The sequence below is a fragment of the Boleophthalmus pectinirostris genome, unplaced genomic scaffold (assembly GCF_026225935.1).
Source record: "Boleophthalmus pectinirostris isolate CB_2022bp ecotype Guang Dong unplaced genomic scaffold, ASM2622593v1 HiC_scaffold_16, whole genome shotgun sequence".
NCBI classification, from domain to species: Eukaryota; Metazoa; Chordata; class Actinopteri; order Gobiiformes; family Gobiidae; genus Boleophthalmus; species Boleophthalmus pectinirostris.
The window spans coordinates 2,478,052-3,054,767 of record NW_026571095.1 but is presented as its reverse complement, the minus strand read 5'-3'; the positions used below and the strand labels follow the sequence as shown (position 1 = coordinate 3,054,767).

The window sequence follows — 576,716 nt, the reverse complement described above, 5'->3', positions numbered from 1 at the left end:
AAAACTTTTATGTCAGTGTTCGCTAATGTATGCATTGTGTCACCAGTAGTAGTAGTAGTAGTAGTAGTAGGAGTAGTAGTAGTAGTAGGAGTAAAAGTATCAATTGATCAATAGACAAAAATTTACCAAAACAAAATATATGAACTTTTCCTTCCATCTCTAATGTATAAACCACGAACACGCTGCTGTCTCCTTTTCTGTCTGTTCCCATTTGACTTCTTCTGGTCGTCATCCTGTCCAGACCAGATCACTGTAACCACTGGAAACCTGACCAAGGCAAAGAGCGCCACGCAAAAAGAGTATTATGTAAGGAAGGTGAATTTAAAGTGGAACTCAATACTTAAACTCTAACCACAACCACATTTCAAACAGAGCTGCTAAACCGGGCAGGGCCTGGAGGACTGAAGAAGAGAGTGAAACAAGAGGAGGGGAGGAGTCTGGACGTAGAAGGAACACTGTGATTGGTCTAAACTCCGCCCCTGCAGTCAGGTAATCAGAAACACATGAGTAATCAGGGTAGTCTCTCGTTATGTTACATAGTACTTATAGTTCACTGAAGGCAGCACAAACTTACATTGAGATGTTTTTGATCAGAAAGTTGCAAATGTACCTATAGATTGCAGTAAAGTTGCCAAAAGACAGAGGTGAGACCAAGTCGTTGTTTTGTAAGTCTCAAGTCAGTCAAGTCAAGTCCGAGTCAAGTCACAAGTCAAATACAGGCAAGTCCAAGTCGAGTCTCGAGTCACTGGCCCATAAGTCCAAGTCAAGTCCAAGTCGTCTACTTTAAACTTCAAGTCATTTCAAGTCTTTACACCACATCACCAAATACAGCTTTGGTTTTTACAATTTATATGACTTTTAAACTAAATTGTACTTTAAAAATCATAGTATATTTATATATCAGTACTGAGTATTGGATGGACCCTTATAAGTATTTTGAAACACTCATTAATTCAAATTTGACCTTTGATAATAATCGTGCTGCTGTGTGTCAAAGAGGCACCAGCGTCGTCATTGTCTGAGGAACAATGATGACACTGTTTTATAAACTGTTTATGGAATCAATTTTAACGTTTTCATTGGTCTCATGGTTTTGGGAGCGTCTCTGCCAAAAACAACATCTCCCTGAATCAGTTGGTTAAATGGACGAGTTTGGTGATTGTTCATCCTCAGAGCCGCCTGGACTTTCTGTACTCAAGACATTTACAAAGGACGTCCCAGAGGATTATAAAAGACGTGCAACACTCACTAAACTCACAGTTTCAGCTGCTTCTCTCTGGTCAGACGCTTTTAGTCCCAAGATCTCGAACAAATCGTTTTAAAAGGAGCTTCGTTCCAGCTGCTGTCATACTTATGAATAAACTGAAATCTATTTATCTACTGATTTTAGTACGTTTGTTTTGGAAAAATTGTGTGTGTGTGTTTTTTTATATATTTAATATTTATTGTGATTTTAGCCAAGCGTGATGGATGAATTTAACTAACTGTTTATGGAACCAACCATTCTGCACTGAAACACTTTATTTTGTAATTGTGTTTTTATACGTATTTATTGTTCATAATGTGGTTGAATGAAATGTGAAATGTGGGACCTGCCTCTCAAATCTGCAAAACAAATTTACCTACAGGTGCAAACAAAGCAACCTAACCTAACCTGATATAACACTTGTAGAAATGCTCATTTTTCCTTTTTAAATGTCTTGACATCATCTTAAAGTGAATCATTACGATCACAATAGAAAGAATTCAGATTTAAAACTGCTTCTCAACTCTTAAGTCACAGGCCTCAAGTCCGAGTCAAGTCCCAAGTCACTGATCTTCCAGTCCAAGTTGAGTCCCAAGTCAAGTCTCAAGTCCTAAAAATAGTGACTCAAGTCTGACTCGGAATAAAAGATGACCTGGAACCGGAGCTGATACGATTAAACACAATATAAACAGTGTAGTAGCCAAAAAGTCAATCCAGTTTTTAGTTTCACTTGTGCATTTTTTTCAGTGCAGGGTCCCATACCTGCTTGTCTCCATGGAGATGTTCTTGTTTTGCCTAGAATGTTCCATGGTATGACATTAAATTAAAACATCTTGCTTTCGTTCATTACGTGTTTCTGTTACTCACAAACACAATAATTCCTTCTGTGAACAGGGGCGACTCTCCACAGATCTGACCTGTACTGTATCTTAGTGATGTCCCCCCTTGACAAGATAGGTTTAAAGTTTACTGTGGAACATTCTAGACGAGGCAATCGTATTTCCATGGAGACAAACAGGTGGCAGACCCTTTTTATCAGTTATTTAGGATTAATTGTAACTATTTTATTATTTATTAACACTTTTATTTTGTTAAATGATGGTATAAACTGACAGAATAAATTTGCTACTTAAATTGTAAATTGTCGCTGCATGTTCTACTTTGTTTTGTAACTCTTTATAACGCTATTTCCTGTACTTTTTCCCACAAACTGCCACTTAACAGATGTAAAACTTAAATATTCACCACAGGTACTATCCCACCAGACCAAGTACTAATTAGAAAAACACGAGAACCTGTCATAAAAAGTGTGAGAAACCAGATCCGAAGCAGCCGCTGCACTTTTCCATTGTCTAAGACTCCGAGGTATCCCAGACCGATCCAACGCCAGGACACATCTGCAAATCGAAACGCTTTTATGAGCTCCACGTGTGGTTTTATCTGAGTAAAGATCACAATAATGAGAGAAGTTTTGTGTACTTAACGCCCAGAGCGAAGATCAAATAAATACATAAAGAGTGACCATGGCTAATCGGAGCAGTGATGTGTTTTATCTGACCAAAGGAATGTAACGATGGAAATGAATGAGATTTGAAGTGTTCCCTAATGACTCTGAAAACTGTGTAAAAATGTCTGAGGAGGTTTGAACCCACATCAGTGCAGTCTCGTTTAGTTAAATGTCCTATATTCTGTTCTGATCTGTGTCATAATGTTTCCTGATCAAAAACATGCAGTTGTGTTTCATTTAAAAGACAAACCCTGTGTGTTCACTCTGCGTTCTTTTCTCAAATGGAAAACATTCTGTTCCATCTTCTGCTACAGATAATTTCACCTCTTGAATTGCCAATCTCTGCTGAACAAAGGGTAAAAGGAACGGTTATCTTGAAAACTACAGCTTCACAACATAAGGTGGGACAGAGTATGTTCACCTTTGCTGAGGGAGACAGATTCATAAAGCAGGATTACTCAAACATGTGAATGAAACACAACTCTGTGTATGTTACTGAGAAGAAAACAACATTTTAACAATCAGTTTTGCGTCATGTAGGACTTTTAATTGTCTTAAAATCCTGAAAAACAACTAGTTAATTTGAAACAGTTTGCAGTGATCCAAAGTTTCTGAAAATCCTCATTATTCACTGCGGTGGGTTTAGATGTTATTTTCATAGCTCTTGGAGACCAGTGCAGAGTTTTGAGAAGACAGTAAAGCTAACAACAACTAGCATGTTAATGTGCACCTCCTGATTATCAGACAATAGAACAGAATTAGCTGCAGGCAGTACACAGACTTACTATGATCTTAAGAGCTGCGTATACAATAAATCAGTATTGAGATGAACGTATGTCCGATAAATTACAGAGAGTGAGACGATACAGGTCAGGAATCACAATACACTAGACCAGGCATGTCCAAACTATGGCCCATGGGCCAAATGTGGCCCTCGGACAAATTTTTGTTGGCCCTCAAATTACCTTGCGTCAATTAAAATTAACTTTTTACTGCAATGTTTTTGAAAATCTACTTTGATAAAGTTCATATTTACTATTTAGTGTGTGGTTTTGACGATCTTAGCATGAATAAAGTCTGATGGCTCATTCTAACATATTAAACACGGTGGCTGAGTGGCTAGCACTAATGCCTCATGTCTGGATGGGTTTCCTCCAGGTGCTCCGGTTTCCCCCATCAACCCAAAACATGCTCCAGGTCTCCAGAACAGTTGATAGTCAAGGTCAGTTAAATACAATCAATTCAATCATTGTGTGTCCTTAGGCAAGACACTTCACCCACATTGTCTAGTATGAAAGTGGTGCGTGAGTGATGGTGGTGGTCGGAGGGACCGATGGCACCGATTGGCATGGCAGCTGTGCTTCTGTCAGTCTGCCCCAGGGCAGCTGTGGCTACAATAGTAGTTTACCATCACCAGGTATAGAGTGAATGAATAATGCTGAATAATGCTCTGTAAAGTGTCTTTGTGACAAATGTCTGTGAAAAGTGCTATATAAATAAAGACTTAAATAAAGACTTAAACATGCACATATTTCAATTATTCACTGTAATGAGCACCAGTCTATGGCCCTCGATCGGCCCTTTGCTTCTTATGTGTTTCGAGATGTGGCCCTTGATGAAAAAAGTCTGGACACCCCTGCACTAGACGGTTCGCAAAAACCCCGAAGTGTGAGTTCGGGCACCAGCCAATCAGAGAAGAGACATTCTGTGTTGTCAACAATTCCACAGATCGAAGATTTAAAGCGAATGTTTGAATAAAGAGAATGTTTGGTGAATTTTATCAAGGGGAAAGACGTTATTGTCCTTCTTCCTATGGGATTTAGGAAAAGCTTAATATACCAGTTAGTTCCGTTAGCGGCACATCACATACGTCACAACCAAATAGCAGCATTTGGTTAAATTATTTTTAAAAACGCCTACTGTCGAGAAAAAGAATCCTAATGCTGTGAAGAGAAACCGATGAAAACTGATGAATCAGGCTAACAAAGGCAGAGATCCAAAAGAAGCTGTCCTGGAAATATCTTATCACATGAATATCAACTTCTGACCAAACTGAAATACCAGCAGTCAGGCAAAACATTATGACCACCTGCCAAAAAGAAAGATTCACAGCAAAAAGGTTCCGGGTTTGACTCTCAAGTCGCTTGGGTCTGTGCAGAGTTTCCATGTTCTGGATGAGTTTCCTCTGGACACTCCAGTTTCCACCATCAACCCAAAACATGCACAACAGATAAACCCCCCGCAGGTTTAGTTCTGACCAAGACTAGCTCAAGATCATGGGAAGGGGTCAAAAACAGAGGACAAACAACTCTGTGGGGCAATAAAGTAAGTGTCATCCACAGAGTCACCATGTTCCCCTCATCCTACAAATAAAACCTGTGTAATTAATTATATGATCATGTATAATGCTATAAAAATCATTGTAAAATTAAATACAGTCATAATAATTTGCATTTTTTCCAGATGTTTTTCCTGGCAATAGAAATACCCCATCAAAAAAACATTTATTTGACTTGTATGTTACGCTCATAAATGTTAGTGAATTAGCAGTATTGAATTTTCCACATTTGGAGGAAGTGTCGGGGCCAAACTTTGTACTTAAAGAAGCATCAAAATCTGTTTCAAAATCCCACTCTGTGTAAACGACATTCTGCAGTGGCTCGGGGAACAGTGTGGTCCTCATAAAACCCACGATGAAATACAGCATCAGCACAAAGCCACCGTTAAACCAGGTGTTGTCAGTTATTATCCATTCTGAGCTTTCTAACTGCTTTTAGACATGATCTGATCTGTGTTGTACAGTGTCACCTTCCATTATTATTCCAGGGCAGTGCTGAGTGATGTCACCAATTACTGGAAATTGCAGAGGCCCCTGAAAGCAGCACAAACTTTAACCTGAAATCTGCTCATTTATCTAGTTTATAGTGTACTAAAGTTGGCAAAAACATGATTAGAAACAACAGATAATGCTATTTCTGTTTAAAAAAGGAGACAGTGTTTAGTTCCACTTTAAAATGTAAGGCTGTGTTTCTGCAGCTTGTCCTGAAAAAAGGATGATGCTGATGTCTGTATTTATAGATGCTGAACTCTCTTCGCTCTCTACCCACCAGGCTGCCAGGAAGCGACGAATCTGCTCATCTCCAAGAACAGAACTCCCCAAAGACAGCTGGGCCAGAGTTAACCCTAACCCTAAACTGTTGCTGAAATGGGCGGGTTTTAACGTTCTGGAATTTTACAGGCGGGTATGCGAGCGGGTAGAGATTACACACGGGCGGGTCAGGACTAAATCAGGACTAAACCAGGACTAATCTTGGATTTAAGAGAGAAAGAGAACCCCGAGCCCGTGGAGCAGGGTGTCCACAAAGCACGATCGAGCGACGGCTGCGCTTACCTCCGTGGGGTGCAGAGCTCTGCATTGGTCCTTTCACCCACTGTCACCCGATGGTCTACACGGGCGTACCTTTGAGCCCGTCCCGACAGTGAGTCCTGGTACAGTTCTGGTTTAGTCCTGGGTTAGTCCTGATTTAGTCCTGTTTTATTTCCGTTTTAGTCCTAGTTAAGTCCTGGTTTAGTCCTCATGGTTCAGTCCTGGAATCAGTCCTTAGGTTAGTCCTGGGTTAGTCCTGGTTTAGTCTTGGTTCAGTCCATGGCGTGTGCAGTGCAAAAGTCCAGCACCTCGATCAAAGTCTCTTCTGCTCAGTGAATAATGCCTGTGATTTGATGTCAGTTGAATCACGTTTGTGAATTCGCATTCATACTGAAGAAAGCGTAACCGTTATGTAATGTTACCGGGTCCGGGCAGGTGTGGGTTTAACTTTGGTATAATCACGGGTTAACGGGCAGGTGCGGTGCTGTACTGCGCGGGTGTGGGTCTCCAAAAATCGATGCAGGACTCTGACTTGGACTCAGACCCCCCTAACCGCCCCCAAAAAGACTGTTTTGTGCCTTGCGTTACATGCCTTTTGCACTATTTATTATGCACTATTTGTTGTGTCTGTGCAGGTAAATGTTGTCCTGTCTTGTACTTGCGCTTGGAGTATGAGGTTAATTGGGTGGAGGGACAAATCTAGCCAGGCTGGTGCCACCTAATGCCTTCGCTCAATTTCATATCTCTCCAGTGACTAGGTCAGGAAACGGAATACACTAGACAGTTTGCAACAACCTCGGAAGTTGTAGACCGGGCCCCGTCCAATCAGCAAAGAGCCAGACATTCTGTGTTGGCAGCAATTCCCGAGATCGAGGATTTAAAGCCTGAACAAAGAGATTCCTATGGGATTTGGAAAAATATACCACTTATGCATACATCACGACCAAATAGCAGCGATTGGTTGAATAAAAAAAGTACTCACCTACTGACAAGCAAACGAATCCTAATGCTGCAAAGTCAGACGGTTTGTACACAGTGAAACCAGCCGATGAATCACATCACAGCATTGAGGTTTGTCCTGAATCGGCGAAGCTTCGGTGAAGCGGTCAAACAAACCCAAACAAACATGGCGAGGCAGTCAGATTTACTTGAGCCTGTTTTAGCGTCAATACAGACTATTTTGTTTGTGAAAAACTTGCAGAAAACAAAGGCTTGTTTGTGTGTCTGCATTTCTCTTCACTGGAAGTTAAATTTTTTGGCTTGTTTCGCTGTTGCAACGCTTTGACTAATTCGATTCAAATAGTCGTCGTGACATTACGCATTGTCCGATCACTTTCAGCAAAAGCCATCCCAGATTATTCATGTGTAATGTGTAGAGTCTGGTGTGAATCAGGTCATAGTGCAAAACACAGATACATTAGCCAAAACAATGTTAAAAAGTAAAGAAAAGTGCAGTAGAATAACTCAATAAGCATAAACATTTGTCAAGTAAGCATCTGAAAGTCTCCTTTGGTTTAACAACACGAGTGACGTCAGAATCCAAAGCTCCACTGGTTTTGGCTTTCTGTTATACGCAACATTTTGAGGACTTTTTTCCATTAAAAAAAAAAAGTGAATCGCTATGGCAACTGGCCTGGAGCGGGAGGCGGGAGGCGGCCGGGGCAGATCTGGTGGAGGCACTGACTCATGTGGATGTGGTTGAGCTCGGGCTGATTGGTTTCACAGCGAGGCCCGTTTACAGTCATTATCCAGGAGAATGGGAATCTACTGTAAACCTTTGGCCTGGCGGGATTTTTTGCAGAATCATCCCAAAAGAGAACACAATGGGTTTAGCTTGTTGTTACCATGGCAACACGTAAACAAACATTTGAACATGACAAAGACTGGAAATTGAAAAGTTTGTTTTTCTATAAAGGGACCATAGTGCTCTATTGTCTGATCTATGTTGTAATGTTTCCTCATCACAAACAGACCTGGAGCTGTGTTTTGTTTCATTCACACATGTTTAACGCAAAAACCCTGCACATTTAGGCTGAGTTCTTCTCTTAAACTGAAAACGCTTTGTTCCACTTTGTGATGTCATGTAATACAGGAAGTGCTCCACTGTGTTTTTAAACTCCACACAGCTTCTGTAGAATCATTTGGACAATTTCAGCCTCAGATTTGCCAATCTCTAGCCGGTTTCACTTTGTGGAAACCGTCTGACCTCGCAGCATTAGAATTCGTTCACTCGACGGTAGGCGGGTACATTTTTTATTTAACCAATTGCTTTGGTCGTCACATATGTAATGCACCGCTAATGGGGCTAAATGGCTAACGAACTAAATAGTCCGTATTGATGCTAAAACATTCTGAAGTCCGTCTGTCTGGTTCACCATGTTTGTTTTGGTTTGCTTGGCTGCTTCACCTTTGACTTCAGGACAAACTTCAATGCTGCGATGTGATTGGTCCTAGTCTAATTCATCAGCTGGTTTCACTTTGTAGAAACCGACTGACCTCGCAGCATTAGGATTCATTTGCTCAACGGTAGGCGGGTACATTTTTTATTCAACCAATCGCTGCTATTTGGTCGTGATGTATGTAATGCCCCGCTAACGGGGCTAAGCTTTTGGGAAAAGCTAGCTTTTCCTAAAATCCTGTAGGAAGAAGGACAATAACGTCTTTCCCCTTGATAAAATTCACCAAACATTTTCTTTGTTCCGGCTTTAAATTCTCGATCTTAGGAATCATTGCCAACACAGAGCATATGGCTATTTTCTGATTGGCTGGTGCCAGACTCGTACTTCCAGGGTTTTTGCGAACTGTCTAGAGTATTTTGATTCCTGATCTAGTTGCTGGAGAGAAATGAAACTGAACTGAAACTGAACAAAATGGAAAAGGTGCCTGTTAACTTGAAACCTACAGCTTCATGACATCACAAGGTGGAACAGAGCATTTTGAGCTTTGGAGATGCAGACAGACTAATAAACCAGGATTACTCAAATGTCTGTGAATGAAACAAAACACAATTCCAGGTAGATTTGCCATGAGGTAACAACGTGTTTTAAAGCTCAAAAGAGTGTATTTTGTGTAATATAGGACCTTTAACCAGATTGACAGAACTGATGAAATATAAACAAAGGCAAAAAATAGACTAGTTAGTGTTTAAACTATTTAAAATCAACAAACTGAATATTGGTTTGAACTACTGGTGTGTTCAAGGTAACTGGTAACTGAGATATTTTCCTGCCTCTGACTTGTAAAAATGCTCTGGAACACAGCTCCAACTGGTGATTACTGTTTACGAACTGTGAGATGATTGGAGCACTCCCTATTCAACGCTACAATGCAAATCACCAGAAAAGTAGGTTAGGAAGGGAAACCAACACATAAACAATGTTAATATTTGATACAGGCTGAATCTGACAATATTCTGCTTTCATAACATGTTGGAGACATTTGTTTAAAGGTCCTATATTGACTCTTGTGAGCTTAGTCAGGTTAGAATAATGTTCCATCCTCAAAAACAGATCTGGACTTGTGTTTTGTTTCATTGTTTGTCTACATTTCCAAAGCTCAAAATGCTCTGTTCCACCTTGTGATGTCATGAACTGGTAATTTTTAAGTTAAGAGCTTCCCGTTTACTTTCAGTTCAGTAGAGATTGGTAATTCGAGGGTTGAAATTATCCAAATGATTCCAGTGGAGATGTATGTACGGTGATTTAAAGGGCTCATCTCATGCAAAATAACTCTTTTCACATTGTATCTTCTGCACAAACACAAACACAATTTGGGTTTTGGAACATCCATTACACAATAGTCACAGACCAGGAACTATGAAAGACCGACTATTGCTCCTCCCCCCGCCCGTCCTGAGAAAGCACAGGCTCCGCCCTCCAAACGTGACGTAGGCGACGAGTGAGCCGCCCTTCCTCCGCCATCTCAGGGAGGGAGGGGGAGACAGACGTGCACCCTGATAGTGGTAGGAATAAACTTTTATTCATCGTGGAGATACAGCGCGTTCAGCCGCATGTGTTGGACCCGGAATCAGACGAGGACTTTGAGGAGCACAAAGCTCAAGCACCGCGTCCACATCAACTGAACATTACTGATTGGTAAAGTTTTAATAAACACTAGTAGATCAACTTATTATATCGCGTACACTGCAGTGTAGAACAATGAACTTATGCTGTCGCTTTTGTTTAGTTGTTCATGTGGGAATTGTCAGTCGATGCGGAGTGGAGGGGGGGGTGGAGGCAGTGGAGTGGGGGAGGGGGTGAAGCGCTTTCTGCTACGTCAAACGCGTCGTAGGTGTATCTGCCGCGTCATCGTTGTAGCAGCTTTAGTTTGATTTGGCGTTTTTTTTTTAACAAATCAATCTAAAAACCATTTCGGCGACATATACAAGGCCCACACATCACTCTTAGAAGGTAAAAAGCTCTGAAAAGTTGATTTTGCATGAGATGGGCCCTTTAAAAACACAGCGGCGACTTCCAGTATCACCACATGACATCACAAGGTTTTGAGAGAAGAGCTCAGCCTAAATATACAAAATTTGTGTGTTCAACAAAATGAAACAAAACACAAGTCCAGGTCTGTTAGTGATGAGAAAATATTGTAACATAGATCAGAAAATAGCATCATATGGGTCCTTTAACATTTACATTTCTTTTTATTTCATTTCTTTTGTCTTTTGTTCAGCATTAGCCAAATTGTTTACACATGAGTTAATGCAGCTGGAACGCTCTGAGGTCAGAACTCGTAATATTCAACTGGGAAATCTCCGACCTCCTGTCTGGAACACAGCATCAGGTTATACTCTATTTGCAATCACATTTGGAATCAGGATTTGAATAGCTCCTCTATTCTGTTACAAAGATGTTACCTCCTGTTCAGAATAAAGTGTGTGCTTGTTAGCAAAGATTCTTTTCTAATCAATGCTTTTAAAATTTTAATTTTAATAAAATATTACAAATACTCGTATAGTAGGTGTATACACAGATAGAAGTAACTGGCTGAAATAAATCCACTTTCAATTAATCGGTGCCTTGAATGCATGACAATACAGGATTACTCAAAAACAAATGAAACAACCAAATACAACTCTGAGTGAACTAATGTTGAGGGATCAGAGTTAAAACATGGCTAAGATCTCAAAAGAAGTATTGTTACAGCCCCAGACCTGCAGTTTTTTAAAGTTTTGTGTGTGTTTTAATTTTGTTATTGTTCCCCTGGCATCCTGCTGTGAGAGTCCCAGTCCCTGATTGGTGGATTACCTCTACACCTGGCCAATCCTGACTCACCTCCAGCTCCTCTCCGTATTTAAGGAGATTACCAGCAGCTGTTCAGGGCTGCTGGCAGACGAACAGTCGATATTGAAGTAAAACTAAGTAAAATGGAGGTAAAAACTGTAATTAAACAGAAAATAAAGGAAAAATGGCAACAAGAAGGAGATATTGAGAGGAGAGGTCGATGGTACCATAAAATTAAGAAAAAAGTGGGAGCTATAGGCGAGTTTCATTGTTGACAAAAGCGCACGTTGCATGCTGGGAATTATTTTGGTTGGCGGCAATAAACACTAATTCAACATGACGGACGGAGCGAGAAAGCACGTAAAGGGTATTGATCCCGGTTATTTATCCACTCTAACGGCAGAGGACCCAAGACCATTTGACCAGAAATTGGTCATAAACATCGATGGACGCCAAATCACCCTTTTCAACCCCGATAAAACCTGGACCAAACCAAATTTCTGGTCAGAATCTCCAACTACCTGGACAAATATTCACTTGGGCGATATCCACAATGACTTGGTGGAAACTCCTGGGCCATTCACAGCAGAAAAGATGAAAACCTCCAAGAGTCTCGATGTGTTGTTGAACTTGTTGGAGTCCACGGTTTGTTAGGATCTTCTACGTTTGCTCTGCGAATGTTTGAAAACCATTTAATTCACCGTTAGTGGTTCTTTTCACTCAGAATATGAAAAAGACATTTTCCTTCTTCCGTGCTTCTATTTGTGCATCCGATAATGCAGCAGGAATTTACCATTATCGGGGATAAATACGCGAGGTTACGCACTGTGTTTGACCACTACCGTGTTTGTTGCCTCCGACCAAAATATTTCCCAGCATGCAACGCGGGCTTTTAATAACAATGACGTCAGCTGAAACTCGCCTATAAGCAATTCAGCAAGAAACGGGAAAATGGAAACACTAATTTCAAGGTTAAGATTCGGACACACAGTATTAAACTATTCATTACATAAAATAGAAAAACCTCACACTGGACACTGTGACAACTGCGGACAACTAGAAACAACAGAACATGTATTCACGGAATGTAGGAAGTACACAAGAGAAAGAAGTAAAATGAAGAAAAGGAGAGAAGACCAAAAAATGAAATTTGACTTGATAGAATTATTACAACAGCACCCAGGGAAGAATAGTTTTAAAATTTTACACAAGTTTCTCAGGGATATTAATTTGATTAAGAGGGTTTGATTTATTATTTTGCTTTAGTCATCAATTGATCACTGTTGTTATTTATTTATTTTATTTTGTTTTGATTATCACCGAGTCGCATTTCAGTTCACACACAGAAGTAGACAGAAGTAGACAGAAGTAGACAGAAGTAGACGTAGAGTAGTAGAGTAGTAGACGTAGACGTAGACGTAGAGTAGTAGTAGAGTAGTAGTACGTAGTAGTAGTAGTAGTAGTAGTAGTAGAGTAGTAGTAGTAGTAGTAGTAGTAGTAGTAGAGTAGTAGTAGATGTAGTAGTAGACGTAGACGTAGTAGTAGATGTAGTAGTACACGTAGTAGTTGTTCAGGGCTGCAGGTCTTGGAGGCCAGTCTGCCATTTTGTGTTTGTGTTCATATGTGTGTAGTTCTTTAGTTTAGTTCTGTTTTGTGTCTTTTTTAATTTGGTCACTCAGTTCTGTTTGTGGGCTTATGTGGTTTAATTTGGAGAACTTGTGTTTTAGTTTTGTGTGCGTCCCTTTAGTTAACCGCTCGTTTGTGTAAGTCTGTGTGACCTGTTTTGTGTAACAGACAAAACTTGTCTGTTAATTCTGTTATTCTGTTTCTTAGTTTAGGTTATTTTCTGTATATTTTAGTCAGTTTTGTTTAATTTACCTTTTACACCCCCGTTAAACATAATTTAATTTATTCCATTTTCCATCTTGGTTATTTTTGTTACTTCCCTGACCCCAAAGAACTGGGTCGTAACAAGTCTGTATTTAAATCTGTCCAACCTGCATCAGTGTTTTGGCCTCCTGCACAGTTTTACAGCAGCTTTATCAGCCAATCCATCTCGTTCAAACAGCAGAGGTGGGACTTGCAAGTCGTGACGTGGACTTGAGTTAGACTTGAGTCACTATTTTTAGGACTTGAGACGTGATTTGATAAAATGGACTAAGACTTGGGACTTGACTCGGACTTGAAGCCTGTGACTTGAGAAGATTTGAGAAGCATTTTTAAATCTGAATTCTTTCTATTCTGACTGTAATGATTCACACCAAGATCTTGTCAAAACATTTAAAAAGGAAAAATTAACTAAATTAATTTCTACATCTCTTATATTCTCTATAAATACTCTTATATAAATATACCATGACTTTTTAAATACAATTTAGTATAAAATTGCAAAAATCTAAGCTATATTTGGTAGGGATGTAACAATAACCAAAATATCGTGATATCGTATCGTCAAAGTTCTCTCAATAATATCGTGGACCATCACAATATATCGAATTACAAGTGTCTTTGTTTAAATGAAGAGTTATGGTGCAGCAATAGATGTTTTAAAAAAAGACAGAGGGAACTACATAGACCATGATCCTTTGCTCCATTTCAGTGCAGACTACAAGAAGAAATAACAGTTCTAACACTTTTAAGTCTTAGTTCTTTGGATTAAGTCTTGTCAAGGCATTTTAAGAGGAAAAAGTAACATATTAACAGTTTTATTAACCTCCGCAAAATATCACAATAAATATTATACTGTGAGATGTTTATCGTGAAAATATCGTACCGAGAGATTTGGATATTGTTACATCCCTAATCGTGAGCCTCCCCGCCATATCATGAGCTTTCCCACAATATCGCAATAAATATCATATCGTGAGGTTGATACTGTGATGGTATCGTATCGTGAGGATATCGTTACACCTCTAATATTTGGTACTTTGGTTTAAAGACTTGAAATGACTTGAAGCTCAAAGCAGACGACTTGAACTTGACTTGGACTTATGAGCCAGTGACTCGAGACTCGACTTGGACTTGTCTGTATTTGACTTGGGACTTGACTCGGACTTGAGGTCAAAGACTTAAGACTTGAGCAAAACAATGACTTGGTCCCACATCTGCCAGACAGTCGTAGTGACTCATGCGGCTCTTTCTTATAAGTTAGAATAGACAAAATGTTTTCTGCTTTGACTGTACACTTTCTGGGGCAAAATTTGTGAATTTATGAGAAAAAATTGAAGATACTTAAGCCAAAAATGTCTTACTTGAAAAGCCAGGTCTACTCAAATCAAGATATTATGTTTGTATTTCGAGTCATTTTAACTTACTGAGAGATTCTTTTCACAGCCAGTTGGCAACAGGGCAGCCTTTTTACTCTCTGTATCACAAGTTTATGAGGCATTATGTGTGTGTGTGTGTGTGTGTGTGTGTGTGTCCATCCGGGTGTGTGCGTGTGATACTGAGCCCTCTCCTCCACAGCTGGGCTCCTGGCTGCTCTCCTCCAGACTCCAGACTGAGCGATGGAGCAGATGTGGCGCTTCAGTCTGGGACACATAACTGTCCGTCCTCCTGCAGCCTGCACTTCCTCCAGCCACACGGTTCAAACTCCATTACTGTCAGCCCGTCTGCTTTCTAGTGATTTCTATCAACAGAGAACGAACGGGCCGTTAACTGCTCCCTAAAATGTGATGAGTAATTAAAAATAACAAACACAAGGAGCTCAGATGTTCATGAGACGAAACAGACATTCCAGACCATTTCATCACATCCGCATGAACACGAGACTGCAAGTTCCTGAAAGGACTTTGCTTTGGTCTTCGTGTACATATTTAGTCCTTTTCCCTCTCCAGAGCTGAAAATTCAACATTGCACCTTGTGATGTCATTAGGTGGTAATCCAGGAAGTGACTCTAAGTGTATATATATAAAGTCTACACAGCTTCACCAGAATCATTCAGGTCATTTTAAAGCTGAAACTGCCATCACTGACATGTATCTAACTTAAACCAGCTATTGTTCTCGGCCTCATTTAAAGCAGATCTATTTTGCAAAATGGACTTTTCAGAGCTTTTACCCGTGTTATAATTGTTTCCTCTCGTAAAAGGTATACACACATCACTGGTGCAAGGCTACGACAGTGAGTGTAGAAGTGAGACAAAGCTGCACACTGACTCCTCAACTGCATTTCTCTACACAGCAAAAAGTGGAGTGTTAAAATTGACTCTCACAGAATCAACTTTAACATTTTCTCAGAGTTTATATGAGTTAAATCTGTTCTAGAGTTAATTTAACATTTTTGGAAATGTTAATTAAGTCACACTGGACCAAAGTTCCAGTTTAACCCCGAAATCCAGAGTTATATTCATGTTTTGAGAGTAAATAGATAACACTTTGTAGAGTTATCCTGATTTAACTAAACAACGCACAGAGGTGTTTTATTTTATTTGAGATAATTTAAGATGAAATTATGTACAAAACTGGTTCAAACTGGTCTTCACTCACAAGAGTTTGAAGTGGTGAGTGGGAGGAGCCAAATTAACACTATGAGAAGTTGAATTAACACTAGAGGAAGTTGAATTAACCTCAATCACATCAACTCTGGCAAATAACCCCAACTCGAACCCCCATTTAACTTTCAAATAGTTAAAATAACACTTTTGGTGTTACAAACAACTCCCTAAAGTTTTAACCCTCCAGTTTTTGCTGTGTAGCAAGGCCACATCGTGTGAAGAAGAAGTTTATTGATAATGTACCAGATGGGGCAGAGATGACTGGGTTCAGACTCTAAGTGGGGGCTCCATCTCAATGTTCAATTGACCCAGCCGGAACGGGACCCCCCTCGTAGGCGTCTTATGGCGGACAAGATGGGGGTGGGAGGGTGGGGTGGAGGTTCGCCGGTGCGGAGGAGAGGGCGGTGGGGCGTGGTCCTGCTTCTGAATCTCAGTTAATCATATTGACTACACTTAATGAACGACAAGACAGTAACTTCTGCTCATTAACTTATTGGCCAATCCAGAAGTGAGCCCTAGGAGATGTCCACATAACACAATATATAACACAATATACACTGTACATCATATAACATAAGTCATTACCCAAGTCCATCCAATCATGTTATCATGTTATGACGAAGATTCACTGATTGAAACCTTGTCATTCAGCTTTGTGCAGCTGTGTCTCACTTTCTAGAGTTCTTACCGTTTACTCAGTTGAAGTTGTATTTGAGTGATTCGTGCATATTTGAGCAATCTTTAAGCATTTATTTTCAAGATGCCATATTTCCGATTAACCCCCGTTTCCACTAGAGCTGGATATCATTTAGAAGTTGTCGATACGATACATGCCTCGATACATAAGCCACAAAACGATACATGTCTTGATACAATGAGTTTACAATTCCATATGATTCAATACGATATAATTGGAGTCAATTCGATACGGTTTAATAAAAAATAAAGGCTAAATGATGGCTGTGATACTAAAAGTCTTTGTTAAACTACTTCTTGAGCTCATGAGTTCCTAAGTTCATATGAAACACAAACATCCTTCCTCTGAACAAGCAGCAAAACTGTGGCTATAACAAAATAATTTAGTAAAATACACCTAAAAATACTCTTGCCAATATATCGATACAGCAGCTCATGATATCAATACTGTATCATCACATGAAACGATACAATATATCCATAATTCAATATTTTTGCACACCCCTAGTTTCCACTGCTCTGTATTTTATTTGCTCTTGAATTTATTTTCTTAATCTGTGAAACATTGTGTAGTCATTTTGGTACAAATGGAAAAAGCGTGATACGCACAGATCCATACGATGGGAAACAAGTTTGGTCACATTTTTTATACATTGCTTTAACGCCTTCAAGGAGCTCAAGTCGTTTTACATCAAGGAACCAAGCACCTCTTCACACATGGGAAGAGATGGGTTAAGTGTCTTGCCCAAGGACACCAACAGTATTAATCTGTGGGAGCTAGAGAATCACACCGCCAACCTGTGGGTCAATGAATCTGGGTGCTCAACCAGTGATGTTTATGTCGAGAGCGGGACTGGAACTGCCAACTTTGGGCTCAGTGGACCACACTCTATCAGCTGAGCTACTGTCTCTTTGTTGTGATGATGTTTACAGCGACGTCAGCTTTATTAAGTGGGTTCAAAAGAATATTACGTTTTCATATGTGCAAATTATAACCGATAAAACGATTCACGGGGTCATAAATTAAAACTGTACAGCAGACACAAGCGCATTATGTTTTCTTTAAACTGCTTCACTCCTCAATGTGGGTCCCTTCGTCTTCCTGGCAGCCAAAAAGGTGAGTTAGTTAATCACTTTTTCCCCAGACATACACAGACTGCAGCTATTATACAGCAGTTCAATAAAGCAGGAGAATACAAAATATATGGAGTGCTAATGATTACATAACAGCTCATAAATCACGTACTATATTGCGTAGTATGGTGCGAAATCGAGCAGTTCTTAAAAGTTGCTGGCCGGTTCATTTTTTCCTGTCTGCTCTGCGAACCGCACACTGGCCTGAGTGTTCCTGGGTGGTCGTATAATTTCACATTCACAAACACTAAACTGGCATTTTCATATTTGCGCCGAGTGGACCGGGGGAGTGAATGAGAGGCTTTCAACTGCAGCGTCCGAGGTGGTCGCACGTGGTCCAGGCCCCGGGGAGCGGAACAGACACAATGCGTTTCCATAGCGACGTCGTACAAAAACAGCTTCTGTAAAATCTTGTCACTGTGCGGTCACTAATCTAAGCACACAGCAAGAAATCCAGGAACTGCATGAGGCGCTCTTAGAAATGTGTGTTTGCGTTGCAGGGTACAGTTACAAGGTGTTATCGGTGTGGTTCATGCTTAATAAACTGTAAAGAAGACAAATTACTCGTACATGTGGATGTAACGATATCCAAATCTCTCTGTACAATATTATCACGATATGCATCTCACAGTATTGTGATATTTTGAAAAGGCTGATATAATTGTAGATAGGACACTTTTTTTGTTTTTAAAATACCTTGACAAGATTTTGGTGTGATTTATTTAAGTCATAATCTCAAGAATTCAAGTAATAAACATATTTCTCATGTTATTTGCACTGAAATGAATCATGGGATATGTAGTTCCCTATGTTAATATGCAGTTGCTACAGTAAAATCATGCATTTAAGCAAAGGAACATGTGATTAATTGATGTAATTCAATATATTGTGATGGCCCACAATATTACTGTGAGACTTTTGATGATACGATATCATGATATTTCGGATTATTGTTACATCTGTACTAGTACATAATACCAAAATGAATGAATAAATACATTTCATATAAATTTAATTTGAAGTACATTCATAAAACATGTAATAATAATGTAATGTAAATAATAATGTAATGTAAATAATAATGTAATAATCCTAGTGTAGTTCGGGAGTTGACTATTGATCAACTAGTCTGTACAAAAATGCACACTGTGAATATTTAAATCTTTGTTAGGATTTAAAGAGGCTGAATTACACATTTTATTCTTTTAAAAATGCATGATTTATATCTTAAATCTCTTGATGATCGAAGTCAATTTTGTACTTTTTAATGCTTTTTCGACATATTTTACAGTTATTTAACCATGAACTACAGATCATTACCATTATTAGCAATGGATACTTGGTACATTAACTGTTACTACTATTTAAGTGCTTTATAAATTCCATCCTTAGCCAGGACTGCAACCACCTAGTGCCTCCGCTCAATTTCACTTCCTCTCCAGCGATAAGGCTCAGGAATCAGAATACACTAGATGATTCGCAAAAACTCCGGAAGTGTGAGTTTGAGCATCAGCCAATCAGCAAAGAGTCATACATTCTGTGTTGGCAACAGTTCCCAAGATCGAGGATTTAAAGCCGGAACAAAGAGAATGTTTGGTGAATTTTATCAAGGGGAAAGACGTTATTGTCCTTCTTCCTACGGGATTTGGGAAAAGCTTCATATACCAGTTAACCCAGTTAGCGAAGCATTACATACGTCACAACCAAACAGCAGTGATTGGTTAAATTAAAAAGTACCCTCCTATCGTCAAACGAACAAATCCTAATGCTGCGAGGTCTGATGGTTTCTATGAAGTGAAACCAGCTGATGAATCAGGCTAATCCATCTTTGCTAACAGTGCATTTTACAAGTCAGGTCTGTGGAGAGGCACAGATGCAAGTTTTACTTCATCTGCCTTTTACCCTATACACTGTAGATACCCAGTTGAAGTGTGGGTTCAGGCACATTATTTATACCTTTTATCCCTGTTAGGATTCCTGTTTTTCCCCTTGTTCTGTCTTCACCTTCCCTCTGTGTTTGTGTGTGTGGAGTTGGGTGCAGAATCGGGAACCACCCTCACCTCTGTTTCCACCCACTCCTCACCTGCTGCTGATCTGTCAATCACCTACAGACCTGTGCAGTATTAAAGACCGCTGTGAGATAGTATTATGACCCCCATAGTACACTGACCCCGGGGTGAACATACCGCTATAGTAAACTGACCCCCCCCCATAGGATTTGGACTCCCCTTACTTTTTTCTTTAGTAGTTATTTATCTGATCATTATTTCTCATGTCATTTATTTTTATTATATATTGCTACATATTCACTTTCTTTTAAGGTATTTTAAGGAATGTTTTGATGGAGAACGACTTGGTATTTTGTGTAAATGTAACGTATTGTTCAAATTACATATACATAGTAACCTTGTCACTTTTTATATTGTATAAACCAGCACTAAACCAGGACTAGACCATTGTATACATTACTCATCATATTGTAGGCACGACAGTATTGACACACATCTTCATGTTACATTTTCATCTAATGCAATTGTCTTTTTCTAAGAGTTTACATCATCGAACTATATTAAACATATTGAAGGGTCAGATTACTATAGTCTTAGGTATCCTCTATTGAACTACTCAGTTGATCAGCCCTGTCTATTTGAACAAGATTCTAAATCATTATACATCACTTTGATGATCTAACTCATTAATAACTACTTATCTCATTTTCAGTCAAATATGTGTTTAAACAACTAAGTCATTTTTAACATTTAAAAGTTATTATCGACATTAAAAAATGCATCTGAGTTCTTCAAAAAACACGTTTAAATATGTCAATATATTTTAATTTGCAGATATAGTATTAATATTAGGGATGGGCATGATTAGTCGATTAATCGATAATTGATCATTAAGAATTTAATCAATTACATTCATTTTTAATCGACACCCAAATGTAGGTCGCTGTGCGTAGCGTAGGGTGACCAAACGTCTGTGTCCGGGAACAAACGGGTCTGTACATGTGTCTCTGCACTCAGAAGGAGCAAGACACAAACAGTCGGTCAATCTGCAACGTGCCGAAGAACAAATGCGTATTTAAAGATGACTTGTACAAGAAATTCTATGCTTTCTGTTCCGGTCGGGACAGGTGCACAGTGTACAAAGCAGCACATATGTTCCGGTGTCCAGTGGGAAAAAGCTTACCAGGACACCGAAAAACATTAAAAAGATTTGCCAGGTGAGAGTAGCGCAATGTCTGACGAGGCCCCACCCCCCGTACAGTGTCCTGGTTTTAATGGTTAAATACGGTCACACTAACCTGTATTCCACTGAGTCATGTCCTTTAGTCCGACAGAAGGTTTTGTTTCTGTTTTTTTCTTTGCTTATTTTATGCAAATGAGCCATGCTGTTTTAAGTTTTGTTTCTGTGAGACTTGCACAAAGCTGCATTAAACACATTATAATGTCAAACGGGCTGATGTGGCTCTAGAGTGGCTATGGTTTATATGTTATAAAGTTGAATTTATTTATGCAGATTAGTAGTGCAGATAGTAATAATAATGATCATTTTAATCTAAAAACGTTAATGATTAATCGATAATTGATCGCTAATTCTCCCGACAATCGATTAAGAAAATTTTATCGAATGCCCATCCCTAATTAATATTAAAAGTTTTTCTATAGAATTCAAGTTCTTTATTAATAAAATATAGATTTTCATAGGAGGGTCAATATTCTATGGGGGGGTCAAAATACCATAATAGGATTCTGACCCCGAGGTCAAAATACTATATGGTATGTTGACCCCGGGGTCACCTCACCGCAGGGTCAAAATACTACACCACACCGGCTCAATCATCCACACCTCGCCAGATCAACAGTTTATCCCACGAGGAGAAACTTTTGGCTCCAGTTTGTCTTCAGTTTGTCTCTCTAGTTTTTTGCCTGATTCCAAGTTCTTAGTTTGTCTTTTTTCTTGTTTTTTCCTCAGACCCAGTTTCTGAACTCCGCCTTCTGAACTCTCACTCCCAGCCTCTGACCCAGCTCCCAGCAACCTGCACATTTTTTGAAATGAATAAATTCTGTTATTGTTTTTGAACTTTTTGTCTGCCTTATTGATCCACCAGTCTTCACAACAATCCCTTTGTAGCACAGATTTAGAGAATTTCAAGTATTACTTAATGTTCTTTTCTTCTTGCTCGGACCAGTCCAGTCGGCGTGCACCTCCTCTGTGTGATTAAGAGCAGACGGAGCAGCTCAGAGCCCCTCGCAGGTTTTAACTGTGACGCGTGTTTTCCCTGTGTGAGGTTAAGTGCTCTCCATGGGTCACCTACAAACACATGTCAGGACGCCCAGCCACAGCTCCAGCCTCATAAAACCAAGTCCATGAAGAGAAGAAGTTCACTGCTCTGCCCCGTCGTTCAACGTCTTTTTAAATGGCCCATATGACACTATTTTCTGATTCATGTTGTGATGTTGTTTCCTCATTAAAACCATATCTACGTATGTTTTTTGATGAGGAAACAGAATTCTATCTTGTTTTAACTCTTTCCCCCTTGGACGCCTACTAGTAACAACCTGTACATATATGACTAGGACGACCCATGGAGCATAACTGCATAAAAGAAAACAGACTTCCACGAGTGATTATTAATGATTTTTACACTCATGAACTTAATTGAAACACAGACATATTTGGTGTCTCTGGAAACCTTAGACTCTGAACTCTTCATTTATGGATGTTTAAATGTGATTCAACTCATTTACAGGTTTATAACAGCTCACTAAATATTAGAGTTTACCTGGTCAGGTGCAAAATAGAAAACAAAAAACTACATTCAGCATCTGATATCTGCATGTTCTGAGTACTATATTCATAAAAAAATGTAAAAAATATATTTGTCAAAGTACCGTATTTTCTGGGCTATTAGGTGTCTGGATGGTCTATTTTCAAACTTTTTTCACAAATAAAGTGCACTGGACTTTAAAGGAAACACAACAGTGTGATGGGTGAGTGGTTTTGTTTGTTTGTTCGTTCACAGTGACTCTGGGCTTTGTTCAGTTGTGGCGTGTAGGGAGGAGTGTGTCTGGGACCAACGGATTGTCGGTGTGTTCGCAGTGACTCAGTTGTTCAGTTGTGGCTCAGAGTGACACATTGCACTCGCTTTTTCGATTCGTTCCTCCTCGAGTGTGTCTGTGGGTGTTTTTTGCCGCGCGGTCGCTGTTTGCTCTGTGTGTGTTTGTGTGTTCTGTGGGTGGTGTGGCTTTGTAGTTTACTGAAGTTGTACTGGGACACCCGAGTGGATTTGTGTATAGGGCGCTCTGGATTGCGGGGCACGCAATCGTTTTTTTATGCGGTTAAATAGCCCGGAAAATATGGTATTTAAACAGATTTCTTATCACCAGATACAGTATAGCCAAGTGTACACCTGTTTTTACCTGTTGTACACCTGTGTGGACCTAATCCTTTTTTCCATTTAACTTATTCAACTCATTTAACTTATTCAACTTATTTAATTTATTCAACTAATTTAGCTTATTATAATATAATATAATAAAAACTCTTCCCCGTCAGTGGGTGTTCAGTATTTGTCATCTTGATTACTTTCTCGTGCACAGAGCTCTGCATAAACGTTTGTTTCTGTAGCAATTCTGTCATGCATCTCATCTTGGAAAAAAGACTGAAATATTTTAAAGGACTGGCCTGGGCAACATCCAGATTTCGGGACAATTTTGGTTCATAATCGAGTATAAAGTCTCTGATAGTTTGTTCGGATATCGCAGGACTCCACACAGACGCATCAGCGGCATTCTCAACTTCGTAAGTTTCATTCTCCGAAAGTCCGTCGCTCCACTGTTTTACATCCGCTCCTCATTATTTTTAAAACTGCGCCGCAATCTTTCCATTGCACATGTTGATTGATTGATTGATTGCATTTATATAGCGCCTTTCAAGATCCCCAAAGCGCTTTACAGTTCATTATTCAGTCACTCCACTCTCAGTGGTGGTAAACTACTACTGTAGCCACAGCTGCCCTGGGGCAGACTGACGGAAGCGAGGCTGCCGATCTGCACCATCGGCCCCTCTGACCACCACCATCACTCACGCACACACCACTTTCATACTTGGCAATGTGGGTGAAGTGTCACATGTTTCGTGTTCTGTTTTTAACGGAAGCTACAATCGTCTCTACTTTGATTAACTTCGGAAAAAATCTGCAAAAACATATCCTGGAATCTTATTGGTCAGCCTAGTGTGGGTTGTAGTGGCCCCGACCTATCGCAGCCTCTGTTTACATGTGACAAACAGGAACCGTTTCTAATGTTCGTCAAATCACGTCTTTAGTGACACAGCGGAGGTGCCAAAAGACGTCATTAAGGAAACAGGGGGGTCGTCAAATGTCGTCTTCATGGGGAAAGAGTTAAAGCTCACAAGAGTCAATTCCGAGCAATACACACCTTTAACTCTTTCCCCCCTGGACGCCTACTAGGAACAACCCATACATATGTTACTAGGGCTACACCCATAGAGCATAATTGCATCAAAGAAAACAGACTTCCACGAGTGATTTCAGGGCAATTTTGGTTCATAATCGAGTATAAAGCCCGGATAGTTTGTTTGGATATCGCAGGACTCCACACAGACGCATCAGCGGCATCTCATCTTCGTAAGATTCACTCTCTGTAAGTCCGTCGCTATCGCTGTTTTCCACTTTATAATCACCCTCATCATCACTTTGAAATCTATAAAAGTCACTTTCTCTAAACTTATCCATAAAATACGTCCGCTCCTTATTAGCAGCGCGATCTTTCCATTGCACGTGTTTCGTGTTGTGTTTTTTCCGGAAGCTACCATCGTCACTACTTCGATTAACTTTGGAAAAAATCGGCGAAAACATCTCCTTGAATCCTATTGGTCAGTCTAGTGTGGGTTGTAGTGGCCCCTACCTATCGCAGTCTCTGTTTAAATGTGAAAAACCGAGCCGTTTCTAGAGGTCGTCAAATCACGTCTTTAGTGATACAGCGGAGGAGTCAAAAGTCGTCATTAAGGAAACAGGCGGGGTCGTCAAATGTCGTCTTCATGGGGAAAGATTTAAGGACAAGCCACACTGGATTTCTACTTTGAAGTGAAAAAGAACAAGTTTAAGAAATTATCAGGTGTTTATTTTAAATTACAAAAAGCTGCAGTCTGAATCCAACTTTGTCAAACTTTTGTGGTTTTGTAAAATGGTCACAACATAAACTGAGTATGTTAAAATGTTAAGATACGCTTACTGTCCAAAAAAGAGTTAACATTTTAAGTATAGATTTGAATAATGATTTAAATACATTCATTCAAGTTTTCCCTAAATACAAAATGCTCTTTAATTTGTGAAACTTGCTGACTATTCCTCAATTCTTTTGCAGCTAAATCGAGTCTTGCTGTCCATTTTAACAACGTCTTATGTAAGAAAAGGGATGGTTAGGATTAGTCCCAAAACAAAATGACTTCTCGAGGCAATTACAGTTTTTCCCATTTGGTTTGGCTCAGGTGCTGGAGGAGAAAAGCGGTCAAACTCTTGTGTCTCAGAACAGTCGTGATCATTTAGTGTCTCGTGTTATTTCAGTGACTGTTTCCATCCAGAAAAAATTAACGTCTTTCCAAAATTTGCATCAGAACATTTTTGTCGTGTACAAAAGTTAAGCGCAATATCACTGCAATGTATCAATAGATATGTTTTACCACTAAGTTAAAGACTGTTGCCTCAGTCTTTCCCGAAGTTTAAACAAGCCAAAACTTTCCCCAAATGACTTTACTAATGAAGGTTGGACTGTGAGTGTGTGTTAGAGTCGGCCAACATCCTCAAGCTTTGTTCAGGGCAACTAGGTTTAATCGGCTGTGCTCCTCTGGGGGATTTTGGGCCAAGAATAACCAGCATCATGGGATTATTTTGGCTTTGTTCATCACCTGTGTCCAGTCTGGTCCGGTGCAGGTACGCAGTCCAATGGTCACATGGGTTTTATATTCGTTTCCATCCTCCACAATGCACTTTGACTGTTTAACTTTTCAAAATCCACCTAAAACAAATGAATAAACTTTCTAAATGACTTCTAAAGGTGATACTTGTGTGTTTCCAACTCCTGTTACTTCAAAATGCGCATTAATAATAAGGTGATGGCAACTCGACTAGTGAGCCTAAAACTGAAAAGATCACTTCAATTTGTGTAAATCTAAAAAAAAAAATGGTACTGTGACTAAAGGTTAACGCTTTACAAACACGGGTTAGGCCGGATTTGTAACATTAAATCTACATTACACTGATTTCAAAGATGAAAAACCTGAACAGTATATAATGTGACACGATGTTTTCTAAAGACACTGTAAGTGACGTTACAGAGGATTGTTCAAGTGGATGGGAGAATGATGAGTTTACGTAAAAAGTAAATAGTGAAGCTTGTGTCCCAAAGCATGTTGTGGTTTCCTCTGGACGTGAGTGAGGCTCAGCAGTGTCTGTTCAAGTTCTCCACAGTCTAAACATTCACAAGTTCAGTGTGATTCTCAGTCTAATAGGCAAAGATGACGTCGTACATCATCTGGTGTCCGTTGTCCCAGGCGTACAGTTTTTTGTCCAGAGGGCTGTAGCTGAGCTGGGCTGTGTGCTGGTGTGTGCTTGTGAACGCTAACAGAGGCACAGTGTGTGTAAATGTGTGTGTGTCAAAGGCGTATGTCACGTTAGCGTAGCGATGCTGTATGTTGTCCACCGCGTAGAGCACGCCACAAACCAGGAAGCTGTTCCCGTAGCGACCGCGGCGCAGACCAGTGCGGAAGGTCTGGATTGGTTGAAGGTCTCGTGGGCGGAGATGAGTGAGCAGGATCACTTCCTGATGGAAACCTTCAGAGTCCAGGGCAGGATACAGCACCCACAGACCTGACTCGTCAACAGCAAACTCCACCTGAAAACACCGACACGTGGATTCAACGCTTCAACTGCTCTTAGCCAAGAGTCACACACAGGTCAACACCATCATCAGAGTTTTCTTTCAAACTATTTGCTTTTAGACCGAGTCACTATGTTTGGTTTGACAGCAGGAGTATTAAATGACATGGAAAGAAGCCCTGAGCTGGGGTATGGTTCTTTGAATGGAGTGTGAGCTGTCACTGAGTCACATCACAATGTCTGGGACTTTACATCTTTTTACTTTTTACAGTGGTGCCACAGTGTTCATATCGTGTCACTCATATTTAAGTGATTTGTCTGACTTACCCTATCTGAACTTTTCTCTGGTTTTTAGACTGTCTCTTAACACAGACCAAAATCCAAAATTCCACGTATTTTCCACAGAGCTGCTCTTGTGGCACTTTTATCTTCAGGTGATTTACACTTATTGTTTTCCACATTTCTAGGTCTTGCCCAGTCTGGCATAAGTCATTCTCTCAGTTTGGAAAGTCCATAAATCTTACCTCTGAGTGCGTCCTGTGGGCCTGCTCCTCCAGCAGGGCATCGTGCAGTGTGGTCCAGGCCGCCACTAGTCTGCGCCGCAGGTCAAAGCGGATGATGTCGCGGCTGAAGGCGCGGTTGTAGAAGAAGGCCCCATCAAAGACCACGTGGCCCGTCCCGGTGAAGCTGTATGGCAGCTTGTATGAGTTACTGGTCTGCCCTGCACAAACACACAGGCAGCTGCTCAGACCATTACGTGCTGTTTATGAGTGTCTTATGTAACAACTGTAGCCGTCAAATAACAGAGGAAATGTCACTTGCAGCACCCAGCCCTCAGGCCTGACACAGGCGTACAGACATTTAACCCAAGGACATACAGTCCCTGAGTCGTTTTTTCATTATTCAAACATCTATAATGTTTCCCATTACAGCATGTGAGTACCTGCAGCGTGGCAGGTACTCTCAAAAGTCATTAACTTGTCCCCCTCAAATAAATCTCCAATCCTCCCACCTTTCTATAAACACTGAGCCCAGTATACTGGCTGGTGACCTATCATGATTCTAGGATTGTCATAAAGAAGTATATTTTTGGACATATTGGATAAACATGTATTTTGATGGTATATCATCTTTATACATTTAAAAATAGGATTTTGTTGCTTATTCTCATTCATCTCATTTCCAACAATGAAATGAAAATCTCATTCTATTGAAACTCAGTCCAAATCCACATTGTTTCCCGCCCAGGTTTTGTTTAATCAAGACATTTAAAATGAGATGGTATAATGTTCTATGTCGAGAACAGCGGGACTATTATTACACTTTACTCCACCCTTCTAAATATATTTCATATGTTTTGTCTAGCATTTTTGCAGAATTATCTGATTTAATATCTTCAGTGGTAGGTTTTGAACAGTTGAACTTTTGCTGCCCAGCTTTATTTATCAGGAGTTATTTATTGGGAATAAAGTCAATATGGCTTCAGAGGTGAGGTAAGTAAAAGGCAAGGTACAAATATGTATTTGACCCATCTTTCAATGCCACTGGAGCAGTGCTGTGCCCAGTACCCATCTCCAGATCTTGAGCTAGGCTTGGGTCCCACAGGTGTTTGTAATGGGCCCAAAATTGTTCATACTAAATATCAATGATTTTTGTGTAGTGTCCAAGATTTTACATTTTCTGAAGGTAATAGACTGTGTCAGAAGAAATTACCAAAGGAAATTTGAAAATTATAAAAAAAAAAAAGAGATTAAAATAATGTTTTCTTGAATTCAGTTAACCTGAAAAATTTAATTTGACAGGTCTACTGTTACCACATTTCTGTATTTTTGGTCATTATCATTGCTCGTACTTGACACAGCACAATAGTTACATGCTTATATTGAGTTTTCACAATGTGTTTATGTTACAAGAGCTTTATGTATGTGAATTTACTGTAGATTTAACTCAATACTAACATGTGGCTCTACGTACATTCATGTTGAATTGAATATCATATTTCTATAATATAGACTGTGACAGAGTAATGTGACTGTGGCAGGCCACAGGCGTCACAGAGCATTTAGAGAAACCTTTGTGTGCAGTCCCACATTTAGACACTTGACAGTCCCTGAGCCTGAGGTCAGAGTGCGGAGAAGTCACAGCAACTTTAGGGGGAGGGGCATTAAGGCTACGAAACATTCTCCTGACACATTTTTCTCAGAGAGAAAGAAGACAGGCAATAAACATACAAAATGAGACTGAGTTTCCTAAAATAAGAAATGAAGTTCACAAATCCAACAATAGCTGATGTTTTCTGAAGGTTTTAAAAATAGAGATTTCTTGGACCACAGTTTGTATCAAAAACACACAGTGCTAAAAGCCTCCGCCTCTGGCAGCAGCCCTGGAGTTATCTGCATGCCACATTTACCACAACAAAAGATCTATTCATGAGTCTCCGCCTATTGTCTGCACACAGCCACGCAGTGCTACTCATTTCACAATTCTGTCTCTATCAAATGTGTATTTTCTCTTCTGAGCGGTAATGTTGAAGAACCACATAATAAAGCAGCTCTGAGGCAGTGAAAACCAAGCTCCTGTAGCAGGAAGTGAGAGAGAAACGGCTGTGGCTGTAACCTTTATGTTTTCAAAGGTTTATATCAAAGATTACTGGTCAACTCAACATTTTTTGTGCTGGGGTTTGGATTTAGGCAAAAATGTTTAGGTGTTAAAGTCCATGTGGCATAAAGAATTGCCTCCCCGTCGGGGAATCGAACCCCGGTCTCCCGCGTGACAGGCGGGGATACTCACCACTATACTAACGAGGAGAGCCACAGAGAGGCCAGGGTGGGGGCGGGTCTTAACTCTGCTCCGTCCCTGTCTATCTACATGTGCTCAGATGTCTTCAGGAGCATTTTAACAGGGCTCTGTGGCTGTCTGACTCTGTAGTTGTGTGTCCCACAGTTTCTGAGAATGTTATTTGCTATGAAAGCATGTTTAAAGAAGTGTTAACGCAGTGAGCTCTTCCTCTTTGCTGAAATAGGTCATGTTATATGACACTCACATAGAGGCAGAACACCTAGGGCTTCACTGTTTCTTGCACTTCCTTTTAGGTCAGCAGAACACCTTCACTGTAGTACATATAAAGTCAAACTACCCAAGCTAACATTTTATTGCATTTCCTATGAGAATGTTTGTCTGAGGAGACCTCCCCTAGTGGGAATTTCAAGAACTGCAGATAGATATGGCATGTGGACTGCTGTTGGAATAGAAAACTATCAACAGGTCATACCAAATACCTGATTTGAAAGTGTCCATGTCTCTGAATTCCTGCAGGATGTTGCCATAGTGACCATCAGTCAGGTAGATAACATTTCCATGGCCCCGTGCGTCTCTCATCCAGGCTCCATCTGGTAAACCGTACGTGTTGTGCTGCACAGGTTCAGAAATACTGGCCACAGTGTCTTTACACAAACCTGCAACAACAGTTAGTGTTTACTACATTCACTGTAAAAAGTCACAGGAATGCACCTTTCACATAAGTCACAAAAATAAAATAAAAAATTTAAATAAAATAAAATAATAAAATAAATAAAACATTCATAACTGAAAACGTACTAGGTTTGAATTTTGAGATTATTTTTTTTAAAATCCTAATCTGTAGGCTACTGTATATTAAGGATATATCTATAATCGAAATATCAAAGTATCATAGTAATATCGTGAGTCATCACAATATATTGAATCACTGGTCTCTTTGCTTAAATTCAGTTATGGTGCAGCATGAACTATAAAAAACAGAGGAGACTACATAGACCATGATCCTTTTCTTTGTTTCAATGCAGACTACATGAAGAAATTACTGTTATTATCTTAGTTCTTGAATTATGACAGTACAAAAGTCTAAAAGAAAAAAAAATAGCATATTCACAGTTTTGTAAGCCTCCAAAAATATCACAATAAATATCGTGCTATGAGATGCGGTGTTTCAAACCCAATAGCGCCCCCTGTCCTATCAATCAAATCATGTGGCACTAATCATCTACCGTCAAAAAATGTGTCTTTAAAAAATCTGCTGTATGAGAAACTACTATGTTCATAAAAATCCAGTCCAGATTTTCCCTCATACTTTGCCTCGCTAATCCAATCTGTTCCACACTGTGATCCGGTCTGGTTTTGCCGTGCTCAGAGCTGAAGCTGCGGAGCTGAAGCACTGTGAACTCAACAGGGACAGATGCGCAAACTGTCTCAGCTCAGAACTAAGTTACATTAGAGTTTGTAGCTGATAATAAAATACATACTGATGCTTAGTGGCACTTTGTAAGTAAACTTAATGTAATGCAAACCTTCTAGTTTAAAGGTTAATTGTGTAAATTTTCTGGTAGACAGTCTGTCAAATGCCTTTCTCCGTGGAGATGCCATTGCTTTCTCTGGAATGTTTCACAGTATGGCATTAAACCTTTCTATCTTCATGGAGACCAAACCAGACCAAGTTACAGGTCAGATCTGTGGAGGGGCGACCCCGCTCACAGTCAGAATGCCTATTTTTCAAGGTATTTTTGAGATATAAAAACACCTATAATTGAATGACGTATCCATAGAAACAAGCAGTTGAAGGCTCACAAAAGTTACATAATGTAGCTTTAAAAAAGTCTTTTAGCATAATTTGACAGATACATTGGTGTGTGCACTGATGTGGGTCATAAAGCAGTGACAGGATGAGAAGTGAGGTTTAATCCCTGGCTTTTATTCAGAAGCTCTCTATAACTGTATTAGGTCATAACTTCAGAATTCATTGGTGCAAATGATGCAAATGGTGCAAGTGTTTATATTTGATTATGTAACTTACTCTTCAGTAAAGTTCAGTTCCACATATTTTTTGCAAACGTCACAAGTAAACAGCTGAATATCTATAATGTTTAGTTTAATGTATAGTCATAACTATGTAACTATAGATACAGATATTAATTAACCAAGTACGTGCACTCATTTGTATATATGACATAAGCCTATATAAGTTTGAGTTACCAGGTTTCTTAGTGGGTTTGGGCTGGTCAGCTGGGCTCTCGGTCCAGCTCAGACGAGTCTTGGCACCAGGCAGGAGCTGTGTAGGAGCAGCACTGATGGGTAGTCCTACATCAGCAGGAGGAGGGGGAGCTGTGGTCCTCTTCAGGGGGTCAGAGGGCACTGGTTTGGTTGTAGTCGTAGTGGACTGCGTAGGAGCTAAAGGAACTTCTATTTTGTGTGATTTTGTAGTCTCAGGGGGGACAGCAGAGCGGGTTGGGGGGAGTTCGTCAGATACCAGCAATTCAACTGAAACATAACATGAACAATCAGAAAATAATATTATGACAGCTGGATAAAAACACTTAAATTCATGTTTATAGGGCCCATATTACAGTCCGTGGTGTGTCCTGTACAGTCTGTGGTGTTCTGTGCCTGTACTCTCTGTCGATGGTTTACTGTGTGTGTCTTGCATGTGCACTGTTGTGCTTTGTGCTTTGGTCTATCCTATTATATCTGACACATAAATTACACACTTGGCTCTAAAAGCGACGCATTGACACGATCTGCAGGCTTCATATTTTCCTAGTCGATTACGTTGACTAATTGTTGCAGTTCTGGTTCATTCACACATGTTTAACACACAGATGCTGCACATTTAGGCTGAGTTCTTCTCTCAAACTGAAAAACTTCATACACTAGGATCCTTTGGATGATTTCAGTCCTGGAATTGCCCATCTCCACTGAACTAAATGTAAAAGGTAGCTTGTTGACACCTACATGACATCACAAGTTGGAGCAGAGCATTCTGAGCTTTGGAGATGTAGACAGACCAATAATGCAGGATTACTCAAACATGTGTGAATGAAACAAAACACAACTCCAGTTCTGTTTTGGGGTAACAGCATAATAACAGCTTAAAGCTCCTAAGAAAGCACTTTTGTTGTAATACAGGACCTTTAATGTTTAAACCACTTCTTACCATCTCTCTCTTTTGTATTCCTGACGTGCTCTTTCTCCTTGAACGTCTCCTCTTCAGCTTTATAAAATTTAACACCCTTAACAACCAGGCTGCTCTTGTCCTTGATGATTGACTTTGTCTCCAGTTTTTCTTGAGCCGGTTTTTGAATCTCTGTATTATTTTTAGCCCACTGCTTTTCTTCATATAGTTTCTGCATAAAACATAAAGTAACATCCATACAGATAGTTGAAATAATAAAATATAATTGGTTATTAAAGGGCCTGTACCTGATTTTCATTTATTCTTAACAAGTTAAAGGTGTATTGTGTAACATTTTTGGTAGAGGATCTGCCACCTGCTTGACCCCATGTTGTTTTTTTCCTGGAGTGTTTTACAGTCTGGCATTTAATTGAACTATCTCCACGAAGACAAGCAGGTCACATCACCAAGCCAAGTTACAAGTCAGATCTGTGCAGAAGTGAACCTGGTCACAGTAATAACACATGTATCTGTGGTAGTTTTGAGAAGTAAACACCTGTAATTGAATAAATATAAAATATATTTGGTTAATGTCATGCTCTGTAATATCCCAGGCAAAGCAATAACATCACCATGGAGACAAGCAGATGGTGGACCCTCCATGAGAAAATGTACACAGTGCACCTTTAAATGCTCGTTACATTATGTTTTGTATTGCAAAAACTGCTAAACACTGAGACTGAATATAATCTAATGTAATCATTTTCTCAGGTAGCAACTAATGTGGAAGTCAGGGTTACCGGGGTTTCATCCAATCAGGTACACTGTTACTCAGAACCAGGGGAAAGCACCTGCCTGACACTAACCCAGACAGTAGGTTCTGTGTCATAGTACAATATCAGAGCAACACAAATGACTAAACACATTTCTGACTCATGGTTTGAAATCAGGTACTGGCCCTTTGTCATGTTTTTGCTTATTTCTATGGATTTGTCATTGCTCTGCCTGGAATGTTCCACAATATGGCATTAAACAGCTCTGCCTCACATGTATTAAATGACAGGTGGTTTTAATGCTGAAAAATACCTAGAAAAACAGACATTCTCTCTGTGAGCGGGATCGCCTCTCCACAGATCTGACCTGTAACTTGGTCTGGTTTGGTCTCCATGAAGAAGGTTTAATGCCATACTGTGACACATTCCAGACAAGGCAATAACATTTCCATGAAGAAAAGAATCTCACAGACCAAAAAAGTTACACAGTGCACCTTTAAGTAGTACATTTGTGTTACCTGTTTGTTGGTGCTGCCAGATCCGCTCTTCTGCCCCATTCTCTCCACATCACTCAATTTCTTCTTTTTGTTTGACTTCTTTTCTTTCTCTTTTTCTTTCATTCGTTCTTTCTCTTTTAATTTTTCAGCAACACTACGAGCAAAAGTCTGGAAAGTACAAGACAGGTGAGAGAATTACCAACAACTAACACTGGGTTTGGCCGTACTGTGATATAAAACGTTATTTGACTTATATATACATTTTTACAAATTAGTTTCTTACTTTCTCCAGGCTGTCGACTCTGGTCAGTAGTTTAGTGGTGACAGAATTCAACTTTAACAGGTCCATCCCGTACAAAGATCCCTCCAGCAGATCTATGATGGTGGCAAGCTAAAACAGTGGGGAAAATGGAAAATAAAGTAACTTAAGGAAAAGAGCGAGCTGGGGTCTGGGGGAGTGTGAGAACAGTGTGATTGGTCTAACTATCCACACTTTAAACTCCGCCCCTGCAGCTCAAACACCTAATCAGGGCAGTTCTATGTGATATCACCTACCACTTGAAGTTAAAGTGGCCACTACAGGCAGCACACTCACGATTTGACTGTTCTGAACACAAAACTGCAAATCTACTTATTTTGCACTAAAAATGTAAAAGAAAAGAGGACTAGGAACAGTAGACAATGTGGATTAAATGTTTAGTTGGACTAGTAGTTTCATACCTATCTGATCATCTCACCTTGATGTCGTCCTTACTGGCCTCTTGGAGTTTCTTAAAGCGGAAGTCTCCCTCACAGGGATTGACAGCAGAGGGCGGGGCCAAACACTCACAGCGTTTACAGTCTTTCCCAGTGGTCACCGTCTCCACAGTGTAAATGTCCCTGACCGGAGCCCCCGCGTCCCCGTCCTGCATGCGGCTGCAATCGGAGCGTCGGATTGGCCGAACGATGCAGCGGCAAACGCAGTCTGAGCCGGAGGATATGGTCCTCACTTTGTCGTAATCTCCCAGCAACTGTAACAAGACAATCATTTTGGTAATCCATCAGAAATGTGCTGTAAATGCCTTAGTAGAGTTTTGTTAAGTTAGACGTGCACATTTTAAATTTGCTTGTGGATCTGACTGTACCATCTTATAGCACTGAACTTATTAATCGTGTGTTCATTCAATTTTTTGCATTAAAGAGGTAATTAAAGTCATGTGCTTCATACTTTATTGCAATTGGTTAAATCCGCCTGTCACTCACTGAGGCTGACCAACAGGAGGAGTGGGTGGGAAAAGTCTTTGTTTGAGCACAGAGCTCCCTTCAAGAAGAAATGAGTGAATCACAATATGGCAATTTCACCAAAAAAAAGCACATCATCACAAAAATGAGATCACGATTTGATTTTTATCAGTATACTGCCCAGCCCTAATGTGAATGTTCCATAGTATGGCATTAAAGTCTTCAATCTTGCAAATATTCAAATACATGTTTGTTTTTTTACATCAAAATTCGGACTTATCTCAAGCGGGCTCATCTCTCCACAGAGAATAAAGGGACACTAAAGAACCTTACCTTAAAGGTGCACTAAGTAACTTTCTGGTTGGGGCTCTGTCACCTGATTGTTTCTATGGGTATGTCACTGCTATGCCTGAAATGTTCCACAGTATGACATTAACTTTGCTCTATCTTACATTTATTCAATTACAGGTGGTTTTATTGGATAAAAATCAGGCATTCTCTTTCTGAGGGGGATTGCCTCTCTACAGATCTGACCTGTAACTGGTCTGGTCTCTATGAAGATAAAAAAGTTTAATACCATACTGTGAAACATTCCAGACAAAACAATAACATCTCCATGGAGACCAGCATTTGATAGACAATTCACCAGAAAAGTTACACAATGCAATGTTAATCTAATTTTGCAGAACTTTTGCTCAAAAAGAACAATTTTGGATATGATCTTTATGTTATATCACCCCAACTCCCACAATCTTAAAGCAATTTCTAATCACATTTACAGTAAGTAGAGACAGTAGAGCCGTACTCTGTATCCCACCCGCCCCTGTGATGATGAAATGAGAACTGCAGCCACCACTAACCAGAACCAAACCAATGGCCTTTTGGGTTTGGAACATCTACACTGTGAAAATTACACAACCAGCCACCAGGAAGAAGAAAGCCTTAATCATAAACCGTTCAACTGTCCAGCTGACTTAGTGAGGTCTGGAAAGGTTTCAAACAAAGTATTTTTAGCCAAGTGAGAAAACTGCTGAGTCTTGGACAATTACATCTGATTTCCAATTTTATAATGGAAGAAATGGGGTTTATAGAGTGTCCAGAATCTGCCTGAGAATGGTGGAAAGTTGGTTAAAACTGTTGAAACAAACCTGACAAAGGCTATAAATCAAGTACAGCTTTTACGTCATCTTCTGAACCAAAGTTCCAATACATTACTCCATCACAGATACAAATGTCAAAAACTAAATACCAGTTAACATTTTTCAATAAACCTTTAAAATCACAACTGATGGCAAAAAATAGATCATACTGTAATTGTTGCTCTGAAGATATGCAGTATTAAAATGTCAAGTGTATAATGTATAATAAAGATACTACAAATGACAACAAAAAGAGAATTAAAGGTTGTGTATTACGCAAACTGACACTGAGCTTTTAGCCGTGTAATGATTTGTTAACTTACAATTAAATAGTTACATAATCAAAAACATATTCAGAGTTGTGTTTTGTTTAGGGTAACCAAATGTCAATTTTTTGCGTCTTGTCCTGGGCATCCGGGTTTTTTTTTTTTTTAAATGATGGAAATGTCCAGGTTTCCATTACATTCATTGGGGCCATTAAACTGAGCGTCTCTCGTAGCTCTCTTTAACTCAGAAGGAGTGAGGAGACACAAACAATTGGTCGGTTGCAACATGCTGAAGCGCAAATGTGCATTTAACAATGATTTGGACAAGAAATTCTCCATTTTCCATTCCAGTCGGGACAAGTGGGAGGCCATGTGGACAGGTTGCGAGGTGAGAGTAGCTCAATGTCGAGGCCCTAGCCCCCACCCCCGGTAAGGCGTCTGGGTTTTCACAAACGGAAATATGGTCACCCTAGTTCTGTTTCATTCACATATGTCTGAGTAACCCTTTAGTCTGTCTACATCTCCAAAGCTCCAACCGCTCTGTTCCACCTTGTGATGTCATGAAGTGTAAGTTTTTAAGTTAACCATTTACTTTTTTTTCAGTAGAGACTGAAAATTGCTCAGCTGGAATTATCCACATGATTCTAGTGAAGGTTGAGGATATGGAGTGTAAAACACAGGGGAGCTCATTTTTTTCTGTTTGAGAGAAGAATGAAAATATTCAGAGTTTGTGTGTTAAACATGTGTGAATGAAACAAAACACAACTCCAGGTCTGTTTGTGATGAGAAAACAACATTATAGATCAGAAAATAACGCAGTATATACAACCTTTAAAACAGGGGTCTCCAACCTTTCTACTCTGGTGAGCTTCCTTTACAAAATGAGAATAACAGAGAGCTACGAAAAATTGATTATAAGAGCCACAGTCTTAGAGGAGTACAGTTAGATGAAACAAACCATTATCCATTTAGTAGTGCACAAAGTTAGACATCGGAATGATACATTGACAATGGTAATAGAAATGGTAATGGTAATATTCAACATAATTGTAGTTCATTTCAGCACAGTAGGTATAATTCAGAAATCCCTTGGTGAGCTACTTGGAAGGGGGTGGAGAGCTCCCATTGGCCCCCGAGCTACAAGTGGGAAACACCTGCTTTAAAATATCGTCTGAATATTATCATTGAGATAACGCAAAAAATATAATCATATGCACTATTGTCAATATCGCAAATCCCAAGACAGTATGGGTATTTTTGGTCACCAATTTAATAACAGTCAAGCACAGGGTGACCAGACATCTGTATTTACCCAGGACAGTCCCAGTTTTGAGCCTGTCCCAGCAGATTCATACAAAAACACTGATTTGTCCCAGTTTTATACTACCTGCCAACAGTAAAGAGAGGCATAAACTGTCATTTGTATAGGTAAAATACAGAAAAGCTGCTTAAAAACGACCAAAACACAAAGAAAATGTGACTACACTGGCTCAATTGTTAGTCATGGATGGTCTCTGCAGAATAATTTTCCTTAATTACACACTCGTCATTTCACAATTTTACCACAATTACCAACGAACAACAAAACAAGGATGTCCCAGTTTTTTATTTTGAAATTCTGGTCACCCTAGTCAAGCATAATGATGAGTTTTTTAAGTTTTAAAAAGTATTTGTCACATTCTGGTTCATAAATAACTAAGGGTGTAACGATATCCAAGTCTCACTATACAATATCGTCACAGTATCAACCTCACGGAACGATATTTATTGATTTTATAACGATATTGTGGAAAAGATCACGATATGGTGTGGAGGCTCATGATTAGGGATGTAACAATATTCAAAGCTCTCGGTACGATATTTTTGCAATATACATCTCATGGTACGATATTTATTGCGATATTTTGTGGAGGCTATGCTACTTTTTCCTCTTAAAATGCCTTGACAAGACTTAATCCAAAGAAATAAGACTTAAAAGTGCTTAGAACTGTTATTTCTTCATGTAGCCTACACTGAAATGGAGCAAAGGATCATGGTCTATGTAGTTCCCTCTGTCTTTTTTTAGGTATTGTTGTACCACAACTTAATTTAAGCAAGGAGACTTGTAATTCAATATATTGTGATGGTCCACGATATTATTGTGAGAACTTTGACGATGCAATATCACAATATTTCAGTTATTGTTACATCCCTATTAACAACATATATCCAAATTCATACAGTAACAATGGGCTGCATTGTGTTACAAAATGGCGCCCCTCTGAAAACAGGTGTGGCTTATTACCGTGAAATAATCGTGTTATAAACAGTCCACGCACAGGAAATCACTTCTGACAACAGGAAAAGGTACGTAATCTGAAGTATGTGTCATGGCTAATATACACAATTTTCGGGCCATATATATATATATATATATATATATATATATATATATATATATATATATATATATATATATAAACCCGCAATGTAGTTTCACTTCAATTAAGCTTGCGGAAGGATACTCTTAAATTTGCCCCAAGGTTAGTGCAACAAACATCACAACGACCTTTTTAAACTGCAAATTAAATAAATAAAAATCCATGTAGTAAAGGTTTTAGAGTAGAAATTTGTTTTTTATTGTTTTTCGAGCTAGTTAGCAAAATAATAATAATAATAAAAAAATCTTAAATTGGCGGAAGAATACAGACTTGGTCAAATTGAAAGTGGATCGCAGCTTTAGCATTTTACCCAAAAACATGCTAGTAATCGTTGGATAATTTTAACCAAGAACACAATGCTGTTGGGAATAATAAACATTGTATAGTCAAACTTTTATTTTAATAAGGTTTTATAACTGACCTGGCTGATGACATTCTCTTGGTTGTCCATCTCTTCTTCCAGCGGCGCGGGGGTCGGTGTCCCTCCCGCCTCCGCGCTCATAGTTCCGCTCATCACCGGGTAAGCATCCACCTTTCCCGGCTGTTTCTCCCGGTTCACCTCCGCTTCTTTACTTTGCATCTCAATCAGCATTAAATCCACACTTTTGTCTCCTTCTTGACCACATGCTTCATTTAGGACACAACTTATAAGAAGCAATATCAACCCGCGCTTCATTTTTTCAATTTCAAAAAGTAGTCCTTTGCGCACGTGTTTTTGCAAAATTGAGGGAATGAAGTTTGTCCGCTCTTCAGAGATGGTGAAATAAACGCGTGTGCTGAGGAAAAAAAAAAAGAAAAAGCCGAATGTGTGCTCTGTGTGTGCACTGTGTCCGGGGAGAGGAGAGGAGAGGAGAGCGCGCTGTGGTGTGCAGTGGCCGTGATCCAAACGCGCACTGAAGCAGGTCTGAGGGAGCAGAGAAAATCTCCGTCACCGATCTGGGCCGTGGTGAAGGATGGGGACTCTGATTGGTCAAAGAGGAAACCACATCGAAAAGTAAAGTAAAAGTTTTGCATGCGAGTTTTTTTCTGTTGTAATTTGTCTTAATTCTTTTAAGCACAGCCTGGGAAATTTGGTCTCATAACATTTTTGTTGGATTAGGCTATGAGTTAGAGTTACATAAGGAGACGATTAACAAAAAAAGATGTGATTTCATTTAATTTATTCATTAGTTTAATTTTATTTTGCACAACATATAACAATAAAAATGGTCAGAAGATTTTAAAAAGTGAATGCAGGAAGAGGCAAAAACCCAAAAGGGCTCCACCTGTCAGTGTTGGGGAGTAACAGATTACATGTACCTGAGTTACGTAATCAGAGTACAAATTATGAGTAACTGTATTCAGTTACAGTTACTGTTTCAGTGAGTGGTAATTGGATTACAGTTACTTTGTTGAAATAAATGGTGGTATTTTCCTGTTTTCACATTTTGGGCTAAACCAGGTCTAAACCAGGACTAAAACCAGGATTAAACCAGGTCTAAACCAGGACTAAACCAGGACTAAAACCAGGTCTAAACCAGGTCTAAACCAGGACTAAACCAGGACTAAAACCAGGATTAAACCAGGTCTAAACCAGGACTAAACCAGGACTAAAACCAGGATTAAACCAGGTCTAAACCAGGTCTAAACCAGGACTAAACCAGGTTAAACCAGGACTAAACCAGGACTAAACCAGGTCTAAACCAGGACTAAACCAGGACTAAACCAGGTCTAAACCAGGACTAAACCAGGTCTAAACCAGGACTAAAACCAGGTCTAAACCAGGTCTAAACCAGGTCTAAACCAGGACTAAACCAGGACTAAACCAGGACTAAACCAGGACTAAATCAGGACTAAACCAGGTCTAAACCAGGTCTAAACCAGGACTAAACCAGGATTAAACCAGGACTAAACCAGGACTAAACCAGGTCTAAACCAGATCTAAACCAGGTCTAAACCAGGTCTAATCCAGGTCTAAACCTGGTCTAAACCAGGACTAAACCAGGACTAAACCAGGTCTAAACCAGGTCTAAACCAGGACTAAACCAGGATTAAACCAGGACTAAACCAGGTCTAAACCAGGTCTAAACCAGGTCTAAACCAGATCTAAACCAGGTCTAAACCAGGTCTAAACCAGGTCTAAACCAGGACTAAACCAGGTCTAATCCAGGTCTAAACCTGGTCTAAACCAGGACTAAACCAGGACTAAACCAGGTCTAAACCAGGTCTAAACCAGGACTAAACCAGGATTAAACCAGGACTAAACCAGGACTAAACCAGGTCTAAACCAGGACTAAACCAGGACTAAAACAGGACTAAAACATGATTTAACAGGACTAAACCATGCCACGCGGACCTTGTCTCCTCGTCTTCTATCAATAATATTTTAATACGATTAAGTAAAGTCTGGTCTTTTTATTTTCTTTTAGCAGACAAAACTTCTTATGTTACGATATTCTAGTCTTTGTTTCTCTACAGCAAACCAAGTAATCCAAAGTATTCAGATTACATTACTCACTTTAAGTAATTTAATTTATTACCTTACAAACTACATTTTGAGGTATGTAATCTGTAATCTGTAGGGGAATACATTTTAAAAGTAACCTTCCCAACACAATTGAACATTATAGCTGTGCATTACTTAAAAAAAATACATTTACACACCATCAAGAAAATGTATCTCAAACATGGATTAAAATATGATGAAACATCCAACAATTTAATCGTTCTCAAACAATGCCATGAAATATCAAACATTTATCTTATTTTACAGACTTGCAGCATGCTGGGGGAACCAACTTGGCTTGAACACTTCAGGATCCCTCTGCCCAGCGAAGGAAGTGGAGGAAGCGTCTGGGGTAAGGGAAGCCTAGGTGTCTCTACTTGGACTGCTGCTTCAAAAACGTATCCCAGAATAAACAGTTCTGATCAGTGCGTCCACTATAGTGAGAGGGATCTGGCCGGAGACCTTCACCCAGGGGACCCCACACGCAGACCTCAGTCCACAGGTCCCTAAAAGTAAACAAACAGCTGCCGTGCCAAAAGATCACCAAAGTCTGCCGAACACAAGTCCTTTTCCTATCCTTAAAGTGCACTATGTAACTTTTTAATTGGGGGTTGATCAGCTGGATACTTGAACTCCTTCACTTGAGGCAAGGCAAACTGAAAAACGGAGCTCTCAATTTACCGGTCAGTCTTCGTTCCTCTCCTCACCTGTGGTCATGAGCTCTGGGTAATGACCGAGAGGACAAAATCGCGGATACAAGCGGTCACAATGAGTTTACTCCGCAGGGTGGCTGGGCACTCCCTTAGAGATAGGGTGAGGATCTCGGTCACATGGGATGAGCTCGGACTGGAGCCGCTGCTCCTCCACGTTGAGAGGAGCCAGCTGAGGTGGCTCGGGCATGTGTTTCGTATGCCTTCTGGGCGCCTTCCTCAGGAGGTGTTCTGGGCATGTCCCACCGGGAGGAGGCCCCGGGGAAGACCCATCACATTTTGGAGGGACTATGTCTCTTGGCTGGCCTGGGAAAACCTTGAGGTCCCACTGGAGGAGCTGGAGGAAGTGTCTGGGGTGAAGGAAGTCTGGGAATCCCTGCTTAGACTGCTGCCCCCGCGACGTGGAAGAAAGTAGATGGATGGATGGTCGCTGACCTGCTTGTTTCAATGGGTATGTCATTTCTCTGGAATGTTCCAGTGTGACATTAAACAGCTCTACTTTACATTTACTCACTCACAGGTGGTTTTATAGCTCAAAAATCTCTAGAAAAACAGGCATTCTGACTGTGAGCGGGGTCGCCTCTCCACAGATCTGACCTGTAACTTGGTCTGGTTTGGTCTCCATAATGATAGAAAGGTTTAATGCCACACTGTGGAACATTCCAAACGAAGCAATAACACATCAATAAACACAAGCATTTGACTGACCCTCCACCAGAAAAGTTACACAATGCACCTTTAACCATTACAGATTTGTGCCTAATCTTAACCAGACCTGTGTCACTACAACAACACATCCACGGACAAAATGGCTGTTATTTGTATTTACTTCATTGTAGGCTGCATGTCACAAATTTTGAACAGCTCGTTTCCCTATGCAAACAAAGTTAATTTCAAATTAAAAAAAACTGTTATAAATATATTGTGGATTAAATGTACAATGTAAAAAGTTAAAAAGTCATTAATTAACTGAAATTTCTGATACAGCTCCAGATCCTTCTAAAGCTCTTCAAGGTTTATTTCTGTCCTGTGAATGTCAGTTATTCAGTACTGACACCTGCTCACATGGCTATTTTGTTTCAAAACTAGCTTTTGCATCGATTAGTATCTGTAGTTTTGATCATACAACTTTAGTATCCAGGATTAAGTTTGCTTAATTTCTTCGCACAGTGTCCAAGTGTACCAGCAGAGGGCGCTCTTTCAGCCCGTGACACTATTGACATTAGTAAGACGTTTACTTTGAGGTAAAAAAAAAAAAAAGTCTCCTCACCACATGGAGTTTGAGAAGCCACAGGAAATGGGTTGTGCACACATGTATTTAGCTGTCATGTTTCACTCAGTGCTTCCTGTGTACAGTCACCTCAACCCAGCTCCACTTCACTCAGACGATCATCATGGGAGCGTCTTCATCTGGACTGCTGGACGAAGCTAAGGCCAGCCACATCAAAGGTACAAACACACCTGATATTTACATTTTAAAATGATTCTATTTGAAGGGACCATATTTTGCTGTTTTCTGATTTATGCTATAATGTTTAATCATCAAAAACATAAACATACCTGTCAAATAGAAAACACTCTGTTCCACCTTGTGATGTCATGTGGTAATACTGCTCCACTGTGTTTTTGTGTTTTTAAAAGCCATACATCTTCACTTGAGTCATTTGGATAATTTCAATTCTGGAATTGCCCATTTCTATTGAACTAAAATTAACAAGTTAGCTGCTAACTTGAAAACCACTGCTTCATGACATCACAAGGTGGAAAAGAGCATTTTGGACTTTAGAGATGTACAGACTAATAACAGACTATCAACAAATCAAATGTGTTACGTGTGAATGAAACAAACACAGCTCCGGGTCTGTTTTTCAGGAGGTAAAAGCATTATAACATGGCCGAAAGTTCACAAGAAACAATTTTGTGTAATATGGGTGCTTTAAATTAAAATTGCAATATAGAGCATCAGAGCTGGCAAAGGTCATTATGTAGAAGATTCACTTTATATGGTTTTCAACCAGTGTGACGGGGAACACTCGGCGCCCTGCCTTAAGATTTTGCCAGGTGTGATTAGGAAAAGTTCTGATTTGAGTAAAAATAATAAAGAGAAAAATGTAAGTACTTTTAGATATGAGTAACTTATAAGCTAGAAAAAATGTTGGAGTGTTTTGAGTAAACCTCTGAACCAATAGTGTACCACTTCATCTTTTCAAGTGTGCATATTATTATCAGTGAGTTTCAGAGTGATTCAAATTAAAATTTGTTGAGCATATCATTTTGAAAGAACAAAGTAACCAAAATGTTTACTAAAAACTACTGCTACTTCAGTAAAAATATTACTCAAGTCAAAGTAGTATGCTGCTAGAAAAGTACTCTAAAAAGTACAATTTATTTTAAAAAATGACTCAAGTAAGTATAAGTGACTATTCCCCACACGACAACACCTCCCAAATGGAACAAGAGAGGGATTTAATACAGACCTAAATACACACTCATATTTTATTTTATGATATTGCTTTTCTATGTGACTTTGAGCATTCCTATAGCGTTATCAGCTGAGCACTTCCTGTCTGTAATCTGTAGGAATGTAATTACTGCTATTTCCAACCATTACGCTGCCCCATCAGTTCAGCTCTGAGAACTGAGTCGCTGCGGTATGAGATCCAAAGGATAGCACTAAACAAACCACCCTGCTCTGTCCACTCATTCATTCATTTCACACACATTCATTTGGATTTTATACTACTTTTACACTACTACTACTTTATACTACTTTTGGATAGTTTTGGTATAGTTTATGTTGTATATTAATAAACTTGTGACTTTAAAATGCCAATATTAAGATATTTTTTGATGTCATCTTATTTCATTGCCATAATTATTTCCTCATCACAAACAAACCTGGAGATGCGTTTTGTTTCATTCACACGTCCTGCATATTTAAGCTGAGTTCTGTTCCAACTAATGATGTCATGTGGTAATACAGGACGTGCTCCACTGTGTTTTGAAAATGTGAAAGGAACCGTTAACTTGTAAACTACCACTTCATGACATCAGCAAAGTGGAGCAGAGCATTTTCAGCTTTGGAGATATAGAAAGATTAATTATAAAGGGTTACTCAAACATGTGGGAATGAAACAAAACACAACTCCAGGTCTGAATTCAATGAGGTAACAATTATAACACGGCTTAAAACTCAGAAAAATACAGTTTGTGTAATATAGGACCTTTAACAAAATAATTTCACACTACAATCAAGGATTAGAATTGATCTAAATGAGAAAGTCCATTTATAAGTGTATTTTGTTTTGTTTTGCAGGGCTGGTGGAGAGCTCCTTCCAGAGTTTCAGTGAGTTTTATCGTCAGCAGTATCCAGCAGCTTATTTCGGACACTTACAACAGGAGGTGGAGTCAAAGAAACAGGAAAGAGGACTGTTACTGACTCAAAGGGTGAGATAAGGACATGTCAGTCACACCACTGGACACTGTCAGTTCATACTATTGCAAACTAGAAAGGACAGGTCCTATGTGACGCTAAACTGACTCTTGTGAGCTTCAAGCCGTGTTATATTGTTTTTACCTCCTCAAAAACATCACTGGAGTTGTGCTTTGTTTCATTCACACGTTTGACTAATCCTGCATTTTTAGTCTGCATCCCCAAAGCTCAAAATGCTCTGTCCACCTTGTGATGTCATGTAGTGGTAAATTTCAAGTCAACAGATCCTTTTACCTTTTTAGTTCTGTAGAGAGCAGAAATTCCAGGCCTGAAATAATCCAAATGATTCTAGTGAAGGTGAATGGAGTTTAAAAACACAGTGGAGCACTTCCTGTATTAACACGACATCAGAACAGAGTGTTTTCCGTTTGAGAGAAGAACTTCTAAATAAATCTGCAGTGTTTGCATGTTAAACACGTGTGAATGAAACAAAACACAACTATGTTTTTGAGAAGGAAACAACATTGTAACAAATCAGTAAGCAAGATTTTGTCTAAAACCCAGTAATACAAAGACACACATCATGTGGATACTATGTAAAAAAAAAAAAAAAAAAAAAGAAGAAAAAAGTAGCTCCTGAATTTGCATTGTCTGAGAATGTTTTTATTATTTAATATTTCATAAATTTTAGGCACAAACATTTTTAAAGTGAGGGTATCTTATTTCCTGAGAAAGGAGGAAGTACATATTTAAAAGCAGCTTAGTTCCTAAATTTACAAATCCTTTGACACATCATCAGAATTCACACATACATGGGGCAATGAACGGGGGGAGACCACTGACAAACCATCAGCTCTCCACCTAACAGTCATCTAACGAAGCACATGGCTCTGTGTAACAACAGCACTCAGTGTTACAGTTCAGTGTGGACAGAGGAGACAGCGGGGGAGGGAGGGGGGGCTAACCGCTCTGGTGTCTTAGGGCCCAGAATTGGAACCTCTGCCTCTGCGGCCGCAATGGGCCTTCACTGGCTGCACTGTCGAATGCTTCACCATTGCTCTAGAAGGTCTTCTGAGATCTGCAAGATTTGCTGCCACATATGGGGCAAAAAGCCCCTTGCATGTCAAACGCCCATAGCTAACTCCTTAGCTCGGCTCTTGCACAGTCTCCATGGATATGGGAAAAACAAACAGTTCATTTCGCAAAATCCAACAGTCCCTCACTTGTGTCCTTTGAACTGCACATGCAGCACTTTTTAGTTGGTTTAAATCCCATGACAGGGTGTTAAAAACTAAGCTTAAAAAACTAAGTTTCAAAAACAGGTCAGTGTGTGAGGCAGGTAGCACAAAAGCAGCCGATCATCCATTGCCATTGTCCTAAGAGATAACACTATGTCATTTTTGGAAAATAATACTGAATACTGTAATGAAATGTGTTGCTGAAATGTTGTTGTGTCATTCTGCCAGGCACTTCACTTGCATCATATTTCTTTGTCATGATGCTTATCAGGTCATTCAACACAAATATGTATGAAGACACTTTAAGAATGTGTTTGTTGTTTCCAGCCTCGGCCGGATCCTGAAGATGTGCTGTTCCAGGGCAAAGCCAGGTTCTCCTCTTGGGACGACCGCAAAGGCAAAGAGAAATACGTGGTGCTCAAGAAAAACTACAGTGTGGAAATACACGAGAGCCAAGAGGTGACCAGAGTGCAGACAGTTTACAACATGACAGTAAATGACTTGATGCATGTTGTTTGATTAGTGCTACATGGTGATCACACAGCTTTGGTTGTCACGGTGATGTGTTAGCTTTTCTTGCTATGAAAAGGCCTTTTGGCTGTTTTTTTGTTTTATTTTATGGTTTAAGTTGAGATAGGTAGGTAGGTGTGGGAAACATTTGTTACAAGGTGCTCTGCACAACTTTTCTAGTGGAGGGTCACCTACTTACTTGTCTCCATGGAGATGTTATTGCTTTCCCTGGAATGTTTCATGGTATGACATTAAACATATCTACATTTATTCATTACGGGTGTTTCAGTTGCTCGAAAATATCTCATTGTAATAATTTCTTCTGACAATAGGGGCGCCTCTTCACAGCTCTGAATTGTAATGTAGCGTAGTGCTGTAGTGCTCCACTAGAAATGTTACGCAGTATACCTTTAAAGTTACTTTAGCTAGCATTTTCTTCACCTTAACATAATCTTGTTCCTAAACCTCACCAAACTCTAACCTTTGCCACTTGTCTAACACTAACTTCAACCATAACCTGTCTCTAAGTTTAAAATAATGTCTTGTTTTGTATATAGACTTTTCTTCGAGGCGCTGCTGCCAAACTGGTCCTTCAGCCAGTAGGGGGCACTGCACTGATCTCTGAGCATGAAGCCCAAACTCTACTGGACCAAGCGTGTTCTGGAGTTCTCAATGGTGCGTATTTGAAGTACAGTTACAACGTGTGCACTGAGTTCACAAAGACTGGGGTGACAATATTTATTTTACAACAGATACATTTACTTGACGAACATTTTGAAAGGAAAAAAAAGTACTGTTAAGAATACTTTATAATATACACATAAATATAATGACTAAATATGTGCTTGTGTCTGATTATATAGTTATAATCTGTAACACCCGTGGATCATTATATTATAATTTGGACATTTTAAATCACAATAGTGGTCTAAAACGACTTAATAAAAGAAACAAGTCCTCTGACTTCTGCATTGGAAAACCACGGTACTCAATGGGAGCTAACGTCACCATAAACGTCATCACAACAAAGAGCCATGAAGCTGTCTGCTCCTCCAGTGGATATCTGCAGATCACGTCAGCAAGTAGCAGATGTTTGTATCCGCAACGCTGCGGAATCCCACGCCTACCATCGATTAATTAAGAATTCAGATTAAGAAATTAAATTAAGAAAATCAAATTTCAGAATGACAAAAGTACAGAGCAGTGGATGTAAACCGGGGATGGTGAAAATGAGAGTATAGCATCTTGAAACTAAGCTACTACAGATTTTTTAAACATGTACAAATCACTTCAGAACAACTTTGAGTGAGCAAATGGTGAAAGGAAACAACTGTAACACGGTTAAATGCTCCATAAAGTCGATTTTGCATAATGCTTTAATGAAAAAAAAAGACAAAAAAAGTTGGATAATATTGTAATATTTAATACTTTACAATAATTTGGGTGCATCTTTAAACAAAAATGGCCTTCTTTCATTTGCAGTTAGCACACACAGTTTTCAGTAGCTAACTAACTGATCGTTGTTTTTCATTGTCGTCAGGACTGAAGGAGGACTCGTCTGGGGCCAGCTCGTCTCCTGAGGGCTTTGCTGTGCTCTTACACCTGCCTCACACCGCCCTCTACCGCTTCCTGTTTCAAAATGAGAGCGAGCAACATCACTTCCTGTCTGCCCTCCAGTCGTGCATCCGACACCATTGCCTGGGTAACCACAAACATGCACCTACATTGTGTTACGCAAATGCACCAATGAGTTGATCTTTGTTTATAGCAGTTGCTATAGAGATTTAAAAAAAAAGTACTTCCTGTGATCAGAAACAAATTCTTTTACTAATTGGAGTCAATGGCTCTTCTCAGTAACATTAAAAATGAAGGAACATCTTATTTAGAAGATATAGAATAAGTCCAAACCAAAAAGCGCCAATGGTTTAAAGAAAACATATTGTGCTTGTGTCTGTTATATCGTTATAATCTATGATATATATCTATAATGTGGGTCATTATGCTATAATTTGGATGAAAAAATGTGGTGTCCAATGGGTGCCAATACCTCCAATGGATATCTGCAGTTTTGTTTTTTGTTTTTTCAATTTTGGTTCAAAATTATCATAACAACATTGCCAAAACCTGCATGTATCGCAGATTAAGAAAATAAAATTGGAGAATGAAGTAAGTACAGAACAGTGGGCATGTACTAGCACCAGTGAAAACGGGGGTTGAATGGAACAATGACGTCTTGAATATGAAAGTTTAAAGATTACTCAAACATGTGTGAATCACACTAAATATAACTTCGAGAGGGTAAATGGTAAGGGGAAAAGCTCTAAAATGTCAATTTTTGCATCATAGGTCTGCTTGAAAATAAAAACACAGTAAATATGTCCAGTAAATCCGACTGAACTAAAGAATCATTTTATTTTGCTTCCATTGCAGAAAAGACACAGCCTATAATACAGAAAGAAATTGCTCAAAATGAAAAACTATTGGACAAGTTTTCTATGAGACACTTTTATTAAGATTAAAATGTATTATATTTTAACCATAAAATAAATATGGCCTGCTGTTGGGGTTTACATATAATCAGCTTGAACAGGACGTGATCTCAGCCCCACAGCTTTAATGGTGTGATTTTAGATATGTGCTACAAACCACAGCGCTATGCACAATCTGAAAATGAAGGCCTAAAAAATACAAATAATTGAACTGATTACAACCTTGTGCTGTAATGTGCACATATACTGAAGCATCCAAACTACATATTATTTGATTGAGAATAGACTTAAGATAAACCAATTCACTATTTGAGGTTTTGAGAATGAAAATGTTTATGATGAAATCTTCCTGCTTTTCGTATGATCAAAATACTAATGTGGTCATCCAGCTACTTTCTGTTCCTCAGACAGTCATGAAATGAAATGAGTCAAAGGAAATTAGCACATTTTTCAAAAGAACTGACTGAATTTTATGTTGACTAACTACTAATCATGTCAAATGCAGTGTTTTTAAAGAAAGGGTACTATGCAAAATCGATTTCTACCATGTTATAATGTAATTCCCTCATCAAAAACACACCTGAAGTGGTTTTAGTTGTCATCCGTGCATGGTTGAATCATTTAGCAATCTCCCTTGGACCCTATTCGAGCCCTCCTTACGGTTAGCTATAAGATTCTGTCTACGTCCCTCATGCTCCCACACGACTGTTCTCCATAAATATACAAAAACATGACACAAAACTATTCACAACAACTTGACAAACCTGATACAATGTGCAGTAGTTTTATTTGGTTTGATAGCACTCTGATTAGGGAGTGACTTAGCATGGAGAGCAAGAGAGACTCAACTTATAAGGCATGTTAGGGTCATTCCACGCCACCTCTCCGAATGCCCCCGCACAACCATATTAGATTTGACTGAAAAAATTGTAGGAGTTTCACACAAAAAATATTTCGTCAGCTTCCTCCTGACCTGTTTTGAGCAGAGTTTTCCAAGGAACCACTTTCAGATTGCTAAAAAACTATTTAAGGTTGGTCCGTCAAATGTTCAAGGGTTAAAATTTAGCAAATGTACTTGTAGAATCTGGACTTTTACACATGTGCTTTTGATTTATCACAGTTTTCTAGAGGCTTAAATTTGCTCGAAAATTCAACTTTTCAAATGAAGGACTGTGTAAAGTGCAATTTCAAAGACAGAGGTTTGATATTGAACAAACACCTTCCCACACAGGCTGTGAACTTTGTATTTTAGCTAAGAAAACACTTATATTAAATAGTTTTTTAGATACAGCAATCTGAAAGTGGCTTCTTGGAAAACTCTGCTCAAAACAGGTCAGGGGAGAGTTGACAAAATATTTTTTAATGACAAAACTATAAAGAGTTGGGAGCTAAAATTTGGGACTTTTCCTTTTGGAAAGTGTGTGAACCTCCTAGAATTGTTTCAGTCAAATCTGAGCTGGTTGAGCAGGCCATTCGGAGATTTGGTGTGGAATGACCCGTTAATAAGTTGTCTTGAGAGTAAGTTGTCACTGAGTATAGCATTTTTGAAACAGTAAAAAGGTAACATGGTGATCTGTGCCACCTGCTTGTCTCCATGGAGATGCCATTGTTTTGTCTGGAATATTTCACCATATGATATTAAACCTTTTTTATTTTCATGGAGACCAAACCAGACTAAGTTACAAATCATATCTGTGGAGAGGCGATCCTGCTCACAGTCAGAATGTTTGTTTTTCTCTGTGTTTTTGAGCTATAAAACCACCTGTAATTGAATAAATGTAAGGTAGAGCTGTTTAAAGTCATACTGTGGAACATTCCAGGCAGAGCAGTGACATACACAGAAACAAGCAGGTGACAAACTCCCAACCAAAAGTTCCATAGTGCAGCTTTAAGTAAACTTGTCAGGCCATTTACGATGTGGACTCAAGCACACTTACTGTATATTTAGAGTATGTTCTTTCCAAAGATCCATGGTCTGATGCGTCCTACGAGAGCCAAGCCTTCATCCACGCTCTGCGCCTTTACCGACAACAAAAGAACTGCTATGAATGCTGGGAAATACTGCTGGGCTCTGAAGAACAAGTCAGTTTTTGTTATTACCATATCATAACTCATAAGTCACTCACACTCTGGGTTTCCGTTGACCTCTGGTGTGTATTTACAATAACAGGTGCTGGCTGCCCAGTTTATGGAGGAAGTGTTGCCGTGGTTACAGAGCCAGCTACAAAACAAAGTGAAAGGCAAGAAGACAGAGAGGATTCGACTGTGGTTAGCAGTAAGTGACAGGAACCTCTCTATCTCCTGGACTGCAGGCCTGTGTATTGAAATCATATAGAGCTGAGGATAACCTCATCATCACAGCTTAGAATTTTCTGGTAGCGTAAAGGGCCCATATTAATATTACGGTACTTTCTGATTTATGATGTAATGTTGTTTCCTCATCAAAAACAGATCTGGAGTTGTGTTTTGTTTCATTTGCGCATTTTTAACACACAAACTCTGCATATTTAGACTGAGTTCTTCTCTCATACAGAAAACACTCTGTTCCACCTTGTGATGTCATATCATAATAGCGTACAGAAAGTGCAACACTGAATCGAATAAAATATCATATTATGTTAAATAAGTAATAAAACCTTTACTCGAATATTGAATATTGCCACTCTCTACTGAACTAACAAAAGTAACACCAAAGGCTACAATTGAACAAAAGGTAAAAGGAGCTGTTCACTTGAAAACTATCACTTCATGACATCATAAAATGGAGCATAGCATTTTAAGCTTTGAAGATGTGAACAGACTAATGATAAAGGATTACTCAAACATGTGTGAATGAAACAAAACACAAGTCTAGGTCTGTTTTTAAGGTGGTAACAACATTATAACATGGCCTAAAGCTCATAAGAGTCAGTTTTGTGTAAGATAAAACCTTTAATGTTGAACCAATGATGGATAGTAAGATACTGAATATAACATTTTGCATTTAGGGTTTCAGCCCACGTGTCTTTAAAAAGTTGTACATTGGTTTATGTGTCAGCGGACGCTCTTCTATTGATAGCGTTTCCTGTGGTGCAGCTGCAAGTATCTGACACAAAGTACTGCTCATGGTTGTATCTGTCCTAATGGGCTCAATAAAATGAAGCAATACCATTACACAGTAAAACCTGGCACAAGTGGTTTGTGCATGGCTGCACATCACTGACTTCACCACAACTCTGAGGTAACTGCCACATTTAGGTCATTTACCAAGGTATTTTCGTAAAGGAAGGGATGGATTGTTTGTCACAACTCTATTTATGTTTTCAATGAGGAAACAACTTTATTACAGCTCAGAAAATAGGTCCTTTACATTTCTAAATATGACTTATATGTGTCCCAGAGACGAGGTAAACATGTTCAAATCAAATATAGCTTTTACTGATAACAACTGGACTTGGACAAGAAGTTTGTTTTAATTTAGTGTTTGTTTCTCAAGACGATTATTGTATCCAAAACCAGAATGAGCCTCACATGTGTCTTTGATTTGAGTTTCATTTGGGTTCTTAGTTTCAATTAGGGATGTAACAATAACCAAAATATCATAATATTGTATCATCAAAAGTCTCACAATAATATCATGGGCTGTCTCAATATATAGAATCACAAGTTATTTTGCTTAAATGCATAGTTTTATAGTAGCAACAGCTTATAAACATCAGGAACTACATATCCCATGATTCATTTCAGTGCAAACAACATGAAACACAACATGTTTTTGACTTGTATTTTTGGGATTATGACAGGAATGATTCACACCAAAAACTTGTCATGGTATTTTAAAAGCAAATAACTGTCCCATTTTTAATTATTACCCTCTTCAAAATATCATAATAAATATCGTACCGTGAGATGCATATCGTGATAATATCGTACTGTGAGATTTGGATATTGTTACATCCCTAGAATATGACAATAAATGTTGTAGCAAATGACTGGTCAAAGCATAATGTCAGTCTTGTTATTATGTAGAATGTCATAATATCGCGAGCTTTCCCGCGATATCGCAACAAATTTTGTACTGTGAGGTTCATACCATGACAATATCGTATCGTGAGACTTTGATATCGTTACCCTCCTAGTTTCAAAACTGAACAGGAAGGGCTCTCTCTGATCTGAATCCTTGCTACTTAAACCTCATCACCTGCAGCAAGTCATAAACCAATAGCCTCTGCAGCTCTTTGAGAGAATTCTGGAGGTTCTGAGCTTTCACGTGAGGTATACACTGAGAAGGAGAAAAACTGTGTCCTCCGTCTTCAGGTCAAGTTCAGTCGTGATTGTTGTAGCCTACTTTTTCGAAACCAGTATGACCGCGAGCTACATTCTCTGCCTTTAACTGATGGTAGATTATATTCTGAGGTCGACACTTGGTCTGTTTACTTTACATTTTCCCATGTAGTTGTTAAGTTACTCTCTCATCAATCACTGCTCCAAAAATGCACAAGTAGTTAAAGGTTCTGTATTACACAAAATGGATTTGTGTGAGCTTTAAGCCATGTTGCAATGTGGTTACTTCCCCAAAAACAGACCTGGAGTTGTTTTTGGTTCATTCACACATGTTTGAGTAACTCTGCATTATTATTGTCAGCATAATCCACGCTCTTTTGTCGTGTAGTGATCGTTTTCAAATTAACAGCTACCCTTTAACTTTAGTTCAGTAGAAACGGCAAATTCCAAGGCTGAGCTCCTTCAAATGATTCCAGTGAAGGTGCATGGAGTTTTTTTTTTTTTATTTATTAAGGACAACAGAATATAACATTTAAAAAAAAATACAATGATCAACATTTAATAATTACAATAATCAGCTTAAAACAAAAGACAAAAACATATAGCAACACCCACAACAAATACAAAACAACAACAAAAACAAAAAACCCCCATTTCCTTCCGACCACACACACTAACACAAATCTGGCCAAATTAAACAAAAGTAATATGGTAGTGCAACATAAACACACCGCTACATTGACACACTGTGGCCAATTCACAACTGAAATTCCTTTTCTCTCTTTTTCTTCCTTTTTATTTCCTCTCTTTCTCCCTTTTCCCTCTCCCATTTTTAAATAAAAAAAAAGAAAATTGTCCCTATACTTAAACCAGTGTTATTTTCACCATCATCATTTCCTTTCATAATTTTTTGTCATTTATTACATACTCAAATCATAATTTTAAAGGCATTTCCCCCCACCCCCATTTTTAAATACATTTTTAGTCCCTATACTTAAACTAATATTATTTTCACCATCATCATTTTCTCTATTCTTTTTTTGTCTTTTATTACAAACCCAAATCATAACCCAAATCAAAATTAAAGGCACTTTTTTTCTTCACCATTTTTAAATACATTTTTAGTCCCTATAATTAAACCAATATTATTTTCACCATCATCATTTTCCTTCATCATCTTTCACTATTCGTCACAATCTCAAAGCATAATCCTTAAGGCATTTCTTTTTATTTATTTATTTGCATGGAGTTTAAAAACACAGTGGCACTTCTTGTATCACCACATGACGAGGTGCAACAGAGTGTTTTCCGTTTGAGAGAACAACTCAGCGTAAATGTGCAGGGTTTGTGTGTGAAACGTGTGAATGAAACAAAACACAACTCCAGGTCTGTTTGTGATGAGAAACCACATTATAACATAGATCAGAATATATGGGCTCTTTAAATATTCTAGTAGTGTGACATGGGTGGTGTGTGTGTTGTCAGACGGTGCACGCGGCGTACAGCGTGGTGTTGGAGCAGCTGAAGCCCGCTCTGGAGGCTCTAAGGGCGGAGTCTGGAGCGTCTGCCTCAGCCAATCAAGGTCTGGTCAGAGCCAACCTGGACCAGATCACTGCATCTCAGAGCTTTCTACTCGACAAGATCCAAGGTACCACGCAACTACTACGGTGAAAAATGAGTTGCCAATTTAAAACAAAATATAACATCTTCTGAATGGGGAAAAAATCCTCAAAATGAAAAAAACAAAACAAAACAGGAAACTGAATGAAAAGTGTTCATTTTGAGGTCATTTTGTGAAAATTTTAGAAGCAAAAGTAGGAAATTTCAATTCAGTGTGCTCCAAAAAGTACATTTTAACTGCTATTTTATCTCGTTATTTTATCATTGAGAAATTCTGGTTTCCTAAAGCTGGTCACAAACTAGAGGAATTTGATCTGTAACTCAATGTGAATGAAAGAGAATGGGGTCAGTAATTGTAAATAATTGTCTAATTGTGATATTTTATCTTTATCTGATATTATTATCAGAATAGTAACACTAAAATGTAATTTTTTTTAAATCTATTTATTTTCTCAAAATATTTTTTAATTTCTAATTCCTCCACTCAGCCGTACACCAGCAGATGTAGTTCTTGCGCCCTCTGCTGGCATTTTGTTTCAAGACATTTAATAATGAAGCTATTTATCAGAGGTGGGACTTGCAAGTTGTGACTTGGACTCAAGTCAGACTTGAGTCACTGTTTTTAGGACTTGAGACTTGACTTGATAAAGTGGACTAAGACTTGGGACTCCACTTGGACTTGAAGGTCAGTGACTTGGGACTTGACTTGGACTTGTAGCCTGTGATTTGAGAAGACTTAAGAAGCACTTTTAAATCTGAATTCTTTCTATTCTGACTGATTCTGATTCACACTAAGATCTAATCCAGACATTTAAAAAGGAAAAATGAACATTTCTACAACTCTTATATACTCTATAAATACTCATAAATATACTATGATTTTTAAAGTACAATTTAGTTTAAAATTCATATAATTTCCAAAAATCTAAGATATATTTGGAACTTTGGTTTAAAGACTTGAAATGACTTGAAGCTCAAAGCAGACAACTTGGACTTGACTTGGACTTATGGACCAGTGACTTGACACACGACTTGGACTTGCCTGTATTTGACTTGGGACTTGACTTGGACTTGAGGTCAAAGACTTGAGACTTACTTGAAACTTGCAAAACAACGACTTGGTCCAACCTCTGCTATTTATAGTTCCACATGTAATTTTAAGTTAAGGTACAGGCAATACCTAAAATGGGATAAATAATATTCAGTAGCCTTCTGTCAGGTTGACTGAGCTGTAAATGTTGCTGTGTTTTCAGGTTGTGTGAGGGAGGAAGCTGAACGTGTGTGCAGTGAGTTCATTTCTCCATACCTACCCTCAGTCCTGGAGGCTCTGACTGAAAACATCGGGCCGGCCCTCAAAGAGATGAGACAGACTCTACAGGCTCAGATAGACTCTGCTCTGGAAGAGGGAGGAGGAGGAACCCAAGTCACCAAGAAGGTAAGCAAGCATGGATCGAAATGTTCCATACAAGGTGAACGGTGAGGATATGGACATCTGGACGTTCAAGTATAGACCTGTGCGGAGTAGGATTGTCAAAAGGATTGAAAATCTGATAAAAATCAATACTAAAACTAGTATTCAAACTAGATATTCATTTGAGCAGGTACTGATACTAAAAAGTCCCATTCACAGGACAGAAATGAAGCTTTCCTGAATGTCTTTAGAATATGGTAAACACCCATGGACCACTATGCACCCTACCTGGACCACTGAAGGGATTACACACATATAAGGCCACACGGTAAAGAAAGTGTCAGTATAGAAATAGAGTTTGTCACGTACTGACACATACATTATATCTGTACTGGGGCAAGACACTTTAATATTCCCTCATCCATTTTGGTTAATTACTCGTCATTGGAAGCTTTGTCAAAAATCCTCAAGTACTACTACTTCAAAATTATTTTGCTTGAATCACACATGTTAAATACAGTGTGAAATACAATATATTTTTTTATTAATTCAATTAAATTAATTAATATTCCCTGAGTAAATGTAACTGACTTCTATAAATGTTTAGCTTCAGATTTAGTTGAAAAAAGTGCACTATAGTCCTGTTATTAATATTCACAGCAGCAGCTCAGTGCTTTGGTAAAACATGAACATTTAGTGATATTTTGACAGCATATGTTTTTTTCTGCTTCAGGTCTCTTCACTGACTACTACAGGTCTGGAGAAGTGTTACCAACAGGTGGAGAGGCTGAAGGAGGACCTGTCTGGCCTTCGACAGAGATTTGAGCTGAGCAGCACGGAGCGGCTGGTCCTCTGGGCACATCTGGACATGGAGAAGGTACAGTGTACAGTGTGCTCATGCTCACAGCTCTAATAGACCCTTTCCACCTCAGTGAACATGTGCTAAAGTCATCCTGTGCTCCAGCTGCTGGACAGTGCCGTCTACACGTTTGAGCTGTTCCTCCGGACCTCAGCCAGACTGCAGCCGGACCAGTACAGTGTGAAGACAGACCGCGCCAAGGAGAGAGTGCTCAAGGTAAATGCAAAACCAAATGCTATTTAACTATTCACACATGTGTGCAGAGTTTACTCAGTGTTTTTTCAATGATTATGTAACATTTAAATTAGCTTGTACTTTTTTCTTTTATAAGAGTAAAACTACTGCTCCTTTATTGTGATGTGATGGATTACAGTACATTTTAACCAAATGCACCTGGTCCACTCTAGATAAACATAGCTGTCTGAGTTGATCTGGGATGGCTCTCACTGAATGTGTTTGAGAAAAGAACAACACGACTAATATTTGAATATGAACCTGGTCAGAGCGTCACAACAGTGGAACAAGTGGAGAAATTAAACTTGCTATATCCATTTGAGAGAAAAGCACAGCTGTCTTTCCCATCCACAAATGCACAAAATGAAGTACGTCCCTCAGTGACACCAAGTTTGTTTTGGTTCACTTGGGTGCTTTGCCTTTAGCTTCCACCCAAACTACAACACTGCCCCGTGATTGATCTGAATGGTTCACCGGGCAATCGCAACAGCTGGAGCCAGTTCATCTTGCTGGCTAGATTACTAAAAAAGTGTAAGACAAAAGAAAGTTAACTTAATATAAGCCTTTATTTTGTGTGTACCACCATGTTGTGTGCTGAGCAGCAGTTGGACTATGACAGCAGACTGGTGCAGAAGAGACTGTACGAGGAGGCCCTGCTGCAAATCACCCTCCCCACACTGACCCGCAGAGTGGACAGCTCCTGGAAAAATGTGAGGACACAACTAAACACTAAAACAACTGTAACTAAACATTTAAAACAACTGTAATTAACTACTAAACCAACTATATTATGTTAAGAAGTTAAGCCTGATGTAGTCTGTAACGTCGTGTGCTCTGTGCTTCCAGGAGCTGCAGCAGTTTGAACAGTATATCTTTTCAGACTTCAGCAGCTTCCTCCTGGTTCAGAACGTGTACCAAGACGTGCTAACGAACCTCCTCACCCAAGAGATACAAAAAGGTAAATGATGACTGTATTGCTTAAACTTGTGCTTTGTAACTTTTCTGTTGGAGGGTCAGCTGCCAGCTTCTCTCCATGGAGACATTTATCACATGAAACATCCATCTCTATAGAAACAAGTACTTTTTCTAGTCATTTTAGGCCCCATCCACACTAGTACATATTTGAGTGATTTTGGTTGTGGATGCAGTGTTCGTTCACACTAATCTGATTGAAAACGGCTCCAGAGACGGAACGATCTGGTGCCTCCAGCTCCCACGAATTCATCTGAGTACAGATCTGATCTGGCACTGTGTGTTCACCTGAAACCACTGATACACTGATGTAGGTCTATGCACTGCAAAGTAATTCACCGCCAAAACACTAAGAGGCTAGAATATATGTTCATTCATATATACGGTCTGTGTGTACAACCTGCAGACGTATAATCTCTGAAAACTTTAACATGAACCATCTCCAACGTGATAGAAGCACAGAACAGACTCACCATCAGCAGAACACCCCTCTGTCACAGAAAGAACACTCAGATTCCACTGAGTCGTGTCCTTTAGTCCGACAGAAGCTGAACCACATCAGCGCACAATAGTGAGCTGTTTTTTGAGCGCTTAGTTTATGCAAATGAGCCATGTGGTTTTAAGTTTTGTTTCTGTAAAACATAAACAAATATGCTCAAAGCTGTGTGGATAGGGAAGACTTGCGGACACAGAAACGACGTGTCTGGAGTAGGGATGGGCATTCGATGAAATTTTCTTAATCGATCGTCGGAAGAATTAACGATCGATTATCGATTAATCATTAACGTGTTTATATTAAAATGATCATCATTATTATTACTATCTGCACTACTAATCTGCAAAAATAAATTCAACTTTATGACATATAAACCGTAACCACTCTAGAGCCACATCTGCTGTTTGACATTATAATGTGTTTAATTCAGTTTTGTGCAACTCTCACAGAAACGAAACTTAAAACCGCATCGCTAATTTGTAGAAACTAAGCGAAGATAAAACTACAGCTCTTGTGTCGCTGATGCGGTTCAATTTCTGTCGGATTAAAAGACATGACTCAGTGGAATACAGGTTAGTGTGACCAGATTTGCGTTTGTCAAAACCAGGACACCGTACGGGGGGAGGGAGGTGGGGACTCATCATCCACATTGCGTTTCTCTCACCTGGCAAAACTTTTTCCCACTGGACACCGAAACATATGTGCTGCTTTGTACACTGTGCACATGGACTCACACTTGTCCCGAACACAACGGAAAGCGTGGAATTTCTTGTACAAATCATCGTTAAATACACATTTGCGTTGCAGACTGACCGACTGTTTGTGTCTCGCTCCTTCTGAGTGCAGAGACACATGTACAGACCTGTTTGGTCACGCTACACACAAGCAACCTACATTCGGTTTGTCGATTAAAATGAACGTAATCGATGAAATTCTTAATGATCAATTATCGATTAATCGATTAATCATGCCCATCCCTAGTCTGGATGCGGATCGTTTCCGATACGGTGATACAGTGATTCATTTCAGTGTAAACGTGACCTAAGTTATTTTGTCAGGAATCAGGATTAAAACCTTTGGTCTCACACCTGATAACTTTACAACAGTGGCTCGTCAAAACAGGAATCATATCATTTTCTGTATTTTCAAATGCTGTGTATTTGCAGATATTACTCTCAAAAACATAACTTGACTTGTATGTACATTTTGGAAGCCTACAGTTTTAAAAGGATATGTGGCAGTCTTATCATGTGAAGTTGGTTTAATTTTGGATTAAACACCGGTGATGGCAACTCATTTATCTTACTGGGTTTATTTTGATCAGCTTACTCTTTGTACCATTCCCAATCCAGAAGAGTTTTGACAGGAGTGAAAGGGCATCTGAATCGACGCCAACATTGTCCGAATTTTGAACAAATATATATAAAGTAGAGATTCTGAGTACTTTTCCATTTCTGATTTAATGTTATTTTTGTGTTGACTTTTATCTGACATCTTATATCTCAATTGTTTTTGCAGTTCTCCAGGAAGCCATGTCCAAAACCAGCAGCAACCTGTTACTGGACACATCCGACCTGGCCATTAGTCAGTACAGCCTTTTGGGACAGACCTCCATCTCATCCACACCAAGCAATCCAGAACTCCAAGCCTTGGAAGTCCCTCCAACTATTCCCAAAAGTGCTCCAGATTCAGACAAAAATCCAACTGTAGAACCAGAGAGAGAAATTGTTCCACCTGTTATTGTGGTAACCGAGGATACCAACGAAACTCCATCTGATCCCGTCATGGACTTGCTCAAATATGAATCTTCAGACTCGGAATCAGTCAAAATGTGGGAGGAAAATTCCGATAACGATCCACTGGAAGTCCTTGAATCCTTGACAAGTTTCGAAGACGCTCTCGATGAAGTTCCGCAAAACGATACGCCAGAAATTGAAATCGAATTCCAAGTGTGAAGATGTACAAAAGTTACCAGACGATTCCGATGTCAGCCAATCTTTACAGACTACGGAATCACCAAAGTCCGAAGAAGAATTTCCCATGAAAATTACTCTTGAGACTTTGAGTGAAGCTATAGTTTGCGTTGCTACAGAACCATTACAACAACAATCCACCTGATAAAGCTGTCTACATAAAGGGGTCTGTTATGGAAAACTGGAAATGTGAAGAAGAAAAAATAAGCAATGACCACTCACTTCCCGTTGATGGTGCTGTGGGTTCAAAGAAAGAGGAAGCAATTACCAGTAGTGATGAAGTTGTTGAACCAGCTATGGACAAAAATGATGAAAATGTGGCCAAAGAAGAAAAAACTGATAATTTCAGTAATAATACAAATATGGAGGAAGGACTTGTCAGCTCTGAGCCAACAGAAATACAAGAAGAGGATAGTGCTGAGCAGTCGCTGGACAGTGTGGCTGGCATTCGAGACCTGGTCGTTGAGGTAACAGAGGTGGAGGTGATGATAAGTCCATGTCCAGACAACACTGAATAAAACTACCATGTTGTATATTAATAAATAACATTATTGTGAATGTGTATTTCAATCAATGGTAAGAACAATTTTGCTTGGAAAACCTACGATTGTTTTTAAATTGTTGGACAGTTTTGTAATGTTTTTTAATGAAAATAAAGGGTTTTTTTTTTGCATTATGGTCAGATTGTCTTTACTGCTTGAATGAGCTATGTAACTTTGCAACTGTCCTACACAGGTAGTGACTGTAATACATGCATCACGAATTTCGGACTTCCGGTCATCACGCAATGCATACTAGGAAGGATTTTCTGAAAAAGTGAGCATCAAATCGCCATGTTTGTTTTCCCAGTGGGATGTGTCTATTGTCAAAGTCGATCTTTTCAAGTCTTTTGAACCATGTCACTTTTGTTTCTGGTTCTGATATTGTCATATTTTAGTTTTGGGATTCGGACATTGTAATTGTGTGGTTGTTGGATCCTAACAGCGGAAAACGGCTCGAGAAATTTGCTTGCGAACTTCATAACTGCAAAGAGAATCAGATGTGTGTGACTCAAACCTCTGTTCAAACTGTTTCTCTTCCCAACAGAACTGAAAAATAGTGAAAGGTGAAGGCGATGGGCAAGATTGATCCACAGGAAGGACCAAAAAGGAAACATTTGACTGTCTAAATCATCCAGAGTTTGCAGAGAACATTTTGTATGTGGAGCGCCAACAAAACAAAACCCCGGTCCCTCACTCCAGCCTGGTTATGAATTTAAAAAGTCAACGCCAAAGTGAAAGGCACCAGCTGTTCACCAGGAAACACCTTCCACTGCAAAGAGACCAAGACGTGATGTTGCTGTAAAACCACAAGAACAAGAAAGTGTGAGCTCAGTCTGTTTGTCTTCTGCACCTCTCAATTAACAAACGGGATTTTGCTTTTTTGTCGCTCCACATACAAAATGCTGCAAATTCTGGATGATGATGCATCCAACAGTCGGACCAGAGATCATAAAGCATGTCCTTGCACCAGTTGGAGATGGAAGAATCACTCTTGCACTCACCACAAGAACGGTGTTTTCTATTTTTCTCACTAATTCTGTGCAGATTGAAGCCTAAATTACATGATGAAATGCCATAATGTATTCCTCTGATTTTAGAAACGTAATTAATCTGAATACCACAAAATGAAAGAGTATTGGACCAGAATGCAGGTTCTCAAAATGTGTATTATATATATGTGTTCACTTTTTTTCCACAGGCCCCCAGTTACAGCGGCAGGTTTGGGGGCTCCCTGGTCACTTTAGAACCAGGGCTGGTGCAGAAGCTGATGCAGTGGCAGGTGCTTAGACGACCTCATGTTTAGGCACGATTTGAGGAAATGGCGGCAATCTGAAAAAGAAAAAGGTAGAAAAAGGTAGACAAGGTTAGATATACAAAACTTGAACTCGCATTGATTTAAAGTAGGGGGAACATCTGATAAAAAGGTGGATAATTTTCTTAATAACAAAAAAGCACAGTAACTAATGATTGCCAGACTAGAGTTTTAAAAATATTATGTTTAAAGAAAGAAGACAGATTTGAGAGTGCACAATACACTGTCTAAAGTTTTTGAAGTTGAAAGTTGGCCGGTGTACAATATTTATTTAGCTTTTCCACACTACCAGATGTTTTACTCCACTGTCAAATAATTTAACTTGAAATAACTTTAACTCTAAACTACTTCAAACTACTCACATAAAGATGGTAAGAGACAACTGTATATATTCCTTTTTAACAGTGTAAGCCTTTTTCTAAAACCGAAAGTGAAAGTGATGTTTAAGCAGTCTGACATATCTAAATCTTTATAAAAATTTGTCCAAATTACTCAACATAAAGATAGTGGGAAATAAATGTGTATTGCTCTTTCATTTTCCTTTTACAGTGTGAGCTTTTTATCTAGAAAAGTAGTAGATGTTCATTGATCAGTCTGAATTTGAAAGATGTGTACCATGTTTGTTGTGTTCTGTTTTTGTTGGTTGTTTTGTGCAGACCTCTGGAGAGTCCCCTCCTGAAGCAGAGTTTCCCCTCCACACAGTCGCTGGTGGTCAACTGTCTCAGTCTGTGCAGCACCTCGTACAACAGCGCCCCCAGCTGCCACGCACAGGTAGAGTCAGCGTGTTACCAACCCTCTGCGTAGAACTCATACTGAATCATGCCTGAGGAAAAGGAGACCAAAACATAACATCATTATCACAGTGCTTATGTTAAAGGTCCTGTATTAGGCAGATTAGATTCTTGTGAGCTTGAAACCATATTATAATGCTACCTCAACAAAACAGACCTGGAGTTGCGTTTTGTTTCATTTTCACACGTCTGAGTAACAATAATTTATTATTAGTCTGTTTACATTTCCAAAGCTCAAAAGGCTCTGCTCAGCATTTAGTGGTAGTTTTCAAGTTAACAGCCTTTTACCTTTAGTTAAGTCAAGATCGGAAATTCCAGGTTTGAAATCATCCAAATGATTCTAGTGAGAGTGTGTGCACTTTAGAAAGTGGAACACTTTCTGTATTACCACATGACTTCACAACATGGAACAGATTGTTTTTTTGTTTGAGAATATAAGTCAGGTTAAATGTGCAGGATTTGTGTGTTAAACATGTGTGAATGAGTATAGGAGTTTTCAGGGAGGTAGCAAAAGGAAGACAGGAACAGACTGGGAAATGGAGCTGGTCTCTGGGCAATAATACGTCAATGTTGAAGTTACTTGTCTCATTCAAGCTGATCTTAGTTTAACTGACTAGTAATGTGCTTTTTTCACCCTGAAAGTAACTGTTACTTTACCACAGTCATTAAGATCAACAAATTCTTAGTTGTGAGTAAAATAAACTAGCTGAATGCAAATTAACCCTGGTGGTAGATTTGACAGTGTATTGGACTGTTGTGCAGGGCTGTGTAGATCCATCCCAAGTATCAGTATATCAATACAAAATGAGTATTAGTATTGTATAGATACCATAGACCAGGAGCGTCAAACTCAGATTCACAGAGGCCAAAATTAAAAACTGGGACTAAGTCGTGGGACAAACTAAATATTTATTGAAAAATTTCAACAACATCTACATGTTTTCTCTTCTTTCGAGATATGTAATGTTAAACCTTTTCTTATTCAAATAAATGGTTAATAATAGTTTTACTAAAACAATAATTCCAGAACAAGCGTAATATAAAATAATAACAACATTTTAAATAAATAATGTCTCTATAGTCTATCTGTAACCGGTGGGCAGCTCTAATACAGATTTGATACGATCTCACGGGCCAAATATAATTATATTGTGGGACAAATTTAGCCCCCAGGCCTGAGTTTAAAATGTCTGGCTTAGAATTTGCCTGGACAACATAAAATGAAGGACAGTGCTATTAGCTACATTTCCAGCTGTTGTTATTCTTATGACTTTTAGGACAATGATTCACTGTGTGGTCCCAAAGGCCTTCTCCACAGATGTATCACCGCTGCTGGTGCTTGTGGACGGTTCCCTCTTTTTTGTGGTGTGGGTCTGGGTCTTCTTTTTTGGAGCTGGACCTGAAGAAGTCTCATCAGCCTTCCTCTTCTTCCCACGGACAGCATGGACATGTGACCTACCTGTTAGCTGTAAGTAGAACATTTTGTAAAACATAAATAAACCCACATCAAGCAAAATACAAAAGGTGCTACATCAAAAATTTAAGGAAGATTAGGAGAGTTGGGTTCCTTGTTAAAGACGATATATTGTGCTTGGGTTTGCTGTATAGTTGTAATCGTCATGTTATGTAGCTGTCGGCCCTTCCTATGGATACTACATCACGCTAACGAGCTGCATTCTTTTCATTTGTTCCAAAATGACAACACAACATTGCAGAATCCCACATGTGTCACAGATTAAGAAAATTTTAAGTTAGTATAGAGAGAGCAGTGCTTGTATGCCAGTGAGGGCATACAAGCACTGATCGATTGCTTATTTTCATTTTTGGCGTCTTGAAAATAAGCAATTGCTCAGACATGCACACATCAGTCCAAATACAGCAACTATAATATGGTTAAAAGCTCTGAAAAGTTGATTTTGCATAATAGGTCTGCCTTAATAGTTTATATTCCCAAAGCATAAACACAAACACCACCATCTATGATAAAGCTTTGGTGTGTTTCAGATGTTCCGTGTTTCCATTTTAGTACAGTACATGAGTATAGTAAAGTCTAGAGAGTTTTGGGTTGTGGATGAACTTGGCTCTGTGGATGACCCCTCTTCCTCCTCCTCCTCTTCATGCTGCTGGACACCTCCTCACTGCTGCTGGACGCTGTGTGAGACAACAGAAAAACTCTATTTAAAACAAATATGGGTACAGTTTTATAGCATACTGATTATGATTTTCCATTTGATTTGTCTTATTAAACTTATAAATGTCTTTCAATATTATTTTCATGAACATAAACATGCAGACTTTTAATTAGTGCCATTTAAGACAAAGAGAGAGAAGAGGAAAGTCAAATTTCTTCTTACAAAATCTGAACTCTGCTCCAAACCACATGATTTTCCTGACTGAGGATTGACTGTAGACTTCTCCATTACAACAACACAAACTGATGATTGACCATTAGAATTACTTTCAATCTTGATTCCACAGTCCTGGATTCAATTATCAATTACCAGGTCATGAGACTTATTGAATTGTCAAAGGTGCTTCACAATTTTTATTAAATAAGAAATAACCAAAATTTCACAATAAAAGACTTAAAACATACACAAACTGTAAGCATAATAGTGTTGGTTTTGGTCAACAATTCCAGTTTGCAATGATGGTCCTGTAGCCAAATAAAGGTTATTTTTGAAAATAATATTGGAAGACAGAAATGAACCTGTTTGAAGATTGTACTGTAGCCTTCAAATGCATTTACCATACTAAACACATTTTTGATCAACATGAGCCAAATAAACATTCATAAAGTCACAATAGCAGATTAAAAACATATTCAATAAGGTAAATACATCTCCTACTGTATTATCTTTATAGCCAAATAAACATTCAAAAATGCATTATGTAACTTTTTGGTTCCACAGATCTGACCTGTAACTTGGTCTGGTTTTGTTTCCTTGCAGATAGAAAAGTTTAATACCATACTGTGAAACATCCCAGATAAAGCAATAACATCTCCATGGAGAAAAGTATTTGACAGACTCTCCACCAGAATACTTACACATCATTAGTTCATTTGTTTTTCAAAATAAAACCAAAAGTAAGAAAATGAAAAAAAAAAACTACTAACTATTTTCTTCATTATTTGTCTCCAAAACCAAAATTGAAAAAATTGGATAACAATTCATTCTTTCAATTTTTGATTTTGTGTTTAAACGTGTAATGGAAAAAGCGGATATAGTTCAGTCCTGTTTGGTTCAGTCCTGTTTGGTTCAGTCCTGTTTGGTTCAGTCCTGGTTCAATATGCAGCGCAAAGTCTGTCATGCATGTTTTTATTATAGATCCCTGGTCAAAATTGGAAGAAATGGGAAATGGCCGTTAGGCAAAAAATGAAGAAAATAGCTGTTTTGTTGTTTTCTTCCTTTTGGTTTTAATTTGAAAAGTGAATGAACGAATGATACACGGATTCTTTAGATAAGTAAAACAACTCTTTGCCCCTAGGTTACATGAACCACAGTTTGAGCAACACTGCTTTATGACATTTGTCCTAAAATCAGAGTAACCAACAAATAGTCCAGTCTCCAGTGCTGGTACTGCAGCCTTGAAATGTTCATTTTGGTGAAACCTGTTTTACCTGTGTTGGTGTCAGATGATGCAGAGGAACTGGACCTGCGTGTTCAGCCCATGTTTAGGACCAAACCAGTTCAGAGAAAACCCAGAGAGCCGAGAGGTGCTCAACACCTGCAGCTTCTGCCTGCAGCTTGGTACAGACTGACCACTTGTTCTGAAGGTCAAGGGACTCAAACTTGCACTTTTAGAATGTGACATCACACACCATGGTGACGGCCAGAGCCTGGAGGGTGTCATGACCGTATTTGGAAGTCCATTTGATTCTGGGGAGAAATAATAGTTTAATGAACAAGCAGCAAATTGGGCATTAATGGTAAGGATAATTAATGGTGACTGTAGAATTCATGCATGTTGATTTTGCTAGTCGAACTGTAGATACATTTTTCTACCACATGATCAAATCAACTAGGCAACTGCAAGTAACCAAGGATTTTTTACACAATAAATAATTTGCTTTATTAAATGGCAACAAAGGTAGGTAGGGAGTATTTTTCAGACTTACTAACAACTAAAATGCCACAAACAAAAAAATATGATGAAATCTGATGATGCTTGGAATAAAGAAATATATATGCAAACATCAAAATACAGAAAAAAAACCTGACTAAACCTGACTAAAAGTTGGGCAGAAACTTTTAATATGATAGGCCTACTGTTACCCCAGATAAAACTATAAGATCACGTGGTAATATAAAAGAAAGAACTATTATTTAATGTTGAAATATAGTTTTTATTGTCTAAATTAAAAAAAATTTTGTGGTTCAGTATCGAGTTTATGACAACACTAGTACACACTAGGAACACAAAAAATGTCTGGATGTCTTCTCCGGCTCTGACAGTAGGCGGAGTGCTGGCGGTGGGTTAGCCCGGGGTGAAGCTGCAGTAAGACGGATTCCACCACTAGAGTTCTCCCCTGTATTGGTCCCTATCCACTCCACCTCCACTACGGCACTGTTTACCTCCAGCGCTGTGCTACTTAACTGGGGCCAGCCTGGAACACAGACAGCCCCATCTCTTGTCTATAACCTGCCGCAAAATACTAATGTAAGGAGCTCCGACTTGGACCCTCCGCAGCGCCGTGTGTTGGTGCCACTGTGCCCGAGGTGAGTGGCTCCGTCTCCCGCGGCGGCAAATGTCAAAACCGCGCGAGCTCCGGGGACCCCGCTGCGGCTGCTTAGCTTGACAGTTAGCTTAGCATGTAGCTTAGCATGTAGCTTAGCCGCTCGCCCCAGAAGCTGCCTTGTCTTTACCCCGTGATGGAGGATTGTGAACATGGCGCCCTCCAAAACAAACGAACAATCACTTAGCTCATGATAGTTTTATATTTTATGGCAACATATTACGCTGTTCTTTTAGTTTAAATTGTACTAGTGTTTTGTTAGAGTCTATGTTATTGACAAGTTTGACAAGTCTGGCTCTGATGCTATAATGCCTTTGGATACATGTTGCAACCATTTACTAGCACCGAAAAGCCAAACTCGCCAGCAATATAACCCCTTATAATGGCAAATTCCACGTTTATCAAGGAATTATAAAGTGTCCCATAATTATTACCATGACAATTTTGAGTTAACTAGCCAGGTTTATGTGAAGGCAAGTCTTTTATTATTCGCACCGAAGTTAGCAAAGCAGCCTAGCAGCTAACCAGACAGCTAACCCAGTTGTGGCCCCTTAAGTCTTTGTTGTCATTATTACTTTGACATGTCATATTTGTATACTATCTGATCTGCTGCGTGCCAAGTTGTAGTTAAAGTGTAAGCTCGTGTTTTTTTTTTACGCCATGGAAGCTGTAAAACGCAGTAGCCCCTGGTCATTGCCCCAGCCCACAGACAGCAGCGTGTGGATGTGTGTGTTTTTATCTTTTGCGCCAAACGTGAGCAAGCCAATTATCCAAACAATCGAGTGACAACATCACCGCTGCTCAGTATCTGCAGTCTGATATCGCAACATTTTAGAAATATCTTAGGATTGCATAAATACTAGTTTAAAGTGGAGTATCCGTGGATTTGCAAAAGACATCAAAACTCAAAATACAACAAAGCTTCAAACTAGGAGGGAGTTCATGAAAGAATAATGTAAGAATTTTGTCAGAGTTTAGGTGGCTGTAGTTACTATAGACTGTGTATGGTAGTTACTTCCATACTGTCTAATTGAGTTAGTGGTGACAGGAATAGATCTAAGTGAATGTGGCAGCTGTCATGCTACGATTGTCACTACATTGTTTTGTAATGTGTTTGCAATAACTTTGTTGCATTGTATTATTTTAAGATAATTTTTATACTGCTTTGATGGAAATGGCATGACTGTAAGTCACGGATTAGCAGGTTAGCTGGTTACTATATTTAAAAGAAAGGGTATAAACAACGTGCACATTCTTGAACTATCCAGTAAGCTTAAAAGTGCGCGTTGATGGATCGAACAGTAGCAACAGGGTAATTTGACTGGATGTTCACTTTCTTCACCATATTCAAGCAGTTTTTGAATCCAAAACTAACATTCTAGTGCATAGGAATAAATTTAAACTTTAGAATTATTTGTACCAAACTCTAATGCCAAAAGCTAAAACATTCCATACATACTCCTGTCACAGTAATTAATTATTATAGTGATTTATCATTCAATAAGTTGAACAATAACTTTGAAGGATTTTGAATATTTATCTGGAGTACTTTTTTGTAGTACTAGTAGGTAGATTTTTGTTATTTTTCTGTACTATGATAAGGCTTGAGCTGTAAAGTAGGGCTGCATGGTTCTGGAACAATATCTAATAAATTTTTCTTACTAGCATGTGATTGATTTGATTTCAAAGTTTACATTTCACATCCAACAAAATGACAAAATGACTGAAATATGAACTGAGAAACTAATACAAGAATTACAGAACATGTTTGTAGAGAACTACAGATCTAAACTACAGGGCAATTTTTATGCAGAATAAGACTGAAGGTATTTTGTTGTTTGTGGAGGAAATTATGGTACTTCTAAAATGATACCGGCCTTTGCAATTTGCTAAATGTGTCTATTCAAGTTGCAATTTTGATTCAATTACAATTAATCTTGCCGCCCAAACCCACACAGCATCTTCAAAGTTTCAAAATTCTTCTACATAACTAGCTATTGATTAAAGTGACAACATAAGTTTCACGGAGGATTTTGCTGAAGACCACATAAAATAGGATTTAAAATTCTTAAGATATTTTGGGATCCTGCTCTTTAAGGTGGCATTTGGCTTTGAACATCAGAGTTGTCCTTGTCTGATCCTTTATGACATTTTAAGCTTTGATCACTTGGATATTTCTTACCATGTTGAGTGTGGATTTTTTTATGACACTTTTTACACAGCACATTATCGGTGTTCTAATTTGGAAGTGTGAAGAACAGTCTTTTAAATCTGTAGTGCAAATTGTGGTGATTTGGTGATTTTGGTTTATATTTTAATTTTTTGTTTAAAAACTGAAAATTTTCTGTTAGGGCTGTAAAATTAATCGTAATCAAATCGAAATCACAGTTTGAATAGGTGCAATAAGCAAATCACAATTATTTAACCACTATAATTTCCTTGATAAACAACAAAATATCTAGTCTTATTGTGCATAAAAACTGCTCCTAACCCTGTAGTTTATATCTGTATAAACATGTTCTGAAATGTGATTCTTGTATTAGTTTGTCAGTTCATAGTTCCGTCTTTTTGTCAGTTCTTCTAGATGTGTTTAAAAATGTGATCTTTGAACAGAAACTTTTTATTAAAACACAAATCATAAATCTAACCTAATCACAAAGCTTGTCAAGAAAAAAAATGCATTGGATATTTTTCCAGAATCATGCAGACCTATTTTCTGGCTCCAGATTTATTTCATTAAACCAAATTGTAAAATGTGTGCAGCCCAAATGAGACTTTTTTTTTTTTTTTTTTACTCAGATGAAGCTAAAATTAACAAGTCTAATTATGACACTTGCAGGATTGTGTCAGGGTAAAATTAATTGCCGATTGTAATGTGCAAGTGCAAATGTAAGTGCAACTTTATTTATAAAGCACTTTAAAAAAAATAACAGGGCTGCTAACAACAGAGTGCTACAGAACATAATTAAAACTAATAAAAACAATAAAACAATATGAATAAAAACTGAAAATAATAAAAAACAATCAACATCTCAAACTGATTCTAAGGCCAATGCGAACAAGTGTTTTTGATTGTATTACTTTTAAATGTTTGATAATTTCTCTTTGCTTTTGTTGCAGTTGAGATGAATAAAGAAATCATGTCTCGTGTGGTGAAGAGGCGGCAGGCGGACCCCAAAGTGGTCCAGTACGTGTGGGCCGCCATCGAGGTCATCCGCAACCAGAAGCAGATCGCAAACATGGATCGCATCTCCAAGTAAGTCTGTCAGCATTTCTAACAGATTTCATTTAGCTATGTTCATGTACTGTATATATTTTCACCATTTATGATTCAAAAAGAGTTTTAGTCATTTCCATGATTGATTGTGATGGTTGATGGTGTCTCCGTCAACCCACATTTGTATTCTTTAAATTTCCATTATAAGAATTTACCGCATTTTTCAGACTGTAAGTCACTCCTAAATATAAGTTGCACCAGGTAAAAAATGCATAATGAAGAAGAAAAAAACATCTCACCAGGCTATAAGTTGCACTTTTTGGGGGAAATTTATTTTGTAAAATCAGAGGAACCAAAATTTCATTTGAAAAGTCAAGTTCTAGTAATAACAATAGAACAGAGAACAACAGACTGTTAATATGATCCATATGTACATATGAACAGTTCTTCAGATAACTATAACATAAAAAACAGAACAGAACAAACTTATCAAATTATCTCACTCTAAATCACTAAATCCATTGAATTCTTCATCCTCTGTGTCACTTCTGAGCAACTCAGCCTCGATCTCCAGAAGTAAACAGAGCACTACTTCCGCTTCTGTGTAGCAATCGTCAGACTCAGCATCAGTTCCAGTTAGAATTATTCGGGCCTTTCTGAATCCTAACAGGATGGTTTCAGTGTCACTGAAATCCAGGCTTTGTCGATCCATCCAGTGACTTCCAGGAAAGTTGCATGGCGCACCCTTCCAGTTGTCACAAGTTTCTTGGTCACTCAAAAAATTCTTTCTGCTTTTTGATTACCATTTTCGGCTGTATATTTTGCTACTTGCAGTTTATAATCTGCAAAATCTGATTTTCTTTTTGGGGGCATTTGTGTTCAGTCTTCTCAGTCGTCTTTATAAGTTTGTTTAAATTTTAAGATTTCACTGGTACAGAAGTAATGGTGCGATCGACTGACATATATAAGGTGCACCGGAGTATAAGTCGCAGGAAACACCCAAACCATGAAAAAAAGTGTGATTTATAGTCTGAAAAATATGATAAGCAGAACTGTAGTAGTCCGAGTAGTAGTCTGTATAAATAGTTGTTTTTGTATGAACCTCCGTGCAGGTGTAGTCTTGTGAGTGCAGTTTGAGTCAGATACACAGAGATATTAAGTTTTGAGAGGTTTTGATACGCCTCATTTGTCAGTTAATCCACCGGCAGGACATGTCATTGATTAAATGCCTAGAACAAACACTAAAACTGGGGTAGTTTACCTTGCTAACTTTACAATTTGTAGAGTCCTGAAAATGTCAGTGTTAATATGTTAAAGATGCACTAAATAACTTTTTGTTGGGGATCTGAAACCTGCTTGTCTCCGTGTAAATGATATTGCTCTGTCAAGAATGTTCCACAGAATGGCATTAAACTTACATTTCTTCATGAAAACAAGCAGGTGACGCCACCAGGCCAGATCTTTGGAGATGGGAGTCCACTCACAGAAAAATGCATGCAACAAAACACCTGTAACTGAATAAATGTTAGATGGATAAGTTTAATGCCATACTGTGGAAAATTCCAGGTAAAGCAATATCATCAAACAGGTGTCCAATCTCCACCAGAAAAGTTACACAGTGCACCTTGAATTTTAAAATGGTTTCTTGGAGCAAACTTTGTAACAACAACTTTATTCATTAATATGTCTCTAGTTACCCAACAGACCATTTAAAAGTTTTCCAAATTATTTTGTTGTGTTTCTCTCACTGAAGTTTTTAACTGCACCTAATTTCCACCTGAGATTTGTCATTACAAGTTGTTACACGGTAGCATGAGATTAGTCCTGTAAACCAGTGTGTTAATTTCAGTATAAAAGCCTGAAGTGATGGTTTCTGTCTTCATGTCATTTGTAATTACAGCAGCTGATAAATCTTCCCCCCAAAAACAGCACAAGTTCTTACACGAGGTGGATACAGACAGTTCTTCTGTAGAGCTGGACCTGAGGGCAGAGAATCCAGCGCTAAACCAGACCTGTCAACACTTGAACACACACAGGCCAAATTGTGGTGTCTTTTTACAGTTTTTTTTAAATAATATTTTTAGTAATGATATTTTTATAACATATATGTAGATTTTGTTTTTGATTATTGGATCTGCTCTTATTTCATGTACTTCTTAACATTTTTACTTAGTAACGTTGAAGGAAACACAACTAAAATAATGAATACAGCCTCATGTTTGCCAAAAAAGTTGTAAACTGTCGAAATTCTTTTAATTAAAGTTGACTCAAGACAGACTTTTAGCTAGACTATGTCACAGGACAAACTACATATTTTGCCAAAGATTACACCTAATAGAATTTAACACAAAAACACAATTTTAAACATTAAAATGAGTTTGGCCAAAAGTCAGTACTCTAGGCAGATTAAAGGTGCAATATGGAACTTTTCTTGTGAGTTGTCTACCTAGGGCTGTCGCGATTATGGACTTTCTCCTGCGGTGCGGTATGCAATGATATCGTACCCCCTCCCCCACCCCACATCCCCTGGAGTTATAATATTTCCAGCTGTTCTGAAAACTTTCTCTGATGATGCACTTGTTGCGCAGATGCACATGTACCTTGGTTGTTGTATGGATATAGTGTGTGTAGTGTGGCAGAAGTAACATTTGGCTTTGGAACAAGTGTTGCTGCGTCTCTCCAGCTCTCACTGTGACAGCTCGGGTCAGAGTCCTGCACCAGGTCGGGTACCTGCGGACTTAAGAGAGCGAGCTCCTAGCATGAGGACGCAGAGCAGGTGTCCGCAAAGCGCAATCAGGCGACTGCTGCATTTACATCCGTGCGGCGCGGAGCTCTACGCTGGTCCTTTCACTTGCGGTCACCAGACTGTGTACGTGGGTTAATCTTGGGTTATCATGGGCACGGGCGGTAACGGGTGGAATGTTAACGGGTCCAGGCGGTTATAGATCTCTAAAAATGCACCCGTGTAGGACTCTGAGTCGGGTCACGTTGGTCAGGTGCGGTGATCGCAGTGGCCCAACATGCACCGCGGTGGGCCTCTTAGTACCATGGTGATTAATTTTTGCAGTTATTGCGACAGCCCTATGTCTATCACTTGCTAGTCTCCATGGTGTTGCTTTGTTTTGGAATTTTCCACAGTATGGACTTTAAACCTGTCTGTCTTCCACTTAATTATTTGTTTTTATTGTATAAAATGCCTTGAAGAAAGGAAAAGCTTTTACCTTACCAGGTCTTAGTGGACATGTCTAACAGATGTCTGACTGACCTACTTGTCTCCATGGAGATAAGTCAGTTTAAGGCTGTACTGTGGAACTTGTAGGCAAAACCATGGCACCTTCTGAAATAGTTTAATAAAAGTGTTGTTGAATTGAGAACACAGACAACTTCCATTCGCCTCTGGTGTTTGGTTATGAATATGAACCACCTAATTGTTGCACAAATGTTTCCCACTCGGAGCGTTTGTCTCATTCACTCCCATTATACCGCAGCACTAAGCGTCTGAAATGCCCGTGCTGATGAACTGAGTGCAGATCTGCGCCTGATGACAGATCTCTCATTCACCCAGCGCCACAAGACTAAACGAAACACTTCACACGTCCTGTACGAGCAGCCGGAGCACCTCGGGAGCTGGCGCCGCTCCAAGTCCGCCCTGGCTGTCGTCATGGCAACACAAAGCGGCAACACGCGCCCTCCCCCTCCATCGTCCCACCGCAGCTTTATTTCCCCAAACCGCTGTTGTGGATGAGTGCCTGTTGACATTGGAGTGAACAGTGAATATTATTCAAGGTCCCTTTGCAAATCTGAGTTACTTATTGATGTGGACTCACAAAACGCTCATTCATTTAAAGAGGAAGGTGGAGGGGATGGGCTGGATATTTTAGATATACAAAAGGCTGATTATTTTAGAGCTGGCTAAAACTGAGGTTATTGACACTGTGTTATATTTATGTCTGGGAAATTAGACATGTTGTGAGATAGTATATTGACCCCGGGGTGAACATATCGCTATAGGATTTTGACTCCCCTTAATTTTTCTTTAGTAGTTATCTAATCAATATTTCTCATGTCATTTACTTTTATTATATATTGCTACATATTCACTTTCTTTTAAGGTATTTTAAGGAATGTTTTGATGGAGAACAACTTGGTATTTTGTGTAAATGTAACGTATTGTTCAAATTGCATATACATAGTAACCTTGTCACTTTTAATATTGTATTTTACATTGTTATGGTTTTTTGTTTATGTTCAGATAATCCTTCATCATAATGTCAATGTAGGCAATGGTTTATAAGAATAATGACCTTGAATTTAGTCATGTTGTGTTATAATAAACATATTGGGGGGTCAGTTTACTGTAGTCATAGGATTTTGACTTCCTTTATAAATAATAGATCATTGTCAATATTCAGCTAACATTATTTCTTACTTTACATCATCATAACTATAATAAACATAGTAGGGGGTCAGATTACTATAGCCATAGGTATCTCCTATTTAACTACTCAATAGATCAGCCCTGTCTATTTGAACAAGATTCCAAATCATTAAATATCACTTTGATTACCTAAATAATTAATAACTACTTATTTCATTTTCAGTAAAATATGTTTAAACAACTAAGTAATTTTTAACATTCAAAAGTTATAATTGACATAAAAAATGCATCTGAGTTCTTCAAAAAACACTTTTAAATATGTCAGTGTGTTTTAATTTGCAGATATAGTATTAATATTCAACATTTTTCTACAGAATTTATTAATAAAATATAGATTTTCATGGGGGGGGGTCAATATTCTATAGGGGGTCAACATACCATAATAGGATTCTGACCCCGGGGTCAAAATATTATATGTTATGTTAACCTCGGGGTCACCACACCGTGGGGTCAAAATCCTAAACCACAGTGGCAACATTTGTACAACATGCAGGAGCTTGATAAGTTTAATCTAGTAAAAAGATGTGATTATCTCATGAAATATTACAAATTGTATTCTAAATGAAAAAGACTACATGTATTAAAGGTGCACTATGTAACTTTTTGGTTGGAGGGCCATCACGTGCCTGTTCATATGGATATGCCATTGCTCTGCCTGGAATGTTCCACAGTGTGACATTAAACAGACCTGACATTTATTCAATTACAGGTTTTAATGATCAAAAATACCTTGAAAAACAGGCATTCTGACAGTGAGCAGTGGTCGCCTCTCCACAGATCTGACCTGTCACTTGGTCTGGTTTGGTCTCCCTGAACATAGAAAGGTTTAATGCTGTACTGTGAAACATTTCAGGCAAAGCAATAAGCATAGCATCTGCGTGGAGACCAGCATTTGACGGACCCTCCACCAGAAAAGTTACACAGTGCACCTTTAAACATAGATAGTTGGCTTGTTTATGGTGCGTACATAGACTTATATAGGCTATGGTTGAATACTAGACTGTTATTGGCAGTGCAGTGCTTTGATTGTGATAAAACGTCTCATTATTTAGACTTCAACAATGTTCTGGCCTGAAAGCTTCGGGGACAAATCTTTTCCGAAAATGAATCTGAATTCTGTTGGAGTAGTGTAACAAAAAAGCAGAGAAGTACCTAGACCATGATCCTTTGTTCGTTTCATAGCAATAGCAATAGGAAATATGATAAAGCAGTAAAAGCTTTGAGGACATGTTGAAAATAAAACATTTTTCTGTTAGTGACATTCATTCCCACAATATTAGGATCAGCATTGCACTGTGTGGTTAGTACAGGACTAATACAATATAGTAGTGCTGTCATAATACTAACATTTCTAATCTGATTTCAATACTAAGGAACAGACTTGATACTCACAATGATACAACACTCTCTATTTAGACAATAGAATGTGATTTTCAACATTAAATAACATCATTTATATTCCCATGTGTCTTATGTGTGTAATCCTCAGTGGTGCAGTAGGTTCATAGTGTCCATGGGCGTGTACTAGTCTATGTGCTCTTCTACTTACTCTGATACAGCTCAAAATCATTCTAAAGACATCCAGGAAAAGTTCATTTCTGACCTGTGAATGACACTTTTTTAGTATCAATATCTGCTCTAATGAGTTTCTAGTTTAAATACTTGCTTGGCTGTTGATTTAGTATCTGATTTTTGATACTTTTGACAACCTTAAATTCTAAAAAGCTGCACTTGTGGTGGCATGCACAGCTTTTGGTGGCATGCACAGGTGAAGAACAGAACACTAGGACTTTAGAACTGTGCGGTGCTCAAGCAAGAGTGTGTAGGGTTCTATGGCTGCACTCGCACTTGCTCATCCAAACCGGGCCACGACCTGACGTCATCACATGGCGCTGTTTGTTTACATGTGCTAAAGTTTTTAGTGGAGGAAAAAAGTGCCAGAATTATCTATAAAAGAGCGAGACAGATGTGCGTCGTTTTATGATACTCGCTCCTCCGTGAGTTTATGGAGATAAAAACAGCACGGAGCAGTGATGACAGCCAGCGACTGGAGGCAGCTAAACTTCTGTCAGTCCTTACAGAAGGTGAGCGCAGGTTTGTCGTGTGTTTATGGAGCAGATTTTATTCACTGTTTTCCTCATATGAGTAACATCAGCGCACCCACAGGGCTTGTATAGTAAAGTTGTGCGTGTGCGCGTACATGAGCCGCCGTGCTTTGGCCCACCTCCTCCAATCGCCCCGAAGTCTCATTCGTGCCGTGCCTGAGCATGGTTCGATCGCGCTTATGGTGTTTTAGGGATGATCTGTGCTTGGACACAGTTCTAAAGTCCGTAGTGTGAGTGCAGCATTAGCCTGTGTTTGTGGTGTCTGGAGTCTGCTCTCAGACTGAGCTCGTGCCCTGACCTGTGTCCCTGCCGCAGGTGTGATCTCTCCCCCCTCCTCTCTCTACTCTTCTTTCCTCTCTCCTCTGTCTTGTTTCTCTCTCTTCCCTCTCCCCTGTTCATCTCCTCTCTTCCCCTCTTTCTCTCCTCTCTCCTCCCTTTCTCCTCTCTTGACCCTTTCTCTCGCTTTTCTCTCTCTTCTCTTTTGCTCCTCTTTCTCTCTTTTCTCTCTCCTCTCCTGTCTCCTTTCTCTCTCCTGCCTCACGTCTTCTTCTCCTCTCTCTCACCTCTCTTTCCTCTCTCTTCCCTTTCTCTCCTCCCTCTCCCCTCTTTCCCCTCTCTTCTCTTTACCCCCCCCTCCTGCCTCTTTCCCCCCTCTCCCGCCTCTTTCTCCCTCTCTCTCCTCTCTTTCCCCCTCTTTCCCCCCTCTCTCCTGCCCCCCTGTGTGTAGAGTCTGGAGCTTCTCCACCTGACAGCAGAACCACAGGCTGCTGCTGGAAACATGCCCAGGGAACATGGGGACACATTACAGAGGCGCACACTCCAACCTTTATGTTTGTGCTTCTTTATTTACTCCCACTGAATACACAGGCCTGTCATGATCAGTATATATACCTGTGTATAATATATGAAGCTGGAACAATTTGTTTTGGGGGTCAGTATTTATCATGTGTACATTTTTTTTCATAATTGAATGGGTTTGACTTTGGTCATTTCTACCCAAATGGCAACAAACAGGAGCCTTAGCTGTATTTCACTGCAAATCCATCAGAGAGAGTTGTAGTCACATTTTGCCCAGTGCCCCTTCACATTTAAGTGCTCAAATGAAGCTAAAGGTCTTTTTAGTCAGGTGGTCATCCAAACAACATATGTTGGAGATTGAAGGTCGACAGGCCATGTGCTACAAAGTGCAAGGCCCAAATCTACACACAATTCCTTACTTGTAAGAAAAATCTTTTTTTTTTTCTAGCTTCTCTAGATCTATTCAGTATCTATTAACAACATACAACAAGAACATTTCGAAAGCAGTTTTCTTCTCCTTTGTACTAGAGCTGCGTGGTATGAGAAAAAGGTGTGAGATTCGATAACTGTGTTGGAATAATATTATTCTAATATTTAAATATATATTTTGGCACAATAAGTTCAGTGAATTTAAAACACAAAATGCACATCCATCCCTTCATTAACTAGTCCAACTGTGTCAAAATAAAATCTTAAAGACAAAACCAAGACAACCAAGGCAAATAAGTAAGGACAATCATGACTTTAAAAAACAGTTCTTTTCTGAAGAATGGGGAACTTTGTGTTGTTGCAATATATTTATTTTCTTGCAATATCATTTATTGCATGAGCTTATATTGCGATATCGATATTTTCACCATATTTTGCCCAGCTTTAAGTTCTACCCTTTATTTCTTCTTCTTTTGTGTTTAGGTATTTGAGTCGTGTGTTTGGGATGCACCCAAAGGAGACTGCCCGTCAGCTCAGCCTGGCGGTGAAGGACGGGCTGGTGGTGGAGACCCTCACTGTGGGCTGCAAGGGCTCCAAGGCGGGCATCGAACAAGAGGGGTACTGGCTGCCCGGGGACGAGATGGTAAGACCGCTGTCACCATTTGACACACAAAATACACAATTCACAAAATACACAAAATACATCTGATGATTAAAAAAACACTTGGTGACATGTAGGGCTGCAGGTCCTATCTGTCACTGGTGTTTTAGTCGACCAGAATGATGATTAATTGATTCTTTTCTTTTTTTTATTTATTTAGATTATGAGGATTTATATAGGACAACACATATCAGCCTTGTGAATACACCTTTTCATTTTCAGTAGTTTGAAGTATAAATAGTTGTTCTTGCATGAACTCCTGTGCGGGTATAGTCTTGTGAGTTCAGTTTAGGTTAGAGACACAGAGATATGTAATAATTTTGAGAGCTTTTTTGTATTGGGAAGACAAAGTCCAATTTATGTTAAAATAATTCTTTAAAGCTTTCAAAATGTTCTTTGTTTTTTGTCTTTGCCACATTAGTGCAGTATATAGTTTCTATCATTTTTATTGTCAAAACCGGCATCAGATTGCTCATATGAAATGTAACTTTTTATATATTTCGATAATCTGATAACTCCAGAAATCAGGTAATGATCATATTTTCATGTACATTTAAACATAGCTGTTGTTACAAGTACTCTGACTCAGTATTAGTCATTTTTGGCTCTAAAAAGTGGTGCATGACTTGTGTGAAACGGGTCATCTGCCTCACTGTTCAAATTTGATCTTTTTCAAAGTACTGGGCAGTAATTCTAATCAGAAAGTTAATTTATACACAGGCAAAGGCAGAGATGGTACAAAGTTGTTTTAACTCTCGGTAGTGTTATTCATATTAACTTTGCTTCATGTAAAATACTGTCGTGTACTAAATATCTTATCATATTGTTCAAATTTTACCTTTCTCAAAATACTGGGCAGTTATTTTAAACAGAACGTTAATTTAGACACAAGCAAAGACATAGATAGTACAAAGTCATATTAACTCTCAGTAGTGTTGTTCACATTAACCTAGCTTTATGTAATGTCTCCTTTATTTCCCCTGCTTCTTATTATCCAAGGCTGTCTCACTAACTCAGAACACACTTTTATTACATCTAATATCTAGAGAGCAATTTCACATTTATGATTTTACAGATCAAAATGCATACGAATAACTGCCTGTATTCATATTATCTTAAAAAATAAATAAATAAACACACAACACACTCAGATTGCAGTATTGGTTGGGGTCCCGTGGCGGACGCATGTTTTTAGCAGGACTTTAAACATTGCTCTTTGAATCACTTGCAATCACAGGACCCGAAAGCAGAGGGCAGTCAGGTAAGGATTTACGATTGTTCCATTCACACCAGGGGCTCCTCTTTCCTCCCTTTGACTAACATGACTCTGTGAGAAATCTGCTCTGCCACATGCACTGCGCTCCGGGACCGGACTGAATCTTTTTAGGTTCAAAAAATACTTAAAAATAACCCCGTAATCTGATTTGGGCAACTAGAAAGAACTGCCATGACTATAGATTTTTTAAGTTTGTTTAAATTAGTCCACAATTGGCTCAATGTTTGACAAAGTACAACTACTACAAGTCAAAAGCCAGTAAATTTAACTTTTAATTATAAAGCGTTTTTAAATGTTCTGGTGGATGGTCTGCCACCTGCTTGTAATTTTCCACTGTATGGCATTAAATGTGTCTGTCTCCAACTAAATGCAATGTTTAATGCCATACTGTGGAACATTCCTTCAAAACAATAACTTCGTCATGTAGATAAGCAGATGGCTGTGGAAGATAATTTGGTTCATCAGATTTTAAATTTTAAATCCCATTGAATTTCATGTTTTAATTATTTTTATTCTGAATTTTAGTTGCTGAAATTTTAAGTGTACATTTTCAGTGTTTAGTTTAAATTTAAATTTAAAATAAAAATGTCACCTTTTAAATATTCAGCCCAAATATATTCAAGCCCTCAAATTCAACAATTAAAATTCACTGTGAAAAAAATTTGCAGGAAACATCCAAGATGCCAAGACCTAAGAAATCGAAAGGAATCCAAAAGTGATCTGATCTAACTTAGTAAGAAGGAGGAAATGATGCAGTGAAGCGATCTGATTGGTCAAAATTAGCCTCATCACAACCTCAGACCCCGCTCACAGATGAGAGCGGCCAATAGGAAACAGCCTCTGTCCTTCTCGCTCACACAGGATTGATCGCCTCTGCCTTGGCATCGTGAATCTTTGTTGTGAAATTTTACACAGCGAATTTTACAATCTCAATTTTGACTTTTGAATTTGAGGGCTTGAAATTATCTATGCTGAATATTCAAAAGGTGAATTTTTTGAAAAAGTATACTTAAAATTTCAGCAACTAAAATTCAGAATAAAAATAATTCAAACATCTTTTTTCAGATTTAAATATTTCTAAGTGAGAAATTCAGTCATATTTAAAATTCAAAATCGAATGGAACAAATTATCTTCCATAGATGATAAATCCCCTACCAAAAAGTTGCATCGTGTTATATAAACAAATGTCCTTTTACCACATTTGATTAGTACCAGATCTTTTTTTTGAAACTCAAGTAACTCCTGTGTTTTTAAGACCTGTCCGTCATCACCAGAAAAGCTTCATGACGTTCCTGTGCAGAGCTGTGGCCACATTTCTTACTGAAGTGATCACTGATGTATGTTTGACCGTGTGCTCATGACCAACCTGCAGATGGGCGACTCTTTCTCTACGTTTATTTATTCTAATTAGCAGTTACTTTGTTCTTAATGTTATTCACTGACTGCATTTCATTCTTATGAGGCACTGTTTCACTGGTCGTGTCATCTGCGCTAGAAGCAATGCAGATGTATTGACAGTCAACCAAGGATGTCAAGTTTAATCGGCTAACTAATAAATGTGGATATTTATACCACAATACAATCAAATATCAAAATTGAGTGATATGATTAAACTCTTACATATGTTTTAAGAGCAATATCAACTTTCAGAGCTTTCTAACATGTTATAATGTTCATCTTTCATCCAAAAACATGCATGAAGAGGTTTTAGATGTCATCCATGCATGTTTGAGTAATCTTACGATCTCCCCTGGGTCCTGTTTAAACCCTCCTTACGTTCAGCAGTATGAGCCCATGCAGGATACAAAACAATACTCTACAACTTCACAAACATGACGCGATGTGCAGTAACTTCTGATTTCTGATTTTGTATTAATAGTGTTGAAACGGGGGAGTGACTTAGTGCGGGAGATCAAGAGGAGTGGACTCAGAGTGCCGAAAATGAAACTGAAAATAATTTAACATTTCATACGTTGTTTTCGGTAAACATAGCATTTTCAAAATGATAAAAGGCAACACGGTGATCTAAATATGGCATGAGTTAATACTAGGGATGTAACAATAACTGAAATATCGTGATATCGTATCATCAAAGTCCCCACAATAATATCGTGGACCATCACAATATATCGAATTACAAGTCTCTTTGTGTACATGAAGAGTTATGGTGCAGCAATAGCTTAAAAAAAAAGACAGAGGGAACTACATTGACCATGATCCTTTGCTCCATTTCAGTGCAGACTACAAGAAGAAATAACAGTTCTAACACTTTTAAGTCTTAGTTCTTTGGATTAAATTTTGTCAAGGCATTTTAAGGCTAAAAAGTAATGTATTAACACTTTTGTTAGCCTACAGAAGATATTGCAATAAATACCATACCGTGAGATGTATATTGTTGCGTAAATATTGTAAAAGATTTGGATATTGTTACATCCCTAATCATGAGCCTCCCCGCTATATCATGAGCTTTCCCACAATATTGCAATAAATATTGTACCGTGAAGTTCATACCGTGATGATATCGTATCCTGAGACTTGGATATCGTTACACTCTTAGTTAATAGTTAACACCCTATAGAAGTATAATATCCCAACTTTAAAATCATTCAGCTAGTAGAAGAGATTAGGTTTTATTGGATCATACTATCATCAAAGAGTAATGGTGATATTTAAGTCTCACAATAATGGTAACAACACAACACACACACATATTTGACATTGTGACATCCAAACAAACCTTCAGCTAACACACCATCAGTGCATAGATTGCCTCATAAGGAACACTTTTTTTTCACAGTTCGTCACCAACCAACACATAAGTCTACTATGAATAAAAAGTAACTGCCTAATTACAGATTCTAGTCTTGTTTAAAATGTTCGGATACTTTTGGTCTAGCTGCAGGTTGCTGGTGAGCATGTGCGTGTGTGTAACATTTGGTTTTGGTAGATCTTAGTCTCCTCTCAGGATGGATGTGACTGTGCTCTTAACTCTCTGTCTGGCATGCTTCTGTTTCACAATTATTCAGTGGAAAAAGTGATTCAACTTCGTCTGGGGGGAAAAAAGAGGGTAAAAAAAAAAGATCATCTATGATGAAATGTGAAATTTGATTACTAAGTTAAAGGGCCCATATTACGCTATTTTCTGATCTATGTTATCATTTTGTTACTTCATTAAAAACTTACCTGGAGTTGTGTTTTGTTTCATTCACACATTCATTATCACACAAGCCCTCTTTTCTCCAACAGAAAACATTCTGTTCCACCTTGTAATGCAATGTATTAGGGATGGGCATGATTAGTCAATTAATCGATAATTGATCATTAAGAAGTTTGTCGATTACGTTCATTTTTAATCGACAGACTGAATGTAGGTTGCTGTGTGAGTGTAAGGAGACAAGGCTGCGTCTGACACAAACACGATATATACAAAGAACAGACTCACCGTTAGCATCAACATCCTTCTGTCACAGAAAGAACACCTATCTTCCTGAGTTGTGTCCTTTAGTCCGACAGAAGTTGACCACATCAGCGCACAAGAGCTGTTTTTTTCTTCGCTAATTAGCCATGCGGTTTTAATTTTCGTTTCTATGAGACTTGCACAAAGCTGCATTAGTGGTTACGGTTTATATGTTGCAAATTTGAGTTTATTTATGTAGATTAGTAGTGTGGATAATAATAATTATGATGATAATTTGAATATAAAAATGTTAATGATTCATCGAAAATTGATCGTTAATTCTCTCGACGATCGATTAAGAAAATGTAATCAAATGCCCATCCCTACAGCGTTTACAGGAAGTCTTCCACTGTATTTTTAAACTCCATACTCCTTCACTAGAATCATTTGGATAATTTCAGCCCTGGAATAGCCAATCTCTACTGAACAAAAGGCTATCAACCTGAAAAGTCTCGCTTCATGACATCACAAGGTGGAGCAGAGCATTTTGAGATTTTGAGCTTTGGAGTTGAGATAGACTAATAATGCAGGATTAAACAAATGAAACAAAACACATCTCCTGGTATGTCTGATGTGTTGTTTGATTGACCCATGACTTTTGCTATTACTTCACATAAAAAAAAAAAAACCTTGCAATATATTTCTGTTTACAAAAAAAATCTACATCTACATAATAATTCAACCAAATGATCGGGCTATGAGATCAATTGCTATTTGAATGGACGCCATTAGCAAATAGCAAAGGCTGCAATTTCTGGAGTACCACAATTTCCTCCAAAAACAAAAATAGCCAGTTTTATTTGGCTTTAAAACTGCTAACCCCGTACTTTAGATCTGTACAAACTGAAATGTGATTCTTGGATTAGTCATAGTCAGGGTTCATAGGCCCAGTTCAGTCTTGTTGCCAGTTCTTCTGGACGCATTTAAAATTGAACTTTGAACTGAATGTTATTTTTAAAACATAAATTGCAAATCTAATCACAATAATAATGTTTACCATAAAATTAGACATTTTTCCCCAATCAATTTCCAATGATCGATGTGAGTCAGGCGTAGCTCATATTAAAGGAACAGTATGTAACTTTCTGGAGGTGGCACGGCACCTGCAGGATTCCATGGAAATAGAAATTTAAAACCATACTTTGGTGATAGATACGTTTTATGTCATAATGTGGAAGATTATAGCCAAAGGAACAGCATTTCCATGGAAACAAGCAGATCAGAGTCAGGTTTGTGGAGATGCAAGCCTGCTCACAGTTAAGGACACACTGTTTTCAAAGTTTTGCAGTGTAATGAAAACAACCAAAATGAAAAACAGATGTTATTGCTTTGTCTGGAATGTTTCACAATATGGTATTAAACCTTTCTATCTTCATGGATGCCAAACCAGACTAAGTTACAGATCATATCTGTGGAGAGGCGACCCCACTCACTGTTAGAATGTCTGTTTTTCCAAGTATTTTTGAGCAATAAAACCACCTGTAATTGAATAAATGTAAGGTAGAGCTGTTTAATGTCATACTGTGGAACATTCCAGGCAGAGCAATGACATCTCTGTAGAAACAAGCAGGTGACGGACCCTCCACCACAAAAGTACCACACTGCACCTTTAAAAGTTGCATACTGTGGCTTTAAGTTACCACTAAGTGTACAAGTGTGAGAAGGGTGTGTGTCCAGTGTCCTTGGATCAACCTTCTAAATATTTACTCTAGCTTTGGTCACACACTGATAATCATCTAACTGCAACTACAGTGGCCAGTTTAGCTCCAGGCGTAGCAGCTACAGGAGGTCCTTTAACTAGTACTATATTTAGATGAATAACGCCATCTGAATTTTACAAAACACATCATAAAATACAATAAAACACAATTTAGCTCTTTACACTTCTGTTTATCCTAAAATGTACATTAAACTGGGACTTAGCGCCTAAACTTCGCCCACAACCACATTTCAAACAGAGCTGCTAAACTGGGCACAACCTGGAGGACAAAAGAAGAGAGTGAGAGAAGAGGATGGGCGGGGTCTGGAGGTATAAGGAACACTGTGATTGGTCTAACAGGTATCTACGCTTCAAACTCCGCCCCCGTAGCCAGGTGTTTGGATCTGCGCAGTCTTTTGTGATGTCATCAACTACTTGAAATTGCAGTGGAACCGAAGCTCTGTTACTCAAGTCAGGCTTTAATCTGAGTTTCATTTTAACACAATCTGACCAGAGAGAACTGACTTAGTTGGAACTTCAACAGGTGAATTGATGTGTGCTGTTCAGGTTTCTCACATATCAAATTACAGTTACAGATAGCGTTTGAAAATGAAACACCACACTTGTATTGATCACAGGCTTCTGAAAATGACACTTTTTTTTTTGGCAGTGTTGTTTATGTGTGCATTATGTCACCATACTAACTACATGTAGAACACCCCCAGTGTGATGTCAAATATCAACACAGTTTAGTAGCAAAAAAATTGATTTGGTGTTAGCTTCTGTTTTTAATACATCAATTCAAGCCGTGTTTCATTCAGCATCTTATTCAAATAACTGCCTTTCGATTCTCCCTCTGATTCAGTCTTTTACTTGTAATGACAGGACTTTAAAGTTATTTAATGTTATACAACGAATCCCTTTTGGCTGTATTTAGGCCATGATAGAAATTTTGAAGTGTGTGATATTGGTGAAGTAAATATGGCCATAAATTATTGAAACTACTTTATGTCACTTACACAATAATCCAAGAGCAGATTGAAAGCACAAAAACTATTCTAAATGAACAATATTGTCAAAAATCATGAGCTTCCATGAATAAATAGCAGAATAAAAGACTTTAGTTCTTAGTTTGCATCTGTAATGAGTCATAGAAGAGATTCATTCAACCTCTATGTTTCATCTATCTGACCGTTTATCGAAAAATAAACAAAAATTCCTCAGAAGTGCAAATAAATGTGAACGCATTTGCAGCAAGAAATCATAGCTACAGTTTTCATGTATTAAAATATTCAAAGAAAGTACAGATTAAAGTCTAACTTGAGCCTCTAACAGAGTAATCACACTCCCAGGGAATGTTGATGACATCAGCTGCAAAGTATCAACTGAACGATAAGTCGATATAGTAATTATCATGACAGGCCTAGCTACAGTATGTTGGACTTTGCCCTGTCCCATCCACAACTCTGTGTTTGAAGAGAGTCCATGTTAAATGTTTGGTTTGGACGTGCCTCTTTCTGCCCATCCACACAGTCAGAGCTTGTGCAGACTGTGAGTGGGAGCACTCAGGCCAGTTACTCATTCCATTCCAGCCACATGGTTTTGGATGCATTTTATCAATTACAATCATGTTTTTTAATTGACTAAGTAAATACACTTATCGGTCCTAAATTACACAAGATGGACTCTTGTGAACTTTTAGTGATGTTGGAATGCTGAAACCTCATCAAAAACAGACCTGGAGTTGTGTTTTGTTTCATTCACATGTTTGAGTAACCTTTTATGATTGGTCTTGTCTGCGTCTTCAAAGCTCCACATGTTCAGTTGCAAACAGATGCAAAAACATTATAACACAGATCACAACATTGCATAATATGAGCCCTTTAATACAAACAAGATTTTGATGGAATATTTTCAAGCAGAAGCAATATGATTCAAATTTAGTCTCTTAGAAGATTTTGTGCAATTTTGGAAGTTTTTGGGACTTCTTCTAGCACTCAAAGCCAAACTGCACATTCCACATCACTCATTTTGCAACAGCTCAAACTTATTCCTTACGTTCCAAGCAACACATTTTTTAGCACTTTTCACAAATTTCAGAGGCCCACCAATCCATGTCTTTCTGAATTATAAAAAATAGGACTGTTGCCATGATGATTAATCAAATAGCTATTTGACCAGAACTGAAGAAGCTGCAAAAGGTCTTCACTCAAAAACTTTGGTCAGTTGACAGAATTGCATTTTTCTTTTGCTATTGATCCTACCTGGAGGATTACACAGACAATTTAAAACAAAATTATATATTTTAAATGGAAAAAAGTTCTCAAAAAGCAATATGATTCAGATCAAGACGAGAACAGAGACAAGATTTTGCTCCATTTTTGAAGTTAGGTCTGTAGTTGGGACTTGTACTACCACTCATAGCCAAAATGTAGCAATGGTCTAGTTTTGCTCCTTAAAAGGAAGTATTGTGGAAGGTGTTTCACTTTGTGTCAGTATCAAGATACAGAACATTAGCAAAAGGATAATTAACTTTTAAATTTATTTTTGAAAAAACATTACGTAAGTTAAACAATATTTCCAGTCTTCAAGTACTGAGCTAGTCACATTGTTTTTACATTATTACATGGAACACAAATGGACAACCATGATAACTTATTTTATTTATGTAACAGTTACAACAAAATCAAACCAACATTCTTTCTAAGGTCAGCATCTAAAGATCCTATATTATGTGAAATTGACTCTTGTGAGTTTTAAGCCATGTTATAAAATCTGTACCTCCTCGAAAACATACCTGGAGTTATGGTTTGTTTCATTCACACAAGTATTCCTGGTTTATTGGTCTTTCTGCATCTCCAAATCTTAAAATGCTCTGATCCACCTTGTGATGTCATCAAGCAGCAAATTAATACCTACCTTTTACCTTTTATTCAGTAGAGATGGTCAATTCCAGGTCTGAAATCATCCAAAAGATTCTAGTGAAGGTGTATGAAGTTCAAAAACAAAGTGGAGCACATGACATCACGAGGTGGAGCAGACTTATTTTCTGTTTGTGAAAAGAACTCAGCCTAAATCTACAGCGTTTGTGTGTTAAACATGTGTGACTGAAACAAAACACAACTCCAGATAGATTTTTGACCAGGAAACATAGATTATAAAATGGCGTACTATGGGCTCTGTGAGTTTTCTTCGACTTTAAATAGTGCAGCATTACTGTCAGTTGGTGCAGTGTGGCTCTGAGTGCAGCATGTGTGGTGTGTGCCTGTATCTCTGTAGTAATAGAAGTGGAGGGGGTCTCTCTCTCCCTCTCCTGTCCTCCCGGGTCGAGGGGGGGGTCACTGGAGCTCTGTGTGCTGTGTGTGTGTGCAGGACTGGGAGACAGAGAGCCATGACTGGTACTGCTTTGAGTGCCACCTGCCTGGAGATGTGCTGAGCTGTGATAACTGCTTCAGAGTTTACCACCTCAAGTGTCTGTCAGACGAGTGCAGGCCCCGTGACCCAGGATCGCACTGGCAGTGTACTATCTGCAGGGTAAGGCCACTCACACATTGGTAGAGAGGAGTGTTTATGGGAGATGTAGAACTTTAGCCGTTCAGTTGTAAATTAAGGCCCTGTCCACACTTGTACATATTCGAGTCATTTTCGTTGCGGATGCAGTGTTCGTCCACACTAATCTGACTGAAAACGGCTCCAGAGATGGAACGATCTGGTGCCACCAGCTCCCACGAATTCATCTGAGTACAGATCTGATCCAGCACTGTGTGGACGCCTGAAAACACTGATACTCTGATGTAGGTTTGTGCGCCGCCAAATAATTCACCGCCAAAACGCTAAGAGGCTAGAATATATGTCCATTCATATACACGGTCTGTGTGTGCGACCTGCAGACGTATAATCTCTGAAAAGATGAACATGAACCATCTCCAACGTGATAGAGGCACAAAACAGACTCACCATCAGCAGAACACCCCTCTGTCACAGAAAGAACACTCATATTCCACTGAGTTGTGTCCTTTAGTTCGACAGAAGCTGAACCACATCAGCGCACAATAGTAAACTGTGTTTTGAGCGCTCAGTTTAAGCAAATTAGTCATACGGTTTTAAGTTTCATTTCTATAAACATAAACAAATATTTTCAAAGCTGTGTGGATAGGGAAGGCTTGCGGACACAGAAACCTGTCTGGACGTAGATCGTTTCTTATAAGGTGATACGTTGATTCGTTTCAGTGTAGACGTAGCCTAAGTTAGTAAATGTTTCCTGAAAATGTTATCTTTTTGATAAAAAAAAAAAAAAAGTCAGTCAGTCTTCTTTATATAAACACATTTTACATGCGTATTCCTAGCACTTTTCTGCATAGTTGTTTTTGCTTGAACTCCTGAGCAGGTGTAGTCTTGTGATGTGTGTCACAACAGTCACTCGCTGTAGAACTCTGACCAACAGCTTTGAGTTCTGTTCTTCTAAAAATACTTAGAATTAACTGAATGTTGTTCTTTTTTTAGGGAAGTAAAAAGAAGAATCTGAACAAACAGGAGATGTGCAAATACCTTCGTTTTATCGTCCAGCGCATGAAAGAGAGGGTAAGAAATATTACGCAGAAATATAATGTGTAGAAATATGACCCTATTATATAATATGACCCCTATTTAAACAAGGCCATTTAAAACATTTCTGGTGGTGCTTGTTTCTGTGGATATATCATTGCTTTGCTTATAATGTACATATATAATGTTATAATGTACACAGTATTACATTATATAAATAAAAAATATACACGTTTATAAATACACATTTTATAGTTTTAATGCTCAAAAATACCTAGAAAAACAGGCATTCTGACTGAGCAGGGTCGCCTCTCCACTAATCTGACTTGTAACTTGGTCTGGTTTGGTCTCCATAAAGATAGAAAGGTTTAATGCCATACTGTGAAACATTTACAAAGCAACAACATCTCCATGGAGAAAAGCATTTGATGGACCCTCCACTTGAAAAGTTACACAGTGCACCTTTAAGACTGGTTTAAATGCTCCAGTCATGTGTTGTCTTCTGCCCTAATCCATCACTTAGTTAAATTGAATTCTCTCCTCTCTTTCCCAAACCCATTTCTCTGTCCATCTTAAGTGGTGTCAGATTTCCCATCATGCTCTGCTGCATTGACCTATATTTAGCTTTATTTGAATGCTCTTCCCTTTTCCACTTCAGGCGGTGGACCTACACAAGAAAGGCAAAGACACCAAACATCCCATGTACAGAAGACTTATCCACACTCCCCTGGACGTGGCCAATATTCAAGAGGTATAAGCGCCTCGTGTTCATTTTTTTAAATAAAATGCAATTGTATGCGAAGATGCTAAAAGTGATAGTGAACTGAACTTTATATTATGATTACACAAGTTGTCAAAAGTATCAAAAATCTGATATTAATTGATACTAAAACCTGTATCGAAACTAGATACTCATTTGAGCAAGTATCAATACAAAAAAAAAAGTTCAAAATGCTCTGTTCCTCCAAGTGATGTCACAGAGTGGTAGTTTTCAAGTTAACAACAGTTTTTGTTAAGTAAAGATTTAAAATGTCAATCAATAAATCAAACTTTAGTTATAGAGCACTTTCATACAAAATATGCAACACATGCCAGGGGTGAAATTATCCAAATTCTACTCATAAAACACAATGTAGTCAAGTATACAACATGACATCACAAGGTGGAACAGTGTGTTATCTCTTAGTCTAAATCTCTAGGGTTTGTGTTTTAAATGTGTGAATGAAACAAAACACAACTCTTATTATGTTTTTGGTGATGAAACAACATAACAGATCAGAAAATAGTGTTATATGAGCCCTTTAATGTCCATATACAAAGCAGTAACTTCCAGAAATGTTACCTAATGCATCTTTAAGTTGGTAGGTTTGGTAATACTGCAAAAACTGCTAACTACATTTGATTTACTTTGTCCTCAGTTTAAATGCACTGACACCTATTGGACAGACACCACATTGCAGGCTGAACTTTTTTTTTTCTTTTTGCTCAGAACCTGTCAGAGGGCAAGTACAAAAATTTTGAAGAGTTCAAAGCCGACGCTCAGCTCATCGTTCATAACACGGCCATTTTGTACGGCGGTGAGTCTAATATGTGTGTGGAATCTTAAAGGAAATGTATATAGTCTGCACTCTTAGTTTTAAAATGTAGTACAATAATAACTTGGGTTTGGATAGTGAGGATTCAGATCAGAGAGAGTTATTTTAGGTTTAAACCAACTGGAATTCAACATTGAAAATGGCAACCCAAATGAAAGACACATGTGGATCTCATTCTGCATTCTGGTTGGATAATTCTCATGAGAACCAAAACATCAAATTATAACATAAACAGCTTGGTGATGTGCAATGTTTTTCTAATTAAAAACAAATCAGCAGTACAATCGTTTGCAGTAAAAAACTCTATTTGATATGAGCAGGTTTAGGTGAGGACACAGCTCGGTCGTGTTTGTGGAATTTAAAATCACGTCATTGTTGCTTTCACTTACAATATGGGACTCTTTTACTCATAACATTTTAACAGAGCCAAAGGCAAGTTACAACTTAAATTGTACAAGATCAACAGAGTGCAATGCTTTTTTGTATACAAACATTTTAAAATGAGAAAAAAAATGCACACAACTGAAAACCAGCATAAGGATGTACATATATCTAAGATGAATTAGACACAGGCTACAAAAAATCAATAAGGGGTTGCCACACTTTCTGAAATGACAGTAGTTTATCCTTTACATCTAGAGAGAATACGACATTTGTTAAAGGATTAGCAAGGTCCCGGGGCCACATTTTAGAGCTTGTTACTGATGGAATATGACGGAACTATTTTAATAATAATTTAAATGTGTTGTTGCAGTTCACAGTGACCAGGCAGAAATCGCACGGTTGCTCTACAGTGACACATGTCATGAGGTAGTCCTGTTTCTTACATTTCTCATGCACTTCATATTGTAATGTAAATACAATATAGTCATTTGTCTGTATTGAATTCCGGTCCTCTTCTCTCTGTTGCAGCTGAATGAGTTGTTATTGTGTAAAAACTGCTTCTACCTTTCAAACGCACGGCCTGATAACTGGTTCTGTTACCCATGTGTGAGTATACTAGGAGATAAATAATTCCAATAAATAACACACACAAAAATCTGTAAACTACTTTGCGTGAATGTGTGTCCTGTGCCTGTTCAGAGTCCCAGTCACGACCTGGTGTGGGCCAAAATGAAAGGCTTTGGATACTGGCCGGCTAAAGTGCTGCAGCGAGAGGACAACCAGGCAGACGTGCGCTTCTTTGGGCACCAGCACCAGAGGTGAGAGGAGACAGGCTCAACCCTGAACATGCTCAGTATGTCAAATGCTAAATCTAAGGTAGTCCTGTCCAAGAGCTGGAGATGGGTCTCTGGGCAGGGCCGGCTCTGCCTCCTGGTCCAGACAGTTTGGTCCTGACAGGTTGGCACAAGGATGGATCATATGAAGAGGACAAATTTCCCTACACAGACAATAAAGTGAACCTTTAACCTCATATTATTTAGCTACTGTGATCAATGAATATCTAAGGTTGTTTCTGAAAATCTAAATAATGTATGTATGACAGCACTATTGCAAAACCATGAGTTATGTTTATTGTTATACACTCAGACTTTTTTTTTTTAATCTATTTTGTCCTAAACTTGCTTCTAATAGAGATGAATTTCTTTATGTTTTCTGACCCAGAGCATGGATCCCGTCAGACAACATCCAGGACATCAAAGTGAGCGTGCAGCAGCTGCAGGTGAAGCGCAGTAACGGCTGGAAGAAGGCCTGTGAGGAGCTGGAGGTCTACCAGCGGTTCCTCCGCGAGGGACGCCTCTGGAAGACCAAGATGGATGAGGCAGGAGGCCAGCAGCCCAGTGCCCGCTCCCAACAGCAGCCAGAGGAGAGGGGGGGCAGGACTCAACAGCCAGAGGAGAGGGGGGGCCGGACTCAACAGCCAGAGGAGGAGAGGGGGGGCAGGAGACAACAGCCAGAGGAGGAGAGGGGGGGCAGGAGACAACAGCCAGAGGAGGAGAGGGGGGGCAGGAGACAACAGCCAGAGGAGGAGAGGGGGGGCCGGACAGAGGACGCAGAGTCCAGTATCTCCTCCACTAGCAACGAGCAGGTCCGTCATGTGAGTACTGTACTTGCATATTTTATACTCTGAATCACTGAATGAATATAACATTATTTTTCATTGTTTACCTACAAAAAAAAAACTCTATTTGTATTAATTTCAACCAAAAATGCATTTCTTATTCAATAGAGGTTTGCTTTATAAATTATACCTACAGTTTGATATGTTACTCTTGATGTTCTGTATATGTAGTTTCCAAATCAGATTTTTTCCAAAACTATTTTATGATTGAATTTGCCTTACTGGGCCCAAAAACTTATACATTTTGTTGTGTTGTTTTTTACCTTTGTCAAACTACATTTTAAAGTGTATCAAATCAGTTTCAACTTGTAAAATTAACTGATCAACATCATGTCCCAAACAGTATATATTTTAAATAACTAACTTCAGTATATTAGATACTTTCAAATGTCATTCAGATAAAGAATTAATAATATTGGCCCCAAAACAGAACCTTGGGGAATGCCACACGATTGTTCTGACAGAACATTGAGTGGAAAAAACTGAGAAACACTCAACAGGGTAAAATATACTCAAAATTATATAGTGTCTTTAAAAATATTGGCACACTTGGTCAATGTAAATATGTATAATAATTAGTCTTTTAAATTATAGATAGATGTAGATGATTTGTGTAAATGTACATGCAGAGCCCTCTTCTGGCCACTGGGTCACACTGTTAACCTGTGAGATCCTTTCTCTACTGAAATATTTCTCTCATTTTTATTTTCTGCTTAGTATTTTTTATATTTAGTTTTAATGGGGAAATACTTTTAACATTTTTTTTTCCTTTTATCAACAGCTTGAGCCCTAAATAACTGAAAAATCAAAATCCTTTTATTTTTCTGTTTCAGCTCAAAAGCAGCCACGAGCCTAAAGCCAAGAAAAGTCGTCGAACTCAGTCTGCTGAACCCAAAGAAGAATCCAGTGTAAGTTTAACATGACAACACTTACAATAATAAAACATTAGGCAATAACTTATAAAATCCATCTTATACCAGGACCTAGTGTTGTCATGGTACAAATATTTCTATACGTTCTTTTGATACCTAGATAATAATAAACAAGACTTATTTAGACAATAGAATGTGATTTTCAACATTAAATCTTAGTACTTTCTTTTCTTTTACCATGTGGTCTTATATGTGTGTAATCCTCAGTGGTCCAGACAGGTTCCATAGTGGTCCATGGGTGTATACTAGTCTATGTGCTCTTATACTTGTTCTAATACAGCTCAAGATCATTCTAAATCGAATCACGAAAGGTTCATTCTGTCCTGTGAATGACTTCTTTAGTATCAATACTTGTTCAAATGAGTATCTAGTTAAGAATCTGATTTTCAATACTTTTGCCAGGACCCAGAGCCAGAGATGGAGGCGGTGAGCTCGAGTCAGGAGGTCCCGGTCTCCTGTGGCTCTCAACAGCCGGAGAAGCTGTCCGTGTCGACTCAAACCAAGAAGGCAAACGCCAACTCCCCCCGCACGCTGCACCGCTCCACCCAGACCAGCAGCGACGGAGCCTGTCAGAACATGTGCCACGAGAAGTACACCAAAGTCTTCAACGACGTCAAGGAAATGATGAAGGCTGACAACAAGAGGGAGACTGAGAGGGTGGTCCGGGAAGCTCTCGAGAAGGTCTGCAATCACTTAAACGGCCTATATTACCCTATTTTGATCTACGTTATGTTGTTTGCACCTCATAAACAAACCTGGAGTTGTGTTTTGTTTCATTCACACGTTTAACACATAAACCCTGCAGATTTAATTCCTCTCTCAAACTGAAAAGACTCTGTGATGCCATGTGGTAATACAGGAAGTGCTTCATTATGTTTTTAAACTCCACACATGGTCACTAGACACTTATTTAGATAATTACAACCCTGGATTTGTCAGTCTCTACTTAACAAAAGGTAATAGGTAGCTGTCAACTTCAAAACTACCGCTTCATGACATGACATGGTGGAACAGAGTATTATAACACTAATAATAAAGGATCACTCAGACATGTGTGAATGAAACACAACCCCAGGTCTGTTTTTGAGGAGGTAATATAACCGCAATCTCTTTCCCCCTTGGGCGCTTACTAGGAACAACCCGTACGTATATTTCTAGGACGACCCATAGAGCATAACTGCATAAAGAAAACAGACTTCCACGAGTGATTATTAATGATTTTTACACTCATGAACTTAATTGTAACACAGACATATTTGGTATCTCTGGAAACCTTAGACTCTGAACTCTTCATTTATGGATGTTTAAATGTGATTCAACTCATTTATAGGTTTATAACAGCTCACTGAATATCAGAGTTTACCTGGTCAGGTGCAAAATCGAAAACAAAAAACTACTTTCAGCATCTGATATATGCATGTTCTGAGTACTATATTCATAAAAAAATAATAATAAAATATACTTTGTCAAAGTTTTTAAACAGATTTCATATCACCAGATACAATTTAGCCAAGTGTACACCTGTTTTTACCTGTTGTTCACCTGTGTGCACCTAATTCATTTTTTCCATTTAACTTATTCAACTCATTTAGCTTAATCAACTAATTTAGCTTATTATAATAATATAATAATAAAACTCTTCCCCGTCAGTGAGTGTTCAGTATTTGTCATCTTGATTACTTTCTCGTGCGCAGAGCTCTGCATAAACATTTGTTGCTGTAGCAATTCTGTCGTACATCGCATCTTGGGAAAAAAAGACTGAAATATTTCAAAGCACTAGCCTGAGCAACATCCAGATTTCAGGGCAATTTTGGTTCACAATCAAGTATAAAGTCCCTGATAGTTTGTTAGGATATCGCAGGACTCCACACAGACGCATCACTGGCCTTCTCACCTTTGTAAGTTTCCCTCTCTGAAAGTCCGTCGCTCTCGCAGTTTTCCACTTTATAATCAACTTCATCATCACTTTGAAATCTATAGAAGTCACTTTCTCTAAACTTATCCATAAAATACATCTGCTCCTCATTATTTCTAAAACTGTGCGGCGCAGTGCTGCAATCTCTCCATTGCACATGTTTCGTGTTGTGTTTTTCCGGAAGCTACAATCGTCACTACTTCGATTAACTTTGGAAAAAATCGGGGAAAACGCATCTTTGAATCCTATTGGTTAGCCTAGTGTGGGTTGTAGTGGCCCCGACCTATCGGAGCCTCTGTTTACATGTGAAAAACCAGAATCGTTTCTAATGGTCGTCAAATCACGTCTTTAGTGACACAGCGGAGGTGTCAAAAGACAAGAAACGGAGGGGATCGTCAAATGTCGTCTTCATGCGGGAAAGAGTTAAAGCTCACAAGAGTCAATTTTGTGTAATAAAGGACCTTTAAATATAGCTTTTGGGAAGGAACATCAAAATCTGCTGTCACTATGAAAATCTGCCATGTTTTTGTTATTTGTTGTTATGATAATTGAGAGTAAATATATGTATGAGTATATTAGAAAGGTTTTTAATTGAAACTTTAGTAAGCAGTGAGTTTGTGTTTGTCTCAGCTGCGAGCGGAGATGGAGGAGGAGAAGCGTCAGGCGGTGAGTAAAGCTCTGAGCGGGGCCCAGGCCGAGATGGACAGAAAGTGTAAACAGGTGAAAGAGAAATGCAAAGAAGAACTGGTGGAGGAGGTCAAGAAACTGGTGTCACAGCACAAACAGCTCATCTCCCAGACCAAGAAGAAGCAGTGGGTCAGTACAACACAACAACTACACTACACTACAGCTACACTATAACTATAACTATACTATGACTACTCTATAACTACACTACAACTACAGCTCACCTACTACTCTACAGTTCCACTACAGCTACACTACAGCTACACTACAACTATAACTACCCTACACTGTAAACTACTCTACAGCTACACTACAACTACACTACAGCTACACTACAACTATAACTACCCTACACTGTAAACTACTCTACAGCTACACTACAACTACACTGCACTACAGCTACACTACAACTATACTATGACTACACTACAACTACACTACACTGTAACTACACTACACTACTAACACTACTACACTACAACTACACTACATACTACTAACTACAACAACTACACTACAACTACACTATACACTGCAACTACACTATACACTACAACTACACTATGACTACACTACAACTACACTACAGCTACACTACAACTATACTATGACTACACTATAACTATACTAGAACTACACTACAACTGTAACTACACTACACTATAACTACTCTACACGCTACATGACAACTACACAACATCTACACTACAACTACATTATAACTACACTATAACTATACTACAATTATACTATGACTACACTATACACTACAACTACACGACAACACTGCAACTACACTATACACTACAACTACACTTATGACTACACTATAACTATACTATGACTACACTATACACTAAACTACACTATAACTACACTACAACAATACTGCAACTACACTATGACTACACTACAACTGCACTAAACACTACAACTACACTATGACTACACTACAACTACACTATACACTACAACTACACTATGACTACACTACAACTACACTATACACTACAACTACACTATGACTACACTACAACTACACTACAACTACAACTACACTATGACTACACTACAACTACACTATACACTACAACTACACTATGACTACACTACTACAACTACACTACAACTACACTACACTACACTACAACTACACTATGACTACACTATACACTACAACTACACTATACTACACTACAACTACACTACACTACAACTACACTATGACTACACTATAACTACACTAAACAGTACAACTACACTATGACTACACTACAACTGACACTACTACACTAACTACACTATGACTACACTACAACTGCACTAAACACTACAACTACACTATGACTACACTATACACTACAACTACACTATGACTACACTACAACTACAACTACTATACTACACTACAACTACACTATGACTACACTACAACTACACTATACACTACAACTACACTATGACTACACTACAACTGCACTACTGTATACACTACAACTACACTATACACTACAACTACACTATGACTACACTACAACTGCACTACTGTATACACTACAACTACACTATACACTACACTTACACTATGACTAAACTACAACTACATTACAACTACACTATGACGACACTACAACGGCACTACAGCTACACACCATTTAACATTTATGTATTCACAAAGGATTTAAATCATATTTTTGTTCAACTTTGTGGTTTATAGTAACTTCAAGTCAGTTAGTCAAGCTCCCAAGCCCTTCTTCATTCATATCAATTTGTTTAGTTTTTTTTTGTTTTTAATTTTAACAAAGTGCTGATGTTGTGCCTCACTTATACCAATCTGTTTAATTCAGGAGGATTTGAACCAAGCTCACAGTTAATCATATTGAACTAGTCACAGCCGTTTATTTTTAGCACGTCTCTCAAATAGAAGACAATTTATCCTAAAATCACTGCGTATGACTCAGAATCAAATCTGTCACTTCAGATTAAAAGTGTTTTTAGTTCTTCGTTGAGTAATTAATCTGAAATCTACAATCTTCCTCATGAACATTTCTATGAAACATGAACTCTTGTAAGATGCCATTAAAACAGTAAGAAATGTTCTTGATCAACTGCAACCAGTAACATAAAGTCTTACTACATCAGTTTATATGTCCAAGGATATCGGCTGCTGTTTTTCAGGATTGACCCCAATATCCGATATTCACCCTCTAGTTTTGGGGTGAAACAGTGACTTACAAGATGGTTTTTATAAATCATATTTCTGTTTTTTTTTATCTAAAACTTGAATTGAGATTTTGAGATTTTCTACAGGGAATAATCTCCGCTCCAAAGCACACAGCAAATCCACTCTCACCTTCACCGAGGACACTAACTGAAGTACTCTGGATGTCCTCACTTCTCCACGCTGCTGTTTCATAATTCATAAATCCATAAACCCACTGAGCAGCGTATCACAGTAGAACTCATATCTGCGTCACTGTTTCAGAGATGTATTTTCTTCGCTAAAGCATTAACTCCACTGCCCGACATGTAAACACCGAGCGCTGTGTGATGATGTCATCAGGCCGTGGCTCAGGTTGTACAGGTGTGAGTGCAGAACATAGAACCCACAGCAGTCGTACTTGAACACAGCACGGTTCTAAAGGTGTGTACTTTCTGTTTGGTCCTTTGTTGTACTTAAGCGTGTACTTCTGGTTGCAGTGCTATAACTGTGAGGAGGAGGCCATGTACCACTGCTGCTGGAACACGTCCTACTGCTCCATCAAGTGTCAGCAGGAGCACTGGCACGCTGACCACAAACGCACCTGCCGCCGGAAGAGATGAGCAAGACCCACCCTCAGCCCCGCCCCTGACACGCCCCCAACCCACAAGACCCGCTCCCCAAAACACAACGCAGCACACCATTGGTCGCTTCCCTCTGAGAGCTCTGTCATTCACGCCTCCTCATGTCCTGGAAAAAACTGTCTGGACCCCACACGTTTTGCTTACGAAGAGCTTTTTTTGTTGTTCCTTTTTCATATTTAATATAACCTTTGTTTTGTTTAAAGTTTCTATATTTGCTGAACATTTTGCTCGAAAAGCGAATGCAGAGGAAGCTTTTGTTGTACGGAAAGATTGTGGGAGAATTGTGTTTATTTAAGCGTGCCGTAACAGACGAGCATTACGTGAATCCGTTTTATTATATGTGAATTTTTAAAAATCACCTTTTCTTACTGTAAATGCTACACGGTTCATCTTAAAACCTTAGCACTATCTAGCATTCGACTAGCTTTGCTTTCTTAAAAATTCTGAAAAATTCAAAAAGATGTAATGAAATATGTAATTTACTGACGTTTACCCCTTTTGGTCAGAAGCACCTTTTATTGTTCTACCTAAAATTAAAGTCGCTTATTTCTAGGCCTGTCACGATAACTAACTTGAAATGTGATATATTTCTGATTTAATACAATAAACAATAATATTTACTAATTTATACCACTGCTACAAAAACCCAAAAGCAGATTTATCTTCTAAATTGACAATATTGTTAAAATAAACTGCAGTAAATAAAGAGCAGAATGAGATACTTCAGTACTTAGTTTGCATCTGTAATGAGTCATGACAAAAACTACCCAAAAATGTCTCAGTAGTGCAAAGAAAATATTACACGATAAATATTGAACCCAAATATATTTCCAGCTTTTATGTATGATGAAACTATGAGTTGTTGTAGTAATTATGGTGACAGGCCTTCGTATTGGGAACAGGGTTACAAAGTCGGTTTCAAAAGACACTGACGAAACGAATCTTCCACATGCTAGGACTCCAACAAATAATCATTTATGCACATTTTAAACACAATGGAATCATTTTCTGAATTTGGTAAAACTTTAGGAATTTTTGTAAAAATTTTAATGGGTCATGAGGTTGTTTTTTTTTGTTTATTATAATTATGAAATAAATTTTTTAATATTTTAAATTTATACACTGTAAATTTTGGGCGTAAAGGTGCACTGTGTAACTTTTGTAGTGGAGTATGTTTCCATGGAGATGGTATTGTGTTGCAATATCCCAGTATGGCATTAAATGTGTCTGCATTTGCTCAGTAACATGGATTTTTACTGAAAAACTTCTGTGCCTGGGCTCGCTTCTCCACAGATCTGACATGTAACTTGACCCTGTGGTGTCACTTGTCGTCTCTGTGGGGATAAATAAAGTGTAATGCCATACTGTGACAGGTGACATACCTTTCATTAGAAAAGTTACACTGTGAACCTTTAAATGAATCAATTATTTTGTCTTGATTTTCCACCTTAAGTGTCCACCAAATTTAAAGCTGCATTGTGCAACTTTTCTGGTGGAGGGTCTGTCAGGTTTTCTCCATGGAGGTGTTATTGCTTTTTCTGAAATGTTTCACAGTATGGCATTAAACCTTTTTATCTTCATGCAGACCAAACTAGGCAGAGTTCCAGGTCAGGTCTGTGGAGAGGCGACTCCGCTCACAGTTAAAACGCCTGTTTTTCTTTGTATTTTTGAGCTCTAAAACCGCCTGTAATTGAATAGATGTAAAGTAGGGCTGTTTAATGTCACACTGTGGAACATTTCAGGCAGAGCAATGACAGATCCATAGAAACAAGAAGATGACGGACCCCCAACCGAAAGTTCAGTAGTGCAGCTTTAACTAGACTGTCAACAAAGTCGATTAACTCTTTTGTTCTTCTTTAGAGCAGTGAAAGAAACTACCTTAACATATTTTTGAACTTTTTTGGACTTGTTTAGTTTGTTTTTTTTCTACTGTCTGATCCTTTCTTCCGCTCTCCTGAGGTGCAAAAAACTGTGTATATTTTCCAAGCGTCTCGTGTCACTTTTCTATAGTGCTGTTTCTCCGATGAGGTGAGTTGCTATGATGACTTTTTCACTGCTAATGCTGTTGTTAATGGTCAGTGACTGTCTTTTACTTTCTCCTTCACCACCGTGTTAAATGCATGTCCAAAATTCTCACATTTTTAATTCACTTTATAATAAAATAAAATAAAAAACACGTGAAAAATGACGGATGGACCAGTATAAAACTTGATGCAAATGTAAAAATCAAAATGTGAAATATGGACCTCTTTTTCTAGCTTAAAAGGTCAGATTTGAAGATTTTCATTGCAAAGTTTTTCTCAGTTATGAAGTTGATGACTGAACAGAGGAAATGTCTCACGTTTTTGTTGCATTCTGTCGTTTTGAAAAAATAATGATCGTATAATCTTGAATAGAACACTGATTATTTCCTCTTTTGATAGTCTCATTACACTAATTATTGACAGTTTTTGAAAATGTATTATAAAAAAAGTTTAAAGTGCATATGACAGGTTAGTGTTTTAAAAATGCATTTTTTAAGTTATTTTTTTAATTCTGTTGAAGTTTATGATTTTACCTCCTGGACATACAGCATTTACGACATGCAGAGGGTTAGTTCCGGTCTGTTACCGAGCAACCAAAATGTCAACAAGGGCCAAAACCTACACTAGTCTAAATAACACAATATTACAGTTAGGATTAGACTAATAATAGAAATAAAAAATTTAAATTATATCTGCATTTTCAATAGAATTTTCAGTTTTAGAACTCAACGCTGCTTCTTGTATTTTTGTAATTTACTTTTCCACTTTTTTCAACTTTTAAAGATGCATTGCGTAACATTTCTAGTGGAGAGCCCACCTGCAAATGTTATTACTTTGTCGAGAATGTCCCACAGTATAGATTAAACCCATCTATCATGAGTCAGATCTGTGGAGAGTCGCCACAATTCACAGAAAGATTTCATGTATTTTTGAGAAATAGAAACACTTGTAATAAATAACTGCGATGGAAACGTTTAATGTCATACCACGGAACATTCCTGGCAACGCAATAATATCTCCATGGAAACCCTCCACCAGAAAAGTTACTTTTTACTGGTGATGATAAATATTTACTACAGGTACGATTCCACCAACGCAAGGACAAAACGTGAAAACTTGTCATATGCATTTTAACAAAATAAACAATACAGAACATATTATCATTGAAAACTACGCCACCATTTGTTGTTTTTTTTTGCTTTTATTTTCTAAAACACCAAATTTCTGTTAACACATGTTCTCCTCTGACATATTATTGATCTTTATCTTTGTTTTCACTGTTGCACTAAATGTAAATACTCATTCTTTTCTCAATATTTTCAGACATTTTACGTGATGGTTGGTTCTCATTTTGTACAAAGTTGATTCTGTAAATATTATCAGCTTGGTCTCTGAGTCACTTTCTACATTTGTTTTACTTCCAGGTTACAAATCTGCTCTATGTAATTTATTATTTATCATAACTAATATTATGTTTTGAGTCGCTTCTGTCAAGAAAATGAGAAATTTCACAGCCAAATCATTTCAATATTGTTTTTTTGTCTATTCATTTTTACCTCAAGTACCTCAAGTGTCCACAGTGTAAAGCCGCCCATGCCAAGTATCAGTTCTTAAAGTTTTGTGCAAAATTGACTTTTATTTCGAGCTTTTAATCGCATTAGAGTTGCTTCTGTTCTCAGTTCCTCTCTCGGAGTTGTATTTAGAGTGATTCATGTATGTTTGAATTTTATTCTCCTGTACTCTTTACTTACTTTCTTCTACAATTATTATTTTTTTAATTGGTGATATGTGTTAAAAAAAAAAAAATCCCACTCCTTGCTCGCGTAATGTGCAGCTATCCATGTTTTTGTTGTCGTTTGTCTTGTTGGGAATCGGCTCCCAATGGGCTCCGCAATTTTTCCAGCCCAGAAGTGTAAAATAATGTCAAATAAATATTGGGATTGAACAAAGATCCACAGGTGTCATAGGCATAAGCACAATATATGTTCTTTAAAGCTAATATCATCTTATCTCTCTCCAATGCCGTTTACAACAAGATTCATTCACTCAGTTTCTAGTACATTCTGTTGTTTTTCTCTCCTTGTGACTCAGAGGCCATGGTATATTTTTTTATATTTGTCCATCCAGTCTTTACCGTGTCCCAATACTTTGCGCTGTAATAACTGCATGTCAAAAACTCTGTGAATCTCCCTTCTTTCTAACTTGTAAAAACTCCAGAAAATGCAAAATGACAATGATTTTTTTTACGCCCCAAATAAAAAAAATGCGCTTTTCCAGAAATTTGACAAAGAATTGTATGAGGAAAAATCCCACAGATCTGAACTCTTGGGCCACGTTTTGTTCTGTCCATATGTAAATGGTTTATTGTGGCTTAACATTTTCTACGCTCCTCACATTTTTGATGCTTTAGCTAGCAATATGTATATAATATATTATATGTGCTAACATGGAGGAAATAAATGTACCCATGATCAGAAATACTGCTTTTTGGTTTGGTTTGGTTTTTTTGCATGTTGTTCACATGACACAATTCAATGTCATTGCACTTTAGATCATTGTTTGGGAATCAGGTTTTGACATTATCCCTCTCAGGCTCAAATTAAGTTTTAGTAACAGGAAAAATCTGATATTTGGGGAAAATGATCATATGGGGTAGTAATATACAATCCAGACTTTCTTTTTGAGAGAGACCTTCACATGCAATGCATTCTGGGATGTTGCGAATTTGGCCCGGTGTGGTAAATTAACACTGAAGACTGAAAATGATATGAACAATAACTTTATGTGTAAAATACTTTTCATAACAATGAAAACATAAAGCACAGTGTAACAGCTTTACAGTGGCAGAACAACATCACTTTTTCATGTGGTGCTCCAAGAAACAATTTCTATCCTTTGTAAACAACAAAAGTACTTTGCACTTCTGGCAGGTCGTTTGCATGTAGTCATTCTTACACAGTCTGCATCATCCATGTTTATCAGCATTGATGGGAACAAAAGGCTCCTGAGTAAAAAAGGCTCATAAAATATGGATTTGGAGTCAGTAGGTAATTGGCATTTAGCTGTTGCAAATCTGCAACACCTGCCTGAAGAGGGTTGAAGTAATGCAAGATGCTCATATGACACTATTTTCTGATCTGTGTTTTGAATGTTTCCTCATCAAAAACAGACCTGGGGTTGTGTTTTGTTTCATTCACACATGTTTGAGTGTCTCTGGAAGTCTGTTTTTGAGGAGGTAACATTATAACATGTCTTAAAGCTCACAACAGTCACTTTTGTGTCATATAGGGCCTTGAATTACAAAAAACACTGGACTTGATGGACAGTGTTGGGAAGGTGACTTTTAAAATGTATTCCCCTACAGATTACAGATTACATACCCCAAAATGTAGTTTGTAATGTAATCCATTAAATTACTTAAAGTGAGTAAAGTCACCTGAATACTTTGGATTACTTGATTTGCTGTAGAGAAACAAAGACGAGGAAATCTTCACATAAGAAGTTTTGTCTGATAAAAGAAAATAAAAAGTCCAGACTTTGCTGAACCAAATTAAAAATATTATTGATAGAAGACGAGGAGACACGTCCACACAGCAGGATTTATTTAGTCCTGTTAAATCCTGTTTTAGACCTGGTTTAGACGAGGTTTAATCTTGGTTTAGACCTAGTTTGGACCTGGTTTAGACTTGGTTTAGACCTGGGTTTAGACCTGGTTTTAGACCTGGGTTTAGACCAGGGTTTAGATCAGGTTTAGACTTGGTTTTAGACCTGGTTTAGTGTTCGGCAATGAGTGGAATTACCGAAGAAAAAAAAGAAAAAAAAAAGGAATAGCCCAAAATGTGAAAACAGGAAAATCCCGCCATGTAATCCATTTATTTCAACCAAGTAACTGTAATCCAATTACCACTCACTGAAACAGTAACTGTAACTGAATACAGTTACTCATCATTTGTACTCTGATTACGTAACGCCAGTACATGTAATCTGTTACTCCCCAACACTGTTGATGGACATGTTTGGATAATAGTGGTGGGACTTGTAAGTCGTGACTTGAGATGTGATTTGATAAAATGGACTAAGACTTTCGACCACAGACTGTATATATGAGTGGACAGATCGAACGCTGAAGCCGTTGTGTGCCAAATAGGAAGTTCTCCAGGAGACTCTTCTGGCTCCTTCTGGCTCCTTCTGGCTCTGGCTCCAATTGACTTATATTAGGATCTTGTGGCTCCTCTCTCTGTAACTGCTGCTGTGAGGCTCCTCATTTTGATATTAAAATGTTCATATTAACCTTCTCTACATGATCCTGAATTATTTTTATTTTATTTTATTTTTTTTTTGTCCGTCAAAAAAAATCCTATCATAACATAAACCCTGGCTCCAAATTCGCTTCATTTAAACGGCGCTTTGTCCACTTCTTTATACAGTCTGTGACCAGTGTTGGGGAGTAACAGATTACATGTACCGAAGTTACGTAATCAGAGTACAAATTATGAGTAACTGTATTTAGTTACAGTTACTGTTTCATTGAGTGGTAATTGGATTACAGTTACTTTGCTGAAATAAGTGGATTACACGGCAATATTTTCCTGTTTTTACATTTTGGCCTATATCCCCCCCTTTTTTCTGTAATTCCACTCATTGCCGGACACTAAACCAGGTCTAAACCAGGTCTAAACCATGTCTAAACCAGGTCTAAACCAGGACTAAAACCAGGTCTAAAACCAGGTCTAAACCATGTCTAAACCAGGATTTAACAGGACTAAACCATGCTGCGCAGACCTTGTCTCCTCCTCTTCTATCAATAATATTTTTTAATACGTTAAGGAAAGTCTGGGCTTTTTATTGTCTTTTATCAGACAAAACATTTTATGTGAAGATTTCCTAGTCTTTGCTTCTCTACAGCAAATCAAGTAAAGTAAAGTAATCCAAAGTATTCAGATTACGTTACTCACTTTAAGTACCTTAATGGATTCCGTTACAAACTACATTTTGAGGTATGTAATCTGTAATCTGTAGGGGAATACATTGTAAAAGTAACACTCCCAACACTGTCTGTGATCACGACTCTATTTGGACTTGAGGGCCAATGACTTGCGCGGATGGTGACCTGAAGGGCCGCGCAGGTTCTGAGGCCAGTGATCAGGTCGATTCATGCGCCTAAGTAAAGATGACAGAAAACACTACAGACTCTTGTGTTCAGCGGCTAATATCTCTTTTAAAAACTCAAAACCTCCCCGACGGGACTTTAGATAAATGTAAGTTAGTTTTCGTGTATTGCAGCGGTGAGTTCTTCCCACAGAAGCTCAACAAGTTAGAAATATCATCTTGAAGCACAACACGTGTTTGGTTCAGCGGCTAGCAAAGACGCTATTCATCCACCGACAACAAACCGAAGACTTTTTTTTTTTTTTTTTTTTTTGAACAAGCCGAAGACGAGCTTTGCACATCAGGGACAGACAGAGCTCACGATATGGTAACTGCTGCAACAAGTTTACCATTTCAACATCTGCCTTGTGTAGCGCAGCTCATGCTACACGACGAGTTACTGCAGGACTTTCCTGGTGGTGGATTTGAGATGCCTTCAGCAAAATGCCACAGATAAGTGGGGCATTTCAAGCACAGACTCCAAATACATCAGAGCACAACAAGTAGACCGTGGCCTGAAGGAGGAAACACTTGTTCAGGATGTTGGAATTCAACCCTGGAAATGATCAAACGGATCCAACACAACAAGGAGCCACTGAGGACAACACAACCTGTCCCTGTTAACAGCAGCAGGATATGACAAGCTGGAAAAGCCAGAGATGCTGCTTGAGCCTTGCAGGTGAGCTGTTAGTGTTGTTATTATTCTAATGTTGTTGTCAGTTTTTAATGATGTGATATATGTTCTTGTTTGTACACCTTAGGTACATCACAGAGCTCCTTGTGGGAAAAGTCTGTGCCCTGCTCTGTTGTGATGCCTGCTCTGTTGTGATGCCTGCTCTGTGCCATCTTCTGCGAACAATGGAGGTGTCAGAAGTTGATGCAGCTTTCATACTTCGTTTCAAAGCTGCATTTACGAAGGGTCTCAACAAAAGAAAAGAAAACATGAACCTGGCCTGGCTAAAGGTAGCAACAGCTTTAGATCTTCGCTCTGAGGACCTCCGATGCCTACCACGGAAGAAAGGGCAGCAGTGTGGCAGACTTTGAGTGACTTGCTTCAGCAAGATGCACCTGAACCCCAGGGGCCCATGGGTGGAACAGAGCAAGAACCACCACCAAAAAAGATGTCTCTCCTGCTCATGGAGTCAGAATCAGAGGATGAAGCCACAGACAATGAATGCTCTTGAGAGGTACAAGGCGGAGTCTTCTGTGAGGACACATGTCCTTGGAGTGGTGGAGTGGTGGTCAGCACATAGTGGTGCCTACAGTAAAATGGCACATTTTGCACAGAAGTACCTGCTGCCCCTGTCTCCCCTGAGCCTTGTGAAAGACCTTTTTCATTGGCAGGCCACATTGTACAAAAAGAGATCAGCAGTGTCATCTGAAAATGTCAAAAAGCTTGTGCCTAAGCAGCTGGTTAAAGGAAGAGTAAATGCAGACATGTACGAGTGCACTTTGACTTGCTTCATGTTTAGTGTAATGTTTAATTTTGTATCCATGTACATGAGCCTCTTGTTTTTTGCACTTTTGAGAATATTCTTGCTACACTGTTCCCATGTTTTGAGCAGATACTTGACATAAACTCATGAAAAACATTTAACAAATGTCAATAATATAACTTTCTGACAATAAATTGTATTTTAAAATATTTGGGTCTTTTTTTGAAGATTAACTGTGATTAATCATGATCAAATTCTTGATCAAAATTCTAAAGTGTAATTAATCTGATCTTAAAAATGAATCATTTGACAGCACAAATACTGATATGATACAAAACATAATACTGATATAAATATACTGACAAAATAACTTAAGTACTTTTAAATCTTAATTCTTTCTGTTCTGATTTTTAATCATTCAAACTAAGATCTTGACACATTTAAAAAGGAAAACAATATTTCTAAAACTCATAAATACTAATATATAAATATTCCATGACTTTTTAAGTATAATTTAAAGTCATATAAATTGCAAAATCTAATCTATATTTGGTACTTTGGTTTAAAGACTTAAAATGACTTGAAGCTCAAAGCAGACGACTTGGACTTATGGACTTATGGGCCAGTATCTCAAAACTCGACTTGGACTTTCCTGTATTTGACTTGGACTTGACTCGGACTTTTGGACTTGGGACTTATCGGCCAGTGGCTCAAAACTCAACTTGGACTTTCCTGTCTTTGACTTGGGACTTGACTTGGACTTGAGACTTGCAAAAAAAAAAGACTTAGTCGTACCTCTGTTAGGTACATTATAATTGGTCACATTTTTCTATAATCACACCAGCAAACCTGTGGGTCAGTGGATCTGATGACTCAACCTTCAATGTTCATGTCAAGAGCTGGAATTGAACCACCAACCTTCAGATCAGTGGGCGAATGCTCTACCAACTGAGCTACTGCCGCACATAACACAATCAGAAAACAGACTGAGCCTCACATGAATTTCTGATTTGGAGATTTAAACCTAAAACACCTCTGATCTGAACGTTTCTCCCTAAACCCCAGCACCTGCACCAGTCATGAGTCAGTGCTAGTGCAGCCTCTGCAGCCTCTGCAGCTCAGGGAGGAACTCTGGAGCTTCTGAATTTTCACATGAACCGTGGAGGCTCATCTATATGCAGGTGTCGGCGCTGGTAACCCAGATGTACTTAACCTTTTTTAAAATCACTACGAGCACAGACTTCATACAGTTCCTTTAAAGGTGCACAGTGTAACTTTCCAGGTGGTGGGTCTGTTGTTGTTTTGCCTGGAATTTTTCACAGTGATATTTAACTCATCTATTTCCATGGAGACAATCAGTTTACATGTCCAGTCTGTGGAGAAGTGAGCCTGTTTACGGTAGAATGCTTATTTTTCACTGATTGTAAAAAACACTTATAGTTAAATGAAAAGCAAATGTAATGCCATACTGCGGTACATTCCAAGGAAAACAATCTCCCTCTGGCAAATCTCCATGGACAGAACCAGCCCCACTCCAGCCCAAAATCAACACGACATCACACTTTTCTTTCAAAACAGTTGAAATATTTATTTATCAACTCAAATAAGACATTTTATAAAACGGGCGACATCTGCTGATAAGATAAAGAGAAAACTATGAGAAAAGTGCTTTTTTTTCTTTCAAAATAAAATCCACAAAACATTCCACTTCTGAAAGGCCCTCGTCACCTTTGACCTCTCCAAAGTTTCTTTAAAGGGCGTCCGCTTCCTCTTCCTGTTATGACATCATCGTGTAGTCCTGACGTGGAGATAAACAGTTTCTGGGTTTTCATTTCATTTCATTGTTCATTTTGCATTTGTCATAAGTGGAGTTTAAAATAAAAGTCGAACTATGGCAGCCCTAAAGGGTCAAGATTCAGATCATTTAAAAAAAACACAATTCAAAAGCAATTTCTACGACAAATTAAAGGACAGTTTTTTCCACAACATCTTATTTCGACGATAAATAATACATTACTAAGCTTTAAAAATATCTGTGGAGTAACTTAAAGGAACTGTATGTAGATTTAGATTTTAAAATCCCATGACACTAATTTCTGATCTATGTGAGTTCATCCCTCAAACAGAAAACACTCTGTTCCACCTCGTGATGTCATGTGGTAATACAGTGTGTTTTTAAACTCCACACACCTTCACTAGAATCATTTGGACTGTTTCATCCCCGGGGTTTGCCAATCTTTAGTGAGCAAAGGAAAAAGGAGCTGTTAACATGAAAACTACCACTTCATGACATCACAAGGTGGAAGAGAGCATTTTGAGCTTTGGGGATGTAAACAAATATCAAAGAATTGTGTGAAAGAAACAAAACAACTCCAGGTGTGTTTTCGAGGAGGTAACAACATTCTAACATGCCTAAAAGCTCACAAGAGTCAATACTGAATGTTATAGGAGCTTTAAATTTGATCGTGACCTATTTGAGTCCCAAAATATGATGTAGACATGTTCAAATCAAATATAACTTCTGCTGATAACTATTGTAATGCTGCTTTATTCTTAAGAGCCCAGGCTACGAATGATGTCACAGATATAAAGGGGCAGTCAGTGTGTGTGTGTGTGTGTGTGTGTGTGTGTGTGTGTGTGTGTGTGGACTCCTGGAAGTATCTTGGAACACTCATTGTTTCAAAATTTGAGCTTTGACAATAATCGTGCTGCTGTGTGTAAAAGAGGCACCGGCGTCGTCATTGTCTGAGGAACAATGATGACACTGTTTTATAAAACGTTTATAGAATCAGTTTTCATTGGTCTCATGGTTTGGGAGCGTCTCTGCTAAAAAAAACAAGAGCTCCCTGAATCAGTCGGTTAAATGGACGTGAGGTGATTGTTCATCCTCAGAGCCGCCTGGACTTTTTGTACTCAAGACACTTACAGAGGACGTCCCAGAGGATTATAAAAGACGTGCAACACTCACTAAACTCACAGTTTCAGCTGCTTCTCTCTGGTCAGACGCTTTTAGTCCCAAGATCTTGAACAAATCGTTTTAAAAGGAGCTTCGTTCCGGCTGCTGTCATACTTATGAATAAATTGTAATCTATTTATCTATTGAATTTAGTACGTTTGTCTTGGAAAAATCATGTATTTTTAAATATTTATTGCAAAGCGTGATGGATGAATTTAACTAATTGTTTATTCTGCACTGGAGTCTAGTCCTGTAGTCTGGTCCTGGAGTCTGCTGTAATCTATTTAACGCTCAATTTTAGTACATTTATCTTGGAAAAAATGTTTTATTTTTATATATTTAATATTTATTGTGATTTTAGTCAAGCGTGATGGATGAATTTAACTAACTGTTTATGGAACAAACCATTCTGCACTGGAGCTCTGTAACATTTTATTTAGTAATTGTGTTTTTATCTGCAAAACAAATTTACCTATGGGTACAAATAAAGCAACTTAACCTAACCTAACCTACATAAAGTTCCTTTAAACCAGATGAAAACACTGTCATTTCCCTTTTCCGCCACTAGAGGTCAGAGTATAATCACAAACTTAACATTTGTACTGTTGAGAACGTAACAAGTCTTGCTGTTCGTTGAATTGAACACATATTTATTTCTATACAGCTAAGAAAAAGTATCATGTCCCACTCTATGATTATCTGAAATTTTGTCCCCACAGGGCTCCCATAGATCCTCACAAACATCTTTTTTTGCCACTCTACAACAGACAAAACCAAAGTCCTGAATCTGATTGACACTTGACGCTTCCATATAAAATCCTTTATGATACTAAGTCATTAATAAACTCTTTAAGTCCGTAACAGACCTGATGTAATTGCTCCACTCAAGTTAAAACAAAGCATTTCCTTATATTAGTGAATACTCAAGAGCCACATTTTTAAACGTGTCCTCATACATTTTTACAGAGAAGCAAAATAAATAAAATCGTTTCATTTTCGTTTTTGTACATACTTACATGAGTTAAAGGCTGTGGCAGTCTGTGACACGGGTGCACCATGATACCAGGTTATTCCAATGTAAAAAGTTGAAAACAAAAGCGCCGTACCTTTCCACATTGTATCAAAAGATATTTAAAAAACATACAATCTGTACGCATATTTTTGACCGTAAAATTGTAAAAATACATTAACTTGAAACAGAACAAGCATGTGAGGATATGACACGCGTTTCAAAGCACAATATTTGCCACGATTGTCCGTCAAATGTTCCTGTAAACATCAGTCTGAAACCTGGGCTGAGATTTGCCGTTACTCCGTTTTACTGCAGTTGGGGTGTTGTATGGAGCCTGACAGACAAAACTCTGGGCGTGTATTTTGATAGGCAAAGCGGCAGGAGGGTTGACGGGGGGCAAAGAGGTCTGTTGTCCCAGGCCTCGGGGTCTTAGGGGCCCAGAATTGGAACCTCCACATATGAATTAATATTAGATGTGAGTTTTCTTGCCCCAGGTCTGCAAAAGCGCTAAAGTCCTTCATTCCTTTTAAGTTTCATAGGACGTTAAGAGAATCGATCCAATCTATGTCCCACCACTTTTACTTTAATTTGTCCTTAAAAGTGAAAAGCCACGTTCTGTTATAATATTTAAAAACGTGATTGTTTTCAAATTCTGTCCCATTCGAGATTGTCTATAACTTCACAGCTCCAATTATCTCAGCTTCCAGTAAATCCACAATGCAGAAAAGGTTTCTTCTTTTTGCAAAATTGTCTCTTTTAGTTATGTATGGAAAAGCTTCTCCTTATAGTTATTTCCCAAAGGTAGATCCTCTTGGACCAATCAGAAACCAATAATCCAAAAGGGGGCGGGGCTTATGTGGTTGTACTGGTTAAATCCATTTGCATCCAGGGGCAGTGTTTGCGTTCACTGGTGCTTCCTGTAATCTCACACCTGTACTATCCTTACACTGGAGTCTAGTCCTCGAGTCGAGTCCTCTAGTCTGCTGTAGTCAGGTCCTGGAGTCTGGTCCTGGACTCTCTTCTTGTAGTCTAGTCCTGTAGTCTGCAGTAGTCTGGTGTAGTCCAGTAGTCTGGTCCTGTGCAGTCTGGTCCTGCAGTCTGGTCCAGTAGTCTGGTCCTGTAGTCTGGTCCTGTAGTCTGGTCAGTCTGGTCCAGTAGTCTGGTCCTGTAGTCTGTAGTCTGGTGTGCAGTCTGGTGCAGTCTGGTCCTGCAGTCTGGTCCTGTAGTCTGGTCCTGTAGTGTGTCTCTCCGGCGTACAGGTGGTACACAGGTCCTACATGTTGTAGGCCACATAGATGGGGTCCAGCTGGTCGGCGAGGAAGCCGTCCCTCAGGTGCATCCTCTGCTTCTCTCCTCTGGAGTTGATGGGGATGACTCCGATGTCCACCACCACCACCACGCCCACGATCAGGTAGTGCTCCTCCAGAACCACGTTGGTTACCATGGGAACCAGGTCCAGGGCCTCGTGCTCCGAGCCGTCCAGCTCCACCACCACCACCAGCAGGTTGGTCCAAGTGAACACCGCACTGACAGAGACAGAGACACTCTTCAAATCATATCTGATGTGGATTTACACACACTGTTTGACACATGTCTGATCTGGAGAACACCAGGGGTGTGCTTTCCCCTATTCAAAAGGATATTTTGTTCTGAAATGTTAATTGCAATAGCAATGGTCCTTATTGTTCAACATTCTCAAACACAGGGATCACCAAGTCTAACCAAGCCGTAGATCACAGAGAGGTGTTAATATTAGCAATGCTGCCATATTCCAAAGAATATTTATCTTTTGAATGGTGAAAAGTCCTTAAACTGTCACCTTGACAGGAAGCTGAAGGCCTTGAATCAGTCCTGCTCTGGCTCCAACAGCTCAGATAACAGCTCTGGTATATAGAATGTGTATATTCTGTATTGTAGTGAGTGATGTGGCACTGTACCACTCTGTGATGCTCTTGTGGGTCCTGATCACAGACGTCTCGATGTCGATGGGGTGGTACCTCATGCCCCTCAGCTCCATGGCCTCCTCCAGAGCACCCACCACGTACAGGGCATCGTGTCGCTCTGGCAAACAGATCAAAATATACTCAGGTTTACTCCTGATCTTTGCATTAGGCCAGTGTTTTGTTCTTAGTGAAGTTCTTAAAGGGCTCATATTACACTGTTTTCTGATCTATGTATAATGTTGTTTCTCCATTCACACATGTTTAAGTAACACTTTATTATTATTAGTCTGTCTACATCTCCAAAGCTCCAGATGCTCTGTTCCTCTTCTGATGTTATGAAGCAGTAGTTTTTAAGTTACCTTTAACCTTTAGCTCAGTACAGATCAGCAATTCAAAGTCAGAAATCATCCAAATTATTCTAGTGAAGGTGTAGGCAGTTTAACAGTGGAGCAGATGTTTTCTGTGTGAGAGACAAACTCAGTCTAAATGTGCAGGGTTTGTGTGTTAAACATGTGAATGAAAAAAAAAAAAACACAACTCCAGGTCTGTTTGTGATGAGGAAACAACATTAGAACAGATCAGAACATAGAGTCATATGAGCCATTTAATCTGTGTCTCTTTTAAACAAACACACTAGCACTACCTCCGTTAGCGTCAGTTAGCTCGGTCCTCCTGAGGAAGCCCAGGTAGCCGGTCCGGGCCCAGACGGTCTGAGTGTCTCCGAAGCTGAGCCTGGAGCAGAAGTGGTCTGACTGCAGCGCCTCGTCCCCGTACACCGTGAAGTACCCACTGGCGTTGTGCCCGCTGTGCACCCAGATCTGCACACAAGCATGGAGGAGTTTAACACGGAGGAAAACGCAGATGTTGTAGTTTTGACTTAATGGGGGCATAGACTGAATATAGAAGTGGACATCGCTACATGCTTCCACACAGGAAACGAGCATGAGGGCGCTTCCGGCTCCATCAACTCTGCTTCCACTCTTTCGATAACTGCTGCTGTGAGCTTCTTTTATTTGGCCTTGAAATGTTCATATTAACCCATTCTATATGATCCTGGTGTTTTTCTTTTACTTTGTCCGTAAATCAATTGCTATTTTTAATATGGATCTCTGTTCCAGTTTTGCCCCTATAATCAATAACCTCGTGAGCTTCATTTGACTGGATCTGAGCGTTATGGGTGACGTCACACTCCCTTAGTCCACGTCTTTATACCGTCTGTAGTTTGGAGCTTGCTTTTATTTCACTCAAAAAGTGTTCATTTTAAAGAAATATCCAAATACCCACACATGTTGAACCTGGACATTATTTGTTGGAGATTTGCTCCACAAACTCGCCTGTGTCTCCTCCTGTGTCTCCAAAACTCTGGAACGCAGTTAGGCCCCGCCCCTTTACCTGAGCAGTAAGGCCCCGCCCCTTTACCTGAGCAGTGAGGACCCGCCCCTTTACCTGAGCAGAGACGGCCCGCCCCTTTACCTGAGCAGTAAGGCCCCGCCCCTTTACCTGAGCAGTGAGGCCCCGCCCCTTTACCTGAGCAGTGAGGACCCGCCCCTTTACCTGAGCAGTAAGGCCCCACCCCTTTATTTGAGTATTTTCTGAGTAACTTTCCACAGAAGCAGCAAAGACAATGAAGTCATGCAAATGTGTTAGTGACGTTTCAGTGTCTGCTCTCAGGAACGCTCTGATGTCGGGAAGTAGTTGTCTGTCTCCTGTCTCCTCCCTCTCACCAGGAGTTTGTAGGTCAGATTCCTGATCTCTGTGAGTGAAGTATACATGTGCACCAGTCTATAATAACCCTGCATTCCATTATCCTTCCGAGTCGGTTTTCGAAAGAAGTTGCCTAGTGACATGTGCGACTCAGACCTCGGTGGCAGAAAAAGTAGACCGGACAAGGATTCCGAGTCAGAAGCCAAGATGTCTCCGCCCACTGTGACGTGTAAATATGAAGTGTTTCATTGTGTTTGGACACTTTGATGGTTTAAATGACAGTTTCAATCACTCGTATCACTGCAGTACTTTACCACGTCCGTATCACTTGGTAGTCGTGTTGTGGTGAGACTACACGCTACTCTCCAAGTCCGACACATGAAGCATAATAATACGCTTCAAACTCGGATGTGACGTCAAATCCGAGGTCCAAGTGGGAGTTAGAAGATAATCGAACGCAGGGTAAGAACTGGATAAGCCCCTCCCCATCTGTCCCGGGTGAGATCGACTAGTTAATCTAATGTCTTAAAGTCATTTCAACTGTCAACAATCACGTTTTAAAGTCCTAATACGGCACATTAACCCTCTTGGATAATGATTTCAGTCTGACCTCTCCCAGATGTGACTCTCCCATTGGTCCCTTTGTTTCAGGATTTGCAATAATGATGCGGACTCCAGGAAGAATCTGTGGAGACCGGAACAATTATAAAAGCTTTTAGTCATTTTGTCATTTCATACATTTAAATTAACTAACAAACTAACAAACACATGTACCTTCCCCGACTCCATGAGGGGTAAACTGTGTGGAGACCCTCGTTCCACCAGTCGCACCCTGTGAGAAGAGAAAGAGGAACGTCATTTTCATTTTCATCACACTTAAGATCGTCACAATTAAGATTTTCCTGGTTTGGCAATTTTTAGGTTTTAAATTTGACTTCCTGGTTGGAAATCGTGACATGACACCAGGAAATTCCATAACTGTAACCTAGCAACATACAGGCCAAAGCTCCTCTAATGTACACAAAGATTTTAATTTGACAAATAAAAATATAAGAAACACCTTTATGTTGTAGAAACAATGTTTAAAGTATCAGAAAAAATGTGTTTCTTGCGTGTAAATTGTGCTATTTTTTTAAACTTTTCTTCGCAAATGACTTTTTGATTTGCGTAAAACTAAAATTTATATTAAAAACAGATATTATCCTATTAGATTCGGTAAAAAAGACAGAATCATAAAAACCTGTCCTGCGCACACTTTAATTTAAAAGGTAATAAACTCTGGAAACTGCCATTCGTTTGAGAGGAAGGTTCAGAAATTAACTTGATTTTTTGTCTATTTTACTGTGGAAAATCTGAAAAAGAAAGCCATATTTCAGTGTTAAGTTTGGGTGACACTTTGATGAACTCTGGAGTTTTGCACACGGCACATGAGTCACCAGAGTATTTGAAGCACTGGAGATTGCACGCTGTCAGCTTTATTAAAAAAAAGACAAAAATTTCAAGCATAAACCCTCTGTGCTCTATTGCAGACGTAACTGACACCTCCACCTTTAAATTCTCTTCTTGTTTGCTCAAAACTACTGTATTTTCCGGACTACAGGTCACTCCGGAGTTAAAGTCGCACCAGCCAAAAAATGTGTAATGAATTAAACTAGGGCATAAACAACAGAACAAGTTTACCAAAGTCTCCATCTCACTCCAAATCACTAAATCAATTCTTCATCCTCTGTGTCATTTCTGAGCAACTCCACCAACTCGAGCTACATCCAGCTTTTTTGTTTTCTTCGTTGCAGTTTGTGGATCATACCGTGCCATGGAACATTTCAGGCAAAGCAATAACATCTCCATGGAGACAATGCACCTTTAAATAACTCTACTAAATATTTTTCGACAAAGCAAAGGGTGGCTACTTTGAAGATTTGAGTATAAAATGTATTCAAGAATTTATTAGATTTATTTAGACCGTTTTGTCTTTGCTACATAATTCTCTATCTGTTATTTAGGGACGCACCAATCCAGCTTTTTCTGTTCCAATCTCAATATCGATACTTTGGCTTTAAGTATCTGCCGATGCCCAATATTAACCAATACCAGTGTAGGGATGGAAAATGGCACTTACTCCCTTAAAAACACAGTTAACTTATTACACAAGAGATCCAACTGTGTTATGTAACTGTTATTTATCCTTCAAATGACTAGTGAAAAACTTTGTATGAATAAAAGTTAAGACATTATGAGACAGTTTAGGCCCAAATCAGCCTGTGAATAGTCTTATTACATCCAATCACAATATCAGCTTAACTGATATCATGGAACTGATACCCAGTCCAGCGATATTTTTTAGTATAGATGCATCACAAATTTTGGACTTCCAGTCATTGTGCAATTCATACTGGGAAGGATTTTCTGAAAAAGGGAGCATCAAACCTCCATGTTTGTTTTCCCAGTGGGATGTGTCTATTGTCAAAGTGGATCTTTTCAAGTCTTTTGAACTTATCGCTTTTGTTTCTGGTTCTGATATTGTCATATTTTAGTTTTGGGATTTGGACATCGTAATTGTGTGGTTGTTGGATCCTAACAGCGGAAAACAAGCTTGAGAAATTTGTTTGTGAACTCCATAAATGCAAAAGGGAATCAGATGTGTGTGACTGCAAACCTCTGTTCAAACTGTTTCTCTTCCCAACGGAATTGTAAATAGTGAAAGGTGAAGGTGATGGACAGGACTGATCCACAGGAAGAACCAAAAAGGAAACATTTGACTGACTAAATCATCCCGAGTTTGCAGTGAACATTTTGTATGTGGAGCGACAACAAAGCAAAATCCCGTTTGTTAATGGAGAGGAGCAGAAGACAAACAGACTGAGCTGCACTTTCTTGTTCTTGTGGTTTTACAGCAACATCACGTCTTGGTCTCTTTGCAGTGGAAGGTGTTTCTTGGTGAACAGCTGGTGCCTTTCACTTTGGCCTTGACTTTTTAAATTCATAACTAAAGTTGAGCGAGAGATCGGGATTTTGTTTTGTTGTCGCTCCACATACAAAATGTTCGCTGCAAACTCAGGATGATTTCTTAGTCAAATGTTTCCTTTTTGGTTCTTCCTGTGGATCACTGCCCATCGCCTTCACCTTTCACTATTTTTCAATTCCGTTGGGAAGAGAAACAGTTTGAACAGAGGTTTGCAATCACACACATCTGATTCCCTTTTGCAGTTATGAAGTTCGCAAACAAATTTCTCAAGTTGTTTTCCGCTGTTAGGATCCAACAACCACACGATTACAATGTCCAAATCCCAAAACTAAAATATGACAATAAACAGAAACAAAAGTGATATGGTTCAAAAGACTTGACACATCCCACTGGGAAAACAAACATGGAGGTTTGATGCTCATTTTTTCGGAGAATCCTTCCCAGTATGGATTATGCAATGACCGGAAGTCCGAAATTCGTGTTGCATGTATTGGCGCCAGTATTCGATACAAGTATTGGTAACAGTGCATCCCTGACTTTACTTATATATCTGGTGTCTTCTGTATGTGCATAAAATGTAGAAAGTAGTCAAAAAAAAAAAAAAAAAAAACAAAAAAAACACTGAATGAGAGGGTGTGTCCAAACTTTTGACTGTTAGTGTAGATCCAAGAAGAACTAACCAAGTGTAAATACCACACAACATCATGTTACTTGTAGATTAAATATGAATAAATAGTGTTGGATACCTGTCGTGGCGTAGAGCTCTCATGTCCACAAACACTGTAGTGGGGTCTGGTCCTGAAGTGCCCTGGACAAAACAGAATCATGTATTATTCACACAGATCTTATTCCATAAAGAGAAAAACATCAGTACATCTACAGCACGTGCACTACCCCCACACACCAGAGGAAGCGCTATAGAGGAGCCTACAGGACGCACCAGGGCTTTACATGCACCAGAGAGAGGAGAGAATGGAGGAGAGTCAAGTCTGAATTATTAGGGTTTTGTCGTGAGATTGCAGCGCCCCCCCTCACCACTAGGAGCACTGATCTAACATGTCATTTACTCCAGGGACCAGCGAAGGGGGCGGGGCCAGAAATATCAATGTATCATTAATTTATTCGTTTTTCAATATAAAAGCAAAAATAAGAGCACGAAAGAACTATTTTCTTCATTATTTGTCTCCAAAACCAAAATGAAATAATAGACAACGATTTGTTCTTTTCAGTTTTCAATTCTGTGTTTAAATGAAAAATGGTAACAGCCGTTTCCCGTTTCCGTGACTTAAACTGCGATGCCGGACTTTTGCGCCACATACAGACTGAACCAGGACTGAAACAGGTCCGACCAGACCAGAACCAGACCAGGACTGAGACCAGGACCAGGACTGAGACCAGGACCAGGACTGAGACCGAGACTGGGACCAGACCAGAAATGAGGCCAGGCCGTGATTGAGATTGGGACTGAGACCAAGACCAGACCAAGACCAGACCGAGACCAGACTGGGACCAGACCAGGACTAGACCAGGACTGAGACCAGGACCAGACAGGGACCAGATCGGGACTGAGACCAGACCAGACCGGGACCAGACCAGGACTGAGACTGGGACTAGACCAGGACTGAAAGTGCTTTTAGTCCTGGGTCAATCCGTATGCTTCGCAAAAGTCCGGAAAACGGCCATTATCCTTTTTTTTCCATTATTGATTTAAACACAAAATTGAAAAATGAAAAAAACGAATCGTTATCTATTTTTTCATTTTGGTTGTGGAGACAAATAATGAAGAAAATTGTTATTTTTTTCTTTTCTTATTTTTGGTTTTATATTGCAAAAACAAATGAATGAATGATACACAGATTCAGTAATAACAGCACAAAATAATTAGAACTCTTAACCAGAGTTTGAAAAAAAAAGGTGTTAAAAGTCCTATATGACACAAAACTGACTCTTGTGAGCTTTAAGTCATGTTATAATGTTGTTGTTGTAGTGGTAGAATTCAAGTTAACGGCTCCTTTCATATATAGATTATTATTATTATTTTTTTTTTTCAGTAGAAATGGGCAATTCCAGAGCTGAAATCATCCAAATGATTCTAGTGAAGGTGTACAGAGTTTAAAAACCCAGAGGAGTACTTCTTCTATTACAACTATAGCCTGTATAAAGAAATGGAAGAAGGTGTGTGGACGTCAACTGTACCGACTCCAGTCAAGTGAAGCTCAGCGAGGCCTGCGGTTATTGGAGTGAATTACTTAAAACACCAGGATCATGTAGATGTTGATAAAAACATTTCAAGACCAAAATGACGAGGCTGACAGCAGCAGTTACAGAGAGAGGGGTGGCTTTATTCCAGTACAAAGTGAACTTGTTTGGGGATGGAATAATGGCACTAGTTTCTGAAGCTATGGAGGTTGTGCAGACAAAATGTGTTTCTTTGCTTTTTTTTTTTTTTTTTGCTTTTTTTTTTTGGCCTATTTGTGCCTTTGGACCTATTTTAATTAAATTTTTAAATTTATTTTTTATTTTATCGAAAAAAGACAAAACAAAAAAGCAGTGTGGAGGCGACTGGAGCAGGACCAAAAGGATTCATCATCTGAGCATTTAAAAGAGCTCAAGGCCACTGAGGAAGGAAAGAACCTCAAATTTATGTGCAAACTTTGCCCGCCGGCTTTCAAAAAAAAAAAAAAAATCCACACTTCAGTCACATCAACAGCAAACTTAAAACGACACATTGAACTGAAGCAGCAGGCGAGACTTTCAAGGTTTATGAAAGCACGTACGAAATCAAAGACAATCAAGACAGATCCTCCACCCAAATCCCACTGACTGAGACAGGAGCGGCTCTGTTATCGTCTCTCAGCTGCAAAGATGAAATCTAACACACAGTTTAATTGTTAAAACTGATCAAATCATTCCTGTCTGTGATTTTGTTTGGGCTTTGGCAGTGATAATGAAAAATAATTACTTGCAGCAACATATTGAAAAAAAAAAAAAAGGACGATGAACTATTTCATTTTTTGGAACTATGAATGAACTATTAACTCTAAACAATTATGATGCCTCTCCAAACCCCACACCGGCAGAAACTAACGCCGTCAGCAGTAATTAACTAACTTTTCAGAGTTTCAGAGATTGTAGATTCTTGTTGCACACCAGGATGAACACAAGGTCAAGTACAGAAGAAAGCCGGAGCTCTTTACTGGATTTACAAAGCTCCAAATTGACAGTAAAGGTGAATTTCTAAATGGGCTAGCAGCTAATCAAGCCTACATGATTTAAGCCAAGAATAGAGTTTTACGTGGATATTTTTTTGGTTTTATTTGAACTGAATTAACATTAAATAGTACATAGATGAGGCAGAGAGAGTAGATGAAGAGAATGGTGAACTCTGTGCCTGTAGTGCACGACTGGAGGTGGTTTTCTCTCTCCATTAGGATCAAGAGGAGAAAAACAAGAAGCTTCAGTCACAGAATCACCAGAAAGATCTTGACATCCAACGACTGAATGAAATACTAAGATATTTCATTTCTAAAGATGAAGTTCAGTCAGTGAAAGACCAGTTTGATCAAGATAGAACAAACTCTTGATGGCTTCTTCAATCCAATGATGGTACTTGTTGCTGTCTGTGCTTCTGACCTTAGTGTTGGTCAATGGGACGATTTTCCTTCTTGCAGCAGTCGGATATTGTCGACTTAACAGTGCACGATGTAACTGCAATGAATGTTCCACAGTACGACTTTAAACAGCTCTGCCTTACACTTGTTGTTCCTGGTTTGTGGTTCGGGTGCATGTTTACTGCTCCAAGTAGAAAAAACAGCCAAAATCTATTTAAATGAGCTGAGCAGACACAGCAACATCATGTGACCAGTCCGAGGACGGTGGAGGAGTGCAGCCCGGACTGTCAAGGACTAATGGCGAGAGTGGCTTGTTTTTGTCCAGGATATTTACAGAGAGTTGTGGAGTTTTTGTAGAGGTTTCAGTGTTGAGGCAATAGCCGGAGACCAGACGGGTGAACAGTTTGTGAGTGTATGAACGTTTTAGCTGTTTGAGTGTACTTTTGGCAGCAATTCTGAATTTTACTCACTTACAGATCTTGTTGATGTGTGATTTACTTGATGGTTTTGAATCACACTGTTAATTACTACATGTATATTGTGCAAAATGGACTCTTCTGAGCTTTAAGCCATGTTGCGAAGTTGTTACGTCCTCAAAAACAGACCTGGAGTTGTGTTTTGTTTCATTCACACGTTTCAGTAACCCTTTATTATTACACTCGAGTGAAAGTGTACGAAGTTTGAGAGAACTAAATATGCAGAATTGTGTGTTAAACATGTGAATGAAATAAAACACAACTCAGAAGAAACATTATAACAGATCAGAAAATAGTATATCATATAAGAAGCTAGATGTCATTTTATGTGTTGTTGTTCTTATATTTTGATTATTTTGATTTTTTTTTTAACTACATAAACACATATTGCTTGCAGTTGTAAATTTGTTCAAAGAAAACACCAAAAATCTAAATAAAAAGTGATCGTACAGTATGAGGACAGTACATACTTCCCACGAAAAAGACTCAGCCTGCTCCCAAACAACCAGTGTGCTCCAAGCAGAACCCAAAGGAAATGTCACTGTTTTTGTCAACACTGATAAGATTTGATTCTAAGGCCATTTTGAAGAAACATGAATGAAACATGACTACAGATTACAGAATTTTGATTATGGATGGGTGATATATTGGCTCCTATATCAGCATTGGTGATCATATTATTGAGCGTCATGTGTCTTTTTGAACTGAAGTCATGAGTTAATATAGAAATAGAAATATGGCTTTACACAATCCTACAGCTAATTACTGTATATCCCAAAAAAATGCATTTTATTATTTTTATTAAACCTTCCTCCAATACTGCAATAAATTGGTTATTACAGTTTACTCTCTCAAAAACATGAAAAACAAAACTAGTTCATTTAAAATGCCAGGCTGGCGCCACCTAGTGCCTCCACTCAATGTCATTTCTCTCCAGTGACTAGGTCAAGAATCAGAATACACTAGACGGTTTACAAAAACCCCGGAAGTGCGAGTTTGGGCACCAGCCAATCATTAAAGAGACAGAACAAAGAGAATGTTTGGTGAATTTTACAAAGAGGAAAGACGTTATTGCCCTTCTTCCTACGGGATTTGGGAAAAGCTAGCTTTTCAGTTAGCCCCATTAGCAGCGCATTGGACATGTGTAGGGCTGTCGCGGTTAGGGAATTTCTCCTGTGGTGCGGTATAGTGGCGTAACAGTGCAGTATACGATGATATCACACCCCCTCCCCCACACCCCATCCCCTGGAGTTATAATATTTCCAGTGGCACTGAAAACTCTGATGATGCACTTGTTGCGCAGATGCACATGTACCTTGGTTGTTGTGTGGATACAGTGTGTGTGTAGTGTGGCAGAAGTAACATTTGGTTTTGGAACAAGTGTCGCTGCGTCTCTCCAGCTCTCACTGTGACAGCTCGGGTCAGAGTCCTGCACCAGGTCAGGTACCCGCGAACTTAAGAGAGAGAGCCCCTAGCACAAGCACCCGGAGCAGGTGTTCGCAAAGAGTGATCAGCTGCACTTAAAGGGATGGTTCGGGATTTGTGACATAAATCTGTATGTCATCCCCGTGAGCAGTGTCGTGCATCAACACTGAATTATCCCCGACAGCGTCCAGTGAACCGAGATACTGGCGGTTTTCGGCGTTGACGAAAGTAGTCCGGCAAGTTGTATGGGGACTGTATAATAAAGCGTTTTTCTTCTCAAAACAATCTGTGTTCAAAACAGTGATACATTTGCATCACAAAACCATCGTCGCCTAAAAAGTCAGACCTCATTATCGCTTGGCACTATTTTCTCTCCGTTCGTATCACTGCGCGCAGCCACAGAGAGATTGTTCATTAATTGTTCATTAACAATTTTCGCCTACTTCAGCGCAGAATAGTGACGTTTGTGTCTTGTTGATAACGTGTAGGTGGATGAATGCGCTTTGGCCGTTCAGACTGAAGTCACATGTCAAAAGATCAGATATGTATCAGTTTCAGGAGCACATATCCAAGTGTCCTGGGTCACATTTGAAAAAATCGGATCTGTGTCGTTCAGACTGTCATTAAAAGATCAGATACAGGTCACATAGAGGCCAAAAAATCGGATTTGGGTCACTTCAGGCTGCAGTCTGAACGCAGCCTTAGTTTCACTTCAAGAGCTGTTTATCCAATAGATCTGTGTTAGGGTAAGACACATTTTGCTCAAACACATGGGCCTTTAAATACTGTATTGTGAAATTTGGATATTGTTAGACCGTTATTCAAGACACTTCAGTAAACAAACCTTATCAGTGCAGACAATAACATCATCTATCACTATTCTAAAGTTTTTGTATGTGGGACAGTCTGAAGCGTCTTGGGTCTGGTGGCGTGACCTACCTGCTCAGCCAGCTTCCCCAACCTGTGAGGCTGCAGCGGTGAGGGACCGAGTGAACACAAAACACACAGAAAAGGAAAGAGGCGGAGACAAAATCAGGTGTGAGGGGATGTGGGCGGGGTTAAACACAAACCAGGAAGAAGATAGAGAAGAATGAAACAAACAGCTTCAAGATGGTGCTGAACATAGACGTATAATTATTAGACGCAGCGTTCGATGCTGATGTTATCATCCATGCTAATGCGAGGGGAGATATTTTATCTATAGCCGTTAGCATTAGACCCTAATTACCGTATTTTTCGGACTATAAGTCGCACTTTTTTCATGGTTTGGGTGTTTCCTGTGACTTATACTCCAGTGTGACTTATATATTAAAATGTTCACACTGAAGCCACGAGAGGTTCTAGTCTTGTGTGTCTGTATCTTCTGCTCCTGTACCACTGTCACTTCACGCTACTGCGCATGTCTCCTGCAGAAAAAGCTGCTGTCCTGCTGCAAATAGTAAAATACTCAGTCAAAAACGGTAATAAAGCAGCAGAAAGAAAGTTTGGAGTGAGCGAGAAACTTGTGAGGGACTGGAGGAAAGCGGGGATGGAGAGCTTCACGTAATCAAAAGGGTGCACCATGCAACTTTCCTGAAGTCACTGAATGGATGGACAAAGTCTGGACTTCAGTGACACCGAAACCATCCTGTCGGGATTCAGAAAGGCCGGAATAATTCTAACTTAAACTGATGCTGAGTCTGACGACAGCGACACAGAAGAGGAAGCGGCGCTCTGTTTACCTCCGGAGGTTGCGAAGTTGCTCAGAAGTGACACCAAAGATGAAGAATTGAATGGATTTAGTGATTTGGAGTGAGATGGACAGTTTGATAAATTTGTTCTGTTCTGTTGTTTATGCTAAAGTTATCTGAAGAACTGTTCATATGTGACGTTAACAGTCTGTTGTTTTCTGTTATTACTAGAACTTGCCTTTCAAGATAAAATGTCTGTTCCTCTTCTCTGACTCTCTATGACTTATAGTCCGGTGCGACTTATATATGTTTTTTCTTCTTCATTATGCATTTTTTGGCTGGTGCGACTTATAGTCCGAAAAATACGGTAGGCATCTAGCATAAATCTAATGAAAGTGGCATCTAAACTGGGAGCTAACCCGTTTCATCTGAGATTTCCAAATTTGTGTGGTTCTGGTCAACATCAAGTGACACTAAACCTCAGTTACATGAGACTGGTGAAGAAACCTAATAAAAATTAATTTATCATGAAATAAACATGTTATATACTTTAATATGGGGCTTCACCATTAATTTGTATATAAAGGAACGATCGATGTGAACAAGCGATCGAGCTGTAGCAGAGTAGAGAAAAGAGTAACAGGCAGAGTAGAGAATTTCACGTCTATGATCTTGAGTACTCTCCATTTAAGTGAAATTGTTAGGTTTTGTTATGGTTTAAATATTACCATTTAGTAACTTAAATCAGAATATTTATTGGAACTTAACTACAGATGAGTTGTAAGTGTTAGAGCCTCTTATTTTTAAAGGTTGTATTCAAAATCTCCCACCAAGAGCATACTATTGCTGTGTTCTTAGGCCATACACTCCACCTTTCTGACTCTTGGTGACGCGATAATGAGTCAAACCGCCACACAGCAGATGGGCAGTGTGTGTGTCTTGCCCAAGAACACAAAAACACAGTATACTATTGGGCAAAGATTGAACCAGCTCTCCTGATGTGTTACATTCATCACTATAGCCCCATCTTGTTGAAAACATAATACAAATGTAATTAAGCAAAAAAATTAAATAAAATAAAGAAGTCAAAAGTGCACTATGTAACTTTTCCACCTTCCTACTCCATGGAGACAAGTGGTGGTGGACCTTCTTAAAAAGATACACTTCCAAAGTTTTAGGGAGACACTTTATTTCCATGATGATTTCCATTGTAGATTCTATATATGGAAAGTAGCAAACAAAAAATAAACTCACAATAACTCCAAACTCGTGTTAGATTAAAACTAAACTTAAAATAGCCACCCTCTGATTTGAACCCTGGTTTCCACTTCTGGCATTTCTGGGAAGTGAAAACCATTTCAGGAGAATTTATTATAAAGATCACTGAGGGTCTGCAGCATTGTCAACATAGCAAAGGATGGCTACTTAAGAGCATTTGAATATAACATATCAAATATGTAGTATTAGAGTTAGTGAACTCTTAGCTATATAATTCCATATATCTTCCATCATATGTCTCCTGTATGTATATAAAATGTTTACATAGTGCACCTTTAAAGTAGAGCATGAACTGAAAGAGGATGCTCAATGAAAATGGGACTATGATCCACACAGAGTTACCGCTTCACAGAGCAGGCAGCTTCAGAACGCTTTCCAATTGAACATGTTAGCATCAGTATTAGCATCAGTATTAGCATCAGTATTAGTATCAGTATTAGTATCAGTATCAGTATCAGTATCAGTATCAGTATTGGTTGTCTCCGTACCTGCAGACAGATGGCCAGGTTGACTCTGCAGCCGAACGACGTGCTGACGGCTCGAGGGTGCAGGCCCAGGTCTTTGAAGAGTTTGGAGAAGGACTGAGTGAGAGAGATCCTGGGACGCTCCTCTGCCACCACCACACAGGTCCGGACACGGGACAGGTCCACCCCCCGAGACTGAAGCCCACAAACACAGAGAACACTGGTGAGGAATGACTGTGGCCCTGCTACCATGTAAAGGTCTCTGAGGGTCTGCAGCTTCACACAAGGGTGACATCTGTGGTTGTCATGCCAACTGTGATATTGTGATTGATTTGTGGCGAGACATATTTGAGCTTTATGTGGTCATATTTAATCATTTACAGTTAGAACATGAGTTTTTTCTAGGTAACAAGTTACAGATAAGAACTTTTTGACAGTTTTAATACTTGTTTTGGAAGTCGTCTTTGAGCATCCTGAAAAGGGCTATATAAATAAAATGTATGTATGTATGTATTATTATTATTATTATTATTATTAGCATTAGCATTATTATTAGCAATAGCATTATTAGCATTAGCATTAGAAGAAAGTTCAATTCCAAGAATTCAATTCCTGGACCAAATAGGTGCATTTTGTGTGATTTTCTTTCCCAGATCTGTGTACTTCGCATTATGTTCTGCATCTGACAGTTCTTACTGTCAAAATAACTGGTTATAGGCAGTGTTGAGAAGACTGCTTTGTTACAGAATACTGCATTAAAATGTATTTTGTGTTCAGTTACATGCTCCCATCAGAGTACTGTACAAACACTTAGAAAATTCCGTTTAATTTTCCTTTAAGTACTTAACTGTATTCCTTTGGTTTTGGTAAAGTAACTATATTAAGTACCACTGTAACTGTACTGAAATAAATGCTCATTTCATTCATAAAGTATAAAAAGACATCAACAGAGTCACAACATCAAACATACAAGAAATGAATGAAAAGGAGCAGAAAGAAGAAGAGTCATCTTATGTTCTCTGTCCCTTTTCCTTTTTCCAGACAAAACATCAACACTGATAGTCACTTCAGAACATTTCAAATCAGTACATTTCATTTCAGGCACTATTATTAATCAATTGAAAACAGAAATTTTAACTAAATTGTTGTGCATAATAGTGTTCTTTTTCATACATATAAATTGCATTCGATTCTATGTGTTTTTTAAATGCTGTTATTGTACTTGATTCTTTTATTTCTTTGTCAAGACTCTTCCATAAGTGAACTCCTTTCACAGTGATGCTTCACTCCATAACCTTGGTTCTGAATCTGTTTTGGTTTTTTTTACATGTAGGTTCCTTTTAAATTGTAGTGGTTTGTTCTTATCTCTTAATAAAATCTCTCTGGCATTATTAGTAAGACATGGCCCTCTAGCCCGGCTCACCTTGAGGGCGTCCGTCTGCAGGCCCAGGCCCTTGGTGCACAGCTCCATGACGCTGTAGGAGCAGAAAGTGTCTCTGACTTTGTACTGACTGACCGCAGACAGCCACAGGGAGGGGTTCAGCTCCAGCTCCGAGGGGGGGATCAGGATGGACTGGTGTCCGCTGTACACACTGCACACAACACAACAACAGCTCACTACAAATGGAACCTATATATAACCTAAGAGTGAAGATACCCTGAGGAATTTATTAGCTTTATGTAAATTATATGACATTGAAGACTGCCATGGCAGCATCTGTCTGCACAATGATGCTGATGATGTTAAACCAAAAGTCTGTTGGATGTTGGTACATTCATAGGAACATTGGTAACCTATGGACTTATATCTGTTTGTAGTATCAGATTATGATACATTATTATGGATAAATTATTATTATTATTGATAAATTTTAAACCAATAACAAGTGGAAAATATTTCACTTTTGCACAGGGAAATCAAACCCAAAGCCCTGGTACAGGATTGTCCATGGTTTTCAGGTTTTTTATGTACCACTTGACATTTTTGTTCCATATCTTTCAGCATCTTGCTCTAGTTTGTAGTTTCCTTTATTTGCATGATGCTAAATGCAAATATTTGTCATTATTTCTTGGTCTTACCATTTTGACCAATCCTGTATTTAGTTTACCTGACCAGCCAGAACCACGTGCTTTGACAAAACTTAAAGACAAACAGGTATGGAATCCTGTCTCCCCAATTCCAAATGGCATGACTGACAGACAGATTAACCATTCAGAGAGATGCATGCTCTTATAGTGGCTTACATTTAAAAACGGGGAACAATGTGACATTTAACTCTTAAATCTTAGTACTTTCTTTTATATTCCTATGCGCTCTTCTATCTGTGGAATCGCTCAGTGGTCCAGCTGTGCTGCACAGTGCTCCATGAGTGTATACTAGTGATGCAGTTTTCCCATGATTCAATACGTATGTCGATACAAGGGTCATGATATCCATTCAATTTCGATATATTTTAAGATGAAAAAAAAAATCTGCTAATGTAATATATAATATAATATCACTATGATATTACTGAAACATTACACACACTACACACAACACACTGCAACACAACTACTGTGAAGTTATACTTTATATGTGAAGTGTTTTAGTTCATTTGGTTCAATGATTTAGTTCATTTGACCCAGCATTTTTATTCAATGAAAATAAGAAAGTATTACTTTTTCTTTAGATTTTTATTACTTATTACTCAGAGTATTTTATATTTTATAATATAACTTACTAACCTATGACTGTTAGGGGAGTTAAACTATCAGACTTTTCCTTTTTTGATGATGATTTGATGATTTCCTGAGTCCTCTCAGTGCCTGCATACGCCTCATGTCTGTGTCATCGCTGCTCTGCCTCTTCCTGCAGAGACAGTACGTAGCTCCTCCCACACTGCCCTGCTCTTTTTACACACACTCTGCTCTCCCATCCTTTTTCTGGACACTAAAACTCTGTTATATTACATAGAAACATCTAAACAGACCATTTCCTGAGTAAAACCTCTGAGACAGTCTGAGAAAAAGGTCGTGTATATGGTGAATCATGTTACATGTGCGTATACGAGCGCATTTGATTAAAACCGATGTGAAGCGATTCTAAAGACTGTACTAAAGTATGTAGACTGTAATGTACTTATTGTGTCATTCCTGAGTCTATCAATGTAAAATAAAAAGTGACTGAAAGATAAACTCCTCCTCTGTTAGAATATTTCAGCTGTAAATCCCTATGGAGCTGTTTTCTGCTGCACCTGAGGAGGACACCAAGAGAACTGTTTCCCTTTGGACCAAAATAAATGACAACATAGAGACCTGGAGGGACATGGTGTATCGACATGTGTGTATCGACATGTGTGTATCAACATGTGTGTATCAACATGTGTGTATCGACTGAATACGTGTATTGAATCGTGAGACCACTGATAGTTGCATCCCTAGTCTATGTGCTCTTGTACTTGTTCTGACACAGCTCAAGATCATTCTAAAACTAAACTGTCCTGTGAATTTAACTTTTTTTAGTATCAATATCGAATGCTCAAATGAGTATCTAGTTTTGACAGACATTTAAAACAAATTAGCAGCTGTAGTTGGACTGTGGAAGGAGATTTTTCACACTCTATGATCCAGTTAGGTCAGGCAAGTATTTAGTAAACATTTCTCCATCTACAGTAAATGTGTGTGTACGTCAGATCTCCGTCTGTTAAAATCTCCGTCATGTTTTGCGTGTGGTGAGTGTCTGACCTGCAGAGGCACCAGAGCACGAAGCCCAGGCCACAGTAGGGGTCCAGGCAGATGGCCACCTCCCTGGACGGGTACAGCTCACACTGGAGCTTTATGGAGCGGCAGAAGGCACTGGTGGCACTGTGGGACATCTGAAGGCACATGTGACAGTTAGGATGACTGTGAGCATGACGCAAACAGGCTGACGCAGCAAAACACAACAGACTGTAGCTAGAAAAAATACAATTACAATCATGAACATTGCATCTAAAGTCAAACCTTTTTTACCTTTACACTTTTTGAACAAGTCATGCAGGCTTTTATTTCACCACGCCACGACTCTAATGCACTTTATTCCAGCATCTCACAAAACGCACTTTATCGACTACAGTTTGTCCAAAACTCTGTAGCGTGACTTTTAACAGGAACAGGAAGGAGAGAGCACATTACTCCAATCTTTGCGTCTTTGCACTGGCTTCCTGTTAACTTTAGAACTGATTTTAAGATTTTATTATTTGTTTTTAAAGCTTTGAATGGACTGGTCCCACAGTACGTCTCGGACCTCATCCAGATTTATACCCCCGAGCGCTCTGAGGTCCAAGGGCCAGCTCCAGCTCATGGTGCCTGAGACGAGACTTAAAACCAGGGTGGACAGGGCCTTCTCTGTGGTCGGCCCTAAACTCTGGAACGCTCTGCCCCTCCACATTCGAACAGCCCCCACAGTGGAGAGTTTAAAGTCTAGTCTTAAGACTCACTTTTATTCTCTGGCTTTAACACCGTGTGAGTTGTGTGCTCCTCTGTGTCTTTAAAAACAGATCAAATTAATAAATGTATTTGATTGGCTTTATTTATTTATTGCTACTCTATGATTTTGCTCTTATTTTATTTTACTGATTTTATTATTTTAAGACTAATATGATTAAATCTGAGTGTTTATTTGATCATTTTATTATTGTTATTATTATGTATTTGTGCAGCACTTTGGAAACAGTTTGTTAGTGAAATGTGCTATAGAAATAAACATTCTGCTAATGTGATGAGTATAATATGATATAAATGAAACATTACACACACTACACACAACACACTGCAACACAACTACTGTGAAGTTATACTTTATATGTGAAGTGTTTTAGTTCATTTGGCTCAGAAATTTGTATTCAGTGAAAATAAGAATGAGCTTTCTCAGAGTATTTCATATTTTATAATATAGCCTACTCTTAATATAGACTAGTGCTAGAGGAGTTAAACTATCAGACTTTTGCTTTTTTGATGATGATTTGATTATTTCCTTTCCTCCTGAGTCCTCTCACACACGTCTCATGTCTGTGTCATCGCTGCTCTGCCTCCTCCTGCAGAGACGGTACGTGGCTCCTCCCACACTGCCCTGCTCTTTTTACACACACTGTGCTCTCCCATCCTTTTTCTGGACACTAAATCTCTGTTATATTACGTAGAAACATCTCAACAGACCATTTCCTGAGTAAAACTTATGAGACAGAGTGTGAGAAAAAGGTCGTGTATAAACAGTTTGTCCTCGGGGGACAAACAGTTTGTACACTGGCCATAGGCTGAAAGGCGTCGGGACTTTGTAAGTTGTCCATTAAGACATGCCGTAAACTAATAAAGGCATTTTATTTTAACCAGTGAGTGCCTTGGGTTTTTTGCATCTTTGTACTGACTTCCCTTCCCAAAGAACACCACTGAGTTGGATCTACTGTGTATTATCCTCTGGAGGTCCAGGAAGCACTTCTTCTGAAACATTTTTATACTAATAAAAGGTCGTGTATATCAAGAGTCACGTCCTGTGCGTAAACGAGCGCATTTGATTAAAGCCGATGTGAAGCCAAAAGAAATTCTAAAGTACTTAGACTGTACTAAAGTATGTAGAGTGTAATGTACTTCCTCTGTCATTCCTGAGTCTATCATAGTAAAATAAAAAGTGACTGAAAGATAAACTCCACCTCAGTTAGAATATTTCAGCTGTAAGTCCCTATGGAGCCGTTTACTGCTGATTTTATTATTTTTAGGTCTAATATGATTAAATCTGAGCATTTTATTTGATCATTTTATTATTGTTGTTATTATTATGTATTTGTGCAGCACTTTGGGAACGATTTGTGAAATGTGCTATAGAAATAAAGTGGATTGGGTTGCATCTAAATACAAAATAATACATTGACTCTTTACATTGTGCTATTCACAGCAAATATGTTTATTTTTTTCTTTACCACAAATGGGCAAAAGTTGATATTATGTCTTTGTCACACTTTCTTTCTATTTGCACTTTCTATTCGAGCTTCACTACTGTTCTCGTTTTATAGTTTAAAAGTGTTTAGAAGTTCACCTGTTGCATTTCAAAGTTGGAAAAGAGCTGACTGGCTTTGGACAAATTCTAAAATCTCATTTCAGCCTGCAGTGTGAACGAAGCCTAAATGATTTGTGTCTAGCTGTAGTATGTTTATCGTTTCATAGTTTAGATTTTTCTCTGAACGTCGACCAAACGCGTCACCTCGAAACAGGATATCAAATGTAAACAATGGTTACCTTGACTCCAGCGAGCATCCCTGTAGTGGACACGCTGAAGTCCAGATAGGCCAGAGTGTCCGGGTTCAGCGGTTTGTGCAGCAGTGGGGGCTTCTTCTTTGGCAAATCATCTACAATAAAAATGCATTTGTCAGTAAACATGTATTTTCAGATCAACATTTACATTCGTTGATGGTGTTACCAGTGTCGATGACGGGAGGCCACGTGCGCAGGTCCACTGTGGCTGTCGCTTCTTTGGACCTCAGCAGTTTGGAGATGATCTGCGTCGTCATTACACAAACTGACCGACTCACCTGCACAGGAAAAACATGGACAATTTATTATTTAGTATTTTTACAGAGAAGTTGGTGAATGTTTTAAAGTCAAATCTGTTTTACCCCAGTACAGATCTATTGTAAAAGCAGTACAGGGTCAAAATGAGACCGCTGCGTGCTGTCTGCATCTAATTATAGAGTGTTTTATCCTCCATAAACCAGGAAGTTTGCTGTTGGCATGCTAGTTGTTGTCAGTGTTGGGAGTAATGCGTAACGAATTGCTGTAATACATTGCTTTTTGCTGTAACGCAGTAATGTGTGGCATTACAGGGAAAAAAATTATAATATTTGACTCAGTACAAATGTTGTAACAATGCTTTTTTAACCTGGATTGAAGTGGTGGGTTTTTCGTTTTTCTTCATACAAATTTGCAAAATGAACTGCGATATCAGCAGCAGTGAAACGCCATCATTACAGTTCCAAATGTCAGGACGAGCCCAGAGGTGCACCCGTGTAGACTGTCAGGTAACCGCGGGTGAAAGGACTGGCGGAGAGCGGGCTCGGGGTTCTGTCAGGAGCAGTACTAGATTCCAAGTCCTAGTCCAAGATTAGTTCTGGTCTAAACCTGGTTTAGTCCTGGTTTACACCTGGTTTACATCTGGTTCAATTCCAGTTTAGTCCTTTTTAGACCTGGTTTACACCTGGTTTACTCCTGGTTCAGTCCTGGTTTAGTCATGGTTTAGTCCTGGTTCAGTACTGGTCTAGAACTTGTTCAGTCCTGGTTCAGCTCTGGTTTAGTCCTAGTTTAGTCCTGATTTAGACCTGGTTCAGTCCTGGTTCAATCCTTGAGCAAGTCCTCGGTTCAGTCCTCGGTTCAGTCCTGGTTCTGTCCTGGTTTAGTCCTGGTTTAGACCTGATTCAGTCCTGGTTTAGTCCTGGTTCAGTCCTGGTTTAGACCTGATTCAGTCCTGGTTTAGACCTGATTCAGTCCTGGTTCAGTCCTGGTTCAGTTCTGGTTTAGTCCTGGTTTAGTCCTGGTTCAGTCCTGGTTCAGTCCTGGTTCAGTCCTGGTTCAGTTCTGGTTCAGTTCTGGTTTAGTCCATACACGGTGCAAAAGTTCTGTTCTTCGCACAGTTATTTTGGTGAGAGTCTAATGTTTTACATTTTAAATACAGTAATATTGTAATGTAACTAATTACTTTAAAATGACAGTAACAAATCATAAATAACACATTACAGTTTTGAAGTCACTTGCCCAACAGTGGTTGTTTTTAGCATTTATAAACTCATTGTGGTGAATAATAAGTGTGAGGAATAAGTTATAGTCGTTGTATTCAGTTTTAGTAACATAAAAAGTCAGCTGCAGAGACTTTCCATAAATAAAAATAACACATTTAGTAGAGTGGCTGACCTCAACGATCATCTTGACAGTGGGCAGCGTGGTGGTGATGTTTTGTGGATGAGGAGGTCTCACTGTGATGGGGACACAGCCAGCGTACAGACAGCCGTAGAACGCGACCACCAAGTCCACTCCTGACGGGGACAAAGGAAGAGTCCAAATGTAAACGTCTACTCATCAATTTTGTACAGAAGCTCTGAGCGGCAAGCAAAAAAACTAAACAAAAAAGAAGACGCATGTCATTTTGGCCCCATTTTCAAGTTTTTTTTTTTTTTTTTTTGCACCAACAACTCAAAGAAAAGTTTTGTTTTGTCACATCAACAGTAAAAAAAATAACTGTTTGGGGAAAAAAAAGATGACAAGAAAAATTTTTTTTTCTTTGTTGGTGGAAAAAAAACTTAGAAAATGACCTGCCTTTTTTTTCAGGGCTTCTGTAGTTTTGTACGTTTTTTGGATGTATATTTTGTGTGTTACCTGGTGGATAAACCAAAGCCACGTGGTCTCCGTCCTGCAGGTGTGCACGCTCAGACAAGATGGCGGCGATCTTCTCCGCTCTCTTGTGCAGCTGGACACAGGTCAGTGAGTTGGCAATGGTGCCCTGGAATCACACATCCACTATTATAAACAGGTTTAATCAAAGGAGGGAATTACTTGTTATTGTATATGAAAATATAAGAGTTCTAGTCTAAAAGAGGCTTTTGCCATTTTATTTTTGTAGCTTTTTGATGACGGTAGTACCTTCAAAACATTTTTTATCATTCCTAGATGTTTAGTTTCAACTTTATGCAAGGGACTCAAACCAAAAGTGAGTCCTACCTTCACCAGACTTTAACTACCGTCTTTTTTGGACTTTAAGTTGCACTTTTTTTCATGGTGTTTCCTGCGACTTATATATTAAAGATTTCACACTGACAGGCGCGAGAGGCTCTAATCATGTGTGTCAGTATCTGCTGCTCCTGTACCACTGTCACTTCACTCTAATGCGCATGTGTCCTGCAGAAAAAAAGCCGCTGTCCTGCTGCAAGTAGTGAAATATTCAGCCGAAAACAGTAATCGAGCAGCAGAAAGAAAGTTTGGATTGAGCGAGAAATTTGTGAGGGACTGGAGGAAAGTGGGGAGGGAGAACACGGCTTCATGGGTACAACTTTCCTGGAAGTCACTGGATGGATGGACAAAGCCTGGACTTCAGTGACACCGAAACCATCCTGTCAGGATTCAGAAAGGCCGGAATAATTCTAACTGGAACTGAAGCTGAGTCTGACGACAGCGACACAAAAGAGGAAGTGGCGCTCTGTTTACCTCATGGATCTATGGTTTACCTTTGGAGGTCGCGCAGAAGTGACACTGAGGATGAAGAATTGAATGGATTTAGTGATTTGGAGTGAGATCGTGAGTTTGGTAAACTTATGTTCTGTTGTTTATGCTGTTCATATGTGACGTTAACATATTAATGCCTAATCAGCCTGTTGTTCTCTGTTCTATTGTTTTTACTTGAACTTGACTTTCAAGATGAAATGTCAGTTCCTGGTCTATGATTTTATAAAATAAATTTCCCCCAAAAAGTGCAACTTATAGTCCGGTGTGGCTTATATATGTTTTTTCTTCTTCATTACGCATCTTTTGGCTGGTGCGACTTATACTCCAGAGCCACTTATAGTCCAGAAAATACAGTCATCTAATTTCAGTACTTAATACATTTATAGTCATACTTTTACTACAAAGCTGGTGGGGTAATACTGAATATTGAACAGTGAAATGTTGCGGATCTCTCTCTGAAATGAATCTTGTTGATGTGTTACAGTAATAGAGTCTGACCCTGGAGTTGAGCAGTGTGTAGAGGACGTGGTCAGGAGTGGTCTGGGCTCTCCACTGCAGCACCTCGGACAGGAACAGGAACTGCGCACAAAGCACAAACCACACATTACTATGGGTTATTCACACTCACCACTAACGAAGGCCTCTGAAGACTTTGCTCACTTCAACATATATTATGCAAAATGTACTTTTTCAAGCTGGTAAACGTTATATTGTCTCTTTGTCAAAAACATGCCTGGAGCTGTAGTTTTGCTTCATTCACATTTGTTTCATTCATTCCTTTAACTCCAAATTCATTTTCTCTGCGCACTCAAAAATGCTCCGTTCAGATTTTGCCAGTTTAGTTGCGTCACAGAAAAAAGTACCAAAGTTAGGTGACCAAAAAGGGAATTAAAGCCACAAGAATGATTAATATGTGTTTAAAGAAACAACTCTAACTGTTATAACTTGTATTTAAACTGAAGACATTAGTGCAGGAGTCTCCATCCTGCAGCTCGAGAGCTACCGGAAGCTCTCCACCCCCTTCCAAGTAGCTCGCCAAAACATTTCTGAAGTATACATATTGTGCAGAATAGCTCAAATTTTACCTGGGACAGTCCCAGCAGATTTATCCAAAACCACTGATTTGTCCCAGTCTTATACAATAAATGTCCCAGATGTCCCTATTTTGGACCAATCTGATCCCTGCCAACAGTAAAGAGACATAAACTGTCATTTGTTTAGGTCAGGGGTCTCCAACATTTTCTTCCGGTGAGCCACCTTTACAAAAAGAAAAAGCCAAAGTGCTACTTATTTTAGCCGTTACAAGAAATTGAGCGTATAAAGCCTTAGATGAGGAACAGTTATATCCCTGTAAAACACAAACCTTTATCCATTTATTAGTGCTCAAAGTTTAGGGTGACCAGATTTTCAAAATAAAAAAACTGTGATGTCCTAATTTTTTTGGTGGTTGGTAATAATAAATCTGTGAAATGAGTTCTGCAGAGACCATTCATGACGAACATGTGAGTCAGTATAGTCACATTTTCTTTGTGTTTTGGTCATTTTTAAGCAGCTTTTTTGTATTTTACCCAAACAAATGACTGTTTATGCCTCTCTTTACTGTTGGCAGGGATCAGATTGGTCAAAAATAGGGTCATCTGGGACATTTCTTGTATAAAACTGGGACAAATCAGTGGTTTTGGATAAATCTGCTGGGACAGGGGACACAGGGCTCAAAAGTAGGACTGTCCCGGGTAAGAGCCATTCAGTACAACATGTATACTTCAGAAATCCTTTGGTGAGCTACTTGGAAGGGTGTGGAGAGCTACAGGTTGAAGACCCCTGGTTTAGGCAAAATAAAAATAAAAAACTGCTTAAAAACGACCAAAACATGACTGTACTGACTCACATGTTGGTCATGAATGGTCTCTGCAGAACTATTTTCCTTAATTACTCACTTGTTTCACAATTTTATTATTACCAACCGCCAAAAAAATGGTGACGTCCCGTTTTTTTATTTTGAAAATCTGGTCACCCTAAACTTTGAGCACTAATAAATGGATAAAGATTTGTGTTTTACAGAGGGGCCGGGACAAGCAGAAGTAAACACAAGGCCAAAAATTCAAGTTCTGCATCTGATATAAAAATGTATTGAACAGATACATATGTACTCTAGTTTATGAAACTGTTGACCTTTTTTCTGTACCATTTTTGGTTCTAAAGTTCCATATGTTTTAAACAGACCATGTATGAAACATGGAACAAAAATTATTTCCCAAATTTCAAAGACCTGCAAATCATGTAAATAAATGGATGTATTTCATCATATCTTGTGTTATTCCATCTTTGAACTGTTGATGAAGGGACATGATTTTTCAAAAAAAATGTATTTAAAATGATAAAAAATTAGCTTGGAAGGACTGACATATTTTATAGAAATAGTTTCTTTCATTTTGAAGTAATATTAAAGTATTCAGAAGAAAAAAGTTGACAAATGATGTAAAATCCTGCACCTTCTACTTGTTTTTGCACAATTTTCCCTCCGTTACTTTTCCCTCCGTTACCATGATCTTTCTTAATAAAAAATCTCATGAGTCAAAAAGTCAGAGGTTTTTCAACCTAATCTTGTACCATATGGTAGAAAACTATATGAAGCAAATATTCAAACCAGTTTGTTAAGGATATGGAAGTGAGAACCAAGAGTTATCACTGTTTGGATTTATTGCCCAAAAAGTGCTGCATATTTCATTCCCTCCGTTACCGACATGAGTTTTTAAAAATTTTTTGTCAACAACTTGAAAGAATATCACAGGTTTAACTTGACCCTGTTGGAGTGTAACTCTTTCCTACATTCTGATACTTTACTTATTTCAATAGTCCCTCTAGTTTCTGAATAAGAGACATTTGAATGTCAAAAATCTGCCCGTTTCCCTCCATTACTGCTTGATCGGACCCAGAGATCTAACTGTTTCCCATCTAAGGTTTTCCTTTCTCAAACACAATGGACTCCAGGCACTCCAACACAGTAGAAAAAGTTAACACATCGCACGAGGAAAAATATAGTTAAAAGGCCTTTATTTGAATGGCCAAAGCCAACATGTTTGGACCTGAACTGGTCTTCATCAGGGCTTAATTAAAAGCAGAGCATAGGCGTGGCCTTCAAGTAGAACACATCAACCAATAGCAGGCTGGAGTTAATTGGAGGCAGACAAAACAGGTGCACAAGAACAGGACACGGTACAGGCAAAAAAAAAAAAAAAAAAAGAGTCCGTTGTGTTTGAGTTTTGATCCTTTTTTCCAAGAGCACCCTCTACTTGCTCCTACTGATTGGAACACCTGCAGCAAACAGACACATTTTTGTTCTTTAAGGTTTTCCTTTGCTCAATTTCTTGTAACCACTAAAATAAGCAGCTCTTTGGCATTTTCTTTTTCACATTGGAGACCCCTGCATTAGTGTAATAACAAAGTGTAGGTCAACTGAACTTAAGGCAGAGACAAATTATACTTAAGACCTGAAAAGCGTCTGTGATCAGCGGCCAACAGTCTTGGTTTATCGTTGATTAGGACAATTTTAGGAGCAAAGACATTTAAATTTAATCTGTTCTCCAAATAAGTCAACCTAAACTATTCAATACAAAATCTGCAACGCTTCAAATTCCATCATTCTATTAACTGTCTTTTATATATAAATATCAAAAAATACCAGTTCTTCTGACTCTCGCTCACTTCTTTCTGCTGTTGTTCCATATAAATCATTAGAATCTACATCAAATGACTGGTCGACGAATCAAAACGTTGGACCGGTCTGTGCTCTGTGCTGTCCACTGTGAGAAACCAAATGTGAGACAGGAAGTAGAAAGAGGGAAAACTTCAGTTCAGATGAAACTTTAATGAAATCCCAGAGTTGAGTCGACAGCTGCCGACTGATGTTTTCATCGCTCACAAACGCTGCCCCCCGGAGGTCTGCGAGGCATGACGCAGCCGCTACAGACTTCATTGAGTTTAGGAAGTAAGACAAGCACGCTGACAGACTGAGCCCCAGAATACATGAATAACAATGGATATATTATTACTGGAGGAGAGGGGGAGACCAGGGGGAGACCAGGGGGAGATCAGGGGGAGATCAGGGGGAGACCAGAGGGGGAGACCAGGGGGGAGAGATCAGGGGAAGACCAGGAGGGAGACCAGGGGGGAGATCAGGGGGAGATCAGGGGAGATCAGGGGGAGACCAGGGGAGAGGGGAGACCAGGGGGAGATCAGGGGAGACCAGGGGGAGACCAGGGGGAGACCAGGGGGGAGACCAGGGGGAGATCAGGGGGAGACCAGGGGGAGACATCAGGGGGGAGACCAGGAGGAGACCTGGGGAGCATGGTGGCAGAGGGACTAGCTTTATCTATCGTGACAACAGACAGAGAGAGTAAATTGTAGGCCTGTCAGGATAATTACTATATCGAATTATCGTTCAATATATTTTGAGGCTCAGAATTGATCACAGGTACTTTTTCTTTGCAATAGTTTTCAATAGAGACTTCAGTAATTTTTATGTAACCTGATAATATTTGAGCTTTAGGATGGTAAAATAATTTGTTGTAAATTCCCAAGTACAACTGTTAGATCAGTAACTGTATTTGGTTGAGGTGTTCTTAGGCAGCAGTCCTTGGGAGCATTATGGATACGTTCATAGAACTAGAATCAAATCTGAACCCAACATGGCATCGTGTTGTTTTCAGTGGTCTGTGCTCACTGACGCAGAGGTCCAAAAATCATTTTCTCTTCTGCATTTACTTCCTCAACAGAGGCTAGAACAGTGGTGCTCAATACGTCAATCGCGATCTACCAGTCGATGGCCAAGGTCGTGTGGGTAGATCTCCGTGTCTCGTCTCTGACTCGATCGCGTTTGGACTCGGTCTTGTCTCTCACTCAAGGTCTGACACTCAACAAGTGTGATCATATTTCATTCCGGCCGCTGCTGTTGGTAATAAACTTGTAGCGGGTGCAGGAGCGTGTGGGGCGTCTCAGTGCAGCCTGTGCGCTCATTTGAAACCCGCGGAGACTCTACGGCGCATCACAAACACACACGCTCCCTATGCACGGCTCGTCTGCGACAGCGTGTGCCCTCGTGTACCAGCGTGCATCACAGGGCAGGTTCAACTTCCTAAACATCCTACCTGTCCATCTGCCTCACGTCAGCACGCCGCCCCTCGCCTTTTCACGCTCTCGCTCCTTCCTGCGTACAGCGAACACAAGCCCCTCCCACAGTGCGGCTGATTAGAAGAACAAGACCAAACGTGAAGCAAAAACCAGTCTAAATTTGTGTTCCAGTGTTGGCACAAAGCAGGTCTACAGCATAGAGCAGATCTACAGAACAGACCTACTGCCACATTTGGCTGAAGTTTGTCTAACAAAAGTGACAAATGCATCTGTGTTTGTCACGATGTGCGTTTGGTTTGGTAAACGTGCAGAGGCTGGTAAATATCACTGCAAAACCAGAAAAGAATGTAACTCCAGTTTGGAACTTTAAAAAACAGGTTTAAAAATCTTCCTTCACTTTTTTCACAGTTTTGTGTAAAGTGCCAGAGGAAGTTCTCTTAAAGAAGAGGTTCTCAAACTGTGGGTGAGGGTCCAAAAAAGGGGCACAGAGTGTTTCAGTGCAGTTTGCTTGGCTTTGTATTAAGTAGATCATTATGACTTGGTCATTTTGTAAGTAGCTCACATGCTGAAAAAGTGGGAGCACCCCTGGTCTATAAGGAAGTATCTTCTTGCCAGAAAACTTAATTTAAAGAATCATTATGTTCACTCAAGTCTTGAAATTCAAAACATCGTTGCAAATAAATGTGGTTTTCCTAAAAAAAAAACAACTAAGTTTGTTTGTAATTTTAAGTGCCAGGACCTGTTGTGTAGAGCACTACTGTCATGGACACATAATGAGAGCATTTTAGCATTTTATTTTCTCTTTCTATATTTGTAATGTAAGCATTTAAGCTGTTAACACATAAAAATATCTTTCCTTTTGAGAAAAAAAAAAAGAAGGTCAGATATGATTGACCACGTTATAAAGTTGTGTAATGTTTAAAATATGCAAATGATAACTTTAATGAGAAGCTTTAATATACTTTAATATACATTTTAATAGTGCAAGAGAAGAGGGAAAAACCTAGAATGAATTTGCCGTTGCCCAGAGTAAAAGCTATGGTTTTGGTTCTGAATAAATTCATAAGTTTCTACTTGTTAAAATATTTCCATTCCAGAGAGCATAACAGAGCCTTTCAAAATCAGAACACATGGTGCGGCTCCAGCTGTGAAATTTCTTACATTTTCACTTCTGTCCACAGTTAGGAGTAGATTTTGTGAATAGAAATATTTCATAGTAGCCTCTGTGTTTGAGTCCACAGTGTTGAATATAAAACAGGAGAGATCTTCTTATCGGCTCAGGGAACACAGACTCGTTTCTACGGTAACATCCAGACTGAATAAAGTGGAACAAGTCGACAAATGACTCAAGCAGACCCGACGGCCATTTTGATTTGCGTCAATCTCCCACGGCGACACATAAAATTGTAAATGCACATTTTCTGTCACAGTTATGTTGATGTTAAGTTATAATATTCTTAAAGATGCTCCCTGTAACTTTTCTAATTGACTTTTCTCCATGAGTGCGTATACATGTACATCAGTATCCTAGTTATTAGCCATATTCTGGTTATGGCAGTATTCGAGTTACTGCGTATACATGTGCCCTGTGTACATGATCAAATGGAGTATCCCGGTTTCTTGACATAATCTTTTAAATACGCAAGCACAAAAATAACCTTCATTTAATTTAATAAACCAGGAAAAATAAAACCAACCATAAGATCCTTTAGCAGAGGAAGCTCGGGAAGATCCTAACCAGCACTAAAGAGCTATGATCCACTGCGCAGATCAAACCAAATGTTTCCAAACAGCAGATTCTTACCATATTTTCCACACTATAGGGCGCTCTGGATTACCGTATTTTCCAGGCTATTAGACGCGCTCATAAGCCTCCAACCCCATCAAAAAACTACTGCGCGTCCCACAAGCCAGAGCGCCCTATACATGAATCCACTCAGGTGTCCCAGCACTAGAGATGCGCGGATTGCGGTTACAACCGCGGTATCCGCGGTTAATCCGCGGGTCGGGCGGATGACGTGACGAAAAATTATATTTTAATTAAATTCGGGCGGGTGGCAGTTTAACTACAAAAAAAAAAATAAGAAGAAGTTATTGTTAGTATTGTTACCTACATCTGAAAAGACGAGTGTCATTGTCTGTGCTTGTAGTATGAAGTGTACGTCATATCCTTAATTAGCCCATTTGACCTCGTTTCATGTTCTGAAGGTTAAGGTTGTGTCAGGTTATTGATAGCCTAAGGTTTACGAGGCACATATTATATGCAGTTTGTTTAATTATTTCTCATTTATTTCAGCTGTTTGCCAACACATAAGTGGCTATAGGGCCATATTTATTTAGTTACGCATATTTTTTCTTGCCTATTTCAATTGGAATATAAAGAGGGCATTGCCTGATTTCAATAAAGGTTCATCTGGATGAGATGATCTGTCTATTTTGTTTCGATATCAGTTATATTTTAAAAACACGCAGACATTATAGCGTAGACTGCCACTCGGGGATTTAAAACTTAAAGAAAGACCGATGGAGTGAGGCTATGACTTTGAAATAACATCGGGCAATGGCAGAATGTTCAGAATGTAACAACACGAAGGCAAGAAGGTTAAAAAATAGCCTAGTCGGAAAACGTTGTCAGTTAATTAGCTGCGCAAGAAAACCAGGTAAGTTCTGGGGTTGTTACGGACAATTAAGAATGCGAACATACACGCTGAGCGAATTTTGGAATGAATGAGCTATAGAGTTTGCATTTTTATCGAGGCTCCTTAGTTTGTTTGCTGTATGATTGTTCTAAAATCTAAAATCAATCGGCGGATGGCGGGCGGGTGCGGTTTTGAAAACCTTCGGTGCAAAATGGACAGCGGGCGGATGATGAGTTTTGTGTCGCGGTTGCGGATGAAAAAATAGCCCATCCGCGCATCTCTACCCAGCACGATTTCAGTAAACTACAAAGCCACACCACCCACAGAACACACAAACACACACGGAGCAGACAGCGACCGACACAGACAAAAACACCCACAGACACACTCATCACTCCACGCTGACGAGGAACGGAACGGAGGAACGAACCGAAAAAGCGAGTGCAATGTGCCACTTCTAGACACGACTGAACAACTGAGTCACTGCGAACACGCCGACAATCCATTGGTCCCAGACACACCCTCCCTACACGCCACAACTGAACAAAGCCCAGAGTCACCGTGAACGAACAAACAAACAAAACCACTCACCCATCACACTGTTGTGTTTCCTTTAAAGTCCGGTGCGGTTTATTTGTGAAAAAAGTTTGAAAAATAGACCATTTAATGACAGTGCGCCTTATAATCCAGAGCACCTAATAGCCCGGAAAATACAGTATAAGGCATAGAATGGTCTATTTTCGTACTTTTTTCACAAATAACTGGGAACGCCTCGGGGTCAGGGTGAAGGAAGTCTCAGAGTCCCTGCTTAGACTGCTGCCCCCGCGACCCAGCCCTGGATAAGTGGAAGAAAATGGATGGATGGATACTGCCTTATTCAGGATACTGAAACCAGGATACTGTGTTTACATGCACCATGACGAAACCGGGACACTCAAAAAACCCGACCATAACCGGGACACTGATGTGCATGTAAACACACTCCATGGAGAAGTTCTTGGATAGAATTTCAAGAAAAACTCGGAGTGTCATGACGATTATTTGAATCTGATTGAAGTGTCACAACAGCGGAACAAGACAAAAATCAAACATCCAGATGAGAAGAAAGCTCAGACATCTTCCCTGTCAACAAAGCCACACAGTTCTGCACATTTTTAACGAAGCCTGTGTTTTTCCTCAAATAAGCTGGAGTACATCTTTCAGCGTCACCATGTTTGTTTTGGTCCGTTTGGGCCCTTCACCTTTGACTTCCGCACAAACCTCAGAGCTGCGACGCGATTGGTCCGCTTGCCCGATCAGCCTTACAGTGGTGGCATGCCAAGATGTGAACTCAACAAACAACAAATATCACGAGAATCCATCTTGCTGTGTTAGGAAACTATTACCATAAGCGATTAAGAATTCAAAACTAAATTATATCTTCATAGTGTCGCCTTTAGCCGGGAACCAAACCTCATGAATATTCTGTCCTTCCATTATTCATCACCCCGTACTCTGTTGTTTGTACCTGTCTTGGTTGAAATATTTATTGTGTTATTTTTAAACAGAAAAACAGGCAAAACTATGACTTAATATAGTTGAAAATATAAAAAATGTAGGAGGTTTGATAAGCAGTAGTTAAAAGTCGGCTCCCTGTGGCTTGGGCGCTGTTGGCTGTGAATCTCTGCTCTGAAAAAGTGCTGAAATATTCATAAGCCCCAAACAGTGAGTGGTCCGTGACGCGCTCTGCCTCTCATTTACATGTGCCCAGTGTGCGACAGCTGGGACCACTGCTACTGCATCTGCACACGGCCGCCCATTTGTCCGGTTTCTCAAGAAGATTTCACATGGAAACTGTTGCTTTATTTTGATTGTAGAGGCACAGATTATTTTATTTTCCGATCTGGTCGTTTCCTCGTCACAAACAGACCTGGAGTTGTGTTTTGTTTCATTCACACATGTTTAACACACAAACCCTGCACATTTAGGCTGAGTTCCACCGTGTGATGTCATGTGGTAATCAGTGTTGGGGAGTAACAGATTATATGTACTGGAGTTACGTAATCAGAGTACAAATTATGAGTAACTATTCGGTTACAGTTACTGTTTCAATGAGTGGTAATTGGATTACAGTTACTTTGTTGAAATAAATGGATTACATGGTGGTATTTTCCTGTTTTCACATTTTGGGCTAAACCAGGACTAAACCAGGTCTAAACTAGGACTAAACCAGGACTAAACCAGGTCTAAACTAGATCTAAACCAGGACTAAACCAGGACTAAACTAGGACTAAACCAGGACTAAACCAGGTCTAAACTAGGACTAAACCAGGACTAAACCAGGTCTAAACTAGATCTAAACCAGATCTAAACTAGGACTAAACCAGGTCTAAAACCAGGTCTAAACTAGATCTAAACCAGGTCTAAACCAGGACTAAAACCCGGTGTAAACTAGATTTAAAACAGATCTAAACCAGGATTAAACCAGGACTAAACCAGGACTAAATCATGCTGCGTGGACGTGTTTCCTCCTCTTCTATCAATAATATTAGAAAAAAAAGGTAAACAGTTTCATAAACTAGAGTACATATGTATCTGTTGAATACATTTTTTACATCAGATGCATTAACTTGAATTTTTGGCCTTGCTGTTTACTTCTGCATGATCGGGCCCAAATGTGAGAGGATTCAGACCCACCCTGTTTCTGTCTCGTATACATCTCAAAGTGCATAACAACCTCATTGACACTTCAAAGTCCAGACAACACATCATGTCAAGGGACAGTGGGGAACTTCCATATTGCACCGTGAATTAACCTGAATGAAACATCAAAAACACAGAATAATTCCCACACTACTGAAAAAAAGGTAAAAGGCCACTGTTAACGTGAAACCTCCCACCATGTGACATCACAAGGTGGAAGAGAGCATTTTGAGCTTTGGTAACATACACAGCCTAATAGTAAGGGTGTAACGATATCCAAATATCACAATACGATATTGTCACGGTATGAACCTTGTGGTACGATATTTAATGTGATATCATGGGAAAGCTCACGATATGGTGGGGAGGCTTATGATTAGGAATGTAACAATATCTAAATCTGTTACAATATTTACACGATATACATCTCACGGTACGATATTTATTGCGATATTTTGTGGGGCAAACAAAACTGTTAACATGCCACTTTTTGCTCTTAAAATGCCTTGACAAGACTTAAAAGTGTTAGAACTGTTATTTCTTCTTGTAATCTGCACTGAAATGGAGCAAAGGATCATGGTCTATGTAGTCTTTTTCTTTTGCTGCACAATAACTCTTCATTTAAGCAAAGAGACTTGTAATTCGATATATTGTGATGGTCCACGATATTATTGTGAGAACTTTGATGATACAATATCACGATATTTCGGTTATTGTTACATCTCTACCTAATGGGAATGTCCCGATCACCCCCTGAGTCTGAGTCCTTTGATTTTGAGTATCTGCCGTTACCGAGCCTCGATCCGATACTTCTATAAAACATTATGAAATGAACTAAGAGCAAAGAATAAGATCCAGGATGTGTGGGGGGATCAGATTGTGTTGATTTCAATGTGTTGTATTTGGGCTGAACTTAGTGTGAAAAATCAAATGTAGAAGACTTAAATTTGATTAACTTTTCTAACCATGAACCATCATTGTTGAAAATCTTGACTTTTCACCGTCTGGATCTTGGAATGTGTAACTTAGTAAACTTAATGAACTGGACAAAACAGGAACCAGACCAGAATCAGATCAGACCTGAGACTCTGCACAAGCTACACTTTGTATATTTGATATTATATGTTTGCATGTGCATTACATTTGAAACATTTAGGCTTCGTCTATGAAATCCAAATAATACAAAATCTTACCAAATAAAAACAAGATGACATTTATTTTTCATAACTCTCTTTGTGCACCCACATAGCTCATTCTGTACCTCCACGTTAAGAACTGTGATATTTACAATGTCATTCTTACAGTATAATGTATTTAAATACTATATTCACCTGCAGTAAGACTAGAGTTTAAAGCATCCGTGTCCAACCCCGATAAGGGACAGCGACGACGCCATCGGCCGTGCAGGTGTAAACACAGAACCCCAGGCAACAGCGCCCGAGCACGGCACAGCACAAAAGTCCCAGCATGAGTGTGCCTCTAGTACAGCAGGCCCTCGGACAGATAGTCACACTAACTGAACAAATCCCGCGCCTCAGTTAAAAAATTAAAATTAAAAAAACTGTTGTGTGCTGTGTGTCCTGTATGTATATTATTTATCCGATTATTTATCCGATACCTGATCAGAGCATAACATCTGAGTCCAGATCAAGTCACGTGATCGGCCCCGATTTCCAATCACGGGATCGGATCGGGACAACCCTACAGTCTAATAATAAAAGATTACTTAAACATGAACGTGAACGAAACAAAACACAACTCCAGGCCTGTTTATGAGGAGGAAACTACATTAGAACGTGTCTCAAAGCTCACAAGAATCAAATTTGTGTGATGTAGAAACTTTAAAGCCACAGTATGTATCATTTTACCCAAAAGTTAGACTCAAATAAAAAATGGTAACACTTTAAAATAACGACACCTTATTAAGCCTTAATAAAGCATGAACAAAGACTTAATTAATAATGATTCACGCTTAGTAACTACTTAATTACTACCTGAATTAGCACTTAACTTGCATTTAATTTGCCTGTGCTGTAAATAGTTATTTACTCATGAACTAACCATTTGCATGTTTACAAATGTATATTTAAGTACACATTTGAGCATTTATTAATGATTAGTAAGCTATGAGAGAATGATTTACTAATAATGCAACGCAATGATCATTCAGGCAGCTGTTATCTGTTAGTTAAATCTTTCTGAGAGTTTTTCTAAAGTGAAGACTAATTATGCTTTATTAAGCATTTGTTAAGGTTGGTCAAATTCCAGAAACAATAATGCATTACTAGTAAATCATTCTCTCCTGGCTTACTAATCATTAATAAATGCTCAAATTTGTACTTAAATATACATTTACAAATGCACACACAAATGGTTAGTTCATGAGTAATTAAGTAAGAAATACTATTTACAGCACAGGCAAATGAAGTGCAAGTTAAGTGCTAATTCAGGTAGTAATTAAGTAGTTACTAAGCGTGAATCATTATTAATTAAGTCTTTGTTCATGCTTTATTAAGGCTAAATAAGGTGTAGTTATTATAAAGTGTTACCTCATAATTATTATTTTGGTGGTGTTAATTGCACTGAAAAAGAGAGAAGCATGCGTGCTTACACAGAGCGAGCCTGCATCCCCACAAACCACTGTCGCTGCAACATCATTTGAGTCATAAGTATCTGCTCTGAATAGGCCCAGTGTTTGCAAACAGGACGGCCACATTCTCAAAGCTCGTACCCTTTCGATATGTTAGCTCCCATGCATTTTCAGTGGGAGAGTCAGAGTCGGCAGGGCTGTTCTGGAGACGGACAGCCACCGGACCACACGCGAGCATCGTTACCAAACTTTACCACATGTAGACGTGTTTAGCCTCGTTCATTTACGCAGTTTATTGACCTAGCATTTCGCTCCAGAATAAGCATAAGTTGTTCCAGACGTAATCACACCAAAAATACACCGGGCAACAAAGGTTTGACAGTTATATTTTTGTTTTAGCTCATCAAGGCCTCCAAATCCTGTGTACAATAGTGACCTTTATAAAGTGTAAGCGCACCAAATGTTACTACGTGCTGGCAAATGTAATGAACATAGAAACAAAAAACAATTACATGTGGTGTCTACAAACGTCATTTTGTTGTCTTATGGAAATGAATGGGACAGAGTGTTTATACAGCTCCCTCCTGGAAGGATATATACACATGAACAGTAAAATAAAACTTGACTAATTTGTTTGGATAACACCAGATGCCCTTCCAGTTGTAACAAATCACATCACAACAGAAGTGTAGACATATTCTAACAAGTAGTTTTGCAACCTTTTAAAGTTTGTTTTTTATTATAAGTCTACTGATATAAACTTTTGCGTGTATTATTGTATTTTCTGATCTGTTCTAATGTCGTGTCCTCATCACAAACAGACCTGGAGTAGGGTTGGGCAGTATCCAAATTTTGATACCGTTAAACCTTCTCAGGATTTTACCGCGGTACACACTATTACCGTATTACCAAAATGTTTTCGTACGACTTTGGTAAACTACGAAGCCACACCACTATACGGTCTAATGTGTATGACCTGCAGACTTATAATCTCTGAAAAGTTTCACATCTCCAACTCGACACGCACAGAACAGACTCACCATCAGCAGAACACCTCTGTCGCAGAACACTCATATTCCAATGAGTCGTGTCCTTTAGTCCGAAAGAAGCATCAGCGCACAAGGAAAGAGCTGTTTTTATCAGCGCTTTATAGTTTATGCAAATGAGCTATGTGATTTTCAGTTTTGTTTCTGTAAAATGTAAACAAATGTGCACCTGAAGCCAAAATGCTGCCAATTTGCAGAAGTACTAGTATTTTTTTTGGGACCAATTCACTTGTGGCCGTCTTGTCTTGGTCTCTCTTATGAGCGTCACATGACAACACAACTCCAGGTCTGGGTTGGGCGATACTTATTCCGGTATCACACGGTATCAAAAAGTAGCAACGGTATCAGTTTTATTACCGTCATTAAAAAAATCTCCACCTAATATTATAATTTATTGATACCTAAATGTGTTTGCTCACCACAAATGAATGTGTGGCTGTATTTTCAGTTTAATGCATCACATTTTAAAACTAATAGTGTCTATAATATTTCTTTAACTGCGTGGGAAGATGACGTTCGATTAATTTCGTTCTGTTGTCACGTGATGCTCAGAAGTACTAGTATTTTTTTTGGACCAACTTGCTTGTGCTAGGACTTGCCGTCTTGTCTTGGTCTATGAGCATAAAGTGACAACGGAACAAAACTAATCAAACATCAACTCCCCACACAGTTAAAGAAATATTATAGACATTATTAGTTTTAAAATGTGATGCATTAAAATGAAAATACAGCCACACATTCATTTGTGCTGAGCAAACACATTTAGGTATCAGTAAATTATAATATTATATTAGGTCCTTATGTGCTGCAGATTTTTTTAATGACAGTAATGTAACTGATACCGTTGCTACTTTTTGACCTGGTAATACTGTATTACTGCCCAACCCTAACCTGGAGTTGTGTTTTGATTCATTCAGACATGTTTTACACACAAACCCTGCACATTTAAGATGAGTTCTTCTCTCAAACAGAAAACACTCTGTTCCACCTTGTGATGTCATGTATTAATACAGGAAGTGCTCCACTGTATTTTTAAACTCCACACTCCTTCACTAGAATCACTTTGATCATTTAAGACCTGGAATTTCCAATCTCTACTGAACTAAAGTCAAAAGGAGCTGTTAACATGAAAACTACCACTACATGACATCACAAGGTGGAGCAGAGCATTTTAAGCTTTGGAGATGCAGACAGACTAATAAAAAAGTGTTACTCAAACATGTGTGAATGAAACAAAACACAAGTCCAGGTCTGTTTTTGAGGAGGTAACAACATTCTAACATGTCTTAAAGTTCACAAGAGTCAGTTTGACATAATATAGGACCGTTAAATCAAAGTCAAAGACAGTGTTAGCAGTAGCATTAGCAGCAGATGGAGGCTAGCAGGGTTCCATGTTATGAGTGTTCTGTATGGACAAAGCCCCAGTGTGTGTCAGATTCCTCAGATCCACATGGGCGCAGCATACAGAGTAGATCAGATATCATCACAACAATGAAACCTAACACAGGGGCCAGCTGCTGCCACAGGCCTCTGCAGCTCCCAGCGCAGATAAAGTCACGTCTACTGCACAATCTCTCCATTATAAACCACTGGAGTTTTACACAACAAGCAAGGCCCTTCTTAAAGGTCCCGTGTACGTAAAACTGACACTTGTGAGCTGTAAGTCATGTTTTAATGTTGTTCCCTCCTCCTGTTTCACACACACACGTTTGAGTAACTCTTTTTTTTATTATAGGCTGTCTACATCTCCAAAGCTCAAAATGCTCTTTTCCACCTTGTGAGGTCATGAGGTGGTAGTTTTCATGTTAACATCTACCTTTTCCCTTTTGTTCTGTATAGATTGGAAATTCCAGGGCTGAATTTATCCAAACAAATCCTGCATTACCACATAAGAAGATCTCATCTTAAATGTGCAGGTTTTGTGTTAAACATGTGTGAATGAAACAAAACACAACTCCAGGTCTGTTTGTGATGAGGAACATTAGAATATAGCTCATAAAATAGAGTTCTACGGGCGCTGCTTTTTTGCCACTTAACTTTGTATATGGTGTTTTAAAAGCAATATCTACTGTTCCTGTTTTTTTTTTTTTTTGTTTGTTTTTTTTTAGTAATCTTACTGCAAACTCAAAAAACTGAAAACTCAAAAGTCAAAAACTCCTAAATCTAAGTGCCCCCTGTAATTTTGAGTAGTTGGTGACATCACACAGCACTGCCCGGAGTACAGCCAAATGTTTCTGATATAAACACCTGACTACAGGGGGCGGAGTGTGTGCTGTGGATACTTGTTAAACCAGTGTTTCCCAAAGATTGGGCCATGACCCTCACGTGGGTCACAAGAGATTTTTTTGGGTCGCCTTGTCACAATCTGCATGTAGATCTGCAATAAACAGTTCTGCCTATACACCTGATCTGCTCCTGCACCTGGACTGGAACACACTACAAAAACACAGACAGGCTGACCTATCTCATTAGAAATGTTGAAATGTTAACACATGTTTTGTATAATTTCTAATCTTTTTGTAATTATTTTATTGACTCTTTTGTTCCAATATTGCTGGTTCAATTGAATGTTGAAAAGAAAAAGAAATGGGCTACATTTAATGTTCAAATAGTCGACTTATAGATCCTTTTATTGCTGCTTCAATTGCTGTTTTTCATTGTTTAAAACTTGAGTCATACTAATTGTTCAGAGACACGATCACTCACTCAACAATAAAATATTCTCATTAAATGTTCAATAATGCTCAAATCCAACTTTATTTTGTGATTTACGAATAATGTTTATTGACTTGGGTTGCGAAGGTTTGTGACTTTTAAAGTATGGGTCCCCAGAAAAAAAGTTTGGGAAACACCGGATTAAACCAATCACATTGTTTATTACACCACCAGACTCCACCCCTTCTCACCCCTCACTCTTTTCTTTAGTCCTCCAGGTCCTGCCCAGTTGTAAATTCTGATGAAATTCTGTTTTGCTTTGTTTTGTTTTGTTACACTAAACACAACATAAATAAATCAAATCAAATTATACGTGTCCTCATACAGCTCAAGCTCATTCTAAAACTATTCAGGAAAGGTTCATTTCGGTCCTGTGAATGTGAATTTTTTGGTATCAAATGAAAAACTAGTTTAGATACTAGATTTAGTATCCTTTAGTAGGCCTGGGTATCATTAAGAAGTTGCCGATACGATACATACCTCGATACATAGGCCACGATACAATACACGATCTCGATACAGTGCACTTTGATTCGATATGATATATTTCAAATCGATTTCATACGGTTCAATAAAACAAGTTAATATGAAACACAAACATTTCAATCCTCAAAACAGTGAAAATGTCAAATGTGTCACATAAACGAGTTTCCTTCCACTAAACAAGCAACAAAACTGTAGCTGTAACAAAATAATTTAGTAAAATACACCAAAAAATACTCTTGGCGATATATCGATACAACAGCCCATGATATCAATACTGTATCATCACATTAAACGATACGATATATCGATATTTCAATATTTTTGCACACCCCTAGTAGTTGGTGACATCACAAAGCACTGCTTCTCACACCTCCCTCTTTTCTTTAGTCCTCCAGGTACTGCCCAGGTGTAAATTCTGCTGAAATTCAGTTTTTTGTTTGTTTGTTTGTTTGTTTTAATACCAAGCACAAATTAAATAAATCAATTCAAATTATGCTTGTTCTGATACAGCTCAAGATCATTCTAAAACTATTCAGGAAAGGTTCATTTCTGTCCTGTGAATGTGACTTTCTTGGTATATGTTGATATCATAAATAGGACTCGGTATCATTCAGAAGTTGGCGGTACGATACATACCTCGATACATAGGCCATGATACGATACATATCTCGATACAGTGCACTTTTCAATACGATATATTTCAAAATGATTCGATACGGTTCAATAAAAAATAAAGGCTAAATCATGGCTGTGATAGTAAAAGTGCAAAGTTCATACGAAACAGAAACATTTTACTCATCAAAACAGTGAAAAAGTCAAATATGTCACATAAATGAGTTTCCTTTTACTAAACAAGCAACAAAACTGTAGCTGTAACAAAATAATTGCAAAAATATACCAAAAATACTCTTAGTGATATATCGATACAGCAGCCCACGATATCAATACTGTATCATCACATTAAACAATAAAATATATTGGATATTTTGATATTTTTGCACACCCCTGTCCATTAGTATCTGATTTTCTACATGTTTAACAACCCTTATCTCCATACAAATGATCTGTCATTAGAAGCTGCAGTGGTCATGTTGTCCATCCTTGTAAGCCATTGCACAAAACATGATGGTATTTGGAAGTAAAAAGAAAGCAGAGTAGAACAGAGCAAACCTCGTGAGTGTGTTGGTTTGTACTGTGTTCGCACATTCACACAGAGGGCCTGGCTTCAACACGTGGACATGGTCGAACAAGCGCAGCGAGGGATGAGGAAAAAGGTATGAAAATAAAGGTATGAATGAGATACTGGTTCTTTCAACTGTTTCTCCCGTCTTTTCTTTTGAACGATCGGTGTCCTTGTACAAACACAGTGCAGATTCACAAGTGTAATTCTAGCTTCAATAGTAACGGGCCGATTTCAGCTGGGACCAAGTTCCTCTTATCAGATTCAAAGAAAACAAAGAGTAGTAGTATGTTTTTTGCCAACGATTATCAGCAAAAATATACAAAAATCTATTCTAAATACATAATACAAATATACGTTATTCTATCTTTCTCAATAAATACAGCTTCTGTCCAGGCATAACAGATTTAATATTTTAGGAGAAAAAATAAATAAATTCCAAAAATGACCAGAGAGCTGAACATAGTATTAGAAGACGGTGGTATTAAGTGTAAAATAAGTGTAAGTGTCATTTAACATAGTGGGTGAAATGAGGAGCTTTGGGTGTAGGTTGATTCTTACAGGGCTGCACAAAAAATGCAATATTTAATTTCACATACCGTATTTTTCAGACTATAAGTCACACTTTTTTTCATGGTTTGGGAGTTTCCTGCGACTTATATATTAAAATTTTTACACTGAAGCCGCGAGAGGCTCTAGTCTTGTGTGTCAGTATCTTCTACTGCTGTTACTCCTGTACCACTGTCACTTCACTCTACTGCACAGTGTTGGGGAGTAACAGATTACATGTACCTGAGTTACATAATCAGAGTACAAATTATGAGTAACTGTATTCAGTTACAGTTACTGTTTCAATGAGTGCTAATTGGATTACAGTTACTTTGTTGAAATAAATCGATTACACTGTGGATTTTTAGATTTTTTAATTTAAACTAGATCTAAACCAGGTCTAAACCAGGTCTAAACCAGGTCTAAAACCAGGTCTAAACCAGGTCTAAAACCAGGTCTAAAACCAGGACTAAAACCAGGTCTAAACCAGGTCTAAACCAGGTCTAAAATCAGGTCTAAAACCAGGACTAAACCAGGTCTAAACCAGGTCTAAAACCAGGTCTATACTAGATGTAAGATAGATCTAAATCAGGTCTAAACCAGGACTAAAACAGGATTTAACGTGTCTCCTCCTCTTCTGTCAATAATATTTTTAATACGGTTAAGTAAAGTCTGGGCTTGTCATTGTCTTTTAGCAGAAAAAAACATCTCATGTTAAGAGATCCTTGTCTTTGCTTCTCTACAGGTAATCCAAAGTATTGAGATTATGTTACTCACTTTAAGTAATTTAATGGATTATGTTACAAATGTAATCTGTAATCTGTAGGGGAATACTTTTTAAAAGTAAACTTCCCAACACTGACTGCACATGTGTCCTGCAGAAAGAGCCTCTGTAGTGCTGCAAGACCATGAAACTTTCCTGAAGTCATTGGATGGATGGACAAAACCTGGACTTCAGTGACACCGAAACCATCCTGTCAGGATTCAGAAAGGCCCAAATAATTCTAACTGGAACTGATGCTGAGTCTGACGACAGCGACACAGAAGAAGAAGTGACGCTCAGTTTACCTCCGGAATTTCACTTATAGTCATTTTCATTTCATTTATAGTCAGAAAAATACGGTAAGTTGAATCAATATATTTACTTTTTTCAACCAGGGATGTGATTTAATTTGTTGTGCAGCCGTATGTTTGAACGCAGCAACTAACTAAAGCTCCACACTGCAACATAAATGATGTTAATGCTGATGCTGATGCTATTGTTGAAGACCAGGGCCCCTCTCACACACACCTTCCTTGCCTGGTCATTGTCCTCCATCTGGGTCAGGTCCCTGCCACTGGCCTGGGCGATCCTCTTCCCCGACACCAGGTTCCCCACCATCACCGACGCAGGGCCGATCTCTGAAACATGAAATCAGATGTGTTTAGGCAAAAAAGTCATTCATGTAACTAGAAATGGGACAATAAACAACAATATGGTTTATGGTGATAAAAGAGATTGGCAATAATCATTCGAAGGAAATCTGACATAATCGTGAGAATTGCTAACAAAGAAAATGGCCATTTTATCACCAGAATGTGCAGAAAAAAGCTACTTATCCTTGATGTTTCTTCTAAATCACTGTTGTTTTTGCTTACAACAAAGTCCAATTTTATAACAGTTGTTTAAATATGGAACTTATTCATAATATTAAAATGATAATTAATCATATCCACAACATTTTTAAACAGCAACAACAAATAATTATCATGATATAATTGTTAATCACAATTATTTTAACCATTGTGACACCAAATTTGAAGATTGAACCATGCCTACATGTAACCACAATGACTCTCTGTAGGGTTAAAGCTACCATCTGTACCTTTATTTGATTTTATTCACCAGTAGATGACAGATGTGAAAGAATTTAGCTATTTTTTTACAGTAACAGATAGTGACTATTTAAGCCCCATCCACACTAGTACATATCTGAGCCCTTTGCTTCCACATTAATCTGATTGAAAACAGCTCCAGAGACAGAACGATCTGGTGCCACCAGCTCCCACAAATTCATCTGAGTACAGATCTGATCCGGCACTGTGTGGACGCCTGAAACCACTGATACTCTGACATAGGAGCTCTAGTTGTGTCCTTATTGGACCACGTCACTGTGACTTGCACCTTCCTGATTCGTTGGGTTTGTGACAACAGTTGTGTGACGTTATTGCGGAAAACAGTTTAAACAAACCAGAGACAAACGGGAAACAGCGGAGCGAGAACTACTTGCTAGTACACGGTCCATGAAAAGTCTGTTTTCACACTTGCCATCTTCCTCAGCTCAAAATCGGCTGCTGCACCCTCAGACACAGTTAGCAGAACACTCCTCTATCATATATTCCGAGGAGTCGTGTCCTTTAGTGCGGTTAGAAGCTGAACTGCATCATGTAGTTTATGCAAATGAGCCATGTGGTTTTAAGTTTCGTTTCTGTAAAACGTAAACAAATATGCACAAAGCTGTGTGGAGAGGGAAGACTTGCGGACACAGAAACGACTTATCAGGACGCAGATCGTTTCCGATACGGTGATGCTGTTGTACGGTGATTCATTTCAGAGTAAAAGTAACCTTAATCTGTGTAATACGTACATTGTATAAACCTAATCTGCAAAAATAACTGTCATTTAAAGATCCTATATCACACAACACTGACTCTTGTGACCTTTAAGCCAAGTTAGAACACTGTTACCTCCTCAAAACAAAAACAAGACCTGGAGTTGTGTTTTGTTTCCTTCTCTCATGTTTAAGTAACCCTTTATATTAGTCTGTCCTTGTCTCTGTAAAAGTTAACAGCTACTATATACCTAGTTCACTAGAGATTTAGCAATTCCAGAGCTGAAATCATCCAAATGATTCTAGTGAAGGTGTATGGAGTGTCTGAGAGAAGAACTCAGCCTAAATATGAAGGGTTTGAGTGTTAAACATGTGTGAATGAAACAAAACAAGCTCCAGATCTGTTTTTGATGAGGAAACATTATAACAGAGATCAGAGCGTTGTGTGTTACCGGGCTGTTTCTGTCGTGGCTTGGGCAGGTTGGTGACACAGGTGTGGGGGCACATGAGCACGTTGCAGGGATGTAGCGCCCCCTCCAGGAAGAGCTGCTTGGTCTCAGACAGGTGGATGCCGCCCAGAGGGGTCTTGGGCAGAGTGTTGGAGGGCACCAGAGCCAGGCAGTACACGCCCACCTGGTGAATGCCATCGATGGCCTGGAAACAAGACAAAAAGAATGACAACAGATTGAGGTCATTTTATCAGATTATCTCATCTTTTGGTTTATTTCATTATGCAGTCAGAGCTGGCCCAGTAAACAAGTTACACAACCATTTTGTAATTTTTTTATGCCATTCATATGTAACCACCAGGATTACCCTATTTTTTTTAACTATAAGTTGCACTTTTTTTCATGGTTTGGGTGTTTCCTGTGACTTATACTCCAGTGCGACTTATATATTTAATTTTCACTTTGAAGCCGCAAGAGGTTCCTCCTGTACCACTGTCACTTCACTCTACTGCGCATGTCTGCTGCATAAAGAGCGTCTGTCCTGCTGCAAGTAGTGAAATCTGCAGCCGGAAACGGTAATCGAGCAGCAGAAAGTTTGGAGTGAGCGAGAAACTTGTGAAGGACTGACGGAAAGCAGGGATGAAGAACACAGCATCACGGGAACTGGGAGGATGAACCATGAAACTTTCCTGGAAGTCACTGGATGGATGGACAAAGCCTGGACTTCAGTGACACTGAAACCATCCTGTCGGGATTCAGAAATCCCAGAGTAACTCTAACTGGAACTGATGTTGAGTCTGACGACAGCTACACAGAAGACGAAGCGGCGCTCTGTTTATCTCTAGAGTTTCACGGAGTTGCTCAGAAGTGACACCGAGGATGAAGAATTGAATGGATTTAGTGATTTGGAGTGAGATGGAGTTTGATAAATTAGTTCTGTTCTGTTGTTTATGTTATAGTTTATCTGAAGATAATATATAGGTCCATATGTGACGTTAACAGCCTGATGTTCTCTGTTCTATTGTTAATACTAGAACTTGTTTGTAATTTCGGTTCCTGGTCTCTGATTTCATAAAATAAATTTCCCCCAAAAAGTGCGACTTATAGTCCGGTGCAACTTAAGTATGTTTTTTTCTTCCTCATTACGCATTTTTTAGCTGGTGCGACTTACACTCCAGAGCCACTTATAATCCGAAAAATACGATATGTACTTATATGACAATAAACATAACATGACATTATATATACGCACACACACACACACATACACACTAAATTTTATTTGTTTTGGTACAGTACAGGTATATTGTAAAAGCAGGTCTCAGGGTCAAATCTAGACCACTGTGTGATGTCTGGATTTAATGATAAAGCATTTTTATTGTCCCCGAACCAGGAAGTTCTGAGCCACATTTACTATAATTTTTAATAACTTGAATTTTGTTTCATATGTAACTATCAGAATTACCTACAAGAAAGTCAGTAAACATAATAATAAAACTATTTAACTGTGAAAAAAAGTTCTTCACTGTGTGCAGCCTGCATCTAATTAAAAAGCCTTTTTATTGTCCGCGAACCAGGAAGTTGTATTGGTGCACTGTTGTTAGAAGTGTTGTGACATTCTGGCCTCTGAAAATTGTGCAAAGTGTTTTTAAACTCATCACAGTGAATAATTAGGATGCTAGAAATGCGTTAAGAAAACTTTTGAATATGAACTGTCTGTATTTTCTCCACATTTCTAACATGATACAAAGCTCCAGCTCCTTTAATAAAGTGAATTAGTTTCAGTTTCACATTTCTACTGCATTCCACATCGTTCATACCGCTGTTTAGCTGACGTACGAACTTTCTAACCATCTCCAAATCCTATGAAACAGTTTTAATATGATCATTTGATGTTGTGTCTCTTTCATCACAGAGCAGCGTAGTAAAGGCCCAGCTGCTCTGCATTGTTTCCATGGCGTTCTCTGACACAAAGTTCACAAACGCTGACGTGAATGGAAAAAAACATGAGCCTCTGACTGAAGTGGTAAAAACTCCGGGATTTTTTATAGAATTACCGCAGCCTGATTCAGACTCGCCAGGGTTTATCAGCACCGCATATGTTACTGTAACGGCCACTATACGGGCCGCGGAGTGGAGACATGTGATATACAGACAGCTTTGTTCTGTTGATAAGAAAAGCCACAAAGCAGAGGGAGGCCAGACTGAAAGGAGATAGGAGTTTGTAAAGGTTTAGAGTAACATGCAACATCATATACTGGGTGATCCTTTTGAGAAAATTACAAAGAAATGACATAATTGTATCTTTTATATAGAGACTATGCAAACTAGTTCACATGATTAAAAGTGCTAGATTATGTAAAAATGATTCTTGTGAGCTTTAAGCCATGGTAAAATGTTGTTCCACCTGGTGATGTCATGTAGTGGTAGGTTTCAACAGGTTTTAACAGCCAGCATTTCTCTTTTGTTCAGCAGAAAGTGGCAGTTTCAGGGTTTGGTATTGTCCAAATTATTGTATTGAAGGTGTAATGTGTGAATGAAAGAAAACACAACTCCGGGTATGTTTGTGATTCTAACATAGATCCGAAAATAGTGTAATATGGGCTAGGGGTGGGCGATATCTAGATATTTTAAATATATCGAGATATTTCTTAAACTCGATATGGATTCTGAAATATCGTATATATCGATCTAATGTTTATATTCAATTCTGATTTTCGCCGCTTCGCTTGTTTGCCTTCTCTGTGCTCGCCCCCGCCTCCCTGGTTTTGCTGCTTGTGTCTCATTCACTTCTCACTACCGCAATAAACGCCCAAAGTTGGTGCCAGTGAAAAGCTTCAAGCACCACAAACCTTTTCCACCTTTTACAGACAAAATCATCAGCAGCACATCCTCTGTCACAGAGAGAACACTCATTCACCTGAGTCATGTCCTTTAGCCTGAAAGAAGCTGACCGCATGAGCAGCACAAGAAGTGAGCTGTTTATGCAAATGAGCCATGAGGATTTAAGTTTTGTTTCTGTTAAATGTAAACACGTGTGGCAAAACTGCATTAAACTTATTATAATGTCAAACAGGCTGATGTGGCTCTAGAGTCGTTATGATTTATATGTTGTAAAGTTTAGTAATGTAAAGTTCATTTATGTAGAGGATTTAATCATAATCTGCTGCAGTGTCACTTGTACAATTGTGTTTGGAAACGTTTGGTTTTATCTGCAGTGGATTGTGGGAAACCTCAGAGCTCCTTACTGCTCATTAGGATCACAGATCTGTTAAAATAAGGAAAATCCTGAGCTCATGGTTCTGGTTCTGGTCTGGATAACAGAGTTAATGCAAAGATGAACTTGAGTTGAGTTGTTTTATTTATCAATGAAAAGAATTAAATATGTTTTATTTCTTTTATTTTACAGTTAAATTATTATTTATGTAATTAGGGATTTTTTGTAATATTAATATTATTACTTCAATAAAAAATACCTTGTAGAATTTGGTATATTTGTTTTTGCAGTAGTTTTTGAAGGGTTAGTTTTCCTGTATACATATCGAGATATATATTGTATATTGAGATATAGCAAAATATATCTAAATATATTTTTTGCTCCATATCGCCCAGCCCTAATATGGGACTAATATGGGTTTTCAAATTGGGTGAATGTGAGTCTCGCTTTAGAGTAGGTAAAAACAGGTGAGCCGATAATTTCCAACTTCATGCAGGCTTAAATGAGGCTACATTTAACATCACTGAACATAAGTAGGACATAGGACTAAATCAGGACTAAAACAGGACTAAACCAGAACTAAACCTGAACTAAACCGGAACTAAACCAAGTCTAAACCAGGACTAAACCAGGACTAATCTTGGACTTGAGAGAGAGAGAGGGAGAACCTTGAGCTAGAAGACGGCGCGGGACAGAATTTTCAGTCCTGGTTCAGTCCTGATTTAGTCCTGGTTTTGTCCTAGTTCGGTCCTGATTTAGTCCTGGGATCAGTCCTGGGATCAGTCCTGGTTTAGTCCGTCTGTGTCGAACCTCTCCAGTGACTCTTTGACGCCTCCCTGAGGAGACGCACCTCACCTATTGAAAACTGCTGTTTTAAGTCATAAATTTAATATATGTAAGATAGACATGTTTAATGCCATACTGTGGGATGTACCATTTCCCACGCCCCAACACTGTACAGCCTTGGAAAGACCTTATGAACTGTACATTTATAAACAGATAGATAATATATATATATATATAAAACGCTGACACATCAAGATTAAGTTATAATAAAACCTAAAAACATTCAATACCATCTCTTATCTGGCAGTGTTACTCTTATGAAACACACATACACACACACTGCTGTAGTTTTACAAATGAACTTTGTGAGTCACATCTGTTGTGAGTTTGGATGGAGCTGTGCTGGTGCTGCTGAAATGAAGAGTGCATTAGACCCAGACAGAGGGCAGAACACAGAGGAGTCCATAAAACACACTGTACAGTAGATAAAGACAGAGGATAAAGAAGAGATGATACTGCTCCTGTTCATCACAACACTGTCTCTGCTCTAACAGCTCCAGTCTCTTACTCAGACACACAGATTTACTCCAGGCTCACAGGGTTTATTAAAGGGCCAATATTGTGCTATTTTCTACTTCCATGTTCTAATGTCGTTTCCTCATCACAAACAGACCTGGAGTTGTGTTTTGTTTTATTCACACACGTTTAACGCACAAACCCTGTATGTTTAGGCCTGAGTTCTTCTCTCAAACAGAAAACACTCTGTTCCACCTTGTGATGTCATGTGATAATACAGGAAGTGCTCCACTGTGTTTTTAAACTCCATACACCTTCACTTGAATCATTTGGATAATTTCAGCCCTGGAATTTCCAATCTATACTAAACAATAAGTAAAAGGTAGCTCTTAAATTGTGAAGTACAGCTTGATGACATCACAAATTGGAACAGAGCCTTTGAGCTTTGAAGATGTAGACAGACTAATAATAAAGGATTACTGTATTTTTCAGACTATAAGGGCTATAAGTCACAATTTTTGGTCAGTGATTTTTATAAAATCAGAGACCAAGAACCGACATTTCCTGTGTAAAGTCAAGTTCTAATAATAACAATAGAAGAGAGAACAACAGACTGTTAACATCACATATGAACAGTTCTTCAGATAAACTATAACAGAACAGAACAAGTTTAACAAACTCTCCATCTCACTCCAAATCACTAAATCCATTCAATTCTTCATCCTCGGTGTCACTTCTGAGCAACTCTGCCTCAACCTCCAGAGGTAAACAGAGCGCCGCTTCCTCTACTGTGTCGCTGTCGTCAGACTCAGCATCAGTTCTAGTTAGAATTATTCTGGCTTTTCTGAATCCCGAGAGGATGGTTTCAGTTGTCTTTATGTTTGTTTAAATTTTAAACAGTCAGAGAAGTGACAGAGAAATAATGATGTGATCGACTGACATGATACAGACAGCACAGTGGCTCTATCTCTTTCTTCTGCAGCTGACATGTGCAGTAGAGTGAAGTGACAGTGGTACAGGAGCACACACGCCTAGAGCCTCTCACGGCTGTCAGTGTGAAAAATTTAACACATAAGTCGCATTGGAGTATAAGTCGCAGGAAACACCCAAACCATGAAAAAAGGTGCCACTTATAGTTCGGAAAATACAGTACTCAAACACGTGTGAATGAAATAACTCAACACAACACTAGGTCTGTTTTGAGGAGGTAACAGTATTGTAACATGTCTTAAAGACCACATAATATAAGAGCTTTAAAAGTAAAGTATTCATCTTAAAAAAAGAACATCAGACCTGGATTGCCAGTGCCTTAACCTACATATTGAGGATACATCTACATTTTTCTCAGTATATGTACAGTCCATGGCTCATGTGAAAACTCAGAACCTTCAGAATTCCCTCACTTAGGTTTAGGTGGTGACCATTCAGATCACTCTTTTTAGGTTTTAGCCAACTGGTTTTGATTATATGAACTGGCCAACTGACCCAAATGAGACTAACTATTTTCATTCTGCTCTTTAATTGGATAATCAGTTTGAGCAAATGACATCATCAACAACTTGGCCATCACGTCAAATCTTGTATAACTAAGAATAAATCAGCATTACAACAGTTATCATAAAAAAATATATATTTGATTTGTACTTTACCTGCAGAACTCGGCTCATCCACTGAAAGCTGTCCTCTTCAGTGGAGTCTGGTCTCTGCTCTGCCACCACCACGATCCTCTCATCATGAAGCACCGTGATGGAGAACACCGCGATCCTGGAGCCACACAAAACAGTCAACAAGTGGCTATTTACTTCAGAGATGGAATTGAATTTGGGTGATCATCGTCAAAAGCTAAAATATCTGCCTCCTACTTACATCTTTTCAATTGTAGATTTGTATAAAACATGGCAGTGCTTATAAATTCTTCTAGGTAGAGTCTGTATCAAACCTTTAACTACATCAGTGTCACAATACTAAAATATCACACTTTTTGAGATTTTTACATAGTTTTCAACACCAAATAAGAGCTAGATTAAAAAAGTGAGTGCTTCAGTTGGTCCTAATGTAATAAAGATCTTAATGTAAAGAATTTTCCCATAATTATCATGTGGTCTGCTTATCTGGGCCGGGTCGCGGGGGCAGCTGTCTAAGCAGGGACTCCCAGACTTCTTTCACCCCAGACATGTCCTCCAGCTCCTCCGGGGGGACCCCGAGGTGTTCCCAGGCCAGCCCAGAGATATAGTCCCGCCAGTGTTTCCTGGGTCTTCCCCAGGGCCTCCTCCCAGTGGGACATGCCCAGAACACCTCCAGAGGGAGGTGTCCAGGAGGCATCCGAAACAGATACCCGAGCCACTTCAACTGTTCCTCTCAACATGGAGGAGCAGCGGCTCTACTCCCAGCTCCTCCCGTGTGACTGAGCTCCTCACCCTATCTCTAAGGGAGCACCCAGCCACCCTGCGGAGGAAACTCATTTCGAGCGCTTGTATCCGCGATCTCATCTTTTCGGTCATTACCCAGAGCTCAAGACCAGAGGTGAGGGGAGGAATGAAGATTGACTGGTAAATTGAGAGCTCCCTCTTCACCACAACAGTCTGATACAGCGACCGCATCACTGCCGACGCTGCACCGATCCACCTGTCAATCTCACGCTCCATCCTCCCCTCACTCGAGAGACCCCGAGATACTTAAACTCTTCCACTTGAGACAGGGACTCTCCACCCACCTGGAGACTTTTCTTCTATTTAAGTGATTTTATTTTCAGTATAAATTGTTCAAATGAGCATCGAGTTTCTATTCTAGCTTCAGCAGCGTTTATATCAGTCTTGTTTTTATTCATTTTATTCATTAAGTACTTTATTTGGCTTTCCCATTTTCAATTTCCTCATTTTGTAAATAAAATAAATACTGCATTCATTTTTACCTTTTTTAAAATATCTGAAATAATTCTTAAAGTACCCACAGTAAAGTACCACTGATTGAGAAACACTAGCGTATAATCTAACATTTGATTATGACTTTGATAAAATACAAATAGTTACACCCAGAGATCATGTGACCCACCTCCCTCTGTAAACAAATTTCATTGGCTCCACCGCTAGCGCCGTGGCAACGATGTCATCAGCGTTGTGTCTCCGCCCCCCGACCACCATGAGCCCGTCCATTTTCCCCGCCACAAAGATGAGTCCAGCCGGTCCGATGAAGCCCAGCAGCCCGGTCCTGGTGAAGGGGACGTCACCGAGGGGAGAGCCGACGCTGGACAACGGGAACACCTGACACACACGCAACGCATCGTCTGTTTACATCAATTTATCTGTCAGACCAGGATATCGGCTGAATCGATATCCAATCCAGCTACAGTTTCAGGATGAGCACTGATATCCAAAGATCCCGAGATGTTTTGATATATGTAATGATAAAAAGAGCTATATTCACTGGCAAAATATCACAAAAATATAAAAAAATTCAATCAAGTTAGAAAAAAAAGTAAATTATCAAGTTATTAAACAATAGGGATGTAACAATATCCAAATCTCACGGTACGATATTTACTGCGATATTTTGAGGAGACTAATATAACTGTAGATAGGACATTTTCTTACTTTTAAAATACCTTGACAAGATTTTGGTGTGAATTATTTCTGTCATAATCCCAAGAATTCAAGTAATAAACATATTTCTTCATGTTGTCTGTGAGGTGTGAAATGAATCGTGGGATATGTAGTTCTCTATGTTTATAAGCTGTTACTACTATAAAACCATGTATTTAAGCAAAGGAACTTGTAATTCGAGATATTGTGATGGTCCATGATATTATTGTCAGACTTTTTACGATATAATATCACAATATTTTGGTTATTGTTACATCCCTATTAAACAAATACTTGTAATAGATTATACTGATACTACATTTTTATGAAATTCTGCCTCTCAGTTCTGTCTGTGCCTCTCATGTAATGCAGTTTATAACTTGTACTGGCTGGAAAAACATACTTTTGTCAGGGAAAAAGAAGCAACGAATTAGTTAATACCGTATTTTCCGCTCTGGATTGTAAGGTGCACTGTCAGTGAATGGTCTATTTTCAATTTTTTTTCACATATAAACCGCACCGGACTATAAGGCGCATTAAACGAAACACAACAGTTAGATAAGTCAGTCAAACTTGATTTAACGCGTTCACAATAACTCTCAAATTTGTTCAATTGTAACGCGTAAAAAAAAAAAATACTGTCTGAGACGTTAAATTGTTCGCGTATTCACAATAACTCATAATAGTTCAGACAGTTGTGTGATTCCAGCATCCAGCACACCCACATCCCTCTCGTCATTATCCGAGTCAGTGTGGTTACTGTTCCCTGGCAGTTCAGTGATGATTCTGGTCTTGGTGAAAGCTCGGACCACAGTTGATACTGATCCTTAGCCCAGGCGTCCACGATCCATTGGCAGATCGTGGAGAAAGTCGCTCGGCGCTGTCTCTCTGTCTTGGTGAATGTGTGTTCTCCTTCTCTCATCCACTGCTCCCACGCAGTTCGCACTTTCACTTTATAATAACCTTGAGTAGCTATAATGCTGCAAGTGGAGCGGCTTTGTAGTTTACTAAAGTCGTACTAAGACACCCCAATAAATTCATATATAAGGTGCTCTGGATTATAAGGCGCGCAGTTGTTTTTTGATTCAATTAAAAGCTTTTAAGTGCGCCTTATAGTGCAGAAAATACTGTACTTTTCAACTTGACATTACCTACAAACAGTTTTATAATCTTATTCAAGTTTCCCGACCCAGCGTGACTCACTTCGAAGGTGTTCTTGGTCATTCCCGAGAGGCCGTAGTAGGACGTCCCAGTGGCGAGAGTACACACACACAGCTCCCCGATCTCATCCGTCTTACAGAGCAGAGGGAGTCCTTCAGGCCTCACCGCACACATGAGAGCTGCACACAGACCAAGAGTTACACCAACAGGCTTAAAGGGCTATTCATTCTACTGTACATGAGTCTCTACAGCACAGCAACAGAACCAACCACTTCTCAGATACTCCATCTCCTCACAATCAAATCCAATTCAATTCAAATCCTCAAAAAGCCCAAGGTGTGTAGAATGTGCAAAGGAGTAAACAAAAAGAAAAACATTAAATAAAAAGCACAGACTCAAATCACAAATCACTGACTTTACATTGGAAAATTTTCAACCCTCTCTCTTTAACTGCTGCAGTGAGGTTCGTCATTTTGGTCTTAAAGGGACAGTCCGGAATTTTTGGACATTGAGCCAGAGTGTTGGAGACGTGTGGAGACACTTTTTGAAATATTCCATCCAGTCCTTGTATTTGCAGAGGTCACTGGTGCTAGGCTAGTGCATGTCAATGGCCATAGTTATCCTGCACTAAAAACAGTCTTACCCACTCCACAAAAACACCTGAAACAAATCTATTATTACACCAGACTGTCCATGTGAATGTCTGTGTTGAAAGAATAATTTTAGACGTAAAACCAACCTTGCATTTGAAGGATTTCTGTCTTAGCAGCAGTGAGTTGTACTTCCTGATAGAAAGCTCGGCAGCGGTGAACTGATATATGAGAAAATAGTTCCTCAACATGCGATGATTCATGCGACGCAAGGTTAGTTTTATTTCAAACATTATTCTTTCAACACAGACATTCACATGGACAGTCTGGTGTAATAAAAGATTTGTTTCAGGTGTTTTGTGGAGTGGGTAAGACTGTTTTTAGCGGCAGCATAACTATGGCCATTGACATGCACTAGCCTAGCACCAGTGACCTCTGCAAATACAAGGACTGGATGGAATATTTCAAAAAGTGTCTCCACACGTCTCCAACACTCTGACTCATGAGGAAATGAGGTCCTACGTCCAAAATTCCAAACTGTCCCTTTAAAATGTTCATATTAACTCGCTCTACATGATCCTGGTGTTTTTATTTTACAATTTTGTCCCTTAAATTTCCGATTCCTAATATGGAACTCAGCTCCACATTCGCCTCTATAACTGTCAGTGAGCTTCATTTGACTGGAGGTGAACGATGTGGATGACGTCACACTCCCTTAGTCCACTTCTTTATACAATTTGTGATAAGAAGGTGTGTCCAAACTTTCGAATGGTTTGTAAAGTCACCATTTTATTTGTTTTGCGTGTTCATTTCTTTTTCATTCATCGCCTCTTGAGGTTGTTGTAGCTCTTACCTCCAGGCATAACCGAGCCCACATCCTGCAGCGTGAGCACCGACAGTTTCTCCTCTGAGTCGACCCGGATCACCCCGTGACTCAGACCGGACATGGACAACACGCCTCGGCCAGGGGGGGCGCTGTCCTCCTCCACCGGCCTGGAAATACAGTGCAGTGTAAAGTACGGGCATATCCAGGTTAAAGGCGCATGGTGTAACGTTTCAGATGGAGGGTCCGTCAAATGCTTTTCTTCATGGAGATGTTATTGCTTTGTCTGGAATGTTCCAGAGTATGGCATTAAACCTTTTTATCTTCATGAAGACCAAACCAGACTGAGTTACAGGTCAGATCTCTTTTTCTGGGTATTTTTGAGCAATAAAACCACCTGTAATTGAATAAATGTAAAGTAGAGCTGTTTAATGTCACACTGTGGAACATTCCAGACAGAGCAATGACATCTCCATAGTAACAAGCAGGTGACGGACCATTCACAAGAAATTTACTATTACTATTACTCAGAGGTGGGACTTGAGTCACTATTTTTAGGACTTGGGACTTGACTTGATAAAATGGACTAAGACTTGGGACTCGACTTGGACTTGAAGGGCAGTGACTTGGGACTTGACTCGGACTTGAGGCCTGTGACTTGAGAAGACTTAAGAAGCACTTTAAAATCTGAATTCTTTCTATTCTGAGCGTAATGATTCACACTAAGATCTTGTCAAGACATTTAAAAAGAAAAAGTTTACATTTCTACAACTCTTATACATTCTATAAATACTCACATATAAATATACTATGATTTTTTAAGTACAATTTATCTTAAAATTCATATAAATTGAAAAAATCTAAGTACTTTGGTTTAAAGACTTGAAGCTCAAAGCAGACGACTTGGACTTGACTTGGATTTATGGGTCAGTGACTCGAGACTCGACTTGGACTTGTCTGTATTTGACTTGGGACTTGACTCGGACTTGAGGTCAAAGACTTGAGACTCACAAAACAACAACTTGGTCCCACCTCCGTTATTACTATCAGAGTCATGACAGTTTTCAAAATAAAACTTTTTTACATAGAGTGAACTTTGATTTTAGATGTTTCGAAATAAACATAAAAATTTGAGGAGGATAAATTAGAATTGCGCAGAAATATCTAATCTACCTGTAATGTATCCTACACAAAAAACCCAAATATTATATTTATATTATAAATATTCCACAGAACATGAATTTATTTTTATTTTTGTGTAATGTTTCTTCCTACTGTAATTGTACAAGGCGTCACAAGGAAAGGTTACAGGTCAGGTCTATGGAGAGCCGACTCTGTTTACTGTAAGAATGTCATTTCCGAGGTATTTTTAACCATAAAAAAACATGAAATAAATGCTAGAATGACATGTAACAATAATATAACAAATGCCTAACTATGGAACATTCTAACATTCTAGGCATCTCAATGGAAACACAAGCCCCCCACCAGAAAAGTTACACAATACACCTTTAACATTGCCTCATATACTTTTAAAATAAGTTGATTCAGTTACTGTATTAATACTGTACAAATACAAATACAACTTTTCCATCCAGTTGCAACAGAATAGAAAAGTACCTGTGAGCACTCAACCCCTCAGTGTGTCTCTCTGATGTGGAGCTCATTTTATGCAAATATGAGTTTTTTGGGAAAGAGAAACAGATTTGAAACATTCCATCACTGACACTGTGGTTTGTGGCTGCAAAACTCAAAGTTTTTCCTCAGTTCACTTTGGAAAATAGGAAAAATACAGCAACTTATATATACAGAATTGTTTATAGTTTTCGGAAAAAATAAGTAGATAGAATCACCAGGGTTTACTAATCCCAAACTTGGATAAATGGATAACATCTGAATCAAAAAGGGAATTCATAAAAATATACTGGTGAGTGTGAATATTTACTTTGAATTTTATTAAAGAGGCTGTGTCTATGTTGTACAATTTGATCATCTAATACAGGGGTGTCCAAACTTTTTTCATTAAGGGCCACATATCTATACTCAGACGAAGCAGAGGGCCAGTCAAAGGCCGTAGACTGGTGCTCAATACAGTGAACAACTGACATATATGCATGCATGCACACATTAGAATGAGCCATCATTATTCATGCTAAAACCACACACTAAATATTAACTATTAGCTTTATCAAGGTAGATTTTCAAAAAAACTTGCAGTAAAAAGTACATTTTTAATTGATGCAACGTCATTCGGGCCATTTCACCTGGAAGCCTGAGGGCCAAGAAAAATATGTCTGAGGGCTGCATTTGGCCCACGGGCCATAGTTTGGACACGCCTGATCTAATAAGTCCATAGTTACATAATATGTGTAAAAGTCCCTCAGTCGTCCAGATAAAATCCATGACAAGGAAGAAATTCAATTTGTGAACTGGACAAAAGTTTTTTTGATCAAATATGTTTTGCAGTTCATCTAAGCTACTTCTTCAGTTCTGAACTTAAATGAGCTGCAAAAGGTATTCAATAAAAAAACAACGTTTGTTCAGTTGACAAATTGAATTCCTCCTTTGCCATGATTATGTAACATTTAGATATTCACCAATGTTGCACTTTTTAGGTACTGGGTAAAAAATTCATCTACAGCTTTAAGTCTAGTCAACTGACTGCACTCTGCAATCACAACTTTTTAATGGTATTGTGAAATTAAAACAGTGTCTGTGGTTACATAAACACTCAAAATCTGACTAATGTCAGGTTTTTGGAGCAAATATCTTTTAATAACAGATTATTAAAATGACAGGTAAACAGTGAAATCATCTGACTTATTTCTGCTGCTGAGCCTTCATTACTCACATCAGACTGTTCTGTTTGCTTGTCCTTTAAGCAATTTTAAACATCAAGAAATCAGATATTAATCAGACCTTGGTGAACTTGCAACCACAGCCAGTGTACTCACCTGATTTATTACACACACAAAAAAAAAAAACTCCTTTAACCTTAATTACTATATAATTACATGGTGTACATTACAGGGTGTAACATACAGTATGTTACTTAAAATAGTTCTAGCATTTTGTTATTTTATACTAACAGGAAATGTTGGATGTAAAGCCGTCTATCTCCATGGAGACAAGCAATTCACGCCACCAGGTCAGGTTTTTGAGCAATAAAAATTACACTATACTGTGGACTATTTCAGGCAAAGCAGCAGCATCTCTATGGAGACAAGCAGGTGACTGACCCCAAATCAAAGAAGTTACAAAGAAGTTACACTTTTATTTCTAACACAGAAGTTTGACCAATTCATACAACTGGCTCTTTAGTTAAAGGTGCATTGTATAACTTTTCTGGTAGAGGGTCCGATCTATTTAATGTAGACAGATCTATCTCCAAACCAGACTAAGTTACAGTTACACTGTGGAACATTCCAGGCAGAGCAAAAACATCTCCATAGAAACAAGGAGGTGATCACTCCACACAAAGCACGATCGGCGTCAGCTATGATTAACTCTGTGGGGGCGGAGCTCTGAACCGGTCCTTTCGCCCGTGGTTACCCGACGGTCTACACGGGTGCGCCGGAACTGTAATGATGGCATTTCACCATTGCTGATATTGCAGTGATTTTAGGGAATTTGTATGAAGAAAAACGAAAAACCCACCACTTCAATCCAGGTTACAAAAGCATTATAAAAACATTTGTACTGAGTAAAATATTACTCGGTTTTTCCCCTGTAATTCGTTACATTACTGCGTTACAGCAAAAAGCAACGCATTACAGTAATTCCTTACTTTTAAAACACGTTACTCCCAACACTGCAGGTGATGGACCCTCAACCAAAAAGTTACACAATGCACCTTTAAGACATCACATGAGCGCAACTAATTGAGTCAGTATTTTCGTGTTTTAGCAAACCTCTCTTTTATTCACAGTTTATTACACCTTCACTTCACTTTACTTCATGAGCTTGAGTTTACTGCTGCCTCCTGTGCTGAGTGAAACCTGGATTTATGGCATGTAAACGACGGGTTGGGATGAAAAGAGCAGGGCCAGTACAACTTTACTACAAGAAAACCCACATGATGTAGTAATAGTAGTTTTATGTGGTACTTTAATATGAGCAGGATGTGAGGGCAGGGCTCTCATCAGCCACATGTACCCCTGTGGAGCCCGGTGCATTGTGGGAAATGTGAAATACACCATAGCACCCGCCCTCTGCCCCGTGCGTGTAAGTGACGTTTACAGTTTTATTTCAAAGTGAGTTTGACTGGCCATGTGGAGCAGGTTAATAAAAGCTGCTTTATAATGTAGTAAAAGGAGACTGTGTAATTGGCTTTTCTTCACAGGTTTTAAGCATTTTTCCTGAATAAATATTTGAAAAGCCAGGATTCTTTTATATAATTAAGTTTTGGTACTTAAAATTCCTATAATTACATCATATATTTAACTACCAAAAAATAATAGAAGTGTATTTGAGTAAAATCGGTCTTGCCTGTACAGATATATTGTAAAAGCATCTCTTGAGGTCAACGTTTATTTTACAATATTCAGGAAGTGAGCAGTTAGCATGCTAGTTGATGGCATAACTCTGCCGGGTCCGCCACCTATTCTGACATCCCTTCATTACGACATGTCTCTATTTACACATTCCGGTATTACAACGTTCCTCTATTTAGACATGCCAGTTTTCCGATAATTTTAGTATCTCTATTCCGACATGTGATTTTTTTTTTGCGATAGTCTACCCAGGCGTGTCTCTCGCTGTTCTTCAATGTTCTTAAACTCAACTACTATCAAGTCACAGTCAAACCTGAAACACACAGTAACCAACTTCATAATGACATATATTTGTAGTCCACACTCTCCCTCCATGCCCAGGTCAAAGACATCACTTTGCACTTTATGCACTACAAGCACTTTGGCACTTTAACCCTCCCCACAGACACTTATGTACAGTACAGACAGACCAACCCAAATTTCACCACATGTCATACATGCATACATAAACATCACATTAATATTATTCATGTCAGGAAAACAGAATGTTTGAATAATAATAAAGTGCCGCTACTCCAACAATTAAAAAAAAAAAAAAAAAGTCAAAGTAGTGGGACACTTGAAAAAATAATGTTTATGTCGCTACTCCGACAATCAGACGTCAGTTATGATGGTTTTTTGAGTGTCCCGGTTTCACCATGGTGCATGTACAGTGTTGGGGAGTAACAGATTACATGTACCAGAGTTACGTAATCAGAGTACAAATTATGAGTAACTGTATTCGGTTACAGTTACTGTTTCAATGAGTGGTAAACCAGGACTAAACCAGGTCTAAACCAGGTCTAAACCAGGACTAAACCAGGACTAAAACCAGGTCTAAACCAGGACTAAAACCAGGATTAAACTATGTCTAAACCAGGACTAAACCAGGACTAAAACCAGGGTCTAAACCAGGTCTAAAACCAGGTCTAAACTATGTCTAAACCAGGTCTAAACCAGGACTAAAACCAGGGTCTAAACCATGTCTAAACCAGGATTTAACAGGACTAAACCAGGTCTAAACCAGGTCTAGAACAGGATTTAACAGGACTAAACCAGGTCTAAACCAGGTCTAGAACAGGATTTAACAGGACTAAACCAGGTCTAAACCAGGTCTAGAACAGGATTTAACAGGACTAAACCAGGTCTAAACCAGGTCTAGAACAGGATTTAACAGGACTAAACCAGGTCTAGAACAGGATTTAACAGGACTAAACCAGGTCTAAACCAGGTCTAGAACAGGATTTAACAGGACTAAACCATGCTGCGCAGACCTTGTCTCCTCATCTTCTATCAATAATATTTTTTAATACGTTAAGGAAAGTCTGGTCTTTTTATTTTCTTTTAGCAGACAAAACTTCTTATGTGAAAATATCCTCGTCTTTGCTTTTCTACAGCAAATCAAGTAAAGTAAAGTAATCCAAAGTATTCAGATTACGTTAATCACTTTAAGTACCTTAATGGATTATGTTACAAACTACATTTTGGGGTATGTAATCTGTAATCTGTAGGGGAATACATTTTAAAAGTAACACTCCCAACACTGTGCATGTATACACAGTATCCCAAATCCTGCCATAACCGGGATATGGCTAATAACCGGGATACTGATGTACATGTATATGCACTCATTGTCTAAATAGTGTCATGTCGGAATAGCAGCAGTTAACCAACTCTGCACTGATGTCTGAAAGCTGTGAAAAGAGCTCAGAAACTCTTTCTGTGATTTACTTTAGACCTCTGCAAACTGTTTAAAATAAAGCAGTTCTGTTTTCACTTTTGAAGACAGTAAAAAATCAGGTAAAGCAACAATAATACAACAATATGAGACTTTATTTTGTATTTATCTATAGAAAAAGTAGTATGAAGTAAATCTATTTGGTACCTTCGGATGGCGACGGTGAGGGCCTCTGGTGAGCTGGCACAGGGGCAGATGACCTCTGACTTCAGGCCTTTGGTTTGGAACACGTTGAGGAAGGCGTCACACGAAGAGATGGACCCTGGACACCAACACAAACATACGAATCAATCTACATCTTCTACATTTTAAGTTTGGACAATCTTTTTTTGAACACTTTTTAAAATGTTTTTATTGAAATAATGGTGCAGGTTGCAAGGCAGGTTTTCCACACAGAGAGAAGACAGGTGCTTTTAAAACCCAGAAAATACATCTTTAAACTTCACAGGAACTTTACAAAGACAGGCATGAAGTAAAATTGTTCCTTAGTTGTGCTTGTGTAGGGGACAGTGCAGTGTATGTAGAGTATATGAGAGTATATTACAGGGGTTGGATCCGTCGGCGACCAGTAGCATCCTCAGAGAGCTCAGGTTGATGTCCCTCTGGTCCCTGTGAGCCACCAGAGCCCAGTGCATGTCCCGAGACTTCACACAGGCCACACGCGCTGAACACAACACAACAGGTACAGTTCAGATATTCATTTTAGTTCCAGTACAGTTCTACACTCCCTGATCTAGTCTCTGGTCTGATCTTGGGTCCTTGGTCCCTGGTCCCTGGTCCTTGGTCCCTGATCTAGTCTCTGGTCTCAGGTCTGGTCTTTGGTCTGATCTGGTCTCAGGTCTGGTCTCTGGCCTGTTCCCTGTTCTGTTCTCTGGTCTGGCCTCTGGTCTAGTCTCTGGTCTCAGGTCTGGTCTCTGGCCTGTTCCCTGTTCTGTTCTCTAGTCTGGCCTCTGGTCTAGTCTCTGGTCTCAGGTCTGGACTTTGCTCTGGTCTCTGGTTTCTGGTTTTTGGTCTGGTTTCTGGTCTCTAGTTTCAGATCTGGTCACATATCTGGTCCCAGGTCTTGTCTCTAGTCTGGCCTCTGGTCTGGTGTCTGTCTCAGGTCTGGTCTTTGGTCTGATCTGGTCTCAGGTCTGGTCTCAGGTCTGGTCTCAGGTCTGGTCTCAGGTCTGGTCTCAGGTCTGGTCTCAGGTCTGGTCTCTGGTCTGGTCTCTGGTCTGGTCTCTGGTCTCAGGTCTGGTCTCTGGGTCTAGTCTCTGGGTCTAGTCTCTGGTCTCAGGTCTAGTCTCAGGTCTGGTCTCTGGTCTCAGGTCTAGTCTCAGGTCTGGTCTCTGGTCTCAGGTCTGGTCTCTCTGGTCTCAGGTCTCAGGTCTCAGGTCTGGTCTCTGGTCTCAGGTCTCAGGTCTCAGGTCTCTGGTCTCTGGTCTCAGGTCTCTGGTCTCTGGTCTCAGGTCTCAGGTCTGGTCTCTGGTCTCAGGTCTCTGGTCTCTGGTCTCAGGTCTGGTCTCTGGTCTCAGGTCTGGTCTCTGGTCTCTGGTCTGGTCTGGTCTCTCTGGTCTCAGGTCTGGTCTCTGGTCTCAGGTCTGGTCTCTGGTCTCAGGTTTGGTCTCTGGTCTCAGGTCTGGTCTCAGGTCTCAGGTTTGGTCTCTGGTCTCAGGTCTGGTCTCTGGTCTCAGGTCTGGTCTCAGGTCTCAGGTCTGGTCTCTGGTCTCAGGTCTGGTCTCTGGTCTCAGGTCTGGTCTCTGGTTTGGTCTCTGGTCTCAGGTTTGGTCTCTGGTCTCAGGTCTGGTCTCATGGTCTCTGGTCTCAGGTCTGGTCTGGTCTCAGGTCTGGTCTCTGGTCTCAGGTTTGGTCTCTGGTCTCAGGTCTGGTCTCTGGTCTCAGGTCTGGTCTCTGGTCTCAGATGTACCTTTGTACTGGCAGACCTTCTGGATCCAGGACAGAGGGTTGACCTTCATGAGGGCGTAGGGGATACTGATCACGTGCATCATGTTCATCACACTCTGAAACACACACACACACACACACAACATAACCAGCCATGGCCTCGGACATTAACACTGTACACAGCTTACATAGTATACATAGAGTATATATACATATAGTACAGTATATAGAGTACTACAGAGTACATACGCATACAGGGCAATACACAGTGAAAGCAGGAATGAAGGAAACCCTTTCTCTCAGTTCTCCAGTTTACATACTAGTTTCAAACATGTGGAATAATTGATCACTGTGCTAAAATATAAGCCTAAAAATGTGTTTATTTTACTGTGAAGCAGGGCTGTCCAAACTTTTTTCATCAAGGGCCACACAGACGAAGCAGAGGGAAGATCGAGGGCCACAGACTGGTGATGAATACAGTGAATAATTGAAATATGTGCATGTTTAACACGTTAGAATGAGCCATCAGTCTTTATTCATGCTAAGATCAAAGTAGATTTTTTTTTTTAAATTGCAGTAAAAAAAATTTAATTGATGCAAAGTCATTTTGGCCAATTCACCTGGAAGCCTGAAGGCCAAGAAAAATTTGTCTGAGGGCCGCATTTGGCTCACGGGCCTGAGTTTAGACATGCCTGCTGCAAACTAATGAGCATCTAAACTAAAATACAAAAACAGACTCTAAAATGTTGGTTGGTAATAGTGTCCACAAATGTGAATGAGAAGTTTCTAGTCTTCAGTAATGGGAATTGCTCGATCTGGTCTTTAAAAATATGTCTGTTAATAAAAAACTATATATTTTTTTATTTTTACAATAATTAATCAAACATCTGAAACATTTATGCATAACTCATTTTCACTACATGTGCTAAATGGTGTTTTATGAAAAAGAAGACATAAAAAAAGAAATAATAATTTAAAAAAAAACTATATAAATGATCAAAAGCAGATTCAAATAATGTATCAAAAACTTTAAATCCAAAATAATCTTCCATTCCAACTCTTTCACATGAAAAACGATTCTACTCGTGTTAGAAATCTTGTAAAGTTTCCATTATAAAGTGAGATGTTTTTTGGACTCACAGTGAGGACAGCGTGCCACAGTCCCACGTCTTTCTTGAAGTCCAATACATTCACTATGGTCTCGGCTAAAAGGCAAATACATCAAAAATACACTTTAAAAGATGAAAAATAAGGTGTAATTGTGATGTGGAGTTGAGGTTTTGTGTACCTTCGGTGTAGGAGCAGCACTGGGTTAAGGCTTGACTGTGAGCGAGCATCGCCGTCCTGGTCACTGTCACCCCGAGAACGCTGCCGTCTTTACACGTCTTATACTGGACAAGAGGACGGAAACAAAACACAAAAATCACATTTCTAAAGAGCATAACGCACTCTACATCAGACTTAGACAAACTACTGATCCACAAGAGAATTTTTAAAACACAGGAGCTCACACATCACAATATAATATAACATCAAAGAGAAAAAAATATACATTGTAATAATAAATACGTAAATGTGAGTTGTTGTACAGTTGTAGGGAGTATTATATGTTATATATAAGTGAGTTGTACAGTTGTAGGGAGTATTATCTGTTACGTAGGGCGAGTGGTTGTGCAGTTGTAGGGAGTATTACTGTTAAGTGTTGTACAGTTGTAGGAGTATTATCTGTTACATAGTTGTTGTACAGTTGTAGGGAGTATTATCTGTTACATAATGACTGTTGTACAGTTGTAGGGAGTATTATTTGTTACATAAAGTGAGTTTTGTACAGTTGTAGGGAGTATTATCTGTTACATAAAGTGAGTTGTTGTACAGTTGTAGGGAGTATTATCTGTTACATAAAGTGAGTTGTTGTCCAGTTGTAGGGAGTATTATCTGTTACATAAAGTGAGTTGTTGTACAGTTGTAGGGAGTATTATCTGTTACATAAAAGTGAGTTGTTGTACAGTTGTAGGGAGTATTATCTGTTACATAAAGTGAGTTGTTGTACAGTTGTAGGGAGTATTATCTGTTACATAAAGTGAGTTGTTGTACAGTTGTAGGGAGTATTATCTGTTACATAAAGTGAGTTGTTGTACAGTTGTAGGGAGTATTATCTGTTACATAAAGTGAGTTGTTGTACAGTTGTAGGGAGTATTATCTGTTACATAAAGTGAGTTGTTGTACAGTTGTAGGGAGTATTATTTGTTACATAAAGTGAGTTGTTGTACAGTTGTAGGGAGTATTATCTGTTACATAAAGTGAGTTGTTGTACAGTTGTAGGGAGTATTATCTGTTACATAAAGTGAGTTGTTGTCCAGTTGTAGGGAGTATTATCTGTTACATAAAGTGAGTTGTTGTACAGTTGTAGGGAGTATTATCTGTTACATAAGTGAGTTGTTGTACAGTTGTAGGGAGTATTATTTGTTACATAAAGTGAGTTGTTGTACAGTTGTAGGGAGTATTATCTGTTACATAAAGTGAGTTGTTGTACAGTTGTAGGGAGTATTATCTGTTACATAAGTGAGTTGTTGTACAGTTGTAGGGAGTATTATCTGTTACATAAAAGTGAGTTTGTGTACAGTTGTAGGGAGTATTATCTGTTACATAAAGTGAGTTGTTGTACAGTTGTAGGGAGTATTATCTGTTACATAAAGTGAGTTGTTGTACAGTTGTAGGGAGTATTATTGTTACATAAAGTGAGTTGTTGTACAGTGTAGGGAGTATTATCTGTTACATAAAGTGAGTTGTTGTCCAGTTGTAGGGAGTATTATCTGTTACATAAAAGTGAGTTGTTGTCCAGTTGTAGGGAGTATTATTTGTTACATAAAGTGAGTTGTTGTACAGTTGTAGGGAGTATTATCTGTTACATAAAGTGAGTTGTTGTACAGTTGTAGGGAGTATTATCTGTTACATAAAAGTGAGTTGTTGTACAGTTGTAGGGAGTATTATCTGTTACATAAAAGTGAGTTGTTGTACAGTTGTAGGGAGTATTATCTGTTACATAAAAGTGAGTTGTTGTACAGTTGCAGGGAGTATTATTTGTTACATAAAGGTGAGTTGTACTAAATGTTCTTAAAGCTGCACTCTGGAGCTTTTCTGGTAGAAGGTCAGTCACCTCTTGTCTGTATGGAGTTGTTATGGAGATTTCTAGAATGTTGCACAGTACGGCATTATTCTTTCTTCAAGGAGACAAGCAGGTGAATGCATGATTTTTTTAAGGTATTTTCTTTGCAATCAAAACCCCAGTAACTGAATAAACGTAGACAGTTTAATGCCATACTGTGGAACATTCCAGGCAAACAATACAACAAAAAAGTGACATAGTGCACCTTTAAAAGCACTTGCACTTGGCTTTTATTTCTTCTAGTTCAGGAAAGTTATTAGTTCAAAGCAGCTATTTGTGAAAAGAAAAAAAAAAAAACAGACTGGAAACATTTTGTTGGATGAGAACCATAAAGAAGCAAGGCCCAGAAAGACACAACATTCTTGGATCAGAACCATGTGGAAACAACTGTGACAGTGCCAACTTTAACTTTTCTACTTTATCAAGGAGATTTAAGCACGCCGCTGTGTTTGCTGAAGTCAGTAAAGTCCAAATAACGATTAAGATGATCAAAACACACTAAAGGCCGCCGCACAGTACAGGAATTTGCCCGATTTTGGCTGCGATTTGCTTCTTTGATGATCGCGATTTTGGCGTTGCTGTGCTCCTTGTGTGTGATATCAGTGTGATCAGGGCTCGGTCAGATCATAACCACCAAACCACGGTAAGAGCCAATAAAAAAAAACGTCAGGGGCAGATGAAGTGACGGACACAGAGACGCAAGACAGAAACTCAGGATAGAGCAAAAATACTGCGAAGACTTGACTCCTCACCTCTCGTAAAGTGGTACATTTAAAGTGCAGCATCTCATCCACATTATCCATAGAATTTGTCCTCTGCAAATAATGAGCCCAGTTCACAAAACAGCGCTGTGAATCCAGTTTGAGGCATTGTTTAAAAGTAAAAAGGTGGGAGTAGTTCCTCACGTTTGTCTGTTTACATCCACACGGCGCACGGATTGAGGTAAGATTCACCATAGTGACTCTACTTCCTGTGGATTTTATCTCCGGCTTTCTATGTTTTAAAAATCCTGTACCTGAATATTGCACCACATTTCACAAATAATAACAACACAGTTTTGACTTGTATCTAAACTAAAAGTGCACAGCTCTGATCTTTGAATGCTTAAGAGTCTCAGAGCGAGTGGTTTTACTCTAGACAGAAAGCAGCAGACACAATCAAACTCACAACTGCAGACATATCGAGCTAGAGTCTTTGCGATCGGAGATTTGAAGTCTCTCAAGATTCTCCTCAAGTCTGTGGTGTGCTTTTTTGTCGCGCATTTAAAAATCGTTTAAGACCGAAAAGTCCTTTAGTGTGTGGCGGCCTTAAGATTATTTTTCATAGTCGATTAGTCACAATTAGTCCTTTAATCATTGAAGCCTGAGTCTGTACCAGTTTCCGACAGTGAATGTAGCTCATGGAATGCTCTTTTTTGGGTATAACAGACTCTGTGTCCCCAGACCCATTGGACAGGCTGAAATACTGACCTCTATGTAGGCTGTGTCCTGGTTGGCGTCTTTGGTCAGAGGGAACCAGTCTCGTGGAGGTTTGGACAGGTGCTTGGACTCTGTGACGAACCACAAAACTTTAGGCCAACCTGGACACACAGAGGGACAAAACAGACCGGTTAGATCAGAGGTAAAGGGGCATAGCGTAACTTTTCTGGTCGAGGATCCGTCAAATGCTGTTCTCTGTGGAGGAGTTATTGCTTTGTCTAGAACAGGAACAGGAGTGGGCAATTCTTTTTGCCATGGGGCCACATGAGAAACAGAAAATACTGTGGAGGCCAAAATGCTTAACTCAGTTCTGCATTATATGAATTGTATTTCTTTATCAAAAGCAGTAAATAACATTGTTTTGATGAGCTGGTAAGACTGGGAAGTATAAGTTATAAGTAAGTTTTTTATTTATATAGCACTTTTCACAGACATATGTCTCAAAGACGCTTTAAACTTCATTGTTGTTATGACAAAGCCAGAGGTCACCACACTTTTTTCTCTGGGGGCCACATTATGGCTTCTGACTGTGATGTGAGCTGGGGTTGGGTCGGTCGTACAACAGAATGTATGACCCTCACAACACTGATTATATTCTTTGAAAACCTCTGCACTTTCATTACATATCAGACAAACTGCATGGTCCTTACACTGAACAAAAAAAGAATCAGTCGTCCACTGTTCTTTGAAAACTCAACACTCTCTGTCAACTTCTTGCACTTTAAAACAAATCATTTTGCTGTTCTTAACTGCACTAAAGAACTCTGCACGTGCATTGACTGTCACTGTTTGAGCTCGAGTTTTTCAGGCGACGAAAATTTGGCCGCAAATGTAAATATGTCATATAATTATTTAAATATAAATATTTCATATAAATATCATTTGTAATTGAAAAAAATCAACAAAATACAAGATGCAGATGTGTTATTATTGCCAAAAAGTAATAAAAAAAAATAAAAATAGGCCTTGACAACTTTTGAGGATTGCCTCATAGGACCAGTTCAAGTGGTGAAGGTCAGAGGGGCAGAGGGTCAGAGGGGCTGGGGGCCGGTCAAAAGGGCGTGGAGGGCCAGAGTCGGCTCGCGGGCCTTAATTTGATGACCCCTGGACTAAGCAATGGAAAAGTGAGGCTGCCTTATAAAAAAAATAAAAAATCATTCAAAAAAACACATCTAAAATAAAAGTAATGCAGCTTTAGCCAATGCATGAGGTCAAATGACTGAATTATATGATTAATTATATATTATTACAGAAGTCAAATATGTTTAATTTGTAATTTCAAATAAGGTTAAAGGAGTCGGTCAGAGTCGACCAAAGGAGCTGCACAGTGCCCAGGTCTGGTCTGGAATGTTTCACAGTATGGCCTTAAACATTTCTACTTTCACGGAGACTAAACTAGACCATGTTACAGATCAGATCCATGGAGAGGCGACCCCACTCACAGTCAGAACGCCTGTTTTTCTAGCTATTTTTGAGCAGTAAAACCACCTGCAAATGAAGAAATGTAAAAGTTAGAGCTGTTTAATGTCACACTGTGGAACATTCCAAGCAAAGCAGCAAAGTGACAAACTCCAGCACAAAACGTTACACAGTGAGGTTGTGTATTTGTTATTACAGTCGTCCCTCGCTATATCACGGTTCACCCTGTACAGTTAGTCAAAATGAGTGTTCTGAATCTGTATACACAGTGTACGTGTTCAGTTTATTCCCAACACTGCAGACAATTTACAAACAAGTCCAAGTACAAGATGGAGTATTGTATTAAGACGTGGAATTACAGACTTGAGCCTTTTACACTGACGTCCTGAACACGGAGTGAGCAGTTAAACATGGAGTGAGAGGTGCCAGAGAGATGACTCTGCTAATCAATAAAAGAGCACTCAACAATAATGAAAGAGGGAAGGAGAGAGGGAGGAGAGGAGGAGAGGAGGGGAGAAGAAGGGATGTGAGAGGGATAGGGGAACAAGAGAGGAGAGAAAGATGGAAAGAGGAGAAAGGACAGAAGAGGGGGAGAGAAAGAGAGCAGAGGAAAGTGAGCAAAGTGGAGAAAAGAGAGAAACAGAGAGAGAGTGAGGGAGAGTGGAGAGCTGCTGAGTGAGGATGAGTGAGGACTCAACAGGGCATGTCAAGAGGACTAATTCAATTCACTATTAATTACAGTTACCATTGTCACTGTATCTGCTCTGATGAGAGTATTTAAAAATAAAAATAAAACCCAACTCTGTAGTGCAGGGGGGTCAAACTCAAATTCACAGAGGCCAGAATAAAAAATTGGGACTAAGTCGTGGGCCAAATATAAATATTTACTGAAAGATTTCAACATCATCTGCATGTTTTATGCTTTTTCAAGGTATGTAATGTTAAACCTTTTCTTATTTAAATAAATGTTTGTTTATAGTTTTGTTTAAACATTGAATCTAGAACAAGTAGAATATAAAGTAACAACATTTTAAATAAATAATGTCTCTATAGTCTATCTGTAACCGGCGGACCAGCTCTAATGCATATTTGATATGATCTCGTGAGCCAAATATAATTATATCATGGGCAAAATTTGGCCCCTGGACCTGAGTTTGACATGTCTGCTCTAGTGAATTCAGCTCTAGTCCTGCTGTTGTGTCCACGGGCAAAACACTTGCAGTGAAACAAGTCATATTTTATAAGTATTTATTTTAATCATGATTACAATTTAGGAGTGTAACGATATCAAAGATATCAACGATATCACGATACGATATCATTCACGGTATGAACCTCACGATATTTATAGGGATATCATGGGAAAGCTCATGATATGGTGGGGAGGCTCATTCAAATCTCTCAGTACGATGTTTTCATGATATACATCTCACGGTACAATATTTATTGTGATATTTTGTGGAGGTGAACAAAACTGTTAATTTGTTACTTTTTCCCCTTAAAATGCCTTGACAAGACTTAATCCAAAGAACTAAGACTTAAAAGTGTAAGAACTGTTATTTCTTCTTGTAGTCTGCACTGAAATGGAGCAAAGGATCATGGTCTATGTAGTTCCCTCTGTCTTTTTTTTTTTAGTTATTGCTGCACCATAACTCTTCATTTAAGCAGAGAGACTTGTAATTCGATATATTGTGATGGTCCATGATATTATTGAGAGAACTTTCACGATACGATATCACGATATTTCAGTTATTGTTACATCCCTATTACAATTACAGCTTTATAAATACGTATTTTGCTTTTTTCTGCTGTTCATTTATAATCTATGACACCTGTGGATCATCATGTCGTGTATAGGGAAACCTCAGTATTGATCTAAAACAGGAGTCTCCTACCAGTAGCTCACCAAGGCTACGTTCAGACTGCAGGGCTTAACGCTCAATTCCGATTTTTTTGTGAAATCTGATGTTTGTTGCGAGGTCGTTCACATTTCCAATTAAATGTGACTTGTGTGTGACTCCAGTGTGAACGTTAAACAGCCCGAAAGTGTCCCATATGTGACACTGGAGGACACAACGACGTCAACCGCAGCGAGCGTGCTCTGTGTTTACAAAAGTTGTCCAAACATGGACGCAGCATTGAGCATCTGGAGATTTTAAAGTTCCTCTCGTACCGGAGCCAGAACATGAACAACTTACTTGTTTTAAGGAGGAGATTGAGAAGGAGAAGGACGAGGTTTTTGGCCGTGGAGTTTTGTGGGTCAGTCCGTTGAAAGGAACGTGTGGATGTGGAGATGTAGCCAAGAGTGGTGGGATAGTGATGTGCTTCACTTCAGTGGCACAGCGTTCATGAACAATTTTTGTATGACGAGAAGAACGTTTGTGTACATTTGTGTCTTGTTGATAACGTGTAGGTGGATGAATGCACTTTGTCTGTTCAGACTGAAGTCGCATGTCAAAAGATCAGATATGTATCAGTTTTAGGAGCACATATCCAAGTGTCCTGGGTCGTATTTGAAAAAAATCAGATCTGTGTGGTTCAGACTGTCATTAAAAGATCAGATACAGGTCACATAGGGGCCAAAAAATCTGATTTGAGTCACTTCAGGCTGCAGAGTGAATGTAGTCCAAGAGATTTCGAAAGTCTACCATTGTGCTGAATAACCACAGTGTGGTTAATTCCATGCCTATTACTTTTGTAAATGTATCATTTTGAAGCCCAATTTTGTGTGTAAGAAATGAACAGTGGTTTATGTTTTATAGGCGTCTAACTGTACCCCAAGGCTCGCTGTCTTCCTTATAATCGTCTCAATTTCTTGCGGCCACTAAAATGAGTAGCTCTCTGGCATTTTTTATTTTGTAAAGGTAGCTCACCGGAGGAAGAAGCTTGGAGGCACTTGATCACATTACACCTGTTTTATCTTCACTGCACTGGCTTCCTGTTAAGTTCTGTGTTGATTTTAAAATTTTGGTTTTAACTTACAGAGCTTTAAATGGACAGGCCCCAGTACATCAGTGATTTACTGCACCCCTACTCCTCAGGCCGCGCCCTCCAGGTCCTCTGGTCAGGGCCTCTTGATGATCCCAAAGACCTGATTTAAAACTGGGGGTGACATTTGCTTTCAGGCTGTGGCTCCCAAATTATGGAATGCCCTGCCCCCAGCCCCAGACACTGCTCTATAGACAGGCTTTTAGTTGACTGTGTCTGTAATTCCTCTGTTCTTGTTTATGTTGTTTTTATATTGTTTTTTGCTCTGTAAAGCACTTTGTGATTTCTTATCTGTTAAAGGTGCTATATAAATGGGTCTGGTCAAGTGGTAACGGAGGGAAACAGGAGCAGATTTTTGACATTCAAATGTCTCTTATTCAGAAACTAGAGGGACTATTGAAATAAGTAAAGTATCAGAATGTAGGAAAGAGTTACACTCCAACAGGGTCAAGTTAAACCTGTGATATTCTTTCAAGTTGTTGACAAAAAATTTAAAAACTCATGTCAGTAACAGAGGGAATGAAATATGCAGCACTTTTTGGGCAATAAATCCAAACAGTGATAACTCTTGGTTCTCACTTACATATCCTTAACAAACTGGTTTGAATATTTGCTTCATATAGTTTTCTACCATATGGTACAAGATTAGGTTGAAAAACCTCTTACTTTTTGACTCATGAGATTTTTTATTAATAAAGGTCATGGTAACGGAGGGAAAAGTAACAGAGGGAAAATTGTACAAACAAGTAGAAGGTGCAGGATTTTACATCATTTGTCGCTTTTTCCTTCTGAATACTTTAATATTACTTCAAAATGAAAGGAAAGTATTTCTATAAAATATATCAGTCCTTCCAAGCAAATTTTTATCATTTAAAATATTTTTTTTTGAAAATCCATTTATTTACATGATTAACTTTTCCTTAAGAACCAATATTTATATACATGATATACTAACACCTAATAGTTTTAATTTCCATAAGTTTACTACCTAGAGATGTAGTTAGTCAAAGATGAAGCTTGAAAGTTAACCTGAAGAGGATTTGCAGGTCTTTGAAATTTGGGAAGTAATTCTGTTCTTGAAAATGATAAAGGCCAATGGCAGCTGATTCCCGCCTGTCCCTTTACAGAACATCGACTTAAACGTCATCACAACAAAGTGCTGCTCTGATGGACCATGATGCTGGACCCTCTTGTGGACAGCTTCAGATCACACTAGCGAGCAACTTTTGTTTCTTTTTTTCTCTGGACCAATCACAGAGCAGCGTTGTGGTTAAAATGAAAGCCAAAGGAGAATCAAACAAACCAAAACAAACATGACGACATCGACCGGCCAACTTCATTTATAAACAAGAAAGATGTCTGTGCTTTTCTCTCAACTGGATTGAACAAAAGTTTTTTGTTTTTTTTTAGCTTGCTCTGATGTTGTCACAAGTCGACCAATCAGGTTGAAGTATTAGTTTGAACGTGCTGACAGCTCCCGATCGCTTTCACCGCCTGATCACGATCAACGCAACTGAGTAACCAGGACATGTGTAAAGCCCCGTCTGTTTGGCTATTCCCACATGTTCTTCTCCTCATGATCATTACTCAACACAACCATCAGCTCTTCATCTCTCTCCTCTTCATCGCCCCGCTCCTCTGTGCTTTTCTTTGTGCGGCGGCACGTGGACGTTCCTGATCTTTTTTTATTTGTTTTATCGATCCGCACATTACAGCGCCCGCTCGCTCGCTCGCTCCCGGCCTCTGTCCATTAGTCTGTCCAGCCGTCGGCCGCCATCACACGGAGCGTTCATCAGGACGAGAGGAGGAAGAGGAAGAGGAGAGGAAAAAGAAGAGGAGGAAGGGAAGGAAGAGGACGGGACTGGGTTTGGGAGTGATGAAGAATGTTTACGGGTGTTTAAAGGGGCTGTACTGTCTTAAAAAACATAAAAAAACAAAGCTTGTTCATTTGAAAGAGTTTGCAGTTGTCCAAAATTATTCTTCTTTTACCTTCTGCATTCAGGGCATCCGAATTATGCACTGCAATGAGTTTAAAAGCACTTTTCACAACCAAGACACCAGCGCAGTGTTTTGCCATGGCAGTAAGGATAATAGAATGTTAACACGCACTTCCTGATTATCAGACAATCAAAAGGCAATCAGATATGAGTCCAAGTAATTACACAAATGAGCGACTGATGAAACCAGAAATCCTACGGTTTGTGGGCGCGCTTTGTTCACTGCACCTGTGGTGATATTCACAACAAAAATCTAATTAGAACATTGCGTTATCTCTCTCCTCTTTCTCCATCCCTATCTGTCACTTTTGCCACGTTTACATGAGAACTTTAAATCCAAATAGAAATAATTTAATTCTTAATAAAAATGAATCGTAAAAAAGACCATGTAATTCGGCCACTTAATTCCTAATGAAAACGGTTATTCAGAATGAAACTTAAGTAAGTGGCTGGTTTATTCCAGTTTTAAAGCCGAATTAATTTCTTCCTGGATCATGTAAATGTTCATTCTTCTTAAAAATAATTCCGGTGGTTCAGTGCATACTCGTTGGGTCGTCCTTCTGACACGATCCGGCTCCACCAGTCCTGTCTTGGGACTTTCCTCCACGTCTCTTTGGATTTGTGAGCGGGATGTGGGAGTGGGCTGAGGTAGAGCAGCCTCACACTCAGTTTGTCTTCTTCCTCCTTCTCCGACACTCTTCCCTTCTCCTCCTCAGCTGACAGACTTTGTAAAGCGTGATGACAGAATTCTCCAGCTGCTGCACAGTTATCATCGGAATGACCGTGGAAAAGTTTGGATCATGTTTGTGTCGGCGGCGTAACGACAAACGGAGATGACAGAAAAGCCGGTAGCAGCTGAAGTGTGTGTTTTCTTCTGGTCGTCGTAAATACGTTTGTGTCTCTGTCCAATCAGAACCTTCCCCACTCTCAGACACTGAGTGGAATTAAATAAGGATGATTTAACGTGTTTTCCATGTAAACCTCAATTCAGAATTATTATTTCCCTGTAAACTCCAAGGAGGATATTTGAATTCTGAACTATTTCATTCAGAACAATTAATTCTGAATTAAAAAAACATCATGTAAATGTCTTTCTCTCTCTCTATTTACACCTGTACAAACAATCAAGAAAAAAGGATTATCCCTGTATTTTGTAGTTTTGTCTTTTTTTTGTTGTTGTTTTGTGTTACCTTTGAACTGCTGGATCTCGCCCGTGGGACTCTTGGGCAGTCCTTTATGACACGCATCACTGGTCAGAGCCACCGTCACACCACAGCTGCCCAACAGGAAGCCGATCTGCTGACTTCCTGCGTCCTAAAAAAAACACAAAAATATATGTTACTACTCGCAATTCACCTTATCCCGGAAGTTGCCATGGGCGCTGCCATCGTCATCCATAGGCCTGTCACAATAAACAGCATATAGAGTTAACGGTCAATACGTGACAGATGGAACCATCATTGTGGGGGGTCAGTATGTTACTTAACGTCCTTTTTCTTTGCACAAGTGGGAAAATGTTGTGTATTTTTCTGTACCGCAATAAGATTTGAGCTGGAGAAGGTTAAATTATGAACTTCTATGACTCTACTTAAAGGACTATGTAACTACTAGGGACACAATGATATTTGATATAATATTGAAACATTCGATACTGGTCTCATGATTTGACACACGTATTCATTTGATACATGTGTCCCTCCATGTCTCTGTGTGTCATTTTGGTCCCAAGGGAAACAGTTCTCTTGGCGTCCTCCTCCGATGCAGCACAAAACAGCTCCATAGGGACTTACAGCTGAAATATTCTAACAGAGGAGGAGTTCATCGTGCGCTCGTATTCACCCCCGCGACACGACTCGTGATAAACATGATCTTTTTCTCATAAGTTTTACTCAGAAAACATCTGTGAGAAGTTGCTGTGTAATATATATACAGAGTTTGAGTGTCTAGAAAGAGGACGGGAGAGCACAGTGTGTCACAGACTGTAGGGGGCAGTGTGGGAGGAGCTACGTACTGTCTCTGCTGGAGAGGGCAGTGTGGGAGGAGCTACGTGTGACATTAAACAGCTCTACTTTACATTTATTCAATTACAGGTGGTTTTATAGCTCAACAGTAGATAGAAAAACACACATTCTGACTGTGAGCGGGGGTCGCCTCTTCACAGATCTGACCTGTAACTTGGTTTAATTTGGTTTCCATGAAGATAAAACAGTTTAATACCACACTGAAGAGCAGCATTTGATGAACCCTCCACCGGAAAAGTTACACAATGCACGTTTAAGTCTTGCATTCTGTTACGTTTTTATTGCAGCTCATATTTTTACTACATTAATACTGTTTGGGGATAATTCTGCTTTATGGTTTGGTTTCAGTATTATAATTTATTGTCTATATTTACTTCAGCGATACAGCTCACTTCAGATGTGTTATTGTGACAGGCCTAGTCATTCAGGGTGTATTATTTTGCACGGGGCTGCCCATCTCACAGTAAATACGTTTTATACAGACTATAAAGCCATTTTAAAACCCCCAGAGAATCAGTGCAGTGTTGACTGTCGGTGCACATGAACACTGAACATTTTACACAAATCAAACAAATTTGCATTATATTTTAGTAGCAAAACTAGTCTAAAATTTTGTATTGAAATGATTGGGGTTTGTTGTCGGGGTGGAGTAAGGTCAATAAAACAACTATCATATTCATATATATATATAATCACATTTTCTATTTCTGTTCTATTATTGTGAAGCTAATTAAACGTACAGCCACCACGCACACACACACAAAGGATTTTTAAATGTGCCACAAAAAGCATACATCACAGACACGAGGAGAATCTTATGAGACTTAAAATCTCCGATCGCAAAGACTGCAGCAGGTTTTGTCGGCCTTCTACACCTCTGTGAGCACAATCGCATAATCTGTTTCCTGTTTCGAGGAAAACCACTCGCTCTGAGACTCTTAAGCAGAGGTGGGACCAAGTTGTCATTTTGCAAGTCTCAAGTAAGTCTTTGACCTCAAGTCTGAGTCAAGTCCCAAGTCAAATACAGGCAAGTCCAAGTCAAGCCTCGAGTCACTGTTCCATAAGTCCAAGTCAAGTCCAAGTTGTCTGCTTTGACCTTCCAATCATTTCAAGTCTTTAAACCAAACTACCAAATATAGCTTAGATGCAATATGAATTTTAAGATAAATTGTACTTCATACGTCATAGTATATTTATATATGAGTATTTAAAGAGTATATATGAGTTGTAGAAATGTAAAGTTTTCCTTTTTAAATGTCTTGACAAAATCTAAGGCTGTGTTCACACTGCAGGCTGAAGTGACCCAAATCCGATTTTTTGGCCCCTATGTTCCTGTATCTGATCTTTTAATGTCAGTCTTAACCACACAGATCTGATTTTTTTCAAATGTGACCCAGGACACTTGGATATGTGCTCCTGAAACTGATACATATCTGATCTTTTGACATGTGACTTCAGTCTGAACGGTCAAAGCACATTCATCCACCTACACGTTATCAACAAGACACAAACGTCACTATTCTGCGCTGAAGTAGGAGAAAATTGTTAATGAACTCCATGTCACTGAAGTGAAGCACATCACCACTCACCACTCTTGGCTCCGTCTCCACATCCACACGTTCCTTTCAACGGACTGACCCACAAAACACCACGGCCAAAAACCTCGTCCATCTCCTTCTCAATCTCCTCCTTAAAACAAGTAAGTTGTTCATGTTCTGGCTCTGGTACGAGAGGAACTTTAAAATCTCCAGGTGCTCGATGCTGCGTCCATGTTTGGACAACTTGTGTAAACACAGAGACGCTCACTGCGGTTGACGTCGTCGTGTCTCCAGTGTCACATGTGGGACACTTTCGGGCCGTTTAATGTTCACACTGGAGTCACATACAAGTCACATTTAATTGGAAATGTGAACGACCTCACAAAAACATTGGATTTCACAAAAATCTGAATTGAGCGTTAAGCCCTGCAGTCTGAACGTAGCCTGAGAGTGAATCATTACAGTCAGAATAGAAAGAATTCAGATTTAAAAGTGCTTCTCAAGTTTTCTCAAGTCACATGCCTCAAGATCAAATCAAGCCCCAAGTCACTGACCTTCAAGTCCAAGTTGAGTCCCAAGTCTTCGTCCATTTTATCAAGTCAAGTCCCAAGTCCTAAAAATAGTGACTCAAATCTGATTCGAGTCCAAGTCACGACTTGCAAGTCCTCACCTCTGCTCTTAAGTGTTCAGAGATCAGAGCTCTGCAATTCTAGTTTAGATCCAAGTCAAAACTGTGTTATTATTATTTGTGAAATGTGGTGCAAAACTTCAGATACAGGATTTTAATGCACAGAAGATTGGAGATAAAGTCCACAGGAAGTAGAATCACTATGGTTAATCTGCAGCTTCACCTCGATCCGTGCGCTGTGTGGATGTAAACAGACACACGTGAGGAACTACTCCCACCTTTTTACTTTTAAACAACGCCTCAAACTGGATTCACAGCGCTGTTTTGTGAACTGCGTGTCAATATTTGTAGAGGATAATATGCATGCTATGGATGAGATGTAGCAGTTTAAATGTACAGCTTTATGAAAGGTGAGTAATAAAGTCTCGTTCTAGTCCCTGAGCTCTGTTTTACTGGCTATAGCTTTACTGATGTTTGGTGGTTACGATCCGACAGAGCAGCTCAGAGTCACGCTGACACCACAAACACACACGCACGAGGAGCACTGACACGATTGCACAAAGTCGGGTCACACCTCCCCGAACTCGAACCCGAACTCGACTCGGGAAGACACAAATCACAGCCAAAATCGGGCAAATTCTCCTGCAGTGTGAAGCGGCCTTTAGATAAACTTTATTGAGCCACAAGGGAAATTGTTTGGACACAGAAGCTCACAAGTCACAATATCACATAACGACAAAGAGAAAACATATAAATGGAAAAAAAAAATCTAAATAAGTAGCAAAAATAGCAAGAGACTGGGGTCAAAAAAGGCATAAATATATAAATGTAAATGTGCACGACAGACATGAAAACACACGGTGAGCGTCTGAAGTATCTCACCTTCCTGGAGAGTGGGACCTCGATGGGCACGGGGACGATCTCGGCGAGCAGACAGCCGTAAAACGCTGTGATAAAGGCGGCGGGGTCGTTGTTAGGGTAAACCAGCGCCACCTGCAGACAGGACAAAGACGCAAAATTCAAGCGTTAAAAGCAGTAAATAAAAACAGGAGAGATCGCTACATGACTCAAACATGCATGGAGGACGTATAAAAAGTCATCAGGCAAGTTTTTCATGAGGGAACAAAAGAATCACATGGAAGAACGCTAAAAAAAGATCCTGACTCCCTTCACTTTCTTCATCTGTACTTTTTCCATCCCTCTTTCTTTGCGCATTCCTTTTCTCTTTCCCTCTCTCTTTGTTCACCGTCTTTTCTGTTTCTCCCTGCCAATTTCTTCCACTCCCCTTCCTCTCTTTCTTTGTTCTCTCTCTCTCATCACTTTTTCCCTCACTCTGTCTCTCTTCTCTCTCTGCCTCTTCTATCTCTCCCCATCCCCCCTCTCTCTCTCCTCTTTCTCTCTTCCTCCTCACCCCCCTCTCTATCCTCCCTCTCTCTCTTATCCTCCCTCTCTCTTTCCTTCTCTCTCTTCCTCCCCTCTTCTCTCCTTCACCCCCTCTTTCTCTCTATCCTCCCTCTCTCTTCCTCCTCACCTCCCTCTTTCTTTCCTCTCTCTCTTCCTCCCCCTTTCTCTCTTTCCTCCCTCTTCTCTTCCTCTTCACCCCCTTCTCTCTTTCCTCCCTCTCTCTTCCTTCCCCCCTTCCTTCTCCCTTCCCTTTCTCTCTATCCTCCTCACCTCCCTCTCTATCCTTCCGCTCTCTTCCTCCTTCCTCCCCCTCTCTCTATCCTCCCTCTCTCTTCCTTCCCCCCTTCCTTCTCCCTCCTCCCTCTCTATCCTCCCTCTCTCTCTTCCTCCCCTCCTCCTCTCCTCCTCTCCCTTCCTCATCTCCTCCCTCCTCCTCACCCCTCTCTCTTGCTCTTCCCTCTCTCCTCCTCTTCCTCCACCCCCCATCGTCCCTCCTCATCTCCTCTCTCCTCCCCCTCTCTCTTTCTTCCCCTCTCTCTCTTCCTCTTGACCTCCCTCTCCCCCCCCTTCCTTTTTCCTCCTCCTCTCTCTCTCTTCCCTCTCTCATCCTCTTCCTCCACCCCTCCTCCCTCTCTCTTCCTCCTCTCTCGCTCTCTCTCCTCCCTCTCTCTTCCTTCTTCCTCCTCCCTCCCCTCTCACACCTGTCCGAGTCCCTGTCCGAGTCCCTGTCCGAGTCCCTGTCCGAGTCCCTGTCCGAGTCCCTGTCCGAGTCCCTGTCAGAGTCCCTGTCCCTGTCCGAGTCCCTGTCGAGTGTCCGAGTCCCTGTCCGAGTCCCTGTCCGATGTCCGAGTCCCTGTCAGAGTCCCTGTCCGAGTCCCTGTCCGAGTCCCTGTCCGAGTCCCTGTCCGAGTCCCTGTCAGAGAGTCCGAGTCCCTGTCCGAGTCCCGAGTCCTGTCCGAGTCCCTGTCCGAGTCCCTGTCCGAGTCCCTGTCAGAGTCCCTGTCCGAGTCCCTGTCCGAGTCCCTGTCAGAGTCCCTGTCAGAGTCCCTGTCAGAGTCCCTGTCCGAGTCCCTGTCCGAGTCCCTGTCCGAGTCCCTGTCAGAGTCCCTGTCAGAGTCCCTGTCCGAGTCCCTGTCAGAGTCCCTGTCCGAGTCCCTGTCCGAGTCCCTGTCAGAGTCCCTGTCAGAGTCCCTGTCAGAGTCCCTGTCCGAGTCCCTGTCCGAGTCCCTGTCCGAGTCCCTGTCCGAGTCCCTGTCCGAGTCCCTGTCAGAGTCCCTGTCCGAGTCCCTGTCAGAGTCCCTGTCAGAGTCCATGTCCGAGTCCCTGTCAGAGTCCCTGTCAGAGTCCCTGTCCGAGTCCCTGTCCGAGTCCATGTCCGAGTCCCTGTCCGAGTCCCTGTCCGAGTCCCTGTCCGAGTCCCTGTCCGAGTCCCTGTCGGTGTTTGGGGGGGCTGGGTGTGTGTGTGTGTGTGTGTCTGGGCTGTTTCTGCCTGTGCTGATGATAAAACCCAAATGGCCGTGTAAGTGGAGTCTAATAGCTTTCACATACACAGGCCTATAGTATGAGCTGAAGTATCTGATAGTCTGATGTGAAGGACGTGAGAGCTGTAATAGGACCAGAGCCGCTCTCATGTCCACGGCACGACGCATGATCATGATCACTAATGCTCCAGACGAGAACAGATAACAGCTTTTATGTGCAGCATTGATTTCTACACTGTGAGGAGACATTGTTTACAGGGAGAGATCTCACAGGTAAGACTCAAGTTCTTTTGTAATACATGCATCGCGAATTTAGGGCTTCCAGTCATCGCGCAATACATACTGGGAAGGATTTTCAGATAAAGTGAGCAGCGAACCGCCATGTTTGATTTCCCAGTGGGATGAGTCTATTGTCAAAGTCGATCTTTTCAAGTCTTTTGAATCATATTGGTTTTGTTTCTGGTTCTGATATTGTCATAATTTAGTTTTGGGATTCGGACATCGTAATTGTGTGGTTGTTGAGTGTCCTAACAGCGGAAAACGAGCTCTGGAAGTTTGTGAATTCCATAAATGCAAAAGGGAATCAGACGTGTGTGACTTCAAACCTCTGTTCAAACTGTTTCTCTTCCCAACAGAATTGAAAAATAGTGAAATGTGAAGGTGATGGGCAGGATTGATCCACAAGAAGGACCAAAAAGGAAACATTTGACTGCCTAAAAAATCACCCTGACTTTGCAGTGAACATTTTTGTATGTGGAGCGACAACAAGGCAAAATCCAGTTTGTTAAGTGAGAGGAGTAGAAGACAAACAGACTGAGCTGCACTTTCTTGTTCTTGTGGTTTTACAGCAACATCACGTCTTGGTCTCTTTGCAGTGGAAGGTGTTTCTTGGTGAACAGCTGGTGCCTTTCGCTTGACGTTGGCGTTGACTTGTTAAATTCGTAACCAAGGTTGAGCGAGGGACCGGGGTTTTGCTTTGTTGGCGCTTCACATACAAAATGTTCGCTGCAAACTTGGGATGATTTCTTAGTCAGTCAAATGTTTCCTTTTTGGTTCTTCCTGTGGATCAATCCTGTCCATCGCCTTCACCTTTCACTATTTTGTCAATTCCGTTGGGAAGGAAAACAGTTTAAATTAGGGATGGGCATGATTAGTCGATTAATCGATAATTGATCATTAAGAATTTCATCGATTACGTAAATTTTAATCGACAAACCGAATGCAGGTTGCTGTGTGTAGTGTGACCAAACAGGTCTGTACATGTGTCTCTGCACTCAGAAGGAGCGAGACACAAACAGTGGGTCAGTCTGCAACGTACTGAAGCACAAATGCGTATTTAACGATGACTTGTACAAGAAATTCCACACTTTCCATTCTAGTCAGGACAAGTGTGAGTCCATGTGCACAGTGTATAAAGCAGCACATATGTTTCTGTGTCCAGTGGGAAAAAGTTTTACCAGGTGAGAGTCGCTCAATGTCGATGACGAGTCCCCACCTCCCTCCCCCTGTACGGTGTCCTGGTTTTGACAAACGCAAATCTGGTCACACTAACCTGTATTCACCTGAGTCATGTCTTTTAATCCAACAGAAATTGACCACATCAGCACAAGAGCTGTAGTTTTATCTTCGCTGAGTTTATGCAAATTAGTGATGCGGTTTTAAGTTTTCGTTTCTGTGAGAGTTGCACAAAACTGAATTAAACACATTATAATGTCAAACGGGCTGATGTGGCTCTAGAGTGGTTACGGTTTATATGTCGTAAGGTTGAATTTATTTATGCAGATTAGAAGTGCAGATAGTAATAATAATGATGATCATTTTAATATAAAAACGTGAATGATAAATCGATAATCGATTGTTAATTCTCTCGATGATCGATTAAGAAAATTTCATCGAATGCCCATCCCTAGTTTGAACGGAGGTTTGCAGTCACACAGATCTAATTCTCTTTTGCAGTTATAGAGTTCGCAAACTTCCGAAGCACATTTCTCGAGCCGTTTTCCACTGTTAGAACATTCAACAACCACACCATTACGATGTCCGAATTTCAAAACTAAAATATGACAATATCAGAACCAGAAACAAAAGTGATATGGTTCAAAAGACTTGAAAAGATCAACTTTGACAACAGCCGCATCCCACTGGGAAAACAAACATGGCGGTTTGATGTTCACTTTTTCGGAAAATCCCTCCCAGTATGGATTGCGCGATGACCGGAAGTCTGAAGTTGGTGATGCATGTATTCTAGCTTTAGTTCAGTTAAAGTAGCCATATTACACTCTGTTCTGATCTCTGTTCTAATGTTGTTTCCTCATCACAGACAGATCTTCATTCACACAGGTTTAACACACAAACCCTGCACATTTCTTCTCTCAAAAACAGAAAACACTCTCGTCATCAGAAAGCTCTCCACTCTGTTTCTCCATTTGGATAATTTCAGTGCTGGAATTGATCATCTCTACTGAACAAAAGGTAAAAGGAGCTGTTCACTTGAAAAGTACCGCTTCATAACTTCACCATTTGGAACAGAGCATTTTGAGCTTAGGAGACGAACACTGCAAAAACGCTTGGCCAAAATGTAAGATATAAACACTTAAATCTAGCAGAAAATGATTTAAAAGTAGTGAAATGATGTGTCCATGCAGCAAGAATATTTTACTTGACTTGTTTTTTTAAAATAAACGACCTCTAAACTAGAATGAATCAGTCTGTGGTGAGTGTTCATGGGCTGGAAATAAGTTTATGGATGCTAAGTTACAGACTTAAAACCAGTTTATGATGAGTGTTCATGGCCTGATAATATGTTCTCAGATGCCAGATTCTAAATAAAATGCTTTAAATTCGGCTAAATTCTAGATAAACAGACTTAAAACAAAGTTATGATTAGTGTTCATGGACTGATAATAAATTCAAAGATGCTAAAATCTAGATAGAAGCAGTGTTGGGAAGTTTACTTTTAAAATGTATTCGCCTACAGATTACAGATTACATACACTAAAATGTAGTTTGTAACATAATCCATTAAATTACTTAAAGTGAGTAACGTAATCTGAATACTTTGGATTACTTGATTTGCTGTAGAGAAGCAAAGACGAGGAAATCGTAACATAAGTTGTTTTTATTTGTTAAAAGAAAATAAAAAGCCCAGACTTTACTGAACCGTATTAAAAAATATTATTGATAGAAGAGGAGAAAACACATCCACGCAGCAGGATTTAGTCCTGGTTTAGTCCTGGTCCCGGTTTAGTCCCGGTTTAGTCCCGGTTTAGAGCTAGTTTTGACCTGATTTTAGACCTGGTTTAGACCTGGTTTAGATCTAGTTTAGACCTGGTTTTAGACCTGGTTTAGTCCTGGTTTAGACCTTGTTTAGATCTAGTTTAGACCTGGTTTAGTCCTGGTTTAGACCTGGTTTAGAGCTAGTTTTGACCTGATTTTAGACCTGGTTTAGTCCTGGTTTAGACCTGGTTTAATCCTAGTTTAGTCCTAGTTTCGACCTGGTTTTAGACCTGGTTTAGACCTGGTTTACATCTAGTTTAGACCTGGTTTTAGACCTGGTTTAGTCCTGGTTTAGACCTGGTTTAGAGCTAGTTTTGACCTGATTTTAGACCTGGTTTAGTCCTGGTTTAGTCCTGGTTTTAGTCCTGGTTTAGATCTAGTTTAGACCTGGTTTTAGACCTGGTTTAGTCCTGGTTTAGACCTGGTTTAGATCTAGTTTAGACCTGGTTTAGACCTGGTTTAGTCCTGGTTTTAGACCTGGTTTAGTCCTGGTTTAGTCCTAGTTTAGACCTGGTTTTACACCTGGTTTAGCTCTGGTTTAGATCTGGTTTAGACCTGGTTTAGTCCTGGTTTAGCCCAAAATGTGAAAACAGGAAAATACCACCATGTAATCCATTTATTTCAACAAAGTAACTGTAATCCAATTACCTCTCATTGAAACAGTAACTGTAACTGAATACAGTTACTCATAATTTGTACTCTGATTACGTTACTCCAGTACATGTAATCTGTTACTCCCCAACACTGGATAGAAGTACTTGAAATCAGTCTGACATGAGAGGAGTGAGTCCATTCTTGTTGAGTCATTAGTCTTTGTTGAGTCATGGAAGAAATTTCTCTCACAATTTTTAAGTTTATACAAGAAATTCAGAACTAGTAAGAACTGTATTTTTCTAACTCTAAGTCACACTTTTTTCATGGTTTGGGTGTTTCCTGCGACTTACACTCCGGTGCGACTTATATGTTAAATTTTTCACACTGACAGACATGAGAGGCTTTAGTCTTGTATACTTTTGTACCACTGTCACTTCACTCTACTGTGCGTGTCGGCTGCAGAAAGAGAAAGAGCCTCTGTCCTGTCTGTATCATGTCAGTCGATCTCACCATTACTTCTGTATCACTGACAATTTGAAATGTAAACAAACATAAAGACAACTGAAACCATCCTGTTGGGATTCAGAAAGGATGGAATAATTCTAACTGAAACTGACGCTGAGTCTGAAGACCTCCGGAGGTCACAGAGTTGCTCAGAAGTGACACCGAGGATGAAGAATTGAATGGATTTAGTGATTTGGAGTGAGATGGAGAGTTTGGTAAACTTGTTCTGTTCTGTTGTTTATGTTATAGTTTATCTGAAGAACTGTTCATATGTGATGTTAACAGTCTGTTGTTCTCTCTTCTATTGTTATTACTAGAACTTAACTTTGAACATGAAATGTCGGTTCCTGGTCTCTGATTTTATTAAATAAATTTACCCCAAAAAGTGGGACTTATAGTCCGGTGCGACTTATATATGTGTTTTTCTTCTTCATTACGCATTTTTTGGCTGGTGCGACTTAGGTTGTGTTCAGACTGCAGCCTGAAGTGACCCAAATCCGATTTTTTGGCCCCTATGTGACCTGTATCTGATCTTTTAATGACAGTCTGAACAACACAGATCCGATTTTTTCAAATGTGACCCAGGACACTTGGATATGTGCTCCTGAAACTGATACATATCTGATCTTTTGACATGTGACTTTAGTATGAACGGCCAAAGCGCATTTATCCACCTACACGTTATCAACAAGACACAAACGTCACTATTCTGCACTGAAGTAGGCGAAAATTGTTAATGAACTCTGTGTCACTGAAGTGAAGCACATCACCACTCACCACTCTTGGCTCCGTCTCCACATCCACACGTTCCTTTCTAACAGACGTCGCTGCCGCTGTCCCTACAAAACACCACAACCAAAAACCTCGTCCTTCTCCTTCTCAATCTCCTCCTTAAAACAAGTAAGTTGTTCATGTTCTGGCTCCGGTACAAGAGGAACTTTAAAATCTCCAGGTGCTCGATGCTCGTGTCCATGTTTGGACAACTTCTGTAAACACAGAGACGCTCGCTGCGGTTGACGTCGTCGTGTCTCCAGTGTCACATGTGGGACACTTTTGGGCCGTTTAATGTTCACACTGGAGTCACATACAAGTCACATTTAATTGGAAATGTGAACGACCTCGCAAAAACATCGGATTTCACAAAAAAATCTGAATTGAGCATTAAGCCCTGCAGTCTGAACGTAGCCTATACTCCAGAGCGACTTATAGTCCAAAAAAAATAAATAAATAGAAATCTGAAAACAAGATAAAGAACCTGATATTAGTTTTAAAATCTTGGCCAGATCAGAGAAACTTGCAGTGCAGACAGACTCCTACTGCAGAGTTACTCAAACATGTGAATGAAACAAAACACAGGTCTGGACTTTCTTCCATTCACATTTGTTGTTTTCAGTGACTCATGTGAGATGAACCCATCATTTTGAATGAAATGACATTCCTCTCACCTCAGACAAACAGAATTTAGTGCTTCACTCATTGATTCTGAAGAAATCTGTGATATTTTTCAGTCCCTGTCATTTTTCTGGTTTGTATTTTCTCTTAAGCAGCCATGTTTGTTTGGATACAGACGGACCATGCATGGCTAATGATTGGCTAATCCATCTGTCAATCACAACGAATTGAGCGTTAAGCCCTGCAGTCTGAACATAGCCTTAGTAAAGTACTGAAAAAGTGAGTATTCTGGTTACTAGGCAACTCACCAACTATACAGTATTAAGACCATCATTTTATCTCAGTATCACCACAGTGCAGATTATTATATTCAGCTCGTATCAGTGCGAAAGTGAACAGACGGCTCTCTCTCCTCGGACTCTCTATTATTAAATATGTAACATTATGAGACTAAAAGCGCTGTCAGCAGATCCTACATTGACTTTGTTTGAGAATCCATTTACATCACGGCACATCTGATTGCTACCAGCCAACATTTCCCCCAAGCTTTTCCTCAGTCCTCAAACGCCACGCACCGACTGCTTCTGTAATTAGTCTCCTCTGTAATCACGGACACACTCTCCATAGGCACGTATACAGAGCTGGTGGTAAAACGTTGGAAAAATGCAGGTTTGGAATTGGCAGTTGTAATTAAAAGAGACTCCCTTTTGACTTGTTTCGGCTCAAAAGACACGCTGCAGTACAATGAAATGCTTGTTTACACTGCAGGGGGGAGATAGGGGTGTAAATCATAGTTAAAGAGTCTATAGTCCATTCTTTTCTGATTTATAATGTTGCTTCCTCATCGCAAACAGACCTGGAGTTGGGTTTTGTTTCATTCACACATGTTTAACACACAAACCTGCACATTTAAGGTTGAGTTCTTCTCTTAAACAGAAAACAGGAACACTCAAACATGTGTGAATGAAACAAAACACAACTCCACGCATGTTTCTGAAGAGCCAACAACATTATAACATACAACATATTTTGCGTACTGTAGGACCTGTTATGTTGAATGTGTGTCTGTAATACACGCATCAAGAATTTCAGACTTCCGGTCATCTCGCAATTCATACTGGGAAAGGTCCTCCAAAAAAGTGAGCATCAAACCGCCATGTTTGTTTTCCCAGTGGGATGCATCTATTGTCAAAGTTGATCTTTTCAAGTCTTTTTTGAACCATATCACTTTTGTTTCTGGTTCTGATATTGTCATATTTTAGTTTTGGGATTCGACCATCGTAATTGTGTGATTGTTGGATCCTAACAGCAGAAAACAGGTTTCAGACGTTTGCAAACTCTTTAACTGTGCAAGGGAATCAGATGTGTGTGACTGCAAACCTCTGTTCAAACTGTTTCTCTTCCCAGGGGAATTGAAAAATAGAGAAAGGTGAAGGCGATGGACAGGATTGATCCACAGGAAGGACAAAAAAGGAAACCTTTGACTGACTAACTCATCCAGAGTTTGTATGTGGAGCAACAACAAAGCAAAATCCCAATCCGTCGCTCAACCTTGGTTACAAATTTTAAAAAAATAACGCCAAAGTGAAAGGCACCAGCTGTTCACCAAGAAACACCTTCCACTGCAAAGAGACCAAGACGTGATGTTGCTATAAAACCACAAGAACAAGAAAGTGCAGCTCAGTCTGTTTGTCTTCTGCACCTCTCCAATAACAAACTGGATTTTGTTTTGTCGTCGCTCCACATACAAAATGTTCATTGCAAACCTGGGATGATTTCTTAGTCGGTTGGTTCTTCCTGTGGATCAATCCTGCCCATCACCTTCACCTTTCACTATTTTTCAATTCCATTGGGAAGAGAAACAGTTTGAACAGAGGTTTGAGTCACACACATCTGATTCCCTTTTGCAGTTATGGAGTTCACAAACTTCTGAAGCCCGTTTTCCGCTGTTAGGATCCAACAACCACACAATTACGATGTCTGAATCCCAAAACTAAAATATGACAATATCAGAACCAGAAACAAAAGCGATATGGTTAAAAAAACTACAAAAGATCAACTTTGACAATAGACACATCCCACTGGAAAAACAAACATGGAGGTTTGATGCTCATTTTTTCGGAGGATCCTTCCCAGTATGCACTGCACGATAACTGGAAGTCTGAAATTCAGGATGGATTAGGGCAGTCTTGTGTGATGTCACATAGTACTTGAAAAGCAGTGGCCACTAGAGTCACTACACACTTACAGGTACAGACAATTTTGACCACAATATTTACCGAGGAGACAGAAAGTGAGGCGTTTTGAATCCACAGCAGTATCAGCAAATGTAATTCAAAGTGAACGTTACAACAGGAAGGAAAAGGATTTTAAACTATTGGTCTGATCCGTTTGTCTTTGCCCTGCTCTAAATCTACACACACGCTGCGTACTCACCCTGTCCCCCGGCCGCACCAGGGGCTCCTGTTTCGAGCCCAGTTTGTGGAGGAGGTTGTAGGCCACTTTCACACTCCGGGACCACAGTTTCCCTGCACACACAGAAACGTGTGAAAAGTGTGATCAGTGTTATTGTTACATCACATAAGGTCTGATGTGGAGCAAAACATAAATAATAATAACATTTTATTTATATAGCACTTTTCGAAACAACAGTTATGAAATGTTTTACAGTGCCAAAAATATACAGAAATACACAGACCCCCTCCCCATGATAAAACAAAAATACATTTAATTGAATAGATACAAAAAGACAGTCGATCAACCAAATGCTTGCCAGAATTAAAATGTGTTAAAGTTGGTTTTAAAGATGAGAGAGCAGCAGTGGACCTCAGTCTGCTGTACATCTCTACTTAAAAGCCACAGGCCACTCATTTGAGGACAGTGAAGTACAAATTTTAGCCAGAGAGAAAAATTGGTTTGAGAGGGGACACCATGTATCTCCTATTTAAAACTCCATCCTCAAACCGAAATCAAAACAAACAAGAGAACAACAGGTGTAGTCAGGTCAGGTCCAGAGGTGTGGAAGCTCCATTATGGCCATTAATTGTTATGGTAATTAGACTCCACACCCTGTACAGGTCTATAGACCAAACTAACACACAGAAACTGTAAACAAGTGTGTGTGTTAGTTTCAGTGTAGTTCACTCCTCCTGCAGATATAAGGAAGTGTCCACCAGCGTCTGACCAGAACTGAAGAAGCAGCTTGGATGAGCTGAGAAACGTCTTCAACCAAACTAACTTTTGTCCAGTCGACAAACTGAAGTTTTCCTAGCCATAGATTCCACCTGGACGACTGAGGGATTCTTCACACATCTCGTTTTAAAGGTAAAAAATAAATGATTAAATAAAATATGAACCTTCTTTAGTTGTGCAGCACAACCTTCTCTGTGACGTGTGTACCACAGCAGGGCGCCAAACAACCTATATTCAGTATAAATATGGAGAAGTATTTTGAATATAAGTATGGACTTGTGGTGTTGTGTTCTGATCATTTTCCAGAAGTACCACATACACAAATATTCTTCTTTTGTGTGTGTGTGTGTTTTGTTTTGTTTTTTGTTTTTTTCAACAAAACTGACAGACTCTCAGCTTTGGGAACTAGTGCACCACAGCAGAATGCTCCAAAGCTCCAAAGTCTTTATTTATTGCACTTCACGATGTCTTGTCTTGTCTACATGACGTTTTATGTTGGAAACTCTGGATCTTGATTTATAACAAGACTTTTTAATCAAATTTTTGTCAGTATGATCAATTTTTATTTAGTTTTAGTCAAAAATGACACTGACAAAAACTATGATGAACAAAATTAAAACTGCTTTTGAAGGAGGTTTGCACAAATGTTACAGCAGTGAACAAAGAAGCTACTTTTGCAACATACTCTCTGGAAAATACCATAAAGGTGCAGTGTGTAACTTTTCTGGTGGAGGGTTCGTCAAATGCTTTTCTCTATGGAAATGTTATGGCTTTGTCTGAAATGTCTTTAGTAGGGGTGGGTATTTGATATTTTAAATATATCAAGATATTTTTTAAACACGAAATAGATTTTGACCTATATATATCGATATAATGTGTCGTCGACACCGCGCTCCCCCGCCTCCCTGATTTTGCTCTTTGTGTCTCATTCACTCCTCACTGCCGCCGTAAATGCCCAAAGTTGGTGCCAGTGTAAAGCTTCTAGTACCACAAACCTTTTCCACACAGCACCTCTTCTGTTACAGAGAGAACACTCATATTCCACTGAGTCATGTTCTTTAGTCCAACAGAAGCTGAACCACATCAGCGCACAATAGCAAGATGTTTATGCAAATAAGTCATGTGGTTTTAAGTTTTGTTTCTGTAAAACATAAACAACTAAACTGCATTAAACACATTATAATGTCAAACAGGCTGATGTGGCTCTAGAGTCGTTATGGTTTATATGTTGTAAAGTTTAGTCATGTAAAGTTTATTTATGCAGAAGATTTTAATGAATAATCTGCTGCAGTGTCACTTGTACAATAGTGTTTGGAAATTAGTTCGATCTCTGCAGTGGATTGTGGGATACCTCAGAGCTGCAGTGGATTGTGGGATACCTCAGAGCTGCAGTGGATTGTGGGATACCTCAGAGCTGCAGTGGATTGTGGGAAACTTTAGAGCTGCAGTGGATTGTGGGATACCTCAGAGCTGCAGTGGATTGTGGGAAACCTCAGAGCTCCTTAAGGCTCATTAGGATCATGGATCTGTTAAAATAATGAACATCCCGAGCTTCCTCTGCTGAAGGAGCTCATGGGTATCGCACAGGTAACAGAGTTAAAGGAAAGAGCTTGAGTTGAGTTGTTTCATTTATGAATGAAAAGAAGGAAATATGTATTATTTCTTTTATTTTACAGTTAAATTATTATTTATGTAATTAGGGATTTTTTATAATCTTGAGTGTGGCAGAAGCACTTTGTTCCTACATGAATTGCTGACCTCTTGCATTTCAGTAAAAAAAAGATCTTGTGGAATTTGTCATATTTGTTTTTGCAGTAGTTTTGGGGGGTTATTTTACAGATTGTACTCATATTGACATATATATCGTATATCGAGATATAACTAAATATATCGAAATATATTTTTTACTCCATATCACCCAGCCCTATTTCACAGTATGGCATTAAACCTTTTTAATCTTCATGCAAACAAACCAGACTAAGTTACAGGTCAGATCTGTAGAGAGGTGACCCCGCTCACAGTCAGAATGTCTGTTTTTCTAGATATTTTTAAGGTATAAAACCACCTGTAGTTGAATAAATGTAACGTAGATCTGTTTAATGTCACACTGTGGAACATTCCAACCTGAACAATCACATCTCCATAGAAACAAACAGATGACGGACCCTCAACCACAAAAGTTACACAGTGCACCTTTAATATATCTCTATATTTTCTGCTTTGTCTTTTCTAAGTTACTACAGTATGTTGATATCATAAGTAGGACTCGGTATCATTCAGAAGTTGGCGGTAGGATACATACCTCGATACTTAGGCCACGATACGATTCGTATATCGATACAGTGCATTTTCTATTCGATGCAAAACATTTCAAATCGATTCGATACTGTTCAATAAAAAATAAAAGGCTAAATCATGGCTGTGATATTAAAAAGTCTTTGTTAAACCACTTCTTGTACAAAGTTCATATGAATCACAAACATTTTAATCCTCAAAAACAGTGAAAACGTCAAATTTGTAGCATAAATGAGTTTCCTTCCTCTGAACAAACAACATAATTGCATAAAATACACCAAAAATACTCTTGGTGATATATCGATACAGCAGCCCATGATACTGACCCTGTATCATCCCATTAAATGAAACGATATATCGATATTTTGATATTTTTGCACACCCCTAATCATAAAGTATTAGATGATTCAGATGGAGTGACGTGTCCAGATTCGTATCAAACCAATGTTCCACAGTGACCAGTCTACTTTTATTGATTTCCCTGAATTTGAAATCTCGAGCAATTTCAGGAAATCCTTCTCACGATTCCTCATATTATTTCCATAAATATCCATCTGAAAGCAGCCCGTCTGTGTTTAATATGATCAGATGTGTTTCAGAGCTCTGCGCCGGGCTCGCTTCATTATCACGACGAACAAAAGAATGTCTCTGTCCTAATTCAAAATGACAGGTGAAGTGCTGGAGCGAGGGGAGAGGCTCCATATTGTTTTAAATGACTTCTGCTGATGTTTGTCACAGATATGAAGGATGAAGGGAGGAGGGAGAGAGACAGAGAAATGATGGGGAGAGAGAGGGAGAGAGGAAAAGAAAGGAAAACAGAGACACAAATGATGAGATTTGGTGGAATGGTAGGGTAGTATTGAAAATCAAATACTAAATGAGATTAAAACTGAGCATTTGAGCAAGTACTGTATACTAAAAATGATCTACCGTAATGTCCAGACGATTGAGCACACCGAAAAATAAGCCGCATCAACTAAATTTTAACTACATTTTAAAATTGTACATATATAGACCACACCTGAATAGAAGCCGCAGGTGTCCACGTCTTCAAGAACGTTTTCAAGTTCAGGTCGTCTGCTTTTATCTAGGGGTGTCAAATTATCACATTAATTGTGATTAATTAATTACAGTCATATTTAGCGCGTTATGTTTTTTAATCGCGTTAATCTAATTTTTTATCTCTAACTTTACTGTTTCTGTATGAGAGTTGCCTTATTATAAAATCTGTTTTTTTGTGTTGTTGGGACAACACCACAAAAAAACCCACATTTATACATTTTTTTATTTCGGTAATTCCACTCATTGCCGGAAACCCACACAGAACGCGTGCAGTAAGAGCGATGTGAACGTCATGTTAACGTTGGCGGCGTCAGGCACAATGGACGAGGTGGAAGAGCCAGTAGAACAGAGGCAGCAGTGCACAGGTAAAAACACATTCATGTCTTGGAAATTCTTCTCCAGACGTGAAATATAAAAGAAAATAACAAATATAAAATCGCCTACAACTTAAATGTCAAACTGGAGCGACTGGCAATGGTGAAAACAACCTGCATAGGCTCATGAAATCTGCACTACTGTGACCTGCCACATGAGGGGACACGCACACAAACACACACACAAACACACACCTTCATCATCGTCATTAACCTGAGGACACGCAGACCACGTCTCCTTCCGTAGTTACTGCGCGAACACTGCTGTCCTCCTGTGCGTCGCGTGTGGACCGTGTTTTCTCGCGTACAATGTGTAGACCGCACTTCCTCCTGTGAGCCTCTAAACCAGAACTAACACCAAGACTAAAACCAAGACTAAAACCAGGACTAAACCAGGACTAAACCAGGACTAAACCAGTGATCTCATATATAAAGCATTTCTCTATCAATAATATTTTTAACATGGTTAAGGAAAGACTGGGCTTTTTATTGTCTTTAAGCAGACAAAACATCTTATGTTCAGATTTCCTCGTCTTTGCTACTTTACAGCAAACAACTGCTTATTCATGGAGACTTGGGCTCAACAGACAATTTGAAGAGAACAAACAAGAATTTGCAGGATGTGGTTGCTACATTCATGTAGTTTTAAAAAGCAAGACAATATCAAGTAATCCAAAGTATTCAGATTACATGTCACTCACTTTAAGTAATTTAATGGATTACGTTACAAGATACATTTTGGGGTATGTAATCTGTAATCTGTAAGGGAATACATTTTAAAAGTCACCTTCCCAACACTACAGATTAGTAACAGTAATAATAATGATGATACTGTGGAACTTAAGTGAGTGCATCTGTTAAAGTTAAACAACAAATGACTTTATAAAGTCACTTTTTTTTGTAGATGGCGGAGGAAGGGCGGCTCACTCAGAGTCTACGTCACGTTTGGAGGGCGGAGCCTGTGCTTTCTCAGGACGGGCGGGGGGAGGAGCAATAGTCGGACTTTCATAGTTCCTGGTCTGGATGGATGTTCCAAAACCCAAACTGTGCTTGTTTATGTGCAGAAGATACAATGTGAAAAGAGTTATTTTACATGAGAAGGACTCTTTAGGAAATGATGTGTCCATGCAGCAAGATCATTTTACTTGACAAGTTTTTTTTTTTAATAAACAACGTCTAGACTAGAATGAATCATCTCAGAACTAGTAAGTAGAGAATAAATCTGAAAACAAGATGAATAACCTGATAGATGTTTTAAAATCTTGGTCAGATCAGAGACATGTGCAGTGTTAGGAGGGTTTTGTGTGCAGCTGATCACGGGGTGTGTGTGTGCATGTGTGGGGTGTGTGTGTGTGTGTGTGTGTGTGGGGGGGGGGGGGGTAGCACGAGCAGCTGAGGACGAGGACGAGGGGGAAACGGCGGTGAGGGGGCGGAGACCGGAGGTAAAACAAGCGCGCCCTTGTAGACTTCAAAAGGACCGGACGTGGACAGAATGAGAGACGGGAGCACGCCGAGATCAAAATCCAACACACACCGGGTCTGTGAGGAGAAAGACGGAGAGAGAGAGAGAAACGGAGAGATTTACAGGTGACAGACGGATGAGGGGGAGAGAGGGAGGGGGACAAATGGAGAGAGAGAGAGAGAGAGAGATGAAGGATGAGGGGAGAGAAAGAAATGAAGAGAGGAGAGAGAGAGAGGGATGAGGGGAGAGAAACAAATGAAGGGAGGGAAGGATGAAAGAGAACGGAATGAAGAGAGCGGAGAAAGAGAGAGATGAGGGCAGAGAAAGGAATGGGAAAGGGAGGGAGGAATGAGGGAAGAGAAAGGAATGAAGGGAGGAGAGAGAGAAATGGCGAGAGGGAGAGAGGGGAGAGGGAGGGATGAGGGGAGAGAAAGGAATGAAGGGAGAGAAAGGAGAGAGAGGGATGAGGGGAGAGAGGAATGAAGAGAGGGGAGAAAGAGGGATGAGGTGAGAGAAAAGAATGAAGAGAGGGAGGAGAGATGGATGGGGGAGAGAAAGGAATGAAGGTAGGGGGAGAGAGAGATGAAGGGAGAGAAAGGAAGGAAGGGAAAGAGGGATGAGGGGAGAGAAAGAAATGAAGGGAGGGAAAGGAATGAAGGGAGGGAGAGAGAGGGATGAGGAGAAAGGAATGAAGGAAGGAGAGAGAGGGATGAGGGGAGAGAGAGAGGGATAAGAGGAGAGAAAGGAATGAAGTGAGGGGAGAAAGAGGGATGAGGGAGAGAAAGGAATGAAGAGAGGGAGAGAGAGAAGAGGGAGATAAGGGGAGAGAAAAGAATGAAGGGAGGAAGGGAGGGAGAGAGGGATAAGGGGAGAGAGGAATGAGGGAAGAGAAAGGAATGAAGGGAGGGAGAGAGGAATGGAGAGAGGGGAGAGAGAGAGATGAGGGGAGAGAAAAGAATGAAGGGAGAGAAAGGAATGAAGGGAGGGAGAAAAGGATGAGGAGAGAGAAAGGAATGGAGGGAGGGAGAGAGGGATGAAGGGAGAGAGAGAGGGGGGGATAAGAGGAGAGAAAGGAATGAAAGGAGGGAGAGAGGGGAGGGAGTGGGATGAGAAGAGAGAGAGGGGGGGAGAGAGGGCAAAGAGAGAGGGAGAGAAGGAGAGAGGAATGAGGGGAAGGAAAGGAAGAGAGAGATGAGGAGAGGGAGCCTGGAGTTTCACGGACGACGAGGCACCATCACAGATCACTAACATCATCATCATCATCATCATCATCATCATCATCATCATCATCATCAGCATCATCATCATCAGCGTGAACACAGTGACAGTGTAGACAGTGTAGAGTGTAGAGTGAGTGTGTGTGGAACACTGAAGAACACAGCGTCTGTTTACTGGTGTGAGCTGTTCTCAGTGCACTGATGGAACTCAAACTACTGACACTCTGCAGCTGATTTCATCAACACCTGAGCTGTTTTAACACAGTCTGAACAAAGGGAACTGACTCGGCTGGAACTACAACAGGTTAAGACGTGATTTTTTTTTTTTTTTTACTTTGTTTTTATTAGGACATTTTAGTTATGGGCCCAGTCAAGCAGAAGTAAACAGCAAGGCCAAAAATTCAAGTTAATGCACCTGATATAAAAATGTATTGAACAGATACATATGTACTCTAGTTTATGAAACTGTTGACCTTTTTTCTGTACCTTTTTTGGTTCTAAAGTTCCATATGTTTTAAACAGACCATGTATGAAACATGGAACAAAAATTATTTCCCAAATTTCAAAAACCTGCAAATCATGTCAATAAATGGATGTATTTCATCATATCTTGTGTTATTCCATCTTTGAACTGTTGATGAAGGGTACATGATTTTTTAAAAAAAAAATGTATTTAAAATGATAAAAATTTGCTTGGAAGGACTGACATATTTTATAGAAATAGTTTCCTTTCATTTTGAAGTAATATTAAAGTATTTGGAAGAAAAAAGCGACAAATGATGTAAAATCCTGCACCTTCTACTTGTTTGCACAATTTTCCCTCTGTTACTTTTCCCTCCGTTACCATGACCTTTCTTAATAAAAAATCTCATGACTCAAAAAGTAAGAGGTTTTTCAACCTAATCTTGTACCATATGGTAGAAAACTATATGAAGCAAATATTCAAACCAGTTTGTTAAGGATATGGAAGTGAGAACCAAGAGTTATCACTGTTTGGATTTATTGCCCAAAAAGTGCTGCATATTTCATTCCCTCCGTTACCGACATGAGTTTTTAAAATTTTTTTGTCTTGAACAACTTGAAAGAATATCACAGGTTTAACTTGACCCTGTTGGAGTGTAACTCTTTCCTACATTCTGATACTTTACTTATTTCAATAGTCCCTCTAGTTTCTGAATAAGAGACATTTGAATGTCAAAAATCTGCCCCTGTTTCCCTCCGTTACCACTTGACCAGACCCATATTCAGTCTGTTGTTCTCTGTTCTGTTGTTTTTACTAGAACTTGACTTTCAAGATGAAATGTCAGTTCCTAGTCTCTGATTTTACAAAATACATTTCCCCAAAAGTGCAACTTATAGTCCAGTGCGACTTATCTATGTTTTTTGGCTGGTGTGACTTATACTCTAGAGCGACTTATAGTCCAGAAAATACAGTCGGTCTGCACTGTGTCTCCATGGTTAGCGATGAGCATTCCGCCAATACACCTACATGTAGAACACCCCAGCGTGATGTCGCTGCAAAGTATCAATCCCAGGTACCGCAGCGTGTCCTTTGGCAAGACACTTCACATTGCCGGGTGTGACGCTGGTGTGTGAGTGACTTGTGGGGCCGATAACGCAGAATTATAAAAACATTAAGAGACAGCTTGAACGTCACAGTGGTTTCAGCGCTCACCCACAACCCAAGGGTCAGAGGTTCAATTCCAGCTCCGAGCATGTGCAGGTGGGCAAGACACTTCAACCACCTTGCCTAGTGTGAAGGCGGGGAGTGTTTAGCGGTGGTCAGGGGCTCAGATTGACAGCTTCACTTCTACATTAAGGCGAGTCGCTCCCACCGCTGTATCAGGAAAAAGAATGAATAATGACTAGAGTTTAGCATTTGTCAGCCTAATGGAGCTAATCGGGGCCCTCGCTGTGATCCACACGAAGCAGAGCCAGAACAACTGTGTTTTATAATAACAATAATAATGTGCAGTCATATTTCCCAAACACCATGAGACGAAAGTTCAGCTCTCTTACTAAGCTTTGAGTTTACTGAGGTAATAAATCACACAACACACTCTGCAGAAGACAATGTACAGATAATGTAGTGTCTCCATACGCAAATTTCAAACTCGATTTCAACACTAAGGAATTGACTCGATACCTTGTCTGATACTACAGTGATAATAAAAAACACAATCTATTTAGTAGGGCCGGGCACGTTAACGCGTTAATTTTGCGTTAACTAATGAATTAATTATCGCCAACAATTATTTTAACGCCGTTTTTATTTTTATTTATTTTATTTTTTTATTGTAAACGTCTGTTGCTTACTGGCTTTTATTTTGAAAAACTCCACCACGAGCATTTCTTTAAGTTTGTTGTCTTTTCTTTACACTTTTTACACTTTTTTCTGATCACGGGAGACGTAACGTGTCTGAGCCTCCGCGGCCGGGCTCTGGTTCAAGGGTCTTTCTCGTTCTTCTCCGTCCAACCAGTGCGGTTTTCGTCGCTGCCGTCTCGCTTACATCATGCTATCACAGGGCATTCGCGAAAGTCGGGAAGATTTCGTGATATGATCCCGCCCATAACTCAACGAAATATGACTGGCTCAGACAACTGTCAATCTCAAACTTCGTTCCAGCCACCGAAGGCCCTGCAGGTGTTTGTTTAGTTCAGCGCTGCAGGGGGAGTCACTGATTTACCCAGATTCCACTGGAAGAAAAACTGATTGGTCTATTTCCATTCCATAATATTAACCCTTTGTTTCCCAAGAAATATTAGTCCAAGTTTATAACAATGATCTAGAAATTATTACTAGTGTTGTGTTTATTACTCACTGAATAAAAAAATATAGAAAAAATATATTAGTAGTACAAAAATTCATTCAGTATTTTTTCTTGAGCCTTCAGAATACCTTGAATTCATTAATTGGTTTTGCGTATAACGTGCGATTAATCATGATTAATTGCATGCGATTCATGCAATTTATATTTTTTATTTTTGCCCAACCCTATTAAATGCCTATTACCACTGTACATGTATTATTTTTGTGAGTAGGTTTATGCACTAATTCATGGACAAAGGTTTATGTTTTATAGACATTTAACTGTACCTGCATTTAAGACTCGCAGTGGCTCTTAAATATACTCCAGTTCTAGTGAATGCTAAAACTAGTAGCTCTGTGGCATTTTTGTTTAATAAAGGTAGCTCACCGGAGGAAAAAGGTTAGAGACCCCTGTTCTAAAGACGTTCAGGAAAGTTGCATCTCTGTCGTGTGAAATTGACTTATTTAGTTTTTATTCTTGGTCAAATGAGCAGAAGTGAGACTTGCAAGTCGTGACTTGGACTCGAGTCAGACTTGAGTCACTATTTTTAGGACTAAAATGGACTAAGACTTGGGACTCGACTTGGACCTGAAGGTCAATGATTTGGGACTTGAGAAGACGTAATGTTTCTCCTAAAATATGTTTTTATACAATATACAATACTTTTCTCTTTACAGTTGATAAATGCAGTGATTAATTTTACAGGAACAAACTGGAACATGTCCCTCCCACTTCTGTTTGTTACTTTGGATGTAACTGAAATATTGTGAAGTACTGTGAGATGGTATCCTCAAATGCACTACAGTAATATATAGTACAATACAGTACAATACAGTAATCTACAGTACTACACAGTAAAACAAGGAACTACAGAGAACATGATCCTTCCATTTCAGTGCAGACACATGACAAAACTGTTACTAAGCACTTCTTTTTCTGTTCTGACCGTAATGATTCACACTAAGATCTTGTCAAGACATTTAAAAAGAAAAGATCTGCATTTCTACAACTCTTATCTAAATACTCATATATAAATATACCATGACTTTTTAATTTAAAAGTCATGTAAATTGCAAAAATCTGGAACTTTGGTTTAAAGACTTGAAATGACTTGAAGCTCAAAGCAGACGACGTGGACTTGACGTGGACTTGACGTGGACTTGACTTGGACTTGACGTGGACTTCTGGGCCAGTGACTCAAGACTCGACTTGGACTTGCCTTCGTCTTTGTCTTTGACTTGAGACTTGAGGTCAAAGACTTGAAACTTACTTGAGACTCTCAAAACATCGACTTGATCCCACCTCTGCAAATGAGTCTAGTTTCGATACTAGTTTTAGTATCGATTAGTATTTGAGTCTGACCTTAAAATACATTTGACAGATTTTTATGATTTTATGATTTTGACTTAATTTGGTGGGATTACAACTGCTGTAAATATAAATTATAGTTTTATACTAAACTGATCAAGAAGCAGCTTTCTTAAACGTATTGCTGACATCACACTGGAAGAATTCTACCCACAATTTTTACAGAAGACGCAGATACTTTAAAGAAGCAGTATGTAACTTTCTGGTTTGTGGTCCGTCAACTGTTTGTTTCTATGGAGATGTAATTTAACATTAAACAGCTCTATCCTACATTTATTAAATTACAGCTCAGAAATACTTAGAAAACCAGACATTCTGACTGCGAGCAGGGTCGCCTTTCCACAGATCTGGACCTGTAACTTGGTATGGTTTGGTCTCCATGAAGACGGAAAGATTTAAAGCCATACTGTGAAACATTCAAAGCAATAACCACCAGAAACACAATGCACCTTTAAACATGATTTCAACAAAAAGAAGGTGTTTTCTTATATTTGTCAGATAAAAATGTCTGTGTTTATTAGGTTACATGAGTTTTGTTGTTTCCTAGTGTGAAATTTTAAACCTAAAAAACGACCAAATTGGGAAAACGAGTGTGAATGTTGTTGCAAAAAGTCTTAAATATGATCTTAACTGTGTTTTAGTGAAATGAGTAGTCTCAGCTGTCATAGGCACTTTAAATTCTCCAGACTTTTGCAGTGCTTTTGTATATAAGTTCTGTATAAGGCAGAGTATAAGTTACAGCCTTCACACAGACCGGGCTAATCTGGATAAGGGCCGGACCAGAGCCAAATGTTTGCACCTATGATTTAACTGCACTCAGGCTGCCGGGGCATTTCAGATTTATAACTATATACCATTCGACTGTGTATGGAAACTCTTATACAATACAGCAGATCCGTTTAGAGAAGTACAAAGTCATAGCACGCTGGACGGTTAACACGACGACCTGATTTCTATGAGGTGCACTTGTGAGCCTTGTGTTAGTTAAATAGTAAATTACCATATTTTTCGGACTATAAGTTACACTTTTTTCATGGTTTGGGTGTTTCCTGCGATTTATACTCCAGTGCGACTTATATATTAACATTTTCACACTGAAGCCGCGAGAGGTTCTAGTCTTGTGTGTGAGTATCTGCTGCTCCTGTTCCTCCTGTACCACTGTCACTTCACTCTACTGCACATGTCTCCTGCAGAAAGAGCCACTGTCCTTCTGCAAGTAGTAAAATACTCAGCTGAAAAAGATAATTGAGCAGCAGAAAGAAAGTTTGGAGTGAGCGAGAAACTTGTGAGGGAAAGCGGGGATGAAGAACACAGCTTCACGGCAACCAGGCAGGTGCATCATGAAACTTTCCTGGAAGTCACTGGATGGATGGACAAAACCTGGACTTCAGTGACACTAAAACCATCCTGTTTGGATTCAGAAAGGCCGGAATAATTCTAACTGGAACTGATGCTGAGTCTGAAAACAGCTACACAGAAGAGGAAACAGTGCTCCTTTTACCTCCATAGGTCGCGGAGTTTCTCTGAAGTGACACAGAGGACGAAGAATTGAATGGATTTAGTGATTTGGAGTGAGATGGAGAGTTTGGTAAACTTGTTCTGTTCTGTTGTTTATGTTATAGTTTATCTGAAGAACTGTTCATATGTGACGTTAACAGTTTGTTGTTCTCTGTTCTGTTGTTATTACTAGAACTAGATGAAATGTTGGTTCCTGGTCTCTAATTTTATAAAATAAATTTCCCTCAAACAGTGTGACTTCTTCTTCATTTTTTGGCTGGTGCGACTTATACTCCGAAGCGACTTACAGTAAAAAAAAATATGGTAGACACAATTTAAATTTGCACTGTGTAACTTTTCTGGTGGAGCGTCCGTCAAATGCTTTTCTCTTGAAACTTTATTGCTTTGCCTGAAATGTTTCACAGTAGAGCACTAAACCTTTATACCTTCATGGAGAACAAACCAGATCAAGTTAAAGGTCAGATCTGTGGAGTAAGAATGTCTATTTTTGAGCTCTAAAACCACCTGTAATTGAATAAAGGTAAAGTAGAGCTGTTTAATGTCACACTGTGGAACATTCCAAGTAGAGCAGACAAACCTTTAATTTTTATATTCAAATAAAATGTGTCTCTTTCTGTATTGTGTCATCAGATTTGATTGACTGTCAGTTTGTTTTCAGACATATTTAAAGGCAGAGCGTGTACCGTATGTGAGGACGTAGAGTGGTTTTCCATTGGGGTCCATGGTGCTGAGGCAGGGGGCTTTGGGGGAGATGGTGCCCCACCTCTGCAGGGCCGCCTCCAGAGAGGGGGGCCAGTTGGTCACCACCCCCAGCTGCTCGCCCTGGGACGGAGACATCTGGGCCCCCTCGGCTCTGGGCTGGTTCGGGTCGGGCTGTTGGACTGAAGAATGGAAAAAAAAAAATACATGGTGTGAATTTATTTGGCATTAAGCTGAAGAGACTATTCCATATTTTGCCTTTTGCCACTATCAGACCTCAGCAGCACTTCAATGCAGTGCTGAGGTTCCCTGAGTCTAAGCTCCAGTGTTTATTCATTCAGTAAACATCACCACTTTGACTTCATCTAATGCCAGATTCAAAAGTGTCACTCTGAATTCTGTTCTACACATTATCAATTTGGAACGGCTCTCATATACAGTGACCAGAAAACCACGGACCATCATGGCAAATATTTGAATCTGATTGTTTGAAGTGACACCACAGCAAGACGAAAAATGTACTTTTATTAAATCCAGTTGAAAGAAAAGCACAGACATCTTCCCTGCACTTTCCTTCTGCATGTTTTTCTCAAAAAAGTCAGTATTTCCTTGACAACACCGTCTTGTTGCCAATAGTTCTGCTGCCAATGTTTAATTTCCACACACTTTATTCTGCACTATGACCTGTAGAGCACAGAGACACCTGACTGTCGCTCTCAGTTCAGTGAGAACAGTTTTACCTTCCAGGAGCTCCTCAAAGTCATCGACAAAGAACTCTCTGAGCGGGGGTCGTTTGGGTCTCTTCAGGGTGTTCACCAGCTGCTGGATTTTAGCTGAAACTCTGCTGCTGACAGGGACCCCTGAAACAAACCAACAAGCGAAGAGGAGTCAAAGCACATTCAAAAGTATTATTTAAACATGATTAAAGATCAGGTATTTTGCATCTATGCTTCATTAATTGCTAACACATCACATACTTAGGTCACCATGTTACCTTTCAACATTCACAGAACAACAACTTTTTAACAAGTTTCACTTTTGTTTTTGTTGCTCCACTTGTGTACAGTTTGTAACTTCCTTTGGTGTAATAGGTGGGTTTCACGTGACGTCACAGGGCTACGTTTGTCAGCACGCAAAATCAGATGGAGGACAGGTTCTCCAGAGCCGTGTTTGTCGTGTTTGTCTTCACTTCCTGCCCTCCACCTGAAATTCGCGCATCATCGTGATCACGTGACTGAAACCCTCCTATTCTGTAAAACTGTCACACAGGAACATGGGTGATTGGTTGTGGGCTGAGAATTGGACAAAATCTAACAGCTAATTGCAAGGAGGGTTCAAATAGTACCAGGGAGAGATCACAAAGGCTGCGTTCAGACTGCAGCCTGAAGTGACGCAAATCCGATTTTTTGGCCCCTATGTTCCTGTATCTGATCTTTTAATGACAGTCTGAAGGACACAGATCCGATTTTTTCAAATGTGACCCAGGACACTTGGATATGTGCTCCTGAAACTGATACATATCTGATCTTTTGACATGTGACTTCAGTCTGAACGGTCAAAGTGCATTCATTCGACCTACACGTTATCAACAAGCCACAAACGTCACTATTCTGCACTGAAGTAGGTGAAAATTGTTAATGAACTCCGTGTCACTGAAGTGAAGCACATCACCACTCACCACTCTTGGCTCCGTCTCCACATCCACATGTTCCTTTCAACGGACGTCGCTGCCGCTGTCCCACAAAACACCACGACCAAAAACCTCGTCCTTCTCCTTCTCAATCTCCTCCTTAAAACAAGTAAGTTGTTCATGTTCTGGCTCCGGTACGAGAGGAACTTTAAAATCTCCAGGTGCTCAATGCTGCGTCCATGTTTGGACAACTTCCATAAACACAGAGCACGCTCGCTGTGGTTGACGTCATCATGTCTCCAGTGCACATGCGGGACACTTTTGGGCCGTTTAACGTTCACACTGGAGTCACATACAAGTCACATTTAATTGGAAATGTGAACGACCTCGCAAAAACATCGGATTTCACAAAAAAACGGAATTGAGCGTTAAGCCCTGCAGTCTGAACGAAGCCAAAATGACTCGAACAAGCCTGGAAAACCTCTTCAAGCATGTTTTTGATGAGGGAACGACTTTATAACATGGTAGAAAGCTCCAAAAATCCATTTGGCATAACACTCCCTCTTTAAAGTCAACTACTGATTCATAGTTGTAATCACTCCATCCACTGACTGTCTGTATCAGCAGCACAAAACACAGACATCAAAGTGATAAATGGAAGTTCATGAGACGGACCCCGACACAAAACTGAATGAGCAAATCAAACTTCTAGGAAACAAAAATGTAAATCTATAGGATCATTTTGCTCATAAAAACACAGACAAAGCGTTGAGGGATTTGTTACTTAGCAGCACCAATAAAATCTACACGTCTCGTAGTTTTTCCTACAGCCCCTGCTCTGCTCACCGTCTCCCGTCTCCATGAGCTCGGCGTTCCCATACTTGGGCGTGTGTTTGTGGGCGGCGTTCCCAGGACAGGGCGCCCGGTCAGCCTGGGTCCCATCTGAGGACGAGGAGGAGTTGTTGGTGTACCCTGTGACGTCTGGAGGAGCCGAGTGGTTCTCTGGACAAGTGGGGAGAGGAACAAATATTAATATCCAAAGTTTCAATCAAAAGCAGTGGCAAAAATTCAGTCTTAAAGGTCCTACATTACGCAAAATAAACTCCTTTGAGCTTTAAACCATGTTCGAATGTCGTTTCCTCCTCAAAAACAGACCTGGAGTTGTGTTTTGTTTCATTCACACACATTTGAGTAACTCTTTATTATTAGTCTGTGTACATTTCTAAAGCTCCAAATGCTCTGTTCCACCTTGTGATGTCATGAAGCAGTAGTTAACAGCTCCTTTTAGCTTTAGTTCAGTAGAGATTGTCCAGGACTGAAATCTTGTGGAGTTTAAAAACACAGTGGAGCAGGTCCTGTATTACCACATGACATCACAAGGTGGAACAAAGTGTTTTAAGTTTTATAGTAGAACTCATCTTAAATGTGCAGGGTTTCTGTGTTAAACATGTGAATGAAACAAAACAGAACTCCAGGTCTGTTTGTGACGACGAAACAACGTTATGACATGGGTCAGAAAATAGTTTAACGTGGGCCCTTTAACGTGCCGATGGCAGGTTATGATTCTCTATTATTTTCTGAATTTTGTGGAATAATAACTGTTGTAAATAGAAATTCTAGTTCTACACCAATTTTGCAAAGGAATGTTTAAAAATATGTTGAAAATTACAAGTGATCCAGTGATTACAGTGACCAAAGCAAAAGGTGGTCATTAAAAACAATCCAGTTTCGCGTTATTTTGATGCGTTTTGGTTTTACCGGTAGTTTTTTTTTTTTTTTTTTGAGTCCAAACTAGGGAAGGGCATGATTAGTGAACTAATCAACAAGTGATCATTAAGAATTTTGTCAATTACATTCACTTTTAATCAACAAACCGAATGTAGGTTGTTGTGCGTAGTGTAAGGAGACGAGGCACTGGAGACACTGGAGTTGCAGCCTCACAGTCTCACGTTTGGGCTCTGGCTCCTTGGAGATCACTGTCCCACTCAGTGAGCGCGTTTACATGCACATTAGTATCCTGGTTTCATCATGGTGCATTGGTGCATGTATACACAGTATCCCGGTTAATGCAACATAAAGAGCTGCACTAACCCTGCACATGTACGATCTCTGAAAATATGAACCATTTCCAGCGCGACACACACAGAACACACTCACCACCACCATCATCATCATCATCATCAACACCCTTCTGTCACAGAGAGAACACTCATATTCCACTGAGTTATGTCCTTTAGTCTGATAAAAGCTGAATCGCATCAGCGCACAAGGAAAGAGATGTTTTTATCAGCGCTTATAGTTTATGCAAATGAGTCATGTGGTTTTAAGTTTGGTTTCTGTAAAACATAAACAAATGCAGTGTTGTGCAAGTTCACACTTTTCATGAACTAGTTCAAAGTTCAGTTCACACTTGTTCAAAGTGAATAGTTCACGTTCATAGTTCACAATTTTAATTTCGAACTAGTTCAAAGTTCAGTTCATTTTATATTTAGATGAGATCTGTAAATGAAAGGCTGCTTTTATTTTTTCAAACTGACTTCTAGTTTACAACAACTTTACAAGATACACTGTTGGACAAGTGACTTTAAAACTGTAATGTGTTATTTATGACTTGTTACTGTCATTTCAAAGTAATTTGTTACACTACAATATTACTGTATTTAAAATGTAAAACATTACATGACTATTGCAGCACTTTTAATTTACTCTCACCAAAAGAACTGTTAAGATGCTGAACTTTTGCGCCGTATATGGACTGAACCAGGACTGAACCAGGACTAAACCAGGACTAAACCAGGTCTAAACCAGGTCTAAACCAGGACTAAACCAGAACTGAACCAGGTCCAAACCAGGAATAAACCAGGTCTAAACCAGGACTAAACCAGGTCTATACCAGAACTGAACCAGGACTAAACCAGGTCTAAACCAGGACTAAACCAGGACTAAACCAGAACTGAACCAGGACTGAACCAGTTCTAAACCAGGAATAAACCAAGACTAAACCAGGACTGAACCAGAATTGAACCAGGTCTAAACCAGGATTGAACCAGGACTAAACCAGAAAGGAACCAGGACTAAACCAGGTCTAAACCAGGTCTAAACCAGAACTGAACCAGGACTAAACCAGGACTAAACCAAGACTAAACCAGGACCAAACCAGGACTAATCCTGGACTAGAACTTGGAATCTAGGACCGCCCCTGAGAGAACCCCTAGTGCGATGGGGCGTCAGCTGCGTTTAGCTCGGTGGAGCGCGGACTTCTGCGTCGGTCCTTTCGCTCAGGATCACGGTCTACGCGGGCGCACCTCCGGCGTTTCACCGCTGCTGATATCGCGGTTATTTTAGCAAATTTGTATGAAGAAAAACGAAAAACCCACCATTTCCAGGTTAAAAAGCATTGTGACGCGCGTTACTGACTTATGTACCAAGTAAAATAATACGCGCGCGGAGCAGCACGTCCTGTGTGTGTAGATTTCAGAAAATAGGATCTATCCTATTTTTGATGCTCTACACGAGCGTAGGTGCGTATCCCCGTCAAAAATACACAGAGAGCATGTATCTATTGTTGTATTTGTGCATTTACCATCAGCACATTGTGCTCCCTGGGCAGTTGTGTATCATGTGAAAGAGCCCAGATCCACATACACTGTTAATTAGTGCTTTGAAATTTACTTTTGAAATCCTTGCGTTTGCCGTGGTCAGCCTGTACAGAAGGTAAATACAAGCAGCTAAACGCGCCCAGTCAAGTTTGATTGACTTCCCATTGAGAGACACAAGAGCCCGTACGTTCCGCTAAAGCTGCCGGTGGAGTCGCCTTCACGTGAAGTGCGAGCAGATCGTCACTCGTCAGGTGAAAACAAATTCCGACGTTTAACTGAACCCCAACAGTGACGTACGTCGTTCATCACACATAATTTGAACAAATTCACGTTCAAGTTCTTGATTTACAAAAGTGTTGCGTTCAGTTCAAAGTTCACTGAAAAATGAACGTGTTCAATGAACGCGTTCTTTTGAACTCGTTCATGCACAACACTGAACAAATGTATCAAAGCTGCATTAAACACATTATAATGTCAAACGGGCTGATGTGGCTCTAGAGTGTTTATGGTTTATATGTCATAAACTTGAGTTTATTTAGGAACGTAATAATAATTACGTTCATTTTAATCGACAAACCGAATGTAGGTTGTTGTGCGTAGTGTGACCAAACAGGTCTGTACATGTGTCTCTGCACTCAGAAGGAGCGAGACACAAACAGTCGGTCAGTCTGCAACGTACTGAAGCACAAATGTGTATTTAACGATGACTTGTACAAGAAATTCCATGCTTTTCTGTTCCTGTCGGGACAGTGCACAGTGTACAAAGCAGCACATATGTTTCGGTGTGCAGTGGGAAAAAGTTTTGCCAGGTGAGAGTCGCTCAATGTCGATGACGAATCCCCACCTCCCTCCCCCCGTACGGTGTCCTGGTTTTGACAAACGCAAATCTGGTCACACTAACCTGTATTCCACCGAGTCATGTCTTTTAATCCAACAGAAGTTGAACCGCATCAGCGACACAAGAGCTGTTTTTTTTTCCTTCACTTAGTTTATGCAAATTAGCGATGCGGTTTTAAGTTCAGTTTCTGTGAGAGTTGTGCAAACAAAACTGAATTAAACACATTATAATGTCAAACGGGCTGATGTGGCTCTAGAGTGGTTACGGTTTATATGTCGTAAAGTTGAATTTATTTATGCAGATTAGTAGTGCAGATAGTAATAATAATGATGATAATTTTAATATAAAAACGTTCATGATTAATCAATAATCGATCGTTAATTCTTCCGACGATCGATTAAGAAAATTTCACTGAATGCCCATCCCTGGTCCAAACCTGTGACTGATCAAAAATAATAAGAAGGGATTTCATGAGGAACATAGTGTTCAGTTATTTTATCCCCATGACTCTTTATTACTAAACAACACCAGGGTTTATACGAGTACAGAGCAGCAGTGAACAGTGAAAAATACATAAAAATAATCTAACTTCTTTTTCTCCTCTGTCAACAACTTCATATCTCTTCGTCTAAAAGTTGCCGACAGTGTAACTTTACGAAGCAAACTGAACAACAGCAGGGTTGAGATGATTTGACCTGCCTCTGAGAAAAGCTTTTTTGAAATCACTGTGAAATAACGCCAGCAGGAGGCCAGCACATAAAGTGAAGTGGAGTAATATATCGTAGTGTGACCATGACTGAACCTTAAACTGCATTAGAACTGCGGCGCTTTGTCAAGTCTCTGCTCACTGCGTATCCCTCCACCACCTCACTGCCTTAGGAGTCATTTGGAGACATAATATAGTTCTCCTGACAGATGATGTCGGTTATGCCTTTTAGAGATCAGAATATGCTCAGGTAAAGTGAATGTCAAAGGATTAAGCTGTAGGCTATTTTATCTGGCATTAAAAGTGAGACATGGACAGATTTTTCTACTGTAATACTCATACTTCGCAGCGGATGTCATTAATATTCCCTGGGAGCGTGATGCTAACTGAAGGCATGCTGTGTCTGAGGCTTTGTTAGACTTTAATCTGAGTTTTATTTTAACTCAGTGCGACCAGAAAGAGCTGAACTGCAACAGGTGAGCTCATGTGTGCTGTTTAACAAGTGTCTCTCAAATAACATTACAGTTACACTTTATTAGTCAGCAGTTTTTCTGTTAGTCACTCTCAGCTTTTTGTTGAAAATCAAACTCGTAAACAGGATCATGAACGCTCCACAAGCTTCTGAAAATGTGCTGATTAAATCCATTTTGTAGTTTTTCTTGAGTTTTCAAACGATTTTAAATGTTTTTTGGCAGTGTTTGCTAATGTGTGCATTGTGTCTCCATTGTAACGGCTGAATATTCCACCATTAGAGATACATGTAGAACACCCCCAGTCTGACGTCACAAAACATAGCATCAGTCCAAGCGTTCATGGTCCTGTTGAGGAGTTAGATTTAGAGTTAGAAGGTGAGAGTGAATAACCGAAAAACTGTTGGCTGATGCTCCAATCATGTGAGAGACTTGTTCAAAAGCAAAATCATTTCACCTGTTGTAGTTCCAACTAAGTCAATTCTGTATGGTCAGATTATGTCAAAATAAGTTTAAGTGTAATTAAAGTAACAGACAGACTAGTGCTTTGACACGTTGTTTCTGTGTCCGCAAGGCTTTCTTATCCACACAGCTTTGAGCATATTTGTTTATATTTTATAGAAACGAAATTTAAAATCACATGGTTAATTAAACTAAACTATAAGCACTGATAAAAAAAACCTCTTTCCTTGTGCGCTGATGCAGTTCAGCTTCTGTCAGACTAAAGGACACGACTCAGTGGAATGTGAGTGTTCTTTCTGTGACAGAGGGGTGTTCTGCTGATGGTGAGTCTGTTCTGCACTTCTATCGTGTTGGAGATGATTCATGTTAAACTTTTCAGACATTATACGTCTGCAGGTCATAAGGATAAACTGAATATATGAATGGACATATATTCCAGCCTCTTAGTGTTTTGCTGGTGAATTACTTCGTGGGCGCACAGACCTACATCAGAGTATCAGTGTTTTCAGGCGTCCACACAGCGCTGGATCAGATCTGTACTCAAATGAATTTGTGGGAGCTGGAGGCACCAGATCATTCTGTCTCTGGAGCCGTTTTCAATTGGATTAGTGTGAACAAACACTGCATCCACACGAAAACGACTCAAGTATGTACTAGTGTGGACGGGGCCTAAGTATCAACATCTGCCTCTTGCCTCCATCATCACATTCTAGAACCTGAAAACCCCCATGCCCCCCTCCCAGCCTCTTCACCTGTGCGGTGCAGCCTGTGGCGGTGCAGGTGAGCGTGCTGCTGGAGGACGTCTGCCAGCCGCCCCACCGCCGCCCCGCTGCCAGAGCTGCCCCGGGACGAGGAGGACGAGGAGGCGGTGGAGCCCGTGGTGGTGCTGGAGGAGGCCGGGTGCAGACCTCGGCTCGCCCAGTGCTCTGTGCCCAGGCTGTCCTCCAGGCTGGACGTCCCATCTCCCCCTCCTCCTCCCCCGCCCACGCGGTCCTCCTCTGGGCACTCCTCCTCTCCGTCTGCCTCCCCCTCCGAGCCGGACGATGTGTCTGTGGAGAAGAGAGCACAGGAACAAACTTACTTTAAAGGTCTTAAAGAAGAAGAAAAATACTTTTAACCATGTTATACTGTTGTCCTCTCGTCAAAAACATATCTCGCTTTTTTATTTCATTCGTGCTTCTTTCATTACGTCATTACGTGACGTCAAATCATTTTCTCTGAGCCTCAAAAATGCTCTGTTTGCCATTAGACATTAGGTTTAGTTTTGTCATCGTTAAACTCTGGACTTCTCCTGCAGTTTTTAAGCCCATAAACCATCACCAGACTCGTTACACAGACAAACTGTGCTCACAGTGACTGCGCGGCTCTATTAGGCTCTATAAACAGAACATTCAAAGAGAATAAGACTTCATTTATTTAGTTTCTAAATGTTTATTCCCTTTGCTGACAGCACAGGTAGCTCCAGCGCCTAACTGGAAATGGAGATGAAGTATATAAAGGTTCACATATAAACATTATTTTAGGTTAGAAAATGTGAAACATTATCCCAAGACTAAAAGCATGTTTAAAAAGCATGTTTAAGATTTTAATATGTGTTTTTAAAGTTTTGAATGGACTGGCCCCACAGTACATCTCAGACCTCCTCCACATTTCCCTGCTCATGTGTGCTGAGGTCCGAGGGTCAGCTCCAGCTCGTGGGGCCTAAAATGAGACTTAAAACCAGGGGGGACAGGACCTTCTCTGTGACCGGCCCCAAACTCTGGAACACTCTGCCCCTCCATGTCCAAACAGCCCCCACAGCCGGAGAGTTAAGTCTCATCTTATTCTCTGGCTTTTAATAACATGTGAGTGGTGTGGTCCTCTTTTATTTATTTAACTTTATTTATTACCTCCGCCAAGGAGGTTATGTTTTTGCCGGCGTTTGTCTGTTTGTTTGTTTGTCTGTTAGCAACATAACTCAAAAAGTTATGGACCGATTTTGATGAAATTTTCAGGATTTGTTGGAAATGTGAAAAGGAAGAACTGATTTCATTTTGGGGGTGATCCGGAAGAAATCCTGGATTCTGGATCACTTTAAAATTTTAAGTTAACATTGTGGTAAATGGGGCCAAAAATTTTGTTTCTCAATATCTGGGTTAATTATTGACCAAACCCCATGAAATTTGACTCAGGGATGGACAATGGGATCCTCTTTCATATTCCAAAGGCTGATCCGGATCTGATCCAGAAGACTGATTTTATCGCAATTTATATAAAAAATGGGGGTAGTCCTTGGCGGAGGTCTGCGCTCTCTGACTGCTTTTCTAGTTTATTTATTGTTTTTATCTATTTGATTTTTTTAGTACTGCTTTTATGTATTGATTTTATTTATTATTTTTGTTCAATGATTTCATTATTACTATTTTATTTATTGATTCTATTAGTTTCCTTGATTCTATTAAGTTGGAACATAATTCAGCTGATTTTTCTTTTGTCTTGTTTATAAAATGTACAAATAAAGTTGGACTGGACTGGAAAAGAGAAGAAGGCGGCATGTTGGAATTTGGGCTGCACAATATATTGCAACTAAAATCCCATTTTAATAAGTGAATAGTCACATATTAAAATGTCTTCTGCAAAGAGCAAAGTCACTTCAACCACAAACATGATTCTTGTATTATTTGGATTACCACTCAACAGAATCCTACTTTTAAAACTTGTCTAAATGGAATCTCAGTCTTTTTAGAATGACGTTTCCTTTTTGAAATGTGTTTAGTTTCATGTGAGCCTGTCTGGGAGCGTGTTTGGTATGCTGATGGTATCTGCAGAACACTAGATGTTTGTTACATTCCATGATGTCATCCAGAAAGGCTCATCCACCTGCTTCAAGTCTCTGCAGCGTTTATATTGCGTCGTGTTTTGTGCCACTTTAAAACGTTCGTATTTACAAAGGTGTAGAATAGACACTGACCGTTACACCGTCAATTTAACTGGCATCTCTTCTACAGTCTGGCATTTAACGTCTCGCTGTTGCTTTGAATCAATCACAGATGTTTCTATTGCTAAAACAAAACTTGAAAAACATGCATTCTTCACAGATCTGGCCAAGATTTGAAAACTTATATCAGGTTCTTCATCTTGTTTTCAGATTTATTATCTACTCACTCGTCTGAATTCATTGTATAATCTTAAAACTTGTGCCAGATATTTCTTCCATGACTCAACTAGTCAGAAAATCTTAAATGTAGCCAATAAAGAAGCTACAATTCATTTACTATAGTTTCCCCTGCAACACTTGACTTGTTTTTAGATTCACAGATGTGTGTGTTACAGACAAACAGTCAGGCCGGAGCCGTGATTGTTTGTCTTTCTTTCATTCCAGCGTCCAACTCCCATCAGTTATCTCATCTTAACATCTCAGGAGTTTTACCTTTTTCTGTTTGCCTCAACTGCTCACATTTAACTCTGTTACTAAGGACTTGTTCATTAATAATATGTTCATCATTCAGTACAGATGTGTTCTCAATCAGATGCACAGCTCTTCTGTTCAGTGGTTTTGTAAGAGTATCCAGTTGTAGGGTTGTGTGGTAATACAGTATTATGGTATACTGCAGTATCAAAAAGTAGCAACAGTATCAGTTTCATTACCATCATTAAAAACATCGAAAGCACATAAGGACCTAATATAATATATAGTGCTGTCAAGCGATTAAAAAAATTGAGAGATTAATTAATTATGATCTATAATTAATTAATCTAATTAATCTTTTTTTTTATCTCACTTAAAAATTCCTGAGAAAATCCTTCAACTTGTGGCAAAAAAAAGCTCTTGTGCACTGATGCGGTTCAACTTCTACTAAAGGACACGACTCAGTGGAATATAGATGTTCTCTCTGTGACAGAGGATGTTGATGGTGAAGGTGAGTCTGTTCTGTGTTTGTGTCGTGATGTTTTCAGAGATCAGACGTGTGCAGGTTTATCGCAGATGCGGCGAGAAGGGGAATGAAAATTAGGGTACAATTCTTTGCGGGAGCGAGTGGAGCAGGACTGTACAGTGCGGGACTGTGTCCTAACAACACTTAAAAACAGATTTTAGAATAAGGCAACTCACACTCAGAAACAGTAAAGTTAGAGATTAAAAATGAGATTAACGCGATGAAAAAACATAACGGGCTAAATATGACTGTAATTAATTAATCGCAATTAATGCGATAATTTGACAATCCTAATAATATAATAATTTACTGATATCTAAATGTGTTTGCTCAGCACAAATGAATGTGTGGTTGTATTTTCACGATGATTTAAAACTAATAGTGTCTATAATGTTTCTTGGGGAGATGACGTTCAATTAGTTTCGTTCCTTTGTCACGTGACACTCATCAGGGAGACCAAGACAAGACGGCAAGTCCGGCTGTAAGAGAGTTGGTCCCCCCCAAAAATACTACAGTAGTACTTCTGAAATTTGGCAGCATTTTGGCCTCAGGCCACATTTCTTTACATTTACAGAAACAAAACTTAAAAGTAATAATTTGCATGAACTGTTAGCGCTGATAAAAACGGCTCGCTTCTTGTGCTGCTGATGTGGTTCAGCTTTTGTCGGACAAAAGGACTTGGCTCAGTGGAATATAAGTTTTTTCAGGGGAATATATGTTTTTTTTCTGTGACAGAGGATGTTGCGGGTGATGGTGAGTCTGTTCTGTGCGTGTGTCAAGTTGGAAACAGTTTGTGTTTAACTTTTCAGAGATTATAAGTCTGCAGGTCATACACACACCGTACAGCGGCGTGGCTTCGTAGTTTACTAAAGTCGTACTAAAACATTTTGGTGATACGATAATCCCATATACCCCGGTAAATCCTGAGACGGTTTCACGGTATCAGAATTTGGATACCGCCCAACCCTAATCCAGTTGAATAGCTTTTCATTGTTAAAGGATACGCAGTTTTGCATTTTAAGATTCCCAAATGCTGAATATTCCAACATTCTAGACTGAAAACTGTGCGAGTTACTATAAATGAATATATTTTAGCCAGTTGTGTTACTAAAACATCAGTGTGCTCCCTTTGATTATACAGTAGATTAAAATTCCTGATGGAGCAGAATGTTTATTAAAAGAAAAGCCAAAAATCTAAGAGACAAATCAACTGCATTCAAATGTCAAAAACAAGACACAGATTTACTTGATACTTGAGTATGTTTATCTAAAACTTCCATAAACTTATTTCCAGCCCGTAAACACTTCCCACAGATGCTTCATTCTAGTCTAGAGGTCGTTTATTTTAAGAGAACTTCACAAGTAAAATGATCTTGCTGCATGGACACATCATTTCAACACTTTTAAGTTTCATTTTCTGATAGATTTAAGTGTTTAGATCTTAAATTTTGGCCAGGATATTTAGCTTTTAACTTGGCTCCATGTATTGTTTTAGCTCCCTTCTTGGTGCACAAGCAGAGAGCAAGTTCTTGTTTGGGAACATTTAGTTTTCCATGTTATTATTATTATTATTTTTAATTCAAATTTGTATTGACAGGCCAGTAGAGATGACAGTTTTAAATCACAAATGGAAAATTTTTTTCCCCTCCTTTGTCCTTCTTTCACTTCACATATTTCTATAAGTGCAGTTGTATTGAAATTTTTTTTTTTTTTTTCTTATTCCGTTGAGAATACAAAGTTTAAAAAAAAATTAAATACAAAAAACAAGAAAAAACTAATATTTGAAGTGTGTTTGTGTGTTTTACTTTTTTGTCTTTGTTTATTTATCTTATTTTGCATTTATTTAATTTTTTTATGTTATGCTTTATTTTATCTTATGTGTATATTTATATTTATTTTTGTTATTATTTGGCCATTTCATTTACACGTTTCTGTTATGTAAGTCATATAGAATGTGAATTAAAATTTCATTTATTTAATGTATGCGTATGTGTATATTACTATACACATTATTATGATTACAATGTTTTATTATTTTATTTTTCTTTTTTTTTATTGTTGTTGTTTGGGAGTGTTTGTTCTAAACTGAAAATGTGAATAAATAAAGTTATAAAAAATATATATATATAAAAAAATATATATTTGAACATTTGAGTGGACAGGGACTGTCACTGATGTTCCTTTTTTTTTAATGTTCAGGTGTTAATAAAGTCTTTCCACGGTTTCCAGTTTTCCTCATACCTGTCGTATTCCAATCTTTGTGTGAGTGTCAGTCTTTCCATTTGTGAAATATCTTCCACAATGTTAATCCAGTCCTCCAAATTCGGTAGTTTGTCACTCATCCATTTTTCCATGTTTCTTTAAAGGTCCATGTTACTTTAAAGGTCCATGTTACTTTAAAGGTGCACTGTGTAAGTTTTCTGGTTGGCTGTCGCGATCTGCTCTGCCTTTCTCTACCTTCTGTCTTCCTCTTTCTCTCCCTTTTTGCCCTCATTAATTCCGTCTCTTTCTTTTCTTTCAGGGGGTGAGGGTTGGCGGGGTCAGTCTGGTGTTTGCATGTCGTTTCCTTACAGCTCCGGGCGGGCACAGCGGGGGCACAGCGGGGCGGGCGGTGGGCAGACGGAGCAGGCGTTGGGGTAGAGGGGCGGCGTTGGGGGCAGGCGGTGGGGCGGTTCAGCTGCAGGAGGGAGCGATGTGCAGATACGAGGAAGAACAGAGGCTGACCCAGTTCTCACAGGTGCTCAGGGCGTCTCAGCGGGGGGCGAGGTGAGGCCTGACCTACTAGAGCCGCAGTGTGCTCCGCTACTTTCAGACTATAATACATGTGGGTAGAACTGTAAATGTTATTATCTTAACAACGCGATTAAATCATTTTAGACTGATAATTAAAGTGGTCCGGAGTGAATGCTTACAGAAGCAAACGCCACAACAAATACAAACACGACAACACAAATGCAAACGGCACAACACAACAAAAAGCCACAACGGAAGTGACCGCGGGACCAAGAAACGGTCAGACAGTGACATCGATCCTGGCCACAGAACAATAAATTACTTTTACTTATGTTTCCAACTTCATTCACTTCTCCGTTCCTCTGTTACTTTTCACATTCTTGTTCTTCTTCAGCTTTTCCCATTCATTTCCCGCTTGATCCTTTAATGCACAGGTGTCAAACATACGGCCCAGGGGCCAGATCCGGCCCTCCAAGACCTTTAATCTGGCCCTCGACTGATTTTCTACTAAAATATTTTAATTATATTTTCTATTAAAATATTGGTAATTTTCTGTGGTGTTTATCACAGCAGCGTCTCCAGCGTCTCTGTACGTGGCCCCTCCCACCAGAGCAGCACAAATGAAGACTTGTCTCTTTCCAAACGCTGTTGACCGTGACACCCTCATCAGAAAAATGTCCAACATGAGAAAAGTGGAGCTGAGTGCAGGATTTTACAACAAAAATGTACTTATTCCTATTTGTATACAAGTTCATGTTAAAACATCATGTTAAAATTGCATTTTTCTTAAAGTTTCAGGTTGTTCATAATATTATAATATTTTGTAAAAGAAAGAGTTCATCAATTAAAAACGATTTCTGTAATAGATTTGTGTTTCTCTGCACAAATATTTAAACTTATTGTTATTTTTGGGGTTTATATGACATGAGTTTTCTGATCCGGCCCCTTTGGGATCAAAGTAGGTTGGATACGGCCCACGGACCAAGATGAGTTTGACACCCCTGCATTAACGCATCGCTTGGTCCGGCGGAAAATAGAGTCCCGGCAGTCACTTCCGTTGTGGCTTTTTGGTTTGTTGTAGCTTTTTGTTGTGTTGTGGCATTCGCATTTGTGTTGTCGTGTTTGTATTTGTTGCGGCGTTTGTGTTTGTTATGAGCCCTCCCGACTTCAGTAAATGCAGGTCTAACGTCCAACGAGTTTTTCCATTGCAATACTAAGGAATAGACTCGAAACTCAATACTGATTTCGATACCACAGTGACCACGTTTACATGATGTTTTTGTTTTGTTTTTTCCAAATTAATAGTTCTGAATTAAATAGTTTGGAATTAAAATATTGTCCTTTGAGTTTACATGGAAATAATCATTCCAAATTGAGGTTTACATGGAAAACTCATTAAATCATCTTTATTTATTTCCGCTCAGCGTCTGGGGGTGGGGAAAGGTTCTGATTAGACAGAGACACAAACGTATTTATGACGACCGGAAGAAAACACACACTTCAGCTGCTACCGGCTTTTCTGTCATCTCAGTTTGTCGTTACTCCACGGACACAAACATGATCCAAACTTTTTCGCAGTGGTTCTGATGATAACTGAGCAGCAGCAGCTGGAGAATTCTGTCATCACACTTTACGTCTGTCAGCTGAGGAGGAGAAGGGAAGAGTGTCGGAGAAGGAGGAAGAAGACAAAGTGAGTGTGAGGCTGCTCCACCTCAGCCCACTCCCACATCCCGCTCACAAATCCAAAGAGACGTGGATGAAAGTCCAAAGCCAGGACTGGTGGAGCCGGATCGTTTGGATCATGTCAGAAGGGCGACACAACAAGCATGCACTGAATAACCAGGATTATTTTTAAGAAGAAAAAACATTTACCTGCCTGATTCATTAGCTGGTTTCACTTTGTAGAAACCGTCTGACCTCAGAGTGTTAGAATTCCTTCACTCGACAGTAGACGGGTACTTTAAAAAAATTTTATCAATCGCTTCAATTTGGTCGTGATGTATGTAATGTGCTGCTAACGGGAATAAGTGGTATATTAAGTTTAAATCCTGTAGGAAGAAGGACAATAACGTCTTTCCCCTTGAGAAAATTCACCAAACATTCTCTTTGTTCCAGCTTTAAATCCTCAATCTCGGGAATCATTGCCAACACAGAATATATGACTCTTCACTGATTGGCTGGTGCTTGAACTCGCACTTATGGTGTTTTTGTGAACCGTCTAGTGTATTCTGATTCCTGACCTAGTCGCCAGTTGGCTAACATCCGACGTAACGTTATCCCAGGGCTAATTAACAAATATCAGGTTCTCTGTATGTTTAGATTAAAACATTCATGACTACAGCCACAGCGAGCATCAGCCAGTCTTAACCTTCATCTCAGCTGCATTTCAGCCTGATATTTGCTAATTAGCCCTGGGATGACGTTACGTCGGATGTTAGCCAACTGGCTACCACTATGTTATCTAACATATAGGTGCAATTTCCCGTTCAAAGGAGGTGTTTCTACACAATATTATACAGCAGCGTTCGGTTCCCGAATTCAAGACATTTTTACAATAGATTTTAATTAACCCACTTGTTGGTCGCTGTTGTAGCTTCTTGTGCTTTTACTCTGTTTTTACTCTGCTACAAACTTGAGCTGCACAGTCTTGATCTTGATCGATGTTTCTTCTGCTCGATGGATAATGTCTGTGAAGTGATGACGTATTTTTGACAGTAAAGTTCCGTCTGTGAATTCGTATTCGTACTGATGAAAGCGTAATCGTAAATTTTCATTTCGTGATTGTAATTCATGACGTCGTAATTTTTCAATTCGTATTCTGATGGATAAAATACACACAATATATTTTATGTATGACTGGACTCATTTGAGAGTTTACAAATATTTATTTTATGCGCAACTACAGCCAAATATGCACGGATTTCCCAAATACGCACGGATTTCTATTTTACGCGCACAAATATTTTTGACAGCTTTCTTACTCCATATTTAATGGATTATGTTACAAACTACATTTTGGGATATGTAATCTGTAATCTGTAGGGGAATACATTTTAAAAGTCACCTTCCCAACACTGTTCGTAAGACATTCAGGAAAAGTTCATTTCTAGTTTTGATACTAGTTTTAATATCGATAAGTGTCTGATTTTTGATACTTTTAACAACCCTAAAGTCTATGGCCTCATTTGACCATTTGATTTTCTTTGTGTCTCTTTCCTCTTTCTCCAGATTTGGGTTGTGTGGACAGGTTCACACAGGGACACTGCGGTAGTCTCCTCTCTCACCCAGACACCCACCCACCCACCTCCTCCTCCTTAGACAAAACTCTGCTCCATTTTCAGAAGCTCCTGTCTGCTCCCTCTGCTTCTCCTTGGGCAGTTCGGGCGGCGGCCGTGTCGTCTGGCTGTGTTTTGTTTCGGCGTTTTGGGTCCCGCTGGTGTCACAGACCTGATTTGTCATTCAAGCACATGGCAAAGCATCATGGGAGTTTACGTGTGGAGATGTGCCGAGTCCGGATTGTCATATCAGAAGGACTGTGTGTGGGGAAAGATGGACTATAGTGACCGAAAGAAAAACTCTACTTTTTAAATCTTAACGAATCCGTGTAGAAAACAAAACAAACAAAAAAAACAACTGTTTTCTTCATTATTTTTCTCCAAAACCAAAATGAAAAACGGGTAATGGCCGTTTCCCGTTTCCGTGACTTAAACTGCAATGCCGGACTGAACCAGGACTGAACCAGGACTGAAACAGGACTAAACCAGGTCTGGAAACCAGACCGGGACTGACACCAGGACTTAGACCAGGACCAGAACAGGACTGAGCCTGGGACCAGGACCAGGACTGAAGCCGGGACTTAGACCGGGACCAGAACAGGAGTGAGTCCGAGTCCGGGACCAGGACTGAGACTGGAACTGAGCCCAGGCCTGAGACCGGGACCAGGACCAGGACTAAGACCGAGACCAGGACAGACCAGGAACAGGACCGGGACTGAAGTCGGGACTGAGACTGGGACTGAGACCGGACCAGATTGTGATTGAGACCAGAACTAGACCAGGACCAGACCGGGACCAGACCGGAACCAGACCAGGACTGAAAACGGTTTAGTCCTGGTTTAGTCCTGGTTTAGTCCTGGTTTAGTCCTGGTTCAGACCTGGTTCAGACCTGGTTCAGACCTGGTTCAGTCTGGTTAGTCCTGGTTCAGACCTGGTTCAGACCTGTTCAGACCTGGTTCAGTCCTGGTTCAGTCCCTGGTTCAGACCTGGTTCGGTCCTGGTTCAGTCCTGGTTTAGTCCTGGTTCAGACCTGGTTTAGTCCTCATTCAGACCTGGTTCAGACCTGGTTCAGTCCTGGTTTAGTCGTGGTTCAGACCTGGTTCAGACCTGGTTCAGACCTGGTTCAGTCCTGGTTCAGACCTGGTTCAGTCGAGACTTGGTTTGGCTTGAATGAAATTTGACACCGTATTTGGCAAAATCTGTCATCAAATCGGCATCTTTTAAGTCGACGGTGGCACCTAGACGGTTACATCCAGACTCGAAACAGTTCAGTTCAGCTGCGTCTGACTCAAAGATTCTCATTTTTCATTCCGCACTCTTCTTCTCTCTCACTTAATGTCTCTTTTGATTTGTTTTTATTGTGATTTTTATGTATTTCTTAGTCTGTAAACACTTTGAATGACTGTGTATGAATTGTGCTGTACAAATAAACTTGTCTTGCCTAACGTCTTGGACCACTTTTGTATATTGTACTCAGGTAAAGTTATTTTGAAGTACTTCTACCTCTGTGTGAAAGCTCCACTCTCGGTCATATTTGTGGAGGAATGTTCCGGGTGTATTTAAATGCATTGTGAGCTGCATTCTGTGGTCACAATGGGGCCGTAGATACTTATATAAACTTCTCAACACAAGTGGATAAAAATAACTGGGCCCCGTATGAAGCTGACCACAACACGTCATATTTCACTGAGCGCTGCCAAGATTAGAGGGTGCCGGGGTTCGGGGGTAAGAGCTTTAGAAGAACGCTGCACGGTGTAACTTTTCTGATAGAGGCTGTGCAACCTGGGAGATGGAAAGTCCCACAGTATGGCATATCACATGTGGGTCTGGTCAAGTGGTAACGGAGGGAAACAGTCGCAGATTTGTGACATTCAAATGTCTCTTATTCAGAAACTAGAGGGACTATTGAAATAAGTAAAGTATCAGAATGTAGGAAAGAGTTACACTCCAACAGGGTCAAGTTAAACCTGTGATATTCTTTCAAGTTGTTGACCAAAAATGTAAAAACTCATGTTGGTAACGGAGGGAATGAAATATGCAGCAAATCCAAACAGTGATAACTCTTGGTTCTCACTTCCATATCCTTAACAAACTGGTTTGAATATTTGCTTCATATAGTTTTCTACCATATGGTACAAGATTAGGTTGAAAAACCTCTTACTTTTTGACTCATGAGATTTTTTATTAAGAAAGGTCATGGTAACGGAGGGAAAAGTAACAGAGGGAAAATTGTGCAAACAAGTAGAAGGTGCAGGATTTTACATCATTTGTCGCTTTTTTTCTTCCAAATACTTTAATATTACTTCACAATGAAAGGAAACTATTTCTATATAAAATATGTCAGTCCTTCCAAGCAAATTTTTATCATTTTAAATACTTTTTTTTTTTGAAAAATCATGTCCCTTCATCAACAGTTCAAAGATGGAATAACACAAGATATGATGAAATACATCCATTTATTTACATGATTTTGCAGGTCTTTGAAATTTGGGAAAATAATTTTTGTTCCATGTTTCATACATGGTCTGTTTAAAACAGATGGAACTTTAGAACCAAAAATGGTACAGAAAAAAGGTCAACAGTTTCATAAACTAGAGTACATATGTATCTGTTCAATACATTTTTATATCAGATGCATTAACTTGAATTTTTGGCCTTGTTGTTTACTTCTGCTCAACCGGGTCCATGTATCTATCTCTATATAGATAAGATGGTGATACAGAAAGTAACAGGTCAGATCTGTGGAGAGGTGACCCTGCAGATAGTTAAAAAAATTGCAATAAAAACACCTGTAATAAATCGGTTTCATGTGATGTCAGGAAGTAAAGGGCAGGAAGTAAAACACCGGCGGTCTTTATCTGAGAAAATGTCTGTGTTTTGTGTAGTTTACAGCTGTGCCAATCGTTCTAACCGAAAGAAGGAAAAGTGTTTTTTTAAGAGTACCTAAGATAGTCGTCCACAAAGGTCAGACATGGGAAACGCTCACAGAACAACGCTGTAAAAAGTGGATTTTAAACCTAAATTTGAGGTTGGGAGGAGCAGAGTCTGCAAATGCTCGTGTCTGTAGTGACCACTTCGTCAAAGGTCTGTTAGAAGGCTAAATAGTTTTTTTGTGGCTGTGCTACACTGAAAAAAAACAACATCTAGGTAAATTATAAAATACTTAAATTAAAAACATTTTGCTTTATTTGAGTCAATTCAACTTGAGAAGTAAAATTATCTACCAATGGAATAAATGTGTTTTTCTTAACTCAAGAAACATTCAATTTTGTTTCTTATTTTAAGTGCAAAAAGTTTTTTTTTTTTTTGTGTAGCAAGATGTATTTTCATATTTTAAGTTAAACAAAAATCTTATTCCATTGGCCACCACATTGCCTAAGCATATAACTGCACCGAATGTTCAAAGTACTTAAATCGATTAAGTTGTGTATACTTAAAGTTTATAAATAGTCAAGTTGCTGTAATATGTTCTTCTTTTTGAGTAATTTTAACTAATATTTTTTCATCAAAGGGAACTATTGTGGGTATAAGTGAGCGTAACTTAAAAAAAATAGATGAGGTACAATTTAGTAGACTGTAGCAATTAAACACTAAGAATGATAAAGTCCAGTTATTTCTATTGTTTCATATAGGGATGATTTTAAAATAAAATTAATTTTGATAGTACATGCTAAAATGCAATACAATTTCAAAGAGTCTTATTCTAGTGGTTTGAAAACTCCCAAATTTAAGTCATAATAAATGAACAAAATAATAAGAATAATTAAGAAAACTATGAGTCATATTAACTGCAAATATTTGAGCTGATCTAAATAAGCACTTTTAATTGACCTGTTATGAAAAGGTACAAGTAGCAAACCATCCAACTTTTAAAATTCTGCAAGATTTAAGTTTATCAACTTAAAATAATTGAGGTAATCGATTGCCTCAGTTTTTTTGAGTTCAGGGAATTTATTTGGGTTTACAGTGCAATTTGTGATTGTTGTTCACTGACAGTGGCAATAAAAACTATTCTGATCTCACTTTACTGCATTGTCTTTAAAAAGAACCCAAGAAGTTAAAGTATATAAGAAGACAAAATGAACATCTTTTGCTTATTCTGATCTCCATGGAGACAAACAGGTTGTGGACCCTGCACCAGTAATGTTACATAGTGCTGCTTTAAATGAGTCCCCAATTTACCAAGTTACAATAGAGAATCTACAGCAAGTTCACTTTTATTGTACCTGTCAGACAATATATATGGGATAATATCAGTAGCTTTAGTGCAAATACTGATGCTGCTTTTGTCGCTACAGGAGATGACACCATCTTCCCTCCAATAAAAAGTGTTGAAAGTGTGCATCATGTAGCATTAGTCTAGTGTTTGCTGACCTAAGCACTTTTAAAAGCACCTAAAGGCCCGCTACCAGATTTTTGTTCCAAATGTTCATCCATTCATCCATTTTCTTCCACTTATCGGGGCCGAGTCATGGGGGCAGCAGTCAAAGCAGGGACTCCCAGACCCCAAGGTGTTCCCAGGCCAGCCGAGAGACATAGTCCCTCCAGCGTGTCCTGGGTCTTCCCCGGGGCCTCCTTCTGGTGGGACATGAACACCTCCCGAGGGAAGCGCCCAGGAGGCATTTGGAACAGATGCCCGAGCCACCTCAACTGCTCCTCTCGACATGGAGGAGCAGCGGCTCTACTCCGAGCTCCTCCCGTGTGACTGAGCTCCTCACTCTATCTCTAAGGGAGCGCCCAGACACCCTGCGGAGGAAACTCATTTCGACCGCTTGGATCCGCAATCTCGTCCTTTCAGTCATTACCCAGAGCTCATGACCATAGGTGAGAGAAGGAACAAAGACTGACCGGTAAATCGAGAGCTCCCTCTTCACCACAACAGTCTGATACAGCGACCGCATCACTGCCGACGCTGCACTGATCTGTGTGTCAATCTCTTGCTCTATCCTCCCCTCGAGAACAAGACCCCGAGATACTCCATGTTCCAAATGTATTTCAGCAAAATTTGTCTTGACCCAGCAGTTCTTGAGATTAAAGGTGCACTGTGTAACTTTTTGGTAGTCGGTCCTTCACCTTCTTTGTTCTGTTTGGAAAGTTCAGTATGACATTAAACAGATCTACCTCACATTTATTCAATTACAGTTGGTTTTATAGCTCAAAAATACTTAGAAAAACAGGTATTCTGACTGTGAGCGGGTTGCCTCTCCACAGATCTGATCTGTAACTCGGTCTGGTTTGGTCTCCATGATGATACAAAGGTTTAATGCCATAAAGTGGAGCATTAAAGACAAAGCAATAACATGTCCGTGGTGAAAAGTATTTGACAGACCCTCTACCAGAAAAGTTACACAATGCACCTTTAAATTAGGTCTGCTGTGTACTGTCTGCATCTGTTTTAAATGAACTACTCCTATTTTTTATGTTTTTAAAGCAGTAAAAATCTGTTAGATCTCCTTTAATACCGGTTCTTAAGAGCAGAAATATAAAAACAATGAGACGCCCCAGAAGAGAACAGCCGGGACAAACTGTTACATGTTTACAATTACAGTGTCCAGAACAAATCCTTCCACAGAGATACGTGCTGATTATAGGTTCATTGTGGTGGTGACCGAGGCTGTGCCCGAAGCCAACACCCTCAATCACTTTACAAGGCTGGAATACAGTTAATTATACAGGCTGTTCAAAACACAGACACTTGGGGGACACTTATTCTGTTATAGCCTCTGGGAATATGCTAAAATGAGAAACAAACTACTACACTCCAACTTATCGAGCTCTTTTCTTTTTAGACTAGACTTTTAAAATAGACCTTTTGACTGTTTAAGCTTGTTATACTGTTGTCCGCAGGTTAAAAACATACCTGAGTTGTATTTAGTTTCATCCATGCTTGTTTAATTAGTCCATTAATCCAACATTGTTTTCTCTGAGCCTCAAATATCATCAGTTTGCATTTTGGCTGTTCAGTTGCGTCATAGATAAAACTTCTGACTTCTCCAACACCGTTTTTAAACCCATAAACCATCACCGGATTCATTCTACAGACAAATTGTGTTCATAAACAAACGTGTGGCTCTGTTAGTATGTTAATTACTGTTGCTGACAGCAGAGGGAGCTCCAACGCCTAAATTCCTCATTGGAAAGAGAATAGTAGTTTACAAAGTGTGTTTCCCAAATGCAGACATTATTTTAAGTTAGAAATTGTGAAACTATTTATTCCAAACCAAAATGCATAGGTACATCATTGGTAATAATCTATTACAGACCTATTCATAGTTTTATTGGCTTAACTTCGGGAAACCTTGGGCACATTATGGAGCTATGTGCCAAGCATGTATTAATTTGCAAGTGTTTTTATTTCTTTAAAAAAAAAAGAGCAATCAGAGATAACAACCTGGTGTGATATTGGTCACACATGAGAATGTCTGTGTTTACTCGCGTGTAACAAAAATGTCATTTTTTTTCATGAGTTGTGGATCTGTTAGTTGTGTGACAATAGATCATTGTGTTGTGTATCACCAGAAAAAAAACAAGATTATAATTTTAATGGCAAACACTGAAAGAGAAAGGGAACTGTTATAATTAGGGATTAAAATCGAAAACTATTAATATTTTACTATACAAATGCATAGAATTATAAATAGATAATAATTTTCCTGAGATTTTGAGACACTCTTGTTGCTCGAGCTCGATCCTTCATGGAGTTATGACAAAAAACGCATATTTGATTAGGCCGCAGATGATTCAGAAATTGCTGAAATTGCCTATCCTTTATATTGGAGTGACCTTTCAATTGACCCGTGTGACCTCAAATGACCTCGGATCGTCACCAAACTTTTTTTGCGGCATCAGGCACGGGGGCTTGACCCACGTACCAAATTTGGTGACAATCGGTTCATAAATGGTGGAATTATGGCGGGTGGACAGACACAAACACACACACACAGGGTGAATACAAAACCTGGTCAACCCTTCGAGGACCAGGTAAAAAAGTGAGTCCATAGAGATTGTCCAGTAAGTTTAATGTCTTACTGTTGAACATTCATCTCCATGGAAACAGGCAAGAGCCAAATGCTTAACCAGAAAAGTTACGAAGTGCATCTTGAAATGTGTTTAGTATTTACATGATAAACTAACTCTGTGTCCATACGTTATCTAAACTAGATCTTCTAATTGTATATTTCACATTTTCTTTCTAATTTATGTTTATGTTTACCCAGGTTGATACCTATGGTTTGATGAGCTGTAATTTATAGTTTTGAAGTTGGACTATTACATGCCAGAAGAGCCATCGCCCTGAACTGGAAAAATATTGAAGCTCCCTCAACAAAACAGTGGGTTAAGGAACTTTCAGAATGTGTCGGCCTTGAAAGATTGGCATTTATAGCAAAGGGAAAACGAAAAGACTTTGTGAAATTATGGGAACCTTACTTGAATATCATATCCAAAAAAGTAGAAATGATGTGTATGTATAATAATTATTTTTACTATTGTTGTTATTGTTGTTGTTATTATTTATTATTTTATTTATTTACCTATTTTACTTTATTTTATTTTTGTATGAATTAATTTAGATTTTATTCTTATTTATCTATTCATTTATTTATGTATTTTTCTCTACCCATTTTTTTTTTTTTAAGTTCATATGGTCACTGAATATGAATCTCTGACTTACCTGCGACTGATAAAATGTATTGTGCAAATATTGTTTTGTGAATGTGTATGAGTGTGTGAGTGTGTGAATCCCCCTGTTATTATTTTTTTTCGGTTATATGTTGACCTGTGTTAACGTGGTCAATTGTTCATGTGAAGATTTTTTGTCTGAAAATTAATAAAAATATTGGAAAAAAAAAAAGCATAGATTATCATGACTAGTTCTCCTAAAGTGACTTGATGTGCTGGTAGTGGTATGACAGAGCAGAGGCACAGACTGTTACCTGGGGGAGTGTACGCGTCCATAGAAGTCTGCACCACCAGAGACCTTCTCTTGGAGGGCATGGGCACGGCCATTTTCCTCTCTTTGTGTTTGGCCAGCGCCGCCTGCACCGCCTCTGTGTGCACATCTGCAAACAACAACACAAAACCATCAATAACACACAAACACACAAGTGAACTGAAACTAGGCAGTGTGCATTAGAAATACCAGCATATCAGAGGACTTCCCCACATATCAGTATTGGCTCATTGTTGAAAATTTAGCAGATTTTTGGCACTGATATTTTTTCTGCATTGCCCAAAACTGACATCTGTGGGGCTATAACACTGTTCCCTCCTCAAAAACAGAGCTAGAGTCGTGTTTTGTATCATTCACACATTTTAATCTTTATTATTAGTCTGTCTACGACTACGTTTACACTGAAATGAATCACCGTATCACCGTATTACCGTATCGGAACCCATCTTCATCCAGACGCGTCGTTTCTATGTCCACAAGTTTTCCCTGTCCACACAGCTTTGAGCACATTTGTTTACGTTTTACAGAAACAAAACTTAAAACCACATGGCTCATTTGCATAAACTAAGCACTCAAAAAACAGCTCACTATTGTGCGCTGATGCAGTTCAGCTTCTGTCAGACTAAAGGACACGACTCAGTGGAATATGAGTGTTCTTTCTGTGACAGAGGGGTGTTCTGCTGATGGTGAGTCTGTTCTGTGTTTCTGTTCGTGTTGGAGATGGTTCATGTTAAATTTTTCAGAGATTATACGTCTGCAGGTCGTACACACAGATCGTATATATGAATGGACATATATTCTAGCCTCTTAGTGTTTTGGCGGTGAATTACTTCACGGCGCACAGACCTACATCAGAGTATCAGTGTTTTCAGGCGTCCACACAGTGCCGGTGTGAGATAGTATTTTGACCCCCATAGTATATTGACCCTGTGGTCAATGTACCGCTATAGTAAAGTGACCCCCCCTTAGGATTTTGACTCCCCTTACTTAGTTACTTATCTGATCATTATTTCTCATTTCATTTGTCATTTACATTTTATTATATATTGCTACATATTCACTTTCTTTTAAGGTATTTTAAGGAATGTTTTGATGATAACAACTTGGTATTTTGTGTAAATGTAACGTATTGTTCAAATTGTATATACATAGTAATCTGGTCACTTTTTATATTTTATTTTACATTGTTATGGTTTTTTGTTTATGTTCAGATAATCCTTCATCATAATGTCAATGTAGGCAATGGTTTGAAAGAATAATGACCTTGAATTTAGTCATGTTGTGTTATAATAAACATATTGGGGGTCAGATTACTGTAGTCACAGGATTTTGACCTTCCTTTATAAATAAATATTCAGCTAACATTACTTCTTACTTTACATCATAATAACTATAATAAACATATTGGGGGTCAGATTAATATAGCCATAGGTATCTCCTATTTAACTACTCAATAGATCAGCCCTGTCTATTTGAACAAGATTCCAAATCATTAAACATCACTTTGATTACCTAACTCATTAATAACTACTTATTTTCAGTAAAATATGTTTAAACAACTAAGTAATTTTTAACATTCAAAAGTTATAATCGACATAAAAAATGCATTTGAGTTCTGCAAAAAACACTTTTAAATATGTCAGTGTGTTTTAATTAACAGATATAGTATTCATATTCAAAGTTTTTCTATAGAATTCAAGTTCTTTATTCATAAAATATAGATTTTCATAGGGGGTCAATATTCTATAGGGGGGTCAACATATCATAATAGGATTCTGACCCCAGGGTCAAAATAGTATATGGTATGTTGACCCCGGGGTCACCTCACCTGATCAGATCTGTACTCAGATGAATTCGTGGGAGCTGGAGGCACCAGATCATTCTGTCTCTGAAGCCTGTTTTCCATCAGATTAGTGTGAACGAACACTGCATCCACAACGAATACGTCCTAGTGTGGATGGGGCCTACATCTCCAAAGCTCAAATGCTCTGTTCCACCTTGTAATGTCATGAAGAGGTAGTTTTCAAGTTAACAGATCCTTTTTACCTTTAGTACAGAAGAGAATGAAAATTCAAGGGTTGAAATTATCCGAATGATTCTAGTGAAGGTGTGTGGAGTTTAAAAACACAGTGGAGCACTTCTTGTATTATCACATGACATCACAAAGTGGAACACCGTGTTTTCTGTTTGAGAGACGAACTCAGCCTAAATATATTCAGGATTTGTGTGAATGAAATAAAACACAACTCCAGGTCTGTTTGTGATGGGGAAACAACATTCTAACAATATTAGAGATCAGACAATAACGTAACATGGGCCCTTTAAATCCCCAACGTGAGTCTGAGTAACTTTAACTATGACACTTTCAACCTTATTTTGAAATTACATTCTCTTAATCTGAAGGTCATTTAATGAATATTTAGCAACTGAAAATACTATTAAAAATTCAAATAGATTAGCCGTAAATTTCCGCTCTCAAAGCACAACAGATAATATAAATAATAAATGCTATAATTATCAAAACGCTTATGAAAATAGCGTCTCATTGACATGCTAATGCTAGCCTCCAAGTTCTCCAGTCTCCTTATCTCATTATCTAGTTTGAGGAAGGAGCTATCGGCAAAAATTAAAAACTGTTATCGCATGTTTTTTTTCCATAACCCATAAAAAAGTGATCTGATTAATGAAGCTAATTATAACGTAATTAGATTTGATTTTGTGGGATAAGACAGAGGCAGATACAGCAGCGAAAGATTACGGGTGTGCTTCAAGACACTTTTGATCAATTGGAGAAATACTAACATTAAAGGAGCACGATGCAACTTTTCTGATAGTGGGTCTGCCTCTATGGAGATTGTATTTCTTTGCTATAGCACAAAAAGTGCTGTACGTCACTTTTACTGTCTTAAAAATATGAAAAACAGAACTACAGTCCAGCCCCTCTCAAGGAGAGGGTTCTCGACCGGAAAAAGGTGGCTTGTCCTCTCCTGGTGGGTGGGGAGTCCTTGCCTCAAGTGGAGGAGTTCAAGTATCTCGGGGTCTTGTTCAAGAGTGAGGGGAGGACGGAACATGAGATTGACAGGCGGATCGGTGCAGGTGTGGTTGCTGTATCGGACTGTTGTGGTCAAGAGGGAGCTGAGCCGAGAGGCGAAGCTCTAGATTTACCATCAGCCTTCGTTCCTCCACTCACCTATGGTCATGAGTTCTGGATAATGACCAAAAAGACGAGATCGCGGATACAAGCGGTCGAAATGAGTTTCCTTCGCAGGGTGTCTGGTCGCTCCCTTAGAGATAGGGTGAGGAGCTCAGTCACACGGGAGGAGCTCGGAGTAGAGCCGCTGCTCCTCCATGTCAAGAGGAGCTAGTTGAGGTGGTTCGGGCATCTGTTCTGATGCCTCCTGGGCGCCTCTGGCCCCGGGGAAGACCCAGGACTTTGCGGATATTTTGTGTTTCTTCCCCCCTACATCCTGATTGGCTAAGGGACTGTAGATCATTGTCAATCAGTCTCCTCTGTGCTGTGTCTCCTGTACAGTACAAAATGTTCAGTTCAGTTGCCAAATTTACATAAATGTTGGATCTCTATCAGTGCGATTCTGAAGTGCTGTATGTTTGCAAGTTTTCTCTTCAACAAAACCAACAATGTCGACGAAACATTCTGCACCGACAAAGGCTCCTGCGGTCGCACCTAAAAGGCAGAGAAAGACGTAACCATCGTACAAAAAGTTGGACTTCTGGACATGCTGAAGGAAGGTAGAAGTTACGCGCTGTAGCAGAGTCCTGCACCGGGTCAGGTACCCGCGAGTACGGGTAAATAGTTGCTGAAACGGGCGGGTTTTATGTTCTGGAATTTTGCTTTGCAGGAGAGTAGTACTTACACATGGGCGGGTCAGGACTAAATCAGAACTAAACTAGGACTACACCAGGACTACACCAGGACAAATCTTGATGTGTTACCTGTCTATTTTACAAAGAACTGGACCAGTGTTTAGGCGACTTCCATAAACACTGAGCACTGACATTGTTGTGTCCTCCAGTATGCATGCAGGACACTTTTGGGCAGAGGTGGAACCAAGTCGCTGTTTTGCAAGTCTCAAGTAAGTCTCCAATCTTTGACCTCAAGTCCAAGTCAAGTCCCAAGTCAAGTACAGGCAAGTCCAAGTCAAGTCTCAAGTCACTGGCCCATAAATCCAAGTCAAGTCCAAGTTGTCTGCTTTGAGCTTCAAATCATTTCAAGATAAATTGTATTTATAATGTTGTAGTAAATTTATATATGAGTATTTTTAGACTATATAAGAGATGTAGAAATGCAAACTTTTCCTTTTTAAATGTCTTGACAAGATCCTTAGTGTGAATCATTACGGTCAGAACAGAAACAATTCAGACTGAAAAGTGCTTCTCAAGTCACAGGCCTCGAGTTCGAGTCAAGTCCCAAGTCTCAGTCCATTTTATCAAGTCAAGGCTCAAGTCCTAAAAATCCTCTGCTTTTGGGACGTTGAATTGGAAATGTGAACAACCTCGCAAAAAAAATCGGATTTCTCAAAAATATCCAAATTGAGCATTAAGCCCTGCAGTCTGAATGTAGACTTAGTGTCCAACAATCAGGAAGTGCGTGTTAGCATGCTAGCACTAATTAGGAAGGTAAAGGAGGAATACCTAAAGATCATCGCAAACTGTAGGTCTGTTTTTCATGTTTTTAAGACAGTAAAAATCAGGTACAGTGCCTTTCAGATTTTTCAGAATTTTAGTTTGGAATAGTATTTTCCCAACCTGAACCCTAACTGTAGTCGTGCCGGCCCCAGATGCCCTCTCACTCTTGATTAAACCCAGACACAGAGACAGGCAGAGAGCTGCAGCAGTGGAGCTCGTACCTGATCTGTAGCGCTCATCCCTGGAGCCTGATAACCGTCGGCGGTTGTAGCGGGACGATGAAGATGGAGTGACCGGAGTCTTCCTCTCCTGGCCCATCGGCGCTTCAGAGCCGGACACTGGACACACACAAAAACAAAGAGGTTAGATGAGACGGTTTATGGTATAAAGTAAGATCTGCTGATGCATCTGCTCTTGGTAAAAGTATGTCATGTGGATGTGATGTGGATGCAAAAACTTAAACATGAAAACCTCCAAACAACCACAGACATAGAGTATATAAGAGCCATTTTATACAGAACTAGAAAGTACAGGTATTAGGGATGTCCCAATCACATTTTTTTGCCCGAGTCCGAGTCATTTGATTTTGAGTATCTGCAGATACAGAGTCCTGATCCGATACTTCTATAAAACATTATAAAATGAACTACGAGCAAAGAATAAGATCCAGGATGTACAAGGGATCAGATTGTGTTGATTCCAATGTGTCGTATTTGGGCTGAACTTGTGAAAAATCAAATGTCCAAAACTTTAATTTGATTAATTTTTCTAACCATGAACCATCATTGTTGAAAATCTTGACTTTTCACAGTCTGGTCTTGGAATGTGTAACTTAGTAAACTTAATGAACTGAACAAAACAGGAACCAGACCAGAATCAGATCAGACCTGAGACTCGACTCTGCACAATCTAGAGCAGGGGTGTCCAAACTTTTTTCATCAAGGGCCACATATGTAAGCACAGACGAAGCAGAGGGCTGATCGAGGGCCATAGACTGGTGCTCAATACAGTGAATAATTGAAATATGTGCATGTTTAACATGTTAGAATGAGCCATCAGTTTATATTCATGCTAAGATCCTTAAAACCACACACTAAATATTCAATATAAGCTTTATCAAGGTAGATTTTCAAAAAACTTGCAATAAAAAGTAAATTTTTCATTGATGCAAGATAATTTGGGCCAATTCACCTGGAAGCTTGAGGGCCAAGAAAAATTTGTCTGAGGGACGCATTTGGCAAACGAGCCATAGTTTGGACATGTCTGATCTAGAGTTTGTATATTTGATATTATATGTTTGCATGTGCATTACATTTAAACATTTCATCTATGAAATCCAAATAATACAAAATCTTACCAAATAAAAACGCCACCACATCCACAAACCAACTGCAGAGCGCGAACCACAACATCGGTCCCACTGCTCAATAAACGAGCTAACTGAACGTCCCTGAGCAAATCCCACGCCTCCGTTAAAAAACAAAAACAAACAAACAAAAAAAAAAAAAACTGTTGTGTCCTGTGTGTTATATACGTATATTATTTATCCGATACCTGATCGGAACATAACATCCGAGTCTGGATCGAATCCGCAGTCACATGATCAGCGCCGATTTCTGATGACGTGATTGGTTCGGGACAACCCTAACAGGTATGTCACTTTCTGGTCATTGCATGTTGCCTCGAAACAGAAATTCAAAACCACACTTTGGAATAATCACCTTGGAGATTGAAACATTTTATGCCATACAGTGGAATATTATAGAAAAGTAACATTTCCAAGAGTCAGGTTTGTGGAGACGCGAGCCCACTCATAGTAAGGACACATGTTTTTCTTTTAGCGCAATATAACCATCCAAAATGAAAACAAAAAAACCTAAAAAGATACATGCTGAGGCTTTAAAACAATGTATTTAATCCAATTTAGTAACAATTCAACCCTCGTTCAACCCAGATCAAATCATTTACACTGTATTTAACCACAACGGACAATTCTCTGTAGACTTTTATAACTACACATCGACTTCTCCAAAGTGCACCTCCGCCAGACCGATCGATAACATCTGTTAGCGATAGCCCCGTGTTCCGGACATCTACCAGAGCGGGATCCTCCTCACACTCCTCACGTCGTACATCTTCATCGTCCTCTCATCCCCTCATCCCAACCCGGAACAGATCGGAAAAGTCCAGAAGAAGAAAACTCCAAAGTGCATTACGTGATCATAAACAAACCCACGAGCGAAGAGCACACGAGCCTGCTGGGAAAAGACGAGGCTGTAAAGGTTCCCATAAGAGGAGAGATGGATCGCTGTATGATCTTTTATTGTGTATTCTCAGGACTAGTTTAATGCTCGTCCCCTATAACAGAAGAATTGTGTAGGTGTAAATCGAAGCAGGAATTTCCTTCTTCGTTTCTGTAGCTTTTCAATTGTCGAAATATTGTACACTGTAATTAAATTTGCAATATGTGTTTAAAAAGCAGGATTCTATTAAAGTGCACATTGTAAACAACTCCAGGAGCTTTCAAATTTGAGAAAAGGCTGGTGATATAATATTTTGTTCTTTTCCGAGGACATTCTGTTATCTAAATTGCTGCCTTTGAAACTTGGCAATTGGGCCAACTCAAATTGAAAAATCTTAAAGCAAAGCTAATATTTTTATTAGGGCCCAACTGATAGATATATTGGCCGTATATGTATGTCACTGGACCTGCATTAATATGTAAATCCATATCGGCCGGGCCCTAATTTTTACCTCATTAAACGTCTGTTAGAAAAGTCTCTGTGATGGTTAAATGTGTATTTATGGGATGTTTGGATTGGGAGCATCATCTCCACTGTCTTTTTATGTGATGACAGGACCTTATTTCAATAAAAAAAGAAAAAAGAAAAGAGAAGAAACAAACTGGACAAGTCGAGTCTGTTCCCTGACAGTGTATTCTCATCAGTGATCTGCAGGGGGAGCTCTACTGCTGAAAACTTCAACTTAAGCTGTAAATATGTTGAAGTCTGATCAGTGTTGCCATAGTTACTTTGAAACAGTAATCTGACTACTGACTACTGATTACTTCTTTAAAAAGTAACTTGGTTAAGTTACTGACTACTTGCTTTTAAAATGAACTAAGTTAGATTACAAGTGACTTTATTAGTTACTTTCAGCAGCGGCTGATCCCCCACGCCCATCCTCAGCTGAAATAAAATCAAAATAATGTTTGTATTTCCAGCTGCAAAAGTCGTCCCTCTCTCCCTCCATTGTTTATATCTGACTCGTGGCGGAGCGGAGATGATGTAACATCATAGGAAATGTGTCACCAGAAACTATTTATACGATCTTTGGGGTTGCATAACCCACGTTGCCAAAAAATAAAAATAAATAAATAACCTACGTCGCCCTGAAATGTAAAAATAGTAACGCACAATGTATTCGATAAGTAACTTAACTCTGACAAGTGGTTTGGAAATAGCACTGCGTTAGAATACTCTTTACTGAAAAAAGTAGTCAGACTACAGTAACGTGTTATGAAGTAGTACTAAGAGTGGCATCACTGAGTCTGATTAACAACTGGCATTTAGACATACTTGAGTACTTCAGCTTTGCAGTAATGAGCGTGAATGGACGGCATAAGCATTTTGAACAAGTCTGATGATTTAAGGAATCAAAAACTGTGCAGGGTTTTTACCTACGACACGACAATTATGGGAAATTTAAACTGAAAGATTATAAAAACCAGCGTGAATGATGCGAAACTCAATTCTAGGTACTTGTTTGAAGGGAACAATGTTAAAAGCTCAAAAAAAAAATGTTCTTAAAGATTTACAACAAAAAAATCACTCTGGCTCAAAATCAAACACAGATATTCCACAAAACTCTAAGCAAAGAAAATTCAAGGACACTTTAACATTTCACAGTATTTCCTTTCTGTAATTACCCAGCATGTATTTCATAACTTCTATCCTTCTATCAGTTATTCTGTGCATCTCATTGAGGAGTAAAGCCTGTGAGAAAAAACTATCAACAGCGGAGTGAGGTATTTTAACTGAACATGGCATTGACACTGAGTTTGTGCTGAACAAAAAAAAAAATCGGAGGGGCCTTGAACGCACCTCAAGGAGATGATTTGATTTGTCTGGGGTTATATTTACGTGCCCTCTGCTCTGTGGAAATGTCAGGTCTCTGGTAAGAAAGTACTCATTCATCACTCACAACAGGACTGGGACCAAGGTCTTCTGCAATGAATCGATGAAAATATGTATTTACTTAGCCACAAACTCCAATCTATTACACTTGTGCTGTGGAGATGCAGACACGAGCTGCCGTGTTATCATTTTTCCCTCATCAAAAACGTGCCTGAAGAGGTTTAAGATGTCATCCGTGTATGTTTCAGTAATTTAGCGATCTCTCCCCTGTCCTATTTGAATCTTCCTTATAGTTAGAGCTGAAAGTTTTGTCCAAGTTTATATCCCCCATGCTCCCTCACGACAATCCTCCAGAAATATTAAAAAACATGATTCAAAACTGCAGACTACAACTTCACAAACCTGACACTGTGTTGTGATAGTGCTCTGAAGGGGGAGTGACTTAGCCTAGAGAGCGTCAAAGATCTGTTCATTCACACATGTTTCATATACGAACCCTGCATATCAAGCCTGAGTCTTTCTCTCAAACAGAAAACACCCTGGTCCACTTTGTGATGTCATATGGTAGTACAGGAAGTGCTCCACTGTGTTTTTGAACTCCACACACCTTCACTAGAATCATTTGGATGATTTCCGCCTTGGAATTTCCAATCTCTACTGAACAAAAGGTTAAAAAAAAAAATAGCTTTGAGATTGAAAACTATCACTTCATGACACTGCAAGGTGGAACAGAGCATTTTGAGCTTTGGAGATGTAGACTGACTACAGTATTTTTCAGACTGTCTTTTCATGGTTTCGGTGTTTCCTGCAACTTATACTATCCTTAAAATGTTCACACTGAAGTCTCGAGAGGCTCTTGTGTTGTGTGTCAGTATATAGGCAAGGCAAGGCAAGTTTATTTGTATAGCACAATTCGTACACAAAGTAATTCAAAGTGCTTTACAGAATAAGAAATACATTAAAATCATAATAAAAACTAATCAAAACATAAATAATCATAAAGATTAAAATTAAAAAAAGAGAGACATAAATTGGAGAGAAGAGTGCGGAATGAAAACCTTTCAGTTATTTGCACAGTTAAACAGAAATGTTTTGAGTCTGGATTTAAACAGCGTCACAGAAGAGTCTGTCTCACATGTTCAGACTGTTCCAGGTTTTAGCTGCATGAACCTGAAACTCTGACTCCCCTTGTTTAGTCGTGACTCTGGGCACCAGCAGGAGGCCGGTCCCTGAGCTCCTCAGAGTGTGAGATGTTCATATGACACTAACATGTCACAGATGGACTTTGGTGCTCGGCCATGGAGACACTTGTACAAGCAGAGCTGCTTTAAAGTCTATTCTCTGAGGCACAGGAAGCCAGTGCAGAGACCTGAGCACAGGACGCATGTGCTCGTACTTCCTAGTTTGAGTCAGGACCCGAGCTGCAGCGTTCTGGATGTTCTGGATGTTCTGGATGTTCTGCAGCGTCTCACAGCTCGTTTGGAGAGACCAGTGAGCAGAACATTACAGTATCTAACCTACTGGAGACAAACGCATGGATAAGTTTCTCCAAGTCTGATTTAGACAGTAAACCTTTGATTTTTGCTCTGTTTTTTTAGATGGTAAAAGGCTGCAGATGTTATTGATTTGATGTGGCTGTTAAAGTTCAAGTCTGAGTCCATTATTACCCTGAGATTTCTTGCTTGATTTGAAGGTTTTAGAGAGAGAGACTGGAGGTGATGCTGACACTGTCCCTTTGTTTCTGTGGACCAGTCTATCTAGTACTACTATTACTCCTGTACCACTGTCACTTGGCTCTACTGCGCATGTCTCCTGCAGAAAAAGCCTCTGTCCTGCTGCAAGTAGTGAAATATTCAGCCAAAAACAGTAATCGAGCAGCAGAAAGAAAGTTTAGAGTGAGCGACTGGAGAAAAGCGGGGATGAAGAACACAACTTCACGGTAACCACGGTAATGGAGGATGCACCATGAAACTTTCCTGGAAGTCACTGGATGGATGGACAAAGCCTGGACTTCAGTGACACCGAAACCATCCAGTCGGGATTCAGAAAGGCTGGAATAATTCTAACTGGAACTGATGCTGAGTCTGACGACAGCGACACAGAAGAGGAAGCGGAGTTACTCAGAAGTGACACCGAGGATGAAAAATTGAATGGATTTAATGATTTGGAGTGAGATGGAGAGTTTGATAAACTTGTTCTGTTCTGTTGTTTATGTTATATTTATCTGAAGAACTGTTCATATGTGACGTTAACAGTCTGTTGTTCTCTGTTCTATTGTTTTTACTAGAACTTGACTTTCAACATGAAATGTCAGTTCCTGGTCTCTGATTTTATAAATGTCCCCCAAATAGTGCGACTTATATATGTTTTTTTCTTCATCAATACACATGTTTTGGCTGGTGCGACTTATACTCCGGAGCGACTTAAGAATGCAAAAAATACGGAAATAATAAAGAGTTACTCAAGCATGAATGAATGACAATGAATGAAACTACACACAACATTATAACATGGCTAAAAGTTCATCAGAATCAATAGTGAAGCTCCAAATTGTCTCTCCGGAGTAAAACGCGTAAGTCTGGATCAGCAGAGTTGAGTTTCATGAACCTGAGTAGAACTGGATCAGTGCTCTGTCATTATCCAGCAATGGTTAACGGCTTGATACATTAGCACGTTTGGGCTTACTAAAAACACAGGCATCACAAGTTATGCCTCATTCCCAGAGGAGGAGAGGCCCGGAGTGTAGTTGCGATGACACACTGTTCAGGTTAAGGCTCATAAAACCCATGGTCAAACTGGATTTATTCTGGAATGGAGAATTACCAACAATCAGCAATTAAATCAAAAGGTGGTGACAATTTTGTGAGAGAAGTTTCGTGTTGTCAAAAGAATCAAAACTAGTCACGTTCACGAGGCAGAAATGAACCTTTCCTGAATATTTTTAGAATTTTTAGAATGATTTGGAGCTGTGTCAGAAGCAAGTATAAGAGCACATAGACTAGTATAAGCTGAAAATGACATTCTATTATCTAAAGAAAGAGTGTTTTTACTATCATCGTAGTATCGAAATTGGTATTGGGACTATTCTTTGTCAAAATCAAGTTTGAAATTACAGTATCGTGACAACACTTGTGCAGTTACAAATAAATGATGAATAATAATATAATGAAGTCTGAGCCCAGATATTTTGAGTGTTTCAACGTCTGGAGGCCAAAAATAAAATGCAATCTTTTTATATAAATTGAGAATACCGGTTCGAACGTCCCCCTGACTTGAAAGTCCCAGCTTGGACGTCCCATTCTCTCAGCTTGAACGTCCCCCTCCTTTCTCTGGGGATATTCTCGTCGGCCTTTAGTCAGCCGCGTCACACAGTGTGATGTATTGAGTTAGAAAATCAGCTTCTATATCATAATAAAATGAAATGAATGTAGTAGACCAAATGTGGAGCCTTGTTTATGTCGTTTTACCTTTTTTCAATATATACTATCAATATAATCCTCATTTGTTCATAGACGTTTACTATGAAATCGTATTTTAAATATCGTATTTTTCGAAGTCGCACTTTTTTCATGGTTTGGGTGTTTCCGGCGACTTATACTCTGGCGCGACTTACATATTAAAATTTTCACACTGACAGCCACAAGAGGTTCTAGGCTTGTGTAGCAGTTTTCTGTGCATGTCTCCTGCAGAAAAAGCCTCTGTCCTGCTGCAAGTCGTGAAATACAGCAGAAAACGGTAATCGAGCAGTAAAAAGAAAGTTTGGAGTGAGCGAGAAACTTGTGGGGGACTGGTGGAAAGTGGGGATGTAGAACACAACTTCACGGGAACCGGGAGGATACACCATGCAACTTTCTTGGAAGTCACTGGATGACTAAGCCTGGACTTCACTGACAAATGAAGTTGTGGTGTGGAGTCGCTCAGAAATGACACCGAGAATGAAGAATTTAATGGATTCAATGGATTTAGTGATTCAGAGTGAGATCGATTTGATAAATGTATGTTCTGTGGTTTATGCTATAGTTATCTGAATAATTGTTAATATGTTACGTTAACATATTAATGCCTATTCAGTCTGTTGTTCTTTCTTCTATTGTTATTACTAGAACTTGCCTTTCAAGATGAAATGTCAGTTCCTGGTCCCTGATTTTATAAAATAAATTTCCCCCAAAAAGTGTGAGAAAAATACGGTAATTTTTTCTTGTTTCCCATGTGCTATAGCATCTGTAACTGTTGATTTGGGAAGAAAAGTTACAGAGTTTGTTCAAAAATCATTCAGAATCACGTTTAGGAAGGTCTTCATTGAAATATGTCAGATAAAATCCTGAAATAGTTGAAGCACAGTTGAGACCACATCATTTTTGCATGTTTTTTTTTTTTTTTTTTTTGTATATATGAACAGATGTGTTGAGATATATTGTAACTTGTATATGTACAGTATATATAATGATAACTATTATTATTATTTTTTTTAATATAGATTAACTTAGCTTCATAAAGGGTACAGTTCAGGGGGACTTTCCAGCTGGTTCAAGAAGAGTCTCTCAAAACTGCCAACAACGAGAGTTCACCAAATCAGAAGCCAGATTCATTTGTAGATAAAAAATATTCTGAAGAAAATATAGATAATAAGTGATAATACTGAAACTACTTTATGCAACTGACACAAAAACCCAAGAGCAGATTGAAAGCACAACAAATATTCTAAATCTAAATCTAACTAGAAAAGCAGTCAGAGAGCGCAGACCTCCGCCAAGGACTACCCCCATTTTTTATATAAATTGCGATAAAATCTAATTCTGGATCAGATCCGGATCAGCCTTTGGAATATGAAAGAGGATCCCATTGTCCATCCCTGAGTCAAATTTCATGGGGTTTGGTCAATAATTAACCGAGATATTGAGAAACAAAATTTTTGGCCCCATTTACCACAATGTTAACTAAAATTTCAAAGTGATCCAGAATCCAGGATTTCTTCCGGATCACCCCCAAAATGAAATCAGTTCTTCCTTTTCACATTTCCAACAAATCCTGAAAATTTCATCAAAATCGGTCCATAACTTTTTGAGTTATGTTGCTAACAGACAAACAAACAAACAAACAAACAGACAAACAAACAGACAAACAGACAAATGCCAGCAAAAACATAACCTCCTTGGCGGAAGTAAATATTGTTGAAAAAATGCATGTTACATGTCAGATCTGTCAGCGGCTCAGAGGACAAATCAAGGTTTTTCAAGGTAAACACTTGTAATTGAGAAAGAAATCCAAAATAGTTCAGCTTAATGTCATACTTTGGGACATTACCGGCAAATCAATAACCTCGCCGTGAAGACAAGTTCACGACGAACCCCCAACCTGAAAACTACTGCACCTTTAAGAACATATTTTGAAGCCAGCGTAGTAATTTTCGAGACTGGCTGAAGCAGACTTGGTACATTTGAAACAGAGCGACGGTAATGGCGCGCACACTCGGCCCTGAATTATCAAACCACACTACATTAACATAACACAGAGCTGGTGCGAGTGGCATTATCCCAGCTCCACGTCAGGCGCGAGGAATGGAGGGACCGCTGCGTTTCCTCAGGACAGAGCCAGAGGACAGAGGGGGGGCGGAGCCTCGTCGCCACAGTTACAGTTACCTCCAATTATTTTTATGACATGACGGCTGACAGATTGATGTGTCATGCCAGTGTCGTAACATCAGAATGGAATGTGTAAAATGTGTGTGAAAGTTATTAATAGTGCGGCTGTTTTATAAGTCAAAGGTTTTGCTCGTGTAAGTGATTTATTGTGCGTGAAATCCTGTGTTACAATATTTTCAGATTTTGTTTCATTCACACGTTTAACACACAAACCCTTGCACACTGAGGCTTAGTTCTTCTCTCAAACAGAAAACACTCTCTTCCACCTTGTGATGTCATGTGGTCATACAGTTAATAATAATAATAATAATAATAATAATAATATTAGGGGTGTCATTATCGTGTTAATTGCAAATTAATTTAATTACAGTCATATTTAGCGCATTATGTTTTTTAATCGCGTTAATCTCATTTTTAATCTCTAACTTTAGTGTTTCTGTATGCGAGTTGCTTTATTATAAAACCTTTTTTATGTGTTGTTGACAAACACACACACACACAAAAAACACATTTATACATTTTTTTATTTCGGTAATTCCACTCATTGCGGAAACCCACACAAAACGCGCGCCAGTAAGAGCGATGTGAACGTCTGTCGCACAATGGACGAGGTCGAAGAGCCAGTAGAACAGAGGCAGCAGTGCACAGGTAAAAACACATTCGTGTCTTGGAAATTATTCTCCCGACGTGAAATATAAAAGAAAATAACAATATAATATCATCTGAAAACAACCTGCATAGACTCATGATGTCTGCACTACTGTCCTATAGTGACCTGCCACATGAGGGACACGCACACAAACACACAAACACACACACAAACACACAAACAAACACACACACCTTCATCATCGTCATTAACCTGAGACGCGGGGACCACGTTTCCTTCCGTAGTTACTGCGCGGACACCGACGTGCTCCCGTGAGCCGCGTGTGGATCGTGTTTTCTCACGTACGCGGCGTAAACCGCACTTCCTCCTGTGAGCCTCTAAACCAGAACTAACACCAAGACTAAACCAGGACTAAACCAGACTAAACCAGGACTTCAGAATAAAACCAGGTTAAACCAGGACTAAAACCAGGTCTAAACCAGGACTAAACCAGGACTAAACCAGAACTAACACCACTAAACCGACTAACACCAGGACTAAACCAGAACTAACACAGGACTAAAACCAGATTAATCCATTCCAGGACTAAACTAGGACTAAACCAGGACTAAACCAGAACTAAAACCAGGACTAAAACCAGTGATCTCATATATAGCATTTCTCTATCAATAGTATTTTTTTAATATGGTTAAGGAAAGACTGGACTTTTTATTGTCTTTAAGTAGACAAAAGTTATTATGTTCAGATTTCCTCGTCTTTGCTGCTTTACAACAGTTTCTTATTCTGGAGACTTGGGCTCAACAGCCAATTTGGAGAGATTTGTTAAACAATAAAATGACTTTATAAAGTCACTTTTTTAAATCTATATCAGTCTTTTGATCTGCCACAATAATGTAATAATGAATTTAAATGAAAATACCTCAAATTGAAGGCTTTTCCCAGCAATTTTTAGTGAGATTAAAATGAGATTAATTAGATTAATTAATACAGATCATAATAATAATCTCTAATTTTTTTAAATGACAGCATAATAATAATACATAATACTTGTATAGCGCTTTTCAAGATACCCAAAGACACTTTACATGGGAAGACAAATAATGACAAACAAGAGAAAAAGACAGTTAATGAAAGTTTTTTTTTAAAGAGATGAGTTTTCAGGACTTTTTTGAGTCTCTGATGTGTTTGGGCAGGGAGTTCCAGAGGGTGGGAGCAGCAGCGGAGAAGGCCTGGTCCCCCCCCAGGTCTTATGTTTAGTCCTGGGTGGGAGAGACAGGAGGTTGGCATCAGCTGATCGGAGGGCACGGGCGGGGGTGTGGTGGTGGTGGAGGAGCTCAGAGAGGCAGGTGGGGGCCAGGTTGTGGAGGGACTTGTACACAGTGGTGAGGAGTTTGAACTGGACGCGCTGGGGGATGGGGGAGCGGGTGGAGATCTTCAAGGACAGGGGCGATGTGTTCACGGGAGGAGGTGCGGGTGAGGAGGCGGGCAGCGGAGTTCTGGATGTACTGGAGTCTGTTGAGGAGTTTGGAGGGTGAACCGTAGAGCAGCTACTGCAGCAGTCGAGGCGGGAGGTGACAAAAGCGTGGATGAGGGTTTCAGCAGACTGAGGGGAAAGGGATGGGCGGAGGCGAGCGACGTTCCGGAGGTGATCGAAGGCGGTTTTAGTGATGTGTTTAACGTGGTGTTCAAAGGAAAGGGTCTGGTCAAAGAGGATGCTGAGGTTACGGAGGTGGGAGGAGGAGGGGACTGAGGAGCCATCAATGGAGAGGGAGAAGTTATTGTGAGTTCTGGTTAATGTTTAGTTAGTGCACCACTGTGTTCTTAAACTGCATAAACCTTCACTAGAACTACTTGCATAATTTCAGACCAAACTCTAGTGAACTAAAGGTAGAAAGTAGCTTGAAAACTACCACTACATGACATCACAAGGAGCAAATATATATGTGAATGAGACAAAACACAACTCCAGGTCTGTTTTTGAGGAGATAACAAAGTTCCAACATGACTAGAAGCTCACAAGAGTCAGTTTTTTTTGTAATATAGAGAACCTGCATGTGACGTCACGGCCTCGCCCTGATCCACTTCAATCGACCGCCGTTGTAAAGTGAGCACATTTTTGAGTCATCGTTTAATTTTCACATTAAGACGCATGGTGGAAGTGCGCACAGAGCTGAAACGAGCAGAGAGATAAACACACGGGTTCAGTTGTATCGGATCCCGGTTGAAGCTGACAGACGAGACAAGTGGAGCTGACATCGGTGTGCCAAATACCCGTCAGTATTCAGGGGGTCATCCTCTCTGAATATTTGGGTTTCACGTGACGTCACAGGGCTACGTTTGTCAGCACGCAAAATCAGATGGAGGGCAGGAAGTGAACTGACTGGAGGAAAATGCTGATGTGTTGTGGAGTTTACGGCTGTGCCAATTCGTTCTAACTGAGAGAAGGAAAAGCGATTTTTTTTTTTTTTTAAGAGTACCAAATATAGTCGTCCACAAAGGTCAGAAATGGTTTGAAAAGCTGACAGAACAACGCCGTAAAAAGTGGATTACAAACCTGTTTGCGGTCGGGAGGAGCAGAATTCACTAATGCTCGTGTCTGCAGTGACACTTCATCAAAGGTTTGTTACAAAGCTAAATTGTTTTTTGTGGTTTACCTAAACATAAACGAATCATTAACGACTAACGGCGAACGACGTTTGTTGACATTAAATAGTTCAGATAGAGGTCACTGCCGATACACTGCAGTTTTTTCCCATAACGTCTATACACATAAAATAAGATTAACACTCACCCCGGCAAAGACCAAACGATAATCATCATTTAGGCGTTTTGCACCAAAGTTGTGGACCCATTCACTGACAAAAAAAAGTTCTATGCCTCCAAACTTTTGCACGTCTTCATCTGTTGTCTGGTGTAGAACGATGTCTGAAGAGCTAAATAGTTCGTGATCTCCTCTGCCTCGATTGTCGGCAAATCTTTTACTTCAGTCAAAAATTCTCTCATTTTCAATAAGATCAGGGTCACGTCCAATATATTTGTCGACTAACTGCTCGTACTTTTGTCTTGCTACTGGCTCTAAATCCTTACAATAAGAACTCTTCTCCATATCTGTGTTCTCCAGAGCCGTGTTTGTCGTGTTTGTCTTCACTTCCTGCCCTCCACCTGAAATTTGCGCATCATCGTGATCACGTGACTGAAACCCTCCTATTGTTGAGCAATACAGACTCAAATGTGAAATAAGAAAAAGACACCACGTGGATGACACTGAATAGGCCCTATTCGACTGATTCAGCTTATAAAATGAAGTGCATTTAGCCTCGTGTGAGAAATGCTACAGTCGGACTAGATCCAAACCAGAGTCCTGACCCAGCGGGAGCAGCTCTGGCTCGGGCCGGGCTCAGAGGAGCTGGAGCAGGGAGTGATGAATCCCGTCTTGAGGGGCTGCACGCTACAGTGAGTGCTTCTATATTTTTAGCTCTGTTGGCTGCTACTGTTACCACTTACCCGAACTCAGTGCTTCTGCTCCGGTCTGATGTGGTGAGTTTGTACAAAGTTCTACATGCTGCTGTTTTATGAGTTCATGGTGATAACTTAGTCGATTAATCGATAATTGATCATTAAGAATTTCATCGATTACGTTCATTTTAATCGACAAACCGAATGCAGGTTGTTGTGCGTAGTGTGACCAAACAGGTCTGTACATGTGTCTCTGCACTCAGAAGGAGCGAGACACAAACAGTCGGTCAGTCTGAAATGTACCGAAGCACAAATGCGTATTTAACGATGACTTGGACAAGAAATTCCACGCTTTCCGTTGTGTTCGGGACAAGTGTGAGTCCATGTGCACAGTGTACAAAGCAGGAACATATGTTTCGGTGTCCAGTGGGAAAAGGTTTTGCCAGGTGAGAGTCGCACAATGTCAATGACGAGTCCCCACCTCCCTCCCCCCGTACGGTGTCCTGGTTTTGACAAACGCAAATCTGGTCACACTAACCTGTATTCACCTGAGTCATGTCTTTTAATCCAACAGAAATTTAATAGTAATAATAATGATGATCATTTTAATATAAAAACGTTAATGATTAATCAATAATCGATCGTTAATTCTTCCGACGATCGATTAAGAAAATTTCATCAAATGCCCATCACTAATGAGGACGGCCCGCAGGGTTAACAGGGAACACAGAAACCTACCGCAATTGGAGGAAGATCAGGAACATCGGGCTGACCCTGTCCAGGTCTGTACGGGATGGTGTCTGGATTATTTATTTTTTTTTAGGCTTTTTAGGTGATGTGATGGGTTAATCGTATTTCTCACACTGGCTGCCATAAATTGGAGAATTTATAACACAACCACAGACAAGCCATGTTACTAGAATGCTACTGTCATCAGGAGGGTCAATATGGGGACCATAACAAAAATGGTCTCGTGACTGCAGGTTCTCTATACGACCTTTAAGTCCTGATTGATTTAACGGCATCACATTTGATTCATGTTATACAAAAACAGTTGATGCAATGAATAAAAATATTTTGATTTCTAGTAACTCTGTAGTGGTTTGTATGAGCACACAGTATGTTAATAACTGCCTTTTTTATTTCATTAGTTTGTGAATATCAAAACAATAAAAAAACTGTATTAGTATTTTCCCCGTAGTAAAGCAGTCCTAATATTAATTAATGTCAGCCGTGAGTGAGTGCAGGCTCGTACCAACACACTGTGGTTAGAGTTTTCACAGTGCCGTAAATCTGCACCACATTACAGTTCAAGAAGCTCCTGGCATTCGATTTTATTGTCTCAGTCAAATTTAATCACAATTTTAATATGTCGAATTTAACGATGCGCTATGTAACTTTTCTGCTTGTCTCCATGGAGATGTTATCATTTTGCTCCGACAAACCGGTGACCAGGGTGGGTCAAAGGGCAGATCTGTGGAGAGGAGAGTACAGATACAGTACATGCGACAAAATATGTGTAATGAAATAAATAAAAGATCAAGACATTTAATCCATACTGCGAACTTTCCGGGCGAAGCAATAACATCTCCATGGTGACAAGCAGCAGGTAACGGCCCACCACTAGAAAAGTTACATAGTGAACTAGGGATGGGCATCATTAGTCAATTAATCAATAATTGATCATTAAGAATTTCATCGATTACATTCATTTTTTATCGACAACCCGAATGTTGGTTGCTGTGTGTTGCGGCTATAGGGTGACCAAACATCCGTTTTTCCCTGGACATGTCCGTTTTTCACGTCTTGTCCTGGGCGTCTGGGTTTTGTTTTTGTTTTTTAATAAAGTGATGCAAATGTCCCGGTTTTCATTATCTTTCATTGGGCCATTAAACTGAATGTCTCTCATAGTTCTCTCTGCACTCAGAAGGAGCGAGCAGACACAAACAGTTGGTCAGTGTGCAACATGCCAAAGCACAAATGTGCATTTAACGATGACTTGTACAAGAAATTCCATGCTTTCCGTCCCAGTTGAGACAAGTGGGAGGCCATGTGCACAGTGTACAAAGCAGCACATATGTGTCGGTGTCCAACGGGGGTGTCAGGGACCTCAAAGCACCAGAACACCAAAAAACATGAAAAAGTTTTACCAGGTGAGAATCGCGCAATGTCAATGACGAGGCCCCACCTCCCTCCCCCCGTACGGTGTCCTGGTTTTGACAAACGCAAATATGATCACACTAACCTGTATTCACCTGAGTCATGTCTTTTAATCCAACAGAAGTTAAACCACATCAGCGACACAAGAGCTGTTTTTTTTCTTTGCTTAATTTATGCAAATTAGCCATTAAGTTTTAAGTTTTGTTTCTGTGAGCACAAACTCCATTAAACACATTATAATATCAAACAGCTGATGTGGCTCTAGAGTGGTTATAGTTTATATGTCGTTAAGTTGAATTTATTTATGCAGATTAGTAGTGCAGATAGTAATAATAATGATGATAATTTTAAAATAAAAACGTTAATGATTAATCGACAATCAATTGTTAATTCTCCCAAAGATCGGCAGTGAATTATTTCGTGGTGCATAGATCTACATCAGTGTATGAGTGTTTTCAGGCGTCCACACAGTACCGGGGTGAGATAGTATTTTGGTCAACATAGCGCTATAGTAAACTGACCCCCCTATAGGATTTGGACTCCCCTTACTTTTTTTTTTAGTAGTTACTTATCTGATCATTATTCCTCATTCCTTATTCCTGTCATTGACTTTTATTATATATTGCTCCATATTCACTTTCTTTTAAGGTATTTTAAGGAATGTTTTGATGGAGAACGACTTGGTATTTTGTGTAAATGTAACATATTGTTCAAATTGCATATACAGAGCAATCTGGTCACTTTTTATATTGTATTTTACATTGTTATGGTTTTTAGTTTGTTATGTTCAGATAATCCTTCATCATAATGTCAATTTAGGCAATGGTTTGAAAGAATAATGACCTTGAATTTGGTCATGTTGTGTAATTACATCTTCTCATATCCCCTATTTAACTACTCAATTGATCACCTCTGTTTATTTAAACAAGATTCTGAATCATTATACATCACTTTGATTATCTAACTCATTAATAACTACTTATCTCATTTTCAGTCAAATATGTTTAAACAACTAAGTCATTTTTAACATTCAAAAGTTATAATCAACATAAGAAATACATCTGAGTTCTTCAAAAAACACTTTTAAATATGTCAATATGTTTTAATTTGCAGATATAGTATTAATATTCAACATTTTTCTATAGAATTCAAGTTCTTTATTAATAAAATGTAGATTTTCATGAGGGGGTCAATATTCTATAGGGGGGGTCAACATACTATAACAGGATTCTGACCCCAGGGTCAAAATACTATATGGTATGTTGACCCCGGGGTCACCTCACTGTGGGGTCAAAATGCTATACTACACCTGATCAGATCTGTACTCAGATGAATTCGTGGGAGCTGGAGGCACCAGATCGTTCCGTCTCTGGAGCCGTTTTCAATCAGATTAGTGTGAACGAACACTGCATCCACAACCAAAATCACTCGAATACGAACTAGTGTGGATAGGGCCATAGACAGACAAATGTGTGAATGAAACAAAACACAACTCCAGGTCTGTTTTTGATGAGGTGACAACATTATAACGTGACTTAAAGCTCACAGGAGTCAGTTCTGCGTGATATAAGACCTTTAAGTCTGCTAAATGACAAAGGCCATAAGAACACAGTCATACAAAGTCACTGGGTTCAAATGGAGACACAGCACAATAGTGGCCACATAATGTTGTTATTTTTAGTAGCCTCAAACTGATTCGATTACACTAGTCAGCTGGTTTAAAACAGAGCAGCAGAACAAGAAATCCTTTATCTGTTGTGTAAGCGGGACATGAATGCATCTTTTGACCCAGAAACCGAGCGTCCTAATGAAAATAAAGTGTAGTGGTTTTGTACCTGGAGACTGGGGCAGATAGGATCCGATCAGCTTGGAGCGTTTCTTCTCATAGCCCTTCTGTGTGATGTCACCTGCAACAGACAAACAAAAACAGAGGATATTCAGATCAGGAATGCAGCAGATATAGGATTTGGTAAAATGGGTCATATCTTTATACAGCGCTTTTCCACCTTCAAGGCTCAGAGTGTTTTATATCAAGAAACCACACACATTCACACACATTCATACACCAGTTTAGGCACCAGGGGCGAGGCGGGTTAAGTGTTTTGCCCAAGGAAACAACAAGAGCATTCATCTGTGGGAGCTAGAATCACACCGCCAAACTGTGAATCAGTGGAATTGACTGTCAAACAAGTACTGTATTTTTTGGTCTATAAGTCACACTTTTTTTCATGGTTTGGGTGTTTCCTGCGACTTATACTCTTATTTTCACTCTGAAGCCGTGAGAGGCTCTAGTCTTGTGTGTCAGTATCTGCTGCTCCTGTTCCTCCTGTACCACTGTCACTTCACTCTACTGCACATGTCTCCTGTAGGAAAAGCCGCTGTCCTGCTGCAAGTAGCCGAAAATGGTAATCGAGCAGCAGAAAGAATGTTTGAAGTGAGAGAGAAACTTGTGACACTGGGAGGATGCATCATGAAACTTTCCTGGAAGTCACTGGATGGATGGACAAAGCCTGGACTTCAGTGACACCAAAACCATCCTGTCAGGATTCAGAAAGACCCGAATAATTCTAACTGGAACTGATGCTGAGTCTGCTACAGATACACAGAAGAGGAAGTGGCGCTCTGTTTACCTCCGGAGGTCGTGGAGTTGTTCAGAAGTGACACCGAGGATGAAGAATTGATTGGATTTAGTGATTTGGAGTGAGATGGAGAGTTTGGTAAACTTGTTCTGTTGTTTATGTTATAGTTTATCTGAAGAACTGTTCATATGTGACGTTAACAGTCTGTTGTTCTCTGTTCTAATGTTATTACTAGTACTTGATTTTACACAGGAAATGTCGGTTCCTGGTCTTTGATTTTATAAAATATATTTCCCCAAAAAAGTGCAACCTATATATGTTTTTTCTTCTTCATTATGCATTTTTTGGCTGGTGTGACTTTTACACCGGAGCGAATTATAGTCCGAAAAATACACTATGTTTATGTTGAGAGTGGGATTCGGATCAGTAGGTACACACTGTTACACAGCTGCTCTTGCCTGAGCCCCTGTTTGGAATTGTGTTGTTGTTTTTGTCTTAAAAATGTGGAAAAACAGAACTAGTTAATTTTAAAGGGTTTGCAGTGATCCAAAGTTCTTCTTCATTTACCTTATGCATTCAGAACATCAAAATTATTCACCATGATGAGTTTAGAAGAGCTCTTTACAACTTTCAGAGACCAATGCAGAGTTTTTCTGTCACATTAAAGCGAACCACAAATAACATGCTAACACGCACTTCCTGATTATCGGACAATAAAAAACTAGATGCAGAGTACACAGCAGACTTATTTTGACCTTGAGAGCTGCTTAATAGGGATGTAACAATAACCGAAATATTATGATATCGTATTGTCAAAAGTCTCACAATATATCGAATTACAACTTCCTTTGCTTAAATGCAGGTTTTATAGTAGCAACAGCTTCTAAACATCGGGAACTACATATCCCATGACTCATTTCAGTGCAAACAACATAAATAAATATGTTTTTTACTTGAATTCATGGGGTTATGACAGAAAAAATTCACACCAAAATCTTGTCAAGGTATTTTAAAATCAGAAACATGTCCTACCTACAGTTACACTAGCCTCTTCAAAATATCACAATAAATATTGTATCGTGAGATGCATATTAAGATAATATCGTACCGAGACACTGGGGAAAGACACATTTTGCTCAGATGCATCAGGTACGGGGCGTTGAATAAACAGGCCAGTTCTGCAAAGCTCGTACGTTTCTATGACAGTGTAAGACGGATATGATTAAGAGTGAAGTGAATGAGAAATGAACATGTCAGTCAAATAAATGTGCACAAAACTGGACCAATCAGATTTGCCGTCACTCACAGAGACAGTCCTCCATCAGCCAATCAGGACCCAGCTGTCAGAGGGTAATCAAAACTAGACGAGCGTTTGAGAAAATGGACAGGCTGAATTTGTGTTTTTGCACAAGACGAGCAAATGGGGAAAAGTATAACATTCTGAAACATATTGATTTTTAAGTGACATTTTAGTGATTTAATAGCGTCAATTTTTAAATGTCAAGGTAAACACAACACTTCTCAGAATAACAGATGGATAGCAAACACAGCACAAGTAAATATTTGCCAGTAATATAAAACCAGAGAGCGGATAAAGAAGTGGACAGAGGGAGTGTAATGTCCAGTCAAATGAAGCTCATCAAGGCCAAGAGTTATAAGGGCGAATTTGGAGCCGAGTGCCTTATTTGGATTTCTAACCGCGAGTATCATAGCAACCAAAGAGCCAATCCAGAGAGAGGCTGTTGTGGATAATGCTCCGTTCCAGTTAGTAAGAAGTAAGAAGTAGTTCTAGCAGGAGCAACTTCTGAAAAAAAGGTCCATGATTTGTTTGTTATTAATGTTCATATCTTGATTTACAGAAATGTATTTAAAAAAAAACATTGACATGTGTCATTCGTTCATTAGTTTTTCAATATAAAATCAAAAATAAGAAAATTTAAAAAACAGTGTTTTCTTCATTATTTGTCTCAAAAAACAAAAAATGGATAATGATTTGTTTTTTCATTTTTCGATTTTGTGTTTAAATGAATAATTGAAAAAACGGATAAAGGCCGTTTCCTGTTTACGTGACTTAAACTGCAACACCGGACTCAACCAGGACTACACCAGGACTAAAACAGGTCTAAACCAGCTCTAAACCAGGTCTAAACTTGTCTCAGTCCTAGTCTGAGTCCTGGTCTCAGTCCCAGTCCTAGTCCTGGTCTGGTCATGGTCTCAGTCCTTAACCAAGAATAAACCAGGACTAAACCAAGAATAAACCAGGACTAAACCAAGACTAAACCAGAACTAAACCAGGACTAAACCAGGACTAAACCAGGACTAAACCAGGAGTATCGGGACTGGTCCAGACATGCGCCAGTGTAGACTGTCGGGTGATCAGGAAACCGAGACCAGACTGGGACCAACCGGGACTGAGACCGGGACTGAGACGGGGATTGAGACCAGGACTGAGACCTGGTTTAGTCCTGGTTCAGTTCTGGTTTAGAGCTGTTCAGTCCTGTTTTTTAGTCCTGTTTTAGTCCTGTTTTAGTCCTGGTTCAGTCTACATGCTGCACAAAAGTTCGGCATCGCAGTTTAAGTCATGAAAAAACAGCTATTATCCGTTTTTTCCATTATTGATTTAAACATAAAATTGAACAATGAAAACACAAATTGTTATGCGTTTTTTCATTTTGGTTTTGGAGACAAATAATGACGAAAACAAATGATACACGGATTATGTAGAGCGAGTTAATATGAACATTTTAAGACCAAAAATGAGGCTCAGTGCAGCAGCTACAGAGAGGGGGCCATGTTTTTTTCAGCAGAAAGAGAATTGGAACCAGAGCCAAGAAAATTTTTATTATAATTAGTCAAGCTTGTTTTTCTAATTTAAATGACATGACGCTGCTTCATGGCTCACACAAAATCAGACATGGACACTGAGTTTGTGTGATCAGATAAGGAGCTCATTCACTGAAAAGAGAAAAAGTTTTGTTTTCATAAATAAAAGCATCTGTGTTTTCTATCAAGTCTGAGTCCGTCCCGTCCCTTTCGTTGTTTTAGTGTACTGTCCTCCTGTACCGCACGATGTAAACACAGTATAAGAATCTATACGTTGTCTATATTGGCATCTCGATTCTCCTCGTGGGTAAAATATTCCCTGACCTCGCACCACAGCATACACATCATTCCTATAAATTATGGACAGAAGTATACATATTTCACACAGCCCTCTGTGTGACTTTAAGACAAGTGCCAAATCTGCCCAGCAACTAGTGACATAATTCAACTACTATGGACCAACACAGTCAAATTATACACTTTAGAAATTATTTTAGTTTATGCATTATCCATCATCCCAGAAGTTAAAGGAACTGTATATGATTTTGATTGATTGATTGATTGCATTTATATAGTGCCTTTCAAGATACCCAAAAAAGCCTAAGGACACAACGACAGATTTTTTTTTTTTGCCACTGGCGCCCCACCTGGAATTCCCTGTGGCCTCCCATCCAAGTACTACTCAGGCCCAATTTAATTCAAAAATTCCATAAACATGACCTGTCTGTGTCCACCAGATACAAGATGAACATGCTCAAAACAGTCACTACCTAAATTCCTAGTCTGATCCATCAGCCAGTTTCACTCACAGCATTAGGATTCGTTCGCTCGATGGTAGGCTGGTACTTTTTTTATTTAACCGATCGCTGCTATTTGGTCGTGATGTATGTAATGCACCTCTAACGGGACTAACTGGTATATTAAGCTTTTCCCAAATCCTGTAGGAAGAAGGACAAAAACGTCTTTCCTCTTGATAAAATTCACCAAACATTCTCTTTGTTCTGGCTTTAAATCCTCGATCTCGGGAATCATTGCCAACACAGAATATATGGCTCTTCGCTGATTGGCTGATGCCCGAACTCGCACTTCCAGGGTTTGTGCGAACTGTGTAGTGTATTCTGATTCTGAAATGAAATTAAGCAGAGGCACTAGTTGGCACCAACCTGGCTACTAAACCCCAGCACTTGCAGCCAAATATTATTCAGTGCTAGTTCAGCCTCTGCAGCTCAGTGAGTGGATTCTGGAGGTTCTGAGCTTCACATGAGGCCTGAGACAACGTGTGAAACTGAGAAAACGTGTGTGTAGTCTATCTGTTATTACAAACAGTTGTGATTCTAATTTATTATTTTTTTTTAGAGTTCAGGCTACATAGTGTTCATTTAAGACAGTGGTGTCCAAACTATGGCCCTTAAGCCTCCTGCTGAATTGACCCAAATGATCAAATAGAACTTTTTTACTGCAAACTGGTGCAAGTTTGACTCATTCTAAATCAGGGGTCTCCAGCCTTTTTCCTCCAGTGAGCTACTTTTACAAAACGAAAATGTCAGAGAGTTGCTAGTTTCATCGGTCATAAGAAATTTTGTATATAACAGAGCCACAGCAACCACCCTTAGATGAAGTACAGTTAGATTAGGATGACCAGACGTCCCTATTTATTCTGGACAGTCCCAGTTCTGAGCCCTGTGTCCCCTGTCCCAGCAGATTTATCCAAAACCACTGATTTATCCCAGTTTTATACAAGAAATGTCCCAGGTGTCCCTATTTTTGTCCAATTGATCCTTGCCAACAGTAAAGAGAGACATAAATTGCCATTTGTTTAAGTAAAATATAGAAAAGCTGCTTAAAAACGACCAAAACACAAATAAAATGTGACTAGTCGTGAATGGGCCGAGTACAGAAAAGTTTTCATTAATTACGCACTCGTTTCACAATTTTATTATTATTACAACATCATACCAGGAGTGTCCCAGTTTTTGATTTTGAAAATGTGGTCATCCTGTGTTAGATGCCAATAAAACATAAACCTTTCTCCAGTTATTAGTGTCAGACATCAAAATGATACATGTACAATGGTGAAATTAGTCAGGTTTTCCTAAGATTTGCAATTGGAAGAGAATTGTATCTGTTGGGCCTGTTTTGGGTTGATGAGGGAGCTCACATAGACACAAGGAGAATATGCAAACTCTGCAATAAAGGCCCTAACCCTCAGCATTGTTTTAAAGCATTATCGAGTACACATAGAATAAAACCATCTATAACCTGACACCGACAGCACAGCAGAAGAGAAGTTTACTCGAAAACCCTGAGAGATTATCTTGACTCCACTTTCCCCACTAACTTTCTAATACCTGGTTTCAAGGTTACAAAATAAATATTTAAATCGCCTTTTTTAAATTCCACGTGCGTCTGCGCTCGCTCTCCGGCTCTGGTCGAGGGGAACTTGTGTAACAGAGGAGAGAGATGGATGCCTGTTTTGGCTAAATAGTTTACATTTTACACTCCCAGCTGCAGCACGAGACAGCGGAGGCCCCCATTACCTTATACAGGCACAAAACACAGAGCGCACGAAGCCAGAGCACTGACTCAGACCTGCTCTCAGCGTGTGTGTAAACTCAACTCATCATCATTACCTGCGTCACTTGGTTAGAGACGAGAAATAACCGTTTTTTTTGTAGTAGAATTTCAATACACTGTGGCTTTCGGATACAGCCGCTATTGATACTTCGCGGTGACTCTGCGGTGGATTGTTCAGCGGATACCATGGAGACACAATGCACACATTAGAAAACACTGCGGAAAATGTTTTAATATAGTCTGAAAACTCAAGAAATGGATTTAAACGACGCATTTTCAGGAGCTTGTGATCAATACGAAAGAAGAAACAACAATACCAGCCCTCCCTAGAGCCACAGACTAGAAACAGAAGTGGATTACAGGAATGAAAAGCGTTGGCGGTTAGGGTAGGAAAAGGAACTGATTTACGTACAAAACATAAAATAAAAATAAGAACACCAGGATCATGTAGAGCGGGTTAATATGAATCTTTTAAGACCAAAATGACGAGGATCACAGCAGCACTTACAGAGAGTCCAGCGGAAATTTTTCAATGTAAAGTCAAGGAAACAGAGTTGACGGAGCCAGAAGCTCTCCATGAACATTTCCTATTTGGAACGCAGTGGGTAATGGGTTACTATGTCCATTTATACAGTGAAAAGTGTGGATTTTTATATCTCTGTTTAAAACATCAAAAGAAACAACTACCGTATTTTTCAGACTATAAGTTGCACTTCTAGACACAACTGAACAACTGAGTCACTGCGAACACACCGACAATCCGTTGGTCCCAGACAGCCCCCTCCCTACACGCCACAACTGAACAAAGCCCAGAGTCACCGTGAACGCCACAAACAAACAAAACCACTCACCCATCACACTGTTGTGTTTCATTTAAAGTCCCGTGTGGTTTATTTGTGAAAAAAGTTCAAAAATAGACCATTTAATGACAGTGCGCCTTATAATCCAGAGCACCTAATAGCCCGGAAAATACGGGATTTTCACCCTAACAGTGGCGAGAGGTTCTAGTCTTGTGTGTCAGTATCTGCTGCTCCTGTTCCTCCTGTACCACTGACACTTCACTCTACTGTACATGTCTCCTGCAGAAAAAGCCTCTGTCCTGCTGCAAGTAGTGAAATATTCAGCCGAAAACAGTAATCAAGCAGCAGAAAGAAAGTTTGGAGTGAGTGAGAAACTTGAGAGGGACTGGTGGAAAGCACGAATGAAGAACACAGAAAAGGAAGCTCTTTAACAAGTGCAACGTGATTTGGAGTGAGATGGAGAGTTTGGTAAACTTGTTCTGTTGTTTATGTTATAGTTTATCTGAAGAACTGTTCATATGTGACGTTCTATTGTTATTACTAGAACTTGACTTTCAACAGGAAATGTCAATTCCTGGTCTCTGATTTTATAAAATACATTTCCCTCAAAAAGTGCAACTTATATATGTTTTTTTTTTCGTCATTACACATTTATTGGCTTGTGCGACTTTTACTCTGAAAAATATGGTACATCACTGTGGCTGAAACCTAACCTTGTGCAAAATTTGATGATTTCAGATCACCATCTCCTGGACTTGTCCTGGTCTAGTCCTGGTCTAGGTCTAGTCCTGGTCTAGTCCTGTCTAGTCCTTTAGTCCTGCTTTAGTCCTGGTCTAGTCCTGGTTTAGTCCTGGTCTAGTCCTGGTTTAGTCCTGATCTCGTCCTGGTTTAGTCCTGGTCTAGTCCTGTTTAGTCCAGGTCTAGTCTTGGTCTAGTCCCACCTTATTCCTGGTCTAGTCCTGGTGTAGTCCCGCTTTAGTCCTGGTCTAGTCCTGCTTTAGTCCTGGTCTAGTCCTGCTTTAGTCCTGGTCTAGTCCCGCTTTAGTCCTGGTCTAGTCCTGCTTTAGTTCTGGTCTAGTCCTAGTCTAGTCCCGCTTTAGTCCTGATCTAGTCCTGGTCTAGTCCCTGTCTAGTCCTGGTGCACATATCAGTCTTGCATCAGGCAGTTTTGCTGAAACCCAAACACAATATTCCGTCAGTACATACAGGAGGAGGTGAACCTGCAGGGCCCTGAGACTGAGCTCACTGTTTACACTGGAGCTGAGTCACCTGCTGCACATACACACACATACACACACACACACACACACACACACACACACACACACAGAACACACACGGACACAACAGGAGCGCTGCAGGCTCAGAGCTGCTTTCACCTGCTGTAAAAGTGCTGAGTAAACAACGCTGTCTGCTCTCATTCACAAACACGAGAAAAACTGATACAGACTCGAAGAAATGAGACAGCAGCTCCAACAAAACAGAGGGTAATTATGCAAAATCCAGTTTTTTTGAGGTTGTCTCTCCTGGGCACGATTCTTCCTTACAATGAGCTGATTCTGTCCACAGCTCATGCCATATCTACATCTACCAACGCCCACCCACAGGCACGTCCATAGAAATCTGGGGGCCCGGGGTAAGAAGCCTCATATGGGGCCCCCCCTAATATAGCGTAATAGGAAGAGGGTCCAATTCTGGGCCCGTAAATCCTAAAAAAAAGACCCGTTTGACCCTCCATCTGCTGCAATGCCCACAAATATCAAAATATCAAAACATCAATATATCATCTCGTTTAATGTGATGATACAGTATTGATATCGTGGACTGCTGTATCGATATATCGCCAAGAGTGTTTTTTGGTATATTTTACTAAATTATTTTGTTGCAGCTACAGTTTTGTTGCTTGTTTAGTGGAAGGAAAGTCGCTTATGGGACACATTTGACATTTTCACTGTTTTGAAGATAAAAAATGTTGTGTTTCATATGAACTTTGCACAAGAAGTGGTTAATAGGGAAGGTTCAGAATTTTGGACATAGGGCCTCATTTCCTTGTGAGCCAGAGTGTTGGAGACGTGTGGAGACACTTTTTGAAATATTCCATCCAGTCCTTGTATTTGCAGAGGTCACTGGTGCTAGACTAGTGCATGTCAATGGCCATAGTTATGCTGCCACTAAAAACAGTCTTACCCACTCCACAAAACACCTGAAACAAATCTATTATTACACCAGACTGTCCATGTGACTGTCTGTGTCGATAGAAAAACTTTAGAAGTAAAACCAATGTTGCATTTGAAGGATTTCTGTCTGAGCAGCAGCAGTGAGTTGTACTTCTTGATAGAAAGTTTGGTAGCGGCGGACTGATATATGAGAAAATAGTCCCTGAACATGTGAAGATTCATGCAATTCAAGGTTAGTTTCATTTCAAACATTATTCTATCAACACAGACATGGACAGTCTGGTGTAATAATAGATTTGTTTCAGGTGTTTTGTGGAGTGGGTAAGACTGTTTTTAGTGGCAGCATAACTATGGCCATTGACATGCACTAGTCTAGCACCAGTGACCTCTGCAAATACAAGGACTGGATGGAATATTTCAAAAAGTGTCTCCACACGTCTCCAACACTCTGGCTCACTAGGAAATGAGGCCCTGTGTCCAAAATTCCAAACATGATTTAGCCTCTATTTTTTATTGAACCGTATCGAATCGATTTGAAATATATCGTACTGAAACAAAAGTGCACTGTATCGAGACATGTATGGTATCGTGGCCTATGTATCGAGGTATGTATCGTATCGGCAACTTCTTAATGATACCCAGCCCTACATAGCATGATTCAAAACAATACACTACAACTTCACAAACCTGACGCAAACTTGTTTTTTGTTGTTGTTTTTTTCGCTCAAAGCACCAAAAATATGAAAGTCAACCTTATAAAACACAAAATTACTACATTGTTTTTGAAGAATGATAGCATTTTCGTAACATTTAAAGGTAATATAGTGATCTAAATATGTTATGTGTTCGCAATTCTAAGCAAACATATGACATAAAATAGCAGAAGAAATAAAAAAGAACATTTAAATCAATATTTAGTCAAAAAATTTATGTCAAAATGGTTTTCTGTTTTTTTTTTTGTTTTTTTTTTTAGTTTTCAAGTATCAAAATTGAATTGAGCTCCAGGGTGGGCTCATCTGGCTCCGGATCTCGTCTTTTCAAATAAAAACAGAGTGATAAACTTGTCAGAGTGAGCGGCGTTTACAGGATTTCATGTTTGGGTCTTTTATTGAGGCACATGTGATCAGAGGAAATGAACGCGTCTGCCATGTGACTTTAATGGAACATCCCCGTTTGAAATGAATCTGGAGACGTCACAGTCGCTCAGTGTGGAGTCCAATAAAACAGAGCCACAACGGCAGCTTTAGAAAGTATGTCAGCGCAGGAAAAAACAACGTACAAATACTCAAGTAACTGTAATCCAGTCCACTTTGGGGGGATTACATTTAGGAAAAAGAAAAAAAAACTGTTAAAAAGTTACTGTAGGGCTAAGATTTATTTATTTATTTATTTATTTTTGGGCAGTAATGATATTTTGTAGGCCGACTTGTAATAGAGTACATTTTTATCCATGTATTTTTCTTGAGTAGGTCCACAAATTTTCAGTAATTGAAAGAAATTGAAATGATTTTTGATTGGTTGATTAGTTTTGCATTATATTTAGAGATATTTGTTTATTAGTTTACAACTAGTCCTGGTTTAGTCCTGTCTAGTTCTAGTTTAGTCCTAGTCCTGTCTAGTTCTAGTCCTGTTTAGTAGTCTGTTTAGTCCTCTAGTCTAGTCCTGGTTGGTAGTCCTGGTTCTAAGTCCTGTTCTAGTCCTGGTTTAGTCCTGGTTTAGTCCTGGTCTAGTCCTGTTCTAGTCCTGTTTAGTCCTGGTTTAGTCCTGGTTCTAGTCCTGGTCTAGTCCCTAGTCTAGTCTGGTCCTAGTTAGTCTGGTTTTAGTCCTGGTTTAGTCTCTGTTTAGTCCTGGTTTTCTGTTTAGTCTTGGTGTAGTCCTGGTCTCCTGTTTATAGTCCTTATTGTTAGTCTGGTTTAGTCTCCTGTTTAGTCCTAGTCCTGTTCTAGTCCTGGTTTAGTCCTGGTTTAGTAGTCCTTGTTCTAGTTCCTGTTTAGTCCTGTTTAGTCCTGGTTTAGTCCTGGTTTAGTCCTGGTTTAGTCCCAGTTTTGAAGTTGTGTGTTTTGTGTTTGTGTGAATAAACCACACACTCACATCTTAAAGTCCCATCACCATCTTCCTATTCCTCCCATTATAACCAGTTACCATGACGACCACCATCAACAGGAAGTAGACAAAATACACATAGCAGAAATAAATTCAGTCATTTAATTACCAACAACAAGAAAGAAGGCCACGGAACGGCAACAACGCGCACACACACACACACACGCACACACACACACACACACACACACACACACACACACACACACACACACACACACACACACACACACACACACACACACTGTCAAATTCAATCAGCTCAGATTTCTCCAGAGATTTCCGCTGCACAAAATGATCTTAACGTGACCGAAGTCGGGGTGTCTGATGTAATGTAGTCTAGAGACCAAAGGCATTCTAATGGGGATTTCCAAACATTTTCACATTAATGCTGCAATGTGTCACTTTTATTTATTCTTACTTATGTATTTCAAATGATTTATACTCACATTTATTCAAGTACAGGTGGTTTTCTAGCTCAAAAACAGAAAAAAAACGGTGAAACATGCCTGACAAATTAATAACATCTCCACAGTGAAAAGAGTTTGACAGGTCCTCCAAGAAAAGTTACACAATGCACCTTTAACATGACAAAAATTGGGAAGTTCTGATGTAATGTCGCCTCTAAACCAGGTGTCCCCCAACCCCCGAGACGCGGCCGGTACCAGGTCCTGGGTCGTTTGGTACTGAGCAGCGAAAGTGCAAAGCCCCTGCTCCCATATGCATCTCTAAACCAGAACTAAACCAGGACTAAATCAGGTCTAAATAAGGTCTAAATAAGATCTAAACCAGGTCTAAACCAGGTCTAAACCAAGATTAAACAACCAGGTCTAAAACCAGGTCTAAACCAGGATTAAACCAGGTCCAAAACAGGACTACACCAGGTCTAAACCAGGTCTAAACCATAAATAAACTAGATCTAAACCAGGACTAAACCGGGCCTAAAACCAGGTCTAAACCAGGTCTAAACCCAGATCTAAACCAGGTCTAAACCCATAAATAAACCAGATCTAAACCAGGACTAAACCAGGTTTAAAACCAGGTCTAAACCAGTCTAAACCAGGTCTAAACCAGGACTAAACCAGGTCTAAACAGGACTAAACCACTAAAACCAGGTCTAAACCAGGTCTAAACCAGGTCTAAAACCAGGTCTAAACCAGGTCTAAACCAAACTAAACCAGGTCTAAACAGGACTAAACCAGGTCTAAACCAGGTCTAAACCAGGCTAAACCAGTCTAAAATCTAAACCAGGTCTAAACTAAACCAGGTCTAAACCAGGACTAAAACCAGGTAAACCCTAAAACCAGGTCTAAAACCAGGTCTAAACCAGGTCTAAAACCAGGTCTAAACCAGGACTAAACCAGGTCTAAACCAGGACTAAACCAGGTCTAAACCAGGTTCTAAACCAGGTCTAAAACCAGGTCTAAACCAGGACTAAACCAGGTCTAAACCAGGTCTAAACCAGGTCTAAACCAGGAACTAAACTAAACCAGGACTAAACCAGGACTAAACCAGGTCTAAAACCAGGTCTAAACCAGGACTAAACCAGGTCTAAACCAGGTCTAAACCAGGTCTAAACCAGGTCTAAACCAACTAAACCAGGTCTAAACCAGGTCTAAACCAGGTCTAAACCAGACTAAACCAGGTCTAAACCAGGTCTAAACCAGTCTAAACCAGGACTAAACCAGGACTAAACCAGGACTAAACCAGGTCTAAAACCAGGTCTAAACCAAAACTAAACCAGGTCTAAACCAGGACTAAAACCAGGACTAAACCAGGACTAAACCAGGACTAAACCAGGTCTAAAACCAGGTCTAAACCAGGTTAAACCAACTAAACCAGGTCTAAACCAGGTCTAAACCAGGACTAAACCAGGACTAAACCAGGTCTAAACCAGGTCTAAACCAGGACTAAAACCCTAAACCAGGTCTAAAAACCCAGGTCTAAACCAGGTCTAAACCAGGTCTAAACCACTAAACCAGGACTAAAACCAGGTCTAAACCAGGACTAAAACCAGGTCTAAACCAGGACTAAACCAGGTCTAAACCAGGTCTAAACCAGGACTAACTAAACCAGGTCTAAACCAGGTCTAAACCAGGTCTAAACCAGGACTAAACCAGGTCTAAACCAGGTCTAAACCAGGTCTAAACCAGGTCTAAACCAGGACTAAACCAGGACTAAACCAGGACTAAACCAGGTCTAAACCAGGACTAAACCAGGTCTAAACCAGGTCTAAACCAGGTCTAAACCAGGTCTAAACCAGGTCTAAACCAGGTAAACCAGGTCTAAACCAGGACTAAACCAGGTCTAAACCAGGACTAAACCAGGTCTAAAACCAGGACTAAACCAGGTCTAAACCAGGTCTAAACCAGGTCTAAACCAGGTCTAAACCAGGACTAAACCAGGTCTAAACCAGGTCTAAACCAGGTCTAAACCAGGTCTAAACCAGGTCTAAACCATGCCGTGCTGCCGTAGTCCCTGGTCTGTGAAATACTGTCGGACATTAAACCGGTCCGTGGCTCTATAAAGGTTGGGGTGCTCTGCTCTAAACCACAGGCATTCTGATGGGGATTTCCAAACATTTTCATTTTAAAGGTTGTTTTGAACCTTTCGTTATAAATGCCACAGACTTTTGTTAGTTTTGGAGCTAAAAATAGTTGTAGAGAATGGTATAAATTTGCATGTTTCCATTAGCATGCAGAGGGCCGGCATTTGACTTGCATGAGACAGGCTACAGAAAGATGCCAGCAGCCATGACACGCTCCAGACAGTCTCAAGTGTTTTCACAAGAGAGAATCCAGCTATCTTTTTGTTATTTTTATTTTTGGCAATGGTTTAAAGTTCTTATATGAAGTACGATGATGCTGATACGTCCCCAAAAACAGACCTGGACTTGTGTTTTGTTTCATTCACACGTTTAAGTAATCTTTTACAGAGTCCTGCACAAGTACATTTATGGAGACCCGCACCCACCTGTTAACCCGGGATTATATCAAAGTTAAATCTGGACCCGTTAACATTACATCAGGGGTGTCCAAAGTTTTTTCATCGAGGGCCACATATCTAAACACAGAGGGCTGATCGAGGGCCGTAGACTGGTGCTCAATACACTGAATAATAGAAATATGTGCATGTTTAATGTTAGAATGAGCCATCAGTTTTTATTCATGCTAAGATCCTTAAAACCACACACTAAATATTAAATATTGGCTTTATCATGGTAGATTTTCAAAAAACTTGCAAAAAAAAGTAAATTTTTCATTGATGCAAGGGAATCTGGGCCAATTCTCCTGCAATTCTCCTGAGGGCCAAGAAAAAATTATCTGAGGCCCGCATTTGGCCCACGGACCATAGTTTGGACATGCCTGCATTACATCTTACATTACATCAGCTGAAGCATCAATCAGAATATTGAATTGAACAGAAAAGTTACAACTTCTAGAATTACAATCACGAAATGAAATGAAACGGTTACACTTTCTTCAGTACGAGCACGAATTCACAGATGCGACTCAACCAGGACTAACCCAGGACTAACCTAGGACTGATTCCAGGACTGAACCAGGACTAAACCAGGACTCACTGTCGAGACGGGCTCGAAGTTGGCCCGTGTAGACTGTCGGGTGACCGTAGGCGAAAGGGCCGACATAGAGCTCCGCACCTCATGGAGGTAAGCGCCGCCATCGCCCAATCGCACTTTGTGGACACCCTGCTCCGTGGGCTTGGGGTTCTCACTCTTAAGTCCAAGATTAGTCCTGGTTTAGACCTGGTTTAGTTCTGGTTTAGACCTGGTTTAGTCCTGGTTTAGACCTGGTTTATTCCTGGTTTAGACCTGGTTTAGTCTTGGTTTAGACCTGGTTTAGTCCTGGTTTAGTCCTGGTTTAGTCCTGGTTTAGTCCTGGTTTAGTCCCTCTGGTTTAGTCCTGGTTTAGTCCTGACCCACCTGTGTGTAATCTCTACCCATCCGCATAGCCGCCGGTAAAATTTCAGAATGTTCAAACCCGTCCATTTCGGGAACTATTTGCTCATATCAGATACGAGCTCTATTACTGAGTATCAAGTCTATTCCAAATTTAGTTTCAGGACAACACTAGATATTAATTCTTAACATTTTCCATGACTAGGGGTGTGCAAAAATATCAAAATATAGATATATTGCATCATTTAATGTGCTGATACAATATTGATTTCTTGGGCTGCTGTATTGATATAACACCAAGAGTATTGTTTTGGTATATTTTACTAAATTATTTTGTTACAGCTACAGTTTTGTTGCTTGTTTAGTGAAAAGAAACTTGTTTATGCGACACATTTGACATTTTCACTGTTCTGATGATTAAAATGTTTGTGCTTCATATGAACTTTTCACAAGAAGTGGCTTAACAAAGACTTTTAGTATCACAGACATGATTTAGTCTCTATTTTTTCTTGAACCGTATTGAATTGATTTGAAATGTATCGTACTGAATCGTATTGAGTCGTAAGCTCACTGTATCGAGGTATGTATCGTATCGCGGCTTATGTATCGAGGTATGTATCGTATCGGCAACTTCTTAATGATACCCAGCCTTATCCACGACTATATCTGACTTGAAACAAATTTGGATCCACATTTCATTGAGAAAAAGCTCTCTGTCAGCTTCTATATTTGTATTTTTAACAACTGGAACTTTAAAGTGATGGAAAAGATGAGTCAGGACTTACACTTTACTCCGACACTCACTGTGTAAAGCAAGTTGTTGAAGGAAAGTCCTGTCTTGTGATTTTATGTGATTCGTTCCAACATGTAGGTCAATAGGTCACTGTCCATGTCATGAGTCTGTTACACTCCATTATATTTATAGAAAGGCCTATTATATTTACAGAAAGGCCTACGTGCCGCTCTTTGAAATATAAAGCGTGACTAAAGGGCGATTCAAACCTTTATTCCAGTGGCCTTAATGCAAAGCTAGTTATTAGTGACAACACGACGTGGCATGCAATGATTTTATGTAACTGTCACTCTGCAGGACATTTTTATATAAGTTCACATTAATGCTTTGGAACATGGGAATTGATTTGTACAGTCAGTCAGGGCGCTGGGAACATTAGCACGTTTATATCTGGAGTACAGCAGCGATGGTAAACAACAAATATGTCAGCCAGACGACCCTAGACTCCACCATGTCCACATATTTTCACGAGTTTACTCTTTATAAGCAATTTAATTACACCTTTTATCACTTATTTCCTTAGTTTGCGATTAAATGTTATCGTTGGAGCAGGTTAAAACATGTTCTCACAAATGTTAAACCTTGTCAAATAAGGCTGGGTATCATTCAGAAGTTGCAGATACGATTTATACCTCGATACACAGACCACGATACGATACATATCTGGATACAGTGAGCTTACGATTCTATATACGATTCAATACGATATATTTCAAATCAATTCGATACGGTTCAATAAAAAATAAAGGCTAAATCATGGCTGTGATATTAAAAGTTTTTATTAAACCACTTCTTGTGCAAAGTTCATATGAAACTAGGGTTGGGCAGTATCCAAATTTTGATACCGTTAAACCTTCTCAGGATTTTACAGGGATATATGGTGTTACTGTGTTACCAAACTGTTTTAGTACGACTTTGGTAAACTACGAAGCCGCACCGCTGTAAGATCTATGTGTATGACCTGCAGACTTATAATCTATGAAAAGATTCACATGAACCATCTCCAATGTGATAGAAACACAGAACAGACTCACCATCAGCAGAACACCCCTCTGTCACAGAAAGAACACTCATATTCCACTGAGTCGTGTCCTTTAGTCCGACAGAAGCTGAACATCAGCACACAATAGCGAGCTGTTTGAGCACTTAGTTTATGCAAATGAGTCATGTGGTTTTAAGTTTTGTTTCTGTAAAACGTAAACAAATATGCTCAAACCTGTGTGGATAGGGAAGGCTTGCGGACACAGAAACAACATGTCTAGATGCAGATGGTTTCCAAAACGGTGATATGGTGATACGCAGATTCCACATCAAGGAAAAAGCTGTTTTTATCAGCATTTTATAGTTTATGCAAATGAGTCATGTGGTTTTAAGTTTTGTTTCTGTAAAATGTGCACCTAAAGCCAAATTGCTGCCAAATTTCAGAAGTACTAGTATTTTTTTTGGGACCAATTCGCTTGTGTCTGGACTTGCCGTCTTGTCTTGGTCTCTCTTATGAGCGTCACGTGACAACAGAATGAAACTAATGGAACGTCATCTCCCCACACAGTTAAAAGAAACATTATAGATACTATTCGTTTTAAATTGTGATGCATTCAATTGAAAATACAACCACACATTCATTTCTGCAGAGCAAACACATGCAGGCATCAATAAATTATAATATCATATTAGGTCCTTATGCGCTGCAGATTTTTTAAATGACTGTAATGTAACTGATACTGTTGCTACTTTTTGATACCGCGGGATACCGTAATACCATATATGAAATCCTATATGAAACACAAACATTTTAATCCTCAAAACACTGAAAATGTCAAATGTGTCACATAAATGAGTTTCCTTCCTCTGAACAAGCAACAAAACTGTAGCTGTAACAAAATAATTCAGTAAAATATACCAAAAATACTCTTGGTGATATATTGATACAGCAGCCCATGACATCAATACTGTATCATCACATTAAACGATACGATATATTGATATTTTGATATTTCTGCACACCCCTACTGTCAGAACACAAATGCAAATAAGATAAGTATTTTGTCCATGAATGTGTTGCCTGTAGGCTCTGTGTGTCTCTGTGTGTCTCTGTGTGTCTCTGTGTGTCTCTGTGTGTCTCTGTGTGTCTCTGTGTGTCTCTGTGTGTCTCTGTGTGTCTCTGTGTGTCTCTGTTGTGTCTGTCTGTGTGTCTCTGTCTGTTCTGTGTGTCTCTGTGTGGTGTCTCTGTGTGTCTCTGTGTGTCTCTGTGTGTCTCTGTGTGTTCTGTGTCTGTTCTGTGTGTCTCTGTGTGTCTCTGTGTGTCTCTGTGTGGCTCTGTGTGTCTCTGTGTGTTCTGTGTGTCTCTGTGTGGCTCTGTGTGGCTCTGTGTGGCTCTGTGTGGCTCTCTGTGGCTCTGTGTGGCTCTGTGTGGTTCTGTGTGTCTCTGTGTGTCTCTGTGTGGCTCTGTGTGTCTGTGTGTCACTGTGTGGCTCTGTGTGGCTCTGTGTGGCTCTGTGTGGCTCTGTGTGGCTCTGTGTGGCCCTGTGTGGCTCTGTGTGGCTCTCTGTGGCTCTGTGTGGCTCTGTGTGGCTCTGTGTGGCTCTGTGTGGCTCTGTGTGGCTCTGTGTGGCTCTGTGTGGCTCTGTGTGGGCGTGGTCACTCTTTTGTTTACTTTTCGGCACCTGCGGGTGGAGGCGAGTCACATGAGCTTAATCCTGGTTGAAGTGTGCGGGCTGGGTCGTCTGGATGAAGGTCTGCAGCCAGATCCCTCTCAGCGTCACCGAGGTACATTAACTCAAGGAGCTATAATAAGCCCTGGATAAGACGCCTTCCCCTCTGTCCTGATGCGAACTCGATTAGTGCCCTCGCCATGAAAGTCCTGCAGCTCCAACTCACACAACCTGCCCACGTTCAACTGACAGAGCACCGACAGCTTTCACAAAGGTCAGATTTTGTGAGGATCCTGCTCTGTTTTTACATCGTGAATTTACAAAGCCGTACCTGCAAAGCGTCTAAAAGTTAGTTATCGCTCTGTGCACGTTTCTGTCGTAACACTGACAAAGTAAAGCCCAAGAAAAGATCATTTTTGTCCTACGTGTCAATAACTCTGGACCAATACGTCGCCATGTTTGGTTCACCTTCCAGATCTTATTATACTTCCCTGGGCGCACTACACACACAGGATTATTATGGGATGTGTAAATGATAGCTCTACAGTAACACGTCTTTAAATAACTCGTGTTAACCTTTGATATTGAATGCTGTCCTTGGCTCTGGACTCTCAGCGCAGTGCAGAGGCTAATTCATAAAGTGAAATTGTTCATGGGGCCTGGCATATCTCACAAAAAATGAATAACAATAAAAGCAATGTCAGATTATTAATTGTGACTGTTTACAACTGCATTTCCCGTCATGACTTTGGGTTTTGTAGTCCATGAAGGTGGGTGAAGGCAGCTGCAGTTGCTTTTTTTCAACTTCACTGCTCTTTCACTTGCTCATCTTAAACTTTACAGTGACATCACGCTGGGGGTGTTCTACATGTATCTCCAATAGGGATGTAACAATAACCAAAATATCGTATTGTCAAAAGTCCTATAATAATATCGTGGACTGTCACAATATATCGAATCACAAGTTCCTTTGATTAAATACATGGTTTTATAGTAGCAACAGCTTATAAACACAGAGAACTACATATCCCATGATTCATTTCAGCGCAGACAACAAGAAGAAATATGTTTTTTAATTGAATTCTTGGGATTATGATGGTAATAATTCACAACAAAATCTTGTCAAGGTATTTTAAAAGCTAAAAAGTGTCCCATCTTAAATTATTAGCCTCTTCAAAATATCACAATAAATATCGTACCGTGAGATGCATATCGTGATAATATCGTACTGTGAGATTTGAATATTGTTACATCCCTAGAATATGACAATAAATGTAGCAAATGACTGGTCAAAGCATTTTATATAATGTCAGTCTTGTTATTATGTAGAGAATATCACATTATCATGAGCTTCCCAACGATATCGCAACAAATATCGTACCGTGAGGTTCATACCATGACAATATCGTATCATATCACCCCTAAATTCCAATGGTGGAATGTTTAGGAGTTACCATGGTGACACAATGCACACAAGCAAACGTTGTCAGGAAAGGTTTTAAGTCTGAAAACTCAAGAAAAACACAAAATGGATTCAAACAACACATTTTCAGGAGCCTCTCAACAATAAAAGCGTTTATGGTCCTTGGTAGGGGTGTGCAAAAATATTTAAATATCGATATATCGTATGTTTAATGTGATGATACAGTATTGATATCGGGGGCTGCTGTATCGATATATTGCCAAGAGTATTTTTTGGTATATTTTACTCACTTATTTTGTTACAGCTACAGTTTTGTTGTTTGTTCAGAGGAAGAAAACTCATTTATTTAATATTTTCACTGTTTTGATGAGTAAGATGTTTGTGTTTCATATGAACTTTGCACAAGTGGTTTAACAAAGACTTTTTAGTATCACAGCCATGATTTAGCCTGTAGTAATCCCGTAAGAAGAAGGACAATAACGTCTTTCCCCTTGATAAAATTCACCAAACATTCTCTTCCTCGATCTTGGGAATCGTTGCCAAAACAGAATGTGTGTCTCTTCGCTGATTGACTGGTGCCCAGACTCACACTTCCAGGGTTCTTGCAAACCGTCTAGTGTCCGATTCCTGACCTAGTCGATGGAGAGAAACGAAATTGAGCGGAGGCATTAGGCGGCACCAGCCTGGCTCGCTTTTCAGATCCTTAAGTTTTAAATAGTTTGAAGTGTTAAATAGCTGGTCGGTGTGGTCATAAAACCCAACGTTATGAATTATCCATAGTGCTCTTTTCTCTAATATGAAAAGTGGTTCCAATATTGTTTTATTATTATTACCCCAGATCTCAGCACAGTACATCAAATCTGGTGCGGTTAAAGAACAATAAGTGTCTGTAGAGCTTTCTCGTCCAGAAAATATTTGGCCTTACCTAAAACCTGCAATTTTACTGTGTATATATTGTATGCATTGTAATTCTTGTAAGTTTTTCTTCAATAATAACAGCTAGAATGCTCGGGAGCTTGTGTCTGTGGTGTTATGTGTGAGCAGCTATGTCGGTTCTTTATGTTCACTTCTTTGTGTTAAAATAAAGCAGATGAAAGTTTTAATAAAGCCTCAGACAGTTCAGGGCCTACAGTCAGCATCACAGCCCAGGGAATGTTGATGACACCGACTCCAAAGTATCAGTTGAGCGGTAAATTACTGGTATAGGTCATGTCGATCCATCACATTCTGTTTGTCTTCAGGCGCTAAACTCACAATGACAGTGTGTTTTTCCCCAGCCCCTCCGTCACCCTCTGACACCTACGACCCGACTGGTTTAGCCTCTAACGTTAAAGCTAACAAACAGCAGCATCAGAGGCCGACCTTTGACCCGACTCGCAACAAAGAAGCCACTGTGACGGGAACAGAACCAGCGACTACCCAAGCCGACCGTCTGAAATGATACGTAACTGTCAGAAATCATTTATCGAGGCTCTGTTCAAAGACATGACGATGCTAAACGGAAAATACCTCCAGGGTTTTGCTGTTGTGGCGAATACAACACACCAGCAGAGGGCGCAGGACTGCATCTGTGGAGGTACTGAGGATAAAGATGCAGTGTGTGTTGAGCTAAAATAACGGCAGATCTCTTAGGGTGACCGGACGTCCCTGTTTACCTGAGACAGACCCAGTTTTGAGTCCTGTGTCCCATGTCCCAGCGGATTTCTACAAAATTGTCCAAGGTGTCCCTATTTTTGGACCAATTTGCTCTAAACTAGGACTAAACTCAGACTAAAGCAGGACTACATCAGGTCTAAACCAGGACTAAAACAGGACTGTCATAATTCTCGACCACCGTATTTTTCGAACTATAAGTCGCACTTTTTTTCATGGTTTGGGTGTTTCCTGCGATTTATGCTCTGGTGCGGCTTACATTAAAATTTTCAGATTGACAGCCACGAGAGGGTGCTCTAGGCTTGTGTGTCAGTTTTCTTCATGTCTCCTGCAGGAAAAGCCTCTGTCCTGCTGCAAGTAGCAAAATATTCAGCTAAAAACCGTAATTGAGCAGCAGAAAGAAAGTTTACAGTGAGCGAGAAACTTGTGAGTGATTGATGGAAAGTGGGGTTAGAGAACACAGCTTCACGGGAACCGGGAGGATGCGCCATGCAACTTTCCTGGAAGTCACTGGATGGATGGACAAAGCCTGGACTTCAGTGACACCGAAACCATACTGTCGGGATTCAGAAAGGCCGGAATAATTCTAACTTGAACTGATGCTGAGTCTGATGACAGCTACACAGAAGAGGAAGTGACGCTCTGTTTACCTCCGGAGGTCGTGGCCGAGTTGCTCAGAAATGACACCGTTCTGCCATTTATGGACCGATTGTCACCAAATTTGGTATGTGGGTCATGCCGCTGTGCCCGATGTCGTTTCGTGACGATCTGAGGTCATTTGAGGTCATACGGGTCAATTGAAAGGTCACGCCATTATAAAGGATCGGCAATTTCAACAATTTCTGAACCATCTGCGGGCTAAAATATTCACCCAATCATCACACAAGTTGGCACACACATAACCGGGGTATGGGCTGGGCTCCTCATAAGCCGGCTTTCATGGTGATGAACTGCCCCCACCGATGCCTCATGGGGACCTGGTTGCTCTCTCTGATTGTGCTTGTTTATGTTTTAGTTATCTGAAGAACTGTACATATGTGATGTTAACATACTAGACGCCTATTCAGTCTGTTGTTCTCTGTTCTATTGTTGTTACTATAATTTGCCTTTCATGATGAAATGTCAGTTCCTAGTCTCTGATTTTATAAAACAAATTTCCTCAAAAAAGTGTGACTTATAGTTTTTGGCTGGTGCAACTTATACTCTGGAGCGACTTATAGTCCAAAAAATACGGTAATCTGATCCTGCCATCATTAAACAGGAGCATAAATTGTCATTTGTTTTGCTGTGTTTGCAAATGAACACAAAGCAAAAAAATGCCGCAACAAAAGCCCCTCAGATTATGACTGACACGAGAATCCACAAAGTTACACGCTCTTTTCATTATTTTATTTATAGCAAACATCCCAACCCAGGTGAGTCCCAGTTTTGAATTTTGAAAACCTGGTCACCCTCAGCTCTATGGGGTTCAGAATGATGAGAAATTAAGACTGTTGCCATAGCGATTAACAATTTAAAACTAAATACTGTAAGGTTTGAATGAGGAAAAGTCAAAGTGGATCCAACAGGAAGCAGAAACTTACCAACTAAACTACACACACACTCAAGATTGCGATTGTGACATCGATGTGTACGAGCTTCAGAGTGATCCTCAAACAGGAAGCTGAAACAAATACATTTATAAGAAGTAGGCTGAGAGGACGGAGCTTAGTCGTAAGTCCGTTGTAGAATATGTAAAAAACAAACAGTTCTTCTCAAAATCCAAAAGCCGTTGTCATCTGTGTAGCAACTCCAAACATGTCCAAACTTAGACCTGTGTTTTCTTTTTTGTTTTCTTTTGCAACATGCTGTGCAGCTGGAGATGGGGCTAAACTGCTGAAACACGTTACACTGATCGATGTCTGGTAAAAGGAAAAGTTTGGCAGATATGTGGTAACCAAATCTAATGTCCGTTTTACAGTAAATTATGATAATTAGTGCAACATGGAAAACAAAACCGATGCATATGCACAAATTGTAAGCTATTTTGAGCAATAAAAAAACAAAATTGGCTAAACTTCAAATGGAGAAGTTTAATACACTACTGTGGGACATTTAAAGGTCCATATTATGTTGTATTCTGATCTGTGATATAATGTTCCTCATCAAAAACAGATCCAGAACTGTATTTCCTTCACACATGTTGAACACACATGCCCTGCATATTTAGGCTGAGGTACAGGCATTTCCGGACTATAAGCGGCTATCTTTTTCACACACTTTGAACCCTGCGGCTTAAACAACGATGCGGTGAATATATGGATGGATTATTAGTTTATAAACACAGTAGATGCGTGCAGAACATGCGCTTAACATGAAGTTACAACACTAAAACTCTTATCGCTGTGTGTTAAAATAAGTTCTGATGTTAAATGAACGTTAAGTGAGTGGGATTCGTCTTAATGACCCGTATGTGTTAAATGAGGAGAAGAAACGTCTCAAACTTCAGTAGACATCCACTGATTAGGGATGGGCATGATTAGTCGACCTATTGTTAAGAATTTTGTCGATCACATTCATCTTTAATCGACAAACCAAATGTAGGTTGCTGTGTTCGGGCTCTGGCTCCTTGCAGATCACTGTACCACTCAGTGTGTTAAATATCTGTCTGTCCTTAATTGACCTCGTGACCCACTTTCGGGTGTGGGCGTGGCTACACACCGGTGTGCAATCATAATATCAGAGAGAGTTTTCAGTGCCGCTGGAAATATTGTAACTCCGGGGGATGGGGGGGTGGAGGAGGGGGTGGGATATCATCACATACTGCGCTGTTGAGTTATATACCACCGCTATACCACACCGCAGGAGAAATTCCCTAACTGCAACAATCCTAATTGGAATATAAACACGTGAATGATTAATCAAAAATGTATCCATTAATTCTCCCGATGAAGAAAGACGAAGAAAATTCACTCACTCAAATTTGCTCACTCCAAACTCACACCTGATCTATACACCTATCCCAGTCCCCTGAGAGACTGAAATCTGGTGAAACCCGACAAGACACTGGCACGATACAGACAGGACAGAGGCTCTTTCTGCAGGAGACATGCACATTAGATCATGAAGTGACGTAGTTTGATAATCCCTCTATAGATTTTTACAGACTAAGGCCTCTAGGGGGGTGCAAGAGCGACGTACAACGTGGACACCTGCTTATAGACAAGTGCGGCCTATATATGTACAATTATTATTTTTATTTTTTATTTTTTCATCTGATGTCATGTGGTAATACAGGAAGTGCTCCACTGTGTTTTTAAACTCCACACACCTTCACTAGAATCATTTGGATAATTCCAGCTCTGAAATGGCCAGTCTCTACTGAACTAAAGGGAAAAGGAGCTGCTCACTTGAAAACAATTAGTTCATGACATCACAAGGTGGAACAGAGCATTTTGAGCTTTGGAGCTGCAGACAGCCTAATACAGTATTTTCCGGACTACTGAGTGCACCTGAATATAAGCCACATCAACTAAATTTTAACAAAATTAAAAAATTGTACATATATCGGCCGCACCTGAATATAAGCCGCAGGTGTCCACGTCTTCAAAAACATTTCAAGTTCAGGTCGTCTGTTTTTATCACCTCTGAAAGTTTTTGTTGTCTTTTTGCATTGAGTCAGTTCATCACGCTGCCGTCACCAAAGTCTCACCATCGACTCATTGATGTCGAGTTCACGTGCAGCAGCTCTGTTTCCTTCTTCCACAGTCACATCAATCACCTTTAACTTAAAAGCTGCATCATCTGCATTTCTTCGTGTGTTTTCCATGAGGAGGGTGTGTGTGTGAAGCACAAAATAACTGTTCAAAACACAAACAAACAGCATCTTCCTCGGTGCATCACCTCGTCTCTCCTCGCGCTCTACTGCACATGTCTCCTGCAGAAAGAGTCTCTGTTCTGTCTGTATCATGTCAGTGTCTTGGAGGATTTCAGCAGATTTCAGACTCTCTCGGGGGCGGGGCTAGTTCTGTCAATCAGGTATGAGTGAATGTCCGGCTACTGAAGTTTGAGACGTTTCTTCTCGTCATTTAATAATAATAATAATGCATCGTTTTATATAGCGCTTTTTTGGACATTCAAAGACACTTTACAGAGCATTGTTCATTCACTCCAGACCTGGTGATGGTAAACTACTACTGTAGCCACAGCTGCCCTGGGGCAGACTGACGGAAACGAGGCTGCCAATCTGCACCATCGGCCCCTCCGACCACCACCATCACTCACACACACATCACTTTCATACTAGGCAATGAGGGTGAAGTGTCTTGCCTAAAGACACAACAACAGTTTGTTTTTTATGACTGATGGCCCCTTTTGGCACCTGATTTTCCCAGTGGTCTCCCATCCAAGTACTAACCAGGCCCGGCCTTGGGATCAGGCTTTGACAAGCCGTTATGGCCACATAATATACACATACAAGTGAGATGTATCCCCCTCACTAATGTTTATTTAGCATATTCATATACAGACAATATCACTAACTAGTGTAGCAACCCTAGATCCATATGTAACCACACAGCGGCGTTTTCTGTTCTCAACTGTGTGTATTTGCAGTGTCGGAAAACCATAGAGAGTATATATGAATGGACAATGTGCTAAACAAAGAATCCGTCCATATATTCGCCGCGTGGTTTTATTAGCCGCAGGGTTCAAAGTGTGAGAAAAAAGTAGCAGCTTATAGTCCGGAATTTACGGTAATAAAGGGATTCTCCAACATGTGCGAATGAAACAAAACACAACTCCAGGTCTGTTTTTGAGGATGAAACAACATAATAACATGGTTAAGAGATGGAGAAACCCAACAAGAAATTACATGGTTACATAGTCCACTTTTAAATGTCTTGCCAAAGGACACAACAAACACTAAAATATAACAGAACAAGCTTTAGTCTAAGAACATCAAAAACAGACACGGGGAAGTAAACTCGATGGAGATCTGATGACTCGGGCAGATCCACAGCTGCTACACAAATGTTTCTATAAATAAAAGAGTAAAAATGCAAAGCTGGCATAAATTTTCTCTCAAATATGAAACACACACGCGCCCTTTATTGATCTACAGCTTCACTTCTCCTCCAAGATAAACAGCAGGCACAACAGGTCGCACTTCCTCTTTCCTCCGCTCCCCCATTCAGAAAACACGGGCGGGCGGCCATGTTTGATTGTGCTCCAGATCAGGCAGGAAACAGGAAGTGAGCGCTCCGTGACCTCTGGGGAAGAGACCGGGCACGGACAGCTGCCGAGGCGGAAACTCAATATGTTTTTAAGATGATTGTAAGAATAGATACAGCTTTTAACAGATGTTTTGAGCAGCGGCAGGGTCGTCCCTCACACCAGAAGGTCTCGGGTTCAAATCCAGCACGGTGCTTTGTGTCATGTCCTGGTTTGGGCCTAGTTTGGTCCTTTTTTATCGTCTTGGGGTAGACTTGGTTTGGTTTAGGGTTGGGACATGAAAGAATGATGGTATATTTATGAAAAGTGTACATGACAGATTAGACAATTCATTTCACTAAAACATTTGTAACACCATTATATTTAAAGTTTTGCACTGTATAACTTTTTGGTTGGGTCTGTCACTTGATTGTTTCTATGGAGATGTCATTGCTCTGCCTGGAATGTTCCAGAGCATGACTTTAAACAGCTCAACCTTACATCCACAGATCTGACTTGCAACTTGGTTTGGTCTCCATTAGAGCCCGACCGATATATCGGCTGGCCGATATTATCGGCCAATATGGGCACCTGGAGACATATCGGCTATCGGCCGATATGCTTGCTGATATGGGCCGGGCCGATATTTCACGTGGGCATGTTATACCTCGTTATAAAGCTTAGACTCTCTACATTATGTTCATTTAATCCAATTTACAGACAGATAAATGTCCTAATATGTGGCTCCGCATCAGTATTTATCTGCGGTGTAATTTGTCTGTGTCCGTACTGTCCCTGAACACACCACCAGAGTGACGTCACTTCACTCGCGTGTGTTTGTTTACACCCGCAGCGGTGCGCAACACTGAGATTCTATTATTTTTCGGACAATCGGTTTGAGTCTGGATTAAAAGCACATTTATTAGTGCAGACTTGTGATGTGAGGAGGAGCCTGTGTGAGCGGTGAGTGTTGGAAATGCATCGACTTTGAAGCTAGTTTAGGTTTTGTTAGCGGTTAGCTGCTGTAGCTCCCGCACATAAACAGGCTGTTCTATTGGTCTATTGTAAAGTGACTATATTGGCCATATATTTGTTACTGGACCAGTATTGATATGTAAATGAGCTGTGAATAGATGTGTGAAGGATCCACATTTATGCATATAATTAACTACCGCTTTGCGCAGCATTTACGGCTAAAGGCTAATAGCGATAGTTTACTAGCTAGGAGTTATGGGTCGGTCGCGATCGAAGCGGCTCTTAGAGCGAACAACGGGAGCCTGCTTCTTATTGGGAGCCGTGTTTTCTCTTTTTCTCACTTTTTTCTCTTCATGCCGCATGTAGACCCGTAGTTTGACAGCAGCAGCGGCTGAAAACGAAACTTTCAGAAATCTGCGTGTGCATAGGATAAAAAAAAAGTGCATATTTGGCTGCAGTTCAGCATAAAATGAATAAACCAGGACTAATCTTGGGCTCGAGTGCAGGAGAGAGATAGAAACCGAGTCCCGACACTCAGTCCTGGTTCAGTTTTGGTTTAGTCCTGCTTGCAACAAAACAATCTCAAGAGTCGCTTGGGAGCCGAAAGAGCCAGCTGCTTTAGTGAGCCGAGCCAAAAGAGCCGGTTCTCCAAAAAAACCAAAAAAAAAAACTGGAATACCCATCACTAGTAGCTAGAATGTGATGCAAAAATGCCATTAGGCCAATCTACTGTATGTAAATATGATGTAAAGAGTCAAAATAACAATAAATGTTGCCTAAATAAACCCAATTTAGAATCCACTAGAGCCAAACCTAAGTTTTTTAATCAATTCAAGATTTACATTGAATTTTTACATCACTAAATATATCGGTGATTATATCGGCTATCGGCAGCTCCAACTCCCATTATATCGGTTTCATATCGGCCACAACAAAATCCATATCGGTCGGGCTCTAGTCTCCATTAAGACAGAAGGTTTAACTCATAGGTGGAGTTTGACTTTTGCGCTGGGAGGCAAACATTTTAACGTCAGGGCACTAGATTCAAGATTTAAACTGTGTATTACCATGTGCACAGTAAGGAAACACCTTGCACTGTCCAATGAAATGATTGCTTTACTGTTCACACCGCTGTGCATTATAGTTATTCTGTGACATTACACAGAATAGTTACAGTATTTAGTAACAACACTATCACACATACAACAGTAGTGTTCATAAGCCTCACATAAAGACAAACTACACAGAGCGTCACACATGATCAGGGTGTAGTGGGCGTGGTACGCGGGGGTACGTCGTTCAAAAAAACAAACAAATATAAAATATTAAAATATAAAATATAAAAAAACAAGATAAATGTTAAACCAGAGCTACTGGCAACGGTGAAAACAACCAAGAGGGACCAGGACTAAACCAGGACTAAACCAGGACTGAACCAGGACTGAACCAGGACTGAACCAGGACTAAACCAGAACTGAACAAGGACTGGCCTGGAGGTGTGCCCGCGTAGACCGAGAAAAGACCAACGCGAAGCTCCAAACCCACGGAGCAAAGCGCAACTGCTACTCAATCGCGCTTTGTGGGCACCCTGCTCCACGGACGCAGGGTTCTGTCTCAAGTCCAGGATTAGTTCTGGTTTAGTCCTGGTTTAGTCCTGGTTTACACCTAGTTTAGACCTGGTTCAGTCCTGGTTCAGTCCTGGTTCAGACGAGGATTCATATTTATTTCATACAATCCTTTTGTTTTATTGACGTATTTAAAATATTAATACATTTTCTAAAAGTAAATATAAATATAAATATTTATTTATATATATAAATATCAATATTTATTTATATATATTTATATTTAACCCCCCCACACACACACACAAAGTCCGCCTATGGCCATACTGTGGAACATTCCAGACAAAGCAATAACATCTCCAAGCATCATCAAAGCTTCTGACAGACCCTTCACCAGAAGTTACACAATGCAACTTTAAGATCGTGGTGAAGTTTACAGTTTTACTTCCCGGTTGGACAATGGCAGCAGATATGAATTGCATAGAGATAATTCTGTAACTGTTACCATGTCTAATTTACACATTAACCATTATTTCAGTAATACAAATAAATTACAACATCTTTATTGTGTTAAATAAGTGTTTAAATTATCAGAAAAATGCCTTCCTTGTTACAAAAAAGTGATATAAATACAATAAAAATACAATAAATAGGTACAATCCCACAAAATAATTAGAAAAACACGAAAACCTGTCATATGGATTTTAAAACGACTTGCCTAAACTCTCATCTAATCTTTTCTATAAACAATTTTAATATAGACTGAGCCAACCAATCAAACATGAACCCCACAAAACAGACGTGTACCTCATGAACTGTCTGGGAACAACACTGTAACATCCACAACATATAATCAGAGACGTCTGAACGCTCTCGCCCAGTCTTCCCTCTCTATAAATTATGTTTGTATCCCACGAGAAGCACATACATACGATTTAACACTGGATTATTACGTCTTTCTTTATACTCCGGCTGGATTAATGTCGCTTTAGAGGCCAGACCGCGTCCCACATTTACACACATGTGAAGTAAAATGAAAACTGGTGAAATAAAATGTACAAGTGAGTAATGGAAATGATTAAAAAAATGTCAAATACAGACCGTGTGAGAGAAAATGAAAGAATATATTTACATAGCATTACTGGATTAAAATGTATAGTCTTATTCTAATCCACTTATCTTGTGTCATGACATCACCTTCAGCCATATGTCACTGGATTTACGGCTGGGTAGCATTAAGAAGTTGCCGATACGATACATACCTCGATACGCAAGCCACGATACGATACATATCTCGATACAGTGCGCTTTCGACTCGATACGATATATTTCAAATCAACAAAACTGTAGCTGTAACAAAATAAGTTAGTCAAATATACCAAAAAAATACTCTTGGCGATATATAAATACAGCAGCTCACGATATCGATACTGTATCATCATGTTAAACGATATACGATACATCAATATTTAGATATTTTTGCACACGCGAAAAATAATTTGAGTTTGTAGAATGGTGCTACGTCAGACAATATCAGACCGAATAAAAAGTTTCTGTTCTGATTTTGTTAATGAGTTCATAACGGAGGCCACACTTTACAGGATTTTTCGGTCAAAAACGATTTTTAAACACGAGTAGAATCTTATGAGACTTAAAATCTCCAATCGCAAAGACTGCAGCGGGATTTGTCTGCGGACCACAGGATACAAAGTTGTGAGAGTGATTGCATCAGTTTTTTCCTGTCTGCAGTAAAACCACTCACTCTGAGACTCTTCAGAGCTCTGCACTTCTAGTTTAGATACAAGTCCAACTATGTTATTATTTGTGAAATGTGGCTGAACTACAGGATTTTTAAAGCATAAAAGATTGGAGATAAAGTCCTGGGGAAGTAGAGTCACTGTGGTGAATCTGCAGCTTCACCTTGATCCGTGCGCTGTGTGGATGTAAACAGACACACTGAGGAACTACTCCCACCTTTTTACTTTTAAACAACACCTCAAGCTGGATTAGTAGCGCAACTCTTATGGACTCTTTCACTTAAACTTAGATGTAGAGAGCATCTAACTGTCTGCTTTTACAATATACATGTACTGTTTTACTTTAAAATAATCAAGTACAGCCCATTTAAATTCACTGTTCGTGTAAGTAAAGCAATAATGTTTCCAACTGTGACACGTTAATTCTAGCCAGGCTGGCACCACCTAGTGCCTCCGCTCAATTTAATTTCTCTCCAGCGACTAGATCAGGAATCAGAATACACTCGATGGTTTGCAAAAACCCCGGAAATGAGAGTTCAGGCACCAGTCAAACAACAAAGAAACAGACATTCTGTGTTGGCAACGATTCCCGAGATCGAGGATTTAAAACCAGAATAAAGAGAATGTTTGGTGAATTTTATCAAGAGGAAAGACGTTATTGCCCTTCTTCCTACAAGATTTGGAAAAAGATTAATATACCAGTTAGCCTCGTTAGTGGTGCATTATATACATCACGACCAAATAGCAGCTTTTGGTTGAATAAAAAAGTATCCTCCTACCGTCGAGCGAATGAATTCTGATGCTGCGAGGTCAGACGGTTTCTACGAAGTGAAACCAGCTGATGAATCAAGCTACATTAATCCCACTTAAAGCTACAATCTGCTAGTTTGTTTGATTTATTTATTTTTTTGTTAGCAGTAGATGACAGATGTGAAACTTGCTCCCACTTCCCCTCTCTGATCTGATGCAGTAACATAGACAGCATCTAGTGGTGGTATGTGAGAATACAACAGGGGCGGGTCGGCCAGTCTGATTACATACGGTAGCTTTAAGGTCCGTAGAGTTTCTGGATCCTGAGTTATGTAGAGCGTGTTGTCATTCAAATACTTCAGCATCAAAACTCAAACGAAAGTCCCCTATGTAAAAATAAAACATTGCTCTCATTCTTTTACTAGGAGCCTATATTTTACATCAGAGCACTGGTTTGAAATGAAAACCACCCTGAAGTGAACAAACTCTCTCTGCCTCTCTCTCCTGCTCCACCCTGAACCGAGCGCAAAGGAAATACCAACGCGTGCTGCTAAAACAATGTGGCTTCAATCTCCGAGCCTTCAAACCCTCCTCTCCCTCCCTCCCTCCTCTCTCTTCTCCTCTTCTCCAGTGTTTAGACTTTTTTTTTTTCTTCTGCGGGCTCCAGGAGTCGGTTCGGTTTTACAGCGGTCACGTGACGAGATTTAATGGAGTTAGGAGGTGCTTCGAAAAACACAGAAATTCCCCCAAAGTGAGGGCCCGAGCCACTTAAGGCAGCGGACCAAAACAAACAGGGCTGACAGCGGAGAGAAGTTATAAGTGTAAAGAGAGGAGAGAAGAATGATCCAGGAGTCACGTGTGGAGCAGATGTTTACAGAGCTGTACCTGCACTTCACACACTATTTAAACAGATTTCTAACTCGATATTTGGAGCCGTCTATGGCCAAAAGTACAGAAAAACAGATACTAACTTAATCCTCATTTTAGCAAGTATCAATACTAAAAAAGTCACATTCACAGGACAGAACTGAACCTTTCCTGAGTATCTTTAGAATGATCTCGAGCTAAATCTGAAAAAGTATACACCGGATTAAACACACATAAGGCCACGTGGGAATATAAAAAAAAAAAAAACTGCTACAATTTAATGCTGAAAGTTACATTCTATTGTCAAAAATAAGTATCGAGTATTCCTTAATACTGAAATCGAGTTTGAAATTGTACAGTACTATTGTGCACTGTTGGGCAAGTGACTTCAAAACTGTAATGTGTTATTTTTGTGACTTGTTACTGTCATTTCAAAGTAGTTATTACAATTGCATTACAACGTTACTGTATTTAAAATGTAAGACATTACACGACTACTGCAGCACTTCAAGTTACTCTCACCAAAATAACTGTGCCAAGATGCCGAACTTTTGTGCCGTATAAGGACTGAACCGGGACTAAACCAGGACTGAACCAGAACTAAACAAGGACTAAACCACACATTATTGACATTTGTACAGAGTAAAATATTACAGTTTTTTCCCTGTAATCCCTTACATTACTGCGTTACAGCAAAAAGCAACACATTGTAGTAATTTGTTACTTTTATAACACGTTACTCCCAACACTGCTATTGTGACAACACTACTGTCTATAAAAACATAAAACTGTAAAGGTGTTGTAAAGAAAAGAGATAGACTTGTTTAACAGTGCTCCAAAATTCAAGAGGAAACGTGCAATAAAAAGCTGGACTATTTTATTTCAAAGTTGCAGGGACTGTAAAAATGAGTATGTTTTCGCAGCAGTTAAGTTGCTCTCAGCAGTTGCACGGTGAAATATGCTCTGTGGTGTTTTCCACACAAAATGTTAAAAGGACCATGAAGCTTTTTATGAAGCTTTTTTGGATCTGCCACCAGGTGATTACTATGGCGATGTTACGTTATGTGATAGTTTCCATGAAGTGAAAGTGATGTAAACGGGTACTTTTTTATATTTAACCAATCACTGCTATTTGGTCGGAACGTATGTAATGCACCGCTAATGGGGTTAACTGGTATATTAAGATGCTCCCTAATCCCGTAAGTAGAAGGACAATAACGTCTTTCATCAAATTCACCAAACATTCTCTTTATTCCGGCTTTATATCCTTGATCTCGGGAATTGTTGCCAACACAGAATGTCTGACTCTTCACTGATTGACTGGAGCCCGGACTCACACTTCCAGGATTCTTGCAAACCATCTAGTGTATTCTGAATGTCGCTGGAGAGAAATGAAATTAATTGGAGGCACTAAGTAACTAGATGTTACTGCCTTGCCTGTAAAATTCCACAGTATGACTCCACCAGGCTTGATCTGTGGAGAGGCAAGCCTGCTCACAGTTAGAATGTGTGTTTTTAAAAGTATTTTTCAGCAAAAACTCGTAATAGAATAAATACAAGATAGAAGTTTAATGCCATTTGATGAAACAATCTAGGCAATAATATTTCCATGAAAACAAGCAGAAGATGGAGCGTCCACTAGAAAAGTTACTTAGTGCACCTTTACGCCAGGCAGGCGTTGCAGATTTGCAACAGCTAAATACCAATTACCTACTTACTCCACATCCATATTTTATGAGCTTTTTTTAAATCAGGAGTCTTTTTTCCCATCCATGCTGATAAACGTGGATGATGCAGACTGTGCAAGAATGACTACATGCAAATGGCCTGCCAGAAGTGCAAAGTACTTTTGTTGTTTACAAAGGATAAAAATTGTTTCTTGGAGCACCACATGAAAAAGTGATGATATTCTCCCACTGTAAAGCTGTTACACTCTGCTTTATCTTTTCATTGTTATGAAAAGTGGTTTACACATAAAGTTATTGTTCATATCATTTTCAGTCTTCAGTGTTAATTTACCACACCAGACCAATGCTGCAAATCTGCAACATCCCAGAACACACTGGATGTGAAGGTCTCTCTCAAAAAAAAGTCAGGATTGTATATTAATACCCCATATGATCATTTCCCCCAAATATCAGATTTTTTTATTAATTAATTAATTTAATTTGAGCCTGAGAGGGTTAATGACAAAAAATGACATTCATCCATGATATTTCCAGGATTTCCATGACCGTGGGAACCCGGAGTCAAAGTATGGTGTCTGAAAAGTTTAATTTAAAGTTACTACCCACATATTACACAAGTACTACCCACCTGTGCAAAGTACAACAAGGTAAAAACACAATATCAAAGTAGAGAGAAACGCCAAAATGATCCAGGGACAAGTAACAAAAATTATTTCTATTTTGAGGAGTTTGTGGTTGAAAATTACAGGAAAATATCATGCCAAGTTATTATTTTTAGTCAAGGCACAACAAAAATGGCATTTAAATAACAGTTTCTTACCTTTTAGGAGGAAGCGGTGAAGAATCGTTATCAGTCAGGCCACAGCAAGAGAGGAGACAAAAAAGAAAGAAAACAAGTAATTAGCCACTGTAATCAGATATACATTGGATTAAATTTTTGTAACATGAATATTCAGAAAATGTTTTCTTTTGCATGGAAATTGTTCAATTAAATGCTTAGATGAGATGTGTGACACCTCAAATCATTCAAGAAAAAAAACAAAAACAACATTTCAAACATCACTGTATGTCCATTACAATTTTTTATTTTTATTTTTTAGAGTGAATGTGTTTTGTCACTCATCCGCGTAGCTTCTTCCGTGTTGACAGAGCTTCACCTCGATCTGTGCGCTGTGTGAATGTAAACAGACACGTGAGGAACTACTCTTGCCTTTTTACTTTTAAACAACGCCTTAAACTGGAGTAACAGCGCTGTTTTGTGGACTGGATGTCATTATTTGCAAAGGACATTTTCTATGGATAATGTGGATGAGATGCTGCACTTTAAACGCTCAGTGTTTTTTTGGCTGTTACCGTAGCGTTGCTGATGTTTGGTGTTTACAATCTGACACTGATACCACACATTCGGAGCAGTGGCTTCAAAATTGCACACGAAGACACAAAGTTGGGTCACGCCTAACGGAATTCGGGGAGAAAAAAATCTGAGCAAAAATCGGGCAAATTCTCCGGTATTGTGTGACGGCCTTTAGTATCCGGAAAATGATCAAAATCAGCCTTACACATCGACCCAAAAGTGACCATCCATTTCTCTGGATTTTAATTAAACAGTATCAGCATTGGCCATGAAAAAACCCACGTCAATCTCAAATAACGTGCTCTTCCTAATCAGGGCTGGGTATTGTTAAGAAGTTACAGATAAGATACATAGGCCACGATACAATACATATCTTGGCACAGTGAGCTTTCGATTTGACTTGATATCATATATTTCAAACTGATTCAATATGGTTCAATAAAAAATCATGGCTGTGACACTAAAAGTCTTTCTCAAGGGAACAGCTAAATGTCAATTACCTACTTACTCCACATCCATTTTTTTTAAATCAGGAGCCTTTTTTCCCATCCCTGCTGATAAACGTGGACGATGCAGACTGTGCAAGAATGGCTACACGCAAACAGCCTGACAGAAGTGCAAAGTACTTTTGTGTTTAACAAAGGAGATGTTAAGAATCCCTCAGTCGTCCAGGTAAAATCCATGAGGAGAAAATTCACTTTGTCGACTGGACAAAAGTTAGTTTGGTTGAAGATGTTTCGCAGCTCATCCAAGCTGCTTCTTCAGTTCTGGTCAGACGCTGGTGGACACTTCCTTATATCTGCAGGGAGGAACTAACTACACTGAAACGAACACACACACTTGTTTACAGTTTCTGTTAGTTAGTTCGCCCTATAGACCTGTACAGGGTGTGGGGTCTTGTTATAATAATTAGACCCCCACACCCTGTACAGGTCAATTAGTTTCAGTTAGTTAGCTCCTCCCTGCAGATATACAGAAGTGTCCACCAGCATTCTGAACTGAAGAAGCAGCTTGGATGAGCTGCGAAACGTCTTCAACCAACTAACTTTTGTCCAGTCGACAAACTGAATTTTCTCCTCATTTACAAAGGATAAAAATTGTTGGAGTACCACACGAAAAAGTGATCTATATACCAAGTTGTTTTGATTCTGTTCTGTCATTGTAAAGCACTGTTACACTGTGCTTTTTGTTTTTATTGTCGTGAAAAGTGATATACAAATAAAGTTAGCATTCGTATCATTTTCAGTCTTCTGTTAATTTACCACACCGGACCAATGTTGCAAATCTGCTACAGAACGCACTGCATGTGAAGGTCTCTCTCAAAAAAAAGTCAGGATTGTATATTACTACCCCATATGATCATTTTCCCCAAATATCAGATTTTTCCTGTTACTAAAACTTAATTTGAGCCTGAGAGGGTTTTAAACTGATAAATGTTCAAATCAATAACAATTTTACAGCTCGTGTAATGTTGATATGTTGACAGTTTCAAACACTTTTGGTGTGTATCTTAACGGCACTTCACCTGATTTTTACTGTCTTTAAACACGAAAAACAGAACTAGTTTATTTTAAATGTTTTGCAGTGGTCCAAAGTTCTTCCTCATTTACCTTACGCATTCTGAACATCCTAATTATTCACCCTCATAAGAGCTTTTCACACCTCTCAGATGCCAGGGCGGAGTTCTGCGGTGACTGTAATGCTACAACACTTCCTGATTACTGGACAACAAAATACTTTCTAATTAGATGCAGACAGCACACAGCAAACTGATTTAGACTCCAAGAGCAGCTGATACAACACACTGTAGCTGTACCGGGACTCATTTTGATTAAATACATGGACATATATTTAATTTAGACTTGTGGTTTAAAAATAGAAAAAACTAAACTAAACTGAAACTCTTGAACAAACCTGCATCATCCACATCTGCAGACGAGACGACACTTGGCCAGACCCCAGCAAACCTTTCGCTCCTTTACAGTCCCAGCTGGACACTCTAGCTTTTGGTCCGCCATTAATAAAAGTACAATAAGTGTCTCATTTCCACCTCAACTGCGGCGCAAAGCTCCTCTGGGTCCTACCGACTCCCCATCCCTCCCTCCCATTGTTCCACACTCCAGACCTGTGCCCAAAGCAAAGATGGCTGCCAACACTCACACAGGGAATATGGATGTTCTGATTCGACTCCAGCTGAGCGCGGATCATTATCGCCGACCACAAAAGGAGGTCACCGAGTCTGCTCTACTGTCTCCGGCTTTGAGAACGTCTGCGTTGAATAATTGGCCAGTGGAGACGTGGCGGTGTCCTTGTCCGAAAGAAACACGGGAACTATTCAGAGTTTACATAAAAAAGTTGATTTTTCCACTCGTCGGTCGGCGGTAATGAGTGGAGAGAGGGCGCGTCTTTGTCATATCAAACAAAAGGGAGGAGATCGGCCTTTCAGCTTGTCGTCTTTTTATAAACCAGAGGAGCTCAAATGGTGCAGAGAAAATATGCAGGTGTGACTGAAAGTAAAATAATATGACAAACTGTTGAATGGTTGTCACATGTTTCAGTGAAATGTACTTTTTATGTGTATGATGACATTCTTGCCGATCACTTTTACAATACATGCATCACGAATATCGGACTTTCGGTCACTGCGCAATCAATACTGGGAAGGATTTTCCGAAAAAGTGAGCATCAAACCTCCATGTTTGTTTTCCCAGTGGGATGTGTCTGTTGTCAAAGTCGATCTTTTCAAGTCTTTTGAACCATATCACTTTTGTTTCTGGTTCTGATATTGTCATATTTTAGTTTTGGGATTTGGACATCGTAATTGTGTGGTTGTTGGATCCTAACAGCGGAAAAGAGCTCGAGAAATGGGCTTTGGTTTGTGAATCTATATGAAACCTCCGTTCAAACTGTTTCCCTTCCCAGCGGAACTGAAAAATAGTGAAAGGTGAAGGCGATGGGCAGAACTGATCCACAGGAAGGACGAAAAAAGAAACCTTTGTCTGCCTAAATCATCCCAAGTTTGCAGTGAACATTTTGTATGTGGAGCGTCAACAAAGTGGAATCCCGTTTGTTAATCGAGAGGTGCAGAAGACAAACAGGTCGAGCTCACACTTTCTTGTTCTTGTGGTTTTACAGCAACATCACGTCTTAGTTGCTTTGCAGTGGAAGGTGTTTCTTGGTGAACAGCTGGTGCCTTTCACTTTGGCATTGACTTGTTACCGTATTTTCCGGGCTATTAGGTGCTCTGGATTATAAGACGCACTGTCATTAAATGGTCTATTTTCAAACTTTTTTCACAAATAAACCGCACTGGATTTTAAAGGAAACACAACAGTGTGATGGGTGAGTGGTTTTGTTTGTTTGTGGCGTTCACGGTGACTCTGGGCTTTGTTCAGTTGTGGCGTGTAGGGAGGTGCTGTCTGGGACCAATGGATTGTCGGCGTGTTCGCAGTGACTCAGTTGTTCAGTTGTGTCTAGAAGTGGCACATTGCACTCGCTTTTTCGGTTCGTTCCTCCGTTCCGTTCCTCGTCGGCGTGGAGTGATGAGTGTGTCTGTGGGTGTGTTTCGCTGTGTGGTCTCTGTCTGCTCCGTGTGTGTTTGCGTGCGCTGCAGGTGGTGCGGCTTTGTAGTTTACTGAAGTCGTGCTGGGACACCCGAGTGGATTTGTGTATAGGACACTCTGGCTTGCGGGGTGCACGGTCATTTTTTGATGGGGTTAGAGGCTTAAGAGCATCTAATAGCCCGGAAAATACTGTAAATTCATAACCAAGGTTGAGCGCTCCACATACAAAATGTTCCCTGCAAACTCAGGATGATTTAGGCAGTCAAAGGTTTCCTTTTTCGTCCTTCCTGTGTATCAATCCTGCCCATCGCTTTCGCTTTTTACTATTTTTCAAGTCCGTTGGGAAGAGAAACAGTTTGAACGGAGGTTTGCAGTCACACACATCTGATTCCCTTTTGCATTTATGAAGTTCGCAAACTTTCAGAAGCTCATTTCTCGAGCCATTTTTTGCTGTTAGGATCCAACAACCACACAATTACGATGTCCGAATCCCATATCTAAAATATGACAATATCAGAACCAGAAACAAAAGTGATATGGTTCTAAAAAATTGAAAAGATCGACTTTGTTCCAGAAACCTTCCTCACCCCCAGATGTTGAGCGGAATTAAATAAAGACGATTTAACGTGTTTTCCATGTAAACCTCAAATCAGAATTATTATTTCCAAGTAAACTCAAAGGAGAATATTTTTAATTTAGAACTATTTAATTCAGAACAATTCATTTGGAATTAAAAACATCATGTAAACGCGCCATTGTGGCCTATAAACAGGAAGCTGGTCTCCATGGATACGGTTGCCAACATACTTATCCCTGCACGGCTCTGGGAGTTGCTGTAGCGTTTCACTCCAAAATAAGTTGCTTTCTTTTCCCACTGAGTAAGACAACAGCAGCTGAACGGGGACGTCCCACCAGAGCGTGAACTCCTGACCCCTCCGAGCCTTTACCCACAATGCACCGGTTTACACGGACACTGTACTGCAGATATGTAGCGCCAGGACACCTCCGCTGACCTCAGCTCTGGCCCCACAGATCGAGTTTCACAGCATCTGCTCCAGAGCCACATGTGCGCGTCGAGGCCAGCGCGCTCACGGGGCTGATCCAGGAGCAGCTGCCCCAATGAGATAGGCTGTTTAAAAATGACTCTGTGGGAATCTCGGTGTTGTGAATAACAATCACCATTTGGCTAACAACAGAAATATAACAGGCTGGCTCCACTGGCACTGCACTCTCACATCTAGAGGTTTTATAGATCACTGAGTAAATATGGAAGTGTTTCTTTGTTTTGGTCATACATCATTATTATAGATCTACATTGCATCAGATTTCTATTTTGGGGCCAGAAATTCTGTGCTTCATCTGATTTTAAAGGTGCATTGTGTAACTTTTCTGATTACTCCTTTGTCTGGAATGTTTCACAGTATGGTATTAAACTTTTTGTTATTATTATTATTATTATTATTATTATTAATGGATTTGTACAAGTCAATTACATTGGAAGCACAAATTATTGAGAAAAATAGAGCACTTTTTGTACAAACACAATCTATGTTACTTGACATGACTTTTTTTTTTTTCCCTTTTTAAATAAAAACATAGGAGTTAAGAAATACACAAAAGAACCAAAAAACAAAAGGGCAAGTGAATCCGTGTATCATTCGTTTATTCATTTTTCAATATAAAACCAAAAATAAGAAAACGAAAAATCAACTGTTTTCTTCATTATTTGTCTCCAAAACCAAAATGAAAAAACAGATAACGATTTGTTTTTTCAGTTTTCGATTTTGTGTTTAAATGAAGAATGGAAAAAACAGATAACGGCCGTTTCCCCTTTACGTGACTGCGATGCCGGACTTTTGCACCGCGTACGGACTGAACCAGGACTGATCCAGGTCCGGGACCAGACTGGGACCAGACCGGAACTGAGACCGGGACCAGACCGGGACCAGACCGAGACTGAGATCAGAACTGAGACCAGACCGAGACTGAGACCGGAACTGAGACCGAGACCAGGCCGGGACCAGACCGGAGGCTCAGAGCCCACGGCAGGGCCGGAGCTCGAAGCTGAGGCTCAAACCCCGCGGAGGCTCGGAGTCAAAGCTCGGAGTCTGCTCTGGTCCCGCTCTGGTCCCGTCTCAGTCTTGGTCTGGTTCTGGTCTGGTCCCAGACCTGGATCAGTCCTGGTTAAGTCCGTATGCAGCGCAAAAGTCCGGCATCGCAGTCCCGGAAGTCACATAAACGGGAAACGGACGTTTTTTCCATTCTTCATTTAACACAAAATCGAAAACTGAAAAAACAATCATTATCTGTTTTTTTTTATTTTGGTTTGGAGACAAATAATGAAGAAAACTGTTGTTTTTTTGTTTTCTTATTTTTAGTTTTATATTGAAAAACAATTGAACGAATGATGCACAGATTCAAGTGAAAAATTTTTTTTTTTAAAAACCTTGTCTCCTCTCCTTACTTCCTTTCTGTTAGACAACCAATTCATACAAAATCAGGTCTCAAAACACTTATATATTGGATCTACTTCTGCCAAAACACATTACATTTTTCCTTTTGAAGCCTCAGTGACATTGTAAGTCTTTCCATCTGAAATATTTCATAAACAGTATTGTACAACTCTTCCATTACTGGTACCTCAGTTTGAAGCCATTTTCTTGTCAGTGTTTTCTTTGCGGATAATAAAATAATTCTTAATAGGTATTTGTCTGCTCCCGTAGTGACATTTGGGATCTCCTGGCTTAAGTACATATATAGGAAGTCAAAGGGAACATTGAAGCAGCTCTTTCCAGAAAGGTATGATTTTTGGGCATGTCCAGAACAGATGATAATGATTGGCCTCTGAGCTGCCTCATATTCACCTCCTACATTTTGGTGGCTTTTTTGAACTGGAGAAATAAAAAATCTGATAACATTTTTCCACCCGAATTCCCTCCAAGTTATCGAACATGTGGATTTCCATTGCATTTTACATAATAGTTCCCAATCCTTATTCGTCCGGTATTAAACCTTTCTATCTCCATGGAGACCAGACGAAGCCAAGTAACAGGTCAGATCTGTGGAGAGGCGACCCCGCTCTCAGTCCGAATGCCTGTTTTTCTGGGTATTTTTGAGCTTTAAAACCGCAAGAACTGAACAAATGTAAAAAGTAAAAGTAGATCTGGACATTACAGTCAGAGATGACATATCCATAGAAACGAGCAAGTGAGATACTATGAGACCAGAAAAGTTACACAATGCACCTTTAAATATTTGGAGATCTCACCCATGGCTACGGATCAATTTAATAATCAATCATTTAGTAATTATGAGTCAGGATGTCACAAAAACATATTCATACAAGTGTTCTACTATAACGATAATCTTGTATTTCATGTTCTACTGAAAAATAAAGAAAACAAAAGTCTAATTAAAAAAAAAAAAAAACTTTCTATAGATATGGATGTGAACTGTGACAAAATAATTACATTTCAACCATTCTTTATTTCATGCAATTTGAGTTATTTCACTTCAGACAAGATTATAGTGGTGAGTTACTGTTAAATTCACATTGTAAATTAAAAATCTTATGTCAGATGTAAGTAACTTAGAAAATCTCTATTCTGAAATGTAGATGTATCAAAAGAGAAAGTGCAAATTGTCTTTTTTTTTTTTGGAATTGAACTTTACAGTTTCAGGAGGACGGCACAATTTATCACATAATATCGATATTACAATACTGGCTGAAAGTTCGCAAGAAAGTTCTCAATTTTACTGAAATGCGTTGTATGTTAAAGGTGCATTGTGTAACTTTTCTGGTGGAGGGTCCGTAAAAGGCTTTTCTCCATGAGGATGTTATTACTTTGTCTCGAATGTTTCACAGTGTGGCATTAAACCTTTCTATCTTCATTAGGGCTGGGTATCATTAAGAAGCTGCCGAGACAATACATACCTCGATACAGTGCACTTTCAATTCGATATATTTCAAATCGATTTGACTTGGTTCAATAAAAAAAATAATAGCTAAATGATGGCTGTAACACTTAAAGTCTTTGTTAAACCACTTTTTGTGCAAAGTTCAAATGAAACACAAACATTTTAATCATCAAAACTGTGAAAATGTCAAAATGGCAAATGTGCATTGCATAAACCAATTTCCTTCCACTAAACAAGCAACAAAACTGTAGCTGTAACAAAATAATTTAGTAAAATATACCAAAAAATACTCTTGGTGATACAGCCAATACACAATATTGATACTGTATCATCACATTAAACGATATGATATATTGATATGTTGATATTTTTGCACACCTCTAATCTTCATGAGGCCAAGTTAAATCTCAGATCTGTGAAGAGGCGACCCCACTCACAGTCAGAATGTCTGTTTCTCTAGGTATTTTTGAGCTTTAAAACTATGACGGTAGACAGGCTGGCGCCACCTAGTGCCTCCGCTCTATTTCATTTCTCTCCAGCAACTAGGTCAGGAATCAAAATGCACTAGGCAGTCTGCAAGAACCCTGGAAGTGTGAGTTCGAGCACCAGCCAATCAGAGAAGAGTCAGACATTCTGTGTTGGCAACAATTCCCGAGATCAAGGATTTCAAGTTGGAACAAAGAGAATGTTTGGTGAATTTTATGAAGGGGAAAGACGTTATTGTCCTTCTTCCTACGGGATTTGGGAAAAGCTTAATATACCGGTTAGCCCTGTTAGCGGCGCATTACAAACGTCACGACCAAACAGCAGCGATTGGTTAAATTTTTAAAAAAGTACCCGCCTACTGTTGAGCGAACGAATTCTAATGCTGTGAGGTCAGAGGATTTCTACGAAGTAAAACCGACTGATGAATCAGACTACTGTGACAAATCCTCTACCAGAAAAGTTACATCAACAGAAAAGTCGCCTTTACAGTAAAACGGACAAAAGTCATGATTTTCCTTTTTCAGTTCTATACTCTGTCTCGGCATTTTGCTCTTGATTTAGTCCCTGTTATGTTTTAGTTTTGACGCAGTTTGACTAGTAAATTTATAGATTTTTTTGTTTTTATTTATCTCAGCTTGCCAAAAAGTTTATTCAGTTTATTCTCACAATAATATCGTAGTATCACAATACAAAACATAGTTACGGAATACGAAAAACATCTTCTTCTCATAACATGCAGAGTCATTTTTCCCCACAAACCTCCATTATACAAAGCGCTCTGCCCAACAGAAAGATTCTATTTTCCAAACACAGCCTGTCAAAACATAAAAAGAGAAATTTCCCCTGGACCGTCCTCTTTAATACCCATAATTGTATGCATAGTTCACGTCCCACCACCAGCTCTGTCATCCACATTTCAATTTCCTCTGTTTCGTCTAAGTGCCTTTAGAAGTGGACTCGGGGCAGTGGTGTGAACTCAGCTGAACCGAGAGTCTAAGGAACGTGATTTTTCTAAACATGGTGTCCCCGGCGTAGACAGGAGACAGCCAGCTCGCCGCTCATTTACATTTAGACGAGCCCATTAAGTCCCATAAAACCGGAAAAAGCCATCGCGTGCGCACGTCGGATTGGTTTCAGTTAAAATCGCTAATACGGATCCAGCTGCAGACGTCTGGAGAGGATCTGCACGACGGGAAATACAGCGCGGGAGAAAATAACCTGGAAATACGGATCCGCTTTCAAGTCGTCACTGTCATTTAAGAAGATTGGGACGATACGGGGAGACTGTTCATACAGATGTAAACGAAAGACACACTGTTGACGCAAATGTAATTCAAACAGGTCGTCAGATATTTTCCTGGACAATGTAGATTTTGTAGTGTAGAGTCAGCCTACTGCTCGTCGCCATGGAGATGTTACTGCTTTGTCTGGAATCTTCCGCTGTATGGCACTGAATATATCTGACTTCCAAATATTCAGTTGCAGAAATTAGCTCAAAAGTGCTTCAAAAAACATACATTCTTACAGTGAGCATGGTCGCTTCTACACAGATCTGACCTATAAATTTGTCTCTGTGGAGATAAGCTTATTGTCACACTGTGGAACGTAATGGAGCTGCACCACAAACATAATAAAACAATTGTACGACGTTATGTTTAAAATGATATGACACATTTCATCTACAAATTCTGACTATTTTACACACGAAAGTTGAAGAAGTGTCTTGCCCAAGAACAAAACTAGGCAGACATTCCAGGCATTCAAACCTTCAAACAAAAGAAAGGATCATTCCATTTAAAAGTAATAAAACTGTAAACTTTGGCACATATTAATCTTGATCAAAATTTCAGACTCTATTTCGATACTAAGAAATTGACATACAACTGGATACAGATTATGACATCACAATGAAGATAAACATGTTCCTTTTTTAGTAATAGCTTGTAACCGTATTTTCCGCACCATAGGGCGCGCTCTTAAGCCTCCAACCCCATCAAAAAATAACAAACAATGCCCCACAATCCAGAGTGCCCTATACACGAATCCACTCAGGTGTCCCAGCACGACTTCAGCAAACAACAAAGCCACACCACCCGCAGAACACACAAACACACACGGAGCAGACAGCGACCGCACAGCGAAAAACACCCACAGACACTCATCACTCCACGCCGACGAGGAACGGAACGGAGGAACGAACCGAAAAAGCGAGTGCAACGTGCCACTTCTAGACACGACTGAACAACTGAGTCACTGCGAACACGCCGACAATCCAGCGGCCCCAGATGCACCCTCCCTACACGCCACAACTGAACAAAGCCCAGAGTCACCGTGAACGAACAAACAAACAAAACCACTCACCCATCACACTGTTGGGTTTCATTTAAAGTCCAGTACGGTTTATTTGTGAAAAAAGTTTGAAAATAGACCATTTAATGACAGTGCGCCTTATAATCCAGAGCGCTGTATAATGCGGAAAATATGGTACTTTCATACAGAAAATAATAGCACTTTCTATGTTACCACAAGATCTTATACTAGCTCCAATAAAACACTGAAACTCCAGTGTCTCGTTAATGTGATTTTTTTGCACACTCTGAATGCAGATGCTATTCTTTTGTATGGAATGTTCCATGGTATGACATTAAACATACACGTGGTGAGTAGTGGTGTAACCATAACCAAGTCTCACGATACAATATCGTCACGGTATGAAGCTCACAGTATGATATTTATTGTGATATCGTGGGAAAGCTCACGATATTTCGATATTATAAAATGTTTTGAGCATCATTTGGTAAAACATTGATTGTCATGTTCATATCAGTGACATTCTGAACAGCTTCAAAAGTCTTTGAAGTTCAAGTGCAAAATTCAAGTAACAATTAAACATTTGGAATAAAACTGTAGTCAGGAGCCTCGCAGAGTAAGTCTGACAGAGGCTGAACCACATCAGCTCACAAGGAGTGAGCGCTTTTTTCAGAGTTTATGCAAATGAGCCATGTGGTTTATTTCTGTAAAACGTAAACAAATGTGTCAAAGCTGCATTAAACACATTATTACTCAATGTATATTTGAGTCCTCCTCAAAAGAAATAAAGAAAATAAACTTAAATGCAATGGCAGTTTATATTTTGGCTCCATGGAACCAATGATTTGCACTATGGAAAATGGTGCAAATCACACTCTTTATAGTCTGCGATATATTTTTATATATTTTTTTATATATTATTTTTTGAGCTGTTGTGAGGCAGCGCTGTTGTAAATGCTTCACGTATAGTTTTCTGTCCTGACTTGATTTTCTAAACACATTCTTGAATGTTTTCAATGTGTTGTCTTATCAAGGTCCTTCTCGTGTTTAGTATTTCCTGAGGTGAACCACACGCTGCATTGTGTCTGACACTGTCTGTTGTTTGTCTGTCACCTTTTCTCCTTTTTCGTTTCATGTCACGACAAACCCAAAATGCTTCTAGACCTCAGACTTAAAAGCCGCTGGTGTGTCCACAACAGGCGCACAGGCCGATGACGCGACCGCAAAGGATTATGGGATTATGGTCCATGTAGTTTACTGTGCTATACACTACAGGAGCAGACTGAAAATTCTTTTTTTGCCTGAAGACGCACAGTTTAATACCATGACAAGACCACGACGTTATTGTGGCAATGTTACTACGACGATATCATGATAACAAAATCGTTACACCCCCACCATGGAGCATTTCTTCCTTACGGGTGTTTCTATTGCTCAGAAATACAGCCATTCCTTCTGTGAATAGGGGCGACTCTCCACAGACCTGAATTGTAATGTAGCAAAGTACATGACCTGCTTGATACTGTAGAACATTCTAGACCACGGGTGTCAAACATACAGCCCGGGGGCCAGTTCCGGCCCTACAAGACTTTTAATGTGGCCCTCGGCTGATTTTCTACTAAAATATTTGAATTATATTTTGTATTAAAATATTGTTATTTTCTGTGGTGTTTCTCACAGCAGCGTCTCCAATGTCTCTGTACGTGGCCCCTCCCACCAGAGCAGCACAAATGAAGACTTGTCTCTTTCCAAACGCTCTTAAAGGACGATCGTTTTGACTGTTGACCGTGACACCCTCATCAGAAAAATGTCCAACGTGAGAAAAGTGGAGCCGAGTGCAGGATTTTACAAGAAAAATTGACTTATTCCTGCTTACAGACAAGTTCATATTAAAACATTGCGTTGAATTTGCATTTTTCTTAAAGTTTCAGGTGGTTCATAATATTATAATATTTTGTAAAAGAAAGATTTCTGTAATAGATTTGTGTTTCTCTGCACAAATATTTGAACTTATTGTTATTTTTGGGGTTTATATGACATGAGTTTTCTGATCCGGCCCCTTTGGGATCAAAGTAGGTTGGATACGGCCCCCGGACCAAAATGAGTTTGACGCCCCTGTTCTAGATGGTTTGCAAGAACCCTGGAAGTGCGAGTCTGGGCAACAGCCAATCAGGAAAGAGCCATACATTCTGTGGTGGTAACAATTCCCGAGATCGAGGATTTAAAGCTGCAACAAAGAGAATCTTTGGTGAATTTTACCAAGGGGAAAGACGTATTGTCCTTCTTCCTACGGGATTTGAGATTCAGATTCAGATTCAGAAAACTTTATTGATCACATAAGGCAATTCATTAGCAGCATCTCAGAGCACTTCTCACTTCTCACACACAAACACAAACCAGTCCACCAGTGGATCAAGAATAAACTACAAATTACAGCGCACAACTTTCATAAAACTGTACCCTTAGAATCTAACAACTTAATAGCAGAGGGCACAAAAGAATTAGAGAACCATTTAGTCTTTCGTATCAGAGCATAAAACCGACATCCTGAAGGCATCAGGATAAAATCAGGAGCCAGAGGATGGAGGGGCTGAGCCAGGAGACACTTGGCTTTCCTCAGCACTTGCTCCTCCCACAGAGAGTGCAGTTCCCTCAGTTTCACCTCTGTGATTTTCGAGCAGGTTTTAACAATGTTCTGAAGTTTGCTTTTATCCTTAAAAAAAAAGCTTAATATACCAGTTAGCCCTGTTAGCGGCGCATTACATACAGCGATTGGTTAAATAAAAAAGTACCTGCCTATTGTCGAGCGAATGAAATCTAATGCTGCGAGGTCAGACGGTGTAATAGCCTGGTGGCAACCTTAGCGGTTTTAGAAGGAACAGATTCAAGTTGAGCCGGTTTACAGTGCAGATCCCAGTGCATTTATTCCCGACAAAGACAAAAAAAAAATATTTACAAAAGTTCCAAAAAGGTTAAAAACAGGCATAGCAGTCACCTGCGCTCACACAGCACCTCCCCTGAACAAGGTGAGGCTGGCTTCTTTTAAAAGCCCTGTCCTAATTGGGTGAGCCCACTTTAACGACTAGGTAAGCTCCACATAGCTTTTAGATATTAAATGTAAAAGTAACTATCAAAACAGTGTCCAAACAATATCTAATTACATTAATTACAAAAATATATATCTCTTTATTTAAATTAGCAGTGTTTAATGATTTAAAATACTAAATAGAAAAAGTTAAAAACTTGTGCTCCCCTCCTCCAAACAACATGGTTGGCTGCCCTGGAACCTTCTTAAGGTGCTCTGGCTCCCCGGGGACTCTTTTGGCCGGAGCACCTGAGGCAGACCCCACCAGAGGGCAAAGTACAATTACTTTAACACAATTACTTAGATTTAAATGCACTTCCTTTGACTTATTTCCTTTTCTTTTACAGGTAACTTCAATCTGCACATAATTAATTTTCAATAAACATTTCTAAAACTTTGTTTCGGTTCCTCATTATTTTACCTTTTAATTAGCCCTAGGCCCAAGTAATGGACTGGCTACATTACAGACGGTTACTACGAAGTGAAACCGGCCGATGAATCAGGCTAGGTGACGGACCCTTCACTAAAAATGTTACGCGGTGCACCTTTAATGGACGGGTTAGTGTCTGACTTTGGACACTTCTGACAGCCTTATCGTGGTCGAGGCGCTGATAACTCGTCCAGCCAAAACAAAAGTATCAACACAATATGTCCTCCAATGCTCTCAACTTCCAATCGACTCTTTCCATACAGCGCTCATCTTTCAATCTCTCCTGTACAAATACATTATCGTGCCCTGATTACATTTCTCCCATTCACCGTTTCCCCTCGTGCACCTCCCGTCGTCTCGGAGCGGAGGATTCTGTGGCCCTGGCTTCTTTGTATGCAGCAGAGGAGCCTGGAGCCATGTTACCAGTGTGGAGAGTCTAATGAAAGCTTAACCGTGTCACTGGAATCCACTTGGAGCAGTCATTATCTCACTGCTGCATGTATTTATGTCCACGGCGCCCTTGACACCTCTCCAGCGCAGTCAAAGCTCACGTTTAATAACTCATCGTAATGGCTGGGAGGTTCTGTGGGAAGTGTCCATCAGGGTTTCCAGATGTTTTAATGATGTCGGTCTGGGATGGTAATAAAAGGTTTGCGGATTAGCACGAACATGTATCAGTGTTTTCCAGAGATTATTTTAAAGGCGCATTGGATTTATCACTCAGACATAAACAGCTCTGTGTTACATTTATTCATTTACACTGGTTTTAGAGCTCCAAAATACCCAGAAAAACAGGCATTCAGACTGTGAGCGGGGTCGCCTCTCCACAGATCTGACCTGTAATCTGACCTTTGGTCTTCATGTACATAGAAAGGTTTAATACCATGCTGTTAAACATTCCAGACAAAGCAATAACGTCTCCATGGAAACACGCATTTGATGAACCCTCTGCCAGAAAAGTGACACAATGGCTGCACAAATGATTTTTATTTGAATAATTTAGTCTTTTAATTGCTGTGGCTTTAAGTTTATGACAGTCCCTTCATCCATTTTCTTCCGCTTATCCGGGGCCAGGTCTAAGCAGGGACTCCCAGACTTCCTGCACCCCAGACACGTCCTCCAGCTCCTCTGGGGGGACCACGAGGGAAGCGCCCACGAGGCATCCAGAACAGATGCCGGAGCCACCTCAGCTGGCTAATCTCAACGTGGAGGAGCAGCGGCTCTACTCCGAGCTCCTCCCGTGTGACTGAGCTCCTCACCCTATCTCTAAGGGAGCGCCCAGTCACCCTGCAGAGGAAACTCATTTCGAGCGCTTGTATCCGCGATCTTGTCCTTTCGGTCACTACCCAGAGCTCATGACCAGAGGTGAGAGGAGGAACGAAGACTGACCGGTAAATCGAGAGCTTCACCTTTCGACTCAGCTCCCTCTTTACCACAACGGTCCGATACAGCGACTGCATCACTGCCGAAGCTGCACCGATCCACCTGTCAATCTCACGCTCCATCCTTCCCTCACTCGTGAACAAGACCCCGAGATACTTGAACTCCTCCACTTGAGACAGGGACTCTCCACCCACCCGGAGAGGGCAAGCCACCTTTTTCCGGTCGAGAACCATGGCCTCGGACTTGGAAGAGCTGATCTTCACCCCAGCCGCTTCACACTCGGCTGCAAACCGCCCCAGTGCACATTGCAGGTCCTGGTTTATGACAATACAAGGTCTAATTTTGCTAGGCCAATTAAGTTCTGGTTGTTTTTAGACTGTGAATGACCACTGTAGTCTCCTGTATTCATGAGAAACACTGATATGTGGACTTTGGGGTTTCTAAATCAAATGATAAACAGAGTGCTGTTGTGATACGAACATTTCAAATTCGAGATACATGATACTAGCACAACCAGATGTCCCGGTTTCCCCGGGACAGTCCCAGTTTTGAGCCCTGTGTTCCCTGTGCCTCTACTCAATTTCATTTCTCTCCAGCAACTAGGTCAGGAATCAGAATACATTAGATGGTTCGCAAAAACCCCAGAAGCGTGAGTTCAGGCACCAGCCAATCAGCAAAGAGCGAGACATTCTGTGTTGGCAATGATTCCCGAGATCGAGGATTTAAAGCCGGAACAAAGAGAATGTTTGGTGAATTTTATCAAGGGGAAAGACGTTATTGTCCTTCTTCCTAGGGGATTTGGGAAAAGCTTAATATACCAGTTAACCCCGTTAGCGGCGCGATACAAACGTCACGACCAAACAGCAGTGATTGATTAAATGAGAAAAAGTACCTGCCTACTGTCGAGCGAACAGATCCTAATGCTGCGACTGATTTGTCCCAGTTTTATACAAGAAGGTTCCCTTTACAATGCCGCATCCAATACAAGGTTCTCCTCAACACCTACAAGTCCGTCCATAACCTTGTTTGTAAAGTGTCTTTGAGCGTCCAAAAAAAGCGCTATATAAGCACAATGTATTATTATTATTATTAAGAAATGTCCCAGGTGTCCCTATTTTGGACCAATCTGACACCTGCCAACAGTAAAACGAGGCATAAACTGTCATTTGTTGAAGTAAAATACAGAAAAGCTGCTTAAAAACAACCAAAACACAAAGAAAACGTGACTATACTGACTCACATGAAAGTGCAGTTTTCCTTAATTACACACTTGTTTCACAATTCTGTTATTACCAACCAACACAAAACACAAACCGGGGGAGTCCTAGTTTTAAATTTTAAAAATTCTTGTCACCCTACTCAATACCGATTCCAGGACCACGACGACTACTAGGTTGTCATTTTCAGATTTGAGTTAGCAGTAAGATTATAATTTGATCTGAAATATACAACTTGCATATCAGATTGGTTTTGTTTGTAAAGTTTTCCCAGTGAAAGGAGGATACTAACCCTAACTAACCAATTAACAAAACCACCAACTATTCCTCTGGCTGTTTGAGTTGTTGAGTTCTACAGTTTTTATTTCATTGTAACTTTCCCGCTTCTTGTTGTTATGCCTGGACCATTCCACAGTATGCCATTTATTTTTATATTGACCTTAATTTCTTGATGGCCTGGTTGAAGTGAACTGAAGACATTCCAGGCATAGCAACATATCCATGCATGTACCAGCAAAGTTCCATACTGTATCTTTAACCAGACCCCAAAAAGAACAACAAACTGACAACAACTGCAAACAGAGGAGATGACAAATGTCCAAAACTTATTTTTAGTTTATGCCGCTGAATGATGACAAAAGATGAAGCTTCCATAAAACACAGGTCGAGGTTTAAATACACAAAGTACATTTAGAGCACAGGTTCATGTCAGTGTCCTTGAAGGTTTGGAAACACCTCTGTGTGTTTGAACAGCTGGAGCTGACCACATGTGGGCAGAAGAGTATACGACATACATGAGCTCATGCTGGCATAAGCTCTTTGTTCATTTTTGGTCTGTGGTAAATGACCGGTATTATTTTAGTTTGGGCACTGGAAATAAAACATGGCAGAATGAAACTAACAGAACACTGATGCTGGACTTTGAGCTGCTCTATTTCAGGCTCAAGGCAAAAGCACAGTGGAGTATAAACTGTGTTTTAGACTTAAACTTAGACAAATTTTATTGTCTTTATCCACAGGGAAATGATCTTATATTGTGATGTGTGAGCTGCTGTGGTCAGATCAGAACAAAGAGCTAAAATATAAACGGGAATAATAAATTGTAAATACTGTAAGTAGCGAAAAAGAACAAGAGACAAGTGTCTAATACGACATACTTATGTAAATGAAAAACAGGTCATAAAATATAAAGACGTCAGAAGGGTTCATCACCTCATTATGGAATAATTAGGAAGCTCAGAATGCAGAACTGAGGAAAAACTTCTAAAAACATTCAAAAATCACAAGTTGTTTTTCACGGTTTTAAAGACCATAAAAAATCAGGTCCAGGTCAGTCGGAGCAACAGAAATAATGTTAACAAAGAAAACACACAGCACAAAGCTGCACGCCTGTTTCAGCTTTTATTCTTCATTTTCTACAATCATAAATGATTCATTTATGTGCTTTCTTTATTATTATTATTATTACAACCACAAAACGGAAATATATTAGTGCATATATGTGTTTATGCATATGTATGTATGTATGTGTGTATGTACAGGTATATATGTGTATATATGTGTATGTACATAGATACATATGTCTGTATGTGTCTCCCACGTGTACATGGACTTGTACTTGTACTTGTACTTGTACATATCTTTATATGTGTAATGTACTTTGCTCAAACAAACAAAAAAAAACAAAAAACTAGACTAACAGTATTTCACATCTCTCCCTCCGTCCTCTTCCTCTCTCTCTTTTCTCATCTTCCTCTCTCTCTTTTCTCATCTTCCTCTCTCTCTTCCTTCTCTCCTATTCCTTTTTCTCTCACATCCCCTTTTGTGCATCTCTCCTCCTGTCTTTCCTCTTTCTCTCCTTTCTCTTCTCTCCTCTCTTCCCCTCTCCTCTCTCTGTCTCTTCCTCTGGTCCATCTATCCTCACGTCTCCTCTGGTTCTGGGTGATGGTTCAGAGCAGGAGCAGTTTTACTGTCGTTGTTGTTTGGAATGATTGTCGGGTTTGGGAGCTGTGCTCCTGTATCGTTCAAATCGATGACGTGTGATGAAGTGGATTTGGTGAAGAGCTTCTCGTTCTGATCTAAACTCTCCTCCTCAGCTCCTCGTCTTTATTTCACACTCAAATCGATCCACGTGAACTTCTGCACGGCAATCTGAGAGGAGAACATGAAAACACACGGCAAGACAGAGAGAAGACTGAGAAGAGAGGGAGAAGAGAGAGAGAGAGAGAGAGAGAGAGAGAGAGAGAGAGAGAGAGAGAAGTGAGAGAAGGAGAGAAAAGACGAGAGGGAGGAGAGAGGAGAGAGAGAAGAGGAGTGAGAGAAGGAGAGAGAAGACGAGAGGGAGGAGAGAGGAGAGAGACAGGAGAGAGAGAAGAGGAGTGAGAGAAGGAGAGAGAGGAGAAGAGAGGGAGGGGGGAGGTTGACAGTAGGGTATGAGTGGGAGAGAGTAAGGGAAGATGGGAATGGGGGGAGAGAGAGAGAGAAGGGAAAGAGAGAGAGAGCAGAGAGAAGGGACAGAGAGAGAGAGAAGGGAAAGAGAGGACGATAAGGGGAGAAAGGAAAGAGGCACTCCCTTACTTTCTTTGATAATTTAAAAGTGATCTAAAGTTGCACTGCGTAACATTTCTTTCTAGCGCAGGGTCCACCACCTGCTCGTCTCCATGGAAATATTATTGTTTTGTCTCGAATATTCCAGAGTAAATCTACCATGAAGGAAACAAATAAAGCGTAACTAGATAAATGTACAAAAGTCTAAATCAAATAAACAAATAAGATGCGGGTGAGGAGAAAACAGAGCAAAGATGAAATAACGATAACGATTTAAAGTCTGTCAGGAAATCTATTCTCGAAATGAAAAATACTAATTAGAGATTGATCAATATAATAAATAAAATAATGCTTCACTTTTCCCTGTAGAATGTAGGGATGGGCATGATTAATTGATCATTAAGAATTTCGTTGATTACATTCATTTTTAATCGACAAACTGAATGTTGTTTTAACTTCTTGGGTTCTTTTTAAAGACAATGCACTAAAGTGTGTTTACCTTGTTGACATGTTTCAAACAACAAGTTCAAACGCTGGATCAAGGAGGCCATTGAAATCAGGAAACGAGGCAGAGACAGCATTAACCGTGATGACGGAGCGTTCCTCCTTTCACACACCTGGGACACCCTCCTCCAGAGACACCGGGCGACGGGAGGCGTGGTCAGTCTGAGCGACCTGCAGGTCCATCAGGTCTGACCACGACTACAGGAAGCTGATAGACGACATGTCAACACCAATACCAGGGACAGTTCTGAAGATGGCTCGCAGCAGCAGCCGAAACATGTCAAGGTTAACACACTTTACTGCATTGTCTTTAAAAAGAACCCAAGAAGTTAAAGTATATAAGAAGACAAAATGAACATCTTTGGCTTAAACTGAATGTTGGTTGCTGTGCGTAGCACAGGGTGACCAAACGTCTATTTTTCCCCAGACGTGTCCATTTCCCACATCCTGTCCAGGCCGTCCGGGTTTTTTTATTTTTTATAAAGTGATGCAAATGTTCAGTGTTCAGGTTTTCATTTCCTTGCATTGGGACATTAAACTGAGCGTCTCTTGTAGCTCTCTGCACTCAGAAGGAGCGAGCAGACACAGTTGGTCAGTCTGCAACATGCCAAAGTACAAATGCGTATTTAACGATGACTTGTACAAGAAATTCCACACTTTCTGCCCCAGTCGGGACAAGTGTGAGGCCATGTGCACAGTGTATAAAGCAGCACATATGTTTCGGAGTCCAGTGTTAGTGCCAGGGACCTCAAAGCACCAGAACACAGAAAAACATGAAAAAGTTTTACCAGGTGAGAGTCGCTCAATGTGGATGACGAGGCCCCACCTCCCTCCCCGCGTACGGTGTCCTGGTTTTGACAAACGTAAATCTGGTCACACTAACCTGTATTCACCTGAGTCATGTCTTTTAATCTGACGGAAGTTGAACCACATCAGCGACACAAGAGCTGTTTTTTTTCCTTCACTTAGTTTATGCAAATTAGCCATGAGGGATGGGCATTCAATTACATTTTCTTAATCGATCGTCGAGAGAATTAACATTTGATTATCAATTAATCATTAACGTTTTTATATTAAAATGATCATCATTATTATTACTATCTGCACTACTAATCTGCATAAATAAATTCAACTTTACGACATATAAACCGTAACCACTCTAGAGTCACAATAGCCCGTTTCACATTATAATGTGTTTAATTCAGTTTTGCGCAACTCTCACAGAAACGAAACTTAAAACCGCATCGCTAATTTGCATAAATTAATTGAAAAAATTTTTAAAAAAAAAATCAGCTCTTGTGTCGCTGATGCAGTTCAAAACCAGGACACCGTACGGGGGGAGGGAGGTGGGGCCTCGTCATCGACATTGAGCGACTCTCACCTGGCAAAACTGTTTCATGTTTTTGGTGTCCTGGTGAGCTTTTCCCCACTGGACAACTACACCATATGTGCTGCTTTGTACACTGTGCACATGGCCTCCCACTTATACTGACCAGAACAGAAAGCGTGGAATTTCTTGTACAAGTCATCGTTAAATACACATTTGTGCTTCAGTACGTTGCAGACTGACCCACTGTTTGTGTCTCGCTCCTTCTGAGTGCAGAGAGACACATGTACGGACCCGTTTATCCCCGGACATGGACGTTTGGTCGCCCTACGCTATGCACAGCGACTTGCATTCGGTTTGTTGATAAAAAATGAACGTAATCGATGAAATTCTTAATGATCAATTATCGATTAATCGGCTAATCATGCCCATCCCTATTAGCCATGCAATATAAAAACGTTAATGATTAATCGAAAATCAATCGTTAATTCTCCCGACAATCGATTAAGAAATTTTAATCGAATTCCCATCCCTATTGTCATGAACAGAAGAGTTAAAAAAGTATCTCCTTTGTCTCCTTTGATAATTCAGGAATGCCGGCGTTTCCAGAAGCAGAGTAAAAACACGCCTGGAGCTCGTCGTGACTGTAAATACTGGTGGCTGTTATCTCTGTTGTTTTGGCGGTTAGCTTCAGAGGGCGAAAGGGAGGCCAGCCGTTTCCCAGGTAACCACGAACACGCCCGGGCTCGCCGTGGGAGAGCGATGAGATGCGTCTGTCCGTTTACGGGAGAGTTCAAGAACGAAACCGAATCAAAAAAGACGTCAGCGTTTCAGCAACTGTCAACAAAACACGTCAGCGATTGAGGAACTGTCACGTACAGCATTAAAGGTGCGCTGTGGAACTTTTCGGGTGGAGGGTCTCGTTCAGATTTCCTCCCCCCATGCGCTCTGAGGTCCGAGGTTCAGCTCCAGATCGTGGGGCCTTGACTTAAAAACCAGCAGGACGGGACCTTCTCTGTGACCGAAACAAACTCTGAACACTTTAACACTGCCAGAGTTGTGTGGTCAGAGTTTTACACTGTAATACAGAGAAAACGACTAAGAAGAGAGGGAGAAAAGGAGAGAGAGGAAGAGGAGAGGGGAGGGGGAGGCTGAGGGAGAAAGTAAGGGAAAAGAGGGAGAGAGGAGAAGAGAGAAAGAGAGAGAACAGACAGAAGGAAGAGAGAGAGAACAGAGAGAAAAAGCAGAGAAGGGAGAGAGAGAGAGAGCAGAGAGAGAAAGAATAGAGAGAGAATGAGCAGAGAGAAAGGAGAGAGAGAGAAGAAATAGGTAAGAGAGAGAGAGAGCAGAGAGAAGGAAGAGAGAGAGCAGAGACAGGGAAGAGAGAGAGAGCAGAGAAAAGAAAGAGAGCAGAGGGAAGGAAGAGAGACAGAGAGCAGAGAGAAGAGAGGGGAGAGAGAAGGAAAGGGAAAGAGAGCAGAGAGACGGGAGAGAGAAGGTATAGAGAGAGAATGAGCAGAGAGAAGGGAGAGAGAGAGCAGGGAGAAGAAAGATAGAGAGGAGAGAAGGGAGATAGAGAGGGAACAGAGAGAGAGAATAGAGAGAGAGCAGAAGGGAGAGAGAGAAGAGAAAGAGAGAGAGAGGGCAGAGAGAAGAGAGAGAAAGAACAGAGAGAGAATGAGCAGAGAGAAAGGAGAGAGAGAGAGAAGAAATAGGTAAGAGAGAGAGAGAGCAGAGAGAAGGAAGAGAGCAAAAGAGAGCAGAGAGAAGGAAGACAAAGAGCAGAGAGAAGGGAGAGAGAGCAGAGAGAAAGAAGAGATAAGGAACAGAGACAGAGAGAAGAGAGAGCAGAGGGAAGAGATAGAAGGGAAGAGAAAGAGAGCAGAGAGACGGGGGAGAGAGAAGGGATAGAGAGAGAATGAGCAGAGAGAGGGAGGAGAGAGAGAGAGAAAGAGTAGAGAGCAGGGAGAAGAAAAAGGAAGGGAGAGAGAGAGCAGAGAGAGAGAGAGAGCTGATGCTGAGTCTGACAACAGCTGCACAGAAGAGGAAGTGTCGCTCTGTTTACCTCCGGAGGTCATGGAGTTGTTCAGAAGTGACACCGAGGATGAAAAATTGAATAGATTTAGTGATCTGGAGTGAGATGGAGAGTTTGGTAAACTTGTTCTGTTCTGTTGTTTATGTTATATTTATCTGAAGAACTGTTCATATGTGACGTTAACAGTCTGTTGTTCTCTCTTCTGTTGTTATTACTACAACTTGACTTTACACAGGAAATATCGGTTCCTGGTCTCTGATTTGATAAAATAAACTTCCCCCAAAAAGTGTGACTTATATGCTTTTTTCTTCTTCATTACGCATTTTTTGGCTGGAGCGATTTATAGTCCACAAAATACGGTAATACTAAGGTGTGAAAACGTTCTTTAAAACTGCAGAAAAAAAAAACCCGCAAACATTGGCAGAACACGCGAAAAACACAAAAATCTGTGACGCCTTACAGCAAGAAAGTTTTAGGTTCAAGTCCTTCGTCGCTATTTCTGTGCAGTGTTTTCAGAGTTTGGGCTCCTGACAGGTCGCCCCAGCAGCTTGGGTCAAATGCAGAGGGACTTTTTTGGACAATAAACTGTACTAGCATGTAAAAAGGGCGGGGTCAGCACACACACTTCCTGTTTCAGAACCCCGGTGACCATCCTGACAGTTTAACTCACTAAAGGCAAAAAGGAAGACAAACAAAGACAAACAAAACGCACTGACATCATTCTTTCACTCGCTGGAAACCTTAGCCTACACACGCTAACAATAGGCCTACATTTCCCACAATCCCGCAGGGAGATGGCAACATGAGCCGCCCTGTATCTTGTGCCGGAGCTCCATAAAGAAAAGCATGACTGGTTATTGTACATGTCTGGATGAAAACATTTAGATTCTGACTTTATGTAACCAAAAACTGAACGCGGATGACAGTTTGTAGCCTGCAGAAAATTCAAACAATACATTATTAATATCCACCAAAGTTGTTTTTGTCTCGAGTAGTTTTTAAAAAAAAAAAATTTCTAACGATATCATTTGGACCACCCACCAGACCTATTCATTTCCTTGCCATTTTTCAAGTCATTTAAAGGCACCATGTGTAACTTTTTAGGCCAGACTAAAATAAAAGCATGTGTTTTTTTGCATGTTTTTATTGTGAGCATGCTTGCATCTCCACAAACCTGACTCCTCCTGCTTGTGTCCATGGAAACATTGTTCTCTTGACTCAATATGTGGCTAGAATTCTCCACAGTGTGACATAAAATGCGTCCATGTCCATGAAGAATTTTACAAAATATGGTTTAAACTTTCATAGATGCTTCTATAGAATCATGCAGGTGATGTGCCACCTCCAGAAAGTTACCGTATTTTCCACACTACAGGGTGCACTTAAAAGACTTAGACTTGTCAGATTTAGAGACTAATTTCATCCAAAATCGACTGCGCGCTTTATAATCCAGAGCGCCTTGTATATGAATTTATTGAAGTGTCTTAGTACGACTTTAGTAAACTACAAAGCCGCACCACTTGCAGCGTTACAGCTCCTGTAGTCAGGAGCATCAGGAGTAAAACATACTGTGATTCCTTTTAATATCAAAATGCACCTGTCAAGAGACACGCTCACAACACCCACTTTAAACTCAAGGCTGTTATAAAGTGAAAGTGTGAGCTGTGTGGGAGCAGTGGATGAGAGAAGGAGAACACACATTCACCAAGACAGAGAGACAGCGCCGAGCAACTTACGCCACGATCTGCCAATGGATCGTGGACGCCTGGACTAAGGATCAGTATCAACTGTGGTCCGAGCTTTCACCAAGACCAGAATCATCACTGAACTGCCAGGGAACAGTAACCACACTGACTCGGATCATGACGAGAGGGATGCAGGCATGTTTGAACAATTATGACTTATTGTGAATAAGCTAAAAATTTTGCGTCTCAGACAGTATTTTTTTTACGCATTACAATTGAACAAAGTTGAGAGTTATTGTGAACGCGTTAAATAAAGTTTGACTGACTTATCGAACTGTTGTGTTTCGTTTAGTGTGCCTTATAGTTTATATGTGAAAAAAAGTTTGAAAACAGACCCTTCAATGACGGTGCGCCTTATAATCCAGAGCGCTCTATAGTGCGGAAAATATGTTACATAATGTGGCTTTAAAGGCTCCATATTACACTGTTTTCTGATCTGTTATGAAGTTGTTTCTTCATCACACAGACCTGGAGCTGTGTTTTGTTTCATTCTCACACGTTTAACTCACAAACCCTGAATATTTAGGCTCTTTCTTCTGTCTTTCTTCCCACCTTGTGATGTCATGTGGTGATACAGGAAGTGCTCCACTGTGTTTTTAACCTCCACATACTTCTAGTAGAATCATTTGGATAATTTCAGCCCTGGAATTGCCAATCACTACTGAACTAAATGCAAAAAGTAGCTGTGAACTTGAAAACTACAGCTTCAGTTCATGACATCACAAGGTGGAACAAAGCATTTTGAGCTAATAAATTAATAAAGGGTTAATGAAATGTGTGTGAATGAAACGAAACACAACTCCAGGTCTGTTTTGGAGGAGCCAACAGCACTTTATTAGGGCTTAAAGTTCAAGGGTCAAGTTCAGTTGCTCTTCACGCAAACAAAACCATTCCAAAGTTTTCCAGGCTGTTCCGTGCTAATCTAAACTCGGCTCCTTTGTCCATAGAAAACTTTTGCACACCAGCATTTTCCTTCCCAAGTGTCTTCCTGATGTGTAAATACAGTCATTGTGCGGCGATCATATCAGCGCTGACAGGAGCAGATGGAGGGGGAGGGGTCCTGACAGGGTGGTTTTCCCCCTGGCAGGTGGTCCTCCGGGGGGATGTGGTGACAGACTGACATGGAAGCTCCGGCACGCTGACAATGCAACTCTCCAGCCCACCCCCCTCAACCCTCCCTCCAAGAACATCCAGAGAGACAGCTGCAAGACCGACACTCCAGAACTGTGAGGAACCAGACCAGAACAGGACCAGAACCAGACCAGAAGCAGACCAGAACCAGACCAGAACAGACAGAACCAGACCAGAACCGGACTAGAACCAGACCAGAAGCAGACCAGAAGCAGATATGAAGCAGACTGGAAAGAGACCAGAACCAGACCAGAACCAGACTAGAAAGAGACCAGAACCAGACTAGAACCAGACCAGAACCAGACCAGAACCAGACTAGAAAGAGACCAGAACCAGACTAGAACCAGACTAGAACCAGACCAGAACCGGACTAGAACCAGACCAGAAGCAGACCAGAAGCAGATATGAAGCAGACTAGAAAGAGACCAGAACCAGACCAGAACCAGACTAGAAAGAGACCAGAACCAGACTAGAACCAGACCAGAACCAGACCAGAACCAGACTAGAAAGAGACCAGAACCAGACTAGAACCAGACCAGAAGCAGACCAGAACCAGACTAGAACCAGACCAGAAGCAGATATGAAGCAGACTAGAAAGAGACCAGAACCAGACTAGAAAGAGACCAGAACCAGACTAGAAAGAGACCAGAACCAGACCAGAACCAAACCAGAACCAGACCAGAACCAGACTAGAAAGAGACCAGAACCAGACTAGAACCAGACCAGAAGCAGATCAGAACCAGACCAGAAGCAGACTAGAAAGAGACCAGAACCAGACTAGAACCAAACCAGAATCAGACTAGAAAGAGACCAGAACCAGACTAGAACCAGACAAAAATCAGACCAGAAGCAGACCAGAAGCAGACTAGAAAGAGACCAGAACCAGACTAAAACCAGACTAAAATCAGACCAGAAGCAGACTAGAACCAGACTAGAACCAGACCAGAACCAAACCAGAACCAAACCAGAACCAGACCAGAATCAGACCAGAACCAGACCAGAACCAGACCAGAACCAGACTGAGCTCCACCCTTACTCAGACCACTTATTATTAGTGAGATGAAGATGAAGATGAAGAGATGAGGTGAAACATACTGAAGTACTACAGATGCTTTAATCAATTGCGAGAAAGTATGAAATGTATAATGATTGAATCGAATTATGAACTACTGTATTTTTCGAACTATAAGTCGCACTTTTTTTCATGGTTTGGGTGTTTCCTGTGACTTATACTCCTGTGCGATTTATATATTACAATTTTCAGACTGAAGCCGCGAGAGGTTCTAGTCTTGTGTGTCAGGATCTGCTGCTCCTGTTCCTCCTGCACCACTGTCACTTCACTCTACTGTACATGTCTCCTGCAGAAAAAGCCGCTGTCCTGCTGCAAGTAGTGAAATATTCAGCCAAAAATGGTAAACAGTTGATAGCCAAGGTCAGTTAAATACAATCAATCAATGAATCTGCCCAGGGACAACAGGTGGAAATGAGCACTGGTGCTACAACCTGGTACAAACATCTCTCCTGTTAAGGTTCATGTAAAAATTGTACAATGTCCCTGTCATTAAATAAATAAATAAATAAAGTAGCAGAAAGAAAGTTTGGAGTGAGTGAGAAACTGACAGAAAGCGAGGATGGAGAACACAGCATCATATCTTCATGGTAACCGGGTGCACCATGCAACTTTCCTGAATAGATTTAGTGATTTGGAGTGAGATGGAGAGTTTGGTAAACTTGTTCTGTTCTGTTGTTTATGTTATAGTTTATCTGAAGAACTGTTCATATGTGACGTTAACAGTCTGTTGTTCTCTGTTCTGTTGTTATTACTAGAATTTGACTTTCCACATGAAATGTCGGTTCCTGGTCTCTGATTTTAGAAAATAAATTTCCCCCAAAAAGTGCAACATATATATGTTTTTTCTTCTTCATTACACATTTTTTAGCTGGTGCGACTTATACTCCGGAGCAAACTATAGTCTGAAAAATACAGTAAATGAAAGATATTTTTATGACCTTAATGTCTCTGTACATTGTTTCTTCAAATAAAGACTAAACTACCACATTTTGTATATTATGTAACAATAACTGAAATATCGTGATGTCATATCATCAAAAGTCTCACAATGTTATCGTGGACCATCACAATATATTGAATTACAAGTTTCTTTGCTTAAATTAATTGTTACAACAGCTAAAAAACAGAGAACTACATAGACCATGATCCTTTGCTCTGTTTCAGTGTTATTAAACACTTTTAACTCTGAATTATTTTGGATTATGATGAGAGAAAGTAGCATATTCAGTTTTATTAAATTTATTGGAATAAATATCATACTGTGAGACTGTGAAAATATTGTTGGCTATTGTTACGTCCCTAATATTTTGTCCTGAATAATACCAGTTATTGATGAATCAAAACAATCATCTGAGTCACCCAAACCAACAACTCACATTCAGTAACAATCCAGAAATCAGAAAGTATTTGAAAAAACAGTTTGCAGAGATTTAGCTGAACCACTGATACGAGCCAAATGTGTTTTGAGTGTATAAAATAAACTGATGATGACAACAGGTTGGAGTCATTTTGAAATACGCACTGAAATGTAACCGACGCCAACAGACACAAGCAAGTGGAAATCTCTGAGCTCTAAAACATCTGCTCGGAAACATCTGTCTCCTTCCTCTGAAACGCTCTCAAATTGAGATTCCATAACCGTGCATATTTAACATTCTGTATTTCCAGGGTCTGTCAGGTTTAGAGAATAAAAATATATTATGTAAAATGATTAGGTGCGATGATATAAAATAATATTACACAAGGTTTTATCATTTTATCAAACATGAAATTACTTTTAGTCCTGAATATAGAGGGTTTCAGAATGATGAGAAATTATAGTTCTGTTGGACTGTTGCCATAGCGACAATCGAAAAATAATGTTTTGAATGTTAAAAAGGACTGAAAATTTTGCCTAACAAGAAGCTGAAACCCACAAATATGTCATTTACTTTTCTTTTTTTTATTGAATTTATTTATTTACTTTTATTATTTTAAATCTATATTTTTCAGAAAGTGTCCCTTTTAGGCTTCCATACATTTTATATTGTAATTTATAACCGATGCAACAGAGCGCTGAATCTGAATTAGTGTTTAAGAATTACAAATAATACTTTTGTTGGATTTTAGATGACATCACAGCATTCGACAGGCCAATAATATTTAAAGGAGCACTGTGGAACTTTTCTGAAGGGTCTGCTCCCTGCTTGTCGTCATGGAGATGTTATTTCTGAACCTGAAGTGTTACACATTATGGCGTTAATTAAAAGTATCTTGGATTTATTTATTGCTTAAAGATGTACTTAAAAATGTGCATTCTTCCTCTGACGCCTTTCCACAGATCTGAACTGTAACGTGGTCTGGTCTCCGTGGAGGTAGTTAAGTTTCAAGGTGCACTGTGTAACTTTTATGTTTGCGGGGTCCGTCACCTTCTTGTTTCTATGGATACATCACTGGTCTGTCTGGAATGTTCCACAGTGTGACATTAAAAAGCTCGACTTTACATTTATTCAATTACAGGTGGTTTTATAATAAGCTCCAAAATACCTAGAAAAACAAACATTCTGACTGTGAGCGGGGGTCGCCTCTCCACAGATCTGAATTGGAAGTTGGTCTTGTGTGGTCTCCATGAAGATAGAAAGGTTAAATGCCATACTGTGAAACATTCCAGACAAAGCAATAAAAAGAAGAAAAGCATTTGACGGATGCTCCACCAAAATACTTACACAATGCACCTAAAATGAATATTGTTAAAATGCAGATTTGAGTTGTAACACAGGTTTAGTCACTGCCAGATAAGTTGTGTAAGTGACTTCAAAACTGTGTTATTTATGACTTGTTACTGGTTGTTCATTTCAAAGTAATCCATTATATTACAATATTACTGCATTTAAAATGTAAAACATTACACAACTATTGCAGCACTTCAAGTTACTCTCACCAAAATAACTAAGCAAAGATGCCCAACTTTTACGCCTGAACCGAGGACTGAACCAGGTCTAAACCAGAACTAAACTAGAGCTGAACCAGAACTAAACTAGAGCTGAACCGAGGACTGAACCAGAGCTAAACCAGAGCTGAACCAGGACTGAACCAGGACTGAACCAGGACTGAACCAGGACTAAACCAGGACTAAACAAGAACTAAACCAGGACAAAACCAGGACTAAACAAGGACTAAACCAGGATTAAACCAGGAGTAAACCAGGATTAAACAAGGACTAAACAAGGTCTAAACAAGGACTAAACCAGGACTAAAAAAGGACTAAACAAGGTCTAAACAAGGACTAAACCAGGACTAAAAAAGGACTAAACAATGACTAAACCAGGACTAAACAAGGACTAAACCAGGATTAAACAAGGACTAAACCAGGACTAAACAAGAACTAAACAAGGTCTAAACAAGGACTAAACAAGGACTAAACCAGGACTAAACAAGGACTAAACCAGGACTAAACAAGGTCTAAACAAGGACTAAACCAGGACTAAACAAGAACAAAACAAGGTCTAAACAAGGACTAAACCAGAACTAAACTAGAGCTGAACCAGGACTGACCCAGGTCCAAACAAGGACTAATCTTGGACTAGGACTTGGAATCAAGACTGCCCCTGAGAGAACCTCGAACCTGTGGAGCAGCGTGCCCGCAAAGCGCAATTGGGCGTTAGCTGCGATTAACCCTGCGCCATGGAGTTCTGCGTCAGTCCTTTCGCCTGCGGTCACCCGAGGATCTTCGTGGGCGCACCTCTGGGCCCACTGCTGCTGATATCGCGGTGATTTTAGCTCATTTGTATGAAGAAAAATGAAAAACCCACCACTTCAATCCAGGTTAAAAAAGCATTGTAACGACATTTGTACTGAGTAAAATATTACCATTTTTCCCCTTTAATGCCACACATTATTGCATTACAGCAAAAAGCAATGCATCATTACTTTGACAATGTTAATCCCAACACTGACCAGACATAATCAGGTTCAACATTCATGGGAAAGTACGATGTATAAAGTCAAGTATTTAGTAGAAAAGTCTCTCCACCATCTTAGAGTCTGACATCACCACATTCCAGTATCTGAAAACCACCAATTCCCTATAACTTAAACTATTTAGTGGATTCTACATTATAAATATGCGTTAATTATGCAGGTTTAGTGTCCCTCACCCCCACCCCTTTAAGTACACCCTAAATGCATTAAGCTCTAGTGCAGTGATCAGCCAGCCCTCGATACGTCCACTTTAGTCCACTCTACAAACCAGGTAGCTTTTATAGTATGAATATTTGATGCCTTTACACATCCAGCTGTCCTGCCCGAGAGGCTCACAGGTCTGCCTCTTCACTTGGGACACCCCGTCTCCTCCCTCCCTCCATCTATCCATTTCTCCATCCATCTTTCCCTCATTTCCTCTCGTCTACCGCGGGACCAGTCAGTTTGACCTACTAAAATGACAGGCCCACCGCACAGAAGCACATGCGAATACCAGCGCGTATCTGAAGGAAGCACTCGATGGAGAAATCAGGTGTCAGGCCGACAGCAAGCGCTTAGAGATAGACGATTATCAGCGCGTGTGAGTGTGTGGAGGAAATAATGCAGATGTAACATGGCTTAAAGCTCACAAGAGTCAATTTTGTGTAATATAAGACCTCACTTGTAGCTATATAGACACGTACATGTACTGTTATTGTTTCAACATTACTATAGTAATAGCATGTAGTTCATAATATATAAGTATCATTATTCTCAAAGTTGAGTTGATCCCTCCAATATCCTGTTGACACTCTATACATTACTATAGATACATTTACATTTACTGACACACGGTATGATAGTTATTGTGATCTTTTGTGGAGGCAAACAAAATTGTGAATATGCTACTTTTATCTCATCATCAATCATCAATACTGTATTTTTCGGACTATATGTTGCAGTTTTTTTCATGGTTTGGGTGGATCTGCGACTTATACTCTGGTGCAACTTATATATTAACACTTTGACGCTGACAGTCACAAGAGGCTCTAGTCTTCTTGTTTGTCAGTATTGCTACGACTATTACTCCTGTACCACTGTCAGTTGGCTCTACTGTGCATGTGTCCTGCTGCAAGTCGTGAAATCTGCAGCCGAAATTAATTAAGTAATTGAGAAGCAGAAAGTTTGGAGTGAGAGAGAAACTTGTGACATCAAGAAGATGCACCGTGCTTTCCTGAAGTCACTGGATGGATGGACAAAACCTGGACTTCAGTGACACTGAAACCATCCTGTTTGGATTCAGAAAGGCCAGAATAATTCTAACTGGAACTGATGCTGAGTCTGACGACAGCGACACAGAAGAGAAGGCGGCGCTCTGTTTACCTCTGGAGGTCGTGGAGTTGCTCTGAAGTGACACTGAGGATGAAGAAATGAATGGATTTAGTGATCTGGAGTGAGATGGAGAGTTTGGTAAACTTGTTCTGTTCTGTTGTTTATGTTATAGTTTATCTGAAGAACTGTTCATATGTGATGTTAACAGTCTGTTGTTCTCTCATCCATTGTTATTACTAGAACTTGACTTTCAACAGGAAATGTCGGTTCCTGGTCTCCGATTTTATAAAATACATTTCCCCCCAAAAAGTAAGAGTTATACATGTGTTTTTCTTCATTTCATTTTGTATTTTTTGGCTGATGCGACTATTCCAGAGCGACTTATAGTCCGAAAAATACAGTGATTAAAATTTGAAAGTGATTAATAGCCGTTGTTTCTGCATGTAGATTGGACTGAAACAGAGCAAAGGATCATGGTCTATGTAGTTCTCCCTGTTTTTTTAGCTGTTACTGCACCATAACTATGAATTTAAGCAAAGAAATTTGTAATTTGACATATTGTGATGGTCTGTGATAATATTGTGAGACGATACAACATCACAATATTTTGGTGAAACTCATACACAGTGTCGGGGAGTAACAGATTACATGTACTGGAGTTACGTAATCAGAGTACAAATTATGAGTAACTGTAATCAGTTACAGTTACTGTTTCAGTGAGTGCTAATTCGATTAAAGTTACTTTGTTGAAATAAATGGATTACACGACGGTATTTCCCCCCCCTTTTTTTTTTTTTTTGTTTTGTAATTCCACTCATTGCCGGAAACTAAACCAGGTCTAAACTAGATCTAAACTAGATCTAAACCAGGACTAAACTAGATCTAAACTAGATCTAAACCAGGACTAAACTAGATCTAAACTAGATCTAAACCAGGACTAAACCAGGACTAAAACCAGGTCTAAACTAGATCTAAACCAGGACTAAACTAGATCTAAACTAGATCTAAACCAGGACTAAACTAGATCTAAACCAGGACTAAACCAGGACTAAAACCAGGTCTAAACTAGATCTAAACCAGGACTAAAACCAGGTCTAAAGTAGATCTAAACTAGATCTAAACCAAGACTAAATCAGGACTAAAACCAGGTCTAAACTAGATCTAAACCAGGACTAAACCAGGTCTAAGATAGATCTAAACTAGATCTAAACCAGGACTAAACCAGGACTAAAACCAGGTCTAAACTAGATCTAAACTAGGACAAAATCATGCCATGTGGACATGTCTCCTCCTCTTCTATCAATAATATTTTTAATACGGATAAGTAAAGTCTGGGCTTTTTATTTTCTTTTAGCAGATAAAACATCTTATGTTACGATTTCCTCGTCTTTGTTTCTCTACAGCAAATCAAATAATCCAAAGTATTCAGATTACGTTACTCACTTTAAGTAATTGAATGGATTCCGTTACAAACTACATTTTGGTGTATGTAATCTGTAATCTGTAGGGGAATACATTTTTAAAGTCACCTTCCCAACACTGCTCATACACACTCTCTTACACATATAAACACACACGCACACTCACTCACTCCGTTACATGTATTGTATTGTTTTGTATTGTTATTGTATTGTTCTGTCTAATCTTTGAGTGCTTGTTGTCTGTTGTAAAAAGAAGCTCGTCACTGTTACCCTTTGCAGAAATGTAATACAGCTGATACAATAAAAGGGAGAGGTTTTTATTGTGAATTTTGTTAAATATGTCTGGAGTTTTGTGTCCAAATCCTCCTCATTAAGTCTGTTATTTTTCAGCTCTAAAATCCACGCACGCAATTTCTCCAGATCTCACATTAGTTTCGAAACTAAAGCCAACTTTCGCATTATCATTTAGTGTTGTTAATTGTCAACGTTATAAAGAAATGTCATCAGGATTTTAATGTATTTTATGTATTATTCAAGGTTGACCTACATGACCTACAACAACAACAACAAAGCAAATGCATATAATAGCAGTCGCAGTAGTCTGAATAATGCATAGGCCCTTTAAAGCTAAAATCAAATTCAATGTGATGATCCAGGCCTTAAAGATCCCAAATCCTCTCTGAACCAAGAAGCATTTGCGCATTAATATTTGATGACAGTGCACTCAAACAAGTTGGAATAAATATCTTAGCTTAACCACAGCCACTTTTCCAATAATAAGTTGTACCGCTGGAAAATCAACTTTTTGTTTTGAAAAAGAAGTGGACTCATTTCGCTGTTGGAAAAAAAATGAAGGAAATTAAATCATTTTTTCTGACATAGCTAAACAAAACGCCACTATGCCATGAAAATATAAATTTGAAACAGAATTGTGGTCAGTTGGGATTTATAACATCTGTAATGGTTTACGAGATACTTCTGCGTTTTGATTTGTTAAATTTATACACTATTTTCTGATCGGTTATAATGTTTTCTCATCAAAATCAGATCTGGAGCTGTGTTTTGTTTCATTCACACATGTTTAACACACAAAACCTGCACATTTAGGCTCATTTCTCAAACAGAAACACCTCGTGATGTCATGTGGTGATACAGGAAGTGCTCCACTGTGTTTTTAAACTCTATACACCTTCACTAGAATCATTTGGATCAGTGGTCCCCAATCTTTTTTCGGTTTTATATCCGACAATATTTCGCGGACCGGGGAGTATGGGAGGAGGCACAGTGTGAAATGGTAAAGTCCTGGCTAAATCCTGTTTTAGTGACCTGTTAGCTTTAAGTCCTGGTTTAGTCCTGTTTAGTCTTTAGTCCTAGACCCGTTTTAGTTTGACCTGTTATACTGGTTTAGACCTGGTTTAGTCCTGGTTTAGTCCTAGTTTAGACCTAGTTTAGTCCTGGTTAAGTCCTGGTTTGTTTATAGTTTAGACCTGGTTAGTTAGTCCTGTTTAGTAGTTTAGACCTGGTTTAGACCTGGAGTCCTGTTTAGACCTGGGTTAGACTGGTTTATTCTGGTTTAGTCCTGGTTTAGACCTAGTTTAGACTTTTAGTCCTAGTTTAGACTGGTTAGACCTGGTTTAGTCGTGGTTTAGGCCTGGTTTAGACCTGGTTTAGACCTGGTTTGACTTGATTTAGTCCTGTTTACCTGGTTTAGACCTGGTTTAGACCTGGTTTAGTCCTGGTTTAGACCTGGTTTAGTCCTGGTTCAGTTCTGGTTTAGTCCTGGTTTAGACCTAGTTTAGACCTCTTTTAGTCCTAGTTTAGACCTGGTTTAGTCGTGGTTTAGGCCTGGTTTAGACCTGGTTTAGACTTGATTTAGTCCTGGTTTAGACCTTTAGACTGGTTTAGACCTGGTTTAGACCTGGTTTAGTCCTGGTTCAGTTCTGGTTTAGTCCTGGTTTAGTCCTTTAGTTTATCCTGGTTTAGTCCTGGTTCAGTTCTGGTTTAGTCCTGGTTTAGTCCTGGTTTAGTTCATGCACATAGGGGAGGAGTACGTCCGCTCGGCGTACCGGAGGGGTATTCGGACGTCCACGTGGCGTACCGGAGGAGGGACGGTCCACACAAGGGATTGGAGGGGAGGGGGTTTCGCACTTTTCGTACTTTCCGTACTTTACAGTACTTTCCAGTACCAAACGATCCACGGCATGCGGACCCCCGATTTGGATCATATCAGCCCTGGAATGACCAATCTCTAACACACAAAAGGTAAAAGGAGATATTAACTTGAAAAATACAGCTTCATGACATCTTTTTTTTGTTTTGTATTGGAGTTTTGGAGATGTAGACAGACTAATAATGCAGGATTCCTCAAACATGTGTGACTGAAACAAAACACAACTCCAGGTCTGTTTGTGAGGAGCTTGTGAGAGTCAGTTTTGCGTAATATAGCTTTTTAATATTTCACTGATAATAATAGTGTATAAGATCTTAGCCAACATGTATAAGACCTGCCCTCTCACTCGTATACCGCCATCTGATTGGTCTAAACTGGCAGAGACGTGACCCCAAACTCATAAGCGAGATTAACTGTCGAAAAAGGACAACCTCCGCGATATGAGGCAATAAAACGTGAATTCCTGAGAGTGAAATAAAAAAACATAATTATTTTTTACTGTTGAGGACGAGACAATGACAAATTAGGTCCCCACAGAACCACCAATGTCAAGACTTCCTCTCTCCGTCCAATTAATATTTACCGGTGCCTGCAAAAAGACGAGGAGTCCGGTGACAACAGCAGTGACATGTATGGAGCGAGCAACTTTTGCACGAAGAGTTCAAAGAATTCTGGTTTTGAATTGAAATCTCGGGGGAAATCAGCATTCTGCTAATGACCTGCCGCCTCCACACTGTTATTTATTCTGTTCAAGCTTTGCAGATTTGGACTATTTGACACAGCATTTCAGAAATCTCCAGCAAAATGTTCTCTCTCCTGACAGTTACCTATGACAAAAACTCTACTATTGCACTGAGCTGTGGTGATACTCTTCTAAAGTGCACTCTGTAAGTTTTCTGCTTGTGTCAATGGAGATGTTATTTTCTTATTATTTTATTTGCTCGGACGGTTCAATGGTATTACATTTCTACATCCTGCCCCTATACATGCATCTTGAATTTCAGACTTCCGGTCATCGCGTAATGCATATTGGGAAGGATCCTCTAAAAAAGTGAGCATCAAACCTGCATGTTTGTTTTCCCAGTGGGATGCGTCTATTGTCAAAGTCGATCTTTTCAAGTCTTTTGAACCATATCGCTTTTGTTTCTGGTTCTGATATCGTCATATTTTAGTTTTGGGATTCGACCATCGTAATTGTGTGGTTGTTGGATCCTAACAGCGGAAAAACGGGCTTCGGAAGTTTGTGAACTCCATAAATGCAAAAGGGAATCAGATGTGTGTGACTGTAAACCTCTGTTCAAACTGTTTCCCTTCCCAATTTAATTGAAAAATAGTGAAATGTGAAGGCGATGGGCAGGATTGATCCACAGGAAGAACCAAAAAGGAAACCTCTGACTGCCGAAGAATATCATCCCGAGTTTGCAGCGAACATTTTGCATGTGGAGCACCAACAAAGCAAAATCCCGATCCCTTGCTCAACCTTGGTTACGAAGTCAACGCCAAAAGCAAAAAGGCACCAGCTGTTCACCAAGAAACACCTTCCACTGCAAAGAGACCAAGACGTGATGTTTGCTGTAAAACCACAAGAACAAGAAAGTGCAGCTCAGTCTGTTTGTCTTCTGCTCCTCTCACTTAACAAACTGGATTTTGTTTTGTTGTCGCTCCACATACAAAATGTTCGCTGCAAACTCGAGATGATTTCTTAGTCAGTCAAAGGTTTCCTTTTTGGTTCTTCCTGTGGATCAATCCTGCCCATCGCCTTCACCTTTCACTATTTTTCAATTCCGTTGGGAAGAGAAACAGTTTGAACAGAGGTTTGAGTCACACACATCTGATTCCCTTTTGCAGTTATGGAGTTCGCAAACTTCTGAAGCCCATTTTCCGCCGTTAGGATCCAACAACCACACAATTACGATGTCCGAATCCCAAAACTAAAATATGACAATATCAGAACCAGAAACAAAAGCGATAAGTTCAAAAGATTTAAAAAGATTGACTGTGACAATAGAAATTTGGGATGCATGTATACTATTGTAGGTTTTATTACTAGAAAAAGACAAAACATAACTTCCTTGCTTCATAGATCTAACCTGTAACTTTGCTTGTTGAGTCATCTGCTCGTCTCCGTATAGACAGAAAAGCTAAAACATCTCCATGGAGACAAACAGGTGGCAGCCGCTCCACCGGAAACGTTCCATAGTGTATCTTAAAAGAAGGATGGTCATTCTTCTGCAAGTCGTGTTTATCTTTGAGACAATTTATTTGGGTTAGTCCCTTTTTTAGAACTATTGTAGTCATGATGATCTATTCTAGGCATGGTTTAGATCTTGTGGTACACCTGATACTAAATATTTTTCTTTCCTGGTACTTGGTGTGAGAAGTTTGAGAACCACTGGTCTAGAGAAATCCGCCCAGTGTGTCCTATAGTGAACTCTGAATGAACTTAGTGTGTGCCACCTCGGTCTGGTCCGGCAGCATCTCCACCAAAACGATACTACAACCTTAAAGAGGACGTATTATGCATCATTTTATCATTTCCATTAGCTTTCTACCATGTTATAATGTTATTCCCTCATCAAAAACATCCCTAAAGAGGTTTTCGAGTCATCCACGCATGTTTCAGCGATTTAGTGATCTCTCCAGGGCCCAGTTCGAACTCTCTTTGCGGTTAGCTGCTCAGCACGCACGTCATCCAACACTCCCACGCGACAATTCTCCACAAATATACAAAAACGCGACACAAAACTGTACACAACGACTTCCCAAAGCTCGTGTGATGTGCAGGAGTTTCATTAGTGAGTAATAATGTGATGGCGCTCTGAAGGGGGAGATACGAAGGGAAGAGAGACTCAGAGCATCAAATATGAAAGTGAAACTAATCAAAAACATGTTAAGGCAAAGTTTTCAGTGAATATAGCGTTCTCATAACCATAAAAAGTTAACATAGTGATCTAAATATGTTAATACCCCCGAGAAGTAAAATACCTCATCATTAACATGTGCAGAATACAAGGGTTAATGGTTAAAGGTGCATTGTGTAGACCAAACCAGACCAAGATACAGGTCAGATCTGTGGAGAGGTGACCCTGCTGTGGAGAGGCGACCTCGCTATCAGTCAGAATGTCTGTTTTTTAAAGTATTTTTGAGGAAGGTAAAGTCGTTTAATGTCATATAACAGTGGTGGACCAGGACCTGGTTTTAGTCCTGATTTTAGCCCTGATTTAGTCCTGGTTGAATCCTGGATTAGTCCCAGTTTTAGTTGTGGTTTAGTCCTAGTTTTAGTCCCGGTTTTAGTGCTGGTTTAGACCTGGTTTAGTCCTGGTTTTAGTCCTGGTTTTAGTCCTGTTTTAGTGCTGGTTTAGACCTGGTTTAGACCTGGTTTAGTCTTGGTTTAGTCCTGGTTATAGTTCTGCTTTAGTCCTGGTTTTAGTCCTGGTTTAGACCTGGTTTGGTCCTGGTTTTAGTCCTGTTTTTCTCCTGGATTTAGTCCTAGTTTAGTGCTGGTTTAGTCCTGGTTTTAGTGCTGGTTTAGTGCTGGTTTAATCCTGGTTTAGTGATGTTTTAGTGCTGGTTTAAACCTGGTTTAATCCTGGTTTAGTCCTGTTTTAGTGCTGGTTTAAACCTGGTTTAGTCCTGGATTTAGTCTGGGTTTTAGTCGTGGTTTTAGTGCTGGTTTAGACCTAGTTTAATCCACACACGGTGTTAAAAGCCAGAGACTAAAAGATGGTCTTAAGACGAGACTTTAAACTCTCCACAGTGGGGGCTGTTCAGACGTGGGGGGGCAGAGTGATCCAGAGTTTAGGGCCGACCACAGAGAAGGCCCTGTCCACCCTAAGAAAAAAGAACTAAGACTTAAAAGTGCTTAGAAGTGTTATTTCTTCTTAGAATGGGGGGAGCATCTGATCCTTACTGCTCATTTTGTCTCCCAGGGGCTGTAGGTTCCTTTATTTATGTTGTCTGGGAATGTCCAGCAGTTCAGGAAACTTTGGGGGGAAATGGTGAACTACTTTAGTGCATTAATAGGAGTTAATCTACCCATGGATCCAGCAGAGCACATTTTGGACGATGACTCACGGATATCTCTTCAGAAAAGGACACGTAAAATCTGTCTGACAGGTCTCACAACATCAAAAAAGATTATTAGTCCAACGAGGTTCATTTGGTCTTCCGATATTTTATGTTATTAGGTTCTTTTTACAGACCAAGAGTTTGTTTTCATACCTGACCCTTTCGACTGCTCACTAGCGCTCTTCTTCAGAGTGGTCATGTGATGTTGCTGTGATGTTTCGTTCAGCTGATTTAAACAGGTTTTGGCTCTGTCTTCCTACCGGTGGAGGCAGGACGACAGCGCCATCTGCAGTCCGACTTCCTCAGGACAATATCCCAGGTGTGTGAGAGTAAAAAAGCCCACTCGTCCCGGTTTATAGAAACTGCCAGGTATGAAAACAAACTCTTGGTCTGTAAAAAGAACCTAATAACATAAAGAAGATTATTGCTTAAAGACGGAAAAGTAATGACGTGTCATTTACTCATTGGCTTCATTTTTTATGGACATATGGATATGCTTACATGGAACTATCTTCAGCACGGATTAATAATGCAGCACCTGATACAAGTGAACTCTGGACTCAACTGATAAGAGATCTGCAAAAGTCATTTCAAAATGATACATAATCAGAGTTGGGAAGGCTACTTTTAAAAAGTATTCCCCTACAGATTACAGATTACATACCCCAAAATGTAGTGTGTAACCTAATCCATTAAATTACTTAAAGTGAGTAACGTAATCTGAATACTCTGGATTACTTGATTTGCTGTAGAGAAGCAAAGATGAGGAAATCTTCACATAAGATGTTATGTCTGAAAAAAATAAAAAGCCCAGACTTTACTGAACCGTATTAAAAATATTATTGATAGAAGAGGAGGAGACACGTCCATGCAGCATGATTTAGTCCTGTTAAGTCCTGTTTTAGACCTGTTTTAGTCCTGTTTTAGATCTGGTTTTAGTCCTGGTTTAAGACCTGGTTTAGACCTGGTTGAGATCTAGTTTAGTTTTATTTCAACAAAGTAACTGTAATTCAATTACCACTCCCTGAAACAGTAACTGTAACCGAATACAGTTACTCATAATTTGTACTCTGATTACGTAACTCCAGTACATGTAATCAGCTACTCCCCAACACTGTACATAATAATAATGAGGGGTGGAGGGGGGGTTCTAAAAAAAAGAAGCAGACAAAAAAAAGCTCTAAAAAAAAAAATAAAAAGAACCAACAGTTGTCGATTTGTCTACTGGAATGTATATCATGTACTCTTCTTAATAAAAAAAAATATGATTAAAGAAAGAACTGTTATTTCTTCTTGTAGTCTGCACGGAAATGGAGCAAAGGATGATGGTCTATGTAGTTTCCTCAGTTTTTTTGGTGATATATTGCTGCACCATAACTCTTCATTTAGACTTCGATATATTGTGATGGTCCACGATATTACTGTGAGATCTTTGGCGATACGATATCATGATATTTGGGTTATTGTTTCATCCCTATTAGACACAAACCATGTCTTAACGTCTTGGATGACACAGACGGAAGAGCCACATTCTGGGTTCAGATACATTTCAGAGTGCGGCTTGTAAATCAGTTTTAGAAAGCGCATAGTTCAGGGCAGTCTAGCATTGCAGAGCTGAGCATAGCTGACATATTTTCAAGAGGGACACCGTCTAGCACTTTGCCCCGAGCTCCAGTGACACACATTGGGGCAACAGAAACAGCAATTGATGAATGACAAACTAATGCGGAATCAATCTACCAAAAAACGGTCAATATTTGGCGGGTATTTAAGGTGAATGATCTTTCTGGCACAAAAACAAACAATGAAAGTATATGAAGTGCCAGCCTTGCGGTCAGTGGATAAATGCTCAACCCACGTACATCTTCAATCATAATCATTTCTAGGAGGAACTGATCACCAAATATCAACATCTAACTTTTGTAGTGAGGTGTCCATCATGCACTTGTCTGTATGACAGGTGTACCCAAGTCTTGCTGAGATTTGTAAGAAATATAAATTTTAAGAAAAAAGAAGAGAGTGTGAGGAAATAAAAGGAAGCCCACATCAGTCTATCCCACTAAAAAGGACAACAATTAAACACAATTCAATCGTACATATCTCTGTGGATTAATTACTGCTTTGTAGGGACGAGACGAGATACGAGACTGGGTCCACGAGTACGAGACAAGATGAGATTTTAACATAATGCCTAAGATATACATTTCACAGTTCAGTTTCCAGTTTTGGCCTCACTATTTTAATTGATTTGATTTCATATTTTTGTTTCCGTTCTAGTCCTGCTTTTAGGAAATGTAAGAGATGTAACTCACCAACCCCAATTCTGTTTGGTGAGACCTTGTGGCATGAGGTCTTGCACCGTCCCTACTGCTCTGTCCACTGATCTGAAGGTTAGCGGTTCGAATCCCACTCTCGACATAAACACCATGGGTTGAGTGGTCAGATCCACTGACCCACATTTTGGCTGGTGTGATTCCAGCTCCCACATATGAAAGCTGCTGTTGTGTCCTTGGGCAAGACACTTAACCCACCTCACCCCCAGTGTCTGCATACACTTGTGTGAATGAGTGTGTGTGTGAATGGGTGAGTGGTTCCTTCTTATAAAGTGCTTTGAGTGCCTTGCCATAGAAAAATGTGACTATTTACCATGTGGAAGCAAAGTTCCACAGTATGGCATTGAATTTATCTTGTATTTATTCTTATACATGAGCATTACAGATCTGACTTGTGACATGATCTGAGGGAATCACCTTATTGACTCCATGGAAATATAGATAAGTTTAATACACTACTAAGGGACATTCCAGAGAGAGACATCTCAATGGAAACAAGCAGAAAACTTTACACTAGGGATGTAACAATAACCAAAAATATCGTGATATTGTCTCGTCAAAAGTCTCACAATAATAATATTATAAGCCATCACAATACATCACATTAAAAGTTGAATTAATTGTTACTGTGCAGCATCAGCTAAAAACAGAGAGAACTACATAGACCATGATGCTTTGCTCTGTTTCAGTCCAATCTACATGATGAAATAACTGTTATTACGCAGTGGATTACGAATTTTGTCTGCTTTTGTTTGTAATTCTCCACCTAATATCACAATAAATATCGTACCATGAGATGCATATCGGGAAAATATCGTACTGAGGGATTAGGATATCGTCACATCCCGACTTTAAACTCCGTAAAAGTAGCTGATTCTTGCGACATCTGTATTCACGTCTGGCTCTAAATGTATCAGAACTGAACCACAGAAACCGTGAAAAACTCATTTTGGTGCTTTCTCACAACAAAATACGATTAAGGGTGAAAAAAATGACCCAACACGCGCTCGCACATCTGCACAAACCTGTCCGTCCATTAGCAGCTTGTCACTTTGACCATTAGCTTCAACAGTCTTCATTAACACCAGACTAAATGAGCGGCGCACCTGTTAGCCCGAGGTCGCCGCTGCGTGGGGAGGCTAACGACATGGCCGCCCTCTGAACTTTCACCTCTGACCCCGACCCGCTCGACCCTGAGATCTCGGCCCGTGGTTCACCCAAGGACGAGATGGAGGCCAGGTTTCTTCTCGATTCCTTTGTTTGGCTTGGCTCTGGGACAGGTTTCCCCTCTCTCCCGCTCTCTCTCTGTGAATGTCTGATCTCTTGTAGCATTCCGACGGTGACTATTTTTATCTTTCTTTGGTTCTTTGCCTTCGTCTTGGTGGTGCTCTCCTCTGGCTCTCGTGTCCGGGCCTCCTGTGTCCATGTATGGGCAGTTAGCAGAGGGACTGACCACAGAGACGACCGTTAGAACAAAGTATTACTACTAGGGCTGGGGATTATTAAGAAGTTGCCGATACGATACATATCTCGATACACAGGCCACGAAACGATACATATCTCGATACACGGGCCACGAAACGATACATATCTCGATACACGGGCCACGAAACGATACATATCTCGATACACAGGCCACGAAACGATACATATCTCGATACACAGGCCACGATACGATACATATCACAATTCAATCAGCTTTTCATTTGATACGGTTCAATAAAAATAAAGGCTAAATCATGTTTGTGACACTAAAAGTCTTTGTTAAACCACTTCTTGTGCAAAGTTCATATGAAACACAAACATTTTAATCCTCAAAACAGTGAAAATATCAAATGTCGCATGCACCTCAAAAAAATAAAATCTAGACAAGTTAAGATGACTTGAATTAAGAAAGTTTTATCATGATTTGAGTAAATTTCACTTGACAAGTAAAATTATTTGTCAGTAGAATGAGACTTTTTGTACTTAAAGTATGAAAATACAACTTGCTACACTTAAAATATGAAAAACAACAATTCTTTGTCGAATGCTGCCTGAATTAAGAAAATCACAGTTATTCCATTGGTAGAATCTACTCAAATGTTCTATTTACAGTATTTTCTGCACTATTTGGCGCTCTGGATTATAAGGCGCACTGTGATTAAATGGTGTATTTTTGAACTTTTTTCACATATAAACCGCACAGACCTGTAACTTTGTCCTGTGTCACATGCTTTTATGCTGTACTGTTGAACATTCAAGGTAAAGTGCCCCCTGTTGTGCCGTGTTTGTGTTCATTATTGTTCTATTTTGAGGTGACCCAGGAACACCAGGGCCCAGCACATCCAGACACCTATAAAATGGACCTGCCTCGTACGCCCATGGGTGCCCCTCTGGCTCGACTCCACCTGGCCACGCCATCCGCCAAGTCCCACAACGCACTTTAGCACTATTTGCACATATTGTAACTTATTAATAAATGCTCCTGCAGAGAGCTTAACCTTTGCCAAAGTCGTGTCTGACACCTTCAAATAAAGCTCAGATTAAAGGGACAGTTCGGAATTTTGGACATAGGGCCTCATTTCCTAGTGAGTCAGAGTGTTGGAGACGTGTGGAGACACTTTTTGAAATATGTCAATGGCCATAGTTATCCTGCCATTAAAAACAGTCTTACCCACTCCACAAAACACCTGAAGAAAATCTATTATTACACCAGACTGTCCATGTGAATGTCTGTGTTGATAGAATCATTTTAGAAGTAAAACCAACTTTGCATTTGAAGGATTTATGTCTGAGCAGCAGCAGCGAGTTGTACTTCCTGATAGAAAACCTGGCAGTGGCGGACTGATATATGAGAAAATAGTCCCTCAACATGCGAAAATTCATGCGAGGCAAGGTTAGTTTTATTTCAAACATTATTCTATCAACACAGACATTCACATGGACAGTCTGGTGTAATAATAGATTTTCTTCGGGTGTTTTGTGGAGTGGGTAAGACTGTTTTTAGTGGCAGGATAACTATGGCCATTGACATGCACTAGCCTAGCACCAGCGACCTCTGCAAATACAAGGACTGGATGGAATATTTCAAAAAGTGTCTCCACACGTCTCCAACACTCTGGCTCACAAGGAAATGAGGCCCTATGTCCAAAATTCTGAACTGTCCCTTTAAGTCTAGGAGCACTTCAGACAAAACAGAGCCTACAGTTAGCATCACACAACCAGGGAATTTTGATGACATCAGAATTAGCAATATCAAATCATATTAGTTGTAAAAAATGTAAAATAATAAAGCAATGTACATTTACTGAAATCATTATTTGATATAACAATGAAGATTTAAATTTGTAAAGTGATAAGTCTATGAAATAAAAGTCCAACATTTTCCACATACCAAAATCATCACAATACTGGGTGATAATTTCCTTTCATCTATGGAAACTCTGATGTGATCCCTCTGTTCTACCACAGCGCAGAGTTTATTTTGAGAGAAGCTCCAGTGGTCTTAGTCAAAGCTCAGACCTGTGTCCGTTTGATGATTCAGCCCGACACATGGAGGCTGCTGGAGAATAATGTTCAAGACCTCTCCTCCCTGTGGCACTCCAAACACAAGAGTAAAACTCAGAGTTATGGCTTTCAAGTTTTCATTAATACTGCTTTTGTGACATCTTAAATATTTCATCTAACATTTTCCTTCTGGCAAAACTAATAAACAGTGTTTGTGCTTCCTGCAGATTTATCCATCACTCGCTCTGAGCCATGAGGCAAAGCTCTCAATTTACAAGTCATGCTCATGTGTTTATATTGTTGCCATAAACTTACGGTTGAAATTGCAACAGCTCTATGATGGTGGCTAAAAGAAGCACATTTACCAGGAGCTTGAAGGTGAACCACTGTTGCTCTATATCTGTCCCGCTCTGGTGGGGATGTCCATGTAGTTATTAAACCTGATGTCTCCTGGACTTCACCTAAAGAGACGTTTCAAGCATGTCCTGCTTGGAGAAGGTCCTAAAGACAGAGATCTTAGTGTTCTCCAAGAAGACATTGGAAATGTCCAAGAAGTTGGGGCTGTTTAGGTCTTTGTTGTTTAGTCGGTTAGTTAGATGATGGCTTCTTAGTCTAAAGATAGTTACCAGTTGGGATGGGCATTTGATGAAATTTCTTTAATTGATCGTCAGGAGAATTAACGATCGATTATCGATTAATCATTAATGTTTTTATATTAAAATGATCATCATTATTATTTCTACTAATTTGCATAAATAAATTCAACTTTACAACATATAAACCATAACGACTCTAGAGCCACATCAGCCTGTTTGACATTATAATGTGTTTAATTCAGATGTGTGCAAGTCTTACAGAAGCAAAACTTAAAACTGAATGGCTAATTTGCATAAACTAAGCAAAGAAAAAAACAGCTCTTGTGCGCTGTCAACGTCTTCTAAAGGACACAACTCAGTGGAATACAGGTTAGTGTGACCATATTTGCATTTGTCAAAACAAGGACACTGTACGCGGGGTGGGAGGTGGAGCCTCGTCATCGACATTGAGCAACTCTCACCTGGTAAAACTTTTTCATGTTTTTCGGTGTCCTGGTGCTTTGAGGTCCCTGGCACCACCACTGGACACTGAAACATATGTGCTGCTTTGTAAACGGTGCACATGGCCTCCCACTTGTCTCGACCGGGACGAAAAGCGGGGAATTTCTGGTACAAGTCAGTGTTAAATGCGCATTTGTGCTTTGGCACGTTGCAGACTGACTGTTTGTGTCTGCTCGCTCCTTCTGAGTTACAGAGAACCACGAGAGATGCTCAGTTTAATGGCTCAATAAACGGTCATGAAAACTGGGACATTTGCATTACTTTATAATAAAAAATAATAATAAAAAAAACCTGGACGGCCAGGACAAGACGTGGAAAACAGACGTATCCAGGGGAAAAATGGACGTTTGGTCACCCTACGTTACACACAGCAACTTTTGTCGATTAAAAATGAATGTAATCAATGAAATTTTTATTTTATTTAATTATTGATTAATCGACTAATCATGCCCATCTCTAGTTACCAGTCATTTTTTTAAAATAAACTGTTCTTTTTTTCTTGGGATCCCATGAGCTTGTCATCTTGTGAGTGCGGTTTGAGACAGATATTTGGTCTGATCATTAAGATACTACAGCCCTACAAGGAGTCTAGTCTGAACATCTGGAGGAAACTTGTGCCAGATTCTGGATAAGTACCTGAGAAGATGGACAAAGTTCTACTGAAGTGAATAAATAGACCATTGATTAATACCATATGTTAAAAGGTGCTCTTACAGAAACACAGTGCAATATTTCAAACGATATTATGAGAACGTGTGCCAGACTGAACGCTTGAATTTGCAGTGTGTATGTGTTTGTACGAGGATTACGTCAAACAAAACCCACTTGAGAATCCACATCTTAAAACAACTACTTCAAACCCGCTCGTACATAGATCCGCTCGTACTCTGTCAGTGTTTTGACCCACGTCCGCTGCTCCGTAAGCGCAGAGGAGCTGAGGAGCTGGACTGGACTTCATTAGCTCTTATTGAAGCGGGTCAATACAGCGTCAGTCTGGCCCGTGCAGCTCTCTGTCACCCATCCATCACAGCTCTGCCTGCAGCACACAAAAACAGCTGAACCTCCTGATTCCAGCTCGCAGGGCAGGATTTACTGATGGAGATGAGATGGAGCGGGAGATAGGAGCGATGCTGAGCTCTTAAACTGTCTATGGAGCAGATAGGGAGGTGCTTAGCTTTATCGGGAGTCTTATGTATCGACAGGAGCAGGAAGAGGGGAAGGAAAGTGCTGCAAAGGAGGAACTGGACTTTTGACAAGCTTTGCGTATTAAAGGTATACAAGGCTTAAGCGCAGACTTATGGAATGTTATCAAAGGAGTGGTGAAATAAATCAGACTAACAGAAGAATGAAGAGGTTTATAAATCATATCAAAACCCAAATATTTCTTTTTACTCAATTCTTTTATCTCTACCCTGGCAGATCGGAGAACATTTTAAGGATATCAAAGCATTTGGTGCAAAGAGATTAAAATAAAGTGTTGTTTTTTCCATTGTTTTGTATGTTTTGTTTAGTAAATCAAAATCAATTCTCAATCTCCTTCACATCAAAACTCAATCATTCTAAAACATGGGCAAATAATCAACAGAGATTTAACTGTGGCACTGAAGAAACCCAGACCTACGGAACAATAACAACTGTTGGGCAAGTTACTTCAAAACTGTAATGTGTTATTTATGACTTGTTAGTGTCATTTCAAAGTCATTAGTTACATTACAATATTACTGTGTTTAAAATGGAAGGCATTACACGACTACTGCAGTACATTTAAGTTACTCTCACCAAAATAACTGCGAAGATGTTGAACTTTTGCGCCGTATATGGACTGAACCAGGACTGAACTCGGACTAAACGAGAACCGACCCAGGACTAAACCAGGTCTAAACCAGGGCTAAACTAAAGCTGAACCAGGACTAAAATACGTCTAAACCAGGTATGAAACCAGGATTAAACCAGAGCTGAACCAGGACTTAAAACAGGTCTAAACTAGGACTGAACCAAGGACTAAACCAGGTATAAAACCAGGACTAAACCAAAGCTGAACCAGGACTAAAATAGGTCTAAACTAGGACAGAACCAAGGACTAAACCAGGTCTAAACCAGGTCTAAACCCCTCCCGTTCCCCCCTCCCGTACACCGACTGGACTGTTCCTCCTCCTGTACGTTGCATGGGCCAAGCCACTAAACCAGGACTAAACCAGGTCTAAACCAGGACTAAACAAGGACTAAACAAGGACTAAATCAAGTCTAAACCAAAACTAAACCAGGTCTAAACCAAAACTAAACCAGGTCTAAACCAGGACTAAATCAAGTCTAAACCAAAACTAAACCAGGTCTAAACCAAAACTAAACCAGGTCTAAACCAGGACTAAACCAGGACTAAATCAAGTCTAAACCAAAACTAAACCAGATCTAAACCAGGACTAATCTTGGACTAGAACTTGGAAGTGATCGGGCGTCAGCTGTGATTAGCCCCGTGGAGCGTGGAGTTTTGCGCCAGTCCTTTCGCCCGCGGTTACCTGACGGTCTATGCGGACGCATCTCCACTGCTGATATCGCGGTGATTTTAGCGAGTTTGTATGAAGAAAAACAACAAAAAACACCACCAGATTAAAAAAGCATTATAACGTGCATTACTGACATTTGTACCCAGTAAAATATTACAGTTTTTTTCCGGGTAAAGCTACATTACTGCGTTACAGCAAAAAGCAACGCATTACAGTAATTTGTTACTTTTATAAGGAGTTACTCCTAACACGGACAATAACACAATAATAAAGTCGGACGATTTACTTTTTGGTCAACTTGAGCTCAAGTTTGAAGTACAAATCCTGCTCTGGCCATTTCATTCTGCCATTGTATTCATGGGCAAATGTAAATGTCTATGTGAAGAAGCCTGACTGTCAGAGTGCTGCTGGTTTGGCAGATTGTTACTGCAGACTGGCAGCCACACACACGGCCTCTTCCATTTGCCCCTGGGCAGCTGTGGCAACAAAAGTAGCAACAACTTCTGAGTGAGGTGCCATAAATTCAACGCAGCATTTTTTGTCTTTTGTCTTTTTCCCTTGTTTGATATATAACATATAAGTTAAACTTCATCTTGCCTAACTTGTCATGTGCTAAGAATATCCTTCCTTTCTTGCCTCCCCTCCTCTTTCCTAAAGCCTATATCCTCAGACTGAAGTGGCCACTCCCTGGACATTGTTGCACGCATAATTCCTGCATTTACATCTGACCCGCTTCTTTCTCTCCTGAGTTTTTCTGAATAGATTGAGCACAAAGCTCCCAACAATACTGCGGTTTATCCCCAGACAATCCAGCCTCCAGGAACAGAGGCGTTCACTGCACTGGGACAGGCCAGCGCTCAAAGGGGTGAAGACTATAGATACTATAGGTCTCATATAGGACGTTTAATCAATGGATTTTAGTTTCATTCAGTACAGTATTTCTTTTTTTAAATTTTTAAACATGACCTAAGTGTGTCTACAAGGTTCAACCCAAATCTAAGTAGATGATGGTGAAGCAGAAAAATCCTCACGAGTCTTTTTGCCAATTTCAAACATGAAATCCAGTTGATTTAAATCTAAAATGCATCTCTGATCTGAACAGTCACTCCTTAAACCCCAGCTCCTGCACACAGTGAGTCATGAGTCAGTGCTAGTGCAGCCTCTACAGCTCAGGGAGGGAGGTTCTGGAGGTTCTGAGCTTCCACGTGAGGCACATGTGCGTATACTGACAATGAGAAAAACATATGTGTTCTCTACGCAGGTTAAGTCATTGGCCACACAGCCTCAGTAACTTTGTAAAAACAAGTTTAATACACTTTCTTTAAATGTGAACGCACTGTTTTATAGCTTTTGTAATCATAATGTCTGTTGCTCCTTTAGTACGGACACCAGGAGGGCTCATAACAAACGCAAACGCCGCAACAAATACAACCGCAACAACACAACAAAAAGCAACAACAAACCAAAAAAAGCCACAACAGAAATGACTGCAGTACTCTATTTTAATGCAAATGCCGCAACAAAAACAAACACCACAACACAAATGCAAACGCAAAATGCAAATGCAAAAAAAGCCACAACGAAAGTGAATGTGGGACTCTATTTTCTGACGGACCAAGCGATGCGTTAAAGGATCAAGCGGGAAGTGAATGGGAAATGTTGAAGAACAAGAATGTGAAAAGTAACAGAGGAACGGAGAAGTGAACAACGTTGGAAACATAAGTAAAAGTAATTTATTGTTTTGTGGCCAGGATCCGGTCTGTCGTAAAATAGAGTCCCGTGGTCACTTCCGTTGTGGCTTTTTGTTGTGTTGTGGCGTTTGCATTTGTGTTGTGGTGTGTGTATTTGTTGCAGCGGAAATATTTCTGTTTAACAGGAGTGAAAACACCCTTACATTTTTGGCTACAGTAAATAATAGTGAGGCATTTCTATGTTTTGTCAATGCTGGTGACTTTTTTTTGGTGTGTTGTGACATTTTTGTGACTTTTTTTGGTTTGCTGTGACTTTTTGTTTTGTTGTGGCATTTGCATTTTTGTTGTGATGTTTGCATTTGTGTTGTGGTGTTTGCATTAAAAAAGAGTCCCGCAGTCGCTTCCATTGTGACTTTTTTTGGTGTGTTGAGACTTTTTTGTGACTTTTTTTGTTTTGTTGTGGCTTTTGCATTTGTGTTGTGGCATTTGCTGCGGCATTTACATTAAAATAGAGTCCAGCTGTCACTTCCGTTGTGATTTTTTTTGGTGTGTTGTGACTTTTTTGTGAGTTTTTTTAGTTTGTTGTGGCTTTTTGTTGTGTTGTGGTGTTTGCAAGTGTGTTTGTGCATTTGTGGTGTTTGTATTTGTTGCGGCGTTTGCATTAAAATAGAGTCCAGCTGTCACTTCCGTTGTGATTTTTTTTGGTGTATTGTGACTTTTTTGTGACTTTTTTTAGTTTGTTGTGGCTTTTTGTTGTGTTGTGGTGTTTGCAAGTGTGTTTGTGCATTTGTGGTGTTTGTATTTGTTGCGGCGTTTGCATTAAAATAGAGTCTAGCGGTCAGTTCCGTTGTGGCTTTTTTTTGGGCATGTTGTGACTTTTTTGGTGTGTGTTGTTGCTTTTTGTTGTGTTGTGGCGTTTCCGTACTTTTGTCTCTCAACCAAACACCTCTGAAGCCACTCATAAAAGAAACCAAAGTGACAGCAACAAGCATCACAGCATTTTAACAAACACACGATGGAAATAAACACATTTACAAATATCACTATAAGAACAGGAACTAGAACTGATCTAGATCTGAACCAGGACTATACCATGATCAAACTCAATGCGTAAACCCAGCTATACCAAAAGCAGAAGCTCATTTTGGCAACTGTCTGCTCCCCTCCTTCCTAGAAAAGTTTAAATATGAAATTCCTCTTGCTGTGGGAGTTGATCCTTGAAAGTGAGTAACAGGATCTCTCTCCTCACTCACTCTCAGCTGTAATTACCTGAGCTGACAGTGAGGCCTCCGCAGTCTGGCTCTTCTGAACGGGACATGAACACTTTTGACACGTTTAGCCGGAAAGACAGCGCTCAGGGAAAAATCACACTAAATCCACTTTTGTTTGAGGCTAACCTTTGCATGAAGAGTTTTAAGAGAAACACCTACTGTTCTTCGTCTTTGTTTGGAAACTTTAACGCACACTAGGTCAATTTGCAGCTTTCTCATTAAAAATATCTACATCTAAGTTTGTGCTGCCTTCGGTGGGCTCTGCAATTTCAAGTAGTTGGTGACATCACAAAAGACTGCCCTGGTGTTACAGATTAGTCCAACTTTAAAGGTCCAATATTATGACTTTCTACATAAAAAAACAAAACATGTAGAATATAGGTGTGTGTCCCTGCAGAGCTCAAAACATAAGGTCCCACTGCATGATGTCAGTACAGTGGTCCCTCGTTCAACGCAGGGGTTACGTTCTAACAATAACCTGTGATAGGTGAAATCCGCAAAGTTGTAAACGTTATAATTATTAAATCTGTTTTAAGGATGTAAAACCCCTCACCACACACTTTATACACTTTTCTCAGACTTAAAACTTATTGCTGCTGTGGTCCTTATGTTATTTTCCTCCTTCTTTATGTAATGAACCGACGATTCATTAATTCCGTAATGGAGCCCTACAGCGCAGAGTCCTGCATGGCTCCATTTTGGGAGACTCGCACCCGTACAGTACAGCACCGCAAATGCTCACATCTGCCCATTAACCTGAGATTATATCAAACTGTTGTGCTGCATACGCCATGGACTGAACCAAGACTAAACCAGGACTAACCCAGGACTAACCTAGGACTGATCCCAGGACTGAAGAGGAGGACTAAACCAGGACTGAACCAGGACAACCAGAATTGAAACAGGACTCACTGTCGGGACATGCTCGGAGGTAACAACAGGAGAAAGGACCGGCTCAGCTCCGAACCTCATGAAGACAAGCGCGGCCGTCGCCTGATCGTGCTTTAAGTCCTGGCTTCAGCAACTACTTGTACCCGACCTGGTGCAAGACTCTAACTTCTAACTAACTTCTCCCTTCCGTCAGCGTGTCCAGAAGTAACTTTTTGTGTGATGGCTTTTGGGTGCGACCACAGGAGACTTTGTTGGTGCAGAACGTTTCGTCGACATTGTGGGTTTTGTCGGGGAGAAAACTTGCAAACATACAGCACTTCAGAATCACACTGCTAGAGATCAAACATTTATGTACATTTGGTTGAACGCATTCTGTACTGTACAGGAGACAGGAGTCCCTTAGCCAATCAGGACACAGCGAGAGGAACACAATGCGCGTTCATACACTGTAAAAAAAAAAAAAAAAAAAAAAAAAAAAAAGGCATCCAAAATTGCTCTAAAAGAAATCCACGAAACAGCAAGATCGCGAAAGGTGAACCGCGATATAGCGAGGCACCAATGTACGTAGATGGCCTCTTCAATCCTACTACCATGTATTAAATGTGCTTCCTTATTTAAAAAAAAAAAAAAGGCAAATGAATTAGTTTGTTGCCCTGTTGCTTACCAATTTCATTCTAGCAGCTCTTCTCGTTAGACTTATTTGAACTTTTTAATTAATTCCTCAGTGCTCTGTGATCTAAATATAAAATGGCTGTTTAAGTACTATTGGTTTCGTTTAAAAAGGGCACCAGATGAATGAGACATAAATACGCCCAAAGATGAGGAAATGAATTGTCAAATGGAAATTCTTGAAGAAAAAATAGCCATGACAACGTCCTTCCAGTGTCTGTATTTGGTACTATAGAGAACTTCAATTCACTGGAGACTTCTGCTAAATTCATCTTTGGTGAGAAAGAGAACTTGTTTTCGCTGCTGTTGTAGACATTTTTTTTTCTCAAATGTGTAAAATTATTTGAGACATGAATTCTAACTTTAAAGGTACATTGTGTAATTTATTGGTGGATGACTGTCTCGTTATCGCTTTGCCTGACATGTTCCGCAGTACAGTATGACATTAAGATCATTTACTTTGCATTTATTCAATTACAGGTGCAAATCTCCAGCGACTAGGTCAGGAATCAGAATACACTAGATGGTTTGCCCTGAAGTGTGAGTTCGGGCACCAGGCCAATCAGCGAAGAGCCAGACATTCTGTGTTGGCAATGATTCCCGAGATCGAGGATTTAAAGCCGGAACAAAGAGAATGTTTGGTGAATTTTATCAAGGGGAAAGACGTTATTGTCCTTCTTCCTACAGGATTTGGGAAAAGCTTAAAGGGATAGTTTGGATTTTTTGACATGAATCTGTATGGCATCCCCGTCAGCAGTGTCGTGCATCCACACCGACTTATCCCCAACAGCGTCCGGTGAACCGAGATACTGTCCGTTTTTGGTGCTGACGAAAGTAATCCAGCAAGTTGGCTGGGGACTGTATAATAAAGCGTTTTTCTTCCCAAAACAATATGTGTTCAAAAGAGTGATACATTTGCATCACAAAACCATCGTCCTCAAAAAAGTCATTCATGTCAAAAAACCCGAACTATCTCTTTAATATACCAGTTAGCCCCGTTAGCTGCGCATTATATAAGTCACCACTAGGGGTGGGCATGATTAGTTGATTAATCGATAATTGATCATTAAAAATGTCATCAATTACGTTCATTTTAATCGACAAACCGAATGTAGGTTGTTGTGTGTAGCGTCACCAAACAGGGTCTGTACATGTGTCTCTCTGCATCAGAAGGAGCGAGACACAAACAGTGGGTCAGTCTGCAGTGTACCGAAGTGCAAATGTGGATTTAACGATGATTTGTACAAGAAATTCCACACTTTCCGTTGCGTTCGGGACAAGTGTGAGTCCATGTGCACAGTGTACAAAGCAGCACATGTGTTTCTGTGTCCAGTGGGAAAAAGTTTTACCAGGTGAGAGTCGCGCAATGTCGATGACACGTCCCCACCTTCCCCCCCCCTGTACAGTGTCCTGGTTTTGACAAACACAAATATGGTCACACTAACCTGTATTCACCTGAGTCATGTCTTTTAATCCAACAGAAGTTGACCACATCAGCGACACAAGAGCTGTAGTTTTATCTTCGCTTAGTTTATGCAAATTAGCGATGCGGTTTTAAGTTTCGTTTCTGTGAGAGTTGAACAAAACTGAATTAAACACATTATAATGTGGCTCTAGAGTCGTTACTGTTTATATGTCATAAAGTTGAATTTATTTATGCAGATTAGTGCAGATAGTAATAATAATGATGATCATTTTAATATAAAAACGTTAATGATTCATCAATAATCGATCGTTAATTCTTCCGACGATCGATTAAGAAAATTTCATCGAATGTCCATCCCTAGTCACAACCAAATAGCAAACAGCAAATAGCAATTGGTTAAATTAAAAAAGTACCCACTTACTGTTGAGCAAACGAATTCTAATGCTGCGAGGTCAGACGGTTTCCACGAAGTGAAACCGGTTGATGAATCAGGCTAGCAAATAACATGAAAACCATGACATAACTTGGCCTGATGGTGATTAATACAGTATGTTTAATGCTCTACTGTGGAACATTTCAAGTAATGCAAAAACATCTCTATAGAAACAAGCAGGTCCACTACTTTAAAAGTCCTACATTACACAAAACTGACTCTTGCGAGCTTTAAGACAAGTTGTTACCTCCTCAAAAACAGACCATGCTTAAGTAATTCTTTATTATTAGTTTGTCGATGTCTCCAAAGCTCAAAACACTCTGTTCCACCTTGTGATGTCATGAAGCAAAAGTTAACAGCTCCTTTTATCTTTAGTTCAGTAGAGATTTACAGTTCTCAGGCTGGATCCAAATGATAGTGAATGTGTATGGAGTTTAAAAACATAACAAAAATCGCATAATAGGGCCCTTTAAACCAGAAAAGTTACATAGTGCATCTTTAAGAGCATCACAACTTATTTCACAAACATGAACCAATTTATCCATTCCAACTTTTATCTAAACTGCATTAAAATGAAAATAGATGAGCACACATCTTGCCTGTGGGCTTGTGTGTGTGTGTGTTGTGTTGTGTGTGTGTGTGGAGCTGCTGACCCCGTCCAGTCCAAACATGGCCGCCTCCTCCTCTGCAGAAAATCAACATTCTCTAAATACTCACAGGGTACTGCGTCACGGGCCGGCGGCTGGGACCCACTTCTCTTTATTACCACTTTGTTCCACTGTGTTAGCGGCATTATGCAACAGCTGACACACAATACACTCGATCTGCTTCAGGGAAACGGAGCAGGCTAAAAACACTGTTATCTTAAGAAACTATTACAACAAATCCATTGAGAATTTGCGAGAAAAAGTTAATGCAAATAATTCAATGAAAGATATTACAAGTGTTAAAGAAATAAGTAGATTTTATGAGAAAGCAACCAGGATTCATCTTCTAAGAAAGTCTATACCTCCTTAGACAAGTTCTGTTAGTTCAAATCTGTTGTGTCCTTGGGCAAAACACTTCACAGTCCAGCATGGTGAGTGGAGTAGTGGTTACTTACACCATACATCAAAAGGGTTCTGGGTTCAATTCCAGGACTTAAAGTAGGTATGATTCTGCAGTACAAGTTAGAGGTGTCACGATATCCAAGCCTCACGATACAATATCATCACGGTATGAACCTCATGGTACAATATACGATTTTTAAACTTCTTCCTACTCCTTTTGAGCACCAGGTCCCAAATATGTTCATGTACATATCCCCATTTTTGTTATTGTTTTTTAATTTTTGTTGTGCATGGATCAAACAAATAAATACATCAAATTAAATGAATGAATTTGTAGCAGATATCATTAACATTTCATGGTGGGGTGAAGCTAACTGGAGGCACTGCTCTGTCTGAAGCTGTGTTACTCAAGTTAGCCTTTAATCTGAGTTGTACATACATATGTGTGTATGTATGTATGTATGTATGTATGAGTATTTTATGTGCATCCTTACTACCTGACCTAAAGCTATGTTCAGACTGCAGAAGTGAAGAGACAGACATCTGATTTTTTGGCCCCTATGCTCCTGTATCTGATCTTTTAATGACAGTCTGAACAACACAGATCCGATTTTTTCAAATGTGACCCAGGACATTTGGATATGTGCTCCTGAAACTGAATTGGAGAGGTCTTATCGGAACCGGACGGTTTTTGAAATGATAGCCTGGTTCCAATGTCAACAAAAAATAAAGAGCCTGCGAGCCAAATACAAGGAGACTAAAGACTCAAACAAACAAATTGGCCGTGGATGTGTAACCGGTCCATTTTACCAAGAACTGGACCGGATTTTGGAAGTCAAGCCCCGCGTTTAGGCGACTTCCGTAAACACTGAGCACTCTCATCGCGTGTGACGTCATCGTGTTCTCCAACGTGCATGCGGGACACTTTTGGGGAGTTTAATGTTCACACTGGAGATCACACACAAGTAGCATTTAACTGGAAATGTGAACGACCTCACCAAAATCTGCTTTCACAAAAAAATTGAGCATTAAGCCGTGCAGTCTGAACGGAGCCTATGAGTCCCATGAACACATTTCCAACTTGTCTGGCAATAAAAGACGATTCCACTTTCAAATTCCAAAACTATTACCTGCAGATCTCCAGACGAGCTTTCCTTTCCACCTGGCTGCCTCATTGTTCTACTTATCTGTCTCCCTATGTAACGTGTATACCTACTGACCACCAACACGGCCATTCAACACTCCAAAACAAAATACATCTTATGGAGCTTTTATCCGAACAACAAGCGATCCAATGAACCGCCGAAGACCCTCAAAAGACCACCGGAGCCACGCCAATCTCAGACCCAACGCTTGAATAATCCTCCTCCAATTACCAAGTCTTGGAAGCGAAACTCCCTCCAAGCCTTGGTTTCACTGCAGCGGTAATTAAACAAGAGATTTCAGAGCGGAGAACCCATGTTGTGCAGAGGCCACTGGGAGGATTAGCCTATTCTTAATTATGATTCGCTGATACGGGACGTCCCACGGGCCAAAAGGGAAACCGAAACCGGCCCGGGGGAAAGGAGCACGGCGTGTTATCGACTAAGGCGGCAAATGCACCTATTAACGGCGAATTATTAAATGTGCACTATGTAACTTTTAAGCCGGGGGGGTCCATCACGTGCTTGTTTCTATGGAGATGTTGTTGCTCAGCCTGGAATGTTCCACACTGTGACTTTAAACACCTCTACCTTACATTTTTTTTCAACTACAGGTGGTTTTATAGCTCAAAAATACCTAAAAAAACAGGTGTTCTGACTGTGAGCGGGGTCGCCTCTCCACAGATCTGACCTGTAACTTGGTCTGGTTTGGTTTTCGTCAAGATAGAACGGTTTAATGCGATAAAACATTCCAAACAAAGCAATAACATAAAAGAATCGCTATTTTTAAAACACAAATAATCACTTCAAAACACTTTTAAATGCACATTTTTGGTCTTTGATTTTAGTCTTTCTCATCACGATTGTCCTTTTATCTGCCTTTTTTTTTAACTCTCTTGATTTTTTTTCTGTCATATCCCATCTCTAGTCCCATAAAACTAATAAAGTGAATGCTCATGGGACAGGCCTTATGACTGCTCCTCCTGCCTCTCCTCGTGTTGGCGTCTTCCTCTCTTAAAAACCATGTGACCAAAGCCCTCAAAGCTCCGTTCTCCCACAATCCCCCGGGGCCACTGGTTTCACAGCGGGCCCCGACTGCGGGAGGCCCTGACACGATAAAACACAGCCCCAAACAAGGGCCCATTCACTCGCTATCCACTTCTGACTCTACATGAGCTCATGGCCCAGAATACTAGTGTCTTGTGATAAAGAGGACTGCACAGGGCTCCCATTGCGACAGGCAAGGAGTATTTGGTGGTTTTTAAATGGAGGACTTGTTGGATTATCATGTTATCCTCAGAGGAGAGCAAAGTGTATGAGGATTTATGTCAGATGTTGGGTTATCAAAAGTATCAGAAATCAGATACTAATCAATACGAAAACTAAAATCGAAACAAGATACACATTTGAGTAAGTAAACTAACTAAAACAATAAAATAACAGTCACAGGACAGAAATGGGACAGAAATAAACCACCCCTCGTGTTCACAGAACTCTGGGTGGTATTCATGCCAAACCGTTTCGGTGCAGGGCTGTGCACGAGTGAGTTCACGCAATTTGTATGTGTTTGCATTCGGCCACTACATGTGCAGCTACACGGAGGCTCAGCTCTTTAATATTCACGTGGGAACTCGTCCATGATTGGGGTGTCAGTGTTTCCCGCAGTGCTAATTAGGACTTTGCCCCCTGCCTTGACAACATCTGCCCCCTGCCTTGACTACGTCCCTCCAAACCACGCGAATCCTCACAAATATACGGTCATCGTGCCGCCATCCGCACTTTCTCTGTCCCTGGCAAAAATGTATTTTCCACCACTGAGGACATTGTAACTGCAGCGGGTCCAAAAATATGAAGATTGAGTAAAACTTCATCCTGGAACTGTTCTGGGCTGTGCTTTCCTTTTTGAACCTCTGTGACCTCAAAACAGAGGTATCGAAACATGATTTTTGTACCGTTACACCACTACACAGAACACATTCTATTGTCTAAAAAAAAAAAAAAAGAGTACTTTTATCACTGTAGTATCAGAAGAACAGGTCATGGAGTTAGACATGTTACTATCGTGACAACACTAATCCACTGCACTATATCTTGTGCATACTGAGTTTCTTTGCTCTGTTAGCTCCACTGTTCAAAGTCTCCTGTCTCTGTCTCTGGGCTTGATTTAGCTCCTGTTGTTTTGATTCCACCTATCCCTCCCTCTCTCCCTCTCTCCTTCTTCTCTCATTCTCCACATTGGCGCTGGTGTTGTGAGGCGTGGGTCCAGATTGTGCCACTGTGTCCTGCCTGCTGCCTCATCGCTGTGCCATGTGTCGCCGTGGAGACCAACAGTTGTCCGCTGGCACAGGGGCCCTTGTTTGTTTGGCTGTGTTTCCATCAGCTGATTCATAAATATACACACTCCACATACTGTGCGGATCAGTGCCACAGGGCCGGGACAGAGCGAGAGGAGCACAGTCTGTTTATGCAACTACTATGTTAAGTGTTTGTAGTCAAATAAAAGAACCACTAACACCAAAGAATTCAGGATTTGTGTGTAATTCTCTTGGCAGATGAAATGTTTTGGGAGAGTAAAAATGTTGGGGATTGAAGGCTGATACTCTGAAAAGTGCAAATAAATCCAGTAATTTGGATGGAAAACACTGAAGACTGGGACCAGAACCTGATATTTTGGACAATGTATCGATCGATCTCTAATCTAAAAACTGAATCACAATTTTTAAATAGAAAGAACATATTTTAACTGTTCTACCAGAGCTATTTTTTTTATTTATTAGAATCTGAAATGATCATTATCATCAGCACAGACACACAAAGACACAAAGGACCTTGGACATAAATGGACTATAGGTTATTTATAGGGATGGGACAAGATCTCAGAAGACAAAACTGCCATGAGATTGTGCACACATTTGTTGTGATATTGGACTACAAAAACCATCTGAATAGTCAGTAGATTGGTTAATAGTAAATGTTTAGGGTTAAAATGGATACTGTTGCTAAATTGACACTGCAGATCCATCTTTATAACCTGTTTCTGTTCATTTCTTATAAAATTCTTATAAAAAGCAGTATGCAATGACCACTAAAGTATTACATCAAATAAATAAAAATTGTGAAGCCAAAATTGTGTAATGGATTGCACTACGTTATTATTATTGCTATTATTTATTACAAATTATGTCAAAATCTCATCTTGTCTCGTTCTCGTGGATCTTGTGGTGTGTCTGGTCTCGTGAAAATCGTGTCTTGTCCCATCTCCAGTGGGATGTCGTTTGTCAAACCCTGATCCCGTCAGATCTCAGAAGCTCAACAGGACTGGGTCTGGGTAAGACTTGGATGGGAGACACCCGGAAAATCAGGTGCCAGAGGGGGGAGTTGGCAGTTTGGCAGAGTTGGCGCAGTTTGGCAGCTGCCCCAGGGCAACTGTGGCTACAATAGTAGTTTACCATCACCAGGTCTGAAGTGAATGAATAATGCTGTGTAAAGTGTCTTCATGACATATGTCTGTGAAAAGTGCTATATAAATAAAAAACTTACTTACATATTTGTGATAAATAAAAAAATGTTTAAAACTTCAGCCCAATACTGATACGATACATACCTCGATATATAGGCCACATTATGATACATATCTCGATACAGTACACTTTTGGTTCGATACGATATATTTCAAATTGATTCAATACGGTTCAATAAAAAATAAAGGCTAAATCGTGGCTGTGATACTAAAAGTCTTTGTTAAGCCACTTCTTGTGTAAAGTTCATATGAAACACAAACATTTTAATCATCAAAACACTGAAAGTGTCAAATGTGTCACATAAATGAGCTTCCTTCCTGTAAACAAGCAACAAAACTATAGCTGTAACAAAATAATTTATTAAAATACACCAAAAAATACTCGGTGATATATCGATGCAACAGCCCACAGTATCGATACTGTATCATCACATTAAATGATACAATATAGCAATATTTCGATATTTTTGCACACCCCTAGTCATCATAACACATTTTGATGCACGATATATATATATGGCTTCAAAGAAATGTGATAATATTGAAATAACTTTACCCTAGTGTCAATTTTTAAATATACTGTAACATTAAAAGGAGGTGCAACAAATGAATAGCAGAATGAACTAACTAATAATTAACAATAGAAGTTATTAAGGATGAGACACAATTTTCATGAGATGACACACTACAAGATTGGGTCCACGAGAATGAGACAAGACGAGATTTGGACATTATTTAGGCTATAATAAATACAATTTGCATTTCAGTTCAGTTTTAGCCTCACAGTTTTTTATTTACTTTATTGAATATTTCTGCCGTCACTGTAGCTTTGCTTTTTGGGACGACGCATTCTCAAAAAATGTAGTTCGCCAGTACTATTTTTTCCAATCCATCTGTAAAAACATCAGGAAAAAAGATCATTTTACTCACGTCCGCACGATCTTGCGGCAATTTTGTGTCACGAGATCTTGTCCCAGCCCTAGAAGTTAAGTATTCTCCAATCTACAGCTCAAATCTCTCCACACTATTGCAAAGAAAATGTACCCACGATAAATACTGAGCCCCAAAATATAGCATATAGTTCCGACTTTCATACACGACAGGTCTTGGTGGGTGTGTTGACATGTCACTATTCACTCCGTCACGTGTCATAACGGTTAAAAAGCAGCTTCGTATTTGATTCATATTTTGTAAAGAAAAGTATATCAATATTCTCCTCCCATACTGTGAAATCCACTTGGCCCGTTCGCCGCTTCTCAATATTTCTACACTCCATGACATTTATTACAATGTTTAACGCAGCACTGGGAGGAAAAGCGGCGTAGAGTAAAAACCTCCAGACCCCCATTCATTACTCCAGGCGACATGACGAACGCTATTACTCCATCCATAATGCTTCAATTTTTAATGAGCCTCTATTGTTCGCGAGCATAGATTTATAACAATGTTTTTGGGCACGCCGCCACAGCTCTCACGTGGGCCTCCGATGGGAAAGAATGGACGGTGAACTCCTGACCTTGCCCACTTCCACAAAGATTTTTTAGACAATATGCGAGTTGTCAAAGGCTCGTATCACCATAATTCATGTTTCTGTTGTCGCTGTAACGGCCCAGAACAATGCAATATATGTTTTTTTTGCAGATATGTAGGAGAAGAAAGACCGTGTTGAACTGAAGATTTGAAAATGACCCTAAATGAACAAATTCAATCAGGACTAATCAGGTCGCGTTATAAGGTTAAGGATTTTAGTTGAGTTAAGTGGCTGCACATTTAAACACAATGGGGGTTTTGTCCTGGTCACGTCGGCTGGGGACGGGCGTAGAATTCAAGAAAACGTTCAAACTGGTTTAAGAAGACAGGGCGATGGTGAGGCAGTGAGGATCAGCTCAAATCCTAACGGCGCGAATGATAATGTGACCGTTTGCAGTGGCAAGTGGGCTAACAACTAGGGGTGTAATGATGTCCAAGTCTCACGATGCGATATCATCACGGTATGAACCTCACGGTACGACAGAGGTGAGGGCTTGGACTCGAGTCAGACTTGAAGTCACTATTTTTAGGACTTGAGACTTGACTTGATAAAATGAAATAAGACTTGGGACTCGACTTGGACTTGAGCCCTGTAACTTGAGAAGACTTGATGCTTCTCCTAAAAAATATATGTTTTTAGAAAATAGTTTTCTCTTTACAGTTCATAAATGTGGTGTTTAATTTTAAAGCAACAAACTGGAACACACCTACTTCTTTTTGTTACTATGGCAACAGTAACTGAAGTACTGTGATGTGGTATCCTTAAATGTACTACAGTAATATACAGTACAATACAGTAAAACAGAGGGAAGTACAGAGAACATGATTCTTTCATTTCAGTGCAGACACACGACAAAATAACTGTTATGAAGCACTTTTACAACTGAATTCTTTCTGATCTGACCATAATGATTCACACTAACATCTTGACAAGACATTTAAAAAGGAAATATTTGCATTTCTACAACTTATATACCATTTCAGCACAATTTAACTTAAAAGTCACATAAATAGCAAAAATCTAACTTGGGACTTGGGACTTGACTCGGATTTGAGGTCAAAGACTTGAGACTTACTTGAGACTTGCAAAACAAAGACTTGAACCCACCTCTGCAGTACGATACGACAATTAGGGATGTAACAATATCCAAATCTCTCTGTATATGTTCACGATATACATCTCATGGTACGATGTTTACTGTGATATTTTGTGGAGGCCAAACAGCTAAAACTGTTAATGTTACTTTTTCCTCTTAAAATGTCTTGACAAGACTTAATCCAAAGAACTAAGACTTAAAAGTGTTAGAACTGTTATTTCTTCTTGTAGTCTGCACTGAAATGGAGCAAAGGATCATGGTCTATGTAGTTCCCTCTGTCTTTTTTAAACTATTGCTGCATCATAACTCATAATTTAAGCAAAGACACTTGTAATTCGATATATTGTGATGGTCCATGATATTACTGTAGGAACTATGACGATGCAATTTTGCAACATTTCATTTTTTGTTCCATCCCTACTAATAACAATAGCTGTGAAAGGTTCAAAGTTAAAATGCATCGACTAAAAACCACCTCAAGAATCTCGTCTGATCTGGGAAGGTGGAGGCCTTGGCAGGGAGAGCAGTGGCTCTAGTGCATACTTTGGTTGTGTCCCTTGGCAAGACACTTTACCCACCAGTAGGAATGTGGTGTGTGCGAGTGTTGGTGGTTGGAGGGGATATCTGCCAATACTAACCAATGCCATACTGATTTTTTTTCTCTCAAAACACAATTAACTTATTATTACAAAATTGATCTAAAGTGTTACACAACAGTTATTTATCCTGCAAGTAACTACTAAATAGTGTTCTAAGTATGTTTTTTCATCCAATTTTGACATTTACGTAATAAAAAAAAAAAAAAAACAAATGAAACAAAACCCCAACAACCCACCCCTGTCTCCACACTACAGAAAATCACCAAAAAAACCTGAAAAATCAATGTTCACTCAAGTCCAGTCTTGTCAAAATAACAAAAAGGGTGTCCATATGTGCTCAATTCTGTCCAAAGTTCTAATGTTTTTGATGAGGAAACAACATTACGCGGTCAAAAGTTCGTACTCGTCGACTTCACATAAAAAACCCTTTAAACCAGGAGGCGCGTTCTCAGAGACTTTCTTGGCGTGTGAATCAAACCTCTGCCATCTCCCCGTTCCTCACACAGCACTATCAGCCTGCACTTGGCCGCCGTACAGAGGTGGAGATGCAGGCCGAACAAATCCACACAGACCTGGCCCTCCTCCAGACGACTGCACAATCACTAATGCCCCAATTCAATCAGAGCCTAACCAACCTTATTACAGGGTTATAGAGATCCACACTTCGGCGAAAAACACTGGAGACACAGGCCAAGCTTCCAGAGTGGAGTTGCAGAGGAGTTACCGAGCGTATCTGCACATCTACAAAATCTTCTTATCTTGTTGTTTTACGATACGGGGCTTTTTAAATGTTGGCATGTCAAAACTGTTGCATTTCAACGTCAATTTGACTAACTCGCGCCAATGACAGAGTGTTCTTGTGGTGGGTTTCTTTTGGGTGCTCTGGTTACCCCCATAAACCGAAAACATGCAAAGTACGACAGAACTAATACTGGAGCAAGATCTGCACGATTAAAGGTCCTAGATTGACTCTGGTGAGCTTTTAGTCATGTTAGGATGTTGTTCTTGCCTTAAAAACAGACCTGGAGTTTTGTTTCATTCACATGTTTTTGAGAAATCCTGCATTATTATGTTATTAGGTTATTTTTCAGACCAAGAGTTTGTTTTCACACCTGACAGTTTCGACTGCTCACTAGCGGTCAGAGTGGTCACGTGATGTTGCTGTGATGTGTCCCTCAGCTGATTTGAACAGGTTTTGGCGCTGTCTTCCTAGGAGGCAGGACAACAGCGCCACCTGCAGTCCCACTTCCTTAGGACAGCATCCCAGGTGTGTGAGAGTAAAAAAGCCCCCTCGTCCCGGTTTAGAGTCCCATGGGCACGACCTGCATTATTAGTCCGTCTAAATATCCAAAACCCAAAAGAGCTCTGTTCCACCTTGTGATGCAAAGAAGCGGTAGTATCTTTTACCCTTTGTTCAGTAGAGATTGGCAATTCCAGTAGCCTGATTCATCAGCCAGTTTCACTTCGTAGAAACCGTCGGACCTCGCAGCATTAGAATTCGTTCACTTGACGGTAGGCAGGTACTTTTTTATTTAACCAATAGCTGCTATTTGGTCACAACGTATGTAATGCGCCGCTAACGGGGTTAACTGGTATATTAAGCTTTTCCCAAATCCCGTAGGAAGAAGGACAATAACGTCTTTCCCCTTGAGAAAATTCACCAAACATTCTCTTTGTTCCGGCTTTAAATCCTCGATCTCTGGAATCGTTGATAACACTCAATATATGATCTTGGCTGATTGGCTGGTGTCCAAAGTCGCACTTCCAGGGTTTTGCGAACCGTCTGTTGTATTTTGATTCCTGACCTAGTCACTGCAAAGAAATGAGGCACTAGGTAGCGCCAACCTGGCTACAATTCCAGGGCTGAAATGATCCAAATGTTTCTAGTGAAGGTGTATGGAGGTTAAAAACACAGTGGAGCACTTCCTGTATCACCACATGACATCACAAGGTAGAACAGAACATTTTGAGCTTTGGAGATGTAGACAGACTCATAATGAAGCTTTACTCAAACTTGTGTTAATGTTTTTGATGAAATAACAGCATTCTGACATGGCTAAAGTTTAAGAGGTGAGTCATAAATAAAGAAAAATTGTTAAATTCAAAGTGTCAGAATACATTCCTGGAACTGGGATTATGGGTTTACTGGAAAAGTTCTCATAGGTCAAAGGTCAAATACAGGTCAAAAAGAGTTCAAATCCAAAATCTTTTATTACTCCACCTAGAAAAGTACTCATCAACAACCAACAAATTGTATTATCCGAGTACTTTTGTTTGTTCTGCTCATCTTTGCATATCACTTACAGTTCAAACACTTGTATATTTTTACCTTTGGGGGCCTGTTGGGGGGTCTATGTTGAGAATGTGTGGGTCGTGAGAATCTGCCTCTCCAACAGCTGAGGCTTCAGTTACATCGTACACATCAGAGCCACTTCACCTGGAGATGAACTTTCTCCAGGGAGGAACGAGAGGAGCTGAATGGAGGTTTGTACAGACATCACTTTGGATGAGTCGAGTAGAAGCCTGGTGTACAGTCTGAGCGCCTCATCATACTTCTGATATGACTAGAGTGACCAGATTTCAAAATCAAACCCTGGGACTTTGTGGTGGTTGATAAAAAAATTGTGAAACGAGTGCGTAATTAAAGAAAATTTTTCTGCACTCGGCCTGTTCCTGACACACATGAGTCAGTACAGTCACATTTTCTTTGTGTTTTGGTCATTTTTAAGCAGCTTTTCTGTATTTTACTTAACAAGTGACAATTTATGCCTCTTTTTACTGTTGGCAGGAATCAAATTGGTCAAAAATAGGGACACCTGGAACATTAGTTGTATAAAACTGGGACAAATCAGAGGTTTTGTATAATTCTGCTGAGACTGTCGCGGTAAAATAAGGACATCTCATCACTCTAGATATGACTGATCTATGATATTTTAGACTTTTTGAGTACTTATAGGTATTAGGGATGGGCATTCTATTAAATTTTCTTAATCGATCGTCGGGAGAATTAACCATCTAGCATCGATTAATCATTTATGTTTTTATATTAAAAGTATTATCATTATTATTACTATTATTAATCTGCATAAATAAACTCAACTTTACGACATATAAACCATAACGACTCTAGAGCCACATCAGCCCGTTTGACATTATAATGTGTTTAATGCAGCTTTGACACATTTGTTTACATTTTACAGAAACCAAACTTAATACCACTTGGCTCATTTGCATAAACTGTAAAAATATATATATATTTAAAAAAACAGCTCTTTCCTTGTGCGCTGATGTGGTTCAGGTTCTGTTGGACTAAAGGACACAACTCGGTGGAATATGTTCTTTCTATGACAGAGGGATGTCTGCTAATGGTGAGTCTGTTCTGTGTGTGTGTGTGTCGCATTTTAGACGGTTTATGTTTTCAGAGATCAGACGTGTGCAGGTTTAGCGCAGTTCTTTATTTAACATTAATTTCTCTTACTTTATTTTGGCTACTGTTGTGATGAAAAGACTGAAAAGTGTTTGTCTTTTGGACGCAAACGCACCATAGACCGTATGATACACACTCAACTGTTGCATATACACGCACCATGACGAAACTGAGATACTTGTTCTTAGTAGGAACAGCTAATAAACATAGGGAACTACGTATCCCATGATTCATTTCAGCACAGACAAAATAAAGAAATATGTTTTTTACTTGATTTCTTGAGATTCTGATAGTAATAATTCACACCAAAATCTTGTCAAGATATTTTAAAAGTAAAAACATGTCCTATCTAGAATTATATTTGCCACTCCAAAATATCGCAATAAATATCGTACCGAGAGATTTGGATATCGTTACATCCCTAGTAATTTAGCCTTTGAGATTTGATAATTGTGACGGTTCAAATTGCATTTTTATATCAGTTGTGATTAACACTAACACTACAGCAGTTCAAGGTCGTTAAAGTTAAGTGTCCACATTGTTGAACCGTCCAGATGACAGAGGGGAGAGTGAGTGCATCTGAAGAACTTCACGGAAAGATCCATTAGTCCAGACTTCCTAACAAAGCGCGCTGTTTACTTAAAATGGAAATGATTTGTTAGGCCCTGAAAAGTCATTGTTGAATATTAGTATACAAGGACTTTCTCAGCTCCACGGAAAGTACTTTATAAAAATAGCTCCTGTCAGATAAACAAAGAATACATTAGTGAGATCAGTGAGTGTACAGGTCGCACAGCAGATGGTCACAAACAAACACATTAAATATGAATTGATGCAAACACTGACCCAGATATGAAATCATGAACAATAAGAAAGAGGCTTCGAAGATCCAAGAAAACTAATCTCTTAACCCAGATAAAAGTAGTCCAAAGGCAGTAAAGTCTCGTAATTCACAACTTGCAGGTCCTGTTCACAATTTTTTGCAGTTTTCAAAAATGAAGTTATATTTAAAGGTGCACTGCGCAACTTTTCTGGCTGTCTCTATGGAGAAATTATTACAAACTTATTTCTCACTTTCTCACATTTTGAACAGCCACATTCTTCATCACCACGCCTTCATGAGCGCATTTTAAAAGTCAAATGTGTTAACAATTAATGTCCCATAGAAGTGTAATACCCAAAAGCACATTAAAACAGATTCAGCTCATGAGTCACTCTTAAATCTTCATCTAGCTTACGCCATATCCTTTCCTTTCTGCTGTCGTGCATTTAAAAATCCTGATAATTCATCACAAATGCAAATATTGGTCAGCTAACACGCCATTGACCAATTAATCAACGAAACTATGGCAGCCCTTCTGTCTGATTTTGGACCAAGAGCTGCTTTTATAAAAATACTATAATGGATCAAAACTGTTGAACGTGAAAATCAAAACATCATCAACTTCCTGGTGGTTTAAGGCCATAGTGTGGAATATTATTATCCATGCTGGAGTCACCTAGTGCCTCTGTTGAATTTAATTTCTCTCCAGCAACTAGGTCAGGAATCAAAATACACTAGACCAGGGATGTCAAACTCATTTTGGTCCGGGGGCCATATCCAATCTACTTTGATCCCAAAGGGGCCGGATCAGAAAACTCATGGCATATAAACCCCAAAAATAACAATAAGTTCAAATATTTGTGCAGAGAAACACAAATCTATTACAGAAATCTTTTTTAATTGATGAACTCTTTCTTTTACAAAATATTATAATATTATGAACAACCTGAAACTTTAAGAAAAATACAATTTCAACACAAAGTTGTAACTATAACTTGTATGTAAATAGGAATAAGTCAATTTTTTTTGGGAAAATCCTGCACTCGGCTCCACTTTTCTCATGTTGGACATTTTTCTGATGAGGGTGTCACGGTCAACAGTCAAAACGATCGTCCTTTAAGAGCATTTGGAAAGAGACAAATCTTTATTTGTGCTGCTCTGCTGTGATAAACACCACTGAAAATTACCAATATTTTAATAGAAAATATAATTAAAATATTTTAGTAGAAAATCAGCCAAGCGCCAGATTAAAGGTCTTGGAGGGCCGGATATGGCCCCCGGGCCGTATGTTTGACACCTGTGCACTAGACGGTTCGCAAAAACCCCGAAAGTGTGAGTTCGGGCACCAGCCAATCAGCAAAGAGCCAGACATTCTGTGTTGTCAACGATTCCCGAGATCGAGGATTTAAAGCCTGAACAAAGAGAATGTTTGGTGAATTTTATCCAGGGAAAAGACGTTATTGTCCTTCTTCCTATGGGATTTGGGAAAAGCTTAATATGCCAGTTAGCCCCATTAGCGGCGCTTTACATATGTCACGACCCAATAGCAGCGATTGGTTAAATTAAAAAAAGTACCCGCCTACCGTCGAGTGAACGAATCCTAATGCTGCGAGGTCAGACGGTTTCCATGAAGTGAAACCTGCTGATCAATCAGGCTAGAATATTATAGAAAGAAAAAACAATATTTCCAACAAGCAGGAGAAGGCCCTCTTCTAGGCCAAATAAGAGTCAGGTTTGTGGAGTTGCAAGCCCGCTCACAATAAGGGCGGATGTTTTTCAAAATTAAACACAATCGTAATGAAAAACATGCTTTTATTTTCCGCAAAAAGTTACATAAAGGGGCTTTAAAGGCCCTGTACTATGCCAAATTGATTCTTGGGAGCTTTAAGCCTCGTTATAATGTTGTTACCTCCTCAAAAACTAGATACGATACACATCTCGATACAGTGAGCTTTTGATTTGATATGATTCAATACGATATAATTCAAATCGATTCAATACTGTTCAATTAAAAAATAAAGGTTAAATCATGGCTGTGATCCTAAAAGTCTTTGTTAAACCACTTCTTGTGCAAAGTTCAGATGAAACACAAACATTTTAATCATAAAAACAGTGAAAATGTCAAATGTGTCACATAAACGAGTTTCCTTCCTCTGAACACGCAACAAAACTGTAGCTGTAACAAAATAATTTAGTACAAAAGACCAATAAATACTCTTGGTGATATATCGATACAGCAGCCCACGATATCGATACTGTACCACAACATTAAAAGATGCGATATATCAATATTTCAATACTTTTGCACACCCCTATCAAAAACAGAGCTGGAGTTGTGTTTTGTTTCATTCACACATGTTTGAGTAACTCTTTATTATTAGTTTGTCTACATCTCCAAAGCTCAAAATGCTCTGCTCCACCTTGTGATGTCATGAAGTGGTAGTTTTCATGTTAACAGCTCCTTTTTATTTTTAGTTCAGTAGAGACTGGCAATTCCAGAGCTGAAATCACCCAAATGAAGGTGTGTGGAGCACGTAAACAATTGCAGGTAAGTTTGTGATAAGGAAACTAAATCGTAACATAAATGATGAAATAGTGTAAAATGGGCCCTTTAAGTATGAGTGAGGATGATTATTGACTTGGGAATTCTGTGTCTTGAAAAAATCCCGCAGTAAATGAAGTCTTTTGAATATAACATTGTTGATGATAGGGGGGACGGTTGGAGTAACACAAGAGCTGTAGTGTATCTGAACGGACAACATGACATCACTGGACTGGGTGGCGGGGGGGGGGGAGGGAGGGGCTGGGCGCTCTGGGTTATGGGGGCAAGGGGGGGGAGAGAGAGAGAATACATGTCTTTGTGTTCGACGGACAACAGGACGGTCCCCATGACGACCGTCCTCCCAAACACTCCCCGAGCCCGTCCTGAGTCAGAGGAACACTCACGTTTCCTGTCTTTATGTGTTTGCGACGGCCACACCTGATGGATGTGCTCCTCAAGGTCTCCGGTCACTCTCAATCTAAACCAAGGACGACCAAACGCACTCTAAGGCTGAACCCAAAGGCAGGTGCATGTGCAAAAGTATCGAAAATCAGACACGACTTGATACTAAAACTAGCATAGAGACTAGATACTCATTTGAGCAGCAGCTGTACAAAAAAAGTCACATTCACAGGACAGAAATGAGCCTTTCTTGAAGAGCTAGAATGATCTAAAGCTAAATCAGAACAAAAGCACATAGACCACTATGGAACCACAGACAGTATACACTATTTTTCGGACTATAAGTCACATTTTTTTTCATGGTTTGGGTGCTTTTGCGACTTATACTCCGGTGTGACTTATATATTGACATTTTTACACTCTAGAGGCTCTAGTCTTGTGTGTTAATATCTGCTGCTCCTGTTCCTCCTGTACCACTGTCACTTGGAGCACTATTGCGCATGTCTCCTGCAGAAAGAGCCTCTGTCCTGCTGCAAGTAGTGAAATATTCAGCCAAAAACGGTAATCGAGCAGAAGAAAGAAAGTTTGGAGTGAGTGAGAAACTTGTGAGGGACTGGTGGATAAGCTGGGATGGAGAACACAGCATCACGGCAACCAGGAGGATGCACCATGTAACTTTCACTGACACCGAAACCATCCTGTCGGGATTCAGAAAGGCCCAAATAATTCTAACTGGAACTGATGCCGAGTCTGACGACAGCTACACAGAAGAGGAAGCGGCGCTCTGTTTACCTCTGGAGGTCGTGGAGTTGCTCAGAAATGACACCGAGGATGAAGAATTCAATGGGTTCAGTGATTTGGAGTGAGATGAAGAGTTTGGTAAACTTGTTCTGTTGTTTATGTTATAGTTTATCTGAAGAACTGTTCATATGTGATGTTAACAGTCTGTTGTTTTCTCTTCTATTGTTATTACTAGAACTTGACTTTCAAGATGAAATGCTGGTTCCTGGTCTCTAATTTTATCAAATAAATTTCCCCCCAAAGTGAGACTCACTTAGTCCACTTCTTTATACAGTCTATGTGTGGAACCTGCCTGGACCACTGAGGCCACACAGTAATATAAAAGAAAGTACTACAATTTAATGTTGAAAATCACCTTCTATATAAATATGAGATCAAGAAAGAGTGTTTTTTTGTTTGTTTGTTTTTTAATTTATCATCGTGCTCTTGGAATCAGTAGTATCAAGACTTTTCCTTAGTATCGAAATTGAGTTTGAAATTTCAGCATTGTGACAACTTTGGACTGAACAAAATTTTGCCTTGTGAGGATGTAAAGGGTGTTCACTTAGAAAGCTTATGAGGCTCTCGGTCACGCTTGAGGAGCTTGGAGTAGATCTGCTGCTCCTCCACACTGAGAAGAGCCAGCAGACATGGATCGGCCACCTGTTCTGGAGAAATGGTCTCTCGGCCCTGGGAGGAAGATGGCCGATGAATGTCAACAGTAGATAAGACTACAATTACCCTGAAATGTTTTAAATAGGTCTCAATATCAGCACTACAACTCAAAGTTCAAGTACAAGGTTATTCTATATTGTTCCCAACATGTCAAACAATTATTTATCTTCCACATTCACACCTGTTAAGAGTTTACATTTCTCGGGGATGCCTGCGAGTGACAAAGCGTTACTACACAGCTAGTTAGGGTTGTTTTGCAGTACAAAGATCTAATATTACACACAGTCATTTTTAAAGGTGCATAGTGTAACTTGGAGGGTCTGTCTGGAATGTTTCACAGTATGGTATTAAACCTTTCTATCTTCATGGAGACCAAACCTGACTAAGACTATGTTTACACTGAAATGAATCACTGTATCAGAAACGATTTGCGTCCAGACAGGTTGTTTCTGTGTCCGCAAGCCTTTCCTATCCACACAGCTTTAAGCATATTTGTTTACATTTTACAGAAGTGAAACTTAAAACCACATGGCTCATTTGCATAAACTAAGCACTCAAAAAACAGCTCGCTATCGTGCGCTGATGTGGTTCAGCTTCTGTTGGACTAAAGGACATGACTGTGTTCTTTCTTTGACAGAGGGGTGTTCTGCTGATGGTGAGTTTGTTCTGTGCTTCGAATACATTGGAGATGGTTCATGTTAAACTTTTCAGAGATTATACGTCTGCAGGTCGTACACATAGTAGAGCCCGACCAATATATCAGCTAGCCGATATTATCGGCCAATATGGGCACCTGGAGGCATATCGGCTATCAGCCGATATGCTTGCTGATAGGGGCCGATATTTCACGTGGGCATGTTATACCTCGTTATAAAGCTTAGACTCTCTACATTATGTTCATTTAATCCAATTTACAGACAGATAAATGTACTAATATGTGGCTCCGCATCAGTATTTATCTGCGGTGTAATTTGTCTGTGTCCGTACTGTCCCTGAACACACCACCAGAGTGACGTCACTTCACTCGTGTGTGTTTGTTTACACCCGCAGCGGTGCGCAACACTGAGATTATATTCTTTTTCGGACAATCGGTTTGAGTCTGGATTAAAAGCACATTTATTAGTGCAGACTTGTGATGTGAGGAGGAGCCTGTGTGAGCGGTGAGTGTTGGAAATGCATCGACTTTGAAGCTAGTTTAGGTTTTGTTAGCGGTTAGCTGCTGTAGCTCCCGCACATAAACAGTCTGTTTTCTATTGGTCTATTGTAAAGTGTTTACATTGGCCGTGTATTTGTTACTGGACCTGCATTGATATGTAAATGAGCTGTGAATAGACGTGTGAATGATCCACATTTATGCATATAATTAACTACCGCAGTGCGCAGTATTTACGGCTAAAGGCTAATAGCGATAGTTTACTAGCTAGGAGTTATGGGTCGGTCGCGATCGAAGCGGCTCTTAGAGCGAACAACGGGAGCCTGCTTCTTATTGGGAGCCATGTTTTCTCTTTTTCTCACTTTTTCTCTTCATGCCGCATGTAGACCCGTAGTTTGACAGCAGCAGCGGCTGAAAACGAAACTTTCAGAAATCTGCGTGTGCATAGGATAAAAAAAAAAGTGCATATTTGGCTGCAGTTCAGCATAAAATGAATAAACCAGGACTAATCTTGGGCTCGAGTGCAGGAGAGAGATAGAAACCGAGTCCCGACACTCAGTCCTGGTTCAGTTCTGGTTTAGTCCTGCTTGCAACAAAACAATCTCAAGAGTCGCTTTGGAGCCGAAAGAGCCAGCTGCTTTAGTGAGCCGAGCCAAAAGAGCCGGTTCTCCAAAAAAAAACAAAAAAAACAACTGGAATATCCATCACTAGTAGCTAGAATGTGATGCAAAAATGCCATTAGGCCAATCTACTGTATGTAAATATGATGTAAAGAGTCAAAATAACAATAAATGTTGCTTAAATAAACCCAATTTAGAATCCACTAGAGCCAAACCTAAGTTTTTTAATCAATTCAAGATTTACAGTGAATTTTTACATCACTAAACATATCGGTGATTATATCGGCTATCGGCAGCCCCAACTTCCATTATATCGGTTTCATATCGGCCACAACAAAATCCATATCGGTCGGGCTCTAACACATAGACTGCATATATAAATGGACATATATTCCAGCCTCTTAGCCTTTTGATGGTGAATTACTTCGCGGTGCACAGACCTACATCAGAGTATCAGCGTTTTCAGGCGTCCACACAGTGCCGGATCACATCTGTACACAGATGAATTTGTGGGACCAGATTCTTCCGTCTCTGGAGCCGTTTTCAATTGGATTAGTGTGGACGAACACTGCATCCACAACGAAAACAACTCAAATACGTACTAGTGTGGATGGGGCCTAAGTTACAGGTCAGATTTGTGGAGAGGCCAGAAGTCAGAATGCCTATAAAAATGACCTGTACTTGAATAAATGTAAGGTAGAGCTGTTTAATGTCATACTGAGGAACATTCCAGGCAGAGCAATGACATATCCTTAGCAAGCAGGTGACGGACCACCAAAAAGTTACATAATGCACCTTTAAGGGAGGACATGAGCACTGTTTCTTCAGTCAATACAAAATCTAACGAATCACAGAAAATAAATTGAAGTTTCATTTTTAATCTATACATTTAGCCTTTAGAGTGGAAGCAGAATTTTGGTAACATTAACACACTTCATGATATTTTTTTATGGCATCGGACTGGTACTGGATTTAAAATATAGAACTATGGCCATCTGCACTCTAATGTTTGTGAAAAGATGACAAACTGGCCCATAAGCAGCACTCTAGTTCTTTTTGTTTGCTAAGCTAAAACTAAGCTCTTTTATGTTTCTCCATTGGCTCTTTTCACTATTCGTCCACATGTGAAATCTGAGGCTCTGAGTGCTGCGTTTTGTCCCTTCACAATAAAAGCATGTTAGACTACAGCTCAGCCTGATTCAGCAGCGCTCAATAGAAGCAGATAGAGTTACATCACTTACAAGAAGGTCCCCACAGCCACAGTACCACACCAGCACTGTGATTCACAAAGAAACTAGGGCAAGAAAAGGAAAAGAATTGTGGGTATTGACAAGTATTTGGATGAACTTATCTGGAGGAAGTCGGGTGTAAATGCAGCAGTCAGTACTTGAAAAAGAATGGAAATCATTTTTTAGCTACTTAACTGCAAACTAGGTAGATTTGCAGCTTTTTGGTTAAAATGCTGAAATCTAAGTCTGCGATTTCAAGTACTATGTGACATTACACAGAACTATGGAAGATAATTTGTTCCATCAGATTTAGAATTTTAAATGCTGTTGAATTTCTCACATTGAATGTTTTTGTTGAATGTTTGATTTAAGTGTTTGAATTATTTTTATTCTGAATTTTTGTTGCTGAAATTTTAAGTGTACAAGAGTTTAAACTTGAAAATAAAATAAAAAATCACCTTTTAAATATTCAGCACAATTACTTTCAAGCTTTCAAATTCAAGAGTCAAAATTCAGAGTGTGAAATTCGTAGTGAAAAAAATTCAAGGAATGAATGTATTCAGTTACAGTTACTGTTTCAGTGAGTGGTAATTGGATTACAGTTACTTTGTTGAAATAAATGGATTACACAGCGGTATTTTCCTGTTTTCACTTTTTTTTTTTTTTTTTTTTTTCTGTGATTCCACTCATTGCTGGACACTAAACCAGGTCTAAAACTAGGTCTATACCAGGTCTAAACCCAGGTCCAAACCAGGTCTAAATCTGGTCTAAACCAGGTCTAAAACCAGGTCTAAACTAGGTCTAAACTAGGACTAAACCAGCACTAAACCAGGACTAAAACTAGGTCTAAACCAGGTCCAAACCAGGTCTAAACCAGGATTAAACCAAGACTAAACTATGTCTCAAACAGGATTTAACAGGACTAAACCATGCTGTGCAGACCGTGTTTCCTCGTCTTCTATCAATAATATTTTTAATTTGGTTAAGTAAAGTCTGGGCTTATTATTGTCTTTTAGCAGACAAAACTTCTTATGTGAAGATTTCCTCGTCTTTACTTCTCTACAGCAAATCAAGTAATCCAAAGTATTCAGATTACGTTACTCACTTTAAGTAATTTAATGAATTACGTTACAAACTACATTTTGGGGTATGTAATCTGTAATCTGTAGGGGAATACATTTTAAAAGTCACCTTCCCAACACTGTCCCTGTCTTATATCGGGTGCAATTTAAAATGTTATTAATTGTTTTCAAATGTTTGCACTCCATGGATCCAGTCTATTTGAGGGAGTCACTGCAGCCCTGTCCTCCGCCCAGAGCCCTGAGATCAGCCAACCAGCTCCTGTTGGTCGTGCCCAAAACTCGGCTCAAGACGAGAGGTGACAGAGCTTTTTCTGTGGCAGCGCCCAGACTGTGGAACAGCCTTCCTCTTGCTGTCAAATCCTCTCAGTCTGTAACGCAGTTTAAGACGAGACTGAAAACTCACCTCTTCTCCCTGGCATTTAGTACGAGTTAGTCAGGTTACCTTGGTGTTTTTATTGCAGTTTTCACATGTTTTCTGTATATCTGTATATGTAACTGTTTCTTCTATGTTGTTGACTTGTATGTGAAGCACTTTGGTCAACTGAAGTTGTTTTAAATGTGCTATAGAAATAAACTTGAATTGAATTGAAGATATCAAGGCAGAAGCAATTGATCCAAAGTGATCCGATCTAACTTAGTAACAAGCAGGAAACAGTGCACTGAAGTGACCTGACTGGTCAAAATTAGCCTCATCAAAACCTCATCTCTTTTATTTCTTAACTGTAAGTCTGGCCCACAGATGAGAACAGCCAGTAGGAAACAGCCTCTGTCCTCCTCATTCACACAGGATCGATGCTTCTGCCTTGGCATCATGGATCTTTGCTGTGAAATTTTTCACTGCGAATTTTACAATCTGAATTTTAACTTTTGAATCAGAGGGCTTGAAAATATCTGTGCTGAATATTTAAAAGATGAAATTTTAATTGTGAATTTGAAATGAATTGGAAAAACTATACTTAAAATCTCAGCAACCTATGTTCAGACTAAAGATAATTTAAAAAAAAATTTAAATCTAAAAAAAGAATTGAAGTGAGAAATTCAGCGGAGTTTAAAATTCAAAATCTGATGGAACAAATGATCTCCCACACAGGACTGCCATGATTACAGCCATGTACTTCTGATACAAACCCTAAGTTCAATTATCTTCTGACTCCCACTTGGACCTCAGATTTAACGTCACATCCGAGCTTGATGTGTATTATTATGTTTCACGTGTCGGACTCGGACAGCCTCACCACAACACCGACAACCACACCCATAGACAGTGATACAGACGTGGTAAAGTACTGCAGTAATACGAGTGACTGAAATTGTCATTTAAACCACCAAAGTGTCCAAACACAATGAAACGCTTCATATTTACACGTCACAGTCGGCCTGGCCATCTTGGATTCTGACTCGGAATCCTTGCTCGGTCTACTTTTTCTGCCACCGAGTTCCGAGTTGCGCCATCCCAGGAAAAGGGGCGTGTCACGAGGCAACTTCCTCAGAAAACTGACTCAGAAGGATAATCGAATGCAGGTTTATTCTCATCTATAATCCCCCAGGTTCTGCCCAGTTTAGCAGCTCTGTTTGAAATGTGGTTGTGGATTGAGTTTTGGTGTTTAGCCTCAGTTTAAGCTTTTACTAAGAAAAATGTCCAGTTCAAAGAGTGCACAAACTCAGTGCACAAACTCATGCTGCAAATAGTTTGATATAAGTAATATATTGTGTACATGTTACAAATATTCACTACCTGGTTCTAGAATCCATATAAACAATGAATGAGACTTTTTTTTCCATTTTAATATCATACTGTTGAAATATGGAGACAACCCTCAACTAGAGGCGGTAATATCAAAACAGAATCACCAAATTAAAGGCACGGTACCAAATTTGTCCAAGCAGCCCCAATAGAAATACTGTATTTACAACTCTTAAGATCAAATTGAGACTGCTGTGTGCTGTCAGAGTCAACATCTCCACAAACCAAGAAGTAAGATTGGTGCTCTGTTAGCATGCCAGTTGTTTCATTACCGTGTAGGGATGGGCATTCGATTACACTTTCTTAATCGATCGTCGGGAGAATTAACGATCGATTATCGATTAATCATTAACGTTTTTATATTAAAATGATCATCATTATTATTACTATCTGCACTACTAATCTGCAAAAATAAATTTTACATTACAACATATAAACCGTAACCACTCTAGAGCCACATCAGCCCGTTTATTATAATGTGTTTAATTCAGTTTTGCGCAACTCTCACAGAAACAAAACTTAAAACCGCATCACTAATTTGCATAAACTCAGCGAAGAAAAAAACAGCTCTTGTGTCGCTGATGCGGTCAATTTCTGTTGGATTAAAAGACATGACTCAATGGAATACAGGTTAGTGTGACCAGATTTGCGTTTGTCAAAACCAGGACACCGTACGGGGGGAGGGAGGTGGGGACTCGTCATCGAAAACTTTTTCCCATTGGACACAGAAACATATGTGCTGCTTTATACACTGTGCACATGGACTCACACTTGTCTCGACCAGAACAGAAAGCAGGGAATTTCTTGTCCAAGTCATCGTTAAATACACATTTGCACTTCGACATGTTGCAGGCGGACCGTCTGTTTGTGTTTGCTCGCTCCTTCTGAGTGCAGAGAGACACATGTACAGACCCCTGTTTGGTCTCGCTACGCACAGCAACCTACATTCGGTTTGTCGATTAAAAATGAACGTAATCGATGAAATTCTTAATGATCAATTATCAATTAATCGACTAATCATGCCCATCCCTACTACTAACTAATAATAACTAAATTTTAATCCCATGCCGTTGAAATATGGAGACAACCCTCACCTAGAAAACTTATAGAGGCAATAATATCAAAACAGAATCACCAAATTAAAGGGACCGTACCAAATTTGTTCAAGCAGCCCCAATAGAAACACTGTGTAAGCAACTCTTAAAATCAAATTAAAACTGCTGTGTGCTGTCAGAATCAACAGAGTATTTTTATTCTCCGCAAACCAAAAAGTAAGATTGGTGCTCTATTAGCATGCCAGTTGTTTCAGTACTGTGCTTGCAAAACTCCACTTCGGCCTCTGAAAGTTGTGAAACTCTCTTATATGCTCGAGTGCGTTAGGAAAATGTGGAATAAGTTTGGACCAGTTTAAACTAGTTCTGATTTTTGAGATTAGATTAAAGATGACATTTCGAAGACAGTAAAACAGACACAGCAGCGCCGGGAACTATCTCGACGCGCTGAAATTTGATCATCGTCGCAGTCCCGCGGCCTTCCAAGTCATTCCTGAAGTGAGCCATCTGTCGTGGCCTCTGCGTTCACCCAACACATGTGATGAGTCAGACCCCCCCTCCCCGTCCCCTCCCCAGCCCCTCGCCCTCCTCCTTCTCACAAACAGAGTGCATTATGGGCCAGCACACACAGGAGTAAATTAAAAACAGTCTCCTTCGCGCGCCAAACGCTGACTTGTTTCTTGGCGTTCCTTGGAAGCTGTTGCATTTTTGTTTCTCTGCTCCGAGTCAAAACCAGGTCACATTTTGTAGCGTTTAAAGCTCATGAGCGCAGTTTTGAAGTTTATGCTATCATCAATAATGTTGTTTTTTCAGGCCTCAAACATTATTCTGTCATTTTAGACCAGATGTCCTTCTAGATGCACGTTCCGTTTTTTTGACTGGTGCAAAAGAAAATAGATTACTCTCATCATAAGACTAAAGACTTCTTTTCAGTTGTTGTTTATAAAAGTGGAGCTGGGGATCACAGGGTCCCTCATGATTCAATATGGCACTACATTTTTAAAGAATCAAACACATTTAAACAACAATATTTCTTTGTTTAACCACTGCTTGTGCAAAGATAATATGAAAGACATCTGTTTTAATCATCAAAAGAGTGAATATGTCAAGTGTATTGCATAAAAAAGTAGGGATGTAACGATATCCAAATCTCACGATACGATATTTTCACGATATACATCTCACTGTACGGTATTTATTGCGATATTTTGTGGAGGTGAACAAAATTATGAATATGCAACTTTTTCCTCTTAAAATGCTGTGACAAGACTTAATCCAGAGAACTAAGACTTAAAAGAACTGTTATTTCTTCATGTAGTTTGCGCCAAAACGGACCAAAGGATGATGATTAGGGGTGTGTCGATATCCAAGTCTCACGATACGATATCATCCCGGTATGAACCTCACGGTACGATATTTATTGCGATATCGTGGGAAAGCTCACGATATGGTGGGGAGGCTCATGACTAGAGATGTAACAATATTCAAATCTCTCGGTACGATATTTTCACGATATACGTCTCACGGTACGATATTTATTGCGATACTTTGTGGAGGCAACAAAAATGTGAATATGTTACTTTTCCCTCTTAAAATGCCCTGACAAGACTTAATCCAAAGAACTAAGACTTAAAAGTGCTTAGAACTGTTATTTCTTCTTGTAGTCTGCACTGAAATGGAGCAAAGGATCATGGTCTATGTAGTTCCCTCTGTCTTTTTTAGCTACTGCTGCACCATAACTCTTAAATTAAGCAAAGAGACTTGTAATTCGATATATTGTGATGGTCCACGATATTATTGAGAGACTTTTGACGATACAATATCACGATATTTTGGTTATCGTTACATCCCTATAAACAAGTTTCCTTCTACTAAACAATCAACAAAATTATAGTGCACAAATTGCTGAAAGATACCACAATAAATACACTGATACAGCAGGCCATGATAATGATAGCCAGACTAGTGCCTCCACTCAATTTCATTTCATTTGGGAAAAGCTTAATATACCAGTTAGCCAGTTGGTTAAATTAAAAAAGTATCCGCCTACCGTTGAGCGAACGAATCCTAATGCTGCGAGCTCAGACGGTTTCCACAAAGTGAAACCGGCTGATGAATCATGCTAAGATAATGACACTGTATCACCAAATTTAGTATCATGATATGTTGATATTTCAATATTTTTGCCCACCACTAGGCTTGTTGGGAGAAAAAGGACAAATTCACCACTCACCACGGACTTCTGACCCAAACAGCTTTCCCCACCCACTACTGTGTTATTATGTCATGTCCACAACCTCTCTGGGAGCGTCAGGGACATACTACACAAACACGAACTCTCACATTACAATGCAAACGCTGTGAAGTCTAAATTTAGCTAAATAGCCGATAAAATCCTCTCTAGAATGATTCTGTGATTTGTAATTTGTTTAAACAGCAGAGGAAGTGAGCCGACGCCTCCTTTCACACAGCTCAGAGATACATGTGTTTTTACTATAGACGCTTTGAGCTGTGTGACCGGACAGGACACAGCTGCCTGTCCTCTGTCCTTCACTCTACAGGACACCCGAGGGAGACGCATCATAAAATCATGCTCACATCCTTCATTTTCAAGCGTTGACCGTCACACATCGCAAATATCTGGCTTCCATATTTTACAGAATGCATATCGTGCAAGTTATTAAGGCTTAAATCTGTATTTTTACCTGTGACGCAACAATCCCCGCAAAATTTGAACTAAGCATTTATGAGTGTTCAGAAAAGACAACTTTGGGTTAATGGATGAATGAAACAAGCATGAATGAAGCAATGTACATCTCCAACAAAAAAATTTGGTTAAAAAAGCACAAAAAGTATCCAGTATTGATTCATAAATAAGTCTGATCGAGACCAAGCTAAAAGTGTGGTTTCACAGTCGTCTCATGACAGTCACACTGCAGCTATCGGCGAGACGCTAACCCCTCCCTCCACCAGCATTTAAGACACTAACAACTCCTCTGGGCGTCTTTAGAGCCACACCGGGACTACATTACCCATGATTACTTGGGTCAAAGGTTAGGACCTCGGAGGACAAATGGAAAGGTTCATTTACAAGTAGAGTCTTAAGGGAGTTCTGACTAATAGATTTGGGTCTTTCCACGCCAAATCTCCGAATACCCCCGCCCGACCAACTCTGACTTGACTCTAAAAAATTCTAAGAGGTTCACACTTTCTAATAGGAAAAGTCCCAAATTTTAGCTCCCAACTCTTTATAGTTTTGTCATTAAAAATATTTTCTCAGCTCCCCCCTGACCTTTTTATAGTGAGTAAGTATAGTTTATTAAGAATGAAATTAAACATTGTGTTGAGTTTAAGCTGTGTGTCATAAAATCTGAGTGTTTTTTTGGCTTGTGAAAGTGTCTTCATAGTTCATTTTCAAAAATTCATTTTGCAAAAATAAGGCAGAACACCATCACAAATTGTGGATATGTTAAACACAGACATCTAGTCTTTCTAAAACAGTCCATTTTATGTTGGTGGGTGCTGTCATTTTTTTGGTATAACATGGTAAAGATGGCACCGAATGTATTTTTTCCATTTTTAACACTTACTATCTTGTAGATTGTTCATCACAGAGGGACAGTTTTAAAATACAAAGTACACAGCCTGTGTGGGAAGGTGTTTGTTCAATATCAAACCTCTGACTTTGAAATTGCACTTTCCACAGTCCTTCAAATATGCCTTCAGATTTGAAGAGTACAATTTTCAAGCAAATTCAAGCCCCTAGAAAACTGTGATGAACCAAAAGCACATGTGTAAAAGTCCAGATTCTACAAGTACATCTGACAAATTTTAACCCTTGAAAACCTGAAGGACCAACCTTAAATATTTTTTTTTGATACAGCAATCTGAAAGTGGCTCCTTGGAAAACTCTGCTCAAAACAGATCAGGGGAGAGTTGACAAAATATTTTTTATAACAAAACTATAAGGAGTTGGGAGCTAAAATGTGAGACTTGAACCGGTCGGGGGCATTTGTAGATTTAGCATGAAATGACCTATTTTTGAAAAATGGTAGAGTTAGATTATAATTGTGATAGTGTTCCAGAGAGAGTAAGTTGAGTCTACACTTTTCTCCACCCACTCCTTTTACTGGTCATTTTCAGTTATTTCAGTGAGAGACAGGCAAAATGCCTAAGGACCCAAAAGGAGCGGATAGTTTTCATTATACTGGAATTGTAATCAAAATATTAAAGTAGTTGTTAAGTCTGTGATATAAATAGTTGGTGTTCGATGCTTCGGCCATTTAAAAACGACTTTACAAAGGCTCACATACCAGTCATTCAATATTTAACATCCCTAATTGATTGTTTTCTCGTTCAATGAATCAGAAGAATCAAACAATGAAATTACGATCAGCAGCTCCCTCAGACGTACACAGACAACACGGAGAAGCCAAGACTCACTTCATATGAAAAGACACAACATTTATGACAGAGAATTATTTAGGGCTGATAACAGCTGGAAGCCTTGCAGTGTGTGTTATCGTCGATCTTTAACGGCTTCCTGAGAGCTGCAGCGGAAAGCTCTTCACCAGTATTTGACTTCAGCTTATTTTCAGTAAATTCATACAATTTTCGCTCATGTTGGAGCATAAAAAGTTTAAGAATTGAGTGAGTGACTGAGGTTTAAGCCATGTTAGAACACCATTATGTTACCACCTCAAAAACATACTCTGTCTACATCGCCCAAGCTCAAAATGTCAAGTTAATGGGTTCCTTTTGCTTTTTGTTTAGTAGTGATTGGCAATTCCAGGGGCTAAAACTATCCAAATGATTCTACTGAAGATGGATGGAGTTTAAAAACACAGTTGAGCACGTCTGAGAGAGGAACTGAGCCTAAATATGCAGTAAAATCTGAATGAATAAAACAAAACACAATGTATGTTAATGATGAGGAAACAACATTACAACACTAGGTCTGAATCATTCTTAAAACTATTTGTTGCTTCACGAATGCAAATGAAAGTCTAACTATTGTGTTGATACTTTGCAGCTGATATAGTCAACATTCCCTGGGGACAGGATGCTAACTGTAGGCACTGCTCTGAATGAGGTATTGTTAGACTTTAAATGAGGCTTTATTTTAACACAATCTGACCACAAATTAAATTGAATACAATCAGCAAATTAAAACACTGCCCTACTTTATGTTTTAATAGTATTTAGGCACCTAATAAATAATAGTAATAGAAGTAGTAGACGTAGCAATAGTAGTAATAATAGTAATAGTAATAATAATGATAATAGTAGTAGCAGGAATAATAGTAGTAATAGTAATAGTAGTAATAATCGTAATAGTAGTAGTAGTTGTAGTAGCAGTAGTAGTTGTAGTATTAGTAGTAGTTGTAATAGTAGTAGTAATAATAATAGTAGCAGAAGTAATAGTAATAGTAGTAATAGTAATAATAGTAGTAGTAGTAGTTGTTGTTGTAGTAGCAGTAGTATTTGTAGTTGTAGTAGCAGTAGTAGTTATAGCAGCAGTTGTGGTAGCAGTTGTAGTAGTAGTAGTAGTAGTAGTAGTAGTAGTAGTAGTAGTAGTAGTAGTGGTAGTAGTAGTAGTAGTAGTAGTAGTAGTAGTAGTAGTAGTAGTAGTAGTTGTAGTAGAGGTAGTGGTAGTAGTAGTAGTAGTAGTAGTAGTAGTAGTAGTAGTAGTAGTAGTAGTAGTAGTAGTAGTTGTTGTAGTAGAGTAGTAGTAGTAGTAGTAGTAGTAGTAGTAGTAGTAGTAGTAGTAGTAGTAGTAGTAGTAGTAGTAGTAGTAGTAGTAGTAGTAGTAGTAGTAGTTATAGTTGTTGTTAATAAATAACAGTATACAGTCCACTGCTTTTCAGTCACTCTCACTTTTGTTGAGATTTCAGATGATCTTAAAACTTTTTTGCTGATGTGTGCATTGTGTCACCAAGGTACCTGCTGAACATACCACCATAGAGATACACGTACAACATGCCCAGCACGATGTCATTGCAAAGTATCAATAGTGCTGGGCTGCCATATTTTGTTGTTGTCACACTCGGTTGCTGCTGGACAATGGATCAGAGTTCACTCCATGTGTTATTTCAAAGGTATGATAACAGAACAGAGGCACACTGAAGAGCAGATGGCTGCGTGGAGTTGGACAAGGGCAGTGCGTTCATCTGAACTTCCTGCTGCTTCCTGTCGCTGTTACACCATATGCCACCTGCACTTAAAACTACAAACTCATTTAGATGGTACAATACAGTGGCTGAGAGGCTACAACTTCTACCTCACAGCAAGAAGGTCCCAGGTTTGATTTGTGAACTGAGTGGAGCCTAAAGATCTATGTTCTATGATCTCTGTTCCCCATCCTGCTGATGGGGTCTCCCAGGTCAAATACAGGAGGATCATTCCACGCCATTTCAACTAATGGTGCACGCACTTCAATCTCAAAAAATGTTGAAAAAATTACCAAATAGTCCCTTACTATCATGTACCAACCCTGTGAAGTTTTAGTGATTTTCGATCATTACTTTTTAAGTTACAGCTCATTTAGTGAGGGGAGTATGTGTCAATTTACAAGCCAAAAATGTGTGTCCGGGACACTCATGTGCATGTAAACACACTCACTGTGTGCTGTAGTGATCTCCAAGGAAGTGCCAGAGCCGAAACGTGGGACTGTGAGGTCACAACTCCAGTGTTTGCGCTGTCAGACACAGCTTCATATCTATGCCCAGAAACCTACATTTGGGTTGTTGATTAGAAATTAATGTAATCAACAAAATTCTTAGTGATCAAATATCGATTAGTCGACTAATCATGCCCATCCCTACTTGATACAGTGCACTTTCGATTTGATACGATATATTTCAAATCGATTTGATACAGTTCAATAAAAATGGGCTAAATAAAGGCTAAATTATGGCTGTGACACTAAAAGTCCCTGTTAAACCACTTCTTGCACAAAGTTCATATGAAACACAAACAGTTTACTCATCAAAACAGTGAAAATGTCAAATGTGTTGCATAAAAGAGTTTCCTTCCTCTGAACAAACAACAAAACTGTAGCTCCGTAACAAAAATTATTTAGTAAAATACAACAAAAAATACTCTTGGTGATGTATATCGATACAGCAGCCCACGATATCAATACTGTATCATCACATTAGATGATACAATAAATCAATATTTCAATATTTTTGCACATTCCTTTATATGACAAATCTAGGCTGAATGTAATGTAATGTCAAATTGTACCTGAACACATCAATGTAGTCCAACAAGATCAACTGTTTTTGAGATTTTTTTCCCCAGTAACCAGGGCAATAGACAGGGAGGAGTAAGTGGTCTGTTGTCCCGGGCCCCAGAGTTTTAGGGACTCTCTTCCTATTAAATTATATTAAAGGGGCCCATGTGAAGCTCCTTTCCCCTGGCCCCCAAATTTCTCTGGACGGACCTGGCAGCAGTATCCAAGTGTACGCCCACACTGGAGCAGCCTGAGCGAGTCTGGTCACACCGGAAACTGGGCGGTCTGAGAGGCTCCCATTGTCCCCGGCCGGCCCAGGTTGGCTTGTGTAGGACGAGACGTGGCTGCGTGCCCTCGGGGGACCGGGCCTGGCGTTGGATCTGGGTCACCGATGAGGCACGATTGGGGCACATGTGCCTCTGTTGCCTGGAAGCACGAGCAACACAATAACACAGACCTGGCATCTCCACTCCCTACAAGGACACAGTGTGGAGAAACGGGCCATACGACGGGAATCAGACGCAGCTCTATACATACTTTACAGCTGATGTCGTCAACATTCCCAGAAGTGCGATGCTAACTGTAGGCACTGCTCTGTCTGAGGCTTTGTTAGACTTTAATCTGTGCTTTATTTTAACACAATATGACCATGAAGAACAGACTGAGCTGGAACTACAACAGGTGAACGGATTTGTGCTGCTGAACAAGTCTCTCACGTTTTTTGTTGAAAATTAAACACCTAAACAGGAAAAATGAACGCTCGTATTTAGGGCTGCATATCATTAAGAAGTTGCCGATACGATACACACTTTGATATATCGGCCACGATATGATACATCTCTCGATACAGTGAGCTTTTGATTCGATACGATATATTTTAGATACGGTTCAATAAAAAATAAAGGCTAAATCATGGCTGTGATACTAAACGTCTTTGTTAAACCACTTCTTGTGCAAAGTGAATATGAAAAAGATCCATTTTAATCCTCAAAGCAGTGAAAATGTCAAAAGTGTCACATAAACGAGTTTCCTTCCACTAAACAAGCAACAAAACTGTAGCTGTAACAAAATAATTTAGTAAAATACACCAAAAAATATTCTTTTTGGTATAAATATATTGACATATCGATACTGCAGCCACGATATCGATACTGTATTATCACATTAAACGATACGATATATTGATATTTTTGCACGCCCCTACTCGTAGTAATCACAGACAACCCTTGAGGATACACAAGACAAAAAGGTTGGGAACCACTGCCCTATGATACCAAAAACAATCACAAAAGAAACTAAGAACATAAAAGTACTGCAAATATTACAAAAAATGAATGTACTGTCAATACTGAAGAGATCGTTTTATTTGGCAGTCCCTATAAATGATACTACTACTTCTTAGGGATGTAACAATAACCAAAATATCATGTTTTTGTATCATCAAAATTCACACAATAATATCATGGATCATCACAATATATCAAATTACAAGTCTCTTTGTTTAAATGAAGAGTTATGGTGCAGCAATAGATAAAAAAAAAGACAGAGGGAACTACATAGACCATGATCCTTTGCTAGATTTCAGTGCAGACTACAAGAAGAAATAACAGTTCTAACACTTTTAAGTCTAAGTTCTTTGGATTCAGTCTTGTCAAGGCATTTTAAGATGAAAAAGTAACATAGTAACAAAATATCACAATAAATATCGTACCGTGAGATGTATATCGTGTAAATATCGTGCCGAGAGATTTGGATATTGTTACATCCCTAATCGTGAGCCTCCCCGCTATAACGTGCGTTTTGCCACAATATCGCAATAAATATCATGCCGTGAGGTTCATACTGTGATGATATCGTATCGTGAGACTTGGATATCATTACACCCCTACTACTTTTACTACTTCAGTTTATTCTACAAGAGTACCAGTAAAACGCACCAAAACCTTTATCGCTAATGATACGATTGAGTTTGTTTAAGCAAGATTAGACTACAGACTTCCACTCCATAATTTTACAATTCTTAACTACGCATTCTTACACAGTAGGGGTGTAACGATATCCAAGTCTCATGATACGATATAATCACGGTATGAAACTCACGGTACAATATTTAATGCGATATCATGGGAAAGTTCATGATATGCTGGTGAGGCTCATGATTAGGAATGTAACAATATCCAAATCTCTCCGTAAAATATTTTCACGATATACATCTCACGGTACGACATTTATTGTGATATTTTGCGGAGACTAAACTGTTAATATGCTACTTTTTCCTCTTAAAATGCCTTGACAAGACTTAATCCAAAGAACTAAGACTTAAAAGTGTTAGAACTGTTATTTCTTCTTGTAGTCTGCACTGAAATGGAGCAAAGGATCATGGTCTATGTAGTTCCCTCTGTCTTTTTTTTAGCTATTCCTGCACCATAACTTTTAATTTAAGCAAATATACTTCTAATTCAATATATTGTGATGGTCCATGATATTATTGTGAGAACTCTGACGATACGATTTCACAATATTTTAGTTATTGTTACATCCCTAATTATACAGTGTGCCCAGATAGAAAAGAGTTGGAATCATGGTTATCCTCGTCGTGACCGCTGTATTCACCACTCACCGCCAGTTTATACAAGCGGTTTCACCTCTTCTTCACTGAAAATAAGCAATATTTTTGGTGCAATGCAAATAAACACTGAAAAAAGGGCTGTGTTTTTCTTATTTGGAAGTGTACCGCCATCGCACAAACTGACAATAGAGAATGAATGAAAGCCATTAGCCGAGCCCTGACTAATGCTCCCCTTTAGGCCAAGATGGAAACCACAGTCTTCAGTCTCTCGTTTAAGATCTCAAATATCTCCCTCCCACTCGTAGTATAATCTACAGTGGGATATTTGTGCCATATTACGCCGAGTGTCGAGTTACATCCGGCCGAACGCAGGAGGTCTCGCTCTGTTCCCATCGTGGTCCCGCTGAGCTCACGTTGTCCAGGCGCAAGATGAAAGAGCAGCGAGTTGTGCTTGAACGTATAGCAGACGTGCCATTGGACTTATGTAATATGGCCCAGTTAGTCGTAACGAGGAGCAGAGGCTGGAGAGAGACGAGCCGCTGGAGCCGGTTTACAGTGAAAATATAAAAACTGGGACGCAAAAGTCGCAAATCAAACCCAACCTGATCGTTCCACACTGACCCACGCTCAACTGAAATGAAAAGGTTTTACTAAGCAGCTTCGTATAGATTTCTATTAGGAATACAACTACTACTACTTCTACTACTACGGCTACTACTGCTACTGCTACTACTGCTACTACTGCTACTACTACTGCTACTACTGCTACTGCTACTGCTACTGCTACTACTGCTACTACTACTGCTACTGCTACCACTGCTACTACTACAACAACTGGTGCTACTACTGCTACTACTACTACTGCTACTACTGCTACTGCTACTGCTACCACTACTACCACTGCTACTACTACCACTACTTTTACTACTGCTACTACTGGTGCTACTACTACTACTACTACTACTACTGCTACTACTGCTACTGCTACTACTACTAGTGCTACTACTACTACTACTGCTACTACTGCTACTACTACTCCTACTCCTGCTGCTACTACTACTACTCCTACTACTACTCCTACTACTACTACTACTACTACTACTAATACTACTGCTGCTGCTGCTACTCCTACTACTCCTACTACTACTACTGCTACTGCTACTACTACTGCTACTACTACTACTACAACAACAACAACTGCTGCTACTACTGCTGCTACTACAACTATTATTACTACTATTACTGCTGCTACTACTACTGCTGCTGCCACTGCCACTACTGCTGCTACTGCTTATGCTAGTACTGCTACTACTACTGCTACTACTACTATTACTACTGCTGCTGCTATTGCTACAACTACTACAACTACTACATACTACTACTACAACTACTACATACTACATACTACAACAACAACAACAACAACAACAACACTTCCACTACAGTACTACTACCACTGCTATGACCACTACTGCATAATACTAATATTTTTTATTAGTCAGATAAAATGGTGCTATGACAAACATTTGTATTCTTGTATTATCAGGGGTTGACATTAGCAAATGCAGATTTTTTTATGTATGTATTTATTTTATTTTGGTTCCTAAGAGCCACTTTTATGAATCTCCTAAAATGATTCAGTGTAAAGTTTATATGATCAACTCAAACCCTGTCCACACAAACACACCAGAGCATCAACACAACCAGAACTGTGGCCGACAAAACCCTCACTTATACTAGACATTTTTATTTACTCATGTTTTTGTCACATTGCAGCTTCCATACTGCTGACATATAGTGGCAAACATACACAAACACACACCCACATAGACACACACACATAAACACACACCCACATAGACACACACACAAATACACACCCACATAGACACACACGAACACACACAAAAACACACACACACAGGGCCAATAGGCATTTGAGCTCAATCCCGGATGTCCTAAGCAGAGGATTAACCTGTCTCTGCCCCTGCACCTGCTTGCTCCTGTCTGCACCTGCCTGCTCCTGTCTGCACCTGCCTGCTCCTGTCTGCACCTGCCTGCTCCTGTCTGCACCTGCCTCAGCACACTCACCCCTAAACACCTGCAGCTCCAACAGGATAAAGGTTAATAGGCCCGTGTCATGCGCAAAGAACTTTATGTTTTAAAGTTGTTTGTGCATCAGAAAACGTACCTGGAGCTTTATTTTCACAACATGAACTTTGGAATCATTTTTGGAAGCTTTGTTAAATTCAGCATAACCGCTCTGAGCTCTAGCTGCACCGCTCTGATTGGTCAGAAGTGATCACGCGGTGCTCTGTTCTGTTGTCATGTGGTGGGAGGTGAGACAGTATATTGGGTCAACATAGCGCTATAGTAAAGTGACCCCCCTATAGGATTTGGACTCCCCTTACTTTTTTCTTTAGTAGTTACTTATCTGATCATTATTTCTCATGTCATTTATTTTTATTATATATTGCTACATATTCACTTTCTTTTAAGGTATTTTAAGGAATGTTTTGATGAAGAACGACTTGGTATTTTGTGTAAATGTAACGTATTGTTCAAATTGCATATACATAGCAATCTTGTCACTTTTTATGGTTTTTAGTTTGCTCTGTTCAGATAATCCTTAATCATAATGTCAGTCTAGGCAATAGTTTGTAAGGATAACGACCTGTTAACACACTGATTAAAACAATATATAATAAAGCAGAGTCCACAGTAAGTAATCCAAGTGACAAGAACTGTACGCAGACTTAAGTGACATGAAACTGACCTCCCATTTATATCCCACCATGACCATAACTGATCTATTCATGGCAAAAAGAAGCACACAAAATAAATCTTTTGTAAGACTTAAAAAGACCATTTAAACACATGTAATTTTAAGTGAAGTTATTGATTACAGAAACCATTTAACAAATCTCCTATCATCTATTGAACTTCTCTATTGATCTTTTCATATTCCCTATTGAACTACTCAAGTGATCAGCCCTGTCTATTTTAACAAGACTCCAACTCATTATACATCACTTTGATTACCTAACTCATTAATAACTACTTATCTCATTTTCATATGTGTTTAAACAACTAAGTCATTTTTAATTAAAAAAAAAAACAACAACAACTAAGTCATTTTTAATTCCAAAGTTATAATCGACATAAAAAATGCATCTGAGTTCTTCAAAAAACACTTTTAAATATGTCAGTATGTTTTAATTTGCAGATATAGTATTAATATTCAACGTTTTTCTATAGAATTCAAGATCTTTATTGATAAAATATAGATTTTCATAGGGGGGGTCAACATATCATAATAGGATTCTGACCCCAGGGTCAAAATACTATATGGTATGTTGACCCCGGGGTCACTTCACCGCGCAGTCAAAATCCTATACCACACCGGCCCTTATGGAGGAAATAAATGAAAAACAGGCCACTGAAAAAAAATTCAATTTCGTATTTGGTTTATTTTGTTTGAAAGTCCATGTGTTTACTCCAGACTTCTGATGAGATGAAAGAATAGGTCTTAGGAATAAAATGAAATGAATCTTATTTTTCAAACCAGAGGTGTGTGGGTATTTTTGGGCTCTATTTCTGAGGTTTAAATGGAGTAACAGTTTTGGAGTACTATTACTACTGCATCAATAACAGTAGGAGTAACAGTTGACAGTACAGATTTGTCGTACATTTGCCACCTGTTGTTCCGTCTGCTTTCACCTGGACTGATCTTGTTACCAACTGTTTGTCTTGAACTCTTATCCAATCAGACACAGCCAATTGTGTCGCCGGGCGGATTAATCCATTGGGAATGCGTCCAATCCGAAAGCAGATCTGGGTTTGTGGAGCTCGTTTTGGACACACTCTCCTCCAGGCGAATCACTCACGGTCACTTCTGTCCAGACACTTTGAGTCTTTGAGATTTGAATTATCGTCTTTTCAGATTTCACTTTATTGTGCATAGTTACATAAGATTTAGTATTTATACTGAAATGATCCAAATGATTTTAGTGAAGGTGAATGGAGCACAGTGGAGCACTTCCTGTATCACCACATGACATCACAAGGTGGAACAGAGCCTAAATATGTAGTGTTTGTGTGAATGAAATAAAACACGACCCCGGGTGTGTTTGTGATGACGAAACAACATCATATGAGCTCTTTATCATGTCCCAAAAGTGTTTGCACTTTCCACAGCCGTCCCTTCACATGTAAACAAACTAAAAACACACTCTGTCAGATTCTCCTACAGCGACAAAAAGTCACACAACCCCCAGGACACAGCCGTGTTTTTCCCAGCCTCATTTCCATACAGTTCATATGGAAAACAGAGCATCTGCTGCACTACACCACTCTCTTCCTCCATCCCTCTATCCCTCTATGGCTCTCTCTCTGTGCAACACTTTCTCTCTCTCTGTCCCTTTCTCTCAGTCCCACGCTTTGTCTCTCTCAGTCACTGTTTTTTTCTCAGTCTGTCTCTCTTTCTTTTTTGCTCTCTTCCTCTCTCTCTTAGTCACATACTTTCTCTCTCTCCCTCTTTTTCGCAGTCCCACTCTTTTTCTCTTTTGTTCTCTTTCTCTCTTTCTTGTCTCTCTCTCTCTCCCTGTCCCTTCCTCTCTCAGTCCCACACTTTCTCTCTCTCTCAGTCCCACTCTCGCTCTCTCTCTCAGTCCCATACTCTCACTCTCTCTCAGTGGCATACTCTCACTCTCCCTCTCTCTGTCCACTCTCTCTCTCTGTCCACTCTCTCTCTCAGTCCACTCTCTCTCTCAGTCCCTCCCTTTTTCTCATTTCCTCTTTTTCTCTCTCAGTCCCACACTTTCTCTCTCTCTCTCTGTCCTCTCTCTCTCTCTCAGTCCTCTCTCTCAGTTCCTCCCTTTTTCTCATTTCCTCTTTCTCTCTCTCAGTCCCACACTTTCTCTCTCTCTCTTAGTCCCTCTCTCTCTCTTTCAGTCTCTTTCTCTCTCTCTCTGTCCCTCTCTGTCCCCCCTCAGTATCTCTTTTTCTCAGTTAATCTTTCTTTCTCTCTGTCTCTCAGTCCCTCCCACTCTCTCTCAGTCCCCCTCTCTACCTCAGTCTCTCTTTCTTTTTCTCTGTCTCTCAGTCTCTCTCTCCGTTTCTCAGTCCCTCCTCCCCCAGTCTCACCCTCCCTCTCTCTGTCCCTCTCTCTTTCTCAGTCTCTTTCTCTCTCTCTCTCTCAGTCCCCCTCTCTGCCTCCCTCAGTCTCACCCTCCCTCTCTCCTTACCTCCCTCCCTCTCTCTTTCCCTCCCTCCCTTTCTCTTTCCCTCTCTCCTTCCTTCCTTCCCTCTCTCCCTCCCTCCCTCTGGATCCCAGCCTACACAGTGCACCTCACCCGGAGTGAATAGGCCGTGGCGGGTGCTGCTGGGTGATCGCTGAACAAACAGATTTTCTCTGGGATTACGCTGGATGGTGTCGTTCCTGTTCTGCTGTCGTTTCCTTTATTTGGCCATAAGCCGTTGGGAGTTTTAGAGTTTGTATTGGGTCAGCTCCAGACTTAAACATACTGGTTTAACTGTCACTACAAAACGCGATAGGCCTTTCATGAGCTTATGCGGTACACAGGTTAAACTAGCGCAACAGGAAATGGAGGCTGCGCAAAGTTACCACAAAACTGCCTTTATACAACTGTACTAATAATAATAATAAAACAAGTTACAAATCTGTATGTCAAGTAAGCTCAAAATACCTACTGAGCTGGATGATTAAAAGAGACTTAAGACTTTTTTTTTCATTCTTGATCTTGAGCAATGACAGTAAAAGCTCTGTGAAGTACTGATTTGTTCACTTCACGGGGCTGATAAGGCATTTAAGCACGCGCCAATCACCAGGGTTCTCAGTGAAAGTGAATGTTTTTGTGCTCTAAAAAGACAAAGATCCACCGGAGATCAAGATTGAATCAAGGGAAATCTGAATGTGTCCAGTGAAATATACTGAAAATGAAAAATAAAACTCAGGTTAAAGGTCATATATTATGCAAAATTGAGCTTTAAGTCGTGTTGTAATGTTGTTCCTCCTCAAAAACAGACCTGGAGTTGGGTTTGTTTCATTCACATATGTTTTGTTCAGTAGAGATGGGCTATAAAGGCTGGCGCCACCTAGTGCCTCCACTCAATTTAATTTCTCTCTGAAGACTAGGTCAGGAATTAGAATACACTAGACCAGAGGAGGGCAAACTACGGCCCGGGAGCCATATGCGGCCCTTTAATCTTTTTAATCCGGTCCACTGAGCTTGAATAATGATAATAATAATGAGAATTTTCAGTGTTTTATAAGTCATTTCAATAAATAGTAAATACCGTGGGACTTGAAAGACAGATATTTTGTTGTCATGATTTTTTCTCTTGTGAGGTGAATTACCAAAAAACTCCATCCATCTGCTCCTGGTCCGGCCTTCCTGTCAAATTTCAGAACCTTTTGTGGCACTAAAGTCAAATCAGCCAGCCAATCAGCGAAGGGTCACACACTCTGTGTTGCAACGATTCCCAAGATCAAGGATTTAAAGCTGGAACAAAGAGAATGTTTGGTGAACTTTATCAAGGGGAAAGACGTTATTGTCCTTCTTCCTAGCAGCGCATTACATACATCACATCCAAATAGCAGTGATTGGTTAAATAAAAAAAGTACCCACCTACCATCGAGCGAACGATTTCTAACACTGCGAGGTCAGACGGTTTCTATGAAGTGAAACCATCTGAAGAATCAGGCTAGAGATCGTCAATTCCAGAGCTGAAATGACCCAAATGATTCTAGCAAAGGTGTGTGAAGTTTAAAAACACAGTGGAGCACTTCCTGTGTCACCACATGACATCACAAGGTGGAACAGAGCGTGTTCCATTTGCGAGACCTCAGAGTAAATATGCAGTATGTGTGTGTTAAACATGTGTGAATGAAACAAAACACAACTCCAGGTCTGTTTGTGATGACGAAACAACATTAGAACATAAAAGAGAAAATAGAGTCATATGAGCCTTTAAGGTACTGGCAGCTAGGGGTGTGCAAAAATATTGAAATATTGATATATCGTAACGTTTAATATGATGATACAGTATTGATATCATGGGCTGCTGTATCGATATATCACCAACAGTATTTGTTTGTATATTTTACTAAATTATTTAATGAAAGAGATACAGTTGTGTTGTTTGTTTGGAGAAAGGAAACATTTTTATGCAACACATTTGACATTAGGGCTGGTATCATCAAGACTTTGCCGATACGATACATACCTCGATACATAGGCCACGATACAATACATATCTCAATACAGTTCACTTTTGATTCGATATGATATATTTCACACTGATTTGATACGATTCAATAAAAAATAAAGGCTGAGATACTGAGATATTGAGAGGCAGAGATACTAAAAGTCTTTGTTAAGCCAGTTCTTGTGTAAAGTTCATATGAAACCTCAAATCCTCAAAACAGTGAAAATGTCAAATGTGTCGCATAAACGAGTTTCCTTCCTCTAAACAAGCAACAAAACTGTTGCTGTAACAAACTAATTTAGTAAAATATATCAAAAAATACTCTTGGTGATATATCGACACAGCAGCTAACGATATTGATACTGTATCATCACATTAAACAATATGATATACTGATATTTTGATATTTTTGCACACTCCTATTTGACATTTTCACTGTTTTGAGTAAAATGGGTGATTTTCATGTTCACTTTGCACAGACTTAGTGGATTAATAAAGACTTTAAGTATCACAGCTATGAGTTAGCCTTTGTTATTACTAGGGGTGTAATGATATCCAAGTCTCACGATACGATATCGTCACGGTATGAACCTGTAAAACTGTTAATATACTACTTTTTCCTCTTAAAATGTTTTGACAAGACTTAATCCAAAGAACTAAGACTTAAAAGTGTAAGAACTGTTATTTCTTCTTGTAGTCTGCACTGAAATGGAGCAAAGGATCATGGTCTATGTAGTTCCCTGTTTTTTTTTTAGCTATTGCTGCACCATAACTCTTCATTTAAGCAAAGAGACTTGTAATTCGATATATTGTGATGGTCCACGATATTATTGTGAGAACTTTGACGATACGATATCACGATATCACAATATTTAATTTATTGTTACATCCCTAATTAAACGATGTGATATACTGATATTTTGATATTTTTACACACTCCTATTTGACATTTTCACTGTTTTGAGTAAAATGGGTGATTTTTTATATTAACTTTGCACAAACTTAGTGGATTAATAAAAACTTTTAGTATAACAGTCTTGAGTTTGTCTTTGTTTTTTACTAAACCGTATAGATTTAAAATATATGGTATTGAATTGAAAGAGCACTGTATCGAAAAACATATCGTATCGCTGCCTATGTATCGTATCGGCAACTTCTTAATGATACCCAGGCCCTAGTGGACACCTTCTTTATGCCCCTTAGTGCAGCTTTATCCTTATACTGTATCTCCAGCTGTGAATATGAGGCAGGTGTGTGTACTGAACAAACACACACATACACACACAAACACATAAGTGCATGAGTCGGCTTCAGCGCACAAAAAGCAGGAGGGGAACACAACAGGAGCAGGAGGAGCGGGGCTTTCCCTCCTGCTCACCCTGGACACCTGCTCCCCGCGCACAAACACACGCACAAAACAAACGTTTAAAATCAGGATCACAGCGTCGTTCTGGTGCGGTGCTGCTGCTGACGAGAGAACAGGTGTAGTGGCATTCGGTTTGGATAGGCAAATCTCAAAACAAGAAGCGCATGACCTCATCGGAGCAGACAACAGACAACAGAGGTGTCTAGCCAAGCCTCTGAAAGCGTCTAGCCCAAGGACACAAAAACAATACGCGACGCCAGCAGCAAGGAGTGAGATGATAGCTGTGAGTCACTCGGTTACCACACAGGAATAAATGAAGTATAATTTGAAGTAACTGAAGTTGAAGACTACGTGTACACAATCAGACTGCAAATAAAACTAGAACTAGAACTAAATCAAATTGCCGTATTTTCAGCACAAAAAAAACATGTAAAACCTTTCATTTCATCAAAAAACAACTGCGCGCCTTATAATCCAGAGCGCCTTATATATGAATTTTTTGGGGTGTCTTAGTACGACCTTAGTAAACTACAAAGCCGCACCACTTGCAGCGTTACGGCTCCTGTAGTCAGGAGCATCAGGAGTAATACATACTGTGATTCCTTTTAATATCAAAATGCACCTGTCAAGAGACACGCTTACAACACCGACTTGTGGATGAGAGAAGGAGAACACACATTCAACCAAGACAGGGAGACAGCACCGAGCCACTTACACCACGATCTGCCAATGGATCGTGGACGCCTGGGCTAAGGATCAGTATCAACTGTGGTCCGAGCTTTCACCAAGACCAGAATCATCACTGAACTGCCAGGGAACAGTAACCACACTGACTCGGATAATGACGAGAGGGATGTGGGCGTGCTGGACGCCGTAATCGCCCAAATGTTTAACTCGGACACTGAAGATGAAGAATTTGAGGGATTTCTGGATGAGGAATAAACTGAAAAAGTGAGTGTAATGTGTTATTTTTTGTTATAACTGAACAGTTATGACTTATTGGGAATACACTAACAATTTAGTGTCTCAGACAGTATAACGCATTACAACTGAACAAAGTTGAGAGTTATTGTGAACATGTTAAATAAAGTGTGACTGACTTATCTAACTGTTGTGTTTCGTTTAATGTGCCTTTGGTGCGGTTTATATGTGAAAAAAGTTCGAAAACAGACCATTCAGTGACAGTGCGCTTTATAATCCAGAGCGCCTTATAGTGCAGAAAATACGGTAACACTAGAAATTGGTGAAAAACAATGCACAGAGCTTGGAATGTTCCACAGTATGGCATTAAATTAGAGTATGTAACATTTATTCAAGTATAGGTCTTTATATTGTTAAAAAAAACAACACAGATCTGACTTGTAACCTGTCACCTGCATGTCTCCAAAATATGTAAATAGATGTTTAATGCCATATTGTGGAATATTCTAGCTAAAGTACTACTAATAACATTTCCACGGAGAAGAAAAGCTACATAGTGCAGCTTTAAAGGCAAAACAAACATCAGTCTATTTGTTGATTCACATGGAACAAATTAAAACGAAAATGCAATAAGCTCTCACAAGAAACAGATTCTGAACTCCAAATAGGGATCTGGGAAGAAAAACACATTCAAAATAACAAACAAATCAAAAAAATACGGCAGAAATTATAAAGTAAATCACCAGTGCAAGACCTGAAAAACTGCCGCTCCATAACATTTGACTTATTGCCAAACTCATTTCAGCCCAACTCCGAGCGCTCCCTACGAGAGGCTGCTTCAAACGCACACTGCTGCTGGAGCTTTCTGATGATGCAACCTGTTCGCAAGTCGATTTAAAAAAAAGAAAAAGAAAAAAAAAAAAAAAAAACAGGAAAAAGAAGGAAAATCACAGAGGCTCATCGCACACACGCTCCCCCCTCCCTGCTCTAAACAATGACATCACCTCTTCCAGGAGCATGCGGACGGCGGAGGCAGCTCCACACGAGGACGACGACGACACGAAACGCAAAACACAAAACACAACCTGCTGCGTCGTGAGCTCGCCTCTCCGAGCTGCACTGTGGAACTTTTCTGGCGGAGGGTCCGTCTGTCAAACGCTTTTCTCCGTGGAGATGTTATTGCTTTGTCTGCTCACAGTCAGAATGTCTGTTTTTCTAGATAATGTTGAGCTATAAAACCACCTGTAATTGAATAAATGTAAAGAAGAGCTGTTTAATGTCACACTGGGGAACATTTCAGGCAGAGCAATGATGTATCCATAGTAACAAGCAGGTGACGGACCCCCAACCAAAAAGTTACACAGTGCACCTTTAAATTGATGACAGAGTGGAAAGTATCGAAAATCAGATACTAAGGATGTAACAATAACTGAAATATCGTGATATCGTATCGTCAAAGTCACAATAATATCATGGACCATCACAATATATCGAATCACAAGTCTCTTTGCATAAATGAAGAGTTATGGTGCAACAATAGCTAAAAAAACACAGAACTACATAGACCATGATCCTTTGCTCCATTTCAGTGCAGACTACAAGAAAGAAATAACAGTTTTAAGGTTCTTAGTTCTTTGGATTAAGTCTTGTCAAGGCATTTTAAGAGGAAAAAGTAGCATATTAGCAGTTTTGTTAGACTCCACAAAATAAATATCGCAATAAATATCGTACCGTGAGATGTATATCGTGAAAATATCGTACCAAGAGATTTGGATATTGTTACATCCCTAATCGTGAGAATCACCACCATATCAGGAGGTTTCCCACGATATCGCAATAAATATCATACTGTGAGGTTTAGGGCTGGGTATTGTTAACAAGTTGTCGATACGATAGATACCTCGATGCGCAGTCCACGATATCATCTCGATACAGTGAACTTTTGATTCAATATGATATATTTCAAATCTATTCGATACAGTTCAATAAAAAATCAAGGATAAATCGTGGCTGTGATATTAAAAGTCTTTGTTAAACCACTTCTTGTGCAAAGTGAATATGAAACACAAACATTTTAATCATCAAAACAGTAAAAATATCAAATGTGTTGCATAAGTGAGTTTCCTTCCTCTAAACAAGCAACAAAACTGTCGCTGTAACAAAATTATTTTGTTAAATACACCAAAAAATACTCTTGGTGATATATCAATACAGCAGCCCACGATATCGATACTGTATCATCACATTAAATGATACAATATAACGATATTTCAATATTTTTGCACACCCCTAGTGAGATTCATGCTGATATTGTATTGTGAAACTTGGATATCGTTACACCCTTATCAGATACTAATCGATACTAAACTCAAATCGAAACTAGATACTCATTTGAAGAAGCTCTAGAATGATCTTTAGCTGTGTCAGACCAAATATGCGCTCATGGACCACTACGGAACCTTACACGGATACAAAACCACATGGGAATATTAAAAAAAGTACTACGATTTAATGTTGGAAATTACATCCTTTTGTCTAAATAAATCGTGGTGGTGTTGGAATCAGTATTGAGTATCGAGTCTGAAATTTTAGTACGATGACAACACTACAACAGAGACAGAGGAATAAAAGAACAGAATGAAGTTTGAGAGAAAGAGAGACAGAGACAGGTAGAGCGGGAGAGTTAAGTGCTTTTGTCTTGTTGGGGTAAACGAGATATGAAAATGACACCAAATTAAAGGTGCGTTATGCCACTTTCACGGTGGAGAGGCTGTTGTCATGGAGATGTGATTGCTTTGCCTAGAATGTTCCATAGTATAGAATTAAACTTGTCCATCTTGCATTTATTCAGTTCCACGTGTTGCTCAAAATGACCTTGTAAAACCTGGATTCGTTTCTTAGAGCGATGGGCTCATGTTTCCGTAGATCTGACCTATAATTTGGCCTAGGAACGTAAAATTCTTGTTTCCATGGTAGGGATGGATAAAAAGGTTAGACAATAATCATTCGTGGGATATTTTATATAATCAATAACAAAAATAATCACCATTTTATGACCAGAATGTGCAGAAAAAAGCCACTTAACCATAAATTTCTCTTCTAGATCATTGTTGTTTTCACTTATAACAACGTACAACACTATAACAGTTGTTTAAATATGGAACTTGTGTATAATATTTAAATTATAATTATTAATATTCATAAAAATATTGAACTGTCAGCAACTTCAATCATAATTATCGTGATATAATCTCAATTATTTTGGACGTGATAATCAACACCAAATTTCAATGTCGTCCCCTTCCTTTTCTATGGAGATGGAATGTTTCACAGGGAGGCATTAACTTTCACGTTGGACCATTTGCCAGGAAAGTTACACAGTGCATCTCTGAAGTACCATAAAATTAAAAAAAATGTTAACAGAATTTTAAAATTGTACATATATCGGTCACACCTGAATATAAGCCGCAGGTGTCCACGTCTTCAAGAACGTTTTCAAGTTCAGTTCGTCTGCTTTTATCGCCTCTGAAAACTTTTGTCGTCTTTTTGCGTTGAGTCAGTTCGTCACGCTGCCGTTTCCAAAATCTCACCATCGACTCACTGATGTCGAGCTCACGTGCAACAGCTCTGTTTCCTTCTTCCACAGTCACATCAACTGACTTTAACGCAAAAGCTTCATCATCTGCATTTCTTTGTGTGTTTTCCATGAGGAGGGTGTGTGTATGAAGCACAAAATAACTGTTCAAAACACAATCAAACCCCCATCTCTCCCCACGCTCTACTGCACATGTCTCCTGCAGAAAGAGTCTCTGTTCTGTCTGTATCATGTCAGTGTGTTGGAGGATTTCAGCAGATTTCAGACTCTCTGGGGGCGGGGCTAGTTCTGTCAATCAGGTATGAGTGGATGTGCGGCTACTGAAGTTTGAGATGTTTCTTCTCGTCATTTACACACACGGGTAACACGTATCCCTCTCACTAATGTTCATTTTACATCATAACTTATTTTATCACACGGTGATAAACTATTTGAGTGCACTGACTAGTGTAGCAACTTCATGTTAACCCTAGATCCACCCACAGACAGCGGTATTTTCTGCACTCAGGCTGCACGTATCTGCTGTGTTGCCAAACCATAGACTGTATATATGAATGGACAATGTGCCAAACAAAGAATCTGTCCATATATTAACGTCAGCATTTCAGGTTCATGCAGCTAAAACCTGGAACAGTCTTCCTGAACATGTGAGACAGGCCTTTTCTTTGACGCTGTTTAAATCCAGACTCAAAACATTTCTGTTTAACTGTGCATATAACTGAAAGGTTTTCCTTCCGCACTCTCTCTCCAATTTATGTCTCTCTTTTTTATTTTAATCTTTATGATTATTTATGTTTTGATTTGTTTTTATTATGATTTTAATGTATTTCTTATTCTGTAAAGCACTTTGAATTACTTTGTGTACGAATTGTGCTATACAAATAAACTTGCCTTGCCTTGCCTATATTAACCACATTGTTTTATTAGCCGCAGGATTCAAAGTGTGAGAAAAAAGTAGTGGCTTATAGTCCGGAATTTACGGTACACTTCAAGAAAATATCAAAATATTACAGCTCTAAGTTAATCAAGCAGTGCTCCAAAGTTATTCTTCACTCATCCCAAGTGCTTTTCAAAACTCTCAGAGACCTGGACAAAGTAAATCTAATAACAACTATCACGATAACTGCACATTTCCTGATTCTCACACAATAGAACGCTTTATAATTAGACGCAGACAGTACACGGTGGATTTATTTTAAGTCGCATTGTCATTTGAAAAACTGCTGCTGTAACGCCAACAGTGCCCTCTGACTACAACGACTACCTATTAACCAGCTGCTCATAATGTTTTGCATGATCTGCTCGATAAAGATTTAAAATTCAAATGAACAGATGAAAGTGACACTGGTGGACTTTACAGCAGAGTCAAGTTCTTTTGGCCCGGGTGGAAATTGAAATGTCAGTGTGATTAGACGTTAATGACATTTCGCGTGTGCGTAGAGGTGCAGAGGGGAGCTGTCGCCGAGCGCATCCATATTCATGAGGACAAACAACACGGTGATTGACAGGTGAAGGGGCGGGGGCAGGTGTCGCTGTTGGCCAATGAGGAGACGCTAAAGTTTCAGGAAGCTGCGAGTCTGAAAGTTGAAAAGTCCACAGCAGAGATGGGCACGAAGGAATCAAATTTAGTTATTTCAGTAGTAATTTAAGGCCGAGTACTTCTCAGACACCATACTTTTACTCCTACTTGAATCACATTAAGAAGTAAAAGTACTCTCACTTGAGTAAAAGTTTTAGTGGGTCTACAAATGACAAAAGCGTAATGTTGACAATACGAAATTATTTGAACATTTGTGTTTCTTGCACTGCTCGTTCAGAGTCACTTTTTCTCATTTTTGTGGTCAAATCTTGTGCAATATTTAAAGGTGCCCTATGTAACTTTTCTATGGAGATGTCACTGCTCTGCTTGGAATGTTCCACAGTGTGACATTAAACAGATCTACTTTACTTTTATTCAATTGCAGGTGGTTTTATTGCTCAAAAATACCTACAAAAACAGACCTTCTGACTGTGAGCGGGGTCGCCTCTCCACAGATCTGACCTGTAACTTGCTCTGGTTTGGTCTCCATGACGATAGAAAGGTTTAATACCATACTGTGAAACATTCCAGACAAAGAAATAACATCTCCACGGAGAAAAGTTACACCTTTAACACTACAGTATCTTCAAATTATAAATACAACTTCCAATTTTTTACTTTCATGGAGCATCACTTTGTACTTCTACTTGAGTATTACTATTTTGAAGTAACTTTACTCTTACTTGAATACTATTTTTGGCTCCTCTATCCATCTCTGCTCTTTGGACCCACACAAATTGAAAACCACGAGTCATTTGATTCTAAAAAAGTGAAATTTGGAGTAAATCGCAGATGTTTTGTCATGGTTTATACTCGTGCAATTACTTAGACCTATTCACAATTTTCATGAACCAAAATCTGGTACAACTTTATGATCAAATTCTAAACTCTCGACCAGCAAAAGAAAGGCAGTCCATAGTATAAAAGTGAGTTTAATGTTCCTGGACTGGTCAGTCACTGCACTGTCTCAATCCACCATTAACCTGGAGGGTCCAAAGGTCGAACCACGCCTCCCGCTGTCACCGAGCAACCCGCGCCATTCCAACCGCGGCTGATGAAAAGAAAGGCTTTGTTTCTATGGCGACCGGTCCCTATCAATAATGGCAGTCCTTATCGATAAACACCATTGCACAGTTCGTTTAAGATTAGACGGATGTAAACAGTCATAAATGACAAGTTTACGCTTCTTTTTGGTTAAGATTCACCGGCATGATTCCATGGAAGAAGGAAGTTCAAATCATACTTCGGAACCTTTCATTATATTATAGCCAAACAAACAACACGATGCAAGTTTTTCAGTGCAATAAAAACACCCAAAATGAAATCTGATCATTTGTTCATTCGTTTTTCAATATTAAACCAAAAATAAGAAAACGAAAAAAACAACAGTTTTCTTCATTATTTGTCTCCAAAACTAAAATGAAAAAATGGATAACAATTTTTTATTTTTTTTTTTTTCAATTTTGTTTTTAAATGAATAATGGGGGGAAAAAACGGATAACTGCCGTTTCCGTGACTTAAACTGCGCTGCCGGACTTTTGCACTGCATATGGACTGAACTAGGACTAAACCCAAGGACTAAACCAGGCCAGGGACCAGACAGGGACCAGACCGGGACCAGGAGTGAGATCGGGCTGAGACCGGGACAAGAACAGAACTGAGACCAGGAACAGGACCAGGACCAGGACTGAGACCGGGACCAGACCAGGACCAGACCAGACCAGGAACCAGACCGGGACTGAGACCGGGACTGAGACCGGGACCAGACCAGGACCAGGACCAGGACTGAGACCTGGACTGAGACTGGAACCAGACCAGGATTGAAAACGGTTTAGTCCTGGTTTAGTCTTGTTTTAATCCTGATTCAGTCCTGGTTTATGTCACAGAAACGGCTGTTATCCATTTTTTTTTCCATTATCCATTCAAACAACATTCGACAACTGAAAAAACAAATCATTCTCCATTTTTTCATTTTAGTTTTGGAGACAAATAATGAAGAAAACTATTGTTTTTTCATTTTCTTATTTTTGCTTTTATATTGAAAAACGATTGAACAAATGACACACAGACTGAAGTTCATTTGGTCGTCCGATAATTTCTGTTATTATGTTCTTTTTTCAGACAGAGGAAGAGCGCTAGTGAGCAGTAGAAACTGTCAGGTATGAAAACAAACTCTTGGTCTGAAAAAAGATCCTAATAACAGAAATCTGAGTCTGTTTTGGAGCTAAAAAGTACTGCATAAATACTGAAGCTTTTATCATAAAATTGAATCAAATCAACTGGACGTACTAATCTTTGCAGACAACAAAACTACCAGTTGATTTGAGCCAATTTCTTGATAATATCTTATTCCTTGGCATCTAAAAATCTGCTTTGATAAATACTGTCATTTAAAAGTATAAAATAAATTGTGAGATACAGGACGTCTCATGTGCATCATCCAATCACATGCTACTTTTTCATCTCAAACAATCACCATTCAGTCCACTCATATAAACCATTTCAGCCACAACCATCCACCCTCCTCTTCCTCTTCACCGCAGCAGCAAGAACCACCAGCCTCCTCAGCCTCTCCAGTTTAGTGACAAAGTTTATCAATACAAAAACTATTAATTCGGTGTCAGTTCTAGTGCTGTCATCGTACAAAAATGTCCCTTTCTTTAGACAACAGAATGTGATTTTAAACATTAAATCGTAGTATTTTCTTTTCTATTCCCATGTCGCCTTATATGTGTGTAATCCTCAGTGGTCCATGGGTGTATACTAGTCTATGTGCTCTTATACTTGTTCTGATACAGCTCAAGATTAGGGGTGTAACAATATCCAAGTCTCACGATACAATATTGTCACGGTATGAACCTCACGGTACGATTTTTACTGTGATATGGTGGGAAAGCTCACGATATTCTACATAATAACAAGACTGACATTCTAAAATACTTTGACCAGTCATTGGGTACAACATTTATTGTCATATTCTAGGGCTTTAACGATATCCAAATCTCACAGTACGATATTATCATGATATGCTTCTCACAGTACAATATTTATTGCGATATTTTAAAGACGCAACTAATTAAAGATGGGACACTTTTTTGCTTTTAAAATACCCTGACAAGATTTTGGTGTGAATTATTACCATTTAAATCCCAAGAATTCAAGTAAAAAACATATTTCTTCATGTTGTCTGTGCTGAAATGAATCATGGGATATGTAGTTCTCTATGTTTATAAGCTGTTGCTACTATAAAACCTGCATTTAAACAAAAAAAAACTTGTGATTCGATATATTGCGATATTTGTGGAGGCAACAAAACTAAATATCCAAAGAACTAAGACTTAAAAGTGCTTACAACTGTTATTTCTTCTTGTAGTCTGCACTGAAATGGAGCAAAGGATCATGGTCTATGTAGTTCTGTCTTTTTTTTTGCTGTTGTTGCACCATAACTCTTAATTTAAGCAAAGAGACTTGTAATTTGATATATTGTGATGGTCCATGATATTATTGTGAGACTTTTGATACGATATCACGATATTTTGATTATTGTTACATCCTTACTCAGAAAAGGTTCATTTCTGTCCTGTGAATGTGACTTTTTTAGGATTGATAACAACTCAAATGAGTACCTAGTTTCGATACTAGTTTTAGAATCGATTAGTGTTCGATTTGAACCCCTTTTGACAAGCCCGGTGAGCGTAAGTGCCTCGTAAACAAACAGCCCTCGCGTCTGTAATCGATTACATTCTATCTCCTCGCGGTTCGACGCCGAATCCGTGCGAGACAAAGTGGCAGTGGACGTTCTGGTGTGGGTCGTTTAGGGTGATGGAGATGGAGGAGGAGGAGGAGGAGGAGGGGGGAAAGAGAAAGAGGGTGTAGGGGCGGAGCTTAGTACTAAACCAGGTTAGGTGAGGACACTGTCGGAGGAAATGCTGCAGCAGAAAAGAAAACAGCTAAATAAACCTGAAATGCTGTGTAGGCCGTGTTGGTTTCACAGCGCTTCTTGTCTTGGAGGACTTTTTGATATTTTCGCCGAGCAGAAACAGCAGATAATGGCTGTGTCTGTGTGTGTGTGTGTGTGTGTGTGTGTGTGTATGTGTGTGTGTGTCATGTTGAAATCTCTGCTTTTATTTTTAGACTTTTCTATTTATCTAGTTTTCATATCTTAAAGGGGCTATACCTCATTTGTGTCATGTAATAAAGTAAAAATAGTTCTTGGCTTCAGTGCAGATAAGCAGCTAACGGGGTCAAAATGAGGCGGCTTCTTTGTCTGGAATGTTTCACAGTATGGCATTAAACCTTTCTATCGAGGTGTAGGCCAAAGCACACTATGATACAAGTCAGATTTGTGGAGAGGCGTCCAGGCTCACAGTCAGAATGCCTGTTTTATTTTGGGGGTTTTTAGGTATTTTAAGATATAAAACCAAGTTCCAAGTTTAGTCTTAGTTTACTCCTGGTTTAGTCCCGGTTTGGTCCTGGTTTAGTCCTGGGATAGTCCTGGGTTAGTCCTGGTTTAGTCCTTGCTTGGCACTGGTTTAGTCTTTACTTAGTCTGGGTTTAGTCCTAGTTTAGTCCTGGTTTAGTCATGAGTGAATTCTGTTTTAGTCTAAGTTTAGTCTTAGTTTAGCCCTGGTTTAGTTCTAGTTCAGTCCTGGTTTAGTCCTGGTTTAGTTCTGCTGCAGTCCTCCAAACTTAATGGAAGATTAGAGTTGGTAATTCGTCCTGGATTTAGACCTGGTTTAGTCCTGGTTTAGTCCTGGTTTGGTCCTAATTTAGTCCTAGTTCAGTCCTTGTTTGGTAATGGTTTGTTTGGTCCCGATTTAGTTCAAATCCTGATTTAGTCCACTTATGGAACTGGTTTAGTCCTGGTTTGGTCCTGGTTTAGTCCAGATCCTGATTTAGTTTACATTTAGACCTCGTTTAATCTTGGTTTAGTCCTGGGTTTTTCTTGGTTTAGTCCTGGTTTAGTAGTTTACAATAAACCAACCTGTAATTGAATAAATATAATCAATGTGTGACGGTGGAGCTGTTTAATGTCACACTGTGGAACATTCCAGGTAGAGTAATGACATACCAGACCAAAAAGTTACACAGTGCAACTATAAGATACATATAAAGTATGGGATCGGTGTAAATTTGTCCACAGTTTTATGGAGAAGGTGCTTTGTTTTAATCACGTATGCATTGTAAAAATGTGGTTTTAATAACAATAACTTCATTTTATATTTGTTTATTTTACTTTTATAGTGTAGTTGTAACAAAATCAATGTTTTCTAGACTTTGGTGACCTAAAGAGCTCGTTGTTGCTCATTGTAGTATCATAAACTTATAAAAGAGACCGCACAGGTTAAAGATTAAATATGAGCCGTGACATTTACTCCACAAATTGAATGAGATGAAATGATGCAAATAAAACTAATTTCTTTCAAACTTTCCTAAATCTACAGGAAATCGGGATGTTATGATGCAGCAATAGCTGAAAAAAAAAAAGACTACATAGACCATGATCCTTTGCTCCATTTCAGTGCAGACTACAAGAAGAAATGACAGTTCTAAACACTTTTAAAATTCTTCGGATTAAGTTTTGTCAAGGGATTTTAAGAGGAAAAAGGAGCATATTCACAGTTTTGTTAACCTTCACAAAATATTGCAATAAATATCAGACCATGAGATGTATATCGTGAAAATATCGCACCAAGAGATTTATTGTTACATTCCTAATCATGAGCCTCCCCACTATTAGGGGTGTGCAAAAATATCGGAATATTGATATATTGTATTGTTTAATGTGATGATACAGTATCGATATCATGGGCTACTGTATCGATATGTCACCAAGAGTATTTTTTACGTGTGTTTTACAAAATTATTTTGTTACAGTGCTACAGTTTTGTTGCTTGTGGAGTGAAAGGAAACTAATTTATGCAACAAATTTGACATTTTGACACTGTTTTGAGGATTAAAATGTTTGTGTTTCATATGAACTTTGCACAAGAAGTGGTTTAACAAAGACTTTTAGTACCACAGCCACGATTTAGCCTTTTTTTTTAATTGAACTGTATCGAATCCATTTGAAATATATCATATCGAATCGAAAGTGCACTGTATCGAGATATGCATCATATCGTGGCCTGTGTATCGAGGTATGTATCGTATCGGCAACTTCTTAATAATACCCAGCCGTACCCACTATATCATGAGCTTTCCAACAATATCGCAATAAATATTGTACAGTGAGGTTCATACTGTGAAGATATCGTATCGTGAGATTTGGATATCGTTACACCTCCAATGCGAAACACTGAAAATGAGTATCATAAACATAAAAAAGGATAATATATACACACAGAAAAAAATAAAATGAAGCAAATCCAAAAATGAAAGCTATATTTAGGAAACAAAAAATGTCTAAGATGCTTCAAAGCCCTCGGTGATCTCCTAGAGTCGAGGGGGAGGGTCACTGAGACGTCTAAACGCTGGATCTGGGTCAGGAGGGCCATGGTACAGAAGTGTGCGTGGTGTGTGCGTGTGTATGTGATGTAAATAATGCAGCCGGGCATGTGACCCCAATTTTAGTCAGAGCGAGATGTATAGGAATATTCTAGAAGTCTGATGAGAGCGTCGGGCTACAGAGGAATGAAAGAATGATGAAGAATCGAAATATGAATGATGCAAACTAGAAATTGGCAAAGACTTAAGTCATAATTTCCAGTCCAGTGTGCAATTAGTGTCATGAACTGAAGCAGCAACTTTGTATGCAGTGTAGTTCATACTCTGTGCCCCATCTTGCCCAATAGCACAACAAAAGTATGCAATTCTAGAGTCGTGAATTGAGCCAGCAACTTTTCACGCTTCTCTGAGTTCATCTGAAGGAGCGGAGCAGCGTCGTGTACGTCTGCAGTCAGCTGATAAAATCACTTCCCCTCTCTCCCTCTCTCCTCCACTCAATCTCTCTCTCGTCTTCTCCTTCACTTTCTCCTTCTCTCACTCCTCCTTCTCTCCTTCTCTCCTCCTCTCCTTCTCTCCTCCTCTCCTCCTCTCCTTCTCTCCTCCTCTCCTTCTCTCCTCACGGGCGACTCTGGGAAACTCAGAATCCAAAAAGCTGAAACGTGAAACTGTCTGTGGGATTGACTCATGTGAGCTCCTGCAGTAAAAATACACACATTTACACAACACAGTGGCACCAGGACATACTTTAGAATAGTAGTAGTAGTAGTGATGGTAGTAACAGTAATAGTAGTAGTAGTAGTAGTAGTAGTAGCAGTAGTAGTAGTAGTAGTAGTAGTAGTAGTAGTGGTGGTGGTAGTAGTAGAAGTAGTAGTTGTAGTTGTTGTAGTAGTTATAGTAGTAGCTGTAGTAGTTATAGTAGTAGCTAGTAGTAGTAGTAGTAGTAGTAGTAGTAGTAGTAGTAGTAGTAGTAGTAGTGGTGGTGGTAGTTCTTGTAGTAGTAGTTGTTAGTAGTAGTAGTAGTAGTAGTAGTAGTAGTAGTAGTGTTGGTAGTAGTAGTAGTAGTAGTGTTGGTAGTAGTAGTAGTAGTAGTAGTAGTAGTAGTAGTAGTAGTAGTAGTAGTAGTAGTAGTAGTAGTAGTAGTAGTAGTAGTAGTAGTAGTAGTAGTAGTAGTAGTAGTAGTAGTAGTAGTAGTAGTAGTAGTAGTAGTAGTAGTAGTAGTAGTAGTAGTAGTAGTAGTAGTAGTAGTAGTAGTAGTAGTAGTAGTAGTAGTAGTAGTAGTAGTAGTAGTAGTAGTAGTAGTAGTAGTAGTAGTAGTAGTAGTAGTAGTAGTAGTAGTAGTAGTAGTAGTAGTAGTAGTAGTAGTAGTAGTAGTAGTAGTAGTAGTAGTAGTAGTAGTAGTAGTAGTAGTAGTAGTAGTAGTAGTAGTAGTAGTAGTAGTAGTAGTAGTAGTAGTAGTAGTAGTAGTAGTAGTAGTAGTAGTAGTAGTAGTAGTGTTGTAGTAGTAGTAGTAGTAGTAGTAGTAGTAGTAGTAGTAGTAGTGTTGGTAGTAGTAGTAGTAGTAGTTAGTAGTAGTAGTAGTAGTAGTAGTGTAGTAGTGTGTAGTAGTAGTAGTAGTAGTGTAGTAGTAGTAGTAGTAGTAGTAGTAGTAGTAGTAGTAGTAGTAGTAGTAGTAGTAGTTGTAGTAGTAGTAGTAGTAGTAGTAGTAGTATTGGTAGTAGTAGTAGTAGTGTTGGTAGTAGTAGTAGTAGGCAAGGCAAGGCAAGTTTATTTGTATAGCACAATTCGTACACAAAGTAATTCAAAGTGCTTTACAGAATAAGAAATACATTAAAATCATAATAAAAACAAATCAAAACATAAATAATCATGAAGATTAAAATTAAAAAAGAGAGACATAAATTGGAGAGAAGACTGCGGAATGAAAACCTTTCAGTTATTTGCACAGTTAAACAGAAATGTAGTAGTAGTGTTGGTAGTAGTAGTAGTAGTAGTAGTAGTAGTGTTGGTAGTAGTAGTAGTAGTGTTGGTAGTAGTAGTAGTAGTAGTGTTGGTAGTAGTGTTGGTAGTAGTAGTAGTAGTAGTAGTGTTGGTAGTAGTGTTGGTGGTAGTAGTAGTAGTAGTAGTAGTAGTAGTAGTAGTAGTAGTAGTAGTAGTAGCGTTGGTAGTAGTAGTAGTAGTAGTAGTAGTAGTAGTAGTGTTGGTAGTAGTAGTAGTAGTAGTAGTAGTAGTAGTAGTAGTGTTGGTAGTAGTAGTAGTAGTGTTGTTGGTGGTAGTAGCAGTAGTAGTAGTAGTGTTGGTAGTAGTAGTAGTAGTGTTGGTAGTAGTAGCAGTTGTAGTAGTAGTAGTATTGCACTGAAAAACACGTGTCTTTACTGTGAGTGAGCTTGCCTCTCCACAAACCTCACTCTTATTTGACCAGGAGGGAGGCTTCATCCTGCTTGTTTCCATGGTAACACTGTTTCTTTAGCTAGAACAGTGTAGTTTTACTTGTGGATAAAGTATAAAGTATGACATGTATTAGTATTAGTACTTTTTTAATATGCGGCAGTAGTGTGACTTGTGTGTACTTAAATGTCTACTATAGGCTATATACTCTATACATCCAGTACCCAAAAGTTGTAGTACCATTCCTGTAGTACACATTTGTAGTAGTAGTAATTAAATTCCAGTTTTATGGCTTAAGTTGGGAGGCGAGTGGACGGCTAATGTAGAAATCAATAGTCTTTAGACGCTCACTGAGTAATGGTTTAAAATGGGAGGGTCATGTGACCAGTGACAGCCAATCAGCACGCAGGACACAGGACGGGCCTTTCACCAAAATATCACAGAAGAGTCCAAGAGGATACGGACATTTAAGAGTCCAGCTTTAATCCTGGATTTACTGAGTCCTCTTTAGTCCTGGTTTAGTTCTGGTTTAGTCCTGAGTGAGTTCTGTTTTGGTCTAACTTTAGTCTTAGTTTAGCCCTGGTTTAGTTCTAGTTCAGACCTGGATTAGTCCAGGGTTGGTCCTGGTTTATATTTGGTTAAGTCCTAGTTTAGTCCTGGTTTGGTTGGTCCTGGTTTAGTTTAAATCCTGATTTACTCCACTTATGGACCTGATTTGATCCTGGTTTAGTCCAGGTCCAGAGATGGTTTAATCTTGGTTTAGTCCTGGGCTAGTTATGGGTTTGTCTTGGGTTTGACTTGGTTTAGTCCTGGTTTGGTTAGTCCTGGTTTGATCCTGGTTTAGTCCAGATCCTGATTTAGTCCACGTTTAGATCTGGTTTAATCTTGGTTTAGTCCTGGACTATTCCTGGGTTTTTTTCTTGGTTTATTCCTGGTTTGGTCCTGATTTGGTCCTGGTTTAGTCCTGGTTTGATCCTGGTTTAGTCCAGGTCCAGAGCTGGTTTAATCTCGGTTTAGTCCTAGTCTGGGTTTGTCTTGGGTTTGACTTGGACTAAACCAGGACTAAACCAGGTTTAGTCCTGGTTTAATCCTGGTTTGATCCTGGTTTAGTCCTTGTTTAGTCCTGAGCTAGTTCTGGGTTTGTCTTGGGTTTGACTTGGTTTGGTCCTGGTTTGATCTTGGTTTAGTCCTGGGCTAGTTCTTGTCTTGGGTTTGACTTGGTTTGGTCCTGGTTATTGCGTCCTTCTGTGTAGTATGTGTATTATCATTAGACGCCCCTAGTGGTGAGTCCCTGTCAGTGCAGCACCTGTTCTTGTGGGTCTGGGTGTGGTCCAGGACCTGTAATATCTGGACCGCTCAGGGCTAAGTCCTGGTTTAGTCCTGTAACACTGGACACATTTAGAGCAGAGGAATAGTTACAGTTTAGATTAAATTACATTAATAGTGAATAGGACGCCCCAAGCAAAGCACAGGAAAGGACAAAGGTGTAAAATGTCTCAGATTAAGTAGTAGTCTCTGTTACTCTCAGTGTATCACTTAGAAAAACATAAATACTGGATTTACTTAGGAAAGGTTCACTGCAAAACACAAACAATTCCAGTCTCTTCTTGTTATGTTCTGTTTAACCTGGCAGCGCTGTGCATGACTCTCTCTCTCGACATGCATGTTCTGAAATACACTGGCTAATCTTTTAATCTTATAATAATATTTGGTCATATTTGTCACAGGAAATGTTAAAACCGTCCCTTAATAATTCTGCAGTGATACGGTTCAGAACAAAGTAACAGTGTCAACAGTGGAAGAACTCGCTCATAACCTGATCTCACAACATGACCCTGGAGTGAAGATCCAAACACACCTCCTGATCCAAGGCTTCTAAGAACAGCCCTGGTGCACACTGCACAGTGCACACTGTACACTGTACACTACACACTGTACACTACACACTGTACACTACACACTGTACACTACACACACACTGTACACTACACACTGTACACTACACACTGTACACTACACACTGTACACTACACACTGTACACTACACACTGTACACTACACACTGTACACTGTACACTGTACACTACACACTGTACACACTACACACTGTACACTACACACTGTACACTACACACTGTACACTACACACTGTACACGATTAAAGTTTGCTCCAGTTTTGCAGACATGTTTGAAGTGGATGTTGTTTCTGTGGGAAAGAACTATGAAATGACAAGACTATGAAAATATGTCACTCCTCCAAGTGTGCACACTCCAGCAGCTCACTCCAGCTGAGTCCAGTCCCATCTTCATGTTGACTTCACAAAAACATCTCGTCTAGACCGCGTTCCCCGCGGCTGTCACAGCTCCAAAGCCACACACACACACACACACCGCGGACACCACGCCACATCGCCCCGAGATCTCCCCGGGATCTCACTCCCAAACGTGAAGTTCGCCCGTGAGCGGACCGACCGCAGCCGCCCAGCGTGCACTCACCTTCGGATAACTCCAGCTCCAGCTCGGCCAGTCGGGCCCGGACCTCCGCGGGAAGAGCCACCGAGTCCCGGTCCGCCATTCCGCCGGTAAAAGCGCCTCCTTCTCCGGGCTTTTCACTCCTCAAGGCGCCGCTTAATCCAAATATCCACAGAGAAGAGTCCAGACTCAGACTGAGAGCGGAGCCGCGCCGCTCCAACTGTCCGCGCCGTGTCCGCGCTGTCAACGCGCGGCAGGAGCGCGCCGGAAGCGGAGCGAGCGCGGACCTTCACAATAAGAGAAAAAGAGAATAAACCTACAGGATCACGGAGCTGCTAAAACATGAACACATCTTTCGAGACGGACATAATCATCCACAGTTTGAATTTAAACAGGAAGATTTGATCCACGGGGTGCTGCTGCTCTTGTCCCCGCTGCACTGTGACTTCTTATGAAGTTTGAAGTGGGTTATAATGTGAGTGAACGGCAGGAGGGCGGTGCGCTGGGACACAACAATTACAACTATGTGCTGCTATATGAGCCACAACCTTTACCTTATAAAAGAACAGAGTCAGGGTCATAATCTGCTAGAGTTAATCAGTTATACCTCGACCTAATTGTCAATGAACACGCATTTAGAAGTGTCCGTGTTAAAGTGCCCTGTTGGCTAATGCTGATTGTCATGCCTGTGCAAAAAGTGTGTTTAAACATTGAAAATTAATCAACTAACCAAGTCCCTCTGTCCCCTTCTCTAGGACAATGTGAGTGGAATAGAATTTGCCTGACACTCTCTGGGTTCAACAGGTGCTTTGGAGTGCTCTTATTGTGAAAGGTGTGTTTCCTGCCGGCTGTTTTCCATCAGGGTTTGAAAGTGACTGGGAATATTCACTGGAAACAGATGGACAACAAACGGATCTGTTTATCTCAGTGACTTCACCCACTCTGGCATTTTCAGTTTTAACTACGCTCCATGATTTTAGAACATTACCGCTCGTGTTTCCTTTGCGCAATCAAAACAGCGCTCCGTGATGCGTTTAAGACACAAAAATAAACTGTAATCAAGACACTTTGAAACTACATTTTGCTGATCATAATGACATAACTGTTAATATGCATTTTCCAAATCACAATGTGTTGTTTTGCTCGTCTCTTTGCCGCCACTTTTGTTATTAATTAGGGTCTATGTTACACTGCCCTCTGGCGGCTAAACGCAAACACTGCATAGAGTCTCCATAAATCAGTGTTTGGGAAGTTTAGCTCTAAAAAATATATATATGGAAATATATTGTAAACATTTGCATCTGATGTGAGTAATCTGATTTCTTTTTCTGACTATTTATTGTTTATATAAATGTTTTATGTTCCGCATCAAAATAGTTAAATCATGTTCTGTTTGCAGATGATACCACCCTCTGCTGCTCAGGCGAACACCACACACAGCTTTTTCAAATGGTGGAGAGGGAGCTGCAGAAAATTAAAGTCTGGTTTGATATTAATAAATTGTCACTATACATTGAAAAAAAATAAACTTATGATATTTGCAAAACGAAAAAGTACAAAATGATGTACAGATTATGCTCAACGATACACCACTAGAGTGTAGTAAGTCTTTGAAAACAAGGTTTTAGCTGTAGACCATAACTACAGACTGAATTTAAACTGGAAATCACACATATAATAAATTATCCAAAGCAATACATTATCCAAAGTAATCTCAATTATATCTAAATATCAATATATCTTAAATAAAGTCTTTTTATTATATACAACTGGCTGGTAATGTCCGACAGAACCAGCCAGAGGTTGGACCAAGTCATTGTTTTGCAAGTCTCAAGTAAGTCTCATGTCTTTGACTTCAAGTCTAAGTCAAGTCCCAAGTCAAATACAGACAAGTCCAAGTCAAGCCTCGAATCACTGTTATAAGTCCAAGTCAAGTCTAAGTCGTCTGGTTTGAACTTAAAGTCATTTCAAGTCTTTAAACTAAAGTACTAAATATAGCTTAGATTTTTGCAGTTTACATGAATTTTAAGATAAATTGTACTTATAAAGTCATAGTATATTTATGAGTATTTATAGAGTAAATAAGAGTAGTAGTAATTAAAATTTTACATTTTTAAATGTCTTGACAAGATCTTAGTGTGAATCATTACAGTCAGAATAGAAAGAATTCACATTTAAAAGTGCTTCTCAGGTCTTCCCAAGTCACTGACCTTCAAGTCCAAGTCGAGACCCAAGTCTTAGTCCATTTTATCAAGTCAAGTCTAAAGCCCTAAAAATAGTGACTCAAGTCTGACTTGAGTCCAAGTCATGACTTGCAAGTCCCCATCTCTGCTGCTGTTTATATTGAGATTTGGGGCAATACATATAAACCTAATACAAATCCAATCTTTACTTGTAATAAGAGCAATCACATTATCAACTTATAATGAATCAACCAACGTGTTATTTATAAACCTTCAAACTCTGAAATTTTACAATTTGGTCGACCTTTACACTTTAAAAATCATGTTCAAAGTAAACAACACTCTCTTCAAAATCATTACAGAACATGTTCAAAATCCCAGATATGAGCTCAGAGGTGCGGCCATGTTTAACAAAATGAAAATCAGAACATTTTGTTTTTGAAATTTTGTAAATCTGTTAAAGGGGCGAAGCTCTGGAACAACTGTACAGAAGATCCAAAAATGTGCACCACTCTGTTCTATTTTAAAAAGAAGTTTAAATGTGTAACTCTGGACAGACACATGAATTATGAGACTTAGTTTGTGCTGTAGTACTTTGCTGTACTGTTACTGATTTGTTTATTTCTTCTTGCTGTATTTACGAAGATGAACAGGTTTCAAGATGATGCTCTGATAAAGGAATAAAAGGTAGTAAAGGCAGAATAAGATCAAGTTTCAGCCTCCACCTTTTCAGTCTGTGTGTTATAATGTCAGAATACACCTGTGACCCAAATAATTTAATCAATCAGTCCATTTTTTTCTGGCTGTTACATGTAGATTTTGACTAGAAATATGCAAAAACTAAACTGGCAAATATCAGAAAAAGTAAAACAGTATTATCACTTGTCATGTTACTGATACTTGCTCATGCTTTGGAAGCCCTGACCCACATCACACTCATGTCAAAATAAGGTTTGTCAGGATATTGTACATCATTTCTAACTGTCAGTTTACAGGTTGCGTAAGAAAAAAGTTGCTTCCTCACCAGAACTGTCTGATTTAATTTCATTTGTTTCCAGCACAAAGCACATGGCTGTTGTCATGTGTGACTTTACATCAGTGTTTGTCAAAGGCCGTGTCTCTGAAGTGTTCACTCGCCTCCTACAATCCTCATTTCCTCATTTCCTATTGGCTCCAGCACAAAGACGGAACACACCCAAACAGGCAAGTGTGACCATTGCTCTTCTTAAACGTGCATTGTGTAACTTTTCCGGCACAGGGGTTAGCCAAATGCTTTTTTTGTGTGTGTGTGGAAAGGTTATGGCTTTGTCTGGAATGTTTCACAGTATGACATTAATCTTTTTTTATCTTCATGGAGACCAAACCAGACCAAGTTACAGCAGGTCAGATCTGTGGAGAGGCGACCGCTCAGTTTTTCTAGATACAGTATTTTTGAGCTATAAAATCAACTGAATAAATGTAAGGTCGAGCTGTTTAATGTCACACTGTGGGACATTCCAGGCAGAGCAATGACATCTCCATAGAAACAAGCAGGTGATGGATCCCCCCAACCAGAATGTTACACAGAGCAGCTTTAAGAAACTGTATGTAGTCAGATCTTACACAAAACACAACAGAGGACACATAGGAGTTTTTCTCAGTGTATAGACAGTCGATACTTCCTGTGAAAGTTTAGAAGCTTCAGTATTCAAAGGCTGCACTGGCTCTGACTCGTGACTGGCTGCAGATTCTTGGGTTTAAGTAGTCAGGATTCAGATCAGACGCATTTTAGGTTTTTCAGCAGGGAAAATGGCAGCCCAAATGAGAGAGAGGTGATTTCTGCTGAATGTGACTGAATAATCATCTTAAGAACAAAAACACCAAAACATAAATACTGTAAACTATCAGGATGGCATGTCCAGTGTTTCTGTAATTAAGAATAAATCAACACTGCAGTTGTTGTCAATAAAAGCCATATTTGATCTGATCTGGTTACCTGATATCTGGGGGCACACATATAAGTCAGGTTTTGTCCTGCTCAAAAATTGTCCAGTTGACAAATTGAATTTCTGCTTTGCCATGGATTCTACCTGGACGACTGGGAGATTTTAAAAAATCTAGACTAAGGGCAGCCTGCGCCGGACAGAATTTCCAGGAGTATTTCTAGGCAATGCCTCCTGGGCACCTCCCTCGGGCACGTCCCACCAAGGAAGACCCAGGACACGCTGGAGGGACTATGTCTCTGCTGGCCTGGGAACGCCTCGGGGTCCCCCTGTGGGAGCTGGAGGAGCTGGAGGAGCTGAAGGAGCTGGAGGAGCTGGAGGAAGTGTCTGTGGTGAATGAAGTCTGGAAGTCCCTGCTCAGACTGCTGCTGCCCCAGATAAGAGGAAGAAAATGGATGAATGGAAAATAAAAATCTTACAAAGTAGAGAATGTAGCCTGAAATCTTATTGTTTCTAAAATAAATCAAATCACAAGTGAACCTGCATTGTCAAAAAAATATAATATATATAATAATTAAAATAAAAGTATTAGAATTATAAAATGTTTTGCTGATATTTTTGAAAACATTTATATTTAAATGATTGGCTGTAAAACAAACGTGGGTCGGTCCACATGAAATCAGCTGCCCTCCCCTATGAGCCATCTCATCTCTCAAAAAAAAAAAAAAAATTCTAAAGTGACCAAATGAAAGAATCTCAAATTTTAGCTCAATCCCTTGAGTCGTTCCTGAGTTATGGCCTGTTGAAATTTTGGGGCCATGTTCACTTTTTCTGAAGCCTTAGTTTATAATCATGTTTGAGAGACCAGAACTAAAAAATAGAACTAGGAAGATAAAAAATGTGTATTATTGTAGATTTTTAGTCATAGATTCTAAATCAAATATTGGGTATCTTTATTAAGGGGGGTGCTGTGGGCCCCTAAAATCTCAAATTTGGCTGAATTTTTTGAGGTCTATCTATTGGTCTATCTGTCTCAAGCAGATATTTACAAACTCACTACTGAACCTGAATATTTGAGAGAATGACCATTTCTGACAACAGTCTCACACTTTTCTGAGCTTTCATGTGGATGATGTAGAGCCCCAAATAGTGTCACAGACCAAATGTGACCTTTGGCATATTCTGATTAGTTTGAAGTAATAAAAACATCTACAATTAACGTCCTTCATTTCAAACGGAAGTTTTGAAAATGAGCTCTCAGGGGTCATTTTGGGTGGAGCTTAGGGACTTCTCCACCTGCTAGAAAAGTTCAGTTATCTTTAATAGTCTTAAACATTTGCTTGTTAGAAGGGAAGACAATTGGAGATTATTTGTGGTACATTGCTGCAATTCAGAATCTATGACCAAGAATCTACAATAATACAAATTTTCATCTTCCTAGCTCTATTTTTGATGAACTTATGGTCTCTCAAAAATGCTTATAAATTAGGGTGTCAGAAAAAGTGAGCATGGCCCCAAAATTTCAATGGGCCATAACTCAGGAACGACTCAAGGGATTGAGCTAAAATTTAGGTTTGGTCATTTTAGATTTTTTTTGCAGCCAAATCTAAAATGGCACATAGGGGAGATTCCTTAAAAAACAGCTGATTTCATATGTGACCTGACAGATCATTTAAACAGTGAATATGCACTAGGCCCATTATAAACCTAATGCAATGCCAACTTTTTTCCTTCAATTGTTCTCACAAAATTACCAGGACACACATGGTTCCTCATCAGTGCCTAAATCTTTATTTTTCAGTAAGCTACATTTTTCTCCAAATTAGACAGTTTTACATCATGACACAAGAGTAACTTAAATGATCTAGAGCCGTCGTGAGCGCTTGATTCCAGTCTCCATGGAAGAATAGCCCCGAAAAGTAAACCAAAGAAAAGGTAACCAAAAACACAAACAGTAGTCCAAGAAGCCCTCGTTGAACTCAAACCTCCTCGTCCAAAGTTTGCAAACTCCACGCAACCGGAGTTTTCGATTGTCCAAAGCTGTTAGCGAGTGTTAGAACCACAGTGAGTTGATTAGGAGTCCAGTCAGTTGCATTCGGTAGTATCGTTTAAAAAAAAAAAAGATCGAAGAAGCAGCCGTCCATTTTTATACAAGGAACTTCAAAATGGCACTGTCAAAACCGCAAGCACAGATCGAGGCTTCGCGAGAAGTCCGTTCGGAAAGTTAGCGTTCGTTTTGGCAGGAAAACGCGAGACCTGCGATAGTTCCGACAGTTCCACGTTGGACAGTTAGAAAACGGCGGGAAAAACCCACCCATGCACAGTTTTGTATATCCGTGTGGTTCGTCCAATCGGGTCTCGGACAGCGCGAAACGACGCTGGCGTGTCTCTTCAAAGTTTCATTTCAAGTTCCTCCGTTGCAGTGAGTGTAAAAGATGACAGGAAATGGCACAGTTTTTGGTAGGTTTTGAAGTTTGTCCGTGTGATGTTAGCTAGGTGAGCGCTATGTGCCACAAATCTCCGAGAGCCGCTTCCTTCCTGGGCTCTGTTCTCCCTTCCATTATCAGAAAAAATACAAAATAAAAGCCCCCAAAATAAACATTTGTACATCGATTTCTTGTAAAAGTTAACAGACATCAAAAGGGAAACTATGAACAAAATGAGAGACGAGCAGCGCTAAGGATTTTTGGCGAATTTGAATAGTTTCGTTTGACAGGAATTAGTTTCACTTTTTCAAATCGACAATGTAGCCCGTTTCAAATTTGCACGAAAATCCAATTCCCATCTTTTCACAAAAAGGCAGAAGATCTAATGTGTTTCCTGTGTTTTTTTATGTGCTTTTTATAGTTTTAGTTTCGTCGTGTGATCAGTAGGATTCATTCTTACGCCAACTTCGCCAACAAGTCGTCTCGTGCATAGATTTTGGTACTGGGAAAATCTCTCCAAAATGATTTTAAAGACAAAATCCAGGCCACAAGAAACTAATTTGCAACCAAAATATTGTTCTGTCATTTAAAGGGCATATATCGCGGTATTTTTGGATCGATGTTAAGTTAAATAACGTTTCCTCGTCGAAAACATACCTGTAGTTTGGAGAATAAATTCAAACAAACAAATTCAAATCTCTACTGAACTTCGACTTAAACATGTGAATGAAACAAAACAAAACTCTAGGCATGTTTCTGACGAGGTAATAACATTATAACATGGCTTAAAGCTCACAAAGAACCCATTTTGTGTAAGAAGGAACCTTCGAACCTCAACGAAAAGATAGAAGGCGACGGTGCTTTGTCAAATTACGGTAACTCTACGATATTGCGTCGAGTTCGTTTAAATATTCAGGCCTTGTAAAATGGCTTCACGGCTTTTGATCACATGACGAAACGCAGACAGAAATCACATCAGACTTTTGCGAAGCACCAGAGAACTAGTGCCCCACCGGACGTCACCTCAAGACCAACCCAGGACGGACGGCTTCCACGAATCAGCGTCACCGTGACACTCAAATTTCAAACTCGATTTCGATAGAAAGGAATTCGCGCCATGCTTGATACGGATTATGATACCACAATAGTCCTTTTTTCGTTATAGAATGTCACGTTCAGATACAAATACTTCCTTTAGCTCGGCATGAGGTCTTATTTTCGTTCGGACAAAGCTCGAATTGCACTAAAACTGTTCAGGAAAGCTCAAATTGTCGTTCTATTAATCAGACTTTTGCGGGATCGATACTTGCTTAAATGAGTCTCCGAGTATCTAAATTGGTATCTGATTTTTGGTACTTTTGACAATCCTAGTATGAATTTGCTCAAATACTTTTCCACATCGTCACAACTGGAATCAACAAAGAAGGAAAGTGCATTATACGATCAATTTCCAAACTAGAGTCGAATTGATGCTGACCAAATGCGGCACGAAAATTCAGTTTTACTCTGAAGTGGCTGCGTTTCATTTTGATAAAGATTGTGAGAATTGCGATGAAAGTGGAAAAAAGTATTTTGGTTGAGTTTAGAAAAGAGATCTCCAGATATTAAAGCTACTTCTATGTTTTTGCTCAACATAAGAATCCATCTTTGTTACTGCAGTGATACAGAAACACTGGCTTGAATCCCACGAGGCTTATTAGGTACGAAAATCAACTTGGTGAACTTTAAAATTCAGCCAATTTTTGTTTCTGTATTAATAAATTATGTAATGACTGAAGTTTTTTTTTTTTTTTTATCTTTAATTACATTTTGTGACTACTCATACTAAGCAAATTAGCGTATTTTTTTCTTTTTTTGTTGTATTTTTATAGTATTTTTGTCATGCGGGTCAGACTCGGGTAGGAAATGTTCATCTAGAATATTCCTAATTTCACCAATTTATTATTATTATTTAGAATTTTTCAGGATTGTCAACAATTTTTAAATAAATTTGTAATCATTTGTTTGATTATAGTTCCAAGATTTCCATATTTTTTTATTTTATGTGTAAGTATCTTCATAAATATCTGGCTTTTTTTCTATTTTCTGCTCAATATTTCCCCTATTTTTACACTTTTGGCTTTTTTTTTTTTATTTACTTTTTCTATAGATTTTTAGCATTTTTTTGTCAGTTGTTTTTCCACCTCATTACTCTAGTGTCATGTTTTAAAACACGACTCCATGTCCAGACATTGACTCTGTTCATAAAGCCATGTAAGTCAGTATTTAAAGCAAGATTTTTTTTATCCGTTTCCTAAAATTCAACCACTGTCACATCACTGGGTTTGCTTGATACGGTGAGACGTCAGTGGGCACTTGGTCAGTACCACGAACGGAACTAAAGGCAGCAGGGGGCGGGGCTTAAGTCACCTGTTCACACCTGGACAGGTACAAATCATGGAATGAGAGGAAAAAAAAAAACAACAACATACAATCAGAATCCAAACATTCGCAAACAAAACAAACAAAAAACTTTGAAGAAAATATCTCCGAAAGCACAACAATACGTTTTTTATATCCTACATCCAGCTCAACATTAATAATTCGACAAGATCAATATATTTTTATAATCATTTTAAGGTACCTCTTATATTTTCTGATTATTTACAACTGTACAGGCAAAGCACACACTTCAAAGTGCACAGATTTAATACAGTATTGACTAGGTTTGCATTTACAATATTCTTTCCCACAAACAAAAACAAAATAATTCAATTTTTTGTACAAAAATCAAGGGAAAGAAACGAAAATGCGTCTAGATTTGAACTCTGGGGGAACTCTCCACACTTCAGGGGGTTTCTCAAAAGAAATAAACTCTATGCTTTTCTTGTATAAAAAGTTAAGGCAAAGTCATTTTTCAAGTTTAAATAAAATTCAAGTTTCTCAAACACTGGATGGACATTTCTTTACATTTAGCGTAAATATATAGAGGCGCGTCTCTATGTATTTTCTCAAAACAAAAGATTTCTCATGGAATAAACAGCATTGGTTTATAAATATAAGCAGATATGGTGTGCCTCTTTGACCATCTCCACCGATGAGAAAAAATTAAATCTAATCAAGCCATCCAAGTGCATTTCAGTCCTTCAAATGAAAATATGCTATGCTATGAACAGGAGTTTGTCAGATCATTCCCTTCAGCACATTGGCTTTGTGTATGGAATTACCCAGAATGCTTTGTTTTTTTTTAGATTCAGGAAGACTTTGGCGGGACAAGCGAGGTCCCACAAGGCTTTTTGAAAATGTACACCGCCGTGGTTTGTGATAAACATGGAGGATTGCATCTCAGGTGGAGCTGGATTAACCCAAGCACACAAAGGCCCACAGACTGCACTCTTCCCATAGAGCCTATTCACACTACCGTACTTTCTCTATTCAACATCGTCCTTCCGATTATTTGTGGAGTTTGTTGTCTGTACTTCATATTTAAGCAGTCTTTTTCTATAGTGTAGTTGTTTTGTGTTAAGTATGAAGCAACAAAGTGAGATTCTGTTACGCCGATCTCTAGCCAAAGTTCTTTTTAGACGTTTTCCAAAATAAAGTCTCGCATTTCCAAGTTGTGTGCGACTTTTGTCCGATTGTATCCATGTGGGATTCTATACACTGTTCAAGTTGGGCCACACTTTTCATGGCTTGATCGCTCTCTGTCTATAACAAATTAAAAAAAAAGAAAAAAAAGAATGAATCACTCATGAGCTCCTCGTCATGTGGTGGAGCAGTGTCTCTACTCCGAGCTCCCAGTTTTGACTCTAATTCAATTTCTTCTTGCGAATGGAAAACGTGTAAGAAGAAAACATGACCTCTTAAGACCAACATATTAGGTTAACAAATAAGTGGTCCATTTTTACATCTTATTCACATTATTTTCTGGGTTATTGGGCGCGCTCTTAAGCCTCCGCCCCATCAAAAAACGAAAACGAATCCAGAGCGCCCTATACACGAATCCACTCGGGTGTCCCAGCACGACTTCAGTAAATTACAAAGCCGTACCACCCGGAGCGCACGCAAACACACACGGAGCAGACAGCAACTGCGCGGCGAAAAACACCCACAGACACACTCATCACTCCACGCCGACGACCGGACGGAGGGACAAACCGAAAAAGCGAGCGCAATGTGCCACTTCTAGACACAACTGAACAACTGAGTCACTGCGAACACGCCGACAATCCAGCGGTCCCAGACAGACTCCCTAAACGTCACATTTGAACAAAGCAGAGAGTCACAGTGAACGCCACAAACAAAGTCCCACTGACCCATCAAACTGTTGTGTTTCGTTTAAAGTCCGGTGCGGTTTATTTGTGAAAAAAGTTTGAAAATAGACCATTTAAAGACAGAGCGCCATATAGTGCTGACAATATGGTACTTTATTATAATAGTTAAAAGGTTATGTACAGTATTTATAAATAATTTTTTGGTTTTTTTTTTAAAGGAGGAATTCTTTCTCTTACTAAAACTTCTGCAGTTTCTGTCTGAGTGGTTGCTCCAGACAGTGTTCCAAGCTTTAAAGCAGTTTTATTATTATTTTTAAGATCACGTTTTGTTGCAGAGGAGCCTTTATGTGCTTGGGTTAATCTTGCCCCATTTTGCTCATTAAAGGAGGACAGACACAGGGAAGCATGTGGACAGATCGCTTCAAAGTGGTACAGACTCAAGAAGAGAAGAGACTGTGATGAAGTCTTGCGTTTCACTCAAGTTTCATTTCCCCATCATCGACTTTTTCTACGTCACTCAAACCTTTGCCCAACTGGTCTCCAACTGGTTCCTTTCACTTCAACTTTCAAAGAACCCACACTTTACGAAACTCCAAACCTAAAATCTCCCAGAAAACTCCTCAGAAATCTCAAAAATCGTCTTTACAGCAGATGGGATCGTCAAACTTCCCTTTTTCAAATAGAGATGGTGATTTTGCTTTGCAGATAGAGAGAATACACTACAGGATCATTTTTGAAGCACCAAACTCTGGAAAATGCTTTGCCCTTTTTAAAATGTAGCCAAAGGGCAGAGTTTGCTTCACCAAATTGAATCTAGACTTGTTTAAAGAATTGACTTCATGAATTTGACAGTTGTGCGTCACTGTATTTCTTCCACCATTTTGAAAGGACTAATTTGCAAATATCTCAAAAATTCCAAGCCAGTAAATTGGAAAATTAAGTGTTTTAAAAGGCGCACTGTGTAACTTGTCTGGTGGTGGCTCCATCACCTGCTTGTCTCCATGGAAATGTGTCTATATGGCCATAAACTTCTGAATCTCCATGGAGACTTGCAAGCCACTTAACAGGTTAGATTTGTGGACAGTCACAGTAAGAGTTAATGTTTTTTTAAGATATTTTTGAGCAATAAAAAACACCTGTAGTTGGAAAAATGCAAGACAGATTAGTTTAATGCCATACTGTGGACAATTAAAACCAAAGCATTAATCTCCATGGAGACAAAACAGGCTGTGGACTCTCCAAAAAGTTCCACAGTGCACCTTTAAAAGATTCTGGTTTCAGATTTGAATGCCCCTTTTCTTTACTGTCGTGCAATGTAGAAAGCAGTAGTTAGCAACCAATAAAAACCACAGCAGGATTAGGCAAGCTCAAACTCGGAGGAAACAGTTGCTAATAAAAAAATAATAAAACATGATTCACAATCATATTGTAAACGTACAAATGGGAGGATGAGATGTTAATATTTGCTGATAATATTAGCTACATAAAGCTGCACGACAATGCCATCGCCGCCACTCCCACAAGGCCAGTAACAACCAACTGTTTCTTATTGAAACTCAACACCAAATTAAATGAACAAAAAAGGAAATAAAATAAAAATAAATTAGACTAAAACAAATGAAATGGTGCTGTACGTGCACAGTAAAGTGCTTTTGTCTGCGAGCCCTGATCAGAAGAAGGCGCCTCCTCTGATGGATTTTTGATGCTGATTCTGGGATAGACAGCCCTGACGTGTTTGGGGTGGGAGGGTGGAGCAGGGGGTGGGAGGGTGGAGCGGGGGGTGCGGGCAGGGGGCTTTATTGGGGGGACTTGGGCGGCGTATGGTGGGGGTCTTTGATGTTGCTTTTCCCTGGAAGTGGAGGAGGAGAGGCCCATCGTCGGCGAGGAGGGTCCCGCTGCGATCGTCCCGGTAGCGGCTGGGGGCTTTCTCTGGGGGGCTTGTTGGCGGCGGTGGAGGTGTTGAGGGTGGCGTCGCCTCCTGCTGGGGGGTGGGCTGTCTCGGGGCACTTCCGGTCTTCAGCGCTGGGTTTGGGCTCCTTACAGGACACCTGTGACGAGGAGGACGCAGAGTCTTTGATTCTCTGACAGATCTCGGCGTACGATGGCTTCCGCAACTCCTAAAAAAAAACAAAACAAACTTCATTAATGAAACCAGCTTTTAAACACAGTCTTTTTGTAGGTACAAATGTCTGGTATCATTGATACTTTGCAGCTGATAGCATCACACCCCCAGAGAATGTTCATCTGAAGCTCTCAAGTTAGACTGACTTAGCTGGGACTACAACAGGTCGGCTGTTTTTGTGCAATTAAACAAGTTGCTCTAAAATACCTGATTTTTCAGACTATAAGGTCACACTTTTTTCATGGTTTGGGTGTTTCCTGCGAGTTATACTCCGGTGCAACGTATATATTAAAATTTTCACACTGACAGCCACAAGAGGGTGCTCTAGGCTTGTGTGCCAGTATCTGCTACTACTGTACCACTGTCACTTCACTCTACTGCGCATGTCTTCAGCAGAAAAAGTCGCTGTCTTGCAAGTACTGAAATCTGCAGCCAAAAATAGTAATCGAGCAGTAGAAAGAAAGTTTGGAGTGAGCGAGAAACTTGTGAGGGATTGGCGGAAAGTGGGGATGGAGAACACAGCTTCACTGCAACCAGGAGGATGCACCATGAAACTTTCCTGGAAGTCACTGGATGGACGGACAATGTCTGGACTTCAGTGACACTGAAACCATCCTGTCGAGATTCAGAAAGGCTGGAATAATTCTAACTGGAACTGAGGCTGACGACAGCTACACAGTAGAGGAAGCGTCGCTCTGTTTACCTCTGGAGGTCGGAGCGGAGTTGCTCAGACGTGACACCGAGAATGAAGAATTGAATGGATTTAGTGATTTGGAGTGAGATGGAGAGTTTGATAAACTTGTTCTGTTGTTTATGTTATAGTTTATCTGAAGAACTGTTCATATGTGACGTTAACAGTCTGTTGTTCTCTGTTCTATTGTTATTATTAGAACTTGACTTTCAACATGAAATGTCAGTTCCTAGTCTCTGATTTTATAAAATATATTTCCCCCAAAAAGTGCAACTTATAGTCTGGTGCGACTTATGATTTTTTTGGCTGGTGCAGCTTATTGATCAGGCTATGTGTCACAATGGCAACTGCTGAACATTCTGTTATAGAAATACATGGAGAACGTCCCCAATGTGATGTCACTGCAAAGTATCAATAAATGATATGATATACTATATATACTAGGTCTGAAAGATACCTGAATACCTGGTATGAATACATTTATTAATCAACGTTGCTCAACTGCTTCATTATTTATGAGTTTCAGGGTTATGGAAAATTAGAACTAAAACTAAATATTGTAACTTCTGATGAAAGAGTAATAGTAGTGTGATAATGCGACAATGGTCTTGATATATTTCTCCAGTAATTATTAGAAACTTCAACTAACTTTCTCTAATCTAAAATCCACTTTAGAAATATGTGTGCCCACAAAACATCATTGCTCATTGCTGTGATAAATAATGGAAGTGTATTGAGCACTCACTGTGGCAGCTCCATTGACCTGCACAGATTTACTGGCAGTAGACTGTGTCCCAAGAACTCGCTCCACTGACGGAGACTCCTTCACCTCAGCCACCTTCACCTCACTGAAAAAACAAACAAACAAACACAATGGTAGAAAAACAATGGATTTTCTCAAAGGGCCCGTATTATTCTATTTTCTGATCTATTGGATGAAGGAGCGCTGTGATTGATTTGGTGTGTCAGAATGTCTAGGCTTACGCTGTGGAGGAGACGGGGGCGGGGGAGAGCGGCGTTCCCGTGGCGATGGGAGTCGGTGTGGTTGTCGTGGTGACGGCTGATGGCTGGAGGCTGCTCGGTTTGGGGGAAGTGGACGATGGCTGTGACTCTTTGGGGCCCGAAGGAGAAATGGCTCCGGAGTTCAAGTCGGCATTTACATTCTGAAACGAAACGAGACGATATGTTTTATCTTTTATTGTTCTGAAAATGCTCTACTCGCCAAGAACAACATATTAACATGTTTAATTCATTTCACTTTGGTCAAAATCTTACAGCTAACCATAAGAAGGGTTTGAATAGGGCCCAGGAGAGATCCCTAGATTACTCAAGCATGCATGGATGGCATATAAAACCTATTCAGGCATGTTTTTGATGAGGGAACATTATAACATGGCTCCAAAAAGTAGATTTTTCATAAGACCTCATCTTTAACAAGACAAATGATGCTTTTATCTGCTATGTAGTTATTGCTGGGTTTTAGATGACATCACAGCATTCTATAGGCCTATAATATTCAATACAGATGAGTCACAGATTGTTCAAATGCAGGTTTTTGTTGTGCAAGTGAGTTCTTGGGTTTAGTCAGTAATAGAAATGATCAGGGTCAACATTTACGTATTTACCTTTTAGATATTTCATGGTGAAGTACAATGTAAATGGGTTTCAGGTGACACCATAACATTCTATTAGGGCTGTAACAATATCCAACATATCTCACGTTACGACATTGTCATGGTATGAATTTCACGGTACGATATTTATTGCGATATTGTGGGAAAGCTCATGATATGGTGGGGAGACTCACGATTAGGGATGTAACAATATCCAAATCTCTCAGTTTCAATATTTTCACGATATACATCTCACTGTACAATATTTATTGTGATATTTTGTGGAGGCTTAACAACTAAAACTGTTAATATGCTACTTTTTCCTCTTAAAATGCTTTGACAAGACTTAATCCAAAGAACTTCGACTTAAAAGTGCTTAGAATTGTTATTTCTTCTTGTAGTCTGCACTGAAATGGAGCAAAGGATCATGGTCTATGAAGTTCCCTCTGTCTTTTTTTTTTAGCTGTTGCTGCACTATAATTCTTCATTTAAGCAAAGAGACTTGTAATTCGATATATTGTGGTGATCCACGATATTATTGCGAGAACTATGACGATATGATATCACGATATTTTGGTTATTGTTACATCCCTACATTCTATAGGCCAATATCTTTTAATACAGATGGGGACAAGTAAAATTATTATTATTAGAATGCTTTTTTGTTATAATACAGTGAGTTGTTTTTTTTTTTTTTATCTACCATTAATAGAAATTATCATGTTCAATATTTGTGAATTTATCTCTTGGATCTTCACCACCGATAACTTATGCACCCATGGAACATAATTTTATATTTTATCTTAAATCGTAATATTGATCATCACCCGTTAAACAAATATAAAGAATTGAAATAAATATACAGCAGAGGGTGTGTGTGGGGGGGAAGCAGAAATTTGAGTGTTGAAAGCAATGGCGTCTTGACTGCAGGACGATAAAGATAAAGAATACTTAACATGCATAATGGAGCTTAACATAAATGTTAAATTTCTCTTTCATTATTCAAGAAAAAAATCATATTAAAGTTTGAAAGCATGCTCGGGGCTAATCAGCAATGTGGTGACTAATGACCACACTTTTAATTAAAATCCGTTTCTGAATCTTAATTGCATCGTTTATGTGAGACTTGTTGTGATTTCGTACCCGTTCCTTGGCGTTGCCGATGATGACGCTGCTGGCCAGTCGGTTTTCAAACACGTCTTCTGTTTTGAGCTGACCGGCTGCTCCAGGGAGAGGAGGGAAACTGGACAGACCCAGCTCCAGCCTCGGAGACGGGGGTTTAGGGGGTGGTGACGGAGGGGTCACTCTCTGGAGAAAAAGTAAAAATAAATGCCGTTACAAAAGAGTGAATTATGTTTGTTAGTGTTAAATTTGGCCAAACAAAAAGTAAATATTTTAATTTTAAAAAGTAGGTGTACTCACTGTAAACTTCTCATCCCTCTTTTTCCTAGAAGCAGAAATATTTTTCCTTTAAAAAAGAGAACACTTCAATTTATGAACATCAGTCGTGGCATTTGTTTTGACTGGAAGAGTTTTTGTTAGTCTCCAATCCCCAATGAACCTTTAGTGCTTTATTGGCTGTTCCTTCTTTTTTGACCAAGACTTTTTTGGGTAATTAAATTTTTTTAATGTGTTCCTTATAAATCTTTTGACTTTTTTGATAATGGCTGATGACATTAAGGCCAGGAAAGATAAAAATTCATTTTGTTAGGAAAATGTGAAGAGTAAAAATCCTGTGAACTGTCAATTCAAATCAACCTGAGAGAGAACTCTTGCATGTCAGAAAAGAGGTGGAACAAAATCCCAATTTCATTTTTTATTTACACCGTTACATAAGAAAAGGTGCAATGCCCAAGTCCAGTGAATAAAAGGAAATCCTTAAAGTGCATATGACAGGTTAAAGTACTTTTTTATCACTTTAACATATTTAACTTTATTTTTAATATTATATTTAAGATATTACTAAAAACATTGCCTAGTTATGTCTAGTCTTCCTGGTTGGACACAGGCATCAGATGTTGTCTTTGTGGAGGTAATTCCAGTTCTGATAGAAAGCAACAATCTGTCAACAGTGTTAACAAGGGCTTAAACCTGCCTTAACAGGTTTACAGTTAAACAGTTGATTAGATGAATATACATCTATGTCAAATCAATGTTTAAAGGTCCTACATCATGCAAAACTGACTCTTGTGACCTTTAAGCCATGTTATAATGTTGTGCTTTGTTGTTTGCACGTGTTTGAGTCATCTTTTATTTTTAGTAGTTTATTTGTTCAGTGGAGCACTTCCTGTATCACCACATGACATTATAAGACGAAACCGTATTTTCTGTTTGAGACAACTCAGCCTAAATATGCAGTTTTTATGTGTGAATGAAACAAAAAACAAACTCTAGGTCTGTTTGTGATGAGGAAATATTATAACAGATAAAAAAATTGAACATAGGCCCTTTAATCTGTCACAAAATTGTGTTCCTTGCTCGTAAATTGTCTCTGAATTTTGGATGGAATTTTCCATGTTGATGACATAGCAGAGGTATTCTGTTTTAGTTTTTTTGTATTCTGCTTCTCAGATTTTTTTACACAAACTGTTATTTAAATGATGTAAAACTATGTTAAATATTTAGCACAGATATTATCCCACCAAACCAAGTAATAATCATAATTAGAAAAACATGAAAACTGTCACATGCACTTTAAGCTTTTTGGATATCAGACAACCCAAATCAGCCCTTGTGTTACTCCAGTGGTTCATACATACCTTCCTCTTCCCATGCCAAAGTCGTTGGTGGTGGGTTCAGACACCCGCCCTGTGCCCACAGTGTCCCTGCGAGGGAAGGGGGTGGTGGAGGGGGGCCGGGTCCTGGTCTGGGCGTTGGGGAGGCGGGTGGGGGGGCTGGAGCGGACTCCGTTCAGCCTCTCGGCGGGAAAAGAAGGGAACAGGCCGGGGCTGTCCAAAAGTCCAGGGCTGCGGTCCGCTGTGGGCACCACCGGCCGCAAGTGAGATTTACTGGGATTCCTGGAGAAAAACGACAGCAAATTTAATATCATCACAATATTCAAATTTCAAGGAATTTAGTCTATATTAGATAGTATTTATGATACCACAATAAAAAGCACAACTTTATAAAATAGAATGTGATTTTCAACATTAAATCATAGCACTTCCATTTATATTATGGTATATTATTTATATTCCCATGTGGTCTTATATCTATGTAATTCCTCAGTGGTCCATGTGTGTATACTAGTCTATGTGCTCTTCTACTTGTTCTGATACAGCTCCAGATCATTTTAAAGACATTCAGGAAAGGTTCATTTCTGTCCTGTGAATGTGACGTTTTTAGTATTGATACCTTCTTAAATGAGTATCTAGTTTCAATACTAGTTTTAATATCGATTAGTATTTGTTTATCGATACTTTTGCCAACACTAGTCAGATTTATCAAGGTCTGTTTATAAAGCAGGTTTAAAAACACATCATCACTGCTAAAAGTTCTGAACAAATACATTTATTTTAATGAATGAATTAATTAATCATTGCACTTATACAGCGCTTCTCAAGATACCCAAAGAGCTTTACACTTCATTATTCATTCACTCAAAACTGCACCATCGGCCCCTCCATCTACCACCGTCACTCACACACACACACCACTTTCATACTAGTCAATGTGGGTGAAGTGTCTTGCCTAAGGACACAACGACAGTTTTTGCCACTGGCGTCCCACCAAATTACTAAAAAGCATAATAACAATGATAAAATGCAATAAACAGGACAGTGTATAAAACAAGAAACAAGGTGTGTTTTTAAAATAACAAATCATTTATCAAGAAGGATTCAGACTTAGTAAATACTTAATACCCTAATCCTAACTCCTTACTCTTTCAAGTAGTTGCTAAGACAGGACCATTCTGAATTAAGTCTTTCTTCGTGCTTTAAAGACTAGTTAAAGTGTGACTAAACACCTAAACTCTGTCCAAAAACACATTTCAAATAGAGCCGTTAAACTGGGCAGTACATGGGCTAAAGAAAAGAGTGAGAGAGGAGGAGGGGCGGGGTCTGGTCCAACAGCCGGCCACATTTCAAACTCCGCTCCTGCAGTCAGGTGGTTGTGATCAGGGCAGAGGGATGTCACCATAACTCAAAGTGACAGTGGCCACTGAAGCCAACAATCATTTTTGTAGAATTTTTACCACAAAGCTGCACTAAAAGTGCCCCAAAAATGACTAGGAACAGTAGATGATGCTATTCAAACGCATATACACAGTCTAGTTGCAAAACAGGTTAATTTAGAGTTTATTTCCCTTTAAAAGATGTAGTCATTTTAAAGCGTTAATAAGTCATGAGTGAGCTGTGTGTGTAGCTGGGGCACAGACCTGTTTCTGGGGGAGTAGTGTCGGACAGTGAGTGGAGTCGTGGCTGGTTTAAAACCATTGAAGCCATTTAGGAACTGGCTGTTGTGAAAAGGTGCAACCTGAAATCAGAGGAGAAAAATATTTAATGAATCAGCTCATATTAATACATCACTATGAACCATAACGATGCTAGTGGTTATGGGGAGAATTTGGAGCTAGGTCCATAAATCATTTATAGACAAAATAAAGAAACTGTAGAACTGAAGTGCTCTTATACTTGTTCTGATACAGCTCAAGATCGTTCTAAAGCTATTCAGAAAAGGATCAGTTCTGTCCTGTGACTTTTGTGGCTTTTTTACTATTGATACCCAAGTGTTTAATTAACTAATACTAGTTTCAGTATAAATTAGTATCTGATTTTTGATACTTTTGCCAACCCATATTTACACTTGGAGGGCATGTCTCTTACCAGTGCAGGGTCTATGAAGCTGTGCGTAGTGGACCAGGTGGGGGGCGTGATGAGGCTGTAGAGGGGGAACTGCTGCTGGGGGCTGTACATTGGGGGGATGTAGTAGGACGGGTACTGGCGCTGGGCGTACGGGTTCACCTCCACCGGCCGGTAACCGTTCTTTGGCATGAAAGTGTTGATAGCGATTGCCTTCGCTTTTATCCTCGCCTGAAGGAGAGAAAGAGAGGCTTGAGTGTTACAAGGAGAATTTTCTACTGTTGCCAGACACATGTACAGCAACACCGAGACTTGCAAACAAAAGATAAACACATTAGATACAAGGGAAATGGGGTGGAGCAGTGGACAGGCTTTTCTCATGTCAGTAATTAAATTCTCATGTATTTTCCTCATTGACTGACCAACTATAGACATTGTGATAACCAAGCCTACAGCTCAAAAGTATATATTAAAATAAATAAATAAATGCAGCCAAATCCATTCATAACTTTGGTGTTTATAGAGTTTCTGAAAGTTTTATAAGTTTTAATAAACTATTACTTCATTACCTTTTTATTATTAATATATTTTGCTTTTGTCATCGTATTCTTCATTGTTTTTTGCACCATAATCACTGAAGGACATTCCTACTCTATTTTGTTCATTGACAATGTCCAAGCTTTTCTGGTTCTGATGTGTCTTAAAGCTAGTTTTAAAAATAGATTAGTAGACCCGCTCCTGTTGCATTCTCACGCATCACCACTAGATGGTATCTATGTTACTGCTGTCTGACAGTGTACCGACTTTGGCCTGACAGAAGAAGACCAGAGAACACAGGTGAGTCTGAACAAAGGGTGTCACATCTGCAAACTACTGGTAAACATAATTACAGATAGTAGCTTTAATAAACACACTCCATATTCCCATCAAGCCATCAAACCCTTATTTTATTCTTTAGTCAATGAAAAAAAAACAAATGGGTATTATCTTGTGGAAGTCCCTGCTCACTGTTACACCTCATGTGAGTCTTTATGATAAGTACCTTAATAGGCTTTCCCTGGAAGGTCTTGACCTCCTCTCGGAGATATTGATATGCCTGCAGCAGACACAGTGTTCAGTGTTAGATTTGTTGTTTAGATTCTTCACATTCATGAGGGCTTCAGAGCACGTCCTACCTGCTGTGCATCTGCTTCTGATTCAAACGTTATGAACCAGTTGTCGTTGTAGGCAAATTCACAGTTGATGAACTTCGGTAGATTATCCCCTTTGAACAGAGCCTCAACCTCCTTCAACAAAATAAAATACACAATTACAGTAATAAAGGAATCATAATTTTTCTTAAAGGGCCCATATTATTTTCTGATCTATCTTATAATGTTGCTTCCTCAAGAACAGACCTGGAGTTGTGTTTTGTTTCATTCACATGTTTAACACACAAACCCTGCATATTTAGGCTAAGTTCTTCTCTCAAACAGAACACTCCTTTTCACCTTGTGATGTCATGTCGTAATCCAGGAAGTGCTCCACTGTGTTTTTAAACTCCATACACCTTCACTAGAATCATTTGGATAATTTCAGATCTGGAATTGCCGAGCTCTACTGAATTAAAAGGTAAAAGGAGCCGCAAACTTGAAAACTACAGCTTCATGACATCACAAGGTGGAACAAAGCATTTTGAGTTTTGGAGGTGTATACGGTCTAATAATAAAGGATTACTCAAACATGTGTGAGTGAAACAAAACAACTCCTGGTCCGTTTTTGAGGTAGCAACATTATAACATGGCTTATGGCTCACAATTTTGTATAATATAGGATTTTTAGTTTCTTTTTGAGAACTTAAAGGTCAGTAATTTACAAAGTGATTGGTGCAGTGTTGATGAAGTGTCCATACCTCTATAGGAGTGCTCTCTGGGACTTCTCTGAGGATGACGATGCAGCGGTTCTGATTGGGCCGCACCTTCTCCCCTTTCTCATCCACCTGGACCAATGGCAAAGCTGTAAAGAGAAAAAATATACAATCAGAAGGATCACAAATAAAAATAAACATCCATCAATATTATTATTATATTATATTATTCATTACTATAATAAATTGTGCAAAGCTTGTAACCTACGTTCTAATTATATGATAGTATTTTTAAACCTAAACATTCCAATTAGCCTTATGTTCCACTTCAGAGAAAAAATAAATCACAAACCCTTAAGACCAGGTTAGTTAGCTGCTTAAAAAGCCACAAACCAAACCTATAATCATTATCACTGCAAGTCTGATTTCCCATGAGGGGTTGTTAAAATGCATCCAGCGGAGACTTACCTGCTCGTCTGTTTTACACACAATTTAAGACTTTAATTAAGCTTCACCAACTTTAGTTTTTTTGGTATTCAAATGTGTAGAGCTTGGATAAATTCGTAAAAACAAATGTTAAAAAAATATAAAAGCTCTCTTCATTTTTGTTTCATCATTGGTAATTGGTAAATGTTATTAAACACACCCAGTGTCTGAATGTTACTGTTACTGTGAACTACTTCATTTTAAACAATATGCAGTGATCCTGAGTTATTTCCCACTTTGTTAACACATCCTAATTATTCACTGTAACAAGTTAATCTGCACAACTTCCAGAGTCCAGAGGGGAGCTTTGTCATCACAGTAAAGCTAGTATGCTAACAGTGCACTTTCTGATTCTTGGACAATAATTTGCTTTATAAGCAGATACAGACAGCACAGATCAGTCTCATCTGGACACCAAGAGCTGCTTTTATAACATATCTGAGCTAGGGCCAAACACTAGAAAAAAGTTGAGTACAGCAATTGTAAGAAAAACAAAATATGTCCAGTTTCTAAGTACCAGATGTCACTCTCTGCTTTTAGAATGAGACAGAGAAGCTTAAATAATAAAGTGGTGAATATAAAGTAACATGCACACTGCAGAGAAGGAGTACATATATGGAATTACCTAAAGCAAAACCTCTGGCTAAAAGTAACATTGTGATGATCAGATATGGGTTTTTTGAGCCAATTTGTCTCACTGTTGTGGTCGATTATTTGCAACTATTGATGTTAGAGCCATAAATAAATATTAAAGTGGTGAATTACAGCGTAAAATGTCAACGATGAGCTCCACATCGGTGCTGAGCTTCTTGACATGGTCCAGGTTTGCCACAGTCACAATTGGCACATACTGGTCACTGTCCATCTGTGAGATCAGGTACATGTCACTGGCCAGATTCTCCCTGAAAACATAAAACACAGCACAGAAAAGTTTAGAAAAGATTTGGACAAAAATTATAGAGACACTTCACGCTGACTGCACCAGGTCCAGCTGCGACTGCAGTGTCAGAGTGGTTTTGCTGCTTCTCTGCTGTTGTGCCACCATCTTTGAAGGTGTACATGTGAGACCACCTGTTCACGCGATAACTATTCACTGATTAAGGGAAATGCTGTGGTGGAGATATAGACTCCCTACGGAAAGAATTCAGAGCTCCACAGGACCTCCACAGCATGTGGTCTGAACCCAGTGTGAGATTTGACAGATGCAGTGCAAAAACTAAAAGTAAAATGTTTTTGTACATTTTTTCAACAGTTGAAAAAATGAATAAAAGCATGAATGACTGGACTATCATCATGGATCCACAGTGGTCATGGATTCACAGCGTAACCTCACCGGGAGAGACAGAACTCCAGTGTCTTCTTCAGGTGCTCCCTCAGTCCATCCTGAGGAGATTCGGGCTGTGTGTCACTGCCTGTGCACAGACACAAGAGCTCTTAATGGCAGATATATTATAATACAGCTACATACTTCTGCTATTTCACACAGGACCGCACATTATAAAACTTAAACTGGGCTGGAGCCGTGTCCCACATTAGGAATAGTAATTTATTTAAAAACAGAATAGTGAAAAAAACAAAACAAAAAAAAACCAAAAACACCAGGATCATGTATAGCGGGTTAATACAAACATTTTAAGACCAAAATTATGAGGCTCACTGCAGCACTTACAGAGAGAGGGATGACAATTTTTCAGTGTAAAGTCAAATGGGAAAAAAAAGTCGAAGGAGCTGCAAGCGAACCCCATGAACACTTCCTATTTGCAACGGAACAGCTAGTACGTTAAGTATGCCCATTTATAAATACAGCCTACAATTACAACAAGAATTCTATGGAATAAAAGTACCAAACGTTATAAATTAGAGAATATAGAAAAAATAAAAAACTCAATAGCCTTGTGATTCTTATTGTTTGGTTTCAGGTGACATCACAACATTCTACAGGCCGATTTTAATTAATACAAAAATGAGGCAGCAAAATTAAATATTAATGAAAGCTAGATTTTTTGTTGCTATATTGCGAGTATGACAATCACAATATACATTCAAAAGGTAAATTCACAATTATTGACTAAACTCGAGAACTCACTCTATTACAACTTAATTTGTATTTTAACTATTTTAATTTAAGATCATCTGTATTAATTAATATTGGCCAATAGAATGCTGTAACATCATGTGAAAGCCAGCGATAGCAGTGTGGAATGACAGAACCATTCTAGAGCAGTGAAGCTGTGTACGGCGTGTTACCTGTGTGCACAGTCTGCCCGGGGTCACTGAACTCTGTGTAGGCTTCGGAGGAGGAGGAGGACGAGTGAACTGGAGCAGGGTCCTCCAGCATCACTGGGGCTGGCGGAGGTTCATCTGGCTCTGTCACCAGGGGCTCCTTATAGGCCTTTTCCTCAATGGCTTCATACCCTGGAACAGTCACATCGTTCAATTTTCAGGGGGAAAACTGGAGAGATATAAATCAAACCACATTTTAAGAATTTTAATAGTATAAAAAATGTATCATAGTTGTTTCACTTTTTCCAACAAGCACTGCAATAGGATTTTTCATTTATATTTTATAGAATTTAGAATTGACATTAAGACTGAAATATGGACAAAAAAACTAATCAGAGTTTCAGAATGTGTTTGTATAGATCAATTTGCGATTTTGATTCAACCTTTACTTGGGCACATTTTTATATAGCATTTTTCCACTTTCAAGGCACTCAAATCACTTCACACACACTCATACACACACACACTGGGGGCGAGGGGGTTAAAGTGTCATGCCCAAGGACACAAACACAGCATTTATCTGTGTCAGCTGGAATCACACCACCAACCTGTGGGTCAGTGGATCTGACCACTCAAAAGGGATGTGCAAAAATATCAAAATATCATTTAATGTGATGATACAGTATTGATATAATGAGCTGCTGTATCAATATATCGGCAAGAGAGTTTTTTGGCTTATTTTTAGGGATGTAACAATACTTGAAATATTGTGATATCATATCGTCAAATTTCTCACAATAATATCGTGGACCATCATAATATATCGAATTAAAAGTCTCTTTGCTTAAATGAAGAGTTATGGTGCAACCATAGCTAAAAAAAAAAAAAGGCAGAGGGAACTACATAGACCATGATCCTTTGCTAGATTTCAGTGCAGACTACAAGAAGAAATAACAGTTCTAAGCACTTTTAAGTCGAAATTCTTTGGATTAAGTCTTGTCAAGGCATTTTAAGAGGAAAAAGTAGCATAATATTAACAGTTTTAGCTGTTTGGCCTGAACAAAATATCACAATAAATATCGTACCGTGAGATGTATATCGTGAAAATATCATACAGAGAGATTTGGATATTGTTACATTCCTAATCATGAGCTTTCCCATGATATTCGCAATAAATATCGTACCGTGAGGATCATACGGTGACGATATCGTATCGTGACACTTGGATATCATTACACCCCTATTTATTTTACTAAATTATTGTGTTACAGAGCTACAGTTTTGGTGTTTAGTGGAAGGAAACTCATGTCGCAACTTATGCGACACATTTGACCTTTTCGCTGTTTTGATGAGTAAAATGGGAGAGTTTCATACTAACTTTGCTCACAAAGTGGTTCAACAAAGACTTATGGTATCAGAGGCAGCATTAGCCTTTATTTTTTATTGAGTCGTATTGAATCAATTTGAAATATATTGTATCGAACCAAAAGTGAACAGTATCGAGATATGTATCGTAGGGTGCTGTATGTATTGTGGTATGTATTATAACTAACCCTCACCCTAACCCTAACTTTATGATATCCAGCCCTACTGCTTAACCACTAATGTTTATATCAAGAGTGGGGCTACCACGGTTACTCTACCAAATGAGCTACCCATAATTATTTGACTAGTGGATTAATGGAAACATTTTATCACAAGAAAACTACTAAAATCGTTAGTTCTAGTAGCTGTAGTCTGTGCTCTCCCCAGCATGTTTACTAGTTTAACGATGTATTCATTAGTCATGTTTTTTTTTTTGTGGTGAAAATGAAGTCAAACATATCTACAAAAAGTTGATGTTGAGTTGAAGCAATGGACACAATGGATCAAATTTTTATTACATGTGCTGCTGTGATCTATAAAGAAGACTAGGGGTCAAAATTTAAATAAGTCCACGTGTTTCTTGGGAGATAAACTGTCCTTTCTTCAGAATTAAAAAAAATCCTTGATACATTTTATTTACTCATTATGAAATTAGAAACAGCAGAGCAGATGTGAAGGGGTGAATCAGCCCAAGTCAAGTTTTCCAGATTTTAAACAGAGCAGTCGTTTGTTACACAAAAGAAGTACTTAAAGGTGCAGTGTGTAACTTTTCTGGTGGAGGCTCTGTCAGATGATTTTCTCTGTGGAGATGTTATTGCTTTGTCTGGAATGTTTCGCAGTATGGTATTAAACTTTTCTAACATCATGGAAACCAAACCAGATTAAGTTACAGGTCAGATCTGTGGAGAGGCGACCAGGCTCACAGTCAGGATGCCTGTTTTTCTAGGGATTTTCTAGCTATAAAACCATCTGTGAATGAATAAATGTAAAGCACAGCTGCTTAATGTCATACTGTGGAACATTCTAGACAGAGTAATGACATATGCATAGATACAATCTCAATCAAAAAACAGTTCCATAGTGCACCTTTAAGTAAGATTAATATTACTTCAAAATAATATTACTCAAGCAGAAGAACAAAGTAGTGGTCAAAGAAATTACTCAAGTAGGAGTAAAAAGTATTTGGGAAAAGAACTACTCAGGACGTAATATCTGATTTATAATTTGAAGTTAAAGGTGCACTATGTAACTTTTTTGGTGGAAGGTCTGCCTATATTTTTGTCTGCATGACGATGTAATTGGTTTGCTTGGAATGTTTCACAGTATGGCATTAAATGTAACTATTTCCATGAAAACAAGCAGGAGATGCCACCAGACCAGGATACTGTCAGATCTGTGCAGAGGATGGCCAGGTAAAAAAAACATCCATAACTGAATGAATGGGAGATGGATATGCTTAATGCCACATTGTGAAGCATTTCAGACAAAGTAATCTCCATGGAAACAAGCAGGTGGCGGACCTTCTACCCAAAATGCACAATGCACCTGCAAAGTAAATGGAAGAGCAAAACAAGAAATGATGAACTAAATCTGGTATTTTTAAAGAATAGACACAAAATTGAGTAGAAGCGGTGAAAGAAACACAACTATGCAATTGTCAACATAAAGGCCTGTCATGGTAATTACTGTATTGACTTCAATATGCCGTATTTTACACACTATAGGGCGCTCTGGATTATAAGGCGCACTGTCATTGAATGATCTATTTTCAAACTTTTTGCACATATAAACCACACTGGACTAAAAGGCACATTAAACACAACAGTTCGATGGGTCAGTGGTACTTTGTTTGGCACATTCACGGTGACTCTCGGCTTTGTTCACTTGTGACTCAGTTATTCAGTTGTGTCTAGAAGTGACACATTGCGCTAGCTTTTTCGGTTCGTTCCTCCGTTCCGTTCCTCGTCTGCGTGGAGTGATGAGTGTGTCTGCGGGTGTGTTTCTCCGTGCGGTCGCTGTCTGCTCCGTGTGTGTTTGCGTGCGCTGCGGCTTTGTAGTTTACTGAAGTCGTGCAGGGACACCCGAGTGGATTCGTGTATAGGGCGCGCAGTCATTTTTTGATGGGGTTGGAGGCTTATGAGTGCCCTATGGTTCGGAAAATACGGTATGTTAGACGGAACAATCATTTTCAGGGGTCAGTATACATCATGATACTTCTTCTTTGTACTCATGGGGAATTTTGTGTCATTTTCCTGTTATACAATAAGATTTGAGAAATTAAGGAATGAATAAATTCTATCTAGTTCTATGACTCATAGACACAAGTACTGCAGTGTCTCATTCTGCACTTTCTTTCTTGCAGTTTGTGTTTTTAACTATATTATACATTTCGAATTTTTTTAAAAAGATACTTCTACTTAAGCTTTATTGTGTAAGTGGAATAAATTAGTTTCAGTATTGTCATTCATGTATTATTGTCTAGATTTTCTTCAGCAATAAATCGCACTTACAGTAAGTAGGAGTACTGTTACTTCAATAATAATATTACTCAAGTCGGAGTACAAGTATGCTGCTAGAAAAGTACTCTGAAAAGTACAATTAAACGTAAATGTAACTGAGTAGTACCCACCTTTGCTCATAAGTGAATGATTACGACGTTATTGTAAAAGAAAGAATATTCACATCTGATTACAGAAAATTGGCTCTAAATGATTAAAGAGGCATCTGAAAATGACACAGACAGACACAAACGCAGTCTGAACTATTTGCATAAATGATTTTACGTGTCTCTAAATTTAGAAACCATTGTAGCCGCGGGTGAAACTCTAAAAATGTAATATCACAGTTTTCTTAGAGCATCACGGAGACTTCATGTAGAGTGTTTATATTGACTTTATGGAGGTAACTGAAGTCATCTGCTGCTTCTGAAAGTTCTGAAAGCCCACCTGTCACTCATGAGCATGACAGAGGCCCACCAGTATGATGAGGAGGTGGGGATTATGGTCATATATCAGATTGTAAGAGGGATGAGATCACAGTTTTAATTTTTTGATCGTCATATCACCCATCTCTAATGTATTATTTTTAAAACGTGATGACTAGGAATCATTTTGTGTTTTATATTGAGGTATAACATTCGCACTTGGAATATCGGCCACAGTAAATAGATTTGGCTGATAGCAGGTATTTCTGCAAACGCCCATATTTGAAGATCGGTAAGGCCCTGTACTTATAACCCATTTAAAGGTGCTATATTACACTAAATTGACTCTTGTGCGCCCTAAGCTATGTTAGAATGGTGTCACCTCCTCAAGAACAGTAACCTTTATCTGTCTTCATCTCCAAAGCTCAAAATACTCCACCTTTTGTCATGTCATGAAGGAAAAGTTTTCAAGTGAACAGCTACTTTTATCTTTAGTTCAGTAGAGATTGGTCATTCCTAGGGCTGTCGCAATAACCGCAAAAATGAATCACCACGGTACTAAGAGGCCCACGGCGGTGCATGTTTGGCCACTGCGATCACTGCACCTGACCAACGTGACCCGACCCAGAGTCCTTTTTTAAAGCACTTCCTGTATTACCACATGACATCACAAGGTGGAACTAAATGTTTTAGGAAAGAAACAAAACACAACTCTAGGTATGTTTTTGATGAGGAAACAACATCCTAAGAGATCAGAAATTAACGCAATATGGATCCTTTAAAAGTTCAGTACATATATTCAAAAATAGCCAAATTTTTAAAACTTTTTTCTGTATACATTATTGTTCCTGTATTTGTCCTCTGCATTTGACCCATCATTAAATCGTGCTGGGGTGAATAGGCACCAAGGAACCAGTCTCCAGATCTTGTGCTTAGCTTGGTCAGTAAGACATTAGCTGGGCTGTTTTTAGGTTGCGATATTTTGTGGAGGCTAATAAAAATGAAAATGCTACTTTTCTCTTTTAAAATGCCAATGTCATAATCCAAAGAATTAAGATTTAAAAGTGCTTATAACAGTTACTTTGTTATGTCAAGTCTGCACTGAGACGGCGCAAATGATCATGGTCTATGTAGTAGGGCCCAATCAATATATCGTTTGGCCGATATTATCAGTCAATATGGGCTCTTAGAAACATATCACGATCGCCCTAAATTTTGCCGATATGGGCCGATATTTCACATGGGCATGGTATACCTTGTAGTAAAGCTTAGACTCTCTACATTATGTTCATTTAATCCAGTTTACAGTCAGATAAATGTCCTAATATGTGGTTCCACATCAGTATTTTTCTGCAGAGTCATTTGTCTGTGTGTGTGTCTGTACTGTCCCTGAACACACCACAGAGTCACGTCACTCACGTGTGCTTGTTTACACTCACAGACACAGATATATTCTTTTTATGGACAATCGGTTTGAGTCTGGATTAAAAGGACATTTATTAGTGCAGACTTGTGATGTGAGGAGGAGCCTGTGTGAGTGGTGAGTGTTGGAAATGTGTCTGTTTTGAAACTACTTTTGGTTCTTTCCCATTGATTAGAGATTAGCTGCTGTAGCTCTCACACCAGGCTGTTTTCTATTGGCTGACTGTAAAGTGACTACATTGGCTGTATATTTGTTACTGAACCTGCATTGATATGTAAATGAGCTGTGAATAGAGGTGTGAATGATCCACATTTACACGTATAATTAATTACCGCGACGTGCAAACATTTACGGCTAAAGGCTAATAGCGGTAGTTTACTTTCTTTACTAGTGGCTAAACTGTGATGCAAAAATGCCATTAGGCCGACCTACTGTCTGTAAATATGACATAAAGAGGCAGAATAACAATAAATGTTGCCTAAACAAACCCAATTTTAAATCCACTAGAGTCAAACCTAAGTTTTTTAAACAATTCACGATTTGTAGTGAATCATTAAATATATTGGTGATTATATTGACTATTGGCAGCTCCAACTCCCATTTTATCGGTATCATATCGGCAGAAAACAAAATTCATAACGGTTGGGCCCCACAATGTTCCATCTGTATTTCTAACTCAATCTTAACTATTAATTAAATCAAAGAGACTTGTAATTTGATATATTGTGACGGCCCACGATATTATTGCAAGACTTTTAGCGATATGATATTTCAGTTATTGTTACATCCCCAGTGTCTCGTCTCATGGAAATTGTATCTCGTCCCACCCCTACTACGTCCAGAACCACTCACCCTCTGGTCCGGTGTCGGCTGGGCTCTCGCAGCCGTCCTTCCATGGTTGTGTGCTGTCTGCGCTGCCACTGGGCTCCAGGCTAAACATGTGGTTGGCCCATGCTTTGGCATTGGGGTTGAGGTCTGAAACCTTGGCGGATTCCTGCACAGACACACCAGAGTGAGATTAATACTTAGGAAAGAATGAGGGGGAGGACAAAAGCACACTTATACATTCAGTTACACACAACATATGTCCTTGAGAGCACAAAGGAAGATACTGTTGCAGGGTCTCGCATTCATTTCAATAGGACCCATGCCAGAGACACTGTGTTCCTGTGGGAAATCTTTGATAAAGTAAAGTGATACTTGCAGGATGTAAGTTATGCTAACATGTTTTAACAATACAATCTAATAAAAAAAAGGTCATAAAAGAGAGTTGGAAGATGATATGTTAGTACTTTTGCATTATATATATCGCCCTATATTAAATATCTGTGCAATATCTGAAACAGAACCAAGACATTTTCAGGCCAGTTTTAGCACATTTTGGATGGATTGCAAAAACATGATATTAGAGCTGACCACAGACTGTATAAAGAAGTGGACTAAGGGAGTGTGAAGTTACCCATAATGCTCAGCTCCAGTCAAATGAAGCTCATGAGTTCCATATTTGGATTAAGAACTGATTTATTGACGAAATAAAAGGAAATAAAAACCCATGGATCATGTAGAGCTGGTTAATATGAACATTTAAAACCAAAATGATGAAGCTCACAGCAGAAATTACAGAGAGACGAGGGACAATTTTTCAATGTAACGTCAATTAGAGCTAGAGAACATGGCGCCATGAACACTTCTGGTTAGCTTTGTCTGTTTGTGTACAGTTTCTAAGGCTGACAAATCGACTGATCACAACTAACCAACTATACAAATTTACTAATCAAATATCAATCAAAAATACTCCATCAGAATGTCCTCAAACTCAGCACCACTTTAGCCTTACCCAATCTAAACAACTCAAAAGAATAATTGCTGGATTGATTAGGAAAATATTTCTAGTTGCAGTTCTAATTAATATGAAAAAATTGACAATTAGTATTTTCAGTATTTCGCACCAAGGGGTAAATCAGTGCAACACAGAATAGGAACTGTAGACTGGATGATCGTTCAGTCTGACAATACATCACTCGGAAAGCAGAATGAGTGTCACATCTCATCTGGGTTGCCAGTTTCAAAGCCGAAATCCAGTTGGTTTAGAGCTAAAAAGCCTCTCTCTGATCTGAACGGTCACGAGCTAAACCCCAGCACCTGCAGCCATCATGAATCAGTGCCTGTGCTGGTGCAGTATATACTCTCCATAAACGTTTGTGTGTGTGTACGTGTGTGTACGTGTGTGTGTGTGTGTGTACATGGGCTTGTGGCCTCTATACATAGGTTTAGGCACTGGCAACTAAGGTGGTCAAAAGTACGTAAAATGTGATCAAAGTAAATACCAAAATAAATACCGAAACAAGGTACTGCAAAGAAGAAAAAATAAAATCATAACAACAAGACAAAATCTGAGCTTTCCTGAGCAGTTTAAAATGTAATTTTGAGTTTTCCCAGAATTTATATAAAAAAAGATAAAGATAAAACCAATACTGAAACTAGATACTCATTTGAGCAAGTATTGATACTGCAAAAATGAAAAATCAAATCAAATCAACAAGACAAAATCTGAGCTTTCCTGAACAGTTTATAGTGTCATTTTGAGCTTTATCAGAATTAATATAAGAATAAGATAAAGACAAAGGATAAAACCAATACTGAAACTAGATACTTATTTGAGCAAGTATCAATACTGCAAAAAATAAAAAATAAAATCATATCAACAGGACAAAATTTGAGTTTTCCAGTGTCATTTTGAGCTTTATCAGAATTAACATAAGAGATAAGATAAAGAAAGTTCTATTATTTTGAATGTAAAAATACATTTATTACTAAAAATTTGCACTTTTTTATCTTCATTGTGGTATCGAGTGAATTCCTTAGAAAAAGAGTTTGAAATATTAGTACTGTGACAACCCTAGTGACAACCCAGTCTCAGGTGTGACTATCAGAGCTTTTTTCACACAGTAACAGCTCGGCCTACATACAGCTCCTTTAACGCAAACATACTCACCGGTTGGACGTAGTAGTGAAACACACACGCATCACATGTAAACAGACTGTAACCCAACGCCGTCGTCGTCATGGCAACATTCCCATCCTCGTTCATCGCAGACCAAAATCTCACTTCAGGTAAAGCGGTCCAATCCATAATGAAGACGTAAACCATAAGACGGGTGTAACCGCTAGAAGTGTCCACAAACCACCGCCGTGTCCGTCCAGATCAGCTCCATCACATCGGGGCTGTGGTCTCCGAGACTGATTCTCTCATGAATGAACAGCTCCGCTTAGACGTGGCACAAGCCGATAGGACACAGCCTCCTCTCCGCTTGTCAGTGCTTCAGTTTGAGTCATTGGATCATTACAGGCTAGGAAATAAAGATCCGTCTACTCCTGTATGTTAGGGCTGCACACATTTTTTTCTAAACTTTTCAAAAAATACTTTAAAGGACTGTTACTTCTTGGTCGGGGGTCTGTCATCTGTTTGTTTCTACTGATATGTAATTTCTCTGCAAGGAATGTTCCACAGTATGACATTAAACAGCTCTACTTTACATTTATTCAGTTACAGGTGGTTTTATAGCTCAAAACAAACATTCTGAGTGTGAGCGGGGTCACCCATACCCAGATCTGACCTGTAACTTAGCCTGTTTTGGTTTCCATGAAGATAGAAATGTTTAATGCCAGACTGTGAAACAATAACATATCTATAACAATAACATTTTGACAGACCCTCCACAAGAAAAGTTATTTTTTAAGTGATTTCTTTAAAGGGGCAGTTCGGAATTTTGGACATAGGACCTCATTTCCTTGTGAGCCAGAGTGTTGGAGACGTGTGGAGACACTTTATGAAATATTCCATCCAGTCCTTGTATTTGCAGAGGTCACTGGTGCTAGGCTAGTGCATGTCAATGGCCATAGTTCTCCTGCCACTAAAAACAGTCTTACCCACTCCACAAAACACCCGAAGCAAAACTATTATTACACCAGACTGTCCATGTGAATGTCTGTGTCGATAATTTTAGAAGTAAAACCAACCTTGCATTTGAAGGATTTATGTCTGAGCGGCAGCAGTGAGTTGTACTTCCTGATAGAAAACTTGGCAGCGGCGGACTGATATATGAGAATATATGTATTCATGTGATGCAAGGATAGTTTTATTTCTAACATTATTCTGTCGACACAGACATTCACATGGACAGTCTGGTGTAATAATAGATTTTCTTCGGGTGTTTTGTGGAGTGAGTAAGACTGTTTTTAGTGGCAGGATAACTATGGCCATTGACATGCACTAGCCTAGCACCAGTGACCTCTGCAAATACAAGGACTGGATGGAATATTTCAAAAAGTGTCTCCACACGTTTCCAACACTCTGACTCACTAGGAAATGAGGCCTTATGTCCAAAATTCCGAACTGTCCCTTTAACATAAACAAGACTATAAAGAGGGCATTTTGCAAAAAACGTGCTACCAAGAATATCATCAAAATCATTCCTGAAGGTTTTGTCATCCATGCATGTTTCAGTGATCTAGCAATCCTTATTCTATTCAAAAGAAGATAGGGCCTATTTTGGATTAAAAAAAAAAAAAAAAGAGGATACAAAATAATGCTGATAAACTGTATCAGTGATCTATATATGTGTAGTGTTGGCAATTAACACCTTAAAAAAATGCATTCAGATTAGGGCTGGGCGATATGGATCAAAAAATATATCTCGATATATTTTGCTATATCTCGATATACGATATATATCTCGATATATGTTCAAGAAAAAATAACCCCCTAAAACTGAAAACTGCAAAAACAAATCTGCCAAATTCCACAAGGTCCTTTTTTTTAAAAATTGAAGTGTAAGAGGTCAGCAGTTCATATAGGAACATTTAAGATTACAAAAAAAAAACTAATTACATAAATAATAATTTAACTGTAAAATAAAAGAAATAATACATATTTCCTTCTTTTCATTCATAAATAAAACAACTCAAAACAAGCTCATCTTTGCATTAACTCTGTTATCCAAACCAGAACCATAACCATGAGCTCATTTAGAAGAAGAAGCTCAGGATGTTCCTTATTTCAATAGATCCATGTTATTATCCAGCAGTAGAAGCTCTGAGGTTTAATCCCACAATCCACTGCAGATCAAACCCAACGTTTCCAAACTCTATTGTACAAGTGACACTACAGCAGATTATTAATTAAAATATTCTGCATAAATAAACTTTACATTGCTAAACTTTACAATATATAAAGCATAACGAATATAGAGCCACATCAGCCCGTTTGCGATAATAATGTGTTTAATGCAGTTTTGCGCACGTGTGTTTACATTTTACAGAAACGAAACTTAAGTGCATGTCTCATTTGCATAAGCAGCACTTCTCATGCAGCTCAGCTCGTTTAGCTTCTTTCGGGCTAAAGGACATGACTCGTTGGAATATGAGGATGTGCTGCTGGTGGTTTTGTCTTTAAATGGTGGAAAAGGTTCGTGGTGCTTGAAGTTTTTCACTGGGACCAACTTTCAGCGTTCACGGTGGTAGTGAGAAGTGAAGTAGACACGAGCGAACAAAATTAGGGAGGCGGCGGCGGCGCGGGCGACGAGAGAGAAGGTAAACAAGCGAAGCGGCGAAATCAGAATTTAATATAAGCATTATATCGATATATACGATATGTCAGAATTCATATCGAGTTTAAAAACTATCTCGATATATTTAAAATATCGATATATCACCCACCCCTAATTCAGATCCACTTACGGGAAATTCCTGTGCAACTGTGCAGGAAAAAAAAAAGAACAAACTGATAACAAATATTCTGAAAATAACTCTTTACATCAATTTTCTAATGAGTCTTCCAAAAAATCAACGATAAATAATGACCAAAATATTACAAACTTCCAAATTCCAAAATTGGGACTAAGCGAACACCAAGCCCAACAATTTCAATGCAATAGTTTGTTATTTTATATAGCAATGAAAAAGTGGGTACCCTTTAAAGGTCTTCTGTCACACAAAATTGACTCTTTGTGAGCTTTAAGCCATTTTATAACGCTGTTACCTCCTCAAAAATTGTGTTTGTTTCATTCACATGTTTGAGTTACCTTTTATTATCAGTCTGTCTACATCTCTTAAGCTCAGTATGCTCTGTTCCACCTTGTGATGTCATGAAGTGGTAGTTTGAGTTCAGAGCTCCATTTCCCTTAAATTAAGTAGAGATTGGAAATTCCAGGTCTGTAATCATCCAAATGATTCTAGTGAAGGTGGATGGAGTTTAAAAACACAGTGGAGCACTTCCTGTATTAGTGATTTCAGTTTGAGAGAAGAATTCAGCTTAAATGTGCAGGGTTTGTGTGTTAAACATTTATGAATGAAACAAAACTCTGGGTGTGTTTGTGATGAGGAAACAACATAACAGATCAGAAAACAATGTAATATAAGCCGTTTAAAGGTAAATGATTGCATCTGGAATACTTTTAAACTGCGCCTCAAACTAATCTATGCCCAGTTAAACAAAATGACTCATGTCTACGGTACATTAAATTTTTTCTAGTTGCTGAAGCTCTAAGAAGATCACATGGGAGATTTCGTGTACTGGCGAGACTCGTAGCTGTATATTCTCTTAAACCTGACGTGAGCCTTCTCCTGCGCGCCGGGCCGTAAAGCATGTGTCTGCTCACACCGATGGTCACTGCCAATAACCCCGATTGGCTGTGTCATAAAACGCCCACCGCCGTCCGCCCCGTCGCCATGGCAACGGGGGCCTGTGACATCACGGCGCGGAGGAGCCCCTTCTGGACCGGGCCTGACCTTTGGAGACATGTTTAAAATATTGATCTCGCTCGAACGAAGACGGAAAGGTTAGAGGGAGAGACAGGAAGTGATTCACTGAGGGAGGAAAGAAGGAAGGAGGGAAGGAAGAAGGAAGGGAGGGAGGGAGGGAGGGAGGAAGGGAGAGAGGGAGGAAAGGAAAGAAGGAAGAGATGGAAGGAAAAGACAGAAGGAAGGAAGTTTGAAAGGACAGAAGGAAGGAAAGAAGAAAGGAGGATGGTGACGAAAGGAAAGAAGGTAGGATGGAGGAACGGAAGGAAGGAAGGAAAGAAGAAAGGAGGATGGTGACGAAAGGAAAGAAGGTAGGATGGAGGGGCAGAAGGGAAGACAGAAGGAAGGAAAGGAGAAAGGAGGGAGGGATGGAAAAAAAAAGGATGGAGAGACGAAAGGAAATAAGGAAGAGAGGATAAAAGGATGAATAGAAAGATAGAAGAAAGGATGGAAGGAAGGATAGAAGGAAAGATCAAAGGAAGGAAGGATGGATGGAAAGATAGAAGGAAGGAAGGTTGAAAGGACAGAAGGAAGGATGAAAAGGATAGAAGGAAGAAAGGATAGAAGGGAGGATGGAAAGAAGGAAGGAAAGATAGTGGAAAGAAAGGATGAATGGAAAGGATAGAAGGAAGGTAGGAAAGATAGAAAGAAAGACAGAAGGATAGAAAGAAGGAAGGACAGAGGAAAGTCTTACTGATTTTATTTTCCATTTTTCTATTGCTAATTTGAGTATTTTGATGTTTTTTACTGGTTTGCTTCTTTTTATTTTATTGTTATTAATTTTATTTTATTTACATAGTGTCTAGTCTGTGTTTGTAAAATGTGCTATATAAATAAAGTTGGATTGGATTGGAAGAAAGAAGGATGGACAGAAGAAAAGAAGAACGCATAGAAAGCTAGAAGGAAGGAAAGTAGGAAGGAAAGAAGGCAGGAACGTACTCAATACCAATTATATACCACAATGATCATAAAAATAATAATTTTTAAAAAAAACACTCTAGACAAAAGATACTTCAGTAAAGGCTCATTTCTGTCCTGTGAATGACATTTTTTAATACTGATATTTGCTCAAACGAATATCCTGTTTCGATACAAGTTTTAGTATCAATTTGTATCTTATTTTCAATACTTTTGTCAACTCTAGGGAGAATAGCACACTTATTAGCTGAGGGTGCAGACATTTTTTCTCTTCCCACTCTTGACCTGATCTGCCTCTGTCTGCTCTGAGTGAGTGAAAGGTGAATTTTATCACAATGACGTGTGAATTCTCTGAAACAGCAGATAGCTTTAGTCATCTCTGTAAGGCAGCACCATAAACGATACAAAGAAGTGGCTTAAGGAAGAGTGACATCACCTATAGTATTCAGCTCCAGTCAAATGAAGCTCATTGAGGCCGTATGAAGCCGAACTGTGGAGCCAAGTTCCACATGTTCCACGAGGAATAGGAATTTATTTCCGGTTAAAATAAAATAGCGAAATAACCACCAGTATAACATAGAGCGCGTTAATACAAACATTTTAAGAATAAAACGAAGATTAAATTGGAAACAGAGTCACTAGAGTCGGAAATGCCCCCATGTTCACTTCATATTTGGAAATATAAATATACAGTTTATGGGCAATACAAAGATCTTAAGTGTTCACTGATTGTAATAAAATCTAAATTGAAATCTAGACTTTGAAGATATTCTAATTACTGCTCTTTTAAACAGCAATGAATCAAATGTTTGTCCTTTCAGCAAAGATCATATAAATTTACAGCTTTTAAATATCATTCATCTTTGTAATTTGATAAAATAAAATTATTTTGGTCACCCACAGACCTCGATAAATGAGTCACGGGATTTCTGGTCAGTCCACACATGTGACAGTCATATTGGATTTTCAAACAGTGCTAGTGTGTTAGTATTAGGGCTGTAAAAAACTGTAGAACGTCAGATACTAATCAATACAAACACTATCAAAAAAACTCATTGAGCAAGTACTGATGTTAAAAAGTCATCCACAGAAATGAACCTTTCCTGAATGTCTTTTGAATGAGCTGGATCAGACCAAGTAGAAGAGCACATAGACTAGTACACACCCATGGACCATTGTGGAACCTACTGGACCACTGAGGGATTACACACATATAAGACCACCACAAGAATATACTATACTATAATGGTGAAATAAAAATTCTAGTGTCTAAAAAAAAGAGTGTTTTTATTATAATTGTGGTATCAGAATCGCTATTGAGTATCAAGTCCATTCCTTATTAAATGGAGTTGGACATATTCGTACTGTGGCAAGAAAAGAAGCAATACTGTATATGAATTTAACAATCTTAAATAATTAGGGCTGAACAACATGACAAAACAATTTTTATTTTATTTTGTCTTATTAAAAACTAATAAAAATGTGTTCAATATTAATTTCATTTTTATTTTTGAATCATTAAATAAAAAAATAAATTAAAAAAAAGTTGAATTCCCTCCAATGTCTGACCTCCACATGTTTTTACTGACAGAGGACTGGCTGTGGAACTCTCGATTAATATGATCAAAGTATAGTATTGGCAATTAGAAATGGGTAGGGGTATAACGATATCCAAGTCTCACGATACGATAGTGTCACGGTATGAACCTCACACTACGATATTTATTGCGATATCGTGGGAAAGCTCATGATATGGTGGGGAGGCTCACGATTAGGATTGTAAAAATATCCAAATCTCTCAGTACGATATTTATTGGGATATTTTGTGGAGGCTAACAATTACGTTTTTCCTCTTAAAATGCCTTGACAAGACTTAATCTAAAGAACTAAGACTTAAAAGTGCTTACAACTTATTTCTTCATGTAGTCTACACTGAAATGGAGCAAAGGATCATGGTCTATGTAGTTCTCTTTGCTTCATTTCAGCAAAGAGACTTGTAATTTGATATATTGTGATGGTCCACGATATTATTGTGAGAACTTTGATGAGACGATATCATAATATTTTAGTTACTGTTTACATCCCTAGAAATGGGCTGATACATTAGACCGATATTTGAACTTTTTAGCGCACCAGCTTTCAGCACAGACCGATATTTTGTTTTGCCCGATCTGTTGTCTAAAGAGTACACATAAAGCTTTATTTTAACACATAAATGCGAAGAGACAATTGCACAAAGCGTGACTACACAGCTCTCTTATAGGTTTGTGGTAAAAAGGGGCGGTGGGTTTGTTGGTAATAATTTTAAATAAGAAGAATTGGAGGAAAATAAAAGATCGGTACTATATGTACAAAAAAATTGGCACATCTTACTTGTTTTCTCTATTCTAAACTATCGGTAACGACCACGTAAAAAAATCCCAGTCTCAGTCTATCTCTAAAGGAAATAATTAAATCTTAATTAACATATAATTAATTGCACGTTCCTACAAAATAATGCATGTATTTAATCATTCCCGTACGTTTGAATATAGAGTAAATCTTGACCAGGCCATTTGTTCTGCTCAGAACCCTGTAGCCTGGAGCATTACCCACCCGGTGCTTCTGCCTGCTTTGTTTCCTCATCGATACCAATCAGCCTTTCCAATCTCTAACGTGTGAACTTCACATTGGAAAATTAACAAGAGGCTCTAATTTTGGATTAAACGACTTTCACTTCCCCTTTGCCTTCAGGGCTCGTTGAAACTGGCTGCAGGAACTAAACTGAGAAAAGGAAAGTTGAAATTTGGTGTAGATTTCCAATGAGGAGAAGTGTTACCACAGTACTAACATTTCCTCCATTTTGATAAAGAGTCGATCCTCTATTCAGATTCTGATACCACGATAAAAATAGTTTTAGACAACAGAATGTAATTTTCAACATTAAATTGTAGTCCTTTGTTTTAATATACAGTAAATTCCAGACTATAAGCCGCTATTTTTTTTCTCACACTTTGAACCCTGCAGCTAATAAAACCATATGGCGAATATATGGACGGATTCTTTGTTTGGCACATTGTCCATTCATATATATGGTCTGAGTGCAGAAAACGTTGCTGTCTGATACACTAGCTAGTGATATTGTCTGCGCACTCAAATAGTTTATCGTTGTGTGATAAAATAAGTTATGATGTTAAATGAACATTAGTGAGGGGGATATGTCTTACCCTTGTGCGTAAATGACGAGAAGAAACGTCTCAAACGTCAACAGCTGGACATCCACTCATACCTGATTGACAGAACTAGCCCCGCCCCCGAGAGAGTCTGAAATCTGCTGAAATCCTCCAAGACACTGACATGATACAGACAGAACAGAGACTCTTTCTGCAGGAGACATGTGCAGTAGAGCGCAGGGAGAGACGGGGGTGATGCGCCGAGGAAGATGCAGTCTGATTGTGTTTTGAACAGTTATTTTGTGCTTCATACACACACCCTCCTCATGGAAAACACATGAAGAAATGCAGATGATGCAGCTTTTAACTTAACGGAGATTGATGTGAATGTGGAAGAAGGAAACAGAGCTGCTGCACGTGAACTCGACATCAATGAGTTGATGGTGATTTTGGCAAAGGCAGCGTGACAAACTGACTCAATGCAAAAAGACGACAAAAGCTTTCAGAGGTGATAAAAGCAGACGACCCACACTTGAAAACGTTCTTGAAGACATGGACACATGCGGCTTATATTCAGGTGTGGCCGATGTATGTACAATTTTAAAATTTTGTTAAAATTTCGTTGATGTGGCTTATATTCAGATGCGCTCAATAGTCTGGAAAATACGGTACATACATCTGTGTAATTCTTCAGTTGTCTAAGTAGGTTCCATAATAGCAGTAGTAGTCCATAGACGTATACTAGTCTATGTGCTCTGATACTTTTGATATAGCTCAAGATCACTCTAAAAAGTATTTCAGGAAAGGTTCATTTCTGTCCTGTGTGACTTATATAGTATCTATACCTGTTCAAAAAACAACTGGTTTCAACAATAGTTTTATTGTCAGATTCGCTATATTTTTTGACAACTCTCGTCTAGTTGAAATTTAGTTTAGATTTCTGATTGGAAGATGAGAGTCCCGGCTAAAGTGGTACCCAGTGATGGTAGAAGTTTCTGGCATGTGTGGTGGGGTGAATGGTGGCGTCCTCTTGGCTGCGTTTGGAGTCATGTGCTGCTATCAGTCAAAGTTCAGTGGGACAAGTCTGACCCTTTAAGCTTGTATCCCTGACTCATGCAGAGAGAGGATAAACATACTGTTACAAATATGTTGTGTGAAACTTGATATCATAAGTTATGGAACTCAGATGGGCATATATTGTTTACAAGATAATAATGCACTTGAGATTTTTTGTCAATACTGCCAACCTCCAATTTGTTTTTTCCGACATAGTATTCAAGTCCCAAACTGTGGCATGTGACTCGGTTTCACCTGCGGGACTTGGGACAAGACTTGAGTTTGAGACGTATTGTGCAAAATGAGACTTCTCAGAGCTTTTAGCCACGTTATATTTGTTCACGCTCATCATTTACTCATCCAAAGTTGTGTTTGGAGTGATTCACGCGTTTGTGGAATATTTAATCTTATTTTCAAGAAGCCATATTGCCGATCAGCCACTCATTTTCACCGCCACCAGCATACGCCCACTGCTCTTCGTCATCTAATTTTATTTTATTAGTCTGTGATGAGTGTAGGATTCGGCAGCATCATGTAGTCATTTTGGTACAAATAAAAAAATAATAATAATAAAATCTGTGGCTTACTAACATGATCTGTAGCAGGTGCAGACTATTTCACCGCTATGACGTTTACAGCGACGTCAGCTCCCAATGTAATTCGCAGTTTTATAATGCAGAAACTGACTTTTTTCCTTTTATCAAGTCATTTTAGATGAATATAATAATATAATTTTAAATGTCCAAATTATAACAATGATCCATGGGTATGATACATTATAAGTGGGTCTGGTCAAGCGGTAACGGAGGGAAACAGGGGCAGATTTTTTACATTCAAATGTCTCTTATTCAGAAACTAGATTATTGAAATAAGTAAAGTATCAAAATGTAGGAAAGAGTTAAGACTCCAACAGGGTAAAGTTAAACCTGTGATATTATTTCAAGTTGTTGACAAAAAATTTAAAAACTCATGTCGTTAACGGAGGGAATGAAATATGCAGCACTTTTTGGGCAATAAATCCAAACAGTGATAACTAGCTTGGTTCTCACTTACATATCCTTAACAAACTGGTTTGAATATTTGCTTCATATAGTTTTCTACCATATGGTACAAGATTAGGTTGAAAAACCTCTGACTTTTTGAGTCATGAGATTTTTTATTAAGAAAGGTCATGGTAACGGAGGGAAAATTGTGCAAGCAAGTAGAAGGTGCATGATTTTACATAATTTGTAAAATATAAATTATAAAATATAAAAAAATATGTCAGCCCTTCCAAGCAAATTTTTATCATTTTAAATACATTAAAAAAAAATAAAAAAATCATGTACCTTCATCAACAGTTCAAAGATGGAATAACACAAGATATGATGAAATACATCCATTTATTTACATGATTTTCAGGTCTTTGAAATTTGGGAAATAATTTTTGTTCCATGTTTCATACATGGTCTGTTTAAAACGTATGGAACTTTAGAACCAAAAATGGAACAGAAAAAAGGTCAACAGTTTCATAAACTAGAGGACATATGTATCTGTTCAATACATTTTTATATCAGATGCATTAACTTGAATTTTTGATCTTGCTGTTTACTTCTGCTTGACCGGGCCCAAGTATACAGCAGACACAAGTCCAATATGTTTTTAAGTTCAAATGACCCATACCCTAATGGCTTCAGCTGGAGTAACCTTATTTGAATTACTCTGACTCGAACTTCAACAATGGGGATAGATTGGGACTCAGACTTGCACTAAAAGATTTTCTGTCTGAAAGAACTCAGCCTAAATGTGCAAATGTATGTGCGAATGAAACAAAACACAACTACAGGTATGTTTTTGATGAAGAAACTTGAAAATTGGTAATATTGGCGCTTTAACTATAATCACTTTGAGTATCATGTCTTATCTTCTTATGTTGTTTCTATGTGGACCGTGTTATGACTTGTAAAACAGTCTGCTAATCTCCCTTTCTAATGTGTGAGATAATATTGGGAGTAAGAGGGGCAGAGTCCGATCCCGGTGTTGTCACTTTAGGAGATATTTATAGAGACGCTGTGCCAGGACACTGCATCTCCCACTTCGGGCTGTCGTCATCCATCAAACGCCACACGCAACGTCATCCGAGGTCATCGCGCACACACTGCACTTTGACTGCACTCCGCACGCTGATAAAACGAGGTTATAAAATGTGGTTAATCGAGTTTGGACTAATAACATTAGCAGGAAAAAATTCAGCCCTTGTCCAAACAGAAGGCACTGAACGGTGAACACAAGACGCAAAGAGACTGAAATCAGGAGCATTTGATAATAGAATTAATAAAAACTTAAAACACTAAACCTGCTGTAGTCGATTAAAGAAGTTCTTAATCGACTAAAGAGATGACCTGTTGACCGATTACTTGACTAAAAAGAGGGCGGGGCAAAAAAAAGGAAATCTATTACGATCTGACCACGAATCTCAACTGCACAGGAGTTCGTGCAAAACAAAACAGAAACTGAATAAGAACTGTCTAAGAAACTATACTGTAAAATGTAGAGCAACCCAAATCATCAGCTAATCCACACCATACTTTCTTCTGTCTGCTCCTGTCCCATATACAGTCGTCCCTCGCTATATCGTGGTTCACCTTTCGCAGTCTCCCGGATTTTTTTTTTTTTAGTGCCATTTTGCATGTTTTTTTTTTTTTTTTTAAACAGTGAATGAACACGCATTGTGTCCCTCCCCCTGCGTCCTGATTACGGGCAGGTATGCGGGCAGGTAGTGATTACACATGGGCGGGTCAGGACTAAACCAGGGCTATACCAGAACTACACCAGAACTAAACCAGAACTAAATCAGGTCTAAACCAGGACTAATCTTGGACTTAAGAGTGAGAACCCCATGCAGGGTGTCCACAAAGCACGATTGGGCAACGGACGCGATTAGTTCCGTGAGGTGTGGAGCTGAGGTGGTCCTTTCTCCTGCGGTCACCTTCGAGCCCATCCTGACATTGAGTTCCTGTTTAGTCCTGGTTTAGTCCTGGTTTAGTCCTGGTTTAGTCCTGGTTTAGTCCTGGTTTAGTCCTGGTTTAGTCCTGGTTCAGTCCTGGTTCAGTCCGTGGCGTATACAGCGCAAAAGTTTGATATAATCTTGGGTTAACGGGCGGGTGTGGTGCTGTACTGCGTGGGCGCGGGTCTCCAAAAACTGACTTAGGTAGGACTCTGCGCTCTTGGGCTCCATTACGGAATAAATGAATCTTTCGTTTGTTACATAAAAAAAGAGGAAAATAACGATGACAACAGCTTTAAATTTTAAGAAGGATGCAAAAAGGGTTGTAATTGTCCTGTCTGAGAAAAGTGTATAAAGTGTGTGGTGAGGGGTTTTACAGTCTTAAAACAGATATAATCATTGTAAAATATAAAGATGACTACCTCGTGGATTTCACCTATAGCGGGTTATTTTTAGAATGTAACACCTGCGACGAGAGACCAGTGTACATCCTTAAACTGTAAAGAAATTATTAGTCGACGAATACAAGCTGTGGTCAACCAAGACACCATCAGCCAATTAACTGACTAAATGACTACAGGTCTACAGCCCTAAAACCTGCTGATCTCCATAAAGATGTAGTCACTCTTCCTGAAATGTTCCACAATATAGCATTAAACCATTATTACTCTTGGATTTTATAGTAGTTTTATTGCTCAAAGATACCTTCAATATTATCCATTCCTACTGTAAGCGGGCTTGCCTTTCCACAGGTTTGACCTATAATTTGCTATTGTGGGGAAACTTGCTTGTCTGTATGGAGATCAGGGTTCCCATCCTTTTGCACTAACAAAATTTCAAAACTTTTTCATGACTTTTTCATGACCTGAAGTGAATTTTAGACTTTACAGTACCTGCATGTGTAGAACTGATGAGACTTTTAGGGCTAAATATGAAATGTTAACTCTTTCCACTCACCTAATCCTGTCAGTGCATTTATTGTCGTCACTTAAAAAAAAAAAAAAGTTTTTAAGTGTGCTAAGTTTTACGTTCGTGTGGAAATTTCTTAGTTTATTTCTTAGTGTTTTGTTTACCTTTATTCCTGCATTTTTCTTGGTTTTATTTTTGTTACTTCCCTCACCCCAAACGAGCTGGGTCGTAACACTTCATGAGAACTTAACAGAACGCTGGAGTTGAGTGAAAGAGATACTAAAATTCCATGACTTCTCCATGCATGGAAAATGACATTTTCAATTTCCGTGACTTTTCCAGGATTTCCATGACGTGGGAACACTGGGAGGTGTAAAGGTTTAAGGCCATGCTGTGGAAAATTCTAACACTTGATGCAGATGGGCAGGTCTCACCTTAAAGTGTTAGTATGTAACTTTCTGAGGGTGGAATGTCAGCTGCATGATTGCACTGAAATAGAAACTTGGAGACAGATACATGTCCATGGAAGCAGGAAGAGGCCCTCCTCTAGGCCAAGTATGAGTCAGGTCTGTAGAGATGCAAGCCCACTCACAATAAGGACGCATGTTTTTCTAGGTTTTTCTGTCCAAAAAACTCATCCATACTCAAAAACAGGCTTTAATGTCAGTCTATTTTTTGGCTATAAAGTTACAAAATATAGCTTTGATGCAATTGCAATGTGTGAGTTAAAACACACTAAAAACGTGCTTGCATGTTTTCATGAAGTTGTATCACTTCTTTACAGCAGCGTCCAGGTTTTGTGAGAAGCCCGAGCAGTGGGCCGGTGACAGGGGCAGGCTGAATATTTGCGACATAAAGAATGAGCCTAAACTCAATAGTGCCGTGACTCTGAGATGAAAAGAGGCAAATAAAAACAGGTCAGGGCTCTTCAGTTACAGCAGCCTCAGCCTCCTGTTTCTCCTGGTTAAACACAATCAGTGTGGGAAATCAAGCGGCGTCAAAAGGAGCACAGCTGTGGAGATGCTCGCTCAGGCCACCGTTGCCATAGAAGTTAAGAATAAACGCAGTCACAAATGAAGCTGTTGATGTACGCAAGGTGGATTTTATCATTTAATATACAGGCAAACACTTTTAAAAGTTTAAGGTTTAACTTTTCTGGTGGAAGGTCCGTCAAATGCTTTTCACAATGGAACTGTTATTCCCATGTCTGAAATGTTTCACAGTATGGCCTGATTTATTTATTTAGTTAGTTAGATAGTTATTTATTTAATTATTTAGTTAGTTTATTTAATTAAACTTTATCTTCATAGTGACCAAACCAGACCAAGTTACAGGTCAGGTCTGCAGTCAGAATGTGTTTTTCTAGGTATTTTTGAGATATAAAACCCCCTGTAATTTAATAAAAGTAAGGTAGAGCTCTTTAATGTCATACTGTGGAACATTTCAGACAGCGCAATGACATCTCAAGCAGGTGATGGACCCCCAACCAAAAACTAAGACAGTTTTACCTTTAAACACCTTTAAAGAAGAGGTACTATGCAAAATCAGTTCATTCCCTCAACAAAAACATCCCTGAAGAGGTTGAATGTCATCCATGCATGTTTCAGTAATTTAGTGATCTCTCCTGGGCCCTATTTAAACCCTCTTTACGGTTAGCTGTGAGATTCTGTCCACTGCTCAGCTCACAAGCCTACGTCACCCACACTCCCACACGGCTATTCTCCATAAATACACAAAAACATGACACTAAACTGTACACAACAACTTAACGAGACTGATGCGATGTGCAGTCATTTCATTGGCGTCAAAAACAGAAGTGAAACTCATAAAACATGTTACTACTACCACTGTTTTCGGCAAATATAACATCATTCAAAACAGTAATATGGTGATGCAAATGTGTTATGTGTTACCAGTTAATGCCCCAGAGAGGTAAAATACTCTTTGAATTGAATGTTCGCTCATTTGGAGAGGAACAAGGGGTTTTTTCAAAATTTGCAAAAACAAGTCTTTAAATTTAAGGGGAGGGGGGATACAGATGAGTGTGTCCCAAAAGTATTATGGCAATCCATCAGAAGTGTGCTAAAACACGGTTGACGGTGTAAAATTAAAAACACTAGCGCACTGTAAGTTTGATTTATTTCTTTTTTGGTGAGCTCCGTGTCCTTTAGCTGACTTTGTTGACTACTTTTTTATGACAATACGTCCACAAGGTTCTAATTTGGCATCTACAAAACGATCATTATGCATTATTAATCATCCCATTCTTAGGAAGAGCGTTGACGCAATCAAGTTAAATCATCAATCTGAAAACTTTTCTATATATATATATATAAAAAAACAAGCAAACAAAAAAAATGAACTATACACTATATTAGAGACAATATGTCAAGTTAAAATAAATTACTTGGTTGAACTAGGGTTGTTATAAGAAAAATAAAAAAAAAAATCATAAATTATATCAAAACTGGTTCCCAACTAACTAGTTTTATCAGAAAGAGTATAAGAACAAAACGTATTCTCAAAACTCTAATTTAGCATCTATAAAACTATCATTACACATTATTAATTATCTCATTCTTAGGAAGAGCACTGATGCGATCAAGTGTCAAAGTGTCCATCTGAAATTGTCCTTTGTATTAAAATAAACAAAACAAAAACAAAAGCTAAACTATATTAAGACAACATGTGACATTCAAAATAAATGACTTCCTTGAACCAGGGTTGTCAGAAGTATTGAAAATCAGGTACTAAATGATACAGACACTGATATCCAAACTAACTAGTTCTATTAGAAAGTGTTTTGCATCTACAAAACTATCATTATGCATTATTAATCATCCCATTCTTAGGACGAGCACTGACGCAAACAAGTTAAAGCGTCAATCTGAAACTGTTCTCTGTATATAAAAAAGAAAAACAAAGGCTGAACTATATTATACCATATTATTATATAAACATGTGAAGTTAGAAATAAATTAATTGTATGGTTGTCAAAATATTGCAAATCAGATACTAAATCCAGACTAAAATTGGTATCGAAACCAGAACCAGTGTAAGATCAAATGGTATAATAAACAAATACTATTGTTGTGTTGTTACACTATTATATAAAAAAAGAGATTTCTAAACTAAAATTTTTGAGTATTAAAACCAATATTGAGGATTGAGTCTATTCTTTAGTTTTGAAATTTTACTATCATGACAACACCAGTTTGAACCCATCAACTACAAATTTTGAGGCCATTTCAGAGACATGCTACAAAGCAGTCACTCCCAAATACCAACGCCATGAAGTAAAAAATGACCTATTGTTTTCTTAGGCTCAAAGAGCAACAACAAACTGCTACTCTCAACTCTGCTACAAAAACAACATAAACTTAAAAGGTGCATTGTGTAAATTTTCTGGAGGACGGTATATCAAATGTGTCAGAGATGTTGCATTGTCATGGAGATGTTATTGCTTTGTTTAGAATGTTTCACAGTATGGCTTTAAACCTTTTCTATCATCATGAAACACAAACCAGACCAAGTTACAGGTCAGATCTGTGAGATGTAACCCCGCTCACAGTCAAAAGTTTTCCTGAGTATTTTTGAGCTATAAAACCACATGTAAATGAATAAATGTAAAGTAGAGCTGTTTAACGTCACACTGCGGAACATTCCAGGCAGACCAATGACATCTCCATAGAAACAAACAGGTGCCGGAGCCCAAACCAAAGAGCTGCAGAATGCCCAAATAACAATAAGCTGCTACAAAAACAAGCTGCTACTCCATGTACTCAACCAAAGAAACAAAGCAAACTTTTCTGGTGGAGCGTCTGCCACCTGCTCGTCTCCATGGAGATGTTACTGCTTTGCCTGAAATGTTCCATGGTATCACATTAAACGTTTCCATCTAGCATTTATTCCTTGAGAGTGTTTCTACTGCTCAAAAATACAATCATTCCTTCTGTGAAAAGGAGCGCCTCTAGACAAAGCAATAACACCTCCTCGGAGAAAAGCACTCGACGGACCCTCGAGCAGGAAAGTTCCACAGTGATGCTTTAACTTACCAAATGAGCGTTCTCTTTTGCCTCTTGCACGTGCTGCACCTGGGGTTCAGCGACTACTTTCGTGTCCTGGTCAGAAGTCATGAGCCGTCTGCTTCTTGGCTCCTCAGGGAGAAGTCGCAGTGTCACCAGGTAAGCTACGGCAAGGAGGAGGGACAAACAAAAGAAGTGTGAGTTTCAACACCGAGGAGAGCATTCAGAAAGAAGCCTGTCTGACACCTGAGTCACCATCACTGTTTCACTAAGGCTAAGGTTAATCTAAATCACACAGTATGATACAATTATGATACGATATTTACTGTGATATTGTGGAGATGCTAAAAGAACTGAACAAATGATACTTTTTCCTTTTAAAAGGCCTTGATTAGAGTCATAATGTCCAAGTCCAAAGAAGATAGAACAGTTCTTTATGACAGCTATTTCTTCATGTTGTCGGCATTGAAATGGAACAAAAGGTCACGGTCTATGTACTTTCCTCCATTTTGTATCTGTAGCTGCAATAAAACAATGCATTTAAGCAAAGAAGTTTATAATTCGATATATTGTGATGGCCCACGATATTATTGTGAGGGCTCTGACGATACGTGTAACAATAACCGAAATATTGTGATATCGTATCTTCAAAGTTCTCACTATAATATCATGGACCATCACAATATATCGAATCACAAGTCTCTTTGCTTAAATGAAGAGTTATGGTGCAGCAATAGCTTAAAAAAAAAGCCAGAGCGAACTACATAGACCATGATCCTTTGCTCCATTTCAGAAGAAATAACAGTTCTAAGCACTTTCGTCTTAGTTCTTTGGATTAAGTCTTGTCAAGGCATTTTAAGACGATAAAGTCGCATATTAATAGTTTTGTTAGCCTCCAAAAAATATCACAATAAATACCGTACCGTGAGATGTATATCGTGAAAATATCGTACCGAGAGATGTATATCGTGAAAATATCGTACGTGAGATGTATATCGTGAAAATATCGTACCGAGAGATTTGGATATTGTCACATCCTGATCGTGAGCCTCCCCACCATATCGTGAGCTTTCCCATGATATTTCAATAAATATTGTACCATGAGGTTCATACTGTGATGATATTGTATCGTGAGACTTGGATTTCGTTACACCCCTAGATATCACGCTATTTCAGTTATTGTTACATCCCTACTGTTATCATGGCATCCTTATGTTTATCGCATTAGCGTACCAACTCATGTTAAAAAAGACACATCTAAGAGCAATTATCTGACCTATTCAATTTGCGAGTTACAGAGATGGGACAAGATCTCATGCCTCAAGATCTCACAAGACAAAATTGCCACAAGATTGTCCAGTTTTTCTCACATGTGCACAAAAAAAAAAAAAGAGTTAAGAGCTGGTAAGTTATACAATTTGAGAAAAAAGCAGTACTACAATGATGTCAGAAAATAACAGATATTAACACAAAGAAATTCAGAAGGTAGAATTTGGGGTTTTTACTCGTGGCGAGGGACAGTGGCGCTGCTACAGCTCTTAACTGTCAAAGGGTCACTTTCAACCCGCTGCATATTTATTGAATCACACAGGTTACAAGAATAAATGGGCGGTTACATTTTTCTATCACAGTAAAAAAGCACAGAAAATAAAAGTGTGTATTCTGTGTGTGTGAGCCAGCTGCTGAGGTGTAGGGAGGGATGTGCGTAGGGAGGACTGCACGTGTGGAAGATAACAGATAATGAGGAGCTGGTTTTCCCGTGAGAAATACCCTTTGATAATAATAAGACAAAGAAGCATTTATACAGCACTTGAATAAACTCTTTAACAAATGACAAAGTATTACATAAATTAAATGAAAATAGTGAAGCCAAAAATTGTGAAATGGATTACACTGCTTATTATATTACAAATGATGTCAAAATCTCGTCTTGTCCTCGTGGACCCGATCTCGTGGTGCGTCTCATTTCGTGAAACTTGTGTCTTGTCCCACCCCTAGTAATTTATAAGGTTACCAGCTCAGAGTTTGCATTTCTAGCACCTAGAACTAGAAGCAGTATCATAGTAAGACTGACGCATTGTGAAACTAATACATCATCTGCTTGCATTTCAGAGCATATTTACAGAGGTGTAAAAGACACAGATAAAACAGGAAATGGTGTTTGCAAAAGAATAATTTCACCACTTTTCCCACCTTTGCTGTCACTGTCCAGGCACTACAGGTGGAAATGATCACTAGTCCTACAGCCTGGTACAATTCAACTTTCTCGTTCTCGTTCAGATTCATGTAGACTGTGCCTCTCAGTAAAGGTGCACTGCTCCACATTTCTGCCTTGAGGATCCACCACCTGCTTGTCTCCATGGAGATGTCATTGCTTTGCCTGTAATGTTCCATGATATGACATTAAACGTAGCAATCGCATTTACTCATCGCCTGTTTGTATTGCTCAAAATTTCAGTCATTTCTTCTGTGAATAGATAAGTTCAATCTATACTCTGTAACATTCTAGACAAAGCAATAACATTTCCACGGAGATATCAGGTGGCGAACACTCCACCTTCACCAGAAGAGTTTAATTTGGTTACTCAGTGCACCTTAAAATAACTACCGTATTTTCTGGGATATTGGGCGAGCTCTTAAGCCTCCAACCCCATCAAAAAACGACTACGTGCCCTATACACGAATCCGCTCGGGTGTCCCAGCACGACTTCAGTAAACTACAAAGCAGAACATGCAAACACGCAAACACGCATGGAGCAGACAGCGACTGCACAGCGAAAAACACACGCAGCCACACTCATCACTCCACGCAGATGAGGAACGAACCGAAAAAGCAAGTGCGATGTGCCACTTCTAGACACAACTGAACAACTGAGTCACTGCAAACACGCCGACAATCCGTTGGTCCCAGACAGCACCCTCCCTACACGCCACAACTGAACAAAGCCCAGAGTCACCGTGAACGCCACAAACAAACAAAACCACTCACCCATCACACTGTTGTGTTTCCTTTATAATCCAGTGTGGTTTATTTGTGAAAAAAGTTTGAAAATAGACCATTTAATGACAGTGCGCCTTATAATCCAGAGCGCCTTAATAGAGGGGAAAATACGGTAAACTGTAATGTTAATAACAACCAGCATGCTAACAGCAAACTCTCCGGTTTACAAACAATAAAATGCTTTACACGCATCAGGCTCATTTTGATCTTAAGAGTTGCTTTTACTATATATCTGTTCTATGACAAAACGTTTTTATTTTATAACATGAAATAATGGAATGAACGACCCTTTTTGTGTAGATTGCAATGTTCTCTAGCATTTCTTCACTGCACTGGTGTATACAGGCCTAGCTCCCTCTGCTGGTGTTGTGTGTATATAAAAATATTTAACACAACTAAGGTTTGAAGGAATTCTATACACCCATAAATGATTCTAAGTTATCTGCAGGAAATACCAATGTTTCAGTAACGCGCAATAGAGTTAAATCACTAAATAAAGTTAAATCACTTAGTAGCTAACCCCATTCGTGTTAGCATAGCTCTGATAATCTGCCAACAATTGTGCCCCTGTCTGTGACCGGGGCTTCTGTGTTTTCAGACAAAGCAGAAAGAGTGGCCAAAGCCGCTGACCTTTGACCCCAACAGTGATCCCAGCACATGGCGGAGACGGGGGCTTCAATCAATGTATGCTTATCACGGCGTCTACCAAATATGTGCAATAGGAACGCATCCGTCGAGCTCTTTCAGTTCTGATACTGATCGATACTTTGGCTTTAAAAATGCACTATGTAACTTTTCGGTTAGGGATTCATCACCTGCTTGTTTTTATGGATATGTCATTGTTCTGCCTGGAATGTTCCACAGTGTGACATTAAACAGCTTTACCTTACATTTATTCAAGTCTGATTGGTTTTATTGCTCAAGAAAATCAAGCATTCTGACTGTGAGCGGGGTAGCGTCTCCACAGACCTGACCTGTAACTTGTTCAGGTTTGGTCTCCATGAGGATAGAAAGGTTTAATGTCATACTGCGGAACATTCTAGACAAAGCAATCTCCATGGATAAAAGCATTGGACGGACCCTCAACCAGAAACGTAATGCAATGCACTTTTAAGTATCTCACAATACCCGATATTAACCGATACCAGTGTAGGTATGGGAAATTACACTTGTGTTGAGTTATTCAACTGTTATTTATCCTTCAAATCACTACTCAACAGCTTTGTATTAAATTACGAGACTTTATAGGTCAAAATCAGCCTGCAAATAGATTACATTTAATTAAAGGCCCAACCAGGATATCGTCTTTAATAGGGCTGGGAATCATAAAGAAGTTGTCGATACGATACATACCTCAAAACATAAGCCACAATATGATACATATCTTGAAACAGTGAGGGTACGATTCGGTACAATTCGATATATTTCCAATCGATTTGATATGATGCAATAAAAAATAAAGTCTAAATCATGTCTGTGATACTAAAAGTCTTTGTTAAACCACTTCATATGCAAAGTTCATATGAAACACAAACATTTTAATCATCAAAACTAAAAATGTGAGTTTCCTTCCACTAAACAAGCAACAAAACTGTAGCTGTAACAAAATAATTTAGTAAAATATACCAAAAAATACACTTTGCGATATATCAATACAGCAGCCCACAATATTGATACTGTACAGCACATTAAACTAAAGGTTATGTCGATATTTTGATATTTTTGTACACTCCTAGTCTTTACCGATATTATGGAACCGATATCAGATCCAGCAAGATTTTCAGTATCAGCCTATTCAATACCAGTTTCTGTATTGGTGCATCCATAATTTGCATTTACGGTTGTACAAAGTTAACAAAATATCAGACAAGGCAACATCACAATTCACTTTTAACACAATCATTTCAAAGACGGGGCACCTGATTTTAAACGGTGAAATAAAGAAGTAGGTATTTAAATCTTTATTACTTGTTCCTGGCAACAACGCTCATGTCTCTAGACCCATCACGATAATTACTATATCAACTTCACAATGTTTCTTTTTATTCAGTATTTATCGCGGGTGCATTTCCTTTGCAGTACTGGGGAATTTTTTTCTATATGATAAGATCAGAGCCATAAAACGTTGGCTTGAATCACTTTTATGACTCATTATTGACAAACACTATGCACTAAAGTGTTCTATTCTGCTATTTACTCACTGCAGCTCAGGACTTTTTAAGCACTTTGTACATTTAGAACCGTTTTTGGGCGATAATCCTGCTTTAGTAGTTTCAATATTATCTTTTATCATTATATGTTATATTACTTCAATATATCATGCATCAGGTTTTGTTATCGTGAGACCTTTTATCTGGGTTTGTGATCAATAAAATGTTTAAACCTTAATGCAAACACAAACTTAAGAGCCACATTGTACTGCAGTGCAATACAGCTTTAAACTTTAGTAGGGCTATAACAATAAAATCATCTGACTAATCAAATATAAAACATAACACTTGGGGTTTTGATCTTCCAAATCCTTGTCTGGACTTTACAGAATCTAAATCATATACAAAAATAATTTAATAATCATTTAAAAAAGATAGTGGCGTTATTAAAGAGAGGCTATTAACTGCTTCTGCTTACACGTATCATATTTAGATCACCATGTTGCCTTTTATCATTTTGAAAATGCTATAATTGCCGAAAATAATGTATTAACAAGTTTTATATATTTTACTTTCATTTTTGCTGCTCCCCTCCCGTAGTGCTTTGAAGGGGGAGTGACTTTGCGCGGAAAGAAATCACAACATAATCAGTATGAATCTCGCTAATGACACAACTGCACAGCTCATCAGGTTTGTCGAGTTGTTGTGAACAGTTCTGTAACATGCTTTTGTATATTTATTAAGAATTGTCATGAAGGAGCAGGGAACATGATGGATTAAAAAAAATAGCTTAATAGCCCCAAAGTAATCTTTAATGTACAACACTGTAATGGAAACAATCGTTTGACTAGTCTACTAATCGAAAATTCAACTGCTGACGAGTAGACTACTAAAATAATCAGTTGCTACTTTCAGCCCATTATCTTCCATCTTTATTTTGGAATGCTCATCTTTGTTTCACTTTCACAGAGAGTTTGGTGCGTGTGCGCGTGTGTGAAAAGTGTCTACAGCCCAGTCTTATATTTGCATTGTAATTTATTGCCCGTCTGGGTCTCGCACCACATTGAGGCTGACAACATTATAAATAAAGACCGTTTATGACAACAGCTTTCACAATCTCGTCATTAATGCCTCAACACAAAGCAGCCTGTTACATAAGGCAGGGCAGAGGAGGTACGAGAGAGGCCCCCAGATGATACATGACCTGATACTATGTGTGTGTGCGTGCACGCACACACACACACGGCTATGGTGCTGTCTATAGGGAATGTTTGGGAGAATGTAAAAATAGGACACAGGCAAAACAAGATCTTGTTTTGTACAGTGACTTTAAAAAAGGCCCAACCAACAACATTCCACAAGATTATACAAAGAGTACAGTCCAGCAATTCATTAAAAGGTGCTTTACCTCATTATACTGTACTAGTTCATTTTAAAGAGCTCATCACACCATTTACTCATCTGGGTAATGTGTGAATCAAACAAAACACACGTTTAACAGAGACTCTGCATATTTAGGCTGACTTCTCTCAAACAGAAAACGCTGTTCCACAACAACAACTACCATGCTAACACGCACACTTCCAGATTATCAGACTTTCAAGACACTTTTTAAGGGCATATAAACAGGCCTATATTACACAAACTTTGCTTGTGAGTTTTAGGCCATGTTAGAATGCTGTTCCCTCCTCAAAAACATACACGTGTTTTGATTCATTCACACATCCTTCAGTAACCCTTTAGGCCGTCTATATCTCCAAAGATGAAAATGTGCTGTTCCACCCTGTGATGTCATGAAACGGTAGTTTTCAAGTGAGGAATGTAACTACTGAAGGTGTATCGAGTTTAAAAACACAGTGGAGCACTGTATTAACACCATAGACCGTATTTATGAATGGACAAAGCTAAGGTGCTAGCCGCAGCGTTCCAAATAGGAAGTGCTCCAAGCCGCTTTTCCGGCTCCTACTCACTCTGGATCCAGTGACTTCCACTGAGATCTTGTGGCTCCTCTCTCTGCTGCTGTGAGCCTCAGTCCAGGTCTTTAAATGTTTGTTTTAACCGGTTCTACATGATCCTCAATTTTTCATTTTGGTATTTTGTCCCTAAATCAAGATATGAACATAAATAACGGACCAATCAGCTGACTTCATTCCCAAGGTCCCTCCTGTTAAAGTTAGCAACAGGTTTGTTTGACAGTGAGTGCGTTTCATTACTAAAGTGAGCCCCCTTCCTGCTTTCTTGAGAAGGGCAGGCACATTTAACCACCTCAATCATGTTTGGCTCTTGTGGTTGTTATGATACTCGCAGTCAGATTTCCACCTACGGACATGGCTCCTGATTCGCTCCTGTAACCGTGACATGGTATGATTACCACCTGACATCACAAGGTAGAACAGAGTGTTTTCAGCATGAGAAAAGAACTCAGCGTAAAGATGCAGGGTTTGTGTGATAAACATGTGTGAATGAAACAGAACTCGAGATACGCAAACTACCGTATTTTACGGGCTATTAGGCGCTCTGGATTATAAAGCGTACTGTCATTAAATGGTCTATCTTCGAACTTTCTTCACAAATAAACTGCACTGAACTATAAACGAAACAACAGTTGGATGGGTCAGTGGGACTTTATTTGGCACGTTCACGGTGACTCTGGGCTTTGTTCAGTTGTGGCGTGTAGGGAGGGTGCTATCTGGGACCGCTGCATTGTCGGCGTGTTCGCAATGACTCAGTTGTTCAGTTGTGTCTAGAAGTGGCACATTGCACTCGTTTCGTTCCTCCGTTCCGTTCCTCGTCGGCGTGGAGTGATGAGTGTGGCTGCGTGTGTGTTTTGCTGTGTGGTCGTCTGCTCCGTGTGTGTTTGCGTGTTCTGCGGGTAGTGCTGCTTTGTAGTTTACTGAAGTCGTGCTGGGACACCCGAGTGGATTCGTGCATAAGGCGCTCTGGATTGTGGGGCGCAGTCTTTTTTGATGGGTTTGGAGGCTTAAAAGCACGCCCAATAGCCTGGAAAATACAGTAATCATATTGAGTACATCAGAAAAACTACTGTGTAAACTATCATGTACTTTTGGCCCGCATTAAACTCCGCCTCTTCCCACTTTCCAGCCTACACTGACAGCAGTGACTTACACTCAAAGCCGCAGTAAAAAAGGCCCCTGGTCATTTTGGTTTGGGGCAGTCTCCAATGGGCTGGAGTTTTCATCAAAGCACGTTTTATCACAGTTCAAGAAGTAGCTTTACTGTCTTAACCATGTAACTTCAGCTATCAAGAATTCACACTTTATTGCAATTGGTTAAATCCACCTCTCATTCACTCAGAGCTACGGTTGTCCAAGTATTGAAAATTGGATAGTAATCGATGCCAAAACTACTATCAAAACTAGATACTCATTTCAGCAATTATTGATGCTAAAAAAAGGGCACACAAAATAGTATACACCCATGATACAAGACCACGTGGCAATATAAAAGTTTTATGATTTACTATGAAAGAGTGTTTTAATTATCATTGTGGTATCAGAATAGGTATTGAGTATCGAGTCTGCTCCATAGTATCAAAAGTAAAGAACACAAGAGCGTAGAGTTGTATTAAAGAGAAAAGCACTGAATCGCGATGGGACAAGATGACCAAAATAGCAGATAGTCAGAGAGATCAGATTACAATTCAATGGGTACACTTCAGGCAAACCTGATGGATCAAGTTAATTTACAGAGAAACACACAAACAACAGTTTATTTTTCATTAAAAAAAACCCACTATTTCACAATTTTGAGGTAAATTATACATTAAACAGTTCTACCTTAGATTTATTCAATTACAGGTCGTTTTATAGCTTAGATCTGACATGTATCTTGGTCTGGTTTGAGCTTCATGAAGATAGAAAGGTTTAATGTGATACTGTGAAACATTCCAAAGCAATAACATCTCCATGGAGAAAAGCATTTGACATAACCCCCACCAGAAAAGTTACGAAATGCACCTTTAAACCTTCTCTCAGATCATGGCATGTTATGGAGTCCAGAACAAACAGCAACTGATTAAACTCACTTTAAAAAGACACTAGGACAGCAGCTCCTATGTTTTCCACACCAAGTACCACTTAAGAAAATATCTGCCCTTCACGTACCGCCAGATCTTAAGCTGGTCCATAAACTAGTTATTCCACAGCTCAACTAAGGCTAAACCCAGTTTGAAGTAGGACTAGACCATTCCACCAACAGTAACTCTAACCAAGACTCATTCTATTGTCAAAAGAAATACTGTTAAAGGTGCACTGTGTAACTTTTCTGGGGGAGGGTCCATCAAATTTTGTCCATGGCGATGTTATTGCTTTGTCTGGAATGTTTCACAGTATGCCTTTAAATCTTCCTACGTTCATGAAGACCAGACCAAGTTACTAGGGGTGTAACAATGTCCAAGTCTCACAATATGATATCGTCACGGTATGAATCTCACTGTACGATATTTATTGTGATATCGTGGGAAAGCTCATGATATGATGGGGAGGCTCACGATTAGGGATCTAACAATATCCTAATCTCTCGGAACGATGTTTTCACAATATATATCTCACGGTACGATATTTATTGTGTTATTTTGTGGAGGCAACAAAACTGAATATGCTACTTTTTCCTCTTAAAATGCCTTAACAAGACTTAATCCAAAGAACTGAGAATTAAAAGTGCTTAGAACTGTTATTTCTTCATAGAAAGTACATAGTCTGCACTGAAATGGAGCAAAGGATCATGGTCTATGTAGTTCCCTCTGTCCATAGATCTTAATTTAAGTAAAGAGACTTGTAATTTGACATATTGCGATGGTCAATGATATTATTGTGAGAACTTTGATGATATCACGATATTTCGGTTATTGTTACACCCCTACAAGTTACAGCTCAGATCTGTGGAGAGGCGACCCTGCTCACAGTCAGAATATATGTTTTGTCTCAGTATTTTTGAGCTACAAACAAACGTGTACCTGAATAAATGTAAGGTGGAGCTGTTTAATGTCACACTGAGGAACATTCCAGACAGAGCAATGACATCTCCATAGAAACAAGCAGGTGATGGACCCACAACCATAAAGTTACATAGTGCACCTTTAATTATCATTGTAGTATCGGAATCAGTATTGAGTTTCAAGTCTATTCCTTAGTGTTGAAATTGTAGTATCGTGACAACACTTTAAGAACCACTGGTAAAGTCCTTATCAAAACAATCCATCAGCAGTATTTGGGTCATGTGAGCCACACGTTGGGAAGCTCTACCCCAGCTCATAAACACTATAAACACCGTATGACCGGAGCCCTCACACAGACGCAGTGCAGGTGAAATTAGCCTGTGACACATGCTCCCAGCGCCGCAGCACCCGCTCACATGCCAGGCCCAGACCAGGCTCTAGAGCAGACTGGCACACCTCCTCCTCCTCTCCTCCCCACACCCAAACTCCCATTCTCCCATTCTCCATTCTGACCAGAACACAAAAGCACAACACTAGTGCCCAGTGCCTGACCCTCCCTGCTCTGCTCTGCTTTGCTTTGGAGAGCTGGGTGTGTTTGCAAAGTTTTCATATTAGAACATGTGAAAGTTAAAAATGCCCCATATTACACCATTTCTGATCTTTGTTATAATTTTGTTTCCTCATCGCGAACAGACCTGGAGTTCTGTTTTGTTTCATTCATTTGTTTCACCCTGCATATTTAAGATGAGCTCTTCTCTTAAACAGAAAACACTCTGTTCCAACTTGTGATGTCATATGGTAATACAGGAAGTGCTGCACTGTGTTTTTAAACTCCACACACTTTCACTAGAATCATTTGAGTGATTTCAGCCATCAGATTGCCCATCTCTATTAAACAAAAGGTCAAATGTAGCCATTAACTTGAAAACTACAGCTTCATGACATCACAAGGTGGAACAGAGCATTTTGAGCTTTGGACTAATAATGAAGGATTATAAATGTGTGAATGAAACAAAACAACTCCAGGTCTGTTTTTCAAGAGGTAAAAACATCATAACAGTCAATTTTGAGTAATATAGGACCTTTTCTTTTGCTTGTGAGGATTGTGACTATCCGTTTTGACTTACATCTATAAGGATTTTGATGAAAAACAGACTTTATGGCTCCATATAATACAGCTGAATAAAAGTTATTACTTCATCTAGGAGACAAACTGAGCACCAAGAGATGGAAGATCCTTGTTCTAATTTTGCAAATCAGTGAATAAGATAAATAATGATTTAAAAACAGTTGTGAGGAGTAAAACCAAAAACCAAAATGACATGTTCACAAAATTCTACCACAAGATACTGTCAAAATGCCAATGCCAACATCAATTACAGGTGATAACTTCAAGCAAACAAAGTGGCGTGTATCTTGCTTTCCACAAGATATTCAGTCTATAAGAGTTCAACAAACATAAGAAACTATGTTTTTAAAAAATGATCAATGTTTTTTTTTTTTTATCATGAATACGACAGCACAGCAGTAATTTCTTTTCAAACTGCAGTCCACTGGAGTCTGAAGTTAGAAATTCATATAAAAGTACTGAACATTCATTTGTAGCGTAATAATAAATATGCCACTATGAAAACATCACTATTTCAAAAATAGCTGACAACCTTATCTCTTTGGATCTTAAAGTAAATGGCATTATCACAAAAAGTTAAATGCGGTATTCAATGAACAAATATTTAGTCTTAAAAAAAAAAGCTTTTTATCCCAATAAAAAGGGGTTGATAATAATCATGTGATATGTTTCTGTATTAATCACTCTTAGACCACCAGAGTAAGCAGGAAAAAGCGACCTGATCAGATGATGTACTCTTCTGGCTCATTCTCCATTTCATTTATAACTAAGTAAAAGTCATATTATTATTTCAATGATTGATACAGGACACTACGGTGCCCCTTCATAGTAATGATTCTTGGTAAATGACTGTGTACAAGATTAAATACAGACAATAAACAAGATTTACACACAATAGGAGATTAAAGGTCCTAAATTACACTTAAGCCATGTTATAATGTTGTTTCTTCATCACAAACAGACCTGAAGCTGTGTTTTGTTTCATTCACACGTTTGAGTAACACTTCTGTCTACATCACCAAATGCTCTGTTCCATCTTGTGATGTCATTTAGTGGCAGTTTTCAAGTTAACAGCTACCTTTTACTTTTAATCCAATAAAGATTGACAATTACAGATCTGAACTCATACAAATGATTCTCGTGAAGGTGTGAGGCACTTCCTGCATTACCACATGACATGACCGTTGGAACAGCGTGTTTTCACTTTAAGAGAAGAACTCAGGCTAAATATGCAGGGATTGTGTGTTAAACACGCGTGAATGAAACAAAACAACTCCAGGTCTGTTAGTGATGACGGAAACAACATTAGAACACGGACCATTAAATTACTCAAACTAAAATGAATTGTGGCCCCATTGTCTTTACCAGAACCTATGGAAAACTCTATTCATTAGGGCTGAGTATCATTCAGAAGATGCCAATACGGAACATATCCCAATACATAGGCCACGATACGATACAGGTCTCAATACAGTGAGCTTTCGATTCGATACAATACGATATATTTCAAATCGATTCAATATGGTTCAATAAAAAAATAAAGGCTAAATCATGGCTGTGATACTAAAAGTCTTTGATAAACCACTTCTTGTGCAAAGTTCATATGAAAAACAAACATTTCCATTTAATTTAATCATTGCATTTAATCTTTGCCTTTCAAGATACCCAAAGCGCTTTACAGTTCATTGTTCATTCACTTGTCACTCATTTTAATCCTCAAAACAGTGAAAATGTCAAATGTGTCGCATAAACGAGTTTCCTTTCTCTAAACAAGCAACAAAATTGTAGCTCTAACAAAATTATTCAGTAAAATACACAAAAACAATGTTGGTGATACAGCAATACAGCAGCCCACGATATCGATACTGTATCATCACATTAAACGATACAATGTCGATATTTCAGTATTTTTGCAAAGCCCTAGTATTCATAATATAAATATAAGTCCTATTCAAATCCCTGACATTTAATAAACCATCAGCAATGTAGCATATGGTGATATCAAATCGCAATCACCCATGAAAATCGCGATACAAAATGGCATTATCGTAGTATCCTTGTAATGGGGAGGTACGTTTTTTAGAGTTCAACACAACTTAGAAACGTCTCATCTTTGACAACAACACAAAAATCCACCGTGTTTTTGCAGTAACACCGCCACATTCCCGTCACAGGCACACGCAGCGACACAAACACACTCGTTAAACCTTTTTTTCTGGGCGTAAACACACAAAATAACCCGTCGTAAAGTGGAGCGGAGTTGCAGCCGTGTCTCGCTAGCGGAGATCAGTCCTTTTTGCAGCATCCAATGAAAGATGGCGACCTCCGGCGTGATTTCGCGGATTCCCCAACCCCCATCGCTTAGAACCGAGCTCGAATGTGATTAGCACTGGAGCTAACACACACAACATTGTCAACACGATCACAAGAGAGTCGATAAACGCTCCCTACGATGAATGCAAAGAGAAAATGAGACGTATTTGGCACTCACCTGTCAACTATCACTGCACGACGATGCGAATAGTGTTTGGAGCAGATGCTTTTGGGGCTGGACTGAGGCCTGGTGTTGGCTAAATACGCAGGGTATTAGCTAGCAGGCTAAACCGCGCACGCCTGCTAACAAACAACCGGCTTACCAGCGATCAAACCCACCGCGGACACTCGTCAGCTTCACGGGGAGGTATCCACAAGCGGCCGGGGACGAGTGGACGAGATGACGCCCCAGGGAAGTGAGTCAAATCCGGGCTAGTTTTTGGGGGGTTAGCTTCGCCTGTCAACTTTGGGCTCGCTAAATCTGGCGCCTGGGATTCGACGAGGAGATCGGGCAAGAGGCGGCGAAAAAGCGGGGTCTGGAGGGAAGGGGGAGTCCAAAAATGAAGCAGGGAAGGCGGAATCGAGAGGAGAAGAGCGACTCGGAGCCTTTAGGTCGATCAAACAGACGGTTGGTTAGAGCTAAAGGCAGAGCGGGAGGGGATTTAGGAAATGGAGAAGTGTTTCCTTTCCCTTTCGAGCGCGGCGCAGGTCCGCTATAGAGACGAGCACTCACTCACTCACGCACAAGCGACATGGAGCGACTGGAGAATAAATAAAACATATCAAACTTACACTTACACTTAGACAAACTTTACTGATCCACAAGAGAAATGACTTGGACACAGTAGCTCACACATCACAATATATTATAATAACAAAAAGCTAAAATATAAATGGTAGGTAATAATACACTCTAAATAAGTAGCAAAAAGAGCAAGAGACAGGCGTCAAGTAATAAGACATAATTATAAAACAAGTCAAAATAAAATTTAAAAATAAGAAATAATATATAAAATATATGCAGGAGGTCATAGGAAGACAGGGCAACGATGATATGATTATTGACAGGACATATGTTTATCTGTCACATAAGGGTTCTCATGTTGTACAGTTGTAGGGAGTATTATCTGTCACATAAGGGTGAGTTGTTGTATAGCTGTAGGGAGTATTATCTGTTCCATAAGTGTGAGTAGTTGTAAAGTTGTAGGGAGTAGTATCTGTCACATAACGGCGAGTTGTACAGTTGTAGGGAGTATTATCTGTTACATAATAGTTCTGATGTTTTACAGTTGTAGGGAGTATTATCTGTTCCATAAGGGTAAGTTGTTGTCTAGTTGTAGGGAGTGTTATCTGTTCCTTAAGAATGAGTTGTTGTACAGTTGTAGGGAGTATTATCTCTGCCATAAGGGTGAGTTGTTGTACAGTTGTAGGGAGTATTATCTGTTCCATAAGGGTGAGTTGTTGTACAGTTGTAGGGAGTATTATAGTATGAATGTAGTCCTGTATCTCACACTGAGCAGAGCTGTAGGAGCCTGTTGGAGAATGTCGTTACATTCGTGTTATATTATAGCACATACATGCACACAACTCACATTACAGTAACCCTAACCCACACTGCAGTCATGAAATAATGTCAAGATTTAAAATAAAGATGTCCTCTGTATTTTGACCCATCCTCCAGTGGTGCTGGTTGTAGCATGCCAGTGGCTGAGTGGTTTGCACTTTCACCTCATAGAGGTAAGAAGGTTTAGAGTTCAACCTTTGGACTGTCTCTGTCTTTCTATGCAGAGGCTGAGTGTGGTTTCCCTTATCTTGGTGGGTTTTCTCTAAGTACTCTAGTTTCCTATCAACAACAACATGCATTGTATATATCCTCCACAGCTCCACTTAAGATAGTCCTGACAAAGTTCAAGATCTGGATGTGAGTCCCCTGTGGTGCACAGCACATTGAACAATGGGTCAAATGCGAAGAACATGTTCCTCTAAGGTGACCAGAAAGTGTCCCTTAGCCTTTAAGAAATCTGATATTGGTTATATGCCTATATAATTTGCAATGAAAGGTTTAAGGATAAATATAAAATTAACCCCCACAACAAATCACCAACATCCTGCAGCCTGTTAAAAGAAGGGCTGAAGATGCCTCCATCTTCTGAGGAGAATGAGGTCCCTCTGAGATGGTCTCTTACTCTCTCAGCATGGGGCACTGGGCAAAACAGAGTGGGGCAGTAAAAGACTGAACAAGCTGTGTGCTCTGGAGGAGGTGAGAGGAGGGTGTATTTTTGCACAGAGGGACATCAGTCTAGTCACCACACCTCCTGCTGCAGCTCACACCAGTGCCAAACACAGCCGTGCAATCAGATCAGTGACAGACTCCCATCTTCATGGAGAAGTGTGTAATCTGTATGACAGGTAAAATCCTTATGACCTCTTGTATATAACTGTGATATACTCTATTTATATTACTATATTTCTGTTTTTTACTTACTTGTATGTATACATTTATATAATTATTCCTTATTTGACTCCAGTCTCTTACTAATTTTTATAGCTACTTATTAAGAAGTTTTTATTACTATTATTTATATTTTTTGCGTTGTTATTATATTATATTGTGATGTGTGAGCTCCTGTGTCCAAATCATTTCCCTTGTGGATCAATAAAGTCTGTCTAAGTCTAAGTCTAAATCTAGTTCGATAACTTGAAACACATGACATCAGTCACTGTTATAAGTTTTTGAAATAAAAGCTATATCTACTGCTGAATAATATGTGTAAGACAAAACCATGAAAAACATTCTACTGTTGGTGTGTTTGTTTTTGGAATTCAATGTAATGCCATACAGTGGAACATTCCAAGCAAAGTAATCACTCCATCGTCTCCATGGAGACCTGAATATGACAGACCCTCTACCAGAAACGTTACACTGTGCACTTTTAAAGTGATTAAATAAAAGAAAGGCTGATGAAATACAGGCCTATGCACAAGGAACTTACCATAAAACCATTGAAATAGCTTGAGCAATGATACATTACCTTTTACATGTTTAATTTATATGTTTTATCATGTTTAATTCTGGATAAACATACTTGATGAAAGTATTTTTCTGTCTTCACTGAGTTTCGCTTTAGATGTTTTGCTGCTGGTTTCTACAGAGTGAGACCTCGTGTCTTTTTCCTATCTTCGGTGCAGTACTGAAGCGCGAGCTGTCACAGAGGGCTCGCGCTGCCTCCTCGCGCTGCCTCCTCCCCCGCCCTCGAGCTCACAGCGGGGCTCCTGATTGGTCCAAAGGAGCAGGGGGCGCACGCGGATGCCCTCGTGATGTGTGGGGGTGGGCGTGGCCCTGGGACCGACTGTTTCTACAATACAACAAATGCACGATACACGCATACGTACACATACATACACATACTTACAAATACATACACATACATACAAATACATACCGCCCGTACACGATACACGCATACGTACACATACATACAAATGCATACCGCCCGTACACACGATACACACATACATACACATACATACAAATACATACGGCCCATACACACGATACACGCATACACACACATACATACAAATACATACGGCCCATACACACAATACACACATACATACACATACATACAAATGCATACTGCCCCGTACACGATACACACATACATACACATACATACAAATGCATACGGCCTGTATACACAATACACACATACACATACACACAAACGCATACGGCCTGTGCACACGATACACACATACATACACATACACACAAATGCATATGGCCCCGTACACGATACACGCATACATACACATACATACAAATACATACAGGCCGTACACACGATACACACATACATACACATTAGGGATGGGCATTCGATGAAATTTTCTTAATCGATCGTTGGAAGAATTAATGATCGATTATCGATTAATCATTAACGTTTTTATATTAAAATGATCATCATTATTATATTACTATCTGCACTACTAATCTGCATAAATAAATTCAACCTTACGACATATAAACCGTAACCACTCTAGAGCCACATCAGCCCGTTTAACATTATAATGTGTTTAATTCAGTTTTGTGCAACTCTCACAGAAACCAAACTTAAAACCGCATCGCTAATTTGCATAAACTCAGCGAAGATAAAACTACAGCTCTTGTGTCGCTGATGCGGTCAATTTCTGTTGGATTAAAAGACATGATTCAGTGGAATACAGGTTAGTGTGACCAGATTTGCGTTTGTCAAAACCAGGACACCGTACGGGGGGAGGGAGGTGGGGACTCGTCATCGACATTGCGCGACTCTCACCTGGAAAAACTTTTTCCCACTGGACACCGAAACATATGTTCCTGCTTTGTACACTGTGCACATGGACTCACACTTGTCCCAAACGCAACGGAAAGTGTGGAATTTCTTGTACAAATCATCGTTAAATACGCATTTGTGCTTCAGCACTTTGCAGACTGACCGACTGTTTGTGTCTCGCTCCTTCTGAGTGCAGAGAGACACGTGTACAGACCCCTGTTTGTGTCACGCTACACACAACAACCTACATTCGGTTTGTCGATTAAAATTAACGTAATCGATGAAATTCTTAATGATCAATTATCGATTAATCGATTAATCATGCCCATCCCTAATACACATACATACAATACATACGGCCCGTATACACACATACATACACAGGGAGTAGCCTCGACTAGGACTGGAGTAGATCAGCTCTAATCAACTTCACAATATACATTGGGAAATTACTATTAAAGGGTGTAATTTTATGAATATATATGTAGTAGTAGTAGTAGTAGTAGTAGTAATAGTAGTATAGCAGTAGTAGAAGTTCATTGGATAATTTTGCAGAAGTACAAAACAAAACAAAACAAAACATAGACTCCAACCCTATGGATCATGACCGAAAGGGTTTAGGTTGAAGTAAAAGGTACTTAGAATGCCTAACCCTTTGAAACAATGACAGAATTCCAAGAAAGAATAGCAGAGTATGAACAGCAAGTTTGCATTTACATTTTCACTTACGACTTACAGTACATATAAGAGAAAAAGTAGAAATTAAAACTAGTGCTGTCATGCGATTAAAAAAATTGAGAGATTAAATTAATTATGATCTGTAATGAATTAATCTAATTAATCTCATTTTAATCTCACCTAAAAATTGCTGAGAAAAGCCTTCAATTTGAGATATTTTCATTTAAATTCATTATTACATTATTGTGGCAGATCAAAAGACTGATATAGATTTAAAAAAAGTGACTTTATAAAGTCATTTATTGTTTAACAAATCTCTCCAAATTGGCTGTTGAGCCCAAGTCTCCATGAATAAGAAACTGTTTGCTGTAAAGTAGCAAAGACGAGGAAATCTGAACATAATAACTTTTGTCTACTTAAAGACAATAAAAAGTCCAGTCTTTCCTTAACCATATTAAAAATATTATTGATAGAGAAATGCTTTATATATGAGGATCACTGGTTTTAGTCCTTGGTTTTAGTCCTGGTTTAGACCTGGTTTAGTCCTACTTTTAGTCCTACTTTAGTCCTAGTTTAGTCCTGGAATGGATTAATCCTGGTTTTAGTCCTGGTGTTAGTTCTGGTTTTTGGTCCTGGTTTAGTTTTCTTTAGTTCTGGTTTAGTTTAGTCCTGGTTTAGTCCTGGTTTAGTCCTGGTTTAGACCTGGTTTAGTCCTGGACTGGATTAGTCCTGGTTTTAGTCTTGGTGTTAGTTCTGGTTTAGAGGGCTCACAGGAGGAAGCGCGGTTTACGCCGCGTACGCGAGAAAACACGATCCACACGCGGCTCACGGGAGCACGTCGGTGTCCGCACAGTAACTACGGAAGGAAACGTGGTCCGCGCGTTCTCAGGTTAATGACGATGATGAAGGTGTGTGTTTTTGTGTTTGTGTGTGTTTGTGTTTGTTTGTGTGTGTGTGTTGTGTTTGTGTGCGTGTCCCCTCATGTGGCAGGTCACTATAGGACAGTAGTGCAGACATCATGAGTCTATGCAGGTTGTTTTCACCAGTGACATTTAAGTTGTAGGCGATATTATATTAGTTATTTTCTTTTATATTTCACGTCGGGAGAATAATTTCCAAGACACGAATGTGTTTTTACCTGTGCACTGCTGCTCTGTTCTACTGGCTCTTCCACCTCGTCCATTGTGCCTGACGCCGCCAACTTTAACGTGACGTTTCACATCGCTCTTACTGCGCGCGTTTTGTGTGGGTTTCCGGCAATGAGTGGAATTACCGAAATAAAAAAAAATGTATAAAATGTGTGTGTGTGTGTGTGTGTGTGTGTGTGTGTGTGTGTGTGTTATTGTCCCAATAACACATAAAAATAGATTTTATTAATAAAGCAACTCTCATACAGAAACAGTAAAGTTAGAGATTAAAAAATGAGATTAACGCGATTAAAAAACATAACGCGCTAAATATGACTGTAATTAATTAATCGCAATTAACGCGATAATTTGACACCCCTAATTAAAACAAACAAAATTGAATGCATATAACTCATTCATTCCAGGGCTCTATAGTTCAGAATATAACACTTTCTACTATGTTACACTTTTTTACATCATCACTCAGGTTGTTGTATATACTCACCCCGTAACAGAAATACAATCACTTTTTTTCTTAGTTCTTATCTTCATTTTTATTATTTTTTTTTAAAAGATGCCAGTTCTTCTAAGGTTATACTGACTCTGCTTGAGGAACTCCTGTATACAAGGAGGAAGCATATAATTATAGGCCTTGTACGTCACTACGGCTGTACTCATGTCAACGAGGTCAAAACATTTGAGTACTTTTAGCTTAACAAAAAGAGGATTTGTTGGTGCATAGTAATTCGCATGATTTATGATAACTAGCAGTTAGTAGAGGAACAGAATCAAGCTGAGCCAAAGTGCATTTATTCCACCATCACAAGAAAAATCGAATAATATTTACAAATACAAGCGTTAAAACCAGCATAGTAGACCTACACACACACACACACACACACACACACACACACACACACACACACATACACACACACCCGCACACACACACACACACATGCACACACAACAAATCAACCTGGAGAAGCTGAGGGTGTTTCCCTTTAGATGTCTTAACTGAGGGAGCTCATTTCAAAATACAGGGAAGTCCAGGTAAGTGATCTCAAGGTTTGAAAAGTGAACCATATCGAAATCAGTGCTGACAAATATTCAATCAAATCTGAGTAGGAAAATATCTCTCTATTAATTTTTTTTTTTTTAAATTTAGCAGTGTTTTAATAATGTAAAAATACTAAATAGATACACCATTTATTTATTGATTTTATTTTATTATTATCATTTTTAATGTATGTATATATACATTTTATTTGTGTATATGTGTATATATGTATATGTATATATTTATATGATTGATATTTCAGGTTGGGGGGGCTATAACTTTAATTTTCTAACTCTGAGGTTGATCTGTCCTTGTTTTTGTTTATTTGTTTTCATATACACCTCTGGCAAATAAATTGTAATTATGCTTTCATAATGTTCAAAAAAAAAAAACATTGTTATAAAAAAAAATAATAAAATAAATAAATTAATTAAAATAAATAGAAAAGCTCCCTCGATTATTGATGACTCTTTTACACTTTGGGTGACAAATGGTTTAAGGACACTGAAGGACCTGTTTATTGAAGGTAATTTTGCCTCCTTTGAAAGGCTGAAATCAAAGTGTCATGTTCCAAGCTCTCATTTCTTTAGATATCTTTAACTTCGTAGCTTTGTGTCTACTTCATTCGGCCACTTTCCCTCACGACCACGGGGCTCACTTCTTGAAAACATTTTGGATTAAATCCATACTCTAAAGGAATTATTGGTAAAGTTTATACTTTAATCAACTCGTATGATGTGAAACCTCTGACTCGTGTTAAATTGAAGTGGGAGGAAGAACTGGGTATGGAACTCTCTGAAGATGTTTGGCAATTGATTCTAGATAATATCCATCTGTCCTCAATCTGTTTAAGACAAAGAGTTATACAATTTAAGGTTGTTCACAGACTACATTGGTCCGAGGTCAAACTCGCCAAGATCAAACCAGAACTTAACGCTAACTGTGATCTCTGTGCCACTGAACTACGGACATTATCACACATGTTTTGGTTTTGCACAAAGCTGAGAAACTTTTGGCAATCAATTTTTAAGTTTCTTTCAGATGCATTAGGGGTTAATGTTGAACCTGAGGCCACAATTGCAATATTTGGGATATCGCTACAATCCGTGAACTCCCATAAGAAATATAAAAACATAATTGGCTTTGTCACACTCTTGGCTTGTAGACTAATATTGTTTAAGTGGAAGGACAAACAACCTCCAACCTTTAGATCATGGCTTGCTGATCTTATACACCATCTAACATTAGAGAAAATCTGATTTTCCATAAGAGGCTGTACCGAGTAAGTTTTATAGTACTTGGCAACCTGTTTTGAGTATGATCAAAGATGCTGATCCCTCACTTATTTCACAGGAGTACCTACTATTTGTTTAGTAAGTAATGTTTTGTATGTACTTATTATTATGATGATTATTATTATTTTTATATATATCTTTTTTTTAAATGGTGCAAAAGGGTGGGTTTGTTCTTGTTTTGTTCTGTATTTTTTGATGTAAAACACATAATTGTAATATGTTTGAAATTGTATATCTAATGGAATTCAATAAAAAAAAAATACTTGGGAAAAAAAATAAAAATCTTTGTGCACCCCTCCTCCTAACGACATGGTTATGGTTATTTGCCCCAGAACCTTCCTAAAGTGCTCCTGCTCCCTGGGGACTCTTTTAGCCAGAACACCTGATGCGGACAACAAAAATGAATTTCACTCCATTCAGTGCACTCATTTCATTTACTTATTTCAATTTCTTTTACTTGTTGCCACTCACTGAAACACCACATTTTAATCAATGAATTATCAATAAGCATTTTAAAACTTTACATTTGTTTCTGTCATTATTCTCACATGTTCGTAGTCCCGGGCCTATGTAATGGACTAGCTTTACAAAGGCCCCATATTACGCTATTTATTCACACATGTTTAACACACAAATCCTGCATATTTAGACTACATTCTTCTCTCAAGCTGACAACACTCTGATCCACCTTGTGATGTCATGTATATAATACAGAAAGTGCTACACTGTGTTTTCAAACTCCATATACCTAGTGTTGGAAAGTTACTCTTAAAATGCATTCGCCCCACAGATTACAGATTACACACCCCAAAATGTAGTTTGTAACGGAATCCATTAAGGTACTTGAGGTGAGTAACGTAATCTGAATACTTTGGATTACTTGATTTGCTGTAGAGTAACAAAGACTAGGATATTTTCACATAAGAAGTTTTGTCTGCTTAAAGACAATAAAAAGCCCAGACTTTCCTTAACGTATTAAAAAATATTACTGATAGAAGAGGAGGAGACACAGTCCACACGGCATGGTTTAGTCCTGTTCAATCCTGTTTGAGACACAGTTTAGGCCTGGTTTTAGTCCTGGTTTAGTCCTGGTTTAGATCTGGTTTAGATCTGGTTTTAGACCTGGTTTTAGACCTGGTTTTAGACCTGGTTTGGACCTGGTTTTAGACCTGGTTTGGACCTGGTTTAGACCTGGTTTAGACCTGGTTTAGACCTGGTTTAGACCTGGTTTAGTCCTGGATTAGAACTGGTTTAGGCTTGGTTTAGACCTGGTTTAGACCTGGTTTAGTCCTGGTTTAGACCTGGTTTAGTCCTGGTCTAGAACTGGTTTAGGCTTGGTTTAGACCAAGTTTAGATATGGTTTGGACCTGGGTTTAGACCTGGTTTTAGACCTGGTTTTAAACTTGGTTTAGACCAAGTTCAGATATGGTTTGGACCTGGGTTTAGACCTGGTTTAGACATGGTTTAGTCCTGGTTTAGGCTTGGTTTAGACCAAGTTTAGTCCTGGTTTAGTCCTGGTTTAGATCTGGTTTTAGATCTGGTTTTAGACCTGGTTTTAGACCTGGTTTAGACCTGGTTTAGTCCTGGTTTAGACCAAGTTTAGTCCTGGTTTAGATCTGGTTTTAGATCTGGATTTAGACCTGGTTTAGTCCTGGTTAAGACCTGGTTTAGGCTTGGTTTAGACCAAGTTTAGATATGGTTTGGACCTGGGTTTAGACCTAGTTTAGTCCTGGTTTAGACCAAGTTTAGACCTGGTTTAGTCCTGGTTTAGACCAAGTTTAGACCTGGTTTAATCCTGGTTTAGACCAAGTTTAGTCCTGGTTCAGTCCTGGTTTAGATCTGGTTTTAGATCTGGTTTTAGACCTGGTTTAGTGTCCGGCAATGAGTGGAGTTACTGAAAAAAAAAAAAGAAAAAGGTTAAAGCCCAAAATGTGAAAACAGGAAAATACCTCTGTGTAATCCATTTATTTCAAGCAAGTAACTGTAATCCAATTACCACACATTCAAACAGTAACTGTAACCGAATGCACTTACTCATAATTTGTACTCTGATTATGTAACTCTGGTACATGTAATCTGTTCCTCTCCAACACACATATGCATCTATCTTCACTAGAATCATCTGGATAACAGCAGAATGACACACTTTCATACTTAATCTGTATCTAAAGGTCATAGAAGTTATTAATTCAACCTTCTAGGCAAGTTTATTTGTAGAGCACAATTTGTACACAAAGTAATTCAAAGTACTTTACAGAATAAGAAATACATTAAAGTCACAATATATTACAAACAAACCAAAACATAAATAACTGATATAAAATAAAAAAGAGAAAGAGACATTAAATGAGAGAGTGAGAGAGAAGAGTGCAAAATGAAAACCTTTTAGTCCTCTGCAGCAAAACAGAACTGTTCTGTGTTAAAGCAGAGGCCTGTTTCACATGTTCAGGAAGAAAAAAAGAACCAAAACATTTTAAGAAGTGCAAATAAAAATACACACGATAAGTACTGACCCCAAAATCATGTTCCAGCTTTCATATTTTGTTGATATAGTAATTATCGTAACCCTAAGGCAATATTACCCATGGAGTCTGACAGAATATTAAGCCTAGAGACCACAAGAGTATTTCCAATAAATAAACCACAAAATATTTTTAAAAAGTAGCCTATGTGAGAAACCAGAGCAAAAACGCCATTGTTGAAATCATTTTGTTGATGTACAGTTTTTGTCAAAGTAAAAGTATGATGTCTGAAAACCACCCAAAGTAGCTCTACAGTTTCTATAAGAATATGTAACTGAGCAGGATTTCTGGCTCTGGACACTTTTATCTTGATTGATATTATTACAAATTTATCACCAGAGTAAAATTGACAGTGGCAGATCTGGAAAATATAAAAAACAACAACAACAAAAAAACATGAATGTATAGGCCTACTAGTGCCAAATGCAAAGTGTCCTCAGCCCTGACTTGAATAATAAAGGTTTTGTCTTTGTCCATGTTATAATAAAGAGCATTTATCTCATAAGGAAGCAGATTTTCCTGACTGCATTTTGCACTAGAAGGAAACATTCATGCTTCTCAGATCTGCAAGTCATTTTACAGTTGTTGTGACTTGAACCCCTGACCTTTGTGACGTTATCCTTCCCATAACCGGCTCAACTCGCCTGCACCCTTTTTCAGCTTATTACAAGTTTATTGTCTATTCGACTTTTGTCCTTTTTATCTGTTCTGCCTGGAGTATGTATTTCTGTACTTTTGGCATAGACATTAAGCTGCATACTTAATTCTGAATATACACCAATCCTAGCCTACAACCAGTGTTGGGAAGGTGACTTTTAAAATGTATTCCGTTACAGATTATAGATTACATACCCCAAAATGTAGTTTGTAGCGTAATCCATTAAATTACTTAAAGTGAGTAACGTAATCTGAATACTTTGGATTACTTGATTTGCTGTAGAGAAGCAAAGACTAGGATACTTAACCGTATTAAAAAATATTATTGATAGAAGAGCAGGAGACATATCCGCGCAGCATGGTTTAGTCCTGTTAAATCCTGTTTTAGTCCTGGTTTAGTCCTGGTTTAGACCTGGTTTAGACCTGATTTAGATCTAGTTTAGACCTGGTTTAGACCTTGTTTTAGTCCTGGTTTAGTCCTGGTTTAAATCTGGTTTTAGTCCTGGTTTAGACCTGGTTTAGACCTGGTTTAGATTAGTTTAGATCTGGTTTAGATCTAGTTTAGACCTGGTTTTAGTCCTTATTCAGATCTAGTTTAGACCTGGTTTTAGTCCTTGTTTAGTTTCCAGCAATGAGTAGAATTACCAAAAAAAAAAAAAAAAAAAAAAATTGTATTAAAATAATGTAAAAACTGGAAAATACCGCCGTGTAATCCATTTATTTCAACAAAGTAACTGTAATCCAATTACCACTCACTGAAACATTAACTGTAACCGAACACAGTTACTCATAATTTGTACTCTGATTACATAACTCCAGTTCATGTAATCTGTTACTCCCCAACACTGCCTACCAACAACAAACCATTTAAAACTTTATATGCCTTGTAAACGTCATATTTTTTCTGGACTTTTTGTTTTAATATTTTATTATCAATCTCCTATTTTCTACCGGAATAAAAATCATTTTGAGGCGACAGATTCACCATAGACTGTATATGGCAGAAACTACGGGCAATCTGTCATGAAGGTCTAAAGTGGTTGTAGTGACATATATTATCCAGCAGATGGAGCCAGAGACCAGTCAGAGACTATGCTCAGAAAACACGCCACAGTCTGTATGCAGGCTATGCTGTGCTGTGCGTAATGATGTTGTTTAGTTGTATTTTAAACGTACTTGAACAGGCACAGAGTCGTAATATCCTGCTGTAGCCTTTGTGGACAAGCCTTATGTCTGAAGTATAAAAGAAAACCTCGTGATATTAAAATATGGAAGTGCTATTCTTCTTTTTTCCATTGCTATTTTCAACACAGAAGCAGAACAGGCCTTTTTGAACTAAATCAGTAATAATAATAACTGAATTCAAGTTGTCGAACTTGCATCGGCCGCCAATTAGACCTAACTGAAATGATTTTGTGTTGCTTGTGTGTGTATCCGTGTGTGTGTGTCTTTAAAAAAAAAAGAAACCCACAATATTCAAATATAACTACACTGTAAACAAAAAGACATGTATCAATAAAATAAATAAATAAATAAATAAATAAAACACATTTCAACATCAGAGACAAATGGGCACAATCAATAAATTCTATGTCATCTGAGAGAGGAAGATTTATACTGTACATTAGAGAGTGTGTGTTTGTGGTTTTAATTGTTTTAAAGGTGCACTGTGTAACTTTTCTGATGTAGGGTAGAAATGTCTCCATAATCTCCATAGAAATGATGGCCTTAATGTTACATAGTATGGCATTATCAACCTAGCATTCCTTCAGTCACAGGTGTTTTTATTGCTAAAAATGACCTTGAATAACGTGTTTTGAGGGAGCCTGCCTCTCCACAGATCTACAGATCTACAGAATACCTGCATTAAAATGTATTTTGTAATGTACTCCAATACATGCCCCAATCAGAGTACTGATTGGGGGCATGAATACTTTTACATGAAGCTGTGTTTAAATTATAGTGTAAAGATGCAATTTAGTATTATTATTAGTAGTATTTAGTTGTCATTTTTAAAGCAAATCACACATGCACTCACCACAAGAGCAGACTTGTCTCTTTTTCTCACAGGTTCTGTGCAGTTTGAAGTGACAGCTTTACATGATCAAATAACATGATGTGTTCCTTTGAAGTAGCTAACTGTGATCTGAATATTATGAACTTAGATTTAGACTTAGACAAACTTTATTGATCCACAAAGGAAAATGTAGCTCACATAAGCACAATATAATATAATAACAAAGAGTAAAATAAAAATATAACTGTACCAGAATATAGTTACTCAGAAATAGTATTCAAAATATGCATTCTCTGTGCATGTATTCAATTACTTCTAGGGATGGGACAATAAACAATAATATGATTTATCATGATAAAAATGGTAGATAATAATCATTTCTAGAACATATATAATAATATAATCATGAAAATTGCCAAAAAGACTTTTTTTTTCACTAAAATGCAGAAAAAGATAGTTATCCATGATATTTTCTTCTCCATTGTTGTTTTCATTTTCAATAACAGTAAAATACTATAATAGTTGTTTAAATATGGAACTTATTCATAATATCACATTTAAAACAATTATTCACATCCATACAATGTTTTACCTGTTTGCAACTTTAATCATAATCATTATCATTAATAGCAATTATTTTCAATTGCAAATTTCCATCCCATCTCATGTCGTGTTACTTCCCAACACTGTCTGTCCATTTCAGTGATAAACTTGTTGCGTGTGTGTTCGTGTACGTGCATGTGTGTTCGTGTATGTGCGTGTGTCTGCTGTGTTGTGTGTGCTGTGGTGTGTGTGCTGTGGTGTTTACTGTGGTGTGTGTGCTGTGGTGTGTCCCTGAGCATCAGATGGTGACCGTGCACCGCCTCGTGTGGCCCCTGGGGAAATGAAGCGCCCTGCCCTGTAATCCTGTAATAGCCATTTCATCAGTGCAGCTCGGAGCATCAGCAGCAACAGCAAAAGCAACATGTAGTCTACAGATGGTTGTAGTCCACACACAGTTGGAGTCCACAGACAGCTGTAATCCACAGACAGTTGTAGTCCACAGACAGTTGTAGGAGTCCACAGACTGTAATCCACAAACAGTTGAATGAGTCCACAGACAGTTGTAGGAGTCCACAGGCAGGTGTAGTCCACAGACAGTTGTAGGAATCCACAGACAGTTCTAGTCCATAGACAGTTATAGGAGTCCACATACAGCTGTACTCCACAGAGAGTTGTAGGAGTCCACAGACAGTGGTAGGAGTTCACTGACAGCTGTAGTCCACAGACAGTTGTAGGAGTCCACAGACAGTGGTAGGAGTTCCACTGTAGTCCACAGACAGTAGTCCACAGACAGTGGTAGGAGTTCACTGACAGCTGTAGTCCACAGACAGTTGTAGGAGTCCACTGGCAGTTGTAGGAGTCCACAGACAGTTGTAGTCCATAGACAGTTGTAGTCCACAGACAGTTGTAGTCCACAGACAGTTGTAGTCCACAGACAGTTGTAGTCCATAGACAGTTGTAGTCCACAGACAGTTGTAGTCCACAGACAGTTGTAGTCCACAGACAGTTGTAGGAGTCCACAGACAGTTGTAGGAGTCCACAGACAGTTCTAGTCCATAGACAGTTGTAGTCCACAGACAGTTATAGACCACATACAGTTACAGGAGTCCACAGACAGTTATAGGAGTCCACATACAGCTGTAGTCCACAGACAGTTATAGACCACATACAGCTGTAGTCCACAGACAGTTGTAGGAGTCCACAGACACTTGTAGGTGTCCACAGACAGTTGGAGTACACACACTGTTGAGTCCAGCAGCGCTTCTCAACGCGCCTGGGAACCGACGCATGCGCACTGGCTGACATTTTCGAGTGGGGTTTGAACAGGAAGGCGGACATGTTGGCCAGGCTGCGCGAAGAGAAAATCAGGCATCGTCTGCTCGGCTCTTTTTCGGACACCATCCCTCTTCAGGATCTTATTGATCACTTTTTGGCCTGAACGAAAGAGCATCTTTTTGGGGGAAGCGTAGACGAGGCGATGACAGCGCTCGGGACGCGGCGCACGTACCGCACTTTGACGCTGTGACGACGCCGCGTTCACAGACGAATTTGTCAGAAGCAGAAGTTTTTTCCAGCCACTTCTACTTTTGAGCTGTCACCGTCGCTCGCGTTACTTCAGCTAAACTTGGGACATATCTGGAAGCGGGGCTGGATTGTATATAATTTTGCAAAGACGCTTCCCGATTGGACTTTCCGTGTAGCTTTTAATAGTCTTTTGTTTGGATGCTGCTGCATTTTAAGCTCTTCTCCTGTGGCATCCTGCGGACTAATCTGTCGCCGCATTTATCTTTTGGCTGTGAAGTTCTCAATCACACTTGGAGAAATATATTTTGACACCGATCATGTGGCTTTTGTACATCCAGCGTAATCTTAAACGTTTTATTGTTGGCGAAAACAAGGGGAGAACAATGTATTTTCTTTGAAGCGCAAACTTGGGAGGCAGACGGAACATTTGGTTAGCTTCCGCAGGCTGCTAAGTAAAGCTAGCCTCGCCAGAGCTGTTTTTGCATACAATCGAGCATCGGGACTGATTTAAGCTGTAAAAATGTCTAATGCGGAACCCATGGAGGCTCGGTTTGAGAAAATCGATGCCATGCTGAAGGACCCGAAGTCGGAAATCAACACGGATTGTCTCCTGGTAAGTTTGCGGGGTGCTAACAGGCTAAAGTTGCTAGCGTCGCAGCCATTCGGGGTCAGACTAGCTCTTAGAGACATGATGGAAATGAACACGTCTCCAGCTATGTTTAATATGAGTTTGGCTGTCTTTTTCTATCATTTGATCGTATAATATATTTTAGATTGCATGTAAACAGTACGTGTTTTGACTGCGCCAATGCTCGTTTAGCTTTCAAATTCTGAACTTGCAATATAAGGGATAGTTCCTGTATAATCCTGCAACTCAAATTCTACCATGCAAACAATGTTTAATCTACAAAACCCATATCTTTAAACTGACCAAAAATATAACGAGTATCTAAAATAGTTACTTCACATTTGAATTATTACTTCATCTATGAAATATTAAGCACCTACTTCCATTAAGTGCATTGTTGGCATCTTGTTGTAATGAATTAGTTGACGCTTGTTATACAAAGCTACAAAACATTATTTACATTGAGTCATTGAGCATATTTTGTTGAAGCAATTGGAGCAAGAATTTGTAGCACTCCACCGGTTCAACTTGAAAATACTAAACAAGTCAAGACTGTCAAACTTGGCTTTTCCCATTGTAACCTTTTGGCCTGACATTTGTGCTGTGAACGGAAGTAGCATGGAATTCTTAAAGGAAAATGCTCAGATATTGGCTTTTTTATTTTTTATTTTGCATACAGCATCTATTTTCGGCATATCTTCTATTATGTTAGTTATTTTCAGTGGAAAATATACAAAATGAAATTTGAATATGAGTATTCGACTATAGTTACCTGATCAGAAGGTACACAAATCCATGCAAAGACTAACCGTGATTATAATATTGTACAATACACCATTTAGTTAGTCATGAGGTTCAGTCTTCTCATTTCAACACACATAGCATAAAGCATTGGATGACTCTTATGAAATTGTAGTTACAGTCCGGTCTTGTCCCCAGTTTGTTCTGTTGTCTTGATTTCACAGCTTTTCTGACTTTGACTTTAAACTTGTAGAGATTAAATTAACTTTAAATTAATTTTAAAGTATATTTCTTGATGTTGCTGGGTTTCAGATGACGTTAATATTCTATAGACTAGCAACATTGAATGAGATGGAGGCAGCTATAGCGAATATTGTTATAATTCAGATTTTTGTTGTATATAAAGTTATAGTGTCTTGTCATGGATGATGAGATGATCAGGTTCAACATTTTTGAATTAACCTTTTAGATAATGTTCATGAGAAATCTGAAAATCACCAGTACAATTTGATTTAGAACGTTTAGTACTTGAGTGTGTATTCAAGTTTAAGAAGCAATGGATCAGTACAGTCTGTAAAAAAAACACCAAAAAAAAAACCCAACCATCCCTATTTTTTGTAATGCTGATGTCTTGGACTGTTTTAATCAAAAAAACATAACGATAATGCTATGATTTCTATTGTAAAATCTAAACCAATGACTTTATAATGGCCTTACTCAACTGAAGAAACTACTACCATCTATGCTGTGAGATGATATGAGAACCTATAATTAATATCAGATAAATGCAATGTACAATTGTTTGCTAATACTTTAAATGTTTCCTATTCAATATATAATCCTTTAGTTGCTGATAATTATTTCACTAGTTATAAAAAGTACAATTATTAGTAACAACAAAATGCCATCCATATTTTTTGTGGTGCTGCTGCCTTCTCGGTCCGACTTGGTACCTGTCGCTGTCCCTGCTTCCTGTTTGCTTGGCGTTTGTATTGTTTTGTCTGCTCCGTCTGATGTGTAGGTGCGTGGGGAGAGGAGGGGGGTGGAGGGGCGCCTGTCGTAACCTGCCCGAGTTCACCTGTCGGCTGCAGTTGGCCCTGGCTGCTTCCTGGTGGTGGCTCACGACGCTGTAATGACTTTTTATGTGTGGGAAAATGCAGGTGAGCACTTCCTTCCACGTGCTCCGCTGCCCGGGTTACCAGCGGCAATCCCAGAACTGACTCACGACTGCAGGATGCCAGTGATGATGGTGGCTTCTGCTTCTGTTTGTTTATTTCGGCTTGGGTGACAGTAGCCTAGTGTTTTCCACAGTCATTTTGCACTTGGTGTGTCTTTGGCACCGCAGTGAAGCATCCGGACAAGTGATCCACATGAAGAGTCCTCACTGGGGGTGGGAAGATTCTATTTTGTCACAATTTGATTCAAATTTCGATACATGGCATGGTTTGATTTAATTTTGATATCTGTGCCTCAGAACAAAAACATTTTAAAATTATGTAAAGCAGAGATTTAATAAAATAACGCTATTAGCCTAGTGCTATAATGTAGTCTGTATGTAGTCAGGAGTTTATTGTGTCAGATTAATGATTTAGGCTATAGGTCTACATTTTTAATTACTGAAAAAATTACTGATGTTTGATACCTTAAAGTGCTTTTCTAGACTCTAAATATAGGTTTCTTCTGTACTAAGAAGTGAGGCCAGTGGTTAGCGTAAAGCCACAGTATGTAACATTTTAGCCACAAAAGAAAAGCGGTGTTTTTATTGCACAGGAAAAACACGTGTCCTCACTGTGAACAAGCTTGCAACTCCACAAACCTGACTGCTGCCTGCTTGTTTCCATGGAATTTTGGTACCTTTGGCCATAATCCTCCACAGTATGGCATAAAACATACCCATATCCATTGGAGAATGTTACAAAGTAGTGTTTTAATTTTTTATTTCCATGGAATCATCATGCAGGTGAAAAACCGCCTGCAGAAATGTGCACAGTGTACCATTTGACAAGTGCCAGTGATACCAAAAATAAAATAATTGGTTGTCACAACAATGACTCAGTTAGTTCCTTGCATAAATTTGTACTTCATTATTTTAAAAAATCACTTGAAAAAATCAACCACTCTGCTTTTGTTTCTCACACAAGTGCAATAATGACAAGCAGTTTTACTAGTGAAAACTGTAGTGTGGCATAAAAAAATTCTCTCAAGAAAATCTGCACATCCAGCTGTGTTAAGTTTATTTTAGTCATCTTGGGGAATGTGAGGAGTTCCCATTCATAAAATCTGACAACAATGGTTCCACTTCCTGTTTAGCATTCGCTGTGTCATTGTCATCCCCCTTGACTGAAGTGGTTGGGCTGGTGCAAGTGTCTGTTTGGTCATTGGATGCAAATTTCACAACACAGTCCTTATTCTATTGCTGCCGGGAGAATACAAGCCTTTTATGGACTTGTTTAAAGGGCCCATATTACGCTAGTTTCTGATCTGTTATAAAGCTGTTTCCTCGTCACAAACAGACCCAGAGTTGTTTTGTTTCATTCACACATGTTTAACACACAAACCCTGCTCTTTGTGTCACAGTTCTTCTTTCAAACTGATAACTAACTGTTCCAGCGTGTGATGTCATGTGGTAATACAGGAACTCTGCACCTTTACCACATTCATTTGGATCATTTCAGCTCTGTAATTTCCAATTTTTACTTTACTTTACTTTACATCTTTGGAAATGTAGACAGACTAATAATAAAGGGTTACTCAAATGTGTGAATGAAACAAAATATAAGTCCAAGCTCACAAGTTAGCAGCTGTGGTTTTAGCCATGATTGAACTATTATTTGACTTGTTTTTTCATACAAACGTTATTTTTAGTAATGCAGTGTGATGATGCAGAACAGAGACTCGTTTTAGATTTAAACCAACTTGATTTCAACATTGAAACTGGCAACCCAAACTGAGAGATTGATGTGAGACTCATTCTGCTTTCTGATTGGACAATCGCCTTGAGAACCAAAGTATAACATAAACAGCGTGGTCATCATGTTCAATGTTTTTGCACTTAAAAGTAAATCAGCATGACAGTTGTTATCAGTAAAAGCTATATTTGATTTGAACATATCTTCTGTGTATCTGGGGACACATTGGTCATGTTTATGGAATTTAAAATTGAAATCTTAGTTTTCAGTTGCATTATTAACTCACATTGTATTTGTAAGTATTACTTCTTTTAATTTTATAGTAGTTGTAGTAGAGTTCTCTTTTTCACCTATGAATGAATAATGCTGTTGTAGCAAAGAAATCCTCTCATCATCTTTCCACATTGACGTTGTATGTTTTGGAAAGGTCTCGTCCCTAAACTCTACCCGCCCTCTTAACGTTGGTGCGTTTGTGTATATAGCCTTGTCTAGTGCTCTCTCTTTAGAAAAACACATTAAAAAATCTTGAATATTTTGGCCAGATTGGACTTGAGTGACTGCTAATATTTGATTATGGAGGGCATGGGGTGTGCAAAAATATCCAAATATCAATATTAGGGGTGTAACGATATCCAAGTCTCACAAAACGATATCGTCATGGTATAAACCTCACGGTATACGGTATTTATTACGATATCGTGGGAAAGCTCACGATATGGTGGGGTACGATGGGGTACGATGTTTATTCCGATATTTTATGGAGACTAAAACTGTTAATGTGCTACTTTTTCCTCTTAAAATGCCTTGACAAGACTTAATCAAAAAAACTAATACTTAAAAGTGCTTAGAACTGTTATTTCTTCATGTAGTCTCCACTGAAATGGAGCAAAGGATGATGGTCTATGTAGTTCTGTCTTTTTTACTATTGCTGCACCATAACTCTTAATTTAATCAAAGAGACTTGTAATTCGATATATTGTGATGGTCCACGATATTATTGTGAGAACTTTGATAATACGATATCACGATATTTCGGTTATTGTTACATCCCTACAATATATTGTATTTAATTTGATGATATACTCTATTGTGGGCTGTTGTATTGGTATGTTGCAAAGATTTATTTTTATATATTTTACTAAATTATTTTCTAAGAGCACTACTATTCTGGGGCTTGAATAGAGAAAGAATAAAAGGCAACACATTTGACATGCTCATCCCTTTGATAATTCAAAGAAATGCTGTACTTCATATGAATTTTGCACAGATAGTTATTTAACACAGACTTATTATATATGATTTAGCCTTTATTATGAGCCGTATTGAATTGATTTGAAATATATATCAAATTTTATAGAATAGAAAGTACACCGTATCAACTTCTTAATGATATCCAGCCCTATTTTGGAGGATTTTTTTTGTAATTTCAATGGTGCTGTTGTTCTGCGCACCACAATTTTGCATTCCTAATACATGCATCACGAATTTCGGACTTCCGGTCAATGCCCAATGCATACTGGGAAGGATTTTTCTCAAATTTCTCGAGCCGTTTTCCGCTGTTAGGACATCCAACAATCACACAATTACAATGTCCAAATCCCAAAACTAAAATATGACAATATCAGAACCAGAAACAAAAGTGATATGGATCAAAAGACTAGAAAAGACTGACTTTGTCAATAGACGCATCCCTCTGGGAAAACAAACATGGCGGTTTGATGCTCACTTTTTTGGAAAATCCTTCCCAGTATGCATTATGGGATGACCGGAAGTCTGAAATTCGTGATGCATCTATCCATATCATGCTATTTTCTGATCTGTTGTAATGTTTCCTCATCAAAAACAGACCTGGAGTTTTGTTTCATTCACTCATGTTTAACACACACACCCTGCACATTTAGGCTGAGCTCTTCTCTCAAACAGTAAACACACTGTTCCACTTTGTGATGTCATTCGGTAATACAGGAAGTGCCCCACATTTGAGCTTTGGAGATGTAGCAAGACTAGGTTAAAAGAGTTACTCAAACATGTATGAATGAAACGGAACACTACTACTGATCTGTTTTTGATGAGGCATTATAACATGACTCAAAGCGCACAAGAGTCAGTTTTGCGTAATACAGGACATAAAAAAAAGAAAAACACGCACACTAAAAAACAACAAACAAACATGGCAGCTCATTCTCCCGTCCTGTTGCAGAAAGGGCCAATTAAGCTCACCTTAAAGAGCTCACATGGTGCAGTTTTACCAGCGGGGACACAGTGGGGCGTTGTTCCCCTCGCCCCCCCGGCCTCTGCCAGCCCTCCTCATCTCTGAATGGAGGCCTTCTGCTGCCCGCTACACGCACTGCCACCCTCAAGCAAGCCCCGCCCACTTCTTAATAAAATTCCACGCTAATCAAATAACCTCTTGTGTAGTTTGACATGCTGGGACTTTGCTGCTTGTCCCTTTTCGGTACTTAAAAAGTCGGAAATCAGGGACTAACAGATACTAAAACTAGAATTGAAACTTGACACTGATTTGCTGAGTTATTTATGCTAAAATCACATTCACTGAACAAAAATGAACTGTTTCTGAATAGTTTTAAAATAAATCAAAGGTCGTATATTAGAAAAAATCGTCTCTTGTGAGCTTTAAGCCATGTTGTAATGTTGTTTCCTCATCATAAACATACCCTTAGTTTAGTTTCATTCACACTTGTTTATTATTAGTCTGTCTACATCCTCCCAGCTCCGAATTCTCTGTTCCAAATTGTGATGTTATGACGGGCGAGTTTTCAGGTTGACGGCTATCATTTACCTTTTGTTCAGCAGAGATGGGAAATTCCGCCGCTGAAATCATCAAAATGATTCTAGTGACGGCGTATGGAACTTAAAAACAATGGAGCACTTCCTGTATTACTACATGACATCACAAAGTGGAGCGGAGAACGCAGCCTAAGGGTTTGTGCATTAATTATGTGCGAATGACACAAAACATGACTTCTGGTTTGTTTGTGATGAGGAAATGACATAATAACATCAGATCAGATTAAGAAATTGCGTAATATGGGCTATTTTAAAGCTTTTCTATATCACAGGAGCTGAATCCTTTATCTAATCTGCAGTTGTTTATTAGTAATATTTTATGATTGCGATAAATAAGGCTATTGTTCAGCAGGTTAACTTTGGACAGTACAATAGGGCTGTGCAATTAATCAAATATTTATTGAGAGTCTGTCATTTTTATTTGTCAGTTATTAACAGGTCTTTTAACTGAGAAGTCTATAAAAATCAGCTGTGTCTGTGAAGATAGAAAGGTTTAATGCCATGCTGTGAAACATTCCACAAAGCAATAACATCGCCAAAAGGAAAAAAGAAGTTACACAATGCATCTTTGAAGTTTAAGGAAATGAAAATTGAAAATGAATCATAGTTGTGTTTTGATAAGGCTGGGGTATTCTTAAAAGCCTTCAGTCATCATATTTGAATGTTTGATGTATTCAAAAAGTCTCTGTACAGTTGCTTGACTATCAACTATGAATATGAAAAAATGAATTGCTGACTATTAGGGGTATATCGATATTCAAGTCTCATGATACGATATTGTCACGGTATGACCCTCATGGTATGATATTTATTGTGATATCATGGGAAAACTCACGATATGACGGGGAGGCTCACTATTAGTGCTCATGATTAGGGATGTAACAATATCCAAATCTCTGTATGATATTTTCACGATATACATCTCACGGTACGATATTTATTGCGATATTTTGTGGAGGCTAACAAACAAAACTGTTAATATGCTACTTTTTCCTCTTAAAATGCCTTGACAAGACTTAATCCAAAGAACTAAGTCTTAGTGCTTAGAACTGTTATTTCTTCTTATAGTCTGCACTGAAATGGAGCAAAGGATCATGGTCTATGTAGTTCCCTCTGTCTTTTTCTTTTGCTGCACCATAACTCTTAATTTAAGTAAAGACATTTGTAATTCAATATATTGTGATGGTCCACGACATTATTTTGAGAACTTTGACGATACGATATCACGATATTTCGGTTATTGTTGCATCCCTATGGACTATCAACTTCAACTTATATGTTCATTATATGTTATATATTATAATATATAAGTCAGAGACTTCTTTGTACTAGCGAGGAACTTTTTGGTATTTTTCTGTACTATGATCAGTTCTGAACTCTGTAGGGTTGAATAAATAACTTCTATGGCTCATTACAGATACAAACTAACTATTGAAGTGATAATTCTGCTGTTTTTTTAGTTTGTGCACTTTGTGTTTTTGTAACTATTGTACATTTAGAATAGTTTTGGGGACAACCCAGGTAGAGATATTTTGTCAGTGGCATAAATTAGTTTCAATATTATAGTTTATCATCTACGTTTTCTTATATATTTCTTTCTTCTAAATAAATTATTGTGACAGGCCCATATCTACAACCAGTCCTCTTTCAAGTAAAATAATGTGGTTTGGAGTTCAGACGGCTAATATTGCCATTATTACTTCATAAGACCAAATCAAATTAAATAGGAAATGTGTAATTAATAGGGGTGTGTAAAAATATCAAAATATCTATATATATATCGTATCGTTTAATGTGATGATACAGTATTGCTATCATGGGCTGCTGTATTGATATATCGCCAAGAGTATTTTTTGGTATATTTTACAAAATTATTTTGTTACAGCGCTACAGTTTTGTAGTCTGATTTATCAGCCGCTTTTCACTTGTGGAAACCGTCTGAACCGTAGGCGGGTACTTTTTGTCATTTAACCAATCACTGCTATTTGGTCGTGATGTATGTAATGCGCCGCTAACGGGGATAGCTGGTATATTAAGCTTTTCCCAACTCCCGTAGGAAGAAGGACAATAACGTCTTTCCCCTTGATAAAATTCACCAAACATTCTCTTTGTTCCGGCTTTAAATCCTCGATCTTGGAAATCGTTACCAACACTGAATGTCTGGCTCTTCTCTGATTGGCTGGTGCCCGAACTCGCACTTCCAGGGTTTTTGCGAATCGTCTGTTGTATTTTGATTCTTGACCTAGTCGCTGGAGAGAAATGAAATTGAGCGGAGGCACTAGATGGTGCAGTTTTGTTGCTTGTTTAGAGAAAAGAAACTCATTTATTCGACACATTTGACATTTTCACTGTTTTGAGGATTACATTGTTTGTGTTTCATTGCACAAGAAGTGGTTTAGCAAAGACTTTTAGTATCACAGCCATGATTTAGCCTTTATTTTTTTATTGAATCAATTTAAAATATATTGTATTGAATCGGAAGTTCACTGTATCAAGATATGTATCATATTGTGGCCTATGTATGTATCATATCCACAACTTCTTAATGATACCCAACCGTAGTAATCAATCAATATAATGAACAAAAAAGTGATTACTTTAAAGGTACACTATGTAACTTTTTGGTTGGGAGTTCGTCACCTCCTTGTTTCTATGGAGATGTCATTGCTCTGTCTGGAATGTTCCACAATATGACGTAAAACTGTTCTGCTTTCTGTTCTGCTTTATATTTATTCATCAGTTACAAGTGGTTTTCCAGCTCAAAAATACTTAGAAAAACAGACATTGTGACTGTGCAGGGTCGCCTCTCCACAGATCTGACCTGTAACTTGGCCTGATTTGTTCTCCGTGAAGATAGAAAGGTTTAAAGCCATACTGTTATCATGGAGAAAAGTATTTGACGGACCCTCCAGCAGAAAAGTTACACAGCGCAGCTTTAAGAGCGGTGAAATCTCCCCTCTCCCGCCTGCTCTCTGCGGATTTACCCAGAGAGAAGTGAGCTAAGAGAGGCAGAGGAACAGGACCAGGCAAGGCAGGGCTGCTGAGGTAGCTGGGTGTGGACAAACTCTCTCCCCATAAACCAAAATTATGTGGACTGAGGACTCGTGTTTCTCAAGAGCCCTGAATCGGGACATTTAACTGGGGAAAGCGGCTGAAATGTTTGCCTATGAGTAATCGGCTCCATCAGAATGCACAATGCGGGCCTTTTACTGCCCCGTACCCCAACCTGACTTCTGAACCTGCGTCGCTATTTCCTCGCTTCTCTGTGGAGCTGTTGTGTTTTCCCAAAGTGGCAAAAGGGGGTTCCCACGGGTGCCGGAATAGTTGAAGGCGCTGTTGTTATCAAAGATCTAAAACTGCTACGTGGGACCGTTTTGAAATGATGGATAGAGTCAGTTCTTAGTCCAAATTGGCATTGGAGTAACAGCACAAGGCCAGGTCCATTTGCCTCACCAGTCCTGATTTTTTTTTGGAGTATTTGAGTGTTTGAGCTATTGGCACAGCAACTTAAAAGTCCTATATTACAACAAAATTTACTCTTGTGAACTTTAAGTCATGCTTGTATGTGGTTTACCTCCTCAAAAACAGATCTGGAGTTGTGTTTGTGTAATCTTTGTTTATTAGACTGCATGGATGTAACAATAACCAAAATATCATGATATTGTATCGTCAAAAGTCTGAATAATATCGTGGAACATCACAATATATCAGATTACAACTTTTTTTGCTTAAATTAATAGTTATGGTGCAGCAATAGCTAAAAAAAATAGAGGGAACTACATAGACCATGATCCTTTGCTCAGTTTCTGGGCAGATTACACAAAGAAATAACAGTAATAAACACTTTTAAATCTTAATTCTTTAGATTATAACTGAAGCATGAGATGTATATTGTGAAAATATCGTATTTAGCGATTTGGATATTGTTACATCACCTTTTAGTCTGTCTTCTGTTCCACCATTGTGATGTCATGATGTGGTAGTTTTCAAGTTAACAGCTACACTTTACCTTAAATTCAGCAGAGATTGGCAAATTAAGGGCTGAAATAATCAAAATGATTCTAGTGAAGGTGCCTGGAGTTTAAAAACACAGTGGAGCACTTCCTGTATTACCACTTGACATCACAAGGTGGAACAGAGTGTTTTAGTTTGAGAAAATACTCAGGAATACACAACTCCAGGTATGTTTTTTTTTTTTTTTTTCATAACAACATAGATCAAAAAATAACCTGACATCGGGCCTTTAAGCATATGCCCAAAATCCAAAGGGTGCACAGGTCGAAACTCGCTCTGCCTCCTCTTTTCCAGCGAGTGTGTACAGCTGGAGGCGACTACAGAAAGGCCATCTGGTGTAGTTTAAATGTATTCTGGATTATTATTTTAATCTGACTATAAACCCACCAAAACGTACTAGAATAATATTTGTATAGTAATTATAAAATAAATCGTGGTTGACCTATAATGTGGCAGAATAAATTTTTTTCACTTTAATATAATTTCTGAAAAAAGGACTGAATTGCTTGTTGGGAAGCTAAAATTATTCTTGGCTGTTTGTCAATTTAACTTTCAAACAACTACAAAAATTCCCCATTGCTCTAGTACATCTATAGTACCAACTATAATATGATATTGTGACATTCCTAACTGCAATTAACTATATTTTCTGTTGTTAAAAGTGGTTAAAAGTCCCTTATTACGCAAAAATGACGCTCTTGAGCTTTAAGATATGTTAGAATGTTTTTACCTAACCTTACCTAAACAGACCTGGAGTCGTGTTTTGTTTCATTCACACTTGTTTGAGTAATCCTGCTTTATTAGTCTGTCTACGTTTTCTAAGATCAACATGCTCAGTTCCACCTTGTGATGTCATGAAGCAACAGTTTAAGTTAACAGCTCCTTTTACAATCCGTGTATCATTTGTTCATTGTTTTTTCAAAATAAAACCAAAAAGAAGAAAATGAAAAAAACAAAGATTTTCTTCTTCTTCATTATTTGTCTCCAAAACCAAAATGAAAAAAAGGATAACATTGTTTTTTCAGTTTTCGATTTCATGTTTAAATGAATAATGAAAAAAAGGGATAACGGCCCCAACTTAAACTGCGATGCTGGACTGAACCAGGACTAAAACTGGACTGAACCAGGACTAAAACTGGACTAAAACTGGACTGAACCAGGACTAAAACTGGACTGAACCAGGACTAAAACTGGACTGGACTGAACAGGACTAAACTGGACTAAAACTGGACTGAACCAAACTGGACTGAACCAGGACTAAAACTGGACTGAACCAGGACTAAAACTGGACTGAACCAGGACTGAACCAGGACTAAAACTGGACTGAACCAGGACTAAAATAGGACTACACTAGGACTAAACCAGCACTGAACCAGGACTGAACCAGGACTACACCAGAACTGAACCAGGACTGAACCAGGACTGAACCAGGACTGAACCAGGACTGAACCAGGACTACACCAGGACTGAGTGTCCAGACGGGCCTGGAGGTGCGCCTGCTGTCGGGTGATTGGGACTGAGACCGGGACTGAGACCGGGACTGAGACCGGGACTGAGACCGGGACTGAGACCGGGACTGAGACCGGGACTGAGACCGGGACTGAGACCGGGACTGAGACCGGGACTGAGACCGGGACTGAGACCGGTTTAGTCCTAGTTCAGTGTGTATACGGCGCGAAAGTCCGGCATCGCAGTTTAAGTCATGGAAACAGGAATTGTTATCTGTTTTTCATTTTGATTTTGGAGACAAATAATGAAGAAAATAGTTGTTTTTTTGTTTTCTTATTTTTGAAAAAAAAAAAAACAATGATTGAATGGTACATGGATTTTTTTTTACCTTTAGTTCAGTACAGATTGGTAATTCTAGGACTGAAATCATCTGAATGATTCTAGTGAAGCTTTTTGGAGTTTAAAAACCCAGTGGAGCACTTCCTGTATGTGGGAATATGGCATCATAAAGAGAGTGAGAAGAGAGTGTTTTCTGTTTGAGAGAAGAAATCGGCCTAATTTTGCAGGGTTTCTGTGTTTAACATGTGTGAATGAAACAAAACACAACTCCAGGTCTGTGTGTGATGAGGAAACTACTTTATAACACAAAACAATAAAACACTGTAATATTTGCCACTTTACACTGAACCTTAACTGTGTCGACTGTGTTAGCGTTTGGTGGGATGCTGACATTTGTCCCTCTCCTGGTGTTTAGCCCTGTATTCTTATCTCCAGCCCTAAATAAACCCTGCCTGGAAAAAAGGGCTCCTTATCTGGATGCGCCGCCCCCTCCCCACTCATTGTGCTGCTTCTAAACACTCATTTAGACAAACAGAATGCCACAGGGTGTAATAGAAGGGCTTGGTGCTTCTGAAGGTGCCCATCTATGCTGTTGTTTATAGTTGAGGGCTGGCTTTAAATCAGAAACGGCAAAAAAGACCATTTGAGTTCAATTATTTCTTCATTTCTTGGCGTTTTGTAACAGCATGTCACAGCTGTGTTCTATTCTCACTATCCGTTCGCCTCAGCAGTGTTGATTTTTTTGAGGATTTGCTCGAGCTATTGGACACAGCAAGTTAAACATCCTATATTATGCAAAATTCTGAGCTTTTAAGTATGTTAGAATGTAGTTACCTCATCACAAACATACCTGGAGTTACGTTTTGTTTCATTCTCGCACATTTGACTAACTATTTTTATTAGTTTGTCTACATCTCCAAAGCTCAACATGCTCTGTTACCTCAAATTCAGCAGAGATGTATTTAATTTAAGAGCTGAAATAATCCAAATACACGGCAGTATTCTATCCTGACTGTCTTTTGGTGATGTTTTAGCTGAGAAGATGATGTGGGATGGGTGTTATGGCAAGCTAATTACATCACTATTGTTTAGGGTGAGGAGCGAGCGTTGCTTCAGTGCCATACTTACCTGGGGCATACTAGTATTTACTCCAAACATCTATTTGCTAGTCTCAGTTTGGGGCTGCACAATATAACCACTAAAATACCAGGGATGTAACAATAACCGAAATATCGCGGTATCGTATCGTCAAAAACCTCACAGTAATAGCGTGGACCATCACAATATATCGAATTACAAGTCTCTTTACTTAAATGAAGATCTATGGACAGAGGGAACTACATAGACCAGGGGTGGGCAAACTTTTTAACTCGTGGGGTTCTAAAATGTGAAGGAAGGGCCAGACCAGAAGCAGATGGATTGAGTTGTTTGGTAATCCACCTCATAAGAGAAAAAAATATCCCATGTTATTGAAATGTCCCATAATTGAAAATCATTACAAAGGTGTACAACTAAATCTTTCATGTCCCACAGTATTTACTATTTATTGAAATGACATTTAAAACACTCAAAATTATTATTATTATTCAAGTTTGCCGGGCTGGATTAAAAAGATTAAAGGGCCGCATATGGCCCCCGCGCCGCAGTTTGCCCACCCCTGACATAGACCATGATCCTTTGCTCCATTTCAGTGTAGACTACATGAAGAAATAACAGTTTCTAACACTTTTAAGTCTTAGTTCTTTGGATAAAGTCTTGTCAAGGCATTTTAAGAGGAAAAAGTAGCATATGAACAGTTTTAGCCGTTTGGCCTCCACAAATTATCTCAATAAATATCCTATCGTAAGATGTATATCGTGAAAATATTGTAAGAGATTTGGATATTGTTACATCCCAAATCGAGAGCCTCCCCACCATATCGTGAGCTTTCCTGCGATATCTCAATAAATATCGTACCGTGAGGTTCATACTGTGATGATATCGTATTGTGAGACTTGGATATCCTTACACCCCTAAAAAATACTGATGTTGGACCCAGTAACTGATAACACATGAAAGGTTCACAGTTTTACAGAAACGTACTTCTTTTGAAAGAAAATGTGACAAAGACTTATTCAATTTATGCTTTCCCTTACTTATTCCTTTACATTAAACCTGAATTGTTTTAGTTTAGTTTCTGTTTAACTAATTTAACTAGTAAATGAAGGCATGTACATTCTTTGTTTTTATTTATCTGATATTATTTCATAAAATATATTAAAATATCACAGTCATTTTGTAATTGCAATACAAACATACTGTAGTTGGCAGATATTGGGCATTTTTCTCATCGTGCAGCTCTAGTTTAGTTGGGATCTCACCTGAATACAACTTTTCCCTTGAGTGAAATCATTCGCTGTTACTCCTGTTAAAGCTGCATTGTGTAACTTTTCTGGTGGAGGCTCCATCAAATGCTTTTCACGTTTTCACAATGGAGATGTTATTGCTTTGTCCGGAATGTTTCACATTAAACCTTTCTCTCTTCATGGAGACCAAACCAGACCAAGTTACAAATCAGATCTGTGGAGAAGTCTGTTTTTCAAGGTATTTTTGAGCCATAAAACCACCTGTAATTGAATAAATGTAAAGTAGAGCTGTTTAAAGTCATACTGTGGAACATTCCAGTCTTAAGACCCGCTTTTACTCTCTGGCTTTTAACACCACGTGAGTTGTGTGCTCCTCTGTGTCTTATTTATTTATTATTTAATTTAATTATTTGACTGGTTTTATTATTTTAAGACTAATATGATTAAATCTGAGCGTTTATTTCATCATTGTATTATTGTTGTTATTATTATGTATTTGTGCAGCTCTTTAGAAACAGTTTCTTTGTGAAATGTGCTATAGAAATTAAGTGGATTGGATTGGATTCCAGGAGGCGGAGCAATGACGTATCCATAGAAACAAGCAGGTGATGGAGCTCCAATCAAAAAGTGACGTAGTGCACTTTTTAATATATTACTTTCACTTTTAGGCATCAGTCAGTAGATGTTAATGCTCTTGAATCCAAATGCGTGGGACGAGCTTGTCTGTCATCAGGCGTTTCGAACGACTCCAGTGAGTATAACACGTGTAATAGCTCGGGCTGTGAAGTGTGTACAGCAGAGCGCCGGCACAGACTGGCCCTGTGCGAGTGACCTTTGACCCCACGGAGAGCCTCACCTGCAGGTGTGGGCCCCTCTGATAAAGCTGCACAGGCTGAGAGCGCAGAGACCCGGGCCATGTGCTCAGATAAGTGTTAGTATCGTGACACTCTTATGTCGAAACTAAGGAATTGACTTAATACCCAATACAGATTACAATACCATAGTGAACATAAAACATGATCCTTTTTTTTAGTGATATAATGTCATTTTCATATACAAAATAGCTTCTTGAGGTCTTATATTTGCTCTAATAAAGCTCAGAATCCTACTAAAAGGTTTCAGGAAAGCTCACATTTTGTCCTGTTTTTATTTTGTCCTGTTTTATGCAGGTTTAATACTTGTTCAGATGGGTATCCAGTTTTGATATTAGTTTTAGGATCTGATTTTCTATCCTTGTGACAATCGTCTGGACACTGCTGTTGCTCAGAGACGCTCTACTGCAGCTTTGTGTGGTACAATCAGCTCATACTGATCAGTGCTAAGAGCAGAATGTACACCACCTGCTGTCAGGATTTATACAGCCTAATTTAAAATTCATACATAAATATTCTGCTGTAATGTGCTATACCGTAATGATCTAACGGTGCTCTTTTATTAGAGAATAACTTCATTTTATTTAATAGATTTTCTTAAATATTGATGAGCAAAGTTTATCAGTTAAAAACAGAACTTGAGAATTTGTAGCTAAATCTCAAAACACTCTGGTTGTGCAAATGAACTGCACTGCTCTTCTGGCTCTGTGGTGTTAAAAATGGCTATGAGTGAGGTTATAATGTATTAAAATCAATGGGGGAAAATATATATCGCAAGGGTGTGCAAACAAAAAGTAGAACATTGGTGCAGTTTACAATACAAACCACAGGAGTTGGTGTTCTGATAATGTAAGTGTTGTTAAAACATTATCTAGTCTGTTGAGAATAATGAGCTCACTTGTAGTTGTAGTAAGTCTGAATCTGTACTGTATATTTGAGCTTTCTCCTGAAGAGAGGAAGCTGTGTACTGCTATAGTTGTTCATTGTTGATTTTGATGAAAATATTTGTGACAAACTATTAGTCACTGTTTCTGTCTGACCCGTCCAGACATAGTCCTTGAAAACTGCTCTTGTTTAACAGTCTTTTTGCCTGTTTTTAACTGAAAACCTTCCAACTTTGCTGATACTGAATGTTGTTTGATGTATGATTTTTGTTTCTCACAGTCTTCTCTGCTTCACCCATTGAACTTTAACACTCCCATTCTTCCCTCCCTCCTCCCTGCGGACCACATACACACCACTCTGGGGGATATTGTCAACTCTAGTGAGTTAATATTTAAAGTGGCTGTACCAGATTTTCTTCCATTTAGTTGAACACATTTGTGTTGCCCCAGTATGGATATATTGTAAAAGCAGCTCTTGAATAATCAGAATAATCAGAAGTGTGCTGAAGCTGTCAGATGCACTTATGAGCTCTTTGTAGTGAATAATTAGGACTGCACATAGAATAACTTTGGATCACTGCAAAGCATTTAAAATAAAGAAGTTGGATTTTCACATTTTCACAGACAATAAAAATGTCTTGGAGTGCCTTTTAAGAGACTCATACTAAGCTGTTTTCTTATCTATGATATGATGTTTCCACATCAGAATCATACCTGGAGTTGTACTGTTTCATTCACGCATGTTTAACACACAAACAAACAAAGTTCTTCCTTCAGTCTTAAAACACCTGGTGATGTCATGTGTCATGTAGTAATACAAGAAGTGCTCCATTGTTGTTTTGAATTGCTTAACTAGAATCATTTGGATAATTTCAGCTCTGGATTTGCCAATCTCTACTGAATTAAAGGTAAAAGGAGCTGTTCACTTGAAAACAACCATTTCATGACATCACAAGGTGATGCAAGGTGAGCATTTTGCGCTCTTTAGAGGTAGACAGACAGATAATGCTGGGTTTCTCAGATGTGTGAAACAAAACACAACTCCGAGTATGTTTTTGATGACGTAATAACATTTGAACACTGCTCAATTTTGCGTAATAGAGAGCCTTTAATAACAGGGAAATTCACTAGTGAAAGTCAAAATTCCCTACGAAGTTCTGTCTTTTGTTACCGAACACGTGAGCGCGTTGTTGGATAGCTTTGGGAAATGTTGACGTGGAATCTCTTGTGACACTGATTCTGTGGGATGAGACCTCTGGAGGGGAAGGAATGCCCCGTCTCTGCCACCTCTGGCCTCACTGTCACTGTGCTTTATCCACACCACTGATGTGCAGCTTCTAGGTAAGACACGTTTCCGGGAACAGGATCTGAGAAGTTGTGAGAAGTTGGGGGGAAAAGCAAAGTGTCACCCTAAGAAAAAAGAAAAAACTGAAACATGCTACATTTCTTGTTTTAGTTTGCTGTTTAGGCAGATCACATTATTAACATTATTACAGTGAATAAACTTTTGTGCGATTGTGAAGCATTGCCTGTATAATTTGTTCATGACTTTTGTGGATTCTTTACTTTACCTAAAAAAGTAAATAACATTCATATACCTTGAGCTTACTCACTTAATTCATAAAAGATTATAATGCTGCAATTGACAAGCTGTGTGATTATTCCCTTGCATCAAATGAGGCATTTTACAGATTTATTGTACCCAGTTTCCAATGATCCAGATGTTAAAAAATTCCAAATTTTCCAAGTAGGTGCAGCTGTTTTAGCAGTAGTTTTCAAGTTAACTGCTCCTTTTAGCTTTTTGTTCAGATGAGATTGGCAGTTCCAGGGCTGTAATTATCCAAATGATTTTTAGTGAAGGTGCCTGGAATTTAAAAACACAGTGGAGCACTTCCTGTATTGCCACATAATATCACAAGGCTGAACAGTGTTTTCAGTTTGAGAGAAAAACTCAGCCTAAAACCATTATAAGATGAGAAAATAGTGTAATCTAGATGCTTTTAACTTAACATTAAAACTAAAACCAGCTCAACCATGACACAAGTATTTTCACTAGTGCACTTTCTACTGCCTTAAGTCCATAGAATGCTTTGTACAGCGGTTATGACCTATGATTTGATCTGTGCAGTTTGCTTTTGCGCCGCCTTTGTTTGCACAGCCCGGTGGATCACTCTGAACTCTCCCATGTGGAAAGCATATTGTCTTTGAAGAGGTGGCACAAGAGGAAGTGGAGTAGGGCCGTCCACACGCCTGGCACTGGCATGCACCAGGCTCATGCGGGTGGAAACTCTAACTCACATTTAAGTGTCTGGAAAAGAGCTTTTGAGCAGTTTTTCTCTGCCTTAAAGCAAGAAGAAGTAATTGGTGTATTTAATATCAGCCACCAGCCCTCCGCGTTTTCTTCAAGTATTTTTAATATGCGTAATTGCCACATTTGACTCGCGGAGGACTATGGTGGTTTTCATATGAATCCAGTGATGTGAAGGTCTGTGGCAGAAGCAGCATCAGCACAAAATACAACAATACTCAGCTTTTTCCCAATACACATCCTATTCAAACCATATGCTCTTGTCCTGACACCTCAATCAAAATGCATCGTTTTACTCAAAGACTGTGTAAAAAAGTGGACTGAGGAAGTGCGACGTCACCCACAGCGTTCAGCTCCAGTCAGATGAAGCTCACTGAGGTTAGGGGTGAATTTGGAGGCAGGTCCATATTAGGAATAGGAATTTATTTACAGACAAAATGGCAAAATAAAAACAGTAAGATCATTTAGAGCTAGGGATATTTATTGTGGTGTCCTGGGAAAGGTCACGATATGGTGGAGAGGCTCATAATTAGGGATGTAACAATATTCAAATCTCTCTGTACGATATTTTCATGATACACATCTCACGGGACGATATTTATTGCGATATTTTGTGGAGGCTAATATGCGACTTTTCCTCTTAAAATGCCTTGACAAGACTTAATCCAAAGAACTAAGACTTAAAAGTGCTAAGAAATGTTATTTCTTCATGTAGTCTGCACTGGAATGGAGCAAAGGATCATGGTCTATGTAGTTCCCTCTGTTTTTTTTAGCTATTACTGCACCATAACTCTTAATTTATGCAAAGAGACTTGTAATTCGATATATTGTGAGAACTTTGACGATACAATATCACGATATTTCGGTTATTGTTACATCTCTATGTAGAGTGCGTTAATATGAACATTTCAAGACCAAAATGAGGAGACTCACAGCAGCAGGTACAGAGAGAGAGAGAGGAGTGATGATTATTCAATGCAAAGTGAATTTGTTGAACCATGAATGGGCGGTGAGAGGGTTTCACATGTTCATTTATACATACAGTCTCTGGTTTTACCTCACAGGCAGTGCAACCATATCTGTAGTTGTTGTGTCCATGGGCAAGATACCTGACACTTAAGTTAATTGCTAAATATGAATGTGTTTATTAATGAGTGAGGCTGGTGATTTTGAAATAAAACATGTATTATGTTTTGGGTGATATGGGGAAAAAATGTATCACAATTTAGTTCCTCAAATTTATCTATCTTAATTTTCAATTTTATTGTATTTAGCCTTAGACTTTGACATCGACTTCGACTTCAACAGACTTTATTGATCTACAAGGGAAATGACCGGGACACAGCTCACACATCACATTATATTACAATAACAAAGAGGAAAAAAACAAAACAAAACATGGTAGTAAACTTCTAAATGAATAGTAGTAAAAAATATCCAGAGACTGCTGTCAGTAAGTAAGGATGTGCAAAAATATCAAAATAGCGACATACTGCATTGTTATGTGATGTGATGATACAGTATGGATATTATGGGCTGCTGTATTGATATATATCGCCAAGAGTATTTTTTGGTTTATTTTACTAAATAATTTTGTTACAGCTACAGTTTTTTTGCTTATTTAGTGGAAGCAAACTCGTTTATGCGACACATTTGACACTTTCACTGTTTTGAGGATTTAAATGTTTGTGTTTCATATGAACTTTGCACGAGAAGTGGTTTAACAAAAACTTTTAGTGTCACAGCAATGATTTAGCCTTTATTTTTTATTGAACCGCCTATATTTTTAGAGTATATATGTTTTGCATCATGGCCTATGTATCAAAGTACGTATCATATTGGCAACTTCTTAATGATACCCAGCCCTCTCAGTAAGACATATGGTATAAATGTATGTACAGAAAGTAAAACACAAACCTCGAAATATAAACCAAGTATATCACAGTTATATACGAGAGGTCATAAGGGTAAAATGATATGATTGACAGAAGTCTTATCAAAATAAATAAAAAATGTCTCTTAATTTTAATTTCATGGACAATAAACAGACTGTTCACACATTTCTTCCACAAGCCCTCCCCATTATTCACCATGAGTGCTTTTCACAACTGTCAGAGGCCAAGAACTGACATGCTAATGCTAACAATGCACTTCCTGATTATTGGAATATGAAACGCTTTTATAATTTGATACACATTCTCTAAACTGCTCACAATACCTCTACTGTGTGTGGTTCAAATACATAATAATGTCTATATTTTGTCTTGGTCTGTCACCTGTTTGTTTCTGTGGAGGTGTCATTGCGCTGCCTGAATGTTCCACAGTGTGACATTAAACAGCTCTACCTTACATTTATTCAATCACAGGTGGTTTTATAGCTCAAAAATATCTAGAAAAACAGACATTCTGACTGTGAGCGGGGCTGCCTCTGCACAGATCTGACCTGTAACTTGGTTTGGTCTCCATGAACATAGAAAGGTGTAATGCCACACTGTGAAATAAGGCTGTGCAATTAATCGAAAGTTGATCTCGATTTCAATTTGTGTGTCAAATGATCTCCAAGCTCAGATAATCGAGTTGAAACAATTTATGTGGTGGCGAAATTTAGTTTGTTTTATACGTCGCAAAACTGCTCAAAGGTTCATGTTTGTAGCCTATATTTTTCACTGCGTATAATTCTTAATAACACATTTTTTTTGGAGAGAGAGTAATGCTGAATAAATGTATCATGTAACATCGTGTAACAAAAAAATAATTGAATAATCGTGATTTCAATATTCACCAAAATAATTGTGATAACGATTTTTTTCCATAATCGAATCAGCTCTACTGTGAAACAACAGACAAAGCAATAACATCTCCATGGAGAAAGGCATTTGACAGACCCTCCATCCAAAAAGTTACACAATGCACCTGTAGGTTTTGTATATTGCTTTATTCCTATTAACTACTCAATAATCATTTGGGGGTGGGAATACCAAAAAGGAAATGTGTGAAATTCCATGCGCGACTTATTTTACTTGTGATTGTGCAGGGTTTATTTTCTTTAGCCTTTAGTGGCCCATGTAGAGCACTCAAACATGTCCCACTTCCTACGTTTCTGTTTTTTCCTTCATTTGTTCTCACATGGACTCTCCTTTCTCTCCTCTCTCCTCTCTCCTAGCTCAGTGTTTCTCAAACTATTCACACCAACCACCATGTAACTCAACATCTGGCTTTCCAAGTGCCACCAGATCTAAACCTGAACTTTATCAGGCCTTAATTAGGTTTAAAATTTTATTATATTAGCTCTAAAATTAGACTAAGCATAGCAGAATTGTCAGAACTATCAAAACTCAGATAAAATCGATACCGTATTTTTCGGACTATAAGGCGCACTTAAAATACTTATAATTTTCTCAAAATTCGTCAGTGTGCCTTATAATCCGGTGCACCTTATATATTCATTCTGGTTGTGCTTACTGACTTCGAACTGATTTTATGTGGTACACGGTACTCAAAAATCGGTCAAAAGTGTTTTAGTATGACTTTGGTTAGCTACGAAGCTGCAACTCTTGATGGAGCGTTGGAGCATTACAGCTACCAGAGTCAGGAGCCTCACGGAATAAAGCCCAATTTACGGTCTTTAGTCAGCCAGAAACTGACCAGATTAGTGCACAAGATCTTATAGTTTATGCAAATTAGCCATGTGGTTTTAAGTTTTGTTTCTGTAAAACGTAAACAAATGTGCACAAAGCTGCATTAAACACATTATTACTCAATGTATATTTGAGTCCTCCTTGTAGAAAAAAAATAAAATAAAACTTAAATTGTCCACCCACATTCACATTCATATTCATAACACACATTCACCAAGACAAGGAGGCAATGGCGGGCGAATTAAGCCACGATCTGCCAATGGATCATGGATGCCTGCGTAAGGAATCAGTCTCAAGTGTCGTCCATTTCGTTTCGCTTAATGCGCCTTATAATCCGGTGCACAAGAGAAAATAGACAAGAGAATTCAACATTATTGATATTGCGCCCTAGTCCGAAAAATATGGTACTAATACTTAGAGGTGTAACGATATCCAAATCTCTCGATACGATATTGTCACGGTATGAAGCTCATGGTAGGATATTTATTGCGATATCGTGGGAAAGCTCACAATGTGGTGGGGAGGCTCACGATTAGGGATGTAATAATATCCATATCTCTTGGTACGATATTTTCACAATATTCATCTCACTGTACAATATTTATTGAGATATTTTGTGGAGGCTAACCAGCTAAAACTGTTAATATGCTAGTTTTTCTTCTTAAAATGTTTTGACAAGACTTAATCCAAAGAATTAAGACTTAAAAGTGTTTAGAACTGTTATTTCTTCATGTATTCTACACTGAAATGGAGCAAAGGATCATGGTCTATGTAGTTTTTTTTTTTTTTTAGCTATTGCTGCACTATAACACTTCATTTAAGCAGAGAGACTTGTAATTCGATATATTGTGATGGTCCACGATATTATTGTGAGATCATGATATTTCAGTTATTGTTACATCCTTACTAATACTAGTGTCAAAACTACTATCAATACTAATTTGAACAAGTATTGATACTAAAAAAGTCGCATTCAAAGGATAAAAATGAACCTCTCCTGAAAAAATATGAAAATCACATTTTATTGCCTAAATAAAGTGTTGCTAGTCTATCTCAAGTTTGGAATTTTAATATGACAACACCGAGGTACTTCTCAATGATTAACCCAAAGGAGTAGAAAACATGAATTGACTTTTTGCTTTATCCTGTAGACAATCCAAACTGCAGAGGGCTCGCGTGCCACCGTTTGAGAAACCCTCCCCCAGCCCTCTCTTTCTCTCACACTTACTCCACTTTGTACTTGAAGCTGGGATGGGATTTTTCTCCCTCCCTTCACTTTTTGTTGAGAACTTGTTTGGCCGCATACCTAAAATAGCTCTCTGACGCGTACAGTCCTGTTGAGGAATGCAACTGTGGCCGTCCAGCGTTCTCTGTGGCAGGAAGTTATGCAAACGTGCATTCTGAGCGCGAGCCTGTGATTAGGGTCCTAGAGGCTCGGGCAGGATAGTGTGTGGTCAGCGGGGGTCTTTTCCTGTACGCTTTGTCCACTTATAAAACCTTTGCTGTTAATAGTTAATGGTATTCTTGGTTAATACTGGTTAATGGTATTCTTTGGGCACATCCCATACCTAAATAAAGGTGTGATATTGCAGCTTAAAAAATACTTTTAGATAGGGCTGGGCGAAATGTGTTTTCTTTAATATTGATCATTTTTAATTTTCAATCTAATTTATTTATTCATTTATTTTTCATTTCAAAAACAAAATAAAAATGGCTTTCCTTATTGATTGAAGTCCCACCTCCCTTATTCTGTTTAATGTTCTTCATCATGTTGGTGTAATATTATTATTATTACATGAGCAAGAAAACCTATAGTCAGACGATGTATTCCTCAAGTCAAAACTGTCTGTGAACATCTCAATTTAAAAAGCCCAAAGAATATTCTGTATTTTTCAGATTATAAGTCGCTCCGGAGTATAAGTTGCACCAACCCAAAAACGCATAATGAAGAAGAAAACAACATATATAAGTTGCACCGGACTATAATTTGTACTTTTTTGGGGGAAATTTATTTTATGAAATCAGAGACTAGGAACTGACATTTCATGTTGAAAGTCAAGTTCTAGTAATAACAATAGAACAGAGAACAACAGACTGTTAACGTCACATATGAACAGTTCTTCACATAACTATAACATAAACAACAGAACAAGTTTACCAAACTCTCCATCTCACTCCAAATCACTAAATCCATTCAATTCTTCATCCTCTGTGTCACTTCTGAGCAACTCTGCGACCTCTGGAGGTAAACAGAGCACCGCTTCCTCTTCTGTGTCGCTGTCGTCAGACTCAGCATCAGTTCCAGTTACAATTATTCCGGCCTTTTTGAATCCTGACAGGATGGTTTCGGTGTCACTGAAGTCCAGGCTTTGTCCATTCATCCAGTGACTTCAGGAAAGTTGCATGGTGCATCCTCCTGGTTACTGTGAAGCTGTGTTCTCCATCCCTGCTTTCCACCAGTCTCAAATTTCGCTTACTACAAACTTTCTTTCTGCTACTCAATTACCGTTTTCACCTGGATATTTCACTATTTGCAGCAGGACAGAGGGTTTTTCTGCAGGAGACAGGCAGTAGAGTGAAGTGACAGTGGTGCAGGAGTAACAGGAGCAGCAGATCCTGACACACAAGACTAGTCTCTCGTGGCTGTCAAGGTGAAAATTTTTATATATAAGTCACCCTGGAGTATAAGTCACGGGAAACACCCAAACCATGAAATAAAATGTGACTTATAGTCCAAAAAATATGGTAATTGCCTATTATTGCCTCTAGGCTCCTTGTTTCCATGGAGATGTGTAAATACTTATATTAATACTTAAATAAATAGACATTACTATTTTGAACCTTTTTGCACTTGTTGTTTTCTGCATTTACAGGTTCAAACAGTAAAAGGAAAAAAACTGACCAGATTTGGAACTGCAAAAAAAAAAAAAAAAGAAAAACATCTGCTGCTGAATAGTTACGCAGTTTAATTAGAGCAAATGACGGCTGCTCGTTAAGATGCATCATGTGAAAACCTAGATGAGCAATTCCTGGATTATAATCACATAATGATGTCAGCCGGTGGATCAGGGAGTTCTGAAATTTGAAGCATTAGTGAATGAATTGAATGAGTAATGTATGGGTATTGTTTTTGTAAAATGTTATTACCTAAAATTTGAAACCAGGTCAGAAAGAGGGACACTGACATTTGAGTCTATTAATATAGATAAGACAAGGCATCTGTACAGCACAATTCATACACAAAGAAATTCAAAGTGCGTTACAGAATAAGAAAGACTTTAAAATCACAATACAAATACATAAAACATAAATAATCATTATAAAATTAGCATTAAAGGTGTACTGTAACTTTTCCAGCAAGTCCAAGGAGATATGCCATAGGGAGATTGCTTTCCTTGCAAAGTACCACAGTATGGCATTATATTTGCTTATTGCTTAGTTATAGGTGTTTTTGTTTTTTCTTTAACAATAAAAATGACCTGGAATAAAATGCATTCTATTGTGCCCAGGCCCACCTCTCCACAAATGAGACCTGTAAACTGGCAAAAAAATTCCAGGCAAAGCAAGAAAATCTCCATAGTGACGGACCTTCCACCCGGAAAGTTACACAGTGCGCCTTTAAGAGAGCCCTTTTTTGTTTTGTTTTGTTTTGAGGCTGGATTTAAACATGGTCAAAGGATGAATAAAATATTAGGGATGGGACAAGAGCTCGTGCCACTAGATTGTGCACACGTGCTGAAAAGGATTTAAAAAAAAAAAGTTTTTTTACTTTTGGATTGGATAAAAAGGTGCATCATTTAACTTTTCAGGTGGAGTATTTAAGTCAGATCTGTGGCGAGGCGAGGTGACCCCACTCTCAGTCAGAATTCCTGTTTTTCTAGCTATTTTTGAGCTATAAAACCACCTTTAATTGAATTAATGTAAAGTAGAGCTGTTTATTGTCACACTGTGGAGCATCCCAGGTAGAGCAGAGACAGAGCCGTAGAAACAAGCAGGTGACGGACCCTCAACCTAAAAGTTACACAGTGCAAACTTTAAGTACTGACGAGATACATTTTTTTGAGAAGCTGTGGTCACAAAAAGCTGTGCTACAGCAAAAATATAAAATAAAATCAAAGCTACTGAGAATAAAATGGGGAACTGGATTGCACAGTTTATTATAAATCAGGGGTGTCAAACGCAAATTCACAGAGGGCCAAAATTAAAAACTGGGACTAAATTGTGGGCCAAACTAAATATTGAAAAAATTCAACATCTGCATGTTTTCTCTTCTTTCAAGATATGTAATGTTAAACCTTTTCTTATTAAAATAAATGTTTAATAATAGTTTTGCTTAATCATTGAATCCAGAACAAGCATCATATAAAATAATAACAACATTTTTGATAAATAATGTCTTTATAGCCTATCTATAACCAGCGGGCAGCTCTAATACATATTTGATATAATCTCGTGGGCGAAATATAATTATTTCACGTGCCAAATTTGGCCCCCAGGCCTGAGTTTGAAATGTCTGTTGTAAATGATGTCAAAATCTCGTCTTGTCTCATCTCACACCTATAAAATATATATTATTAAATACATTAAAGTTCAGAAATGCATGGTATGTATTAAAGGTGCACAACTTTTCTCGTAGAGGGTCTGCTACTTACTTGTCTCCATGGAGATGTTATTGCTTAGTCTGGAATGTTTCACAGACGTTAAACATATCTACCTTACATTGATTCAATTCAGATGGTTTTACAGCTCAAAAATATCTATAAAAACAGACATTCTGACTGTGAGCAGGGTCGCCTCTCCACAGATCTGACCTGTAACGTGGTCTGGGTTGGTCTCCATAAAGCAACAACATCTCCATGGAGAAAAGCATTTGAAGGAGCCTCCACTAGAAAAGTTCCACACTGCACCTTTAAGAGCACTGTGGAGAAATTGGATTTGTGTGGTCTTCTTTTAATGCTACAAGTTTTGAGTGTGTGTGTGTTTGTTTTTTGCGGTGATGCATGAGTATCTAGTGAGTTGTCTCTCATCGACGGTACAAAAATTTAGCTCTTGACAAACCTATAGTTGCAACACCTCCAGCTTTGTTTACATTCAATCAACGGCGACAGGCTAATGAGACTCTGCTGACACAACAGAGCAGAAGATGCACACAAACATTGGCAACACAAAAGCTGAATTTGCCATGTCCAGATTTGTCGGGGTAATTGGGAAGTTATGTATATTGCCACATGTGCCCTGGGGCAAAGTGTTGGAAATGTGGCTGGCTTTTTGCCTCGTGTTGACAGTGTTTCTCAGTGGGAGTCATAAAACATAACCATAACACAAAAGAAGTTGGAAAGTTAAGTTATATTGCTGACATCAAAAATACACTGGAGATTTACACAAACACCAGTGTTGTCATAATATTGCAATGTCAAACTTTCAATACCACTATATTCTTTTTCCACGTCATTGAATGTCGAATGTAAGTTTCAACACTCAAATGCTTTCCTTCTTTTTAAAGAGAGTCTGATGAAGGTTTTTGATGCGTCATGATTTGCACCTGACCTGTCCTTCAATGGGTGTCACCTGTCAGAGGAGTGAGCTACTACCGCACAGGGTTAGGGTGAGGGCTACTTCTCAAGATAATTACGAAAGTTGCTCACAGTTTAAATATGTCATGGATATGAATAATGATCATTTGAATATTATGATTAGGTTTCATATATAAGCAACTGTTAGGCTACGTTTACACTGAAACGAATCACCGTATCACTGTATCGGAAACTATCTGCATCCAGACACGTCATTTCTGTGTCCGCAAGCCTTCCCTATCCACACAGCTTTGAGAATATTTGTTTACGTTTTACAGAAACGAAACTTAAAACCATATGGCTAATTTGCATAAACTCAAAAAACAGCTCAATATTGTGACCTTATGCAGTTCAGCTTCTGTCGGACTATAGGACATGACTCAGTGGAATATATGTGTTCTTTCTGTGACAGAGGCGTGTTCTGCTGATGGTGAGTCTGTTCTGTGCTTCTGTCGCGTTGGAGATGGTTCATGTTAAAACCTTTCAGAGATCATACGTCTGCAGGTCGTACACACAGACACACGTTTATATGAATGGACATATATTCTAGTCCAGGGATGAGCAAACTGTTTGACTCGTGGGCCACAAAAGGTTCTAAAATTTGACAGAAGAGCCAGACAGGGAGCAGATGGATGGAGTTTTTTGGAAATCCACCCCATAAGACGAAAAAACAATGGGATATATAGAAAATATACCCCATTTTACCGAAATATTCCATAATTGAAAATCATTACAAAGCATTGCAACAAAATATCTGTCTTTCAAGTCCCACGGTATTTACTATTTATTGAAATTACTGTTAAAGCACTGAAAATTATTATTGTTATTATTCAAGTTCGGCTGGTCAGATTAAAAAGATTAAAGGGTTTCATGTGGCCCCTGGGCTGCAGTTTGCAAGCCTCTGTTCTAGCCTCTTAGCGTTTTGGTGATGAATTACTTCAGAGTGCGTAGACCTACATCAGTGTATCAGTGTTTTCAGGCATCCACACAGTCCATCAGATCTCTACTCAGATGAATTCGTGAGAGCTGGCGGCACCAGATCGTTCCGTCTCTGGAGCCGTTTTCAATCGGAATAGCGTGGATGAACACTGCATCCGCAACGAAAACAATTTGAATACCTACTAGTTTGGACAGAGCCATAGTGTTGTACTTTGTTAGTGAAAGCGGAAACAACGGTGATATAGAAGAAAACATCAGGGATAAGTAGTTTATTTTCAGCATATTCTAGAGATAACATGGCGATTATCTTTCCGCCCCTGCCCTGGGACTCCTCTCCATGGCTTGGCTAGTGTGGGGTTTTACTTATCGTGCAGGTTTTGGGTTGATAGGGGAAACTCGAGTGCACAGAAGAAACCCATCCAGACACTGGGAGAACGTGCAAACTCGACACAGAAGTACCCGGGTGAACTGGAAATCAAACCCGGAACCATCATTCTGTGACGCTTGAGTGCTAGTCACTGTAGTTTCGAGACTACTTTATTATTATTTATGATTATAACCATGTAAAAATAAGGGCTTGTTTGTTTTTACTTGAGTAATCTTACGTGATCACTCGTGCCAGTACGATTCAGTAGAAATCTTTTGAAAACCCTGACTCCACTCCCTGACAGATTTGAGGGAAGGGACAATAAACACTAATATTGTTTATTGTGATAAAATGGGTATACAATAATCATTCGTGGGACATTTTATATGATCGTGAGAATTGCCAACAAGAAGGTGCAGAAAAAGATACTTGTCCATCATGGCATCTTCTGGATAATTCTTGTTTTCACTTATAAACAAAGTACACTACTGTAACAGCTGTTTAAAGGGACAGTTTGGAGTTTTGGACATAGGACCTCATTTCCTAGTGAGTGTTGGAGACATGTAGAAACACTTTTTGAAATATTCCATCCAGTCCTTGTATTTGTAGAGGTTGCATGTCAATGGTCATAGTTCTCCTGCCACTAAAAACAGTCTTACCCACTCCACAAAACACCCGAAGAAAATCTATTATAACACCAGACTGTCCATGTGAATGTCTGTGTTGATAGAATAATGTTTGAAATAAAACTAACCTTGTATCACATGAATCGTCACATGTTGAGGGACTATTTTCTCATATATCAGTCCTCCGCTGCCACGCTTTCTGTCAGGGAACACAACTCACTGCTGCTGCTCACACATAAATCCTTCAAATACAAGGTTGGTTTTACTTCTATAATGATTCTATCAACACAGACATTCACATGGACAGTCTGGTGTAATAACAGATTTGCTTCGAGTGTTTTGTGGAGTGGGTAAGACTGTTTTTAGTGGCAGGATAACTATGGCCATTGACATGCACTAGTCTAGCACCAGTGACCTCTGCAAATACAAGGACTGGATGGAATATTTCAAAAAGTGTCTCCAACACTCTGGCTCATGAGGAAATGAGGTCCTATGTCCAAAATTCCAAACTGTTCCTTTAAATCTGCAACTTATTCATAAGTATTAAAATTATACTTCTTATATATGTATCCATAACATTTTAACTGTCAGCACCTTTAATAATTATAGTGTTATAAACGTTAATCACAGTCATTTTGGCCATGCTATCCTGTCTCCTCCTGCCCCCTTCTTAATTCTTATTTCTTCAGATTATAGGAGCACCAAAGGCTTTTCAATGCTTTTCAAAGGCTTTTACAAGAAAAAAGTAGCATATCCACAATCTTGTAAGCCTCCACGAGAAATCGCAAGAAATATCGAATTGTGAAAATATCATATCAAGGGATTTTGATATTGTTACATCCCTAATCCCAACCTGCTCCCTCCTGCTCCCCCGTGCCCCCTCCTGCCCCCTTCCCCCCCTCCTGCCTCCTCCTGCCTCCTCCTGCCCCCTGCCCCCTCCTGCCCTCCTGCCCTCCTGCCCCCTTCCTGCCCCTCCTGCCCCTCCTGCCTCTGCCCCCTGCCCCTGCCCCTCCTGCCTCCCTCCTGCCTCCTCCTGCCTCCTCTCCCTTCTGCCCCTCCTGCTCCCTCCTGCTTCCTTCTGCTCCCTCCTGCCCCTCCTGCTCGATCCTCCTCCCACTCCGTCCCCCTCCTGCCACTCCGTCCCCTCCTGCTCACTCCTGTCCCCCTCCTGCCTCACTCCGTCCCACTCCTGCTCACTCCGTCCCACTCCTGCCCACTCCGTCCCACTCCTGCCCACTCCTGCCCACTCCGTCCCCCTCCTGCCCACTCCGTCCCCCTCCTGCCCACTCCGTCCCCTCCTGCCCACTCCGTCCCCCTGCCCACTCCGTCCCCCCTCCCTCTTGCCCGCTTCTGTCCACTCCTTCTCAATCCTACTCCCTCCTGCTCCCCCCTGCTCCCTCCTGCTTTCTCTTGCTGCCTCCTGCCCACTCCTACGCATTCGTACCCCCTCCTGCTCCCTAATGCCCCCTCCCTCCTGCGCACTCCTGCCCCATCCTGCCCCCTCCTATCCACTCCTACTCCCTGATACCCACTCCTGCCCTCTCCTGCCCCCTTCCTGCCCCCTTCCCGCCCCTGTCCCGTGGAGCTGGAGTGTCTGGGACGCGGGGGGGGGGATCTGTAGTTGACCTCTGTGGCGCTCGTTACTTAAGAGGATTGCGCCTCGGCTGAGCTGCTGATTCACCGTGTGTCATCATTGTTTTGCTTTGAGACGCAGAACGATCCGTCAGACTTCAGCTCAAGATCGTCCACGATAACAAGAAAGACCGGCTCCCTGCTTTTGTTTCAGACGTCTGTGTACTATGAATGGCATTGTTCATTTGCATAATAAAGTCACGCTTATTCTGACATTGAAGATTCAACTTTTATAACCTTTTGTTTTGTCATAACGGTGTTCCCTGATCTCAAGCCTCGTCCAAGTTGTATTTTGATTTGGTTTATGCATTTTTGAGATCTCTTCTATTGTCCTGCATTAAGTGCCCACAACTTTCCTGTTTTCACCTGTGGCAGTAGTTTACCTGGTAGTGTTTGTCCATCGGCCCACAGGTTGGCAGTTCGATTCCAGCTCTTTCTGGTGAATACTGTTGTTGTGTCCTTGGGCACTTAACTCATCTTGCCCCCAACTGTGTGTGTGAATGGGTGAATTCCTTGATAAAGTGCTTTAAGGTGGAAAAGCGCTGTATAAAAATTTGACCATTTACTGTTTATCCCCCATCTCTGCCTACTTTTCTGTATACTGGTGATTATTCAAAACATTTATGCTTCAAAAACTGTTTTCCACAATAAATACAATTAAAATCTGCTGCTTGCCACAATAAATTCCACTATTTCTGCATTTTGAATAGGAAATTAATGGTCCAGTTTCTGTTATGAAGCCATTTTAGATCATTATTACAATTTACAAGGAACAAAGATGTAAAATAAGGTCTACATAGGTTAGTGTTGTCACAATACTAAAATTTCAAACTCAATTTTGATACCAAAGAGTAGACTCGTACAAACTTGAAATAAAAACAAACCAATGGGCGTATACTAGTCTATGTGCTCTTATACTTGTTCTGATACAGCTCCAGATCATTCTAAAGACATTCAGGAAAGGCTCATGTGACTTTTTTAGTATATAATTTTCTATATTTTGCCAACCTTAATGTAGGTTATAATTTAAGGGTGCGCTACCTGCTTGTCTCCATGGAGATGTTATTGCTTTGCCTAGAATACTCCATTGTATAACATTAAACATTTCCATCTGGCATGTATTCATTACAGGTGTTTCTGTTGCTCAAAAATACAATCATTTCTTCTACAAATAGAAGCAACTCTCCACAGATCAGAATTGTAATGTAGCGTAGCGCTGTGACCTGCCTGTCTGCCTCGTGATAGATTAAGGCTATATTATAGGTATAGTCTATACTGTGGAACATTCTAGACAAAGCAGTGCAATTTCTACAGAGACAAAGGTGGCAGATCCTCCACTGGAAATATTACACAGAGCAGCTTTAACACAAAATGTCAAAAAAAGCACAACATGTCTTCTTCTTCTCCAATGTAACTGAAATGTAAAGAGAGAGACTTGACCCGAGCTGCTTGTCTGTAACATGTGTCGGACAGCAGCTCAGAGCGAGCATGTTGTTGTTGTGATGGCGTGTCTGTGCCAGGCTCGTTTAGCCACTCTGGATTAGAGAAGATTACACTCAATCCTGCCAGCGCTACCCGTGATCCCGCCTCGCGTCACACTGTATCCGGTTCTGGGATAATTTTAACTTTTGAGTCACTTATTTAAAGATGGAAAGAAAAAAACAAACAATTTCATCCAGAGGAGTTGACTAGAATTTAGAGTTTATCTTTTCACTGCAAAATCTGTACAGTACAAAACTAGCAGGCCTATCTTATTTTCTCAATAATTTATCTACTACACATAGTAGCCTATTGTAGCCTATAGGGATGTAACAATAACCAAAATATCATGATATCGTATCGTCGAAGTTCTCACAATAATATCGTGGACCATCACAATATATCGAATTACAAGTCTTTTTATTTAAATGAAGAGTTATGGTGCAGCAATAGCTAAAAAAAAAGACAGAGAACTACATAGACCATGATCCTTTGCTCCATTTCAGAGTAAACTACAAGAAGAAATAACAGTTCTGAACACTTTTAAGTCTTAGTTTTATGGATTAAGAAAAAGTAGTATATAACATTTTTTTAACCCTCACAAAATATTGCAATAAATATTGTACCGTTAGATGTATTTCATGAAAATATCATACTGAGAGATTTGGATATTGTTACATCCCTAACTGTGAGCCTCCCCTCCATATCGTGAGCTTTCCCACGATATCGCAATAAATATCATACCATGAGGTTCATACCATGATGATATCGATGATATGGAAACTTGGATATCGTTACACCTCTAATAGTCTATATATGTGACTAGTTTTATTAAAGGTCGTGTACTATAGAAAATTGACTCTTGTGAGCTTTAAGCCATGTTATAATGTTAATTTATTAAAGACAGACCTGGAGTTGTGTTTTGTTTCTTTCACTCATGTGAAAGAAAAGAAACAATCTTTTTATTATTAATCTGTCTACATCTCAAACTCTAAATGTATGACCTGAATGTTTTATTCAGTGCATGTTGTGGTAGTTTTCAATTTAACAGCTACATTTACCTGGTCAGTAGAGATTGGCAATGCCAGAGCTGAAATTATCCACTTTTGTTTTATCAAATTTGAAATTATTGAAACGTGTGGGGAGTTTAAAAACTAAGTGGAGCACTTCCTATATCACCACATGACATCACAAGATGGAACAGAGTGTTTTCAGTTTGAGAGAAGAACTCGCGCTAAACCTGGAGGGTTTGTGCGTTAAACATGTGAATGAAACAAAACACAGCTCCAGGTCTGTTTGTGATGAGGAAACATTAGAACATAGATCAGAAAATAGCGTAACATTGACCCTTTAAATCTAAACTTCATCATATAAAAGCTCAAAAGCAATAATGAAAGAATAACAACAGCTGTAACAGTAGAGAAATATTTGCTTGGCCAGCATTTTAATCTTTATCTGCGTTAGAATAGTTTGTTTGAGTCTGCTGTGATTAGATTAGGCCTTTGTAAAGTGACAGTTTGGTTTTCTTGATGCTAGCTGTGAATGCAGGCTATGCTGGCTTAAGGCGTGACTTGTTTTGGTGCATAGTTTAAACTTCATTTTGCAGAGCATCTGACGCTCGCTCCTGGGGATGAGTTTGTCTGTGCACGCACTTGTCTCGAGCAGATTGAGAGCTGCCCTTTCTGCTATCAATAACACGAGCCTGGCAGCGGCTGAATCAGATATGTTAGCTTCTTGGGAAACTCCGCTTTGGCACATGGCTTCAGTTAATATCACTTTTACCACTTGGGCTTAACTTGTGGTCTATGTGTGAAGATGCTTACAATTAAAGTGCTCATGACAGATTTGACAGATGTTTCTCGATTTTCTCTTAATTTGGTGGAATTAGAACTCTTGTAAATATAAATTACAGCAATCAAGAAGCAATTTGCAAAGAAAAGTTGCAAAATCTGTTGAAAATCAAAGCCTCTATCACATGTGGAGAATTCTGTTGTAGAGTTTATCAGGGACTTTTGTTTAATGTGTTATTGATATTTAATTGTTTATGGACATTTTTCACTACTGCCACAAATCCATGGGAACAGACTAGGGGTGTGAAAAACTATCGATGTATCGTATAGTTTAATGTGATGATACAGTATTGATATATTTATCAAGAGCATTTTTTGGTATATTTTACTAAAATGCGACAGTTCTGTTGCTTGTTTAGTGGAAGGAAACTCGTTTATGCGACGCATTGGACATTTTCTCTGTTTTGACAATTAAAATGTGTGTGTTTTTCATATGAACTTTGCACAAGAAGTGATTTAGCAAAGACTTTTAGTATCATTTAGCTTTAGCGTTTTTTTTTTATTGAACCACATCAAATTGATTTGAAATGTATCATATTGAATCAAAAGTGCACTATATCAATATTTATATAGTATTGTGGCATATATATTGAGATTTGTATAGTATCGTGGCATAAGTATTGATATGCATAGCATCGTGGCATATGTATCGAGATATGTATCGTATCGTGGCATATGTATCGAGATATGTATCGTATGGTGGCATATGTATCGAGATATGTATCGTATTGTGCCATGTGTATCGAGGTATGTATCGTATCGGCAACTTCTGAATGATACCTAAACCTATAACATTTATTTAACATTTCGTCCCTCTATATATAAAAAAAAGTATAACATTTATTCAGTGTTTCTCTTTAATTGAGGAGTCACATTTTACCATGCTCATACTATTGTCATAAATAAAGTACTTTAGTATAAGTATAAGTAAAGTAAACGGATTGTAGTCTGTCATCAGTGCTTTTATTTATTTTTTTATCAGTCGAAGCAATAAACATTTCTAGTAAAATTCAGTATTAATCTTTGAGAAGCATTGTGGATTAAGTAATCTTTGGTGACAAGTTATTAATAGACAAATGAAACCTTATGGATAGCTCAAATAGTTTTGTTTTAGCATGTTTTTATTATTTAGTCTTGTTTTTACATTCTCATTTGATAATTGTAATACAGAAAGTGCTCCATGTCAAGGGCAGTTCCTGCTCACAGATATCACACACACACACTTCTTATTCAAAGTCACATGACCAATTACAAAAACACACAAAGTAATATTACTGCATATTATAGTGTTATTTAATTTTCGAGTGAAGCTATTAACATTGATTCATTTGAAATGTATTTGTTTGTTTGAATAGGGACTGACCGCAGTCAGATGTCTTCATTATACTTCTTTAGGCAGAGCTCATTAGCAGCACTTAATTGGCCATAAATTACTGGGCTGCAAAATTATTCCTGATGGAATTTTAATTGAAATGTTAATGACCGTATTTATATTTGTGTATAACAGCTGCTCATCCTATATTAGTTTATAGTTTTTGCACTTTTGTTCAGTTCATACTCTATATTATGTGTATTTCAAAGTAGATTTTACTTTTTCTTATTTTAATGAGTGCCCTTATCTTTAGTTTATCATACTATATATATACTATATATTTGTTATAATAATATATCATATGAAATGTTCACACATTAAACAGATTACAATTATATTATATAAATACTACTCTGACTGTGAGCATCTATCTGACCTATACATGTGAAGATAGAAATAATACCATACTGTGAAACATTAACATCAGCATTGGACAGACCCTCCACCAGAAAAGTTACGCAATGCACATTTAAGTATCGGAAAGTGTACGTAGGGGTTATTCAACTGTTATTTATCCTTCAAATCACTACTGAACAGCTTTGTATTAAATTATGAGACTTTACAGGTCAAAATCAGCCTGTAAATAATAAATAAATAAGTAAATAATGCATTTTTACTTGTCAAGAAAATTGGAATTCAGTATTAAAAATTGTTCCAGTTTATATCATTTTATTTGTTGGAGATCTTGTTGTAGACCTCTAGTTAACCCTGTCCTCTTTTCTTTCTTATAGGACGGCTTGGATGCTCTGGTGTATGACCTGGACTTCCCTGCCCTGAGGAAAAACAAGAGCATTGACAATTTCTTGAATAGATGTAAGTAGCGCCCGGTCGTCCGCCTTCCCCGTTTGTGCCAGCGCTCTGTGGGCTCTGTGAACCACGCGGGCACACAGGAGAGTAGAGGAGAGAGGGTTTTTGGGTCAGCGCTTCAGTGTGCGCTCGGACACAATGGCTGTCTGCCGCCCAGTGTCCCCAACAAAGAGTCTTTCACAGAGGCCTGGTGACCCATATGATGTCCATCGTGAGGCTTCCCTGTCGAGCTGCGCCCACAAACCTGCAGATGCAATTTTATTTATACTCCTATTATGACTAGGGCGACATGATATTGGACAGTTTTCTAATATGTGCCATTATTTTTGCAATATTTGAAATTACTTTTGGCTTACTCATTTCAGTTTTAACAAAATTCAGCTCATGTCAAAATTAAAAAGTAACAAAAATTGAGACAAAATCAGGACTAAACTGAGGGTAATTTTGGATTTATTAAGATTATATTACTGAGATGAAGCTGAAGAGTCTGGGGTCAGTCTGGTTTCAGGAAAATGTGGAACATCAACTGGAGAATAACAGGTTCAAATCATGCTTGTTTGTAGTTGGTTGAAAGTGACACAAAGGAACATTTGCTGTACAACCTGTCCAAAGAGAGTGCTACTGGCCCCTAAATAAAGACAAGATAAATCAATATAATTAAGTACCATATTTAATTGCAACTGACCTCTAAAAAAAACACCCGTGAATAGGAATGAGATGATTTTAAGATCTGTAGAATTGGTATTAAAATGCCACAGTATAAAACCTGAAGGATGAGCTCCCCTAGTGGCAGTACTTCTCACAGCCTTGAGTTTTTTAATTGATTATTTTTATTTCCCAAATATAGGTCTGTAATATCACTAAAAATATAAATAACCTGGAAGCAGGAATTTGAAGTCTGTTCTACGCCAGAACAAGCAAACTGCTTTTGTGATACGAAGAAGTCCCATAATATTTTGTTATTATAAAATGCTGCAGTGTCTGTAAATGAGAAGATGATAGTGTTGTTTATTAACTACACAACACTGTAAAAGTGAAGGAGTGGTAGCACTTGAAGTTTCTTGAATTTCCAAGTACTCCTTTTGAGTACCAATACACCAATGGATATTTCTTTTAAATATTATGTCTGATGATTAAACTAAACAAAAAACGATTATCAAACCTTGGAAATTTCATACCATCCTATCCCCACCTGTAAATAATAATATGAAAAAAATAAAAATAAACGTCAAACCAAAGCCACCTAACCCCTGTGGCTAAAACTGCCATTGCACATCTCCTCAATTACTTTTGCTACAGTTCTCTTGTGTGTCTCTTCCAGTTGACTGAAATGCACTGATGGATATGGACTAATGGATGGGTCTGTGAGTCCTCAATGGGCTGCACTGCCCCAAGGAAACTCCGCTGTCTCTACACTATTATCTTTACACCTGGATTAGGGCCATAAGAGGAATCAAATTGAAATTACAATTTAAATAGATGCAATTAGCCAATCACAATTTTTAGTTATACCATGTACCAAAATTTCCTCCACAAACAAAATATCCAGTCTTATTCTGCATTAAAAAGCTAATTAGATCTGTGCCAACATGTTCTGAAAGGCTAAATCATCCCTGTGATCCTAAGTCTTATTAAACCACTAAGTCTGTATAAAGTTAATATGTAATACACTCATTTTAAACAATCAAAACAGTAAATATTTCAAATGTATTGTATAAACAAGTTTCTTTTCTCCAAACAAGCAACACAATTATAGCTCTTTCACAAAATAATTTCATAACTAGGAGTGTTTTTGCACACCCCTAATGACAGGCCTTTTAAAATAGTCGCTCACAAAATTCTCCGTGTTCAAATCTGTGCCTATTTTTGAACGTTTTATGTCATTTGGGACTGGTTTGATTTGAAAAGGATCCCCGGAGTGGGTAAATTTGCTGAACAGAGACTGAACTGTCCCCTGAGGGAGGCCGAGTCAGGAGGGAGGAGGTTCTCAGAGTTTAAAGTGATAGCTCAGGTTTCATGGTCTATTGCACATTTGCACTGCAGCATTACATCACTGCATTATCGCTGTGTCGGCTTTCAGAAACGACAGCGTCAAACATACACGGGCCTATATATGTATGTGTTTCATTCATAGGCTTAGATTTGTTCAGGCAAATATATTAAAATACTTAAAATTCAAAGCATTATTGTCATATCATGGTCTACAATATTAAAAATTAAATGTGGATTATGCAACTTTTCTGTCACCATGGAGATATTATTGCTTTACCTGGTGTGTTCAACAGTAAGGCAGTGATCTTTTTACAGTTTTTATTTACAAAAAAATCCTGCAAACATGTATTCTTGTTGTGAATAGACTTGCCTTTCCATAGATCTGACTTATAACTTGGCCTAGTGGAGCCACCTGCTTGTCTTTATGGAGTTTAATGCCATACTGTGGAGCATTCCAGTAAAAGGGATAGCATCTCCACAGAGACAAGAAGGTGGCAGTCGCTCTATCAGAAAAGTTCCATATTGCCACTTTAATGGACATTTTGTTATTTTCAGGTATTATGCTGGCGTGCCTGTGTTCAGATCCTGTATAATGTATCTTTGGTCTGAACGTTTTTATTTTATCTTACTTTTTTTCCTGTTTTGCAACTCTTTTTTGCTTTTCAAGACGGCCGCTTTGATTTAAAATATAAAGTATAATTAGATGGGGTGGAAAAAACCAAATAATTACTACACAGCCATTCCCAGATCTTAAGCCAGATAAAGTTTTACTAATGCAAAATGTGTTTAAGTGTATAATTAAGTGTAATAATAAACTGTAAAATCAATTGTTTATTCACCGCATCTCTTTATTTTTTCAGATAAAGACACAATTAGTAAAATACGGGACCTGCGCATGAAAGCGGAGGACTATGAAGTTGTTAAAGTCATTGGAAGAGGAGCTTTCGGGGAGGTCCAGTTGGTAAGATCAAACCCCATACACTAAAAAAATACAGCAATATATTAAAGATATTTTAAAGATCTTATATTACGCTGTTTTCTATTCTATGTAATAATGTTTCCTCATCAGAAACATACATGGAGTTGTGCTTTGTTTGATTCACACAAGTTCAACACACAAACCCTGCAACTTAGGCTGAGTTTTTCTCAAACCATGTGATGTCATGTGGTAATACAGGAAGTACTTCATTGTGTTTTTAAACTCCATGCACCTTCTCTTGAATTATTTAGATAATTTCAGCCCTGTAATTTCCAATCTCTACTGAACTAAAGCTAAAAGGTTGCTTCAAAACTACAACTACATTGTGATGTCATGAAGAACAGAGCATTTTGAGCTTTGGAGATGCAGACAGACTAATAATAAAGAGTTACTCAAACGTGTGAATGAAACAAAACACAACGGCGGGTCTGTTTTTTAGGAGGTAACACCATTATAACATGGCTTAACGCACTGATGTAACTTTATTTTCTGTTGTTTTGCAGGTCAGACACAGGGCTACATGTAAAGTCTATGCCATGAAGCTCCTTAGTAAATTTGAGATGATCAAGAGGTCAGACTCAGCGTTCTTCTGGGAGGAGAGGGACATCATGGCGTTTGCTAATAGTTCCTGGGTAGTGCAGGTAATGTGGACTCACGTAGAAATGTTTTTTTTTAAACATACCTTCTTCTTAGGGCCTGTTTACACGAGAATGCTTGCAGGTAAAAATGACAAAATATTTTATTGGAAGTACCTTTCGTTTAGACTATGACAGCCTTTTTAGGGCTTAAAAACGCTCAAATCTGAAACTACCCTCCAGAGTGGAAAAGTTGAATATGCTCCACTGTAGCGTTTCCGTCTACGCTGCCCAAGACGCAAAAACTCTGGTCAGAATTGCTCATGTCGCGTATGCCTTTACTTAGTTTAGTTTATTAGTTTAGTTTATTTGTTTATTTGTGAGAGACAATGCGCATAAAAACATTGAGCTACACAAAGAGGTCATGTGCTTGTGCTAGACAAGCATATGACTACACTGTGCTACACTTCATATTGCTGCATTCGTACAGGACAGATTAACGTGTACAATGTGTTTGTTTGGTTAAAAGCCATTGTTTGGCCAGGCGTGCAAACATTTCATAATCAGTACACGATATAATTTCATGTGGGAGGCTGTTCCAGAGGTTTATGGCTCTGTATGAGAATGATGCTTGACCAAATGACTTCACATACATCACATACATGTAGTGTCACCGCCTGGCATGGATACCCAATCGAATTCCACACTTTGCGTCACCGTATGCACACAGATTTCCTCTTGACGCTCGTCTAAACTCGAAATAATAAGTGAAGACGCGACGCCACTTTTGCGTCTTCTGCTTATACCATCAGCATATAAACGTAGCCTCAGTGTGTTGTGTTAAAAATTACCCAGGACCAGAAAAAAACCCAACATAAGATTGTAAATTATTTCTATAAAAAAGTAAACTCAACATAGCAATAATTAACTGTCTACGTCTAGTAGCTGTCTGTAGGGCTGCTTTAAGAATCACCATACATTGATAAACATGTATTTAGTATCAATAATACCTTATTTTTATGATTTTTTTTTTTTGTCTTGATGTTTATATCTTCGTTATTGTTTTGACTTTTTTAATTTAAAGCGGTACTATGTAAATTTCATGGTCTGTCACCTAGTTGTCTCCAGAAAGATGCTAACTTTTCTGGTGGAGGATCTGTCAAATGCTTTTCTCTATGTAGATGTTATTGCTTTGTCTTGAATGTTTCACAGTATGGCATTAAACCTGACTAAAGACCAAAGTTACAGGTCACATCTATGGAGAGGCAACCCTCCTCAGAGTCAGAATGCCTTTTTCGGGGAGGCATTTGAGCTATAACGCCATTTGTAATTGAATAAATGTAAGGTAGAGCTGTGTAATGTCATACTGTGGAACATTTCAGGCAGAGCAATGACATATCAATAGACACAGTGTGACAGACCCCCTACCAAAAAGTTCCATAGTGCCCCTTTAATGGACATTTCATTATTTTCAGATATTATGCAGGCCTGCCTATGTTAAAATCCTATATATGTGTCTTTGGTCTGGACGTTTGCTTTATTTATTTATTTATTTTTTCCTATTTCGCAGCTCTTTTTTGCTTTCCAAGACGACCGCTACCTCTACATGGTGATGGAGTACATGCCCGGTGGAGATCTGGTGAATTTAATGAGCAACTACGACGTTCCTGAGAAGTGGGCGAGGTTTTACACGGCGGAGGTGGTGCTGGCCCTGGACGGGATTCACTCGATGGGGTTCATTCACAGGTAAAGGCTTCAAGTCGGTTTACCGCATAAGGTGGGCACAGGAAGGGCATCTGATGTAAACTAAAACCCATTAGAATGAATGTGTTTCACTGGCAAAGCACATTTTACTAGTGTAGCTCTTCATAAAATTTTACCTTATGTCCAGAAAAACAAAAGAATCCATAATAAAGAAGGAGGGTTGTAACGATATTCAAGTCTCATGATACGATATCGTCACGGTATCAACCTCATGGTACAATATGTATTGTGATATCGTGGGAAAGTTCACGATATGATGGTGAGGCTCACAATTAGGAATGTAACAATATCCAAATCTCTCAGTACGATATTTTCACAATATACATTTCACGGTACATTTACCGTATTTTGCGCACTATAGGGGCTCTGGATTGTCAGGTGCACTGTCATTGAATGGTCTATTTTCAAACTTTTTTCACATATAAACTGCACCGGACTATAAGGCGCATTAAACGAAACACAGCAGTTAGATAAGTCAGTCAAATTTTACTTAACGCGTTCACAATAACTCTCAACTTTGTTCAATTATAACTTATAAAAAAAATACTGTCTGAGATGCTAAATTGTTAGTGTATTCATAATAACTCAGAATTGTTCAAACAGTTGGGCGATTCCGGCGTCCAGCATGCCCACATCCCTCTCCTCATTATCCGAGTCAGTGTGGTTCCAGGCGTCCACGATCCGTTGGCAGATCGTGGCGTAAGTTGCTCGCCGCTGTCTCCCTGTCTTGGTGAATGTGTGTTCTCCTTCTCTCATCCACTGCTCCCACGCAGCTCGCACTTTCACTTTATAACAGCCTTGCGTTTAAAGTGGGCGTTGTGAGCGTGTCTCTTGACAGGTGCATTTTGATCTTAAAAGGAATCACAGTATGTATTACTCCGCGATGCTCCTGACTACGGGAGCTGTAATGCTGCAAGTGGTGCGGCTTTGTAGTTTACTAAGACACCTGAATAAATTTATATATAAGGTGCTCTGGATTATAAGGCGTGCAGTTGTTTTTTGATTAAATTAAAGGCTTTTAAGTGCGCCCTATAGTGCGGAAAATATGACAATTTAAGAAAAGAGACTTGTAATTGGATATATTGTGATGGTCCTCAATATTATTGTGAGAACTATGACGATACGATATTACAGGTTCAAGCTCGCTATTTATGGTTTTCAAATCTAACTTGTTTTAACTGTACTTTGTTAAGGGAAAAAAGTGATTTAAATGTCCTATATTACATAAAATTGACCCTTGTGAGCTTTAAATCATGTTATAATGTTGTGAGCTTCTCAAAAACAGACCCAGAGTTGTGTATCTAGTGGCAGTTTTCAACAAGTGTTAACAACTTCATTTTACGTGTAGTTTAGTAGAAATGGGCAATGCCAGGACTGAAGTCATCCATATGATCCTATCGAAGGTGTGTGGAGTTTACAAACTTCCTGTGTTACATCATAAGGTGGAACATAGTGTTTTCCATTTGAGAGAAGTTGTCTCTGGGTTTGTTTTTGATGAGGAAACATCTTTATGACATAGACCATAAAGTAGCATAATATGAGCCTCTTAAAACATAACAGCTCATCTCAAAACCTTGTAAATACAGTTGTAAGGCTTTTGAGGTTATTGACTATGCTATAAAAATATTGCAGTTGCATTTAAAGGAGAGAGTAGGTTTACAGCGATCATTTTGGAGCCGATATTTTTCCCGTTGACAATTAGCATAACCCTGTGACATCCTAGCATTGGTATTTTACAGTTTAACAGTGCTATTGTTCACTTGTTTTTTTCTTTTTCCTTTCCAGAGATGTCAAGCCAGATAATATGTTGCTAGACAAAACAGGCCATTTAAAACTCGCAGACTTCGGGACCTGTATGAAAATGAACAAGGTACTGTACCAAAACAGCAAAACAAACCCAATGAGAGCTATTATTAAAGGTGCACTGTGTAACTTTTGTGGTGGAGGGTCCGTCAAACACTTTTCCACATGGAGATGTTATTGTGTTGTCTGGAATGTTTCACAGTATGGTATTAAACATTTCTATCTTCATGGAGACCAAACCAGACCAAGTTACAGCAGGTTAGATCTATGGAGAAGCAAGAGGAAGAGTCAGAATGCCTGATTTTTAGGTATTTTTGAGCATTAAAACCACCAGTTATTGAATAAATGTAAGGTAAGGTCAAGGCAGTGCAATGACATCTCCATAGAAACAAGCAGGTGACAGACCCTTAATCAAAAAAAGTAACACAGTGCCCTTTTAAATGGCTAACTGAAATGCTTGCTCGTAGGATGGAATGGTACGATGTGACACGGCGGTGGGCACTCCAGATTACATTTCGCCTGAGGTACTGAAATCCCAGGGAGGAGACGGCTACTACGGCAGAGAGTGCGACTGGTGGTCCGTGGGAGTCTTCCTGTATGAAATGCTTGTTGGTAAGTTTTACAGTAAAGTTGTTTTTTTTTTTTTTTACATATTATTTATAAAGATTTTCATATTATACAAAAAGCTTCATGACAAGTTATTATTTTGACATAACATGGAACCTGACCCTCCCACACAGAAAAAAAAAGAATAATATAAAATAATAATGCATGTAGCGCAATAACTAATATATCTATAAAAAATAATAAAAATAAATAAAATAAAAAATAGGTTGCTAATAGTTATGCAGTTGCAGTCAGTATAGCCCCAGCTATTAAATAAGAGTTACTGTGTAGTCAGATAGTGATGATAGGGCTTAGGGCTGCACATAGGTCAGGGGAATGTGCAATCAAAACTGCACATAGATCAAGCAGGGCAGCCGCGGAGTCTGAAAAGTCTTAAAAAGTTCTTAAAATTTCATGTTCCTAAATTAAGGCCTTAAAAAGTCTTAAATTATGTTATCCAAGTCTTATTTTTTTCACAAAGGTCTTAAATTTCACTAACCTATTTTCTTTGTATACTTAACTGGGCTGCAGTGCAATGTTAAATGGAGGGAGGAAAACAAAAACAACATCATGACATTTTTTGGCCATTTTACAAGCAATGCATACTACTATAAATGAGTTCTGAATTAGATTTTATAATAAAAGAACTTTTTATTATTTAAAGCAGTGAGTAACGGTCATTATTAGAATTGGATCTGATGTTTTTCGCCTGCATAATGAGTGCGATGTTGGTCTTAATTTTCATTTAAGTGGTCTTAAAAAGGTCTTTAAAAAGTCTTAAATTTGGGGTAGTCAAACCTGGGGATACTCTGGTCAAGGAAATGTGTAATCAAAACTGCACATGGGCTTAGGGAGTGTGCAGTTATTGATAGAATATAAGATTGCAAAGGGCTTGCCTGTAAAGAGTGACTGAAAGGTCCTATTGGTGCATTACTCATGGTCATACTTGGTCTCTTATTTATGTTCTATGGTGAATGTTTGTATGGTGTTTGTATTGTTGTTTTGTCCTGTTTTGTGATAAAGCATGTGACCCCCTATCCAGACAAATTTCTCCCAGACAATAAAGGATTATCTTATTTTATCTTACATCAAATTATTATATCAAATTTTTCTTTTGTAGATTTAAGAAAATGTTAAGTGTTACAGTAGAATTAACCTGCACTATCAGCATCAGCCAGTCAGTGTATGCAGGGATGCAAATGTTTAGTTGACAATTTTGTGATTTTAGCGTATTGTTTCGTATGATTTTAAATTTGACTTTAGCTGGAGGGATAATACCTGTGATTATTATAAAAATATTTACTATTATTTACCACAAGGTAATTTCTGAGGAAAAGTTGAAAAATGTATTGTAAACACGGTAACATAAAACTGAGAGACTTTAAACATGATATCAACAAAATAAAAGTATTTTCTTATATGGTATTATATGTGACAGGTATTTATATGTGACAGATAATAATGTATGGGTACATTAGAGGAGTTTTGCAAGGGAACAGTTATGAGATTCCCTAGTGTGATGTCACAATTTCCAACCAAACCCAAAAAATGTCCAAATTAGGAAAACAAGTGTAAATGTTTTTGCAAAAATCTTAAATATAATGATTTTAATTGTTTTAGCAAAATGAGTAGTCCGTCCCGTCATAGGCTCTTTATTGCAACATTTTGAGGACTTTCTGCATTCAAAGGATACATTTTTTGTTAATCGCTTTGACAAATTTTTCATCATTGTACAAACCTAGAAACAGCAATGCAAGTAAATCAAGGAGGTAATGCAATTTTTTTAAGGTAAATAATGTCTATGAACATCTAATTGAACGTCTAACTGATGATGCTGCTAGTCTTTTTATCTTTTACAATTGTATGTATTGGCATGGAACATTTCTTATGTTTCTGAAAAGGACATTCTCCAAAGCCATGGGGTTGGATTAGAGCAGCCAAAATGCCATAGTGATGAATAAGAGTGTAATTTTATTGGACCCGGGAGTCGAGTTATGACATAATCCTTTTTATTTAGCTTGACCATTTACAACATGGTAAGATCCTGACCCTATTATGCATTGTTTGGTTGGAAATGAATGGTCTGAATAAGGAACCTTTATTTAGACCATGATTCTTTGCTTAGCTTTTTGAGCTATAAAACTACCAATTATTTAATAAATGTAAGGTAGAGCTGTTTAATACTTTGGAACATGCAATACAGAGCAATGCCGTATCTGTAGAAATAAGCTACAAGGTGATGGAACCCCGACCAAGAAGTTAGACAATCCACCTTTAAGTGGCACCTTTAAGGAACCTTTATTTAGACCATGATTCTTTAAATAAAATGAGATGAAACTGTATATCAATGAAGGAACTTAGGCTAAGTATAAGCAAGATTCAAAATAATATTGACATATCGGGAACACTTTATAATAACTACACCTTATTTAGCCTTAATAAAGCATGAACAAAGGCTTAATTAATAATGATTCATGCTTAGTTACTACTTAATTACTACCTTAATTAGCACTTGCACTTAATTCGCCTGTGCTGTAAATAATTACTCATAATTATTTCATACTTAATTACTCATGGACTAACCATTTGAGCATTTATTAATCATTAATAAGCTATGAGAGAATGATTTACTAATAATACAATGCAATGATAATTCAGGCAGCTGTTATCTGTTAAGTCTTTTTGAGAGCTTTTCTAAAGTGAAGACAAATTATGCTTTATTAAGCATTTACTAAGCGTGAGTCATTATTAATTAAGTCTTTGTTCATGCTTTATTAAGGCTAAATAATGTGTAGTTATTATAAAGTGTTACCGACATATCTACTGGTATATTGTGTAATCATGAATACATCCTTCTGTGTTTGTGAACAGAACGCCCGCAAGCCTGGTGTCATTGCCCGATTTGTAACCTAACCCAATTTGGCACAGGTTTTCCAGCTGCACATGCCCTGATACTTTGGGTTGCTACAGTAACCGTACTTTGTACAAATCAAATTTTCGAGATGAGTTTGATTAAAGTTACTCTTGCAATATAAACTATTTTCCTGAAAATGATGTATTTAAACTGCTGCTCAACGTTAGAAAGCAGAGCGGAGTAAAGTCTGACTTCAGGAGTAAAACACCTAACTTGATCATTATGATTAAGGTGTATTGAGCAACTTTTCTGGAGGAGGGTCCTAGGGCTGGGTATCAGTAAGAAGTTGCCATTACGATACATACCTCGATATACATGCCCCCATACATATCTCGATACATTGAATTTTAGATTTGATACGATATATTTCAAATCGATTCGAGGCAAAATCATGGCTGTGATACTAAAAGTCTTTGTTAAACCACTTCTTGTGCAAAGTGAATATAAAACACACAGATTTTAAACAGTGAAAATGTCAAATAAATGAGATTTCTTTCTGTAAACAAGCAACAAAACTGTAACGCTGCAACAAATTAATTTAGTAAAATATACCAAAAAAAATCAATACAGCAGCCCACGATACTGATACTGTATCATCATCACATTAAATGATTCGATATATCGATATTTCAATATTTTCGCACACCCCTAGAGGGTCTGTCACCTGCTTGTCTTTATGGAGATGTTTTTGCTTTGTTTAGAATGTTTCATGGTAGAGACTAAACCTTACATTACAGCTCAGATCTGTGGAGAGTCAACCTTATTCACAGAGAATTATTGTATTTTTGAGCAATAGAAACACCAGTACTGAATAAACGCTAGATAGATATGTTTAATAATGTCATACCATGGAGACAAGCAGGTGACCAACCCACCACCAGAAAAGTTACACAATGCACCTTTAAATACAATCATTTTTGTTTCTATTTCGAAGAATAAACTCTGCAAAACTGTCAGACTTTTATAATTATAAAAATCCCTGGTAATAACTGGTTTCTTCCATATGTTTTGGCTTTCATGCATTTTAAATTTTTTGTTTTGTTTTCATTTTCAAAAACTAATTAAAATATAGACCTTCTGTGTAATCTTTCACTCAGGGGTCCAACATGATTTTTCTGCTGTTTTATGGTTAAAACACAGTCCATTCATGTTTGTGTGATACTTGAACTAAGGCATTTATGTTTTGTTCTTCTCGTTGTGTGCAGGTGACACTCCGTTCTATGCAGACTCCCTGGTCGGCACCTACAGCAAAATCATGAACCACAAAAATGCCCTGACGTTTCCAGATGACAGCGACATCTCCAACGATGCCAAGAATCTGATCTGCGCTTTTCTGACTGACAGGTCTGATAATACCCCTGATAATAGCCCTGATAATAGTCCTGATAATAGCCCCTATGGCCTTATCTCGAGACCCTCTCTTAGTTTGAGTAGGGCTTGTTTCGTGGCACGGAAGGAATCTTAATAGAAACGCTCAGCTGTTTTTCTACACAGATAAAACTTGGACAAGGCCTGGTGTTCAAATGCATAGAAGCTGATTTGTTTTTCTGTACCTTTTATAGGGAGGTTCGGTTGGGGCGCAACGGAGTGGATGAAATCAAGAGACACCCATTCTTTAAGAATGACCAGTGGACATGGGAGAACATAAGGGAGAGTAAGTACATTTAGTGCTCAGTTAAAGGGCTCATGTCCTGCTATTTTCTGATCTGTGTTGTAATGTTGTTTCCTCATCAATAACATACCTAGTGTTTTATTTAATTCACACATGTTAAACACACAAATCCTGCATATTTTGTTCTTCTCTCAAATGGAAAGCACACTGTTCCATCTTGTGATGTCATGTAGTAATACAGGAAGTGCTCCACTGTGTTTTTAAACTCCATACATCTCCAGTAGAATTGTTTGGATAATTTCAGCCCAGGAATTGATCATGTGCACTACAAAAGATGAAAGGTAGCTATTGAAAACTACAGTTTCATGGCATCACACGTTGGAAGAAACCATTTTGAGCTTTGGAGATATACATAGACTAATAATAAAGTATTATTCTTATTATATAAACTAAAATGTAGATGTTAAAAATGGACAAACCCAAGATGTCAAACCCAAACATTTGTGACCTCTAAGGATGGTTACTTGTTAAACGTAGCTTTAAAGCTGCTATATTGCATTACCCTTCTCTGGTGAGACAAGCAGATGGCCAAGTTAAACAAAATTACAGGTTAGATCTGTGGAGAGGCTACCCTGCTCACTGTAATCATCTTGAGCGATAATTTTGAGAAATAAAGACATCTGTAATTTAATAAATGCAAGATAAATCTGTTTACTGATCTCAATGGAGTCCAGAAAAGTTGCATATTGTGGCTTAAATAAATATACAAATTTGATGTGAACAAACAGTAGGTCATATTTAGCACATCTGTCCTCATTTGACAGTGGACTCGTATTGTTTTGCCCCAAATCCTGTTTCCATTTGACCTACTGCAGACATTTGCAGGAAATGTGTGTTGATATACAGCTGGGTTTGGACCACTTGGGGTCATATTTGGTCTTTTTGTGAATGAAAAATCTTAAAAAGGTCAACTTATTGTTAATGAAGGAGAGTAGAGAGAACAGACTTGATACTTAATAAATCCTGTAGGTTCCATAGTGTTCCATGGACATATACTAGTCGATGTGCACTTACACTTGTTCTGATACAGCTCAAGATCATTCTAAAGACATTCTGTGTGGTGAATGTGACTTTTCTAGTATTGATACCTGCTCAAATGAGTATCTCATATCATTTCTAGCTTTCAGTATTGATTAGTATCTGATTTTCCATACTTTTGACAACCCTATAATGCAGAGAAATTGACTCAATGTGTGGTTTAAAATAAGGTCTAAACTCTGGTTCAATGTACAGAGGTCTTTGTTTGGTTTATATTTAACACAACAGTCTGCTAATATCAGCATTTCAATGTGTCACTGTTCAACACCCACTGTGCAAACAAACAGATCTTCTACCTTCATATGAGATCTTTTAAGTCTACTTATCATTTTTTGCATCTAGTTTAAACATGTTTGTGGTAGGGCTGTAACGACATCCAAGTCTCACAGTATGATATTTATTGCGATATCGTGGGAAAGTTCACGATATGGTGGGGAGGCTCACGATTACGGATGTAACAATATCCAATATGTCTGTATGATATTTACGCAATATTTTAACGATATACATCTCACTGTTAATTTGACTTTTTCCCCTTAAAATGCCTTGACAAGACTTAATCCAAAGAACTAAGACTTAAAAGTGTTAGAACTGTTATTTCTTCTTATAGTCTGCACTGAAATGGAGCAAAGGATCATGATCTATGTAGTTCCTTTTTGTATTTTTTTTTAGCTATTGCTGCACTATAACTCTTCATTTAAGCAAAGAGACTTGTAATTCGATATATTCTGATGGTCCATGATATTATTGTGAGAACTTTGACGAGATGATATCACGATATTTTGGTTATTGCTACACCCCTTGTTTGTGGCTATGACGAATGGTTTATTTCACTTTGCGTGATGCGTACACACTGATTTAATTAATTAAGTGTAAAGTTAAAACCAAAAGAACAAAAAACTCACTTTAACATTTGGAAAAATATATGTATTATCTTCTCTTGAAATGTGCAAGAAATTATTGTTATTTTTGATTGTACAAGCGTGACAAAAATATTAAGAACAAAATCTAATCAGGAATAAAATCTAAATACAAAATATACCTCATGAAGTGAGCAGTAGTTGAATTATGTGGTTCAATAAATCAGGTGTAATACTGTAAACTGCAAAACCCAGCAGTGCAAATAAATCAGTATTGTTAAAGGCACTGTTTTTTTTTTTTTTTTTTTTTTTCCCCCTGTATTTGAGCAGTTTTTTCTTTCCCCAGTACACATATTTATTACTTAATAGTCATTAAGGTAAGATAGCTGTGTATTGTCTGTGTCTAATTATAAAGCATTTAATTGTCTGAGAATCAGTGTGTGTTAGCATGCTAGTTGTTGCTAGTGACGGCAAAACTCTGATCTGGCCTCTTAAGATTTTTGAAAAGGGCTTTTGAACTCATAGCGGTGAAGAGTTAGGATGTTTGGAATGCATGGGGTAAGTGGGGTCACTGGAGGATAAAATGGAACCACAGCAAACCTTTTCAAATCAACTAGTTCTGTTTTCTGTGTTTTAAGACGTTTAAAAAATCAGCTACAGCACGTTTTTAACCTGAACTGGTCCAAGTGAGAGTCATGTGTCCTTAACCGTGTCTGTTGTCCTTCACAGCGGCTGCTCCGGTCGTACCAGAGCTGAGCAGTGACATCGACACCAGTAACTTTGACGACATCGAAGAGGATCGAGGGGAAGAGGAGACCTTCCCCATCCCCAAGGCCTTCGTGGGCAACCAGCTCCCATTCGTAGGCTTCACTTACTACAGCAGCCAGCAGTAAGGCTCCCGTCTATTCAGTTTGATACTTTTATGATTCTCTGTTTATAAATTAGCTGCATTAAGTATATTTTTGAGGGTCCTGGCATTAACATTTTGGAGGTGTATATGTTTACTCATCATAATCATCATGCAATAATCTTCATCAAACATTGGCTGAGTTCTTCTTCTCTGTTCCACCTTGTGATGTCTTGTGCTCCACTGTGTTTTTAAACTCCCTACACCTTCACTAGAATCATTTGGATAATTTAAGCTTCCAGTCTCTGCTTAACTAAAGTAAAAACGTAGCTGTTAACTAGAAAAGTACCGTTTCATGACATCACAAGGTGGAACAGAGCATTTTACGCTTCGGAGATGTAAACAGCTAGCCAGGCTGGCATCACCTAGTGCCTCTGCTCGATTTCATTTCTCTCCAACGACTAGGTCATAAATCAGAATACACTAGACAGTTTGCAAAAAACCCTGAAGTGTGAGTTTGGGCACCAGCCAATCAGCCAAGAGCCATACATTCTTTGTTGGCAACGATTCCCGACGTCGAGGATTTAAAGCCGAAACAAAAAGAATGTTTGGTGAATTTTATCAAGCTCAAAGACGTTATTGTCCTTCTTCCTACGGGATTTGGGAAAAGCTTAATATACCATTTAGCCCCGTTAGAGGTGCATTACAAACGTCACGACCAAATAGCAGCGATTGGTTAAATAAAAAAAAAGTACCCGCCTACTGTTGAGAGGACGAATTCTAATGCTACGAGGTCAGACGGTTTCTACGAAGTGAAACCGGCTGATGAATCAGACTAGTAAACAGCCTAATAATAAAGAATTTACATGTGCGAATGAAACAAAACAGAACTCCAGGTCTGTTTTTGAGGAGGTAACAACATTATAACATGACTTAAATGTTGGAAAGAGTCAATTTGTATAATATAGGGCCTTTAAAGTAAAATGTATATGTACTGTGCGGTAGTAAAGATGTACTTTTGTCCTTCTGCTTAATAGTTATTACATGAACGTCCTTAAAGTTGTGGTTCCAAACTTTATTCTTGTACCTGAGTGTATTCTAATGCTGCCCTTTGTGACTTTGTGGAGCACTGCTTGTCTTCTACATCTAATTATTTTGCCAATCGCACACACCCAAAAAATCAGGCTTGTGAATACTAGTAAAGTGTCAAAGGCTTTGTGAGAGCCAACAACCACTTACACAGACTTAATACCTGCTTTCCTCACTTCACTTTGAAAATGTGTCACGCCAGCTTCGAGTCAAAATAAAACTCTTGCAGAGAATTTGGATTTCACGTTATGCACTTTAACTTTAATCTCCAAAATGTCATCAAATAATACAACAATAAACTGTCTTTTCAGCCTATTACGCAGCTCCTCCAGCACTAAAACCACTGACAAACGCAGCAGCACCACGAAGGAAGACAAGAGCCAAGTGAGTCCCATTTCTGTCTCTCTCTCTCTCTCTTTCTGTCGCTCTCCCTTTCTCTCTGTCTCTGTCGCTCTGCCTTTCTCTCTCTCTTTCACTCTCCCTTTATCTCTGTCTCTCTCTCTCCCTCCCTGTCTGTCTCTTTTTCTCTCTTTCTCTGTCTCTCTGTGTGTCTCTCCCTTTCTCTCTGTTGCTCTCCCTTTCTTGGTCTCTATCTCTGTCTTTCTCTTTCTATCTCTGTCTCTCTCTCTGTCTTTCTCTCTCTCTCTTTGTCTGTCTCTTTCTTTCTCTTGTCTGTCTCTTTCTTTCTCTCTCTGTCTTTCTTTCTCTCTTTTCTCTCTTTCTTTCTCTCTCTCTGTCTCTTTCTTTCTCTCTCTCTCTCTTTCTTTCTCTCTTTCTCTTCTTTCTCTTCTCTGTCTTCTCTTCTCTCTTTGTCTCTTTCTTTCTCTCTCTGTCTCTTTCTCTTTCTCTTCTCTTGTCTCTTTCTCTCTCTCTGTCTTTCTTTCTCTGTCTCTCTGTATCTTTATCTCTTTCTCTTTGTCTTTCTTTCTTTCCTTCTCTCTCTCTCTCTGTCTCTTTATCTCTCTTTCTCTCTCTCTGTCTTTCTTTCTCTATGTCTCTGTCTCTTTATCTCTCTTTCTCTTTGTCTATCTGTCTGTCTCTCTCTCTTTCTCTCTCTCTCTATCTTTCGCTGTCTTTCTGTCTTCTCTCTCTATGTCCCTCTTTCTCTGTGTCTCCCTGTCTCTCTGCCTCTCTCTCTCTCTTTGTCTCTGTCTCTCTCTCTCTGTCTCTCACTTTCCCTTTCTATCTCTCGCTTTCCCTCTCTCTTTCTCTCTCCGACTCTCCTTTTACATAATGCAGTATTAATTCCCTCGTTCATGTTTCAGCTTGAAAACCTGCAGAAAAGGATCTTCCAGCTGGAGGAGCAGCTGCACAGTGAGATGCAGCTGAAGGATGAGCTGGAGCAGAACTGCAGGTAGGAGCCCAGGACACGGACATGATATTCAAACAACATGCAAACGGGCACGGTGGCATTAAAGCAGCTCACGAATTAAGTTATTTTATCTGCTTGGAAATGCCGATACTCATTAAAAAGTTGTGACGAATCCAGGATATATCTGTGCAAAAAAATATTAAAAGTGGTCGACTAAAGAAACTCTTGATCGACTAAAGACGTGTCCAGCAAATGGATTCGTTGATGAAAAAGATGCTGTAACAAAAGCTTTCATAACTGTTGCCTATTAATATGTAGCAATGTTCAATATTTCTACGTATTTAGACCCAGTTTGTGATGAAGGTGGTAATCCAACTTTAGTTTTTTTGCTTGCTTTACTCCTCAGTTCACCAGCAGAAGCCCTTACGCCCTCTGCTGGCAATCATAAAAAGCTCTCACCAAATGACTTATTGATAGATGAGCGAGGTTGTCAAAGTGTCTTGCCTAAGGGTGCGATAATTAGGAAGGATTAAGAAGATGAAAGTCGAACCGCTTCCCTTTCATTTTCAAAACAACTTCCCTACCATTTGGCTTGCCGTCTTCCAACACACAGAGAACTTGAATATATGATGTAAGTTTTAAGTATTTATTTATTTATTGTTCATGCTATTATTTTATTCTCATCAATTTAAAGAGAACAACAATAACAAAGCTGAAAATGAACATAAATACATATTTCTGTGATTATTTGCCTCGTCTTTGCTGCATGAACAAAAGGAACAGGAAGAGGACAAATCTTATAAACCCGGCTTCTTTCACAGATCAAAAAAATTAAACATTTCTTTAATAATCGTTCCCCACTCCAAAAACCGAACCAAATCACCAATCAATAAACCATATGCATGTTACAGTATCATCTTGTGCTTTTATTAACTTTAAACTTTTTCCTTAGTCACACCGTCCATCATTATTTTATCCTTGTACTTTTTCTTGAATTTAGAAACACTGGCGCAACTTTTAAAATCATGATTTTAACAAATTCCGTATCTTGATTCCGAACACAAACACGTTTCTGTTTTAATGTCGTCCTTGAGAATACAGTTCGGAAAAAATCTGGTCTTCTATGGTCACAGTTCTCCTAGACAAACGTAAAAAGATTTTGTAGAACTTCGAGTAAATGTCTTTGTCTTTCCACAGAACTAATAAAATCTTAATATCGACTTAAGTCTTTAAACTTAAGTTGATTAGACTTAACAAACAAATGAGTGGTGTGCTCTCTGAATCCCTTTTTATTGATTATTCGAATTGCTGAGTTCTAATGTAATATTCTTTTTGCCCTTTGCAGGACCTCAAATACCAAGATGGAGAAGATCTTGAGAGAACTGGACGAGGAGGTAACACAAATAATCGATTACATATTTGGTAACCTTGAACAACAGCCAAGTATTGATGATTTGGGGCGAAATATCTAAATGTAATTGTGTTTAGATTTATTTTAGTTTATAGGGAAAGCATTAAAATGGACTTGGTGTTTACTGAGAAAATTGTGTTGCTTATACTGTAATTTCCGGACTATAAGCCTCTACTTTTTTCTCACACTTTGAACCTTGTGGCTAATAAAACAATGCGGCTAATATATGATTTGGAGGGATTCTTTGTTTGGCACATTGTCCATTCATATGTACGGTCTATGATTTGGCAACACAGCGGATACACGCAGCCTGAGTGCAGAAAACGTCGCTGTCTGTGCGGTTACACGTGGATCTAGAGTTAACATGAAGTTGCTACACTAGTGATATTGTCAGTGCACTCAAATAGTTTATTGTCATGTGATAAAATAAGTTCTGATGTTAAATGAACATTAGTGAGGGTGATACGTGTTACCCGTGTGTGTAAATGACAAGAAGAAACATCTCAAACTTCAGTAGCCGGACATGCACTCATACCTGATTGACAGAACTAACCCCCAGAGACTCTTTCTGCAGGAGAAATGCACAGTAGAGCGCGGAGAGAGACGGGGTAATACACCGAGGAAGATGCTCGTTTGATTGTGTTTTTGAACAGTTATTTTGAACAGTTATTTTGCGCTTCATACACACACCCTCATTTAAAACACGAAGAAATGCAGATGATGCAGCTTTTGCGTTAAAGGCGATTGATGTGGTTATTGAGGAAGGAAACAGAACTGCTGCACGTGAACTCGACATCAATGAGTCGATGGTGAGACGTTGGCAATGGCAGCGTGATGAACTGACTCAATGCAAAAAGACAACAAAAGTTTTCAGACGACCTGAACTTGAAAATTTTCTTGAAAACGTGGACACCTGCGACTTATATTCAGGTGTGGCCGATATACAGTGTTGGGAAGGTTACTTTTAAAATGTATTCCCCTACAGATTACAGATTACATACCCCAAAATGTAGTCTGTAACAGAATCCATTAAATTACTTAAAGTGAGTAACGTAATCTGAATACTTTGGATTACTTGATTTGCTGTAGAGAAGCAAAGACGAGGAAATCGTAACATAAGATGTTTTGTCTGCTAAAAGAAAATAAAAAAGCCCAGACTTTACTGAACCACATTAAAAATATTATTGATAGAAGACGAAGAAACACGGTCCACGCAGCATGATTTAGTCCTGTTTTAGTCCTGTTTTAGTCCTGTTTTAGACCTGTTTTAGACCTGGTTTAGACCTGGTTTAGACCTGGTTTAGTCCTGGTTTAGTCCTGGTTTAGTCCTGGTTTAGTCCTGGTTTAGACCTGGTTTAGACCTGGTTTAGCCCAAAATGTGAAAACAGGAAAATACCACCGTGTAATGCATTTATTCCAACAAAGTAACTGTAATTCAATTACCACTCACTGAAACAGTAACTGTAACTGAATACAGTTACTTATAATTTGTACTCTGATTATGTAACTCCGGTACATGTAATCCGTTACTCCCCAACACTGCCTATATATGTACAATAAAAAAATAAAATAAAAAATTTAGTTGATGCGTCTTATATTCAGGTGAGGTCAATAGTCCGGAAAATAGGGATTATCTTTACAAGGAAAATGATCTGCTGAATTGAGTCAAAATGAGCAGTAAAATATCAAATAATGTGATTTAATATTTGAAAAAAAAAAAGCTGACACCCAAGATCGAGGCCCTGTTTCTCTGTACTAAAAAGCAACCTTTGTGATTTGCTAATTGTGACTATTCCTATTGCAGTTTTCACTTTATTGATCACTGTTGTGGCCCTAATTTCCACATTCCTGTTTCCTGGATTAGATGAACCTGAGGAAGAGTGCAGAGGGCAGCCTGTCGCTCCTGGAGAAAGAGAAGATGATGGCTCAGCACAGGCTCACCGAGGCTCAGAGGAAGGCCGACCAGGAGGCGGAGAAGAGACGTAACCTGGAGAATGAAGGTGCGGCTCTGAATTAGGGCTGTCGAAAATCAAGTACTAATCAATACTAAAACTAGTATCGACACTAGATACACTCAGTTGAGCAATTATCGATACTAAAAAAGAGATCAGGGAACATTCACAGGACAAAAATGAATCTTTCTTGAATACTTTTAGAATGATCTTGAGTTTTATCAGCCTCCCTAATGTAATTTTATCAATTTTTATCATCCTAACTTTGGTATAGAAGTATAAAAAGCTAAAGTTAACTCATTTTGTGCTTTGATTACTGTATTGATCCTTTCAGAGTTGCAAAATATTGACTTTTGTGTTCAAATCCGTGTTTTAGTTTCAACGTTAAAGGAGCAGCTTGAAGACATGAGGAAAATCAGTCAGAACTCCCAGGCATCAAATGACAAGATCGCTCAGCTACAAAACCAGGTATGGATTTTGACATTTTAAAGACGCATGGAGATGTTATTGCTTTGTCTGGAATGTTTCACAGTATGGCATTAAACATTTCTATCATCATGGAGACCAAACCAGACCAAGTTACAAGTCAGATCTGCCTCTCTTTCTAGGTATTTTTACCTTTAAAACCACCTGTAATTGAATAAATGTAAGGGAGAGCTGTTTAATGTCACACTGTGGAACATTCCAGACAGAGCAATGAAACAGAAGCAAGCAAGTGACGGATGCACTACCAAAAAGTAATAATGCACCTTTAAATACACCCACCCCTGTCTTTTCAATAATACCACTAGTGCGACTTTTGCTTATAATAATAAACCATTCTGAATCCAGTTTTATTGTGAGCAATGCCCCGTAATCCAGCGATTATGGGCAAGTCATCGGGGTGTGTTCATATGAAGTCTCTCTGTGTTACCATAAATAGTCCGAATCTTTAGAAAGAGGGCTGAGCTGTTTTACCAGAAGCTTAATCCAAATTTCCAAATATATATGTATAGAGACAATCCCCCTCTAGCGCTCCCACTTGTGATGCCATAAGGTGGTTATCCAAATTTTTGCTTGCTTTACTCCTCAGTTCACCAGCAGAAGTCCTTACGCCCTCTGCTGGCAGTCGTAAAAAGCTGCAAACAATAAAGACATTTTATAATTTCCATGAACAATTTCCGTAAACAACTGTTACGTTTCTTCCCCCAGACTTTTAGTAAGTGTGGTGGTTTGGGGCAGAGGTCAGAGGATTTGCTGTCGACCTTTTGTTTGTCAATGATCAGCTTAAGTGTTTTCAATTAGAAATCCAATCAGTCCAATCCACTTTGTTTCTATAGCACATTTTATAAACATGACCGTTTCCAAAGTGCTGCACAGACAAATTGAGGCACTAAAAGACAGTAAATAATACATAAAAACAATAAATAAAAAGAATTAGAATACATAGAGCTAAAAATTATTAAAACTATAAAATGAATAGAAATCAAATGAAAATAAAATCAAAATAAATAAAAGACACACAGGAACACGCAACTCACGTGCTGTTAAAAGCCAGAAAATTAAAGTAGGTCTTAAGATGAGACTTAAAACACTGTATGGATGTGGCAGGGTGTGAGGAGGCCAGGGTTGTATGGATGTGCGGGGGGGTCAGACAGTTCCAGAGCTTCGGCCCGGCCACAGAGAAGGTCCTGTCCCACCTGGTTTTCAGTCTTGGGCCCCACGAGTTAGAGCTGTGCCCTTGAGGTGTAAATTCTAAAACTTGTGCCATCCCACAGCTGGAGGAGGCCAACGACCTCCTTCGGGCGGAGTCGGACACGGCGGCGCGTCTGAGGAAGAATCAGTCCGAGATGGCGAAGTCCATGAGTCAGCTGGAGACCATGAACAGAGAGCTGCAGGAGCGCGTGCGGGCGGCCGACGGAGACAAGGCCCAGATGGAGAAGGAGGTCATGGTCCTTCAGAGCTCGCTGGAGTCAGAGAGGAGGAACTACAGCCAGGGCTCCGAGGAGATACACGAACTGCAAGGTGAGTGGCCAGCCCTCATAGACTGGATATATAAATGAACAGAGGAATAATTGAATATAGGAAGTGAGTGTGAGGGCACTTCTGGCTCCATTTACTTTGGCTCTAATTGACTTTATATTGAAAAATTGTCAGCCCTCTCTAACGGCTGCAGTGATCCTCGTCATTTTGGACTTAGAACGTTCGTATTAAGCCGCTCTACGTGATCCTGGGGTTTTCATTTCTCTATTTTGTCCGTAGATAAATTCCAATTTCTAATATGGAACTCTGCTCTGAAGGCTATGGGTGCAAAAATTATTTTAAACAATAAAATTCGCTATCTAATTTGTTAAGTTTACTTTTCTTATTGTAAATTAAATCTGTGGAATATTTTTTTGGCTCATTTCTTTCACCAGTACAAGTACAAAATGTGAAAAAGTCAAATTGTTTTTACCGTTTGGGTACAATATTGTATTTTGCAGCTGACTAACTGAAAGACAAACTCAGATAATAATAAACATATTATTAGGGATGTAACAATAACTGAAATATCATTATATCGTATCGTCAAAGTTCTCACAATAATATCGTGGACCATCACAATATATCGAATTACAAGTCTCTTTGCTTAAATGAAGAGTTATGGTGCAGCAATAGTTAAAAAAAGACAGAGGGAACTACATAGACCATGATCCTTTGCTCCATTCAGTTCTAAGCATTTTTAACTCTTAGTTCTTTGGATTAAGTCTTGTCAGGGCATTTTAAGAGGAAAAAGTAGCATATAAACAGTTTTCTTAACCTCCACAAAATATAAATATCGTACCGTGAGATGTATATCGTGAAAATATCGTACCGAGAGATTTGGATATTTTTACATTCCTAATCGTGAGCCTCCCCACTATATCGTAAACTTTCCCACGATATCGTAATAAATATCGTACAGTGAGGTTCATACTGTGATGATGTCGTATTGTGAGACTTGGATATCGTTACACCCCTACATATTATTTTTTTCTTGTGAAACGCTCAAGTATTAGGTTTTGTTTTCCATTAAGCACATTGCACAATAACATGACTGTAAAAGTTAGAGTTAAAATATATGCTGATTTTGTAATTATGTTTTTAGCGCGGATGGCCGGGCTTCTAGAGGACAACAAAAACTTGAAGCTCAGTTTGTCTAAAGTGGAATCTGAACGCAAACACGCACAGGACAGGAGCAACCATTTGGAAAAGGTAAGAAACCACCTCATTCAATCACCACTTCTGAAAAACGCTATCATTTATTCATGGTGGTCTTGTGATGTTTTGTGCAGGAGATAACCAACCTGGAGATCGACCTGAACTACAAACTGAAAACTTTGCAGCAGCGTTTGGAGCAGGAGCAGACGGAGCACAGGGTCACACGGGCCCAGCTCACAGACAAATACGAGTCCATCGAAGAGGCGAAGTCTGCAGCCATGAGCGGTATGCCAACCCAATCTCCACTATGTCATGTGATACGTGCTTTTACAGTACGGAGCACACGTGTTCCTGTCTGCTTTCACTTCAGGAAGACCATTTGCCCTTTATTTTTTGTCAGAAGTGATTTCTTTATGGTATATCTAATGACCTAAAACATAATATTAATTTGGCTACTGAATAGTCCCGCCCACTTCGAAGTCCACTCTGTTTCCTAAAGTAAATTTCCCATTCATTTTTCATTTACAGAAAACTGTCTATATTCAGAGTTCAGAGGCATTGCGGGGCAGATCAGCTAACTAATGCGAAAGATTAGAAAAAATCTTTTAATAACTTCACAGTTTATAAAGTATCAGAAACAGATTTTAAATAAAATGATCCGTCTTGTGGTCATAAGTTACCACAGAGCTGATTAGCCCTGAACAAGCTTTCAAACTTTTAATACGATTTTTTTGGGATAATGAATAAAAAACTAACTTCCCATTTTAGTTTTTGTTGAGCTGCATAGTGAAAAACCTCTATTGCAACGTCAACCTTTTTAATGTACACATTTTCCGATATTTCATGGGAAAAATGAATGAGGATGTGTAAATATTATGTAACAGTTTAGTCTCCCTGCATAATCTAGTTCTGCATTCATACATATTTTTAGATTCTTTATGCTTTAGTGGTGGGTTTCAGATTCTAGAAAGTCATCAGATCATGTTGCGAAGAGAATTGATTAAGAAATACTGTATATAAAATCGTAAACTCACACATGTTGAACCACTTTTATTTGTGACTTGATGCTAGAATTCACCATATTCCAACAAAAGTCTGCATTTTAAACACCACATATAAACTGCACTGGACTATAAGGCGCATTAAACGAAACACAACAGTTAGATAAGTCAGTCAAACTTTATTTAACGCGTTCACAATAACTCTCAACTTTGTTCAGTTGTAACACGTAAAAAAAATACTGTCTGAGACGCTAAATTGTTATTCACAATAAGTCATAATTGTTCAGTTATAACTAAAAATAACACATTACACTCAATTTTTCAGTTCATTCCTCGTTGACAAGATCCCTCAAATTCTTCATCTTAAGTGTCCGAGGTAAACAGTTGGGTGATTACAGCGTCCAGCACACGCCCACATCCCTCTCGTCATTATCCGAGTCAGTGTGGTTACTGTTCCCTGGCAGTTCAGTGATGATTCTGGTCTTGGTGAAAGCTCGGACCACAGTTGATCCTGATCCTTAGTCCAGGCATCCACGATCCATTGGCAGATCGTGGCGTAAGTTGCTCTGCGCTGTCTCCCTGTCTTGGTGAATGTGTGTTCTCCTTCTCTCATCCACTGCTCCCACGCAGCTCGCACTTTCACTTTATAACAGCCTTGAGTTTAAAGTGGGCGTTGTGAGCGTGTCTCTTGACAGGTGCATTTTGATATTAAAAGGAATCACAGTCTGTATTACTCCTGATGCTCCTGACTACGGGAGCCGTAATGCTGCAAGTGGTGCGGATTTGTAGTTTACTAAAGTCGTACTAAGACACCCCAATAAATTCATATATAAGACGCTCTGGATTATAAGGCGCGCAGTCGGTTTTGGATGAAATTAAAGGCTTTTAAGTGCGCCCTATAGTGCGGAAAATACGGCACAGGGGCAGCTACAATTAATATTAAAAATCATTGACCTATACCACAGAATGTTATGATGCAATCTGAAACCAAGCAGTTAGTTGATAGTCCTTCACGGTTTTAATGATCTTGGATGTTCTTGGTGTTGTAGCTGTGCAGCAGAAGATGTCTGAGGAGAACGGGGCGCGGATGCGAGCGGAGAGCCGCGTGGTGGAGGTGGAGAAACAGTGCTCCATGCTGGAGTTTGACCTGAAGCAGTCGGTCCAGAAGATGGAGCAACTCATGAAGCAGAAGGAACGTCTGGAAGATGAGGTGGGTGGAGATGCTCTCATAAGATACATGTCTGTTACAAGAGATTCAATACAGGATGATATCACCTTTGCCCCTAAAAGTATAACATGGGCTTGTACACTTCTGACCACTTGTTTAAACCAATACACAATACTGCTCCAATGATGTTGGCATCAAATATGCATCTACTATAATCATTTTATACATTATAAATATGTAATATAAATATAGTTTTCAGTTATTCACACTTTAATTGCTTTAATTTAATTTTATTACATAATACAACATTTCTTTTATGTCAGCCTAGTCGTTGTTATCTTGGCCTACATTGTACATTTTTGGAGGACAATGCTGCTTTTTGTGGTTTGGTTTCTATTGTCATCTTTATGTACTTTAGAAATATATTGCACTTAGGCCTGTAACGATAACAAATTTTCTTTGACGATTAATTGATCAAGAATTTACTGCGATAAGCGATAATATTGACATTTTGAGACCATTATCAATTAATACAATGACAATGTATTAAAAATGTAAATACACCCTGTCGAAGATCAATAAACTTGACTTTCTAAAGAACATTTATCACAGGAACTGCAAGACAACCAAAAACAAAAGGCCTAAAGAAAATAGCCTTGTTAACATAAGAATAGCCTAATGCAGTCTTGCTGACAGCGAGGACTTGTTAACAAAAACGCATTTGAATAAACCATCGTTCAGCCAAACACAACCAAAACAATAAATAAAATGGATTATTAAGTGTCTGTAACAAAATTGCCCTTAAAAGTTATTTCAGTCATTGACTTACATTGGTATATTGTGTCTCCTCTCTCTGTACCTGCTGCTGTGGCCTCGGCATTTTGGTCTTGACATGTTCGTATTAACCCGCGACACAGGATTCTGTTTCGCTATTTTGTCCGTCAGAAAATCATATTCATAATATAGAGACTGGCTCCTCGCAGGGATTATCTGTCTCCTGCAGAAAGAGCAGCTGTCCCGTCTGGTATCGTGTCAGTGTCTTGTGGGATTTTAGTGGATTTCGGGCTTTCTCGGGGGCTAGGCGAGTTGTGTCAGTCGGTTATAAGTGTATGTCAGTTGCTGGGGTTTGAGCCATTTCTTCTCATTGTTTGCACACTCGCCTGCATTTGATGCTCCCACTCACCACTGTTGCTTTGGCATGATGAGTTGTTTTGGTGCTCTGATGGCGGCGATAGCTTTGTGGCTTCATGTTTACTGCATAGATAGCTGCATGTGCACCCGCTCTGTTGATCGACAAATAATCCGTCTACACTAAGGAGACAAGAGGAGTCAGAGAGTGACAGAAGCCTTTTGACATTCAGGCTCTTTGGTATAGAGAGTGAGAAAGAGAGAGAGAGACGAGGAAAACAAACAAGCATGCAAATAGAAATGATCGTGGCCAGAAAAGTTCTCAAGCTTGTTAAAAGTTACCATATGATTAATTGATTTCTTGACTTTCGTTACAGACCTAATTGCATTCAAAATTTATCATGACAGACCTAATCACAATGTCTTGAGGGTTCGTGAGTCCCTACTGATACACACACAGCACATATGTATCAATAACACAATATTGTACTGATTATTAAGCCATGTTATTTTGTTTATGGCCTCTTTTGTCTGTGTTTGTGCAGGTGAAGAGTGTGAGGACTCAGCTGGAGCAGGAGCTGAGCAAACGGATCCAGGTCCAGAGTGATTTAAAGAGCCGGACTCAGGAGCTGGACCGTCTGCGCTGTTCGGAGAAACAGATGAAGCAGGACATCAACACAGCCCTGGAGACAAAGAGATCACTGGAGTTTCAGCTCGCACAGCTCACAAAGTATGAACCACAAATATTATTACTACTGTTTTAATTCTTCTTTGCTCTTTTCTTTGTTTTCTTTTACTGTTTTGTCTATTTTTTTGTCTATATTTTGTCTTGTGGACCCCAAAACATTGCCTCACACTCCTGAGAACTGTCTATATTCGTATAACAGTGTTTTTTTTTTCTTTTCTATCATTATAGCCAGTAACAGCTATTTTACATTCTTGTTTTTATTATATTTATGTCAAAATTATCCTACAGAAATGTCATTAAGATTCAAAACATTTTAGATTAAAACATTATTCAATTCTTTCTTTCTTTTAAATCTGAAATCGTTTTAAGTACGTCCTGTCAGTGCCCCCGTAGACATTAATACGTTTATTTATATTTTATCCATTTTCTATTTCAATTCAATTTTCTACTCAGCTCATCGCCTCTTTAATTACACACAATAAAAATCTGTAAGTTTTAGGGATGTACAAGATCTCGTGCCTTAGCATCACGCAAGATACAACTGCTACAAGACTCTGCGCACATGACGAAAATGATCTTGTGAGATTTTTTTTCCCACGAGTGAATCTTTTGAGAAGCAGCATCTCCACAAAACAGTGCTACAGTGACTTGCAAAAAACGATGTATTATAAATTATGTAAAACTTGTCTTCTCCTGGAGCCAATCTTATATATCGGCTCATATTGTGGAAATTTTCTAATTAGTTTTTTTAAATAAGATTTCTTTTCTGATCTAGAGCTTCAGTACAGGTTTTCTATTTTTAAGTGTTATGATTGTCTTGCACTTTGCTCATCAAATGTAGCTGCTAAGTTCTCTCTCATATAGTATCACTGTGTGCGTTGTTTTTCTAAAATAATTTACCAAAAGAAACACCAAATCAAATGGCTAATGTGTTACTATGACTACAGATAGCCATATTTTGACACTTGTGGTCTGTTCCCCTGATTGTCAATGCTGATCTATATTAACCAGTACTCACCTAATACTTCATTTACTTAAACCTTGCTTACATTATATCATTTGAATTTTTTGTATATACCACATTCTGTAGATGTACAAAATAGAGGTCTGTGCAGGACTGAATTTTCAGTCACGCTCCCGCCCGCATCTGCAATATTTTGTCCCACTCCCACCCTCAAGCCCCGCAAGATGGGGACATTCGCTTCTATAAAACACGGAGAAGCGGAAAGAAATTTTCTAAAATGTGCGCGAGAATAGTCCACATACGCAAATTTAGGCTGCTTAAAATGTTTTTACTAATGCCAAATAAAATATCCAGCACAAATGATGCATGATAGTAGCCTGATTCATCAGCTGGTTTCACTTTGTAGAAACTGTCTAACCTCGCAGTGTTAGAATTCATTCGCTCGACAGTAGGCGGGTACTTTTTATCATTTAACCAATCGCTGCTATTTGGTCGTGACGTATGTAATGCGCCGCTAACTGGACTAACTGGTATATTAAGCTTTTCCCAAATCCTGTAGGAAGAAGAACAATAACGTCTTTCCCCTTGATAAAATTCACCAAACATTCTCTTTGTTTCGGCTTTAAATCCTCGATCTCAGGAATCGTTGCCAACACAGAATGTCTGGCTCTTCTCTGATTGACTGGTACCCGAACTTGCACTTCCGGGGTTCTTGCAAACCGTCTAGTGTATTCTGATTCCTGACCTAGTCACTTGAGAGAAATGAAATTGAGTGGAGGCACTAGGTGGCACCAGCCTGGCTAGCATGATAGGCATACATTCATCATTTGTGTATTTTACTTTAGACTCATATTTAGTTGGCGGGACTGTGGTTTATCATATCACCACCCACTGCCGCATTGTGTAGTCCCGCTCCCAACTCTACCATAAAAAGAAGAGTATCTGTGGTTTTCAGAACAGTGAAAAATTAGGATCATTACCATAACAATTAACCATTTAAAATGAAATACTAATACTTCAAATGCTAAGATCAGGCCTAAAATGTTATATTTTTAGTATAAGTTGAGATAAAGCTAGTAGTTGACAATTTTGTTTATTAAAGTTTCATCTGCTATCATGTTAACTACCCCAAAACATCTTCCTAACCCTAATTTTGAATGAAAATGAAAATCTAATTATTCAGGCATTTTTAGGTTAGTATTTTGATTAAGACCAGCCAAAAGTTCTTATTTCCTCAAATCTACTTTTGCCCGTAATGCTCTTTAGGAGTCGAGTCCAAAATGGCAGTAGAATTGGCTGTTTTTCTCACATTTAAGTGCTATTACTGAAGCTTAGAGAGGGACTGCGCCAAAGCCCCTCTCAAACGCTCTGTTTACATGGACAGATTAGCGCTTAGCTCAAATCCATAAACTCCATTACTAACTCCCAACTAATCTGCTGGCTCCATCTGCAGTCCATGTTTACTTTTGGCACTTTTTTGTTTATTGAAAATATAAAAAGAAATCTTGCTTTTGTTTAACTTTTTGAATTTCTTTTTTAGGCAGTACAGAGGCAACGAGGGACAGATGAGGGAACTTCAGGATCAACTGGAAGCAGAACAGTATTTTTCTGTGAGTCTATAAACATTTGCAATTTCACTTTTTTATTGAATTTACGATTTTTGGAAAGCAAACTTTGATTTTCAGGTTTGATTGTAACGTTTTGTGTTCACTTTTCTGTCCAGACGCTTTACAAAACTCAGGTTAAGGAGCTGAAAGAAGAGATAGACGAAAAGAATCGGCAAGTTCAGGACGCTCACAAGAAGGTGCAGGACTTGTGCAGTGAAAGGTACGGAGTTTGGGTCCTTTTATGACGCCAAATTGTAAGTTTTTATATTTGAAAATTAAAATAATGAACCTAGAGAAAAAAATAATAAAAATGTGTGAGTCTACTTGTTTCTTAGTTAAATTTTTTTATGTGCTCGTATGTTCAGAGCAAAACTAAACAACATTTTTTTAAAATATTGTCAGGTAACTCTTTAGTCCAGTTTGGTGTAGTGTATTTAAATCATAGCTTTCTTTTTGTTTAAAGTTAATTTCTTGTTGTTGATTTTGTGGTGCTCAGTTTATAAGAAGGGAACAATTTTGTGATTTTAAATATTTTGTCTGTTGTCTGTGTTTTGTTTTTGGTTGTTTTGGTATAATAAAGCTCATTTCTTGTCTCTCTCTTGCCGATTTGTTCTCAGGGACTCTCTGTCGGCTCAGTTGGACTTGACCGTGACCAAAGCCGAGTCGGAGCAGTTGGCCCGAGCGCTGCAGGAGGAGCAGTACTTTGAGCTGAGCCAAGAAAGTAAGAAGGCCCTGACCAGACACAAGCAGGAGATGAGCGAGAAGGACGCCACCATCTCCAGGGTAAGAAGAGAGTCTTAAGGGTGAAGTATAGTTCTGCGTCGACTCAACACACTCTGCCGCCGTTGCCTTGTCGCCGTCGTTTTTGATTTATGGATCTGCGTCGAGGTCTGTGCATCGCGAAGTAATTCACCGCCAAAATGCTAGGGGGCTAGGATATATGCCCATTCATATATATGGTCTGTGTGTATGACCCTCAGACGTATAATCTCTGAAAAGTTCCATCTCCGACACGATAAAAGCACAGAACAGACTGATCATTAGTACAATATCCCTCTGTCACAGAAAGAACACTCATATTCCACAGAGTCGTGTCCTTTTAAAGTCCGACAGAAGCTGAACTGCATCAGGGCACAAGGATTTTTGAGGATGTTTTTTGAGTGCTTAGTTTATGCAAGTTAGCCATGCGGTTTTAAGTTTTGTTTCTGTAAAACGTAAACACGTATGCGCAAAGCTGCATTAAACACATTATTTCTCAATGTATATTGAAAGAAAGGAAAGTGGAGTACAGGAAATGTATGTAGTGTGGTGGCAGGGAGGACCAATCACAGCCCTTATCATCTGCGTCACTTCCCTGTGCTGCCCGCATCGTTTCAACGCGTAGTTGAAAAATAATATAGCAAAACAGTAAATTTCGCAGAGGCTTTGCGTAGGGGGTACGTGTCGACGCAGGACTGTAAATTGGCCTTTAGGAGATGTGTGTAAACCAGATGTAAGAGCAGTGGTGTTTCAGAGTTAATGTCTATATGTCTTTCTGCAGCTCGAGGAATCAAATAAAACTCTGACCAAAGATGTGGAGAATCTGAGTAAAGAGAAGGCGGAGCTCAGTGACAAGCTGCAGACTCAAGAGGAAGGTGAGTGTCATGAATGCCACACTAGTCCACAGTTATTGCTTCATGTTTCAGTCACGGAAAGTATTCAGACCCCCTTAAATTTTTCACTTTTTGTTATTTTGCAGCCATTTGCTAAAATCATTCAAACTAATTTTTTTCCCTCATTAATGTACACACAGCACCGCATATTGACAGAAACACAAAATTACTGACATTTTTGCAGATTTATTAAAAAAGAAAAACTGAAATATCACACATAAGTATTCAGACCCTTTGTTCAGTATTTGGTAGAAGCACCTTTTGAGCTGATACAGCCATGAGGCTTTTTGAGAATGATACAAGTTTTTCACACCTGGATTTGGGATCCTCTGCCATTCCTCCTTGCAGATCCTCTCCAGCTCAGTCAGGTTGGATGGTGAACATTATGACCATGTGATATTTTTGTCAATAATTTAGTGTTTCTCTGTCAATATGTGGTTTGTGTACATTAATGAGGAAAAAATAAACTTAAATGATTTTAGCAAATGGCTGCAATATAACAAAGAGTGAAAAATGTAAGGGGTCTGTATACTTTCCGTACCCACTGTATGTCGCAATACTTCATCACGTTAATTTTATATCGAGATGTATTTGTCATTTTTACTGATCTCATAATTTTTAACTTAAATTGTATGAAATGCAATGTATTTTGTTCTTGTGAAGGTACACTTGAACATAATATTAGAAGTAATTACTTATAAATCACAACATATCCTCTCTTGTTTTATTATTAGGATCATGATGCAACACAGCCCTATTGATTACTGTCAGAAATATTTTTATTAGTTTTCTACTTCCATTTTGTAACATTTTTATTATAGCAAATAATAAATAGAAAATGAATTAATGCATTTAGTTATGCATTATGTTGTATGTATGCAATAATAATGTTATAGTCCAGCAAAAAATGATTATAGTCAAGCTGAGAATACTTCCACAGCCGGTCAGTGCACTAAATAGTTGAAGCCCTTGTGTATATTGCAGACATCCAAAGGACTGACTCAAGTTTGATTTGTGGTGTTTTTCTAAGGACTCTAATGTTTTTCTTTGTCTTCTCAGACTACACAGCACAGAAGGAAGAAATCGCAAACACAATCCGAGCTAACTACGAGAAAGTTCTCAACACTGAGCGCACACTCAAGACACAGGTAAAGCACGTACTAATCATCCCTACATCATAACATACAAAACTCTGTATTTCCCAAGTTAAAATGTTCCGTGGCATTCTAGGCAGTGAACAAACTGGCCGAGATCATGAACCGTAAAGACATGAAGCTGGACCAGAAGAAGAAGGGCAGCACGGCCGACCTGAGGAAGAAAGAGAAAGAGAACAGGAAACTGCAGCTGGAGCTCAACCAGGAGAAGGAGAAGTTCAACCACATGGCCATCAAATACCAGAAGGAGCTGAGTGAGATGCAGGCCTGTGAGTTCTCTACTACACCGTCTCTTTACTGTGTATATATGCATGTTCTGTTTGTGTGTAGAGAGCATCACTTATTTGAATGGACCATGGGATAGAAATGCAAAAGCGTATTTTTATACATTTTTTTATTTATTTAGTGATTGATTCATTGATTTAAAATATGTGTATTGTCTTGTTTTGGGTATGTTTTAAATCCAAAATGATTTGTTTTTTTAGGCTACTACTTACAGTTCAAGCAGACCTACAACTTTGCGACACATATTGTTTGTTTACCAGTATATAATAAGATACAAACCTTTACTTTCTGCAGGAAAGAGGAGAAAAAAGCAGGAGAATAAAAATAATGAAATACAAAGATGAATAAAATGTATGCAAAAAGACAAAATTTACCTTGTATAAAAAAGGTTGAAAGTTAAGAAGCCACATAAAAGTAGATTAATGGGTAAAACATATAACAACATACAGCACTAAAAGATAGACTTTGACATATCAATATAAGTCAACAATAATGACATAGGGTAAAGCAATAAACACATAAGTCAAATCATTTAATTAATATTAGAAACTATAAGGCTGCAAAACTTTTAAAAAAATGTACATTTGAATAAGCTATAAACCATCAATCATGATTTCATATCTCATCGAAATGATTCTGTTTGTGTCGTAGCAACTGGCAGAGGAGTGCACGTACCGTAACGAGCTGCAGATGCAGTTGGACAGTAAAGAGAGCGACATCGAGCAGCTTCGAGAGAAACTCAACGACCTCCAGCAGAGAATGGACAACTCCAGTGTGACCAGTCTGCAGGCCGACGAGACGGACAGCAACATCGCAGGTACACACTCCTATACAATACTACAAACAACAACATCGCAGGTACACACTCCTATACAATACTACAAACAACAACATCGCAGGTACACACTCCTATACAATACTACAAACAACAACATCGCAGGTACACACTCCTATACAATACTACAAACAACAACATCGCAGGTACACACTCCTATACAATACTACAAACAACAACATCGCAGGTACACACTCCTATACAATACTACAAACAACAACATCGCAGGTACACACTCCTATACATACTACAAACAACAACATCGCAGGTACAAACTCCTATACAATACTACAAACAACAACATCGCAGGTACACACTCCTATACAATACTACAAACAACAACATCGCAGGTACACACTCCTATACAATACTACAAACAACAACATCGCAGGTACAACACTCCTATACAATACTACAAACAACAACATCGCAGGTACACACTCCTATACAATACTACAAACAACAACATCGCAGGTACACACTCCTATACAATACTACAAACAACAACATCGCAGGTACACACTCCTATACAATACTACAAACAACAACATCGCAGGTACACACTCCTATACAATACTACAAACAACAACATCGCAGGTACACACTCCTATACAATACTACAAACAACAACATCGCAGGTACACACTCCTATACAATACTACAAACAACAACATCGCAGGTACACACTCCTATACAATACTACAAACAACAACATCGCAGGTACACACTCCTATACAATACTACAAACAACAACATCGCAGGTACACACTCCTACACAATACTACAAACAACAACATCGCAGGTACACACTCCTACACAATACTACAAACAACAACATCGCAGGTACACACTCCTACACAATACTACAAACAGCAACATCGCAGGTACACACTTCTATACAACACTGTCCAATATTATTCAATACTTTCCTATACTACTGTAATTTCCGTACTATAAGCCGCTAATTTTTTCTCACACTTTGAACCCTGCAGCTAATAAAACGATGCGGCGAATGTATGGACAGATTCTTTGTTTGGCACATTGTCCATTCATATATGCAGTTTATGGTTTGGCAACACAGCGGTTAAGTGCAGCCTAAGTGCAGAAAACATCGCTGTCTGTGCTACAGTAGTGTTGTCAGCGCACTCAAATAGTTTATCGCCGTGTGAGAAAAGAAGTTATGATACTAAATGAACATTAGTGAGGGGGATACGTCTTACCTGTGTGTGTAAATGAGGAGAAGAAACATCTCAAACTTCAGTAGCCGAACATCCACTCATACCTGATTGACAGAACTAGCCCCGCCCCCGAGAGAGTCTGAAATCTGCTGAAATCCTCCAAGACACTGACATGATACAGACAGAACAGAGACTCTTTCCGCAGGAGACATGCGCAGTAGAGCGCGGGGAGAGACGGGGTGATGCGCCGAGGAAGGTGCTTGTTTGATTATGTTTTGAACTGTTATTTTGCGCTTCATACACACACCCTCCTCATGGAAAACACACGAAGAAATGCAGATGATGAAACACAGATGATGCAGCTTTTAAGTTTAAAGTTATTTGATGTGGCTGTCGAAGAAGGAAACAGAGCTGCTGCACGTGAGCTCGACATCAGTGAGTCGATGGTGACTCAATGCAGAAGATGTTAAAAGCTTTCAGAGGCGATAAAAACAGGCGGCACGAACTTGAAAACGTTCTTGAAGACGTGGACACCTACGACTTATATTCAGCTGCAGCCTTTTTGTACAATTTAAACATTTAGTTAAAATTTAGTTGATGCGGCTTATATTCAGGTGTGCTCTATGGTCCGGAAAATACGGTATTTACATAAGAAGTCAGTGAACTTGTTTGTCATACATGTAGTTGTCTTCTCTGGTCACATACATACACATTTGTCCTTCATTATGACTTTTACAATTTTTGGTCATTTCTGGTTATTTACATTTCAACTTTATTTTGAACATGACACATTTTCATTCCATGTTGCTTTCTGAGAATAGTGTATGCATTTGGTTATAATTTAGTCCCTATACACACTATTCAAATGAAACTGAACTATTGTCAGTGTATATAATTACAATTTATAGACTTTTTTTTTGTAAATTTGGTTCTATGAAACTATTTCCATGATAAAATGGCTTTATTTTTACCAGTGGGGAAATGTTAGAATGAACTTTTTCCAAAGCATTGAAGGAAAGTACAAGAACAGAGCCAAAATATTATTAGCTACATCATTGCAATAGCTTCCACTTACTTACATCAACACACTTTTTGTAGAAGTATTAGACAACAGCTCATTAAACACTGTATCTTATGTTATCTAGTTTGTCACGTTTTCTCCTTCACATGAACTAACCATCTCTTTCCCAGCTCCATTCTGGTTAAATCACTGTCTCATCTTCCTCATGTCAAGTCGGTCTCCTTCTCTCTGTAACTCCTTTACTTTTCCCTCAGTGAGTAACATTGGTCGTACCCTCTCTTTGCCTGCTCTGGTCTGCAGCTGTAGTGTGCCTGGTACCTTGATCCTAAACAGATTTATTTCATTTTAGTAGCCCATTATTTGTTTACAACGTTTGAAGATGTCAATTCCATATTACGCTTAAGATTTGAAAATGAATTAATACACAATTTTTAAACACATTTTTGCTACGTTAGGTCTTCTAAGCACGATTTGAAACACTGACACGCTCTTTACAGCGGCATGATCACCCTAAAGTAATGCTTGCATAAGATTCAAACCCTCGAAATTCTTTGTTTACCCTTTTAGTTGTGTTCAAAACGCATGCACTTTCTGGATTTCAATATTTCTAACATGCATCTGTTTTTCGTAGAATTTATTTCGTAGGCAGTTCTTTTACAGTTAAAGGGGCAGTTTGGAATTTTGGACATAGAGCCTCATTTCCTAGTGAGTCAGAGTGTTGGAGACGTGTGGAGACACTTTTTGAAATATTCCATCCAGTCCTTGTATTTGCAGAGGTCGCTGGTGCTAGGCTAGTGCATGTCAATGGTCATAGTTCTCCTGCCACTAAAAACAGTCTTACCCACTCCACAAAACACCCGAAGAAAATCTATTATTACACCAGACTGTCCATGTGAATGTCTGTGTTGATAGAATAATGTTTGAAATAAAACTAACCTTGTATTGCATGAATCTTCACATGTTAAGGGACTATTTTCTCATTTATCAGTCCGCCGCTGCCAAACTTTCTATCAAGAAGTACAACTCGCTGCTGCTGCCCAGGCATAAATTCCTGAAATTAGGGATTAATCGATCGGTCATCAAAAGAATTAAATTTTCACTTTTTGATTAATCATTAACGTTTTTATATAATAAGTATCATATTATTATTGCTGTTTCTAATCTGCATAAATAAACTCAACTTGACGACATATAAACCAGAACCACTCTAGAGCCACATCAGCCCGTTTGACATTATAATGTGTTTAATGCAGCTTTGCGCAACTCTCACAGAAATGAAACTTGAAACTACATGGCTAATTTGCATAAACTAAGCGGAGAAAAAAAAAAAAACACTCTTGTGCACTGATGCGGTCAACTTCTGTTAGACTAAATGTTATGACTCAGTGGAATATAGGTGTTCTTTCTGTGACAGAGGGATGTTGATGCTCAAGGTGAGTCTGTTCTGTCTCTGTCACGATGTTTTCAAAGATCGTACGTGTGCAGGTTTTGCGCAGCTCTTTATGTTGCAGTAACCGGGCTGCTGTGTTTACATTCCACTCCAGTGTTTGTGTCAGACGCAGCTTCATATCTACGCACAGAAACCTACATTCGGTTTGTCAATTAGAAATTAACGTAATCAACGAAATTCTTAATGATCAATTATCGATTAGTCGACTAATCATGCCCATCCCTACTTCAAATGCAAGGTTGGTTTTACTTCTAAAATTATTCTGTCAACACAGACATTCATATCAACAGTCTGGGTAAGACTGTTTTTAGTGGCAGGAGAACTATGGCCATTGACATGCACTAGTCTAGCACCAGTGACCTCTGCAAATACAAGGACTGGATGGAAGATTTCAAAAAGTGTCTCCACACGTCTCCAACACTCTGACTCACTAGGAAATGAGGCCCTATGTCCAAAATTCTGAACTGTCCCTTTAAAGTATTAGGACCATTACCACAACAATTAACAGTCCAAAACAAAATATTATATCTTTTTGAATGGTCCTCAAAATGGCACCATCTAACCAGAGGCTGAAACACTTGAATAAGCAGCTCTTGAGGTTAAAATATGTCCACTGTGCGCTGTCTGCATCCATTTATTAATGCTTTTATTGTTTGTTCAGAAAGTGTGGTAACCTGCTAGTTGTTGCTGTTAGCTTTACTGACACAATTATTCTCAGACCAGAGCGGAGTTTTAAGATGCTCTGAAATGCATAGGATAATTGAGGAATCATTTTGGACCACTGCAAAATTTTGAGATTAGATTGATTGATTTATGTTTTTATTTTGGGCAAGTAAGAAATGTATATTCTTTTACAATAGGACATATAACATTAATGAAATCATAGCAGAAATAACAACAAAAAAATAAAAAATATAATAAAAAATTGGCCCAAAAAGCAGCAGGAAGTAGAAAATGTATTTAATCCCACCGCCCTCTTCTATTCTACCACAATGAGCTTTCTTTTGAATTTTACAGACATTTTACATTAAACTATATGAACTATTTACAAGCAGCGTTGCCATAGTTACTTTGAAATGGTAAACTGACTACTGATTACTTCTTTAAAAAGTAACTTAGTCGCCAGCACAGAGTCTACAACGAACCTTTATGTTGCCATCCTCAGCTGAAATAAAATCAAAATAATGTTTGTATTTTCATCTGCAAAAGGTGTAACCTTTTAAAAAAAGTAGTCGGACTACAGTAAAGCATTACTAAGTAGCATGTTAGTGGCATCACTGCTTACAAGTGTGGACAAAGAGTCACTGTTATAGTTATACAGTTATAGATTTAGTATCAATTAGTATCTGAGTTTTGATACTTCTCTCAGTGTTAGTGTCAGGATTACCTTTGATTTTACCTAATGCTTTTTTTTTAACAGCTTAAAATGTTTCTTGACTTTGATTTTGGACTTGCATGGCCCTTATTTCCCGACCCATTTTCTGCCTTGTCTGCACCGTATGCCGGGCTAACCTCTTTGTGTGACTGCTTTACAGAATCCAGACTGGAGGGTTGGCTGTCCATTCCTAACCGCGCTAATATCAAACGCTACGGCTGGAAGAAACAGGTGGGGTTTTGGTCGTTTCAGATTTCCTCTCATTTCTCTCAAACATCAATATAACTTTGATCTCTTCTGTCTTCAGTATGTGGTAGTAAGCAGCAAGAAAATCCTGTTCTATAATGACGAGCAGGACAAGGAGCAGTCCAATCCCTCCATGGTACTAGATATAGAGTAAGTACTACAAACTTTACATTATGCACTTATTAAGATGCTTTTTTTTATAAGATGTAGTTTAAAATAATTCTTTGTTTTGCAGTAAATTGTTCCATGTCAGACCCGTGACACAAGGAGACGTGTACCGAGCGGAAACGGACGAGATTCCCAGAATATTCCAGGTTGGAGTTTCATAAAAAAAAAAATAAAAAAAAGGTCTCATTATTTAGGCATTGCTGCATTCATAACATTTTACAATTTCCAACAATTTTTCATCTTTCTGTTCAATACAAAGTAACTGTATTAGAGTCGATAATACAGAATTTTTATTTAAACAGTATTTAGTTTCCCAAAGTAAATTACAAGAATAGTTTTTGTTTTCTTTTCGGACAGGACAAAACTAATTGTTAACAGTTTAAAGCTGAAGACTGAATGAATCTATTTTTTGGGCTCATGCTGGGGCTTGAACTTGGTGTGAATGATTGTGTCAGTTGTTTTTTGTTACTGATTTCTTGGCAAGGCAGGTTTATCTGTGCATCACAATTCATACAGAGTTATTCAAAGTGCTTTACAGAATAA

The 576,716-nt window shown here is 39.1% G+C and overlaps 6 protein-coding genes and 1 non-coding gene across 10 annotated transcripts; 3 read left to right on the top strand and 4 right to left on the bottom strand.

Annotated features, from left to right (window-relative positions):
- Positions 1 to 26,087: 26,087 nt before the first annotated feature.
- On the bottom strand, positions 26,088 to 39,520 carry LOC110153378 (olfactomedin-like protein 2B). Its single transcript, XM_020917258.2, has 9 exons — positions 39,242 to 39,520; positions 34,512 to 34,784; positions 34,058 to 34,165; positions 33,796 to 33,942; positions 32,547 to 32,736; positions 31,589 to 31,873; positions 29,860 to 30,036; positions 27,106 to 27,302; positions 26,088 to 26,597 (listed from the first exon to the last, which is right to left on the bottom strand). The coding sequence occupies exons 1-9, from the start codon at positions 39,494 to 39,496 to the stop codon at positions 26,208 to 26,210; spliced, it is 2,022 nt and encodes a 673-aa protein (XP_020772917.2). The 5' UTR covers positions 39,497 to 39,520; the 3' UTR covers positions 26,088 to 26,207.
- On the bottom strand, positions 29,317 to 29,388 carry trnad-guc (transfer RNA aspartic acid (anticodon GUC)). The gene has a single exon. It is a non-coding gene; the product is annotated as a tRNA-Asp (tRNA).
- Positions 39,521 to 43,313: 3,793 nt separating the features above from the next.
- Positions 43,314 to 61,797, top strand: niban1b (niban apoptosis regulator 1b). The gene is made up of 14 exons (XM_020917260.2): positions 43,314 to 43,464; positions 45,332 to 45,462; positions 47,014 to 47,145; positions 47,754 to 47,871; positions 48,737 to 48,898; positions 51,652 to 51,767; positions 51,856 to 51,960; positions 55,434 to 55,596; positions 56,822 to 57,003; positions 57,713 to 57,856; positions 57,944 to 58,054; positions 58,675 to 58,782; positions 58,919 to 59,030; positions 61,059 to 61,797. Exons 1-14 carry the CDS (start codon positions 43,410 to 43,412, stop codon positions 61,493 to 61,495), a joined length of 2,076 nt encoding a protein of 691 aa, XP_020772919.2. The 5' UTR covers positions 43,314 to 43,409; the 3' UTR covers positions 61,496 to 61,797.
- A 6,877-nt stretch (positions 61,798 to 68,674) lies between these two features.
- On the top strand, positions 68,675 to 106,059 carry zmynd11 (zinc finger, MYND-type containing 11). 2 transcript variants are annotated; one of them, XM_055151522.1, is made up of 16 exons: positions 68,675 to 68,879; positions 72,017 to 72,152; positions 80,367 to 80,526; positions 81,782 to 81,805; positions 90,350 to 90,511; positions 91,481 to 91,558; positions 92,181 to 92,273; positions 93,012 to 93,099; positions 93,872 to 93,927; positions 94,030 to 94,107; positions 94,201 to 94,319; positions 94,723 to 95,146; positions 96,013 to 96,087; positions 96,514 to 96,792; positions 98,657 to 98,842; positions 101,414 to 106,059. In XM_055151522.1, the coding sequence occupies exons 2-16, from the start codon at positions 72,022 to 72,024 to the stop codon at positions 101,534 to 101,536; spliced, it is 2,076 nt and encodes a 691-aa protein (XP_055007497.1). In that variant the 5' UTR covers positions 68,675 to 68,879; positions 72,017 to 72,021; the 3' UTR covers positions 101,537 to 106,059. The 2 variants fall into 2 exon arrangements, with proteins under 2 accessions (XP_055007497.1, XP_055007496.1); XM_055151521.1 differs by having other exon boundaries at positions 94,723 to 95,155.
- Positions 106,060 to 115,343: 9,284 nt separating this feature from the next.
- On the bottom strand, positions 115,344 to 419,517 carry LOC110153344 (disco-interacting protein 2 homolog C). Its single transcript, XM_055151871.1, has 38 exons — positions 419,308 to 419,517; positions 267,724 to 267,795; positions 250,106 to 250,222; positions 245,221 to 245,346; positions 228,117 to 228,413; positions 222,136 to 222,291; positions 220,400 to 220,519; positions 219,644 to 219,841; positions 206,099 to 206,190; positions 195,894 to 196,004; positions 192,015 to 192,138; positions 184,412 to 184,521; positions 181,065 to 181,167; positions 180,917 to 180,981; positions 179,799 to 179,892; positions 178,434 to 178,553; positions 178,037 to 178,151; positions 171,650 to 171,789; positions 170,249 to 170,385; positions 168,519 to 168,727; positions 167,117 to 167,231; positions 160,952 to 161,153; positions 159,200 to 159,309; positions 139,390 to 139,470; positions 138,049 to 138,172; positions 137,587 to 137,708; positions 136,103 to 136,214; positions 135,922 to 136,031; positions 133,396 to 133,526; positions 131,093 to 131,261; positions 129,694 to 129,864; positions 127,197 to 127,226; positions 121,492 to 121,553; positions 118,555 to 118,612; positions 118,391 to 118,465; positions 116,720 to 116,894; positions 116,071 to 116,194; positions 115,344 to 115,659 (listed from the first exon to the last, which is right to left on the bottom strand). The coding sequence occupies exons 1-38, from the start codon at positions 419,384 to 419,386 to the stop codon at positions 115,407 to 115,409; spliced, it is 4,809 nt and encodes a 1,602-aa protein (XP_055007846.1). The 5' UTR covers positions 419,387 to 419,517; the 3' UTR covers positions 115,344 to 115,406.
- A 5,639-nt stretch (positions 419,518 to 425,156) lies between these two features.
- On the bottom strand, positions 425,157 to 483,637 carry larp4b (La ribonucleoprotein 4B). Of its 3 annotated transcripts, none has more exons than XM_055151526.1 (17): positions 483,137 to 483,637; positions 469,439 to 469,572; positions 450,414 to 450,555; positions 443,875 to 444,042; positions 442,961 to 443,039; positions 442,393 to 442,529; positions 441,187 to 441,290; positions 440,471 to 440,581; positions 440,338 to 440,391; positions 439,320 to 439,526; positions 438,872 to 438,969; positions 437,253 to 437,510; positions 435,916 to 435,961; positions 435,637 to 435,801; positions 433,865 to 434,043; positions 433,626 to 433,728; positions 425,157 to 432,184 (listed from the first exon to the last, which is right to left on the bottom strand). In XM_055151526.1, exons 2-17 carry the CDS (start codon positions 469,517 to 469,519, stop codon positions 431,864 to 431,866), a joined length of 2,253 nt encoding a protein of 750 aa, XP_055007501.1. In that variant the 5' UTR covers positions 469,520 to 469,572; positions 483,137 to 483,637; the 3' UTR covers positions 425,157 to 431,863. The 3 variants fall into 3 exon arrangements, with proteins under 3 accessions (XP_055007501.1, XP_020787684.2, XP_055007502.1); XM_020932025.2 differs by having other exon boundaries at positions 435,916 to 435,940; XM_055151527.1 differs by having other exon boundaries at positions 483,282 to 483,637.
- Positions 483,638 to 498,484: 14,847 nt separating this feature from the next.
- On the top strand, positions 498,485 to 576,355 carry rock1 (Rho-associated, coiled-coil containing protein kinase 1). The gene is made up of 30 exons (XM_020932026.2): positions 498,485 to 499,313; positions 536,205 to 536,286; positions 539,133 to 539,233; positions 539,755 to 539,892; positions 541,397 to 541,572; positions 543,376 to 543,460; positions 543,861 to 544,005; positions 548,119 to 548,257; positions 548,476 to 548,567; positions 551,213 to 551,372; positions 552,731 to 552,803; positions 553,685 to 553,773; positions 555,077 to 555,125; positions 557,007 to 557,142; positions 557,471 to 557,562; positions 558,852 to 559,098; positions 560,201 to 560,307; positions 560,388 to 560,538; positions 562,304 to 562,464; positions 564,096 to 564,280; positions 566,743 to 566,812; positions 566,926 to 567,029; positions 567,427 to 567,592; positions 568,350 to 568,443; positions 569,521 to 569,609; positions 569,692 to 569,883; positions 570,552 to 570,717; positions 575,920 to 575,990; positions 576,067 to 576,155; positions 576,241 to 576,355. The coding sequence occupies exons 1-30, from the start codon at positions 499,221 to 499,223 to the stop codon at positions 576,332 to 576,334; spliced, it is 3,636 nt and encodes a 1,211-aa protein (XP_020787685.1). The 5' UTR covers positions 498,485 to 499,220; the 3' UTR covers positions 576,335 to 576,355.
- Positions 576,356 to 576,716: the final 361 nt, after the last annotated feature.

Coding starts and splice junctions, on each gene's coding strand:
- larp4b (XM_055151526.1), bottom strand. CDS start 469,519: ATGACTTCTGACCAGGACACGAAAGTAGTCGCTGAACCCCAGGTGCAG. Junction 441,291..442,392: donor CATCGTTGACATTTTACGCT/GTAATTCACCAC, acceptor TTCTCTTTACAG/CTTTGCCATTGGTCCAGGTG. Junction 439,527..440,337: donor TCCAGGGAAAGCCTATTAAG/GTACTTATCATA, acceptor TCTCTCCTTCAG/GCGAGGATAAAAGCGAAGGC.
- rock1 (XM_020932026.2), top strand. CDS start 499,221: ATGTCTAATGCGGAACCCATGGAGGCTCGGTTTGAGAAAATCGATGCC. Junction 543,461..543,860: donor CCTGTATGAAAATGAACAAG/GTACTGTACCAA, acceptor GCTTGCTCGTAG/GATGGAATGGTACGATGTGA. Junction 557,563..558,851: donor TCGCTCAGCTACAAAACCAG/GTATGGATTTTG, acceptor GCCATCCCACAG/CTGGAGGAGGCCAACGACCT.
- LOC110153344 (XM_055151871.1), bottom strand. CDS start 419,386: ATGGCGGACCGGGACTCGGTGGCTCTTCCCGCGGAGGTCCGGGCCCGA. Junction 167,232..168,518: donor AAATTTGTTTACAGAGGGAG/GTGGGTCACATG, acceptor GTGTGGCTCCAG/GATCGCGGTGTTCTCCATCA. Junction 118,613..121,491: donor AGAGCTCTACGCCACGACAG/GTATCCAACACT, acceptor CTCTTCTCACAG/GGTGCGACTGGTGGAACGAG.
- LOC110153378 (XM_020917258.2), bottom strand. CDS start 39,496: ATGAAGCGCGGGTTGATATTGCTTCTTATAAGTTGTGTCCTAAATGAA. Junction 32,737..33,795: donor CTGGCAGCACCAACAAACAG/GTAACACAAATG, acceptor TGTTTTATGCAG/AAACTATATGAAGAAAAGCA. Junction 26,598..27,105: donor CCCACAGGACGCACTCAGAG/GTAAGATTTATG, acceptor CGGTGTTTTCAG/GTGGAGTTTGCTGTTGACGA.
- niban1b (XM_020917260.2), top strand. CDS start 43,410: ATGGGAGCGTCTTCATCTGGACTGCTGGACGAAGCTAAGGCCAGCCAC. Junction 47,872..48,736: donor GTGTTCTGGAGTTCTCAATG/GTGCGTATTTGA, acceptor CATTGTCGTCAG/GACTGAAGGAGGACTCGTCT. Junction 55,597..56,821: donor TCTACTCGACAAGATCCAAG/GTACCACGCAAC, acceptor CTGTGTTTTCAG/GTTGTGTGAGGGAGGAAGCT.
- zmynd11 (XM_055151521.1), top strand. CDS start 72,022: ATGAATAAAGAAATCATGTCTCGTGTGGTGAAGAGGCGGCAGGCGGAC. Junction 93,928..94,029: donor ACAGTGACACATGTCATGAG/GTAGTCCTGTTT, acceptor TCTCTGTTGCAG/CTGAATGAGTTGTTATTGTG. Junction 94,108..94,200: donor ACTGGTTCTGTTACCCATGT/GTGAGTATACTA, acceptor GTGCCTGTTCAG/AGTCCCAGTCACGACCTGGT.